The 567,833-nt window shown below is 54.1% G+C and overlaps 10 protein-coding genes and 2 non-coding genes across 30 annotated transcripts in view; 5 read left to right on the top strand and 7 right to left on the bottom strand.

Moving 5' to 3' along the window:
* SYT2 (synaptotagmin 2) overlaps positions 1-86,743 on the top strand; it is an 87,385-nt gene extending 642 nt beyond the window's left edge. Inside the window, exons 1-9 of one of the 2 annotated variants that reach the window (XM_057530586.1) lie at positions 48,695-48,865; positions 81,111-81,298; positions 82,156-82,322; positions 83,169-83,288; positions 83,506-83,673; positions 83,846-84,013; positions 84,925-85,042; positions 85,764-85,897; positions 86,537-86,743. In XM_057530586.1, coding sequence (XP_057386569.1) covers positions 81,127-81,298; positions 82,156-82,322; positions 83,169-83,288; positions 83,506-83,673; positions 83,846-84,013; positions 84,925-85,042; positions 85,764-85,897; positions 86,537-86,743 — 1,254 coding nt within the window. In that variant the 5' untranslated portion in view covers positions 48,695-48,865; positions 81,111-81,126. Of the gene's footprint in view, positions 1-48,694; positions 48,866-81,110; positions 81,299-82,155; positions 82,323-83,168; positions 83,289-83,505; positions 83,674-83,845; positions 84,014-84,924; positions 85,043-85,763; positions 85,898-86,536 lie in introns of those variants that run through there. The other variant, XM_007182684.2, reaches the window with a different exon arrangement.
* Positions 86,744-95,725: 8,982 nt separating this feature from the next.
* PPP1R12B (protein phosphatase 1 regulatory subunit 12B) lies at positions 95,726-296,577 on the bottom strand. Of its 16 annotated transcripts, none has more exons than XM_057540259.1 (25): positions 296,127-296,577; positions 295,673-295,720; positions 242,374-242,504; positions 237,400-237,518; positions 230,886-231,045; positions 229,578-229,722; positions 228,422-228,496; positions 226,627-226,706; positions 225,764-225,957; positions 221,122-221,234; positions 217,982-218,182; positions 216,917-216,999; positions 215,810-215,935; positions 209,914-210,096; positions 186,292-186,382; positions 177,364-177,567; positions 174,380-174,569; positions 174,181-174,293; positions 173,142-173,183; positions 114,777-114,793; positions 111,106-111,235; positions 110,109-110,213; positions 107,016-107,069; positions 106,325-106,375; positions 95,726-98,421 (listed from the first exon to the last, which is right to left on the bottom strand). In XM_057540259.1, exons 1-25 carry the CDS (start codon positions 296,415-296,417, stop codon positions 98,335-98,337), a joined length of 3,033 nt encoding a protein of 1,010 aa, XP_057396242.1. In that variant the 5' UTR covers positions 296,418-296,577; the 3' UTR covers positions 95,726-98,334. The 16 variants fall into 16 exon arrangements, with proteins under 16 accessions (XP_057396242.1, XP_057396252.1, XP_057396256.1 ...); XM_057540269.1 differs by having other exon boundaries at positions 107,016-107,066; XM_057540273.1 differs by lacking the exon at positions 95,726-98,421 and adding an exon at positions 102,088-102,350 and having other exon boundaries at positions 174,458-174,569.
* A 129-nt stretch (positions 296,578-296,706) lies between these two features.
* Positions 296,707-312,638, top strand: UBE2T (ubiquitin conjugating enzyme E2 T). 3 transcript variants are annotated; one of them, XM_057540331.1, is made up of 9 exons: positions 296,707-296,841; positions 299,209-299,302; positions 300,687-300,921; positions 309,313-309,483; positions 310,057-310,126; positions 311,148-311,253; positions 311,365-311,463; positions 311,598-311,675; positions 312,252-312,638. In XM_057540331.1, the coding sequence occupies exons 4-9, from the start codon at positions 309,375-309,377 to the stop codon at positions 312,375-312,377; spliced, it is 588 nt and encodes a 195-aa protein (XP_057396314.1). In that variant the 5' UTR covers positions 296,707-296,841; positions 299,209-299,302; positions 300,687-300,921; positions 309,313-309,374; the 3' UTR covers positions 312,378-312,638. The 3 variants fall into 3 exon arrangements, with proteins under 3 accessions (XP_057396314.1, XP_007182747.2, XP_057396318.1); XM_007182685.2 differs by lacking the exons at positions 296,707-296,841; positions 299,209-299,302; positions 300,687-300,921 and adding an exon at positions 301,318-301,409; XM_057540335.1 differs by lacking the exons at positions 296,707-296,841; positions 299,209-299,302; positions 300,687-300,921 and having other exon boundaries at positions 309,319-309,526.
* Positions 312,639-319,566: 6,928 nt separating this feature from the next.
* On the bottom strand, positions 319,567-416,574 carry LGR6 (leucine rich repeat containing G protein-coupled receptor 6). Its single transcript, XM_057540344.1, has 18 exons — positions 416,354-416,574; positions 391,560-391,631; positions 389,353-389,424; positions 385,852-385,923; positions 358,026-358,241; positions 353,263-353,334; positions 337,825-337,893; positions 335,745-335,816; positions 335,513-335,584; positions 334,593-334,661; positions 333,591-333,662; positions 332,672-332,737; positions 331,707-331,778; positions 331,406-331,477; positions 330,055-330,180; positions 329,163-329,323; positions 325,826-325,906; positions 319,567-323,009 (listed from the first exon to the last, which is right to left on the bottom strand). The coding sequence occupies exons 1-18, from the start codon at positions 416,551-416,553 to the stop codon at positions 321,754-321,756; spliced, it is 2,892 nt and encodes a 963-aa protein (XP_057396327.1). The 5' UTR covers positions 416,554-416,574; the 3' UTR covers positions 319,567-321,753.
* TRNAG-CCC (transfer RNA glycine (anticodon CCC)) lies at positions 338,459-338,531 on the top strand. The gene has a single exon. It is a non-coding gene; the product is annotated as a tRNA-Gly (tRNA).
* Positions 416,575-430,558: 13,984 nt separating the features above from the next.
* Positions 430,559-439,112, top strand: PTPN7 (protein tyrosine phosphatase non-receptor type 7). Its single transcript, XM_057543852.1, is given in 12 exon segments — positions 430,559-430,638; positions 431,477-431,714; positions 431,716-431,792; positions 432,201-432,384; positions 432,672-432,756; positions 433,898-433,974; positions 435,105-435,242; positions 435,530-435,640; positions 436,278-436,435; positions 437,779-437,892; positions 438,695-438,835; positions 438,996-439,112. Coding segments are annotated over 10 exon segments (1,086 nt in total). The 5' UTR covers positions 430,559-430,638; positions 431,477-431,666; the 3' UTR covers positions 438,789-438,835; positions 438,996-439,112.
* A 2,334-nt stretch (positions 439,113-441,446) lies between these two features.
* Positions 441,447-449,882, top strand: ARL8A (ADP ribosylation factor like GTPase 8A). The gene is made up of 7 exons (XM_057531866.1): positions 441,447-441,871; positions 446,093-446,173; positions 446,470-446,543; positions 447,649-447,742; positions 447,956-448,023; positions 448,269-448,339; positions 448,811-449,882. Exons 1-7 carry the CDS (start codon positions 441,749-441,751, stop codon positions 448,858-448,860), a joined length of 561 nt encoding a protein of 186 aa, XP_057387849.1. The 5' UTR covers positions 441,447-441,748; the 3' UTR covers positions 448,861-449,882.
* A 3,040-nt stretch (positions 449,883-452,922) lies between these two features.
* Positions 452,923-457,280, bottom strand: GPR37L1 (G protein-coupled receptor 37 like 1). Its single transcript, XM_007182687.2, has 2 exons — positions 456,562-457,280; positions 452,923-454,231 (listed from the first exon to the last, which is right to left on the bottom strand). The coding sequence occupies exons 1-2, from the start codon at positions 457,192-457,194 to the stop codon at positions 453,425-453,427; spliced, it is 1,440 nt and encodes a 479-aa protein (XP_007182749.2). The 5' UTR covers positions 457,195-457,280; the 3' UTR covers positions 452,923-453,424.
* A 62,604-nt stretch (positions 457,281-519,884) lies between these two features.
* On the bottom strand, positions 519,885-524,327 carry ELF3 (E74 like ETS transcription factor 3). Its single transcript, XM_007182688.2, has 9 exons — positions 524,221-524,327; positions 523,695-523,865; positions 523,192-523,413; positions 522,950-523,045; positions 522,736-522,855; positions 522,523-522,612; positions 522,252-522,368; positions 521,204-521,399; positions 519,885-520,645 (listed from the first exon to the last, which is right to left on the bottom strand). Exons 2-9 carry the CDS (start codon positions 523,855-523,857, stop codon positions 520,531-520,533), a joined length of 1,119 nt encoding a protein of 372 aa, XP_007182750.2. The 5' UTR covers positions 523,858-523,865; positions 524,221-524,327; the 3' UTR covers positions 519,885-520,530.
* Positions 524,328-526,884: 2,557 nt separating this feature from the next.
* RNPEP (arginyl aminopeptidase) lies at positions 526,885-546,236 on the bottom strand. Its single transcript, XM_057527850.1, has 11 exons — positions 545,521-546,236; positions 541,489-541,629; positions 541,029-541,177; positions 537,167-537,283; positions 536,418-536,653; positions 534,458-534,571; positions 533,634-533,746; positions 533,427-533,535; positions 532,388-532,612; positions 528,346-528,488; positions 526,885-527,415 (listed from the first exon to the last, which is right to left on the bottom strand). The coding sequence occupies exons 1-11, from the start codon at positions 546,142-546,144 to the stop codon at positions 527,257-527,259; spliced, it is 2,130 nt and encodes a 709-aa protein (XP_057383833.1). The 5' UTR covers positions 546,145-546,236; the 3' UTR covers positions 526,885-527,256.
* Positions 543,950-544,022, bottom strand: TRNAG-GCC (transfer RNA glycine (anticodon GCC)). The gene has a single exon. It is a non-coding gene; the product is annotated as a tRNA-Gly (tRNA).
* Positions 546,237-555,445: 9,209 nt separating the features above from the next.
* TIMM17A (translocase of inner mitochondrial membrane 17A) lies at positions 555,446-566,955 on the bottom strand. Its single transcript, XM_057532697.1, has 6 exons — positions 566,884-566,955; positions 563,453-563,552; positions 563,256-563,319; positions 558,916-559,044; positions 558,076-558,186; positions 555,446-555,928 (listed from the first exon to the last, which is right to left on the bottom strand). Exons 1-6 carry the CDS (start codon positions 566,907-566,909, stop codon positions 555,843-555,845), a joined length of 516 nt encoding a protein of 171 aa, XP_057388680.1. The 5' UTR covers positions 566,910-566,955; the 3' UTR covers positions 555,446-555,842.
* Between the last annotated feature and the right edge of the window lie 878 nt (positions 566,956-567,833).

Below are 567,833 nucleotides of genomic sequence, written 5' to 3'. Positions count from 1 at the left end.
CGGAGACCCTGGATGGGGAGAAGGTGAGGAGGCAAACTACGGGGATTGTCTGGAAGTGAGGGTCCGGAGGAACTGGGACAAGGGCCGCGAGGGAGGTGGAGGCGCCCCTCACCTCTTCCAAATCTCATGACTCAGCAGACCTAGGACGTCCCGTCCCGCGGCAGCCCTCCTCCCCCGCTGGGCACCCAGACCCACTCGCTTCCTGGGCTCCTTCATTTACTCTCCTGCTTGGGGTTCCCCCTTCCCCTGCCTCTATTCCCTCCCCGTCTCAGGACACCGGGTGGTTATTTTTTAACTGAAAAGATAGGTGATTTATCCTTTCTCCTTCCCCCTTTTCATTCCCACATTCCACAGGTGCCTCCAGGACACCCCCAGCCCATGGTGTGTGTGTGTGAGGGGGGCCACCAAAGCCCCATCTCTCCCCTCTGCAGCATCCTCCCCCCTCCGCTGTTAGGGTAGAGGATTAAGTACTGGCCGCTGCTTTCTCCTGTGGTGGCCGAAAGCGGCACAAGGACAGAGGAGGCGGTGGCCCAGGAGGGGGCACTGCAGTGGGGAGAGAGGGCTGCCCAGATTGGAGTGGGGTGGGCACAAGGACCAGGAAGTCCTTAGGATCCAGGGGTACCCAGAAAGACGGGAGGGTGGGCTAGGGTCTGACCTGGAGAGCTGGGGGGCCCCCTCCCCCCAACCCCCACCCCTGCTTCGGCCCTGGGGGAGACTCCCATGTATAATAGATGGCCCTCAACCCACCCATCCAGCTCCCCGTAACATGGGCACTTCATCAGAGGGTGTGACCGTAAGAACAGGGCAGGCTTAATCCTCCCAAGTCATCTCCCCCTGCTTAGGTCCGACAAATCCAGTCTCCAGGCTGCTAGAAACATCTCTGTTACCACCAGAGAAGCCAAAGGGCTGTGCCCAGTGCCCCTAAAACCCAGGCACAGGGGCCGGTGGGAGGGGCAGGGCAGCTCTGATGCAGTGGGACGTGCCTGGCGTCCTGGTGAGCAGCGGCCTGGCAGGCACTGCAAGCTGCAGCCTGTGTCTGAGCTCTGGGGGTGAGTCAGCGCCAGGGGTCCTGGCCAGGCACACTGCGGCCTGGCCCAGAGAGCCTGGCCCCAGCCCTTCTCCTCTCCACGCCCCCGGGGAATGACCAGTGCTACCTTGGTCCTCACCCCAGGCTCCTCTCTGCGGGTGAACTTCCCCTGCCCTGCTGGCTCTTGGACAGATGACCCTGGGGGGCCTGGCTTTTTCTGGGCACCTCTTGTGCTTGAGGCTCGCCCCCTCCCCTCCCTGCCTTGTCCAAGGGGGAGCTGACGCAGAGGTAAGCGTTCCACTTCTAGCCTCACGTGGACCTGGCCCTCTGTCCCCAGGAAGTAGAGCCCAGCCTACTGTACTGAGAGTCTGTTTTGCTCAGCAGTCCAAGACTTTTTTCCAGGCAACAGTTTTTAGGTGGGGGGGATTACGCAAATACAATTTTCATTTTTTCAGCTTTGGGACCTGCTACCCACTGATCAGGACCAGGGAAAGAAAAAGGTGTTAGTGTTTGTAAACGTTGCCATTGCCCTACAGAAGAGCTTGCAACTGGCTTCATCTCATAACTGGTGTTGGTTTTATCCCTGGGCAAAGCGCGCACCTAGTTGCAGACCTGGCAGGGGCAGGGAGACCCTTTCTGGAGCTGGGCCGGGCTCTCCTGACTTTGTACTGCAGCCGGAGGGCATCCTCCCTTTCACCCTCAGGCGGCTTCCAGGCAGATGCCACAGGGCTGTCCCTGGCACAGCAGAGACCTGCAGAAGCCTCTTCCCTGCCCTCCCCGAGCCAATCAATATTCCCCAGCCCCAGGCAAGTGTGACCTCTACTGGCCCCTCTGTCTCCCGCTGGGCGCTCAGCTGGGTCCCCTCAGGCAGAGGGCAGCAGGTGTGCGGGCTGGGAGTGGGTGTGGGGAGGGTGGGGCTGGAGGGGGAGGGGGCTGGGGCTCCTGGGCTGGGACAGTGGGGCTCGCCGCCCCCCCCCCCCCCCCCCCGGACAGAGCGTCCTCATGGGTGGTCCGAGGCTGTGGATAAGGAGGAACTGTTTCACCTGGCGCCGCGGTTGGGTAGTTGGACTTTCCTGGTGTAGGTTCTAGCTGAAGCTGGGCTTGCTTTTCTTGAGCCAGACAACACAGGGTCCAGGGTGATGGGGGTGCTCCTTCAGAACCGGAATGGCAGCCAGAGGGGATAGTAGCAGGTGTTTGCTCAGTACGGGGCGGGGTGGTTAACGTAGGAAGCAGCGAAGCATAGAGGCTGGGAGCCCTACAGGCCTGGGTTCAAATCTCCTGACCACTAATTACAGAGTGTGACTTTATTAATTCAACAAGTGCTTATTGGTGAGCCCTACTACGTGCCAGGCTCTGTTCTAGTCACTGTGGATACCACGGTGAGCACAGCAGACGAGATCCCTGCCGTTTTGGATTTTGCGTTCCTTGGGGCCGAGGCAAGTTCCTTAGCTGCTCTGAGCGTCAGGTTCTGCGTCACTCAGCCGTTAGTTTTTGAGAGTCTGCTATCTGCCAGGGGCTACGCTAGGCAGTGGAGATTCAGTGGGAACGAAACAGACCTGGTTCCTGCCTTCATGGCACTGACGGTCCAGTGAGTAACACAATTAAACAGATAATTACATAGGTAATTAATCACAACTGTGACAGGTGTTAGGTGAGCATACAGGATGCTTGGAGAGCATATAATGGGCTAACCTGACCAGGTCTGGTGAGCTTCGTCTATAAAACAGAGGTGATAACAGTCACTCCACAGGGTAGTAAGCACTTAATAACTGGTAACTGTTAACATAGCCCGCCGGACAGATAAAATTCTAAATTCTCTATGTGAACAATCAGTGCACAGACGGCGGGTTGATACCCGTCATCCACTCGGTTGGAGGAGCTGGGGTCCAGTCCTGCGTTGTCGGTGAGCAGGAAGCCCGCGCTGAGCTGCGTGGCTTCCTGGAGGAGTGTCACAGCGTGGATGTTTATCTGAGGCTGGGCGGTGACTGGAGCCGGGTCGCCTGGGCTCCCTCGGGCTCTACCACTCACCCCGACTGCGGGCAAGTTAACCAAACTCTGTTTCTCAGTCTCCCCATCAGTAGAATGGAGATGAAACTCACACATGTGACACAGGTTCTTGGTGAGGATTAAATGAATCAGTTACAGGAACGTGCTTGGAGCAGCGCACAGCGCCGGGAGCGCCGTGGAAGCGCTTTTATCATTATTGTGTTGCCTCCTAGCACACAGACGGCTCCTTCTGGGTTCCGTAGCTGGACTGGGCACTTCCCCCTTGGCTTTTCTTAAAAACTCAAGGGAAGGAGCAGCTATAGCTTCCTTGGGCGCTCTTCCAGCGTTTCATCCCTCTGACTTTCAGGCAGCTATTTATGCCTCCCCAGCCGTGTTTTACCAAAGCTTAATTTTGGGGAAGGATTTGTCCCAGAAGTCTTCATTTTCATCCCTGCAACTGAGAGTTCAGGGTAGTGGCCAGAGTGATGGGTAAATTTGGATCCTGGCCAGTCACTGTGAGTCTGGACTGCAGGGAGGCCCTGGCCACCGGCCCCTCCCCTAAAGACGTCTGAACTTCAGCCAGGGGTCCAAAGTTCCACACCAAGAAGGATCCCCAAATGCATGGGACGCAGAGGTGTCCTGAAAGCCCCCTCCCCGGGTACCCTCCGCCAGAGTTCCTCACCTATCTGGCCGTGGGACCTTCTGACCGAACACCAGGGTCTGGAGGTTGGATGCTAGGCCCCTTCCAGACCTGGCCGCTTAGGAAAGTGGGGTACGAGTTGCTGGGGCCATTATAACGGTCACTGACCCTGGAGGGTTTGGTGCTACTGGGCAGTCCCCAGATTGGGGGTCGGGCGAAAGAAGAAGAAGGGGAGCCCGACTGCTGTTGTGAAGTCAGGAGAGGCTCATCTCCGGCTGCTCGTCTGGGGCCTTGGAGCTCCGCGTTCGCTGTGGGCAGAGCCGCGGTGGCCGGCGTGGCCGGGGGGACACGGAGCTGGGGGTCGACCCGCTGCTTCGTCAAGCCCTCCTCTCCCTCGGTCCGTCCCCCGTGATGAAGCTTTTGCCTCTCTCGTCACTGCGGTCCTCGGAACAGCCACCCCTGTCCCATTTCACAGTGAGGCGGCAAAGGCCCAGAGAAGTTATGTGACCCGTTCAAAATCTCCCACCACCGAGGGGGGCGTCCTGGGGGCTCTCCTCCCCTCCCTGCGCCTTCCCACCAGCTCCGCCTGTGGAGCCCTCGACAGACACACTCGCGGGTCCTCAGGGATGAGGCCATTCATACTCTGAGCACAAGCAACAGACGTTTCCCAGATGAGGTGGCGACCCCTTGGCAAAATTGAGCCGGCCTCCTGCGCTGGTGCTGGGTTTTCATGGCACTCGCCAGGGCGCCTGGGCAGCCTCAGGAGCGCCGGCCCTGAGGGGTGGAGGGGGGGAGCCGTGGCGGGTGCCCCAGAGAGATGCAGGGGCCCCGGCCTCGGTAGCCTTGTCTGAGTGGGACGCTGGCTTGGCACCAGGAGCCTCCGCAAGGCCCGAATTCTCTAATTACAGGCTTCCTCTGCCTCCCAGCAGCAGCAGGACACAGGCCTGTGTACACGCGCGTGTGTACACACGTGTGTGCACGCATACGTGTGTGCGCATGCATGTTGGGGGCCGTGGGGACCGACTGGATAGAGAGGGGCTCCTTGGAAAGCAGAGGGAAATGGGATCGAGTTGGTGTCTGACTGCTCCTCCTTCACGTCCGGGCTTGAGAAGGCAGGATCCTCGTGGAACTCCCAGCCCTGCTCCCAGCCTGGCCGGCGAGGGCGGCTAGGGCCACCCACAGGCTCCTCCTTGGCTCCCGTCCTTCCACGCCCGGTGCAGATGGACTAAGACCTACTCCTAAAAGGTGCCTGCGCAGAAGGGAGCCGCCTGGGAGCGCCCCCGCGGGGCAGGGCGTGGCGCCTGGGGGCTGGGCCTCCAGGTGCTCCTGGCCCAGGACTGCCCCCCCCAGAGTCAGGTTTCCTCTGACTGTGGAGCCCTCTGTGCCCTCTGCCAAGAAGCTGGGAAGCCTGAGGCCCGTCGCTGGGCACCCCGGGACCGGGGTAGGACCGTGGCCGGGAGGGGAGGCTCCCTGAGGTCTTTGTGGGGACCAGGCGCCTCTGAGTGGGATGGGGCATCCTCAGGCCACGGAGAGCCCTAGCAGGGCTTCCCATAATTGGGCTGATGCCGTGGCCCTGGAATTTAGCACTTAGGGAATATTGCAATTAGAGCATAATTCACCCATGCCATGCATTTAGTATCGAGGGTAGTGGCTGTAACTGTGAGCCTGGTGCTAGGGAGATGGGAACAGAGAAATGAACGGAGGAGTGGGAGGGGCTCTGAGACGGAGGATGGGGGGGCGGGAGGCACTTAACCCTCCCCGCAGCCCAGCAGAGGCAGGGGTACGGAGGTCAAATCACGGAAGCTCACCCCAGTCCTCCTGCAAGCCCTTTAGCTCAGGCTGCCCAGCAGGGGCAGGGTGGGGACAACGGCAGCTGGTCGTTGGGGAGGCGAGGGGGAGATGGCTCTGCACCCGGCTTCCTGCTTGGCTGTGGAGAAAGCAGACTTGTCACCGACTGCAGCGGGTGCGTGCGTGCGTGTGCGTGAGCGAGAGGGGCTGCCTTGCACCTTCATCTCTCAGCCCCTGTCTTCCCATTCTTTCTCCTTGTAGCCCCTTCCTCACGCCCACTCCTAGGTTCGGTTTCCTCTGAAGCGCAGATGCTGTGCTGTCGGCACCAGGTGGGGTGGGCACGCGTGTGTGGCCCGGGGCCCGTGGGGCTGCCTGTCTGTCCCCTCCCGGAGCAGAGGTGACATCCCCAGGTCAGCTTTGGAGTGCAAGGACCCCCCCGAGGGCAGGAAGGTGTGCGTGGAGTGTCTCCTCCTGACCTCAACTCTGGTCTGAACTGATCACCCCGTGTCTCGGGCGTGTCCTTCTTTTGGAAAGTGACCGAGGGAGCAACTTTCCTGCCGTTTACAGAAACGAAGCCCTTTGTGACCTTTGTGACCTCCTGTGTGTGTTTGCACAAAAGCCAGCACACCGTCCTTCATCTCTGTCCTCCTGGGGCTGCCAGGCCCCCCTTTCACTGTCAGCTGTGGTCCCTTGTGCCCACTGACATGGGCCCAGCTCAGGCCCAGTGATGGGGTCGGAGGTCAGGGGCCAGGCCCTGGGCTTCCTGTACCCACCGGGAGGGTAAACAAGAACCTGGGGGCCGAGTGCTTGGGACCCCAGGAAGCAGGCCTGGGGGCTGACGCCCAGCCCCGCCGCCAGGAGCCAAGGAAGGTGGAGGTGTGGCCGGGTCGCTGTGAGCAGGAAGCACGGGGTTAAGTGACAGGAGGGGACAGGGCTGGCTCTCCCAGGGTGACTGTCCCACGGGGAGGAAAAGGCATCCCTTTAATGAGGCTGCCCCGGTTCCAGATCCATCCTGGCACTGCAGGGGGCAGAGGGGAGCACAGCCAAGAAATTGGATTAGCTTTTTTTTTTTTTTAAATAAATTTATTTATTTATTTATTTATTTATTTTTGGCTGTGTTGGGTCTTCGTTTCGTGCGAGGGCTTTCTCCAGTTGTGGCGAGTGGGGGCCACTCTTCATCGCGGTGCGCGGGCCTCTCGCTGTCGCGGCCTGTCCCGTTGCGGAGCACAGGCTCCAGATGCGCAGGCTCAGTAGTTGTGGCTCACGGGCCCAGTTGCTCCGCGGCATGTGGCATCTTCCCAGACCAGGGCTCGAACCCGTGTCCCCTGCATTGGCAGGCAGATTCTCAGCCACTGCGCCACCAGGGAAGCCCCTGGATTAGCTTTATGATGCTGGGAACTGTGCGCTCCTGGGGGCAGGGAGGGGACAGGGCCCAGCCCGCAGTCGGCAACTGCCCTGAGGTCTGAGGCTTCGTGGGGAGACCCGGGCCCACCCCCAGCCAAGCAGGGCTCCTGGTGGAGGAGCAGCAGGGGCGCCCAGGGGTCACGGACAGTGACAGAAGCCAGGTCCTCACCCCTGCAGAGGCTGGGAGGCGTCCCCAGGCTTCGCTCAGGGGTAAGTGGTGAGCGGGGGCGGAGGGGGGTATGGGAAGGCAGATCCAGCGCCGTGGTCTCCGAGGTGGGAAGGACAGGAAGTCTTGCCGTCTGTTCCGTGGCTTCCGCGGCTCTGGCTCTGAGAGGCTGGGGTCAGATCATCCCGGGAGGGTGAGCGGAGGGCGGGGAGGCCTGGAGGCTGCTGGAAGGCTGCCTCCGGGCAAGGGTGGGTGCCTGCACACGCGCACTGGGCCCTGTGGGGCCCCACGTCCTGCTCTTCAGGGCCACACCAGGTGAGTGACGGCGCTGGCACGTGGCTGCTTCCCGGCTCAGCCATCCTGGGCTACCCACCATAGTCCAGGAGTGGGGCGAGACCAAGGCAGGAAAGGATGGGTTCCGCCAGCCCCGGATGGGAAGGGTCACTGGAGCAGTTTGTCCTTTCCTGGGGAGGGCGGTTGGCGTCCAGACCCTGGACGTGTCCCGTGGGGTCTTCCAGCTGCAGCGGGAGTTCTTCGCTCTCCAGCTCTCCTCCCCTCTGGCTCATCCTCCTTGCACCCAGGAGCTGAAGGTGGGCCCTGGGCTGGCACTAGTGGGCAGAGAACTCAAGAGTGATTGGAGGTGCTCAGAGGATGGCAGGGGCCTCCCTAGGGCGGGTTGGGACCCCCAGGACTCTCAGTTCTGGGGCCCTGGGCTGTGGCCCTTGATGAACTAGACGGATCCGAAGCGGCCCCCCTTCCAGAGAGCATTTCCTTCTTGTCTGGGGTTTGCGGCACCTCCGGGCATGTTGTTCAGGGTAGGGAAGAGCCACGATTTCACACAAACACACAAGGCACACCCACTGTGCACACACGGCTGGCAGCCTGCCCGTGGGCACGGGTTCCTCTCTCTCACATTCTTTGGAAATTGAGGATGAAATTGACCCTGAGGCCGTATCTCCAGGCTGCAGCTCCTCCTGGAGGGGGTCGCTCAGGGGCCGCAGGGGCTTGGTGCGGGGTGGGTGAGATGGTGCGTGTGTGTCAGGACCTGGCGCGCTGCCCTGGTGACAGAGGTGTTTGGGGAAGGACGAGGGGGGAGAGGCACGTACAGAAGCATGTAGACTCATTCACTCCTTCCAGCAACCTGAAGGCTCGCCTGGAGCAAACCAGCCCCCAGTGTCAAGCATCCTTTCCGTGCTTGAGTTCTCCAGGGAAGGAAAGTCACGACGTCGCCTGTCCTCCGTCCTCGGTGTTGGAGCTGGTAGAGAAGCAGGGCCCCCGGCCTCACAGCCCCTCCCTGTGTGTCCCTGGCCAGGCCCCCACCCCCTCCAGCCTCCCACTCACTCACTCACTCGTTCATTCCACCCACGAGCAGGCACTCTGCTGGAACAGAGCTGACCGGTCCCTGCCCTCGGGGCCCTTACAGTCTGAGGAGGCAGGACAGTAAACAAAAGACGGTCACTTAGTTACGATTGTGATAATTGGTATGAAGTAAAAAGTGCCCAGTGTCCCAAGGGTTTATGCTGGGGGCACCCAGCAGTTGGGAGTGGTGGGGCTCAGCCTGACTCATGGGCTGCGGAGGGGCCTTCTCCTGGGCCGGGAGGTCCCTCCGGGACTGCCGGGGGTGTGGGTGCACCCGTGCAGCACTGCACCTGTGGGCGGGGCTGTGGGAGGAGCTCTGAGTTGGGGGCAGGGCCTGGGTTGTAGAGGGACGGGCAGTGTGGTCTCTGCCTTCAGTTTGCCAGGTGGCCTCCAGCTGGTCACTTTCCCTCTTTGTAGCTGTCCCTTCCTCTGTAAAATGAGGAGATTGGCTAGAAAATCCTGCCGCCCCTTCTCAGAGCCCCAGGAAAGCATTCAAGATTTTCAAAGGCCAAACTATAGTTCTTCCCCTGGAGGTTGGGACAGGAATTCAGGAACAGGGCTGAGAAGGCTCCTTGGCCCTCCCTCCAGAGAGCAGGGGGATGGAGAACAGGTCGAGAGCCAGGGGTGTCTCAGATGGTGAGTGGGCGTGCAGGTGTGTCCCCAGTGTGGCTGGGGTCAGGGATGGAGACGGGACAGGAGAAGTGGCTGGCACTGCCCTGAGGGGGAGACTAGAGCAGCGGTTGAGAACTGAAGCACGCAGGGCTTAGGGTAGATATTAGGCTGCACTTTCCTGCTTGTGGCACTGAGACATCTGGCAGGTGATCAAAGGGGTGAAGAGAGGGTGTCGGATAGATGTTCCAGAAAAGTAGAGAAAGAGCTTTTCAGAGAGAGTGTTTGTGCGGAGGTGCGGGTGGTGGATGACCTCCCAAGGTCTCCCCCTCAGACAAGTCCACGGATCTCTCCTCCTGGCTTAGCCACTGATGTCAGCACCGTCTGGAGGTCTGTGAGAGGGAGATGTCAGGTCCTCTGGGAAATGAGTTTTTGAGCATGAACTGTCCCTAGTTCCCATCTCTTGATGACACATGTGGCTAACTGTGCAGTTGTCACACTCAATCACTTCGAGCCCAATTACACCTTTGCTCTCTTGTCCTGCTGTAATAGAAATATGGCTTCTGAGAAGTGCATTAGTTGCTGGTGATGTGATTGCTGGGGTGGGGGGGGCTGGGCTTGGGGGTTAAGGGAGGCCAGGGTGTTTCACGTTTCAGACCCAGAAACAAGGGCGGGAGATGGGCTCCTCCAGGCCTTCTCCTCAGGGGACCCTGGGGCAGTGCTGTCCCTGGAAATGGGAGGATCAGATGCCCTTTCGAGGGACCTTTGTGTCCTTGGACTTTTTTGTTGTCGTCACCCGTGGCCACAGGTTCTCCGTGTGTATGTGGGTCGGGGGGGTCCGATGAAACCCTGTGCCCCACTTCCAACGAGGGAGATTCTCCACATCTTTAAAAATGATTCACGATGTCAGAAAGGCAATAGGATTAACCTAAAGTGTGAAGTATTTCAAGTGGATGCAAGAGGAGTTTCTGAACAGTAAATGTTGTTAGACATTGTGACAGAAGACTGAGCAGGTGGTGAGACCTCCTTCCCAGAGGAGAGTCTGGGCCAGGGTAGGTTTAGGAGAGGGTGGACTGACCACCACAACTGCCTCCCTCCTAGGGTCTGTGTGGGGAGAGCTGTGTGCCGGTGTCACCATGTTCAGTGGGTGCATCTCAGTGTGTGTGGGGGGAGAATAACGCTGGGCGAGAGGGGCTTAGCAGGGTGAAAGCCCCCTTCATCCGTGCCGTGACGCTGTCTCCAGGGTAAGGGGTGGTGTGTGTGTGTCTGTGTGTGTGTGTGTCTGTGTGTGGACCCAGCATCAGGAGACTTCAGGAGACTTCAGTTGTGAGAGTCAGACCTGCAGGGGAACTCGCAGGCGCTCCCACCACCTGTTCTGCCCATTTAAATCCAGGAGGCTGTGCGTGTCCTGCTGAAACGGCTCTTTTGTGTGCGGTCCATTCACACATGCGGAATGTTTGCCCGGCAACACGCCACCATCACTCAACCTCAGTAGTGAAGGGACAGTAGAGAACCAGGTCCCTGAGGAATACGGCGTCTCGGTTTTTCAGCGGGGACTCCAGGCTGGGGCTCAGGATAGACTCAGCCCCTTCTTTTCAACACATCCCTGCTGTTGTTTCAAATGTTCCCAGCGAATCTCAGGGTTTATGCTAGAAACACATAAACCTAATCTGAAGTTACTTTGCCACCAACAGAGGACAGATGGACAGTGCATTAATGTTTTGACACTCCGCCCACTAGACTCCAAGGACCCCCCCCAGAAGGGTCACGGTCATGGTTCTGGACTTTGGACCTGTGACCTTGAAAGATCCTGACACCTGACCTCCAGCTTCTTGGCAGGACCCTTCAGAATCCCCCCACACCCTCGAAAGGTTCTCCTGTTACATATCCTCCACATTTCTCTTGTGAATTCCTTCTTAGAAAGTTTCCCCTTGGGAACCCTGGGACTCACCAGATCAGTCCTGTTTTCTCACTAACTTCTCTGCAAGGACCGTATCTCAGCAGCTCCGCTCAGGTGCGCACGCCCAGTTCAGGACACGAGCAGAGGTGGGTGTTGGAGTGGTGGGCTTCCCCGTTCCCATGCTCCGGGACGTCTGCCTCTTTATCCCCCATCCTTGCAGAAGGATGGACCCGCCCCCCGCCCCCGCAATGCCAAGGCCCGCGCGGGGCGGCGGCGGTTCAGCACCACGGACAGAGCCCCGCGCGCCTCAGTTGATGGAGGGTCCCGGCTGCGTCCTAACCTTCGGCGGAGACAGAGGCGGGGGTGAGGGGACAACCGGTGTGGTGGATATTGTTCCCTCTCTTTGAGGCCGTGGCCGAGCCGCCTTTCCCGCCTGGGTCCCACTTTTTACGATAAAATGGGGGCACGGGCTCCAAGCACCGCTGCCGTGAGCCCGTGTCTGGGACGCCTTTAGCAGGAGGCCTTCAGGAGCAGTCTGACGCGCGGCCTGGGCTGGGACGGTTAGCTTGTGGGCGCTAGGGACACACGGCACACGACCTCAGGCCCTGGAATCCGGCTGCGGCCTCCCAGTGTCAGCGACTTCGTCCCTCTGGCCCTTATCCTGACGCCTCGCCGCCCACTCCTCTCATGCGGGCACCAGCCTGGGCTGGTGGGAGGGGCAGGCTTTTGCGGGGACCCAGCAGGAAGCGAGGCTGGGGTGGGCCTCCCTGGAGCGGGGGCTGCACCGGGATTCCAGACTGGTGGGTCGGAGCGGGTGTGAGGGCTGAGCTGGGGGCCGCCCGCAGGCGGGGGGCGTGGCCGGGTAGGAGGGGGCGGAAGGGGGCGTGGCCGGGTAGGAGGGGGCGGGGCCAGCTGCCGGGGCAGGGGGCAGGGGCTGGCGGCTCTCCAGAGCTCTGAGGGCCCTGCGGCTGGGCAGCGCTGCTTTGCGGCCTCACCATTCATCTGAACAGGCTCATTCCTCTGCTTCTGGAGCTCAGGGCGCCCTGCAGGTGGAGGAGGTCTCTTCCGCCTCTGTTCCTTCCCTTTCTATCCTTCCCCACCCACAGCTCCACCTGGACCACCATATACCTTCCAAAGCGGATAATCCACGCCCTCCCGTGTCCCTGTCTAGGGCACGTGGCCAGGACAGAAGGTGTAACTGTCATCCCTTGAGTCATGAGAGGCAGGCAGCCCAGGTGCCACCCTCCTCATGGGGTCCCTAGGACCCTCCAGGACTCACCTAACAAAAGGGAAAATACACGCAATAGTCAGGTTACCTGCTGTCTCCCCTTTGGTGCCTCTCCCTGCAAACTCCTCTCAGAGATGCCAGTGCCTACTTGGTGTCCCTGCCACCCAGGCCTCCCCTCCCCTGCCCCCCCCACCGGGCTGTATTTTGGGCAGTGCTTCCTCATGCCATTCATAACACCAGGTGGTCTGCTGCCTTCCTCACCCGTGGGCAGAACCAGATCCGGGAGTAGGGCAGGGCAGGGACAAGTGAGGCAGATCCTGGCAGAGAAGACAGCTGGATACACGCGTGGGTACAGTGTTCTTGTGGGCGGGAGACCTGGGGCTTAAACCTCTGGCACCAGGAATGCTCAATGCCAAGGTCCAGTCTGGAAAACCACTGCCAAACAGGGAGGTGGCTGTGGTACAGGGCCGGCCTGGGGGAGCAAGCTGGACGCCCCAGCCTCACTGCTGCGAGCTCCAGGCTCTGGTCCGAAGGAGAACTGATTCCCTGTCTCATCTCCTGCTGGGCCCAGTGAACAACACCTGATCCACAAAGACTGACCGTGACCCACTCTTAGGAAGACGGTCAGCAAGGACTTGGGCTGTGCTGGGTGTAAACTAGTGTCGTGTTTGGCACCTGACCCTTGGAAGATGCTGAGTAAATGTTTACTGGGCGAATGCTGATGGGAGGGCCTTGTCCGCGGGTGGGTTCAGTGGTCGTGCTGTTGGAGGGACCTGCAGCGCTGCTGGCTTGGTCCTGAGGGCCTTTCCTTTTTGACTTTTATTTTATTTATTTATTTTTTAAAGATCTTTTTTTTTGATGTGGACCATTTTTAAAGTATTTATTGAGTCTGTTACAATATCACTTCTGTTTTATGTTTCGGTTTTTGGCTGTGAGGCATGTGGGATCTCAGCCCCCCGACCAGGGATCGAACCCGCACCCCCTGCATTGGAAGGCAAAGTCCCAACCACTGGACCAGCAGGGAAGTCCCTCCTCTTTGACTTTTAGAGTCCAGGATCCTGTGACCTCTCCTTGCGGAAAGGGGACCTTCAGGATGGGGCCGGGGCTGGGCTGGCAGTGGGCGTCTTTCTGGGGACACGGAGCCTGGGACCTTTTGCCCAGGCACCTCTGCCACCAGACATGCCTGTCCACCTTGACAGAGAGCAGGTCTCTCTGTTTCTTGGTTCTTAGAAATCCTTGCTGTGAGGCTCCTGTGTGCCGGCCTTTGCTTGGCCTGTGACTTGCTGGCCATGTGTTCAGCGGGGTGATAGCCATCTGACTATTGTGTACGCGTTCCAGAGGTGGGCGCTCGTGAGACCCCGGATGGGCGGGGGGGGGGGGGTGGGAGATGGGAGAGGTGATCGACTGCCTTCGGGGGAGTGGAGGTAGGGTGGCGGTGGGACCCGCTCCAGCGGCTCCCGGGCTGTGTGCCTGGCTCTGGCCCTGACGTGGGCGAATAATTGATGGTGACTGATGGATCACTGCTCCTGTATGAAAGACTCAGCGAGGCTGGAGCAGGCTGGTGTAATCAGATGTTACCCGCTGCCCTCCTGGGAGGTGTGGGACTCCTGGCTTTCTCTGACTCTCAGAGCCCTGGGGTGGGGGGTTCTTCCCCGGGGGGGATGGGGTTTTGTGCAAGGGGGCCGGTGGGGCAGCCTTCTCAGGGTGAACTTTGCGGGGGAGGGGCAGGGCCCAGAGTCCTTAATTCTGGGGACAGGACTTGCCTGCTTTGTGGGGTGTCTCTGCTGCCCAGTGTTTGGAATGTCAGTGAACTGGCGGGCAGCGGGGCAGGGGGCAGGCAGCCCCCGGGGTGTCTGCGAGGCAGTGGGACACTGATGGTGGACAGAGGGTCCACCCACAATGCCTGCCCCTGGGGACTTAAAGCAGTCCTGGAGAATGGCCTTCTAGTACAGATGAGGAAGGACACTCAGAGGATTTAAGTGATTTGCCTAAGGTCATATGGCTGGTGGGTAGTAAATGATGTCATTGGGATCCCGGGATAGAATTACAGCCACAGCAGCTGAGAAGGCTGGCTGGTCCCTGTGGGGGATGGGAGGATGGGAATGTCTTGTGTGTGTGTGTGTGTGTGTGTGTGTGTGTGTGTGTCGGGCAGAGTCTGCTGTGCTCCGAGTGTGTGCTTAGGGGTCTGCACCAGCCTCCTCCCTCCATCCCCCCCCAACACCGCCCCCGTCCCGCCCCTCCTGATCAGCTCTGCAGGGTGCAGAGTACAGCAGAGCCCGTGTTTAGGGAGGAGCCTGGGCTAGGATTTGCTCGGGGCCTGGCTCCGTGGTGGGGATGGAGAGAGAGCCTTCCCCCCCCCACCCCGCAGAGCCTCCACGGCCCCTGGCTCTGTCGGTGTGGGGTCGGCCCCCTTGGAGCCGCTCCCATGAGCGTTTAACCCTCCACGGAGTTGCAGGCCACGACCAGGGCCTGCACACCCTGACTTCCCATTTGACCTTCCCTCTGCCACGCTGCCCCGGCTCTCCCATCACTGCCGGAGGTGGGTGAGGGGCCGCCTGCGGACACTGCTTCAGGCACAAAGACTAACTCGGCCCACACTCGCCAGTTCTGAAAGACCCCGAGAGATGGGCCGTTTCCTCTGACCATCTGTTTCCACGTCCTGCAAGCTCCTTCCGTGGTCGAGAAGTTTTTCCCCGGGCTCCAGCCCGCATCCCCCTGTTGCAGCCGCCTGGGTCTGCACTTCCCCCACCCCCCGCAAGGTCCCCTGTAACGCGGCGGGCAGGGCAGACCGTGAGTGATGCTTGCTCAGCAGAGAGGAACATGTGATTGGGGATTTGGGTGCAGAGCCCGATCCCTCGGTAGCTCTCTCTTCGCCAACCCGACGCACGTCTGCCCTTGCTACCTGGGCGCCGTCCAGGAGGCCAGTAGAAGGTCTCCCAGGACTGTGGCTTGAGCCTGTGTCCTCCATCAGGGTGGGCAGAGTGTTTTAGTGACAGGGTCCTCCTCGCTGGTGCCAGGGGTGGAGGAGGAGGGTGCAGGCAGTGCATCAGCCCACTTTACAGATGGGGCGACCGAGACTCAGCAGCGTGGCCGGAGTTCACACTGCAGGTGGGGGGGGTGGATGCACGTTGGTGTTCTGCCCTGAAGTCCAGCCCCGGGTCTGAGGGGTGACGGGGACCAGAGGCCGTGGCCACGAGCTTTTGCCCACGATGGCATCTCTGTTGTCCCAGCCTCTGCTGCGGCAGGAGGGGCGCTGGCTGACTAGCTGCCGTCTGGGCCACTGTCCCCCCTCCGAGAATGTGCCCTCAGGGCTGTGATGGCTGAAGAGACGGCCGTTCTTCTTCTTTCAGCTTCAGTTCAGTGTTTGGTGCAAAGGACTTGGCAAATAGGAAGGCACGGGAGAGGGAGGAAAGCATAGCTTTTATGTCTCAGGTTCCCAAAGGGGAAAACTAATGGCATGGAAGAGGATCTATTCTTTAAAATCAAGCCAGCGAGGCTGTTTCTCACAGATCAGCCCTTCCTGTCTGAGCAGGCGGGCCGGGGTGTCACCACCCTCAGGCTCTCTCTCCAGTGTCCGGGGGGGGGCCCCCTCACAGCCCCCCTTCTCTGCCCAGCAGTCACTCAGCGCCCAGTCCAGCTGAAGGCCCACAACCCGCCCAGCGGGGCCACGCTCTGGGCTCCTCTCTGCTCCAGGCAGGAGGGGGGAGATGGAGGAGGTGACGGGGCAGCATCTCACACCTGGCACGTGCGGGACTGCTGGGGCTGGGGACCTTCTCGAGGACACACAGCCGGTGGGCGGGTCCTTGCCAGCCTCACTCGTTCATGCGGCCGACGTTTTAGTGGGGACTCGGCAGGGGGCAGGCGCTGCCAGGTGCTGCGGGTGTGGAGGTGCTCAGACACGGTCCCTGCCCCACGCCAGCTCAGGGGCAGCACACCGCACAGGACGGTGTGTTGAGATGAACTCCTACGGCAAAGTGGTGAAAGGAGGGGGCTGTCAGTTCTGCCCAAGGAAGTCAGGAAGGCGTCCTGAAGGAGAGCCGGTGCCTTCCGGACAGATGGAGGGGGTCACGGAACAAAACTGCAGGGGCTGGGGGGGCAGCTGGGCCGCGTGCGGGGGCGGGGAGTGGCCGGGGGGTGTGCGGGCAGAGAGCCAGGGCCGGCAGTCAGGGGTGGAGGGCCTCCACCTGCCCCGCCCGGCAGAGTGTCGGGAATGGGTTTCAGGGTAACTTGTCCTCGGCCTCGTGGGGGACCTGGGAGTGGGGAGCCCCTGCCCCAGACCTCGGCCCCTCTTTCTTTGGCCGTTGGAGACCCAGGTGGCAGGGACTCTACCCTCGAGAAGGAGAGAAGTTGCCTGTTTTCCCTGAGACCCTGTCTGTCCGAGGTTAGGATGGGAGGCGGGGTGACAAGGAGAAGCCAGGCTGAGGCAGGAGGGCGACAAGCGAGGACCCGGGGAGCACGTGCTAACGGGGACTACGGCCACGTCCCCCGGGCTGGTCCTCTCTCCGGCCCCAGGGGCACCCGGCACTCGCCTCGGACCCCGTGAGACTGTTTCCCGATGACCTCATTCCCTCGCCTGACTTGCAGGAAACACACTTTCTGCCGCGAGCCTGTTTCCCTAGGTGATGGAGCTGGGAAACGTGCGTTTGTTTTTCCCCTGAGCTGTGACAGGCGATAGGAAATTTGCCCTGGAATGTGCTTCAGTCTGGACTGAAATAAAACACCCGGTTCATTTTGCAACAAAGCATTGAAAAGGAGAAACGCAGGCACCTCACCCAGACACCAGCTTCCAAGGGTACGTTTCCCCGAACTTTCCTCTCTCCCTCACATGGCAACCCTGCCTGCGGGTGAGATGGGGCAGTGGGGTGAAGTACATGGGAAAGACTGTGGATGTTTAAGAAAGGTTGATCCCAGAGGGCCCTCGGGGCAGAGACACCAGGGGACCTGGGCCTCGAATTTCCAGAATGATGGAGGCATTGGGTGTATGGAAGGAAGCATGGGGTGCTGAATGCCTGGACCTGGATAGGTGGACGCCGGTGATTCCCCACGTCGCTGGTGGATTAACTGCTAGTGGACTTCCTGTTGGCGTGAGCAGCGGTGGTGAGGAGGGGGGCCTGGGGTGGAGGGGATCACTAGTGAGATCAGTCTCTCTCAACATGTACCCCCAGCCCCACCTCTCATAATCTCTAGACACACTTTGCCCAGAGAGCGAGTGATGCCACCAGGTGAGCGGAAACGGCTCTATTCTCGTTTATTTCACTCTTTAGGAGATAAAAGTGCTGTTTGTCCCACAGTTACTTCCTGGACAGGCGGTTTGCTGGGAGAGGGTGGGATTCCAGGAGCCCGATTGCACCAAGGGCTCTGTCTCCCTGCTGTGCTGCCCGCCTCCTTCCAATCCAGGCTGGGCTCCTGGGCACCTCCCCGCTAGCCCCCAGCCCACTGCTGCGTTAACGTGGCAGGTCACCCACCCCCTCCAACCAAGTGCTTTTTCCTGGTGGGTGTCAGGGCTGGAGGGAGGGGTCCAGCTAAGATGCTGGGAGCCTGAGAGGGCGTTGGAGGCTCTGCCACACGTGTGAAGAAACGTGTGAAGTTCAGGAGAGGCCATACGTCCAGGGCGGGGGGGACGCCGGAGAGAAGGTGCCCCGGACAAGCTTCTGCACGCGCCCTCCTTTGAGAGACGTTTGACTGACGTACAACATCAGTCCAGGAGAGTGCACAGACTGTCAGCCCGGTTGGGTCACAAACGGAACACGCCTGTGTCACCGGCAGCCAGACCAGGGACAGAGCACCCCCGGTGCCCCAAGATGGGCAGGGATTCCGGGCATCTCCCCAGCCTCACTCTGGCACCGTCAACTAGTTCTGCCTGGTTTTGATCTGGAATAACACGGCCCCCAACGCCCTCACCTGTGACGGTCTTCTTTCACGCAGAGCTTCGCCTGCGACATTCACAGTCTCGCTGCCCGTCATTCGGTTTATTTCTTCGCGCGGCGGTCATGTTTCGTCGTGACCATGCCCCTCCACTTACCCGTCTGTCTACTGTTGATGACCTTTAGGTAGTTTCCAGTCTGGGGCTGTCATTAACCTGCTTTCTATGGTTTTTTAAAATTTTTATTTATTTATTTATTTTTGGCTGCGTTGGGTCTTCGTTGCTGCGCGCGGGCTTTCTCTAGTTGTGGCAAGCGGGGGCTACTCTTCATTGTGGTGCGCGGGCTTCTCATCGCGCTGGCTTCTCTTGTTGTGGAGCACGGGCTCTAGGGGTGCGGGCTTCAGTAGCTGTGGTTTGCGGGCTCTAGAGCGCAGGCTCAGTAGTTGTGGCGCACGGGCTTAGTTGCTCCGCGGCATGTGGGATCTTCCCGGACCAGGGCTTGAGCCCATGTCCCCTGCATTGGCAGGCAGATTCTTAACCACTGCGCCACCAGGGGAGTCCCTCAGTATCTTGTAACAACCTATAACCTGAATTTAGAAGGGAAAACTCAACAACACTGCTGAATGATAGCCCAGTTTCACAGGGCAGCTTCCTTGACTTTATAACCAGCAGTATTTTCATTCATCATTATTATGGTGACGCATTTTCTCATCTAATAGATGATGGCTCTCTCATTTCCTTCATAAATGTTGATGAATTTGTTTCAGTATCATCATCAGTACTTACTCTTGTAAAAGTCTGTTCGGCAATTCTAAAGGAAGCACATTCTGCTGGAACATACGATCCTCCACGCTCGGGAACCCCACACTCCGGAGGCCCTCCTTTCCACGTGCTGCCGTTCCCCTTCCGCGCAGGTCCTAAGCAGAGGCCCCGCCCCACGCTTGAACGTCGCCCTGCCCAGGCCCTGCCGGCCAAGGCCTTTTCTGGCTTCGTGGGTCCTGAGCCTAGGCCCTGCCCCACGCTCAAACCGCTTCCTGTGCTTTTGATAAACGCCTTTCAGTTGCTGCGTCTGGGCTGTGTGTGTGTCTTGTGTTTCATCGGAGGTTATGCATTTTCCCGAATACTCTTGCCAGTTTCTCCTCCTGCCCCACATTCTTGCGAACCCTTGGTGTTTTCTGTCTTTCTGTTTCAGCCGTTCGGGTGGGTGGGTGTGGTCTCTCCTTTGATTTCCCCGGTGACTGAGCGGTGGAGCCCCTTTCCACGCACTCGCTGGCCTTCCTTGCGGTGCCTCTTTAAGTCTTCTGCTCATTTCGCTACTGGGTCACCTGTCTTTTCCTTACTGATTCGTGGGCGGCATCCCTACGTACGTCTCCTGAAGGCCGGGGCTGTGATCCTTCACCTGTGCTTTTCTTCCTGAAGCGGAAGGGCTGGGAAGTCAGGAGGCCAGGATCTGCCTGGTTGGTTGAGTATTCCCTGGTTCCTGCCCTCGCCTGCTGGGTCAGGTTCCTGCCTGTCCCGCGTGTGGGCTGGTCCCTGCTCGCCGGCCTTCCCCCCCCCCGCCCCCTTTGAACCCTGGGGGACAGCTGAGGCCCCCCCAGCACCCCACCCCCCGCAGGCTTTCCCACTTCTGGGCCTTCGCTCACTAGGAGCCGTTTTGGGTTTTCACATCCCCACCCCACCTTCAAGGCTCAGACGAAAGCCCGCTTCTCCTTGAAGCCTTTTCTAACGCTGACACAGCTCCCTCGGCCCTTCCTGTCTGTTTGCGTCCTTTAGCAGTTAACCCTCTTCTGTCGTGACCCCTGCGGCTGTGTCTCTCACTGTTTGACCTTCTGTACTCGTGCCCGGTCTCCCGAGCTGGTGGTGCCTCTCTGGGCACCTGTCTGGGCCAGGAAGGGTGGGGCAGCCGGAGTCAGGTCACAGGGCAGCTTCTCCTGCTCCCTTTGCCTCCCTGTGTGTGCCCCCAGGGGGCCAGCACGCCCTCCCGGGCACCTGCTGTGCGGCAGCTCTGTGCGAGGGGCCGGGCTGGTGCAGCGGGAAGTGGTTCCTGCCCTGCACGGGGTCCCTCTCAGCGGGGAGCTGGGATGGGGGCCCGGAGAGCCAGGAGGTGGTGTTGGAGCCTGAGGGCCGCCCCAGCTGCTGCCCCCGCCGCGTCAGGGATGCTGTACCCAGAAGGCCCGTGGTTGGCTGGTCGGTGGGCCGCTGATGAGGGCCCCTTCTGAGATGTGGCCCTTCAGCCAGGCTCACAGCTGCCCTCCAGAGAGCTCGGCACCAAGGACCCCGCTTCCCACTCCACGGCAGGCAGTGCCAGGAGATGGGGCGTAGCTCAGCCCTCACGCCGCCCGCCGCTGGGCGGAAGCAGTCCCCCAAGCAGCCGCCTCAGGCCTGCCGCCCATACCCGAGGTGTCCCTGCCCCCGCTCTGGGGAGGGCCCATCCTGCTCTGGGGACCCTGCCCCGGCTTTGCCCTCGTGGCCAAGGTCCTGCGGTCTGGTCTGAAGCCCTGGAGGCTGATGGGCTCTCGGTGGGGCCTCCACTCGACGTCCCAAGTGGACCGTGCTCTGGGGTCCCCCTGTGGAGGGTCGGCGCGTCTCTGGCTCCCGTCCCAAGGCCCTTCCTCTAACTCCCCGGGGCCGCGGGGCCTGAGGGAGGGTCCATGGCCTGGGAGTCAGGCCGGTGGGCGGGTGGCCTTGGGGAGGCTCGGCCGGCTGGGGGCAGCAAGGGAAGTCGTGCCCCGATGCTCGGCCGTGGCCGGGGGCACGTGTGTGCGTGTGTGGCCAGGGACGTGTGTGTGGGACGCGGTCCCCAGGCACCGGCTGGGTGGCGGGGCCGTGGCCCTGGCCTTGGGGCACGGGAGCGCCGTGAAACGCCACCTTTGCGAGGGCTCTCCTCGCGCTCCTCAGAGCACCCTGCAGCCTGGGGCCCCCAGCGGGTGCACAGCCCTGGACGCCGCCCCTCCGTCCACCTGCCCCTGTGGCTCGTCCGTCCTCAGGATCGCTCGGTGGGCGGCACCAGGCGTGTCTGACGTGGGCAGGGCTGAGACTGGGGTGCGGGATTTGGGTGCCGCCCCGCGGCACGCCCCCCTCGGTTCCAGCAGTGACACCTCATCCCCACTGGCTCCGCAGGTTCACTGACCCCAGAGTCACGTCCCCGGCGCCGTCTCCAAGGGGCGGAGCCACGTGTTCTGCTCTCGTGTTTCAGCAACAGTCACACGATGGCCCATGTTGATCAGAATCCTCTGGAATTTCAGGTTTGATTTTAGGAAGCTCTGTATTTAGCCAAAGTGTATAGAGCCCCATATGTTCGTGCTGGATTCTGAGACACGGGAGAAAGGGCCACCGCCCTGCTCTCAGGGGCCCGTATCCTGGGCAACGGCATGAGACGAGGTTCAGGTCGTGCTGAGGACACTCTGACTGGAGCTGACCTTGAAGGAGCAGTAGAGGTCACCTGAGGAATGGGGGCGTCCTGGGCGGCGGGAGCCCCGCGGGAGAAAGCAGGGAGGCGTGAGCTGCACGCAGGCTTGCAGGAGGATGATGACGGGTGAGGTGGGACCAGGTGTGCGTGTAAGAAAGTTCTCTCTGGCAGAGGCGTGATTCCTGGTTAAAGGCGAGCGGCAGGGAGACGAGGGGTAGTGGGATCCAGGTGAGAAACGGTGAGGGCCTGGGCCTCTGGGGGTGTGCCTGCACTGGGGGCTGATTAGGAGAATAGTGCCCAGACCTGGTAGCGGGAGACAGAGGAGGAGAAGGCCGGAGATGATCCCCGAGCCCCGGACCAGGCGATGCCGAGAGCTGAGCCAGACACGGAGGGGGAAGGTGGGCGCGACTTGAGGGGTGGGGAAGAGCTTGGCTCTGGCCGTCGGACGCGGGAGGGGACATGGGAGGGCACACGGGAGGGGACACGGGGTCTTCACTGTTGGGGCGTCTCGGGAGCCGGGCAGGGAGGGAAGGAGAAGGGGTGGCGGTGTCAGCCCCAGGAGGACAGGCCGAGGGGGAGAGGGTGCAGGAGGCAGGAGACGGGTGCTGCCCCACAGCAAGGACGGGGTAACGGGGCAGCTGCGGTCAGATGAGAACTAGCACTTCGGAGGCCGCCAGGCCGCCGGCGCCAGGGGTTGGGTTAGCGTGCAGATGGGCGGTGCGTGCGTGGGCGCGTGTGTGAATTCATGGATGGGATGCGCTTGAGCGCCTGCACACGGAGGAGGTGGGGCACGGGGCAGGCAGGAGAGCGGGGAGCGGGCTGGGGGACGGGTGCGGGTGGCGGTCAGGAGCGCAGGGAGCGGGCTGGGGGACGGGTGCGGGTGGCGGTCAGGAGAGCGGGGAGCGGGCAGAGAGGATGCCGGAGATGGCGATGCCGTGAGGAGGCGGGTCCGGGGAGCCTCAGAATGGAAGGAAAGAGGGGAGAAGGGGTGCAGACACGTCGGGAGGAACAGTCTCTGCCTCCCAGTCACGGACCCTAAATCCGGATTCTCGCAGTCATAGAATCAGTCTTCACCGGCTGCCATATTAAAAGAAATTTAGAAAATTAAAATAGCAGGGAAATATAACAAACATCCATTTTCACAGAATTAATGTTTCATCAGTTTTTTTCCATATTTTAAAAACAACACAAATAATATACCTACGCTCTCTTCCTTCATAAGAATGTGCGGGTGGATAGAAAGCATCCTGGTAAGGCACAGTCCCCGCTGGAGCGTCCCCGCCAGTCCTGTCCCTGTGGCCGTCCACGGAGCGTGGCGGGCTGGCCTTGGTATCAGTTACAGCAGAGGGCCTGCTGATACTGGGGCGGTGCCGGGTAACAAGCCGCCCCGATTCTGTGGCTCAGGCGACAGCACTGACTGCTTTGCTGACACCTGAGCAGGGACGGGACGGCCCAGAGGGTCCACGTCGCACAGCTTCATCACGTGTGGCGAGTCGGCGCTGCCGTCAGCTGGTGGCGGGTGACCTCTGTCCCTCTCTGGGTGACGGTGGCAGGTGTCCCGGGAGACCAGGGTGGAGACGCACTTGTTATCTAACCATCGCCCCGTGTAGCGTCACTTCCGCGTCATCTCTCGGTCACAAACCCACCCGGTTTCGAGGGGAGGGCAGAGGCCTCTCTCGGTGTCGACGTCATGTTGGAAGAGGAGGTTGATGGGAGACGGTCTGCCGGCCGTGTGTCCACAGCCTTTACCCAAATAGCGTTCTGTAGTCCGTATTCTTCTTCCACTTGCTTCTCCTGCTTAGCATCTCGTCATGGGGTTCAGAACTGAGCTGACCCCTTTATGCCTGTCAAGTCGGGTTCGGGTCCAGGCAGCCAGGAAGAGCGATTAGCAGCAAATCCATGAATTTGGCTTCAGCTTAGCTTTTTATTATTAAGGCCAAATGCGAGCCTAGTGAAAAGCTTCTGTTTTGATGAGAGCTGTTATATCCAAAAAGCTGAGCCTGGTTGTCTGGTATGAAACGCAAGACTCATGCCACTTGTTTAAAGCAGTAGTCTCAGCAAGAAAAGGCCAAGAGAAACGTAATCAGTCAATATGAGTTGAGGGAGGGTCTGTGTGCCAGGACTTGGAAGGTGGGCAAGAAATATAAGGCAGGTTCTTGCCCTGGAGAAACCAATAACCCGTCGGGAGAGACACACAAACACCATGGGGGTGGCGAGAGCTTGTCAGCGGAGTGGCGCTCAGAGCAGGTGGGCCAGGTGGGCCAGGTGGGCTTCGGGAGGGATGTTCTGGGCCCCCCGGGCCACAGGGTTCTCATCCGGCCTCCCTCCAGTCCCCAGCACCTCGAAGTGCGTATTGGGTGCAGGGGGTGGGACTTGAGTGGACTCTGAATGGGGGGAGGGGGAGGGGAGGGCGGGGATGGGCCACGCTGGGTCACGGCTGGAGCAGGGCGGGTCGTCTGTCTGGCTGCAGGGGTGGGAGGGGCAGAGACCCCTGAGGGACTGGTCCTCGGGGTGAGTCGTGCCCGGTGGAAGCTGGTCCTGCCCGGACGACCAGGCAGGTTGTTCAGTGTCTGGTTTCCCGTCTGTGAAGGAGGCCGAGGCACTGCCCAGCCCGGCCCGTGGAGTGGGGGGACTGCAGAGTGTCTGGACAGGGCGAGAGTGACCCCTGCTGAAGTCAGGCCAGGTGACAGGCGGCCCGAACCACAGCCTGGTAGCCCTCACCTGGCCCTGTCGGTGCCCTTCGGCTGTGTCAGCCCGGCCGGCTGGACTGGGCGGAGGCCAGAGAGGAATCCTGGGGGTCAGAACGTGTTTCATCAGGACCACAGTCCTGCTCGGTGCTCAGACCCCGGTGCCCACGGCGAGTGCACACGGGAGGGCCAGGCAGTGCCCAGTGTCCTTCTGCGTCCGCCGTGCCCGCAGCCCGGGAGCCCCTGTGCAACCACGTCCCTGGCCCGGCATCCAGAGTCTCGCGCGATCTCATGTCCGGTCGTGTCCGTGTCCGGGAGCTCAGTGGGAGCTGGGCCTGCTGCAAGTCCCCACCGTCGGCTGGAGCGTCTGGTGGGTGCTCCGGAGGGTTTGTTGAACGAATGAATGAACTTAAACGCGTGGCAACACGACTCATTCTGATTCACATGCCCCACAAACACGGCGTTCACTGCCTCTTACTTTCCCCAGCGTGTCCTGTGTGGTCTCATGTGCAGAGTCCCGGGGGTTGGCGATAAATATGAAGCAGCTCTCTGTGCAGCTCGCGGATGTGGGAGACGGGACAGTCAGGAAAACCTCGGACGGGCTGAGTGCGCCGAGGAAAGCAAGACAGGCAGGGACGGGGCTCCAAGCTGAAGGCCGGGCCCCCAAATACCTGAGCTGACCCCCGACCTACACTGGGCCTCTGGGGGGGGTGAGGCCCTGGGGGTTGGGCCCTCGTGCTGGGGTCAGTGACTTCATGAGAAGAGACCCCTGGAGCTCCCCCGCCCCATCCTCACGTGAGGACCCTGGGCAGACGCTGTCTGTGAACCAGGATGCCGGTCCTCACCAGATGCAGAATCTGCCGGGGCCTTGACCTTGGACATCCAGCCTCCAGCCTGTGAGAAATCAGTGCTGTGGACTAGCCGCTGTCTGAGGTGTCTTGTTACAGCAGCCGGGGAGACTGAGACCCCGGGGTGGTCACAGGGCCTCGAGGGGCCCTGAGAGTGACAGGTGGTGCTGTGGGACCGGAGCAGCATGTGCAGGGCAGCGCGAGGGGGCCGAGGTCAGCTCGGAGGGCAGGGCTGGACCATCGTCCTTCCACACAGGTGTCCCCGTGCTCGGCAGGCCAGCTGACGCCGGGCCCATGCGTAATTAAATCCACCTGGGCGCCTGCACGCTGGCCCGTCCACTCGGGACAGCACAGCAGCGTCGTGGCCGTGTAAACGTGTCCCCACGTCACCGCACCCGGAGCCGCCGCCCGGCACCCGAGCCGCCCCATCCAGGCTTCTGGCGGCAAACGCACTCAGAACTCGAGGAGGCTTTGTTGAGCCTGAGTGTGCTAAATAAACCTCCCCGCCCCGAACAAACCTTGTACGGATGTAGAAAATGCATTACCGGCTGAGAAACTAGAGGTGGCTGGAGACGGTGGTGGGAACAGAGCAGTAAATCTTTGAGGGGCGGCCGGCATCTGGGCTCCCTGCTCACCCAAGAGCGGGGCAGGGGCCGGGCGTGTGGCGACACTGCTCCCTTGAGGTCACCCCAGGGTGGACGGCTGGAGCCGACGTGTCCCAGCATGAGGGTAGGTCTTCTCGACACAGTAACAGCCACGTCATTCGATGCTAGTCGAGTCCAAACTCACTCCAGACTGCTTTTGGAGTATGTGGACAAAATGATCTGTTTTTGGTTTGTTTGGGCCTCATTTAGACACAGATTGCTGATTCTTTCCTGGAAGGTAACTGAGGTTTCAGGCCCATGATTTTGTATGATTGTTTGGGCCATCATCACCTGCTTTTCCTTTTTCTTTAAATTTAATTTATTTATTTGTTTTTGTCTGCATTGGGTCTTCGTTGCTGTGCGTGGGCTTTCTCTAGTAGTGTCGAGCGGGGGCTACTCTTCGTTGCGGTGCGCGGGCTTCTCATCGCGGTGGCTTCTCTTGTTGCGGAGCATGGGCTCTAGGCGCTCAGGCTTCAGGAGTTGTGGCACGTGGGCTCAGTAGTTGTGGCTCGTGGGCTCTAGAGCGCAGGCTCAGTACTTGTGGCGCACGGGCTTAGTTGCTCCACGGCATGTGGGATCTTCCCGGACCAGGGCTCGAACCTGTGTCCCCTGCACTGGCAGGCAGATTCTCAACCACTGCGCCACCAGGGAAGTCCCCATCACCCGCTTTTTAACTTATGCATTCTAGCCCTGAAGCTGTCGGGCCACAGAGGCCTGTCCTGGAGACTGTCCTGCTGTCTGTTCTTTGTCAGTTTCTAAGCCAGACTGAGAAGCACCCTCCCCCTTTCCAGAGGTTTGTTACAATGATCAGGGACCCAGGGCCATCACCTGCCATCGGGGGACCCTTAACGTTTGTTTCTGGCCCCAGGTTTTCTTTGCTCCTTTTAACTCTGCCCACCCCACCCACAGGCCTGGGTGTCCAGGAGGGACAGGGTCTCGTCAGCTCTGTCCCAGCAGCCCCTGGACATCAGGAGGCACCTGCCTCTCTCCCACTCTGCGCCTGGTTGTTTGGTCTCTGTTTTTAGGACTTTCTTCTTTGTTTTCTGTGTTTTCTCTCTGATATGTCTAGATGCACATTTATTTTATTTTTTCTGCTTGGGATTTGCTGGGGTTCTTGAATCTGTGCACTGATATCTTTTCTCAGCCCCGAGTATCCTTTTCGGTCTTTCTGCCCCGTCATCTGTTTTTCCTCGCTCTAACTCCCGTTAAGTCTACGTCTCCTTCACAGTCTTTTACCCTTCCTTGGGCGTTTGCGAGTTTTCGCCGCTGTGCGCCACTCCTTCTTCTGAGCTGTCTCCCAGTTCATTAGTTTCCTCCTCAGCTGCGTCAAACCTGCAGTGAGATCTGTCCACCGGGTTTTATTGCATTTATCAGTTACGGGCTTTGTATTTAGGGTCGGCACCTGCAAATTCTGACCCCCTGGCACCCCTGTGGGTCTCCTGTCACCTGTTCTTCCTGACAGCTTGCACTCAAGGCTTCTGTTTCCTTCTGCGCTTGATCTTCAGTTTCTTGCTGAGCATCGAGTGTGACAAATCGTTTGCTCTCTCCCCCCAGAGAGGATTTTTGTTTGCTTCAGCAGGTGCTGGGGGCATTCCTCAAGCAGGCGCCTTAATTCAAGTTCAAGGCTTGGGTTTCCATCACCAGAGGGTGAGAAGTCAGAGCAGAGGTCCATCCGGTCCATTCTAAAATGCACACCCGTGATGAGGCCAGGGTTTAGAACGACAGGTAGTTTTTATCAAAGTCCCTGCCGGGTGGGCCCCACCCCCGGGAGGCTGCTTCGCTGTTTTTCCTGCCGGACGGTGGACGGACGCTCTCAGGACAAAAGTGCCTTTACCTCTGGACTCCCGCTGCCAGATTTCAGCCCAGTGTCTCCTCCTTATCTTGTTGGGTCTTGGATACTTTTAAGATAATTGTTATGTTACATCAAACTTTTCCTAGCTGCCTTCAAGGAGGGCTGATCCTAGCTGCCTAGTTTCCCTTTACTGAGAGGGGGTCCCTCCGTTTTGTCCTGCACACGCATAACTGCCTCGGCCTGAGGCACAACCGGGCTGGCATCTGGAGCTGGGGCTTTGTTGCAGACACTCCTCTTCAGCTCGGAGCTTCTGGTCCTTGTTCTTCCCCAAACCTCTTTCGGGTTTTTTTCAAGAGTCAGAGGAAGACCATGCTGCGCTCGCTCTGGCTGAGGGCTAGCTCGGCCGTGGGGAAGCCGCGGGGAAGCCGAGCGGAAGCTGTGGGGAAGCCGCGGGGAAGCCGAGCGGAAGCCGCGGGGAAGCCGTGCGGAAGCCGCGGGGAAGCCGCGGGGAAGCCGTGCGGAAGCCGTGGGGAAGCCGTGGGGAAGCCGAGCGGAAGCCGCGGGGAAGCCGTGCGGAAGCCGCGGGGAAGCCGCGGGGAAGCCGTGCGGAAGCCGTGGGGAAGCCGTGCGGAAGCCGCGGGGAAGCCGCGGGGAAGCCGCGGGGAAGCCGTGCGGAAGCCGTGCGGAAGCCGCGGGGAAGCCGTGCGGAAGCCGCGGGGAAGCCGCGGGGAAGCCGTGCGGAAGCCGTGCGGAAGCCGCGGGGAAGCCGCGGGGAAGCCGTGCGGAAGCCGCGGGGAAGCCGTGCGGAAGCCGTGGGGAAGCCGCGGGGAAGCCGTGCGGAAGCCGTGGGGAAGCCGCGGGGAAGCCGTGCGGAAGCCGTGGGGAAGCCGTGGGGAAGCCGAGCGGAAGCCGCGGGGAAGCCGTGCGGAAGCCGCGGGGAAGCCGCGGGGAAGCCGCGGGGAAGCCGTGCGGAAGCCGTGGGGAAGCCGTGCGGAAGCCGCGGGGAAGCCGCGGGGATGCGGGAGAGCGGCGCCCCTGCGCTGTGCTGCTCTGGCTGCTCCTCTAGCCCAGCCAGTGGCCCGCGGGTGTGACCGGTCACTGGTCCTGACTGGACTCGCCTCGGCCAGCGCTGCCCACGCGCGCACATGGTGGGGAGGCCTCGGTGCGGCGCGTGTGGACCCAGACGGGGAGGAAGGGCGTGTGAGAACCAGCCTTCCCACCGCCAGGTTGCACCGGTGGCTGCGTGACCTGTTCAGGGCCTGTGTTGAGCAAAGATGATGGAGCTGGACAAACCGTGATGAATTTCAATGCAGAGCCGCGACCCAGGGCCGCCGGCTGTGCCCCCCTTCACCCTGCTTCCTTGACAGCTGCGTCCAGACCAGAGACGCCAGGGGGTTAAGACACCAGCACGTCCCACCCACGCTATTCAAGCCAGCCGAGGCCGTTTGGCCGGTAGAAATGCTCCCGGCTCAAGAGTGCGGTAATTAGTCCTGGCGGGAACTTCACTGATCTTCATTTAGTGGCCGGTGTAGTTGCCCCCCACCCCTTCCTTCTACTCATAGATGGCTCGGGAAGAATGTCTTTCCTGAGATGGCAGCCGGGGGTTTGGGGAGTCTGCGGGTCTTCAGCTACGGGGTCTCAGGAGCCTAACCCCCGTGTCAGCCAGAAGCTCCCTGGTGTCAAAGGAAACTTGGCCAAAGAGCTTTTCTGTCCCCTGCAACCCGCCCGCCTGGGTCTGGGGGTAACGGCGCCCCTGGGCCCCCTCTGTCTGCCCACAGAGCCCCAAGGTGGGGTCGTGCAGGGGACCTGCCAAGCTGCAGGGGCTGCGTTCTAAGTCCAGGCTCACACGGAGCCCTGAAAGCCCTCGCTGTGACCCCGGCTCCTGGTGCCAGGCTGGTCCCTGGGCCTCCGTCCTCCTGGGCTGCTCGGCTGTGGGCCCCTCGCTCGTGATCGCGGCCCGCGGGCCAAGCCCTCACGCTGCGTTCCCTGGACCTCCTCCCACAGCTGTGGGGAAGTGTCACCAGGCCACAGCGGGGCCTGGCTCGCGCCCTGACCTGACAGGCAGGGGCTCCCGGCGACCGACTTGGGGGGATACGTCCCTGTCTTCCTGCTTAACCTCTGGGAGGTGGGCCAGCCTCTCAGACCAGCTCCCAGGGGAGCACACAGCCACGCCCGTGAGACACCCGGTCTTGGGGGGCTCCACGGGGGGCGGTGCTGTCCTTCGACCTTCCCCCAGGTCAGGGGCACCTCGGAACCCTGTGACCCTTACAGTGACTCCACCTGTGACGTCTGTGTCACCTCCACTCCCAGCCGATGGAGCACAGACCAGAGGTTCGGTACGACCCAGGTGCCGTTTCTGCCCTTGTGTGAGACGCACCTTGAGCTCTAGACACACCTCCGCAGGTACGATTACCTGTTTACCCCACGCACCACATCTGAGAGTTTTAGACCACATTAGGAAGAAGATCCAAAGCCCACACGAGGAGTTTCAGCCACAGTTCCTGTGCGTGTCTGAGTGTGCCACGCACGTACGAGTCAGGAGGCGTGCGCGTGGCGTTCGCTTACGCGTGTCTGTGGGTACGAGTGCGCTGTTGCTGGACCCTCAGGGCACTGTGTCCCGGGGGGCCCGAGACCCCGGCCTCTGTTCTGCTCCCGCCGAGCCGTCTACCCGTTCGTGGTGTCGGGGCCCTGACAGCGAGGGGAGGGCCCTGCTGTGCTCTCAGGTCATTACCTCGTGTCGTGGGGCTTCTTGGGAAACCAGAATGCACTAAAGTGTCAGTGCCTCTCTCTGGCCAGACCCGACATTCACACACACACACACACACACACACACACACACACACACACGCTGTGCTGGTCGCCTGCTACCCTGAGACCCACTCGCCACCTGCCCTCTTCTCGGCCTAGAAGGCAGGGAACTACATCTCCCAGGCTCCTTTGCCAGCTGGAACCTGGGCAGGTTCAGCTCAAAGGTAGGCGCTGGCGAGGCTGGAGGCTGAGACTGGAGGCTGAGGCTGGAAGGTGAGGCTGGAGGCTGAGGCTGCAGGGCGGGGGGAAGCCCCTCTCCCTTTGCTCAGGAGGCCGCTCCGGCAGCCTCCTGTGTGTCCTCTGTGGCTCTAGTCCCTAACAGGTGGTCCAGACTCTGGTCCTCATTTCCCCCTCCCCGCCCCCTGCCCCTGCAACCGTCCCTCTGCCAGCTGGAGGAGCTGTGGTTTCCTACTAGCACCTCCCTCTGGGGGAGAGTTTCCCTGCTTGGCTCCTGCCCTCACACTGTCCCTCCTCTTGGTATTAAGCGTGAGACATAAAGTAGACGCATGATTCCCAGGGAGGCCTGAGCCATGGGGCTGCTCCGCGGGCGTCAGTCTGCCCCAGTTTCCTGGATGGGAAATTCTCTGGGTGAAGAGAATTTTACCATTTCCCCTAGCAGATTGGATCTAGATTCTGCTGAAACAGCCAGTCAAGCTGTCAGATCACTGGGGAAATTTAAGTTAAATGAATTGTTTGGCATCGTAAGGACCAAGGGACCAGATAACCTTTTTTTCCTGTTGAGAGCTGCTGACGAAACTGACTTATTTTAGTGAGCTCTTTGAAGAAACAAATTGGTGTCCCATTTATCTGCTTCTTAAATTAGGAATTGTGACCACAAAAGTCTATTGAATAAGCACAACGAGTAATAAAAATATAAATGTTGGACTGATGACCAATTAATGTGGAAAAACAGAACAAGGGATGGTGTGATGGGCGTGGAGACAGATGGGAAGGGAGATAGAGCAAAGGGGGTGGGGGGAACGTGCTCGGAGGCCGTAATGAGCAGAAAGGAGAGAAATGCAGGAAGACGTGACGTGTGACGTGGTCCGGTCTCTGCTGTGACCAGTCAAGACGCCCCATCTGGACACCTTTGGGGACGTTTAACCCTCCGCCTGTGGGTGCAGACTCCACCTGAAGTCCTGTGATATGGGTCCCCAAACAGTCCCCCTGGCCCGAGGCAGAGCAGGCTCTCCTTACGCAGCGCACCCTGGGGAGTGCCGGTCTCCAGTTCCCTGAGGGCGGGACGGGCTCTGGGGTCCAGGAGAGCCTGGCTGGATTGTTGCTCCCACCCCCGCAGAAGGCGGGCTCTCCCTGGCCTGTGGGTTTCTGCCGCTGCCGGGTGCTAACCATTCATCCAGCGCCCGGCCTGAGAACATTTCTAAAACCCCATCACCACCCTACCGCCCTGTGAGCCAGCGCTGCTGCTGGGCAAGTTGCGTCCACTCCTAAACACTGATTAAATGCTTGTTCTGTGCCAGGCCTGGTGCCAGGCCCTGGGGGTAGGAAGAGGACTAGTGTCAGCCCTGCAGCTCAGGGGCTCCCAGCCTGGGTGGGGGATGCATGCAAGGACAGAGGTAAGTGAGGAGCCCGGAGCCGGGAACTGTGAGGGGGAGTGGGCACAGCAGGGGATGCACCCACCCACACAGGTGTCTCTGAACTGTGTCCGAAAAGTTACATCCCACCCAGGGAAGCAGAAGAAGGAGATGGCAGGTGCAAAGGCCCAGAGGTGAGAGGGAGCCTGCATCTAGGATTTACAAGACGTTGAGGAAGCCCCAGTGTAGAGGACACACAGCCGTGGCTGGGCCAGTGGTGCTGGGAAGGAGATGAGTGGGTCATGGCGGAAATCTAACCTGCAGCTAATGGAGCCTCGAGATCCAACCATCAGTTTATAAGAACTATGCGACAGGGACTTCCCCGGTGTCTCAGTGGTTAAGAATCCGCCTGCCAATGCAGGGGACACGGGTTGGAGCCCTGGTCCGGGAAGATCCCACATGCCATGGAGCAACTAAGCCCCTGTGCCAGAACTACTGAGCCTGTGCTCTAGAGCCCGTGAGCCACAACTACTGAGCCCGTGTGCCACAACTACTGAAGCCCGCATGCCTAGAGCCCGTGCTCCGCAACAAGAGAAGCCACCATGATGAGAAGCCCGTGCACCGCAACGAAGAGTAGCCCCCGCTCTCTGCAACTAGAGAAAGCCCATGTGCAACAACGAAGACCCAACGCAGCCAAAAAAATAAATAAAATTTAAAAAGAACTATATGACAAAGCTACAGTAATCAAAATGTTATGGCACAGGCCTAAAAACAGACACACAGATCAATGGAGCAGAATAGAGCCCAGATATAAGTCCACACGTATTTGGTCAATTAGTTTACGACAAAGGAGCCAAGAGTATACAAAGGGGGGAGGACAGTCTCTTCAATAAATGGTGTTGGGAAAACTGAACCCTTATCTTACACCATATACTGAAGTCAACTCAAAATAGACTTGAACATAAGACCTGAAACCTAGAAGAAAACATAGGACTTAGAAAAAAAGGGCAAAATTTGAGACAATTAGGGAAGTTTGAATGTGGATTGGGTGTTAATACTATTAAAGAATCTTACTGTGCTAGGTGTGATAATGGCCAGATAGTCATAAAAAGATATATACATACATTTTTAATTCTTTTATTTTATATTGGAGTATAGTTGATTAACACTGTTGTGTTAGTTTCAGGTGTGCAACAAAGTGATTCAGTTATACATATACATGTATCTATTTTTTTTCAAGTTCTTTTCCCATTTAGGTCATTACAGAATATTGAGCAGAGTTCCCTGTGCTATACAGTAGGTCCTTGTTGGTTATCTATTTTAAATATAACAGTGTGTACATGTCAATCCCAAATTCCCAGTCTATCCCTCCACCCTACCCTTCCCCCCAGTAACCATAAGTTCGTTGAGAGATATATTTTTTAAAAAGGCCTTTTAGTTATACTGAAGTATTTATGGGATAAATAACATGATATCTGGACTCACTTTAAAATACAACAGGAAAAAAAAAAAAAAAAAAGCAAAGCATGAGGGATCTAGGCAAACGAGATTGGAAAACGTTCATAAATGTTGGAGCCGGGGGCCAAGCACAGGAGGCCATTCTTTTTGCTTCTACATGAGTTTGATGGTGTCTGTAATAAAATGTCTTTGTGAGACGTTGACCCTGAGTTTTGAAGCAGAGCGGACAGAAGCCCGAGGTGCCGTGAATGGGCTCTGGGAGTCCTGAAGGAGGATCCCGTTTGGAGGCAATGCTGGGGCGCCTGATGGGGAGAATCGTTCTTCTTGCCAAGGGTGATACCCCTTGTCCTGGAGCGGAAGGACGCCTGAGTTCTGTCTCTCGGTGACCGCGAAGGGTACCCCCTATGCTGGGCTGGGGCCTTGGCCCCATCCCTTGCCCCACATCCCATATCCTCAGTCTCATGAAGGAAAACTTCAGGGCATAGGACCTGAGATGATGCTGAGAAGCGTGGAGCAGGAGCCTAGTTCTGTAGAAGGAAGGAAAGTGTCTACTGCACTGTCACCGCAGGCAGGCGCTCCCGTGTGTGGGAGGATTTAATTTTCATAATAACCCTGTGAAGTGTTTCCATTTCCACTGGGGCAAAACCCAAGACAGCCACAGACAAGCCGAGAGAGGTTAAGTAACTTGCGCAGGTGCGCACAGTGACTCGGGTGGAGGACAGGCTCTCCGGGGACTCGGAGCCTCCGCTGCTGCCCCTTCTCCTCCGGGAAAGAACGAGCCACTTGTCCCTCCGCCCCGTCACACAGACCTACTGACCGTGTGCACTTATGTTGACCGTCTGTGTACCTTCTGTTTACTCCTCCAACCTTATTAAATGGCTGTTACTGACCCTCTTTCACAGATGACGATCTGGGGCTCAGAGTGGTGACCTGACTTGCCCGAGTCTCCTCAGATGGTCAGTGGCTGAGCCAACGGTCGAAACAAGCGGTGTGTGATGCCCCAGCTGCATCTGTCATCTCTGTGCACAGTGTCTCCAGTGACCTGGCACCTGCCCAGAGAAGCTGGGGGCACCACTGGCCCATGCCACGCGGCAGCCCGGCCGTCCTGTCCCTGAGTGGGGGAAGGGCAGCCCTTGGCCCTGACGCGCCCTCGATGGGCTGCTCTGAACATCGCTGCTAACCTGAGGGTGTGAACCTTCTGGCCCCTTGCGTGCAAAGCTCTCCCCCGGGCACGCCCAGGTCCGCATAGGGGGTCAGGAAGTATTAGGGAGCAGCGAGGCCTCGGAGGCAGGAGGGAAACACCGGAACCTGAGGATCTGGGCCTGGTCCCAAATCTGCCGCCGGTCGTCTGCCACTCCCTGTGCTTGGGGTGCCCTTCCCATGCCATGTGCTGGTGTGACTCCTGTTCTCCCTAAAACTTCTCCCCGGAGCCCTGGCCCCTCTCTGTTCTCAGTGCACTTCCTGTGGCGGTTGTACTGACCACGTCTCGGTCATCCTCGTGTGTACGGTGCCCAGCACGGCCTCGGTACCTGATAGGCTCTCAAGGTGTTGGACAAATGAATGAATGAGGGGTGAATGGAGGAAATGGACTAGATCGTGACCGACCCAGAGCAAATCAGGCCCTGCTCGGAGCCTGTCGCCCTTCTGCAAGATGAGGGGGTTGGGTGCTTTCTGAGTTCCGCGGCGGGGGTGGGGGAGTGGCCTTCGCCTGCAGCCTGTTCTGGGAGCAGAGGCTGGATGCAGGGCGGCAGGAACAATCGAGGCCACGGCCGAGCTCCCCTGCCTGGCGGCTCCAGGGAGCGCTGTGTTTGGGGGAACTGGCCCGTCCTCACACGTAATTACAAGGCACAGAATTAGGTAAAGGGCCGGGGCTGGATCGGAGGAAAAGGTACTTTGTACCTGGCAGTGACGGTGCGTGTGCTGGGGAGGACCGTCCCCCTCTCCAGACAGCTTCTCCTCCAGGGAGCAGGGGCAGCCCAGGGGGCCCATTCTTGCCGCCCCCTGGGTGGGGTGGGGGGCAGTCAGCCTGAGCCTGCCCTTGGGTTTGGAGCTGAGGGTACCCAAGGGCATGTGGCTTCTAAGGACCATCACTTCCTTGGCCTTTTTCTGACAAGGGGGGGGGGCTTTGCACGTGTCAACCTTGGCCCCTAGTGTTGTGCCTTGTAGAGAGTAGGCTCGCAGAAGTGTTGAATGAATGAGTGAATGAGTGAGTGAATCAATGACCAAATGAATGAGTGAATGAGTGAGTGAATGAATGAATGAGAGAATGAATGAGTGAATGAGTGAGCAAATGAATGAGAGAGAATGAGTGAGTCCATGTGTCAGTGAATAAAGAATTACGTGGGCCACGAGGGTGAGGGGTTTTTTTGGCCCATGGCCTGACCCCCAGCCCTAGAAAAAGTCTGGAGCCGGGGGGGCGGCTCATGAGTCACTGACTCGAGGAACACGGGTGCAAAGGGATGGGCCGCAGCAGGAAGAGCAAAGCGCTGGAGACTCTCTGTGTGCAGAGAGGAGCCGGGCTGCTGTAGGCCGGGGACAGGGGCAGGGCTTGGACGTGGTGAGGATCTGGGCTCGCACCCGCACGCTCTCAGACCTGCGGGCTTGGGACCGTCTTGTCCTCTGCTTCTCACAATGTCGTAATCCCCCGGGTGCCCGAACTCAACCTCCTGAGTGGGAATCTCTGGGGCCGGGCCTGGGATCTGCACTTTGTGGAGCTTCCAGGAGAGTTTTAATGCACATGAAAACCTGGCAGGCGTTTGGCTGAGGCTGCTGAGGTGGGGAGCCCAGGGGTATTTGCAGTAAACAGGAGGCATGACCTGCTGAGGGCACAGGGGCACTAGGCCTTTTACCCCTCCGAGCAGCCTGTGACTGTGGCTGATTCCATCCCGTTACAGGTGAGGAAGCCGGGGCTCTGGGGTCGGTGAACTCGCCCTGGCAGCCACGGCCAGAAGGCAGAGGAGTTGGGAACCACAGTCTAGGCTCGTCAGCATTACTCTGCCTACGGGGTTCCCTCTGACTCCTGGTGGGTGTCCCCCTGACGGCTGACCTGACCCCCTTCCCGTCCCGAGCTCGGGACAGAGAGCTGTCTCTTGCGTCCACAGCCTGTGCCCTGGTGGAAACACCGTGCAGAGGGCAGTGTCTCCCAGGCAGAGGGCTGGCTTGTTTTCGTTTGAAGACCTACTGCACCTCGGGGCCTGGGAGGCTGGCGGCAGCAGGGACAGGCTCTGACCTCCTAGCCCGGAGCTCCGCGTCACCGGCTGTCACCTGGGCGGCAGATGGCAGACTGGCAGTGCCTCTCCCTGGGCTGTGCCCAGATTGGCTCCTCTGTGTCCTGGCCGCCCCCAAGCTAGAGCCATCTGTGCCTGAGAGACCTGCCGTCAGAGGAGAAGGGCAGACGGGACCTGGCAGCCCCTCCCGGTCATGGGGAGAGAGCTCAGGGCACCGAGAGCTTTACCTGCCCCCCGGGGGGGGGTTGCCACTCACCCAGCCAGGGGCTGCGGTCGGAACCACAGTTATTCCCCCTCCCCTTTCCTTCTGCTGCTCTCCGTCTCCCTGGGGCCGCTGGGGAGAAGGCAGGGTCTGCCCGTTCCACTGGGTTTGGGTTTGTTTCCGTAGCTGACTGAACCCATCACCTTTTTAATTGGGAAGGCAGAGCTGGATGGAAAAGTTCCCTTAAAATGAAACCCAAGAATAGGAGGAGAACAGAGAGGCAGAGTGTCTGCAGAAAGTGTGTCATGCAGTGGGCAAGGGGAGGGGTCCCTTCCCCCCGGAGAACCCTGCCGCAGATTTGGTATTTGATACAACAAAGGGGGATGTTGTAACCCCCCCCCCGAAAAAGAGCTCATTCAGAGAGAGAGCAGGAGGGCGGGTGGTGGGAGGAGGCTGAGCCCCCCTCGACCTGAGGCGTCTCTGCATCTGCGATGGCGCCTAAGCCAGAGGCCTGGGCCCGGTGCTAAGAGGTGCTCCAGTCCGTGATCCCCGAGCTTCCCCTGGCTGCACCCCAGGCCCCTCCTGCTCCTTCCACAGAGCCCGGGGCAGAGCTGCTTGCCCGAGCGGGGGGCAGGAGCGTCTGCCAGGTCCCGGAAGCAGAAGGGCTGACACGTCCCCAGGCAACCTGGCCACCCCTTTCTGGAAGCGCTTGGCTGCACTTTCCCTGGGAAATGAGGACTTTTAGGAAAAAAAAAAAACTAACAAAAAAGCGCAGCACTGCATTGCAGAGCCGACGTGACAGCGTGGGCTGCTTCTGCCTCAGGCTCACCCTCGTGTCCTCGTGCAGCTCCAGGGGCCTCCTCGCCCTGACGGCCGGGGCAGGACCCGAGGGACAGAGTCAGGGTGTGGAGAGTGGGGAACGGGGTGGCCGGGCGGGGGGCCGGCTCCTGGGGCTCTGGCCTCCGCCGCCTTCATCCCAACACCCGTGGGTCCCCATCCTCGAGGGCGCTTTTAGCTGAAATCACCATGCTCACCATTTCTCCTCTTTCTCCCCCCCAAAAGGGGCCAGGCAGCCTCGGTCATTCACCCACTGCCAGCCCCCCCGAACCCCCCAGAACTGTTGGGGCTAAAGGGCCCACGCCGCCATCTAGGCCCAGCTTATTGGGCCAACAGGGATCCGAGGCCCCCAGCGGGGACGTGCCCTGACCGGGTCAGTCGGCGATGGGGGCAGAGCTGGTCCCAAGCAGAGGCCGGGCTGGTGCAGGACGTTGGGGGCCCACTGGCTGGCCGTTCCAGGTGGCCAAGGGGTGGGGCAGCCGGGCTCTGATGCCACATACGGGGTCAGCGTGATTGGCGTCCCCCCAGCTTCCCTGGAGCCCTGTGCCCCCCACCCTCCAGAGGCAAAACCCACCCTCAGCTGCTGGCCCGGCCCGGCTTCCAGACCTTGTCAAGGCTGCCCTCTTCGGCTTCTGGGCCGGCCCCAGGGAAGGTGGGCCTGGGGGCACCTCCCAGCTGCCGCCCCGGGATCCTGTGTGGGGTGGAGAGGCGAGCGGGGACCCACCAGGGTTTCCGGGTCCCTGCGTTGACTGCCTGCTCCCTCCCTAACTCCTCCCCAGAGGCCCGTGGAACCCTGGCCCCCAGAGGGAGGGAGGCCGGGGAAGTGGGCTCCAGGCCTGCCTGCAGGGAAGAGACTCGTGGGTGCAGAAAGATGCCCTCCAGTCCTGGGCGCCTCTTGTGGTCCCCTAAGACCTGGGACACGCCTCCTGTGCAGTGGGTCTGGACTAGCTCCGCTCAAGCCTGGGCCTGATGAACCACTGACCGTAAAGAGATTGGCCCTGCCTCCATCTGACCTTGATTTTGGGCGAATTGGCTCATATTTAGGGTGGGTTGTACCTCTCTGTACATCCCGTTTTAAGAAGGACACAGACATACTGGGTCTTGTCCAGAAGAGTTTGCCCAGGATGTGAGAGGCAAAGGAAGACACTGGAACAGGAGTGAACATGACCAGACACAGGCATCCAGGGAGGCCCGGCAACTGTTCTCGGAGAGGGAGGATGCAGGTCTCCTGGACGGCTGGCCTCTGACCAGCAGAGGAAGCCACAGGGAGACAGATTTCAGTTACGATAAGGAATCCACTCTAACAGCGCTGAGCGATGTGAGAAGTGGGCCACGGGCTGCCAGGACTGTGTGAGCAGAGGCTGGCCCATCAGGGATGCGAGTCGGTTCCCGAGTGGACGTGGTACCTGGTTCCTGCCCTCCTCCCTCTGGGCACGGGCCGTTCTTCTGGGGAAGCAGCCCCGGAAGTGAGAAGGCGTCCAGCACTGATACCGGGCAGGGCTTTGCTTCTCTGAGCCCCAGCGTCCTGCTCCGGAAACAAGGGCAGGGATGTCTGCCTCCTGAGGGCCAAGAGGGACGTGGAAAGACAGCACGAAGCTGGCGGGAGCCCCCCCTCGCGCCTCAGCTGACAGCGATGTTCCCTCGTCACCGACGGCTCGTGGGCATGTGGTCAGCTGTTGGTTTAACAACAGATAAAGGAAACAGGGGACCTAAATGAGTCCGAGATGGAGAAGCTGAGCAGGACGGCCTTGTGAAACGGGGTGCGTGTCCCTCTAGAAGGGCCGCCGTCTGGGGGGTCCAGGCCCCTCAGCTTCAACCCCCTCCTCTAAGTGGGTGACTCACAGCAGGTCTTCAGCCCGGACCCCTCCTTTGAAGCCCACCTGCACCCACCTGCACATTCAGAGTCTCAACTTGGATGCCTCACAGGTGACCCAACACCCACCTCATGCTCTCACCCACCTGCCCACGCCTGGGCTGGCTCCAGGTTTCCCGTCCCGCCTGTCAGTGCGCCCCCGCCCCCCGCGCCTCTACATCCAACCCTTCACTCTCCTCTGTCATCCCGGCACCCAGTCCAGCCACGGCCGCCTCTTTCGCGGGTCATGCAGAAGCTGCTCGCTCTGCCTGGTTAATTTCTGGGCAGCTTTCAAGCCTCAGTGCAGGCGCTGCTTCCTCCAGGAAGCTTTGCCCTTGATCTCACTGAGAAGTCCCTCTAATAGTCCTATAGCACCATCCCACTCTCCGTCACAGTTCTGACCTCAGCGAAGATCTGCCGTGTGTGTCTGTGGTCGTACGATCAGTGTCAGGTCCCTAAGTGGACTGAACGCCCCATGAGGGCACCCAGAACCCAGCTTCCCAGGCTTCCGGATCAGAACCAGAAGAGGAGAAAATCCACAGGGGTGGCGCCGCGGAGGCCCGGTGAGGTCTGGCTCTCCTGGAGCAGCCCCGCCTCAGCACCAGTCCTGCTCCCCCATCTGGAGACTGAAGCGCGAGTTTGTTGGGGGTGCGCTTGGAGACGGCTCAGTCCCTGTCCCAGTCTCCGCACACGTCCCCATCTCTTTGTCACCCCACGTGAGGTTAAGGGTCAAGGCTGATGAAGCACCGCCAGGTGCCGGCAACTGTGCTGCCTCAGGGGTTTGCAGTCTGAGCCGGTGGGGTGGTGCAGGAGGGTGTGCAGTGCTGGACTCGTGTCCACAGGACCGTCAGGGGGCAGGGACGGCGCCTGGGCCGCGAGGGGACCCAGACAGTGAGAGTCAAGGCGGGGAGTGGGCACTGGGAGGCTGCGTGGCCGGAAGGTCCAGGAGAGTCCGCGCTGGGCGCAGGGCCGCAGGAGTTGGGCGATCAGATGGGCCAGTTTGAGAACGGTGTTTTGGGTGGGTGCAGCCGGAAAGGGTGACACCAGGGTTCTGGGGTAACAGCATGGGGGTGTGAGGCCGTCGTGCCGTCAGGAGGTGCGCACCTTCCGCAGACGCTGGCTGGGGGCTGACTGCAGCACCGGGTTGGGAGGAAGCCCCAGGCGCCGTGGAGCTGGGAGGTGGGGTGGTGCGCGTGCGTCAAAGGCCAGCTCGCGTGCGTCAAAGGCCAGCTCGGGCCGCAGGCACTGTGCTTCCTGTGCGTTTCCCTCGGGGAACCGGCCACGGATGTTCCTTCAGGAGAAGAACCTGGAGCTCAGGGTCTAGCTCATCCAGCCCCACCGGGAACATGAGGCAGGCCTGACTCTGCAGTCGTGGTCTTGCCATGGAGGGGTGGGTCTGGGGCGGGGGCTGGCGGTCCTTCTTCCCAGGTCCTCGGGTGACTCTGGTGGACGGAGAGGCGAGGACCCCTGCGCTGCAGCAAGCTCCCGCCGTCCCACCGTGGGGGAGACTCCTGTCCCCATGCGCTTCGTCCGCTGTGCTCACGGAGGCCGAAAGCACAGAAGACAGCCTGAGCGTCAACGTTGGTCTGGGACCATGTCCCGCGGAAGCCAGACGCCAGCAACTGAGGGAGACGTGGGAGGTGGAGCTGAGGGGCTGTGTGGTGGGTCCTGGGGGGGCAGCGGAGACGGGGGCTGGAGCCCTCGCGTGTGCATGGCCCCAGCGCTCCGTGCTCTGCCGTCACCACAACGCTGACGCACGCCTGCTTCTCCCCACAAGCCAGGCGGCGGGGCGGAGGCGAGGCACCCCTTCCCCAGCATCGGCTGCACCAGCTCAGCTGAGGCCCAGGGCCGGCAAGCAGCCGGCAGACCCGCAGGTAGGTCAGGGCCAGGGCGTCGGGCCAGCTGGGACTCTGCTGTTGCCTTTTCTCAGGAGCTACAGAGATCTCTTTCCGCTCCGAAGCTGCCACAGCCCAGCAGCCTCTCACCCAGGGCCCCACGTCTGGCGCGCCTGGAGGGGCAGCTCTGTGCCTTACAGGCTCTTAGCGGGCAGAGACCTCGCCTGCATCTGTGCACTCTCGAAGGGGAAGGACCGTCAGGTCAGTGTCTTCTCTGGTCGACCGTGATGTGCTGTCTGGTACCTGAGTGTCTGCTGGTCACTTCAGACACACTGCGGGGTGCAGTGGCTGCGGTCCACACTCGTGCCTTGGGAGGAACGCTGCTCTGTGCTCTTTCCTCAGGGTTGGAACCTCTCAGATGGGGTGTGGTGGGAAGGCAGGATGCAGGTATAATAACTGATTTATCTTTTCCTTAAAGTAGATAATGGGTGATGTGTCAGTACAGCATTCCTTTGGGGGGAAACCCACAAAAAAACCCAGAAAAAACAAACAAAAAAACAACCGCTCTCCCGGCTGAGGTCGGCGGGGATGGACACCGCTTCAGATTCTACAGTCAGCTTGCGTGGCTTAGTAAAGATGTGCCTCAACTTTCCAATTCTGTAAAATGGGTAGAACGATATGTGGCTAGAAACTCACACCCGAGACCTTTAGGAAAGAGAAAGGAGATGGTTTGGGGGCATTTCACAGCCGCTCAGACCTGAGGTAGAAGCTATTAGAGAGAGGAGCACTGAGGTGGCGAGAACTGACCAGCCTGAGTCCAAGTCTGGGACCAAAGCTGGTTGCTGTCACTTAGGTTACTAACATCTTCAGAGCAAGTGTTTCTCCATGTTCTATGAATTAGTGTCTTCCAGAGGTGCATCTCCCGTCCAAACCCCTTTCCTGAGCTCCAGGCTACATTTCCAAGAGCCTCCTGGACATTTCCTCCTGAATCTGGCCCTGCTCCCCACGTGGACTCCCAGCTCGTACCTCCCCAGACCCCCGCCCACGTGCTCCTGTTCGTAATGAGCGACCTCATTCCCCTTCCAGTCACCAGCCAGACCCAGGAGCCATCCGACCCCCGTGTCCCCTCACCCCATCCAGTCGCCCAGCGTGGGGTCTCCCCCTTAGCCTGGCGGGGTCGTCTCCCCTGACCCAACAGCCCTGCTGCCTGCGTGGGTCAAAGCCGGCCCCTTCAGCCCGGCCGGGCCACACGAGTTTTCCTGTCTCCCAGTGCACGTGAAGGTATGTTTACACCGCCCTGTGGCCTCTTCAGCGTGTGGCGGCAATACGTGTGAAAAACCAGTGTGCGTGCTGCGGTTCAAGAATGCTCTGTTGGTAGAAGTGCTGGCCGTCTCCTGAACCTTCTGCTGTTCCTTGTAGGGACGTCAAAGATCACTGCTCACAGATCACCATAAGCAGAACACTAACGAAAAAGGTTGAAATATTCTGAGAATTACCAGATGTGACACAGAGACACGAAGCGAGCAAAGGCTGTTGGAAAAAAGACGCCGATGGGCTCGCCTGTCTAGGGGCTGCACAGACCTTCTGTTAGTGAAAACGCAGAGTCTGCGAAGCGCGGTAAAGCGAGGGGGCCTGTGTGTGGACCCCCCCCCCCCGCCCCCCGGCGGCTCTGCCCGGTGCCTCCGCCTCCATGCTTCTCAGCACTCGGTGCCCGCGCCCTGGCTGAGCACCTCCCCTCCCCAGGGAGTTCGCATGGCTCCGCCCCCTTGAGGCACCCTCCGCCCGGTCCAGGCCTCCAGGTGCACAGCTGCCCCGAGCCCGTGTCCCTTGCTCCATCCTGATGGAGACCCTCACGGGCAGGGGTTGTGTCCCAGCTCCGTGGACCCGGCCAGCAGAGCTTACACGTGATGGACACACATCCAGTGGGTACGGGACGGAAGGATCCCTGCCAGTTTCTCCTGCCCCCAAGAGCAGCCTGACCCTCACCTGTGCTCTGCCCAGCAGGCGATCATCTGGGCCCCTCACACATGGCTCAGAGGAGGCTCACGCCGTACACACAGGCCCTCGGACTGCGGTTTACACACCCACAGTCACAGGAGTCGGTTATTTTGGCTTCCCGAACTCTCTGGGAAGATCCTCCGAGCTCAGACCCAATTCCTTTTCCTCTTTGGGGGTCTCTCCCAAACTCGATGGCTTGCATGTCTGGCCAGTCTGGAGAGACCTTGGAATCGCTCCCATGCCTGGGTGAAGCCTGTGTGGGAGTGGCCTTTTGTGCAGGGGGGGCTGGAACTGGATTTATGGCAGCCGGTGGTCCTGGGCAGGGGGACCTGAACCCCGGCTCTGGCACTTCCCAGCTATGTAAACTCGGGCAAATCCTTTGCATTTTTGAGCCTCAGTTTTCTCAGCTGTGAGCTGGAGACAAACACCCATTTCATAAGGTAGCTGTAAGGATTAGGTAGGACCCGAGTGTCCACACCCCGTCCAGCTTACAGTTAGGAATGAGGGGCCCAGTATTGATCAGCAAAGCAGGTGGCAGAGGGGGGCAGGGTGCAGCCTCTGAGCAGAACATCAGAGCTCATACCCTGCGTCTTCCACTCCCTCGCTCTGTGACCTTGGGCAGGTTGCTTTACCTCTGTCTGCCTCTGTAAAATGGGAATAAGAAGCATTAAGTAGGTAGTGCTTGGCACGAGGAGAGCACTCGGTGTGTCTCCTGTCCTCACCATCTCAGAACCTGTCCACCTGCTCCTCCAGGAAACCTCCCCACCCCCCGCCGGCCTCACCTGGCCAGCGTCCCAGGAGCCTCCGCAAGCTGCCCGGCGAGGTGCCTCTCTGCTGGGCGGCCACTTGCCCACTTGCAGCTGGGCTGTCTCGGTGCCCCCGAGACATTCTCACTCCTTCAGAGAGCGAATGAGAACACTCAGGGGTGAAATGCTCCTTTCGGGGGTAGGTCTCCCAGCAGGCGGCCGGGGCCCTGCCCTGCTTCCCAGGTCACCGGGTCAGAGGAGGTCAAGGGCCAGCCACTCTCCCCCTCCTGTAGGGTCCCTCCCTCGGACCCTCAAGCCCTGTTGTGGGGTCTGGCTCACCGTCAGCTGCATTCTTTCTCTCTGACCATTTCTTTATCCGAGACCCCCATTTAACGGGTGCCAGATACGCCACCCGTGCCTGGAGCCCAGCTGTAGACGCAGTTTGTTTCCCCAGGTGCCGCTCGTTAGCCCCACATCAACAAGTGGATGCAAATAAATTCCCGGACAAGGGGTGTCAGCAGACTCCTCAGGTTTGACGTGGCCCATCCTGCACCCCTTGTGCCACGACATACAAACCGCCTGGCACGTGGAAAGGCACTCGGTAAACAGGAGCTGCTTTTCTGTCTGCCCATCTGTAGAGATAATATAAAAAAGAGCTAACGCTTACTGGGCACCCGTCATGTCCCAGACACTAAGTTTTTTTATGTTTTTTTACTTATGCAATATTCACAGTGATTGTATGAGGCACAAACAATTTTTGTCCTCATTTTACAGAGGAGGCACAGAGAGGTTAAGTAACCTGCCCAAAGTCACACAGCTGCTAAGTGGCAGAGGCAGGGTTCACTCCCAGCGTCTGGCTGCGGAGCCTATGTTCTTAACCCCGACAGCGTCCACCGTGCGGCCGGGACGGCGGTGAGGGTCCCATCCTTCAAAGTCTGTGGTCTCAGACTGCTGCTTAGGTTGTCCAGTGAAGCCCAGGGGGAGGAAGGGAGGAGGGAAGGGAGGAGGGAGGGGGTGGGAGGGCCACCGTTAGCACGAGTGGTGGTTACGGCGGTGACTGCAGGATTTAGAAGCTCTTTGCAGAAACCCAATTGCTGCAATTCTGGAAGGAAGAGCTGAGAATCATTACTTTGTCTGGACAGGTCTGAAGTGGGGAGGGAACTCGGTCAAGAGCCTTTAGAGAGGCCTCTTCTCCTTTCCCTCCCTCCTCCCTCTCCCCCGGGCTGGGGGTTGGGGGACGTTTCTAGCCAGGCTGCCGTGGCTACTTCTCCAGGGGACCAGCTGTGGGGCGTCAGGCCGTAGGGCTGGGGAAGGGCCGTCCACCTCCCCGGCAGTGGCCTTCACGAAGGCCCAGATCAGACAGAAAGGAGGACATGGTACAGCAACAGGAAGCCAACCCAGGGAGACGGCCAAGGCCCCTGGGGCCCCCTCCTGACTGCCCCCACCCGATCCTGCAGGGTTGGCCTCAGCCCAGGTCGGGGGCAGCTCGGGGGTCCCTGCAGAGGAGGCGCCAAAGGACCCCTCCAGAGGCTGGGGACGCGGATTTCACTGGACCTGGCTTTCGGGGAGACGCTGACGCAGATTGTGACAGAGGCCACCCTGCCTCCCGGCTCGGCCACCGGGGCTCCACACCCGGGCTGTCCTGGCACCCGAGGCCAATGCGGGGACAAAGCAGAGGACCCGGCTGCCAGCACTGGAGAGGCCAGGCCTGGGCGGGGAGGGAAGGAGTGGCTGCAGCCGCTCTCCGCTCGTCCCGGAAGCCGGGGGCAGAAGTTAGGGTTCAGGAGCCGCTAAGTGAGAGGGGGCTGGGGGGCAAGGAGAGGAGATATATTTGGTCCCTGGGGAGAAGGCTGGCAGTAGAGGGACGTGTCCACCCTTTGTTCCTTCTTTACCAGCAGAAGCTGACGCCGTGCGCCAGCCACGGCAGCGCACTGGTCTCTGTACATACATCACCCCTTTAATCCCCACAGTAACTCTGATTTAGAATTAGAGTTAGAACCCCCGTGGTGCAGGTGAGAAACCGAGGCATAGAGTGGTTGCCCAAGATCACACAGCATCCAGGCGGCAGTGCCAGGATTAGAGGATGCTGAGCCTCAGAACCACTGAGATTTACTGAGGTCCTTCCCACCTGGAGCTCACGGGCCGGGGACGGGGAGAGAGGAACAAGAACAGGTGACAGGTGCTGCAGAGGAGAAGCATGGTACACGGGAGGAGGCGTCGGGGAATGAGGCTGGCAGGATGAAGGGGGTGGTGGGTGACAGTGTGGGTGGAGGGGACAGCGTGGGCAGAGGTTCTGTGTGTGGCAGGAAAGAGCACAGCCCTGTAAGGACCTGCAAGGGGATCAGTGCAGCTGGAGCACAGAAGGCAAGCGTGGCAGTGCCAGGTGAGGCTGGAGGCTGGGTAAGGGCCACGTCTAGTGATGTGCACCGGAAGCCGGCAGGGGAAGACAGGGTAGCAGGGGCAATGGCGGGGAGGAGGTAAGGAGCGTCCGGGAGGAAGGCACAGCTATAGCTGTGCACTAGCCTGTGTGGACTAGGGGAGGGCCAGCATCTGGGGTCACAGGACCTGACTCCACGCCTCACTCGGCACCAACACGAGACCTTGGGAAGCCTTTGGGGGCTTCCTGTGCCACAGTGGAGTGAAGACCTGCCCCATCCTTGCCTTGCTGCCTCTGGGATTGTTGAAAAGACTCAAGTGAGATCAAGGCTGTAAGTTGTTTTTACCCCCCCCCCCCCCGCCACCCCACGCCCCGGGAGAGGGGTCCTCTGGTGCTTGAGAGGCTCCAAGCTGCCACGGTGCTCCCACCTCCCCATCTAGTCCCCGGCCCTGCCTGTGCACATGTCACCTGACCCTTCAGAACCCCAGCCCCCAGCAGGGGAAGGGTGCACTGAAGGGAGCTCAAACCTCAAACACAGGTATCCTCCGGAGGAGCAGACAGCCCTGCCTAAATGCTTTGTTTTCCTGTCATTATACCGTTTCATCAGTTCTTGGACCACTTTACTGGAGGCAGCTTTGAGTGAGGCTCAGGGATCTTTTGATCCATTTTACCAGAAGGAGCCATGAGGGCCATTTCATCCATCCCCCTGCACCCAAGCAGCATGACTGTCCAATCATTAAGCCACAGGCTTTCTAATCAAGCAGGATGGCATCCCGGGACCCTGGGCGTCAGGAAATCCCAGCGTCTGACCTGAGTCCAGCCTGCGGAACTTTCAGCCCCTTCCTTCCTCCTCCTGGCAAAAGATGCTTTTGTGGGATTTCAAAGGAGAAGCATTTCTTTCTCCAGGGAGAAGCAGAAGAGGGACAGCCGGGTGACAGGTCCCCCCTCAGTGTGGGAGACCAGCAGCTGGGGTGCGGGGTGTGGAGGGGTGGGAGGAAACCCCTGGTGTCCTCCTGCTGAACAGCTGACCTTGAGCCCTTACCCTCGGGAGGAATGGTGAGGGGTCAGCAGAACTGACTAGAGCGTCTCGGGCATCAGGCCTGTCTCCCTCTTGCCGCCCACGTGCCCCCCAGCCAGGTATGCGGGTGACACACACTCCCTGCTGCGCTGGCGGCCTGGAAACCCTGAGTCCGCGTTTTCTGCAGACCAGGGTCCGTGCCTGGCTGGTTCTAAAGGGAGGCTCCAGCCCAGCGAGAGCAGCAGTGCCGCCGCCGCACTGCAGTGGCCCGGCTCCCAGCGATGTGGCTGGCGGGCTGGGGACGCAGGGAGGAGGGGAGACAAGGGGGGTTGCAGGTACCGGGGAATTCCCGGGGTTCCTTGCTCTGACTCCGCGGAGATGAGGGGCCCCGGAAACCTGAGTAAGGCCTCCCCCAACACACAGGATTTGGGGGTGTCACTTCCTGGGTCGAACCCCAAACTTGATCCAGGATTCTGAGTATGCAGACCGGGAGCAACCGGGGAGAAGCTGCTGAGAGTGGAGGGGAGGGGGGAAGGTGGGGATGGGGGCCGCCTGGCACCAGCGCTACGTTCTGCGCGGCTGAACTGGGGTCCTGAGACCTGGGTGGTGGGTGCTGAGGGCCCAGTATGGGGTTCAGGGGTGAGACCGAGGCACAGAGGCGATCCCGGGCTGGCGTCCTCCCTGCCCGTCCCACCTTGTGGGTGGGGAGTACCTGCCTCTGTGTTCAGGGGGCCCAGGCCTTGCCTTCTCGAGAGGCGGAAGCGGTGGGTTCCCATGAGGGAGCCGGTCCGGGATCCTGTGCCCCAGACGCTTCCTCCTCCCCCGCAGGGTCCCTCCGCCCGGCCCGCGTTCTCTCCTCCCCGAGACGCGGGGGGGAGAGCCCTGGGTACCAGTCGGGACTTCATGCTCGGACGGGTGCTGGGGTGCTGGGCCGGGGCTGTTGGGGCTCTTGGGCCCGACGCCCCCGCCTCCCCCGCCCCTTTTGTCTCCGCCGCTCCTCTTGGCCTCCCTTTTCTTTTCTTCCTCGACTCAGGAAAACCTTCATCCGTAGCCCCCGAAGCAAATCGGCTCCCTCCCACCCGTTAGCTGCTTCCCGATCGCGGGGAGGTCCCCCGCCCGCCGTCCTTCCCAGCCAATCCCCAAGCCCGAGAGGCTCGGAAAGCCCGTGGGTGGCGGGGTGCTGGGGGGAGTGTCGCGGGGGGGGGCGCGGCGGGCGGGGGGCGCCTCCGCAGAGACGGGCTCCCCGCGGGGCTCCGGGGGCGCGCGGCCGGCCCCGCCCACCGCAAACTTCTCCCCCTCCCCGCCCGCGCCCCCGCCTCCTGCCAGCCACCGCCCCGGCCCGAGAGGGGGCGGGATCGCGGGGCGGGAACTGCGCGACGGCCGGAGGGGGTCGCCCTCCGAGGCCCGGCCCGTGCCGCGTGCTGGCGGATGTGAGGAGCATCTCGATTGGCCGGCGGGCGCGGGGCAGGTGTTACTACTGCGGCGCGCGAGGGAGCGGGCGGGTGGAGCGGAGCTGCAGCGGCCGGGCGCCGGGAAGGCGGAGAGGGGCCTGGACTCCGGGAGCGCGGCGTCCCGCCCGCTGCCCTCGCCGAGAGCTCGGGCTCACGGCGCCGGAACGTCCCCGGGTAAGAGGAGCCGGGCGGGGCGGCCGGGGCCGGGGGCGCGGGCGGATGCGGGCGCCCACCTGGGACTCCCGGACCGTGGGCTCGGCGCTCGCGGCGGATGAACCGGGTGCGGAACGGGGCTCCGGGAGTCCGCTTGCGCCGGAATTACCCTGATGGTCCCTGGGGAGGTGTCCTGAATTATCCCGGGAACCCCTCTCCGAGAGCCGCGGGAAGGGCGCCGCGGGGGGCGGATGGAATGGGTGCGCGTTGGAGAGTGGGTGCGGGCGCGGGACCCCAGCCGCGCCCACCGCGGAGACGGTGAGGGAGCGGGGCGCGCCGGGGACCTGGCGGAGCGCGGAGATCGCTTCCTTTCCGCGTCCCCCGCCAGGCCGCGGCCGTCCGGGCCTGGGATGGGCGGCGGCGTCTTCCGCCCCTTCCTCTCCACGAAACTTTTTCATACACGAGCCAGCGCGCTGCCCGGTACATCGGGGGAAGCAAGGTCCCCAGGATCCTGGCAAGCGGCGGAGCTTGGAGAGACCAAGGAGGGGGTGGGGAAGGAGCAGCAGGGCAGTAGGAGAGCAGGCTGTACTCATTCTGCTGTGTGACCTTGGACGAGCTGCTGCACATCTCTGATCTCCGGGTGATGGGGTGCGTGGTGCCCCAGTGGGGAGTGGGGACGTGTGGGGGCAGGGCAGTGGGTGAACAAGCCCACGGGCGCACCTGCCGGGCCTGGGCGCGTACAAATGAGCCGTCTTCGTTCGCCCACCTGTCTGCGGCAGCTCAGCGCTCCCTTCCTGGGGAGGCGGGGCGGGGGGGGGGCGGCGGTGTGGAGCTGCGCTCCCAGCGTGCCTGGGGGGAGTCGGGAAGCTTCCATACCAACCCCGCCTATGACCTTGGACAGCTCACTTATCCCTCTGGGCCTCAGTATCTTCATCTGGAAAATGGGGGTTTGGAGTTCATGGTGTCTGAAGTCCCTCTCAGTCCTGGCCCGCCCGCAGGTGAGGTGAGCTGAGGGGTTGGGGTGCAGCCTCATCCGCGCACCCCTCCTGTGACCTAGCCTCTGGGGAAACTGTAGCTCCCTCCTGCAACAAGGCAGCAGGGCTGTGAGACTCAGAATCTTCCGCATCGCCCACCCTCTTTGTAGGGGCAAGGCCTTTCCTGGAGAAAAGTTCCCAGTGCTGGACAGGAGGCCTGTGGGCTCAGGGGGTGTCAGGGGCCTCCCAAGGTCACGCTTGTGTCCAGGATGAGGAGGAGGATCTGAAAGGTCTGCACCGCGATGGCCCATAGCACCCCGCTGTGCACCTCGCTGCCCTTGCTGGGAGCGTCTAACCTGACGCCTCCTTGGGGTGCCTCTGGCTCTGTTCCAGTGGAGATGGACGGTAGCTCCTCACTGAGCCTCAGGGTGCTGTGGAGAGGGTCCTGGTTTAAGATAGGAGGCCTGAGTCTAATTCTAGGCGCTGCTTCCTGTTCGTGTGACCTTGTGTGACCTTGGGCAAGCCCCTTTCTTGCTCTCCTCGCCTATACATGGAAGGGGTTGAACTAGATGACTCCCCGGGACCCTCCCAGCCCTGCAGTCCTGTGGCTGCAGTTCTGGGCTGGAGTCTGATCGTAAGAAGTGGGCTTGGTTGGGTGATGGGGCAGGTGGCCCTGGAATTCCCAGTGCACATCTGTCCGCAGAGTGGAGACAGCTCGAGAGAGTTACTCGGTATGAGTGGGCCACAGTCTGGTCCTGCGCGCCCCCGCCATGCATCCTCGGGAGGCCCGGGCTCACTGGTTAGTGGCTGTGTGACCTTGAGCAAGTTACTCTGTGTCTCTGAGCTTCAGTTAGTTGTCGCGACAAAATGGTAACAGCTGTGGTGTTTTAGGTTGTTGTGAGAAGTAAATGAGAAACACATGTACGATGCTTAGTCCAGTGCTGAGCCTTCCAAGTCCCGAGCGAGCAGCTGCTGCCGATGAGAAAGATAAAGACCTGCGGGAGCAGGGACAGAGGCCGGAGGAGGGGGGTGGGGGTGGACTTGCGGTGTGATCTCCCTGCAGCTTCCAGAGCATCTCTGCAGAATGGGGACAGCGGCGCTGCCTGCCTCTCCCTGTCTCTGTCTCTGTCTCTGTCTTGGATCATTCGAGTGATTCTGCAGCAGAAACTTCACGGGAAAGAAAGAAAATGCTTGACTTCCCTGTAATCTCACCTCTTTTCCGCTGGTTCCCCCCGCCCCACCTCCTGCCACACCTCCCATCCCTTCTGCGGTTACAAGATGGGCTTCACTCCATCCCCGCCCCAGCCTTCGAGGAAGGAGCCAACTGGAGCCCAGAGGGGGTGAGGCTGGCCCCCTGGAGTGAGCAGCCAGAGCACATCTGCACCCAGGGCTGCGGCGGGAGAATGGCAGAGGCACTGGCCCTGCCTGGGGGCACTCTCGGGACCCTGGGATGTCAACACGGGTGCGCTGGTGGGTGGGTAGTGGGGTTACCCTAGACTTGCCGTGTGACCTTAGGCAAGTCACACCCCTTGGGCCCCTGTTTTCTCAACTGCAAAGTAAAAGGTTGGTTTAGATGCTCAAAGGGCCTTCTGACCGTCTTGCCTGTGACCCTGTTGGCTCTGCCTTTGCTGAGGCTGGGGGCAGGGTGGGTGGGAGGTTTGCGGAGTCACGTGGGCATTGCCTCTCACCACCCCTCTGTTAAGGTCCTGGGACAGCCTGCGAGGAGATGATGACATCTCCTCAGCAAGAATGCTGATGCTTAAGAGTAAAGGCTTTGCAGACAGACAGGTTCAGACCCCTATCTTGGCTCTTTCCATATTAGCTGTGTGAACTGGGGCAAATTACTTGACATAACTGAGGCTCAGTTATGTCATCTGTGAAATGGGAACAATGTTACCTACTTCTTAGGGTTCTTCTGAAGATTACACGGGAATAATTTATGTAAAACTTCTGGGATGTGGGGAGTTCTTAGTGTGAATTGAGTGCTGCATGAGGAATGGGCTTTTTGAGGTTCTGTGTCATCACAGAGGGGACTCAGGCTAGAGGAAGAGTGGGGACGGAGCCCACCGTCCCGCAGGTGTTGCCACGCACAGCTGCTGAGAAGCCCTGCCTTCCTCATCCTGTTCTCGCTGTACTCTGCCTGGGGCTTCAGGAGCTGGTTCTCGTCACAGGGCCTTGGGGGCAGGGGCTGCAGGCGGAGGTGAGTCTGCAGAGAGGAACTGGGAGGCTGACAGAAGCCCCTGGTGACAAGGATACAAGGCAGAGGCCCGACAGCCTCCGTTCAAGGTTAGTTGTGAGGAAAGGGCTGGAAAATAAGGTCTTGGAGAAAAGGCATCATCGCCCACGGGCCGTGCGTGGTGAGTGGACCACAGCTCGGGACGCCGGAAGGGACCTTGGGCGTCATCTCATTCAGTCTCTGATTTTTTTAATTTAATTTTATTTATTTATTTTATTTATTTATGGCTGTGTTGGGTCTTCGTTTCTGTGCGAGGGCTTTCTCTAGTTGTGGCAAGTGGGGGCCACTCTTCATCGCGGTGCGCGGGCCTCTCACTGTCGCGGGCTCTCTTGTTGCTGAGCACAGGCTCCAGACGCGCAGGCTCAGTAGCTGTGGCTCACGGGCCTCGTTGCTCCGCGGCATGTGGGATCTTCCCAGACCAGGGCTCGAACCCGTGTCCCCTGCATTGGCAGGCAGATTCTCAACCGCTGCGCCACCAGGGAAGCCCTCAGTCTCTGATTTTGATGGTGGGGCAGCTGGGCTCAAAGAGGGGGCGCACCTTGCCCAGTGTCACACAGCATCCGAGCACCGGTGACGGGGCTGCACCTGCCCTGTGGGTGCTCAGGCCGGTGCCCTTCCCACTCTCCCCATGAGCCACGGAGCAGCTATTTTCCATCTCTTCTAAAATCAGAGCACGAGGTCAGGGGCCTCGACTGAAGCGGAAAGGATGTGAGATCATCAAATCCAACATTCCCAGGTTGCAGGTTAGAACACTGAGGCCCAAGAGAATGAAAGGGTCGGCCTGAGGTCGCCCAGAGCCAGAGACGCGTGCTCCGAGGCCCGAGCTCTGCCAGTGACACCAGCTGCTGCTCTGCTTCTCTTGGGCCTGACAGGCTGCGTGGCAGCAGGACGGCCAGACGTGGAAAAACAAAGCCCACGGGCTTGGGCAAGGGAGAGAGGACAGAAAGGCAGAAACATTACTTCCAAGACCCAGATTTCCTCTCTTGGCTTTCTCTCTTGGCCTGGCTCTGCCGGCCCTTCTGAGCTGTTCCGTGACAGCCTGCCCGCCCTGTAGAGAGGAGACAATAGCCAGCCCGCTGGCCTCAGTGCCATCGGTGACACGAGTGAAAGAAAGTCAATATTTGCCCAGTGGCAAAGGAAGGGCAATAAGTCCGATCTGGGACGGGAGTGAGGGGAGTGATTCTGAAGAGCGAGGTCGCAGCGCCTGGGGCCTGCGGCGTCAGCACTCGGCTTCTAAGGCAGCCTTTGGATCCACCGTGTTAAATCACCCTTTGTGTGTGTCTCGGAGAGCCTGCACCCCGCCCGCTGCGCTGACCCCCAATACATTTCCCTGATTGCTTGCAGCTGGCGCGCCCCCAGCTCCCTGGAGGAATGGACTCCTGCACAAAGGCCTCGGAGCGGACGGCCCCCTGAGCGGGGCTCGGGCTCGCTCCTTATCTGGCCCCTGAGCCCAGGGAAAGATGTGGAAAAAGTCCTTGTCAGGTCAAGGGAGGCTGTGCCTGATTTTTTTTGTCCTGCCTTTGTTTTGTTATCTTCTCGTTTTCCTTCTCTGCATCCTGCTTGCTTGTTCTGTGTCCTGAAGTTGGGGAAGGGCCTGCGGGGGAGAAAGGGCCAGAGCCCGGAGCCTTTCCTCCACTGAAATGCAGTTCCTGAACCCACGGCAGCTGCCGGCTGCTATAGTGGCTTTTGTGGTCGCCTGGGATCGCACCTTCACAGGTTCACGAAGGGAGCTTTGGGAAGCAGAACGCGACTGGGGCGAGGCCCTAGGGCTGCACTGGGCACAGGAGGGGCTGCCTGCCGTGGGAATCCGCCAGGTGGGAGACTGTGGGTGGATCCACCAAGCCCCCTTCGTCTCTTGGGAATGCTCTGGCTGTGCTGCCTGCCCCAGAGGGGCCCCGCGACGTTCCTGGTGGTCAGGGCTGCCACCCAAGACTAACCCCGGTCCCCTGGCCCCCAGACGATCACAGGGCTGGCGGTCCCTGGAGACCGGAGAGCCAGGGCAATCAATGTCCCACGTGGACCTGGGGCAGCGGCAGGGAGACTGAGGGAGGGCCCCCTGCCTCCCCCCCCCCCCCCCCAGCCAGCCCTGCGACCTGGTCTGATCAGCCGTCCAGCAGCAGCAGGGGCAGTGGGGCAGCCTTCAGCCGGAGGCAGCTTGCAGCCTGTCCGCCGGGACCCCTAGCGCACAGCCCTGGGCGAGAGCGCAGCCCAGAGTGGACTCCCTGCGTCTTCCGGGGCCCTGGCCCATCGGGGTGGGGTCTGGGGTGTGTGGACCTGGGACGTCACAGGTGCCCAGCTCCGCCACCCAGGCGCCAGGTGCCTCGTCCAGCCCCCATCTCCTGCAGGACCGTAACTAAGTTACTGCAACACTGGGCGCCTCAGTTTCCTCATCTTTAAAGTGGGAATAAAAGAGTGTGTATGCCATACGGTCGATACGAGGATCCAGTGTATTAATGTTTATGTGAAGCTCTGAGAACAGTAAGAGTATGAAGATTTCGCTGTTGTTATTATGGTGCTTCTTCAAACCGAAGGGACACTTTGTAGATAAAGAAGCAGCGTGGGAGCCTAGAGCGGGGGGTGAGGCAAGGCTGTGACGGTATTTGGTCAGAAGGACCTGGAATCCAGTGATTTTGCTGTGAAGTTACCGCGTGCGGCCCCAGGCAAGCTGCGTCTCCCCACCCCTGGACCTCAGTTGTCCCCTCTGAAAGGTGGAGAAGGGTGACCGCCTCCCTCGCGTCCCCCAGGATGCCCTGGATGACGGTCTGAGACGCTGGCCTCCTCCCGTCTCACCTCTGACCAAGGCGGGCTTCCCGGTGGAGGCTCTGGCCTGTTGCGCTTTCTACAAGCAGCACCAGCCCCAGTGCGGCGCTCTCCCCACAAGGACAGCGGGTTCTGGGTGGCTGAGCCCGCCCTCTCCCAGCGTCTGCTCCTCCTTGGTCGGCCTGCCCCGGGCGGGAGTGTTTCTGGACGTGGTCCCCGGTTGTACAAGCAGAGAGTCGGGGGCGGGGGAACGTCTCCTTCGAGCTGGGACACCTGGTTGGTGACCCTGGGACGGCAGGGGGGCCCTTCCTCCTCACCCGCGGCCAGGCTGTCTGCAGTGCGAGGAGGCGGGGTGGGCGGAGGGTGGCTTGAGGCACATTCAGCACCTTTCCCGCCAGGCGCGTCCAGGGCCCTGGTTGATGGCACCCTTGTCCCCTTGTCCCCTCCCTCGCCTGCCGCCTTCCTTCCTGCCTGCTGACAGTATTGGGCAGATGATTAGGCCAAGGGCCTCTGCTGAGGATGCGGAGTGGCACGCTGCAGGTACCCAGGCCACCAACTGAGTGATGCCCGCTGCCCCATAGCCCTCTGGCCGGTCACCGGGGTGAGTGGCAGGTATGGAGAGGAGAGGCTACTTTAAGTCTTCGGAGCTACTCAGGGCCTTGGAAATGTCGCCTCCTCATTATCATTTTGCCAAGAGCCCTGGAGATGAGTTGTTTTGCCAAGGTCACCTCCAGGGTCACCTCGAAAGCGAGCACAGCCCCCAGAGCCCACTGCGTTTCGTCCGCCCCACCCCCTGGCTTCCTGAAGAAGGTGTTGGGCTTTGGCTGGAGTGTAGGGTCCTGGTCAGGTGCCTGTCTCCTGTGACCTTGGCCATGACCTTAGATCCCATGGAACGTCCTCCCTCAGGAAGCTGGAGGTGTGATGAGAGAGCTGGAAGGACTTCCTGAGGAGCTCCGTGAGAGAGGAGGGGCGAAGGCTTTTCCCAAGGTGTTTAGGAGTCAGGCTGGATTCGGGCTCGGGAGAAGCTTCGGAAAAGAGCCCCAGACTTGGAGTTCAGTACCACAGAGTCCAGAGTCAGACCCTATAGCCTCCTGCCCAGACTGTGGGCCGATGCTCGAGCTCTCTGAACCCATCACCCTCCTCAAAACTGTGATCAAAGCCCCTTACCTTACAGGGGTTTGTAGATTTTTTACTTTTAAAGACGGCTTTACTGGGATATAATTTACGTACTGTACAGGTCACTCAGCTGCAGTGCACAGTTCAGTGGGTTTAGTGCAGTTAGAGTCGTGCATCCACCACCACCATCTAACTTCAGAACATTTTTCACCCAAAAGAAAAAGTATGAACATTAGTGGTCACTCCTGTTCTCCTTTTCCCCAACCTCTAGCCAGTGGATAATCTGTCTTCTGTCTCTGTCAATCTGTCTCCCTGGACGTTTCACATAAATAGAATCGTTCATTATGTGGTTTTTTGTGACTTGCTTCTTTCACTTACATATATTTTCAAGGTCCAACCACATTGTATCATGTATCAGTCCTTCATTCCTTTGAATTGCTGAATAATATTCCGTTGCAGGGATAGACCGCAGTGTATTTATCCATGCATCTGTTGATGGGCATTTTGGTTGGTTTTTGACTGTTGTGAATGCTGGTGCTGTGAACATTCGTGTAAAGGTTTTTTTTTTTTTAATTACTTAATTAATTAATTTATGGCTGTGTTGGGTCTTCGTTTCTGTGCGAGGGCTTTCTCTAGTTGCGGCGAGCGGGGGCCACTCTTCATCGCGGTGTGCGGGCCTCTCACTGTCGCGGCCTCTCTTGTTGTGGAGCACAGGCTCCAGACGCGCAGGCTCAGTAGTTGTGGCGCACGGGCTTAGTTGCTCCGCGGCATGTGGGATCTTCCCAGACCAGGGCTTGAACCCGTGTCCCCTGCATTGGCAGGCAGATTCTCAACCACTGCGCCACCAGGGAAGCCCCGTGTAAAGGTTTTTGACAGGACGAATGTTTTTATTTCTCTTGGGTACATACCTAGGAGTGGGATTGCTGGGTCAAATGGTACATAGTCTGCTCTCTGCATCTGTGGGTTCTCCTCCACACCTGAAGATTCAACCAGCTGTAGATTGAAAATATTTGAAAAAAATTCCAGACAGTTCCACAAAGCAAAATTTGAATTTGCCACATGCCAGCAACTATTTACATAGTATTTACATTGTATTAGGTATTACCAGTAATCTAGAGGGGAGCTAAAGCGTGCTGGAGGATGTGCTAGGTTATATGCAAACACAACGCCGGTTTATATAACGGACTTGAGCGTCCTCAGATTTTGGTGTCTGAGGGGTCCTGGAACCAGTTCCCATGGAGACTGAGAACAACAGTACTTTTTAAAAAAATATTTATTTATTTATATTTATTTATTTAGTTGCACCGGGTCTTAGTTGAGGCAGGCAGGCTCCTTAGTTGCGGCCTGCGGACTCTTAGTTGCGGCATGCGTGTGAGATCTAGTTCCCTGACCAGGGATCGAACCCGGGCCCCCTGCATTGGGAGCGCAGAGTCTTAACCACTGGGCCACCAGGAAAGTCCCAACGGTACTTATTTTTAAAGCTGCTGTTTACTTGACCCTGTTCTGAGTACTGTATGTGGACAGCCTCCTTCAATTATCCCAGTTCTCTGTGAAGCAGGTACTATTATTATTCGCATTTTACAGAATAAGGAACCTGGGGCTCAGAGGTTCCAAGGGTACTTGCTGGGGAGCCAGGCTTGAACCCGACACACTGGCCTGAGTGCAATGCTGTGGGAGCGTTCCCTGCCCACCACATGGCCCTCCTGGGGAGGTGACCAGACCCCTGCATCCTCTGTCCCCGTGTGCGGTTTTAGGGGCTCCTGTGTCCCCCCAGTATGGAAAGCCTCCCACATGGCTCTTAAGAGGCAGAGAGGACCTTCCACCTGGGGTTGGGGCGAGGGAGGCGTCCCAGCTCTGACTCCCCTCCTGACTTGGAAAGAGATTTCCCTTCTCTGGGCCTCATTTCCTGCTGTGCAGCAGGGGCTGGGGTACCCGATCCTGGGCTTCCTTCCAGGTCGTACCTCCCGTGGAGATTCTGCGCCGTCTTCCCAGCAATGCTTCTCCCACCTAGTGTGCCGACCAGCCAGGTGGGGGCTGAGTGCGGGGGGCGGGAGGCGGGGGCACCCACCACAGACCAGGGGCTGGGGACCTCCTGGATGTCAGCCCGGGAAGAGCCGCGTCACTGTGTGCCCCGCACCTGTGCCCCGGTCCTGCTCCCTGGAGCCTCTGTGGCCTCAGCGGTGAAGCACCCAGCCGGCTTCTGAGGCTCGGCCCTCCTTCCTGGGCTGGGCTCATCCGTGGGAAAGTGCTGTGCACACAGTAGGTGCCCAGTGTGCGTTAGGCGACTCCGAGCCTGCCAGCCCCATCTGGTGACACCGGGAGAGGCAGCCGTGGCCGCCGTGCGTCTTCCTTCCGCGTGTCCGCGTCCTGCAGCCTTTCCTGGCCCTCCTTCCACTCCGCATTCGCGCTTCTGGCGCCTGCTGGTCAGAGCTCCTCCTGGATCCAGGCGCTGTGTCCCGAGCCTTTAACCCGCAGAGGGATCAGCGGCGCCTCTGGGGAAGTGCCTTCTGCGAGCTGGCAGGTGGCAGTGGAGGATGTGAGCGATGGCTGTCTCCTCCAGAAGCCTGCGCGCCAGATGGAGAGGACGGGCTTCTGTGGCGGCCCAGACCCAGGGGGACCACCGGAGTGTCTCTGGGCAGGCGGCCGGCGTGTCCCTGGGTCTCGGCTCTTTGCCTGCCTGAGGCCGGGGCAGTCCCGCAGGCCTGGCCTGCCTCCCCCCAGCTCTTCCCACCGAGTGTGCTCAGTCTCCAGGGTGGCCTTTCCCACCTGTGGTTGCTGAGCTCCCCCCGCCCCCGTGCCTGTGCCTCCCACTGTTTTTAAGCTCCGTGGGCCCTTTGTTTTTTTTTTTTTTTTGGCCGCAGCCCAGCTTGCAGGATCTTAGTTCCCCGACCAGGGATCGAACCCGGGACACGACAGTGAGACCGCCGAGTCCTAACCACTGGACCGCCTGCCTGCCCCGAGGCGCTCCAACACTCACCTTTCCTCTCACGCACTCGGGGGGCTGGGCCGGGGCTCCCTTTTCTCCTGTCAGCACCCCCTCCACCGTCCCTCCATTGGCAGGAGCCGGGCTGGTCCCCATCTGGTCCAGACTCCGCCCTGTCCTGTGGCCCGCTCGCCGCGGGGTGGCAACACCAGACAGAGCCCAGGCCCCAGAGAAGCCCCCACCCTACCCCGACCCCTGTTCCAAACCCAGAAATAGCACAGTTCAAACCACCAAATCAGTAAATAGTGTCATCAGGGTTTATCGGGCATGTGAGGACCAACTGTGAACTGGGAGCTTTCAAATTCAAAGACTGACGGGAAGCTCGGGCGGGATGCCCCAGGATGGTGCATCTGGTGCCCGGGAGACTGTTCACCCTTCACCTTGGTTGCTCATTGCAGCAAGGTTTCCAGACACCAGGGGACTGGTCAAAAGTGACAGCAGGCACACCGCAGTAGAGACAGGCACACGAAGTTTTTGGTTTGCCTGTGCATCTAAAAGTTACGTTTACACCAGACTGCAGTCTTTTAAGTGTGCAGTAGCGTCATCTCTGTAAAAACAACATACGTGCCTTGATTACAAAACACTATATTGCTAAAAAAATGCCCAAACACCTGCACTAGTAACATCAAAGATCACTGCTCGCGAATCACTGCAGCAAATATAATAATAATGAAAGTTTGGAATATTGTGCGAATTCCCAAAATGTGACACAGAGACGCAGAGTGAGCAAGGCTGTCAGGAAAATGGTGCTGATGGACTTGCTCCACGTGGGGCTGCAACGACCTTCGATTTGCGAAACGCACGATATCTGCGAAGCACGGTAGGGTGAGGTGTGCCTTTGTCTCCTGCGGCCTTTAGGACGATGACTTGTTTCTTTTATGATTGTCAGAGGCATTTACAAGAAGTAACCTAGGTTAAGGTTTGCTTATGTTCATGAAATAAGCTAGATGTACTTTTGCTTACGTGGCTTAAATGGTTTTGTCTGCTCAGGGAATTTCTGAAGTCTAGTCTCTATTTTGTATTTAATTTTAACACCGCCAGGCTGTCCCTGCAAGAGTCGTGATGTTACAAAGAGAACCGTTGGGCTCCCCAAAAACTGGGTGGCAGCTTCCTCCTGAGGACAAGCTGCCTGGGGAACCGGCCACTTGGCAGTAGGGGTGGGGTGGAGGTGTCAGGGATTTAGAGATGTGCAGGGTTAGAAAGGGGGCCTTGAAATTCGTCTAGGCCAACGCTGTGTCGCTCCCTGGGTCATGCCAGTAGTGGTCTATCCTCAGCTTGAATACCCCCAATGACAGGGCACTCATTACCTCACAAAACCAACATCCCGTCAGGATTTCGGCAAGTGCTGAGGCAGAGATTCTCTCCTCACTCTGAGCCTGGATCTGTGCTCCCACACCGTGAAGTGGGGAGCTGCCGGGGAAGGTCAGGCCCCCAGCCCTTGGTGCCGCTGGAGTTGGAGGAGAAGCAGAGAAAGCCACAGGGCAGTGTCTGGGCTGGGAGACGCGTGGCAGGTCAGGCAGGAGGAAGCTGGCTTCTTCAGGGAGGATAATTGTGTCCTGGGATTTGCACGAGACGGTGAGTTGTCAGGGGTATTGGCGGGAACAGGCATCTCTGTGTGAAGAGTGAAGGGCATGTCTTTTTTTTTTTTAATTAATTAATTTTATTTTTGGCTGTGTTGGGTCTTCGTTGCTGTGCGCGGGCTTTCTCTAGTTGCGGCGAGTGGGGGCTACTCTTCATTGCGGTGCGTGGCTTCTTGTTGCGGTGGCCTGTTGTTGCGGAGCACGGGCTGTAGGCGCACGGGCTTCAGTAGTTGTGGCTCACGGGCTCAGTAGTTGTGGCTCGTGGGCTCTACAGCGTAGGCTCAGTAGTTGTGTCGCAAGGGCTTAGTTGCTCTGTGGCATGTGGGATCTTCCTGGACCAGGGCTTGAACCCGTGTCGCCTGCACTGGCAGGCAGATTCTTAACCACTGCGCCACCAGGGAAGCCTTGGGCATGTCTTTTCCCCAGGGCCCGCCAGGTGTCTGGGAGGAAGGAGGCCCTCGTGGAAATGGGGGGGACAGACTGCATCCTCCTCACTGACTCCCCGCCCCACCGAGGGCAGGCAGGGCTCCTGGCTCAGCCCCCGTGACGTTTGCCCCTTGAGGGTCCCGAGGGGGAGGGAATGAGGTAGCGGTGACTTCATCCCTGCTCAGCCTGCTTGCTCATCTCTGAAGTGGGCACCAAGCACTGACCTCACGGGGCTGAGCGTGGAGAGAAACGCAACATGGCCCTCGTGGGGCCTCCCCCTCCCCCCGCCCCGTCCTCCCACAGTGGGACCTGCTGGCTGGGGAAGGAGCCCTGGCGGGGGGCTGGGAGCTCGGGGTCCACGCCCTCAGGGAGGCCTCTGTCATGGGGAGAAGCCCGTCTGCTGCGCGCCCACCAGGGCCTGAGTCTGTGGATCTCTGGAGCTGCTGGGGGACTGCCCGCTCAGCAGGGAGCCTGCGGGGACCTGGGGGAGCGCATGAGAGGGAGGGTCAGGTGCAGGGTGGACTTCCAAACAGTCAGACGTCCAGGGGTCCTTCCCAAGGCTGGACGGGGCAGACGCCGCCGCCTAGGTAATCAGGGAGGTGGTGCTCACGCCCTAACCCCCCGACTCTCTGGAGGCTCTGAGCTGCCCTGCCCCTCCCCAGGATTGCTTGCTTATCTCCCTCCTGTTGGGCCATCCAGGACCCCAGGCCCGCCCGCCCAGACCGTGACCGCTGGGCCCCGGGGTGCGTGGGTCTGGCCTTGACGGGCCTGCCTCTGCTGTGGGTCTCCCTCCTCTCTCCGAAGCGGGGGCTTGGCGGGCAGGATGGTGGTTGCGGAGGGGAGAGGGCAGCGCCCAGTGGACCCCACCTTCTCAGTTACCCGCTGCCAGGCCCAGCAGCCGCGCTGCTCCGGGGGCTGCTCACACGAGGGGCTGTCACACGGGCAGGAGTGACCAGTCTGAGGAGCGGGCAGAGCTGGGAGGGAGGGGGGGGCCTCGGACTCCCACCCACCCCTCCCAGCTCCCCTGCTTCCTGGACAGAGCCGCCTGGGCCGCTGGGCCACATCTGCCCCCTCGCTCTGGGGACACAGGGTCAGATGATGCGCATGTGTGACGCAGGGGACTGAGGAGGGGCACGTGTGTGTCCTGGGTCCACTCTGCATCCGACACACATGCGGCTTCATCTCAGCGGCTGCCCTGGGGACGGACACTTGCCCTGTGCGGAGCCGAGGGATCAGCTCTGAGACAGAGTCCGTCTCCGGGGCTGCCCGGCTGGGATGGTCCGGTTCCAGCGTCCCCTCACTGCCCACCTCGTGCTGCTCACAGACGTGACGTCTTCAAGCCTGGGGCCCCCGGGAGGAGGGGTGCCGCTCTGCAGAGGGTGGAGGGAAGGGGGCAGGTCTCCTGGCACCTTCGGAGGCAGAGGCCCCTTCGCCCGAGGGACGGGCCAGAGGTGACGGTGACGCCAGCGGATGCAGGTGGCCTGCGGCCCTCCCAGCCCCCAGGCGCTGTGGTTGTGCCATGTGACCACCCGGGAGCCCGGCCCCTCGTCAGGGTGTAGCCTCCCGCCCCAGGGCGCCCCATGTTCCCACGTGCGGCCATATAACACGCATCACACGGGTGTTCACACATCACACACGTGTCACACACGTGCCTCTCCGGTTCCCTGCTGAGGCCCCTCCCAGGTGGCCTTGGGGCCTCCGTCCTCCTGTGTGACCTGCGGTCCCGCCGTGTGTGTATGCGTGTGTGGGGGGTAGGGGATGGCGCACAGGCTCCACCAGATGTGGGGGCCCCGCCTGCCAGCTCCGTGCGGGGCAGCGGTGAGGGGTCGGCGGTCTTCTCAGAGCCTGTCACCCCCGTCACCCCTGCCTGCTGCCCTTCCCTCTCCACGGCGCGCACACACACGGTACACACCGCACACACACACTGTACACACCACACACACACCACACACACACTGTACACACCACAGACACACCACACACACACTGTACACACCACACACACACGGTACACACCACACACACCACACACACACTGTACACACCACACACACACTGTACACACTACACACACACTGTACACACCACACACACACCACACACACACTGTACACACCACACACACTGTACACACCACACACACACCACACACACACTGTACACACCACACACACACGGTACACACCACACACACCACACACACACTGTACACACCACAGACACACCACACACACTGTACACACCACACACACCACACACACTGTACACACCACACACACTGTACACACCACAGACACACACTGTACACACCACACACACACTGTACACACCACAGACACACCACACACACACGGTACACACCACACACACCACACACACACTGTACACACCACAGACACACCACACACACACTGTACACACCACACACACCACACACACTGTACACACCACAGACACTGTACACACCACAGACACACACTGTACACACCACACACACACTGTACACACCACAGACATACCACACACACACTGTACACACCACACACACCACACACACTGTACACACCACAGACACACACTGTACACACCACAGACACACACTGTACACACCACACACACCACACACACTGTACACACCACACACACTGTACACACCACAGACACACACTGTACACACCACACACACACTGTACACACCACAGACACACCACACACACGGTACACACCACACACACCACACACACTGTACACACCACACACACACTGTACACACCACAGACACTGTACACACCACAGACACACACTGTACACACCACACACACACTGTACACACCACAGACATACCACACACACACTGTACACACCACACACACCACACACACTGTACACACCGCAGACACACACTGTACACACCACAGACACACTGTACACACCACAGACATACCACACACACACTGTACACACCACACACACCACACACACTGTACACACCGCAGACACACACTGTACACACCACACACACACTGTACACACCACAGACACTGTACACACCACAGACACACACTGTACACACCACAGACACACTGTACACACCACAGACATACCACACACACACTGTACACACCACACACACCACACACACTGTACACACCGCAGACACACACTGTACACACCACACACACACTGTACACACCACAGACATACCACACACACACTGTACACACCACACACACTGTACACACCACAGACACACACTGTACACACCACACACACCACACACACTGTACACACCACAGACACTGTACACACCACAGACACACACTGTACACACCACACACACACTGTACACACCACACACACTGTACACACCACAGACACACACTGTACACACCACACACACCACACACACTGTACACACCACAGACACTGTACACACCACAGACACACACTGTACACACCACACACACACTGTACACACCACAGACATACCACACACACACTGTACACACCACACACACCACACACACTGTACACACTGCAGACACACACTGTACACACCACAGACACACTGTACACACCACAGACATACCACACACACACTGTACACACCACACACACCACACACACTGTACACACCGCAGACACACACTGTACACACCACACACACACTGTACACACCACAGACACTGTACACACCACAGACACACACTGTACACACCACAGACACACTGTACACACCACACACACCACACACACTGTACACACCGCAGACACACACTGTACACACCACACACACACTGTACACACCACAGACATACCACACACACACTGTACACACCACACACACTGTACACACCACAGACACACACTGTACACACCACACACACCACACACACTGTACACACCACAGACACTGTACACACCACAGACACACACTGTACACACCACACACACACTGTACACACCACAGACATACCACACACACACTGTACACACCACACACACCACACACACTGTACACACCACAGACACACACTGTACACACCACAGACACACACTGTACACACCACACACACCACACACACTGTACACACCACACACACTGTACACACCACAGACACACACTGTACACACCACACACACACTGTACACACCACAGACACACCACACACACGGTACACACCACACACACCACACACACTGTACACACCACACACACTGTACACACCACAGACACACCACACACACACTGTACACACCACACACACCACACACACTGTACACACCGCAGACACACACTGTACACACCACACACACGGTACACACCACACACACACACTGTACACACCGCAGACACACCACACACACGGTACACACCACACACACCACACACACTGTACACACCACACACACACTGTACACACCACAGACACTGTACACACCACAGACACACACTGTACACACCACACACACACTGTACACACCACAGACATACCACACACACACTGTACACACCACACACACCACACACACTGTACACACCGCAGACACACACTGTACACACCACAGACACACTGTACACACCACAGACATACCACACACACACTGTACACACCACACACACCACACACACTGTACACACCGCAGACACACACTGTACACACCACACACACACTGTACACACCACAAACACTGTACACACCACAGACACACACTGTACACACCACAGACACACTGTACACACCACAGACATACCACACACACACTGTACACACCACACACACCACACACACTGTACACACCGCAGACACACACTGTACACACCACACACACACTGTACACACCACAGACATACCACACACACACTGTACACACCACACACACTGTACACACCACAGACACACACTGTACACACCACACACACCACACACACTGTACACACCACAGACACTGTACACACCACAGACACACACTGTACACACCACACACACACTGTACACACCACAGACATACCACACACACACTGTACACACCACACACACCACACACACTGTACACACCACAGACACACACTGTACACACCACAGACACACACTGTACACACCACACACACCACACACACTGTACACACCACACACACTGTACACACCACAGACACACACTGTACACACCACACACACACTGTACACACCACAGACACACCACACACACGGTACACACCACACACACCACACACACTGTACACACCACACACACACTGTACACCCCACAGACACACCACACACACACTGTACACACCACACACACCACACACACTGTACACACCGCAGACACACACTGTACACACCACACACACGGTACACACCACACACACACACTGTACACACCGCAGACACACCACACACTGTACACACCACACACACACACTGTACACACCACACACACACTGTACACACCACACACACACCACACACACACTGTACACACCACACACACACCACACACACACTGTACACACCACACACACACCGTACACACCATACACACACCGTACACACCACAGACACACCACACACACCACACGTACACCACACACACACTGTACACACCACACACACACACTGTACACACCACACACACACTGTACACACCACACACACTGTACACACCACAGACACACCACACACACACCGGACACACCACACACACAGTGTACACACCACACACACACTGTACACACCACACGCACACAGTGTACACACCACACACACACTGTACACACCACAGACACACCACACACACAGTGTACACACCACAGACACACACTGTACACACCACACACACCATACACACACTGTACACACCACAGACACACATTGTACACACCACACACACACCACACACACTGTACACACCACAGACACACCACACACACTGTACACACCACACACACCACAACACACTGTACACACCACACACACACTGTACACACTACAGACACACACTGTACACACCACACACACACCACACACACACAGCACACACTCTCATATGCTCACATTAAAAGGCATTTGCTTTCAGCCCAAGCCCCCGTCCCAGCTCCTTCGGGGGGGCCGTGTGTAGCAGCCCTTGTGTGTCAGAGCCCGTAACGTTTAGCCGGGAAGACAGTGTGTCCATTTTTAATGGTTTTTAGCTGAACGTGTCATTGTGCGTCTGGAGGAAGGATAATGGGCCGTGGGGCTGCGGTCCCGCGTGCAGGGCGGGTTTGTGCCGTCGGGTCATCACTGCTCAGCCGGGGCGCGGGGCTGCCCCTCCTGCCCGCATCCACAGCACGAGGTCGGGTGCCCCTGGGCCCCTGACACTTGGGGGGCCATGCCAGGCCCAGCCTTGCTCCCCCCTCCTTCCCACAACCTGCCTCCGGCAGCCTGTGGTCCCCGTGTCCACGGACCCCCCTCAGTCACCCTTCGTGGTCCCCCCTTCCCCACCTGCTTGCTGAGACCCTGAGGCCCATGAGGGCGCCTGTGGGTTTGGGAGACACTGCGGGTGCTGGGTGGGGTCGGGCTGTGGTCCTGACGGGGTGTCCCCGCCCCCTGCGCCCGAGGTAGTGGCTGTGGTGCACCTGGAGGGGCGTGCAGCCTTTCCCCGTGTGACGTTTCACACATGGGCTCTGGACCGCGTGGTGTGCAGGGTTCCCTGGGCTCTCGGGGTCTGGGTTCTGCTCGTCTGTGATTTGTGAATCCTGCACCCGGATTCCAGGTCCAGGGAGAACGGCCCATGGCAGATGTGTGGGGCCTCACGGGAGCTTTCTTCTCTGACCATCCTCACTTTCGGGCGTGCAGGCGGAAGCCTGGGATTCGCTCATCTCAGCCTGGACGCGGGGGAAGGCAATGGCGCGTGGCTGGAGCAGGAGAGATTGAAGTGAGACGCTGGGAGGGACTTCCCAAGGCTGGGGCCCTGGGGCCGGTGCAGAGCAGGCTCTGCTTCTGCACGCGGGCGGTGGCCTGGCTCCAGGTACAGGTGTCCACGGCCGACCCAGGCAGGCACACGAGGAACTCACAGAAATGGGCAATTTATTTTCAAAACGAGCTAGAAAATTAATTCATTCAAACTTTAGTCTCCACCTCTCCTAGGACCAAATGTTGGACTGAAGCATGGGTCCAGAAAAATGAAGACAAACTTATTCTTAAGTATCGATCTACTAAGCCGCTGGCTTCAGCGAGATGCATCTTGCTGGTTAACCTGTTTCCATCGCATTCCTTTGGCTTCTGCAAATACAGCGTCGACAAAGATGGAATCTCCTCAGCTCTCCGTTATCCGTATCGATGGAAGCCGGGCCTGAGTGTGTGGGGTGTGTGTGTGCACGTGGGTGTGTGTGTCGGGGTGTGGGCACCTGTGCCCTGGCAGGGGCGTGGGGGTAGAACTTTCTCGTCTCCCAAATGGGGTCAGGCTCCATTTAGGGGTCGTGCTCCTCTGGGAGCGCGCGGAGGGGCCCAGAAGCAGCAGGAGGTGCGGCTGCGTCTTTGGCGCAGGTGGGCGTCAGCGTGAGGGGCGGGGGAGGGGGAGATGGGCGCCTCCCGCCGTCTCCAGTCCCGTCGGCGAGGCTCCCTCTGACCCGGATCCAGGGCCTGGGCCCCTTGGGGGTCTGGCCGAGACGACCGTCCCTTTGCTTTCGCTCGGGGACACTCGGAAGAGCTTCCGTGTGGGGTCAGGGCGGGGAGCGGGGCTGCGGCCCCTCGTGGGACCAACTCCCGGGGGAGATGCAGGGTCCGAGGGCCTGGGATAGACGGTCAGAGAGCCGAGTGGCCACCCTGGGGAGATGGGCTGGACGGGCAGACAGACGGATGGGGCCCTGTTCCTGCCGCGGAGGTGGGGGGTCCGCAAGCTTAGGCCGCGGCGGACTGAGGCCCAACCTTCACGCCGACCTGTGGGGCAGATCACTCAGCTGTCTGAGCGGAAGAGCCTCGTCCCGGGAGGGGGTGATGCCGCAGCCCCTGCCCCCCAGCAGGGCAGGTGAGGACGGTCCAGGCGGGCACAGCCTCAGGGGCTTATTTTCCTTCCAACACCCGGCCTTGGGCCCGCACTTCCCCTGGCCTGACCCTCGGATCTAGGGGTCTCAGGGCCTCGTTTTACGGAGCGCGGCCCTAACCACCTGCCTCGAGGTGAGCGGCCCCATTTCCTCCCTCCCTCCCTCCCGCCGAGTGGCTGGGGGCGGGGGGGGGGGGGTGGCGCTGTGGCAGGTGACCTGACTCTTGACTCGTCACCAGCGCCACCCTGTCCCCTCTCCTGCGCATGCACTCTCTGCGGGCATCGCTGGCTAATGCGCCAGTTCACGCTTCACGCTTCACGCTTCCTGTGCGGGAGCCGCGGGAGACTGCTTCATCCATCACCCTCAACCCTGGAGCCCTGCCGAGGACTGCGGCCTGAGCCCCTGGCGAGGACCGCTTCCCCTCCCCCCCGCTGTGCTCCAGGGGCTGCGGGTCCAGCGCCGCCCCCGGCAGCGCGTGCTGTGTGCCCTTGGACAGGTTACTTCACCTCTCTGGGCCTCTTCCCCACAGGGGTCTTGAGAACTGCTGTCCAGTATCTTTGCTTCCTTAGCTTCTGGTGGAATAAGCGGGGGTGAAACCCCCCCCCCTTAGGCTTATCCGGAGGGAACTTGAAGCCTCGGTTTTTTGCTGGAGAGATGGCTGGTGATTTCCCGAACATTCCCCACTGGGTAGGTCTGACCCCATCTTGCCGCTTCTGACGCGGAACCCTCTGCCCCTCAGAGGCGCCGGAGGCGCAGTGTGCAAGGGCTGGGGCTGCTTCTCTCTTTACCGTTTGAGCTGGACTCTGGAGGCTGTGGAGGAGGCTTCCCGGTGCTGGGGGAGGGCGGGCAGCTCGTCCAGCCCCGCGCCGGGCCACCGCCCGCGCGGCCGGGAACAGGCCTAAGGCCCCGCCGGGCAGGACGCTCGGAGGGCCCAGACCGGCTGCTCCCAGGGGTGCACGCCCCCCCACCCCCGTCACGACAGGCTCCCCAGGCCCGTTGCCCCCGTGCTGGGGTGGCGCCCCTGGACCCGCCCGGGGGCCGTGGGGGCAGCCGAGCCCCGCCCGCCCTGTGACGCGAGGGTCTGTGCTGCTGGCTTCCCCCTGCCCGCCCCACACGCGTCTGCCGAGTGCCCGTCGCGCGCCAGACGGCGAGACACCTGCCAGGGCAGGGTCGCAGAGTTTCCCCCCAGGGCCAGAGAGGAAACGTCTCAGGCTCGCGCCGCACAACCTCGGTGGCAGCTACTCCGCTCTGCTGCAGCGGGAAGGCCGCCAGAGAGGCCACGGCCTGGGCCCGCGTGCCGTGCTCCGGAGACGGCCGTTCACAGCAAGCGGCGGCGCCGGGTCTGGTTCTCGCAGCCGAGCTGCCGGCCGCCGCAGGCTGTGTGCAGGGTGAGGCCGGGTCTCGCGCCGGAGCAAGGGGAGCCGTCTGCGCTGAGCGGAGAGAGGCAGTCACTCGGCCACGGTGGGCGGAGGCGCTCTGGGGGGCGATGGAGATGGGGGCGAGGGCGCCGGACACAGGCGACGGGCCTGAAGGCCGCCTTCAGGGGCAGCTGCGGTCCCCAGGGCGGCGTCTAAAGGTGGCAGGATGAGATTCACGTTCTAGAAGGTTGCTTTGGGGGCAGGGTGGGTGCGGGGCCGGGTGCGGGGAAGGTCGCGGGGTCACCGAGGCCTGGCAGAGAAGGGGCTTGAGGCAAACGGAGGAGTCGGAGTTGTGGCCGAAACCAGGGTGCGGGGCCGGTCGGGTGGCCGTCGCGGGCCGTCCGGTGCGACAGGCACGCAGGTGTCCACGGGGTCTGGTGACCTCTCCTCACAGAGAGCCGCGTGGTGGGGTGAGGGGCACAGCCCAGGGGGGAACCGGAGGTGAGCGTGAGAAGGAACGGGTCAGAGGGTCCCCTTCAAACGGGAGAAGGTCCTCGGCTGGGCAGGGGTCGCCGCCTGGCCTCGGCGGGCGGGTTTTGTGAAGCGTCTCCTCCGGGAGGACAGAGGAGGGTGCGGGCGACGAGGCCTGGAGATGGAGGCCGGCCCTCCCTGCGCGGCGGCCCTGGAGGCCGGGAGTCGAGGTCAGGGCCCAGCGTGTCCCGTCCCGCGAGGCCCTCCCCCCGCGGCAGCCGGGCCCTCGTGGAGGGGGGCGGGGCCGGCAGGCTCTCGGCGCGAACCCCGCCCACCCGCCCGTGGGGGCTCCACCCCCCTGACCGGATCCCCCCGAGGCCCCGCCCTCCGTCATAGCCTTAGATCCACACGTGAGTTTGGGGGTCTCGGGCACTCAGTCCGAGCCGGGCAATTTCAGGGCTGGTGTTTCGCCGGTGAGTCTCACAACAAGACAGAGAAACAGGGTGCAGGGACCTGGGAGGACGTGAGCCGATGGGCTAAGGGGCCCCTCCGAGGCCAAGGAGGTTTCGGGGGGCGTCCAGACCGAGGGGGAGTCAGGCGGGGGGTCGGCGTTTGCTGGGTGAGTTTGTGGCCCACGCAGAGAGCAGAGGTGAGGGAAGGGCAGTGAGGAGGAGCCGGGCCCAGGCCAGTGGGGCCTCTTTTCTGAGTGTGAACAGAGGCCCTGGGGGCTTCACGTGGATCAGCCCGGCTGCCGTGTGGGGATTAGACTGAGTGGAGGACTGTGGAACCTTCCAGAACGTGGCTGTTGTTCTTGGCTGAACTGGGGGACGTGGTGAGTGGAGGAGGGAGTTTGCAAATGCTCCGGCTGGGCAGCGAGGGCAGGAGGGGCTGAGGACCCCAAGGCTTTGGGCGGGGCCCCTGGTGCCGCCTGGGCAGGGGGCCCGGCCCTGCCCCCGCCCCGCCTCCGCCCGGCCGGCATCTGCCTTCTCAGGATGTGTGTTATTCCCCTGCTCTCTGGGCAGCTGTGTCCTCAGGCCCCAGGCCCTGGGATCCACGGATCTGCGGCCCATGCTCCCTCCCAGCAGCTGTCACTCCCCACCCCCGCCCCGAATGCCCGGGAACGTTGTCTTATCTTTCATAAGAACTTGGGGATGACAAGACATTCATTTTGGCTGTTTTTGACGCTTTTCCCCTTCCCTCTGGAGTCAGGCTCCTTTCCAGCCACTTCTACTCTCTTCAGTCTAAGCGAAATTTCCAAAATGTAAATGTGAACACGTTACCTGCATCCTTAGACTCCTTGTCGTGGCTGTAAGGTTGTGTGCCTGGTCCTGCGGGCTCACCCCCACCCGTGCTCCCTCCGTGTGGCCATGCTGGGCTTCCTCCAGGCTCTGGGCTCGCCATGCTGCTCCCACCCCTGGGCCTCTGCATGTGCTGCTGCTTCCTTTCCCCTTTGCCTGGAGGCCCCCCATTCCATCACCAGTTCGTCAGGAGAGCATTCCTGCTCTCCCAGATTAGGTCAGATACACCCCAGTACAGACTCGCACCAGCAAGGGTCTCTCCTTTGTGTATTTCTCACAGTTAGAATTTTACATTCATTTGTGTACAGTTATTTAACATCCAGCTTATAAGTCCCGCATGGGAAGTGGGATGTGAGTTCAATCAATGTTTTTTTTTTTTGGCTGCGTTGGGTCTTCGTTGCTGTGCACGGGCTTTCTCTAGTAGTGGTGAGCGGGGGCTCCTCTTCGTTGCAGTGCGCGGGCTTCGCATTGAGGTGGCTTCTCTTGTTGTGGAGCACGGGCTCTAGGTGACCAGGCTTCAGTAGTTGCGGCTCGTGGGCTCAGTAGCTCCGAGGCATGCATGTGGGATCTTCCCAGACCAGGGCTCGAACCCGTGTCCCCTGCATCGGCAGGCGGATTCTTAACCACTGCGCCACCAGGGAAGCACTCAATCAGTTATTTGTTGAATGAATGAATGAATACCTCCCCCATTGTTCTCTCTGCTCTGTCCCCGGTGTTCCTACCCTGTCTGGGTCCACATCATCTCTGGCCGGACTGTAAACTCACCCCTTGCGGGCCCCCTGCCCCAGCCTCACCCCCTCTGCTCCCCGTGGAGCTGTCGTTGCCCTTGAAACAGATCAGGCCACTCCTGCTGGGGGCGTAAGTCCATCCGAGTCCCTTTTCCTGGACTTCAAGGCCCCTGGGATGGACTCTCCAGCTGACGTCCTGGTCTGTGGGGCCCCCTGAGCCTGTGGCACACGGAGCACCGTCTGCCCTGGTCGATTCTTTTGTTTCGTGATTCATCTCACTCGTCCTGTGGGTTTGGGAAAAGGTCCACGTCCAGTAGGGGTCCCCCTGCTGTGCTGAGGCCACTCAGGCCCTTCGAAGGGGCTCCTGGATTCAGATCCAACCACAGTTATCGAACATCATCTCCGTGCCAGACACAATCAAATTTATTCTTTTAATTTTCACAACAGTTTTGAAAAGTAGGTATTATTTTCTGCCATTTTTATATGAGGAAATCGAGTTTCAGAACGAGATTTGTTTGGAGTCATCTGGCAAGCAGTAAGCGTCCCGGGATCACAGTCTGCCTCTCCCGGCGGCGCTGCCTCTTGCCCACCACGGAATCCAGAACCAACGACCATGCGGGCTGAGCCTGACGAAAAGCCTGCAGCTAACCTTGTACTTGGTGGAGAAAGACTGAACACTCTCTCTGAAGATCAGGAAAGAGAAGAACCCCCACTCTCACGACTTCTATTCAACACTGCACGGAGGTTCTTACCATGGCAGTTAAGGAAGAAAAAGAAAGAAAAGGCATCTGGATTGGAAAGAAAGGTGTGAAATTATCTCACTTTGCATGATCTTGTAGATGGAGAGTCCTAGGGAAGACACACCACACACACACACACGCGTCACACACACACACACATTCCACACACACACCACACAGTATCAGAACTAGTAAGCCAGTTCAGCATATGCCAGGACATGAGATCAATACACGAAAATCTACTGCATTCCTACCTGTTAGCAGTGAACAATCTGAAATGAAATTAAGAAAACAATTCTGTCTACAGCAGCATCAAAGAGAATCAAATATCTAGAAATAAATTTAACAAAAGTGTAAGACTTTATCCTGGGAACTGCAAAACAATGTTGCAAGAAATTAAAGAAGATCGTAAAGGGAAAGACATTGGAATATTACGTTGTTAAGATAGCAGATTGGCCCACAGATTCAGTGCAATCCCTATCAAAATCCCAGGTGGCTTTTACAGAAATAAACAAGCTGATCTTTTTTTTTTTTTTTTAAACAAGCTGAACATAAAATTCATATGGAAATGCAAGAGACCCAGAATAGGCAAAATAATCTTCATGAAAGAACAAATTTGGAAGACTCACGCTGCCTGATATAAAAACTTAACTACAAAGCTGCAGTGATTAAGACAGTGTGGTATTGGCATAAGGATAGACATAGATGAATGCAATAGAGAATCCAGAAATAACCCCTCACATTTATGGTTGGTTAATATTTTACAAGGGTACAAAGACGGTTCGGTGGGGAATAACAGTCTTTGCAACAAATGGAGATCCATACACAAAATACATTCACGAAAACGAACTCAAAGTGGATCGTAACTTGAATGTAGGAGCTAAAACTACTAGGCTCCTCTAAGAAAATATAGTAGATCTTTGTGCCTTTGGGTTATGTGATGATTTCTTAGATATGACACCAAAAGCACAGGCAACAAAAGAAACAGATAAATTGGACATCATCAAAATTGAAAACTTTTGTGCTTCAAAGGATACCATCAAGGGACTTTCCTGGTGGCGCAGTGGTTGGGAGTCCGCCTGCCAATGCAGGGGACACGGGTTCGAGCCCTGGCCTGGGAAGATCCCACATGCCGTGGAGCAACTAAGCCCACGAGCCACAACTACTCAGCCCGTGTGCCACAACTACTGAGCCCATGCGCCTAGATCCTGTGCTCGGCAATGAGAAGCCACCACAGTGAAAAGCCCGCACACCGCAATGAAGAGTAGCCCCTGCTCACCACAACTAGAGAAAGCCCATGCGCAGTGGCGAGGACCCAATGCATCCAAAAATATATTATAAAAAAAAAAAGGACACCATTAAAAAAGTGGAAAGATAACCGTAGAATGGGAGAAAATATTTGCAAAACATACATGACAAGGAACTGGTATCCAGAATATACAAAGAACTCATACAACTCAATAATAAAGAGACAAATACTCAATTAAAACATGGACAAAGGATTTGAACAGACATTTCTCCAAAGGAGACATACAAATGGCCAATAAACACATGAAGAGATGCTTGACATCATTAGTCATCAGAGAAATGCAAATCAAAGCCACAGTGAGATGCCACTTCACCCCTACTAGGACGGCTATAAACAAAAACACATGTAATAACAAGTACTGTCCAGGATGTGGAGAACTTGGAACGCTCATACGATGCTGGTGGGAATGTAAATCAGTGCAGCCGCTGTTTAAAAAAATTTTTTTTGAAGTATAGGTGATTTACAATGTTGTGTTAATTTCTGCTGTACAGCAAAGTGATTCAGTTATACACATACATACATTCTTTTTCATATTCTTTTCCATTATCGTTTGTCACAGGATATTGAATATAGTTCCCTGTGCTCTACAGTAGGACCTTGTTGTTTATCCATCCTATGGATAATAGCTTACATCTGCTAATCCCAAACTCCCAGTTCTTCCCTCCCCCTCCCTCCCTCCCACTTGGCAACCACAAGTCTGTTTTCTCCGTCTGTGAGTCTGTTTCTCTTTTGTAGATAGGTTCATTTGTGGCATATTTCAGATTCCACATATTAGTGATACCATATGGTATTTGTCTTTCTTTTTCTGACTTACTTTGCTTAATATGATAATCTCTAGGTCCAACCATGTTGCTGCAAATGGCATCATTTCATTCTTTTTTATGGCTGAGTAATATTCCATTGTGTGTATATGTGTGTGTGTGTATATATATATATGTATATATATATACACACACACACACCACATCTTCTTTATCCATTCCTCTGTCGATGGACATTCCATGTCTTAGCTGTTGTAAATAGTGCTACTAGGAACTTTGGGGTGCATGTATCTTTTTGAATTATAGTTTTGTCTGGATACATGCCCAGGAGTGGGATTGCTGGATCATATGGCAACTCTAATTTTAGTTTAAGGAACCTCCACACTGTTCTCCATAGTGGCTCAGTGCAGCCACTTTGGAACATAGTTTGGTAGTTCTTTAAAATGTCAAATGTAGTTACCGTATGACCCAGCAATTCCACTCGTAGGTATTTACCCAAGAGAAATGAGAACATGTCCAAAAACGTGCACAGAGACGTTCATTGCAACATTATTCTTATAGCCAAAAAGTGGAAATAACCCGTGTCCATAAATTGATGAATGGAGAAATAAAATGTGTTATCTAGGCAGTGGAATATTACTCAGCCATAGAGAGGAATGAAGTGCTGACACCTGTTACCACATGGATGACCCTTGAGGACACTACGCTCCGTGGGAGAAGCTGAACGCCAAGGCCACCTATCATATGATTTCATTTGTATGAAAAGTCAGAATAGGGGAATCTGTACAGATAGGTCAGTGGTTGCCCGGGGCTGGGAGGAGGGTGGGAATGGGGAGTGACTGATAATGAAGTGGGGCTTCTTTTTGGTGAAAATGGTCTAAAATTAGATCGTGGTGGTGGTTGCACAACCCTGTAAGTATACTAAAAACCACCAAACTGAACACGTTAAATGAGTGAATTGAATGGATGTGAATTGCATCTCCATTAAGCCTTCTTAGAGTCGGGCCGCGGAATCCTGGACAGTGAGGTGGGGGTGAGGGAGATGGGGCTGAACCCCCGAGGCCCAGCGGGCTCCACCTTCCCTTTCGAGATGAGTTTTAGGATCAAGGCTAGTTTACCCAGCACGTAACAAGAGCTTGCTAAACTGCTCGGCGAGTGTGAGCGGGGAGAATGCGTCTGCATCGCGGTGTGGTCAGGGCGGCTTGTGCCGGCCACGCTGGCTCCGGGGCGAGGACTCAGGTTCTTAGAGCCGGAGTGGAGCTTCAGGGCCCCTGAAACTTGCCCTCCAAAGAGCTCTGAGCGTAGGGAGAAGCACAGTGAGAAGAGCCTCGCTTCTGCCTTTGCTGTTTGCGTCCTGCTGTGTGTTTGGTGCTTCTAGGAGATGTGCTGTTTGTCCCATGACCTGGAGCACCGCAGGTGTGCGCGGCCGTCCGGACACCCCCTGGGCTCCCACCGTGCGCCGGGCAGAGGGGTGCTGACGTTGCCTGCGTCTGGCCTCACAGGGCCTGTGGAGGGGGCTCGTACCCCCATTTTGAGAAGCAGAAATAGCTCGGTGGGGAGGGTAGGGTTGGGGGAGCAGAGTTTAAAAACTCGTAAGAACATTACCTTAAATGAAGACCATCACAGTAATACTTTTACCAGCAGGAGCTTGCAAACCATCTAAGTATCAAATACAGTACTACCATGTAGCAGGGTATTATTTAGCTACTTGATAACAAAGGAAGTTTTTAATGATAAAGGAAAATGCTTGTGACAGAATTTTATGTGAAAAAAGGGCAGAATACCTGATTATATATAGTATGATCTCAACATGTAAAACACCCTCAGAAGAAAATACTGTTATAAGATTCTCCAAGGACGCTAACCTGTGTTATCTCTGGAAGGTAGGATTATGGGGAATGTCTCCCTTAGTCTCTTTCCATCCCCCGTAAACCTGGATGACTTTTGTTATTAATGGGCAGCCCTGGTTTGAGTAGGAGGTTGATGTGCTGCTGTGTAGAGGGGGCAGGACTGGCGAGGGACCCCGACACCCCGGGGAGGAAGGGGCTCCGGGGGTGGACTTGGGTGCCGTCTTCCTGGAGGAGAGATTGAAACCCACCCTGGGTGGGTGCGGAGGGAGCCTGAGGCACGGAGGTGAGGAGGGCGGGGGTGCCGGGTGCTGTCTCGCAGGCAGGAGGTGGCTCGGGGGTCCTCGCTGCAACCTTGCTCCTTCGCTGGGTGACGTGCTTGGGTGCGGCCAGATACAGGAAAGCCGCGTGCTTTTGCAGGCTCTTGGGTCAGGTGACTGGTTGGAACCTCAATTCCAGGGCTTGTGAGCTAAGTGGCGGGGGCCGCCTAGGCCCTGGGCCTCCGTTCCTGCGTCTGTGAAACGGGGCTGGTGCGTGACTATGGGGAGGAGCGATTGGTGGCCCTGTGGTCGCTGTGTCACCAGTGTCGCTACTGCCGGAAGTACCCTGGGACGTAAAGGGATTACGACTAATACAGTCTTTTAAAAATTTTATTCTGGGCTTCCCTGGTGGCGCAGCGGTTGAGAATCTGCCTGCCAATGCAGGGGACACGGGTTCGAGCCCTGGTCTGGGAGGATCCCACATGCCGCGGAGCAGCTGGGCCCGTGAGCCACAACTACTGAGCCTGCGCATCTGGAGCTTGTGCTCCACAACAAGAGAGGCCGCGACAGTGAGAGGCCCGCACACCGCGATGAAGAGTGGCCCCCGCTCGCCGCAACTAGAGAAAGCCCTCGCACAGAGACGAAGACCCAACACAGCCATAAATAATAAATAAATAAATAAATTTAAAAGAGAAACCTTTCATTAAAAAAAAAAAAACAGGGACTCATATATGTATATATATATATATTTTTGAATTTTATTTATTTTTAGCTGCGTTGGGTCTTCGTTGCTGCGTGCGGGCTTTCTCTAGTTGCAGCGAGCGGGGGCTACTCTTCATTGGCCGTGCGCGGGCTTCTCATTTCAGTGGCTTCTCTTTGTTGCGGAGCACGGGCTCTAGGTGCACGGGCTTCAGTAGTTGTCGCTCGCGGGCTTAGTTGCTCCGCGGCATGTGGAATCTTCCCAGACCAGGGCTCAAACTTGTGTCCCCTGCATTGGCAGGCAGATTCTTAACCACTGCGCCACCAGGGAAGTCCCGGCTAATACAGTCTTTTTTTTTAAATTAATTTTTATTGGAGTATAGTTGATTTACAATGTGTTAGTTTCTGCTGTACAGCAGAGTGAATCTGTTATAAATATACATATATCCACTCTTTTTAGATTCTTCTCCCATATAGGTCATTACAGAGTATTGAGCAGTCCCTGTGCTATACAGTAGGTTATTATTAGTTATCTATTTTATATATAGTAGTGTGTATATATCAATCACAATCTCCTAATTCATCCCACCCCCCTTCCCCCCGTTAACCATGTTTGTTTTCTACATTTGTGACTCTATTTCTGTTCTGTAAATAAGTTCATTTGTACCATTTTTTTAAGATTCCACATATAAGTGGTATCATATGATACTTGTCTTTCTCTGTCTGACTTCACTCAGTATGACAATCTCTAGGTCCATCCATGTTGCTGTGAATGGCATTATTTTGGGTTTTTTTATGGCTGAGTAATATTCCATTGTATATATGTACCACATCTTTATCCATTCATCTGTTGATGGACATTTAGGTTGCTTCCATGTCCTGACTATTGTAAAGAATGCTGCAGTGAACATTGGGGTGCATGTATCTTTTCAAATTATGATTTTCTCCAGGTATATGCCCAGTAGTGGGATTGCTGGGTCATATGGTAGTTCTATTTTTAGTTTTTTAAGGAACCTCCATACTGTTCTCCATAGTGGCTGTATCAATTGACATTCCCACCAATAGTGTAGGAGGGTTCCCTTCTCTCCATACCCTCTCCAGCATTATTGTTTGTAGATTTTTTGATGATGGCCATTCTGACCTGTGTGAGGTGATAGCTCATTGTAGTTTTGATTTGCATTTCTCTAATAATTAGTGATATTGAGCATCTTTTCATGTGTTTGTTGGCCATCTGTATGCCTTCTTTGGAGAAATGTCTATCTAGATCTTAACCCCATTTTTTGATTGGGTTGTTTTTTTGTTTTTTGTTTTTGATATTGAGCTGCATGAGCTGTTTGTATATTTTGGAGAGTAATCCCTTGTTGGTTGCTTCATTTGCTAATATTTTCTCCCATTCTGTGGATTGTCTTTTGGTTTTGTTTATAGTTTCCTTTGCTGTGCAAAAGCTTTAAAGTTTAATTAGATCCCATTTATTTTTATTTTTATTCCTCTAGGAGGTGGATCAAAAAAAAATATTGCTGCGATTTATTGCAAAGAGTGTTCTGCCTATGTTTTCCGCTAAGAGTTTTATAGTATCCAGTCTTACATTTAGGTCTTTAATCCATTTTGAGTTTATTTTTGTGTACGGTGTTAGAGAATGTTCTAATTTCATTCTTTTACGTGTAGCTGTCCAGTTTTCCCAGCACCACTTATTGAAGAGACTGTCTTTTCTCCTTGTATATTCTTGCCTCCTTTGTCATAGATTAATTTACCACAGGTGTGTGGGTTTATTTCTGGGCTCTCTATTCTGTTCCATTGATTTGTATTTCTGTTTTTGTGCCAGTACCATACTGTCTTGATTACTGTAGCTTTGTAATATAGTCTGAAGTCAGGGAGCCTGATTCCTCCAGCTCCGTTTTTCTATCTCAAGATTGCTTTGGCTATTCGGGGTCTTTTGTGTTTCCATACGAATTGTGAAATTTTTTGTTCTATTTCTGTGAACGGCGCTATTGATAATTTGACTGGGATTGCATTGACTCTGTAGATTGCTTTGGGTAGTATAGTCATTTTGACAATATTGATTCTTCCCATCCAAGAACATGGTATATCTCTCTGTGTCATCTTTGATTTCTTTCATCAGTGTCTTACAGTTTTCTGAGTACAGATCTTTTGCCTCCTTAGGTAGGTTTATTCCTAGGTATTTTATTCTTTTTGATGCTATGGTAAATGGGATTGTTTCGTTGATTTCTCTTTCTGATCTTTTATTGTTATTATATAGGAATGCAAGAGATTTCTGTGTATTAATTTTGTATGCTGCTACTTTACCAAATTCATTGAGCTCTAGTAGTTTTCTGGTTGCATCGTTGTTAGGATTTTCTATGTATAGTATCATGTCATCTGCAAACAGTGACAGTTTTACTACTTCTTTTCCAATTTGTATTCCTTTTCTTTTTCTTCTGTGATTGCCGTGGCTAGGACTTCCAAAACTATGTTGAATAATAGTGGCAAGAGTGGACATCCTTGTCTTGTTCCTGATCTTAAAGGAAATTCTTTAATTTTTTCACCATTGAGAATGATGTTTGCTGTGGGTTTGTTGTAATGGCCTTTATTCATAAACAACAGTCTTTAGCTTTTGGAAGAGCCTCTCCTGGCCCATGGGCAGAGCCGTCTGCACTCGGGCCTGTGGGATGCTCATCCTGCCCCCTTCACCCATAGCCGTCCCTCTGCCACCATGAGGAACATCTTCAAGAGGAACCAGGAGCCCATGGTGGCTCCCGCCACCACCACCATGCCCGCTGGGCCCGTGGACAACTCCACCGAGAGCGGAGGCGCCAGGGAGGGCAAGGGGTACGGGTTTGCCACGGTGAAGGACCGATTCTTCAATGAGATGGTCAAGTTCCCTCGTGAGTGTCCCTGTGTGTGGCCTGGGGGCGGGGGTTGGAGGGCACCATGGGGGTGTGACAGCCACGATCCTTCCTAATGTTTGTTTGGACTCGAGGCTGGATTATTTGGGGATCCCCTTCAGGAATGGGGGGCAGTGTGGTCTGGCACTAATGAAGGGAACAAGGGGGTTTATGTGCCCTAACCTCCCCGGGGGAAAAATGTTCTTATACTTAGAGATCTGTCAAGAGATGGAACCAAAAGAAGGTAAAAAATTATGAAACAGAAATCATTATCCAAGTTTCCCAGTCACACTTTAAAACTACTTTATTTTGCAAGGTAGAAAATAAAACCCCCTACTGCTTCCTGGATTTCTGGTAGAGGCTGTGGGGAGAACCAGAGGTCCGGATTCGGGGAGCAGCCCCACTGGTGGGAGGCGGTGCTTCAGCACCTCGGAGAGCAGCCCCGGCCGGCCCGCCCCTCCCCGTACCCCCCCAAACCCGCGGCCCCTCTGGAGCCCGGCCTCCTGGCACAGGCTCGGCCCTCTCAGGACTGCGCCTGAGGGCCGGGCCTTCCTCCCCCACCGGGGTCTGACGAGGACCATCCCATCCTTCGTGTGAGCCGCAGTTCCAAGGATCAAAGTTGTCAGATCTCAGCAGAGCCCAGATGGGGTCCCCGTGGTGTGTGCCTGGCTGCTGTCCCTGTCACAGGCTCTCCCCACTGGGGTGGCCACCAAAGTGTGCAACTTATGTGCACACCACTTGTGGGTTTACAACGCGGGGTGTGGAAAGGGGGCCGGGCCCCTACCCAGTCTTCTATCAATCACCGAGGGGTCGGGGCTGCAGGAGGGCACCGCTGACCCCAGTGTCCCCGTGGGCAGTCCCCCGCTGGGCGCTGGTCGCCATCGCGGTGCTCCTGGGCCTCCTGCTCCTCACCTGCTGCTTCTGCATCTGCAAGAAGTGCTGCTGTAAGAAGAAGAAGAACAAGAAGGAGAAGGGCAAGGGCGCCAAGAACGCCATGAACATGAAGGACATGAAGGGCGGCCAGGTAGGCGGGGGCCGGGAGGCCAGAGGCCCCTCGATGCTTTCCGGGTAGGAAGGGCTCACTCAGGTCAGCAGGGCCTGTCCCTGATTGACCCGAAAGGAGGCCGTTGGGACAAAATGCCTGGAAGAGGGACCCCCCGCCCACCAGGAAGCCACCATCGTGTGACCTGGTTTCCCGCCAGCAGGGCTGCTGGACCACGTCCCATCGTGGGGCCCCGTGGGTCCATCTCTAGTCCACGAAGATGTGGCTTTTCTCCCCGTCTTTCAGGGAGCAGGGCGTCAGCCTGGAAGAGGCCCTGACGTACCCGTGTCTCCTTTTAAGTTTGCAGAGGCCCCGGGCGCCTCACTTTCCCCATGTTTGTTCTGGGAGGAATTTCTTGCTCAAGGAATCAGTGTGGAGGGAGGAAGGAGGGCTGATCTCAGGAGATCAGCCAGGGGCCGTGGCCTTTGAGTCTGCGCGTGCACACGTGTGTGAGAGCGTGTGAGCACGCACGTGGACGTGCGTGTGCGTGTGAGCCTGTGGGGGCCCCGGCCCTGCCACGCAGCTGGTCTGAGCTGCCAGATTTTCTTACCACTTCCCCCCTTCTCCTCCCACCTGTGGACTCACCTGGCCTGGACGCCCGGACTGCACGCCTGGTACGTGCTGCCCACGTGGTGGTCTGCACTGGGGGGGGGGGCGGGGTCGCAGGGAGGCTCCGCCACTCAAGAAGCCGCGTGGCATCCGGGCCGGGCTGGGGGCTGAGGGGAAGCGGGGCCCGACGGAGCCCCCCCAGCTCTGGGTCGGGGTCTGCACGGGGGTGGCTCCCCGCCTTCTCTCCCTTGACCCTCCCTCCCCTCCTCAGCCCCCCAGGACGAGGACGACGCCGAGACGGGCCTGACGGAGGGAGAGGGCGAGGGGGAGGAGGAGAAGGAGCCGGAGAACCTGGGGAAGCTGCAGTTCTCCCTGGACTACGACTTCCAGGCCAACCAGGTGTGCGGGGCCGGGGGGGCCCCCCAGGGCTCCAGGGAAGGGCTGCGCTCAGGCCGCCCGCCGTCCACGGGCCGCCCTCCTCGGGCAGACCAGTCACCCCTCGGCGACCGTCTCCCCCGTCTTATTCCGATTCCCTGGGGAGGGAGGTGGAGACCGACTTCCTGTCTGGCACCCGCCCGCCCCCTCGGGGCTGACCCGGCGCCCACTCTCTCCACAGCTCACCGTGGGCATCCTGCAGGCCGCGGAACTGCCTGCCCTGGACATGGGCGGCACCTCGGACCCTTACGTCAAGGTCTTCCTCCTTCCAGACAAGAAGAAGAAATATGAGACCAAAGTCCATCGGAAGACGCTGAACCCCGCCTTCAACGAGACCTTCACCTTCAAGGTGACGGGCTGGGCCTGCTGCGGACCTTTCCCTGGTCCTGGGCTGTAGCTGAGGCCCAGAACCAGCTCGGCCCGGACCCGAGCCCGGGTGTCCGCAGACTCGGCAGGCGTCCTGCAGGGCCCCCAGAGGCCCCGAGCTGCCCTGACCCCTCCATCCTGCCTGTGCCCTGCAGGTGCCGTACCAGGAGCTGGGGGGCAAGACCCTGGTGATGGCCATCTATGACTTTGACCGCTTCTCCAAACACGACATCATCGGGGAGGTGAAGGTGCCCATGAACACCGTGGACCTGGGGCAGCCCATCGAGGAGTGGCGGGACCTGCAGGGCGGAGAGAAGGAGGAGGTGAGGGCGGGAGAGCTTGGAGGGTCCGCCCCACGCCCCCAGCTTTGTCTCTGCAGATGAGGATCAGCCACCCGGCGGGGCACCTCAGGTGGACAGGACACATTGCTCTTGTTTCTCCCGCGGCTCTGGGCCCACTTAGGGCCAGTGACCCACGTGGGGACCTCATTCACCCCCAGGGAAAGCCCCCATTGTTCTAGAGGATTCTCAGCAAGGGGGGCTTGTCTTCCTAGAAACTGCTACAGCACTCACTCACCAAATATTTATTGAGCACCTACTGTGTACCAAAGCCTCCATTTAGCCACCATCCCTTCCAAGCACCAGCCGAGTGTGTTGGCCGAGTCCCTGTATGTGAGGCGTGTCCTTCCTTACCTTGGGGCTCAGGTCGCACGGAGCAAGGGTCAGCACCCCGACTGGGGTGTGGGTGGGGTGGTCTGCCTGGGCCCCGAGGCCCACCTCTGAGAAGCTTCGACTGTGCCGTGGCGTTGGCTGAGCTCTCAGGCCCAGGAGCCCCAGTGCCAAATCGTTCCCCTCCCTTACTAGTCACAAGGTCCTTGCCCTGTGACACTAACACAAGGAAAGGGATGCCAAGGGCTTTAAGGCTACAGCTCACTCTGGGGGTGGGACGGCTGTGATCAGGAAGGGGGGCTCCCAGTGCCCTTGGAAATGGCCCTCGGGTACCACGTCTGCCCCTCGTCCCCCTCCGCTGTCTGCTCGGGCTCGGGAGGGGCCCCAACAAACCCCACGCCCGTCCAGAGCTGCCCCAGCACCACGCCGCCAGCAGCCTGTCCTCGGCTCTGCAGGGTCCACCCGCCGCGGCCAGGGCTGTGCTGACCCTGGCCTCAGGCCCCGAGGGGGTCAGCCGTGCTGGACACAGGCGCTGCTGTGCTGACCGCGTCCCCTTCCCCTGACAGCCGGAGAAGCTGGGTGACATCTGCACCTCGTTGCGCTACGTGCCCACGGCAGGGAAGCTCACCGTCTGCATCCTGGAGGCCAAGAACCTCAAGAAGATGGACGTGGGTGGTCTTTCAGGTGTGTGCGTGGCTTCTGGCCGCCATCGGGGGGCACCTGCGAGCCGGTCGCGGCCCAGAGCCTTCGACCTGGACAGCAGGCCTCAGACACGCGGGACACACAGGCTGTCTGAGCGGCTTTGGGTCCTCAGGGCAAGACGGGGCGGGAGCCCCGCTGAGAGCTGCCTTTCCGCTGCTCTCCCTGTGGGCCCTGGAGGGAAGGGGTCAGGGACGTCACCCCCATGTGAGGCAGGGACAGGGAAGGGCAGGTGGTGGGAGGGCTCGGCCCGATGCAGGCCCTCCGTCCGCGCCCGGGACCTTCTACAGGGGGAGATGGGGGCGGCTCTGCCTTGGAAGGGGCTCCGGGCGGGGCTGGGGGGTGACTGCCCCGCCTTCCTGAAGTGCTCAGGTTCCCGCCAGCCCAGCTCCGTCCCTGAGCCCCCGTGTGACCTCGGGCAGATGGGTGCCCTTCTCTGGGCCTCGTGGCTCATCGACAAGGTCGGGAGGATGGGAGGGGGTGGGTCGCTGACATGCCCCTGCCCAGGAAGGACGTCACCAAGTGGCCCCCTGGCTCCTCACCGAGCGCCGGCGCAGGCCCGTCCCAGCAGAGCTCCAGGCGGCCACAGCCACGGCGGGTCCCGGAGGTGAAGCCTCTGGCCGCCCCGGCCCGGAAGCTGGCTCTGCTGTCCCTGGGCTGGCGGGCCGGGCGCGTGCTCAGGGCCTGGCCGGCTGCCTCCCCACAGACCCCTATGTGAAGATCCACCTGATGCAGAACGGCAAGAGGCTCAAGAAGAAGAAGACGACCGTGAAGAAGAAGACCCTGAACCCGTACTTCAACGAGTCCTTCAGCTTCGAGATCCCCTTCGAGCAGATCCAGGTGCTGGGCTGGCAGGGGTGGACGCGGGGCGGGTGACTTACTTACCCACTGACCACCACAGACAGACAGACGGCCACCGCCCTGGGGCTTCCGTCCTGGGCGCTTCCCAGACCGCCCCTCCTCCGGGGAGGAGAGCAGGAACTGCGCGCAGATACTGCCTTTGGGCCTCGAGGTCGGGGGCAGGGCGGTGTGTGTGGCGAGGCGGCGGCCGTCCACCTGCCCCTGCTGCCCCTCCTCTCTCCCTGCCCCCCTCCCCGCCGACCCGGCTGCTCTCCTCTCCTCTCCGCCTGGGGAGGCCCTCAGCCTGCACCGCCCAGTTCCCGTCACTTCCTCCGTGAAGCCTGCCCTAACTGCCCCGCTGGGCGTCTCTCCCTCCGAGGTCCCGAGGCGCCTCGTGCTGGCCTCTCGGGCGACACCTTTGTCACCTGGCGGGGATAAGCCTGCCCTTCCGCTCCCAGGCGCTCAGCACGCCGCCGGGGGCCCCTGTTCAGTCTGTGGCGGAAGCGAAGGATGCGTCAAAGGCGCGGGCCCGCCTCCGCGTGGCGCTTTCGGTTGGGGCTGGGGAGGGAGGGGCTGGGAGGGGGCTGGGTCGCCGGCCCCCTTCTCCTGCCCACTCCCCCTCCTCCCCGCCTCCTGCAGAGAGTCCAGGTGGTGGTCACCGTGCTGGACTACGACAAGCTGGGCAAGAACGAGGCCATCGGCAAGATCTTCATGGGCAGCAACGCCACGGGCACGGAGCTGCGGCACTGGTCCGACATGCTGGCCAACCCCCGCCGGCCCATCGCCCAGTGGCACTCGCTCAAGCCCGAGGAGGAGGTGGATGCGCTGCTGGGCAAGAACAAGTAGGGGCCGCGGCCCGCGCAGCCGCGCTCGAGCCGCCGCTACCTCCGCTGGGCAGCCCTCGAGGCGTCCCTGCCCACCTGTGCGCGGCCCTGCCCTCGTTTCTCCGCCCTCGCCCTCTTTCTACAGACCCCTTCCCTCCGACGGCGGCTGAGGAGGGCCCCTCGGAGGTGAGAGAAGCCTGGCCCGTCGTCGCCCCGGGAGCTCCCTCGCTGCATGCCCGCCACCCTCCTCCTCCAAAGCTCCACCCAGGCCTCGCCCCGAGGGAGGCTCTCTTGGCGGCATTTTCTGTTTTCTGAGCGTTCCGGACCAACGGAATGGCAGCACCTCCCGATTCCCGACGGAAGGCAACCAGCGGCCAGCGATCCGTGCGCGTGTGTGCACCCCCTGTGCTCGTGGAGGGCCGTGGGCGGGTGCCGTGTGGGAGCAGAGGCCTTAGAACCCTGCTCGGACACTGCGTGCGAGTGGCTGGGAGGCGAGACGGGGAGACTGGCTTGTGCGGAGCCGGGACCAAACCCCGATGCCGGCGTGGGCCTCCTCCTGCTGCCGGGGGCTTCCCGGGACACCACAGACCTGAGCTACAGGCTAGATTGGCTGGACTCGAACGGGGACTGTCAGTCCCGCGACCTCACCTTGCTGACGGGTGAGGTCAAACCGCAAAGAAACAGAAGACCCGTTTCCCAGAAAGGCCAAAATGAAACTGCCGGACCTTCGCCCTTGCGGTGGGAGACCCAGAGGCCGGCCCCCTCTCTAGGACGGGAGACAACGGTCACTGGCATCTCTTCCCCTCCCGCCTGTGCGCCTCCCTTATCAAAGTGGAGCAGCGCTGTCTGAAGACACGGTATCTGTCCAGAGCCAGAGGGCTTGAAAAGGAAGGTTTACAGGTCCTTAGTTCCCCTGAGGTCCAGGTAAGGAGGGGAGGGTAGTGGACAGCTGGCCGAGCTTTCCCAGGGGCCCTGCGGGGAGGCCCCTCCTAGCATTCCTGAGGGACTTCCTGTGAATCCCGAGGAGCAGGGTGGCCATTCCGAACGGTGGCGGAGGACATGGGCCGGGTTCTGCCCCGCGGTCACTTGTGCTCATTCCCTGCTCACCTCGTGTCCCCAGCATTGATAAAAAGCCATATATACGTTAGTCCAGCTTGCACCGAGTCTCCTTCCAAACCTGCAGCCTGGGCGAGAGCATCCGGCCCCTGTGGCCAGAGGCCGGCCCCCTGCCCCCGGCCCCCCTCGGCCGCCCTCGTCTCTGCAGCCGCAGGCCCTGGCCGTCTCCTCAGCGCACAACACTCACGGCTTCCCAGACCCGGAGCTGCGCCTCTTTCCCAGCACACGTGGCGGCACTTCCCACCCCATCCGGCCACCCTGGCGTCTGCGGGCACCTGAGGCAGAGGGACGTCTCTTTTACCGTCAGAAGGGAGCAGGCGTTGTGTTCCTACCGGGCTGTGTTTCCCGGCTGGGCAGGTGCTGAGAAGCTGCCGCCTCCTCCGGGAGCAGCTGGGAAGTGGGGCCCAGCCTTGCTCGTGGCCCTTGGTCCTCGGGAAGTCACTCTTCACTTGATGCCGAGAACATGGGACTGACGAAGACTGGGGGCTGGTCCTAGGGCCCGGGCTGTAGGACAAGAGTGAGGCTTCAGGACCGGGGGGACCTCAGCGGGCCGTCCCGGCCTGGATGCCGCCCTGCAGAGCTATGGGATTTGGTGCTTCCTCAGGGCCCCCTCCCCCCCAGCCTCCCCCGGGCCCACAGAGCTGACTTCTCACCCTCCACCTTCACTCTCCCGCCCCTTCCTGACCACCTTCCACCACCTGGGGTTCTCGTCCACCCTCCTGAGCCCGGGACTCGCCTGTCTCCCGGCGGGAAGGAGAGAGGACCCCGCAGCACGTCTGCTGCTCTGGGGGTCCTGGGCCCGGAGACGCGGCTGGACTACGGCTCTGGGCCCACCCCGAGTGGGCAGCCTCAGGGGCTGGGAGATTGAGTGCGGGCACCAGTGCGCAGCCGAGGGGACCCGGGCGGGGAGCAGTGCTCTCCTGGGTTCTGGCCGGTCCCGGCTGGGCCCCCGCCTCGGAGGAGCCGTCTGAGCAGACGGCATCTACCAGGCCCACAAACCAGGTGGGGAAACACACGGGCGATCCTAAGTGTCCTGCACCTGAGGGTCTCACCCCGTCCACAGAGCACCTTCACTGCCACCAGGCCTGTTTCTGGGGTGTCGGGGCCCTGCCCTAAGTGGGACAGAAGTAAGGTCGGCTACGAGGGGTTCCGGAGGCCTCCAGGCTGTGTGTTTTCACCCCCAAAGTCTACTGCAGAGAGGAAAGTAGAAGCGATTTTTACAAAGGGACTGAAACCATGAAAAACGAAACCCAGTGCCACCCAGAAACTGGAGGTGAGGCCAGAAAGCTCTGTTTCCTCCTTTCTCCTTGAATAATCATTCCAGAGTGGAACCAACTCTGCCAGGGCTCTGGGCATGTTTTCGGACTTTGGCCGCGGAAGCTGAGGGCTGGGGGAAGCTGGGGGAAGCCCCAGATGATGAGTGACCAGTGCCAGGCCGGATGGGAAGTGACGTTCCGGGGCACTCGGCTGGGGGAAGGGACAGCAGGGATTCACGCAGCCTCAGGCCTGGTCTTTTTACTTCCCAGGAACCACGTGTAGCTTGTGCTTCTAGAGTCGGTTTGGGATGACCTTGCTGGCCCAGGGCTTCAGCGAGAGAGAGGGGGGCGGGGGGTCGCTGCAGCTCCCCCGCCAACCCTGCGGTGGGAGGTGGTGGGTGGGTGAGCGAACCGGGGGGGCCGCCCCTGGGGTTGGGGAGGGAGGGCATCCCGTCCCCCGCGTGTCTGGCTTCTGTTTCCCCCAGCCCCACAGAGAGGCTGTCCCCGGGTGTCCCTCCGCTCCATCCCCCTTCCCACCTCAGAGCCCTGGGTGGTGGCAGACGGGAGGGTCCCCAGGCCTGATCGTGGTGACCCTCAGCCCCCCAACATGGTTGCCAGATTTGGCAAATAAAAATGCAGGGCACCAAGTTAAATTTGAATTTCAGATAACCAATACTTTCAAAGTGTAAGTCAGTCCCTCCTAGGCGCTGTTTGGGACTCACCCGAAACTCAGGCTGCCCCGCCGTCCGTGCTGTGACCACTTCTGCCTCGCCCTCACCCCTAGTCTCAGGGGGCCAGGGACAGGTCACCAGGATTCTACCCGTTCTTTGAGCTGCAGTATTGGGAAGGGGGACACTGTGACTTGAAGACGCAAGAATATATTTTTAAGCGCCAACAAAACAAGAACCTTCTGAAGCCATCTGAGCCTCATGGAGAGGGTGGTCACCTGTGAACACGACCCCAGTCTCGTCCCGCCAAGATGCATGTCTCAACTCTGTGTAAATAACCGCATGGCAATGCTGAGTGCCCCCAGCCCCGTTTTACACAACTTGAGCTGCTCCTTCGACTGTGTGTGCAGAGTCCCTTCCCCGCCGGCCCCCGCCCTGCCATGCGCCAGGGGGAGTTGGCCTCCGGCCCTGATCTGACCAGGGGACCGTGGGCAGAGCTGACCATCGGCGCCCTGCGTCCAGCCCTGTGTCCTGTGTGGCGTGCCCCCTCCTCCCACTGTTCGAATTCATTGAAAAGCCATACAGGGGCCCCTGCGGGGCCATCCTCCCAGAGCTCCCGTGCCCCGCTGACGGGCTCCCCTCAGGACACTTGTGAAGGGCGCGCCCGTCGTCCCCTCTGCGCTCAGCCCCAGGTTGCGAGGACGGATGGTGTCCAGGGCTCCCAGTGGGGCCCCAGCAGATGTCCCCACTGGCCCGGCTCACTCACCTGGTGTCACGGTCCGACTCCACGTGGGTGGTGACGGGCAGTGGGGGCACCCCTGCAGGCGATGAGGGTTCTCAGGAGCTGTCGGTGGCTGGGTCTGTGGTCAGGTCCCCGATGCCGCCTGGGTGGATGGACAACCAGCCCTGCCCACGTGACACTGGGGGCTTGGGGGGCCGAGGGTGGCAGTGGGGAGGGACCCCGGGGGCTGGAGAGCATGGTGGGCCAAGCTCCCCCGCCCACATGCTCTCTCCTGTGGCCGGGCGGGTCTGGCTACAAGGGACCCTCACCAGTGCCCCAGCCCGGCCCCGGCCAGGTGTCCCGTGGGAGGGCGGAAGGGGGATGGGGGCCCCAGGTCCCGAGTCATCACGCTGAACCAGGAGGGACAGTAGCCGCAGGCCCCGGTGCAGAGGAACACCACGCACGGGAGCGACCCCTCCGGCCAGCCCCGATGGGAGGAGGGGGAGGTGCGGGGGTCTGACAGGAGTGCTGACGAGGCCGCAGGTGGGCCCTGTACGCTACAAGCCAGAACCCTTGTGCTGGGGGGCGTGGAGGCGGGGGTGCGCAGGGCCCCCCTCAGCCATCGGGACCCCAGGACCCCTTCCGAGAAGCCAGACGTTCTGCCCTGGCGCCTCCCCTCTGAGGGTGGGATCGGCTGCTTCTGAAATCCTGGGGTCTGAGGACTGCACGACCACGGCGGGCAGGCCCCAGGCCCCCTGGCACGCGCAGCCCCACCAGGACCCCTGCCTTAAGTCGTCCCAGGAAGGACCCGTGTGTAGCCCCCACCCCCGCTTGGCAGTCCCCCCCCACCCCACGTGGGCTCTGTTCTTGTCTCATCTCTTGTCAACATGCTCTTTTGTAACAAGCAGCGTCTCCTTATTAAAGGGATGAGCTGAAAGCACGCTGGGGGGGCCTCTGGTGGTTTCTGCTGGGCTGGGGGCAGGAGCCGCCCCCGGGGTCAGCGCGGGGTGAGGCTGGGGACACGGTTCTTCCCTCGGGGGCTGGAGAGGCCAGAAGGCCAGACCAGGTCCGGGTGGGCGGTGGGCACGTGGGCCCTCAGGGCAGCTGCTGGGGCAAGGCCTCCCCGGGGCCAGGGTGGACTAGACCCTCGGCGCCCCCCCACCCCCCGCCAGCAAAGCCGGGCTCGGGGCGCGGCCACGGTCTGGCCTTGGGGTGGGGTCGGAGGAGAGACGGTTCCTACAAGCCCTCGGTTAGCTCACCGCAGCCGATTCCTTCAGACGTCTGTGACTCCTGAGGCCAAGGACGGGGCTTCAGGATTTTCTGGAAAGAGACGGTAGGGCAGCACCGCCCCCAGACCTAGAAGGGTGACCCGTACTCACCGCGACCTGGGGGCCGTCTCCTTAGGGAGGCCCCCGCAGCCCCTCTGCAGCAGGTGGAGGGGGGCGTCCGGCTCAGGGCCAAGCTCCAGGGACAAGAAGGCAGAGCCCGTATGGCTGGCCTGGCAGGCTGGGATCGAGGCGGGGGCAAGGCCAGCCCAGCGCGAGGGCTGGGGAGGCTTCAGGAGGGAAGGGCCGGGCCTCACCGCCTCCAGGTGATGCCCAGTCTCCGCTGACTGCCCGGGCCCAGCGGGCACCCAGAGGAGCCCTCGCTACAGACCTGCTCCTTTGCCTCCGATTTGGGCCGCAGGACAGCAGCCGGGTGGCCACGGGGGAGAAGACGCCTCCCTCCCTCACCTCCCTGACCTCCAGCTCGGTGACAGGGCCTCCGCTGGGTGTGAACGGGGGCTGAGCAAACCAGACGGGGTGCACTAGGACGGACGGAGGGCCCGACCCTGGCCCCCCTGCCAGCGGCTGAGCACCGTAACCTCCAGGGACCCCCACCAGCTGCCTTTAGAGTTTGGAGCCATGGAGTGGTTCCGGCTCCCCTGAACCGAACGGTGGCCCTGCAGAGGGCAGAGGGCAGAGGGCAGAGGGCAGAGAGCAGAGGGCAGAGGGCAGAGGGCAGAGGGCAGAGGGCAGAGAGCAGAGGGCAGAGAGCAGAGGGCAGAGGGCAGAGGGCAGAGAGCAGAGGGCAGAGAGCAGAGGGCAGAGGGCAGAGGGCAGAGGGCAGAGACCCCGGGAACCCAAGGAAGCCACCTTCTCAGGGCCCCAGCCGCCCGGGGTGGGAGCACCAGTGCCCATTCCCGGACGCCGGGAGCCCCCGCCGGGCTCCTCCTGGGCCTTGTGGCCGTCCCTGGGACAGCGGCCCCCAGTGGCAAGGATGGTGACATGACACTACCACAGGCTGGCCCAGATGTAAGGTTCTATAAACCCCATTTCCTAAACTGTGGAGACAGTCGCAAAGTTAAAACACAATTTAATTTACTTATTTATAAATACTGTTGTGTTTACAGGCATCATGTAGATGTGAATATTATTATTCCCAAACTTTCAAACACAGAATACTTAATAATACTATATAACAACAACCAGTAAAACAAAATCATTCATCTCAGAGTTGAAAGGCCACTCAAAATTGCATAAAAATACATTCAGCTCACAAAGCGCATCTGGGTCCCTCCCTAAACCCCCATCCCCACCACGTGTATTTACAACGGAGCCAAGTTAAAACGGTCCATCTGGTGCTTTCTTGGAGGGCAAGTCAGGTGGGGGTAAGGTGATCAGAGACAAAACGCTACCCCTGGAAGGGGGGTGTGGAGACCCCAGGGAGGGTCTCACAGCTCTTTCCACTGACTGATCAAGACCGAGGCAGAGGGAACAGAGGGGGATGAGGGGGGACCACGGCGCTGCAGCCTGAGTCAGAGTCCCCCATGGCGGGACATGGGGACACAGTCTCACCCTCCCCCACCTGGGTGCCAGCCTGACGGCAGCCCCAGCCTTTCAGGGGTGCAAGGGGACCCCCACCCCTGCGGCCCACCTCCTGCTGTCTTGGCTTGAGCCCCTCGTCTTTCCCTCCGAGCCCCCTCCCCAGAAGAGCGCGGTGTGGAGGGAAGACGCAGGTCAGGCTCAGAGGCCAGCCTAGCACCCCACGTCCAGAACCTGCCCACACCCCAAGTCCTGCTTCTGTGAGACCATCGAGGCTTCACAAGGCCCCCGGGGCCCTGCCTTCCCTGAACCTGCTCCTGGCAAGGCAACAGCAGATGAGCCACCGTCCCAGACACACCGACAATGCCCGCTGCCCTCCTGAGGACTCACTCAGTCTCTAGCTGTGCAGACGAGGCCAGGCTGCGCATGGGCCCCGCCCAGGCTAGGGCCAAACCTCACCTCCGAGGGGCAAGTGGCACAGCCAGTCAGCTTTGCAACCGGAAGAGTCGGGGCTGATTCGTCGACAATCTCTCCTCTAAAGCACCATCAGCTCCAAGTGAGAAAAGCAAAAAATTAACGTGGAGGAAGATGAGAGTAGGTGGGAGGGCAAAAGGTGTGTTTATTTTGCAAGGACAGGAGCATCCTGAGGTCACCTTAAAGGGCCACCCAGGAAAAGTTTACTGGGAGCATTAGGGGAAAATCTGGAGAAGTAACAGAAAAGGTAACTTGGCAGATTCCCAGTCCAAAATGAGAAGCAGATTAATTGGAGAAGCTCAGAGAGAAGCCCTCTGGGGAATTCAGGGGGGAAGCAAAAGATATGAGTTAACAGAATAACACATTTGGATGAAACTGGGTGATGAGATTGCATTTTGAAATCATGTAGCAAACACGCGTGTGCACACAGACTAGACGCAAGAGTGATCCCCAAAGCTCGAAACCTCCTGAGGTAGGACCAGAGCAACCTTCAGCAGTGTCTGTCTCTAGACGTACTTCCCCAGGAGGGCCTCCCAGGACCCCTCCTCAACCCGATGCCCGACCACGACCCTCACGGGAGGGGCTGCATCGCCTGCTACGCAACCACCAGCCAGTCCAGATTCTCTATTTGGTTCTTCTCGGCCCCCGAGCCCACCTCACTCCCAAGCAGCCGTGACAATGACGGTTCCCAGGGCCGCAATGAAGCTGATCTACTGCCCAATCTAATCAGAGCACAAGCCATCAGTGGCCATCCTTGATAGAGTCTACATACCCATCCGTGAGGCTGAGCAAAGCTTCGGCTTGGCTGGAGGCTGAGGGACGCGGGCCCCAGACCCTGGCCCTGCCCCTCCTCCCCGGGGGGCTGCTTGGTCCTGCAGCCTTTGGTGTAAACTCCCTGCAGCCCTGCTCAGGGGAGGGACCTCGGCTCGCGACAGCCCAGGTCCAGATCTGATGGCCCCACAAAACTAAAGGCTGGGGTTTCCTCGAGGAAGGCCCTCTGGTGCTTAAGGCAGAGCTGAAACTGAGTGGCCGGCGGGGAGAAACAGCGTGTCTGCTGTCTGGACGCCAGGAGCCGGGCCCCTCCCGTGAGAACCACTCATCCAGAGGCCGTGTTTCCACCCCCGCGGGTTTGCATATTCTCACCAGGCCATCAGGAAGGACGGCCACTACCCTCCGTACTGAATTCACTTTCCCACCTTGACACACACTTAAACGATTTAAATGAGAAAAGAATTTTTGAAGTTAGAGCAAAAACTCTGACTGAGAAATGTTCTGGTCTCCCTAGGAATCAACAAATCACAGACTCTCAAGCCAAGAACGGGTCCTGAGGACCACCGGCCCAGCCCCCTTTCACAGACGGCTGCACGGCTGGTCAGGACAGGCGCTGGCCCCGGGCCCCGACGCCCGGTCCTTTCAGCGGCCTCGTTCTGCCGCCACAGCTGCCTTCCTACAAGGTCAGCAGACTCCCTCCGAGGTGCTGAAACCTGCCTTAAAATTCAGTAATGGGGACCACGCTCTGTACTTATAACTGGGCCCCGACAGGGCCAGGACCACCTATGACCACTGGCCGCCATGTCCAGAGTCAGGGGCGGTGCTGGAGGCCAGGACGCCAGCGCTCACCCAGTGGATGGAACCAGGGGCCCCCTCCCTACCGGCTCAACTGCTGAGTCCCCGAGGTTTTCCCTTTGGAGGCACACAGTGGCCTGGAATCTGGGAAGCCCCTCTGCGCCGCTCCTGCTGCCTCATGCCCACCCCGGAGCAGCGCCCACCCAGAGCAGCGCCCACCCTGCCCACCAGGAGCAGCGCCCACCCCGGAGCAGCGCCCACCGGGAGCAGCGCCCACCCTGCCCACCAGGAGCAGCGCCCACCCCGGAGCAGCGCCCACCCCGGAGCAGCGCCCACCCAGGAGCAGCGCCCACCGGGAGCAGCGCCCACCCTGACCACCAGGAGCAGCGCCCACCTGGAGCAGCGCCCACCGCCACCCGGGCCTCTGTGTCCATCTGGGTGGGAGAGGCCTGCTCCAGGGCCAGAAACCTGGAGATGGAAACGAGCTGCTCCTCTCCACGCTGGCAGTTCACACACACCTTGGTGGGGTCCACAGGCTTAGAAGTGGGATTCCAGCTGCCTTTCATCCCAAGTGGCGCTAACATGCACACGATTTGCTCAGGGCAGGGAAGCAGAGAAGCTAACGCCCTGCAAGTGGGTCGAGGAGACAGGCCAGGGCTCATCCTTCCTTCAGACCCTTCCAAGGCCAGGCCTGGGGCCTCAGGCACGAGGAGGCGAAGCAGTGAGGCTTCAGCCAGATACTCAGACTCTCAGAGGCTGGTTGTCACTCCCAGAGGTGCGGCCTGTCCAGAAAACCGCTGGCCAAGGACGACGAGGCCCTCCCCCCAGCGCTGACCACCCATCCAGGCACCACGGTGACAGGGCGGAACCCCAGAGGCAGCGAGGAGGCCCCTGGCCATCACCTCACAGACCAGCACAGCCTGGAAAGAGACCAGATTCAGAGTCTGCCTCACAGAGTTAGTTGCATAAGAGAGAGCGCCTGAGATCACGGGATGGTCCACACCACAGGCTCCAGCCACAGAGCCTGGCTTCCTGAGTGGAGAGGCCTGACACCGAAGGGCTGGAGGGAGGTGCGGGACACAGCCCGACCGGGTTCCGAGAGCCGCCCGCGCCCCCGAAAGGCACAGACGGAGCGGAGGGCTTGCTGCGGCCCCTCTGCCTGATGCAAGAGAGTCCAGGTGACGTCCTAATAATTCAGTTCCCTTTTCCTGAGAAAGAGGAGGCAGCTAACGCCAGCCCTGGCCCAGCACCCCGGGTATGCCGGAGAGTCAGGGTCAGGGTCAGGGCCAAGGCCTCGTGCCCGGTCCCCTCCCCCAGAACAAAGGAAACGCTACAGTGGAAGATATGAAACTTCACTCTGACTCAGCATCCCCCCCGCCCCCCACTCCAGCCCTGACGACACAAATCCCCACCCAGGCGTCCCTCCTCGCAGGAAATGGCTGGACATGGAAGAGTTTGCAAACTCTGAGAAAGGCGTTTTGTCCCAGGAGACATATCTCCTATCCTGAACTGGGACCTTGATCATGGCTCTGGGTTAAAGAGCGTGTGACATTTCTGAGGGCCATGGAAGGGGCTGGAAAGAAAGAGAAACCAGGCAGAGGTAGCGTATGTTGAGAACGGACCGCTACACACTGAATGTCTCCGGCAACCCCAAAGTGACCTGCACACTCAAACCAGCCGAGGGATAAAGCGCCTACAAAAAGCAAACACTTAAGTGTTAATACTGGGGCATCATCAAGAACTCATGACCTAATTCTGTGCTGGACCAAGGGAGCCACCTGTCCAGGTTTTCGTCCAGAGAAGGATAGCCAAGACGGGGCAGGTGGGAAAAGCAGGGCACGTGGGGACCGACTTCCAGGCCCAGGGGAGCATCAGCACCTTGGGGGTCCCCAACCGCAGGTACGGCAGGGCTGTCATGTTACAGGGGGACCCTCAGGAAGACCTCAACTCTCATCCAAGCTGCCCAGCTTTCGAGCGATCAAGGCACAGCCGCCAGAGGCTCCCTGGCCGCGGGGTGGGGTCCCTGGGACACAGCCTTGGCCACCGGGTCTCGCCACTCCGAGTCCAGACTCATTCCTCCTGCTGGCTTCTGAGCAAACCATCGTCTCTCCCCTGAACACGCCCCCGACGCCATCAAGCCCACCACGCTCACAGCACAAGGCATGAGGGGTGGGGGCTTCAGACGCCCCCCACGCCTCCTCACAGCGGCGCCACTTCTCTTCAGGAGAGGAGACGAGGTCAAAGGGAGGTGGGGCAGGCGGGGGTTCTAGTAGAGAAACGCTGCATGGGGAGGATGAGGGGGAGCTGAGCCCGGCTCGGCTTGGCCAGGGAGAGGCTGGCGGTACCGCTGCCCGGGCACACCGCTGGGGTCGGTGCTCTGTCCCAGCGCCTACCCCCCGGGGCACGTGCCGCGGGGTGGATGGAGGAAGGAAAGTAAAAGGGCAGAAAGAGAAAGGGCAAGCCAGGTCACCCGAGCCCTGGGGAGAGGGCCAGACACGGAGGGAACGGGCGTTCAGACCAGTCAGGGTGCCACTGGGTTGCTGGTAGAAAAAATTCCATCACCACCGGCGGGAGTTAGAGAAAAGTCAGTTCCTGAGAGGCAAGGACAAGCAGGCACCCCGACGTGGAGTCACTGTCAACTTGGATCTAGTGGCGGCAGCTCCAGAGGCCTCCCCTTGTGTGTCCCACGCCAGAGCGCGTGGCGGTGGCAGCAGGGCTGGGGCCTGGACCAAGTGCTACGTGGACCAGCGGCCCGGCAGCCAGGTCCACGGCTGGCCTGGTGACCCCGAGACCTCCACCAGGCGGCTCTGCCGGTTGAGGGATCGCAGTCGTGCTTCGATGAGAACTGTCTGAAACCCAGGGGCAGGGGCCGGAGGAGGGGACACTGAGGGTGCAGAGGCGGCCACTGGACGATGGCGAGAGAAAGGTCCTTCTGGCTCCTCTTGGCTGGCGGGCGCCGGCGGGGGAGAGGCGGGGCCCGGCGCCTTCCCGGGTAGCCAGCGCCTGGTCTACTTGGACAGCTTGCTGATGACCCTGATGAGGGCGCCGTTCTCGTCCTTCAGCCTCTGGTTGTCGGATTTCAGTTCTGTCAGGACCTGCGGGCGGAAGGGAAAGGCGAGTCAGTCCGGCCGGTGACAGCGACCAAACGCCCATCTTCCTGCTCACGGGCTGGTGACGGTACCGCTCAGGGCCACAGCCCCTCCGCGCACACGGCAGGAACAGCCCCTTCCCCGTGCGCCACCCTCTCCTTCTCCTGAACGAGTAACTGTTCCAGGGTTTCCTCCCCGGAACTCACCTCTGGTCCAGAGAAACCAGGGCAGCGCCATGTGTGCTGGGGACACAGGGAAGGGTCAGAAGAGGTGATGGGGTGAAGGGAAGGAAGGCGGGAACGCGTGGTGGGGGGCACAGCTCGACTTTCCCGTCACACCCCCAAGACAACTTAGGGTCTTGCTTCTGGTGCCGTGTGACGCAACCCACTGAGGTCCCCGTTGGCCGCAGCACATGTCCACAGTCAACCCCCAACCCCCAGGAGCCCGTGAGTGCCCAAAGGGGGCTGGGGCTCTGCTGTGGGAGGTGGGGGTGGAGACGTCTGTTCTCCCAGCCTGGCCTCCCCGGACCATCACACTGTGTCGCACAACTCGTGAAGCGAGGGAGCAGCGGCCCCGAGCCCAGGCTGGGCAAGTGCGGGGCGTCTGACAGCCCCGACGGGTCCCAATGAGGGCATGGCTGGTGTGTGAGCCTTGCCAGCGGCAGGAGAGTCAGGTCAGAGGGAAAGCACTTCTTCACCGTGAAGGCGACAAAAATCCACACCCACATCTGTCCGGGGCGAGTGTCCTCGGGTTGGTCATTCAAACATCCAGGCCCCCCGCGTTCCCAGGGCTAATTCCAGTTCTGGCTCTGCTGTTAGCACTCAGGGGTCAGTCAGATCCCCATGAAGAATGGAACTGCTCCCTCAGCCTCTTATGGAAGATGCAGGTTAAGTTGCAGAGGGAGACTTAACCTGGTGGGCACGGACCACAGACACGCGAGGCACTGGTATCGAGGGAACAGAGAACATTCGGAGCGTCAGGGCGGCCTCAGGGTCTGTGGTGCAGCCGTCCTCAGGTCCACAAACGAGGGCCCGAGGCCAGCAGCACCACTGCAGCACGGCGCTGCTCCTCGCGGGAGGCAGACACTGACTCCAGCGCTCACTTCCCTGCAGACGCGGTCGCGGGTCCAGAAGCCGGAACTCGTCATCCGTGAGCTGTGCCGCTTGAGGCACACCGCTCTCCTCTCTGGCTTTCCATTTTGTATCTAAAGAAGCCCATCCCTGCCCTCGTCCCTCACAAAGCAGGGGCTCCGTGGGGCCACAGCTGGGACCGCATGCAGTGTTAGAGGGCGTTAATCCAGGAAATACCAGAGCAGGCCTGTCCTCTGACCTCCGACCTGACACCGCCGGAGCCTGGCTGGCCTCCCTCTTCTGCCTCCACCCCTTGGCCTCAATTGCCCAGACACTCAAGCCAAGAGGCTCGCAGCAGCCCGCCGGCGTGGCCTCCCTCCGCTTCCCCTGCCATGTGCCCTCCCAGGGCACCCCGGGGGCCGGCAGCCTGGGCACCAGCGAGACTCTCAGGCCGTGTTCCCACGACGGGAGCCCCGGGTGGGAAGAAGCTCTACATGGGGACAGGCCGTGTGTCACCGCTGGCAGCTCGTCAGGTCGGATCTGAACCACTCCCCTTTAAAAACACGTACAAACGCGTCCTCAAGCCTTGGAGACTTCTCTCCACATTGAGACTCAATTCTTTGGGAAACACTCGGCCGAAGCACTTTCCCAGCTGTGCGAGCTCCTGCGGCCAGCTCCAGGGAGCGTCAGGAAGGACGAGAGGGGCGCCGAGGAATGGTGGGGAAGCCGGGCTCGGGAGGGAGAGGAGGAAGCGGAGGGGCTTCTTGGAGACACACGTGAGGCACAGGACGACTACGCAGGATGCCCGTGGAAGCGCCGCGCACGGGGAGCCTGCACGGCTTCCTCGTTTCTAAGTGCCCAGTCTGCCTCAGTTTGACGTGAAAGACAAATAAAACAAAGCGCCTCTTCTCCAGCGTCACCTCTTCCAACCCTGGGTGAGGAGCGTGCGGGCGGGGGGTCCCGACGCTGCAGCGGCCCCACAAGAACCCCAAACCGGGGGCAGGCCGGCCCTCCCGAGCGCCCGTCGGCGGGGACGGCAGGCTCCTTCTGGAAAGGGCTGGGTGGCGAAGGCCCGGGTCTGAAGCCGCGTGGTCTCTGAGCGACGCCCGCCTCTCAAGGGCCCGCAGACACGGCGATGCGCACACAACGGCCCGGCTCCAGGAAGACGGCGCTCGTGGAGGCTGGAACCTGACCCCACGGAATCCCCACGCGTCTTGTTGGTTTCCCCGTGACCCGGGCGGGCCTCTCTGCGCGGCCCTGCTGGGGAGTCGGCACTGAGGGGCCGCGGGCTGCCCCCTCCCCCGACGCCAGGGCCGCCAGGCGGTGGGTGCGCGGCTGGCCCGGAGCCCGACGTCCTTGGTCTGCCCGCCCCGTACCCTCCGAGTGACCTCGGGCAAGTTACTTCTTCTGTGACTCGGTTTTTTTCCGTAAGAAAAGGGACTGTTACGGGGAATAAATGAGAAAGAGCGAGTACAGTGCTCAGTACAGGCCTTCACAGGCGACAGCCATCTCCAGGGTCACCAGCCCCTCCTGACCCCATGCTCGCCCGCACCAGGAGGGAACCGAGAAGACTGGGCCATCTTCTGGGGGCCCCCCGTTCGCCCCAGGCCAAAGCTGGCTCATCTCCTGGCCTGGCACTTGGCCCTGATGCGCTTGCACGAGGAGGGCTGGCAGGCTGCTCGGGGCCGCGGGCCACCTCCTCTCAAGCTTCTGTGTCCCAGCGTCTCCAGCAGGGTATCAGCTCCGCCCGACAGTAATTCGGGTGCTTCAGATCTAGTGGGTACCAGTTGCCAGCTACTGACCCCGAAGACACAGCAAACAGGCAGAAAGAACAGGCCTGGGTCAGGACTCATTCGATTGTTGCTGGAAATTAAATCTCATTTCAGAGCGTGAAACCGCTCAGCAGTGAGGACCCCGCACGCTGCCACGGTGGGAAAGTGAGCCATCTGCGAGCCTGTCTTCAGACCCACAACCAGGGAGAGGCGCCAAGTTCAGAAGATGCGTTTCCTGGTTCTCAGGTGAAGACGAGCCCCCGCTCACCTGCCGCCTCCTCTGCAGGCCCCGCTGGCAGTGGGGCTGGGGGTTTGGCCGTGGGAGAGCACATCCCCAGGCCCAGATCTGTGACACGGAGGAGGGCAGCACCCGCCAAGAAGGGAGAAGGATGCAAAGACCCAGCAGGGGGTGGGCGGAGCGGGGCTGGGTCAGTGCCCCCCCCAGCGCTAGTTCTTGTCAGGCCCTGGGGCCGCGGTTCTCAGCCCAGCTGCACAACAGAACCAGCAGGGGAGCTCTGAACAGACACCCAGGCCTTTGCCTCTGAGGGGTGCCTGGCACAAATGTGCTCAAGCCCCCATGTGTCTGGAACGTGTGGCCCCTGCCCTTGGTCACCGTCACCCCAGGCGCAGCCCGACTGCTCCAGGGACCAGGTTGCACTTGGATCGCTGTTGACCGAGACCCTGACCTCCCCCCAGAAACGTGTGCGTGCCCACACACAGGTAGGCGTGGACCCGTCTGGCTGAGTGACCCGCGCTCGGTCTCAAGGGCAAGAGTCTCACCAAACCGACGGCAGCCCAGGCCAGGCCCCAGCCCTGGGTCGTCACGGCCCATGCCGCGTCTGCAGACCACCAACCTTCACAGGAACCTGCGTGCAGGCTCTGGTGGGCGAGCGCAGAGCCCGAGACCAACAACAAGAGGGAACGTGCCTGGAGTGGAGGAGGGGAGGAGGGGGCAGGACTAGAGCCCCTGGGGGTCCGAGCCCTCGATGGCCTCCGAGAGTCTGGCCACAACCCGGGTCAGGGCCCTGTTCTCAGCCTGCAGCTGCTCGTTCATCTGCTTCAAGGTCTGAATCTGTTTTAGCTGGTGGAGGTTCTGCAGAGTGAGACACGAGGGACAGACAGGCAGACAGAGACAAGACAGACCAGAGGAGAGAAAAGTGGGACAAAGAAATCACGTTGACGTTTCGTTTCTGTTTTTAGTTCGCATGCAAGAAAGGAAAGGAGAGAGGCCAGAGGAATGGTGGGTGGGTGGGTGGGTGGGGGGCGCGGGGCCGAGGTCTGGCTGTGCGGAGGCGGGGCCGGCCCAGGGCGCCCGGAGCTTCTCCCAAGTCCAGCTGCTGCCCTGCTCTCCCCTCCTCTCCTCCTCCCCCCACACTTGGCCCCCTACTCCCACTTGTTTTCTTTCTGCGTCTTTCTATTACCTCATTTATTTTTCATTTTAAAAAATGGAACGAGGCAAAGAAGAGAGGGCCTGTTGTTGAAGTGTTTTCTGTGGGAGGCACACCTACAGAAGGCCCTCTACCTTTCCTGGAAGCATCATCACCAGGCCTCCTCTGCTGCCCAGACGCCTGTTCCAGGATCAAGAACTACCCGCCTGCCCCCACCTGCTCCAGGAGGGTATGCACCAGGGAACCCATGGCAGACTATACTGTCTCTGCCCGGGTCACAAAGAGGCTGGGAGCTACTTAAAGCTGCCACAGACAGCCTCCGCTGTGGAATCACAGCTCTGCACAAAGGTGGAGGGCGTCGTGTCCAACGAAAATGGACCGGTGACCGATACCCTTGCCAGTCCAGCTGTTAGCATGTGTCCGTGTTGCACATGGAACAGAACAACCCGCCCAAAGCCATTCTTCCCGATCCCTGTGTCCCACGAAGGATCTAAAGCCGGCAATAAACGGAGTCCTATCCAGGCCTGCTTCCTGTCACTAGTCCCTCCTAAGAGTTCCCTGACCCTGGCCCTGAGGCCACCAGCTCTGGGAGAGAGAACGCGGTCTTGTCATGCGAACGGGGCTTCACAGACGGAGATGACAATCCTGTGGGCTGCGGTGACTACAGACAGGTCGCCGGGCACCAGAGGAAGTCTCTCCTGCCCACGTGGACAGAAGGACAGAAATGAAAGACGGGAGGAGGTATAGCTGTTTGGGAGTGAAAGCAGCAAGAAAATGCAAGGCAGCATGAAGATGAAAACAGTGAAAAGGAAAAACAAGCAGAGACAAACGGCTGCCTCTCTCTCCCCACAGAGGGAGAATCGCCACCTTGGGAAAAGGAGGTCAGCCACACAGTTCTGAGCAGCCTGGAGCGGCCGGGAGAGGACAGAGGGGGTCCCGGTGCAGCCTGCGGGACCCAATTTAAGAACCAACGGAGAGTCCCTGGCTCTCACCCTTCTTTGGGGTTGACGCTGGACCAAAGCTTTGAATGCAGTCATGGTCCTTACATGAAGTGGTCCTTGCCTCCTGGGGGATAACGATAAACTATGAGGACGATTCCTGTGAACCTGTGAGCACAGGCAGGTTGAGAGGGAAGAACGTGGCCATAAAGGCAGGAAGCTGCCGTAGGCGCGAGGCTGAGAACAAGGCGTGGTGGGGAGGCGGTGGGAGGGCACAGAGCAGGGTGGCCGGGGAGGCTGCCAGGGCAGGGAAAATGAAGAATCCAAGAGCAATCTCATGGCGGATTGGCTGCCAGGCTCCTCCCACGCGAGGGCCTGGGGGAAGGGGAGGAGGTGTGGGAGGAGGCCGCCACGGGACAGCGCCCCGGCCTGACGCAGGCATGCTGACCTGCACACCCAGAGAGGCTGGCACGTAACCCCGCGCCAGCCCAGCCCGCGAGCGCTTCTCCTGGGGGGAGTCCATAAACGCCTACCTTCCCAAGTAAAGACCAGAAAGGCGCGGCCTGCGTCGCCACCACGGAGCCCCACACCCCGCGGGCGAGCCCATCTCACGGTTCCCAGAGCCGGGGAACAGGCCTGAGTCCCTTTCTGTCCCTGAGCTCCCCCGGACTCCTCAGGTTCACTGGAGGTCACCCCCTGCTCCCTGCGGACCACGCCCGGAGGATCTGAGCATCTGTATAAACTGAACAGGGTCCACTCGCCCTCAGCTCAACTGGGCCCCGGGTGTGACCGGTTTCCTGTACTGCTGGCTGGCTACCGAGCACACACGCATGTCCCCACAGACTGCCGTCTGCGTGAAGAGCCTGAAAGCTGACCAAGCATCCCCTGAACCCCCTGCAGGCCAGCACACCAATTTGACGATGCTTGCGTCTGTACGTCTGAAGCCTCTGTCCCCAGAGAGGGTCCAGGCGCAAACACCCTAAGGTCAGCTGGCGGGCGGCTGGCATGTCCCCCCCAGTCCCTGGGTGGAGCGGGGCTGTCTGCTCACTTGGCCGGGCTGCGAGCTGAGCGAACGTGCTCAGGGCTGAGCCGGCAGGAGCTTCTCCCCCAGGGGTCTGCGACTGGCACTGCAGAGCAAGGGCAGCTGACTCATGAAGAAATCTTTTAACTGAAAGAAGATTGGCTTTCCATCAGTACACCTACTGGTCTGGGGCCTGGATGGTCATGGCCAGGCTCCGCCTGAATTTGAGGTGGGCCGGCACACGACCCAGGGCTGAGCGGGGCACGAGCTTCGTGTACCCGATCTCCATCAAGGAAAGAAAAGGACTCACGACCTCGTTCATGAAATCTCAGCCCGAGAGGCTGATGAGACAGAGAGAAAGACGCACCTGCCGCAGCCCATGGCCCCAAGGGTGCCTGACGCGTCTGTACTCAGAGCGGAAATCGGGGGTGGGGGGAAGCCAGCTGCTCCCCTTCGGCTTGCGATCCGGCCCTCGTGTGGGGCTGAATGGATGAGAAAGAAAGCGCCTCCCGGCTGGAGGGTACGAGGCGGCCTGGGCCCTCAAGGACCCTACAAGGCAACAGCTCGGGCCGTATCTACGCTCCTGATCGGCGTCTGGGCCATTTCTGAATGAGCATCCTGTTAGCTGCCAACAGATAGCACAACGCAAGGGCTTCAAAATTGGAGGAGCCCCCGCATGACCGTGAGCCGTGGACCTGCCACAGACCTGTTCAGCCTGCGGACGTGCTCTGAGCGGCAGGTGAGGCGGGTCTGGAGAAACCAGCAGCTAGTTTTGCTCCTGGCTGCTCTCGAGACGCAGGCGGCACGGCCTGGCACTGCGTGCGGGCGTCCCGGCGTGTCCGGAAGGGGCGCGTGGAGCGCGCACAGGGCTTGCCCCTCCCTCGTACAGCAGCCACGCGGACCAACAGGATTCCGGGCATTTGACCTCGTTGAGCCCTGAGCAACTTTTTTCAGTCAAGAACCAACCTTCTCAGGCCATGGGAGCAATAAACGTCTCTCCCGGAGGGCTCCTGGCCTGAGGGCTCTGCTCACACTCCCGGGAGCCAGAGGCACGTGTTTCACGGGCGAAGATCCGCCAAGAGAGGAAAGCAGCCAAGCGGCACCCGGCCACCGTGGCGCGGCCCCACGCGCTGCAGCCCCAAGGCCCAGGTCCCATGCACTCCCACAGCTCCTTCCCTCTCCCCCTCCCCGGGGCAGCGCGAGTGCAGCTCCCAGGACTCACTGCCCCGATGGTGACCGTCCACTGAGGGCTGATGGAGGGCGTGGTGGCCACAGGTCCCGGGGAGGGAGATGTGGCTGAATATTCCAGGGGCAAGGGCGAGGCAGGAGACCAAGAGGAGAATCAGCCTGCCCTCCACAGAGGAGCGGCTCCACCTGCGTGCCCTCCCGGCTCCCACTTCCCAGCTCTCCCCCGGGGCCAGGAGCTGGGAGCCCGGCGTCAGCCGTCCCTCCCTCGGGGCGAAGCTGCTGCTGAGGAAACCTTACGCGTTCCGCTCGGGTCTGCCTCCAGCCTGCTGGACGACATCCCCTTACACCGAAGGCCATGTCTGTCCCCAGAGAGGCTGTGAGGGGCCCCAGGGGCACCGGGTGAGCCGAGAGCCAGGGCAGGGGCCGCGCACAGGCTCACCTCGTCCCCTCCACGCCCGCATCCCTCACGAGCTGCCCGTGACCCGCCCCGCAGGCCTGGGTGCAGGCGCACGGCAGGCGCGCAGCTCCGTACCTTCATCTCCTCCTCCATCTCCGACATCTTCCGCTCCAAGGCTCGCCTCTCCTGTTCAACACAACGAAACTGCTGAACGTCGGACAGATGGGGAAAGGAGTCAAAACCCTGCCCCCCGCCCCGCCCCCGACTTATCCGGACCCCAGAGCCATGGGAATAAAACTTAAAACTCAGCTGCTTTCCAAATTAAACACCATCAGGGGAGATGGGAACCCATCATACGCCCAGGGTCGAGTCAAAGCTAGGGTTCATCAATAAATCTGAGTTTTCCCAACCCGAGAATGTCAGCCCCCAGAAAGATACTCTGAGTGTGGTCAGGAGGGGTCAGCAGCTGACCCAGAGCCGCCCCACCTCGGTCAGAGCCAGCAGACTGTCTGCTCTTAGGGTTGGAGTCCTAAGACCTCAACCTGGGGCAGAGGGTCCTGCTGAAGCTCCCCTTCTGTCCAAAGGGACGGGAAGGGCCCAGAGGCCTGGGCTACACGCCGTGGCAGGCGAGCCTGTGCGGTTCCGCTTTCCCAGGGCGACGCGGACGGCCCCCTGAGGACCCTCCCGCCCCGAGCTCTGAGGAGGCCGAAGCACCAGCGACCAGACTGCTATCCAGTCAGACAGAGAGAACGAGGTGCCCCCTGGGATGGGACGTGCAGGCTCCCGCCTCCTTCTGACGGTGTCCTCCCCCCCCACGCACACGCACCCGCTTCTCCATCTCCAGCACCGACGACCGGTCGGCCGTCTTGTCTTGTTTCTGCTGGTGCAAACGGAAGGAACACATTGTTACTGGAGCGTCTCAGGGTCAGAGAGCCCGTCTAGTCCAGCCCCACCGGACGCCCAGACATGTGGCCCAACCCACGGGTCCTGATGTCACAGAGACGAAGTCGCCGCCCTTCCGAGTTCACAGAATCCCCGCCGGGCGTGGAGGCGGTAGCAGTGCTCCCAGAAGTGTAACATGGTCACAAGTGCAAAGGCGTTACCACACACACCAGCCCCCCACATACACACACAACACACACACAAATACATATACACACCACACACACACATATACACACCACACATACACACATAATATATATACACACAACACATACACGCACAACACATACACACACACCACACACACCCCCTTCACACACAACATATACACACACACAGACACAATACATATACACCACACACACACAAAACATATATATACACAATACATACACACACAATACATATACACACCACACACACACACCACACATACACACATAATATACACACCACACACACATATACACACCACACACACACACCATACATACACACGTACACACCACACATACACACATAATATATATACACACAACACATACACACACAATACATATACACACCACACACACACCCTTCACACACAACATATACACACACAGACACAATACATATACACACCACACACACACATACACACACATACACAACACACACACAACACACACATCAACACACACACATAACACATACAAACACAAATACACCCACCACATATACATACTAATTATATACACACCACACACACACAATACATATTTATACACATATACATTCACCACATACACACACACCACACACACACTACATATATATACACCCACACCCACATCCATACACATCCCTCACAATACATATACACATACACCACATACACACAGACCACACAATACATACATACACATATATAACACACACACACACACACACACACACACACAGTTCAAGGCCAACCATCTTCTCCCACCTCACCGCCCCTCTTTCTGGAATCTCAGGCCCAGAGGAAATGAAAGTGCCTTTTCTCCTGTATAAGCCTGAGCGCCAGGCGCTCTTCTGAGCGACCCCTTCCCACTCTGCTCCGGTTTTGGGGACCGAGGCTGTGATTTTCAAGGAGGACGGGCTGCCAGAGCCTCTCAGGGGTCCATTCATGGGACCTGCCCTGCTTTGAACAGAACTTTTACTGTTTTATACACTGGGCTTCCAGATAAGATTAGAACTTTATTCTGGATCATTGTCTACTTTTAAGATAATTTTTGCAGAGGGGCTAAAAACATTTAGCCGCCACAGCTACAAAGTAGAAAACAGCTTTAGGGAACGACTCTTAAACAGGGCAGGGGAATGACCCCTGAGTCCCTTTTGGGCAGAATTTCTTACAATCAATAGACAGTTAATGACGACAGAGTGACTACTTTTATGCCTAGTACCAGGCATGGAAACATTTAATAAGTACAGAAATTACGCTGGTCTTACCGAGGAGGTTTCTTTTTCAAAAAATTAAGGACTAGCCAGAACTGGCAGTAAATTGGGATTTCTGGCTCCTGTCCTGGGCTCTCACCGTCTGCTCTGAAGGTCACAGCCGCGGCCTGTCTGCACCACAAGCCTCTCTTCCCTAAGCCCGAGCAGCATAGAAGCTGTGCCGATTTCACTACTTGGTTCACCTACACAAAGAGAACTTAACCAGTTCAGTTCGACAAAGAACTAATTTTGTTTTGCTCTGTTTTAACCCTAACCCCTCAGAGTTAGGGTGGACCTCTCATGGGAACACGCCGTGTGTGCACGTGGTACCTGTTTGCACACGGATGTGTGGGGTCGACAGGCCTCCCCTCCACTGTCCTGCCAACAGTCCAATATTGGTAAAGAGCAGAGGCTTGGTTTGTAGCACCACCGTTTCTTCTGAATTTCAGTAACTTGTATTTGGCAAAACTCAGTATATTCCAACACACCCAGCAGAGCAGTTGGCTAGAAAGTCAATGCTCTTCCCCAGCGACTAAAAGGCTGAGTTTATTTTCAACGCCCTCTGTGCAATCAGGGTCCCTGGCTCACGACTCCAAAGCCGAGACCCCAAAGCTCAAAGGATGCACTGTTGGGGCTTCTGCAGAGGAGGGAGCGGGGGTGGGCGGGGCCGTGGCTGCTTGCAGGATGCCCCCCGCCGAGACCAGCACAGCCAGCCCGTGCCGGTTCAGGACTAAGTTGGCCCCGGCCGCCGCAACCACGCGGGGCCCTTCCACGATGACAATGACGGGCAGCTCCCAGGACAGGCCCGCCCTGCGCTGGCCGAGCCCTTCAGGAAAGCGCGGCCCCTCGAGCGGCAGCACCCCTGCCTGCCCGGGGGTGTTGGGAGGGCACTGCCCCGAGCCCCACATGCTCACTGTCGTCGATCCCAGCGTTTTCGTCTCTGCTTTTGGATCCCACCCTGGGGCAGAATCGACAGCCAGCTCTGGTCTTCATCTGAGCTTCCCAGTAACAGTCCAAATTCTCATCCTCAGGCCTCCAGGCGGCTTCCTGCTGACCCAGCAATAACCCAAGACAGGGCTTGCGCCAGCCTTCAGTGAGGGTCTATCTCCCTGGTGATGAGTGCACCACCCGCTATGTGTCACTAATTAAACCAGGCCTGGCAGCGAGAGGAAGAGCTTTATCTGGCTCCTTGTTCTGTCACAGGTGCCGCAGGACAGAACCCAACGTCCCAACAACACCTTCATCTTGGGTTTGCTGTGACCAAACCACGACCGACAAGGCAGGAGGGACACACTGCCCAAGACCAAGCCCTGACGCTGGTCCACACTCTCCGCTAAGAAATGAGCAGATAACCCGTAAGAGTAATTACTAGCACTCGGGCGCCAGGAATGGTCCACTGGACCATCCATTTCCAATTTTAAGTTCAGTGTGGTTTGAACCCCACCCAAACGAAATCTCTGAGGAGGACTGGCCTGACTACCTCGCCCCCTCCCCCCTCCCCCCTCCCCCTCCTCACCTGGGCCATCTTCTCAAGCTTGGATTTCACGTCTGCCAGCTCGAGCTGGGCCTCCCGAAGTTTTGTCTTCAGTTTCTGGTTTTCGGTCAGGGCGCACTCGTAGAGCTGGGGGAGGGAGAAGAGGGAGTCAGGTCCCCACCCTGTGGGCGGAGCAGGAAGACAGAAGGGCCCAGGGACACAGGATATTCAGCCAAGGGCTCTGGCTCGCCTGCTGCTGGAACCGTGAGGTCCTAGGTGCTGAACACACAGAATGATGATCCACTGTCAACAGTGTCAACCCCCAGGAGGTAGGGGTGGGGGTGTTAACCCCCAGGAGGTAGGGGTGGGGTGTTAACCCCAGGAGGTAGGGGTGGGCGGGGAAGTCCGTCCACTACCTCCAGCAGGGAGGGCAGTCGCGTGGCTTAAAGACGCGGTTCCCACACAAAAGAGGCTTCCTTTTGGAGCCGCCCTCCTGTGTATCCGTTTTAGCCAAGTTCTGTTCAACCAAACAAACATTTTCTTAACAAAAAAAGTTTTTTCCTGGCATCTCAAGCACTTGAAAGGGAAGGTTTTTGAGCCGGCCCCTGGAGCTGGGTTCTCTCCCCCAAGAACCAAAGGAAACGAACCGTAAAATGACGGAAACCCCCCAAAACCAGACTGTTATTATTTACCATTGCCAAGAAGTATCGGTTGATGTTCACAGGACCTCATTAAAAGCACGTGTTTGTTAAAAATATCAGAGTCCATCAAGTGATTCTCTGGGCCCAGGCAACCAGCATTACTCTTATTTCCCTTTCCACAATTCTTAACCCGTACATTTTCCCTACACCTCTAAATATCTGATTGAGGTGCATTTTTACTGCACTGAAAGCAATACGTGAAGGGGTCTTCATTCAGCTGGTTGAGAGGGGTAAACGTGCTGGCCGTTAGCATCTGTCGCTGGAGCACCTTCCCTCCCGCCTCTCTCAGCAAGGAAGAGGCGGGAGGGTCGAGTGGGGGGGGACCCGGGAGCCCCCACCTTTCGGTAGTCCCTGCTGCTGTCCTCCCCCGCGCGGCTGCTCAGGGTGGCCAGGCGGGCCTCGCGGGCCTCCCGGCGGGCTCTGGCCGAGGCCCGCTCGCTGCTGGCGTCACTGCCTCCCAGTTCCAACCTGTGGGAGACACAGGAAAGGTACAAGTGGCTTCCGAGAAGGAAAAGGTGGCGGGAGGTGATGCTTAAGGGCAGTGGGCACCTCTCCTAAGATGCGCTTGAGGGCTCTGGCCAGAACAGGCCCCGGCCTCCCCGCCTGCCGAGGGCACTGCTCGGGGAAGGAGGCCAGCACCCACCCAGGACGGAGCTGACTCGGGAGGTCGGTGGTGTGGCTGTGTGCCGACGGCCATCGCAGAGCTTCTCAAATTAGCTTAGGGCCGAACAGCTTCCCTCAAGAGCGTGCTTTTAAACGCAGAAGTTTCTGGGATCCCAGTGGCTCTTAGAAAATGATTCCAATGAACTGCCAACGAGCCAGAAACACATGGGCCTGGAGCTGCAAGCAGCGGTGGGTGAGGATGGCAACCGGGGCTCAGCAGGCCGGCTGGACCCCCAGAGGTGTCGGGAGGCGCCACCCGGTGCCGGGACAGCTCGCGTTCCACCCTCTCCTCTGGACGCCACACCTGTGACAGGACTTCATGTCTCGTAGCGACTGCACTTTTGGGGCGGACGGTGGCTTCGTTCCAGTACTGACTGGTCCATGAGTGGGAGGGCCTTTCAGCTGACCTCCTGCTTAAGTGGACGGACGACTCTCACCCTGATCCTTCACACTCGTTCCTATTGTTCTGGGACTTTGCTCTTTCCAAGCTAAGAGGCGGCCCACGGAAGGGCCACGTGCAGACCAGTCCTCCAGGGCTCTACCCCTGAACCGGGGCGGTGTGAAGAGTCCCGGCTGTGGAGCTTCCGCCCGTGTTCCTGTCGTGCGGGGGCCACGCGGGGGTGGGGGTGGGGGTGGGTGGACTAGGTACCAGAAGAGGCAGAGCAGGGGTGGGGGCAAAGCTGCTGATGACACCGAGGGCTGCCTTTTCCTCACAGAGATGCTCAGTCCTACAACATTTTCTACTACATTCTTCTCCTTCTTATAGTTAAAAAATCTTTTGTAGGGCTTCCCTGGTGGCGCACTGGTTGAGAATCTGCCTGCCAGTGCAGGGGACACGGGTTCGAGCCCTGGTCTGGGAGGATCCCACATGCCGCGGAGCAACTGGGCCCGTGAGCCACAACTACTGAGCCTGCGCGTCTGGAGCCCGTGCTCCGCAACAAGAGAGGCCGCGATAGTGAGAGGCCCGCGCACCGCGATGAAGAGTGGCCCCCACTTGCTGCAACTAGAGAAAGCCTTCACACAGAAACGAAGACCCAACACAGGCAAAAATAAATAAATAAATAAATAAAATAAAAACAAAACAAACAATCTTTTGTAAATAGAAATCTCTTAATTGATTTTCCTGATTGCAAAAGCAATACATGCGTGTTGAACAGTTTAAGCATTGGAACTAAAGTGTCTAAAATAGAAAGTGAAAGTCACCCCACGGTCCTGCCCAAGGAACAATCTCTACCAACAGTTCAGTTCATATCCTTGCAGGATGTTAAACATGGATGTCAAAATAAATATTTCTGTAAATAAAATCAGAGAATACCTCTGTGGTCTGACTCCCCCTCCTCTCCCCTACACCTACACACTCACGACTGCAGGCATCTCACCATGTAAGGAAAAACACAACTGCCTCATTAAAAAAAAAAAAGGCTGCGTAGCCTTCCACGGTATGGCTGTATGAGAGTTTAATCCTCTATTGATAGACACATATTGTTTTAAATTTTTTAGCTACCATAAATAATGCTACAATGAGACTTGCCTGTAAATCTTAGTGTATTTGTTATTTTCTTAGGATAAAATCTTAGCAGTGGAACTGTATGGTCAAGAGATAAATAATATTTTAAATGCAGATATATATGTTACCATACTGCCCTCTAGAGAGGTTTAAAGCTTTTCAATCCAATAGGAGAAATGTCTTATTGTTGTTAATTTTAATGCTTTAAAATCATTATGGAGGTTCAATATCTTTGATTATTTATCTCAGTTTTTGAAGGGCCTATTCATAGCCTTTGTTAATCTTTGCCTCATTATATTGCAGGAGCATCCTACATATACTGGGGGCTTTTAAAACTATCTAACATAGGTTGCAAAAAATGTTTTTCCCCACTTTTTGTCTCTTTTCAGAGATTTTTAAATTTTATGTTATTAGAATGATTCTTTTCCCACTGAGTTGGAAAGTCATACATGACTTTTGGGGGCTGTCGACTGTTCTAGAATCTCACTGTTTTAATTGCTACAGTTTTATAGCTTATTTTGAAGTCTGCAGGGAAATTTATTTTCACAAATGGCCATTATAATGTAACAGAGTTTACAAGCAATTAACTATAGCAAAATGCCACTCTCCACCAGTTTTGCAAAACGAATTTTCTGCTGGGTTAGTTGGAAATTACATTTATCCTAAGCTGGTGCTTGGTGAGAGGGCAAGCAAAGGAAGAATCCACGCAAGTTTGTAAATTTTAAAATACATTAATAAGGTAGAACCAGCTCAATTATTAAACAAATTATGAAACTCATTTGCCCTATGGCATCCTGTAACTACATCTTCCCAATCTCTTCTTAATTTCGTCATCAGAGGAACAGTGGAAAATGAGAGATTCAAACTCTGGCTCCACATTCTCTATTATTTTAATTAATTAATTTAATTAATTTTTTTGGCTGCCTTGGGTCTTTGTTGCTGAACCCGAGCTTTTCTCTAGTTGCAGCGAGCAGGGGCTACTCTTCGCTGCAGTAGCTGTGGCTCACGGGCTCTAGAGTGCAGGCTCAGTAGTTGTGGCATGTGGGCTCTAGAGCACGGGCTCAGTAGCTGTGGCTCACGGGCTCTAGGCGTGCAGGCTCAGTAGTTGTGGCTCACGGGCTCTAGAAGGCAGGCTCAGTAGCTGTGGCTCACGGGCTCTAGGCGCGCAGGCTCAGTAGTTGTGGTGCACGGGCTTAGTTGCTCCGCAGCACGTGGGATCTTTCCAGACCAGGGCTTGAACCTGTGTCCCCTGCATTGGCAGGCGGATTCTTAACCACTGCGCCACCACGGAAGTCCCAGTCTCTATTATTTTATTTTATTCTTCAGGAAGACCAATTTTGTACCCTTAGGTACTAGGTGAAAAATTACAGAGGATCATTCCCCAAACTCTGATAGGCTCAACTTTTCAGCAGTTGCAAAACAGGTCTTTGGTTCACTGGATAAACTATTCCTGGGCCTCATGTGGGTACAGGGAACAGTGTCAGGTTCCCTGAACCAGCCGGTCAGGTTGGCCTCTCCTCTGCCCTGAGTGCCCTTCTGTACTTCCATCCTGGCCCTGAGACTGTCTGTCCAGTCATCTGTACGCTACTCGAAGGTGAGGACACTAATGTCTCCCTAGCCCTGGCTGGGGGGAGCGGGCACGGTGCTTGGGGAACCAACATGGAGGTGGGATGCAGCGTGACTGGACAGAGGGGCCTGTGCGGGGGCCGAAGGGAGACGCTTGTGACTGTGGGGCAGTGGAAACGAGACGGGAGGATGGAGAGAGGCTGTTAGACTAGGCAAAGCCGCGTGCAACCACACATGCGTCTACTCACGAGTGTGAGGCAGGCAAGGTCTTACCTAGAAAGTCGTTCATGCTGGAGAAAGAAGAGACAAACAAAAAAATCAGCATTAGCAAGGGATTGACATTTATTATTTCCGTTTACAAATGTTCTCTTCAAATCAGACGTCTCAGCTTCACGGCTGAAGACAGGGGTGCAGCCTCACAGTGTAAGAAAAGGCTCCTCGGCTAAGCGCCCACGCCTGTGCCCACAACTTGCGAGACCTGAGGCTTTGGGAGCACATCTCATTAAACTGGAGTCCAGCAACGTGTGAAGTGATCACCCGCCCTGCCACCTACCAAGCCGTCCTGTGTCCCAGGACTGCCTGGGCCTGTGTGACAGGCTGCCTCTCTGGGTCTCAGCGTCCATTCTACCCAACTCCCTCCACTCACACCCTCGGCCCTGCCCGTGTGAACACGGTATCCATGGCTGTGAAGGTCAGGACAGTCCCCACTTCCTCCCAGGTCCCTAATGAAGGGAGAGGAGAGCGGGGGCAGGGGGAAAGGCCCACTCCCGTCCCTAGGATTGTGGTAAAAAAACGAAAAGAGTAACAAAGTACTGAGATCTCAGAAGAAAGGAGTTTACAGATTTGACCTCTGAGCTCGGTTACCTATGGTTACCTACGGTTGCTGCAAACAACAATGATTATGCCTGTTTTACATTTATTTTTAATCACAGATGACCTTTACCCTCTATCTCCACTTTTTTATAAAAAGAACTGAGGCCAAAAAAAACCTCAATTGATTTAAATGTATTTTTTTTTCCTCCTTTGAGGTGTTAAAGAATAACAAAATCCTCAAGGGCAGACAAAAGAAGGAAGACGAGAAACCAGGCCCGATTACCTAAGCAGGAGCAGCGAACCCCTGCTCGTCTGGGCGTTGCCTGGGGACACTGCTCTGCGGAAGGTCACACCACGTGACGGCCCCACATACCGCACCCTGAAGCTGTCCAGGGGGGCAGAGCACCAGCACTGCTGGCTGGAGGGACCGACCAGGCAACCTCACTGCAAGGTGGCTTTTCCCCGTGGACTTCTGTCTTGAACCGGGGCTTCCATTCATCAATTCTCTCGTGGGCTTTTCCAAAACGTCCTCAGCCTAACCTCAGTCTGGGAGGTTCTCTCTCCACAGGCCTAGAGCTGGGCCTTCTTCCACAAATTGTAAAAAGTTCCCCAGGTGACCCATCATGCAGCCCAGGTTAAGCACCACTTAACCATGGGCTTTTTAAGGTGAAGACGTGTCCCATCTGAGGTGGAGGAATCGGTAAGAGACCGTGCGCTGTATCTGTAACGTTCTCCTACACTGGAATCGGTCACCCTAAAACGTGTGAGTCTGGGATTCAGGAATTCTCCTGTCGCACATTTATAATATCCCATACTATCAATCACTGCTTTTATCAACATTAACTAAGGGTTGTTTTTCTCTGACTTGAAGACTTTTTTCAAAAAAGAAACTAAACTTTAGCCACGTCTCAAGAATTACTTAATATATAAAAACGGTTCCAGTGTGCTCAGTGGCACTGAGGTTTCCCCGGTGGCCATGCCCACCTGCCAGCTCTGTGCTGAAAGCTGGCCTTGGTGGTGCCCGGGGGACGCGGGGGGCATTCACAGCCCAGGGGGACTGCCCAATGGGACACGCCCCAGACCCGTGAGTAACTGAGGCCGAACTCCGTCCCAGGCAACGCCAGGGGCCCTACCGAACTGAAGGCCCGCTGAGAGCAGGGCCCGTAGGGAAGGTCCCGAGGAGGGGCAGCAGAGAAGCTGTGCGCCAGAAGCTGTGTGAGAGCAGCGCGGGGCAGACGGGGAGGAGGGGCGACAGAGAACAGTGCCGAGTCCGGGGGCCGCTTCCCGACAGAAGTGGACGAGAAGAGGATGCCCGGGAAACGCGCACACACACACGTTCAAGGTCTCCCTGCGCCCCCCTCCCTGCGGCCTGGCCACCGGCTCACTCCCAGTGACGCCCTCAGGGCCTGCACTGCTCACCAAACACCCAGCCAACAGCTCAGGCTTCGGGAAGGGGCCTGCCGGCCTCAGCACCGGCTGGGCCTGGGCACTGGTCTCTGTTCTGACATCCAGACCCGTGACGACTCAACGCCCTGCCAGCTCCCCCTCACTTCGCAGCTGTAAACGCGCCACATTGGCTGCTGCTGGTTAGAGCGGCAAGTTAACTCAGGACCTGGGAGACCGGGGCAGGGCGGGCCTGGGGGACTGAGCTCACAGGCGCCGACCGTCCACTCTCTTGCGGCTTCTGGGCAGAACGGCCTTTCTCACGCTCCATCGCCCCCATGGGAGAGCCTCTGTGAGCCTCCCACGCCCTCCCCCAGGCACGGCGAACGACCCCTTTACAACCTCGCCAGCTTGCCCCACGCCTTGGTCGCCTTCTCCCACAGAATCCCAAGCACACCTGTGCCCAGCGCGCAGACGGGGGCCTGACCACGTGACCGACAGACGCGTCTGTTTACCGACTCGGTGGTGCCCAAACTGTGGGATCTCACTTGAGGGCGTTGTAACATCCTCCCTGTAAGAACGTGATTTGTGGGGTGAGATTTTACTACATCTCCAGCTTTCAGTCTGCTGTGCAGACGCTGGCAGTTGCCTCTCTAGTGAAGAAAGTTCCTCCTTTCATTAAGGCAGGGAAATTCGGCTTCTCCCAGGCCTCAGTCTGAGCCATTTTGTAGTATCAAAGCATACGACTCATCTCCACTGACCGACTCCTATCAGAGCGCCGGGTGACTAACCCTTCCCACTCGGGACGGCCTGGAAGTACTGCGGAGACGCTGACGCCCTGTCATCGCACCAGCCCAAGTTCTCAGACACAGGGCAGCGTCGCATGCGGTGACACTGAGTGGCCTCCACTGAGGAAGCGGATGCAAGATACAAACAGGCAAAAACTTAAAGACACAGAAAATAGGTTAGCACTGCCAGGCAGCAATCAGAAGAAGCCCACGGGGTCCCGGCAGTCCCAGGCACGCCCTCCCCGGAGGCCAGCCTGGAGGGCAATGTGTCCTACGGGGGCTGCCCAAGAGCAGCACTCCTATTTCTACCTGCCAGGGGTAACTGAAAGCAAACAGCACAGTCTGTTGTTTGTTGTACTTTTCAGGCATGTAAGATGCGTGTTATCAAGTTCTTTGGGATGAACTTTCATCAGGCATGGTGACGAGTAGACTGTCACCTGATCCGGGTGTCAGAGCAAACAGGGCTCCCTCCAAGCCCGCCCCCCATCCTTCTAGCACTCCCCCCCCCGCCCCCCCCCCCAACTCTTGGAGCCCTCTGGAACCCTCAGGCTTTTTATCATTGCCTTCAAGGACTCGCCTTAGCCACGTCCCGAGAAGGTGACCTAACTCCTCAGAGAAGAGTGAGAGTCTCAGAAAACAAGATTTGGGGCCACAGAGGTAGCACGGTTGCCATAAAGAAAACAAGATCATTTCAAACAAGGAAGACACCTGGGATTTCTGGAGGAGATGGTGTTCTCATCGTAACAGAAATTAGCCTCAGAAGACAGTTCTTAGAGGCCAGAGGGCAAGTGGGTTAAAAGTGTACGGGACCTGGGACTCAATCCCCAGCTTCTGATAAAATGGCTTTGGTATTTAGATCATACTTCCAGAAACTATTGTTTTGCCTGGTTTCTTGATATCCTAGATAATCTGGTGTTTGACGAACAAACACTGGTTAGATTTAGGGAGAGGAAGTTTGGGTTTCTTGGGTAAAAGGAGCAGAGAGGCTGCACTGGTGGAGACTTAACTTCCATATTCCCTCTTCCTCCTCCCGTCACTCAGACTGAGCACAGTTCACCGTCACCCGGACACTGTGTCTCAGTCTAAAGAGCTGACCCCGTCCCCACAGGGCAAGCACGGAGTAGGTCTGGAGAGCAGTGGCGGGGCAGTGCGGGCTTGCCTACGTGGTCTCGCCGGGGCGGGGGGCAGTAAAGGACAGTGTCAGAGGCTGCGGAAGGACATCGAAGACCCTCCAGAGCGGAGCCTGAGAGTCAGCCCCATCGGCAGCGACTGAGGAGAAGCCCCGGAACACAGGGCCCGGGGCCCCAGCCAATCTGCGCCCTTCGGAGGCCAGGAGCGGGGTTCCCCTCGCCTGTGTTCTGGGAACGGCCCCTCCCTCCCTGCAAGCTCCCCCCGTGGACGTGGAGCAGCGGCTCTCACTCCACTCTCGAGCCGGGTCTGACGGCTCATCTGCCCATGGTGACACCGTTATGTCAGGAGAGGCCCAAGCCTTCTACGCAGCCTACAGGTTAAGACCAACGTCCCGTGGCATGTGCTCTAGCCAGGACGTCTCAGGAGGAACTTCTGCTTGAAGACTGCTGCTCTGCTGCCACTGAAAACAAACGCCTGATGGCCGCTGAGGCCGGGCTCTCTGGTGTGTCTGAGCTAGAGGCAAACGGCTCAGAGAAGGAATTACTTTCACAGCTTTTATGGCCCAACTGGGGGCCGTAGACATTGTGAATGGGGCCTGCAGCAGCAGAGACTTTAGAAACCAAGGCGAACACAGAAAACAGAAAGTAAAAAGAAAGACGAGCCAGACGCACCATAATTTAAAAAATGCTCCAAAACCAAGAAGCAGGCTCCTTCCTTTCATACCTCCTGAATTCTCCCATAACAATCTCATTGGTTGGGGCCTGTTTCTAATAAAAGAACAGAGCGAAGAGCACCATGAATTCAGATGGAAATCCTGGGAAGGGACGGGAACAGGGCTGGTTTTGATTTGTGAAATGTGGAGAGTTCTCAGAACACCAGAGACTGGCTAGGAAACCCCCCACGAAAGCTTTTAACGTGAAGTTATCGGGAGTTCAGGAAGGCAGATAATTAAAACCAAACTCTTCTGACCAAGTTTAAAATAAAATCTTAGCTCTGGAAGCTGGGCCCAAGGGAAAGGAACGAACCGCGTCACGTGTCCACACCAAGACCAAAATGGGCCCGACCCCGCAGCGATGGGAAAGCCTGCTGGTAAACCTCCTACTTCACTTCCGCGTTCCCTGGAGAGGCCCGGGCAGGGGCCGTCGGCGCTGCCCCGGGGTGCCCGAGCTCTGAGGAGCGTGGGTGCGGCTGCAGCGAGGACCCGCCGCAGACCTGGCCGCCACCTGAGCTCGGGGGACAATCACGCTACGACGTTTTGAGTTTGAGAATCCTTCCCTATACTGGTCTCAGACAGACTCGGGCTTCCTAGCCTTCTGCCTGCAGGGAAGTGCACCCTCACAACCCAAGCGATCGGGGCTCTCGGGAAACTCGGAAGGGCAGGCCAGTACGCTCCAGCTCTGGAAAGGGTCTTTCTGAGTCCGTAGTGTTCCAGTAATGCACCTGCGGATCCTGAACAATTTGGAGGTGCACGCGGGGGCAGGAGTGGGGGTGGGGGGAATAAAGACTTTCACGATGTACGCAGAGATGTGACAGTAGGGGACGGCGATGCTGAGGCCTGCGTTAGGTGCTTTTCCCTGTACCTAAGAAATGAGTATTCCCTTAATGTCATCAGACTTCCAACTGTATTCATTTTCTCTTGCTGCTGCCCACCATCAGCTTGGCTGCGCCCTGCTCAGGCTCTCACGGGCAGAACCGGGTGTCTGCTGGCTGGGCTCTCACCTGGAGGCTCGGGGGAGAACCCCTGCCTGTGGCCGCCGGGGCTGCCCCTGCTCCTGGGGGCCCCCGTGTCCTTCCCCCTTCACGCGGTGACACGGGGGCTCCTTTCCACACTCCTCTGCCATCAGCCAAGAAAGCCCTCTGCGTTTAGGGCTGGTGACTGGATCAGGCCCACCTCTCATACGGTCGGTGATGCCCATGACACGGTCGAGGGAGAACCACCTCACCACATACACGGGCCCTGGAGCCCAGGCCAGGACATCTAAACGAGCCACTTTAGAAAGTCCCGCTTTAAAAAGACATGGTCTAGTTTACCTATAACATCCTCAGAGTAAGAAATATCCACAGTACACGGCCAGCCGGCTGCAGTTGGGTGATTACAGACACTCTGAATCAGAATAATGCTGAAAGCACGACTGCTGCTGGGGAAGTGTGCACCCACTGAGCAGCTGCGTGTGCCGGAGGATGCTTCCAGGCCAAATTCTAACAGTATTAAAGGTATTAGGTTACACCTAACTTCATCTTAGTTTACTCCTTGACTTGTCTTTACCAAGTACTTAATACATATGGGGGGAAAAAAAAACCCAGGAAAGTCAAGAAATACAGTACTTATGGTCCCGTTTACACTGTAAATATTTCTGAAAAACCTCACTGCCAGATTGTGACGACCCTACCAATTTAATACTGGACGTAGAAACAAGATGACTGAATGTTACTGCACGTATTCTGGTCCATCTCATTCTATTTCAAATGGTAGAAAGAGACCCATCTTTTGTTATATCTATAGATCACACTGCCCAAACATTACTGGAATTCTACAGCTCTTGTTTTCTATGCAGGCCTGTACCTTTTCCTTATGGATATTCCCAGCTTCTGAAGAATTTCTAGATTTTTTGGGGAACTCACAAAATGTACTTATTGTAGAAGGAAATAACTGAACGTACTAAAGTTTCCCGGAAATATCCAAGGCAAGCTCTTTGTGTTTAAAGGTCATCTGTAAACCCCTATGATCTGTAAACACACTCGCAGACTGCGGCGTCTTCTCCAGGCAGATTGCACACGGCAGGTGACGGTGACCAAGGACAACGAGCTGCTCTAGCACGTGTGGCTCTAGCCAGGGGTCACGTCACTCACATTTAACACACACTTTCACTTAGTCTCAGGTCTGCACTGGCGTGCACGGTGCACGAAGTTGCAGTAGCCCCTGACATCGTGCAGACGATTCCAAGTGCGGCCTGAGCATGGCCCCCAGGGCTGTGAGGCTCTGCAGGGTAGTGGGTCCCACCACCCCGTGAGGGCCATCATCATGCCTCCTCAGCATTAAGCTTTCCAGGCCCACAGCCTGGGAAGAGGTGGATTTTTACCTGGGAAACATCACTGTCCAGCAGCCTATTTGGGTAGCAGTTATTTTAATTTTATTCAGACTAGGTTGTGAATCAAAACCCTTGCCAAGGCTCTCCAGACCTCACCTCTTAAGAGGAAACAGATACTAGGGACCTAAGTAGCCTAAGGAAAAACTTTTTCTGCTAAATAAGTTCCACAAAGGGTTAGGGACGTCCTTTGTTCTTAGCTTTCTCTCTCTGTTCCCACAGAAACCAAAATATTAACTCACATATTTTAGAGCCGTCGACACACTAGCAAACTGCAACAAGCAGGGATCTGAAGAGCCTCGAGAACACCTGTGGCTATTAGCCCTCACTACAGAAACAGGATTTCACAGCGCACGGCCGACCCCCTCCAGGGGGCCGCACAGGCCAGGAGTAGAGACCAGACCAGGGTCGGGCAGTGCATCCTTTCCCTGTGAGTGAGGGGGCCTCAGACAGGGTCCTCTGGGCTCAGATCCCTTCTCTGGTGGGGGAAAGTTGAGCACACCCACAAAACAATGACAGTCATCACCTGAGTGCAGTCAGACACTAGGCTGCCTGGTACACACAGCAGATAAAAAGGGCTGCCAGAAAAGAAAGACCGATGCTGTCTGGAGGTTTCTGGTAAGGCTTCGTGGAAGGACGACTCTATGAAAAGCATCAGCCTGGAGTTAGAAACAGGGTGGTCGTGAAGAATGACGCTGTTCTGCATGACCTGTCCTGTGAGAAATCGGGCACTAGCTGGGACCTCGTCAGTAGCTCAAGTGCTACTGGCAGCTCTGAAAGGTACAGAACTGAAGCTTTCTTTGATTCTGCCACTAAATTTGACCTTTTATACCCCCTATGGACGTTGAGTCTTCAGATGCACAAGGTTCTTTGGATTTAGGGGGCTAAGCTGTACTCCCAGAGCAAAACTGGTGTTTTACAGTATAGGCCTTAGGGAGAGGAGACACATGTGCAGGGTGTTTGATTTTTGGCAGGTGAAAGATCCCTTAGATAAGAGAAACCTCAGAAATTCAGGCTCTTCTAATTCAGAACTTGTTATAATGTAACAGGTCCTGAACTGAAGCATACCTTTGTACCATCTGCTTAAAAATTATTTTATAAGTAAATGAATAGCGTAAAAAGATAAGATAAATGACCTTACCTAACGGATCTGTTTTTGAGCACTTATAAAAATGGCTTTAGAGGACTATTTACTAATACACTCGCTAAAAATGATTTTAGGTGACAACCTTCAAGGGTAGAGCAGATCTTTTCTCCTTAGCAACAGTTCTAATGTAGATACTTAGAAGTAACAAAACTATACCTACTTTTAAATGTTGCAAAATTCTGACTTTATCTAAATTGATTTGTCTCTTTCTAAATTATTCTGTGAACTTTTTCCTTCTTTACAATAGGTTCATTACCGCCATCTCTCTCTTCAAAACAGATTGAAGGGTCAGGGATATTAGCAGTAACTCAGGAGGTATCTCACGGAGACGCAGTGGTTCCCCGGACCGCTACACAGCGTAGCGCTGCCGGCTCCAGCGTCTGCTGGTGCGTGGGCTCAGACAACTACTGACCTCCCTCTGCCTCAGCGTCCTCACGGGTCACCCTCTGCCTCAGCGTCCTCACGGGTCAAGTCGGGGGAACGGTGCCCGGTGCGTATGGTTATCAGCAGGATGAAGTGAGAGTCGCGTGCCTGGTACAGCACCCGGCACAGGCGGCGCTCTATAAACACCAGTTTCCACTGCCCACTCCTCTCTGCCGGGGCCTGCTGGCTGCTCAAGCAAACGCTTCCACTCAAGTCAAGGGTTTTGATTGTTTGTAGATTTTGATTATCCAGGCTAATTCCCACTTACCCTTTCTAACCCACAGGCATTTAAGGTTATTATTTTACTGTCCGCATAGTTACACTCTCTCCCAGATAACCAACCACGGGAGGTCGATTTTGGAAGTCCACAGGAGCTGTGACGCTCTGACACCAAGACGCTGCTTTCACAAGGAAGCAGGCGGAGGTCAAAGTCTAGACACGCTTCCATGTCTTTACACCGGGAGGGCTCCTGCACTGTGACCCAAGGAGGAGGCTGGGCTCTGGGCTGGGAAGAGCACTGACCCCAGCTGTGGACAGCTGCCGCCCCCTGAGTGACACAGTCAGGACCAGAAACGCAAGGAGCAAAAGGCAGCGGGAAGCCAGCTCGAGCCGTTCCCCTCCACCTCCTGATTCTCATCGCCAGCTCCCCCACACATGACGAGGCTGAGGAAAAGGGAGAAGCAACGCTGCATAATCTGGGAGCTGCTCAAGTGGGAGACGCTCTCCCCGGGGGCCCCACTCTCCCCGGGGGCCCCGCTGGCTGTATTGAACACGAGAACCCCAACCTCTTGACCCAACTGACCCTCCATCTCCAGATTCTTTGGCGCTGAAGCTCATCCCTGGAACATCAAGTTGACCACAATACCTGCAGACAGACAGACAAGACTCAAGGCCTTCTGTCTTCCCTCATGTGCCCCCGTGGTGACTGGAGAGGAAAAGGCCACGCACGGGAAGAGCCTTCTAACCTCTTGCTGTTACTCCCCAAGGCTTTATTCCCAGCTCGTTCCTTACGTGACATCTACTCCTTGGTTTTAATCATAAATATCCGTATTTTCAGCCCATTATTTTCTTCTGAGCTTCGGACCAACTACTTTCTGGCGTCAGTACCGAAACTCCCGAAGTCCCTCTAACTCAGCACATCCCAGCGTGAGGCGCCTCCGCACTCGGCACCCTCCGCTTCCTGCCCTGCCCGCTGAGCCGTGTCCTGCTGGTTTCTACCGAGCGGCCCAAACCCGAGGCCTGAGAGTCGCCCTGGCCCCTGCCCGCTCACGGGCTCACCCCGCCCCAGTCCACTTCTAAACAGCTGGACGGTCCTCCGACCACCGGACGGCGCCTCCGTCCAGGCCCTCACTTCTCACCGGAGGACCGACCTTACCCCCAGGCCCGCCGACAGTCCAGCCTTCAGCTGCCGGAGCGATTTCTCTAACAAGCAAACAGCTCTGATCACGGCAACTTGACCCCAGCTTTTCAGTCCTTCACCCACAGGCCAGCTCTCCAAATCCTTGGAAAGACATGCCAAGCCCAACGCGAACCGGCCCCTGTGCGTCTCCAGCTGACCTTCCGATTACACTCCTCGTTCACCCTCCTAATTATACCTTCTGTCCCAGGCACACCGATCTGCAGCTCTCAGAGTAGTACTCTACTTCCTCTCGTCTTTTTTCCGCCTTGGTAATGCACTGCTTGCTTTTACTGTCCGTTCAACAGCCTAATGCATCTCCCGCTTGACTGGTCTCCTAAAACAAAGCACCTGGGCCCACATACCTTTATTAGAAGATTCACTTCCCTTTGTTATAATCCTGGAGTTCCCTTCTCATCTCCCCAGTTAGACTGCTGGCTCCCTGAGGGCAGGGACTGTGTCTTTCAACTCTCGATTCCAGATCTAGTACAGGCCTACTTACGGAGCAGACGCTCATGGGACGTTAATAGTGGAAGGATTCAGGACAGGGTAGGTGGCCTTGGTGTCCGTTTGCCATGGAACCAGTCTCTGGTGAACAAGCCTCTCCTCCATGGCTGACCCAGCCCAGCGTCCACCTAGGATTCATGGAACCATTGCCGGTGGGGAACTGCTTTCATTCCTACAGGTTCTACTACATTGCTTAGGAAGATTCCTTGTGAAAGAGTTACTGCTTACTGACTTTTCTTGAGTGGAATTTTAAAAACCCAACCCAACCCAATACACTAGTGGTTTTAGAGAGAAAAAAAAAATGGTTAACAGCTTGCACCCTTAGTTAGTATTATTCACCCAGACAAATGCTTCTCATCCCCTGACAGCGGATTATAAAGGAGTAAAAAATGGATTCCAGATTGGAAGCGCAAGAGCAGGATGAGAGGAACAAAGGATAAAGGAACAGCCTAAAAGCTGTTCGGTGCCGGCCACAGGAGAGCACAGAGGAGGCAAAGACGCGGACCCCACACCAGCGCCTGGAAGGGAAGAGCGCCTCGTGGGTTAGCTCTCGATAGCAGCGATCCTCTGTCCCCCGACTTTCTACCAAATGTACCCTCATTAGCTTGTATAGCTGGTTATAAAACAAAGCAAGCTGGTAAAATTTCCCCTTTATCTACACTAACAGCTGGGGTGAAAAATATTATGTAAAATCTGTGTATTTTCTCTTGAGATGTTAAGTCCTAAAGGAATAACAATCCAGGTTTCATGGGAAAAATGCTACTGATCTTGGTTTACAGATGCGGGCCAAATCCTGTTATCATAAATACCAACCAATTCAAAGAAAATCTGTCTATTTAAAAGATTCCCAGGGTTCAGCTGATGTCCCACTTACTTCAAAACTATTCAGTACAACAAATATCAACTAAGCACTACAAGTTGGACATTCTCAAGTAGTCTGTTATCTTTCGATATGCCCTGTATTGAAGAATATTTTGTTAAATTAGCAAATAATAATTTGAGAATACTGACCAGTGATTACCTGGCTCTTGCTTTCAAGATGATTTTAAAATGCTAAACCATCTAAATTGACTAGTTTTTAAGTTAACAGAATTTATAAACTTGAGACCCAATAATATTCACAGTGATTAAGGAGCACGAAAGAGCTAGAGGTGTCTAATATGTTTGTAGTTCAGAATTATTCTTTTTTTTATGTCGGAAAATTACATCAAAAGGAAGCTTTTATACAAACGTGTGAGCTTGGCACCTCGTGGAGTGGCTCACAGTGTGAGGAGAGGCTGAGCCTTCAAAGCCTCACCAGTAAATACCTGCATGGTACCCATCAGTCACGAGGGTGACTCTGCAAGCTGTTCCGCTCTCCCTGAGAGAGAAGTCAGAGACGAGCAGGTCTGTCACTCAGGGAGCACCCCCTCCCCCCGCCCCCCAATTTTTAGAGACAAAGAGACGTTGGACTAGTGTGAACCTATTGTGAAAGTCAAAAGAACTGTTTAAAAGAAGTATTTCACTCTCAGGGTCAGCAGAGACCAGGACAGCTTTAGTGGGTTATGAGGGCTGGGTGGTGGACGTCTTCCTTACAGAGGGAGGGGTGGATTTAAAAACGATGTTTAATAGTATAATCTTGTGTTCAGAGAATGACAAATGTTTATTATTTTTAAACTACAAACTAGAGAAAGTAAACAAAATCCTTGGCTGGTGAGGACACACTGTCTTTCTCATGTAAGTGATTATTTCATTAGGGAGGATATTAGTTGCACAATCTCTGGGCAAACATTAGGTTATCACATTATTTAAAAAGGGTCATAGTTTTACCAAGTACAGAAACACTGAATTACATAATATTAAAAGTATCAGATGCTGCTGGGAGTTTAAAGGCATGATAAGACAGTTTCGGTTTTCCAATTACTGAAAAATCATCCTACCACTTGTTTTCTCAAGTTAGACATAACCCGTATGAGCTGCAGTTTACAGGCTGCCCTTTCTGCTTCCTGAACATCTACGAGCAAGGTGTCCAACAGCCATTATTTTAAAATTCCCGTTGAGGACGCTTTCCTTACACGGAACCATTTACTGTTTGGCCCTTTTGACAGCACTATTTCTCTTGGTGTGTGCTTCGACCCTCTGAATTACAGAACCGGCTCCGGCAGCTACAGGTCCTCAGCCGTGCGTGACCTCCAACAGGACCGGCGCGAGCAGGGGTCCCCCAGGTTCCGTGAGGACGGAGAGAGCTGTTCCCAGCAGACGCACCCCAGCCCCTGTGCTGCGAGAGGCCCGGGCATTTCTGCCCCAAGGGGGCTCCCAGGCCCCTGGGGTGTTGCTCCCCGTCTGTAGACGCAGCCCCCCCGTCTCAGCTTCCTGCGTCCCCACCACGTCCAGAGCTGCCGCCCAAGCTCTTAGCTGTCCGCTCTGACCCTGGCGTGTCCTTAACCCTCAAATGTATTTGATGTGTGCTCCGGTGCTGCCGACGAGGAGGGTGGGACCGGATTCTGCTCTCGCTGGTGAGGACGCTGGGGAAGGAACCACTCCTCTGCGTCCCTCAGTGTCCTCACCTGTGACACGGGGACGGCAACACCCGCCTTGTAGGGGCCTGAGGATTACTCGAGGCGGTGACAGTCTCAGGCCTGGAATGTGTTTGGTATTTTGGATAGAATGCTTGTGTTTTTATTGGCATTAGATGCTCAGAAGTCTGCCCCAGCCTGTCCTGCAGTGACATCTGTATCACATGGTGCAGGTGTAACCCCGCATCTGTCCTGAAGCAGCATCAGGAGGCAGGTAAGACGCCACCACCACCCGACGCCCAGACCAGCTCTCAGGGAGCACGCGAGCCCGCCAGCACACGAGACGAGACGAGACGAGACTGGACTCCTAGGAGGTACATCTTGGTTTTCTAACCCATTCCAAGGGTCAGCAGCCCCTGCATGAGTCCGTGTGTCTGCCACTCTGCCCAACACTACAGTGGAGCGTGAGCGGTCTCTGCAGCACAGGCCCAGGCTGTCTGGACTCCGGGAGCTACAGACGGAGCTGAGGTGATGGGGGGAACCCGCGGCCACGGGCACTGAACCTGGGAAGCAGCCCGTCACGCAAGCCACCACCTTTCAGTTCCTATAACCCAAATCCTCCAGTTCTCTCCCACTGTGGCCTCTGTCTAAAAAGTCGGGGGTAGGGGGAACGGTGGCATGAGGACTGGGACAAGGAGAAAGCAGCAGCCCCTCTAGGGAGGACACGGGTTCACCCAGGAAGGGAAAAGGGGGCGTCCCTGCTCCAGGAGCCAGGGCTACAGGGCTGGGCGAGGCTGACAAGGGCTCCTCACACCACGAGGCACCCCCGGTGCCGCCGACAGGGAAGGGAACCAGGGCACGCTCCGTCCTGGGGGCCCAGCCTGGCAGCTGTGCGCACGGCGGGGGCGCGCTCCCCCGGAGAGAGCAGCCCAGGCCACGTGCAAAGAGGCTGCCACACCCGCGACGGCGATACGCACACAGGAGAGACCCCGTGGTCATTTACACTGGGAGACAGACACTGAACGTGGTATCAAGTCACTCAGAAGAGCCCAGGACTTCTTCAGGCTTCCTCTCCAAATAAGGAAGCTGTGACCAGCCTGCTCCCCAGCACAGACGCTCTCGCCCCCTAAGGAGGGGCTGCCGCCTCACCCCCCACCCAGCAGGGCCCCTGGCAGCACGGCTGGCTTCTGCCGGCCTCCCACAGGGGACACCTGAATCCACGTGCAACCCATGTCCACAGAAGCACGCACTAGAGAGACTGGACCTGCCTGGGGCGTTGCAAACACCCCCAGAGCTGGCTGTCTACAGCCGGGAGGTACTTCTTTGGCTTTTTAAGTGCAAAGTTTCCTGACGGTCACGGAGGAGTAGGATCCCAGTGTCCGGAACGCCTGCCCATCCTGTTCTCTCTTTATCACTCACAGACACACAGGATCGCAAGGACGCCCCTGCATGTACACGCCTGCACAAATGCACATGCAGAACCTGCACACGCAGAGCCTACACGTGCCTGAGGTCACTGAACGTGGTTCCGCAGCCACTGGGAGCTGCTTCTCCTGAAACACCGTATTGACCCATAAAACACAGGAAAGGGACAGACTAAACACAGCCGCGTAAATCAGAGAAAGCCCGTAAGGCATGGTAAGGAGGCCTCTACACTCTTCCTGTCAAGCGTTTCACAACTGACGCTGAAAAGCTGAAAGACAGCAGCCGTGTCACGCATTCAAGCCCGCTTTCACCGAAGATGCCATTAAGAGTCAGGGACAGGAACCTCCTGCAGAACAGCTCCCGGCGGGGCCGCCGTCCCCCTGGCTGGTTCCACACGCCCTGAATCCCCCCTGCCCTGACCGACCCCCAGGGCCCGGCCTCACAGCCCGCCCCCGACAGACCGCGGGCGGAAGGAGGGTCGCTTACTCGGAGCGTCTTGGCCGTCGGGGAGGGCGAGCCTGGGGGCGAGTGCGACTGAGCCGTCCTGCTCCGAGCGAGGTCCTTGCCTCGGCCGTGCAGGGAGGACATGGCCCCTCGGGGGCAGGGCCGGTCGGGCACCCCCGGATCTCGCCTTCGAGCTGAACTGAATCGAGGGTAGAAGCCACCCCGTCAATGAGTCCACAGTCACACGGGGGCCGAGGCGTGTCTCAGTCCGGCTCCAGCACCGGCGCTGGGCTGGGCCCCGCCGCTGACCCAGCCCGGCCCCAATCTTCCCGAGGGGCGCCGCTCACGGAGGCCTGTGCCCCACGGAACCTGGGCCCAGGCTCCGGGACAGCAGGTCAGCCCGCGGAGGGGACGACCTCAGATCCCCCGGAGGACGAGCCTGCGAACAGCTCCCGTCTCTTCATCCGGAGGGAAGACACGCAAATCCTCTGGACACCACGCTGCCTCCCCGGGGCCGGGCTCCAAGGCTGAACGGGGTCTGGAAGTGCCCCGTGACCGACCGCCGTGAGAAATGCAGCTTAAACGACTTAGAAACAAAAACCAAAGACCAACACGTAAATAAGGCACTAAGAGTTCAGGAGAAGGAAGCAGTCTCAGGAAGCCAGAGGAGGCCGCTTGCACATATAAACACGCAGCCCCACACACTCCCGCCCTCCGACTCTGACATTCCAAATCCTATTCGCTCAGCGAGGAATGCTGGACACGGGCCAAGGGCAAAGATGCACTTTCCACTCAGAATTCGGGTTGCCACTTGCAGGAGGAAAGGAAAGCCCGCCGGGCTCTGGGAATTCAGGGGGGCCCCCTGGGGGCTCAGGGACAAAGCCACCGCCCCTGGCACCCACCCCCTCGGCCGGCTTCTCAGACGCTTCTCCACGTGGGAGAGCGGGGACTTTTCCACATCTGGGTCCCTAAGTAACAAAGCCCAGCAGACACATCAGTCAAAGCACCTTCAGCCCTTTTATGTCCAAGTTTAACGACACGTCATTCCTGCCGCCCCACGAGGAAGCCGCAAGTTGAAACTCCGGCCACGGCAGAGGAAACTCTCCGTACACAAGAGACCTGGACGGCAGAGCCTCTGAGTACAGTGTTTAGCAGAGTTTTACAAAATGCCATAATCGGGAGGATTGAGATGGGGCGGGGGGCCAGGCGAGGGGAGAGAGAGGAGGGTCAGAAATAAGGAGAGAACAGAGACAGGGGAACTGACTGCACGACCACAGAGAACGTCAAGAGTTAAAAAGAAAGGAATTTATTTGCTTGGTGTCGAAGGATTTTGGATTTGGCCTTGAAACATCTCAAGTTTAATCTTTTGCACTCTGTGTCATCACTACCCTATCCAACACTTCTAGGCCAAATGCTTTCTAAGCAGATGGGTTTATCCCCAAAGTAACAACTCACTTCTCTCTGGGATCTTGGAAACTCTATCATGCCCTCCTTTCGCCACATGAAATTGATACTTTTTCCTTCATATCTTCCCAGCAAGCCACTCTTTTCCCTCCAACTGTCTTGATATCTTCTTTATTCTTATGACCAATTTGTGAAACTGAATCAAGGGAAATGGGGTTGGTCTGAAGAACACAGGTTGAAAAGTTTATAAAGGGGTCCTGATTCACTTGTAACCTAAAAAACTCCTTAGGAGGACTGAAGAATTCTACCACAAACCACAATTGTACTGTGTCTAAAAGGCCAGCTATCTTGGGGGTTCAGATCTATGAATCTTATGTTCTAAATCCTACTTATGGGGCATTCCCTGGTGGTCCAGTGGATAGGACTTGGTGCATTTGCTGCCGAGGGCCCGGGTTCGATCCCTGGCCGGGGAACTAAGACCCTGCTTGCTGCGTGGTGTGGCCGAATTAAAAAACATACGATAAAAACCCTACTTTGTAGCTACTCCCATCTGTAAGAGTGAGTTTTACTCTATTAGACCCCTTCACTTAGAAAAGAAATACTGATGTAACATTCCCACAGCAAGACTGGCTCCGGGAAGGCTGGGGTGAGAAGGACGAGAACCTTGTTCACGACCCAGACCCCTCAACCAGATGGCAGGAACGATTCTGATGAGCACAGTTTCCGGGCTGCCTCTGTGAGGCACGCGCAGTGATTCCATCCCCGTGGGCGATGGGGGAAGGAAGGTAACAGCCTGTTTAGTACTGCTCTGTTTCTCTTCACCTCTTACGTCTGCTTCTCGGCGGCACTGACGGCGGCGAAGCCTTTCAAGTTGTACAGAGTGCTTTAGCGTGCACGGTCTCACCTGGCGCTCTCACCTGTGCTGAAAAGCACTATCATCTTACAGGCGAGGGGACAAGCTCTCAGGGGCTGCGAGCCTGGGCAGAAGACACACAGCCAGTAAGAGGGCGCAAAACACAACGGCCCCTCGAAGGGTCTGAAAAGACCGGCCAGTTCAAATCCTTCAGGGAGGTGCTGCCTATTTGAGACACAGGAACACGTCAGAAACTGAGGAACAGAGAAAAATTCTCCAGAAAGTTTCACCTAAGCTCTTTCTTTTGTTCATTTGTTCTTTTATATATTTAGCTTTTTTCTCCAACAGGCACTTGTTGTTTCCTTTCTTACTGAAGAGACATTAACTCCCCTGAGAACATCAAAGTAGCCTTCACATCCCAGTGAAGGTAAACGTGGGTGGAAGTGTTCGTGGTCACAGTCTTGTGCCTTCTGGTTATATCACAATCTAGCTTTCAGGTAGTACCACGTTTCCAGTACCATTCCCACGTCAGGGAGCCAGAGGTGAAAACAATCCGCATTTCCCTCCACACTGGCCTGGCGCAGAGTGTAACATTCTGACCCGGGCACACATTACAGCCGAGCAGGCTGCTGAATCAGACAAGCAGCCTGGAGGAAGAGCACAGAATAACAAGGAATCGCTCTCTTCTTTTCTTCCCCAACTGAGGGTCCGGTATATTCTTTCTAAAGTTAAGGTCTAGAAACCAAGGAGCCTGGTAAACGAACTCTCCGGAGTGAGAGCTACGCAAACAGCCATCTGTTTGGAAAATAATCTATTTCCGACAGGCAGGAGAGAACGTTGGGTTCATGTTTTATTTCTTCCAGGTAAGGTAGAGAAAAAAGTTCCTAAACTTTAGGAGGTTCTTTGTTATAACTGAATGAAGAGTCCCGGGCAGACAGCTCAACAGAATCTCCAATAAACGTAAGAACCAGCAGACACAGGGGTTCTCCCAAAGTCTCCTCCAGTGGGGTCTTCTTAGTATAGAAATTAATGAGCCAGTTGAGTAATTTCTCACTTTTCCTCTTATATTTTAAATCAAGAAAGTTAAATGTTATGGTTTAAGAGTGATGATACTTGGTAAAAGGCCCCCCAGTGAGGACCCCCAAAGCATCAGCACACCAGCACACTGCCCTGTGGTTCGGGAAGGGTGTGGGCTTTGAGGTCAGGTAGCCTGCGCTGAAATCCAACCCCTACTTAACTGTCCGACGTGATCAAAATGCTTTATCCTCACTGAATCTTATTCGGCTCACTTCAAAAACGGTAAAATAATGCCTGTCTTGCAGAGTTATTCTATAATTTAGGCCTAATGTCTATGCAGTGCCGAGCATATGGATGTGCTCAATACAGGAGATTTATCACCAAAGTGCTGATCAACACGCACACGCACACGCACACGCATCTAGAAAACACACGCAAGGATCTAAATGAAAATCTGAAGCAAAGAGCTCAGATGACGGTTAGTAAACAGCGACTGAATGAAGACAGAATCTCCTTTCCAAATGCTTTAGGCAAGAACCTACCTTGTTCCCTCCTTCCCAGTCCTCTTTCTTGGAAGGCAATGCCCTAGTGTAAGGGAAGGTGCAGCCATGAGGCAGGAGCCCAGCCTAGTCGGGGGCCTGAAGACAGAGGGGGTTAGGGGTTAGGGTTGGGGGTTAGGTTAGGGGTTAGGGTTAGGTTTCGGGGTTAGGAAGCAATAGGCTCCTCACTGGTGGAGGAGCCTTTGCACAATCAGTGCCCAGACCACTGTTTCTAAATGCCACTCTCCGCTAGTGGCAAGGGGGTTGCCTGGAGAAATGGCTGTTGATTCCAGAGTTGGGGGAGGAAAGCAAATGAGCCTGGGTCTCTTGTGTCAGGAAGAAGAAAAGCACTCAGACGAGGATGGGGGCATGACAGAAGGACACATAGACCTGCTTAAAAAGCCAAACCTGGGACAGTCAGATCATCAAAATAAATAAGAGTAACAAGTAAAAACCCACTGAGGGAAACAGAAATTCATAAGCACACTCTAATACAAATAAAGGAATGACAAAACAGAGGAGGAGAGAAAGCTCTTTCTTACACTAGAATGCCTACCAATGAATGTAAAAGGAGTAATCAAATTAGATAAAAATCCCCATTTGGGAAATGTCACTGGAAAATCAGTTCAGGAAAGAAACATTAATGGATGCCAAAACTAGTGGGTAAAAGCAGGATGAGAAGCTGGATTTTGCGTAATCTCAAAGTATCACCTCATAAAATGCTAATCACTAAGGAAGAAAATGGGACTTTCCTGTGGCGACACCATCCTAACCAAGGGACTCAGGGTCAGTGCCCCCAGGAGTGGACAGACCGTCAGGGCAGCAAGAGAAGAGCCAAGTGTCACTTCTGAGACGTTGTGTAAAACATGCAGAAACAGGCCTGCTTCGGAGGCAAAGCAGCCCACACCCAGGGGTACACGCAGGCCTCTCGCCTTCTAAATGCCAAGGTCGTGAGAACCAAGGAGAGAGGAAGGTCAGACTGGATCCTTCTGCCACGAAGGGCCTTACTGGGACAACTGGTGATGTTTTAATGTGGTCTCTGGGTGAAGGGTTTACAGTTCTTTGTACTATTCTTGAAATACCGCTACAGATGTGAAACTGTTTCAAAGTAAAAAGTTAAAACGACCCACTTCTCTCATCATACTAGGGTATGAGCAGTGTGAATGAGGTAACTTGTTTTACCCCCAGAGGACTTCGGAGAGCGGGTCTCGTCACAGAGGGATTCGGCCACAGGCTCGGCAGAGAACCGGGCTTGTGAGAGGACGCAGGTGTCGTCTCACAAGCAGAGCAGCTCCGCGTGCGCTCCGGAGCGGCGGGGCACTCCCGGCACATGACTCCTTCCGTGCGGCCCGGCTCGCAGTCAAACAGCTTGAAAGACAAGACTGCAGCCAGTGCAAGTCCTTTCCCAGTGAGAAGGGCACAGCGGTCCCTACTCCCCGAGTTACCAAACTGGCGAAGGATGCGTGCTCTGAACCAGAGTCCTCCCAGTGTCACGCTGCTGGATCAGGAGAATGTGAAAACACTACGGAAGTCACCACTCTTTAAACAAAATTTGGGGTTTGGCAGACAAATACCATCACAAGTCAGGAGAGAAAGCTTTTTTATCATGGTGGCTACAATTCCCAGAATCGCCACTGTGTCAGACGGTCAGCACTTCACCACACAAACACTCAGGACATCCACGCGGACCCCGCACGTGCCCTGTGGCCGGGGGCACGAATGGAGACTCCTCGCGTGTCCCGGAAGGGCTTCAGCCAGAGGAACCAGCACAGCCCTTCCAGCGTCTTGAGAAAGGAACATCTGGGATTCCAACTCACTCTTTCCTAAAAGAAGAACGTGATTCCCCGCCTTCCCCAGTGAGCTGACAATTCCAGATCGACTGTGTTCATCACCAGAGGAAGAGCAGACAGCAGCTGCCTCTGTCTTCAGAATCTGTGAGCAGATGACATTTGGGGCATCGTACATGACAGGATTATTACACTCACAGAAAAACATCTTAGTTATGCTGCTTGCTGTATGTGCCACTCAACAGAGACCACTAGCCTGCAGAAGGGGTCCTGATGTTTACCCAGACTAGATCAAAGTGCTTAAATATATATATATTTAAAAACCTTCATCTAGTAAAGATTTTGAGTAAGACAAAGACGGAAGAGTATTTAAGGGAGGAGAGAAGTTGAAGGCACAGGTGAAACAACAGACAGGTTAGAAAGAATATTTACTCTTTGGTTCATGGCCAAACTAATTTTTTAATTCCTGAGGGTAGAATATACGAATATAAATGTGTGTGCACAGGAAGAGGGTGGGGATACCGGCAAAACTGTATATCAAATACGAACAACTGCTAAAAATAATCCTCATAATTAGATTGTAAAACCCAAACAGACTTCATTTTATCGTGCTACATATAACCTCTCAGAATTGGTTACTTTCAAAATTAAAGTTATCTGAAACTAGCTTCACAATCTCACATGGTCCCCATCTACATCTTTCAAGTTCTTTTGTTACAAAAAAGAACACAGGACTGCAGAATAAAGTTCCGGAGTGCTCTGGCCAAGGGGGTCAGAAAAGAGCCTCTCTGTTAGCACTTGAGAGCGTTGCAGCTGAGCCTAAGTATGAGACATTTAAGTCAATAAGCAAATGTTGTAAGACTTTAGCCAGAAGTGTAAGGCCTAGATTTTTCTGAAGGTCCCTAACCTGAAACCCAATCATCTAGAACTGCAATCTTTCAAGGTTTTTTTTTTTTTTTGGGGGGGGGGCACAAAGCCAACAAAATGCGTTATCATTGCCCATTTCTTCAGATACAGAAGGGCAGGAAAGTTCCTTCTGGAAGGTGAGCATGGCTTCCAACAAGGTCTTCAAGGCCCCAAGGGAGTTTGTCAAAAGTTTGGCAGACATTACCTAGTATTTCAAAAATTTTGCTGCTGCTGCTTCCTGCAAATCAATTTTTTGGGGGTAACTAGGTTATAAACTTCTGAGAAGACACAATACACAATATTTTAGTTCAGATTTAGGGAAGAAGGTAATGAGTCAAGTATTAACAATTAAGAACTATAAATAGTTCAAGATCCCTGTTCCTCCTTTTGGAACTAAGAGTTTGCAATAGAACAATCATTTTCAGGCCTATGTATGAATATGAGGGCCAAATAAAATATTTTTATTTTTAACCGTCGACTGACCCTTTGCTTCCTTCAACCCATCAGACACTACTGAGTGCTAACTCAACAAACTTACTAAACAAACAAGCTCTTTTCATTTAAAGGAGACCGTCGGCAGCACACGGCCCAGTCAGGAGAAGCTCCATGGGTTTATCCTGCTGTTTTCATTCCTGGGCACCTAGAGGGGCACGAGCACCGTGGGGGGAAGGGATGAGGGAGGAGCTCTGAAGGAAGCAGCAAGTTCTCTGCCACTTGTCCCCTTCTCTTCCCACTTCCCCATCTTAATCCTCAGCCTTAATTTGCGTGAGGTGAAGTTCTCCCCTCCTCCGGGGGTGGGGGGACAGTGGTGACAACTCACCTCCAGCGACTCTTGCACAGACGCTCCTGAGTGAGGAGGACGTATCAGGGGTCTCACCACAAAACTAACCTCCTACCCTCAACTGCTCCTTTGAAACGAATCCTTCCCGAGAGAAAAGTCAGTCTTCATTCCACACATAAGGACACGCAGAGCCAAGAAGCCATGCAGTTCCTTCCACTAGATGAAGGGCTTTGGACATGTGCCCTTTATGAAAAAGCAACAAAAGCTAAAAATCAGAGCGACAAAGTGCATCCGCTACAAGGACGCGAGAGCCCTGAGGCCGAGGCAGGAGCAGGGGAGGACCTGCGTGCTGCCTGGCAGGAGCCGACCTTCAGCAGGTGCTCCCCCTCTCGCTCTTGCACACTTGAACAGTCACGTCCCAGTGTCATCAACGTTTAAATCCCAGAAACCCACTTCAGGGTAAGGGATTATACAGGCCTCTTAAGAAAATCTTTCTGCAAGCCTGTCCTAGAACTGGTTTATGGGTTTAGTTTTGCAATTAAATTTAAATTTAGCAACAGCTAAAAAAGGCAAAACAGAAGTGGAAAGCTACCCCCTTTTCAGGTGAGTAACTCACAGCAGCTTTTCCCCGCTGCCACTCTTCTTCGGCCACACAGGACAGAACAGCAGGAGAGTCAGAAGGGGCGGTGCAGAACCTCAGCAGAGGCTCTCAAGGGTGGAGGTGGGAGTGGAGGCAAGACCCCCACAGGGTCCCCTGGAAGCACGTGGTGACACGGTGCCCAGGACGACGGGGCGTGCGGTCAGCAGCCAGTAGGGCAGGGTCGGGAATGCCGGCGTCAGACTGTGTTCCAGACAGGCCGGCACAATAAAGCAGCACTCTGCCAGAACGCTCACGGTGCCTTGACGAGAAAGAAACGCTTGAACTGATCAGAAACACTATCAGGGCAAATTAAAATCTTTAGCTGAAAAAGCAGCCAAGAGGGCTCTCTATAGGTTATATGGCTGCTTAAACACTGGATGAGTAGAGAAAGAGAGTCTGACTTATCCGAAACTTCTGTTAAAGCTGTAACTCTTCGGTAAAGTTAAGAGTTATTCCATAAAGTTGTTTATCTCAATAAGTTGTTCTAAAAAGTCAAGGAGAGGCTTCCCTGGTGGCGCAGTGGTTGAGAGTCTGCCTGCCAATGCAGGGGACACGGGTTCGAGCCCTGGTCTGGGAAGATCCCACATGCCGCGGAGCAACTGGGCCCGTGAGCCACAATTGCTGAGCCTGCGCGTCTGGAGCCTGTGCTCCGCAACAAGAGAGGCCGCGACGGTGAGAGGCCCGCGCACCGCGATGAAGAGTGGTCCCCGCTCGCCGCAACTAGAGAAAGCCCTCGCACAGAAACGAAGACCCAACACAGCCAAAAATAAATAAAAATAAATAAATAAATTTATAAAAAAAAAAGTCAAGGAGAAAGATGCTGAATAATACATTTTCATAGTACCATATAATATTTAATTACATTTTAGAGTAACGTTTAAAAGAAACCCGTTTAACGTGTGTTTAATTTGTGATATTTAGGTTGTGCTTATAATCAGTATGTCAGGCAAAACATACTACCATCGAGTGGCAGTGTACCTAAAATTTAGGCTCAAGTGTCTGGATGAAAACGAAACCTACAACTTAAAAAGTTATAAAATCAGAGAACCACAATGAGCTATGAGGAGCAGCAGCCTACACAAATAAACTTGAAAAACGAACGTCCAGAAATTCTATTTTAAGTTCAAGTTTTCTGTCATCAACTGGATTTATTTTTTAAATACTTTGGTCATTTTCTTTAAAGCCTGTAATTTTGGCTGAATGCTCCATCGGGGAGTAAGGAAAAACAATTATTTCTCATTATTAGTAATGGCAGAGTTTTAAGGGAAAAGGTCCTTCCTAAGAAAAACGATTTACGCATCCGGTTCGTGGAGAAACGTGAATGTTTCAACCGGTCCTCACAGTTGTGGGCTTATTGCTGGTCCAGAACTAAGCCTGCTCCGTTCATCTGGGTTTACTGAGAAGACTCCCTCCTTAGCGTTAAAAATGTATAGAAACTCAACACCTGTATTTCCTGTAACAGCGCAGATCCTGGAGCAGCATAAGGACCTTCCCGGCCCCAGCGAACCGCATGCAGGCTTCCTGCCTCAGATGCCGCTGATGCCTACGGTGTGAGTGCCTGTCCAAATGCTTTGTGAGTTGTTTGGGGCGTCTATATGTGCTTTACGTCCATGCTCTCAGTTAAAAGTGCTTTAAAACAGCTGAAGATGAAAGATGCCATTGCACCATTAGGGTTAGTTTCTAATCCTCTCATTTCTCTTATGCTCAAATTATTTTCTTCTGTGGCAAATGAATCCTCCAAATATCCCATTTTCCTTTTTCTCTTTCTCATTTCCACTGGACAACAGTTTGCTCCTTCACTAGGGTTCTGCAGGGAAGGTTTAAGCTTTGGTTCTGGCTAAAAAATACAGCCATGACTCAGAAAATGACATAAAAGTTTCTCCCTGTGCCTAAGACACTGGAAATACCCCCCAAAAGTGAATCATTAGAGAGAAAAAGTTGAAAGAAAAAGCCTTTCATAGAGCACTATTTTTGTCCAGATTACGTCTGCCAATGGCAGGTAAGGAACAATCTGCGTCCTACGTAGTAGGAAGTGCACTTCACTCCCTACCGTGATGTCACCTGGTAGCACAGTTGGTGCTCTGCCGTCGGGGAGAGCGGGGGGCGGGAACAACTCGCGGGGCCTGTCCTCTCTGTCCCCCCATGGCAAGGCCCATGCATCCCACCCAGACACGCCCCTCAGAGGCAGACAGCGCTGCAAGGTGTGGCGCTGCACGCGCGTCCCCCCAAGAAACACAGCCGTGCGTGCGGCCAGCGGGACAGCGTGCGGACCAAACTGACATGGCCGTGGGTGCCTGCAGTGCAGCGCAGGACGCAGGAGAGAACCACGCTCCGTGCTGACGGGGCACACGTGGCGTCCAGGGGCACAGAGCGGACGTCTGGGTGTCCCGGGCGCTGTCCTCGGCCCTCGGCATGACGCGTGTCATGTGACACGGGGGCTGCTCAAGCGGGATGCTGATAACTGTGGTCCTGGAGTCAATCTCTGTACGTGCTGGTAGCACATGTTTACACAAACTGAAACGCCCCACCCTCTCCACGCCCCAGACCACCGGTGACCCCGCTGTCTCACAAACGCACGCTCGGTCCTAACACAGACAGAGTGACAGTAAACACAACCCATCACTAAACCTGGGATCACAGTTCCGAGGGCAAAGCGAGCCTGCTCGACTCCTCAAGGGGTCACGAGGCCGACGTCCACAGGGGGACCCTTGGGCCACCAGGCGTGACTGGCCAGGCGCCTTCATTGTCCGGTGCTGCCTGGCCTCGGGACGCGCGGACTCTGGCTTGTGGTCCCGCCCCAGGCCTCAGCGGCCCTCGTTGTCCCTGAACAATTTGGAGGCAAGACGATTTCGTGTGGATTCTGGTTTCCTTTTTATTCTCTGAAACGGTTGATAAAGGACAAATCTCCTTTACGCGTGTTCCTTGAAGGTTTGGTAAAATCTCCCCTCGAATTAGTTCGGGCCTGGTGCCTTTGGCCCAAGGTTGGAGCGTGGTGGTTAAAGTATTATCCAATTTCCTTTAATGGTTATTGGGCTTTTCTGTTTTCCTATTTCTTCTTGAGTAATTTTGATATTTTATATTTTCCCAGAAAAGTATCTGCTTAAACTTAAGTTTTCATGCTTACTGTCATAATGCTGTTCAAAAGCATGTCTTGGACTTCCCTGGTGGCGCAGTGGTTGAGAATCTGCCTGCCAATGCAGGAGACACGGGTTCGGGCCCTGGTCTGGGAAGATCCCACGTGCCGCGGAGCAACTAGGCCCGTGGGCCACACCTACTGCGCCTGCGCATCCGGAGCCCGTGCTCCGCAACAAGAGAGGCCGCGACAGTGAGAGGCCTGCGCACCGCAATGAAGAGTGGCCCCCGCTCGCCACAACTAGAGAAAGCCCTCGCACAGGAACGAAGACCCAACACAGCCATAAATAAATAAATAAATTTAAAAAAAAGCATGTCTTATGATTAAACTGTTTTCTAATTCTGTCCCCCTTTCCTTTCCTGATACTGTTCATACCTACTGCCCACCCCACCCCCTGCCCCCCATCAGCTGGTCAAAGGTTTATTTTATAAGTTTTTTCAAAGAATCAGCTTTTGGTTTTACCAATCATCTCTACTGCTATTTTGGTTTTGGTTCATTCATTTCTGCTCTTTATTTTATTTCATCCTTTCTACTTTATTTGGGCGTACTCTGTTCTCTTCCCAGCATCTTGAGTTTGAAAGCTTGGCTCATTTGTTTTCATTCTTTCTTATTTTCAAATATTTTCAACCATATCTCTGCATTTCAGGGTATAGCTTTCTCTCTTTTAACTACTCCTACAAGATCTAATGTGAAGTAATCTCATTCTAAATATCTTCTAATTCTCATTATAATTATCTCCTTAACCCATGTAGTATTTAGAAGGGAGTTTTTGTTTCCAAAATACTCTTTTCTTGTCCCACTGTCTCTTCATTGCTGTTACAAAACCCTGTAACCCTGCTGTGATCTCGATTTTGCCCCCCACGCCTGTCTCTCCTGCTCTCTCGGGAGTGACCCTGAGCTGTCCCTCACTGTGAGGGACTGTCCACTGTCTCAGGCCCTCCAAGTCCTCCACTCCCTCCTCACCTAGTGTGAGTGCAAAGGTCCACTGTTACGCTACTGTTCCCCCGCTCTCCCTGCACTGCACGCAGCAAAACCACGACCTCATTTAAATTAGACTTTCTGCCTACGCTGCCACTATAACTATGTGCCACTGCAAGTGGCCGGGAGAAAAATACACAGCCACGCTCATCGGCCTCATTTTAAATTCACTCCCTTGAACCTGGGTGGGCCGCACGCTGCCAGGCGCACAGACACCCCCGGGCCACGCGCCTTCCTGGGCAGCAATCTCACCCACTTCGGCGTATTCTTCTCGGGCTGCTGGTCCACTTTCAATTTCACTCAGACAAGAACCCCCCCCAGGCCACGTTTACCCGCAGTCGCCGGGCCCTCCCCTGCTGCACCTGCCCAGGGGCTTGGCGTGCTGGTCTGGAGTCGACCTCGCAGCTCAGACCCCGCCCCTCGCGGACAGCACTCCACCAGGGCACTGTGCTTCCTTCCGCCCAGGTCACCATTCTGATCTGTCCTGGTTTGCTCTCTCCCCGCTCATTCCCATCAGCCAGCACGCAGCTACTTCCCCCATCTCCCCTGGAGCTGTGCCAAAGCACCCTTCTCTGGACCCTGTCTCCCCTGGAGCTGTCATTCCATGTCTCTGCCCCCTCTGCTGAAAAACTTGTTTTTAAAAAATGACTCTTCTCAATGTTTCTAACTTCTCTCCCCCCACTGCGTCTGAAAACCACTGCGATCGGCCTTTCTGTCCCACAATGCCACCAGAACTAGTCTTACCAAGGTCCCCGCTGACCTCCACGTTGACAGACTCACTGGTCAGTCCTTCGTCTTCATCAGCTCGACCCATCAGGAACACTTAATACCATGGTAACCGCTTCCTTCTCCGTACGTTCTTTTCATTGACACTGAAAAGGACACCGCCACTTCCTGGGTCTCCTCCTGCCCACTGGCTGGTACCCCCGGTTCCCCCTGAGTGGGGAGCAGGCCAGGCTCAGTCCTTGGCCCTCTCCTGTCTAAACTGCCTTTCCATCACCTCACAGTCTCATGGCTTTAAATATCATCCAAACGCTCCACAGACGCCACGTATCTGACTGCCCAATCTTCCAGCTAGACGTCTATAGAGACCTCAAACTCAACAGATCCCACCCTGAATTCCTGCTTTTCCTCCCCAAAATGCTTCAGCTGCAGACTTCCCCTGTCAGCTGACGGCAACGCTATCCTTCCAATTGCTCAGGCCAAAGACCTTGGGGTCAGCCAAGACTGCTCTTTCCCTGACATACCGTACATCCAGAATATTTTCTTTCCCACTGAGGTATAGTTCATGTACAATATAAGTTTCCAGTGTACAACATAGTGATTTACAATTTTTAAAGGTTACATTCCATTTATAGTTATAATAAAATATTGGCTATATTCCCTGTGCTGTACAATATATCCTTGTACCTTATTTATTTTATACATTGTAGTTTGTACCTCTTAATCCCCTACCCCAATATTCCCCTCCCCCTTCCCTCACCCCACTGGTAACCACTAGTTTGTTCTCTGTATCTATGAGACTGTTTCTTTTTTGTTATACCCACTAGCTTTATTTTTTAGACTCCACACATAAGTGATATCACATGGTGCTTTTGTCTGACTTACTTCACTTAGCATAATGCCTTCCAGTCCATCGAGGTTGTTGTAAAGAGCAAAATTTCCTTCTTCTCTGTGGCTGAGTAGTATTCCATTGCATATATGCACCACATCTTCTTTATCCCCTCATCTGTTGACAGACACTGACGTGGCTTCCATATGTTGGCAATTGTAAATAATGCTGTTATGAGAACTGGGGTGCATTATCTTTTCAAATTAGTGTTTTTGTTTTCTTTGGATGTATACCCAGGAGCAAAGTTGCTGGGTCATATGGTAGTTCTATTCTTAGTATTTTGAGGAACCTCCATACTGTTTTCCACATTGGCTGTACCAATTTACATTCCCATGAACAGTGTAGGGGGGTTCTCTTTTCTCCAGATCCTCACCAACGTTTGTTATTTGTGTTCTTTTCGATGACAGCCATTCTGACAGGTGTGAGGTGATATCTCATTGTGGTTTTAGTTTGCCTTTTCCTGATCATTAATGATGTTGAGCATCTTTTCATGTACCTGTTGGTCACTTGTATGTCTTCTTTGGAAAGATGTCTATTCAGGTCTTCTGCCCGTTTTTTAATTGGGTTGTTTGTTTTTATGATGTTGAGTTGTATGAGCTCTTTATGTATTTTGGATATTAACCCCTTATCAGCCATATCACTTGCCAAGTATTTTCTCCCATTCAGTAGGTTGTCTTTTGTTAAGAGTTTCGTTTGCTGTGCAAAAGCTTTTAAGTTTAATTAGGTCCCATTTGTTTATTTTGGCTTTTGTTTCCTTTGCCTTAGGAGATAGAAAGAAATATTACTATGGTTTATGTCAAACAGTGTTCCACCTATGTGTTCTCCTGAGAATTTTATGGTTCCCAGTCTTACATTCAGGTCTTTGATCCATTTTGAGTTTATTTTTGCATATGGTGTGAGAAAATGTTCTAACTTCATTGTTTTACATGTAGCCATGAAGTTTTCCCAGCACCACTTATTGAAGAGACTGTCTATTCTCTGTTGTATATTCTTGCCTCCTTTGTCATAGATTAACTGTCCATAAGTGTGTGGGTTTATTTCTGGGCTTTCTATTCTGTTCCATTGATCTCCATGTCTGTTTTTGTGCCAGTACCAGACTGTTTTGATTATTGTAGCTTTGTAGTAAACTCTGAAGTGAGGAAGCGTGATTACTCCAGCTCTGTTCTTCTTTCTCAAGATTATTTTGGCTATTTGGGGTCTTTTGTGTTTCCATACAACTTTAAAAATTACTTGCTCTAGTTCTGTGAAAAATGTCATTGGTATTTTGATAGGGATTATATCAAATCTCTAGATTGCCTTGGGTAGTATGGTCATTTTAACAATATTCTTCCAATTCATAAACACGGTATATTTTTCCACCTGTTTGTGTCATCTTCAGTTTCTTTCACAAGCATCTTATAGTTTTCAGAGTGCAGGTCTTTTGCCTCCTTAGATAGGTTTATTCTTTTTGATGTGATGGTAAATGGGATTGTTTCCTTAATTTCTCTTTCTGGTATTTTGTTGTTAGTGTAGAGTAATGCAATAGACTTCTGTGCATTAATTTTGTATCCTGCAACCTTACCAAATTCATCAATTAGTTCTGGTAGTTTTCTGGTTGTGTCTTTAGGATTTTCTACGTAGAGTAACACGTCATCTGCAAGGAGTGACAGTTTTACTTCCTTTCCAATTTGAATTCCTTTTATTTCTCGTTCTTCTCTGATTGCTATAGCGAGGACTTCCAATACTATGTTGAATAAAAGTGGCAAGAGTGGACATCCTTGACTTGTTCCTGATCTTAGAGGAAATGCTTTCAGCTTTTCACCACTGAGTATGATGTCAGCAGTGGGCTTGTCATGTATGGCCTTTATTATGTTGAGGTATGTTTCCTTTATCCCTACTTTCTGGAGAGTTTTTTTTTTTTTTTATCATAAATGGACGTTGAATTTTGTCAAAAGCTTTTTGGGCATCTACTGAGATGATCATATGGTTTTTATTCTTCAGTTTGTTAGTGTGGTGTATCACATTGATTCATTTGCAGATACTGAACCATCCTTGCATGCCTGGAATGAGTCCCACTTGATCATGGTGTATGATCCTTTTAGTGTATTGTTGGATTCAGTTTGCTAATATTTAATTGAGAGTTTTTGCAACTACGTTCATCAGCGATATTGGCCTGTAAATTTTTTTTTTCTGGTGATATCTTTGTCTGGTTTTGGTATCAGGGTGATGCTGGCCTCACAGACTGAGTTTGGAAGTGCTCCTTGCTCTGCAACTTTTTGGGATAGTTTCAGAAGGATAGTAAATGTGTGGTAGAATTCACCCGTGAAGCCATCTGGTCCTGGACTTTTGTTTGTTAGGAGTTTTTAAAATAACTGATTCAGAGGGGCGGAGTCAAGATGGTGGACTAGGAAGATGGGGAGTTCATGTCTCCACACAACTAGGGCACCAACCAGGCACTGGAGGGGAGCAGAGACATGTAAGTGGATGGGAGGAACCCCTGAGCAACCAGGTAGGATGTGGGGGGGGGGGGAGTGAGGGGGGAGGAGAAGTGGAGGGGGGACGGGACCAGCACCCCTGAAGGGCGGCTGGGGGAGGGCAGGGGCTCCCATGCCCAGAGGGGTAACAGGGGAGACAGTCCAGAGGGCGGAGGATCAGAAGGGAACACAGCCAGCATTTCCCCTGCCCACTTGGGCCCTGGGGAGCCTGCTGAAGCCCCATCCCTCCACGGGCACGGCAGTTCCTGGGCCTGATGCTCTGCCCACCGAGGCCCCCTCCAGCCACATGGGTCCTGAGGGAGTGGGAGGAAGGGGGAAGGAAAAGTAAAGGCCAGATGGACAGGACCGGCGCCCCTGAGGGGTGGCTCAGAGAGGGGAGGGGTTCCCACACCTGGTGGGGCCCACCCACAGTTAGGGGATCAATGGGGACAGGGGGAGACCCTTGGGAGAGTGGAGGAATGTAAGGGAGCGTGGCCAGCAGTTCCCCTGCCCACTTGGGCCCCGGGGAGCCTGCTGAAATCCCAGGCCTAATCCTCCGCCCTCGGGGCTCCCTCTGGCCATGCTGAGCCGAAGCCCTTCCCCAAACCCTTGCCCAGGGCCCTACCTCTACACACCACACTCCCAGACCCCCTCCAACCATGCTGGGCCTAAACTTCACCCACACACCCCCAACACAGGGCCCACCTCTGAACTCCCGACCTCCGCACACACTCCAAGGCAATCAGAGGCCCCCCTCAGGCTGTGCTGCCTTTCCCCACCATGCAGGTCCTAAGCCTAGGCCCCGCCCCACGCTTAAATGTTGCTCCCGCCTAAGGCCCGCCCCCACCCTAAACCCCGCCTCTGCCTAAGCTCTGCCCCCCCAAAGCCAAGGCCTTTTCCGGCCTTTTTTTTTTTTTTTTTTAATAGATTGTGGCTCTGTTTCACTTTGTTGTTGTTGATTCTTTTATATTTTTCTTTTTTCTAATAAAGTTTATCTTTCTAATTTTATTTTATTCTTTATACTTTGTTATTGTTCTGCTCCTTTTTTTCTTTTCTTTTTTCTGTTGTGGTTCTCTTTTACCTTGTTGTAATTGTTTCACTTATTATTTTTCCTAATATATTTTTTATTTTTCTAATTTTATTTTATTTCTTATTCTTTGTTATTGTACTGCTCCTTTTTTTTTCTCTCTCTTTTCTTTTGCCATGCTGCCTGGCTTGTGGGATCTTGGTTCCCAGGTCAGGACTTGGGCCCGAGCTCCTGTGGTGGGAGCGCTGAGTCCAAACCACTGGACTAACAGAGAAGCTCAGACCCCAGGGAATATTAATTGGAGTGAGGTCTCCTGGAGGTCCTCATCTCAGCACCAAGGCCCAGCTCTGCCCAACTGCCTGCAAACTCCAGTGTGGGTGGGACGTCTCAGGCCAAATAACCAGTAAGACAGGAATACAGCCCCATCCATCAAAAAAAAAATGAGATGACAAAAAAATATGTTACAGATGAAGGAGCAAGGTAAAAACCTACAAGACCAAATAAATGAATAGGAAACATGCAACCTACCTGAATAAGAATTCAGAGTAATGATAGTAAAGACAATCCAAAATCTCGGAAATAGAATGGAGACACGGATCAAGAAAATACAAGAAATGTTTAACAAGGACCCAGAAGAACTAAAGAACAAACAAACAGTGATGAACAACACAATAACTGAAATGAAAAATACACTAGAAGGAATCAACAGCACAATACCTGAGGCAGAAGAACGAATAATTGAGCTGGAAGACGGAATGGTGGAAGTAACTGCCGAGGAGCAGAATAAAGAAAAAAGAATGAAAAGAATTGAGGACAGTCTCAGAGACCTCTGGGACAACATTAAACACACCAACATTCGAATTATAGGGGTCCCAGAAGAAGAAGAGAAAGAGAAAGGGTCTGAGAAAATATTTGAAGAGATTATAGTCGAAAACTTCCCTAACATGGGAAAGGAAATAGCCACCCAAGTCCAGGAAGCACAGAAGAGTCCCATACAGGAAAAACCCTAGGAGAAACACACCAAGACACATACTGATCGAACTAACAAATATTAAATTCAAAGAAAAATATTAAAAGCAGCAAGGGAAAAGCAACAAATAACATACAAGGGAATCCCCATAAGGTTATCAGCTGATTTTTCAGCAGAAACTCTGCAGGCCAGAAGGGAGTGGCAGGATATATTTAAAGTGATGAAAGGGAAAACCCTACAACAACCAAGATTACTCTACCCAGCAAGGATCTCTTTCAGATTCGACGGAGAAATTAAAACTTTTACAGACAAGCAAAAGTTAAGAGAATTCAGCACCACCAAACCAGCTTTACAACAAATGCTAAAGGAACCTTTCTAGGCAAGAAACACAAGAGAAGAAAAAGACTCACAAAAACAAACCCAAATCAATTGAGAAAATGGTAATAAGAACATACATATTGACAATCACCTTGAAGGTAAATGGATTAAATGCTCCAACCAAAAGACACAGACTGGCTGAATGGATACAAAAACAAGACCCCTATATATGCTGTCTACAAGAGACCCACTTCAGACCTAGGGACACATAGACTGAAAGTGAGGGGATGGAAAAAGATATTCTATCAAAAGGAAATCACAAGAAAGCTGGAGTAGCAATACCCATATCAGATAAAATAGACTTTAAAATAAAAACTGTTACAAGAGATAAGGAAGGACACTACATAATGATCAAGGGATCAATCCAAGAAGAAAACATAACAATTGTAAGTATTTATGCACCCAACACAGGAGCACCTCAATACATAAGGCAAATGCTAACAGCCATAAAAGGGGAAATCGACAGTAACAATAATAGTGGGAGACTTCAACACCCCACTTACACCAATGGACAGATCATCCAGACAGAAAATAAATAAGGAAATACAAGCTTTAAATGACACAACAGACCAGACAGACTTAATTGATATTTATAGGACATTCCACCCGAAAGCAGAAGAATACACTTTCTTCTCAAGTGCACACAGAACATTCTCCAGGATAGATCACATCTTGGGTCACAAATCAAACCTTGGAAAATTTAAGAAAACTGAAATCATATCAAGCATCTTTTCTGACCACAACATTATGAGATTAGAAATCAATTACAGGAAAAAAACTGTAAAAAAACACAAACACATGGAGGCTAAGCAGTGTGCTGCTAAATAACCGAGAGATCACTGAAGAAATCAAAGAGGAAATTAAAAAATACCTAGAAACAAATGACAATGAAAACACGATGATCCAAAACCTATGGGACACAGCAAAAGCAGTTCTAAGACGGAAGTTTATAGCAATCCAAGCTCACCTCAAGAAACAAGAAAAATCTCAAATAAACAACCTAACCTTACACCTAAAGCAACTAGAAAAAGAAGAACAAAGAAAACCTGAAGTTAGTAGAAGGAAAGAAACCATAAAGATCAGAGCAGAAATAAATGAAATAGAAAAGAAAACAATAGCAAAGATCAATAAAATTAAAAGTTGGTTCTTTGAGAAGATAAACAAAATTGATAAGCCTTTAGCCAGACTCATCAAGAAAAAAAGGGAGAGGAGTCAAATCAATAAAATTAGAAATTAAAAAGGAAAAATCACAACTGATACTGCAGAAATACAAAGGACCATAAGAGACTTCTACAAGCAACTATATGCCAATAAAATGGACAACCTGGAAGAAATGGACAAATTCTTAGAAAAGTACAACCATCCAACACTGAACCAGGAAGAAATAGAAAATATGAACAGATCAATCACAAGGAATGAAATTGAAACTGTGATTAAAAATGTTCCAACAAACAAAAGTCCAGGACCAGATGGCTTCACAGGCGAATTCTATCAAACATTTAGAGAAGAACTAACACCTAACCTTCTCAAACTCTTCCAAACAACTACAGAGGAGGGAACACTCCAAACTTGTTCTATGAGGCCACCATCACCCTGATACCAAAACCACACAAAGATACTACAAAAAAAGAAAATTACAGACCAATATCACTGATGAACATAGACGCAAAAATCCTCAGCAAAATACTAGCAAACAGAATCCAACAGCACATTAAAAAGACCATACAATATGATCAAGTGGGATTTACCCCAGGGATGCAAGGATTCTTCAATATACGCAAATCAATCAATGTGATACACCATATTAACAAAATGAAGAATAAAAACCATATGATGATCTCAATAGATGCAGAAAAAGCTTTTGACAAAATTCAGCACCCACTTATGGTAAAAACTCACCAGAAAGTGGGCATAGAGGGAACCTACCTCAACATAATAAGGGCCATATATGACAAACCCACAGCAAACATCATTTCTCAATGGTGAAAAACTGAAAGCATTTCCTCTAAGATCAGGAAGAAGACAAGGATGTCCACTCTCACCACTATTATTCAACATAGTATTGGAAGTCCTAGCCACAGCAATCAGAGAAGAAAAAAGAAATAAAAGGAATACACATTGGAAAAGAAGAAGTAAAACCGTCACTGTTTGCAGATGACATGATAATATATATAGAAAATCCCAAAGATGCAACCAGAAAACTACTAGAACTAATCAATGAATTTGGTAAGGTTGCAGGATACAAAATAAATGCACAGAAATCTCTTGCATTCCTCTACACTAACAACAAAATACCAGAAAGGGAAATTAAGGAAACAATACCATTTACCATGGCAACAGAAAGAATAAAGTACTTAGGAATAAACTTACCTAAGGATGCAAAAGACCTGTACACAGAAAACTACAGAACACTGATGAAAGAAATCAAAGATGACACAAACAGATGGAGAGATATACCATGCTCCTGGATTGGAAGAATCAATAATGTGCAAATGACTATACTACCCAAAACAATCTACAGGTTCAATGCAATCCCTGTCAAATTACCAATGGCATTTTTCACAGAATTAGAACAAAAAATTTGACAATTTGTATGGAGACGCAATAGATCCCGAATAGCCAAAGCAATCTTGAGAAAGAAAAGCGGAGCTGGAGGAATCACATTCTCTGACTTCAGACTATACTACAAAGCTACAGTAATCAAGACAATATGGTACTGGCACAAAAACAGAAATATAGATCAATGGAACAGGATAGAAAGCCCAGAGGTAAACCCACACACCTATGGTCAACTAATCTATGACAAAGGGGGCAAGAATATACAAGGGAGAAAAGACAGCCTCTTCAGTAAATGGTGCTGGGAAAACTAGACAACTACATGTAAAAGAATGAAATTAGAACACTACCTGACACTATACACAAAAATAAACCCAAAATGGATTAAAGACCTAAATGTAAGACCGGACACTATAAAACTCATAGAGAAAAACATAAGAAAAACACTCTTTGACATAAATCACAGCAAGATCTTTTATGACCCACCTCCTAGAGTAATGAAAATTAAAAAAGAATAAGTAAATGGGACCTAACTAAACTTAAAAGCTTTTGCACAGCAAAGGAAACCATGAACAAGATGAAAAGGCAACCCACAGAATGGGAGAAAATATTTGCTAACGAAGCAACGGACAAAGGATTAATCAAAATATACAAAAAGCTCATGCAGCTCAATATCAAAAAAAAAAACAAACAACCCAATCAAACTATAGGCGGGAAACCTAAACAGACATTTCACCAAGGAAGACACACAGATGGCCAAGAGGCACATGAAAAGACGCTCAACATCACTAACTATTAGAGAAATGCAAATCAAAACTACAATGACGTATCACCTCACACTGGTCAGAATGGCCATCATCAAAAAATCTACAAACAATAAATGCTAGAGAGGGTGTGGAGAGAAGGGAACCCTCTTGGACTGTTGGTGGGAATGTAAACTGATACAGCCACTATGGAGAACAGTATGGAGGTCCCTTAAAAAACTAAAAATAGAACTACCATATGATCCAGCAATCCCAATACTGGGCATATACCCTGAGAAAACCATAATTCAAAAAGACACATGTACCCCAATGTTCATTGCAGCACTGTTCACAATAGCCAGGACATGGAAACAACCTAAATGTCCATCAACAGATGAATGGATAAAGAAGATGTGGTACATATATATAATGGAGTATTACTCAGCCATAAAAAGAAATGAATTTGGGTCATCTGTAGAGACGTGGATGGACCTAGAGTCTGTCATACAGAGTGAAGTAAGTCAGAAAGAGAAAAACAAATATCGTATATTAACACATATATGTGGAATGCAGGAAAATGGTACAGATGAACATATCTGCAGGGGAGGAATAGAAACACGGACGTAGAGAAAGGACGTGTGGACACAGAGGGGGAAGGGGAGGGTGGGATGAATTGGAAGATTAGTTTTGACATAAATACACTACCATGTGTAAGACAGATAGCTAGTGGGAACCTGCTGTATAGCACAGGGAGCTCAGCTTGGTGCTCTGTGATGACCTAGGTGGGTGGGATGGGTGGGGGGAGGTCCAAGAGGGAGGGGATATATGTATACATAGAGCTGATTCACTTCACTGTACAGCAGAAACTAACATAACATTGTAAAGCAATTATACTCCAATAAAAAAAAATAAAATAACTGATTCAATTTCATTACTGGTAATTGGTCTGTTCATATTTTCTACTTCTTCTTAATTCAGTCTTAGGAGTTTGAACATTTCTAGGAATTTGTCCATTTCTTCCAGGTTGTCTATTTTATTGGCATATAGTTGTTCGTAGCAGTCTCTTACGATCCTTTGTATTTCTGTGGTGTCAGCTGTAACTTCTCCTTTTTCATTTCTGATTTTTTTAAAAATATTTATTTATTTATTTATGGCTGTGTTGGGTCTTCGTTTCTGTGCGAGGGCTTTCTCTAGTTGTGGCAAGTGGGGACCACTCTTCATCGCAGTGCACGGGCCCCTCACCATCGCGGCCTCTCTTGTTGCGGAGCACAGGCTCCAGACGCGCAGGCTCAGCAATTGTGGCTCACGGGCCCAGCCGCTCCCCGGCATGTGGGATCTTCCCAGACCAGGGCTCGAACCCGTGTCCCCTGCATTGGCAGGCAGACTCTCAACCACTGCGCCACCAGGGAAGCCCCTTCACTTCTGATTTTATTGATTTAGGCCCTGTTTTTTTCTTCATGAGTCTGGCTAAAGGTTTATAAATTTTGTTTATCTTTTCAAAGAATCAGTTCTTAATTTCATTGGTCTTTTCTTTTTCTTTTTTTTGGTCTCGATTTCATTTTATTTCTGCTCTGATCTTTATGATTTCTTTCCTTCTACTAACTTTGGGCTTTGTTTGTTCTTTTTCTAGCTCCTTTAGGTTAGGGTTGCTTATTTGAGATATTTGTTTCCTGAGGCAGGCTTGCATTGCTATAAACTTTCCTCTTAGAACTGTTTTTACTGCATCTCACAAGTTTTGGATTGTCATGTTTTCCTCACGTCACAATCTTATCAACTCTCAGCTCCTATCCTGCTACCATGTGGTCCAAGCCCCCATCATTTCCTGCCTGAATTACTGTAATGGTCCTGCAGCTTCTGCTCTTGTCTCAAGTCTAATCTCAATACAGCAGCTAGAGGGATTATCTTAAAATGTAAGTCAGACCATGCCATTCCTCTCCTCAAATTCCTGCAATGGCTCCTCAGTTCATGCAGAGTAAATGAAAAAGGCCTACAACACCCTACATCCACATGATCTGATTCTCGTTCCTATTACTCTCCTCCCCAGCTTCTTCCATGGCCTTTGCTCTAGCTGATGCCTCTGCCTGGAATACTCTTCCTCCAGATATCTTTATGGCTAACTCACTCAGCTTCCTCAATTCTTTGTCCCAATTTCAGCCTGCCAATGAGATTTACTGAGACACGCTATGTGATAAGACAAGCTGTCCTCTGTCCAGCCAATCCTCTTGATCCAACTGTTATTTCCCCCAAACTGTGCCTAACGTATCGCACACCTCCCTGTGGTTACCGTCCACTGCTTGCCTGCTCTTCCGCTCCCGGGAGAAGACAAGCGTCACGAGTCCAGGCTCTTGTCTGTTTTGTTGACTAGTGCATTCCACATGCCTAGAACAATGTATGGCAAACACTGGGCACTCAAGAAATATTTGATGAATGAATGAGAGAATGCTGAATTTTAATTTAGTGTGGTCCTCATGATACACATGCCATGTGTGCTCTGTATTTATTGGATCAAGTTGGTTAATTATGGCGTTCAAATCCTTTATGTCCTTTAACTATTTTTGTCTGTTTGACATAGTTTCTGAGAGAGGTGTGTTAAAATCTGCAACTCTGATTGTGGATATACTATTTCTTTGTGTTATTCTGACAGCTTTCGTTTTATAAATCTTGAGACTATATTTTCAGTGTCTACAGTCCATTATTTTATAACTTCTTTGTGGATTGTTCCTTTTTCACAATCAAGAAATATCTTCCCATCATTTGATGCCTTTTGCTTAAAATTATCTTTGATGGCTATTAATGTTGCCAGATCAGCTTCCTCTTGGTGAGTATTTGCATATATTCCCCCCACCCGCCCCATACTTTTATCTTTTACCGCTAAGTACAACTTTGAAGACAGCATATAGTAGAATAATCCAACCTGAGTGCCTCTCTGGCTTTATAGGTAAATTCACGTTCATCATGACTACTTACACATTTTATTTTGTATTTCCTATTTACTATTTTCCCTTTTGCTTCTTTTCATCCCCTTTCCTATCTTCCATTGGATGGAGTGAATGAATCTTAAACTTACCTGTTTTCCTCTACTGATTTAGGAGCTGTACCTTCTAATTCTGTATGACTTTAGTGGTTATTCCTACACAGTAGTTTAACACTTATTTAAGTACATTTTTTTCTTTAAAAGTGTGTAAAGTTAATCAGTATCTTTTCTGCTGAAAACAAGAACCGCAGGACATTTTTCCACCTTTAACACCACATTATTTCTAGAATTCTAGATCCAGTGTTTTAAACATTAAAAAAAAAAAATAGCTTTATTACCATATTCAACGCTTTGTCTCTTGTATTTCACTTCTTTCTGCATTTATTTTTCTTTTTGCTGAAAAACATTCCTTAGTTCTTTCATCAGTTAGGGTTTGTGGGTTGAGAAGTCAGCCCCTGTGTATCTGAAAACGCCTTTATTTTACACTTGCTGTGTAAATAAATCACTACATAGAATTGTAGGTTCATAATTGTTTTCCCACAGCACTTTGAAGATACTATCCTGTTTTCTGGTATCTACCATTGCCAGTTTGACTACCATTCGTTTGTGAATTACTCTTATCATTAATGGCTTTTACTTTTGAAATAATAGCAGTTCAGTTCCCCTAACCTCACCAGTCTGTAAACATTAGCAAATATATCCAAAGTTCAAACTCAAAATCAACTGTAGTGGAGGAATACTGGTGCTATTTGGAAGCTGTGTGGATTGAAAGAAATAACGGATATACTGGTAAGTGATGTACGGAGGGAAGGTGACTTTAAAAAGTTAATAAGCTGGGGGCAGCAGCAGCCTCTGCTGTAAAGCTCGTGTATAAACTCTACCTCTATTTCCCATACTTGAGTCAACAACAGGCACAAGAAGAGGGCGCTCTCCCCGCCCGGGAGCCAGGGCACCCAGCCCCTGTGCCGGGGGGCGCCCCCAGCCCCGCAGGAGGACAGCGGGTCTGGGGGCTCAGGGCTCGCACTCTCTGACACCCAGTCCTTGCACAGCTCAGGTGAAGCCATGCCCCCTTGGGGGCCCAGGTTTTTAATCTATAAAATAAGGGAGCTGGGCTAGAACAGTTTGTAAAGTGCCTTCCAGAAATAGCTTTCTGAGACCTCCGCAGTTTGGTGGCGTATAAGTATGCTGAGTCAACAGGTTGGCAGGTGAAGGGAGAAGGCCAGGCACTCCTGGAATGAGCCTCACCAGACGCAGGGATCTGTCTGTCTGACCACCACTCTGCAAAGCACACCTGCTGGTGCCTGGTGCTGGGTGTAGACGCAATCTAAGCTTCAAACAGAACACAGCAAGCCAGCCCAGACAAAACAGAACCTCCCCCCCCCGCCCAAGCCCCAGACACGTCTGTCCCTGAGAGCTGAGAAGACAACAAAAATAAATCTCAAGCTGACCAGCTCCAAGTGCGAGAGGAACACAAGCAGGCAGCACGACGCGGCTGTACCCGGGAGGTGAGCACGCGGGCCCCGAGCACCGTGGAGTCAGCTCTGGGCGGGACGGCCCGCCCGCGAGCAGGCGAGCAGACGAGCAGCCGTGGAGAGAGGGAGCGAGGCGGGGGAGACGACGGGGGTAGGAGTGAAACTGGGTTCAGGCGCACAAAAGCTCAGGGGTACATTTCACAGCTTCTCAGAACTGCGACTGTACGTGAGCTGTTCAATTTCAGCACACGGCGCCAGAAACCACGCCGATCCTGACGTTACAGGGGTGGCCCTCAGCCCCCCAGTCCCAGGCAGTGCTCCGATAACACCCCAGAGGGCTTCGCAAACACACAGGCCCTGAGAGGCCCCTGGCTGTCTGCGCCCCGATCCCCCCGCGGTACTCCACGCAGCGGAAACAGGCGACAGTCGGAGAGCGGGATACAGCTCATGACAGAAGCCTACACTCCACCTTGCTTCACTTTCAAGCCTCTACTTTCTGAAAGTTTGTGCTGCCAAAGCATTTAGGAAAAAAATTACACAAGCAACAGGGGCTCATCAAAGAAGATTCAGAAAATAAAGATGAGCAGAGAAGAGTCGGTCATACTCTGTCCCACCACAGGAACACAGCCACCGCCAACACACGGTGGCCGTCCTCGGTCTCTGACCCTCACACGTGTGCTCATGTAACAGATATACCTGTGGGTCCAGCTCATTCGATGACACCTCATCACGAGCATTTATCCAGGGCGTGACACTGCCTTTGCAACTCATTTCCAAACGGCCGCCTCCTACTCCAGTCTGTTCCAAGGAAACACCCTAAAGGGCCGGCCGTCAGGGGATGGAAAGCAAGCTGTGATTCACAGCATCCACTGTGTGGGCGAATCATCATTTACTTAACTGCTGCCAGAATACTGGACATTTAGGTTGTTTTCATTTTTTCCACTATTATAAACCACTAAGTGGACTCATTTTGTTCAACAGCACCAAACAAATGCCTCCCATATAACAGGCACTTGAGTATTTACTGAATGGACAAATGTTTATAGAGCCACATATATATAATATACCCTGTGCTTAAAATCTCTGTACATAAAGCTTTTTTTTTTCCTTTTTCATATTCAGGACTATTTCCTAGAGATAGATTTCCAAAAATGAAAATTCTGGATCAACTCAGGGCCTCTGATAGCTTGGCAATTTGCTTTCCAAAAAGGAAGTATTAATTAGCATTCCCAACATGAACTACGAGGAGACCCATCTCACTCCCCTCCCACCTAAACTGGCCATTATCTTTTCAGCATCTTTCCCTGTTTTGCTCGGTGAAAGACAAAACCCTGCTTCATTATGCTCACTTACAGTCTTGAGTACTGGTGAGGTTACGTGCTCCTCCTTGTATCTGTTAGCTAGTCTACGCTGAAATGGTTTTCTAATAGTCATTACTACTCAAATCAAATCTACCCCTTTACGGTCAGCTGTAGGCTGCGGCAGAACAACATCGCTGTCAGGCAGCGGGCGCGTTCTTTAAGGGGCCACGGAACACACCGCAGGGGCAGGTCCTCAGAGCGATGCGCTGCTGCGGACCAGAGGCAGAGAAGCTGGGGGCAGACCCCAGCTCCTGACCCTCCCCAAGGCGCACCGTCAGGGGCTCTGCTTTACCGGTGGCACCTTGCTGGGGAGATGACGCAGCTGAGGACGGGGAGAAGCGGGGGCTGGGAGGAAGCTTTCTGCTTTGAGGAAACCCTCTAGATGAACCAGAACCTCTTAGGGCTGTTCTCCACAGCTGCGCTCTATAAAAGCTTCTCGGTGTGACGTAAGCAGAACTCTCTCAATCCTGGATTAGGCTTTCTCTCTGAAAGCGTCCTGTAAACGAGTAAGCTCAACACAAAAAAGGCAGAAGCACGTCAGAGAAGACAAGCTGAGAGCCTGACGATGCCAGACAGCCACCCCCCGCCGACGGATCAACAACCGACCCCCGCCTAACAGTTGGCGTCAACTGTGGAAAGAGCTCCTCTGAGGCAGAGACACTCTGCTTTTCATTCCCTCAGAACGTCCTTGCGGGAGCGGGAGCAGGCGGCCGGGGGAGAGCAGAAATGCAGAGTAAGGAGTGTTGGGGGGGGGGGCAGTCAGGGTGAAGCATAAAATCAGGCTGTCACCACAATCGGCCAAATGAGAGGAAGATTAGATCTATTTGAACTCTTCCAGCCTTTAGGAAGATTTTTTTTTTAATTGAAGTAGAATTGATTCACAATGTTGTGTTAGTTTCAGGTGTACAACAAAGTGATTCAGTTACACATATATTCTTTTTCATTCTTTTCCATTATGTTTTATCACAGGATATTGAATATACATCCCTGTGCTATAAAGTAGGACCTTGTTGCTTATCCGTGTTATATATAATAGTTTGCATCTGCTAACCCCAAACTCCCAATCCTTCCCTCACCAACCCCTCCCCATTGGCTGCCACAAATCTGTTCTCCATGTCCATGAGTCTGTTTCTGTTTCGTAGATAAGTTCATTTGTGTCATATTTTAGATTCCACAGATAAGCAATATCATACGGTATTTGTCTTTCTCTGTCTGATTTACTCCACTTAGTATGATCATCTCTAGGTCCATCCATGTTGCTACAAATGGCATCATTTCAAGCCTTTTCATGGCTGAGTAATATTCCATTGTACATATGCATCACATCTTCTCTATCCATTCCTCTGTTGTTGGACATTTAGGCTGTTTCCATGTCCCGGCTATTGTGAAGAGCGCTGCTATGAACACTGGGGTGCGTGTAGAAGATTCTTTTAATCAGCAAACTATTTCGGAGCTTTGCCCACAGAGCAAATGGTTACGAACCAGACACTATTAACCCCAGAAAACTCATCACACGCCCTGCACGCAGTCAGTCACAGAGTAGATGCCGCTGCTCCAGGGCCTGTCCGCCGCCCCCAAACTGCCCTCCCGAGCCAGCAATGCCTGCCAATCACCCAGCCCCGGGGCCTCCGCCCACACACCCTCTGTGGGCAGCAGAGTCCTGCGACGTGGCCGAGGCAGGCGTGGGGGCACTTGCTCCCCTCCCCTTCCTCTGGCAGCGGAGCTCCCACCTCCCGTGGGGAAGCTGTTCCGCGCAGCGGCCCGTCCCCGGACCCGCCCCTGCCACCAGCGCAGCCGCGGCGGCGCCACGGCCACAGCCACCACGCTCACCGCGCTGGCTGCGGTCACTCAGCACTTGCAGGCGGCAGCGCGTCTGAAGAGACGGCTTACGTGACGGCGCCCTCGCTTCCGCCAGCCCCGCGCTTCCCCATGCGCAGCCCACGCGTCCGGTCGCGTGTGGGACGCTTCCCTTCCAGCTCAGCGCGACCAAACGCAAAATGGTCACCTGCACCCAAAACACGCTCTTCCTCCTGAATTCCCGGCCTCACTCAGCACGCGACACACACAGTCACCAAATCAGAAACGTGAAAGACACCAACTGAGCTCTTCTATAAGTCTTCAGAGAAAACATGCCTACACACTAGATCCTGAGGGTGAAAGAATGAAGAAGAAACAGACCACGCCTTTAACGATTTTAATTTAATTCGCAAATACAAGCTCATAATGATGATCACCGTGTGTTAAAGGTAAATTCAAGATACTGAGAAGAATCTAGTCTGGTCGGAGGAGGGGTCAAAGGAAGGCTTCTTGGAGGAGGTGGAGCTTAACCTAAAACATGAACGTGCATTAAAAAGGGACGAGGAGGAGGAGAAAGAGGCAGTAAAGTGAGAAGAAGAGCATTCCAAGGAATGGGAATAAAGTAGCTCAAAGATGGGGGGAAGAGAGACGGGTGAAGGACCATTATACTAGTAGCTTTCATTTATTAAAAGCTTACCAAAGCCAGGCATTATCTAAAGTAAAAGACATTTGTACTGCTGTTCCTTACATTAAGCCTGCACGATAGGAACAGTAATCTCATTTTGCAGATTAAAGCACTGTCAGAGTTCCGAGAGGTTAAACGACTTTTCCAAGGCCATACAGCTAATAAGAGGTGGAACTGGCTCTGAATGTAGGTCTCTGGCTCCAAAGCCAGCACCGTCTCTACCGACCCTGCATCTTCCCAGCCACCCCACACTCCCGCTATGCTCCCGCTCCACAGCCAGGAAGACAGTGAGTCCTGCCGACTTCTCACGCTTCCTCGACTTCTCCCGTTCAGTCCACGTGAAGCACTAGAGACCTAGTTCGTTATCTTTCATCTGGATTCTAACAGGCTCTGATTGCTCTGTACATATAAAGTGTGCGTGTGACAAAAAGTCAGATCAGAGCTACTTCATTTTCCCATCATGGGACCCACCAACTTCTCTGTACATGTTCTTCCATTACAATCGGAGAAATACTCTGGGTCTTGTCCAGGGCCAGCCCTGGAATAATCGGGAACGTGGCCACAGGCCCTTCTGTGCTAACTGTGCCCTTTTCCTGAGCAGTCTCACCCAGTCCTCGGGCACTAAATCCCCGTCCTAAGGCAGTGACTCCAGATCCGTCGCGCGTCTTCCACAACCACCAGATTCCTAGGTTCAACGGCCTATTAGGTGTCTCGATAGGGGGCGTCTAACAGGACTGGCTCCTGCCCCTCAGGATGTGAGCACGCCTGCCGTCACACTCCCGCATCCCTAAGGCGCGCCACCCGACACGTGGCGGGTACCCAATCAGCGTGTGCCTTCTGCAGGGAGGGAGGGAGTGGAGGCTGGCTCTGAGCTGTGCCCCAGGGAGTCCTAGGCTTCATGACGGCCTCCCCGGGATGCTAGCAACCCCTAAACGTTCACGTACCTCGAGAACAGTGTCTGCGAAACCTGCCCGTTGGGATTCCCCTGGAGACTTGTATGATGCAGGCTCCCAGGCTTTCCACCCTCCACCAATTCGGAATCGTGTGGGGAGAGGCTCAAAAACCCATGTCCTAAACAAATGACCGCAGCGATTCTTCCTGACCAGTTTGAGGAAGACGACGGCAGAAGCTCTACCTGTTACCTTCACCCGTCATCACTGAGAACTGCGCAGCTGGCTGGGCGTCAGTATCCAAGCCTGCCCAGAGCTCTGAGTCAAGCACACCAGAAATGATCTCGAAGTTGCCCAAACGGTATTTCATTGTTTTATTACTGAGCACCAAAGGTCACCGGTGACCCAAGAGACTTCTCGGACAACAGGCACACGTTAGGTAGACACATATTCTCAAGAGAAGGTCTGGTTTTGCTTACTTGGCACAAAATTAATTGTGCTAACCCAGCATCAGTTCCCACATCTGATAGGAGTCTTTACTGTGACAGATTACGGTCAGCTTTCATCCCTTTTTTCCCTAAAATTGTTGAAGGATCAAAATTTTATTAGCTTCTTTCTAAAAATCCACTCGTTTTCAATATCATTTCAAGTAAAAGCAGGGTCAAAGCTTTTAAGATTTATGTCACCCCCCCCCCTGCAAATCCGCCCCCCGCCCGCAATTCTTCCTGCATATATTCTGCAGACTGAAAGTTAACAAGGCAAAAAGACAATAAATTCCAGAATCTACTCCTGAGGAATTCAAATGATAACCAGCCATTAGCGTGAGTGACAGCGACCAACAGCCTTCCGGCAGGCACCCTCCTAAGAGCCTGTGAGCCTGAGGGTGTGGTCAGAGCCTACAAAGAGCTGAACTTCTCACGAGGCAAGCGACTGCCTGTGTCCAGCCGTGCCGGTAGGTCCCTGGGAGGCAGGAAGGGACGGCTCAGATGAGAAAAGCCGATAAGGGACAGACCGGGAACCCACCATCTCAGACTTTCTCCTCAGAAGGTAAAGAACTGCAACAGAGCAGAGAAACTCCGTGTGGACGGCACAGAAGACACTCTCCCTCCCGGGCTCCTCCTGCAGGAAGCTTTGCCACGCTTCCTGCAGCGGGACCAAAATCCACCAGTGCCTTTCCGGCGAGGGCAGACAACACGGACGCCTCCCAACAGGTGACCCCCCTGCCCGCGAGCTGTCAGTGGTGCTCCAGAGGCAGCAAGATGCGGCATTACCAGAGGAGCGCTTGGGCGGGGGAGAGTGGGCCCTTGGGGCCACGCTGACGTCAGCAAACTCCTTCTGAGCCGGGAACCTAGAGCAGAGGCTGCCCAACTGGGGCCTGGCCCGGAGGCCGAGTCCAGCCCACCAGCCTGCTTGTGCATAAAGGTTTATCGGAACACAGCCACGCCCATTCATGACACACCGTCCATGGCTGCTTTCCCACTGGGACAGCAGAGCCGAGCAGCCGCGGCAGACCATGTGGCCGGCAAAGGAGAAAACGCTGACAGTCAGGCCCTTCACATAACAAGCCTGCTGAACCCCGACCTAGAGTGTTCGGTGCCGAGAGCAGGACTAGGCTGGCCGCCCCTCCGCGCCCACTGCTGGGGAACAGGCCCGAGCACCTGCCCGCCGCCTCCCCCCAGGGCGCAGAGTGCGGGCCCTCCACAGCAGCCGGGCACTCGGGGCAAGGGAGACCGCAGCACGCGGTGATGACAGCCCCGTGACCGCCACCTTGGTGAAGCACTTCTGGAAGTCCCTCAGCGCCAGGCAAAACCCCACCTTGACGCATGATCTGTTTCACTTGGTTAAACAATATCCAAACACGTTATTTTCCTCTTAAAATGCTTCTATAACCTGAAAAAAATTTCAGGAATATAACCGGAGTTATAAGCTCCAAGACCATACTAAGTATTTTAGTTTGAGCTATTAATTTGCTAAAGGGCTTTTTAAAAGTCCCTTCTTTCTTCTCAGTAGCCAATAACCTTGGCATAATTCACAGTGTAAGAGTTCAGGTTGTAAGAAGACAAAAACTGTTAAAGCACAGGAAAGCATGCGCTGCTAAGGCACACCTGTGGGAACATTTGTGTACCTTACAGGATTACGTTTGGATAGAATGTTATGGTTTTTCATGAAAGAAATTCATGTCCCTAAATGCCTGCTCTCCGATTCTTGAGCTTGCCTGACTGAAGATGGAGCTGGAGAAAATGAAGACTGGTAAACTGTGACCATTCACCCCACCACCCTACCCCTCCGGTCCTCCCACAACAACACTGGGAAAGGCAACATCTGTCAGTGCCTCAAGCTCAACATTCCTGCTGGGGCAGATCTATAAACACTTCATTTGCTGAGAAAGAGCTGCAAATCCCACACTAAGCTTTTTACCTCAATCATGGGGCTAGAATGCTGACATTAGCTAAGCCTAAACCGTGGTTAAAGCTCTCCAGCCACACCATCAACAGAAGAAATGAAGACTCCTGTAACTAAGGTAATCCCCAGACTGCACTGAAAGGGGAGCAATTATCCCTGGAGGCTCTCCACGATCAAAGCCAGCACAGACTGACTGCTTCCATAAAAGAGCCGAACCCAAGTGCTTTGAAGACAACCTCACACGAAATTGTCATCATGGTAATGATGGGGTCCCAGGAATGCTCAGGTTGAAAATGATCCTCCTCTCAAGAATGTCATTAGTTGATCCTGGGAAAAAAAACTCTTAGGAAAAATACCGGCAGGAAATTCACCGTAATGTCAAACAATAATCTCTTTTGAGTGAATGACTTAGACAACTTTTTCTTATTCTTTATAGGGGTATGAATCTCCTTTTATAACAAGTATCTTCTACCCGCCCTGCCCCGACCTTGACTATCCTGAAATGAAATTCTTAGACGTAAAACTCAGCTAAAATCACAAAAATGAATTATTAAACATGAAGAAGAAACAGAGGGAAAATCATTTATAATGAAACACGGATTTCAATGTGTAAATCTGGGCGCCAATAATACTAGCAGGTGTCACGGAGCAGCCGGAGGCGTGGACCCACCACGGGACTGTCCCGAAGGGGTGTGCTGCATGATGACGTCATCGCACAAGAGGCACTGCTGTCAGGGACGAGCAAAACCAAGGTGCGGTTTCTCCTCAGCCGACACAGTGGTTGAATATTTAGAACCTCCCTCTGCCAAAAAATGTGAGCTCATACATAAAATCCACTTGGCTTTTTTTTGGTTGTTGTTAAATGTAATACCATTTTTTTTTAATTTTTATTTATTCATTTATTTATTTATTCATTCATTTATGGCTGTGTTGGGTCTTCGTTTCTGTGCGAGGGCTTTCTCTAGTTGTGGCAAGTGGGGGCCACTCTTCATCACGGTGCGCGGGCCTCTCACTGTAGCGGCCTCTCTTGTTGCGGAGCACAGGCTCCAGACGCGCAGGCTCAGTAATTGTGGCTCACGGGCGTAGTTGCTCCGCAGCATGTGGGATCTTCCCAGACCAGGGCTCGAACCCGTGTCCCCTGCATTAGCAGGCAGATTCTCAACCACTGCGCCACCAGGGAAGCCCCCACTTGGCTTTTGAACTCAGATAACAGAAAGGCTTTTATCTCTGACTGTCCAGGGAGACGGTGAGAAGCCCAGCTGTGGGACAACTGTCTGTTTTACGGGACACACAAGGGTGTCTGGCTTCCCTGGCCCCTGCCCACGAAACGCATGCACAACATCACCCATCACGGTGACCCCTAAAAGTACAGCCTCCTCTAGAAATACTCTCTACACTTTTCGGTACTTCACATATTTTCTATAATGAAATGCATTGCCTTTGTAATCATAAAAGACAAGTTCCAGCAGAGTTTCAAGCTCACTGGTGTCCCTCCAACAAAGAGACATAAGGTCACAGGTCACTAACAAAAACTGATACCTTGAAGGCAGTCATGGAAGAAGGAAGACTGGAATAAAAGGAAAGGTCAAGAGGTTAACTGTCCTACCCTCAGCAGTTGATAAACCTTCCACATCTTTGTATAAGACATTTGAGCAAAGCTCAAACAGATACCCTGAAGGCCAATTTATTCTATCTTAAAAAAGATTTCTGACTGAAGCAGAATTCACTGATGAGATGGGACAGCGGGTCCAAAACTTACAGGGTCTGAAAGGAATACATGTGCAGTTTGATTACTGAGATTTGCTTGGCAATGGCATGACCCAAAATTAATAGAGTCCTTAAAAGGAAGGAAGATGCCAAAAGAAACTTTGTTCTTAAGATGGTTTATACAGCTTGGCTAGAGCAAGGCACAAGTATGACCCATATATAGCAAATCCCAGCAGCTGTAGTATTTTAAGAACGACAGTTGCAAAGCAAGAGCAAGTGTGCAGTGCAAGGAGAGGCCGTCCAGTGAGCGCGGAGTCACAGCTGGAGAAGCACCCTCACGCAGCCTGGACAGAAGGCGCTTCCCAGTCTCTGCACCCGCACCCCCGGCCCCCCGCCGTCACTGCTGGGACCCCGACGGCCTGCGTGGAGAGTCTGCCAACCCCTGGGGGCTGTTCATGACGGCCCTGCTCATTAGATCTACTCCTATGAGCACTATCATCAAATTTCTCGGGCTTCTCAAGCCCTCTCATTCTAGGGACAAGCTAACCACCCTTTTCTCCTCTTCTTCTTATCTGGCTGAAGATAAAGAAGCTGAGGGAGGAAAATCTATATTTTACTATCTTTTCACTCGATTAAAAGGAAGAGTGGCTTGCTTTAAAAAAAAAGATTATGGTGGTTTTACGGTACACTGTGAAAAATACTACTTTACTACAGAAATAAGCAACTCCACCCGAGAGCTTACCTACCGTGTCTTTAAACTTAGACTGTTGTTCTATCTCAACAGCACAGGCTTGTCTGGGACATACTTTACCATATTAGGCAATCAGGCCCCGGAGAGAAGGGAAAGCAAAACAGTCCTAGGCTTTTACCTAAAAGGAGAATGGCAAAGACACTGCCCAGCGGTGGAGAGCGGACAGAAAATCGCTGGACACCCTCCAGCAGATAAAGGGGCTTCACAAGATTAAGTAACAAGATTCAAAATCCTGCTTGACAGAGGGGAGAAGATCCAGCAAACAGCCAGAAGCAAAATTGTGAAAAATTAGAGCAAGTAGGAAAAAGGGCTATTATTTACTCGAAGAAAGAGAGTGGGGGGAAGTGGTAAAGATCTGTGGGAACACGAGCAGAAAAACAGAAGCGGGAGGGGCAGTTTAGGCAGAAGGATGAAAGCCTGCTTGAGGACACAGAAACGTGCAGGGACGTGGTCTCATCAGGTCTTCAAAGGGCTCCAAGCAAAAGAGGAAACACTGAGTTCTCGGTCCTTCCTTCTCTACTCATTTCTGTCCCTACCTCGGCAATTCCTTTTAAGATTTATTTCTCAAAACTCATCAGGTTCATTTTCAGAGCACAAGCACACGCTGGAGCCTGAGCTACTTCTCTGACTCTCCAAAGAATCCATTCTTCATGGATAAATTAATAACTTCACTTAAAAATCACAGGATTCTAAGGTCAATGAGAGTATTCCAAAAGCCTTTCTCTCATCCAGATTTAGGAACCTACAGATTTGGAAAATAATTTGAGTGGATCTTACTCATCTCTAAGTATCTAAATGCATTAACTCATTTTCATTTTACAACTCTAAGAGGTAGACACTATTATTATCCCCACTTGACAGATGAGGAAACTGAAGCATCTCGTCCAAAGCAGTTCAGCGGTCAAGGTGGGGTTGCCCCGGGAGCCCAGCTCCTGGGTCTGCACTCCTAGCCTGTTGTGACAGGACATCACCCAACATACACGACAGATACAGACTCAGGAGAACGCGGTGCAAAGCCCCGGACATGGCTGTGCTCCCTCTCTCTGGGCCTCCTCAGCTGTGATCTCTAAAGTGAGAAGTTTAGGGAGTTCCCTGGTGGTCCAGCGGTTAGGACTTGGTGCTCTCACTGCCGTGGCTTGGGTTCAATCCCTGGTCGGGGAACTGAGATCCTGCAAGGTACACGATGTGGGAAAGGAAGGAAGGAAGGAAGGAAGGGAGGGAGGGAAGGAAGGAGGGAAGAAGGAAGGAAGGGAGGGAAAGGAAGGGGAGGGAAGGGGAGGGAAAGGAAGGGGAGGGAAGGGGAGGGGAGAGGAGGGCAGGGCAGGGAAGAAGTTTAAAGTTGCTTTCGGTTCTAAAATCCCAAGTCTACGACTGTCATTCTAGCCATCACAGGGATAAATCAGAGTTTGATAAAGAAGAGCACCTAGAAATAAGTTTTTCAAAGAAAGCCTCTCCTTAAGTGAAATGGAGTGCTAGTTATTCAAAGATGTAATAAAACTGAGGAAAGTCAGGTAAGGCAAAGGGAACCAAAAGCTGAGTCAGCTTAAAAGATCATTTGCAGATACGGTTAATCAGTAGAATTCCTCTCATGTAACAAAAAGTCTTATGACATTCCCGGCCTTCAGAGGCCTCCAGACAAGGTCTGCAGAGAGGCAGTAATTTCTATTCCAGAAGCTGTCAGGGGAGCTCCAGGAACCGGCTCTCCTCCCCGACTACACGGCTCTTCCATAAACAGGCCGGGTGGCTTTCATGGGGAACACACCTGCACCGGCTGAGAAAAACTGGTGAAAAAATAAGCAGACTCCCTCCTGTTCTGTGCAAGTGCGCTTTGTTTGGCTGACTTGGTTTTGGAAAAGGGGGAACTGCAGCCCCCTTCTCAGAGCCCAGTGCTCGGGCTCGCCCGTTTGCTGGGCGTCTTCTGTGTCTACGCTCGCACTCCTGGTGAGCTGCGCCAGTGTCACGGCTCCCGACACAACCTGCACGTTTGCATCCTGTCTGTACCTCCAACTCCGCCCCTGACATTTCCCTGTGGACGGCGGTCAGACACATCAACTCCAGGGCTTCTAGAGCCAAACCCAAAGGCCTGCCCTTCCACAGTCCTCTCCATCTCAGTTCATGAAAACTCCACCCTCTCAGGCACTTGAGCCAAAATCTTTGGTGTCAACCTTGACCCCCCTCTGTTTTTCCCACCGTACACCCAATCCAACAGAAGTCTTGCTGATTCTAACTTTGAAATACGCCGTGCGTATGAAAACTTCTCAGCACCTTCACCACCCGCGATCACTTGGCCCAAACCCCTCGTCAGTCCCGCTGGGTTAGGGTGACATAGAGGGTCTTCTCCAAACAGCAGGTGGAGTGCCCCCAGGATGTGACTCCTGCCCCTCTGCTGTGCAGAGCTCTACACGAGCTCGCACGCCCTGGCACCGACCGCCCGGCTCTGCCGCGGGCTCTCATGCCCACGCCGTCTCCTCACAGGTCCTGCCTGTCCTCCTGCCTCACGGCCCCCCGAGCCCTGTTCCCTCCGCCTGCGCACGTCCACGGGGCTCCCCACTCACTCCCTTCACGCTGGGCTCCAGTGCTGCCTTCGCGGCAAGGCCAACGCCGACCCCTCCTTAGATGCTCAGCGCCCCCGCCCCGCATTCCCCACTCCTGAGTTCTGGAGCCTCTCCACACGGCTTTTCACCTTCCACACACTGTTCGCTTGGCACGTTCATTTTACTCACTGCCCGCCTGCTTCACCAGAATGGAGACTCTACAAGAGCAGGGCTTTTTGTTCTCTGCTGCACCCCTGCCCACAGGCACGTGGAAGTGCTTGTTCAGTGAATACACGAGAAGCTTATAAAAGAGAAGGCAGGACAAAATGGGAAATGCATTTAGTGGCTTTTGGTATTAGAGATATTTCTGGGGCCAAATGGCTCCCAAAGCAAGTTTTATTTTCTGTTAAAGCTTAGTTTAAAACCGAGCTTTGCTGGCAAATTTCACTTTGAGCCTCTCTTTGATTTAGTTTGAAAGTCTTATGTTTAATCGCTTCTATCTTCTGCACACTTGACCAAGGTCTCTCCCGACTAGTTGCTACCGGTTATCTACGGCCGGTATCTGAACACCTACTGGTCAGTGCTTCCTTAACAGTGTCTCCTATAACCAAGGCCTCTTGCAGGGTTAGCAACCAGACCACGGGCTCACTCTGGACTGGACGCTACACTGCTGACTTTGAAGGTGAAGTGTCGTGATTTTGTTCAGACTGATGCCACCGGATTTGCCTAAAAGCAATAGGGATTCTAGAGGGAGAAGCATTTTCCTGTTTGAAGGATGGACAGACATAAGTACCCACCTACTTGTGTACTCTCCCTACATAAGTACCCTCCCACCTGGCAGAAGGCTGATCCTCTACCACTGAACCTGAAACTCTCAGGAGGCTTTCGAGGTGTCCTTCAAGAAGACCTTCCTTTACTTAAGGAGGCGAGATGCCACTAGCAACTCAATTCAAACATGTAACCTGCTCAGTAAAAAACAAATGAAGAATGGGGTCAGGGGGCAGGGGGGGTACAATTTACTGGGTAAAAAATAAGCGACAAGGACACATTGCATAACATGGGGAATATAGCCAATATTCTATAATAACTATAAATGGAGTTTAACCTTTAAAAATTGTGAATCACTATATTGTACACCTGTAACTTACAAAATACTGTATGTTAACTATACTTTAATAAAAAAAAAAACTTGGAACTTTTAGACTCACCCCCCATCTTCTGGGGGGAAGGTAAAGGGGGTGGAGATTGAGTTAATAATGAATTATGCCCATGTTGAAGCCTCCATAAAAATCCTTAAACTATGAGGTCTGGAGAACTTCTGGGTTGGTGTAATATCCACATGCCGGGCGGGTGGTACAACCACCTCCATGGGGACAAAGCTTCTGACCTTGGGACACATTCACACCTCACCTGATGGACCTCTTCATCTGACTGCTCACCTGTATCCCTTAAAAAAAAGGATGGGGAATGGAGGGCGATGTGAGGTCGGCCCCACCACAGTCCCATAAAGGCTCCCTGACACGGGGCGTAGGGCGTTCACCTAGAGCTTTCACATCCCCAAGTACTTCCTAACTGCCCTGGGCCTCAGTTCTCTTAACTGTAAAATGAGGTTCCTAACCCAAGTTTTCTCTAAATTCCTTCCCAATTCTAAGATGCCCAAATCTGGGAGGCGGGTAACTTCACTGCATTGAACTGGACTGTTCAACAATTCCTTTAAAACAAAAGCAATCTGTCTCCTGTTCAGCTTCCTTAGACACCATTCTGCTTGTTCACCATCTTTTCTTTTGACGACTTGTGCCCTCTAGTGATAAATTCAATTATACATCAGAACTGGCCTGGGAAACAGTCTGCTTCAGAGGACAAGAATGCGTAGAGAAAACTCAGTGTTAAGCAAAATGAAGGCAGGCCAAAGACGCAGGTGAAAAAAGGATGCAAAGAGCCCAAGGGCCAGCAGCGTCTGCAGTGTGCCCGCGACTGCTCCGCAGCCTGCCCCTCTCGACCAGCGGAGGAGGGCAGCACTTCTGACTGCGGTAGCCTCCTTCCTCACGGTAAATCCAGACTCAGTTTCTTCTTCACTTAGCAAGATACAGGATATACTAGGACTTCTGGAGACGGTCCCCGTCTAACGCGGACAACCACGCACGTCTGCTCTAAGCACGTCGGCTAAGGGGGTGCTAAGACATGAAGCCCTGTGCCCATTGTCGGTTCTCCGGTGGGGATGGTTTTGATTAAAATCGCGCACTGTGCGGGGCCCTGACCAAGCCCCCAGCCTTCTCAGCGTCCCTTGTGTCACCACCACAGAAATGCATGACTGGCCTTCCTCCCTCCCAGACTGCACGACAAACACCAGGGCCATTCTTGGCCATCAACCTTACCTGTATACAAATGTCGGTTACATTTTTCTAGCTTAGGTCCACAAAAAGAAATAAATTTCCATGATGTCTACAGAGATTAAGGTTAAACAACAGAAAGGTTTTCTTAGCCATGCTCTTGTTACTGATATATGGGCGAGAGGCTGAAGAATCTTCGAGAAGAGGAGAGCATCTGTACACATTTGGAATCATTTTAGGTCCAACTCGGACTGGAGATAGAGTTTCCTTTCTACCCTTAAAGTAAAGTATTATCACCGAATGATTCCATGTACGTGAAGCTCAAGAACAGGCAACACTACTCTACGGTGGCGGCAATCAGAAGAGAGGCTGCCTCTCAGGACAGGGGAAGGGGAATGAGGGAACTTTTCAAGGTGACGGAAAAGCTCTACATCTTGACTTGAGTGGTGGTTACACCACTGATTACAACTGTCAAAACTCATCCAACAGTACACTTTAGGTCTGTGCAGTTCACTGATTGTAAATCTATCCCAATTTAAAATAACAGATGTCAGAGTCTTGGGAAGAGTTAACTTAAAAAACAGTAGATTCCTGGAGTGGGAGAGCGGTCGTGACACAGTCCTGACCATCTTGAGGTTAGATTTCCACAATTTACAGTGACGGGCCTGTTGTTCTGTGGGCCGTATGGATCCCGGCATCACGCCTGCCAGGGCTGGACAAGCGCTCGGGAGAGAACCAGTCAGAGCTGCGCTAACGCAGGCCGGGGTCAGGGTGCTGCCGCCCCGGGCACCGTGGCGGGCTGGAGACATGCCAGGCGTGCTGTGAGCGCTGGCCACCTGCACACACTCAGTTGCCAGTAGAGAGGGGACCGACCCTTCATCCCTCTCTGAAGACCCACACTGGCGTCTGCTGGACCCGCAGTGAACACTGGCGGATGCCTCAAGCAATGGGATGAGTGGACCGTTTTTCAATCTGACAAATGACTCTATGTCCAATCTCACCAATCAGAAAATCTTTTCTGTAATTTTAAGTCAGTGGTCGTTCAGTGAATTTCTCTGGGAAGCATGGCATCAGAGGCATCTTCGTGGCCCTTGCCTGGTGCACCAGGCAAGGACTTTTCACACCAAGTAGCTTAGAAACGTGCAGGTAAAGATTTTCACTGACAGAGACGCTGGCCAACACCAAGGTCTCCTGTGTAACTCCCTCCGTGGAGCTCACCGGCCTCTACGACCCTCTACGGGTGACGGGCCACTTCAGTGCTCTGTAGTCAGCACCCGGGATCTCTCGTTAGGGGTTTTCTAATATAGTTCCCCACAGAAGCTCTCCTGCATTCACTCTTCATCCCCTGAAGCCTCCCCAAGCCCCTGCGGAATGAAGTCGCTGTCGTGTGCACACACCCCCTGCCCCGGGGAGCCTCCACGCGGCATCTGCACCTGACGCCCACTCCCCACCATGAGGCAGCCCGGGCTGCAGCTGCACGCAGGCAGCTCTCACCACGCCACCATGGGCACTGCTTTCTGGAAGCCCCTGCTGACTGTTTAGGATCTCGACCAAACTACAGGCAGGTCAATGACATAATATAGCACTTCTACTTCCTCTGCTAAAAACGAATCAGTTGTTCATTTTCAGTATGAGTTATTAAACATATTCTGAGAACATACTGTCACATAACTGTAGGGTAGAAAAAAGGCCATCTTCTTACATAATTCCCAATAGAAATGTACATGGAGTCTCAATTCATTTAGTCAAAACCAAATCCCTTCCTTCTTGAAAAATGGTACTAGGGATTTCCCTGGTGGTCCAGTGGTTACAACTCAGGGCTTTCACTGCCGTGGCCTGGTTCAATCCCTGGTCAGGGAACTAAGATCCTGCAACCTGTGTAGTGCGGCCAAATAAACAAAGAAACAAAAACGAAACAAAACAAAACAAAAACCAAAGAAAAATGGTACTAATGGTACTAGAAAAGCATTAAATTTCTATCACATGTGAGTGACTTACAGGAACCTGGAGCTTCAGGAGAGCTGACCCGGGGTGCCCACAGCAGAGAAGAGCTGGGTGCCAGGCCTTAAGGGATCTGGGTACACAAGAGCCAAGGAGCTAAACCTTATTTCAAAGTCAAATGTAAGTGATTTCTGGACCGTTTACACTATTCACTCTTGTGTTCCTCTCTGTTAGCGTGGAGAGGATGTAGATGCATAAGAAACAGTATCACTCTTCACTTTTCTTCCCAAGATTTCAAAGTACTTTATACGATCCAATAGCACAATAGAGAAAAAGAGCCCGTAACTGTGTTAGAACCTGGCAGGAGGCACCGAAAAATGCAGGAAACTCGTTCAAGAACATGGGCATTGTTACACCATTTAAGAAAACTGGGGACTTCCCTGGCGGCGCAGTGGTTAAGAATCTGCCTGCCAACGCAGGGGACATGGGTTCGATCCCCGGTCCAGGAAGATCCCACATGCCACGGGGCAACTGAGCCCATGCACCACAACTACTGCGCCTGCGCTCTAGAGCCCGCGAGCCACAGCTACTGAGCCCGCATGCCACAAGTACTGAAGCCCGTGCACCTAGAGCCCGCGCTCCGCAACGAGAAGCCACCACAACGAGAAGCCTGCGCACCGCAATGAAGAGTAGCCCCCGCTCAAGGCAACTAGAGAAAGCCCGCGCACAGCAACGAAGACTCAACGCAGCCAAAAATAAAAGAAATAAAATAAATAAATTTTAAAAAAAAGAAAAGAAAACAGTACACCAGCGAGCACCCGTCCCATCTCGCAGAGGAGCATCTGCCTCCAAACTCTCCCTGGACCCAAGTCTGCACAGAGCCCGCTCTTCCTTCTGTTAACTGTGTGCACGCGAGCCGGGATGAGACCTACGGGGACGCTGAGCCCTACAGGGGCAGCCTCCCTGCTGGTTGCTTACCCACGCTGCTTTCACCTCTTCCGAGACATCAGTTTCATCTTCCTGGAAAGGGAGAAAGAAGAAAGACAAGAGGATCACGGTCACAGGCATCCCTGCAGGCAACAAGGTCAGCCCCATCAATTATGCCCCTGGGCAGTGAGGGCTGACGGCCAAGGGCACTGTCACTGCTGCTTTAGCACCACCTCAGGAGCACCACCTGCAGTCAAAGAGCCAAATGAACGTGGCGGGAAAAGGAGAATCTTTAAGACAGACGGACCTCACTTGGGCTCTGTCAGAAGCTGTCAGCCTGTTTGGTCCTATAATAATCAAACACTTCCGTCCAGTAGTTTCTAACAGGCGACCGTCATTGTCTCATTTCTTGTCTCACTGAATGGTCCATCTAATTCCAAATGAGTCACTAGAGACCAGGGACCTGATCTTGGCCACTTGACTGTTAAATGCCAGTGACAAGGCTGAGCGAGCAGGGAACAGACCAGAGGGGAAGGAAAGAACTGAGTGTGTGCTCATCATCAGGAGGCACAGGAGCCCCTGTCTTCATTTAAAACCCAAAGTCAAGCTGTTTTATAGCACTTGCTCCTTTTTTTCTCCAAAAGAGTAAACCTGAGTCAGATGAAATTCTGAAATTCTCGAGATTCTGGCAGCGCCCCCGAAATACTTGGTTAGCACCTGCACACACACGATGCTGAGGTGTTGCTGACTCATCACGGGACTCTCAGGGGCCGCTGGGCGGCTGCTAAGTCTGAGCGGCTTATGCACTTGTTGTATTTGTTGGCACGGCTGCTGTAAATTCACCGCTTATTTGCTGCCTGCCTGCCGTGTGCTCGGCACTGTCCCAGGCCCTGGGCGCCCCAGCCAGAACCTTCCAAGTGAGTGCCACACTAGCGGAGTCTTTCTTCTCCTGCTCTTTTTCTCAGGGATGCTTCCTGACAACCTGCACGATTCATGGCATGGCGTGGAACTCTTCCTTTTGAGCCCGACACACAGGACGGCGGGCCGCGCAGGGTAACGCGAGGTGTCTCAGTGCGGACAGCCCACTTACATCCTTCGTCCAGAAGTTGATGCCTGTGGCTCTTCGTCGCTCCCTGGGCCGCCTCCTCTCACGAACGCACAGCCTGTCAGAGGACTCATCACCCAAATCTGCTTCTGCGCCCTCTGGTCAGAGAGAAAACAAAGCACGTATCTTAAGAACCTGGGGCACGCGCACTGGAGGAGGGTGTGGTTTCTGAAGCTCGACCTACCGTTTTTGTCCATTTCCTTTGCCCCTGCAGGGCTGGCGGGGGGCTCTGAACTCTCTGAATCAGGGGCTGAAGACCTACCCGTCCGGAGCAGGTAGGAACTGGTGTAGAGGGAGGGTCTCGGGGCAGGAGGTGACACTGGTGTCGTGGGTTTGTCTGGCTGAGCCGGACACCTCAGGCGACGATACACAGGCTGGAACAATCCACATGATGAGATGTCAGAGGTCAAGTCTAACCAAAGGGTAAGGACAGCACATTTATTAAAAATGGGCTTTTCTATATCAAGAGGCTTATAAGTAGTTAATTAGCCAGACAGGAAAGAGTTCTAGACGCCTACTCTGAAGATGCTACAGGCTGATAGCAGTCCAGGAAAGTTCTTCCTAAACTGATCAAAGGGCACTAGGGGGCACCAACCTTGGTAATAAAAATTCCTTTGATTTTGCAACGCAAATAGGAAGGATGATGGCCTTTTTAAGACGGCGCACTGAAAGGTAAGGTTTACGTAGGAAAAGAAAAGGCTCAGGAATATGAAGAAACAACGTAGGAGTTATCTGAAAACAGACCAAATCTGAGCTTTCTACCAACTTGCCATAACTAGGCTTATTGACACTTCTGAAAAATTCCCACTTTCTGAGACTTCCCTGGCAGTCCAGAGGTTAAGACCACGTGCTTCTACTGCAGCGGGCACAGGTTTGATCCCTAGTTGGGGAACTAAGATCCCACATGCCACACCCTCACCCCCAAAATAAATTAAAAAAAAAAAAAATTCCCACTTTCCCTTTTGAACTTCTTTTTCCCTTGAGAGTTAGGACAGACAGAGCTTGACAATAAACCTTAATGTGGGGCTTCCCTGGTGGCGCAGTGGTTGAGAGTCTGCCTGCCAATGCAGGGGACACAGGTTCGAGCCCTGGTCTGGGAAGATCCCACATGCCGCAAAGCAACTGGGCCCGTGAGCCACAACTACTGAGCCTGCACGTCTGGAGCCTGTGCTCCGCAACAAGAGAGGCCGCGACAGTGAGAGGCCCGCGCACCGCGATGAAGAGTGGCCCCCGCTCGCCACAACTGGAGGAAGCCCTCGCACAGAGACGAGCACCCAGCACAGCCAAAAGTAAATAAATAAATAAATAAATAAATAAATAAATAAATAAAAATTAACAAAAAAAATCTTAATGTGGTTTGTTGAACATGCAGAGATAAAGAAATTCTTACTACATGCAGAGAGTGTATAAATTTTTGTTTATAAATTATAGAGACAGAAGCAATAAAATATAGTCAGCTTGGGAGTCTGATAGAACTTGGCTCAAATTCCAGCTTGAATGAGCTGTGTGACCTGAAGTAAGTGACTTGAGTTTTGATCTCTGCTTCCTCATGTATAAAACAGGGATAATAATATCTTCCTCAGAGAGAGCTGTGAGGATTAAATGAGAATGTATGTTATGTGCTTAGAACGGTCCCTAGTATGTAATAAGTACTCAAAAAATAGCCGATAAAATAAATGAAATAAACAACAGAACCTCAGTTAGTTTATGCAGCCTAGCCATTCAAAGTTAGAGCAAGAAGACTTCTTTCTCCTGTAATTATGGTGACCATAAAGTTTATCATCCCAACTGGGACATTTCTGAGAGTGAAAAGGAATGGTATTCATAATTACCCAGAGATAAAAGGTGTCACTGGAACAATCTTAGGTAAACCAGGAGTTACGATCACCTTAAATATAACCCTATAACTTTGACTACCAACTGCAATTGAGAAATGGAACGTAAGTCAAAACGTCTACCCAAAAGTGACAGCCTGTGGCTGAGAATAAGGGTGCTCTGTAAGTGCTTGGGTCTGCGGAAGTTTGTATAACAACATACTAGTGGTGAGGAGGGCAAGCTGTGGAGCCAACGCCTCGCTCCACCTCTGCTTTTGTTTTTTTTTTTTTCCCAGTAAAATCTTTTATTTTATAATACTGTACCATCAAATTAAAATTCAAAATAAGCGCATCCAATTACCTAAATGGTTATTACACATACGTATATATTCGGTTGGAAAGGGAGAGAGAAAAGAGGAATTTGGAGGCTTTTAAGTACATCATCATCATCGTAGTAGCTAAGATTTGTTGAACACTTAACGTGTCAAGCACTGTACATGTATTACCTCACAAGGAGTACCCTCTATTAGAAGCTCTGTTTTTACAAATTAGGAAACTATGTAAAACAAGGTTAAATAAATTACCCAAAGCCATACAGCTAGTTAGTAAGGATACTGCGGTTTGAACCCAAACAGTCTAACACCAGGACATACACAGACAGGCAGACACACACACAAATCAATATTATTATTATTTTGGTTGCGTGGCTTGTGGGATCTTAGTTCCCCGACGAGGTATCGAACCTGGGCAGCCAGCAGTGAAGGCGCCAATTCCTAACCACTGGACCGCCAGGGAAGTCCTTGACGTCTTCTTAGCCGTGCAAAATGCTGGGCAAGTTACTTAACCTCTCTGTCACTCCACTGACTCATATTTTAAGAAGGAACAATAATACTTACCTCAGAGGGTTGTTGTGAGGATTAAACAATTTAATACACATATTGAAATTGTTAAAATAGTGCCTGGCATAAACTAAGTAATAAATGCTTATATTTCTATTTGCATTTTTTTAATACCAAGATCTCTCTTTTCAGAATAGAAAGACACATTTAGTTAACCAAACGTATGGTGGTAATCATTTCACAACATGTACACACATCAAATCATGTTGCAACATTACATGTCCATTACATCTCAATAAAACTGGAAAAAAGCACATTAGTTAACTCCCAGAGGAAAAAATGGATCACTTAAGGACTAACATTCTCTGAATTCTTTCAATTACACAGGTCTGCCAACTAAAGATGGACATAAATAGCGTGTTCTATGAGGCGTCCCCTGCAGAGTAGGACAGTTCTGGAATTATCAGTGAGGAAGAGACTCCCCCAGCCACCTGCTTTCAGCACAGAGAGCTCACCTGATCCTCCAGACTCCGGTCCCAGGGCTGGCGGCTCTCCCCAGCTTCCTCTGCAGGGGCTGCTAGGGGCTCATGCTTCTGGGCGCTGCCCTCAAGCCCTCTGGGGCCCACGGGCTTCAGGCTGGGCTGTTCCTGAGCCTGACGCTCTGCCCTCGACCGGCTGAACGTCCTTTCTGCTTCCTGGAGATCCGTCAGGGTTACACCCTGGGAAAATACCACAAGGTCAGAGAGGTTTCACCCTAACCATGGAATAACTCCCCGTGAACGAGCAGGGAAACTCCGCAAAGATCTAATGGTACCAAATTCCAAATAAAGCTCCCGAAATGTGTGAGGCCGCTTCAAGCAATACACGCGGAAAACAAACACCTCAGTATGCAGGGGCCCCAGGCCTGAGCCCAGGTACACTTCAAACACGATACTTGAGCGTTTCCTGCTTGAGTTCCAGAAACAGGTCAGCACTGAGGCCTGCCCGCTGCTTCCACACTCATGGTTGTCACATCTCCACCTGGACGCTCCCGACCCCCCAAGAGCATGCAGTCACCAACAGAGACTGTCCAGCAGATACAAGGAAAACTTAAGTTTATGCACAGAAAGAAGAACCAGGCTCAAAATGGTGAAAATTCAGAGCCAGGCTAGAACCACCACCAAAACCAAAAACCAAACCCACACAAACAAACAAAAAACCACCCCTGAGGGAGCTGCCAAGATGCCAGAGCAGGAAGACCCTGAGCTCACCTCTTCCCAGGGAACACCAGAATAACTATGCACAGAACAACTATTGACCAGGGGCGACCAGAAGAGATCTTCTACAACTAAAGACGTAACGAAAGAACCACAACAAGACGGGGAGGAGGGGCGACCTGCAAATGGGAGAATACTTACAACTGTGGAGGTTCTCCCCAAGGAGCGAGGGGTCTGAGCCCCAGCCTGGGGGTCCTGCGCTGGGGAAGACAAGGCCCCAGAACGTCTGGCTTTGAAGGCCAGCAGTGCTTCCTTTCAGGAGTCCCAGAGGGCTGTGTGGGGATGGAGACCCCACTCTTACAGGGCACACACAAAATCTCACATGCTCCACAACCCAGGGCAGAAGCAGTAATTTCAAAGGAGCCTGGGTCAGACCCACCTGCTGATCTTGGAGAGTCTCCCGGAGAGGCAGGCCTGTGATGCTGGGGACACAGACGCTGGCAGCAGCCACTCTGGGGAGCTGGTTCAACCGCAAGGACACTGGTGCAGGCAGGCACTGTCGTGGAATCCTCCCTCTAGCTTATTACCCTCAGGACCCAGCCCCGCTCATAGCCAACAGAACACAGGCACCAGGAATGGGACGGCCTCAGGCCAAGCAACTAACTAGGCAGGGACACAGCCCCACCTACCAGCAGACAGGCTGCCTTATGACCCCCTGGACACAGCCCTGCCCACCAGAGGGCCCAGGACCCAGCCCCACACACCAGTGCACAGGCACTGGACCCGGGACCACCAGGGACCTACAGCCAGAGACACTGGGACCCAGCTCCTCCAAACAGCAGGCAGACACCAGCCCCAGAAACCCCTGGGCCCTGGCCCTGCCCACCAGTAAGCCTCCTCTAGCCTTCAGACCAGCCTCACACGCCAATGGGTGGACACCACACCAATGGGTGGACACCAGCCCCAGGACAATCACAGCTCCCACAGCCGTGGGAGGACTCAGTCCACCCACCAGCAGGTCAGCACCAGCCCAGAGGCCAGCTGGGCCCCAGCCCTGCCCACCAGCAGGCCAACACAAGCTTCAGAACACCCTGGACCCCACAGCTAGCTGTATCACGAGCCAGCCCCAACAATCAGCAGTCTGACACCAGCTCTGGACCCTGGGGCCCTGCAGCCAGACCCCCAGGACCCAGCTCTGCCCACCAGCAGGCCAGCACTAGCCCCGGGACCTAGCTTCACTCACCAGTGAAGTGGGCAGGCCACAGCCCCACTGACTCTACTCCCAGTGAGCCAGCACTAGCCCTGGCGCCCCCCTGGGTTCCACAGTCAGCCACCTCATGACCTGGCCACGCCAACCAGCAGCCAGCAGCCTCCACACAAGGCAGGGCCTGGCAACCAACCAGCCCACCCACATAGCCCACCACAACAGAATGACCCACGCAGCCCACAGAGGGGGCACCCCTAGAGCATACAGCTCTGGTGACCAGAGAGGAGTGCACTGCTGGGATGTATAGGACGCCTCCTACAGAAGGCCACTTCCCCAAGGTCAAGAAATGTAACCAACCTACCAGATACATGGAAACACAAACAGCAAGTTAGGCAAAATGAGGTGACAGAAGAGCATGTTCCAAATGAAAGAACAAGATAAAACCACAGAAGAACAACTAAGTGAAGTGGAGATAGGCAATCTACCTGAGAAAAAGTTCAAGGTTATGATCGTAAAGATGATCAAAGCACTTAAGAAAGAATGAACAGAGTGAGAAGTTGTTAAGTTTTTAACAAAGAGTTGGAAAATACAAAGAACAACCAAACAGAGATGAAGAATACAATAACTGAAATGAAAGATGCACTAGAAGGAATCAACAGTATACTAAATGATACAGAGGAACAGACCAGTGAGCTGGAAGACAGAATAGTGGAGATCACTGCCACCGAACAGAAAAAATATATATATATAAATAAATGAGGACACTTTAAGAGACCTCCAAGATGACATCAAATGCACTAACAGTCACATCATAGAGGTCCCAAAAGGAGAAGAGAGAGAGAGAAAGGGTCACAGAACACATTTGAAGACATAACAGTTGAAAACTTCCCTAACCTGGGAAGGGAAACAGACATCCAGGTCTAGGAAGCACAGAGTCACAAACCAAAGAGGATCAACCCAAAGAGGACCACAGCAAGACATATTGGAATTAAAATGGCAAAAGTTAAAGACAGAATATTAAAAGCAGCAAGGGAAAAGCAGCATGTTATATACAAGGGAACTCCCATAAAGCTATCGGCTGACTTTTCAGCAGAAACTCTGCAGGCCAGAAGGGAGTGGCACAATATAATTAGACTGATGAAAAGGAAAAGCCTACAAACAAGAATGCTCTACCCAGCAAGGCTCTCATTCAGAGCTGATGGAGAAAGCAGAAGTTTTACACACAAGCAAAAGCTAAAAGAGTTCAGCCCCAACAAACCAGCTTTATAAGAAACGTTAAAGGTATTTCTCTAAGCAAAAGAAAGGAAAAAGAAAATCAAAGAAAACAAAAAAAGATCACAACTAGAAACATGAAAATTATGAAAGGAAAAATCTCATTGGTAAAGGCAAATATACAGTAAAGGTAGTAAATCAACCAAGTACAAAGCTACTAGAAAGGTTAAAAGACAAAGTAGTAAAATCAACTATATCCATAATAAGCAGTTAAGGGATACACAAAATGAAAGGATATAAAATATGATGTCAAAAACAGCAATCATGGGGGGAGAGAAGGAAAAATGCAGGGTTATTAAAATGTTATTTGAAATTAAAGAGATCAGCGACTTGAAATAATCGTGTGTGTGTGTGTGTGTGTGTGTGTATACATATATATACATACACACACACACATATATTGCTATATGCAAACTTCATGGTAATTACAAACCAAAAAATCTGTAACAGATACATACACATAAAAGGGAAAGAAATCCAAACATAACACTAAAGAGAGCCATCAAATCACAAGGGAAGAGAACAAAAGAGGAAAAGAACAAAAAAAGGACTAAAAAAACAATCCCAAAACAGTAACAAAATGGCAATAAGTACATACATATCAATAACTACTTTATATGAAATGGATTAAATGCTGCAATTAAAAGATGGAGTGGCTGAAAGGATACAAAAACAAGACCCATATATTGGGGTTGGCCAAAAAGTTCGTTCGGTTTTTTGTATGATGTTACGAAAAACCCGAATGAACTTTTTGGCCAACCCAATATATGCTGCCTACAAGAGACACACTTCAGATCTAAAGACACACACAGACTGAAAGTGAGGGAATGGGAAAAAGTATTCCATACAAATGGAAATGAAAAGAAAGCTGGGTAGCAATACTTATAACAGAAAAATAGACTTTAAAATAGAGACTGTTGGGACTTCCCTGGTGGCACAGTGGTTAAGAATCCACCTGCCAGCGTGGGAGACATGTGTTCGATCCCTGGTCTGGGAAGATCCCACATGCCGTGGAGCAACTAATCCCATGTGCCACAACTACCGAGCCTGCGCTCTAGAGCCCGCGTGCCACAACTACTGAGCCCACGCGTTGCAACTACTGAAGCCCACGCGCCTAGAGCCTGTGCTCCACAATAAGAAAAGCCACCGCAATGAGAAGCCCACGCACTGCAACGAAGAGTAGCCCCCGCTCGCCGCAACTAGAGAAAGCCTGTGCACAGCAACGAAGACCCAACACAGCCATAAATACATAAATAAATAAATAAATAATAAAAATAAAATAAAGACTGTTACAAGAGACAAGGACAGTACATAATAATCAAGGGATGAATCCAAGAAGATATAACAATTGAAAATATATTTGCACCCAACATAGGAGCACCTAAATGAATAAAACAAATATTAATAGACATAAAGGGAGAAATCAACAGTAACACAAAAATAGTAGGGGACTTTAACACCCCACTTACATCAATGGACAGATCATCCACACAAAAAATCAGTAAGGAAACTCTGGCCTTAAATGACACATTAGACCAGATGGACTTAATAGATATATAGAGAGAATATTCCATCCAAAAGCAGCAGAATACACATTCTTTTCAAATGCATATTCTCCAGGATACATCTGTGCTATATCATGAAACAAGTCGCAGTACATTTAAGAAGGCTGCAATCATATCAAGCATCTTTTCCAACCACAAGGTTATGAGACTAGAAATCAACTACAAGAATAAAAACCACAGAAAACACAAATATGTGTGGCCTAAACAAAATGCTACTAAACAATCAATGGATCACTGCAAAATCAAAGAAGAATTCAAAATATACCTGGAGACAAATGAAATGAAAACACAGTGTTCCAAGATCTTCGGGATGCTGCAAAGCAATTCTAAGAGGGAAGTTTATAGCAATACAGCCCTCTCAGGAAACAAGAAAAATCTCAAATACACAACCTAACCTTAACCTAAAGGAATTAGAAAAAGAAGAATAAACAAAACCCAAAGTTAGCAGAATTTCTCCTAGGAGAACACATAGGCAGAACACTCTTTGACATAAGTCACAGCAATATTTTTTTGGATCTGTCTCCTACGGCAAGGAAACAAAAACAAAAATAAGCAAATGGGACCTAATGAAACTTAAAAGCTTTTGCACAGTAAATGAAACCATCAACAAAACGAAAAGACAGATGGGAAAGACTGAATGGGAGAAAATATTTGCAAATGATATGACCAATAAGGAGTTAATCTCCAAAATATATAAACAGCTCATACAACTCAATATCAAAAAAACAAACAAGCCAATTTAAAAATGGGCCGAAGACCTGAATAGACATTTTTCCAAAGAAGACATACAGATGGCCAACAGGTACATGAAAAGATGCTCAACATCACTCATCACCAGGGAAATGCAAATCAAAACCACAATGAGATGTCACCTCACACCTGTCAGAATGGCTGTCATCAGAAAGACCATAAATGACAAATGTTGGTGAGACTGCAGAGAAAAGGGAACCCTAGTACACTGCTGATGGGAGTGTACACTGGTGCAGCCACTGTGGAAAACAGTATAGAGGATCCTCAGTAAACTAAAAACAGAACTCCCATATGATCCAGCAATTCCACTCCTGGGCATATATCTGAAAAAACCAAAAACACTAATTCGAAAAGACACATGCACCCCAATATTCACAGCAGCATTATTTACAACTGCCAAGATATGGAAGCCATCTAGCTGTCTATCAACAGATGCATGGATACAGAAGACGTGAGACACACACACACATATGTACACATACTCCACATATGCATACATACATATATGGAGTATTAGCCATTGGCATGAAATTTTGCCATTTGCAACAACATGGATGGACCTGGAGTGTATCATGCTGAGTGAAAAAAGTCAGAGAACAAATACTGTATGATATCACTTCTATGTGGAATCTAAAAAATAAAATAAACTAGTGAATATAACAAAAAAGACACAGACTCACAGATATAGAGAAAAAACCAGTGGTTGCCAGAGGGAGAGGGAAGGGGGAGGGAAATACTGGGGCAGGGGATTAAGAGGTACAACTTATTATGCATAAAATAAGCTACAAGGATATATTTACAACACAGGGAGTACAGCCAATATTTTATAACTATAAAAGGCATATAATCTTAAAAATTTTATTCAGTATGATGTACACCTGAAGCTAACAATATTGTAAACCAACTATACCTCCATTTTAAAAAATTTTTAAAAAAACGCGCAAGCCCTGAACTAGCTTTTTTCTAACATACTTTTGTAACTGTAGGAATCACACAGAGGCATTCTACCAATTAAAATTTTCCCCAGGCTCATAGGAGCAGTAGTACAGAAAAAAAGGAAATAATGAGGAGACATCTGCAGGAGAAGGGGGAAAAGGGTTAGGAAGAGAGTGAGCTGATTCTAACTCAAGTAGTCATATGCTCATGTCCTCAGAAGAGGGAAGTTCCAAAGCCGGAAGTCACTATTAGCTAATTTGTTCACTCATTCTCTTAATAAAAAGTTTTAAGCACTGGAACTACAAAGACAAATCAAATGATTCCTGTACTCAAGAACCATAATCTAATGGAAAAGACATAAGAAAACAGATGAGTATAATGGAAAGTAAGTATTAAGACAGAAACATATGATCCAGCCTATTCGACTTATGGGTCTATACCCAAAAGAACTAAAAGCAGGGTCTGATGAGATATTTGCACACCCACGTTCACAGCAAGACTGTTCACAGCAGCCAAAAGGTGGAAGCAACCTAAGTGTCCATCAACGGATGATGGATGAACAAAATGTAGTCTAAACATACAACAAAATATTATTCAGCCTTACAAAGGAAGGAAATTCTGACATGTGCTACCACATGGATGAAGCTTGAAGACATTACACTGAGTGAAACAAGCCAGTCACAAAAAAGACAAAAACTGTGTGATTCCACTCACATGAGCTACCTAGAGTCAAGGTCATAGAGATAAAAAGTAGAACGGTGGTTGCCAGAAGCTGTGGGGAGAGAGGGAGCTGTTTAACGGGTAGCGAGGTTCAGTCTGGGGAGACGAAAGCTCTTCTGGAGATGGATGGCGCTGATGACTGCACAATAATGTGAACGCATTTAATGCCGATGAAGCGTATGCTTAAAAATGGCTAAAAGATTAAGTTGTATGTTATGTATAGTCTGCCACAATAAACCAAACCAAAACAAACAAATGCTTGTCTGGCCCTCGTGGGGGTCACATCCTCTGGGGAAACAAACCACCATCAAGCACAAGCAGTAACAGCTGTGGCAATGACTGCACAGGACGGCACCTGCCCGACCCTGGAGGGCACTTCGGGGGCTACGCGTAAGGTCCCTCTCTCGGTCCTCAGCTCTCCTGCTTGGCGTCTGTAGCATCTGAAGCTGCAGGGCGTCCCCTCTTCCCTGGAGCCTGCCTTTCGCTCCCTCGTGGACCATCTCCTGGTTGATCCCTCAGCCCTCTGGCTGCTCCTCAGCTCTGCTGCCCGGCTCATCCTCCTCTGCTTCCTTGACGCCCAGTCACAGCCTCCCTCAACTGTTGCTGCCACACGCCTGTCATCTCCAGCTCAGCCAAGGAACAGCTTCCCACGGGCCTCCAGGCTTCACAGACCACTCCCAGCAGTTCTCTGCACGGCGACTTTTGCAAAAATATAATGTAGATCATATCTTCCTTACTTCAAAGCTTCCCTGAGGGACTCTCCTTTTTTCTTTTTATAATATCATTATTGAAACATAATCCACATATCATAAAATCCACCCTTTTGAAGAGTACAATTCGCTGTTTTCTAGTATATTCACAGAACCGTGCAAAATCCCCATCTAATTTCAGGACATTTCATCACCACAGAAAGAAAGAAACCCCACACCCTTAGTGGTCACTTCCCATTCCTCCCTCTCTCCAGCCCCCAGCAAATACTAATCCACTTTCTATTTCTCTGGATTTGCCTATTCTGGACATTTTCATACAAATGGAATCATGCCAGGTTTCTTTCATGCAGCAAAACTTTTTCTTAAGCTTCATCCACATTGCAGCATTAGCATGCGTCAGGACTTCATTTCTTTTTATTCCCAAATCAATGGAAATTTGTGAGGGTTTTTTCCAGTTTTGTTAGCTGCTTCATTTATTTGGTCTGTGCAATGGCCCCACTTGGGCCCACTGCCCAACACTCGCTGGGGCACCACCAGCCCCCAAACGCTGACCTTGACGCTGCCGGGAGCCCAGGGCTCAGCCCTCCAGCGAACCTGCACACTCCACACGTAATTTCGGTCTATACAGCAAGTTAACGCTGGCCAGAGATGACACTGAATTTGGGTTTCTGGCTCCTGTGAATAACGCTGTTATGAGTATCTGTGTAGGGCTTTTCTATAGAAGCCTGCTTTATTTCTCTTGAGTACACACCCAGGAGCAGCATGGCTGGGTCCCATGGTAACTCTATGGTTAACACTCTGAGATTGTGCCAGACTGTCCTCCTGCAGGAATTAAGGTGTGGGCCTTAAGCACACGTGGAATGATTAGTCTTAGGGAGAGAAGGAGAGAAACCTGCCCTGCGCGTGAAGAACAGAAGCGAGAGGGGGTATATGTAGCTATGAATTCATTTGATTCTATGTAGTGTAAGATTTAACAGGAAAGCTTTCACTACAATGGCTGGAATAAGACACACGTTTTATCATTGTTTAATTGTACTTCCAGTGGAAAGGCAGACAAAACAGGACGAAACACGGAGGTCACACTCACTTGGGTAGACCTTCGAGTCTGCCGAGCTTGTCTGGAGCGCGCTTTCCGTAACGACTCTGCTTCCTCATCCCGTACAGGAGTCAGATACGACCTGCAGGGAAGAAGAGTCACACCAGAGGTAAGGCCCTGGGGGACAGCAGGTGCGTCTGCACACCGAGGGGATTTCTGTGAGCTAAGATGAAGTCAGGCCGACTCAACCCGACAGCCTATCGGTGAACATTACATAAGCCAAGACATTATCTGTAAACGTTATTAGTGTTCGTGCAGAATCACACCATCTATAACTGTAAAATGAGAATTTTCTTTCTTCTTTCCCATCCTTAGACTTTTTATTTCGTTTCTTGCCTTCACGCTCTGGCTAGCAGTGATGAGAGTCGTTTCCCTGCTTCGCTCCTGCCTTCAGAGACAGCTTCTGGCTAAGACACTGCAGATGCTGCTCCTCAAGTGAAAGCAACTCCTTCCCCGCCCATGGGAGTGAGCTAGGAGGGGCTTGTTGTTATTTGTTTCGTTTTTTAATCATTAGTGTGCGAACTTCATCATAGGCTTTTCTTCCCTGTATACTGAGATTATCATTTCCTTCTTTCTTCTGTTAATATGGAGAATTACATTGAACAATTTTTGAATGATAAAACCACCCTACATGCTTGGGATAAGCTCAACTTAATCATGATGTATCATCATTCATGTAGACTTACTTTTTATATAGATTCAGTATTATTTACTTTAGGATTCCTCCATCTGTGTTCATGCAGGAAACTGGCCTGTAATTTTCCCTTATAATAACCCAGCCAGTCTTGAAATTAAAGTTATGAAAGTTGGGAAGTGTTTTCTCCTTGTCTATTTTCTTTGAGAATCTGTGTTAAGACTGGGGTCATTTCCTCCTTAAATAATTGGAAGGGTTCACCAACAGACCCATCTGGGTTTAGAGTGTTCTTTATGGGAAGGTTTTAAATAAGGGTTTCAATTTCTTTAAAAGAATTAGGCCTATTCAGATTTTCTGTTTTGGTAATATTTGTTTTCAAGGAATCTTATCTATATTTTCATATTCAGTACCACAAAACGGTTCATAATATCCTAATAATACATTTTAATTGTTACTGTAATACACGCATATCTCAGAGATACTGCAAAGTCAGTTCCAGACCACCACAATAAAGTGAATCTTGCAATAAAGTCAGTCATGTGAAATTTTTGGTTGTCCAGTACATATAAAAATTACGTTTACGCTATACTGTAGTAAGTGTGCAATAGCATATCTTAAAAAAACAAGGTACATACTTTAATTAAAAAATATTGTTAAAAACGCTAGCCATCATTGGAGCCTTCAGCAAGCTGTAATCTTTTTGCTGGTGGAGGGTCTTGCCTTGATGTTGCTGGCGGCTCACTGGTCAGGATGGCGGTTGCTGAGGGCTGGGGTGGCCGTGGCGATGTCTTGGAAGAAGACAGCAGTGACGTTTGCCTCGTTGACTGACTCTTCCCTTCATGAACGATTTCTCTGTGGCCTGCGATGCTGGCTGATACCATTTTACCCACAGTAGAACTTCTTTCAAGACTGGAGTCAATCCCCTCAAATCCTGCCCCTGCTTTATCAACTAAGTTATGTAATATTCTAAATCCTTTGTTGTCATCTTAATAACCTTCACAGTATCTTCACCAGGAGTAGAGTCCATTGCAAAAAACCACTTTCTTTTTTTCTTTAAATTTTATTTTTTTAATTGGAGTATAGTTGATTTACGTGTTAGTTTCAAGTGTATAGCAAAGTGATTCAGTTATACATATACATATATCTATTCTTTTTCAGCTTCTTTTCCCTTATACGTTATTACCAAATATTGAGTTCCCTGTGCTACACAGTAGTCCTTATTGTTTATGTTTTATGTGTAGTACTATGTACATGTTGATCCCAAACTCCTAATTTACTCCTACCCTTCCCCTTCGGTAACCATAAGTTTGTTTTCTATGTCTGTGAGTCTATTTCTGTTTCGTATATAAGTTCATTTGTATCTTTTATTTATTTATTTTTAAGATTCCACATACAAGTGATATCATATGGTATTTGTCTTTGTCTAGCTTACTTCACCTAGTATGATAATCTCTAGGTCCATCCATGTTGCTGCGAATGGCATTATTTCATTCTTTTTTTTATGGCTGAGTGATACTCCATTGTCTATCTGTACCACATCCTCTTTATCCATTCATCTGTCGATGGACATTTAGGTTGCTTCTATGTCTTCGCTACTGTAACTAGCGCTGCTATGAATAAGAAACCATTTTCTTTGGTCACCCATAAGAAGCAACTCCTCATCCTTCAAGTTGTATCATGAGATTGCAGCAATTCAGTCACATCTTCAGGCCCCCATTTCTAATTCTATTTCTCTTGCTTTCTCCACCAAATCTGCAGTTACCTCCTCCACTGGAGTCTTGAACCCCTCGAAGTCATCCATGAGGGTTGGAATCTACTTCTTCCAAACTCCTGTTAAGGTGGATATTCTGATCTCTTCCCATGAATCACAAATGTTCTTAATGGCATCTAGAATGGTGATTCCTTTCCAGAGGGTTTTCAATTGACTTTGCCCAGATCCATCAGAGGAGTCACCATCTACGGCAGCTATAGCGTGATGAAATGTATTTCTTTTTTTCTTTTTTCATAAATTTATTTATTTATTTTTGGCTGCACTGGGTCTTCGTTGCTGCGCATGGGCTTTTCTCTAGTTGCAGTGAGCGGGGGCTACTCTTCATTGTGGAGCACAGGCTTCTCACTGCGGTGGCTTCTCTTTGTTGCAGAGCACGGGCTCTAGGCGCATGGGCTTCAGTAGTTGTGGCAAAAGGGCTCAGCAGTTTTGGCTCGCAGGCTCTAGAGCACAGGCTCAGTAGTTGTGGCACACAGGCTTAGTTGTTCCGCAGCATGTGGGATCTTCCCGGACCAGGGATCGAACCCGTGTCGCCTGCATTGGCAGGCGGATTCTTATCCACTGCACCACTAGCGAAGTCCCCGAAATGTATTTCTTAAACAATAAGGCTTGAAAGTTACTCCTTGATCCACAGGCTGCAGGACGGATGTTGTGTTTGCAGGCATGAAAACAACATGAGTCTCATTGTCCATCTCTATCAGAGCTCTTGGGTGACACCAGGTGCACTGTCAATGAGCAGTAATATTTTGAATCTTTTTTTTTTCCGAGCAGTAGGTCTCAACAGTGGGCTTAAAATATTCAGTAAACCATGTTGTAAACAGGTGTGCTGTCATCCAGGCTTTGTTGTTCCATTTACAGAGCACAGGCAGAGCAGATGTAGCATAATTCTTAAGGGCCCTAGGATTTTCGGAATGGTAAATGAGCATTGGCTTCAACTGAAAGTCACCAGCTGCATTAGCCCCTAACAGGAGAGTCAGCCTGTCCTTTGAAGCCAGGCACTGACGTCCCCTCTCTAACTATGAAAGTCCTGGATGGCATCTTCTTCCAATAGAAGGCTGTTTAACCTACACTGAAAATCTGTTGTTTAGTGCAGCCACTTTCATGAATTATCTTAGCTGGATCTTCTGGATAACTTGCTGCAGCTTCTACATCAGCACCTGTTGCTTCACCTTGCACTTTTATGTTATTGAGAATGCATCTTTCCTTAAACCTCATGAATCAACCTCTGCTAAGCTTCAAGTTTTTCTTCTGCAGCTTCCCCACCGCTTTCAGCCTTCATGGAACTGAAGAGAGTTAGGGCCTTGCTCTGGATGAGGCTTTGTTGTTTCTGGTTTGATCTTCTATCCAGACCACTCAGACTTTCTCCATATCAGCGATAAGGCTGTTTCGCTTTCTTATCATTTGTGTGTTCACTGAAGTAGCACTTTTAATTTCCTTCAAGAACTTTTCTTTTGCATTTCCAGCTTGGCTAACTGTTTGGTGCAAGAGGCCCAGCTTTAGGCCTATCTTGGCTTTCCACGTGCCTTCCTCACTAAGGGTAATAATTTCTAGTTTTTGATTTAAAGTGAGAGATGTGCAACTCTTCCTTTCACTTGAATACTTAGAGACCCTCGTAGGGTTACTAATTGGCCTAATTTCAGTATTGTTGTGTCTCAGGGAATAGGGAGGCCCAAGGAGAGGGAGAGGGACTGGGGAACCGCTGCTGGGTAGAGCAGTAAAAGTACAGCATTTGTTGATTAAGTTTGTGGTTTCATATGGGTGTGCTGTGTGGCACCCCAAACAATTACAATAGTAACATCAAATATCACTGATCACAGATATCATAACAAATACAATAATGAAAATGTCTGAAATATTGTGAGAATAACCAAATGTGACAGAGACATGAAGTGACCAGATGCTGTTGGAAAAATGGCGCTGAGAGACTTGTTCGACACAGGCTGCCACCAACCTTCAATTTGTGAACAACGCGGTATCTGGAAGCGATAATGTGAAGCACAATAAAATTAGGTCTACTTGTACCTATAGCAACAGTTCTCAAACTGTTTGGTCTGAGGACCCTTTTATATTTTAAAAAATTATTGAGGATCCCCAAACAGCTTTTGTTTATGTGGGGTATATCTATTAATATTTACCTTATTAGGCAGTAAAGTTGAGAAATTAAACATGTGTTTACTAATTCATCTGAAAATGATAGCCCTATTACATGTTAACATCAATAACTTATCTTTTATGAAAAATAACTAAATTTTCTAAAACAAAAAAATTTAGTAAGAGTGGCATTATTTTACATTTTTGTAAATTTCTTTAATGTTGGCTTAATAGAAGACAGCCCGATTCTCATATACATTTCTGCATTCGATATGCTGCAATATGTTGTTTTAGTTAAAATATATAAAAAATATCCAGTCCTGCACAGATATGTAGTTGGAAAAGCAAGGAGTATTAGAATAGCTTTTTCAGATAATTGTGGACAGTCTTCTTTGGTCCTATAGTCAAACACAAGTGGTACTTTCTTCAAGGTTAGTCGCCATGTGGAATCTGAAATGATGTTAACAGAATTTTCATATTCTGTTATGCCGAAATCCAGTGGTCTATCTTGCACTTTGGATGGAATGTCTTACCCAGGCGTGTCTTTGGTAAAATCTCCCAAATGGTGACACATTTCATTATGCAATAGTAATTTTAAAAATCACATTCTTCAACATATGGTTTAAGCTCCTTAACATCAGTCTTGGCAATGATTTTTTGGATTTGACACCAAAAACAAAAATGAACAAGTGGGACTTCATCAAACTTTTTGCTTATGCACAGCAAAGAAAATCAGCAACAAAACAATAAGGCAACCTACTGAATGGGAGAAAATATTTGCAAGTCATATATCTGATAAGGGGTTAATAGCCAAACTAGATAAAGAACTCATACAACTCAAAAGAAAACAAACAACCTGATTAAAAAATGGACAGAGGGGGCTTCCCTGGTGGCGCAGTGGTTGAGAGTCTGCCTGCCGGTGCGGAGGACATGGGTTCGAGCCCTGGTCTGGGAGGATCCCACATGCCGCGGAGCAGCTGGGCCCGTGAGCCACAGCTACTGAGCCTGCGCGTCTGGAGCCTGTGCTCCGCAACAAGAGAGGCCGCGATAGTGAGAGGTCCGCGCACCACGATGAACAGCGGCCCCCGCTTGCCGCAACTGGAGAAAGCCCTCGCGCAGAAACGAAGACCCAACACAGCCAAAAATAAATAAATAAAAAGCCAGGCTTTTTTTTTTTTTTTTTTAAAAAGAGGAAATCTTGCCATTTGCAACAACATGGATGGGTCTTGAGGGCATTATGCTAAGAGAAACAGAGAAAGACAAATACTGTACGATCTCATTTGTATGTGGAATCTAAAAAACTGAATTCATAGGTACAGAGAACAGACTGGTGGTTGCCAGAGGTGGGGGGGTGGGCGAAGTGGGTGGAGGTGGTCAAAAGGTACAAACTTCCAGTTATAAGATAAATAAGTCCTGGGAATGTATGCACAACAAGGTGACTACAGTTAACAACACTAATGTATTCGAAAGCTGCTAAGAAAGCAGATCTTAAAAGTGCTCATCGCAAGGAAAATACGTGTGGTGATAGATGTTAACTAAATTTATTGTGGTAATCATTTTGTAATATGCTTATCAAATCATTATGTTGTATACCAAAAAAGATTGTTTTATTTCAATTATATCAATAAAAAATAATAAAAGTTTAAAAAAACCCCCACATTCTCTAATATTATCTTTGGTCTCAGAACAGTCTTTCCACATTGGGAAGCAGTCAACAGTATCACCCACAGTGACAGGTACAAGTTTTCCAAAGTTCTAATTTCTGCTTTAAATGTTACAACTGGCAACCAGCACTCAGAATGACAGGTTCGCTTTGTTCATTTTCAGGAGAATGTCGGCCACACGCCAACCTCTGAATAACCAGTCTGAGCGGCCACTTTTCAGGAAGAAGTGGTGCCCAGGAGAAGCAGCCAGCCCTCACCTCTCCTTCTCCAACTACAGGTACACTTCTATTACAACTCGCTGGCCACCCTCCAATTATTTACTACACTTTTCCTGTATTTTCTATTCTCCTCTCTCTCTGGGTTTCATTCTGGGTGTTTTCCACTGTCCAATCTAATTAGTTCAAAAATTCTCTCTTCAGCTGCTTTACTACAACTGAATTTCTTAATTTGTTATTTTATTTTTTAGTTCTAGCATTTCCATCTTTCCAAAGAGAGGGCAGTTCTCTATTGAAATTCTCTATCTTGTCTTCTATTTTCTTGAACATATTAACCGTAATTTACTATGATTATTTTAAAGTCCACATCTGATAACAATCAATATCTGGGTCTGTTCCTAGTGTCTGTATTTTCTCTTAGTCTTTTGTAAATCAGTCTTATTATGCAGTATGTCTGGTAATTTTTGAATTAATGCCAGAATTTTTAATGAAACAATGTAGTAATAACTTGCAGCTCTGGAAGATGTTGTCATCCTCCAGAGAGGATATTCTTTTCTCTGGCTTAGTTAGGCTAAGAAACTGGTTCTCAAACTTTCATTGCATCAGAAATCACTTGGAAGGCTTGTGAAATACAAATCTCATGAGGCTCTCCCCTCAGAAGCCCTGATTTAGCAGGTGTGGAGGGGGTCTGGGAATCTGCATTTCTGATTAGTTCTCAGGTGACGCTGCTGATGTGGAGACCACACTGTGAAAACCATGGGGTAAGCAAACCCCCTTCACCCACTTTGAGACTGAGCCGCCTGGAAGCTGGGCTTCAGTCTTTACAGAGCTGGCCATGTCTGGCAAGCCCCTCCTGCTAGAAGGCAGCCCTTCGATGGTCCCAGGGGAAGTCTGGGGTGTCCACTGGGGCCCCTGTTTCTGAACTCTAATTTCTGTTCCCTAAGCACTGGGAGATGGCTGGAAACCTCACCCAGCTTCTCCGCCTTGTAGCCACTGCCTCACTGGTCAGCCAGAACCTTGGGGGACAAGCACAGCCGGGTGCTGGGCTCGCCTCCTATGCTTTCCTTCTCTCTGGGATCTGGGTCCCTCAAGTCCTCACTTCCTTACCATCTCTCCAATGCCTTCAAAGACTTTTTTTTCTTATGTTTACCCAGCTTTTCTGGTTATTCTCAGTAGGAGAGTTTGTCTATTACAAGATATGCCATAGCCTGAAACAGAAGTTCTCAACCAGGCTATATGTTAACAGATTTTTTTCCTCCACGTGGATTAGTAAACTGGAATTGCCATACATGTCTCAATCCACTGTGAGTTCGGTATGTGTGCCTCTTTCCTTAATAGATTCCTCTTCTCTGGGTGAAGTGGAAAAACCTGAGTCCCCAAACTTGCAAAGCTGTGGACCAGCCCTGGAGTCGGTGAGCACACCGAGGACGAACCCCTCAGGAAATGCTGCCCGGGTTACCAGCCAGCGTCCTCACACACCACCTCCACCTGCAAACACACACAGCACCCCACTGCACCACTTCTTTTTTTTTTTTTTTTTTTTTTTTTTTTTTTTTTTAATTAATTAATTTATTTATATTTATTTTTTGGCTGTGTTGGGTCTTCATTTCTGTGCGAGGGCTTTCTCCAGCTGCGGCGAGCGGGGGCCACTCTTCATCGCGGTGCGCGGGCCTCTCACCGTCGTGGCCTCTCCCGTTGCGGAGCACAGGCTCCAGACGCGCAGGCTCAGTAGCCGTGGCTCACGGGCCTAGTCGCTCCGCGGCATGTGGGATCCTCCCAGACCAGGGCTCGAACCCGTGTCCCCTGCATTGGCAGGCAGATTCTCAACCACTGCGCCACCAGGGAAGCCCTGCACCACTTCTTGACTGCTGTCTCTTCTCTGCGTCCTAGACAGACGCCACAGTGAAGGCGCAAGCTTCCGACTGGCCTATCGCACTGCCTGCTCCGGCGAGTTTTACGGAATGAGAGAGATGGAGCTGGTAAAAACAGGTCTGGGGGTGAAATCGAGGGCCTTTTGCCTCACTTGGAGTCTTAAATATTTGAAATCATACATGCTTTTTCCGGAAAAAATTAGAAAACAGATCAACGTGCAAATAAAAATAAACTGAATTCTACCACATGAAGATAAGCCCGTTTTTATTCTACTACATGTATGCCTAGATTTTTATCTATGTATGTCTATTCTATACCTATATATAGTATATTATAGTCCATTCTTAATGAATATTATGTATATTACTTTGTAACCTGTGTCAATATATGAAACTTTTACTAAGTTGTAAGAAAAAAAAATCTATAAAAACCAAACCCAGAAAACCCCAGTACTTGAGTTTTAAAGGTTTTTGAGGAGGGAAGGAACATTTTCATTCACTTTAGTTTACCCAGGTATGGATTCCAAATTCACAGAAGTGATGCACCTTAACATACGGTTTCCTGGGGGACACACTGCGTCTTCAGTAGAGCCTGAGCCCTGTACCTTCTAAACCCAGACAGGGGAGCAAACTGTAGTCCTGGAGCCAAACCTGGCTGCCACATCCTGTAAATCAAGTTTTACCAACGACAGCAGCAGAGTTTAATATTTGCAATGGAGACAAAATGGCCTGCAAAACCTAAAACGTATGTTATCTGGCCGTTTACAGACAAAATTTGGCAACACCCGTGCCAGACCACACCCACACCCAGCACACCATCTGGGCCTTGTGAACCTGTGCATCACGTGGCTCTTCACCGCCCTGAAAAGACGATGGTCTCGGCCCACAAGGTCCTGCGACGGAAGCACAGTGGCAGCTGTGGCTTCACAGCCATCCCTGCTCTGGCCTCCAGATAAAACTAGGCTAACATCCGCAATGCAGTGACAGAGGAAGGGATTCGATGCTGAAGTCTTCTAATTACCATGCCTGTCTACGCTGTTTCTGTCTACTCTGTTTCCTACTCCTGTTTCCTAGAGGGCAGGAAGCATTTTTCTTTGTATTTGCTATGACTCTAAGGTTACGTGATCAGTGGAATTCAAACACTTAGCAGAGAATTTAAGCATGACTACACAAAAATAATTTGTTCTCTGCCTCTCAAGTTCACAGTGCTCCTTTACATACTACACGACGGCTAATTTTATCTCAAGAAGCTGTGCAAAATGCCTAGAGCAAATCATCAATGAACATCAAGAAAACCATCATCATAATAATAAAAGACCTAGACTATCTTCTGACAAGTACAGTGTGGTGATAAAGTACCCTGATATGGGAATCAGACCGCCTGGGTTTGAACCCTGGCTCCTCAACTTCCTTGCTAGGTGATCTCGGATAAAACGTTTACGCACTCTAAACCCAAGTTTCTTACGCAGCAAAGGTAGCAGCAGCTGCAATAGGTATGAGCAGAAATCAGCAGGGCTGCTGTGAGGACCGGACGGCCTGGCTGTTGCTCTCGCATCACCACCACTCCTGCTGCACTGTTTCCATCCTCACGTTAATAGCTCCGCGTGGCGATTTGGGAAAGAAAGAAAGGTGCTAGAATATCCATCCCACCTGGTCTAATAAAGAGCTCCCCTTAATTATTTTTCCCAGAAATGGATAATTCATTGGGAAGCGGTCTTAATGCCCATGAAAATATTCTCCATGCAGGTTTGAAGGGCTAAGTAAAATAAAGCTACTTTAAGTAGAAGAACGAAAGGAAAATAACCAAGATTTCCAGGGAGAGTACAAAGCTGTTTTCCCCAGAATGATGAGAGAATAATCTCTCATCCAGAGCCCACTAACAGGAAACTGGTGTTTGGAATAGCTTTAGGGAGTCCTACATTTAAAATCTGTGAAGACGGAATGGTACTTAACGGTTAACTTCAAACGGGGCAGGAACCAAGTTGAGTGTATGTCTTTACAGCACTCGGGATGCTGCGGTCATTAATTACAGAATGCCTACTGGTCCTCTACCAGGGCCTGTCATTCCTCGGACTACATCCTGTGAATGAGGTTGCACAGGCACAGGTACATTTCAGAGAGGTGAGAAGGAACTTCCTAAAGATCAACCTGGAAGCACGCAGGGACAGCTACGGGGTAGGGGATGAGCCAGAGAAGAACAGAGCACGGACCTGTGGCTAAAGATGTTATGAGTTCGAGGAGCCACATGATCTAACTTCAAGACTTCAGGTAGAGAGGATAAAATCATTCCTGTTTTACGGAAGAGCTGACCGAGGCCCAAGGAAACACTGAAGCGCCCACCCAGGGTCACAGCGCTGGCAGGTGAGACCTAAAGGGAGCAGGACCAGCCGCCCGGCCCCAGCACCACACGAAAACGGGCTCTTCACCTAGCGCCACGGCACCCCAGCTGTGTGGATTCGTGCAGCAAGACATTCCTTTTTCCAAATCTAGCAACATCAGGACGGGGGTACTGTCTTATGTTAGGCTTCTCTTAGTGTCCCCTGATATTTTCCAGAAGTCTGTCATCAGCAACACTCCATCTGGGGAAAGGATGCTTTCGTATCTCCAGAGGTTGCCATTCACGTGCAGTGCGGCCATCCCGGACAAGCCGGAAGGGACAGGTGACAAGAGGGACCGAATTCTCCTGCAGAGGATGCAGCCCCCGGCGGCCAGGCGTTAGTGCAGGTTTTCCTCGCCGTTTCTAACTAGGAATGGTGTTCCCGGGTTCTAGTGTCAGCTTAGCCATTAACTAACAAGAAAGGCTCTTTCTTGCCTTTTAGGGTCAGAGGGAAGGGAGTGGTTTGGTTTATTTGTTTATACCCTTGTCCTAAAGAGGACCTGAGAACTAAAGGAAATGCATACCTGCAGCAATACTTCAAACAGATGAAGAAATATGCGGGAAAGGAAAAGAATGGCCAGATACGGCTAGAGTTCTGGGTGGCCGCCGGCAGTCAGGCGCCGCTGTACACGTGGTGTCAGGAAGCTCCGCAGGGAGATCCAGGCGGGAAACAGAGACCCGAGTGATGCAGGAGGCGGCAGAGCAGCTCAGGAGGGTCCTGGGAGGAGAAGAGGAGGAAGTCCAGGAAGCCCCAGATGCCTGCCGAGGCGGAAGGGCTGGAAGAGCACAGAGCAGGGGCGGCGGGGAAGGACGGAGGGGCAGGGAAGACTGGAACCAGAGGCCGTGGAAGACACAGGTTCCAGAAGGCAGTGGCCCACGACCAAGGGCACGGAGAGTCCGCGGTGGAGGCGCCGGAAGGGCGAGGGGGCAGGGCTCCGACTCGGCAGGCTGCAGAGGGAGCAGGAGGTGGGGGACAGAGTGCGGTCAGAGCCCTCCCTCGAGAGCGACAGGGAGAGTGGGGTGAGGCGGCGGCCCGGAAAGGAGGGGCTCTATGAGAAGGTGGGAGGACAGGCACGAGGGCAGGTGCGCCTCCGTCCCCGTCACCAGTGAGCTCTTGGTGCTCCTTCTGGGAAACACTGTGCGCCCCCAAGGGAAACTCCCTACACCCAGCACAGTATGCTGGACCAGCCTGCTGGCCGACAAGACGATGATGCCTCAGTTGGTTTCCAAAAGCCCGGATTCCCCATTTGGATTCCAGAGAGGACGGAAAGCTTTCAATTTACTTTGCTTTCAGAAGTGGTTTCTCCCAAGACAGATACTCACTTCCTTCAAAAAACAAAACATCAAGAGAGCCCAACCCCTGTGCCCACAGTGCCAGCTGACGGTATCGCACGGCCCAGGGGAGACCGGCTCCTTGGACACGGACCAGTGGGGTCAGAGCACGTGGGCTGTGAAGTCCCAAAGACCCGGTTTTGAATCCTGGCTTTGCCACTTACTGGCTCTGTGACTGTGGGCAGGGACCGTCATCTGAGCCTTAATTTTCTTATATGTATTAAAGAAAATAATATTATTCGTCTCACAAAGCTATGAGGATTAAATGCATCTAGGGAGTACTGGCGTACGGTAAGCATTCAGAACGCTAATTCTCTAACCCAGTCTACACCTTTCGCATGTCTGAGGCCACCTGAGATGCCGCCACGGCCTCCTGTCTCACAGGACCCGCCTCCTCCTCCGAGCGCGCAGTACGCCACCTACACAGTCTGCCCTCGAGGGTCCACCCCCCACGCGGCCTCGTGGTTTCCGAGGCGCGTACCCGGCGCCCTCAGTCTCGAGGGCACAAGGCAGGCAGGCCTCTCTCGTGTCGCACCTGCAGTCCTCGCACAGCACTGAAAGCGCGAGCGGCAGGACAGCCACCTCCTAACTCCACACGGCCCGATTCAGAAGCTAAAAGGCAACCTCGATGCACAAGCTGTGCACTCAGCTGGAGAGCAAACCAGGGCTCTTGCCTGGCAGCCCGGGGGGCTGCCACCTGTGCCTGCTGCTCTCACGCGAAGGAACCACCACCTGCCGGGACACACCTTCTCTGCCTACATTAAAGCACCTGAAGTGGAATGGGCTTGGTGTGCTTAACCCGCACACCGAGCCAAACACAGGACGGGGCCTTGGGGAGCCAGCCTTCTGCGAAGTGGATCAACAGGCGTGCCTCTGCTGCCCCCCTCTGGACACCAGGATCACTACACAGCGCCTTGTTCATCCCCACCCATTTACCCGACACCTTGCTGAGTAGTGGGCTCTGCGGTATGAAGAAAACCCAGCAGAAGGAGCACCTCCCGGAGCTCCCGATGCAGGGGTGTCAGTTGGACCAGCCCTAAGGACAGGGCCACAGAAGAACACCGGCAAGAGGACCCCGGCTTCAGCCTGGGGCTGGGGGAACGAGAAGCCGGCAGGGGGGTGAATCTCAGGGGCTCTTACGGTACGAACAGAACTCTGCTCAGCAGAGAAGGTGACAGAAGGCTGTCCCAGAAAGAAGGGTCAGCGCGGACATCAAACGCGTTCAGGGAACACAAAGTGGCACGATCGCCAAAGACACACAATACAGGAAGGAGAGGAGGAGCAGGGAGAGAACAGTCCAGTTCTGGCAGGCTGGGCAGACGGTCCAACGAGCAGTCTCCCCATGGTGCTGTGATGACGGCCAGCCGCAGGGGCGCCTAAATGCCTGACTCAGCCCCATTCTGAACTGTCTACAATCTGGTCCTCTGAGCAACCAAGATCATTGAGGAAACTTCTTACACGTATGGGAAAACATTTATTACCATTAAGATTCAACCTGATCGGGACTTCCCTGGTGGTGCAGTGGTTGAGAATCCGCCTGCCAATGCAGGGGACACGGGTTCGAGCCCTGGTCCGGGAAGATCCCACATGCTGCAGAGCAACTAAGCCCGTGCGCCACAACTCCTGAGCCTGAGCTCTAGAGCCCATAAGCCACAACTACTGAGCACCCGTTCCACAACTACTGAAGCCCTCGCCTATAGCCCGTGCTCCGCAACGAGAAGCCACCGCAATGAGAAGCCCGCGCACCATAACGAGGAGTAGCCCCCGCTCACCGCAACTAGAGAAAGCCCGTGCGCAGCAACGAAGACCCAATGCAGCCAAAAATAATGATAAATAAAATAAAAAATAAAGTATGAAAAAAATGAAATAGAAAAGATTCAATCTGACTGTACAGTTTGTAGTAAGCAAAGTGCTTTTACCCAGACCTCAATGAGTTAGTCTCTTCATTTTATAATTTCCTGTTCAAAGGCCAACTCAAGGAGCAATCTATGCCTTCACATACCTAAACCAGCTTCTCTGTAATTGCCCTAAATATCTGACATTTTTCCCGTCTTATTTACTTAAAATATATACTATGTAATACTTAAGCTATAAAGGATATAAACAATACAACCACCACCTGTGTACTACTATCCAACTGAAGTATAACATTACTGATACCAGTTTCCTCTTAAAAAGAGATGCATGTTTCTACTTCCTGAAATTCTTAACCGTCCTCTGCCACTCTAATCTCTTGGATGGGATCCTTAAGTCAGCACACATGTTTAAATCAATTAGGAATAGGAAGAAAAACCAGAATAGTTGCCAACTGGCTATTCCAAACACTGCATCTTATTCTTACCATCCCCCCACCCCAACCATAGCGCCCAAATGGTGTGCGCAACCAGCCAGCTTCCCAAAGAACCACCAGGAGAGACGCGGATGGAGAGCAGAAAGACGCTCTCGGCCGTCAGAGCTGCCAAGCAGACACTCACCTATGGCTCCTGCCCCTCCAGGCCCAGTGCTCACGGGGGCCCAGCTCGGCGCACCAGTCGGCCCGCAAGCCCAGGACACAAGGATCAACCTCCTGCGCCTCCCATTTCCATAAAACCGGGAACGGCAAGGACTCCACTGCCAGATCAAACCATCACAGGTGAGAGGTCAAGCACCTCAGACACACCTGCCACACACCTGCCACACACCTGTGCAGCAGCTTTCCCAGAAGCCCAATTTGTTGAAAAAGTGCCCACTCCTCCGGCTGTCCTTCCTTAGTAAACACTAGAGCTCGTTTTGTGAGGTTGTCACAAGCGACCATCTTCTTCCAACATGGGAAAATCACCTGGTATGGGGGGGGCTTGAGTGAGGGCACAAAATTTTGGTCCCTCCCACATGTCACCAACACTCACAGCTCTGAAAAAAGAACCACTTTATCAGAAGGAGATTAACTGTAAACACACGGCTGATAAGAGCTTTGTGCAGCAGGTGTCGGGTGACTGCTGGCTGTACTCTGAAGTGGCTGGGAGCTGGGGCAGAGCCGCCAGAGTCTCTGCAGCTTCAGGCAGCCGGCTTCCTGGCCGCCTCTGGAATGCGTGTGTCCTGTGGGGGGGGGGGCATTTTTAAGCCGCCACTCCTGAAATGTTAGGTGGTGTGCTGAGGAACTGTGTGACAAACGCCACTGTCTCTGGAAATGAAGACGGTTCATGTCTCAGCAGCTGTGTTTAGCAACAGAAATACAGAAAAAAGATAATAAGACTTCTAAATTCCAGGCCCTTCCATCTTACTGTAGTAAGTCTCAGCAGGCACTAGCCAGGTGTTCTTTCCCAGAACTGCTGAGTGGGGCGAAATGGTCTGAGTGTTATTTTTAAACAGCTTTACTGAGATATAATTCACATCCCCATTTAAGTGTACCATTCAGTGGCTTTCAGTATACTCATAGTTACGCAATTATCACCATAATCAATTTAAAAACATTTTGATCACCCCAAAAAGAAACCCCACATGCATTATAGTCACTTCCCACTTGGTGTTTTTAAATACAGACCAACAGCATCTTTCCCACTGGCTAACTAGTGCCATCAGATCTGGCCCGTCATCAACTGCAGGACACACCAGCACTTTACCACCGAGAAAGGGAAGCAGTGCCAATCAGGTGTCAATCACACATGCTCTTTTATCACCATTTAAAAATTACTTACTTTAATAGTTATTGAAAGGGCTCTTTCAGACTTATTTAGACATATTTAGTACCAGCAGTGCACATAACCCAGCAGAAGTAACGTGAGCACCGATGACCAAATGCACACACGTGTGGGGATGACAACTGGCAGTGATGACATGTCCTGATGGCAGAGCTTGTGAGACATGAAAAAAGCGGCCCCCAGAATCAACAACACCCAACGCTGCACGACATGGCATGTGCTCAGCGACAAAACAGCAGAAACTGACTTCCTAACTATGGCAAGAAAGGAGTCAAGCAAGCGTAATCTTTAACAGCTAATGAGCTAACATAATAACTAATCATACAAGCAACCCAGAAACCTCCAGCACGGCAATACTTAAGAGAATGTACCGACCGCTGCATACATTTCACTCTCTTCCTGTTCCTAGTTAGGAAGAGAGAGAACTACTTAAACCAGCAGAGAAAAGCCTGGTAAGCTCAGCACTGCTGCGGGCTCTTAGGGAAAGAAAATACTCATTTCAGAACAAGAACTGAGAGAGGCTGGAGGAGCTTGGGAACCTCTTCTCTAGAACACCTCCTTGAATTGACAACTGCCTGACTTCAGCTTGGAGACAGAGAGATGAGTCAAACAACTTTTAAAAACCATGACTCAGTGTTTAATTACTTGTTTTAAATTTCTGACATTCCAAAGACGATGCCAAATTAATCTGCTGACAGCTTCACTTAGTGGAATAACTACCCAGCTTATAAAGACCCCAAAGGATGCAAGAAGGTCAACACGTGTGGTATATATGACTCGGCCGTAAACAGACCAAACAAAGCAAGTCACATGTGAGCTATCTGGGAAAGACAAATAACTTTAGCTTCTTGTAGAGAAAAACTGTTTTGGCCATTTCTACAAGAAAAGAAAGGGCACCAATAAAAAAGAAGGTGTAAAATTCAGGGCTGGGGCGAGAGGATCAAAGGAGGGAGCCCGCAGACTCCAACATTAGCCCCGGGAGTTGTTGACACGGTTGACACTGTTGCTAAGGAAAACCTGGGGCTTTGGGAATGAAGGCAGCCGCCACGCCCTGCGACAGCTGCTGCCTGCCCTGACACCCTGCCGCCTTCTGCCAGTTGCGTGTCGTGTGCCCTCTCCACCCTGCCGTCCGCCAGCCCAGTCAACCCCTGCACAATCGGAGGACGCTGGTGGTTTCTACTGTCCTCAGGAGCAACCCCAAAATGGGATGCAGTGATCAGAGTGCCATGAAGGCAGAGACTGCCGCTGATGGAGATGGACTGGCCCCTGGCCAGGCCACTGATGGAGATGGACTGGCCCTTGGACCAAAACTTTTTTTTAATCCAAAAGAAGAAATGGTTAGTGAGTTCAATGGGGAGGAAAAAGAGGCTTGAGTTATGGTCTCCACTGTGCCTGACTCAAGGTGTGATATCAGGCAAATCACTCCATGCTCTTAGGGCCTCGGCATTTCCATCTACAAAACAGGGGCATAACTCCTCTTCCTTTCCATCAGGTAAAATGAACACACTGGTCATAGGGGAGCTTTTCAGAAAAAAAAAACAAAGAAAAAGAAAGAAAATTTAAAAAAGGAACTTTGTAAATCCAAGACTGTGCCCTTCTCAAAAGTAATAAACTTTCAGAGGTCCTGCCCTGAGCTTATGTAACAAAATCACAAATTATCTAGAATCCTGCATAAATTATCTTGACTCGCTTGACTACTGTGTCTACTCTTCAATGACTGTGGCCATCTTCACAGACTTACATCATAATAGAGACTGTTGTCCACAGAATTAATTTTTTTTCAAGCTCACCTGCCCCCCACCCCCATTACAATGGTAATTCTTCATCACTCTGGAACTTTGGAAAATACAGGAAAAAATAAAAATAAAATAAAAATTACCCATCATCCCTCAGAAAAATCTAGTGTTAACCTTTCCGTGTTGATCACGATTTGGTATCATAATGACCACTTGCATCCAGCCCTGTCTACTGATGAATCTGTAATCATATCTGTAGTTCACAGGCTGAGTGAAGGGCCACCCCCCCGGGGAGAGCGGCGCCCGCTCCCTGGCCAGCGCTGCACGCACCCACTTCCCCCCTCTTCGAACAAAACCGGCTCAGAAAGGGAAAGTCAGGTGTGCCGGTTCCGTGGGAAGACCCACACCCCAATGCACGAGCTCTAGTTACCCTGCAAACAGAGATTCTTTCTGAGATGACTTTTCCGCTGGGCAGGTCTTGCTATGGCCAGTTTGAAGACCCATTTGCCTGATGCTAATTGTTTCCAACGGGACCTGTCAACACAGGCTCCAGGCCTCCATTTCCCAGCAAGAGCCAAAATGCTTCCACAAGGAGCTGATTACAGAGAAAGCTGCAGCTTCAAGAGAAGAATTAGTACCCAGCATGCTCTTTCAGAAGGAACATTTAGTTGTTTTCAAAACATGTGCTTTTTTTCTTTCAGCGTGTGTTTGTCTGAAGGAGAAACTGAACGGCTTTAATTCTGTAAAGGCTTAAACGACGTTTTATTTGATCAAGCCATTCCCCGGCTGAAAGCACTCCAGTCCACAGCTCTGAGAGCGGAAGTTCAAGTTTCTCAGCACAGCACAGACAGAAACTACACCATGTGGTTCCTGCCCGCCTCTCTCTAGCGCCACAATTTCCAAAGTATTCCCAATGGAGTACCAGTCAGGTTTCTGTGAAAAAACAAAACTATTCGACGGACACAGAAATCTGGCAACTGCTGCAAATTCTAACCAGCCCCACGCCCTGGAGAGGAGCGATCCCCAGGTTTCGGAGCAACCGTTTACCTGTTTTTAAGCTGTCGTTTCACAAATTTGCTGGGCCACAGAACACTTTTTTTTGCATCTAAACCTACTTCACACAAGACACCTGCGGAAACGCTGCACTGGCCTTGCCCTCCTCCCAGTGCCAGGCACAGTGAACTTGTTCCCCGAATTTCTCATGTCCCTCTAAAATACCACCCTCCTGTTATGACCAGCCTCTCAGAACTTAAGCCCAGGCACCTCCTCTGCGGCCCCTTCCCTGCCCCTCTACTCCAGACCCTCTCTGTTCCCACATCAGACACTGTACTGCAGCTTCTGAGCTGCCTTCCACACAGACACGGGCTAGCTTTTCCCTGACCTTGGATCCTTAACGCCCCCCCGCCGGGCACACGGCAGCCTCTCACTAGACGGCTGTTAGACGCCTTACACACGCAGGTTCCCGTAGCAGCTCTCTACCGGATACAACAGTACATGTGCAACACCTTCTGTCTCAACAGCGACTCCTGATGCACTTACCTCACTGCTCCTCTAGATTGCTCGCTCTATCTTTAGTACAGCTGGTCACTTCTAATTATTGTTACTGTGAAATAAAGTTCATATTTTATGGCAAGACCAGAACAATTCAAACATAAACACATCCGCTCTGCCCTCTGGCCCCTGCTCTCCCCCTTACTGTGCAGCGCGTATCTGCATTTTACATCGACCAACCTCCATCGGCAGGAACACCTGCTCAGCCACGAAGAGCAGCGTTCTCCCAGCACCAACAAGCAGCGCCTTAAAGATAACCTTCCTTCTTGATGGGGCCACGATGACGCTCAGACGTGGCTTGTGTGACCGTCAATAAGACGTCATTTCGCGTACAGCCTTGTGTCTCAAAAACTTATGCTACCGTGCCGTGACCTCTAACGGGCGGAACAGTTCTTGGAGCTTGCTGAGATATTCTTCCAGGTTATAGTCCTCAAATCCGGCTCAAATAAAATTCCCCACTTCTTAGATCAACTGACTAATTTTTGTCAACATCACCGACTGAAGTCACGGTCTGAGGTTTCTGTCTGCCGCTCATGTGCATCCTGAGCATCTAGACCCCGCCCCGGGAGCTCTCCCTCACGGTGCCTCTCCCTGTCCAGTGTTCACAGTGTTCTGTGTGAGTTTGTCTCTGGTGGGGACTGTTGTACAGAAATCCCTTGGACTCCAGGTTGAAGATATGTTTATCTTCAAGGTAGTTTTGAATTTGTTTGTGCCATGAGGGCCCCAAAATTTTAAGAGTACAGACCTACTTCCTATGTTAAATTCTTGGCTTAGGCTTTCCAAACTATATGGGTAGTAAAAATATCCCATAAAAGATTTTTCTGACAACAAAGACTACTGTGTAACACAGAAAACTATATTCAATATCTTGTAATAACCTATAATGGAGAAGAATCTCAGAAAGAATATATAAACATATTCTTTAAAAAATATATACAGTCTTTTTTTTTTTTTAGGTAAGAAGTGGATTGATTGATTTTTGGGTTGCGTTCGGTCTTTGTTGCTGCACGCGGGCTTTCTCTAGTTGCGGCGAGCGGGGGCTACTCTTCGCTGTGGTGCGCGGGCTTCTCATTGCAGTGGCTTCTCTTGTTGCGGAGCACAGGCTCTAGGCACGTGGGCTTCACTAGCTGTGGCGTGCAGGTTCAGTAGCTGTGGCTCTCAGGCTCTAGAGCGCAGGCTCAGTAGTTGTGGTGCACCGGCTCAGCCGCTCCGCAGCATGTGGGATCTTCCTGGACCAGGGCTCAAACCCGTGTCCCCTGCATTGGCAGGCGGATTGTTAACCACCGTGCCACCAGGGAAGTCCCTATATATATTCTTAAGAAAAAAACCTGCCCGGACTCTTGACACATCTTTGGACCGTGGGCAAAGAACTGGGCAGCCCTTTGAAAATTCCAGCTCTACACAGGTTCTTGGTGATGGATCCAAGCCTAGTCAGGTCCACAGCCACGTGTCTTACATCCACACACGGCACTAAACTGGAGCCTCCAGACTCTAGGTCTCATACCACCCTGGGCCACTCAGACCATTCTGGCTTTTGGGGTCTCTTCATTTTTGTCACCTGAGAGTTCCCTTTCATTCTTCTGAACTGAGCCACCCTTTCGTCTGTTTATAATAGGAACAGGGCCCTTGTGGGCCTGCCTGCCATGCTGCTGGAAGCACCCCCTAAATAAACGTTGAGCACATTCACTCTTTTCCATCTCTTCCAACGACTACCTCAGTGCCAGCTACTGCTCTTCTTCACGATTGCTCCTCTGCAGTGGTCTCCTAACTGGTCATCTCACATCCATTCCTGTCCATTCTTCCCCTGTCCACTTCGTATGCAATACTGCAACCAGAGTTTAAAAGGCAGAATTTTTTAAAATGTAAGTCACATCAACTTTTTTTTGTCTAAAATCTTCTACTGACAGATGACCCAGAAATTCTACTCCTAGGTACACACCCAAGAGAAATGAAAACATATGTTCATACAAAAACTTGTACATGAATGTTTATAATAACATTCTTCAAATAGCTGAAAGGTGGAAACAATCCAAATGTCCCCAACCTATGAATGGCAAACAAAATGCAGTATATCCACGTAACGAAACAGTATCCGGCCATGAAAAGAATGAAGTACTGATGTGCGCTACAACACAGATGACTCTTGAAAACATGCCGCTAAGGGAAAGGAGCCAGTCACAGAAGACCACATTCTGATTCCGTTTAGATGAAATCTCCAGAGCAGGCAACTTGACAGAAACAGAAAGTAGATGAGGGGTTGCTTAGGCCTCTGGGGAATGGGCAGACGGGGTGGTGACAGCTAAAGGGTACGGGATTTCTTTTTAAGGTGATGAAAATGCTCTAAAATTGACTGTGGTGATGGCTGCGTTGAACTGGTGAATTACATGCTGTATGAAGCACATCTCTGCAAAGCGGTTCAAAAAACTCTTCCAGTGGCTCACCATGGTTCTCGGCACATAAACCCACAACCTCCTCGCTGGAGGTGAGACTGCATCACGGAGCCCTGCCTGCGCCGCGGGCCTCACCGCAGACGGCTCTGTCCCTCACTCTCTGCACTCCAGCTGCCACGTCTCCTTCCAGCTTCTCGGAAGGATCGAGCACCGTCCTCCACTCGGTGTCTCTGCGGTGGCTGTCTGCTCTGCCCGGAACACCCGCCCCTCCCCCTCCCCGGCTGTTATTTGCCCTGCAGTTCTCACTCGGGCATCACACCCTGAGAGTGACTTTCTCTGATCCCCCCAGAGAAGGCGAGTCTACGGTAGGCGGATCTTCTGTAAGGCACCAGGCACAGCACCTATCACAAGTGTAATTACCGTCGTTCCTCTTCCCTAGCGTATACACCTCGCAGGTGCTCAGACCACACTCGTCAGCTCACGGCTGTTCGGTCTGCGCTTGTCACGGTGCTTGGCAGCAGCAGGTGCTCAGAAAACTCTGGGAGGAATAAACGCTGCTACAGATCGAGTGACTGAGTCCAACAGCTCTTTATCGAATACTCTCCCAGCTATTTATCTTGTGCCAGCTATTTATTTATTTTATTATCTAGTAATTATTTATCTAACAAATATCTATACCTAGTTTGTGCCATCCCTAAAATGCACTCATCTTGATACACCACATTCATATTGCAATTCATTAATATCTTGACCTAATTCTTTTATTCTTACATTTGCTGCTCCTTGAGGAAATACATCCTAGTTCTATAAAACATGTGGCACACGGCTGGTACTCAATAAATATTTGTGGCTTGAATAGAACTTCTAAAACAAAAATCACAATCTGTAGCAGGTCATTAATCACACAGGTTATAAAATTCCCAGAAGACGGTAATTGTTTCTCCAGATTTCTCTAAATAATGGTTCATGCAACTAAATATTTAATAATGCAGTTTGATAAAGAACCTGGTTTACGCATCCTTCCAGGGACCATGATCTTAATGATGAATTTAACTCATTTCACTTGTCTCAGCTCAGAAGGAGTTTTTAAAGAGAGTTTTTTCCCCAGCTAATGAAAGACTGCTTTTGCATTTAGTTTCTAGATGAAACTAACAATATCTAAGTAACGTCTGAGCTATGAAATACATAGACATTAAATATTGAAGATTGATTTATTAAAACTTTCCTGGCTGGAAGCCTATTAAAAGATGACGACTGTTAGCTCTGCAATCTGTTAGCCCAGAAAATGGAATTTCTTCAAGTTTTACGTAAAGAAATGAAAAAAGAAAGGGAGGAAAGGAAGAAAAACACTATTTTTCAACTTAACATCTTCCTTCTATTTCTTCTCAAAATGCATGTCTTAGAGCTATCTTTATAATAAACGAACGTCTAAAAAGTTTAACTCGTTGTACCTTGTAGATGAAAAGACACTCTGACTTGTTACACATATAGACACACTCAGAAATATAACACCTCCTTCCTTTGGATATTCAAAATAAAATGAAGTCAAAGTGAAATCTAAATTTTGGTAAGATTTGACCTCTTTTTCTAGTCTTAAAAAAGGGATAATTATGGCTTCAGTCTTTATGTAGATCTGAAACTCCCAAATGGAATGCATTCTATTTTTACCACTTCTTCTAGTGGAAGAAAATGGCCTGTTCTCCTTGGTCACACCTTCCATGGTCTCTTAATCCTGACGCTCAGAAGGTTCTCTTAGCTTCTGCCTTAGATCTCTCTGAGGTCAGCTCACGGCTGCTCCCACCATCCCTCCAAGGAGCCTGCAGAACAGTTGGCCACCGTCCCTCTACAGTATCATCATGTGCCATCCACTTCCTTTTCTGGTATTCTTCTCAAATTAATCAAAACTGTACATCCTAGCTCTGTTTCTCTGAGCCTTTTATCATACCACTGCTCTTCTTTGCTGCCAGAAGTCATCGTGGACCACCCAGAGCAAAACCAAAGATGCTTCTCTCTGCTCAGGTGCTCCATCACAAAAGGGGGAAACAGTGCCTGACAGTGATCTCTCTCGTAAGACAAACAGAAAGAAGAAATGCCTAGATCCATAACAGAAGAAGTACCTATGTTAAATAGTCAGAAAGAATTAAGATCTCCACCAAAAATCTCCCAGAGGCAAAATAGAAAACCCAAGCTGTAACATGAAGACCCGTTTTCACAGAAGTGTGTGCGATTGGGGAAAACACTTCCCGCCCACCCCTCTACCTACTCCCTCAGAGCAGAGCCCCACAAGTGACATCAGTCGTGACCCACCTCCTCCTCTCCCTGGCTTCCACAGAGGAGTCTGTCCCAGGAGTGGAGAGCAGAGCGGCAGCTGTGACCCCATTGGCAGTGCCAGGTGGGGCACGATTCGTGATCACACAGAGCGGGGTGCCGCAAGACACACTGTCTACTGTTCTCTCCGCTGTGGAGTCAGCCTGGGATTTGTGAAGAGGCCTGAAATCAAAAGGACACAAGCAGAAAGAGAGCGGTCAGGCACGCACACGACAACGCAGTGGCAGAGACAGAGCTTCGAGGTGGGTTTACCCAGAGAATCTTCTTGCTCAGAATTTGTCTGTGGTTGGTCTGCTTTCTTAATTCTGAGCTCTTAAATCTTAGAACAGTGATTACGCTTTCCGTCTGATATCTTCTGCCCAAGCAGTTATGTTTTACGGAAAATATTTTTTACTTGAGATTAGAAAAAATTTTTTTTTTGATTAGCTGTGGCACAAGGCAAGATAGTGACACATGCGAGAGAGCTCTGAATGAGTCCTGAGCACCATCTGGTCTCCACACACACACAACAGACACTGAAGTCACTTACGATCACGTCACTGCCCTTCAGTCCCGGGCAGTGAGTGCCTGCGGTGGCCTCACAGCGGACGGCCGTCTTCCTGGATCACCCAGACACACTCGACAGACACTCAGCAACCTCACCTAGCTTAGCAACTGCTCTCTTTCCACGGAACCAAATGCCTGATTGTCCGTATTCGTAACTGCAGACAGGAGAGACTGAAACCAAAACTAACAGGATTCTACATGCAACCTTAACTACAGACTTTCCAACAGCAAGCTGTACAATTACATTCATTTACATGAAAACAAGACCTTTGTTTCTTAACAAAGAGTTGAGATCAACCATTGGCTTTCCACCCAAAAAGCTATCATTTGTGATGTCACAGCTTGTTGCTGGGGTAACAGAGATCCAAAATTGATACTCACAGAGATGGGGAAAGAAATGAAAATAATGAATGCTAAAAATCTGGTTTTTTCACCTACTTACAATTACCAGAATGCTTATAAGTAGCTATAAGCTCATTTTCAAATAATCACATTATTATAATAAGCTTGAAAGAACTAATCAGATCACAAAAACCTAAATATGGTACCTAGATGCCAGTATAAAATGAGGACAGTTTTGAAGTGGCATCTAAAAAATACAAGCCACTTCTCCAGAAGCAATTAATAGCTCAGAAAAAAGGTGAAATTTTACATTTATTTTTTAATTTAAAAAATGAAGGCAAATAATTCCTCAGACTTACAAGATGTATGAGCCTATAGGAAGCACTAATGAAATCAGCCAGGAACAAAGCTATAAAATAATTACACTTATCGAAACCTTACATGGAATTCTTTTTAGCTTAATAACATGCTTTGGTCTCTGCAATGTCTTATGCTGGAGAAATGCCAAGGATTTTATTTGTCAAATTACAGAATAGGATTCTTACTATTATTTTGAAATCTATAATTTTACAAGTAGGTTGTTAGGATCAGAACAGAAAAAGCTCCAGAGCAGGGATCAGAGGCTCTGGAACCACCTGGGGCTGAGTGTAACCTCTCTGATCTCTTCCCTGTAAAATGGGGATAATGCTGCCTTGAAGTGCAGGGATTTTGTGATGATTAAATCAAATACTGTCTGTGGAACACTCAGTATAGTGCCCACAATGAAAGATAAACTCAGTGGAAAGAAAATAGTGAAAAAGAAAAGAGCCCCAAAACGCACAAATCTAGGCTCCAATCCTGCCTTGGCTGTTCCTTCCTGGCCGAGTGACCTCGGACAGATCATTACATTTTTGGTCTCAGCTTCCTCATCCATAAAATGAGGATAAGTTCCATACACTGGAGGGCTCTTTAGGGCTATATGTAACGCAGCCAGCTGCCCCACCCATGTTCATGTTCCTTTCCCTCCTTACTAACAGGACCCTACTATTCAGGGCATCAATGTGCCTAGCTAAAAATCTACACTTTTCAAAGCCTCCCTGGCTGCTAGAGGTGGCCAGGGAGACACGAGCAGAAGATCAGTGCATTTGGGGAAATTCTCAGTTCAGAGGCATTCCCTCTTCGCATACTTCCCCCTTTCCTCCTCCTCCCTGCCTAGAATACAGCCATGATGGCTAGAACTCTAGCAGCTATTTTGGACCATTAGGCAACCCATGGAAATGGAAGCCACGATCTAAACACTGTGAAGCAGAAAGACAGAAGGAACACAGACCCTTTGGTGGCTCTGGAGCTACATGCCAGCCCTGCCTATTTCTGGACTGTCTTAACTGAGAGAAAAAAAATAAACCTTTAAAATAAACCTACTCAGTATTATTTGGATACACTGTTATGTGTGAGTAAAGCAAGTCCTGATGTAATTCTGTACGGTACGAGCCCCATGCCTGGCACACGCTGGGGTTCAACAAAGGGTGGCCATTACCATTCTTCCCCAGGCCTCGTTCTGAATTAATCAGTAGCCCCTCCGTGCTTCAGTGTCTCCATCTGTGGGGATAACGTTTACCATGCCTGTGCAAACGGATTGTTATGGGGCCTAGTAAATGTATAAATAATCATACAGTATTATTAGAAGCGGTCCATCATAAGCCACCCCACCTGGCCAAACAAACGAGCACCACTTTCGTCAGGAAAAGAAACCCAGCGACCAGTCGGGCACCAGTCGGACACCACCACCAGTCGTGTCCTTGCTGCAATACTGGCCTCGATGACATTTTTCATTTTCTTTGTGTCAGCTGTAGAAACAAGACCCAGTGGAGGAGCCCCTGTGCTGCACCCAAAGGAAAAGGTCTCTGACCACATTCACGCCACAGTTACAAGCACAGCTGAAGTTCTGCTCCAGGTTCACACGACACTCTGCCCGTGCCACCCGTTGGATGAGCTAGAAACCAAGAAGATATCAGCCGGCAACAGAGTGGAGACGAACACACATCTCCTGCTTCCCACAGCGGGTGCCGCAAAACACTCACTGCTGGAAACTCTCAGAAGGGGGCTGTAGGAGGCTTCTGGGACAAGAATTAGCGTTCCTTTCGATTTGGGTTGAATGCCATCTTCCAAATAGAGTAAACAGAAGAGATCCCTCCTGACACTTCCTGGGAAATCAGTATAAATGACATGTGGGCTGTTTGTAACACGCGATTTAGCACGCTAGCAGGGCCCTTATGCTGTAACCCAGCTGGGAGAGCTACTGGGAGGCAAGGCCTAAGCACGCCCTACGGTTGCCTGACGAGCAGCTGCGGCCTGGCCGACACAGGTCAGGGCAAAAGCGTCCTCACTGACTCGGGGACACGCTCCAGGAGTCCGGAGTCTCCTGGCTGGAGCCTGCAGACGTGACTCCAGCGGCCCCCAGCAGCCTTACCTGCGTGGTGCACAGATGCAGCAGTGTCTGCACTGAGTGGCGCGGGGCGCAGGCGGCCACCTGCCGCCCCAGAGCTGGAGGAACCAATGGTAATGAGTGAGGCGGCAGGAGGTGGGTTGCGATTGGCTGAGAGGTAGGGACTTGAGGGGCCACTACGTCCACCACAGGACGCACTGCAAAACAGCACACGGTCACTTCCTTCAGGACACGCTGCTCGCTGCCCGCCCAGCACCACCGCCCCACCCAGACTACGCGCTTAAAGGAAGGTGGATGGAGAGAGCGCACGACAGCTGGGAAGTGGAGGGGCCCAGCCCGGCTCGAGCCGGGCCCCGGCAGCAAGCAGGCCTCCGTCCATCACCCCACAGAGGGAAGGCGCGGGGAGGAGGAGAGATGAAGAGCAACAGGAGGGAGCGGAGTGCACGCGTGGAGTGGGGCTGGGAGAGGGGAAAGACGGGAGACAGAGGCATTGTACCAGAAAAAGGAACTCCAACACCCCCGACAAAGTCATGCAACCCCAGCTGCTTCCCTGAGACAGAAGCAACACTGCCAAAGCTAAAGTGAGCCGGAGAATCTGCAGAGGGTTTGGAGCAGAGACTCAGGATTAAAGAGTAGAGAAGAGGACAGAGGCCAAAACGCCTTGGGAGGATTTAAAGGTTTAGGTCTGGCAAGTAATACTGTACAGGCAACAGAGGACAGCTTTCCCCTGTCTCAGCTGAAGACAGGTAGGAACCATCTCAACTACGGCAAAAAATTATTTGGATTAGAATTTTTTTAAAAACTTCTTGACTATAATAGGAATGAAACACTTGAGGCAGGCGTGACCCAAAAAAGCCAGGAAGAGTTCTTCGACAAAAGATGCATTTTACTGGGCTGTTATAAAAGGAATTTCTGCCTAAAAAATAAGAAGGAAACTGAAAATGGAAAGTTTCTGAGGTTTGGCATAGTCCAAGAATGACAAATGCCTATTCACACTTTCTGTCTGAAACAGTGATTGTATATGATTCTTTCCTAGTGAAAGATCATAAAATAAGATTTGTAAAATAAAAAAGTGCTTTAGGATTACAGAAGAAAAGCTTTGGAAGTCCAAGGTAGAGAGCAAGCTGTGGATATTTTCTCAAACATGCTCACATAATTAAGCATGCTTCCCACCCTAAAGAGAAGTGTCCCCTCTCCTCTGTTCACCATGATTATGCCAAACGACGTCTATGAAACCAAATACTACCCACTCCATCCATCTGCTGATGACTTGGATCCAGAAAGCCACCAACCCTACCACAAAATAACGCCAGGCTTGAACATTAAAGATGAAGATGAAGATAGCACCTTCATCTTTCCTAAGTTCTAGAACATTCTTTGCTTGGTCTTGGATCCAGCTATAAGGAGTAATAAGTTATCTATCCAGACTAAGGTCTCACCCTCAGAGACAAACAGGCAACAGCCTCATGAAAGCCAAGAACACTGAGGCTGTAGGACGAAGCTTCAGTGACATCAACGAATTGGACTTGCTTGCTTTCCAAGCTGAGCCCTCTCTTACAGGATGCATCTGCAGAACTGAAGGGCATTAAAAGGTGACAGTGGCGGTTTGATTTAAGGCACAGTGCCCACATTCAGACATCCACTGGTTGACGAGATTATTCCTATCAAGCGAAAACAGGTTTTGATCCCAAACACACAGTCTGTGGCCAAAGCCTGTGTCTAGGGTAGCCAAGAATCACCTAAAAACCTACTGACGAAGGCTTGTGGCATGACAAGGCAGTTGGAGGGGTTTGGTTAAGAGAGTACAAGTGAAGAAAGAATTCAGAGGAAGCAATGAGAATCAGATTCCTCCACATCAGCAGCAAAGTGCAAGTGGAAAAATTAATTAAGTGTGTCTTATAGCTTAATGGCTCTGGCAAAGGTGCTTTGCTTGCTGGCTGGTACATGGCAAAGAAGATAACTGCAGAAAGGGGTATACAGATGAGAAAAGGGGAAGGAAACCCAGGTACCTTCTCTGCACCAAACTTGCGAGTTTCATATCTTGATGGATCTGAGGGCCATTAAAGTCATAAAAAAAAAAAAAATAACTCAAGTCCCTAAATTAACAGGCTTCAATATGAAATTTTTTTTAATGCAATTAACATCTGTCCCCATCCTGTCCCCGCTACACCCTACAGGTCCCTCCCTGCCTCCCCCCAAAGCGTGACTTGAGATGAGGAAGGAGAGCTGGCTACCGGGCAAGGGTGAGATTTAAATTCAGCCCTGCTCAGAGTCTACTCGAAGTCATATCGGGTTGAAGATTTTACAGGACTGAAAGGATGGAGTATATATTCAGATTTGTCTGTGGGGAGAACTTGGAATTAGCTTACTCTGATTCAGTTAGGGAAAGAAATTAACTTTGATTTAAAATTACTTAAGATGTTACTCCCAAGAAATGTAAAAGCAACTCATTCTTGATTCGTTTTCGTGGTGCTAACTGGGTGTAAACAGGCATGCAAGTTACTGCCCATCTGCCCGTGGCCAGAGTGAAGGAAAGCACCGCCCAGCCCTGGAGCCTGGTACCTCTTCCGGTAGGCTGTCACGTGGCTGGAAGGAGCGGCCGTCTGCAGAGACTCGCTCCCCTCCGCTGCGTCCCTCCTCAGCGGGCGGGCCGGGGGGCCGCTCCGCACCAGGTGAGCAGCCGACTCTCTGTGGGTGCAGGACGGACACAAACAAAACACTGGCCCTGCCCTCTGTCCAGGGCACGGCATAAACTGGGAGGGGGGCCGGGCAGGCGGAGCGCATGTGGCTGCTGAGATAGCAACGGGACCCTTTTCAAGAGATAGGTGTTCGTACACCTGTCTCCCCGCACAGACGGGGGACTGGTTAAGGCTTCCCGTCTGCTTCCTCTTAGCAACTTCAAAGCCAACCCATCTCAGTAGGTGCCAAGTCCTCATGGTGAGGATCTAGAGCCCTTTTGTCAGGAGAGGCCACTTTGTTCCTCAGTTAGAAAGCCTGGCAGGTCAGCCCGGTGTGGGTCGCTCAGAGCACGCAGAGGAGGGGCGGGGGAGGCAGAGAGAACGTGCGCCGCAAGTGAAGGCGCCTCCTCAGCTTCCTACACGGAGCGACGCCCAGGAGTGGCCCTGGCACCTCTTCCTAACCACAGCTGGCAACCAGGGTAGGTCCCCCAGGGCAGTCCTTCCCAAGCTTTCACGTGACTTTCAGCCACCGAGGGGATTTGTGCAAGTGCCCATCTACTTCAGCAGGTCTGGGTGGGACTGAGACTCCGCATTTCTAACGGGCTTCCAGTGGCCCCAGTGCTGCTGGGTGGAGGACCGAACCCTGAGAAGCAAGGCTCTAGCCCAGGCTCTGCTCTGAGATGCAGCAACACCTCAACATTCCCATATCCATTTTAACTGATGAGGAAGACTTTACTTACAAATTAGAAGTTGATCAATTCAATTAAATAACCACATTTTTAGTGTTCACCAGGGGACAGGCCCTATCCTGGGCACGAGGAGCGCCTGAGACTCCAGTGGACACAGACCCCACAGGCACAGAGCCAGCCATGGACCAAAGCGAGCCCACACGGGAGGGTCGACCTGGAGGGCGAAGCAGCGGCAAAGCGCGGGTTGGGGGCTAGGGGTCCTGAGGGGGAGGGCGGCCGCAGGGCCCCCGTGTGCGGAGTACCTGTTCTCCTTCTCCTCCAGGTCGCCGGCGCTGCTGAGCCTCCGCGGCCCCAGTGAACTGAGATAGCTTCTGTTTTCTCTCTCCTGTAAAATCAAAACAAGGAACGCACAGGGAAGGCACAGTACTGACACAGTGTAAAACATTTTGGGTAAAAAAGCAGAACTTAATATACCTATATAATCTTATTTCCAGATTCAATACCAATTCCAGTTTGAGTGGTATTAAAAAAGGTCAGCATTCAAAGGCTCATTCCCAGCTCTCCTCCATTAAAAACCAATATGTAGGGAAATAATTCTCATGGGAAAAGCCAGGACCATCAAACAGGAAAGAGCAGCACAAATTACACCAAGCAGCAGCCCTACAGAGACAGGGAGCTTTTGAAAAGCCACAGACAGCAACTGCACTCTGAAGTTCTTTTCCTCGAAATGCAGCCTCAGGTACAAATGGGCCCCAGAGCTAATCCAGCCAACACACCTCGGGCCCGAGTGTCTCCGGAAACCCAGAACCGAGTGAGGGGTCTGTGGTTAACCACAGAAGACCCAGCCCCAGAGAGGTGCACCAAGCGAGCCCTGTGAACTCTGGAACCAGAGTGAAGACACAGAAACGTGCTCCTTCTGGATGAACAGTAGATGAGAAGGTAGCCGGATCATACATCAATTAATGAAAAAATGAGACACTAAAAATTTTTTTTTCTAAGTGCTACTCTGCCTGAGCCTCATTAGGATTGAAAGCCCAACCAAGGAACTCTGCTTCTAAACATAAAAAGAATAAATTACTGTTATTGGTTCAGAGGAACCTTTTAGGCCGTATCCAAATCTTCATGCTTCTGACTCACTTTTTTGCCCTAGGTAAGGAGGGTAAGGAGGAATGAACAGAGGGTATATGCCAAAAGGAAAAGGGGGTTCTTTCTTTCTTGGCCAAGCAAATAATAGCAAGCAAATATCTACATGATTAATCAACATGCCTGTCTCCTTTTAAAGACTCTGTACTTCCAGAATCAAATTAGAGACTAAAGAATGTTTTCCTTTGTTCCCGAGGTTGAACTGTCACGGAAGGAAACTGCACCTTTTCTCTGTTGTCCAGCACAGCGGAGATGCGGGGGCTGGAGGCCGAGCGGTGGATGGACGCGCCCCGGTCCCGCAGGGCCTCCCTGGACCTGGCCGTCTCGCTAAGCACGTTCTGGCTGCCGGTCTTCCTGAGGCCCAGCCTCCACGAAGACGGAGACTCATCTCTGGGCTCTTCTGGCTTGTTGAAAAGGCCGGAGAACTACGAGGGACGAAGCAAAGGAAAGAAAGGTCCTGATGGTTCTTTCCACCCCCAGCTGAGCTCCGTGGGGCGATGTGGGGCGGCGGAGCAGGGAGAAGCACGCGGCAGGCCAGGCGCCGCGGCCCTGTCCCACCTGGCAGCCGCCAGGCCCTGGCAGGGCTCCCTTTCTCCTGGGCCAGAGACAGCCTAAGAGGCTCCCACCTGACAGAGCTGCTCTGAGGAATACAACAGCGGGCTGAGTGCTGATCCAGGCCTGGTGACACGCCCTCTCCTGTCCGCTGTGTGCCTGGGGACAGGACACCTCACCTCTCCAGGCCTCAACATGCCCACCTGTAACCCTGGCAAAGAGCTTACCCCTCTTATACCACGTGGACACTGGAAAACACAGGGCGGGCCAGGTGTCGCTGTGTTTCAAGGTCCTGTGGTGGGACTGTGGTAAGCTGGTGGAAGGTAACACGCACACAGATGCTAAAGGCCACTCCACTCAAATTCTGACTGCTTATTTCAAGACAATGGTTTATCTGATCGAGGGCAGCAGTTCTAAGCATTTCAGATTTCAGCGAGCAGCAAAATTAAAAAAGAAAAAAAAATTGTACAAGTCACAGAGTTGCCAGTTTTTAAATTTTGCCAGAACAGCTTTCAGAAATGGATTACCATTTCCGGTACCATCATTTCATTAAAAAAAAAGAGAGAGAAGTAATTTTAACATTAGAAAAGAAAGCTTCATGGAAAGCTTACATTGTCCTTAACCATCTCATCTTGCTATAAACCACAGAAAACATCACAGACTAGTGTCAGCCTGAAGACCAGGCTGGGGCACATCTGGTCTACAGACCATCAGCCGTAGGCCTTTCCTGGGCCGTGGGGGGCGCTGCTAGAAGCGTCGGTCTTTCTCCAGAACCAGGCCACCTCTACCGCCTGGCATAGTGAAAACGCAATAGAAATGTAAAACCATGCTTAGATTTTTCTCTTTTACCCGATCATCTGAACGGATGTATTTACATACTCCTTCCAGCTTCAGAGAATCAATCCTGTCGGCTCTTTGTAAGCCACCCTGGTTCTGAGGGGAAAAAATGTCTTTCCCAGCATTCTTTTAGCAAAGTGGAATAAGTATGGGTGTGCGTTTGTATCTTTTTTAATTTAGTACTTTTCCTCTTAAAAAAGCAGGCGATTTAGTCACGCGCAGAAGCAGGGGGAGTGTGCAGGACTAAGAGGCTGGACGCTCCCAGAAACCAACGCGCAGCTGAGCCTCTGCTTCCTCGTTTCCACAAGGACACCAGAATCCCACCTGCACGTTCACAAGGCTCTAAGAAGATCAGTAAGTTAACATGTGCAGAAGCACAGAGCTTTCCAAGAGCTGCACTCCAAAGAGCTCGGGCCAATTCTCCTCAACATCAAGCTCCCACGCTGTGGGGCGGCGTCATTGCCGGCGAGGAGCCCGCAGCTTCTGAGCGGCCTGGGGAGGCGGCAGGGGGCCCTCACGTATTTCAACAAGTGCTTTCCACCTCTGCTCTCTACTCATCATCGACTGTAAAGACTTAACTCAGGAAAGTAAAACGTAACACAAGAAGTAAAAAAAGAAGAGCAGTCATCAGAACAATCAAGGCTGGATGCTGGCTATCTTCCCAGCCCAATCTGAGCTTCACATACGCTCACCTCAACTTCAGATACGAAGAAAATAGGCAACTGACAACATTTCCTTGGTCCCAGGTTACTAGGGCCTGTGTCATCTAAACACACTGTAGCCAAATTTGTTTGGTGATGGCTTTATAGTTTTATTTTTTTTTATTAATTAATTTTTTTTTTTTTAAGTTTTGGCTGTATTGGGTCTTCGTTTCTGTGCGAGGGCTTTCTCTAGTTGTGCCAAGCGGGGGCCACTCTTCATCGCGGTGCATGGGCCTCTCACTATCGCGGCCTCTCTTGTTATGGAGCACAGGCTCCAGACACGCAGTCTCAGTAGTTGTGGCTCACGGGCCTAGTTGCTCTGCGGCATGTGGGATCTTCCCAGACCAGGGCTCGAACCCGTGTTCCCTGCATTGGCAGGCAGATTCTCAACCACTGCGCCACCAGGGAAGCCCTATAGTTTTTTTAAATATACTGTGGGCAAAGTCATGGACACAAACATTGTGTCCACTCCTCCAAATCCATATACTGAAGCCCTAACCCCCAGTGTGATTATACTTGGAGACCAGGTGGTTGTCTGAGAGCCGGGAAGAGAGCCCTCACCATGAACTGAACCTGCCAGCACCTTGATCTTGGACTTCCAGCCTCCAGACTGTGAGACATAAATTTCTATTTAAAGCCACCCTGTTTGTGGTATTTTGTTACGGCAGCTGAGCTGACTAAGGCAGGAATATAAAGATGTGGTATATATATACAATAGAGTATTACTCAGCCATAAAAAAGAGTGAAATCATGCCATTTGCAGCAACATGGATGGACCTAGAGATTATCATACTAAGTGAAGTTAAGTCAGACAGAGAAAGATAAATATCATATGATATCACTCATATGTGGAATCTAAAAAAAAGGATACAAATGAGCTTATTTACGAAACAGAAATAGACTCATAGACATAGAAAACAAACTTATGGTTACCAAAGGGGAAGTGGGGAGGGATAAATTAGGAGTTTGGGATTAACATATACACACTACTATATACAAAATAGATAAACAACATGGACCTACTGTGTAGCACAGGGAACTCTACTAAGTATTTTGTAATAACCTATAAAGGAAAAAAAATCTGAAAAGAAAAAGATATATATGTATGTATAATCGAATCACTTTGCTGTACACCTGAAACTAACACAACATCGTAAATCAACTATACTCAATTTAAAAAAAAAAAAAAAAAGCATGGATGTACCTTTAAGGCCTTTCTAACTGTACGTTACTGCAATAGTGGGAAATATCCAAATTAATTCCAAAATACTCACTCTCCTGGCTGAAGAGGTGGAGGAGGTGCTCTGCGCCGGTGCTGGTGTCGGCTCTGCGGCACTACTCTTGCTTTCAGAGTCGGAACGGTTGACGATGGCTCCCGGCTTTTTATCTGTTATTTAAGACAAGAGAAGCAACAAGTACAAGGATGAAAACCTTATCTGTGTGTATGTGTACTTTTCAGCTAACAGAAAGGGTTTACCCATTATCAAAACAGATCACTAGGGCCATGTAATGCTTGGATTCAAACTACTATGAAAACTCTGGCAACCACTGTCTCTTATAAGAAAACAGACTCAGGTGGAATTCCTGTCTTGACAGGCGCCAATTCTAATTCCCACATGTATAGCTGACAACCTTCTCCACACTATATGTCACATATAAAATTCATCAGTAAGTACAGAGTAAGAATCTACTGTTTGGGGGGTTGGGCAGGAAAAGCCAGAGAAGGTATAAGATAGACCTTGCTTTCTAGGCAGTTACAAAAAGAAGAGACATAAGATGCAAAATAATCATGGTAACAACACAAGGTCAAAGATGTCCGGCGCTGAACTGGTTGATTTAAATCAGCAAGCGCTCCGGGGGTTCAGAGAAGAGGCAGATCCCCTGAGGGAGGGAACGTAGGGAAGACGCTGTGGAGGAAGCTGGAGGGCACACAGCAGCAGGAGGAAGGGCGGGAGGGACGGTGAAGGGCCGGGAAATCACAACACCCACGTCCGCTGGTCAGGAAAGGCAGCCACCAAGTAACAAGGGCTCTTGGGGCCACAACAGGAAATAAGGCCAGAAGGAGGGTCGTGTAGGACACTGTGGTGACATAAGCGGGAGGGGGCGCTGACAGAAGCCCCGTCTGCCTGCGTCCAGCCCCAGGGTAACCCCCTCATGAACGACGGGACAGTTTTAAGCCACAACCTAGATGTGGGACACTGGGCAAGTTACTTAGCATATTTGAACTTCTATTTTCTCACTGATAAATCAGGGACTCAAATTCTTGTCTTGTGAGTTGCTGTACAGATTAGAGATAAAATGTTTTTAAATAGCATAACTCAATATTAAGTCCCTAGAAAACAGTTTATTATTATTAACGTCACTGTCTTTGTGGCTATTGTGAATCCTCAAGGCAGCCTTTGAATACAATCTGAACGTCTCTACCCCCAGGAAATGGACCTCACTGCCAAACCTCACTGACACTGTCACAGGCTGACTCCTGGTGAGTCCACACCCTGTGTGGTACCCCTCATACTGACTCCGGGCTTGGCCCTGTGACTTTCTGTGGCCCCTGGGACATTAGCAAACGGGACACAAGCAGAGGCCTGGAGAGTGCGTGTGTGCGGAGCTCGCCCTCTCTGATGAAGGCTGGAATTCAGCTGCCATGTGGAGCAGGGGCTGGCCTGCCTGATGGCAAGAGACACACGGCCCACTTGCCCCAAACGTCCCGGCAAGCCACCAGGAAGGGAGAAGGCCACCCCTCAGCCACGCACCAACTCATCACACTCGTGAGTGTGCCGGCAGAACCCTTCCCAAATCACCAACCTGTAACACTGGGTGCGTACAAAGAGTTGTGTTACCTGCCACTGAGTTTTGGGATGGCTTGTTATGCAGCAGTAGATAAGTAATACGTCAAATAAGTAAAAGAAAGGGAAAAACAGAAATCCAAATCAAACTGCTTATTTACCTCAAAATATACTTAACATTCCTTACAACTACGGTTGCATGTAACACACATGGAAACTGTCATTTTATGAGGCTGCACCTGTGGAGGTTTAGAAAGAGGAGAATGCACTCAACAAGGGCCTGCTCAGTGTGCGCACGGGTGCCAGGCGGCACCTGGAGGTTCAGGCACCACCCGCCCTCCACGCCCCCGCCGGGGTGTGCTGAGCACCTGCCCTGCACACGGCCCGGCGTCGGGCACCAGGAAGGACGCGGAGGTCAGCAGGACACACGGCGTGTCCCAGTGCTCCCGCAGCTCACCGGTGGGGGGAGAGCAGAGCAGACGAGAGGAGAACCGAGGTAACGCTAACGCTCAGTAGTCCAAGCAACACAAAGGCTCCGACCACAGCTACAGCAGTCAGAAGAGGTGAGAAAACCTTGTAGCCGTGACGACAGGGCTTCACAAAGGACGCTGCTTTGAGCCGGGCTCTGGTCAGGAGTAAAATGTCCACAGACAGAAGTGCGCAGGGAAGCTCCCTGCAGTCGCCAGCTTCTGAGACTGACCCGCTGGCGCCTCCGGTCTCCTCCTCACTCCTGCCCGGCCTTCCTGCCGCAGACACACACATCCTCTGGGAGCACCCCTCCTCCACCGGCTCCATCTCACCTCCCAGGCCCAGTATGTAGCTCTTCTGTGACAACCCCTCCCCTGGGGAAATCTCGCCCTTGCCCCCCGCGTTAGCTTTCTGCCCCTGCTACTCCGAGGAGTCCAGGTCAAAGGCGGGGGCTCGGGCACACCACCCACAGGTGTGAGACCTAAGTCACCTCACTTGCGGTGTCACTTCCCCGTTCTAAAAAGTGGAGGCAATAATACATCACCTCGGAGTGGGGGTGTAAGGATTAAAGAAAAATGTGTTACGTGCGTCGCAAATTAAAAAGCCGTATATAGGGACTACCCTGGTGGCACAGTGGATAAGACTCTGCACTCCCAATGCGGGGGTCCAGGTTCAATCCCCGGTCAGGGAACTAGATCCCGCATGCTGCAACTAAGAGTTCACATGCCACAACTAAGGAGCCCGTGTGCCTCAACTAAGGAGCCCGCCCACCACCACGAAGACATGGTGCAACCAAATAAATAAATAAATAAGCACTACATAAATGTGAAGTGTCACCATGTTCTGTGAGAACTGTCCCATGTGTAGATGTACTTTTGATGTATTCGTGGGAGGAGCTCTGTGTCCTTCTATTCCGCCTCCTTGATCTCCACCCTAAAGTGTCACGATGAACCCCCAAACTCAACGCAGTCTTTCGTACTAGTGAACACCACTGGCTGCGTTTACCTCTCTCACGTGACGTGGGCTTTACTCAGGTACACGCCTTCCTAGGCCCCTACGTCCCCGAGATACACTCAGCAAAACGTCCAGTGGGTGTGGCTGCCTGCCACGTGCCAGGTGCGTGCCGAGACCTGGAGTGACCCACGTGGAATCCCAGCCCACGGACGCTGCCACCGAGAGGAAGGAGCAGTGCTGGGGTCCACACGGGGTGAGCGCACAGGGAGGGGTCCCTCCTCTGCAGGCTCCCGTACAGGAGAAACCTAAAGAAGGACTCTTCAATCTGGCAGACCCTACAGCTTCTGCCAGAAATCATGCAATAAACATCTGATGGCCAGGAACAAATGCTACAGCATGAATGACTGTTCAGGGGTAGAGCACTCAGGCTCGTCTGGGAACTCAGCGATCCAGCTTGGATAGCACACATCCGCACTTACAGACGACACTGGAAAGGTCAGCTGGAGCTAGACTATGAGAGGTCTTGAAGGCCGGGCCACAGGGCTTGGGACTCACTCTGCAGGCAGAGTCAGGAAGGTGGTCATGGAAGGTTCCTGAACCGGAGTGCAGCATCATCAAGGGGTGCGGGGAACAAGAGCAATAGCAACGTGGAGCTGGGCTGCAGGGAACAAGAGACCTGAGGCCTGGGGACACATCGTGGGTAATTCCAGTAGCCCCGGCAGTGCCCTCCCGTTCCTCCAACGCCTTGGTAGCTAACACAGTGACCCGGCACAGAGCAAGTCTAGATGCTCATTCCAGACAATGCTGGAAGCCTAAGACGTGTAAGCACCCAGTAAACAATACAAATATTAAAAAGATGAACATGTATAGATTTTGACAGATACTACACTGGCATTTCCAGAGCAAGCTGTGCCTGCTTAAGAATAGCAATTCAAGACTCAGTGAACAAAAGGTCGTCTCCTACACTACAAACCTAGCTGGGGCCCATTTGTTCTATAGAAGCAAGGGTCTCTAACTTCCTCTGAGAGATGGAGACATGGACAAAGGCAGTGCTCTCTTGCAACTGAGAGAAACCATGCCAGTAAAGGCAGACCCACTTTACGGGAGCTGGGGCCCAGGAAACAGAAAGAGCTGATCATCTTCGTGATGGGCAGCTGGCTAGGGCAGAGTTCAGAGGGAAACACAGACTTTACTATTGATATAAACTGAATGTGGACTCTTCCCTCTAACTCGGTCCTCTCACTGAAAACACTGCATCTTCTCGTGGACACCAGTCTGGAGAAATAACATGCCGGTGATTGCAGGACATGGGCACGGTGAAATCTTAGTTTATCACGAGCTCCCAATTATCCATGAGAACTACTCTGTGGCAGGTGAACCTCTACTCAGCAAAACCCCCATGTCTCTTTTCTAAGTGTTTGCCTCATTGTGTATCAAAATAACAGGCTAATGTATAGCCTGGCACTCTGACCGTGCTCAGCACCCAACTCTCACCGCTGGGGTTCCTGTCTCACCACATAACAAACTTAAGAAGCTCCATATGATGTGTATCATCAATAAGAGTCATAAAGGTAAATATGATTTTGTTCCTTCTTCAATCCCCAAATCAGGAATTGAAGCAGCTTCACATAATGGGAAGGAAAAAGAAAAAGACTTGGAGGGTCTGTTTAGGGAATCGGTTCCACCTGAGGGCCCTGGCATCACCTGCCTTGTGACAAGCAGCGACCCGCCGTGCTCTGGGGACAGAGGGTCTCGGCATCACCCGCCTCCTTCTCGGTTTCTGACTCAGAAGCCTCATCTGCACCTTCATCCTCGTCTGAGCTGGAGCTACTGGATTCTTTGTTTTCATCCTCCGTTTCTTGGGGCTTTGGTGTCTCCTCCTCATAGAGCATCTTCTCTTTGCTAAATTAAAGATGACAATTTGAGCGTAATTCAGAAAGGACACACCATTTCCTACGCTCACTGGGGATCCGGTATGAGAAGGACAAGTCTATGAAGCTCTGTGTGGAAGCAGTAACAGAAATATATTCAAATCCTCCTTTACATCCGTATTCTTCTGAATCCTGGGTTTTCTGCTGACTAAGCGTTAGTATGTGATTTGAGAGTGTGATGGAAGAAGATCCAACCTGTTTAACACACAGGAACAAGGAGGGCTATGCATCTTCATGATGAGTGAGCAGGTAAATATTTTTTAAAAATCATTTAACAAATGTTTACTGAGTGTTTCTCACACGCCAGGACCATGCTAGGCAACAGTATGGTGTAAACAAAACAGACACGGCCACTGAGCTCAGACCTTCTAGTTAGGGAAGCAGTTGGGAATAAGAACCCTTAAGCTGGGAAAAAAGCAATGCACACAGTCTCCGTTAATTCACAAATTTAAAACACGTCCACCCACTCTCAGTGTCCCCCCACAAGTCAATGCCACTCACCTCCTTGCCCCTCAAACATTCCCACGTGTTTAAAGATCATTTGGCTACAAACACGGGGTCTCTTCACTGTATAAATTCTCAAGCTAAACGTGTCACACTCAGCAGGGCTCATCACATTTCTCAAACCCAAATATCTTACTTCTTGAAGAGTCTACCGTGCAACTTGCTGTTCAGGTCTGACTCAATGAGCTTATTCCGTGTCTCTTTTTCACTTCGAAGCTGGAAATTGAGAAAACAGAAAAAAGGGAAGACGTTGACTATTGGTAAAAAATCAGCAGCCATGAGAAAAACTAAAATGGCCCTGTTACTGGACAACACCAAAGGGGAGGAGAGAACTGGGGAGAAAGGAAACACATCAGCTGGGTGCTGTGTCTCCTTGGAAAATAATGACAGAGAAAGATCCTCATTCAACGAGAAGAGGAAATCCACAGCGCTAGCGCTTCAGTGAAGACTGCCCCATCAAATATCCAAACCCAATCGTCCCAAAAAGCCTAGGCGTAAAGGATAAAATGCCAGAAGTACCTCTGAAAGAACTCTTTATGATCCATATACTGAATTAAGCTGGCAACGGTTCTAAAGAAGAAGCAGGTGCCAAATGGGAAATAAGCCCTTGGAAAAAACTGTCCGGTACTTAGACACATGCTCTAGAAAAAATGTACTTAAATCCCTGGACCCCAAAGTTATGCAGGGGGCAAAGGCAGGCACCATTCCCAGTAGCATAGAAATGTTATTTAGTGAGGATATTACTCACGTTCAAAGACTGAACCACGCTGGGTAAAGGATACACGAGAACTCTCTACTATTTCCACAACGTCTTTGTAAGCTTAAAAATTATTTCAGAATAAAAAATTTGAGAAACAACAAACACCTAACCATGCAAATTATAATCTTATATTAGGAAGGCTGCTGCTGCTCAGAAATAGATTCCAGCTGCTCATCAGAGGAGACAACTGAACCGCAAGCTGCACCTGTGCTCTGGGTCTGCAGCTTTCCCAGCCAGCCCTGAAGAAATGAGCATCTCCACTTCCCACTCCAGACGGTGCTGAGCACAGGGGCGCGCAGGACAGCTGATCTGTCCCGTCACTGAACCACACGGGTCTTTCACTCAGAACTGCTCTCAGCTTCTCACATTCTCCTGACCTTGAGCTCATGTGCCCTGAGCCACAACCCATGCAAAGGAAAACACAAGGAAAGCTAGTGATTTTTTTCTGTCCTACTCTGCTTAAACAGGAGATTCTCAAGCCCCTAATGTGATTGACTTTATCCTCCTCACCTAATTACTCCTCCCTCTTTCAGGCAGAGTGTGACTCACTCCCTGTTCACCCGAGTATTGGCAGGGTTTTCCACCCTGCAGTCTGGACGTGGGTACCATGCTTACATGGTCCTCCTGTGCTGCACTAAGCAGAAGGGCACAGACAACGAAACCATCAAAGATCTAGAAGAGGGAGAAAAGGACTGAATTTTGGATATCTGATGAATGGAATAAATATGAATCACTGACCAAGCACTGTCCAATGCCAAATGTTTTAGTTTTTGTGGGTTTGTTTGCTTTTTAAGAAATATATTCCTCCCTGTAATCGATGTTCTGTCAACAAAGTTCAGTCCATAAGGAAAAGTTATGAGGTGTCCTCTACCCCTATTTGCAAAAACTTCTGACTTGAACCCACCACACTCATTTCCTAGAGCTCAAGGGTAACTAGAGTCGTCGTTATCATCATGCTTGCCTTTCAGCTGCTTGAAGGCTCTAAGGTAATGAGGAGATAACAAGCGAACTTCAGCAACAACAGTGTCTGGGATATTTTCTTCTAACAGACTGTGGATATTCCTGGAGGGAACCGCTGCCATTGCTGGAATGCAGGGACGCCCAACTCCACTCTCAGCGGACAAACTACAGCTGGTGTGGCCTGTGGTGAGGACTGTCCCCCCAGACTCACCACGCTCTGCTTCTTCTGCAGCATCTCCAGGTGCTCCACGAGGCCCTCGTCAGCCACATCAAATGGTGTCTGGCCCTGGCAGAGAAAAGGGGCACCATGACCAATCGGAAGCAGACGCAGCGATCACGGGACTCTATCAGAGAACTAGGGGATGTCCACTGTATGCCTCTGACTCCAGTGACAGCTGCTTCACTGACTAGTCTACTCGACACCGTGGTAATACCTTCATCTATCACAGAGGAAACGCAACAAGAAACAGCAAACCCTAAAATACAGGGCTTTATATTTTGTAAAGCTGGATGGAGGAAATCACCACATTATTTCTAACGTTTATTGCCTCTTGGCAAATGATCAGTTGAAATCTCTACGTGTACCTATTCTAAAATGCTCTTAATTGCTATGATAAATTCAACAAAGGGCTCTTAGAAGCCTCAGAAGGAGGTCCAGGGCATGGGTGCACTAAAGACTAAGTCACAGGAATCATCTCCCTTTAAGTGAGAGAAGGGTTACCTCAGGAAACAGCACAGTTAAGGACCCTAACCCATAATGTGAGAATGAACCCCGGGTCAGGAGAGATAGGAGGTAGATAAGAACATCTACTAAGTAAAAAGCCATGTCTCTGGATTCCTAGAAAATCAGTAGATGTAGGGATAGAAGCTGCAGGACTTCCATATTGCTTGAAGTGAGGCTGAATAAGACTACTTTCAGCCACACTGCAGGATCTCATCATTATAACGTTTTTTTAACAACTGGATGTGACTAGGGCTCAGCTATGAAGTCTTTGAATTAAAAGTAAAACCAAAATATTTCATAGTTCACCACAGATAGTGGCCTTGGGCTTCCCCACTGCTCATCTCTGCTAAGGGGAAAAATATCTTTTTTTTTTTTCCTGTTTGTTTGTTTTAGGGGCTTCAGCATAAACAGAATCAGCAGACCGGCTCAGTGGAGCTTTATTTCGCAAAGCCAACGTGTCTGCGTGGATAACGGGGCGGGAAGCAGAACTACAGCCACCAGGGATGCCCGAGCCTGGCCAGCAAGCCTGGTCACTTAGCAGGGACCACCAGGGATGCCCGAGCCTGGCCAGCAAGCCTGGTCACTTAGCAGGGACCTGAAGCCTTTTGTTCCCGAGCCCCGTGAGAGGGTGGCGCTCACTAACCAGTTTGCTCCTGACGTCCATGTCACAGAGGGCTTCTGCCAGGATGGAGCACGCCTCCTTCACCCCCCAGTGTGCGGCGGCATGGAGCGGGGTCCAGCCGTCGCGGTCCTGGACATTGAGCTCATAGCCAGCCTGAGTCAAAAGTCTGAGGAGAAACCCCAAACCAGCCATCGCGCGCTCGGTGGCAGAGCTCCGGGCCACACCAGCGGCCACCCAGCTGGCGCTTCAGGCCCTGCCCGGCGCCGCCCCCCGGCCTCTACGGCACAGCCGGCGCCAGCTGCTGCCTGAGAGCCGCCACGGGTAAGTTGCAACCACCCTGTCCCAGAGGCCGCGGCGCTGCCTGGTACACCCGCGTCCTACCACGCAGGCACCTGAGGCCGGCCAGCGCCGAGCTCAGCTCCGGCGGGGGGTGCTGTCAGCTTTGCAGCGCAGGCAGGGGCTGTCGGGCACCGGATTCTCTCACTCCCTCACCAGCTCTCTGGCTGGTCTTCCCCGGACACCACGCTCGCACCTCCGACTCCACGGGAGTACGTGCGGGGCCGCTCGCTAACGCTAAGGCTACAGCCCAGCTGTGTGCGTGGAGGACAGCGTGACTCTTGAGGCCCTGGCGGCACCGGGCGGACGCAGGCGGCCTACGTCGTGGGCCTCCAGACGCCGTCCAAGAAACGAGCACGTGAACACACTGCCAGGCAGAAAGGTGCACCGACACTCACCACGCAGACCAGGAAGCTCGTACTGGGTGGAACACGAGGCAGTGAGAGCATCTGGCGACAAGGACACATGCGGTGCCGCCAGCAGCCCAGGCACTGGGCAAGCCCGGGAGCAGAGCCACACAAAGCGGGGAAGGATGTAAAGGGAAAGGGGAACAGGCAGAGAAGAGTCCAGATTCCTCGTGTACGTGGGACCATCCTGCTCCAGCTGGATGCTGCACACTCGAGACCTACGTCATTAATGTAACGAGTCAAAGAGGACCAAAAGGACCTCGAGTCTGCTCTGTACCGCATGTCACCAGGAGAGGAGGTGCCAGGGATGCTAATGACGAACGGTGGAGCTGGAAGCGGTCACGCAAGGCCCCCTTCAGGCCAGTCCAGCTCAACTCTGCCTCACGTCAGACCCGTCAGGAGAAGCTAGAGGGCGGTGTGGCGGGAGGAGGGAGGTGAAGAGTACCAGCAAACACAGGAGAGACTGCGTGGCCCAGGAAGGAAGCAGCAAAGAAACGCAGCACAGCTGATGACCTAATCCATCCCACGTCCAACCAACTCCTCTTCTCCCGGTCAGTGCAGCCCGGACCACGTGCGTGGACGTTACCTGAGGACCTCAGAGTAGCCCTTGGCGGCAGCCACGTGGAGGGCAGTGGCCCCTGAGCGCGCCTGCCTCACATCCTGTATCTTCCCGCTGTTGAGCCACTGGCGGGCGTCCTGCAGCATCTGCTGTTCCTCTGCCTTCCTCGACTGCTCGAGATCGACCCCTGCAGAGACCAGATCCAGATGGCCAGCATCACCAAAGGTCCCTTAGATTCAAGACACATCCTAAATACAACCACTAATGGCAGTTTAGTCATCAAGTGGGGTAGTCTTCAGATTTATCTTCATTTAGAAGAGCCATGACATTTACCGACTTACCAGTTTTATCAGGGTAAAATCACCAGGTTAAATAGTACTTGATGGCAGATCCACTAAGGGACCACACTTAACAGTGTTTTCAATTTTAAGAACATTAAAAACCAAAGGGGATATAATTTTATATTATAGTATTTGTACAAAGTACACATTTCAAAGTCCTTTTACATGTTATACCATTTTAGTTTCCCCACAATCCTTTGAGGTAAATAGAATAGATACTGCTATCCCCACTTAACAGATGAGGAAATAAACATACAAAGGTCAGGTGCCTCACTCAAGGCCACAGGACCCATCAGAGCTGTCACCAGAACGCTGATATCCTAGGTCCCCGTCTGCTCCTCTTTTCCACTCACTACACCTTAGGATTGGTATCAAAAATCTTAGTTTCAGGGCTTCCCTGGTGGCGCAGTGGTTGAGAATCTGCCTGCCAATGCAGGGGACACGGGTTCGAGCCCTGGTCTGGGAAGATCCCACATGCCACGGAGCGACTGGGCCCGTGAGCCACAATTACTGAGCCTGCGCGTCTGGAGCCTGTGCTCCGCAAGGAGAGAGGCCACGATAGTGAGAGGCCTGCGCACCGCGATGAAGAGTGGCCCCCGCTTGCCACAACTGGAGAAAGCCCTCGTACAGAAATGAAGACCCAACACAGCCATAAATAAATAAAAATTTAAAAAAAAAAAAAAAAATCTTAGTTTCAGGTATAATATACTTTAAAAAATTAGCTACCTCTGAAGTTCATCTCCCCGTGTAGGGAAATACACTGACTGAAGCTATATGCCCTAGAGCCGAGGAGTAGGTGATGCACAGTGAAACTTCCAAGGGAATGTGGATTTTGTTTCCCTTTAAAACATTATGGACGAAATCCCAGGGTGCCTCCCTTTAGCCAACAACTCTCCAACCTCCGTGTCAGTGAAAAGGAGCTGGGGTGGGGTACTCCCTGTTGCGTAAGACAATGACCTGTTCCTAGGACAAACACACCCGCCCAAGGAGTCTCACACTCATTGGTAGGCTTTACCTGTGCGTGGTCTGCTCCCCTCCCTCTCAATTCTTGAATGAGACCCTGGGAACTACCTGAGGATTACCTGTCTGATTTGAGGAGATGGATGGGGGAAGAGGTAACTGACTTATTTTATTTCTTCTTTTTTTTTTTTACAGCTTTATTGAGATTTAATTGACATATAACTTTGTATAAGTTAAAGGTGTACAGCACCTATATATTGCATGATTACCACAGCAGTTATTAAATACCTCCATCACCTCACATAATTACCATTTCTTTTTTGTGGTGAGAACATTTAAGATCTCTTAGCAACTTTCCAGTATATAATACAGTATTGTTAACTATGGTCACCTGCTGTACATTAGATCCCCAGAACCTGTTCATCTTATAACTGGAAGTTTGTGCCCTTGACCAACATCTCCCCCACTCCCCAGCCCTTGCAAACCACCATTCTGCTCTCTGTTTCTACGAGTTCTGCATTTTTAGATTCCACATACCTGCAATATCATACAGTATCTGTCTTTCTCTGTCTGACTTATTTCACTTAGCATGATGCCCTCAAGGTCCACGCATGTTATCGTATATGGCAGGACTTCCTTCTTTCTCGTGGCTGAATACTATTCTATTAGCTACAGTATAAATAGATATATATACACATACCGCGTCTTCTTCATCCATTCATGCATACACTGACACTCAGGTTGTTTCCTATCTCGGCTACTGTGAATAATGCTGCATTGAACACGGGAGTGCAGATATCTCTTTGAAATTCTGATTTCATTTCCTTTGGATATACACTCAGAAGTGGAATTGCTGGATCATATGGCAGTTCTATTTTTAATTTTTTAAGGACCCTCCATACAGTTTTCCACAGTGGCTGCACCAATTTACATTCCCACCAGCGGTGTGGGAGGGCTCCCTTTTCTCCACACTCTCTCCAACACTTGTTATTTCTTGTCTTTTTGATAACAGCCATTCTAACAGGTGTGAGGCTCAATAGGGTTTTGAGTTGGACTTCTCTGATGATGAGTGATGTTGAGCATCTTTTCATGTGCCTGTTGTCCATTTGTATGTCTTCTTTGGAAAAATTTCTATTCAGCTCTTCTGCTTTTTTAATTGGATTGTTTGGTTTTTTTGCTGTTGAGTTGTATGAGTTCCCTATATATTTTGGATAGTGACCTCTTATCAGATATGTGACTTGCAAATATTTTCTCCCATTTCGTAGGTTGCCTTTTCATTGTGTTGATTGTTTGTTTTGCTGTGCAGAAGTTTTTTAGTTTAATGTAGAACCACTTATTTATTTTTGCTTTTGTTCCTTGTGCTTTTGGTGTAATATCCAAAAAAATCATTGTCAAGACCAACGTCGAGAAGGTTTTCTCATAGGAGTTTCATAGTTTCAGGACTTACTTGACTCCATTTTGAGTTAATTTTTGTGAGCATGAAAATAAGGGTCCAATGTCATTCTTCTGTGTGTGATTATCCAGTTTTCCCAACACCATTTATTGAAGAGACTATCTTTTTCCCATTGAGTCTTCCTGGCTCTCTTGTTCAAATATTAGTTGACCGTATATGTGAGGGTTTGTTTCTGGGCTCTGCAGTCTGTTCCACTGGTCTATGTGTCTACTTTTCTGCCAGTACCATACTGTTTTGATTACTATAGTTTGTAATCAGGAAATGTGATGCCTCCAGCTTTGCCTTCTTTCTTTGGCTATTCAGGGTCTTTTGTGGTACCAAGTTTTAGGATTGTTTTCTCTAGTTCTGTGAAAAATGCCATTGGAATTTTGACAGAAATTGCATTGAATCTATATATGGCTTTGGGTTGTATGAATGTTTTAACCATATTAATTCTTCCAATCCATGAACGTAGGATATCTTTCCATTTATTTGTGTCTTCTTCAGTTTCTTTCATCAGAGTCTTACAGTTTTCAGCGTATAGATCTTTCACCTCCTTAAATTTATTCCTAAGTATTTTATTGTTTTTGATGCTATTGTAAACGGGAATGTATTTTTTACTTCTTTTTCAGATAGGTTGTCATTATTGTATAGAAACGCAACTGATTTCTGTATACTGATTTTGTGTTCTACAACTTTACCAAATTTGTTGATTAATTCTAACTGTTTTGTTTGAGTCTTTAGGATTTTCTATACATGAGATCATATCATCTGTAAACAAAGACAATTTTACTTCTTCCTTTCTGATTTGGATGCCTTTTATTTCTTTTTCTTGCCTGGATACGACTTCCAGTACTATGCTGAATAGGAGTGGTGAGAGTGGGCACCCTTGTCTTATTCCTGATCTTAGAGGAAAAGCTTTCAACCTTTCACCACTGAGTATAATGTTAACTGTGGGCTTGTCGTATATGGTCTTTATTATGTTGAGGGACATTCCTCCTACAATCAGTTTGTTGAGAGTTTTTATCACGGAAGGATGTTGTATTTTGTCAAATGCTTTTCCTGCATCTGTTGAGATGATCACATAATTTTTGTCTTTCATTCTACTAACTGGTATATCACTTTTATTGATTCGCATATGTTGAGCCATCCTTGCATCCCAGGGATAAATCCCATTTGATCATGGTGTGTGATCCTTTTATTGTGCTGCTAAATTTAGGTTGCTAATATTGTGTTGAGAATCTTTGCATCTATATTTATCAGGAATATTGGCCTAGAGTTTTCTTTTCTTGTAGTGTACCTATCTGGCTTTGTTATCAGGGTAATGCTGGTCTTGTAAAAAGAGTTTGAAAGTGTTCCTTCCATTCCAATTTTTGGGGAAGAGTTTGAGAAGGACTGGTATTAATTCTTCTTTAAATGTTTGGTAGTGTTCACCAGGGAAACCATCTGGTCCTGGGTTTTTCTTGCTGTTTGATTACTGATTCAATCTCCTTATCTGTTATTGATCCATTCAGATTTTCTATTTCTTCCTGATTCAGTCTTGGTAAGTTGCATATTTCTGAGGATTTACCCGTTTCTTCTAGGTTATCCAATTTGTTTGCACACAATTGTTCACAGTAGTCTCTTATGATCCTGTGTATTTCTATGGTATCTGTTGTAATGTCTTCTTCATTTCTCATTTTATTTATTTGAGTCTTCTTTTTCTTAGTCTAGCTAAAGGTTTGTCAATTTGTTTATTTTTTCAAAAAACATAAAAGCTCTTAGTTTCATTCATACTTTCTATTGTTTTTCTGGTCTCTTATTTCAATTATTTCTGCTCTGATCTTTGTTATTTTCTTCCTTCTGTGAACTTTGGGCTTAGCTTGTCCTTCTTTTTCTAGTTCCTAGAGGTGTAAAGTTAGGTTATTTGAGATCTTTCCTTTTTCCTAAGGCATGCATTTATCGCTATAAACTTCCCTCTTAGAACTGCTTTTGCTACCTCCTACAAGTTTTGGTATGTTGTGTTTCATTTTCGTTTGTTTCAGGATATTTTTGGATTTTTCTTTTGATTTCTTCTTTGACCCACTGGTTGTTCAGTAGCATGTTGTTTAATCTCCACAGTCTGTGAATTTTCTAGTTTTCCTCCTGCTATTGATTTCTAGTTTCATACCACTGTGGTCAGAAAATATACTTGGTATGATTTCAGTCTTCTTAAATTTGCCAAGACGTGTATTGTGGCCTGTCATATGACCTATCCTGGAGAATGTTCTGTGTGCACTTGGCAAGGATGTTTGTTCTGCTGTTGGATGGAATGTTCTGTATGTCTACTCGGTCCATTTGGTCTAAAGGATAGTTTAAGTCCAGCGTTTCTTTGTTGATTTTCTGCCTGGATGATCTATCCATTGTTGAAAGCAGGATACTATCATTGTATTATTGTCTATTTCCCCCTTCAGCTCTGTCAGTATTTGCTTAATATATTTAGGTGTTCCGATGCTGGGTGCACATGTATTGTATTCACAATTATTATATCCTCTCGATGAACTGAAAGGGGTAACTGATCTGGAACAGACCAGAATTCCACACACAAAGAGTTAACAGTGCTGCAATGGTAAGCATACATATGAATACCTCTTCCAACAGAGTATACTCCTTAATGGAACAGTCAGAAATTAAAATCAAAACTACTATTAAAAATCCAGTTTATTTTTAAAAAGTCATTTGTAAATTGTAACACCAATCTGAGGAGATAAGGCTGAGTGGGACTTGACGGTAAATTAGGCATAAAGTTCTTCAATTCAATAGGACACAAAAACTATACACAGTATTCATACAAGTATTTTCTGCCCTAGAACATCATTATTTTAAGGCAGGGGTCAACATACTTTCTATTTAAGGCCAGATATCAAATGTTTTCAGCGTTGCAGGCCATTTGGTCTGTCACAGCTATTCAGCTCTGCTGTAGGAGTGCAAATGCAGCTTTGGATAACATGTGAGCAAACGGATATGGCCAGGACTGGCCCTGACTGTTCTAAAGCATCATGTCAGAAAAGGTCACTGGAGAGAAATCTTTTGGACTCAACTGCAGATTGTGGGTAAAGTGGTTTAACAGAAAGACTACACATCACTATAAACCACGTCCACACAGTTTTGTGGTGGTTCTAGCAAACGCCCTAAGACCTGTCCTCCCTCCTAACGAGTGGTATTTGCAACTTTTTTAACTAAAAGAACCCAAAGACCTCCAGGAGCAGAATCCTGACCTATTCTCTGAAGTGGATTCTTCTGAAAATATAAAATAAGTTCTTTCAGAGTTTATTCTTCTAAGTTAGCTTCCTTACCGTGACAAACTACCAGAATAATTTTCATGATTAGTATGGTTAAAGATCATTTCAGAGGTTGTAATAAATACCTCAACCAGCACCACTTTCAGCTCTCATCAAGAGAAAAGATGCAAAGTCATAAACAGAATTTGGCCAGTACTCGAAGGGACACTGTATCTCATCCTTTCTTTAGACTTCACAGTGTGAAGCAAAGCCCACACCGTGTACACAGAGTAAGACACGCTCATGCCCCTCCTCAGTCTAACCTGCGTCATCAAAGAACAGTCAGGTCGCCTAACTGCACAATGGGTACACAGCCCCAGAACGGCAAAAACAAGGAAGGACTGGCCCTCCTTTTGGCATCTGGCCTATGCTTGTGTGAGTATTAAGAGGGTATGTGATGTGGGTAATGATGACTAACACTGTGCGGGTAGACCCAACCTTCCTATCACACTACAGCGCACGGCCCTGCACAGCAGAGCCTCACCTGCCCCTCTAACCCCTTAGCTTACCTTGCTTCTTCACTTGCTGCAGAAGAAGATCCTTCATGGCAGGCTCTTCTGCGAGGTCAGAGGGGACTTCTCCTTCACTGTTCACAACACCCACGCTGGCTCCATGGTTAATGAAATACCTGTGTAGACAAGATACAGAATCAAGGTTCTCTCTCCAGTCTAACATCAGCTTACACTCCTATCCCTGGGATTCAGTGCAGAGCACGGCCTCTGTTCTGGAGTTTTTAATGTGGTCCCAGATAAGTATTCCACCGTTAATTTCTAACTCCACTAGCCTTCAGTAATTAGGATCAAAAGCTTCCCTATTTCTTGGTAAGAACAATGCCTACAAGCGGGATTTCCTTCACACTCATGTTCCTAACCCCACCCTCTCATTCCCAGTGGACAGCAAGAGACTTTCTAAATATCACATGGAAGACATGCAGCCCTAAAGCTCACCCACCATCCCTGGGGTCCAAACACAGGCTCCCAAAAGGACTTACTACACCTGTAATATTGAGAATGAGAGTTCCCAGAAGACATGTAAAGAAGTAATTCTCACAGAAACTTTCCCAATGCCACATTAAGAGTATATTAAGTAGTGTTGGGGCATGAAAACAGAAAAATAAAGGATGAATTAAAATTTTCATGAATCTGCCTAAATTACGCCTCCATAAAACTCTCCCTTCAACCAGCCATATACATGAAATCTACACTCTAAGAAGAAACTAAATTACTGAAGAAACAAATTGTTCTATTCTAAATGATTAGATTCTATATTGAAATATAATACTTGATCCTAAAGAAGAAAGGTCTGACAATTTTAATACCTTACATAGATCCTTTTTGATTTTCAAAGTACTTTCATGTAAAATTATATAATGAGTCTTAAACAATTTTATGAAGTAGGCAAGGTGGGTACTATTAGGGGGCAAATGGCAGAGGTTATGCTCCAGTCTTTTGAATTCAAGTCTAGTTCACCTTGGCACTAAATCAAGTTACTTTTGGGCCAGTGAGAATCCCAATTATGCTGGGAGCTCTATCAAATATAAGTATTTAAAGGAGAAAGAAAAGCTGTTTAAATTAAACTTCAACGAATCAACAATTCAGTAAGCATGTACTGGTCCCCTCCTGCGTTTAAAGGTACCACATTTTAGACACTGTAGAAGATCTTAAGAGGATAATCAATGCATGGCCACTGTATTCAAGGAGGCAGAGGAGAATCAACAAAGATTACATCAAGACCACGCTTTTGCTTTCTCATTGCCTAGTACCTAGTATAAATAGAGCTTCAATAAATGTTTTTAACTTACAGATTGATTCCACATATATGAACTCATCTCATTTTCGGCTTTCTCCATCTTTCCCTCACAGACTCAGACGGAAACAAACTCTTTCTCCTCCAAGGCTAACCTGCTCCATGTGTTTTCTTGATTGTACTGAGGCCCAGTCCTCTGTCCATCTGTTGCCCCTCGTTTCCCTAATCAAGAGCTCCTCTCTTTTGGTTTCTCCCCTTCAGGACAAAGAGGACATTCAACTACACCTCCCCAACCCTGAAAAATCAAAATGCAAATAATATACACGGTAAGCACTCGAGAAATGCTTTCTGGATGGAACTGTACCCTCTACTCCAATCAAACTCAACGCCTCACTGTCCCCAGACACACCCCACTGTCGCTCAGCCTCTCCCACAGCTTGAGTAGTTTCTCCCAACCAATGAAACACCCTCCCCTTCTCCTCTCCCTGCTAGAAACTTTTCATATCTTTCAAGGTCCATTGAAAATGCCTTTGCCTGTTCTCACCAACCACATCTTCCCTCTCCTTCCTTGAACTCTGTCCTCCCCGGCACTAAGTCTGCGCTTCTGTCATGACATACACGGATCTTGATGCAACCGCCCCACCAGGCTGAAAGCTACTTCAGGACAACAGCTGTGTCTTCCTCATGGTTATCACCGTCATGAGGTCTGACACGCTCTTTTTCCTCTTGGCAATCCACAAATATTACGTGAAATAAATAAAACATCTTAGCCACCCTGCTCTGACATCTATTCCATTCTTTACTGGATCAGGCACAATGTCACTTGGGCATACAGGCCCCTGCTTTTCCCTTTTCTGACAAGTTCTTAGACCCATGATCTAGAAGACTCATTTCTAGAAAGTAATCTGGTTCAGAAGAGATTCTTCTTAAGTAAGGCTACCTTCCTAAACCATTTTAAGGGTGAGGAGGAAACAGGAAAAACCTCTCTAGTTTCACACTTTTACCTGAACAAGAATCAATATCAACCTATGAGGTAAGATTTTTTAATTTATTATTATTATTTTTTAATCTTTGGCCGCACCATGCAGCATGTGGGATCTTAGTTCCCTGACCAGGGATCAAACCTGGGTCCCCTGCATCAGGAACACAGAGTCTTAACCACTGGACCGCCAGGGAAGTCCCTAAAAAGTAATATTTACTTTATTCCTGAGAATCTTTATAGTTAACCTGAGGCTTCAGAAATACCCATTAGCTCCGTAAATATGCCCTTTAGAAAATAAAGCCTCTGTAGGAATTCCCTGGTGGTCCAGTGGTTAGGACTCTGCCGAGGATACGGGTTCAATACCTGGTCGGGGAACTAAGATCCCACAAGCCACGTGCGGTATGGCCAAGAAAGACAGAAAGAAAATAAAGCCTCTGTGTTCTTCTTAACTCATCATTGACATAAGGTCTTTTTGCTACTATTCTAAGGGGGGAAGAAAGAAAATGAAACGTGTTCAAAAATTCAGAATAAATTAGCACCCCAATAAACTATAAAGCCAAACTAAATTCTGTACCCTTGGGTCAATAATTTGCTTCTAAGTTAAACACTTACTGGTAATAGAAATGGAAAACATCCCATTAACTAGCAATAAGCCTGAACTCAAAATCAGGAATAAAGAGCCCCTAAACCTCTTTTTAAAAAATATGTCATACTGAGTTCAAATATAAGACAAAAAAAGGCCATCATGGAACATGGAACAGAATGCTCTTAGATTCTTCCCTAGAAAGCCAGTTTGCCTTTTCTTTGTTTCCACTCCCTCGAAATTTAGTTTCTAATGATTCCGGGAATAAGAATATAGAGTTTAAGGTCTTTAAGATACAAAAAGAAAAATGACAAAATGATCAAATGCTAATCGTATCTGAAACACTGTTCAGAGGCCCTGAGGTGAGCCAACCAACATGAGTAGCATAAGCAACGGGGTTCTTTCGTTGTCCGGAAAACGCTGCTGCACAGATGAGTACGTACGGACGGTCAGGTGGATACCGTCTAAGGGTGACGCACAGCAGAAGGTAAGGAGGGCCGTTCCCACCACGCCACCACACAAGGGGGTCTGGTCCAGCTCACCTTTCCTGGCCAGACTTTCATGTCTGACTACTAATCACCTGTATGCGGAAACAGTAACTCTCACCAATTCATTTCACTCAAGGTAATATTTATTTGGGCAAGAGACACTTAAATTGTGAACTTATTTCCAAAGGAACTATGTTCATCCATAAAGATGAGATAAAGAAACCACTGTGAAAAAGCATTTACAATCATCCTCTGTGCTCAGCTTCGCAAAAGGAAGAAAAAAGAGCCTCCGTGGATTACGCCAACACGAGGGGCCCTAATTCCAAGCGTGAGCTCTGCCTGTTACCTTCCAATGGAGAAAAGTGAAATCCTTGAATGTAATGAGATTTGGTAGCTCAAAATCACAAACAAGCCACCTGAACAAATAACCAAACATCAGTGATGAGGGACTAACATGTCCTATAAATGTTTCTTAGATACAGTTTTCAAGTGAAAATGGAAACCTCTGAGGCAGCCACCTTCACTCCTGGGCATCGGAACGCCGGCGAGTGGGCTGGGCTGAGAATCAGAGCCCTCCCGTTAGGCCCTGGGAAGGGGCAGCCCGGCAAGAGGGGGCGGCTGATTCACGGAACCAGAACGGAGACAGGAGAAAACCGCACTGCTGACTCCTGCTGGCGGTGGGGCCAGTCCAGCCGCCCGCTTTTCAGAACAAGAAGCCCAGTCAACACCAGTGCTTCGGCCTGATCTTTCTCTGGCTCTGACCCTGCCGTTGTCTGACTTCCCCCACTGGGCACCCTCCCCCGGGACACCCGGGCAAAGCAGTTTCTGTGGGAGGCCATTCCCAGGCCTCTGCAGAGCGGTTTGCTGAACAGGAGAAATGTAACGGAGCTCTAATCCTACTGAAAGGGGCCTTAAGACAAGCAACCGGATCTTCAAAGGACCATAGCATATCATGATTTTATTTAGAGAACTTACCTTAGCAATCTACACTTACTCTCATCTAGAATACACTCAGTTGCCTCATTTTATAGATGTTTTAAGTGCCAACATCTCTTTCTATTTAAAAATAACCTCCCTGACCACTCCTTCATTCAACAGACATCTACTTAGCGCCCCTTCCAGCCCAGACACTATGTGGTTGGGATTCTTCTGCCCAGGGAGGGGCCCCGGCTGTGCTGGAGGCTGGTCTCAATGAGGGCCGGGCAGGGGGGCACGTGCCCCTTCCCACCCTTCCTTTGCTCGGATGCTTGGCTCTCACTCTTCTGCTATTACCTATGTGAATTCTGTGACCAGCAGCCAGGCATTCTACACCTTCATTTGTATTAAGCACTGCTTTTTTAAAAAAAAAAACAATAAAACAGGTTTATAAAGAAGTCCAGAAAAATTCTCCAGGCCTTCCCACATGTGTCCAGCTATAGTCGCTCAAAAAGTCAACCCAGACAGTGCAACAGACAGAAGCCACCTCTGCATATCCCAACAAATATGAATTACCTGAAAATAGAAGCAAACACAAAATTTCAACTAAAAGAACTGTAGGTTTGGCAGCTATGTAAAACATATTCAATTTCCTGCTTTTACAGTTTGTAGTAAAGAGAAGTGACTCCTACTTACGAAACTCAAATCCTTCAGAGTGGACGAGAACCAGAGGCTACCCCACAAGCACTGCACCCGTACAGGGACTCACTCTGCTATGTTGAGGTAACCACAGGACGCTGCTGCGTGGAGGGGCGTCCAGCCCTCGTTGTCCTGCTGGTTTACACTGGCTCCGTTCTCCACCAGAAACTTCACCATGTCCAAATTTTCATCAATACAAGCCTGGAAAGAAAAGGCCATCCATTTACTCAACAAGCACTTACTGAGTGCTACACCGTGCCAGACACTGCTCTGGGCACGGACAATGCAGCAGCGCTGATGAAATATTGATTTCCATTTCCTGCATCCTGATGCAAGTGTCCAGAGTGTGACTTCTCAGCTTTGTGATCTTATGCAAATCCCTGAATTCTTTCCATGCCTCAGTATCTCAGCTGTGAAACAGGTATAATGATATTTAATCTTATTTATAGTGCTGTTAGGGTCAAACGAGGAAAGCGACTTCTAAAGTACTATAAGTGGGTGAGCTCTTTCATCATTATAAAGAAAAGAGGGAATGTTAGGAACCACTAATTTGCCCAGGAATTTTAGAGGAAAATAGTCACATCGGATCAAATGCAACTTTCTCAGTGGGAAGTTGCAGTTTATCTTCTAGGGTTGCTAAACTATCCCCACTTTGGAGAGAAAGGGTGCAGTGATCCTTCAAACAGAAGAAATGTATTTTCTTTTCATGTATCTTCTGAATAGCTGCAGACAATATGGCGAAGTATGTTTGCAGTTGTGGTTGGTTAGGCACCCTTAGCTGCCCAACTCACAGCAACAATTAGGAGAAGGCAGAGAAGCTTTCTGAATAAAGGCTTCAGGCCTACCAGAAGCCTGAAAGGAACAGTCACAAACAGCAATGAGGCCTGCCAAGACCCAAAGGCCATCTGGACTATCTACAGAGTAAAAGGAGGCAAAAAGCCCACACCGATAAAAGTGATCATCATCAAGGCTTAGGCGGATCCAAAACAGCCGAGACAATTCAGGACCAGAAACAAATGAGATTCCTCTTTCTAAAACTTGTCTCTTAACCCCCTCCTTTTCAAACAAACAAAAAAAAAAAGGTTAAAGCTTTAGCTGAGAAACAACTATCTGGATCAAAATGATTTTTATAACAATATTAATACATGATTTGCCTTTTCTGCTGTGTTGACATTTGCACTAACAATGCAAAGCCATGGTGGGGTGAACTCCTGGAGCCTTTGCACAAGTCAAGGGAGGCACCAGAGGGTGCGGGTGCCGACTGTACTCTTCCTGGCCACACGATCTCAAGCAAAACAAAACCCAAAAAAGGCCAGTTTCACTCAAGAATGACCTTGATGGAGCAGTAAACATTATTAATTTTATTAAACTGTAAGTGTTCTTAATATTCTGTGTGACAAAACAGCAGGCACACATAAAGCCCTTCTCCACGTGACAAAGCACAGCGCCATCTCTCAGCAAAAAGCTCCTGTGCATCTGTTTGAGTTGCGAGATGACGAGCAGCTTTTCCACAGATGCTATTATTCCTCAAAAGAGCAACCGACAGGTAAATTACAATGATTAAGACTTGAAAACGAACAAGGTGAGCCTGTCACTTCAAAGAAAAAAACCTAATATTTGTTGCCAATGATAAAATTTGACCATCCAATTAAAATCAGAATTTTGGGAAACATACCCACTACCATGAGCTTAACAGCTTCCTAATACTCAGTTTTCTGATGCGGTCAATGGGATTATCAACAAATGTGGTTTTTTGATATTATAGACTGAAACGTATTAACATCTGGAAGATGTGCATAACTCAATGAACCCATGTTTTCCACATAATCAGATGCATGGTGTGAGAAAATCATGCATGGGTAAAAGATTCATTCAAAATACAAGTTAGACCACTGGATTTTAATATCTCAATGTAAGAAAAGTCCATTGACATGGTTTCAGATTCCACACTGCAACTAATATTTAAGAAACTACTATATACTTACTGGCGTTTTAGTACAGTGCCAAGAAGAATACCCATAATTGTCTGGACAGACTATTAAAATACTCCTCCCTTTTCCAAATAGACATCCATGTGAAGCCAGATGTTCTTTATATACTTTAATCAAAACAATGTATCACAAGACTGAATGCAGACACTAAGAGATTTGTAAAAATGTAAAACAATGCCACTCTTCTCATGCCACCATGTCAATGGACTTATCTTACTTTGCTTTTGTTTTTGAAAGTATATAGCTCTTTTCAATTAAAATATGTGATTTATATGAACATATAATGGGTCATTGCTATTTTAAATGAATTAATAATAATAATATTTTCAAGATTTTTCAGTAATATATAATAATACTTATGAATGAAAGCTCTTTGGGGTCCTGAATAAGTTTTTAGAGTGTACAGGATTCCTTAGATCAAACAGTTTGAGAATTGATGTCTTCAGTGAAATATACCAAGGGATATTTTATGGTGATAGTGAGCAACAGTTTAAACAGCAAACGATTACTGTGGGAAGAATTCAAGCCAGAATTCAGAGGGTAACTACTACACTTAAGAAGCACCTATCCTACCAAGAGGACTTCAGGAAACCCCTCCAGATAAACAGCGTGTCAATCCCACTTAGAAACAAAGGATGGATGAAAAGCGGTTGATTCAATCTAGAGGATATTTAATTAGGCAACCTTGGTTACAAAAAGACATCTTTATTCATTTCCCCCAAACCATTTGACACTCTTTTTACAATTAGTGAGATTAGCTAAACATCTCAACCTAGATTTGATTTGATGTCATGTAATATATTCCTCCAACCTGATCTTTTGAGGCCAGACGACTTTTATAGCCAGTATTCACGACAGTCTCTTTTTCAACAAGCAGCTCCAAAAATTACATTTCTTCTATGATGTTTTCTTGGGTTGATCAACTTCTACAAGCTTTCCCCATTTATACTTCTTTACCATGTAAAATATTTCATAACTATTCATAACATTATAAACTATTTCATAATTATGGTTATCACTAAATCTCTCATATACTGTATGTCTGCCAGTCTATAATCCCGCAGGGCAAGATTTAACCAACCCCTTGCAGAGTACCTCACTAAAAACTATTAATACTTTAACTGTGAGGATGGAAGGGAACACTTAAAAAAAATTATTTTTTTAATTAATTTATTTTTGGTTGTGTTGGGTCTTTGCTGCTGCGCGTGGGCTTCCTCTAGTCGTGTCCAGTGGTGGCTACTCTTTGTTGCGGTGCACGGGCTTCTCACTGCGCTGGCTTCTCTTGTTGCGGAGCACGGGCTCTAGGCACGTGGGCTCAGTAGTTGTGGCTCGTGGGCTCTAGAGCGCAGGCTCAGTAGTCGTGGCTCACGGGCTTAGTTGCTCCGCGGCATGTGGGATCTTACCGGACCAGGGCTCGAACCTGTGTCCCCTGCATTGGCAGGCGGGTTCTTAACCACTGCACCACCAGGGAAGTCCGAGGGCACTCTTCAAAAAGGTGCTAAAGTGCAAGAGAAGAAAGTGTTTGAGAGGTTAAGGACACTCTCTGCCCATGTAGTCACAAACTCCTGTGTCAGGAAGGTCAAACGTGCCATCTTGACCTGCGTTAAGCAGCTGGGCCAACTGCTCCTTGCTTGGCTGCAAAATGTACTGGGCTCTGAAAGAACAGCCTGAACGCTTAGCCAATGGCCACACCAACACTAGGCAGAATTCTGGAAGCCAGTGTTTGCAAGATGATTCTTCACCCTTTGCAGATGATGGCATCCAAATTCCAGAGGCTGAAATAACCCCAGCTAGTCCAGGTATCGAACAGGAGAAAACCTGTCTTTTCTTTTTCCTCCCCTCTTACTTATCTCCCTTCCTTTTCTTAATCTCCTTCACCCATCATAACTTTAGTTCTCTTCCTTTTCAGTTTCATAATTTCTGTCTATGAATCTTGAATCCTTGATACAGTATTTTATAAGAATGACACTGTGAGGATGTCCAAGACAATGACAACAAAAAGCTGGCCTAATCTGCAATGTAATCTGACAAAGCATCAATCTCCAAAGAATCATTTCAGAGAAAATAAAGCAGGACAACTGTGAGGTGATTCCCAACCCCCTCCACAGAGTGCAGGACAGTGTATCGCGAGAAGTGTCAGCTTTGGAGCCAGGCGGACCTGGGCTCGTGCCCCAGCCCTGCCAGTGCGCGGAGTCCTGAGCGAGAATACAACCTGAGCGCCAGCGGCTCACCTGGAGCACGGGAATGCCGCCCACCCCGCAGACCTTAGTGAGGGTGTAAGGAGTTGAGCCCTTGGCAGGGCGAGTGGCACTGCTGTTTTCAAGCCATGGTTTTAACAAGCAGCAACAACTTCCCCAGGAAAAAGCTGGAAAAAGCTGAAGTCGTACTTACTCCTCACCTACCACTGCCCTCCAGCTCCAGCGCCCTTTGGGAGGAAGGCAGCTTGGCTGCAAATGTCTTTGAACAAGCAAGGTTTGGGAGCCTGTTTGTTCATCTGACTTCAGGAAATTCCCTCCAGGGCCCAGGATCCTGCGGGTTCCTAAGGTCAGGAGCCATAGGACTCAAACAGTACGTCCACAGTTAACTAAAGAGGATCATCGTCGGGCAGACCAGTCAACAAATTTGTAGGACAGTCACTCTCATGACATATCTTGGAGTGACCGTTCTCTGTTCTTTGTTTTTGGTTGTTTTTTGTTTTCCCTCCAGAAGAAAGAATATGACTAAAGTCATGGGGGAGAGACAAACAGTCCCTGAAAACCTTCTCAACTAAATGATGACTAAATTTAGACGCCCTCTGCCCAGTCCGTCTGCAGCTGTGCTGCTGACTCACGGGGACTAAGCGGGCAGGATGGGCAGACTCGCCAGCTACGAAAGCCGCGTCCGGGGCCGTGGCCCCCAACAGCGCGCCTCCACACAGGGCTGCACAAGCCTTCCCCACGCGCGGCTCTTTCCTTCTCTTGAACAGGCAAAGAAGGCTAAACAGCGTTCTCATGTTACTTTTGACATCAGTGGGAAAATTCTTCTTTGCATTTAACCCTATTCTTTCTGCTGTGGCTTATGTCCATTTCTTTCTGTTTTCCTTCCCTAAAGACACGCAGAATATTACTAAAGTAACAACTTGTTCTAAGCTCCTTGAGAAAAGGAGATATTATTTAATTATTAGTCCAGAAAGCTATCAGAAAAATTGCCAGGTAATAATTTAAAGCTTCCTAAAATCAGCATGTCACATTTCCCTGGAAATGAGAAGCTATCTCCAAGGAAAAATCCTTGATTTTACCAGTAAAATGGGAAAGAGTACCACAATCCCTCTACTGTACCTAGTATTGCTTTCTCTACAGCAAAGGCTGATGGTTGACCAGTGCCAGAGTTAATCTGGCAGTGCAGAGGTGGCCTTACAAAACAAAGCCTCCTCCGTTCCCAAAATAGCCTGCAACTGTCACCGCCACCAAGCGCCACTGGTCCAAGCGCTGACCTTGCTGCCGTGTCTCAGGACACTGCTCAGACTACCTGCCCGGGCCCAGAATGGCATCTCCCCAACAAAGTCCCATCCACCCCAGCACAGGGGACATGCTGACGCTGGTCTTGGGGCAGCGGGACGCCTACTTGTTTGGATTTTTCAGCCCACGCTTGCCTTGATTTCAACAAATCATGCTGACAAAAGTGCTGGGAGATGATGATGCTTGTAATACATCTCCATTCCATACTTTTAACTATTTTGTCCGTTATACTCCCAAACCTGTATAATTCAATAATAATAATTTACATATAGTGTATATAACTCAAAATTTATATAATTCCCAGAATTATATAATTTCAACTTTATGTTGAAAACCCTAAATGCTTGGAGGTAACAGCAAAGAGCCTAATTTCGTTCACAAAAATATTTATCAGCCAAACACCCTGAATCACCTATATGAAATTCTCAAGTCATTGCTAGCAAAGCTAGAATGTAAATTCCACAAGGGCAGGAATCTTTGGCTATTTGTTCACTGATATATCCCAAATACCTAGAACAGCACTGGGCACCTAGGAGGCCACCAAAAGATGTCTGTTGAATAAAAAGAATGAATGCCCAAACGCACAGAAAGTCACATTTTCTATACATTCAGTTGATTCTCGGTTATCTGGATTCACCAAAGACCTCTCTCCAGACTACTCCCACAAAATCATACAGCATATCCCAGTACGGGCTGGGGCCAGACTGAGGACGCTGTATGTTGATGCCTCCCACTCATTTTGTTCTGTTCACAGATCTCCGTTCCTTTGATGCAGTGTGTTGAACAGTGGCCCCAAAAAGATACGTCCACGTCCTAATCCTTGGAACTGGAGAGTGTGACCTGACTTGGAAAAGGGGTCTTTGCAGGTGTGATGAGGTTAAGGTCTTGAGGTGAGACCCTAAATCCAATGACAAGTGTCCAACGAAGAGGTAGGCAGGCAGGCAGGCAGGCAGGCAGGGGGAGACCTGACAAAGGCAGAAGAGGAGGTGGCATTGTCACCACGGGGACAGAGACTGGCGTGATGCAGCCACAAGGAACGCCAACCGTCACCAGGAGCTGGGAGAGGCAAAGAACAGGTGTCTGCCCTGGAGCCTCCAGAGGCAGTGTGGTCCCATCAACACCTTGATTTCAGACTTCTGGCCTCCACAGCTGTGAGACAATAGATTTCTGTTGTTTTAAGCCACGAAGTTCCTGGTGATCTGTTACAGAAGCCGCAGGAAACTAATACGACTGGCGCGGAATAGGAAGTCAGAACCTAGAGAGCCTGCCACGTCCTCACCCCTTGGTACTAACAAAAGTCACAGCAGCGGGTCACCCTTCTTTGCCAGATGAAAACTGGTCAAAAAATTAATTATACCACTTCTTAAGATACAGCTGCATTTAACAGAAGGTTTTAGAAGGTTTTTCAATCAATTTTCAGCCCAAAGAGCAGTTGCCCTGGAAGAGCGGACCAAGTGCTTGCGTGAGGCACGCTGCTGCAGGTGCTCTGGCCGAGGACTGGAGCTGAAGCTCGGGGGGCAGCGGGTGAGCGGACTCACTCGTTCGTGGTGAGTCCGCTGGGGACCCAGCGTGTCTGAGCTCAAAGCCCCCTTGCGGAGCTGAAGCTCAGGGGGCAGCGGGTGAGCGGACTCACTCGTTCGTGGTGAGTCCGCCGTGGACCCAGCGTGTCTGAGCTCAAAGCCCCCTTGCTCCAGCAGGGCAGCTTCACCGGGTGACAAGAACTCAGACGAACAGATCCAAGGTGATAAAGAAGTCAGTACATTTGGAAATCTCAACCATCAGCAGATCAGCACGAGAAGGCTTTACCTTACTGTAGTTCATACCGCCTGACCCAGTGCTTGAGTCAAACCTTCCATTCCGACCGTGATACAGTGTAACCACTACTGAAGTGAGAACCATTAACAGCAGTCTGCTCCAACAGACAGGTGACCCAGCCACTGTCAGCTCTGTGTGAAAGACTCACAGCCCCACTGGCACGGACAGTTTGGCTCCCAGATGGTGAGAACTATATTTGATTATGTACTCAGTGGTCAGGCAGGCTCTGGACACAGATCTGAGGCCTTTCAGGAGAGAGAGCCAACATAGACAGCAGAAGGAAAGAATTTTCCATGGAGTGTCACACTAAGATTCTTGTTCTCGATAAACTGGCATATTATCCCCAGACTGTAACTGTTCATAATTTGGGACCAGAGAACACCTTCCTTCAGTTAAGAACAAGTATTATACTGTCTAAGGGTTGACAGTATTTAGATTTCAAAAATATGTTCATTCTGGGTTCTAATACGACATCCTCAAAGTGCCACAAGCCCTAACCCTTCAAATAATGTTTCCCTCAACCTTCCCCGTGCATTTAAATGAAGAAAAGCCCATTAAGTTGTCTTACAGGTATCACCTTGGCAACTTCTGTACTATAAAGGCTATATACAGCTGACCTAACTTTTGTCATCAAGGCAGGTTTTTGAAAAGTCAAGAAGAAGAAAGAAGATGAAGAGAGGGCCCAGAAAATGAAAGCTGCATCTTCTCAAACAGAAGTTATATAGTTCCAGTCTCCAAACCTCTACCTGTCACTCATTGATAATCTTAATATTGAGGAACCATAAATGAGGCCTAATAATTGTGGTAAATCCCAAGCATGAGTTTCTCTCAGATCAAAAGAGTGTACATGGCTAAATCAGCCTGACACGTGTATAGCAATAAGAAAGCCCTTGGAGAGATTATCTTCTTACAGATTGTGCACATAAGGGCTGAGGCATACCAAGTCATGAAATGATTCACCTTAACAGACTAGATCAAAAGAGGTTCCTTGGGAAAAGTAGACTATAACAAAGCTGTAGAAGGAAGGAAGGAATGTGGCAGCTGGAGCAGGCAGCATTATGACTTCGCATTCTACAGATGCAGAAACTAGCCCAGAAAAGTTAAATGAATTATTTAAGGTCACATACTCAGTTGTGGAACCACCTAAGTTTTCTACCTACCAATTTAGAGGCACCCAAAACAGCATTCATGAGCCACGCTCAAGATACCACTTGGCCCATGGAACTTTTTTTTTTTTCTGGCTGCACTGTGTGGCATGCGGGATCTTAGCTCCCCAACCAGGGATCGAAACCTGTGCCCCCTGCATTGGGTGTGGGGAGTCTTAACCACTGGACTGACAAGGAAGCCCCTTGTGTGTGTGTGTGTGTGTGTGTGTGTGTGTGTGTGTGTGTGCGTGCGTGCGTGTGTGTGTGACGGAACATTTTTAATACCTGACACTATCTTCCTAAAAATGACGTTGCTTTAGCATATACAGGGTAAACTGACATTAGTCTAGCTCTGCAATAATTTCATATGAGGAATGTGGCCAACTGGTTGATGTGAGTTGGTCACTCCTGACTACACTAAATGCAAAACACAAAGATCCCATTTAAAGTGCCTGGGTTACCACTGTTTATTAGCATGAGTCTAGATTAGAAACCTCCCTCATAGCTTGGCTACCTGTCCTAACCGCAGCCCAAGGTCCACCCTGCTGCCAGTTGGCATGTAAACTGCTGTCCCATGGAGAGGGATTTTTCTATTTAACTCCAGATCACTCTGTGCCCATAAACAAGTGTTTCACAAGCCGCAAGAGTATGGTCTGAAAGCAAGGGCACGGGCAATGTTCCACGCTGTCAAGTAAGCCTCAAAAAAGGAAGGCAGGCAATTCTGGGACCTGAGCTGGGTAAGGAGTAAAAGCCACAAAGAAATTACAGGAAGGTCAGACTCTCAAAGTATAAATCAGTACAGCAAATTTTATTCCTAAAAGAAGACATTAAACAAGAAGTTATTATTTTCCCAGCATTTTCATCCAGAGTTTTGCATAGGCAAAGCTACTAATATATTAGTCCGTATCACTTAACTGTCATGTCTTCCCATGGGCAGAGTCCTACACTGCAGAGGCAGCAGGGAACGCGATCACGCAACCCTACCGGGTACGGTGCGGTAGTCTGCAGTGCGGACTACGGAATTAAGACCGCCTGGTCAAACACTGGGACGACCAGTGAGTAGCTCTGTGTTCTTGAAACAAGTGATCTCTGTATGCTTCCGTTCCCTCATCTGCAAAATTATCGTACCAATCACAGTACCTACGTCATGGGTCACAGATGAGCTAAGGTACACAAAAGCACTTAGCGCCCAGTATATAGTTTGATGCTATGGAAGTGTTAGCTGCTACTCTGACTATTATCAGTATATTATTATTTTTGTTTAGTCTCTAAGAGCACAAGAAAGGGCAAAAATTATATACTTCATTTAAAATAAACACAAATACAGTATAAACTCTACGTAAGTTCCAATAGGTGCCAACAGACCACAGAAGTCGGGTTCTGTTAGTAAGAAAGAGAAGGAAGTAAACGAGAGGCGGGACTAGAGGAGAGGGAGACAGCGAGCCAGGACTGGAAGAACAGCTCACAAGGGGGCTCTGGGGCTGCAGCCCGGGCTTTACAAACACAGCAGAGTCACTGCTGTAGAGGCCCATCACGTCTACACAGGCACAGGCAGAAAATCTGAGAAGACAGATTTAAGTTGCAGACCTGACACTGACACATCACCAAAGAACAGGTTAAGACTTCATCTTAGTGATGTTTCCCTTGAGTGTGAAGCACTTCTCATTTATTCATGTAACAAACATTTACTGAGGCCTATACTAGGCCAGACATAGTCCTTAGGAAGAGAGGCAGGAATCAAAAATGAGTAAGACTTTACCATTTAGTGGTAGAAAAAGTCATTTAAATGATACATGCAAGAGGAATCATACTCTAATATAAAATAAGAGACATGTACAGTGTTAGAGCTCAGAGTAAGATGTCACTAACTTTGTCTGGGGGTGACAGGGAGCACCTCCCAAAATGGATATTATTCACCCGCGTCATAAAGGAGGCGTTGCCAGCTGAAAACGCAGGGATAAAGAGAATCAGAAGAAAGGGAACAGACACACAAAGGTCCAGAGGAGAGGAAAAAAAACAGTTTTTTGGAATGGTGAGAAGTTTGGCATGTTTGTACTCAGTCGGGGGTGGGGCATGGGGCATACATAAAATCTGAACAGGGTTTCCATCTGTCAGACTGAAGAGTTTGAACTTGACCCTGCAGGTGAATGGGACATGGAAGGAGGAGAGGCTGGTAGGGTAGATTGGCAGCAATGAAGGCCCCGTATCCCCCTATAATTATAGACTTTAACCTTATCCTGAAGGCAGCAGGGAGGGCCTGAGGTTTTGAAGCCCGGGGGTGAGACCGTCAAAACCGTCCGAGAGTGAGAACTGCAGTGGGAACATGAGGCCTGACCTGCCGGCAGGAGAAACTCCCGACGGAGACGCCTCTTGGGAACCACAACCGAGGCCAGAGAGGATGAGGTCCTGCGGGAACGTCCTGTCGGTGGAGACAGAGGAGGGACGGGTTTGAGGAGCGCTCCCGAGGCGGAAGGCACAGGGTGGCGGTCAGAGCGCCGACGGTGAAAAGGGGTGACATGGGCTTTTGGGAGCTGAGGACCCTGTGTGGACAGTGGCACCACTGAGCCACAACAGGGATTCTAAGCAAGTCTTACAAGTCTTTCTGGGCCTGGTTCCCAGGCTGCGCTGATTTCTCTCAAGGCCTCAGTGACTTCCACGTGCAGCGGGTACTGCCTGCTGCCCTCCCCCTCTGACACCACCCCCAAGTCAGCCCAGGAAAACCAAGGCCAAGCAGCCTGACCTCGCAGCTTCCCCGGCCCCGCAGCTAAGCCCCGGCTGGCTCAGTGTCAGGAGTGCCGCGGCCCGGCCCTGGCAAAGCATTACTGAACAGCAGCCCACAGAGCTGGGGAGCTGAGGTTACGGATCAGGTCTCAGCTGCAGCTGAAATCTCTCTAAAGTCACGTGTTAGTGACAACAGCGGTGGCTCTGCAACTCAAGAGATCACCTCCAATTTTTTCTCTGAAGTTTAAATCTCTGGGATAGGAAAGGAGTTGGTAAATTAAAAGCATTTTGTTGGGCCCATGTGGCATTATAAAAAAAGATTTTTCACATTAAAAATTCCAATTTGAGGCTTTTAAAAAACAAGAACACCTGGCCATGCTGGGGCCAGATTCCCACAAAGTGACGAGCATTTGGAGCCGAGCAGCAGTTGCCGCCTCCGGGCAGAGCGTAAGCTCCTGACACCCCACCATCCCCACTGGGTTCTACTCTGCCCGCTACATGCCCTAGCCACTTTCCCCAGATACTGTATCATGAAAACATTCAAACATACAGAGAAGTTCAAAGAACTTCAACTTCCCCCCGGCCTGTAGTCCACCACGAGCCCTGCGCTAGACTTGCTGTATCACACGCCCACCCCTCACCGACTCAGACCTTCGTAACAACTCCCCGAAACCCTTCACCTTGCATATCATTAACTAGCGCTCAATGCGTGCGCACAGCCTCATTTTCTTTTGAAGTAGGTTCTGCACACGGGGAAAGCACACACCTTATGTGCTTCACTCACTGGGGCTGGACAAACGTCTGCACTCCTGCTGCCCACCGCTGTGGGTGTCTGAGCTGCATCCCTGAGGCATCTGACCCCTGACACAGAGGAATGCTTTCCAACTTGCTCTGACCTCTGCACTGCCTGTGGCCAAGGAAACGCTGGCTATGAGCAGAATCATAGTTGACCTTTCTTAAGGCAGAACTTATTTCTGCTGGGCCTTAACAGACCAAATCTGGGTATAATCAATTTTTGTTGTTGTTGTTTTGTTTATTAGAAGTATTGCATTTTTTCAAATTGAAGTACAGTAGGGAGTTCCCTGGTGCTCTAGTGGCTAGGACTTAGTGCTTTCACTGTCGTGACCCAGGTTCAATCCCTGGTTGGGGAACTGAGATTCCACAAGCTGCACAACGGGGCCTAAATAAATAAATACATAAATAAATTGAAGTATAGCTGATTTACACTGTTGTGTTAGTTCCCTGGTTTACAACCAAGTGACTCAGTTATACATATATATATTTATATATATATAATTTTTCAAATTCTTTTCCATTATGGTTTATTACAGGATATTGAATATAGTTCCCTGTGGTATACAGTAGGACCTTGTTGTTTATCTATATTATATATATTAGTGTGTGTATGTTAATCCCAAACTCCTAATTTATCCCTCCCCCCTCCCCTTTGGTAACCATAAGTTTGTTTTCTATGTCTGTGAGTCTATTTCTGTTTTGTAAATAAGTTCATCTGTATCATTATTTTAGATTCCACATATAAGTGGTATCATACATTTGTCTTTGGCTTACTTAGTATGATCATCTTTAGGTCCATCCATGCTGCTGCAAATGGCATTATTTCATTCTTTTTTATGGCTGAGTAATATTCCCGTGTGTGTGCGTGTGTGTGTCTGTGTGTGTGTGTGTGTACACCACACCTTGTTGATGGACATTTAGGTTGTTTCCATGTCTTGGCTATTGTAAACACTGCTGCTATGAACATTGGCGTACATGTAACTTTTTGAATTAAGAGTTTTCTCCAGATATATGCCCAGGAGTGGGACTGCTGGATCATATGGCAACTCTATTTTTAGTATTTTAAGGATAATCAATTTTGCTGATAACATAAATTCACTATTGGGGCTCCAAGAGAAGGTAACAGCGGTTAAGACTTTAGAAACCTAAGTAACTTTTTTTTCCTGAAAGCATCAATCTAAATAATTTAAGAAACATGGCCTATAGTCCAACTCTCAGACTGCTATGTCCTGGAGGTAAGGCAGTGGAGTGAATAGTACAAATCAATAAATAACACAAACATCCCTTGAGGCCACACACGGAAGAGTTAGACTCCATCCTCTCTGACTAGCTTAGTGGTATTGCCAAGGTAACAAGGAGAGCTTCTGTTATTTACTGGTTAAGAGAAGGCATTACTAAGCCCAGGAAAAGATCAGGAATAGCAAAAAGAAACCTCATGTTCCAAAGGTAGAATAATGCACAAGTGAAAACCTGAAAAAAGGATTAAAATTTTACTTAAGTCGAAGACATAGCCCAGCTATGCAATGGCATCCCTTTATGGAAATAAAAATGAGAAATGTCCCTGTCTCCTTTGATGGCAAGTGCTTACTTATCTGTAATCAAACCCCAGACTCCTGAAGCACTTGGCGGGCAGTGCACCCAGGATTAGGCAGCCCTCGCCAAGGTCGGGTAGGTCAGCCGCTGCTGCAGACGTGTTGAAGGTGAAGGGCAGCGTGGGCTCTTTCAAAGGGTCTCCATCACCTCATTCGTGGACGGGCCGAGCCCAAGCGTGAGCACGGGCACATCCAGGACAGAGGTGGAGGGCACATTTCAGAACAGAAGTGGGGGCAGCACAAGGTACGACACAAGCAGAAGATCCAACACAAATGCCAGAGCCCAGCCCAATCTCTCCACAGCAAAGTCTCCTAGCTGTAAGAGAGCGAGCACCAAATTGGACCCTCCTCTGACCGCAGGGTTGATGGGAGGACATGAGAGATAACAAATACGAAAGTAGATGTTTAAAAAGGTTAGTACGTAAATCCAAGTACTGCTGTTAACACATGGTCTTTGTGTGATTTTACAAAACAAAATATACTGTGAGGCAGTCTGGTGCATTGATTTAGAGCAGGGGATGGCAAACTTTCTCTGTAAAGAGCCCGAGAGTAAGTATTTTAGGCTTTGCAGGCCACATAGTCTCCCACAAACACTCAACTCTGCCTGCAGTGTGAAAACAGCCATGGACAATACCAATGAGGGTAGCTGTGCTCCACAAAAATTTTATGGATACTGAAATTTAGATTCCATATAAATTTCACACCACAAAATATTGTTCTTCTTTTTCTTTTTTCAACCAATTAAAAATGCAAAATCCATTTTCAGCTTGTAGGATGTACAAATCCAGGAAGTGGGCTGGATCTGGCCTGTGGGCTCTAGTTTGCTGACACCCAATTTAGAGCATTTGCCAGAAAGCTTGAGTTCAAATGCCAGCTGTGAAATGTAATGGCTCTAAGGCCCTAGGTAAGTTCCTTCTCTCTGCCTGGGCTAGCTCATCTTTAAAAGATGAATAACACTAGTATTTTTCTCACAGTGTTGTTATGAGGACTACCTGACTTCATATGTGTACAGAGGTTGGAACGGGACTGGTCAATGTACCCGCTCACGCATATTGCTACCAGCTATTATATGCCGTTACCATGACAAGTCTCCAAACGTGCCACATTTCCACACAAATCTGCACACGCATTTCCTCTGCCTGGAATGTCTTCCCTGCTTAGAGCTTCTACGTGGTCTCAGTGACCTAGTCCACACATCACCTCCTCTATGAAGCCTGCCTTGCTGTACCTCCCATCCTAGCGGACTCAGTTACCACCACCCACGTCTCCAAGCGCCTTGCATCTTATTGTACTTATCGCTGACTGCCAACTTCCCCACCAGGCTAAACTCCTTCCAAGGAGACTGTGACTTACTAAGTGTATCCCCAGGCCTTAGAATAGCACTCTACACACAGAAAGCATTCAATACACATTTGCTTAGTACCAGTAACTATTTAGAATGTAACCTAACACATCAAGTGTAACTAGGATAGAAGTCTGCTGGTTATAGGACAAATGTGTGACTTGAACTAAATACGAAAACAACTTCTAATATCCTACTTTAATACAGTCAGTCATGTTAACCTTCACCCCCAGGCACGTCTGGTGAGCACACAGTGTGTCCTGGCACCGCTAGCCGGGAGCAGAAGTGTCAGCGTCCACGCGGTGACGATCACAATACCAGCTTTAGGTAATTCAGAAGTTCATCTCCCACCTCAGTCTACACAAAGCGATCTGTGTTTGGTACCAGGGGAGAGAGTGGGTTGAACAACGAACTCTGAAACGGTACCAGTGTAGCACTGCACATGGCAAAGAGCAAGAAGGAAACGGGGAACCCTTTTCTGATCCTACTCTTAAACTCGTAAGGAAATAGTGATCAAAAGGCGTCACCAAGGCCACTGAGAGAGGGATGCTTTCTGAGCTAGTGAGCATCCTAAGGGAAACCCAAACACCACCACGCCACGCCCAGCAGGCCTGGGGAATCTGCCCCTCTGCCCAGACCTCTGCCAGGCAAGCTATGTGCTGCACCAGACACAACAGCCCCTCTGACGGAAGCACCCTTGTCCCCGGGAACGCTGGGCTGCCCAGTGCGCCTGGCACACCGTCTCGTAAAGAAGTCAAAACGGTTTTGGAAACACAGGTTGGTGGGGGAGGGACTTCAGAGTAACTGAATGATGAACATTTCCTGAAAGGCAATTTAATGTCATCAGAATCAGTCAAATGTTGCAACAACTATGAAGAGAGTCCAGTGAAGACCCAGATCACCGTATACCAGGTGACACTAACATGATGTCACACGGAGTAGGAGCCTTTCATTTTCTAAGTTAACGTCACATTTCTAAAATCCCAGCTTGTTGCTGTGGAAATGACATTACAATTTGTCCTTGGTTTTAGCGTTTTTGCTTTTTCTGGTGTGTGTATGTGTGTGTCCGTGTTTGTATGTATGTGTGAATGTGGTGTGTGTGTCTGTATGTGCGTCTCTGTGTCTAGCTCTGTGTGTGTGTGTAATGTGTATGTAGGGGGGTGTCTCTGTGTGTGTATGCGTGTATATGTATGTGTAGGTGTGGGTGTGGGTGTGATGTACCGACTCAGAATTGTCAGTTTCTCCAGAGGTCTCTTTCCTTCTTTTAGGCCATGAGATCATATCCTATGAAAATCTGCTGAATTTAAGGAACAGAAAACAACATATAGAAGATATTTCTGTTAGGACTATGCTGAATTCTTGTCATTGTCACTGTTATTACTATTATTATCAATATCATTTTCTTCAGTGCCTGGAAACGGCTTCATGTATAGTGTCTGAACATTGCTCAATCTGGACACTCTGATGATTGCTAATTCTTAACAAGGTAATTCTAGACATATCATATCAACAACTTTTTTATTCCAATAATATATTACTGTAATAAAGTTGATCAATAGGATTGGGTTTTATTGTGTTTTAGAGCCAGATTAATTTCAGTGGAATAATAAGATATAAGTAAATTATAATATAATGCCATTCATTTTACCAAAATATTCAATATTTAAATATATTCCCATGGGTCTTCTCAACAGTCCTCTAAGGAAGGGAAAGGTTGGCAAATAATGTTAACAATGGTGACAGCAGCCAATATTTTTTGAGGACTATTTGAAGCTGGGCATGTGGACAAGAGATGGGAAGAGAATGGAGTGAAAAGAAGACCTAGCTCCAAGCTTTGAGACATTCTAGGGTGCACACCTTGAGTCTGGTGCCTTAGGCCACTCGGCCATCCTGACACGCTGGGTGAGACATTCTAGCCTTTAAAAACCATGTAGAGGGCTTCCCTGGTGACACAGTGGTTGGGAATCTGCCTGCTAATGCAGGGGACACGGATTCGAGCCCTGGTCTGGGAAGATCCCACATGCCGCGGAGCAACTAGGCCCGTGAGCCACAACTACTGAGCCTGCGCGTCTGGAGCCTGTGCTCCGCAACAAGAGAGGCCGCAATGGTGAGAGGCCCGCACACCGCGATGAAGAGTGGCCCCCACTTGCCGCAACTAGAGAAAGCCCTCGCACATAAACAAAGACCCAATACAGCCAAAAATAAATAAATTAATTAATTAATTAATTTTAAAACAAACCATGTAGAAAAGGACACGCAAGCAAGGAAGGTGCAACCAGAGAAGAAAAGAGAGAAACACTGATCATGGAAGCCACAGAATCAGAAGGTTTCAAGAAGGAAGGAGAGAGTGGCTGATGCTGCTGAGCATCGAGTGAGACAAAGAACAGAAACGTCAGCATCAGGCCCACCCACAGGCCCCAGGTGCCCTCAGCACGAAGTGCTTCGACGCAGCAACGAGGCAGACGTGAGACAGGAATGGAATGAAGAGTGAGTGGAAAGGAAAGCGCGGCTAACAGGGTGACAACTAGAGGCTGGGGAGAGGCTGGGGGGGTGTTATTGTACAATGGAAGAGGCCAGCACGGTTAATGTCATTTGGAAGGGTCCAAATAAAAGGAAAAGGTTGAAGAAAGACTGAATAGTGTTTGGTTGTGGAGAAAGGTTCTAAAACAAAGATGGAAGGATTAGATGGAAGAAACACCTTTGCTACTGCAATAGGAGGGAAGGAACAGAGAATGCTGTAGACAAAGGCAGAGTGGTTTGGAGGTGAAAAGGTAAAGAAATTCTCATCTAATTTCTCTGTTTTCTATCTTATCTGTGAAACAGTAGTAATAACCATAACAGTAATGGAAGTGGTGGCGGGAGTAATCATAATACTGGTGTTTATCATATTAAATATTAATCTATTTAATTAATATATTTAGTCAATATATTATAAAATGTACTAGTAATTAAATATTTAATATAATGATTTTATGTTTATATAATTATATTTTATATAATGAACAGAATAGTAATTATTCTAATTAATAAATAGTAATATCAAACAATATTAACCAGTTAACTTTTTAGTACTATGGGTTAAGCACTGTCCCATACGTTAATTCATTTAATCCTCCTAGAAAGCTTTTAAGAAGGATATTATTATTATTCTCATTTCTTAAAGGTTAAACAACTTGCCCAAGGTCACAGGCTAAAAACTAAGACGACAGCATTCAAACCCCATCAGTCTGCCCCTGAGCCTCCTCGCTGAACCAGCTCTCAGTCCAGCACCCCCACAGCCCCGTGTCAAAGCTCTTTAAAGAGCTCTATTTGGGGCAGTGCTGGAGACAAAAGCCAGGTGGGAGATTCTGTGCTGGGAGGCAGAGCAGTAGGAGGCGGAATCAGCTGTGGAAGAGAGAGGACGAAGTGCGGTGATGAGAAGGGCAGAAAAGCAGAGAGGTGTGAAATGATCTTTTCAGGGAAGGGGTGGTGAGCTGACCAGAGAAAACGTAACAGCATTTCCAGACAATGGTAAGGACCTGTTTGAACTTCATGACCATAAATGTAAAGTGGTAAAAATCTGTACTATTTTGTGATTTTTCCACGCTTTGGTGGAACCAAAGAGAAATCAGAGACTTGGGTTCATCCAGAGTTAGGACATTACCAGATAAATTCAAACATTTCAGAGATAAAGGAGTTTAGGATTCAGGGAAAGCATTACAGAGTACACACAGAATCTAAGCAAGATAAGAAGGCAAGCTGATGTGAGGAGAGATGGGGGAGGAACTGGGAGTCCCAATAAGAACTAGGTTATAATGGGAGTGACTGAGTCAGCAACTACCGTGATGGTCAAAAAGCCAGGCGCGGGCTTCCCTGGTGGCAGAGTGGTTGAGAATCTGCCTGCCAATGCAGGGGACACGGGTTCGAGCCCTGGTCTGGGAAGATCCCACATGCCGCAGAGCAGCTGGGCCCGTGAGCCACAATTACTGAGCCTGCGCGTCTGGAGCCTGTGCTTCGCAACGAGGGAGGCTGCGATAGTGAGAGGCCCGCGCACCGCGATGAAGAGTGGCCCCTGCTTGCCGCAACTAGAGAAAGCCTTCACACAGAAACGAAGACCCAACACAGCCATAAATAAATAAATAAATAAATAAATAAAAATTAAAAAAAAAAAAAACGCCAGGTACTTAGAGGAAGAGCAGTCTAGGTGAGAACCGTCTTGGGGGTGACTGGAAGTGGGTGACAGAGCAATGCGGAGGGATAAGTCACCCAAAACGAGGAAGTTAAGAAAATAAGAGGCCAGAGTGTCCGATGGTCTGCTAGTAACTCGATGGAAGTTATGAGTTGTCTTTGATGAATGAGGGGTAAGAAGATGGAACAGCTCAATGGCATGCAAATCAAAGGAGCAGAAAGTATTTTATTGTTACAAGAGGTACTGAAAGTAACGCTCAGGAAGTGATAATGGGGAGGAACATGGGTACCAATCCTCCTCCCTGACCCTGAGTTAGGTGAGATATGAGAATAAAATCACTTGATGGGGCTTAAGTGTATGTCAGCAGGGTTCCTAACTCCCAGCCCAAGGGTCTATCCACTACCAGCTTATACTACAGCCTTTTTCTTCCAACTCTTTTTTTTTAAAGTAATCCAGTAACATAAGAGTATATTTTTATTGTAAGAATAAGAAAAAATGAAAACTATCTACAGTTTGGTGTATATCTTTCTAAAATGTTGTCTAAACAGTTATATACTTCTATATGGACAGATTTTTCTCTTTTAGGATTTTTTAAAGCATAAATAGGGACATATTATATGTATTTCTGTGCACTTTTCTTTCACAATATTTTTATAGACCTTCCATGTTAATACAGGTCTATGCAGGTCTACCTCTTTTGTTCACAAATGCAAAAGATTGTCACGCTATGAATATATAATTTATTTAACCATTCCCCTATTTATATAAATTTAGTTTTGTTCTAATTTTTTCTCACTAAAACAACAAATCAAAGAACATTTCTGTACAAACATCTTTCAGCACATGTGCCAGTGTAAGGAAAGAAAACTTGGGGGCCAAATAATTTGCATATATTTTTATAAATTCTGCCAAACTGCCTTCTGAAGAGGCTTTAACATTCACAAGACAGTGTTTAAGAGTGCCCAGTGTCTCAACTCCATACCAGAACCCACATTTGACAGAACCAATTTTTAAATTTCTATTAAAGCTTTGAACAAAAATAATGTTTCAATTTGCATTTTTCTGATTAATAATGAAAGTGGGCAGTTTCTCGTTTTTTTTTTTTTTCAACAGCTTTACAGAGACACAATTCACATACCATACAACACACCCACTTAAAGTACATAATTCAATGGTATGCTTACTTTTCAGCATTTTGTTTTTTTAAGTATAGTCACAGATAAGTGAATCCATCACCACGGTCAACTGTAGAATATTTCTGTCACCTCAAAAAGAAAGTCCATAGCCTTTAGTTGTCACCCCTCTACCTCCGAGCTTCCTTCCCCTCAGCCCTAAGTAACCACTAATCTACTTTCTATCTCCATAGATTTTCCTATTCTGGGCTTTCATACGAATGGAATCATACAATATGTAGACTACTGAGCCTACGTGCCACAACTACTGAAGCCCGTGTGCCTAGAGCCCGGGCTCCGCAACAAGAGAAGCCACTGCAATGAGAAGCCCGCACACTGCAATGAAGAGTAGCCCCTGCTCCCCGCAGCTAGAGAAAGCCCACGCACAGCAACGAAGACCCAACGCAGCTAAAAATAAATTAATTAAAAAAAAAAATCAGTTGATCATAGATGGACGGGTTTCTTTCTGAACTCTCAATTCTATTCCACTGACCTATATGTCTATCTTTGTGCCCATATCACACTGTCTTGATTACCACTGCTTTGTAGTAAATTTTGAAATCAGGAAGTGTGAGTCCTCCTACTTTCTTTTCAAGATTGTTCTGACTATTCTGGGTCCCTGGCAATTCCGTATGGATATTATGTCATATATTTGTTAACCATACAAATAGTTGCCCATTTGCAGCCTTTCTTCGTTTTTCTTTTGGATAGTTAAATTCTTAAAAATTGCTTGTATGAACTCAAATTCAAAAAGATACATGCATAGCCATGTTCATAGCAGGACTATTCACAATAGCCAAGACATGGAAACAATCTAAATGTCCATCAACAGATGAATGGATAAAGAAGATGTGGTACATATATACAATGGAATATTACTCAGCCATGAAAAAGAACAAAATGATGCCATCTGTAGCAACATGGATGGACCTAGAGATTATCATACTAAGTGAAGTAAGTCAGAAAGAGAAAGACAAATACCATATGGTATCACTAATATGTGGAATCTGAAATATGACACAAATGAACCTATCTACGAAACAGAAACAGACTCACAGACACAGAGAACAGACTTGTGATTGCCAAGGGGGAGGGAGTTGGGGGAGGGATGGAATGGGAGATTGGGGTTAGCAAATGTAAGCTATTATATACAGAATGGATAAACAACAAGGTACTACTGCATACCACAGGGAACTAACTATATTAAATATACTATGATAAACCATAATGGAAAAGAAAAGAATATATACATATATGTATAACTGAATCACTTTGCTATACAGCAGAAATTAACACAACACTGTTAATCAACTATACATCAATTTAATTAAATAAACAAAAGTTAAAAAGTAAAAAAATTGCTTGTATGAAGAATTCATTTCTCTTGATATTAATCCTTTGATCATAAACCTTTTTCCTAATCTGTCATCTGTCTTTCAACTTTTTTTATGATGTCTTTTGTCATACGGAAGTTCTGAGTTTCATTTTGCTCAGGAAGCCCTTTCCCTCCCACCCCTTCTTTCCTAGTTATAAAAATATTCACCTGTATTTCCTTCTTAAAAACAATTTTATATATACGCGCGCCATGCGTGCACGTGCACACACACACACACACACACACACACAGTTCTTTGATTCTTTGGAATTTATTTTTGTGGATGGTGAGAATTAGGGGCTCTAATTTTTCCCCCCAAGTAAAGAACCAACTGTCCCAACACCATTGATAAATCAGTCCATTTTTTTCCTATTAATTTGAAATGCCACCCTTATCAAAATTAAATTCCCATTTGTACTTAAGTCTGTTTCTGGAATCTCTATTTCTTTCACTGATCTATAATATTTATCTATTCCTGTATCAGTACTATAGGATTTTAATTACTTTAATATAGGTACTATGTTTTGGCATCTGGTAGGGCAAGACCCACCTCATTGGGCTTTGGGGAATTTTCCTGGCTATTTCTGAAGACATTCTGATTGACTCTTTCAGATAAACTTCAGAATTATCTTGCCAAATTTTCATGGAAATTTCGATTACGACATGCCAAAGTCTTTATTTAATTAAGAATTAAGCAGAAAGAAACCCTTTATCTTTTTGAGACCAAGTTCCACCTTGCTTGCTCTGAACATTTTAAAAAGCTCACTGAGACAGCCTACACCAACAGCACTAGCCCGCCCTGCTTCCCAGAGCACCAGCTAATTTTACTTGTTAATATGCCACACTGACATGGTGGACAGTTCTTAAGGCTGAATGGCAATTCAAGGTCTTAAAGGAATTTAAAGTATCTGTTTTCAAAGGCTATGGTAAAGGCCAAGAGCAAAGTCATTTTTCCGGGTTAGCCGAGAGGACAGTGGAAAGACCAGAGCAAAAGCACCAAAAAGCTTCTGACAGAAAACTGACAACTGCGTGCTAACACAGACATCATCAGCTCCACTTTCTCAGTCCACAGACTGTTTGAACTGGCCTTGAATGTCTCCTAAAACATCCTTCTCCCTGGACTCCTATTGCGCTTCTTCATGCCTTTTCATTAAAAAAAAAAAAAAAAGGATGCCATGAAAAGTTGTGTAATTCTATTCTTCTAATTGCAGTTTGGAAAAGGTCTTAGGCAAAGATATGCCTAGAAATGTTCTCGTGAAAATGGCCCTCTTGAAGACCAGTATATTATAAAAAGCAAATGGCAGTAAGACAAATATATGGCCCTTAAAAAACAAACAAAAACAAAAAAAGTGTCAAGGTGTTTGATACAATAGCACTTAAGCCAATTCTTAATTATTCAGTGCCTTAAGTTTGCCAACAAAGAGAGTCAATGGAACATGCTAAATACACAGGAACCCATTAAAGTATTCAGATTTACAGGCACATTTCTGAAATCAGTCATGAATAATACTGTAAATAACAGGTCTTAAGACACTCATAGCTCTCATAGCCACAGAGTTCTCCCTATTGCAAAAATCCCCCTCCCCCTATTACTACAGTCCCTTCCTACCTTGCAAAAATCGTTTTGAATAGTCTCTCCTTACTAAAACAAACAAACAAAAAAAAAGCAGCTCTTGGAATAATCATTTAAACCATCATAATACTAACCAGAGGAAAAAGTGGCAATTATTATGACTGAAATAGAAAATACATTTAAAGGATCCAAGGGGGTTTTTCCCCAGATGTTCAGTCCGAATTAAAAAGCAAAAACACCTAGTACAACATGTAAAACTTCTTCCACTAAGAAGAAGCCACAGGGAACAAAGAGCTGCTACTGCATGAAATACCTGCTGAGGGAGCACGGCCGCGGGAGAAGATGTACAGGGTTGAGATGAGATGCAAACGGAGCCGCGCAAACATGAATTGTTGAGACCCAGTTGTCTGGCGCGAAGCTAGGAACGTTTTCTGCAACAGACGTGTCCAATCCCCTCTTGACTTCCATAAAGCTTATGTGAAGTTAGTCATGCACAAGCCCCAAGCATCAGGCAATATGCTCCCCGGGCTTTGATATTTTACAACTAGTCACTAAGAATTCTATGCAGCGCTGTTGACATTGTCTGAGAACACCAAGTAATCGATCTGGGAACCGTGTCAGTCTTGGCCTGGAAGTCAGCGATATAGAGAACCTGACAGTAGCTGGTGCAGATGAGAATGTGGAGCAACAGAGACTTTCAAAGGCAGTTGGGAGCAGTGTAAGTTGGTGCAGCCAATAACCTGGAACAGCGCTATCCAGCGAAGGTGCACAAACATTTGATCTTTCACATAAATCCCAGAAAAACCTGAACACATTTACACACAGAACCTTGTACAAGAAAGTTCACATAGCATTATGAGTTTTTAAACTGTGTTTTTACAACAACTTCATTGAGATGTAATTCACAGACCATAAAATCCACCTGTTTAAAGCTTACAATTCAGTGCTTTTTAGTATATTCACAGAGCTGTGCAACATCCCCATCTATTTCTCAACATTTCATCACCCCAAAAAGAAACCCCACATCCTCAGCAGTCACCTACCATTCCTCTCTCTCTCCAGCCACCGGCAAATACAAATCTACTTTCTGTCTCTGTGGATTTGCCTATTCTGGACAGTTCATACAAATGGAATCAATACATGGCCTTCTGCATCTGGTTTCCTGCTTCTTAACATAATGTTTTCATGATTCATCCACATGTACCACATATCAGGATTTAATTACTTTTTACGGCCAAATAATACTCCATTGTATAAATACACCATACTTTGTGTATCCATTCATCAGTGATGGATATTTGACTTGGTTCACTTTTTGGCTATTATGAATAATGCTGCTATGAACATTCATGTACAAGTTTTTATTTGGACATGTGTTTTCAATTACCTTGGATATATGCCTAGGAGCAGAACTGCTGGGTCATATTGTAACTCTATGTTTAACACTTTGAGGAACTACCAGACTTTTTTTCAAAGTGGCTGTACCATTTTACAATCCCACCAGCAAAGCATGAGGCTTCAGTTTCTTCCTAACCTCACCAATATTTGTTATTGGCCACCTTTTTTATTAAAACCATCCAAGTGGGTGTGAAGTAGTATCTCTGTGGGTTTTTTTTTTTTTTTTGATGTGGACCATTTTTAAAGTCTTTGTTGAATTTGTTACAAATTGCTTCTGTTTTATGTTTTGGTTTTTTTGGCCATGAGGCATGTGGGATCTTATGTCCCCGACCAGGGATCCAACCCACACCCCCTGCATTGGAAGGCGAAGTCTTAACCACTGGACCGCCACGGAAGTCCCTATCTCTGTGGTTCTGATTTGCATTTCAACATTATGTTTAATAGCAAAACAAAACAAAAAACACACAAACGTTATTTTGAAAACAACTTACATGTCCATCAACAAGAAAAGTAAATACATTTTAGCATAATCATATGCTGGGCTACCATGTGACTATCAATGTGAAGATGAATGAACTAGTGCTACGAGAATCAACACAGACAAATCTTACAAATGTAATATCAAAACTATAAAAGCACATAGCAAAAGGATGTGTAGAATATGATGCCATTTATATAACTTTAAAAATATGTAAAACAATATTATAAATTATTTGGGGATACATTTATACGAGGTAAAAATATAAAGACATATTTAACTATATTGTTTATAGTTTCTTTCTTAAGCTGGTTGGTGGCTACATGGGTATCTGTTATATTATTTTCTCTAATGTTTGAAAGAGTTTATTAAAAATAGTAAGTCAATGAGAGGAAAAGTCTGGCTATTACATCTGGCCCTCCTGCATGCTTTACACTGCTAGCAAATACACAACCGAAGTTAAAGCTCAGGAAACAACTGAACATAGATAATATCTCCTAAGACTTCTCAGTTTAATGAGAAAGAATCTTAAAAAGCAACAGGGTTTCCTCCTATCCAAACCCTAACAGAATCTGTTATCCCACATACTTTTTAAAATATGACCAATTTCATTTTGTTTTTTAAAATATGACGAATTTCATTTTGTTGTATGACTATCTCTACATAAGGAAATCAGTCTAAAAAAATTCAGGTTATCAATAAGATTTAAACTTTATTGATATCACTATTAAATAACATAAAATATTCTTGGATTTTAAGTACACATTTCACAATCAACCTTTTTAAAGTTCTCGAAGAAATTCATTTTCCCCAACATAATATGCTTTGTTTTTCGAGTCATTCCAAGTTGGAAATTGGATTGTTTAAAAAAAGTCACATCACCTAAATTAACAGAATAAGCTTAACACAGCTTGGAAATTTAAAAATATAATTCCTGCTGTATCTTAATTGTGTTGGTGTTTACACAAACCTACACGTGATAAAATTGCACGTAACTATACACATACACACACACACACACACACACACACACACTCAGTGTACATAAAACTGGTGAAATCTGAATAAGGTCTATGAATTGTACCATGTCCATTCCATGGTTTTGATAATGGAAAATAGTTATGTAAGATGTTACCAGTGGGAAAAAATTGGGTGAAGGATATACAGGACCTTTCTGTATAACTTCCTATGAATCTACAATTATTTCAAAATAAAAATTAAAAAAACAAATTCTTGGGATCTGACATTAGATACTGAGAAATAATCTGCCTACATCTCTCTGAGCTCTGCATGAGACTCCTTTATCCAGACATTTTTCAGTCCCACAGTTGTTGGTTTACAGATTCCTCAAGTCCTTTGTTTTTTTGTTTTGAGACTAGTATAATTCTTTTTTATTGGAGTATAATTGCTTTACAATGGTGTGTTAATTTCTGCTTTGTAACAAACTGAATCAGCGCTACAAATACATATTTTGCTGCTACCCTAATAATTCTGGCCTTTAAGCTACTCACTGTCCACGAGAGGGTGAGGAGAAAGAAGAAAGGTGAAATTCTAATAATTTTAATATGCTACTTATTCACAGATACCACAAAGGAAGGGTTGGAATGATTAGATTTCCCTTTCTTAGGCTATTCCCAGGAAGCATGGACAATGCAATACTGACTATCCTACTTGGAAGGAGTCTTGAAGCTGGTCCAAAAGCACAGAGAAGGATACGCTGCTAAGCTAGATGAAGTTTTTCCATTAGCTCAGGAAAAACACTAATGGAAATTCACAAGTCATCACTGAAAGCCCAGATAAGCAGCAACCTGGCCAGAAAGCACTGCCCCCTGAGTCTTGGCTGAGGTACGGGAGGCACACACACTCTCACACAACCAAAATAAAGATCATCAAAGCCGGGCTTCCCTGGTGGCGCAGTGGTTGAGAATCTGCCTGCTAATGCAGCGAACACGGGTTCGAGCTCTGGTCTGGGAGGATCCCACATGCCGCGGAGCAACTAGGCACGTGAGCCACAATTACTGAGCCTGCGTGTCTGGAGCCTGTGCTCCGCAACAAGAGAGGCCGCGATAGTGAGAGGCCCGCGCACAGCGATGAAGAGTGGCCCCCACTTGCCACAACTAGTGAAAGCCCTCGCACAGAAACGAAGACCCAACATAGCCATAAATTAAAAATAAATAAATAAATAAAAATTAAAAAAAAAAAAAAAACCCCAACACATTTAAAAAAAAAAAAAAGATCATCAAAGCCACCCCAGCACTCATTAACACACAATACTGGACTCAGATAACCTGAATTAGGTTTAACCAAAAGGTGCATTTTCCCCCTTTTCTGTAAGAATAAGATGGGTTATCAGTACTGACTTCTGCTCCAATAAAGTTCAGAGAAAAAACAATTACTGTTTTACACTGAATAAGTGCAAATATCTTCAGGGCCCCTTGGCATTTTAATAACCTGAAATGCATGCATGTATGTATATATGTAAATTGGTAAAATCTGAATAAGGGGAATGCTATTAAGAAACAATTTATGGGGAGTTCCCTGGCGGTCCAGCGGTTAGGACTTAGCGTGCTTTCACTGTCGTGGGCGTGGGTTCAGCCCCTGGTTAGGGAACTAATATGGTACAAGCCGCATGGCGCAGCCAAAAAAAATGCTGGATAGGTGTTCAAAAAAAGAAAGAAAGAAACAATCTATGTATACATCAATAAAAGATAGCATCTATGAATAAGATAAAGAACAGGGCTAGTCATTAGTAAAGCAACTAATTGCTTTACAAATTCTAATGCTATCAGTGCAATTCAATTACCCTAAGTGACCATGTGAGACCCTGATAAAAATGAAACAGTGACTTTCAAAGACTACATAATAGATACTTCAGACCTCAGGCCTTCAAGTGTTAGAACAGAGCAAATGTGACTCAAATATGAAGAATTCATATTCAAAAGGAATACACATAATCATTTCTTTGGAGAAGTAAGAGGTCTTAAAAGGGATGCACTCAAGTTCAGAGAAATAATCAGGACAGGAGAAATCTTGGAATAAGTCAGTAACCACGCAGGCTACAGCAGAACAGAGGGAATGCCTCTACTGACACCATGAAGAGAAGACCAGGAAGGACAGAACCAAGGGACAGGGAGGGTTTGAGAGCATAAAGCTTCAGAGCTCTGCTGTCAGGGGAAGAAGCGGGTGTAGCCACTCTATAGGCGGACAGAAACAAGTACAGTAATCCAAAATTCCATTATGTTCATAGAAATTATTTGAAACACATTTTCCTCCTTATTTACAGGTCACATCAAGACCGCCTGATACATCTCTCCACTGGGCCACAGCAGCCCTAGGCTGGAAACACTAGGTAAATAATGAAACCACTTCGCCCCCACCTGAGCCTTCCACCTGCCACAGTGTGACTCTGCAAACGACTCGGCAGACAGCCTGCAAAGCTCGAAGGCTCTGTGTCTCCAAATCTTGACTGTTTGGTAGTTGAGCAGAATTTACAATAATTAAATTTATGCATTTGGATGCTGACTTAGAGTCAAGTCCTAAGCTAATTTTTTTTTTTCCCATTGTTTAAAGCGAAGCATCTTGGGAATTCCCTGGCATTCCAGTAGTGAAGACGTGGCACTTGCACTGCGGTGGCCCAGGTTCAATCCCTGGTCAGGGAACTAAGATCCGGAAAGCCATGCAGCCAATAAATAAATTAATTAATTGATTAATTAAAAATGAAACATCTTGGGACTTCCCTGGTGGCGCAGTGGTTAAGAATCCGCCTGCCAATGCAGGGGACACAGGTTCGATCCCTGCTCTGGGAAGATCCCACATGCCGCGGAGCAACTAAGCCCGTGCACCACAACTACTGAGCCTGTGCTCTAGAGCCCGCGAGCCACAACTATTGAGCCCGAGAGCCACAACTACTGAAGTCCGTGCGCCTAGAGCCCGTGCTCTGCAACAAGAGAGGCCACCACGATGAGAGGCTTGCGCACCGCAACGAAGAGTAGCCCCCACTTGCCGCAACTAGAGAAAGCCCCGTGTGCAGCAACGAAGACCCAATGCAGCCAAAAATAAATAAATAAAAAATAAATAAATTTATTTTTAAAAAATGAAACATCTTATATTTTTATTTATTTATCTTTTTGGGGGGGGCTGTGTCAGGTCTTAGTTGTGGGGCACGAGGGATCTTTCGTTGTGGCATGCAGGCTTAGTTGCCCTGCGGCACGTGGGATCTTAGTTCCCCAACCAGGGATTGAACCTGCGTCCCCTGCGTTGAAAGATGGATTCTTAACTGTTGGACCACCAGGGAAGTCCCGAAACATCTTTTATTTTAGCAGTAACAAATAAGATCTGAGAAAGCCACAATCCAGGCAATAAGTTATCGTTGACATTCATGCCTAATTAAATTGTGTTAAGATGGGGCTAAACAGATGCAAAATAGGAATGTTCTGAAGGCACTACCAGAAACTATTAAAAGCAGGATAGGGTAGACATGGGCCTCCTCATCTTTGGCCAACAACAATAGTCATGAAAATGCAACATCCAGTCAAGGCTTCCAATCAAGATGTAGTCAGGCTTCCAAGCACACGACCCACAGGGGGTCTGGGAGGGAGGTGGCATTCCATCACCCTGCTCTTCGTGAGTGAGACCCCACAGGAAAGGAATGGGACAATTCCCTCTGGTGAATGTGTTCAGAGAAAGTAGGTAAGATGTTCTCACTCCAGCTAAACTTTTCTCACATGATTTAGTTGCTTCCCCAAGTATCCCATCAGAAAAACATTATGATTTCTAAGACTGCAGAGTCTCTCTGCCTTCAGGTCAGCTTAACAATCTATTCCAAATAGCTGAGAAGGTCCTACAACCTTTTTGAAAATTCAGTTTAGAAAACTGGGGTCTAACTTTATCTAACCTACAGCTAGCTGGACTTTACATCCTTAGGGAATAAGGAAAAATACAGACCTGAGGCCCTGTAGTGACCAAGGACTTGGGGGGATAGTGATGCTTACATACTAGTCTTATCTCCTCTGAGAGATGGAGATAACTGACCAGAACATAATAGAAAGAAGACTCAATTCTAAACCTCATCAGAGGGAATTCCCTGGCAATCCAGTGGTTAGGACTTGGTGCTTTCACTGCCGGGGCCGGTTTGATCCCTGGTCAGGGAACTAAGAGATCCTGCAAGCCGCACAGCACAGCAAAACAAAACAAAACAAAACAAAAATCACATCAGAAAATCAAGTTTTTTAGGATTTTGACTTTTCTGTTTTTCTATTTTAAATGCAAATGCACATCCAAGTTCTCTGCAGCACGTGATGTTCCTTGTTACCAAGAACCGTACCCGACAAGCAATAAAAGCTCAATAAACATGTATCTAAGTAAATGCCTAGATGAATGAACGACTGAACAACACCTCTCTCCTTCTTTAGCTTCCGCAATGTACTAACTGGCTCCCGGCTTCCCCTCTGACAGCTCTTCCTCTTCCTTTCCTCAATATGCAAATTCCCCAAGGGTAGCCCCGGGTCTTCTGTTCTCCCCGACACTGAGAGAGCCCATCTTCTTCCAGAACCTTCCCAGGCACTGATTCATTTTTTTCAAGCAGTGTGCTGGGCACTAAGGAGAAAGGATGGTTGAGACGCGCTCTGCGGGCAGGGGCTCGTGGCCTAGCACGAGACAAGGCAAGGATGAATCTGTGGGAGACACTGTCACATGCGGCTGCTAAACCAGCATCACGAGCAAGATGCTATGAGAGCAAGAAGGAAGGATAAATTCTGACAGGGCTGACGTCACAGAGGAAGTGACATCTGAGCGGAGCCCTGAAGGATTAAGAGGGTTTTACAGGTGTAGAAGGGCAGAGGGGGCAACTAGGCAGAGAGAAAAGCACGAGCAAAAGTTCAGGAGGAGTGGGTGGGCAACGGTGAGGGATAACCTTGCAGGTCTGTGAGCGTGGCTGGGGAGCAGAGGGAGAGAAACTGGTGAGACAGGTTGGAAACAGTTTAGATGCCACGTTGTTAGCCTTTTTACCTGCGTTCCAAGGGTTTCAAAACAAAGCTGCATCAGAATTGCCTGGGATGCATGGTAAAAATATAGATTACTGGGCTGTGCCCCAGAGCTACTGAATTGGAATTTCCAAAGGTAGGGCCCAGGCATCCGTATTTTAATGAATACTATGGTATATAGTTAGATTTAGCAACCACTGATAATGTTTTAAATAAAAGTTGCATTATTAGATTGGTATTTTAAAGATAACTCTGAAGGTACTACTAAAATGGACTGTAAATGTGCAAAATTAGAAAAGGGCAGACCTACAGCAGACTACAGTAATGATGCACTCATTTATTCCACAAGCACTCAGAAAACATGTGCCTACAGTTCACAGGAGAGAGGACAGCCCGAACAGGGTCCCGACAGTGTGAACGGAGACATTTAAAAGACAGAACTGGCAAGTCCTGATGATTCAGCAGATCACAGGGGAAGGCGGAGAGAGAGCAAATCCCAGTTTCCATCAGTGACTCCCAATGTGGATAAGCACAGAATAAACGGTCCCTGGGTCTTACCCCAGACCTACCGAGTGAAGGGCTTTGGAGGGTTGGGCTCAGGAGTTTCTGTCTTCAACACGTGCCCCTGATGATTCTCATGCGGTCAGCCAGGCAGCAACGTGGGACAGACAACTGGGAACCGATGTCTTAGATGATAATTTCCTCCCCCGAGGACAAGACAGGAGGAACAAGTTTGTGACTGGCATGAAAACAGTTTTGCCCTGGAAATACCAAGACTGAGATAAACCTGAGTAACACATCTAGATCATGATGTCTAGTGGACAGTTAGAAATATAAATCTGGAGTCCAGAAAAAAGATCAACTATACAGAGGTCAGGGTTGGACAGATCTGGACACCATTCGTGCATAAGCTACGGATGAGGCCCTGGGAGTGGGTAAGGTTACAAACGGAGAAATGATGGACGGAAAAGTGGGCTGAGAATGGACATCTGGGAAGAGAGTGGGCAGTGGAGGGTTAGAGTAAAGGAAGTGCAGGAGGCTGATTCAGGAGATTAGAGAAGGGCTGGGAAAGCAATGCTTCAGAAGCCAAAGGACAAGAGTTTTCATTGATAAAAGGAATCATGTGGACAAAATATTATAAAATGGTCCAAAAGGAAAGAAACTAAGAAGAATGATAAGGTGAGGCATTTAGGAAGTCTGTGGTAACCTTTAAGAAAGCAGTTTCAGGAGAATGCCAGGAATTAAACTAGAAGAGCAGTTATACACCACTTCTTAAAGAGAATTTGACGACAAAGGAAAAAAAGATGAATCAGTGGCTTGAAAAAGAGAGAAAGTTCTTTTGGAGGCCATTTTTATTTTAAGAATGGAGACAACTTGAGGTGTTTTAAAGAAAGGAAGGAGAAAGGAAGGGAGAGAAGCATGGGGCACATGAGAAGAAACGGTGGACCGAGTAACATTCCAGATGAGGCAGGGAGCGTGGTACCAGCCTCTAAAAGGAGGCTGGAAGGAGGAACGACAACAGAGAGGGTCTGGAGGGACAGACAGGAGCACTGAACATGTCTTTTTTGTTGTTGTTGCTGAGTAAATGATGATTAGGTCTCCATCCTTATTAGGAAAGAAAGTGAAGATGTGGCTGGAGCACAAAAATGAGATGCGGAGTCCCTGGGGATGATGAAAACACTGGCGGGTGGTAATGAAGGCCCAGAGGAGGGCATTTCACTTCATTTCACCAATACATATATAAGCACTCTTGGTGGCAGGCAGTGTTCTGAGCACTTCACATACATTAACTCAATTATTCCTCATAATAGCTCCATGAGTTTGAAAGGCTCATTATCCTCATTCTACTATGGTGAAATAGGCACAAAGGCTTTAAGGGACTTGCCTAAGCTCGAAAGTGGCAAGGACTGGGACTGAAATCCGTACGGTCTGGCCCCAGAGCCCTGCTCCTGACTACTCTGCTGCTTCTTCAATACAACATCCATATGTCTGTAATGTAGCCAAGAGGAAATGGGATAAACTTCATCTTGCGCTCTGAGAAGCTTAGGAAAGCAGGACTGGGAGGAGGCAGCATAAGTGCTGTGAACAGCACACACTAAAGGAAGTTGGGGTCACTTATGAAAGGATGGTTGTAATAACAGTGGACTTTCCACCAGTCCAGCGGATTCCGACTTCAAAATACACCTCAGCCCCTAAACTCTTCTCCGAATTCCAACTGTTCAATGCATCTTAGTGGTCTGGCATCTCACAATCCTACCTCAAGCTGTAAATGCCTGAAGCTAAGCTCTGCTTCTGCCCCACATCAGCTTCCTCGTGCCTTCCCCATGTCTGTCACAGCACAGTGTAGAGAAAAAGCTGCACCAAAGAGGACTTTCTCACCATTTTTCCCCAGCACCTAGTTCAGTATCTGGCACACAATGGATGCTTAATAAATATTTGTTGAATTTCAGTTTATTCTCCAAATCTTAAAATTGTCTCTGACTTTGGCTTCTCCTGCTTTCTACATCCAGTAATTCTCAACATCCTGTGTTTTGCCTACATGCCTACTCATACCTTACTGTTCTCTTAACCCCTTTTCACCATTGCTGTAGAAGCTATTCTAATAAGCTACTGTGCATCTTAATTTTTGCTTCTCCCTCCTCAATCCAATATAATCTTACCAAATTAATCATTTAAAATACTATCCTTCTCACATTACTCTTCTGCTCCAAAATATTCAGTCTCTTTATTCAAGAAGCAGTTACGGGATGCCCAACCTGCCAGAAACTGTGCCCTTTCCAACTGAAAGTAACCCGTTTCCTCAGAACGCCCACACTAATTGTCTATTCACTCCAGTTGCCCCGTCTTACACAGCTAGTCCTTATTCTCTCACGTAATCGCGTCTCATCTCACCCGCAGGCGCACAAGTTCTTGAGCGGGGAGGGTGTCTCCTTTGCTCTCCCCGCTGGACCTGCGGCATGCGCGGGGCACAGAGCGGCCCTGCTGCTCCCGGCCAGCAGCGCCCAGCGCTCAGGAAGAGAGCAGACACGTCGCCCTTGATGGCTTCTGGTTTGGTCCATCACCCTATTTTAGTGTTTGATGTTTATGTTATATTGAGAACACTTTAATGATTCTTTCCATATTACTTTACTACATACAACAACTTCCAGGGTAATTTTTATATCAAATAAAGACTAATTTTACTTAATTCACATATAACTTCTAAAAGGATGCAAGTCTTTTATCTTTATGTACAAGACTGAATTTACATTCCAATCCCCAAACTGTACTAAAAAAAAATCTGTTTTATTCTTATTACAACTCTCATATTTGTATCAATTCATTCAATTTAGAGTTTGCTTCAAGCTGATATAAAAGCTGTAGTACTTCTACTACAGCAAATCGTCTGAACTTTGCAAAAACTTTCTATATCAGAGACACTCCTACAGCTGTACTTCTCATGTTGACATACTGCTTGTAGGTCAAGGCTCTAAATTCTGCAAAATTTTTAGCATCTAAAATCCTGCTTTATGCTCTCCTCCTTGTTCTGCTGGTCTTTAAAAGTCATAAGAACATGATATCCAATTCCTAATTATCTCTAAGACCTAACCAAGCAAAGTTTAACAAAACAAAAAAAAATCTAAAATAATAATCAATTATTAAGAAAGAAAATCATATACTTTGCAGCAAAGAAAGTTATAAATAGGAACCCAAATTCCAATTCTGATTATTCTCATTAAATTAGTCTCTGGAACAACTCACTGCTCCTCCCTTGCCACCACCAGCCTCTTCTCATGAATTCATTCACTGAATAAATAGTTATTCCCAATGTCTAAAACTGAATAGATATTATGGTGGATGTAGCTAACATAATAGTGAATAACTCAGGCACAGTCCCTGGCTTCTCAGAGCTTACAGTCTGGTTAGGGGAAGACAGACAATTAAATGAGAAACTATAAGACCATATGTCAAGTGCCATGACAGGTAAGCTATAAGATACCAAGGGAAAGCATAGGAGAAGCACCTAACATGGGAAAACAGAGTATGGGTAAGCCATGGGGTGGCGGGGGCGATTAGAAGCGATGATGTTGAACCTGAGACCTGAAAGATGGGCAGGCAAAGAGGAGAGACAATAAGGTTGGGAAAGGGGAGACAAGAGAACACACCATAACTGAGGGAATGAAAGACAATCAATGTAGCTGAAGCACAGAATCCAAAGTTGGGAATGGTGAGAAGGAGACTAGAGAATAGGGCAATGACAACCACTTAAGGGTTTTAAGGGAAGTATGGAATGTTCAGCAACTCTTGGCTGAAGTATAGGAAATAGAGGAAACAAGAGGAGAAGCAGGGAAACCACTCAGCAGACTATTTCTACTACCCAGGTGAGAGATAAAGGCTTGGACTAAAGTAATGAAAAAGAGACCAAATGAAAGCAGACAGACTCGAGAGACATTTAGGAGATGAATCCGCAGGATCTGGTGGCTGGAAGCTCATGAGAGGACCGTGTCTGTTTTGTTCCCTGCACACCCTCAGGCCTAATAAGCACCTAACACACAGTAACTGTGAACAAACGAATCAAGAAAAATAAGGAGCCACAGATGTTACCCAGGTTTCGCGTAACAGCTGGGCAGAGGGAGGTACCATTTACCGAGAGAGGAAGCACAGGAACCCGAGAAGTATGCCGGGTTTGACGTACCTGTGAGCCATCCAAGGACAGACAGTGAGAATGCAGGTGGATGGCCCTTACAAAGCTCAGGAGAAAAACAGATCTTCCTGGAAATGTTAAATCACGGCAGCCTCAGCGGCTCAGCTAAACTACAGCTGATAACTGGCACTTTTCTGGGGGGAAGAGGCACTTTTTTTTTTTTTTTTTTGGCTGCATTGGGTCTTCATTGCTGCACGCGGGCTTTCTCTAGTTGCAGCGAGCGGGGGCTACTCTTCATTGCGGTGCGCGGGCTTCTCATTGCGGTGGCTTCTCTTGTTGCGGAGCACGGGCTCTAGACACACGGCTTTCAGTAGTTGTGGCTTGCGGGCTCTAGAGCGCAGGCTCAGTAGTTGTGACACACGGGCCTAGTCGCTCCGCGGCATGCGGGATCTTCCCGGACCAGGGCTCGAACCTGTGTCCGCTGCATTGGCAGGCGGATTCTTAACCACTGCGCCACCAGGGAAGCCCAGAGGCACTTTTAAAGCATACTATGTGTGACATGACTCCAATCACCTTTTAAACTTCCCAGGGTTATTAACTAATGGCTCTAACATCAAAGGTATCAAAAAATTAATATTCATTCCTGATCTTAGAACAGTTAGCAAATAATCTTTCATTTCTTGACCAAGGGGATGGTAACTCAGGCCTTTGCTTTATAAAAATCCATTGATTATATATTTTTGTTTTACATATACTTTTCTGTATGTATATTAAATTTTGTAATAAAAAAGGTTTTTAAAAACCTTAACAAACTAGAAATAAATTGCTTAAATTAATCAAAAGAAGCTATTAAAAACAAAGTAAACATCATATTTAATGGAGACATATGAGAGACATCCTAATTAAAGAAAGACAACAGATGGAAGATGCCTTCCATCACAATTATTATTCAACACTCTTTGAGGTTCTGGTCAAAAAATGCAGACCAGAAAAGGAAAGGTTTAAACTTTAGAGTTTTTGCAACAAATGGTGCTGAGGCACCTGGATATTCGCATGCAAACGAATGAAGTTGGATCTCTACCTCACACCATATGAAAAACTAACTCAGAATGGATCAAAGACCAAAATGTAGTAACTAAAACTCTAAAACTCTTAGAAGAAAACACAGATGTGAATATTTGTGACCTTGGATTAGTCAATCATTTCTTAGATATGATATTAAAAGCACAAGCAACAAAAGAAAAAAACAAATAAATTGGATATCATCAAAATTTTAAACTTTTGTGCTTCAAAGGTTTAAATATTGGGGGGAAAAAAAACACCATCATGGTTCATAGATGCTAACATCTAACTAGAAAAACCAGCACTTGATAAAACTAATAAATAAGAGTTCAGTAAGGAAATCAAATAAATACTATTTTTTGAGAAGATTATTTTTATTTATTTATTTACTTACTTACTTATTTATTCATTCATTCATTCATTTATTCATTTATGGCTGTGTTGGGTCTTCGTTTCTGTGCGAGGGCTTTCTCTAGCCGCGGCGAGCGGGGGCCACTCTTCATCGCGGTGCACGGGCCTCTCACCATCGCGGCCTCTCCTGCTGCGGAGCACAGGCTCCAGACGCGCAGGCTCGGCAGTTGTGGCTCACGGGCCCAGCCGCTCCGCGGCACACGGGATCCTCCCAGACCAGAGCTCGAACCCCTGTCCCCTGCATTGGCAGGCAGACTCCCAACTACTGCGCCACCAGGGAAGCCCAATACTATTTTTAAAAAACAGCTTAGGACTTCCCTGGTGGCGCAGTGGTTAAGAATCTGCCTGCCAATGCAGGGGACACGGGTTCGAGCCCTGGTCCTGGAAGATCCCACATGCCGCGGAGCGGCTAGACCCGTATGTCACAACTACTGAGCCTGCGCTCTAGAGCCCGCAAGCCACAACTACTGAGCCCACGTGCCACAACTACTGAAGCCCGCGTGCCTAGAGCCTGTGCTCTGCAACAAGACAAGACACCGCAATGAGAAGCCTGCGCACAGCACCTAAGAGTGGCCCCTGCTCGCCACAACTAGAGAAAGCCCACACACAGCAGTGAAGACCCAATGCGGCCAAAAATAAATTAATTAATTAATTTTTTAAAAAAACAGCTTAAACTGGTTAGATAATATGAGGAAAATGCCATTCAGAACAACAATAAAACAACACAATACTGTCTGGGCAAACGCGCCATCGTTATGTAAGATGTTAACAGTAGGGGCAGCTGGGTGACGGGTATACAAGCTCTCTCTGAACTAGCTTTGCAACTTTTTTGTATCTCTAAAATCACTCTAAAATAAAAGGTTTATTTAAAAAAAAAGACAAGAACATGACAAAACAAGTCACAGACTGGGAGAAAAATATTTATAATGTATATCAAAACAAGGACTTATATCCAGAAAATATAAAGAATGTCTACAAATCAATAAAAAGACAAAAAATGTTTTTAAGTGCAGAAGATTTGAACTAGACACTTCTCTCTCTCTCTCTCTCTCCAAATGACCAAAAAATTCTGAGAAGGTATTCAACATTATTAGTCACTAAATGCAAATTAAAACCACAATGAGATAACAATACACAAACACTAGAATGACTAATATTAAAATGAGTAAACAACAACAAAAAAAGACTGACATTATCAAAAATTAACAAGGATGCAGAGCAAACAGAACTCTCATTCATGGCTAGGATAGTGTAAAATGCTACAACCACACGGGAAAACTGCAAGCTGTTAACAAAGTTAGAATTTTACAACTCTAGGACCCAGCAATTTCATTCCTATGTATTTGCCCAAGAGAAATGAAAACATATATCTATGAAAAGACTTATAGAACAACATTCATAACAGCTTTATTCATAATGGCCACCAACAAAAGAGGAAAGAACCCAAATGTCAATCAACAGGAGGATAAGCAAATTGTGGAATAGTCACACAATGGAATACTACTCAGCCATACAAAGGAATGGATAAACCTCAAACACATGTTCAGTTGAAGAAACCAAACATAAAACAGTACACACGATATAATCCATTTTAAGAACAGTCAAGACTAATGCAGAATGATAGAAATCCTAACTATGATTCCCTGGGGAAAGGAGGTTCGAGAGGAACTTCCAAGGACGATGAAAATGTCCTGTTTCTTGATCTGGGTGATGGGCACATGGTTGTATACACTCTCAAAACCCATCAATTATAGACTTAATATCTATGCATTTTTACTACAAGTAAAATATACCTCAATTTTTAAAAATGAGAAAGTGAGGAAAGTTCATCTGTCATTTTTAGATAGGATGGCCAGGAAATGCTTCACTACAAAGGTGACATTTGAATAAAGACTCTGCGGAAGTCTAAAAAAAAAAAAAAAAGCCAGCCATGGGGATATCTGACGTAAGAGGATTCCAGGCAGAAGGAACAAGAGATGCAAGGCCTTTTAGGGAGAGCAGCAACTGGGGTTCCTGAGAAACAGGGAGGCCAGTGTGGCTGGAGTGGCAGCCGGTGTGACAGAACAAGGGGGAGACAAGTTCCGAGGGATAACAGGGGATGAGATCATACAGTGCCCGGTGGGTCACAGTAAGGCCTCATTAAAGATTGTGGTCTTTGTCTTAGGACTAACAGAACGTCACCCAAGTGCCTCCTAAGAATCAGGCACTGAGTTCAGATAGCTTAACACAAAGCTTAGGTAAGTAGCAAAACCAGGATTACAACCCAGGTATATCTGATTCCAAAGCTCATAATCTTAATCATTTTGCAATAGTAACTCAACATAGTAATAGCCAATATTTATTGAGTGCTTATTAATATATTTAAGCTAAAGGACTTTATATTGGATCTCCCCAGTCATATATTGTATTACAAATGGGTTACAAGTATGACACAAAGATCTTTTGAATGAAATTTTGTATTGCTATTAAAAAATGTTTTGCAACCAATCAAAATTTTTAAATGGTAAAATCATATTTAATTTGTATGGCTCCTTCCATAAACTTCCTAAATTTAGTAATGATAATTTTGCTACATAGTCCACTGCCAGAGAGCATGCTACAGTGAGTCCACAAAATAGCCCTTTCTCTTCCTATTGAATCATTTTAATCTATATTTTTATTTTAGTCTACATTGTTCAACATCAGGGAAGATTTATGTTTTGCATGCACATGTAAAATATTTTGTTTTTCTACTGAATTTGCTCTAATTTTCCACAACTTTTCTAACTAGAAGATACGTATGGTTGTCATGATTGTCATCATGATCATCAACATGACCATTATTGACACAGCTGATATTATTAGATGTCCTTAAATAAAACATAACTGATTTTATTAATTTCTTGATTGTTATTTCTTGATCTGTTTACTTATTAATAGATTTTAATGCTAACACAACATTGTAATCAACTATACCTCAATTTTTAAAAATAGATTTTAATGCTAACAATTAGCCAAAGTCTGGTTTTTAATAGATTCTCTTATCATGATATATTAAGAAACTTAATGAATTTTTATACCAAACTCCCAAATCTCCACTTTACCAAGGGTGCTATACAAATATTGTCATTTTCTGTGTATGCCACGACATGAATGAGGCCTGGAAGCAATGTTTTTGGCATTATCTCACATTGAGCAAAGGCAGAATTATGTAAGAATCAAAGCAGCGAAAGAATGCAAAAAGAAACATCCCCCTACAAAATAGTATGTACCTAAGAGGTCTTTTGAAAGTAAACAGAAGGTCTAGATGGAGAGGGGAATCAGGACTTCAGAAAAGCAGTGTATCCTAGGTAGAAAACCAGAAGCTTCTGAGTCAGACAGATCTAGGTTCCAACACCGGCATGACCTATGGTATCTAGGTTAGGGCAAATTGTCTTCTCTGATTCTACTTCCTCAATATTAAATGGAATAATACCATCTACTTGGTGGAACTGTTGAGGCAAAGATAATAAAAACAGCAAAATGCAGTTCAACAGTGTACACTCAGTAAAGAGCACTTATTATAGTTATGACACACCGTGAGTTCTACCAAGTTAAAATATTTGTAAAAATTAACGTGACCTGGGAAAGAATAAAAATAAAAAGTTAATGTGTTAAGGTGGTATTTGTACTAATGAATTGTTTTTTCTTTTATATAATTTCGTTTTAATGTTATGTTGCTTAGCAGTAAATATACAGATGAATAAATCAAATGGGAAACCAATACTTAAAAGAACTCTTAGATTCATTTTCTTGGAATGTGAATAATTATCCCATGATGTTTCTATTATACTGAAGTTTTTTTTTTTTAATACTGAAGTTTTTTAAAGAGAAATACAACCATATGGTATCATCCTTCTTCAAAAGTTCAAAAGGAGTTAGAGAATATTCTGCTTTTTCTTGAAGTTATCTTGCAAACAACCACATTTTCAGAGACAGAAAAGAATATCAAGCAGAAACTTGATTTGTCTTATAAATAAAACATTTCATTATATTTTATTTCTGTTCCATGCTTATGGTATTCTTTCAGCTTCCTTCTCTAGGCCTCAGATTGCTCATTTGTAAAAATGACAGAGGTGGATCAGATGTTGTCCTCTAAGGTTCTTTCTGCTATGGTGTTCTAAAACTTGATAATCCTATAACAAAACAATATATATGGCCAGTCCTGCAACTCTGCATTCAAGTGCCCCTCTAACAAGTCTTTTCCCCTAGTGGTAGCCCCCAGAGCTGAAGCTATTACTGACTCTTACCCCTGAGCCAGTGAGGCCAAAGGGAGCTGCAGAGCTAGGAAATCCACAGAAGAGACAGCAAAATGATTAATGATTTGGAAACTGATCTTAAATTAAAGGGATGGGTATTAGATCAGAATAAAGAAGACTGGATTAGAGAAGGCTGATTATCTAAAAATGTACAAAGGCAAATTGTAGATAATGATCAATACTCTTTCTCCACTTTTACTATGAACAGGGTAATAGGAAATGGATTCAATGCTAAACAGGAGCAATACGGACTAGACTATGTCTTTAAACCTGTGAGTTTCCCAATCCCTGAGGGCAGGGACTATGCCATCTTTGTATCCCAGCAGCTACTATAGGATCTGGCATCTAAGAAGTACTCAATAAATACCTGGCAAAAAAAAACCCCAAAAAAACTTAATAAAGGATCATTTAAATTTTTAAAGATCCAAACCACAGAAGTGCGTTATGGAGACAGAACAGGAAATTTCTCTTCTTTTGATATTAAAAAAAAAAAGAAAAAGAAGATACAGTAATAGCCTTCTTAACAATAATGTAGATACTGACTTATGCTTCAAAGTTATTTCCCATTCAAAACCCTTGAGCCTTGGTGATCCCGTCATGGACGGGCTTTAGCAAAGAAAGAGCTTAAGCAAGGCACACAGCGTCTCCTTGCACCTGACAACTGGTGCCAACCATGACCATGAGTCTGTGCCTGCCATAAATACCCACTGAGCACTGAGAGCACTTCCCAGCAGGAAGACTCTCCTGACGCCAGTCCAGTGCCCAGAGCCCAGCGCGGCAGTCGGGCGACGCGAACAGATGGGCCTTTTCACCTGGCCCCTGTGCTGCAGGAGCTCTCCAGCAGGGAAGAACGCTCTCAGCAGATGGAAAGCAGCTTGGTGACCCTTCAGAACCATTTCCATCGCCCCTAGTGATTTACAGTGAGGTGAGTCATTCTTCTGACCTCATTTTTCATGCTATTTACCATCAAAAGGGGACAATCTAAACATGCCTCAATACAAGCGGCATGAGCACAAAACTGTGAAGCTGCATCCAAAGGACCCAAACATAATGTGTTTGGCACTTTACAGCCACATCTCATAGCAAGGCCAGCCGACTTTTAAAATGAATGAATGAAAGAATAAAAATAACTAACTAAAAAAAGACACCTAGCAAAAATGCTGCAGAGAAGCAGAAAGAAAGTAAACCTGCTTCCCATGAAATGCCCCATATAAATAAAACATAGTTTGTAAAACAATACACCCTGCTGTGAAATTCCCATTCAACTAGAAGGGCAGACCTCTCCTTGCCGACCAACCCAGTCTCCATTGGAATGTTCCAAATGTCACTTCCATTTTCAAAGATGAGCACATCATCTGCCCACAGCTGACCGATACACCCAGCATGGACACTCCTCTCTTCCTGCCTCCCCCCTTATAAGGCAGGGCCCTGGGAAGAAAGTCTCTCTTCTCCCCGTACAGCCAATTTACTCTAATTTTTAGTTTTCTTTGGATCCCTTCCTTCGAAGTTTTCTTTTATGATGAAGCTCAAGGGCTGGTGGTGACCTTGGGGGACAAGAAACCACAGTACTGAACTAGAACTTTGAACAATATTTCAAAATAGGGGGAACTTCAGCTAAGAGTTAATGAAACAGATTTGAAAAGGTGATAAAGTTTACCCCACGGTCATCGTCACTGACAAATCTTTACACACGAAGGCACTGATCTAAATGTGCCGAGCCCCACGTCAAGCCGTGCAACAGTCAATACACTACACTGACCTGTATGAGCCACTTTATTCACAAGGTTCACAACTTACATGCTTTGAACCGATCTTTGGTATCCCAAGTAGAAGGTCAACACAGGGAGATGTGATGATGATTAGAAGAATGTATTGATTAATAGAATTCAGGTCTAGTCAAGACTGGCTTGAAACTTCAGAATTCTGTTTAGGCCACCAACGGCCACTAAACCACAAAGAGATAACAACTTGGTATTAGGTACCTCCTGATAGAAGTATATACCACCACCTATGATGTACTCTTGCCAAAAAATTCAAATCTGAATCAGATCAAATCTCTGGATCTGATCATCAGTTTATAGAAAATACAGGAGACAAAGGAACATGTTAACATTATAAGCAGTCAGCAGAATCAAGATTGTGGGAAACTCTACAGTACAAACAATTCAGTTTTTCAACAAATAAAATGCAGAGGAAAAAAACGAGGGGGAAACTATATATTAAGAGAGTCTTAAGGTACCTATGAACCAATGCAGACCTTATTTGAATAAACCAACAGTAAAAAAAAAAAAATTCATGAACCACCAGGGAAATTTAAACACTACTGAATACCTTATGATTTTAGGGAATGAGTGTTCAATTTTCAGGTGTGTTAATGAAATTGTAATTGTTTTTATTTAAATTCCTATCTCTTACAAATACATATTAAATATTTACAAATAAAATTATGTGATAATTAGGACTGGCTGTAAAATAATCCAGTATATTGGGGATGGGGAGCAAAGGATCTAAAAATGAAACAAGACTGGGCATGAGTTGACAACTTTTGAGAATTCATTATACTATTCTATTTTTTTATCTTGAAATATTCCATAATTTAAAAATTTAAAAACAAAAAGAAAGTGGGTCACTAGACCAAAAATTCATATGTAAAAGCCAGATATATCATGGATGTTCAGAGCGTGACACTGTAAAATATTTTCCGAAAATTGCATTAGAACATGATTCCAACAGATCGCCACAGTATTATGATGTTTAAGTATACTAAGAACAAAATCTTTTATAAATTCTTACATAAACTCATTCCGTAAGTACAATGTAGTACAACATTGCATCAGAAACTACATACAGATCAATTTTCAATATTGAAAACTAAGGCTACAGTTTTCCAATTAACTTGACTTATGAAACAAATACAAACTCTGCGTGCCTGATAAAACTTCAAGCCCCCCAAATTTACTCAAACTGGTTACAATCTAAAATCTAAGAAACATTTTTTAAATTATACTTCAAAAGCAGAAGAAGAAATAAATTCAAAGCCCAAAAAAAAAAAAGTCAACAATTTGAGCGACCTTCGATTAGTAACCCAAATGAGCTTTCAATTCCTTGCCTTACATAAAACTCTGGGTCAAGATCGTTTACCTGGATCTATTGAACCACTAAAGATTAATTAAAGATCTCAAACTTCCCTCTTCCACCATCTTTAGGAAAATAGGATGATTTTCATCCTTAAGTATAGATGAAAACAGTTGCAAATACCGATGAATGTAATACTCCACTCCAACCTCCAAAAGCCAGAATGCTAAAATAGAAAATCACTACATGGGGCTTCCCTGGTGGCGCAGTGGTTGAGAATCCACCTGCCAATTCAGGGGACACGGGTTCGAGCCCTGGTCTGGGAAGATCCCACATGCAGCCGAGCAACTATGCCCGTGCGCCACAGCTACTGAGCCCACGTGCCACAACTACTGAAGCCCGTGCCTACAGCCCATGCTCCGCAACAAGAGAAGTCACTGAAATGAGAAGCCCGCACACCCCAACGAAGAGTACCCCTCGCTCACCCCAACTAGAGAAAGCCCTTGCGCAGCAATGAAGACCCAATGCAGCCAAAAATGAAAGAAAGAGAGAGAGAGAAAGAAAGAAAGAGAAAGGAAGGAAGAAAGGAAATCACTACATTGCCAATTTCCTATTATAAATGATAATAGTAACCAGCTATTCTGGAGGGCATTCCCCCAATTCTAGTTAGATTCTAAGATGTATCAACTGCTATGTAACAAGAAGCACAGAGTCAGGCACATCTATTCATTCAGTAAATGAATGTGAAAGAATAAACAGCAGATGAAACAGTCTGCTGGCACTAACCTCCCTGTCACGGCTCCGCTAAGGCTGCCTTCCAGCGACAGTGCTAATGAGTGGGAAATGGGCCGAAGCAGAACTGGGAAATAAAATAACCTAAACTAGCTAGTCAGCCCTTCAGTAACAGGAATGCAACCTTCCTGCCAGGTTTAATATCCTAAAATATTCTTAACTCATAAGTAATGAAACCTCTTGAACTAACCAGAAACCAGCCTTTTAGGAGTCTTCTCATACATTTTGGGCCCTAATTTACAGTTGTAATCACACTGATGGTAGATCTTTTTTTTTTCCCCCTTCCAAAAGTCAACAGAAAGACTAACTTAAGTTATCCTTAATAGTAAAAATGTGATATAATCTCCATGAATAGTCCTCAAAACACCTTCCCACTGAAACTGCTCTTACAAAAATTATAAATGACCAAATCTAAGTGTTTTTCAGGCCTCTTCCTCCATTTCCTTTTACATTATTGACCATTCATTCCTGAAACTCCTCAGTATCACTTGCTTTCTTGGTGCTCCTCTGCATTAGTTTCCTCTTGCTGCTGCAACAAATGATAATAAACTCAGTGGCTTAAAAGTACACATATTTACCGTCTCACAGATCTGGAGGTCAGAAGTCTAAACTCAGTCTCACCGGCCAAAATCAAGTTTCTGGCGGGGCTAGCTCCTTCTGGAGGCTCTGAGGGAAGATTCTGTCCCTGTGCCCTTTTCAGCTGCGAGAGGCTGCCTGCCCGCCTTGGCTCTTGGCCCCTTCCTCCACCGCTCCAGTCTCACTTCTGCCATCACATCTCCTACTACTGACTGTTCTGCCTCCCTTTCACAAAGACCCTTAAGACTACATCGGGCTCACCTGGATAATCCAGGCAAATCTTCCCAGCGCAAGACCCTAAACTTAGTCACACCTGCAAAGCCCCTGTTACCAGGTAAGGTAACACCCACAGGTCCTGAGGATTAGGACTGGGGCAGCTCTGAGGGGCATCACTCAGCCTACCACCTACCCTACAGCTCCAACCGGAACTTCTGCCTCCTCTGCTGCCACTGAATTGTGCTTTTTGCTCCCCTCTTTCATATTTTATCCCATCCTCTTCACACTCATCGCTTCAACTCTCACCTTTATGCTAATATCCAAGTCTCTCATTTTAAATGTGAGAGAACCGGAGCCTAGATGGGAGGTGATGACTGGCCTTGAATCACACAGATGTCGACAGGATATTTCTATGTGGATGTCTTCAGAGCAGCTCAGTCCAATGCTGGACTGAATCCTATTCCTGTCTGAATAACACAAGTCTCTCAGACTCAGGCTAGAACTGTATTACACTTTTCTCTTCTCTCCTCTATTCTCTCAGCTGGTTCTTTCATCTCTGTCCCTCCATCCATTCTGAAATCCAGTTGCAGCTTCCTATTCCTAAAACCCTGCTTTGGTTGGGTTACCTCTCCTGCTCAGACCCACCGTTCTCTACCAAGGACTGCATGCCCCCATCCCCACCCCTCCCGACACGTCCATGCCTACACACCACACCCATTCCTACCTCTCACCCTGAACTGCCTTCCTCTGTCCCTCCACTTAGGAGTGAATCATATAACGTACCCCTCTAAAAGGAACTGTTTTTTTATTTATCTATCTCCAAACCAGACTGGGTTCCTTGACGGCAGAAACTGTGCCTATCGGCAGACATATACAGTAGTTCCCCCCCTTACCCCTGGTTTCACTTTCCTCAGTTACCTGTCATCGGAAAATAACAAATGGAAAATTCCAGAAATAAGCAATTCCTAAGTTTTAAATTGACCGCCGTTCAGAACAGCTGATGAACTCTCCCGTCCACCCGCTCCGCCCCAGTCTGCTCTGTCCAGAACACCCAGTCTACGTACACTGCCCACCCGTCAGTAAGGAAATAGCAGTACCATGGACCCTTGAACAGCAGGGGTTTGAACTGTGCAGGTCCACTTATAGGCAGATATTTTCAATAAACATGTACTACAGCACTAGACGATACCCAGGTGGTTGGATCCACAGACGTGGAGCCCTGGCAATGCAGGACCGGCTGTAAAGTCACACACAGACTTTCTCTTGCAGGGTCAGCACTACAACCCACCCGGGGTACATACATACAGGGTTCCACACTGCACACGGTTTCAGGTGTCCACTGGGGATCTGAGCTTAAATAAATTCCAGCTCTGCCATTCATTACCTGTGTGACCCTGGGCAGTGTCTCAGTTTCCCCATCTCTGTAAAATCCAGACAACGATAAAGTACATATCTCGTGAGTTCTCCTGAGTATTACTCACGAGTTAACATATCAGAAGAACATAGAACAGTCCCTGGCTCAGAGTAAATACCATCATAAACAGTGGGAGCTATGATCAGTACTTTTACCACCTACTGCTGCTGCCACTACGATTACTACTACTATTATAACTGTCATTGGAAATGAGTCACCACTACATGACTATTAATATGGCTTAAAAAAAAATAACACAGAGTACTGGTAAGGACGGGAAGCAACTAGAACTCAGACACTGCTGTTTGGAAGCAAAATGGTGGGGCCATTTTGGAAAACAGCTTGGCAGTGTCTTTTAAAGTTAAACATTCATTACCACGTGACTCAGTTGCCCCACTCCTAGGAATATAACCAAGAGAAATGAAAAATTATGTTCACACAAAAATGTGTATGTAAATGTTTATGGTGGCTTTATTCATTATTACCAAAAACTGTAAATAAGCTCAATGTCCTTCAACTGGTGAACGGATAAACAAACTGTGGTACATCCATACGTGGAACATCCCCCAGCAATAAAGACCAATGTGCTACAGACACACACGACAACATGGAGGGACCTCAACACACGACAGCAAACGAAAGCAGCCAGATTCAAAAGGCTCCATCCGTCTACATGGCGTCGTGGTTACAGGAACAGGGCACTGAGGAAGGGCTGCCCAGGGCTGGGGGTGGGAGGGGGAGCTGGCTACCAGGAGCACAAGGAAACCTTGCGGGTGACGAACATGCTCCATGTCATGACTGTGGTGGTCAAACAACTGTGTGCGCTTGTCACAACTCACAGAACTCTACATGTTTAAAAGGTGAATTTTACTGTATGTAAAGTATACTTTAATTTAAAAATATGTAAAAATAAAAATAAGCAAGGACTTAATTTTAATTTACCAATAAGACCTGTCCAGCCCTCTACCTTTAGCAGAACTGTGCATCATCTACACACGACTACAGCTTGGCTATTGGAAAATACAGAGAAGATTCCAAAGCCCAAATGACAGCATATAGCTACTCTACAGGACTTTAAGAATGGGGAACAAAAATTTGGCCAGGGAACAAATAAAAGTCACTTGCAGGGCTTCCCTGGTGGTGCAGTGGTTAGGAATCCGCCTGCCAATGCAGGGGACACGGGTTCAAGCCCTGGTCCAGGAAGATCCCACGTGCTGCGGAGCAACTAAGCCCGTGCGCCACAACTACTGAGCCTGTGCTCTAGAGCCCACGAGCCACAACTACTGAAGCCTGTGCACCTAGAGCCCGTGCTCCGCAACAAGAGAAGCCACTGCAATGAGAAGCCCGCGCACCGCAACGAAGAGCAGCCCCAGCTCGCCACAACTAGAGAAAGCCCACGCGCAGCAACGAAGACCCAGCACAGCCAAAAATAAATAAAATAAAATAAAATTAATTAAAAAAAAAAGTCACTTGCATCTGTACTCCCCCAACCCATCCCCCCCCAAAAATAACCACCATAAAAATAAGCCTAATTTCCAAATCTGGCTTTGAGTTCCATTATGGCATGGCAACTTGAGACAAATACTCATAAGGCAAGTGGCCAGGTGGCTAACATGTTCTGATGCCTCCTATTAACCAATGTGAAGAGGTAAACTACCAAAATGACTCAGGATGACTGTTCTAGATCCACAATAAGAAAGACGCCAACAGGATTTTCTTAATCCCAGATTACCTTGCTCCCCAACACTAAGCAAAATTCACCAATATACAGGATAAGTCCCTTCACACATGGAACTATAAGACGAATAAATAATGAACTTGGAATAAAAGAGAAAAGGTTAAGAATACAAGTTTTATTCTAGTTATAAAATAAACAAGTCATCGGAAACAGACTCACAGACTTAAAGAATGAACTTATGGTTACCAGGGAGGAAGAGTGGGGGGAAGGGATAGTTAGGGAGTTTGGGATTGACATGCACACACTGCTATACTTAAAATGGATAACCAACAGGGACTTACTGAATAGCACAGGGAACTCTGCTCAATATTATGTGACAAGCTAAATGGGAAAAGAATTTGAAAAGGGAGTGGATACATGTATATGTATAACTGAATCACTCTGCTGTACACCTGAAACTATCACAACATTGTTAATCAACTATGCTCCAATACAAAATAAAAAGTTAAATAAATAAATAAATCATGGGGATGTAATGTACAGCAAGGTGATTACAGTCAATAATATTGTAGTGCATATTTGAAAGTCGCCAAGAAAGTGTATCTTAAAAGTTCTCATCACAAGGGAAAAAAACTAACTTTGCATGGTGACTAGATTTATTACAGTGATCATTCCACAGTGCACACAAATATTGAAGCAAATGTTGTGCACCTGAAACTAATATAATGTTAAATGTCAATTACACCCCAATTAAAAAAAGAATACAAGTTTTATTTTATAAGTTGGCACACATACATACTATTTGAAATTGAACTGAACATGTAATCATCTTAGTGTTCTTCTGTCTCACTCTGAATATAAACTGCTCTGCCTTTCTTCCTTCCCTAATCTATCCCTACCTCCACCTCTCTTCCAGGGAAATAGATAACTTTCATTTCCCTGAGGATACAGGGTCAGATTGAGGCAGCTCTAGAATGACAGAGGCTACTAGGAGTTAAATTCCAGTCTGGGGTGACCCTGAAGGTCCAAACGTGGACTCTGAGACTGTTACAAAACCAACCTGAATTCTAAGTCAAGCACAGTATCATTCTAGTCTCCTAGGTATCCCTCCAAATGAAGACTGATCAGCCTGGCCTAGTGTTAAGATCCACGTGTACTGACATTGGTGTCCTCCCCACACCCGCGTAAACATAAGTGTCAATATAATACACTCTGAAGGAAAAGCAGGCATCCATTTTAACAAATCCCAGAAAACCTCCTTTCCAAAAGCAAGCACTTGCCCCTCAGTAACCTGATAATTTGGTAGATACAGTTCTAAGAGCCTGTATCTGGACCTACAGTACCCAAGATCATAATGCTAAGGATACAAGATAGGTGCTAATAATCGACCTTACAAAATAAATAAACAAATAAAAAGAAAATTTAAAAAGTACCAGCCCACACAGAATTATTAGCCCACACTTCATGCCCTGTAATATATACACATAAATGAAACGGGTATTCCTCTGTGAGCAAACATGTGCTTCCAAGGTTATATAATCAGATTAACGCCCTTTTCATTGACAGCTCTACATACACACCAAATCTTAATTTATTTGCCCAAGTTTGGTTAGACTGCATCAGTTTCCAAGGCTTTCATCAGAGTAGTTCTAATCTTTGAGATACTTCTTATCCCAGTCTATTTCAAGCATTATTAATAGGCCCCCTGGAGCTTATCTTTGACTCAAGCACCTCGTGGCAGAAGCAAAGGCTGCCAAGAAAGAAAGGTCTCTAAGTCAAAAGTAGCATCAAGGCACCACAACCTGAAGTGCAAAACATCTACTATAACCTTGTGGGAGAAGAAAACTCATCCCCCCAACATCTTCTGGGAGTTTCTTCCAATGTGCTCAGGTAATAGTCCACAGCTGGTCAAGAGGCTGCGGCCAGAACAAGAGAGACTGGAAGCAGTCATCCTGATAGTTCACATCACACTTGTACAGCAGGTGGGTATTTTAAGTAATTCAGGGAAGTGTACCACTCTCCGCTTCACGGGACAAGCAGTCATTCACTCGATGGCTGTTCAGCCTCTGGCAGCTCCAGCCTCACATTTCGAAAATAATCTTGTATGTTTCTTCAGAGTTCTTCAGACATGGGAGAAACATATTGTAACTCTGCAGAAACTGACTTGTAAAAGGATTCCTGAGCCAATAAACGCCCCTGTCTTGATTCAAACAAAAGGGACGGTCTCTCAACATATGGTTTGTTTGACCTCACATCTTCAAGCAGCCTAATCTTTAGCTGAATTTTCTAGTATTGAGTATACCTGGTCAACTCAACTCACCGCCAGCCCTGTAAATAGGGAGGAATGCCATAGTGCACTGGCAGGTGTTTCAAAAAATTCCACAGCTGTCATCTCCTTCCTCTCCTATTTCAGGAGATTACGGAACGTGAAAGAATATTAACTGAGAGAGGTTGCACTTCACAATCTAGGGTGGTAATTAAGAGAGAAAGAAAGACACCAAGGGGACCAGTCTCAGGAAAAGGGGTCAGAAAACTGCTTTCCTGGTGTGGGAAGGAGACCTACCAGGAGTAACCTCAAAGTAGGTGCTTTTCTCAGGGCATTGTTAAAATGTGTGTGGTAAGGGCCAGACTCAGCTAGCAAAGTCACCTTAAAAGAAACAGGGCTACTGAGTTATACTCAGAAAACTGTGCTTCAATAAAGAACACGTGGACTAGAAACAGGTTTCTACTCCTCTAGCCTCTAGGACCCCTTCAAGTGTTTTCTTTCAGAATCTACATCCCAAATACATCTGAAAAGTAAAAATTCATCCTCTCAAAGAGCTCAGAAATTTAAAATAATGCACGTGGCCCTCCTGAAACACAGAAGGACCCTATGGTCTATGCCCCCCATGTCCTCAGCCTGCCTTTTGTCTGTGGAATAACTTTAGTCAAAGAATAAGTTTAATCAGAGAAGTGACAAAATGCAGAAACAAAGGAAAACAGTCAAAGGAGACCAAATAATAATAGTTTAGTCCTTAAGCATGGTCAAGGACCTTCAGTCCCTCCTCAAGGGCTATAGATAATATTCTGAGCCATATCCTGTGAGCTGTTTACTTTGTAGATACTGAAACCCCGGCCAGCTGGAAGAGATTAACTACATGATGACCAGGCTGTAGCCATGACCTAAGCTGCCACAATTCTGAGAATCGGCCTCAAGAAATGGGAACAAACCGACCCTGGAACTGAAGCCTAACTGTACTTAAAACAATCAAGATGATGCTGATGAGACCACCAATGACCAATTTCAAGATGACCGTCAGAGCTGACTGTGCTGTTTCTGCATGTAGCCCCTCCCTCTGCCTGTAAAAGCTCTTGCCCACTGACTGTCGGTGGGGGGAGTCGGCCTTTAGGCAGGCGTCCACCCTCCGCCCCGCCCCCCTCCACTTGCTGGCATCCAAAGTAAAGCAAACTTTCCTTTCCACCAAACTTGCCTCTTTATTGGCTTCTGAGCGGCGAGCGGCCGGACCCCACTTTCGGTTACACTCTTTGTGTCCATCTTATTTATATTCAGCTCTTTATTAGGTGAGATATACAGCTCTGGAGCTTAAATCTGAAAAATCCATGCCTAAGGGCAACTTCTAGCCGCTCTAATCTCGCACAAGCAACAATTTTCTAAGCTTCAGATTCCTCAACTGTAAAACGGTTATTATAACACTACCTGCCACACCTACTTCAAAGGATCACTGCTGAGATTACATGCAGTAAGGCATATAAAATAATTTTTAAACAGCAAAGGACTACACAAATGTTGGTTGCTACCTTAGCTGGGGCACTGTTAAGAGCATGAAGAAATGCATATAACAGAGTGAAAAGAAGGTTCTTTTATCTGAAAAAAAAAAAAAAAAAAGGACTGCAAACATGGTGAGGACGACTTTTAAGGTACTGGCTAGTATGTTCAAGGAAGTGGCATGACGCGGACTTGAATTATTATTTAGAAGTGGATTCTCATGCCAACACATCCACTTCGCACAGACAGCAGAAGAAGGAAAACAAGAGATTAAGAGTGGGTGTCCAGCTCCCGGCTCACCGAAATAACCGATGGAGTTCCACGTGGAGAGGGAGGGTGGAGTTAGTCATGACAGCCACACAGGACATGGTTGCATAAGAGGGGGAAAGTGAAGGTGTTCGCACCAAGCACAGAACTAACTGTCAAGTTACCCACAGTCCACAGATTACAGCCCGATCCAGGGCGTGTCATTTCCACAGGGGGCTTTAGGGAAAAAGAAAGAAAGAAAGGCTATTCCACGAGCATCAAGCAAACCAGATGATTCCGCAGGTTGGTTCTCCGCCGGCGGGGGTAACGCTGGCGGGGAGAGCGTGAGGTCGGGGACTCGTGAGCTGGGCCCGCGGGACACGGAAGCTGCCTTCGAACCATCGCAAACCAGAGGACGCGGAACGGACCCAGACCCGCCAGCCCCGGCCCGACCCCGGACTCGCTCCCGGGAGCACGGAAAGCCGGCTTCCGAGAGGGCACCGGGCAGGCGGCGCGGGCGCGCACCGGGGGACACCGCGCCGACAGGGGGCGGCGGGATGCGGACACTGACGAGCGGCGGGGACCCCTGCCGCGGGGGGGGGGGGGGCGGGAGGCGGCTCAGCCACCGGCCCCGCGCGCTCACCTGGTGCAGGGCGGTCAGGCCGTCCACGTTGGCCGTGTCCACGTCGGCGCCCCGGGCCAGGAGCCGCCTCACCTCGTCGGTGTCCGCGCTAGAGCAGGCGGCCAGGAACACGGCACCGTCCTCGAAGCGGACCCGCGGGCCCCCGCGCTGAGCCTGCGGCGGCAGCCCCGCGCCCGGCCGGTCGGCGGGTTCCTGCTCTGTCAGCGAGCCCCGCCAGCGCCGCAGCTGCTCGGCCCGCCGTGCCCGCGCCGACTCGGCCCGCTTTCCGCCCAGGTGCTCCATCTCCGCCATCGCCGCCGCTGCTGCGGGCCGCCGCCGCAGCCGCCGCCAGGCGCCTCAGCCGGGAGCGGAGGGCGGAGACCCACGCGCAGCCATCTTTACTGCTCCGCTGCCCGCGTCGCCCGCACTCCCCCGTGGCCTCAGCACGCAGGCGCGGCGGCGCCCCGGAGGCATCACGGGACCTGTAGTAGAAGATCCGCGCACTCCCCATCCCCCGGGCGCACCGGCGCCCGACGGGAACTACAAGTCCCTGGATGCATCGGGAAAGAGGCGCGGCCCGGGTGGGGGGGGGTCCCTGCTTGGCCACGGACGCGCGGGGTCACCTCTGCCCCGAAGCGGGAGCTGTCCACCGCCCGAGTCACCTCCGCGGGTTTGTTGGGAGTCGTAGTTTATTCTTGTTCTGACTTCCAGCTAATCTTGGCTCCCTAATTATCACGTAAGTCTTTTGAAGTGGAAAAGGGGTCGGCAATTAGCCTTACTTTCTATTGCGGAAAAACTGGACGGAAAGTACCCGAAACTCTCAAAACAGTGTCCTGGTTGTAAATCCAGAGCTTTATTAAAGTTGTAATTTAGAACGCATTAACACATGGCCCTGAAGAGGTCCTGGGAATGATGCTCGCAGGTATAGTGGGAAGCGCATTCAAGTTCAGTTCTCCCAACATGTTACTTGACTTCTCCGAGCCTGATTTGTAAGATGAGAATAATAATACCTTAGGGAATTCCCTGGAGGTCCAGAGGTTAGGACTCGGCGCTTTCACGGCCGGGTGCGCCGGTTCAATCCCTGCTCGGGAACTAAGATCCCACAAGACCCGGCGCGGCCAAAAAATTTAAAAAAAAAAAAAAAAATCTCACAGGGTGGTCGTGTGGAGCGGATAAGATAATACATGCAAGGATATCTAGTACTATCTCTGTGCGTATACCAGTTCACAATAAATATTAATTTCCCTTCTGTCTCTCTCCTCCTCTTCTACCCTTTTCATGGATCTTAAGTTCTTGGGAGGCATATGTGGGACATATGTCCCGTCTTCCATGATTTTTTTCCCAAAGCTACAAAAAAATACTATGGTGCAAACACAATATTGTAAGTCAACTATAGTTCAATTAAAAAAAAAATACCATGCGCGTCCTAAATTCCTAAGGCAGCACGCAGGCCATTTTCATATTCACAGTGAACTTGGTTATTAAAACCTGTCAGGTTGATTTAGTAACTTTAACTCCCCAGGGCTTTAGCCCTGGACAAAACATAACTGTGTTTTCCATTATGAAAGAGAACATATACAATTATTAGGTTCTTTGAACTTTCCTGTATGGTTGAAGTTTTCCATTTAAAAAAATGTTGCAAAAATGATTAGGTCGTTGTAAAGGGAAACTTTACTATGTTCTATCACGTGCCTCAATTTCCGCTGAGACAAGCCAAGAATCAAATGAAAAGGGACATATAAATGTAAATTATTATGTCTAATAATACTACATCTATCCATATATGCTTTAATTAGGTATCCTTGAATTCTTTATAAATACTAATTAAGTCATACATCTTTGAGAACTGGGAAGAACAATGTGCATAAAAATAAAAGATGTAATACTGTATACTTTATATAGCCATAATTTCCTTGCATTTAGTCACCATAGAACTTCTCATGCCTCATCATCTATTGGAATTAAAAATTCTGTATGAGGTTTACTTTATAACTTGTCAGCATGGAACCTCTTCTTATTCCAACTCAGCCTCTTGCTAATAATTAAAATTGCTCACAAGCTCTCAAATAGAACCGTCCCTATAGAATAAAAGAAATATTGATATTAAACAAGATAGGAAATAATACTCAGCTAGGAACCTAACCCTCTTCAAGAAACCATTATTAGCTGAACTCTGCTAGTCTGGCAAGGAAACAGAAAAGTAAGAGAAGGGCAAGTTTTCAGCAAATCGCTGAAATCTCAGGAAACAGATCTCTGACAGCAATCCACGTGCACCATTTTAATATTACGATCCTGGTACACAATATCGGCTCAAAAAAAGTATGTATAATTGGACCATATATTTTACATACTGGTTTTCTAATAAGGATTTTTAAACTAGGGTAAAATTTTCATGGCTCGATAATGTTATATTTCTTCTGGCTGTATTCTTTTCGCATTCAGAATCAGGAAAGAAGAAACATCTGGTTCCAGTTGTAAAAATACGCTAAAATTGGCCAAGTCCAAGTTAAATCCATACTTTCCCAAGAGGTATGAACTTAAATTTCAATAGGAAGAATTCAGTCTCAATACTAGGAAGTTCCAGGTAGTACTTCCTTACTGTATCTATTTTACTTGCTTTTTTCCTGAGGTAGTAAGAAAATGATACCCTCTTTGGAGATTTTAAAGAAAAATATAAGTAGTTAAGTTCCTTACATAATTTAAGTGCAAACCTACCTGGAAGGAGATGACTCTTCCAGCTATGTGATTACGGAATGCAGTGATAATTATTATAATCTAATTAATTTAACTAGCTCAGCCAAAAAAAAGTTATGCCACCAAAAAAAAAAAAAAAAACAAATCAATCTGTGTATAATGATTTGAAAAGCTTTTCAAAATTAAAATCATCTAAGTTTTTTTCTGAAACGTCTTCCCCCAAGCAGGGCTCTCTGAGAGTAAACTTAAACAATAAACTTATACAATTGTTTACTACCATTAAACAAACATGAGAGTTTAGATTTCCTAAATATTCTAAAGAAAAAAATATTTTATATACAAGTGAATAAATCCTGACAAATAATCCTGTGTATAGGTAAAACATAATTTTTGTACTTTTTTCTTCCAGTTTTACTGAGATATAATTGACATACAGCACTGTATAAGTTTAAGGTGTGCGGCATGATGATCTGACTTACATACATCATGAAATGATGACCATGGTAAGCTTGGTGAATAGCCATCATCTCATATAGATAACAAAATAAAAGAAAAAGAAAAAGCTATATTTTGTGATGAGAACTCCTAGGATTTACTCTCTTAACTGTCATATATAACATACAGCAGTGTTAATTATATTTATCACATTGGACATTATATCCCTAGTACTTATTTATCTTATAACTGGAATTTGTACCTTTTGACCACCTCCATCCAATTCCCCTGCCTGCGGTAAACCACAAATCTGTTCTCTTTTTCTATAAGATTTTTTTGTTTGTTGAAGTATAATTAACCTATAAACTACGTCAGTTCCTGGTGCACAACATAGTGATTTGGTATTTTTACACATTACAAAACCATCACCACAATTTTTGAACTTTTAAATGTACTAAGTGCACCAGCTATGATGCACATACACTGCGGTATAAAGTGAGGAAACTTTTATTAAATAATAATTTCCGGGCTTCCCTGGTGGCGCAGTGGTTGAGAATCTGCCTGCTAATGCAGGGGACACGGGTTCGAGCCCTGGTCTGGGAAGATCCCACATGCCGCGGAGCAGCTGGGCCCGTGAGCCACAATTGCTGAGCCTGCGCGTCTGGAGCCTGTGCCCCGCGACGGGAGGGGCCGCGATAGAGAAAGGCCCGCGCACCGCGATGAAGAGCGGTCCCCGCACCGCGATGAAGAGTGGCCCCCGCTTGCCGCAACTGGAGAAAGCCCTCGCACGAACCGAAGACCCAACACAGCCAAAAATAAATAAATAAATAAATAAATAAATAAGAAAATCCTTTAAAAAAAATAAAAAAAAAAAAAAAAAAAAAAATTTCCCATACACTTAAAACATGAACTACAAATTAGAATACTCCATTTTTTAAAGCAATGACACCGGTACAGTTTATGAAAACCTTTCAGCGCAGCCTCTGTTCCCACCAGTTAAGATACCTCCCTCTGGTGGACAAACAGAGACTGTACATTTAGCCCACGGAGTTCTTTCTGTTTTTCTTTTTTCTTTTATCCAATTCTTTCGGTTTGGCTTCCAAAACTACAGGTCTTTGCTTGTTTTATCATACTATCTCTCCTTTCCACCAGACTCAACATAGTGCCTGGTTTTAATAAGAGACATTTTAAAGACTCGATTCTCAGAAAACCACCCAAGAAAGTAATCAATTTCAGCTCGGAAGACAGAACTGTAATTGTGACACAGTTACAGTTGGGGTGGAAAATAAGAGAAGACATTGAAGAGATTAAAATAGAAAATATCAGCACTAAAATAAGCAGCCAACTCCAGAATTAAGACAGAAAACACTTCCCCACAACGAGTAAATGCTAACAGTAGGTGCGAACCCGACAGCTAACTGGACAGTAACAGGATTCCTGTGTGATTCGCAGCTCCCCGCGTGGCTCACTCCCACAACCGACGTGAGGCCCCGGCAGCGCCGCGGACCGTCCTGGAGAGCGCAGGTCTGCGGGGCAGAGAGGACGCCCCACGCAGCGGTCACCGGGAGCCACGGCTACTGAACGCAGATCTGGGCCGAACGCACAAATCCCGCAGCGGTCGGACTGTACCGGTCCGCAGGTTTAGGAGGACCGGCCGCCCCTCCCGCGGCCGGAGCAGGAGGCGAGGGTGGGTACGGCCTCCGGCCGGCAGTGCGGTCCGAGCACGACGGACGCTCCCCGCGCGGGAAGCCAGGGCCGCCGGGCCGCGCGCCCCAAGTCGGAACCCGGCTCCGAATCCCCAGTCCCTCAGATTCCGTTGAATTCCTGGAGCGCCCTCCGCGGGTATGACTGTCCTGGAGCGGCAGCCCCTCCGCGTGAAAAACCCCGACCGTAGCCCCTTCTCCAGATCAGATTCTCCCGGTTCCTCCTACCGCGCCTCTCGCTCGGGCAGACGGAGCTAGAACCGAGCCAGTCCCCGCGCGCCGCGCCCCTGTTCAAAGCGCGTGGGCGGAGCCCGCTCGGAGCCCAGCCAATTGGAAGCCGCGCTCCTCCCGGGCAGCGCTCCCGACCAATCACACCCTCGCGGGCGGGAGGCGGGGCGACGCAACCGTCGAGCTCGTGCAGGCGCGGTGCAGGCTGGTCTGTGCCGCTGCACTGCGAGGGGCGTCAGCGCAGGTGAGGGAGCGGGTCCTCCGGCTCTTCTGCAGAGAGGCCGCCCGCGGGGGTCTACGGTGGGGCGGTGGGTGGGTTGGTGGCTTTCTGCCTGTCGGGCTATCGGCTGTGGAACGGAGGCTCTGGATGGATGTCTTGACAGCCGTGGCGGGCGCGCGCCCCCGGCCTGTCTCCCTGTCCCCCGGCCGCCCCAGCCATCTAGCTGCCAACACCACGCCCCAGCGGCCGCCCCCTCCCAGCCCCCGGGCCTCCCCCATCCCTTCCAGATATGCCCCTCCCCCCGGCCGTCCCGCTACCTCCTCTCTCTCCCCTACACATTCTCCCTGCCGGCCCCGCTCCCCCGCCTCCTCCCTGCCCCCTCAGACGTACCCCTGCCTCCCCCCGACACTCTATGACTTGTGCATATTTGTTTTATTGTCATTGATTCCCAGTGTCTGCTTACTGAGAAAAAGTGGTGAGGATCAGTATATAAAAATAGTGGTTAATTACCTAGTAAAGTAATTGGTCCCAGAGATGATGGTCTTAAAGGTGTGGCTAAGGAAATTTGGAATAACTTACATGAATGACTGTTGTAGTGTAATTGATTCTATTTAACGTATTAATTTGCCTGTAGTATTACCAATTCTATTTAAATATTTCTGAGTGTGTCAATTGTGGAGGAGCAACAGCCCTGGAGATTAGAAGGAGAACCAAAGGACCCTTTGTGTTTGCACCCCAGTTCAGGAGAGTACCTTGACCCAACCAATACACAAACTTAGTCACCTTTAAACATATGGTTAAGATAGCTGACTCAATTTAAGTTTATGATTATCATAAGTGCTATCGTCCTCCTAACTACAATCTATGACCACCAGGTAATCTTCTGATTATAATTAGTTTTCCAAGTAGGAATAACTTAGGGAGGGAATATGTGGAGTTAAAAATTTTACTGTAGTTTTACAAATTAATAAATTGACCTTTTAATTAATGTTTAAGTCTTTGTGAGTGAGCTTGGCATGAATTAGTACATCTAAGCCCTATCAAATCTAGGTTTACTGCCAAGTTGAAGTTTTAGACTACAAAACTGAGAACCAGATCCTGAAACGTGATCTTTTCCACATATAAGTGAGTGAGGTCATACAGTATTTGTCTTTGACTTATTTCACTTAGTATAATGCCTTCAAGGTCCATTCATCTTGCTGCAAATGGTAGGATTTCCTCTTTTTTATGGCTAAATAGTATTCAATTGTGTATACATCCCACAACTTCTTTAGCTGTTCATCCATTGATGGATGTTGTTTCTGAGTCTTGGCTATTGTTAATAACACTTTGAACATGAGGATGCAGATACCTTTTCAAGTTGGAGTTGTTTCCTTTGGATGTATTCCCAGAAGTGGAATTGGTGAATCACTTTACTTCTTTTCATTGCAGAATGATATTCCATTGTATGGACATTCCCCGTTTCGTTTATCCATTCTTCAGTTGACAGACATTTGGATTGTTTCCATTTTGGGGCTATTATGAATAATGCTGCTGTGACCATTCGTGTACAGATTTTTATGTAGATATGTTTTCAGTTCTCTTGATTATATACCTAGGAGTAGAATTACAGGGTTATAAGTTACTCCTTGTTAACTGTTTTGAGGAACTGGCAGATTGTTTTCCAAAGCAGCTGCATCGTTTTGCATTTCCACCAGCAACATATGAGGATTTGTGTCTCCACATCCCTCGCCAACACTTAGATGCTGTCTTTTTGGTTATAGTTATCTTAGTAGTTGTGAAGTTACAGCTTGTTGTGGTTTTGATTTGCATTTCCCTAGTGACTAATGATGTTGGGCATCTTTTCACGTGCTTATTGAATTATTTGTGTATCTTCTTTGGAGAAATACCTATTCAGATCCTTTGTCCATTTTTTAATCAGGTTGTCTTTTCATTATTGAGTTATTTATATGTTCTGGATACAAATAAGTTCCTTATCAAGTGTATGATTTGTAAATGTTTTCTCTCCTACTATGTATTGTTTTCTCACTTTCTTTTTTTTTTTTTTTGGCTGTGCTGGGTCTTCGTTGCTGCTCTCAGGCTTTCTCTAGTTACAGAGAGCAGGGGCTACTCTTTGTTGCCGTGCGTGGGCTTCTCATTGCGGTGGCTTCTCTTGTTGCGGTGCGCATGAGCTTCAGTAGTTGTGGCGCACGGGCTTAGTTGCTCCACAGCATGTGGGATCTTCCCAGACCAGGGATCGAACCCGTGTCCCCTGCATTCTTAACCACTGTGCCACCAGGGAGATCCCTCACTTTCTTTCTTCATGATGTTCTTGAAGCACAAAAGCTTTTAAGTTTGATGAAATTCAGTTTATTTTTTCTTTTGTCTCTTGTGCTCTTGGTGTCATATGTCAGAAGACTTTGCCCAATGCAAGGTCGCAAAGATTTACTCTTATGTTTAATTATTTTTCCATTTTATCTCCTTAATTTTTGCCAGATATAGAATTCTAAGTCAACAGTTTTCTCTTTCCATGTTTTAAAGATGTGGTCCCACTGGCCTCCGGCATGCATTGTCTCTGAGGAGACATTTGCTGCCTTTCTTCCTTTGTTCCTCTGTACATAATATGACTTCTTTTTCCTCTTGATGCTTTTTAAACTTTTTATCACTGGTTTTCTGCAGTTTAATAAGGATGTGTCTTGGTGTTTCTTATGCTTGTGGCCCCATGAGCATTTTGAATCTGAGTTTATAGTCTTCATCATATTTGAGAACTTCTTGGCTGTTATTTCTTCAAATATTTTTTCTCTCCTCTTCCCTCTCCCAACTCAAGTCTGTTTAATGTTATCACTAATATTCTGTTCTTTTTTAATTTTTTCTTTTTTTAGGACATACTTATACTAAAAACTTATTTATTTGAATTGAGATTTAACTGGGCATCCTGTATTTTATCTGACAACCCTGGTCTGGACTCCCTTGGGACATGGAATTTGCGAGCGCACCATTGGCTCTGTTCTTACGGGGTTTACGCTATTAGAGAAGCTGTCAGGATAGGGTTATGTTATTAGAATTCGGGTACTGGACGTTTAGCAGGGTGAGCTGATGTTACATCTTCAAGCTGTTTTTGTTGAAGCTCTTACAGTTGGTCTTAGAAAACTGGGATTTCCCTTGGTAGTTAAGAAATCTCAGTTGAAGGGAAATGAAGACTTTAGAAGCTGGAAACTGGGCACAACCTGGCAAACTCATTCAGGTAGATCCAGAAATTCTTTTTAAGGGGAAATAGGATGCTTTTTCCTATAATAACTTACTGTTCTCATTCTATAAATAATGTAATCATTCTAGAAAAAAGTTTTAAAAGAAAGTTATTTATTCATAGTCCCAGTGATCCAGAAATAACCATTAGTTAGTTTTTAAACAGAAAAATCAAGCCATTTCACTTGTTTTATTTTTTTTGTCTGTATTTTTAAAAAGTTGAACTAGATGATCTCTAAAGTCCCTTCAGTACTAAACATGTCTGGTGGATAAAACATACAATTCTTTAATGTGTTTATCTGACGTTTGTGCTGTCTGATCACTACCATGGAAGTCCTTGATTAAGGGTTTCACAGTATACACTTTTATCTGATGTTCTTGTATGTGGAATACTTAGAATGCTTATTGCCCTTATTCATCCAGAATGTTCTTACTACATATCATATCTTTCAACCATTCTCTTTTGTGAAAGTTTAGCAGTATAAAATAATATGTCATTTAAGACAGTAACTCATAGAAGGGTCTGGTAGACAACCCCCCCCCCCCCCCGCATATCCATATAAGTGAATTTTGGTCTTTTACATCTCCTTCACCTTGCTTAGGATGGGCAAAGATGTGAGGAGTGCTACCATTCCTACTGTTAGCCTCTGGGACACCCTCTTGACACTCCATCCTCGCTGAACATTTAACTTACGAGATCTTTAAGCTCCTTGGCAACTGACGGGCAGCCTTTGATTAAGTACTCGGAAGCCAGAGGTTTCCGTGTCCCCACAGGCACTTGATAAGGGTCTGATCGTTTCTTTATGGTTTTTTACACTGTTTGGTTTTGGATTGTATTTATCACTGTGTCTTAAAATTCATTAATCTTCTACACTGTCTAGTCTGCTGTTAATCCCATCCAGTATATTTTTAATCTCAGACATGGTGTTTTTCATTTCTAGACGTTTAATTTGCATCTTTTTTTTTATATATCTTCCATGTTTCTTCTTAACATGCTCATGCTCTTCTCTACGTCTTGAACATATGGAATATACTTATATAGTTATTTACCATCCTTGTCATTCTTGCTATTCTAACATGCCTAGCCTAGGTGTGGTTTTCTTTGTATTTATCCTGCTTGGGTAGCTCCTATCTTCCTGGGTTTGTAGCTTGTTATTTTTTTAATATTTGGAAATTTTTCACCCAGTATTTCTTATACTTTGAGTGTATAAAATAGTAATAACAATGCCTTGTTGGATTTAAAGAAAATGATAGAATCAAAGTAGAAAACAGTGTAAGTCAACAGTGAAGGTTGTGATCAGAGTTAAGTCATTCTAGTGTCTTTGTATTGTTTGGGAGGAGGCTAATGGTAACTTTAGACTTTGATGAGTTAAATATGCATGTTAAAATCTATGTGGTAATTTAAGAAAAAAATACAAATATGGTTTATAGCTTTCAAGCTAGTAGATGGGAAATGGAATGAGAAAATAAATCAACCCAAAAGAAGAGGAAAAGAAAATTAGAAAAAGGACAAATGGAAAATATAAAATAAGATATGGAAACATATAAACATGTCAGTAATTATGATTGTGGTAGGTTGTTTGCAAAGATGGCCATCATTCCTCCCAACTCATGCTGTGTGCCCCTTTTCAACGTGACTTTGCCGGTCCTCCCATCAGAGGTGGAAGAGAGATGAACCACCCCAGCTTAGACCTCCCAGTCCATTCAGCTGCCAGTAGAGCCCCCAGATGACTTCAGCCACATTAGTAATCCCAGCCAAGACCAAAAGAAGTATTGTTAAGCTGAGCCCAGCTCAAATTGCTGACCCACAGAATTATAGCAAACAAAACGGTGGTGGTTTTTGTTGACTAAGTTTCGAGTGGTTTTATGATAATCGATAACTAATATATTGGTAAATGTAAATATATTAAATATACCAATTAAAAGATAAAGATTTAAAGACTGGGTTTAAACAATCCAGACATATACAAGAGGCACATCTAAAGTGTAAAGGTGCAGAAAGGTTGAAAATAAAAAGATGGAAAACGATGTCTCAGCAAATACCAACCAGAAGAAAGCTGGAGTAGCTTTAACATGAGATACACTTTAAGAAAAAGGCATTACCGGGGAATAGAAGGGCTCTTTGCTAGTGATAAAAGCTATAATTTGCTAGGAATATGTAGCAGTTCTAAATTTGTGTGTATCTAACAGCTTAGCCTAAAATATATAAGACAAAAATTGATAAAACTACAAGGAGAAATTAAGAGATTTCACATCAGAATGATCTACTCTCAATAAACATCACTCTCATTACTGATAAATCACAGAGGAGGGAAAATCAGTAAGGATGGAGAAGATTTGAGCAACACGACCAGCACACCTGTCTAGTGGGCGTGTAGAAAATGCTGAGCCTGTAACTTTGGGGCAGTCTTACTTATAAGCACACCTGGGACATTTATGAACATTGACTGCATATTTTGCAATAAAGCAAGACTCAACACATTTCAAAGGATTTGAAAAGCTACACATTAGAAATCAATAGTAAATACAACTCTGAAGCTCCTGCATGTTTGATAATTGAGAAACCTGTTTCTAAATAAATTAAATCGTAATGGAAATTAGAAAATATTGAGAATAGAGGAATAAACATTCTACATATCAAAACTTTGTAATGCACTGGTACTTAGAAAGCAATGTATAGCATTATATGTCAAAATTGAAAAGATAACTCTATATAAATAAATGTAAAACAATGCAATAGATAAATTTGTAGAAAAATTTAACTTGCCAAAATTGACTCAAGAAGAAATAGAAAGCTTAAATAATGCTGTAATATTTAAAGAAATTGGATTTGTAGTTTAAAATCTTCTCACATTGAAAACGCCATTACCAGGTATCATTCTGTCAAACATCTTAGAAACAGATAATCTCCCAGATTCTTTTATAGGATGTCAAACTAACTCATTTCAGGAGGCCAGCTTAATTTTGATAACTGATGATGAAATTAGGAAGGAAAATTATAGGCCAGTCTTACCCATAAGCAATAGTGTTGAAAGTTTTTCCTCTAAGGTTAGGAATAGGATAAGAATACCAGCTATCAGCTCTTTTGTTCAGCATTGTACTGGAAGTTATAGCCAGAATAGAAGACAGGAAAAAGGTTAGAAGGGAAGAAATAAACTGATTATTCATGGATGATATATGTAGAATTACCAGCCGCAGCCCATCTCCCAAATAGATTCATCATTAGCATTATAAAGTTTTGGTTAAAAATCTACTATATTTACATATATCAATAAGAAATGGGGAGAAAATAGAGTTTTAAAAAAGATAAAAATATAAAGTACTTAGGAATGAATCTAACAAAAGGTAAACTCTTTATAGAGAAAATTATAAAACTATTGAAAAGCATCCAGAAAGACCTGAATATAGCATGTTCATGAATTGTAGGACTCACTACCATAAAGATGTCAGTTCTCCCAAAATTGATCTGTGGAGTCAGTGGAATTCCAGTCCAAATCACAGCAGCTTTCTATGTGTGTGTGTGTGTGTGTGTGTGTATGTATATATTTGTAGACTTTTTAAACTGTTCTAAAATTCATATGGGAGAGCAGAGGACTAAGAAATAAGCAAGGCATTCCTGAAGAAAAAGAACAAGGGGGAAGAACTCACCTTCCCATATACCAGGTCTTACTAATAATCTACAATTAAAGCAGTGGGGTATTGGCTGAAAGATAATACAGGTTGATCAGTGAAACAAATTCGATAATCCCAAAACAGGGCCATACATGTATGGAAATTTATGACAACATCAGCAGGGAAAAGATGGACTTTTCAATAAATGGGACTAGGACAATTGGTTTTTCATATGAGGGAAATAATTCAGACTTGGACCCCTACTCACACTATACACACAAATTGATTACTAGTGGATAGAAGACTTAAATGTGAAAGTATCTAAGTTTGGAGGTAAGGAAAATTTTCATACACAAAAGTGTAAATATTAATGTAATTGATTACATTAATATTATGTATTTGTCAAAAATGTCATGAATGAAGTGTAGAGACGGCAGTAGACTGGGAGGTGGTGTTTGTGACTCACCTGTGGAGCCAGAGGCGGCCAGAGGGGGGAGTGGGGCCAAGAAGGGGGGAGGGGCTTGTGTTAGATGAGAGAGATGTTGAACTTGTTTGAGTGTTGACGGGAAGAGGAAAGAAGATTGGAAATACTAAAGAAAGGTGAAATTGACCGAGTGGACTCTGAAGGGTTGAGAAGTACGTGGATTCCAAACTATGTGGAGAAAACCCCAGACCTTGAAGCATTAGTTTATAAACCTGTCGTTGGAGTGATGACTGTTCCCCGTCACTGCCCTTGCTCTCCCCCCACAGCTAGTACTTGACCGTCCGTTTCTCTGCTGGGCACCTGAGGACGCAGTGGTGAGCAAAACTACACCCAGGCTCTGCCTCAGTAGTTAATTATTTATCGGTGGAGACAGACATTAATTTAAAGCATGTAGAGTCTTTGTAGAAATTTTTGCATTGTTTTATACTTTATTTTTTTAGATGTGTTTGCTTGAATAGATAACTAGAAGGAAGTAGAAAAAACTCAGACTCCCGTCTCAGAATAGAGATTAATATGAGGACTTTATCCTTCAGTGAATTGAAACCGTGTGCTAAAAACTGGGGTCACTGTTACTGACCCTTTCGTGGGTGCCCCTTTTCTCCCCAGGGATCCCAGCCAGTGTTGAGTGCGGCGCCGGGAACCGTGTGTGGGTGCTTCTCCCTGGGGTCATGCAGAGAGCATCCCGTCTGAAGAGAGAGCTGAGCCTGCTGGCCGCGGAGCCGCCCCCGGGCATCACATGCTGGCAGGATGGGGACCGAATGGAAGATCTGCGAGCTCGTAGGTGTTGCACCAGGCGTGACGGGTCACGACCCTGTCAAAGGTTGTGCTGAAGTTTGAACACCTGTGTGTTCTTCTAAAGTAGGGGACAATTGCAAGGTCAAAGTGCCCCGCCATCTTTCTACCTAATTTGTTTACATTTATAAAAGGTTTCCATGACATTTCTTCTTTGGCCTTTGATTCCATCTTTTACTGATTTGTAAGCCAAGATCTGGGTATCAGCTCTGAAGCAGTGTTAGTACCAAAGCTCACCTTCTCAAATATCTGTGAGGCCAGATGGGAAACGTAAGTGTTCAGAACACTGCGTTCCAACCAAAGCAGAACTGCAGGTTGTATGTGATCTGCGGCCAGCGTTGTCCACCTTCTGTTTTGATCTCCTGTGTATTCTTTGTTTGACACCAACTTTGGGTACACTGGTACATTGCATGGGGACTTATTAAGCCCTGAGAGAGTTTCTGTCCCAGACCCAGCTTTTCCGTTAGGACCAGACTTCATTAGGTCCATGGGGTGTGGTAATTCAGATCATCTGATTACCTCTTGACGTTTTGTTCTTCTTCTTTTTTTTCTTTTAAGAGATATTAGGTGGAGCAAACACACCTTATGAAAAAGGTGTTTTCAAGCTGGAAGTTAACATTCCTGAGAGGTCAGTGGGAACTATATCCTAAATTTCCAGGGTAAAGCGCAGTTACTGGAAGACAGCAGTGTCGTAGAGTGTTGAATGCAGGAGTTGAAGGACCTGGATTTTAATCCTCGTCTTACCATGACTTAATGTGACCTTGGGCAAGTTATTTCATGTCTCTGGAGTTCGATTTCTTTTTCTTAACCCTGAGCTGGATCACATCTAGGCCTCACCCCCACCCCACCCCCTGCCCATCACTGTAGTAAAATATACATAAAATTGACCGTCTAAACCGTTTTTAAGCACATGGTTCAGTGGCATTAAATGCATTCACATTGTCATCCAGCCGTCCCCCTCATGCATCTCCAGAACTTCTTCGTCTTCCCAACCTGAAACCCCGCACCCATTAAACACTGGCTCCCGCGGCACCTGGCAGCCACCATTCTCTCTGCCTCTGTGTTAAGGCCCTTTTAATACAGGTCTCCTGTAAGGCTCTAATCAGGGGAGTGGTAGCTGTAGTGTAGTTTGTGATTTGTAGACAGCTGTTCACCAGGCCAGGCTTGTTACAAGTCCTGAGAGAAGCAGCTCAGTAATCACGGGGGGCGTCAGTTCTGAGACTGATAGGGATTTTCCAAATGCAGTGTATAAATCAAAATTGGATCCTGTTTTTCAACACCCATCTGTAAAAAAAAATGGGAAAATTGAGGAAATCTGAGTAGTAGGTGATATTGGAAAATAATTTTTATATTTTTTTCACAGGTATACTGATAGTTTTGCAGCTCTATAGGAGAGGGACCTTATTCTTAGGAGAGACATGCTGAAGTATTTAGAGGGTGAAGGGGCTTGATCCAGGTGGTGGGTATAAGAGGGTTTTCAGTACTATTATTTCAACTTTTCTACTGTTCATAAATTTTTGTAATAAAAATTTGGCAAGAGCAAAGGTTTGCCTCTCAAAGGCTGTCGTCCTCATTAGTCACCAGCAGCTGTATATAATGTAAGCAGCAGTATTTTAGTAAAACTTCCGTATTCTCCTGCGCTTTCAAAGGTACCCATTTGAACCTCCTCAGATCCGATTTCTGACTCCCATCTACCATCCCAACATCGACTCCGCTGGAAGGATTTGTTTAGATGTTCTCAAATTGCCGCCAAAAGTGAGTGGTGGGAGCAGAGGCGACCCTCTCGCCTTCCGTGGTCCTCGGCTCTAAAACCCGTGTTAGAGAAGCACGTTCTTAGGGCCGCTGTCTGTCTGTCTGTCTGCCTAGGGCGCCTGGAGACCGTCCCTCAACATCGCGACCCTGCTGACTTCTGTTCAGCAGCTCATGGCCGAGCCCAACCCTGATGACCCGCTCATGGCCGACATCGTAAGCGCCCCCGGCCCCCCCGCTCGCGGCCTGCTTTCCCCACGTCCTGCTCTCCGTTGGGGAGGGTCGCGTAGCGGCTGCAGCTTGGTTACCAAGTCCCTTCTCTCTCCATTGACTGTCTGCTTCCATCTTAGTCCTCAGAGTTTAAATACAACAAGCCAGTCTTCCTCAGGAATGCCAGGCAGTGGACAGAGAAGCACGCGAGACAGAAGGTAGGGTGTCTGTACAGCTGTGACTGCACTCGTGTTGTCGCTCTGTTAAGCGTGGATGTGTCTCTGTGTGTGTAAGTGTTTATTAGATGTGCCAAGTTCGCACTGGACACTGGGATGGCCGGCTGACCTCCTCCTACCGCAGCCTTCTGCGTCGTTACTCAGCAGATAGCTCAACCGGCTGCTGCGGCCCACCCACGCCACCACAGGGCAGCCGAGGTCTCTTGTTTAGGCCAGAAGGAGCTCTTTGCAGGAGTCGGGGAGGGCAGGAGGGGACATGGACGTGGAGGAAGGGAGAAGGAGAAACGTCCCCGTTTTACATAGGTAGTTTCCTCATTTAACAAAAGGCAAACTTGAGGAGCGGAGATGAGCACACGAGATTGTCGCTGAGCTGTCCCGCGCTTCAGGCTGAGTTACGCAGCAGTTAGGGTCACTTGTGAGAAGAATTAAAAGTTAAACAGTACAGAGGATGGGGGAAGCTGTTGTCGGAGAGAATGTCCTATCCAGGAGGCAGCAGAGAAGGACCTGGGAGAATAGTCGGTGTGAACCTTGTGCTCTACCCCGCCTGCTCCTTTTTAGGCTGATGAAGAAGAGACGCCTGATAGCCCCCCCGAGGCGGGTGACTCAGAAGGACACAGCGCAGCACAGAAAAGGAGAGCCAGGCACCTGGGGGGCGTAGAAAAGAAATTTTGCCCTGATGTTTAGGGTGGGGTTTGTCCAGGCCCGTCTTAGTTAATATGTTCTTTGCCAGCGTTCTTTGCCAGCATGGTCCAATTTGCTTACATTTCTGGAATGTTTTTCTTTGTATTTGATGGCATTATCATTTTTGTATCCTGTGAAACAGACCTTGTGTATTTATATGTTCTGCTCTACATTGATTCTCTGAGTGTAGTTTGTTTTATTTAGCTCATACATATGTATTCCAAAACTTGTAAACCTGGAAAATAAATAATCATTTAGTGTTGAGTATGTGTTTATCCTGAATGTGTGTCTGGGAGCAAACTGGCCAGAGAGCTATACAGTAAGAACGTGAAAATATTTGGAATTGTTGTCCTTTATTTTGCCAACTCACCAGCATCACTCAGGACACTGAATGATGGACGTGGGGGTCAAATAGCCTTAGAGACAATTTGGTGACTGTCACGCTTCCGGGATTCTAGGTTTTCAGAAGTCTTAAACACAGTGTGGGGATAAGGTAATTACCCTTCTGTTAATGTTTCTTGCAGCTTGCGCTTTCTGTGACTTACTTACATGGCTGTGGTATAACTTTCGTTTGTTCAACAAATAGTGACTGAACACCTGCTGTGTGCCAAGTGTTTTAGAATATAATGGTGAGAAAATCAGGCATGGGATTAACCAGATAATCGTGCAGATTTACATGGATTTTCACAATCCTTTCTGTCTCTAGCTTCATTTCACGGCAAGTACTAAGGTGCAAGCTCGAATCCCTGCTCGTGACTTTACAGTACACTTGGGCTTGTGCTTATCATTCTGTTTAGATGACGGAGAAAACAGATTTGGGCAGAAATCGACTGAAGTGGAACGAGGTGCCGAGTGAGAGCAGATGTTGGGGCCGCCTAGGCAGAGAAAGAGACTGTCACGTCCCGCCCGTATCCCAGGCTGGTAGTCCTGTGCCAGGCTGGGCACCGTGCACGCAGAGTGCATCCAGTGAGCAAGCAATTTCCCTTCATCCACTGCAGAACCGCCCTGCGCTCGGCAGTGGCCTGCCTTAGAGCACGAGTGGTAGCGACAGACAACAGCCTCAACCAAAAATGTAAATTTCCTCTGTGTCCCCCAGCCCCATTTCATAAATTTCCAACTTCTACATAATTCTTGAACCCATTTCTCAAAATCAGCTACTGTTCTCTTGTTAAAGCCCAGGAATTAATTTTGTTCCAGGCTTGTCTCCTATACTTGGGCGCATTTAAGTCAGATTTGGGGTTTCTAAATGCCATTAGTATATCAGCCAGGATGCTTTCAGCTATGAGATCCAGCTGGCTGGTGATAATACCCAGGAAGTTCTCTGCCCTGTTTACCGGGAGTTGGGGCCAGCGCGGGCGTCTGGGTTGGTGGTTGAGAGGCTGTCTCTCGCAGCTGCCATCCGTCCTCACCGTCCCCTCCCTCAGCTTCTTCCCCTCCTGGAGTGACCACCCGCAGCCCTCAGGGTCGTGTGTTTCTTGTTCACATCCAGCGGCGGTGGAAAAACCAGCCACTGTGGCAGGGAGACACCAAGTGCTGATGGTGCTGATGGGGGTGCAGGCCAGGTGTGAAGCGGGATGGCCTTAGGGGTCGTTGTGGGAAAGGACAAGCGCCCTCCACAGCTGGCCACCACCAGGTCTGTCACCTGCACTGCCGTCACGGCCGGTACCTTGTCCCCTGGCCTCCAGCCTGGACCCTCTGCGGCCCATGCTCCTCACAGCAGCAAGAACATCTTCAGATGATGAAAAAGCCAGATTGCACCTCCTCCTGAAACCCTCCAGTGCCTTCCCTGAGCCTCCCCTCCCCGCACACCCTCCGCTCTGTACACCGCGCTGAGCCGCACTGGCCCCCTCCAGTCTCAGCACGCCAGCCCCTCTGGCCTGTGCCGTCCCCCTGGCTCTACCTGGACCGTGATGGTCTCAGCCCATGTAGCTGCCCTGGGACGCCCTTGTCCGGCCCCTCTGGAGGAGCCGTGGCCATTACCTGGTGTACCTCATGGCCCTGTACCCGTCTGCCAGTGTGTCCACCCCAAGTGCTGGGACACAGTGGCCACAAGGGCCTTTGCACTAATTCAAGAAATACCAAAGCCAGGAGTTATTAGAAGCCATCCCTCCATCTCTGGGTTGACAAGTACAGGGGACTTGGGCAGAGAACAGGAGTGAGAGAAGAGGGAGGTGAGGAAGCCCAGCCCCGCCCCCAGCCCAGGGAAGGATGGAAAAGCACCAAAAGCGTGAACACGGGTCCAGGAGACCCTGGCCCGGCCCAGGCAGTGCTGCTCACCAACTGTGCGCCCCAGAGCCCTGCTCAACCTCTCCACGCTTTGGGTTTGTCCTGTAGAAGGGGGGGACAGTTGTGGGGGCTGACCGGGGTGCTGCACCCAGAGCGCCCAGCACGGGGCCGACCCCGCGAGCTTAGCAGGGGCTGGGGGCGGGGACAACGGTCCAGCCACATACGGCCCCAAAGCGCTGCTTGCCAGGACAAGCAAGCTGCGCCGTTCCCCCGAGTCGGAGAGGAGATGACGTCGTGACTGATCCCAGAGACCCTGCGGATTCCAAGTATCCTCTCCTGCTGCCCCTGCGGCTCCCCAAAATCTAAGTGAGAACAGATCTTAACCACCCACCTTGCGGGCTGAGGCTGGAGACTAGCTCTTTACCCTTCGGCTGCGGCGGGAATTCGGCACAGACAAATAAAGCTCCTTTCCCAGCCAAGTTATTTTTCCATCAGCAAGCAGCTCCCTGAGGTTGCCCTGTTTAGGTTGGGGCAGCCTGGGGGAGGGAAGGATGGGGGGCGGGGGGGCCGGGGGGGGTGGCCCCCCGGGCTGACTGGCCGCTGGGAGGCTTGGATCCCACACAGGGAGCCCGGGCAGCTGTGAGAGGCGGGGTGGTGAGCGCAGGTCTCTGTGCCCAGAAGCTACGCCTGCACTTTCTCCTTCTGCCCAGTCAGCATGGCTCCTGCCGGGGCCCCCGAGCGCCCATCCACCCCAGCTCTCAGCCTCCATCAGGTGACAGGTCCCCTCGGTTTCTCCCCCTCGTGGGCTTGCCTCTCCCCCGTCCCCACCTCCCACTGGGCCAGACCTCCATCCTCCCACCCATCGCTGCCTCCCTTTAAGCAGGACCTTGCAGCTCGGCTTTGGAGAAAGACCTGCTGAGCCGCTTTCCCCCAGACCCCCCATCAGAAGCCCCCAGCTTCCCCCTGCTGACAGCTCACCAGCCACCTTGGCCCGTGCCAGGGGATGCTCCTCTCTCGTGGCCCGGGGCCCCCGGCACCGTCACCCATGGACCCCTGCGAACCCACAGCCTTCCTGCCAGGCTGCGAGCCCAGGTTGCCAGCCTTCTCGGGAGCAGCTCCTCTGGGGACCCTTCCTCTTCCTTGTCAAGTGTGCCCAAGGCTGAGCCGGAAGACAGCTCAGAGCCCCAGTTTCTCCTCGGTTTTTGGATTAAGTAATAACATCTAACATCTCTCAAGTACTTACTAGGTGCCAGGAACTAAGCTAAGCTCTTTACATGAAAAATCTCCTTTAATCTTTTCAATAACCTTCAGAGCTTAGGTACCATTGTCATTTCCATGTTACTGATAATGAGACAGAGAAGTCAAGTAAAACCTCAGGACAGCGGGTTGTCAATGGAAGGTCTGGGAGCTGAACCCAGGCTGGACCAACTCCACGACCCCATGTACCAACTACACAGACACTGTTCTGGCTTTTGTGCATCTGCCCCTTGGCCCCGGGCAGCTGTGGGGTGGTCCCTCCTCCACCCAATGAGGAGGGGGCGTGGATGCTCCCGAAGGCATGTCCCTGTGCTGCCGCCTGACGGTCCTGTGATTCTGAAGCCACCTGTGAGCTCCCAGGGGAGAGCCTGCAGGGGTCAGGTTCAGGGAGGAAGCCAGGAGGCTGGTCTCCTGCCCCGCCATCCTCCCCCTCCTCCACCCCTCCCCCTCTGCCCTGCGGACCCCCTCCCAGCACCACTCTCCCCACCTGACAGCCCACCCCGCCCACCCTCCTTGCCCATCCAAACCCCATTCACGGCTGCCCTCTTCCCCCAGGGGTTGCTAAGAGGTGAGTGGGTTTACTCCGGGCTTTGGGCGGGGGAGTGTTGAGAGAGGGGTCTTCTCTAGCCGAGCGACAGATCTCACACTCGCACCCGAGCAAAGGAATCATCGCTTCACAAACCGAGGGGTCCAGTCATGCTTTCCCCAGGTCGCTGGGAGCCCCGGAGATGGGAGCCCGTCCTTGGACCCATCGCGGTGGCAGAGAGAGAATAAGCCGAGAAGCCGGGGTCACGGCCACCACTGGACCCAGAGCCGAGTCCCCCGGCAAGCCGCATGCATTAGGGGGCGCTGGGGGCAGTTGCTGAAGTGGAATCGATGTTCCCAGAAGGAGGAAAGCGGCCACTGGGCCAGAGCAACAGGCACCCCAGGCACAGGCCCACCCCAAGGAGAAAGAAGCCACAGGGCGGAACTTCAGCCACCGTGGTCCCTCGGAGGGCTGCTCCCCAGACAGAGGGGCGGGCACGCGGCGGCCCTTGGGTCTCACCGCTGAGGCCTCTGCAGCTCTGCCTCCTTCTGACGAGGCTGTGACGACAGACCCGAGGCTGAGTGTCAGGGTGGCCCTTTTCGGGGACGGGATGGCTTAGCGCCCATCCCCCTGCCAGACGGCCCCTTGAGAGTAGGGTCTGCTTACATGTACTCGTTTCTTTTGATTTATTTATTCTTTTATATATGAGATACTTTACTGGGCACCTTTTTTAAAAAAAATCTTTTGGCCGTGCCCAGCGGCATGTGGGATCTTAGTTCCCCGACCAGGGGTCGAACCCGGCCCCCTGCAGCAGAAGCTCACTGTCCTAACCACTGGACCGCCAGGGATGTCCCAGCACTTTTTATAAATTATTTTAAAATTCTTTTAACAGTGTTTGAGTTTGAGATTATTATTCCCATTTTATACATGGGGAAGATGATTAACCTGACAAAATTCAGTAAACTAGTAGGTGGCTTAGCTGGGATTAAACTCTAGAAGGACCCCCACAGACACACCTGTCCACACACTGCCCTTCAGGGGACCAGGGTAGGGGCCTGGCCTGAGTGGTCAACCCATCAGTTGACCTTTGACCTATGATTTGGCCTGGTGGAGAGAAGGATACCCGGCTAGTCGGATTCTCACTCAACCTCTCAGGACGTTGCCTCGGAAACCCCAAGAGAAAACAAGGCCACCAGCCCAGGAGCTGAAGCGAGGGATGCACAGCGGGGCCTCGAGGGAGAGCAGGGCTCACAGGGAGGCCCCTGGAAGCAGAATTTATGAATAAACACAGACCATTCGTCAAAAGGAGCTACGAGGTAAAGAGAAGATGTCGTGACTTGTAAGTGGCCTTTGACCCCACAGTTCCACTTCTGGGAAGGAACCTCACGGGTGTATGACAAGTGCAGTGAAGGACACACGGCCAGTGGCTGCAGTGTCGTGTGTAAGAGCAAACGATCAAGCAACTCAAATGCCCACGAAGGGGGATGAATAAAGTGTATGCTCCATCCACATAACAGGAGATCAGCTAGGATTCTCTGAAACTGAGAGCGTTTCTCCACTGATACGGGCTGTATTAGTAGGCGAACAAGCAGAAGCAGAAGCGTGGTACGGCGCGTAAGAACATACATGCTTGCTGTTTGTGCAGGAAAAAACTCTGCAAGGATGTAGAAGAAAACAGTAGTGGTGGTAACCAGTGAGGGTCAGGGACGGTGGCAGGGTGCGGGCATGGGGGGGACAGTTGAAAAGATACGTGCTCTTCGAACCACGTGAGTGTATTATTGATACTTATCCAAAACTAAGGAACGGAAGGGGCGCAGAGGAGGTTGCAGACGGGGCAGGGCCGTCGGGGGAGCTCACACTCCCCCATCTCAGCGCGGCCTCACCCCAGCCCAGCCCTCGGGCTTCAGACCCATGAGCCCAGCCCCGCGGCTCTTCCTGGCCTTCTTCGATTTGCTGAGATTCTGCCTCCCTTCCTGCTCTACACGATTTCCTTTTAAGAAACACCCTCCCAACCCGAACAGTGTATGGAGGGCAGCTGGGTGGCCTCCCCTGCGGATGGGCCGGAAGGATGGGGGTCGGAGCTCCATCCTGAAGGAGAGGGGCTGGGTCCCCGGCGTGCACCGCTGTTCTCCCAGGAGGGAGTCGGGCGCCGGCCGGGGCGGCTCATCCAGGGGTCGCAGCTTTTCCTGGAACCCAATCCGTTTCCCCCACCCTGAGAAGGGGCCCACCGGATGGTCTTGGGGACACCATCCCTGTCTGAAGAGAGGGTGGGGGAGAAGATTCCCAGGGCAGAAAGTAGGCCGAGACGGTCAGCCAAGGACAGGAAAGCAAGCGGAGTATTTGGGGTTCGCAGTGTCAGGAAGGGTCAAGGGTGCTCAGAGTCTGAATGAAGATAGAAACCCCATGGCTCGGGCGTTCTCTCTAACCCAGTGCCAGGCGCACAAAGGCGCTTAAATCTGGGTGGGCGGGGTGACCCCGATCGCCCCTCGGCTGTGCCCGGACGCCCCAGAGCCCAGGGGACAGGGCGCCCTCATCTCTCAGAGCAGCCCCCGCCCCGTGCCCACAGACCCACCAGAGAGAAGAGGAGAGGGGCCGGGGGACCCGGGGGCTTCACTGGTGTTTCTTTATCAGAAGGATCCGATCGATATTCACAGCTCGGCGAGCCCGGGGCCCACCTGGGCGGGGTGCACCAGCACAGAGGCCAGAATGGGTCAGGGGTTCCATGGCCGCGCGCCGTCCTCACCTACTCGGGCCTGCGGGGAACCGTCGTCAGTCCTCCCCACTCCCCATCCCTGGACGGGGAAAGCTGGGAAGGAGGTTCGAAGCTTGAGGTGGAGGGGGCACGGCAAAGGGAAGGCCCAGCCTGAGGCTCTGTAACCGCGGCCTCGCACCCAGCCCTGAGCAGGGGTTTCCTCATGTGTGGACAGAGCTGCTCAGGATCCTCTGCTGCAGGAGGTCCGGGGAGACGGGTGGGCACTGTGAGTGTTCCACGGCAGGACTGTCAGAGGCCAGGGCGGCGGGAACCAGCATCTCCACCACCACGGCCCCTGGGACGGACTCTTCCCCATGGGCACCATCTTGGAATATGTCATCAATCCAAAACAAAGGCATCTACATGCATTGAATTATTTGGCTTTTGATGCTGAGTTTAATCGATGATATACCTATCTTCATAATCTTCTACTGATCACAACGGACAGAACCAAGGATTGACACACCGACTTGCAGGAAAGCCAGGCGAACACGAAGAAACTTTACTTCACCTCTCGTGTTGGGTGAATGTACAACATCTACGAGGCTTTTGAATAATAAGAACAGTTCCTGGCAAACACCTCTCCTGCAACCAAAAGGTGGAGCCCTGGCCAATGCCCAGCTGGTTGGGAATAGAACACAGACAGCGGTGGGGCTGCCCTCGAGTTTGCAGCCCTGAAGCCCCAGCCCCTCCTCGTGGGAGAGGCCAATGCAGGTACGGGTCCCACGACTCCTGGGCTCCAACGCAGGGCCGTCCTCCCCCCGGCCCACCCAGCAACAGCTCCGACTCTGGGGGGACAGTGGTCACACAGGGAGGGGGCCTGGGCGACCTCCCAGAAGTCGAGGCTCCCAAAACCACACCCCCTTTGCTGTCCGTCCCTGGGGCGTCTCAGAGAACTCCTTTCTCACATAAGAGTCACTGCTTCTCAGCACCGAAGTAGAGCGACCTGCTTCCACGAGAGGCTCCTGATCAACCCCGGGAGGTGGAGAGACCGGGGTTCTCACATCACCGGCTGACAAATGAATCCACCACCACTGGCGAGCGCCTGCCGGGGCTGGCCCCGCGCCTGGGCCCTGGGGCTCTTCTGTGGTACCAGGGCAGCACGTCTGGCTTCAGAGCCTGGGAGAGGCCAGGCGACTCAGCTCGACTTAGAATGAGACTGAAAATGTGCCGGTTCCCCCGTGGTCCCCACCTCATCCCTCCACCCCACCTGGTGGCTTTGGCGACTCCTGTGAGAATTTCCACTTCGGGGGGAGGGCAGGGAGACAAAGAGACACTGGGCCGCCGGCCATGAAACTATCAATAGAAGGACCTACCCAGGCCATCCTAGGAGCGAGGCCCTAGGGGGCTGGCTCAGGACCACGACAGCACTCGGGGAGCGCTGGGTCCTGCTGGGTCCCGGATTCCGACTCCCATCCCGACGTGGCAGATGTCGGGGTGCCCTGGACAGGTCTCACCCTCTTCCGAGCCCCGGCTCTCACGCCTCATCCTGTATTTGGGGGCAGGGAGGGTGTGCCCTGGTAAAAAGTAAGGGAGGGAGACCACGACGGGAAAGGCAGAAGGTCCCAGCCAATCTGGGGTGCCCAGGAGTCCCAGGCCTGGGTGACGCTTCCTGCAACCCAACACGCAACACAAATATCCCCCCAGCCACTGGTCAGGGGCTCCCTGTGCCCCCTAGAGGGCAGGGCCTGGGGCACAGAGGAAGGGCCAGGCTTGGGGCAGAAGGTGGCAGACGGAGAACCACAGGAACCACAGGAAGGCAGCCGGGAGCCAGGAACCCTCCGTCGCATGAGGGCGGAAGCTTCTCTGGAGGCTGGGAGCCCTTCCACCTGCCCCGTGCCGGGGTCTGAGGCTGGAACACAGGGAAGCAGCCCACTCCCCACTCTTTTCAGGGCAGGACAAGAGGGACAAGAAGGTCACATCTGGTTGACAGGGTCCAGCTCCCAGGACCGGGCTTTCAGGACTGGTGGCCTCTTGTGATGTCACCAGGTGGTGCAGAAGGGGCCCCTGGGAGAGACGAGGGCTGGTCTGTGAGACGCTAGTAGATATTCCACGAAAACCCAACCGGCAAACCAAACCCCACTGTTCAATAGTTTGGGGAACTGGCTTAAAGCAAGTTCAACAGATCTCACTGCTGTGGGATTCTCCTGCCTCTTTACCACACTGACGTGCACCCTGAATCTCTAAGAAAGGGGCACAATGTCCTATTTTCAGGAACTTATTTTCACAGGACTCTTTTGAGCGGCATGTTCAGGACCAGTGGGGCACAGAGCACGTGTGCATCCAGTCCCGGAGCAAGGGGAGATGCCCTGGCGGCCCCTTCTTGGCCTCTGTGAGGTCCCCTGCCCATCGCACCTGATCCTGGGCCTCTCGGGCCCCCACCCCCGTCACTGTCCTCTGCTCCCCTCATTTCCCTTAAGCGGACAAACGTCCAGACCTCTGGTCCTCAGCCTCAGACGCGACAGGGAAGAGGCCAGAGCAGGGCCGAGGGGAAACCAGGCCAAGGACACACAGCAGTGGCCTGGGAGAGCAGGGACATCTGCCGGGGTTTATTTTACAAGCAGCGTCCTTCACGGAGGAGGCGGGAGGAGAGGGGCGTAGGGGAATGAAGAGGACATTTACAGGTGTGAGGCCGAGGCAGAGCCAGACGCCTGGAAGCCCCCGGCCCCCGCCCGGACTCCCCCCACTGGCACGGCCCCCTCAGCCCCCCGCGGCTGTCCGCCGTCCACGGCGGGTGGCCGGTTCCCAAAGCGGGTTCCCTCTGGCTCCGCAAAGTGGCTGCCCTCCGGCCGGGAGTCCCCGGGCTGCTGGCAGGGGGCGAGGGTCACGGAGGTGAAGCCGTAGGTCTCCGGCCCGGGGGGCCCGCCCGCCTCGGAGGCCTCCAGGATGAGCTCCACGTCCGAGAAGGCCACCAGGGCCTGGGTGGAGTCGCAGGAGCTCGGCTCCAGCTGGCCGGCGGCCGCCAGGGCGAGGGGCCCCGGGACCCCCGGGCAGGGCCGGAGCCGCCGCAGGTCCTCCCGGAAGTGGGGGCTGAAGAGCAGGTAGAGCAGGGGGTTGAGGCAGGCGGGCAGGGGCAGCACCAGGAGCAGCACGGACTCGACGGCCTCGGGAGTGACGGGGAAGAGGCCCAGCGCGGACGCCAGGCTCAGGAAGGCCACGGGGCAGTAGAGGAGCCCGTCGGCGAAGGTGAGACAGGCCACGTGGCGCACGGCAGCGCAATCCCACACGGCCTCCAGCTCGGCCCTGGGCAGGTCGCAGGAGAGCCTGACGTAGGCTGCGGCCACCGCCAGGAAGCAGATGGCGTTCAGCATCACCAGCGCCGCGGCGAAGCCCAGGGCGGCCGGCCGGCTGTCGGGAGGGGCGTACGGCAGGCAGAGCGGGGAGGCCCCGTACTCACCCACGGAGGCCAGTGGCAGGGCGGCCGCCAGCCCCGCCAGCACCAGGCAGCCCAGGGCCCCCGCGCGCAAGCTGCCCGGGGCCGGCGCCTTCCCTCGGGCCCGCACGCAGGCCACAGCCACGCTGCAGTGCACGGCGGCCAAGGTCAGCAGCAGCACCGAGGCCTCGGAGCCCAGCACGGCCAGGAAGCCCGTGGCCCGGCAGCCCGGGCCCGACTCCCAGCGGGCGCCGTACTCCGCGAACTGGCCGAAGGTCAGCGCGTCCACCGAGGCGAGGAGGCCACAGGAGAGGCCGGTCAGGGTGTTGGCCCCTGCGATGGCCCCCACCACGAACTTGACCGGGGGCAGGGGGCCGGGCCCGGCTGCGGACAGGCTCAGCAGCACTAGCCCGTTGCAGAGCACGGAGAGCAGCACAACGGCCCACACGGCCAGGCGGACGCCCCAGCTCTCGAAGAGGTGCTCGCAGGGCTTGAAGGGGCCTGTGGGAGAGAGGACCGGACTCTAGCCTGGGGCCCCGGGGCTGACACAGCCTCATCCACCTGCAGGGCAGCCCTGCCGGCCACCGGGAGTCTCAGGACTCCTGGCGGGTCTGGGGGAGGAGCAGAGGGGACACAGAAGGAGGGCTTCTTCCACGAGCTGCAGGGGGTGGACACCAGCCCAGGACACAGAGGCACAGACGTGTGAGAAACGCACACACGGTGCAGACTAAGGCAGCACGGACCAGCCTTGGGGAAACATCAGGCAGAGCAGCCCTCCGCACGGAGCAGCGTCCAGAAGCAAGGAAGGGGCAGGCTGGCCTGGAGGAGCGGCCAGGGCAGCAGCCCTAGGGACAGGCTGGGGCCAACCCGCAGAGCGGCACCCAGGGCCCCGCCACGAGGAGCCTGGCCAGGTGGGCTCTCCCTGGTTCCTCGGCCACATTTAATGCTCACGACCGGGTCAGTGTTGGGGGCAAAGCCTACTGAGAACATCAGAGGACAGGTGGCCCCTGGGGTTTTCCCGTCTGGTTCTGCACTGGATGCGGGAGAGCCTGGTGTTGTCCCTCTCTCTGCCCAGGCCCTGTCCTCAAACCACCTCGTAACTTTGGACACCTTTGTTTCTTCATCCATCTTGATCTTGGACTCCTGTTCTTCAATGTGCTGCTAGGTGGCTTGGGGATTTGAGAAGATTTGTGACAGCTATTTTTTAAACATTTTTTTTTCTGATTACCAAATAACAGATGTCAATTGTAGAAAAACTGGAAAACGTAACATGGAAAGATTAAAACTGCTTGTGGTCCCGCTCCTCAGAGAAACGCATCATTTTGCTATGTTTTCTATCAGTTTTAAGAAATACATATATACATATAGATTTTTTTAACTACATTGGGACTTTACTGTATATAGTTTCTCATTCTCTCTCTTTTTTAAAATTTATTTATTTGGCTGCGTTGGGTCTTCGTTGTGGTGTGCGAGCTTCTCATTGCGGTGGCTTCTCTTGTTGCGGAGCACGGGCTCTAGGTGCACGGGCTTCGGTAGTTGTGGCACGTGGGCTCTAGAGCGCAGGCTCAGTAGTTGTGGCGCACAGGCTTAGTTGCTCCGCGGCATGTGGGATCTTCCTGGACGAGGGACTGAACCTTTGTCGCCTGCATTGGCAGGTGGATTCTTAACCACTGCACCACCAGGGACGTCCCATAGTTTCTTATTCTCTTTTTTAAGTTAAAGTTTTATCATGCACACTTTCCCATATTGTTATATTACTGAAAAACATGTTCTAGATGTCTGTGCAGTGAATATGGGCGCACCAGAATTTATCTGGCAATTTGTATGTGCTATTGTAAAAGTGAGCGCAAGTTGGGTTTTGTCTTTTGGAGCTTCCCCTTGTTCGTCATCGCTGCTGATCACCGGTTTTCAGAGGCCGCGTGAACACGCACCTGCCCCTCCAGGTGCGCTGGTGCGCTTGCCGCTGCGGGCACTAGAGGGCGCGCTACAGCCGCGAAGCGCGGGGCGCGTGTGCTGTGGGGCCTGGGCGGGGCTGGAGAGCTGGCGAGAGGGACGCTGTCCACTGCCTTCCACTCGTCCGACGGTTCCCGGCCCGGCTCCCATGGCCGCTGCTGCCTCCGGGGCGGCCTGGGGCTTCACGCTAAACACAGAGGCTGGGCTGGACCAAAGGGGAATTCTCTTTGTTTCTTGACAGCAAGATGGATTTAGGGGAGACTGAAGGAGGCTTCCTCAGCCGTTAAGGAGTGGACAGCGCTGGAAGGAGCCCCCTGGGACACCCGGTGTTTTACGCCCTGGAGAGCTTTACCTACGAGAGACGGCACCCCTCCTGGGATGGAGTGGGGAGGGATGGAGAAGGGGGCCTTGCAGGGTGCTGCCCCTGCTCGAACTCTGCGGGTCTCAGACGAGCCAGCCCCGCACCCCCGCCCTGAGCAGTGGGGTCTCTTCACGGAGAGAAATTTCCTCCTGGCTGCATAACCTCTGGTGATTCGTAAATGTCGCTTTGACTCCCCTCCCCTCCCCCTCTCCCGCTCCCCGCAAGCAGCCACCGAAGGGGGACGACAGCCCCTTCCCCAGGAATGACCAGAAGAGGCTGAACTCACAAAAGAGTTGGGGGCTCCTGAAACGGAGCAGGACCCTATGGTCCTCCCCACCCCCATGTCCTCCGCCTGCCTCTTGTCGGTTTTAACCAAAGAATAAGTTTAATCAGAGAAGTGAGAAAATGCAGAAGCAAAGGAAATAGTCAAACAGGACTAAGTAATAATAGTCATTGAGCAAAGTCAAGGAGCTTCAGTTCCTCCTCAAGGGCTGTAGATAATATTCTGAGCCATGTCCTTTGAGCTGTTTTATAGATACTGAAACCCGCCCCCGCCAGCTGGAAGAAGTTAACTACATGATGAACAGATTGTAGCCATGACATAAGCTGTCACAATTCTGAGAACTGGCCTGAAGAAATGGAAACAAACCGACCCTGGAACTGAAGACTAACTGTACTTAAAACAATCAAGATGACGCTGATGAGACCACCAGTGACCAATTTGAAGATGACCGTCAGAGCTGACTGTGCTCTCTCTGCATGTAGCCCCTCCCTCTGCCTGTAAAAGCTCTTGCCCACTGACTGTCGGTGGGGGGAGTCGGCCTTTAGGCAGGCGTCCACCCTCCCCCTCCCAGGTTGCCAGCCTCCAAAGTAAAGCAAACTTTCCTTTCCACCGACCTTGTCTCTCGAGTATTGGCTTTCAAAAGGCGAGCAGCTGGACCCCACTTTCCGTAACGCTCCTTCCCCAGTCCCTGCCCTCCCCCACCCGAGGCACCCCTCTCACCTGGAACAGGGCTGCACTGGACAGTGGGGTGTGGCCTGGGGTCCTCCATCTCCAGCTGGAGCTCGTCCGGGTCCACATCATCTGAGGGGAGACCAGAAACTGGCTCAGACCCTGGTCTTGGTGTGGGTCAAGCCCCACCTTTCTCCAAAACCCCACCCCTCTGAGATGTTGTCCCGACTCGCCTGCTGGGCACGGGGCCTCCCAGCGGCCCTGCACAAACGTTTCTACCCTCGGGGGCAAACCTGTGGTCAGCTCCCTACTATCCGCCTGTGGCCCTTTACACCTAAGACCTGCTCTTCCTATAACTCAGACACCGAGTGCCCCCATGTCCTCCCAGGCAGCTGCGCAGAGTCAGGGGAGGCTGCCCTGCTGGTGGGGGCCCTCCACACGGGCCAGCCCACCACTCTGACTCCGTGTCCAGCCGGGAGCCCTGCACACTGCAACGGACAGAGCAGCGAGCGGGACGCGCTCGGAGGAGGTGGACCGGGGACGGTGACGACGGCCGAGCCGCTGGGGGTGCTGGACTCGGGAAAGGCAGGGTGAGGGGAGGAACGCCATCCTCAAAGGGCTGCCGGCCCGCAGGCATCATTACACCCCGACGTGCTGATGGTCCCGGACGGCAGAACAACATCCACACACGGGTCACAGAAGGAGGCAAATCATGATCCAGAGGGAGAAGTTCTGGTTCTTCCTACACAAACAAGCTCCCACCATCAGAGTGTCCAACAACGAGGTTGCGTGTGCTGAGCGCAGTACCCTGTGCTGGGCGTTGGGCACAGGTGGGGGGCACGTGGGGCGGACGAGACGCGGCCCTGCTCTCGAGGAGCCGTGGGCACGTACGCTGCACCCACGAGGCGGTCACCTGGCGCCAGGGCTGGTCTCCCCCAGCTCTCATCCTCCAGGCCCCGCGCCTGCTGAGTCCTCATCCCCACCAGCTCACTGACCCTCCGCACAGCTGCAGGAGGCAGGCAGCCCCGGGCATCATCGGACAGGTGAGGGAACGGCTCCTTGAAGCGAAGACCTTGCCTTGGGTCTCACAGCCGGTGAGCGACAGAGCAGAACTCAGACCGAGCCTGGCTGGGCTGCAGAGCCAAGGTGGGGGGACGGGGAGACGGTCGGGGGAGCTCTACAGATGCACGCGGTGTGCGTAACTGGAGAGACAGGAGCAGAAAGTCTCCAGTGTGAGAAGGGCACTTCTCTGCTGCGTTAGCAGATAGACTAGATCATCTTTAACCATCCTTCCAATTCTAAGTCTAGGCTCTGCCATTCTGTTAGTCTGAGAAAATAGGATTAGAAAGGCAAATCCCTTGTTAAAGAAACTCCAAAACGTGTTTGAATCAAATGGCATTATTTTCCTTATTCGCTCTTGTGCTGTTTCTTAAACCAGGGCCTGCAATCTCCAGGCGGATGGACGTCTCAGGGGCCATAAATTCTTTAAGAATATTGAAATGATAAATGATAACTAAACCAGTGTATAGTTTATAAAGACAAAACTCTCTCTCGCAGCGATAATTCATCATTGGGAGATCCCCCTCGAGGCTTGTGGGATCTTAGTTCCCCGACCACGGATTGAACCCGGGCCCCTGGCACTGAGAGCATCGAGTCCTAACCACTGGACCGCCAGGGAGTTCCTGGAAAGTTTCTGGAGTTGGGTTGGGGTAGGCGGGGGAAACTGCCTCTCCTGGAAGGTTAGGGAGTTGGGCCATTGGGCTCTTCACCGTGTACAGGCCAGGCCCAGGCAGGCGACCGTCTGTCACACTTGTCCCCGCCTTCAGCTCACGTCTGCTTCCTGTGTGGAGCCTTCCTCCCACTTAAAGGGTAAACAGTTCAGTTGGGAGCTTTCCCTGGAGGCAGGGAGGCCCTGTGGAGCTGCCCATGGCCCGGGCGCTGTTGGGTGGGCAGGGGGCCGGGCTGTGCCCACAGCCTAGCATTCCATCCCTCGCCACCTTTCCTGCCCCGCAGAACGGAGCTCAGCAGTGCTTGGAAATCAAAATGCCCGGATGAGATGCAAGAGCTGGGGCCCGTGGACTCCGTCTGAGGCTGTAAGGTCACGGCCAAAGTGCTAAGGACCGCTCTTCACCGAGGGGGAAGCGGGATACGGCTGTAGCTGCGGCCCTGGCCCCCTCCTAGGCTCAGCAGCTCCTCAGGAAGTGGGGCCCTGCCCTGGTGCCGTTGTGGCAATGGCCGCCCACCATCCCGATGCCCTGTGGTTCTCCCAGACTCCGGCCTGGTGGAGTTTCACTTTCAGGAAGGAAGGCTTCCACTCCTCCTTCCATCCCTGCGGAGTGGACGGCAGACACCCAGACCGCCCCGGGGAAGCTGCTGCCCCTGCCGGGCCTCACTCTCTCCCGGGAGGGCTCCAGTCCCCTTCGCCCGCCCACGGCGCCTCCTGGGCTCCCAGCTACACTCCTGCGTGTCCAGCCGGAGGCCCCTCCCTGAGCAGCGACTGTGGACGGAGGGCACACGCTTCTGTCTGTGGGATCTTCAACGCTCCCGACGGCCTGAGGGGCGCGAACGCCGCTCCTGGTTTACGGATAAGAAACGGAGGCTCCGCAAGGCCTTGTCCGCGGTGACCCAACCCGTGAGTGGTCTGGTGGAGTTAGAAGCTGGGTCCATCTACACTGGCGTGAATGTTCTTACGCGTTTAGATCGGATCTTTCTGTTTAGCTTCTGCACTGACACATTGTGAAGAGGGACTTAGAGGCTGAAGGGAAACCCCAGAGTCGGGGCCCTTTCCCCTCCCTCCCAATTCTGCTCGTGCTCTGCAACAGGGGGCAGGCCACGGAGACCTTCTCTCTGCCCTTCATCAGAGACCCCAGCCCGCAGGTGTTCCCCTCTGGCCTCCCCGAGACGCCCCCGGGCACCAGGGCCTCTGAAGTCCCTGGTGAGACAGTGGGGCAGACGGCGGTGGCAGCAGTAACCCCCAGCTGCTCCTTTCAGCTCTGAGACACAGCGTGAGAGGACTCTTTTCCAGAAGCAGGTTTAACTTAATTGACTTCGCCTGACCCCGCCTGGCTCGGGCTGGTTGGAGAACGCTGTCCGCTCTGAGAACGCCCGCCGCGGGGCTCGCGTGGCGGGGCGGGGGGGCGCCGTGGAGGCGCTGCGGCCCACGAGGCCCACCAGGACAGGGCTGTCACGTGAGCCACGGCCTGGGGAGTGCCCTGGGGGCCACGGAGGGCTCGGCAGGCGGGAGGCGTGCCTGCCGTCAAGCCCAGCGCCGCCCTCGTCTCCCGGGCCTGGGGGACAGGCGTGAACAGGGGCTGCCCCTGCCGGCTCCCCTCGGGGTCCTGCGCCTCCTCCCTCACGTCCCCCCCCACGGCCCGCCGGGGTCACTCACAGCGGCTCTCGGCTGGGCTGGCAAGGAGGCCCAGGGGCGTTTTGGGAGCGTCCCGGTCGTCAGGGTGAGGGCCGTGGGGCGCGCGTCGGCCCAAGGCCTGGAAGAAGCGGGCGCAGACGCCGTAGGAGCAGCACTGATAGGCGTAGGGCACCTCCAGGGTCCTGGGGGGCGGGGGAGACGGCAGCTGAGCCACGGCCGGGGGCCCGGCAGCCCGCACCCGCCCCCCGCCCCCGAGCGCCCCGCTGGCAGCCCCCCAGGCTTCTCCCTGAGGGCTCTGAGCGCTGTCCAGCCTCCTCCTCCCTCATCTAGAGGCCCGAGCCAGGCTCCGACGGGCAGCAGCCGGGCCACGCAGCCTGGGAGCTCTGCCCCTCCGGGCGGCCTTCCTCTTCCCCTCGCAAGGACACCGGGTTCTCCTGGCGCCCTTCAGCTTCGCCCTCCGTGAGGCCTGCGCCCCGTGCCTCTGGGCACGTCAGAGCTGGGTCGGTGCCCTGCGGGTGAGGCCGGACCCCCATTGCTTTGCAGCAGACAGAGCGTGGGCCACACGGGCCGAAGGAGGCCTGGGGTCCTCGGCACCAGCCAGGGCTGAGCGGCTGTTTTCTACTCATCGGCACCCTGGGCTCGGCCCTGAGTCCAGGCACGGAAGCTGCCCAAGCAGGCAGGGGGCCTTCCCACCATCTCACTTCTGTCCTCGCCGGGGTCCCCCAGGGCTGGGATTGGAAGAGGGAAACGCTACACGGGGATGGGGGGGAAGGGACCCTCCCCACTCAGGCTTGGCCAGACTCTGGGCCTCCAGGCTTTTCTCGGGGTGAGGCCCTGGGCTTTCTCCTGTCCCTCCCGGCCCGGCCACTGCCCTGAGGCAGACCTCTGTAGGTGTGGGGACGGGAAGCCTCACCTCAGTTTGGGGAAGCTGTCCTTGGGGAAGGCCTGGGACAGAGCCCAGTTCCCTTTGAGCTTCAGATGCACCAGGCCCCCAAGCCCGGCCAGGGGCAGTGTGGTCAGCTGGTTGTCCGTCAGGTCCCTAGGACAGCGGATGGTCAGGGTCACTGGCAGTCGGGGGGCGGCTGGAGGCAGACTGTGCTGAAGGCGTGGCCAGTGTGCCCGGGATGGGAGCCAGAGGAGAGGAGGGAAGGAAGGCTCGGCAGGAAGGAGCACGGATGCCGGGTAGAGGCGGCAGGGCTGCCAGGGCTCTGTCGTCCCCCACTCGTGGGACCGCGGGGGCCGACTACACGGGGCTGTCGGAGGTGACGCCACGCCGTCCCAGCTCCTGGGTAACACAGCCGCTCAGCCACAGCTGCCGGGCCCCGTCTGAGTCCCACCGGAGGCCCTGTCCGCCCCACCAGGGCAGCCGCCCGCTGTGCCGGCCCCCGGCCCCCTGCTCTTCTGAGGACGCGGAGGCCAGAGCTGGGACTGAACAGCGCGGCCGTCTGGCCACACGCAGGGCTTCGGTCACCCGTTCTGTTTCAGGGCCAGCTTAGCAGCCAGAGGTGAAGGTGTGCATGGCCCCCCTGGAGAAATATCAGAAGAAGCCAGGCCTCCAAACCAGACAGCGCGGCCACAGGCCGGCGGCGTGGAAACGGCCCGGGCTGGACGTCAGGGAACTGGGCCCCGTCGCCAGCTCCCTGTGAAGCCGAGGCGTGTCGCAGGCCTGCCCGAGCCTCAGTGGCCTCATCTTTCAAAGGGGTAAAAATACCCATCCGACCGATGTGACGGGAGCAGAGTGAACGGGCGGGAAGCAGAGGTGAGAGTGTGGCCTGGAGCCCAGAGAGCAGGGCTGTGAGCGCCGGGGTCCCGGCCCCTTGAGTGAGCACCCACCCTCCGCAGGCCAGGGAGCACCTAAGAGGGGAGGGGCAGGGCTGCGCGGTCTCCGGTAGACGCGCCTTCGGGACGCCGTGGAGAACGTGCTCCACTGTGCGCGGCGGCCCCCCAGGCCCCTCCCGGCGCTGACGCCGGGCCTGCAGCGGCCCCACACGCTCCCTGTCCACATCCCGTGACTTAGGGACCTGGCTGCCCGGGGTCTGAGGCTGCGCGCGGCGCTGCAGAGCTCGCAGGGGTGGCTCCTGCTCGTCAGGCCCCACGTCTGTCCAGGGGGCTGGGAATGCCGCCTAGGCTAGAGCCACGTCCCCAGCATGTGTGGCCGACACCCACGCGTGTCCCACCCCAGGCCGGGCCCTCCTGCCCCCGCTGGGCCGCCCACAGGCCCACGGTGCTCCAGCACCCAGGAGGAGAGGGCAGTGGACACTCACAGCTTGACCAGGGAGCGCAGGGTCACGAAGGCCTCGGGGTGGATGGACCGGATGGCGTTCCAGCTCAGGTCCCTACGGGCAGAAGACGTGACAGGAGGGGACAGTGACACATGGAGGGCCTGTCGTTCTTACCCTGGGTCACCGACACCTGTGCCATGGTGTGGGCACGCAGGGAGGCTGCCCCCCCAGGTGCTGGGTGTCCTCACGGGGCACAGGCGTGTAGGGAGGGCCCTCCCCGGGTGCTGGGGGTCCCCACGGGGTGCAGGCATGTAGGGAGGGTCCCCCCACCCTGGGTACTCACAGGGCCTGCAGGGAGGTCAGCTGGCGGAAGGTGTCAGCTCTGATTTCCCAGATGCGGTTGTGCTGGAGGCCACTAGGGCAGCGAGAGAGGCTGGATGAGCCCAGAGGCCCAGACACTGCCCCCACCCCGACCCCACCCACGGGGAGGAAGAAAGGACCCAGCCTGCAGAATCACCAGAATTAAAGGGAGCATGGGGGATGTGGTTGCCTTGGGTAAGTGGGTCAGGAGACAAAGCTACAAAGCTGTCCCTGTGGCCCCAAAGGGAGTGAGCTTCCAGGGTTCCCACCAGGCCTGGCTCCCAGCCCAGCTGGCCTCACTCCTCGGGCCCCCAGACCCTAGTCCAGCAGCAGAATGCTGCCCAGCCCCTGGCGGCCCCAGACGGGCCCAAGCTGGGAGGCAGAGCTCAGCGGACTGGCTTCTGAGTGGGAGATGGACCCTGGGCCTCGGCAAATGTGCAGACCCTCCTTCCTTCAGTGTCAAGGCACCAGGACAGGCCCTCACGGCCCCAACCCTGCCTGGTCCCAGGGCACAGACATGGAGAGCCGGAGGCCCTGTCACTTGGGGAAACAGGAGCTGGGTAAAGGGAGGTCGGAGAATCTGTGAAGTGTTTCGGTCCCTGTGGAACCTGCAGCCCAGGTTTCCCTCCCAGACACGAGTGTGCACGTGTGTGTGTGCCTACGGAAACCGAGAGCCTGGGGCACTTCCAGTCCCCCACGGCCATCCCATGTCCAGCCCACCCGCCCCTCCGCTGGCCCTAATCACTGTCACATTTCCTGCTGCCTTGACACCCAAGGAGCCGCCTCGAGACTGCTTTTGGGCACCATCTCCTGGGCTGTCACTACGAGTCATGGCCTGTCCCGGCCTCTGCCGAGCTCCCAGCCCTGACCTCAGGGTCAGCAAGCCCAGGGAGGGGAAAGTCAGAGTGCTTGCTGACCCTGCCCTCAGGCCCAATGCCCCAGACTCACATTTCCTCCAGCTTCTGACACCCGTGCAGGCTGGGCAGCCCCTCGATCTGGTTGTGAGACAGCTCCCTGGGGAGAGGGGGGCGGGCCGGTGAGGGGAGCTGGGCCTCAGGGACACGGCTGTGGACCTCGTCACCCCAGGCACTTCCCTCCAGCCCCCCGCTGGGCCCCTCCTCTCTGCAGGGCCCAGGTGGGGCTGCCTCATCCATATGAAGGCCCAGGGGACCCTGGGAGGGCCCCGGGGGTCAGGGAGCAGGAGGTGAGAGGGGCACGACAGGGCTACACTGGGACGAGCCAGCTGGCCGAGGCTACCCAGGCGGTACCACTGTCACAGTACGGAGCCGACGCCCCTAGGGATCCCCCAGCCCAACCCCTCATCCGACTGAGGCACACAGAGGGGACAGGACCTGCCCACGGACACACAGCCTGTCGGTGGCAGGCTGGACACCCGTCCAGGGCTGGCCGTGCACATCTTGAGCCAGGGGCTGTGGTCCACGGTGAGCACCTCAGACCCGAGTGAGACTCAGGGGACAGGAAACTCCCTGCTCCCCATGGGACACTTAAGCTCCTCCGTGGTCCCTGTGTAGACTCGGGTAACCTATTAGAGCCACTTTGGGGGGGACCTACGGCGTGCCAAGCGCTTCCAACCCTCCTAAATGCACCCACGTTTTGCAGATGAGAAACCCGAGCTCAGAGACACAAAGGGGGAGGCGGGGTTCACCGGCGGGAAGTGGCAGAGCTCGGCCTCAGCCCCGGGTCTGACTTCGAAGACCGAAGACCGAGGCTTTTCCCCAAACGGGCGAGGGCAGCCCAGTCCCCCTCAGGCAGGTCCCAGCCCAGGCTGCCTCTCTCCAGGAAGAGAGTGGCCAGGCGACGGAGGCCAGAGGGGCCTTGCCAGGCGGGGGGCGCGGGAGGCACTCACAGGACACGGAGCCTGGGCAGCTGCTGGCACAGCCCCGGGGGGAGCCGCCGGAGGCCCGCGCGGGTCAGGGTCCTGCGGGGAGAGCGGAGCGGGGCTGGCACCGACCCGGGCCTGCCGCCCCCAGCCCCCTGCCCCCGCCTCCCCTCTGGCCTGACGACGAGGGAGCACAGAGCTGACAAAAGAGAAGTGGGGGGCACGGGGCGGGGGGCTGCGGGGAGAGAGAGGAGGAGGTGGGTTGGGGTGGACAGAGGGGCACGGCCGGGCACCGCCTGGCAGGCAGTCCTGCAGCCAGACCCTCCCGCCCTCCCCTTCGTGTCCCCCCCCCCCGTTTCCTGGTGTCACCAGCAACACAGGGGCCGGACCCTTTTCTGCTCCTCGTAGGGGAGGGGGGGCCATGCGCAGGCCGTGGATGGAAACTCCAGCCCCAGTGGGGCCCTGGGAACCAAGCCCAGAGCCCGTGCCCCGTGCCTGGGGCAGGGAGGATGCCGGGGCACCCGGGGCAGGGCAGTGGGCCGCGAGCAGGCTGCAGAGTGGCCAGGCTTGGGACAGGGCGCTCCGGGGAGGACGTGAGGCCAAGGTCATCCTCGGGGAACCACTACTTCCCTCGTGGAGAACTTTCCAGCTCTGGGTGTTCACGTGACTCTTCTGCTCACTCTCTTACAGTGAATCGAGGGCCTGCTACGCTCTGACCCCTCCCCCCAGGACACAGTGGAAACCAGGAGGCGCTAGGAGGTGGGTGTCACAGCCCTCCGGCCGCTCCCGGGTCCTCCGTGCACCTCGGCTGTGGTTAGGATCTCTGAGAAACCCCAGGCTGGGAAAGCGGGGAAGAGCAGCCCCTCCCCTGAACCACCTGCCAGCCCAGTGGGAGCGGCCATGGGCCCCGGGGCCGAGCCGGGCAGCCTCTGGGCCCGGCTAGAAGCCACAGCAGAAGGCCAGACAACGGGGACCAGAGCCTGGGGCTCTGGGGGGTGACGGGGGATTGGGGGGCCAGCGTCCACTCACAGGATCTCCAGACTGGTGGTGCCTTTGAGATCTGGGAACCCCTGGGTGTCCGTGGCCCCATCCAGAGATCTGAAGATAGAGCACCAGGTGCTGAGGGGGTCAGCCCTTAGGGACCCCCCACAGGGACCCCATCTTCTGGGGACACCATCCTTCCCCGGCCTCCCTCCACTGACCCCAGCTGCTCAGGCCCTGGTGGAGGCTGGACGCCTAGCAGGGTCCAAGCTGCCATTTCCTAGGTCAGCTCCACCCAGCCTGGCCGGACAGAGCCGGTCACCTGGCCCCCAGCCACCTGGCCACCCAGGCCCAGTGTGCACAAAATACAGGCAGGGACTGTGGGACTCGCTGCGTTTGAAAGGCAACAGCTTGAGTGCTTCCGGAAAGGTGTTTGTCTGCTGGGGTTGCTCGTTGGAGCCGGGAAGCGGGTCTCCCCTAAGTGTCACCTGCTGGGGTTTCCCCCAGTGGCCACCCCGCCTCGGGGGACCACGTGGGCCTGCACGCGACAGGAGCCCAGCGGGATGGGTGCCGCCGGACCGAGGAGGACCCTAGGCTCGGGCCTGAGCGGGGGGCCTGGGGTCCAGCGATGAAACATACGGGTGGTACCAGCCTCAGGGGCGAGAGTGGGGCGCGCAGGAAGGTGGAGCTTGCACCCCAAGACTCAGGGGCGCGCCTGTGCTGCTGCGTGTGGAGCGTCACCTGCAGGAGGTTTTCTGGAGACGCTGCACTTGGGACGGGAATTGAAAGGGCTGGAGAGATGAGGATGCCTTTGGGTGTCCAAGAGTCACAGGGTGGGGCTCCGGGGGCCCCGGAGAACCAGAACCTTGTCAGGTGGTTGCTCCTTCAGCTACGTGAGCAGGACCCTGACTCGGCAGGACTGGCGGGCGGGGGGTGGTACCAGAGGGCAGGGGGAGGCACCGACTCACAGGGTGTGCAGCCTGGGCAGGTACCGGAACGCCGACCTCCCCACGAACTGGATCGGGTTGTCATAGAAGTGTCTGCGGGAGAGACACCGAAGCCCTTCATTCGCCCTCCCGGCTGGACAGAGGCAGGTGTCTGCTCTCCCCTCTCCGTGGAGACCAGCACGCAGGGAGGCCCTCTCCAGTTCCGCCTGCCAGCCCCGTCCTCCCCCAACATGCGTCAGAAGCAAGGACTCACATCGTCTGCAGCAGAGGGTTCCCCAGGAAGGCCTTCTCGGGGATGGCCTTGATGTTGTTGTTATGGAAACCCCTGGGGGATGACACGGGCGTCAGGAGGATGCGGAGAGCGTGTGGACGGGGACAGGGGACCCCAGGACGCTCTCCGACACCCAGGCAGGAAGGCCGTGGGCCCAAAGGGACATCAGCCTGGGGACCCCGGTTCCACATCTGCCTGTGACTTTCCCTCTTTCCTCAACGACCCGTGGAAAGGAGAGAGGGTGAGCCTGGGTGGGGGGGGGGGGACTGTGAGGGCCACTCAGGGGAACAGGCTGGGCCCAGGCCCCAAGGAGGGCAGAACCCTGGAGGTCCCCAGGAGGGAGCTGAGGGTGCATGGGAGGAAGAAGCGGAAAAACAGGGGCCCCCGGAGGAGAAGTGGTCCCCAGATGGAGCCAGGCTTGGCCTCAAGGCCCTGAACTGAGGAGCCGAGCCCCGGGGGTGGGGACGGCGCAGGGGGGACGCCCGTGACCATGGAGGAGAAATGGGGGGCGAGGCCCCCACCGGGCGTCCAGGCTCTGGAAGCCGGGAACAGTGCATCTGGTTATCGGGGAGAACAGTTCAAAGTAAGTGTTGGACTGAAAGGCACAATCCACGCTGAGCAGCCCCCTCTATCGTCCTTTTTTCACCAGAGACCTCTGGTTTCTCTGTGTCTTCCTGGCCTCTGGGACCCCTCCTCCCTCCCCTCATCACTTCCACGCTCATTCACGAAATTCACCTCCAGCCAACGCCCACCCAGCCTGCTTTGTTCGTTCAATGTTCCTGGGTGAATTCGCTCGTCACACGTGTCTGATCACCCCCTTCGCGGCCGGTGCTGAGCCCAGCTCCGAGGGATTCAGAAGTTTACGAGGCAGAGCCCGTCCTCAAGCTGCTTCTCCCAATAGACGTGGACAGACACACCCCACACGTGTGCCTTCCTGCTCCTGCTGCCCCAGGGCTCTGCTCTCTCCCCCAGCTTACATTTCCTGCCCCCAGGCCTTTGCACACCCTGCTCCCTCCACGCCCTACAGACCGAGCGAATCTTCTCCCTGCCTTTCCCCTTTCCCCGCTCCAGGGGAAAGGCAGGCCTTGGTGATTCATTGGCAGTGGAGGGCTTGCAGCCGTTTCTCACGGACCCTCCCCTGCAGCTGCTCCAGCTCCTCTCCTGCTCCCCGGCGTTCACACTGTCAGCCGTCTGGACCAGGTGAGGGGGTGGCGTGGGGTTGGTGCTAAAGGTCCCGGGTGGCAGTGAGAACAGATTCAGTGCTGCCTGGAGGTTTGGGCTCTGGTCATAAACTTCCGCTGCCTTAACTGGTCCCACTCAGCACCACGAAGATCCCGTCCTGCTACACGGTGGCCCCTCCTCCGCGAAGGCTGTCTTCCCACTGGCTCAGCGTCCCTCTGCCTTCTCACTGCCCTATCGGCTCTTCATCTCCACTGTTCTTCCTCCCCCATTGTCGCCTAAACCCCATCCATCCTTTAAGGCTGGTCTCAGACATGTTAGCCCACGGTGCTCCTTCTGTGCTCTCTGGACACCCAGACCGTTTTAGCTAAGATTATGTGATTTAGGGTCGGAGTTATATGCCAACCCTGAGCTGCTCTGTCCTGCCCCTGTACTCTGCAACCTTGACAGGCCTGCGGCCCTAGGGGACGGCTGGTGTCTGTCTCACCCCTGGTTTGCATTTAGCAGGAGCAAATGCATTTTAGAATAAAACGAGCAGTGGCCGTCGTGGGGTGGGCCAGAGACAGTTCCTCGCTGCCCCACTGGGACAGGGGACTGAGGAGGGACCCCAAGGCACAGGCCAGCCCCCCGCTCTTGTCCCCTTACATCTCTGGACACACCCAGCCAAGACAGGGGGGTGCCAGGCAAGCCTAACAGGCGGGGCTGGGCCTTGCTCTCCCCAGGCTGGAAGGGCCCAGCTCTGCGGATGACTCAGCCCCAGAGATGCTTGGAGCCCAGCAGCGAGGCCTGTGACTGCTGACCTGGGAGGTCGGGACCTCAGGAGATGAGGGTGTGGGGGGCCCTTGGGCACAGAGGACACCCCAAACCCCACAGAGGAGCTTACAGTTCCTGCAGGCGGCCCAGCGTCCGGATGGCCACGGGGAACTCGTGCAGCTGGTTGTAATTCAGGTCTCTGGAAAGAAGGCAAGAGAGTCGCTGGAGGGCAGTCCCCAGGGCGTGTCAGAGGCTCCGGGAAACGGACGCTGGCTCTGGGTTGGCTGGAGAGAGGGTCTGCCAGCCTGCCGGGCCCAGGGCCAATGTCCGGAACACACTTTGGGCTGTTCCTCTCCCATTGCTGCCCCCAGACCTCGGCGGGGGCCTTCCCGGCCACAGACCTGTTTTGAGGGGACACTTAGGGGTGGATAATGGAACCAACTCTCTCCGAACAGCCCCCCGGGCTGAGGAGAGTATCTCAAGCCTTTGGAGACACCAGTGGCTGGGGAGGGGGCCTGGGGAGAAGGGGGCAATTTTTAACAACTTGTCACCGGCACGAGGGATTCTGGAAGCTTCCTCAGGTGACCATCTTGGCTATCTGTGGCCTCTGCTCTCATCTTTTGCAAAAATGGACAGGATGTCTTACCTTCTGGTGGTGGCGTGACAGCTAATCTTTATTTTCTCTCACCCTTTTCTGCATTTCCCCCTTTTTTTTAAACAGTGAACATATATCATGTGTATAATCAGAAAACATTGGAGGGACTTCCCTGGTGGTCCAGTGGTTAAGACTCTGCACTCCCAATGCAGAGGGCCCGGGTTCAATTCCTGGTCAGGGAACTAGATCCCACATGCATGCCGCAACTTAGGAGCCCGCCTGCTGCAACTAAGACCCAGCACAACCAAAGAAAGAAAGAGAGAGAGAGGGAGAAAGAAAACATTGGAATTGATGTTGAAAAGTGATAGCAACCCAGGTTGTCGAGGGTATGGGGAAACAGCGTTCCAACAAACCCTCAGTGGGAATTTAAATGTGCACAACCTTTTAGGCAAAATTTGACAGAATCTTTTCAAATGAGAAGGTTCACACTGAGTCACTCCACTTCCAGGAATTCAACCCACAGAAAAGTCTGCAGCCGGGGGTGCAGATATTTGTAAAAGGAGGCTCGTCACAGCAGTGCCAGGCATTGTGCCCTTCACGGCGACGCGGCTAAGGGCAGGAGGAGACACGCAAGCGACCGAGAGCAAAGCTGATCGTCCTCGGAGGAGACTGAGAACCCAGCTCCCACATGGCGGGGAGGCCCCGCCACAAGAGGGGTGCGCATTTTGAGGAGTGGAGACCGGGAATGGGGGGTAGGTAAGGGCGACAGGGACTTTTAGAGGATGTTCCCCACCCCCCGCCCCACCAAGAGACTTCAGGACGGATGTGGGCTTTCAGAGCTGTAAAGCTGGCTTCTGTCTCACTCAGTAGCCAGCGCCTCGGCCCTACGTAGGATGTGCCTGACCTGCGGGTGCCGCCCTGGCACCTCTACGAGCCGGTGGCTGTGAGCCAGCCTGGGACCTGGGCCCCTTTGCTGCAGTGCTGGCACCTGGACACACCTCTCCTCGAGCCACAAAATACAAAGAAACTGTGTGGGACTAAAAATAACCGTGTGCGTGCACAGTTGGGGCAAATTCTGGACAGAAGATGCGAAGAGACCAGAAAACCCAACGGCCACCTCTGAAGAGCCGGGAGCAAAAGCAGCGAGCTGCACATGCCCCCTGCGCACACCACCACCTAAGGGGTGGGCAAAACACTTAAGCTACCCCTCTGGCCTGACCTCTGGACACACCCCTACCCTCGCCCCACAAAAGGAAGAAGCTCGCCCCCCTTTCAGAGAGCGGGCCAGCACGGGAACCTGCTGTTTGTCCTCGCTCCCCACTGCTGCAGCAGGGGCCCCAGTCAAGCCTGGCCTGAGATTCTTGTCTGGCCTCTGATCAATTTCTATTGATAAAGCAGGCCAAGAACCCTGGTCGGTAACAGCTGGAGCACAGGGTCCCTGCTCTGGCAGGGGAGGGACGGCTCAGGGGCAGTGTCCTCTGGAGCCCCCAGGATGACCCCAGCCCACCTTTCCAGCCTGTGAAAGCCACCCTTGCCCTGACAGCGTTCACGAGGCCATCCAGTGCCGGGACAGGGCCACAGGGAGACCCTTTAATTAGTGACTTGCAGGTTTTGTGGTAAATACAGGTCAACACAGAGAAAATGACCGATTCCTCTGCATGGCAGGGTCATGACACCTAACAGTCCACAGGCAGAGCCAGGCGCCTGGCCCAGGGGCCAGAGGGGCAGTGACAGTAGAGCTAGGTAATTGGCCCCTGACACACACACACAGACACAACTCCCGGGTTCCGCTCAGACTCCCCTGGTGACCTCGGGTAACCCCTGCTCTGCTCTGCTCTGCCCGGTCCTTTAGGCAACCAGACACCTTCCCCTCCCGTGTGCACACCTGGACTCGCTCAGAGAGGCCCCCCGGGCCGCATGAGGGGAAGGTGAGCCGAGGGCAGGGGGTTTGCAACGCACCTTCCTGAGACCAGAGGTGCTGCAGGAGTTCGCAGATTCCTGGGGTTCTACAAGCAGCAGCAGAAGGTGCCTGGAAGATCGGGCCGAGAGGGTTGGGGATGGAGGCAGAGGCGGGGTAGGTGAACTTTTTTTCTGACCTTTGATTGTGCAAACGATTCACCCTCCCGTCTCAACGTCTCCAAATCCAGAGCCCCCTTCAGCCTGGCTCAGCCCATCAAGGAACCCTCCTCTGCTGCCCCAGGAGAACTAGATTTCCCACAAGTAACACGGGAGCATCTTCGCTCGGACGTCTTACTACTGCAGCATCATCTTCAATGCAAAGGCCCGCCAGGTCTGGCCCCAGAGCTTCTGCTCACAATTTCATCTGCCTGGGACGCTCCAGGCGTCGGCACGGCTACTCCCTCCCTTCCCTCAGGCCTCTGCCCAAATAACCCCTCTTCAGGAGGCCCCCTCTGACCCGCTGGGCGCTGTTCCCTTACCCTGTGTGGTCGATTGGAGGTGGCCCCGAGTCTCATCATCTTGCAGCATAAGTGAATCAAATCATCACACCGCGCACCTTAAACTTACACAACGTCGTATGGTCGATTACAGCTCAATCAAGCTGCCCGGAAAAGTGGCCCGAGTCCCCTGCAGCCTCGCCCTCCCGGCTCCCGGAGACTCGGCAGTGCCCAGCGGCACAGGGTGCAAGTGACATGGGGCCGCCCCGTCCTGAGTCACAGGAGCCCTCACAGCCTCTGCGTCCTCTGGGAGGGCCCTCACCACGTGTGAGAGCCCGGCTGGCCTCCCGCAGGACGAGGGCCGCGTGGAGAGGGCGGGTGGCCGGCACCAAGACCCCACGCACCCTGGCTGAGCCCCAGCGGAAGGCAGCTTTGTGACGGGCCCGCGGGACAGATCAGCAGAAGAGCGGCCAGCACACAGGTTCACGAGAAATCACAAATGTTGTTTTAAACCGCTAAGCTTTAAGGTGATTGTTATGCGGCAATAACAACGAGATACCCTGCTTTCTTTTTCCTCATGGAACATGTTGACGTCTGACAGATATCTGTTTATTTTCTTCCCACCAAACTGGAATGAAAGTTCCTTGAAAATAGAAACTTTGCTGTTTTCTAATTGAAACCCCACAAGGGTCCTGGCACAGAGCAGCCGCTCAACAAACACTGTTGTCTGAGTAAGTGAGTCAGTGAAAGGTCTAGACAAGTTGATTAATGAGAAACATTAATGGGCTCTTACAGGAGTCTGGAGTACTTGCGGGGACAGCCTTAAGATGCCGAGGTTGATGTCAAGAGGCACCAGACAGTCCTGAGCGGTACCCTCAGGGTTGCCCGGGGCCAGAGAGCCTGGGACAGGTCCCCTGCGACCTCGCCGTCGTTGAGCCCTCACATACTTCATTGGACTCATGTCCAGCAGCCAGATTGAGTGGTTCCAGCCCTCCTCGGCAGTTTCTGGTCAGGAATTTTACCAGGAACGGCCTGACACACAGTGGGGAAAGACATGTGGTACAAGGCATGTGAACTAAAAGGCTATTTTTGTAGAAAAATGTGGGAGAATAAAAATGGTGCAAATGTCAAAAAGAATTCTGCAAACCACATGCCAAAGAGGTAGCCTGATTTTTTCCAACTGGATGTCTACACAGATTCAAGGGTAACTGCCACGCCCTGCTTCATCCGGGCCGCATAGATGTCACCTCTATGTCACCTCTGGTCTAACGGCCCAGGAACGTCCCCGCAACCCTCTCTGCCCCCGAGGAATTTAGTTCAGGGCGACGGGGGTTTGTTGCTGGCCCCAAACACACAGAGAATCCGGCTGGGTGGAGCGGGAGGTGCAGAGACGGATGGGAGACACCCCGTCTGGGCGGCGGGATGCGCGGCTGTGCAGGATGTGGCGGGTCCCACGAACCCGACACCAGGGCCTGCGGAGATGGAGATGCACGCGGCTGAGAGACAGGGCTCCACGGGAATGCGGCCCCTGGACCAGGTGCAGGCAGCAGGAGCATGGTCAGGGCAGAGAGCATGGTCTGCAGGAGGCGAGGGGTGGGCTTCGGGGCAGAACAAGCAACGCAGTTCGGTTGAGCAAAGGGCACTGTTTCCAGGTGCGGCCGGGGCGGCGGCCGGCGCGCTCTCCGGCCTGGGCCCCTGCTCCAGGTCGCCCCTGGGACAACCTCTCCGGCACCGAGCATCCACCCAAACGACCTCTTGTCCCGCCGCTGCCTCGCCAGGAGCTGCCCCCGTTACACCCTTGCTACAGTCGAGCGAAGTGAGCACAGAAATCAAAAAAGGTTCCTGACCACACTCAGCCGTCAACTGGCCAAGGCGGAGAGCACTGTGTCCCCCCAAACCCACCCTCTTCTCTCTCCGCAGCCACGCTGCCCGTGCCACAGCCCCTAGCCCCATCAGCCACGTAAATGTATGACACGTGAGTAAAATTAAAAGTTCAGCTACACCGGCCACACTTCAGCCGCTTGGTCACGACGTGTGGCTGGTGGCCGAGGTGTCAGAAGCACAGACGGAAGCTTCCATCATCACGGAAGTGCGGTCCTCTGTAAGAGGGGGCGCAGCCAGGTGCGGGCATCTTCCCGGCTCCCTGCAGCCAGCGTGGCCACGGGACTGGTCCTCCCCTCCGAAGGCGGACAGCAGTGATGCCTGCCGCCTTGAGAGCAGGGTCTACCAAGCAGCCAGACTGCCCCCTCCACGACCTCGTCACCCTTGTGCCAGCTGGACACCCAGCACAATGAGGCCCTGCGGATGGCAGGACCCCAAGAAGCCGGATCCCTGCGTCACCACACGGAGGAGGGCCACCTGCCGAGGAAAAGCACCTCCTGGGGCTACTACACGATCCAGAAATAAACTCCGATTACGTTTGAGCTATGGTTCATGCTTTGGTGTATTGGCGACAGCAATTTAGATCTCATTCCACTGACCTGGCGTCACACCCGGCCTTGAACCTGAGTCTGAAGCCCCCACTCAGCTACTACACACCTGCCAGAAAGACGCTTCTAAAATGCAAAGCTGATGCTGTCATCCTTCTGAACGCTCAGAAAAGGCTTCTCACGACTCACAGACCAGCGTCCGGGTGCGTTCCTGGGCTCCGACGCCTTGAGCAGCGTTCGGGTGCCTTCCTACGCTCCGACGCCTTGAGCAGCGTTCGGGTGCCTTCCTGGGCTCCGATGCCTTGGGCAGCGTTCAGGTGCCTTCCTGCGCTCCGACGCCTTGGGCAGCGTTCGGGTGCCTTCCTGCGCTCCGACGCCTTGAGCAGCGTCCGGGTGCCTTCCTGGGCTCCGACGCCTTGAGCAGCGTCCGGGTGCCTTCCTGGGCTCCGACGCCTTGGGCAGCGTTCGGGTGCCTTCCTGGGCTCCGACGCCTTAGGCAGCGTTCGGGTGCGTTCCTGCGCTCCGACGCCTTGAGCAGCGTCCGGGTGCCTTCCTGGGCTCCGACGCCTTGGGCAGCGTTCGGGTGCCTTCCTGGGCTCCGACGCCTTGAGCAGCGTCCGGGTGCGTTCCTGCGCTCCGACGCCTTGGGCAGCGTTCGGGTGCCTTCCTGCGCTCCGACGCCTTGAGCGATCTTTCAGCTCCACCTGCCGTCTCACCCGCGTGGAGCCTCGCCCCCTCCTGTGTTGAGCTGTGGCTCTTCTGCCCTCAGCCCGATGCCCTCTCCCCACATCCTCAGCTGTCAAAGCCCTAGACGTCCTTTGAATCCAACCCAGTCCCTGCAGTCAGAACGACTTACTCACTCTTCAGAACTTTCCTGCTGTTTTCTCCAGAAACACGGTCAGGGTGAAACGGGCAATAACGCTGGTGGTGGCGACACTAACGATGATGATAATAATAGTAATTCCTGTGTAACAGTCACGGTTCTAGGTGACTTACTATCGTAATTCATCTCATTCCCACGCCAGCCCTTTGAGGCAGGTACTGTTATCACCTCCATTCTGCAGGAGATCAACTGAGGCACAGAGGGAGACCATCCCTGGACCACGGTTCTAGGAAAGGAATCGCCAGGATTGTAGCCCCAGCTGTTGGCGTCCAGAACGGGGTGGTCCGGGTACATACTGTCTCCCACGTGAGACGGGAAGCCTGTTGGCACCAGGAAGCAAATGGATTCCCTTGTGGATTTCCCCAAGCCCAGGCACTGGCCACGTGCATCAGTGTCCGCTGTCAGGGTGATGGTCTGAGCCCCCTGCGGCTGGCCACGTGGGGCTGCGTCTCGGCCCTCGGGTCAGGCTCTGACCTGCAGGCTCCTGGGGACGGCAGGGAAGGCCTCCCCTGGCACGAGTCTTGATTCTTCCGTCGCAGGTGATTTACGATGCCCTAAACTTCAGCTGGAAAACTCATCCGTGGCTGCAGAGTCTATTATATTTAATAACCCAGAATCAGCTGGAAGCCCAGGAAGAGGGAATTGCTCTGTCTGCAGCTGGGGAGGGCTGAGGTTAAAGAGGACCCGTTCCCAGCTGCAGCCGGAACTCGCTCTGGAAGCGCAGCTGTCTGTGGCTAATCCTCCCCGTCGTCTGCTCAGCCGTCCCAGCCACATCCAGCCAGGACCGATGGCGTCGTCGGCAAACGTAGCTAGGAAGGCGACCCCAGCCCTGTGATGCTCCAGGACCCGCAGCCCCGGTTTCTCCTTCCATCGGGCTGTGAGGAAACAGCCACTCCTGGGAACCCCGGGAGCCTCGCTGTGTATTCGGAGCACAGAGCTGGCAGGAGTTTACTGTCATCTTGTCCAGCCCCGTCTTTCTATTGATCAGGAAGCTGAGGCTCGGAGAGAAGTGGTAGATCTCTGCCCGTCAGAGCCAGGCCCTGAAGCCAGTCCTGCTGGCTCCCGGGCCAACATGGGCTCTGTGCTACGCAGAGCGTGTCCCGCTGGGCTCCAGGTAGCAGGGCCAAGGGCCAGGTTTTGGGGAGACTGGGAGAGAGGGGGAGTGGAGGCGGGGTCAGGTTTCCCCGGACGCTCACCGGCAGGTCAAGGCAGGTGACTCCGAGCTGGAGGCTGGGGTCTTCTGTGAGTTTTCTGCTTTGGAGTGAGCGGAAGAGGTCTTGTCATCTGGGACCAGCAGCGCCACCCTGGACCAGTCACTGAACTTTGCTGTTTGCTTCCTCACCCGTAACTCAGGGACGCCCACCGCACAAGGCACTCTGTTCACCTGGTCCAGAGCCCGCACGGGAGGTGCTCACACAATGCGATTCTCTCCCTCTTCCTTTTCCTGGACACGAGGCTCCAGAACAGACAGCGCACACACAAGTTGGTCTCTACTTTCCACAGCCATCAGGAAAGATTAATATCATTAACTGGGTTTCCACCTACATTTTTATTCTCAAGGCTAATGTTTGTGTTTATCACCAGATCACAGGTAAAAGCATGTGGAGGAATGTGGGGGCCCAGCTCCCACACGAAACACAAAACCCAGACACTCGGAGCCACTTTTACCTACCAAGGCTGGTAGGGAAGGCGGCCAAGCGCGGTGAGCACACTGCAAGTCCTAACTGCTGAGCCCGGGCCCCAAGTGTGACTCCACACACGCCGGGCAGATGTCCTGGTGAGCCAGGGGCCAACAGAACTTCATGACTAATAGCACTGCTGTACTGTCTAAACAGCCTGCCGACCAGGCTACCCATTAACTAATGCAGCAATTAGTAAAATTGTCCTCAGTTTCTTTGGAGAGACGGGCATTCCCTCCTTCCCCTTCCCTCCACCCACACCCTCTTCTTTGCCAGAAAGAAACCCCAGAATGTCCCTGATGCAGTAGCGTGGCTGATTTTAATGCAGCTGTTGGTTCTGACACTGAGACTACATGCTGCCTGCCCTCAGGAGGCGCCGGGGATCAGAGAACCCCGGACTGGGAGGGAAGTGAGAGGGAAAGTCCAACCCGCCCGGGGTCATCCCTGGGATCCCGGTGGCCAAGGCTCCGCCTCTGCCTCGATCCCCTTGCCCGGCCGCCACTGTCAGGCTGCCCTGAGGATGAAGTTGCTGTCCTCATCCTGGGCTAGAACATCCTCTTTGCTTCCCCCTTGGCCCCCACCCCATCCGCCTGACGACCACCTGTGTGTAACGTAAGTCACGCTCCACCTCCAGTCCTCCCGAGTTCTTGGGGTCGAGGTTTGTAGACATTTCACATTCTCACCACCCTCCCCAGAAAAGCCTGTCACTCTAAGATACGATACTCAGAGCAGGACCGGGTCCTGTAGAAGTGGGTGGGTCCCCATGGGCAGCACCACCTCACCTGGACAACCTGGACGCTGGGCCCATCCATGCAGGACACCGGAAGGCTCTGAGGCGCTCCTGGTCACAGCAGAATGCAGCTGGCCTAAAGGCGGGGCCCCGAGGCCCAGACCACAGGGCTTGCGGGAAGAGGACCTCGTGTCAGGCAGGGATGAGGGACCACCCCCGTGGGCATTTCTCCAAGTTAGAGAGCTTGGGGCACCTGGGCTACCTCCTGGGCTGTGGATATTTAAGTCTGGTTCGGCGAGAGGTCTGGGTACGGGTGACCAGAGCTGGGAAGAACCTTGTGGATGAGATGGTCCATCGCTCCCACAGCTCAGAGGGAGAAGCTGAAGCTCAGAGAGATGGATTTTCCAGGGGCCACAAGCCCATTCATCTGTTCAACAAATACCTGCCCAGCGCCCTCCCTGTGCCCGGAGCCGTGCCAGGCGCTGCAGGTACAAGAATGGACAGAGCAGGGGACAGACCACGGATGACGTCAATCAACGAATAACGAAGACTATCAGATTGCGGAGAAAACTAAACAGGAAAAGGAGAATGCCGGGAAGAAGTTGCAAAATGGTGGTGGAGGAGGACCTCACTAGAGAGGTGACATCTGAGCAAAGTCTTGCAGGAGGCAGATCATTGTGGAAGGAACATTCCAGACACAGAAGGCAGCCAGGGCAGGGGTTGGGAGGCGGGACATACCGGCGTTTGCAAGGGCGCACTGTGGTGGAGCCGAGCCAGGCAAGGGTGAGGCCAGTGGGAGCAGGGGCCTGTCACCCGAGGCCAGAGTCGGACGGGGAGACACTGAGAGTTTGGACAGAAGAGCAACTGGATCGGATTTGTGTTTCAAGTCCCTGTGGCTGTCGCGTGGGACACAGACTGCAGAGTGACAAGGATGAGACCATGGCAACAACCAGGGGACAGACTCGGGCGGCCTGGGGACGGGGGCGGGCGTCAAGCGCTCAGACCGTCACTGTGAGCTGAAGACGGAGCTCGGATGCGGGACGTGACAGGAGAGCAGCTGCATCACGCAAGGTCCAGCAAAGCTGCCTCCGCAGAGCTGGGGAGACTTCCGGTGGGTGGGGGGGGTTCCGTGGGGGGCTCTGCTGGCATGTCGGTCAGCATCCAAGTGAGCATGTCAGGAAGGCCTGCGGACGTTAAGTCTGGAGTCCAGGAGCGATGACCTCTGTGTTGGCGGCATCGGCAGATCCACAGAACGGGAGAGGGTGGGGCCCGCGGAGGACGCAGAGGGAGAGGAGCCAAGCCTTGGGGTCGCCGGGGTCAGGAGTTAGGGTGCTGGGGGCAGACACGCTGGAATTAGTGGTAAGTTAAGAGGCGCTCAGGACTCCCGGCCTAGAGCCCCGTAGTCTCTGTGATAAGGGCTACGTCTTTCTTGCTCATAAATGTTCCCCCGGAGCCCAAAGTGGGGGCCTGGAATATACTGGACACCCAGTAATATTCGCAGAACCAGTGAACTAAAGAAACAGAAGAAGGAGGGTGGTGATCCTCGATTCCTGCCGGTGCCGCCTGCCTACGGGCCCTGGGGGCAGACCTCAACTTCCTAGTTTCCTCTCCACGGCGTCCACCCGGGAACCTGCTGCCCAGAGGTTCCGGGCCCTCCACCCGCATTGCACACCAGCTGGCCCGGGGGCTGGGGAAGCAGGACGCTCAGAGCCAGCGGGGAGCAGTGATAAGCGCGGTGACCTTGCCTGCCCAGCGCGAGGCGGCGGGAGGGTCTGCCCTGGCGGGGACGACTATAACAGCCGTCCTGGCTAGGACGCAGAGCAGACCCAGCCGGAGCTCAGTTTTCTGCCTGTTAGAAGTCATTAGTGGTTCTGCAGGAAAAGCCAGAAAAAAAAGTTTTATATGGAATAATAAATTCTTCTGTAAGCCACAAACCCCCACTAATTTGCAGTTAATAAACCCACAAATGTAAGATGATTAAAAACTGGCGAGGAAAGAGTTCCTCAACTCCTACAAGGTTGGCCTCAAGCGGCCGCGGGCCTGACAGGCTGACGTCGGGCCAGAGGCAGGAAACCCTGGGCGCCGGCCAGCGGGCAGCTGGAGCGGATTGACCTGCAGCCCCAAACAGACACGTCCAAGTCCTGACCCCGGGAATCTATGAACGTGACCTCGTTTGGAAAAAGGGTCTTTGCAGATATAATTAAGTTGAGGATCTTCTCAAGATGGTTGGTTTACTGGGGTGGGCCGCGGAGCCAGTGGCAAGGTCCTTATAAGAAAAGGATGCTCGGAGAGGCCGTGTGAAGCAGAGGCGGAGACCGGAGGGAGCACTGACCAGCCCAGGGACACCAGGGACCTCGGCAGCCGCCAGACGGTAAGAGGGGCACCGGGCAGGTTCCACCACAGACGCTCAGAAGGAACCAACCGCTCCCACACCTCGACTCTGGCCTCCCGGCCTCCAGAGTTACGGGAGAGTACATTTCTGTTTTTTGGTTTTTTTTTAAAAGCCACAAAGTCTGTGCTAATTTGTGATGGCAGCCGCAGGAAACTAATGCAGGGGCTGTGCCCTGGCTGACCGGGAATCCCCGTCCACCCTACAGAGGAGGTGCTCACAGCTCGGGCCACCGTGAGAGGACACCCGCGGACAACACTCTCCCTGCTGCCTTCTGACACAGCGCTGTGGGAAAGAAGGGAGTGAGGGAGAGAGGGAGGAAGGAAAAGAACATTAATTAATTAAGGGGGAGGAAAGGCACATTGCTGTTTATCATTAAATGGGACGACAGGCTGGAGAAGCCAACATAAATTAAGCACACACAGGGTTCCAGGGCTGTGAATTTCACTACACGAATTGTAAAATATCTCCCCCATTTTCCACGTGTGGACACTGAGGCTCCTGAGAGCTCAGGTGACTTGCACGTGTCACACGCCTGTGGCAGAGCCAGGGTCTGAATCCAGGTCCACCAACTCAAGCCCAGTCCCTGGAAGGACCTCTGTGGAAAGCCGCCTGGTTGTCCATCCCTGGCCTAAAGCTGACCGTCGGGCCCAGGACTGGGAGGTGGCGGGATGCTTTCAGGACCCAGTCAAAGCCGGTTTAGAGCAGAATCTGTTGGCCTGGGTGGTTTCAGTGAGGCGGAGACAGAGGGACACATTGCAGCCTTGGTTGCTGGTGAAGTAAAAATGTTCCGCAGAAGCAGATCCCTGGGGCGTCTGCACCAGAGGAGGTTTTACACGGAATGTGCAGTTTTGGATCATAAGGCAGAATCTTCTAATCTCCGTCCTGCCCTGCAGTCCTCCCAGACCTCTGCTGGATGCTGGTCCTGATCTAGAGAGGGAGCTATAGCCCGGAGGTTTCTGTTCCTGCCGGGGCCCCAGGCTCCCCTCTGAAGGGGGGAGGTCCAGCCAGCCCGGGGGTTCAGTCAGTCTGATGCGTTTAATGAGGTTATAAGGCGGCCCAGAAGCCATCACCCAGGCCCGAGGGAGGTAAGGCGCTGTTGTCCCCAGACCCCTCCTAGCCCAGCCCCTCTGTTCTAGCTGAGTCGCAAACACCAAATCCCCAGATCTGGGGGGCTGGTGCGGGGTGGTGCTCAGGTTGTAATTATGTTTGTTGGGCCTTTTCTTTTCTTTTTGCACAATTTTATTCGTAACTGCAGCTGGGTCTTCCAGGACCATCCGTGACAGTTCTGAATAGCAGCCTGTGGTCGCCAAGCGTGATTTCCAAACACTGACCTCAGGGCCCAGCACGCCTGGTTTGGATCCCTGAGACCTCCCCGGAGAAACTTCCCAGGGTCGCTCTGGGTCACGCTTTCTCTTATTTCTCAGCGCAGGTACTGGGAAGTTCCGTAACTGGTCTGAGTTCACAGGAGCTGGCACTAAATGGAGCGACGTATCAGGAGGCCAGAGGCGGGTTCCACCATCACTTACAAACTGTAGAAACTTGGGCATCTCACCCCAAATCTCTGGATTTGGTCTGATCTGGAAAGTGGAGGCAACAGCACTTGGCAGGCAGGGCGCTGGCCCACCTCTGATTCTGAATTTCCCGCAGGGCCCGGGCATCCACATTGCGGGAGCAGAAAGGAGGTGTGGGTACAGGATAGGGTCTGTCCTGTCTGCCTCCAGCTGGGCTTTCCTGCAGGGTCTGGACTGGTGAGGGCCGCGTGGGGGGAACGGCAGCCGCGTTCCCACAAGCCCCTCCCAGCGTGATCAGACTTCCTGAGCGCGCAGGAGGCCTGCACCCACCCACCGCCGGGAGCCTGCGTGCTTTGTTCTGCTCAGCGGGAGGGCGGGACGGCAGCCCCAGCCCCGGCCCCGCCCCTGCCCTGATCACCTGGGTGTGCAGGCTGTTCGGGAGTAAAAGAGCGACTCAGGGTGCATGTTTACCTCAGTTACTCCTCGTGCAGATGAGGCGGTGAAGCCTCCTGCTCTGGCTGACCCAGCTGGCACGTGTAGAACCGGGGGTGGGACCCAGGCAGCCTAGCCTTCAGAGCAGAGGTCACAACAGAAGCCGCGTGGCCATGGGTGTCCCCATGCTATGCTGGGGCCCCGCGTGACTGTGTGTGTGTGTGTGTGTGTGTGTGTGTGTGTGCGCGCGCGCGCCTGCACCTGGCCCCCCCTTCCCAGGTGGAAGGGTCAGGCCACGGACGGAGCCAAACCACAGCTCAGGCAGGAGGGTTTGATGAGAAGGGTCTAAGTGCAGAGATGCCGCCCCAGGGAGACTTGCCCTTCCAGAGAGACACGCACACAAAAGCTCCAGGGTAACCGCGGGGCTGTAGAGCAGGCCAATTATGCAACAATTCAAGGTTTGACTACCTCTCCTTCCCCCTTTCATTCTCCCAGCCACTCCCCCCTCTAATCTGGCTGCCCCCCCTCCGGCCCCCCCCAGCGAGCTCTGGGCGATGGAGGATAAGAATGCACTCTCCCCCTTTTTACTGGGAGATCAAAAGTTGGAGGAAGAACTCAGCCCTCAGGGGTGGGGCGGGAGGGCGCTGAGATCAAGGCCCCGGAGGAGGAGGGGGTGGGGCGCGGCCGGTCCCCATGGGGTGCTACCTCCGTCAGAGCTCTGCACAGGGCTCCCCTTTAATCCAGCGCCACCGAGGGTGGGGAACTGCAGATTGGGTCCCATGGCTGGGAGACTGGGTGTTACTGCCCCCGGGTGGCTGAGGCCGGGCTGCAGGCTTTGCCCCCGCGGTGCAGGTCTCTCAGCCTTGGCCTTCCCGTCTGTAAAGTGGACGCAGGCCCTGGGCTTTGTGCACTGAGCCAAGCACTGCCGCGGATGAAAGGAATGGGCGCCAGCGGCACCGGCTCTGAAGCTCAGCCAGTGCCAGCCGAGCCCAACGCCCTGCGCTGCCACCCAGGGCTTGCAGAGAAAGAATCAAGCAGCGCGCCCCAACCGTGAAAAAACAGCGCTCTCGGCTTTTTAGAGGTGCCAACCCACACCCAGCATGTGCCCCCTCCCCAGCTGACTTCCCGGCAGAGCTAACAGCCCCACCCGGACCCGCGGCAGCCGCATTGGCCTCCCTGCTGCTCTCTGGGCGCCAGGCAGCTCCAAACCTGCCCCGGCACTCGGTATCCCCCAGGAAGGGCGCTGCGGCCCAGGCCTCGAGGGGGTGCTGGCCACCCCTACATCCGGGGCCCCAGGCACCCAGCACACGGCAGGCTTGCACAGGTCACATGTGGCACAGAGACTGGGCACTGGCTGGGGGCTTCGGTGTGTTTTCTCAGTTAACTCCCCAGGTCTGCTCTCTCCCCACGGAGGGTAACTCCGGGGGGCCCCGCCAGCTCCCCAGACGTCCATTTCCCAGCATGTGACCGAGCGGCCTAGACTGTCCCGTTTAACTGTCCGGCCGCCCGTGACAGCTGGCAGGGGGGTTGGGGGGGCACGCAGCCCAAGCCACGCGCAGTGGCAAGGAGATGCCCAGCTTTCCTGACCCCAGGCTGGGGCACCCCGGCCCGCCGGGCAACAGGTTGAAGGTGGAGAGGCTGGAAGAGCTGCGCCCCATCCAGAGAGCCCAGGACAGCCCCGAGCTCTGGTCCCCGCCTCCTGTCCGCTTCCCTCTGTGGCCACAAAGGCAGACAGCCCAGGCCCCCGGCGCAGAGGCCCCAGCCCAGGCCTCCTCCTCAGGTCACAGCTTGTCTCCCACATTTTCTCCTCTGCTGCTTCAGATGCTTGAAAACCCCTCCCCTCAGGAATGACACTTCGTGTGTTGGGGGGCGGCGAGAGGACCAGCACCGTGAGCAGGGGGCTCACCCTTGCTGGCCTGGGCTCCTGCTCCGCCCCGTGCCCTCCCAGGCCTGCAGCCGGCGGCTAAGGTGCAGCCCCGCCCCCTCCCGTGGGCCGGCTGTGGGCTTCAGGGGGGTGCATCCAGCCCGCTCTGAGGGGGCCACGGGACCGCAGAGGAGGTGCTGAGGGCTTGGGTGCCTTCTGACCGCAGCTGAATTCCAGGACGATGATGGGTAAATAATGTGGCTTTTCCAGAGTCCACAGCTTGGGCGCTGAACTGGTGCCTCCTGCCAGGCTTTCCGCGAGTTAGAGCAGCCGGAGACCCTCCCTCCCAGCAGCCGCTCTCCCATGGTGGCGGGGGGGCTGGGGGGGTCACTGCTGCCAAGCCAGCCCCGCCCCAACCCAAGCCTTCCACTTCCAGGCTCAATATCCTCATTCTCCTCGCAGGTCCGTTTCTGTCTAAAATCTCATTGTTTTGGTCTCTCTGCGGGCAGTGCCACCCTGAACTCCCGGGGGCACAGCCCACACCCTGGAGGAGGAAGGAACCCACTGGGAGCAACACTCCAGAGAAAGGCCACGTCCCAGCAGCCCAGTCCTGCCGCTTCCCCTCTGCCACCCCACGCCAGGACTCCCAGCACTCACAGAGTCTCCAGGTTGTGCAGCCCCTCGAAGCTGTGGGTCCCCAGGTGCTGGATGTGGTTGTTATGGAGATGCCTGTGCGGGAGGAGAGCCGGGTCAGGACAGGTGCGCGCAGTATCGGGCTGGGGCGGGGAGGCAGACGCGCTTGCGGAGGAGGCATGGACAGTGACCCCAGCGGGTCAGCCTGTGTCTCCAGGGACAAGCTGACGGGCCAAGATGGACTTCGGAAGCCACAGTCTCCAAGGCTGGAGTGGCCAGGGGCTACGCCGTTCAGACTTCCTATCGCAGGAAAAAACCAGAGGCATTCCCCAGGCCGAGGCGAAGCAGGCTCCCACCAGGCTCCCACCAGGCTCGAGGGGAGAGGCCCGACATCGGGGCCCCAGCTGGGGCTTCTCCTACAGGACCCAGCCGCCTGGGTCAGTGGCCAGACGCACTTGTGGGAGCCGGCAGCAAACCACTGCAGACAGCGTGTCATTACAGGTGAGCTTTCTGTTACAGCCGGCGTGAGCTGTGGGCCAGCCTGGAGATGGAGACGGGTGAGGCCAGAGGCGCCAAGGAAGGCTTCTTGGAGGCAGTGGCCCCGCGCGCAGGACCACAAGGTCAGGGACGCGGGCACGCCAGGGTAGGGCGCGCCAGGTGGAGGCGATGTGAGGACAGAGGTGGCCAGGGGAGGGGGTGAGGGCTTGGCCGGAGCACACGTGGGGAGAGAGGCCCGAGGTCAGTCTGGGGGACTTCCAAGGTCAAGAGCGAGTTGAAAGTAAGTGACAGAATGTTCTTCTCCCAATTCCTAGTGAGATGAGCAAAAATAGCAGAGACAGGCCCCCTGCCCCACCCCAAATACTACGAGTAGCAGCAGAGCAAGGGCAGAGACATAACGTAAATAAACAGCAAAGACTATGGCCAAGGAAACGTTCTGGGCTCCTCATCAGAATCTGAACTGGTGAGAAAACAAGATCCTGAGAATTCTCCCTGCAGTCCCCAAATCTGAAGAGAAGAGGCTGTGGATGTCCTTTTCCCTCCCCATTGCTGGCTTCCCAGGGAAGAGAGGAAGGGAAAGTAAAATGAAGGCTCCGGGCTCCTCCTCATGCATTGAGGAAACTACTTGAAGCCCAAGGGAATTCCTGTGTGAAGGGAGCGAACTCCTGCATTTACCACAATCTGACCCTGCCGAGGGACCAGCCCTACCTGCACCAGCGCACTTGGGTACCCACAGGCAGGTGGACCCTCATTTACCCACCGCTCTGGCCCACAAACTACAGCCTTGGGGGAGAGCTGAGGGGGCCAAGGTGATGCAGCTGTCCCAGCAGAAGCCAGAAAGAGAAATCACATGGCAATTGTGCAAACATACAACAGGAAGAGCAGAAGAGAGATGCCCAGGCCAGGTGAAGTCCCAAGCCTAGAAGAAAACGTAACAGATGAACGAGCAGCAAGACATTTATCACAGCTGCCTTCTGCTGCAAAACAACCTAGTAAAACATTTCAAAGACCGCATTTTTAAGTGAAGGAAAAAATGACATTGTAGACTAAGGAAATGAATTGAGGACCAAAAATACATCAGTAAAAAAACCAGTCAGTGGGGCTTCCCTGGTGGCTCAGTGGTTAAGAATCCACCTGCCAATTCAGGGGCCATGGGTGGGCTCAACGACCGGATCCCAACTGGTTCCCAGATCCCTGGTCCAGGAAGATCCCACATGCCGTGGAGCAATGAAGCCCATGCGCCACAACTACTGAGCCTGCGCCCTAGAGCCCACGAGCCAAAACTACTGAGCCCGTGCGCCACAACTACTGAGCCCACATGCCACAACTACTGAAGCCCACGTGCCTAGAGCCTGTGCTCTGCAACAAGAGAAGCCACCGCAATGAGAAGCCCGCACACCGCAATGAAGAGTAGCCCCCGCTCGCCTCAACTAGAAAAAGCCTGCGCCCAGCAACAAAGACCCAATGCAGCCAAAAATAAATAAATAAAATAATAATAATAATAAAAAGCTAGTCAATAAGTTTGAGACAAGGAACAGTATAGACACTGCTGGCAGTGGAATGGGTGTCAGAGAAAAAGCCTGAGCTAAACTGGTGAGCTGGGCTGCATGAGAGCGAAAGGCTAAAACAGCTAGAAACTAATCGATGTGAGTCAACACTGGGCTATTGATGTCTCTGAGGGCCAGGATCCAAAAATGAGACAAAAGACTTATTCAAAATGTAACACAAAAGAAAACTCTCTACAATAAAGAATGAAATCCGCAGGTCAAAAGCATACATTGTTTCAGGAAAATTGGATGCAGAAAATTCCACACTGTGTCATATTCTAGTGAAGCTATTAAAGTTCAAGGATTAAAAGACATCTTCAGGAAGGAAAAGGAAATCACGTACACGGGGAAGAAATCAGACTGGGCTCCAAGACGTTCAGATGGAAAGGCAACAGGCAGACCCCATCCTACGTGGTGGGTAGGGCCGGGGGTCTTGAGAGAAGGGGGTCCTTCCCCACCTGCTCCATGCCCAGGAGGCAGACAGACCCACCGCAGGGGCTTGGATTTGATAGAGAGAACACAGCCCTGGCTTCTGGGAATGAGCCCCTCCCCTCCATGCTTCCTCCGCTGTCACCAAACTCCACTTTCCCGCACCTCCCGCGGAAGCTCATCTCCGTCCCCACCCCGTCCCCCAGCCGCGCCAGCGCCTCTGGTCCACAGCATCTTGCAGCCCAGGCGTCCAGACGACGACTCGGTCACCCCAGGCATCCCGAGCCCCTTCTGCAGGCCAGCCTGTTGGGGCTGATGGTCCAGAGGAAGAGATGAGACCCCACACAGGGCAGCACCCTGTCCAGTTCAGCGCCCCTTGCTCCCCTCAGGGCCGCGCAGAGCAGCCTGACCAAGGCCCAGGGTTCGGGTTGAAACGAAGCCCCTCTCCACCGGCTGGCTGCCTCACGCCTCTGGCCAGACCCCCGTCCGCCCACCTTCTTCCTCTGCCTCTGCGCTTTCCTGCAGCTCAGCCCTCGGTCCTGGACGGCTTTCTCCAGCCCACTCTGCCCTGCAAGGTCACCGGCCACGGCAGCCTCTCTCCCCCCTCCCAGGGCCGGAGGAGTTGAAGGGCAGGGGCGATGCTTCTGGGCCTTCTCCTCTCTCAGCATCGTGGGCCCCTGGGCCCCTCCCCTCCTGTGCCCGGTGGCCCCCCGGCCCCTCCTGGATCCGCAGTAGCCGAACTCCCCCACTCGTGCCCCCGACCTTGGCCTCCCACCCTGTGAAAACCTCAAGTCGGATGGATTCTTCCTTCACAACGTCCCTCAGGGCCATGCCTCTGTCTCCTCCCTAAGCTGGACTTTGCCTCCTAGATCCAGTCTCCCCTGTTCCCGCCCATCCTTCAAACCAGACTCCCAACCCCCTTCTCGCCTCCAGCCTCCCCTGCCCCGTGAAGGCCACAGCCAGACTCCTGCTCTGACTCTGAGTCCCCAGACTCACCTGCCCGGCCTTCTCTCTGGCCAGACTGGCGTGCTCGCCTCAGCCAACACCCCGACGCCCCCGTGTCTTTGCTGACACCTGCTTGGAGCCCCTGCTCCTCACCTGTCTACTCTAAGCCCACTTTCCGGCCCAGGACGGCCCCCAGCCCAGCAGGATCTCCACCCCCCCCCCCACCCCGTTCCCTCCTCCAGCTGCTTCGGCCGCCCTGAGCCCCTGAGACGAGCCTGACTCAGCGTCCAGTCCCCTCGGCCTGAGTTAAGCGACAGCGCTGCCGTCCTTCCCACCAGCATCCTGCTACTGGGACTGGCCCGCCAGCCTCTGAGGCAGCGGCCGGCTCTCCACCCCTGGACTCCGCAGGGCCGCCACGGGGCTCCGTACACCCTCCGCTGCTCACTTGTCGGGGCCCACAGTGAGGCCCGCATTTTCCCAGTAGTCTTGTCTCTCAGAGACCTGACGCCGTTTATCCCCAGGGAACATCACGATGTCACAGGGCATCACCGAAGCTGGAATCAGCCGCCCCAGTCTGCTTAGCCGCTGTCAGTACCCGCCACTGGCGCCCAGGAGGAGGACGGTGTGGCCGTGCTGACAGAGGATGTGGTTCGGGAGGATGTTGGTCCCGCTTCTCCAGTCTCCCAGGACAGAGAATCAGACAAACTCATGCCTGCTTCTTCATCTCTCAAACGGAACCAAGCCTCATCCACTCCCTGGTTTGGAAAATCATACCAGATTTCCAAGAGCAGGGGAGGCCTTACGTCCCCACAGCAATTAGGATGTAACCCAAAGCAATTACACGTGACCTCCAAGCCCTTGGCAATTACCCCGTGAACTCTGCACTCCAAAGTTCCAGGGCGGGGAGGCGGGGGGTGGTGAGGACAGAGTTAACCCTGGGCTCCAGTTCCTGCCAGGGATGCTATCTCCCAGGGAATTACCGGACGGGGCTCTGCTGTCTAATTACAGCGCTGGCTTCTCTCTCCTTCTCCAGGCCTGGGGATGAGGTGAGTTTATCCCACCCCTGTGCCAAAGCACAAGACTGTATCCACCCATTGCCCGATTGTCAAATATGGTGGAAATCATTCAGGAGATTCTTGGCATGCATTCCCATTAGTGCAGTATAGTTGCAATATTTGCATATAATAGCAGAGGGAATCGCAGCTTAATTCCTCTCTTCCAGCCCCTCAGAGCACTTCTTATGTCGCCTGGCCTCACAACAGCCCCACGGGGTCAACAGGAGATGGTCATCCTCACGTTACAAGGTTCGGAAACCTCAGGGACACAGCCAGGAGGAAGCCGTCCGGGTGGGGGAGGGGCAGCACTCACAGCACCACGAGGCTGGACAGGTTCCGGAAGGCGTGGTCGGGAATGTGGCCTATGCGGTTCAGGGCCAGGGTCACGGCCTGCAGGGCGCGGAGGTTGCCGAGGGCCCTGACGGGGATCTCGGAGAGCGCGTTGTCGTCCAGCCACAGGTGGCGGAGGGAGGACAGCCCCTCGAAGCTCCTGTCCGGGACCAGGGAGATGAGGTTGGCATCGAGGCGCCTGGTGGAGAGAGGGGAGGGTCAGTGCTGTACCAGGGCGGCCTCCGCGGGGCCTGGGAGTAAGGGGCCCCGGGGCTCGCCTCGGCTCCAAGCCGCTGCTTTGGGCCCTTTACGCCCTGCATTCCCGTCGGTGACCCGAGGCTGCACCCACAGCCCGGCTGCGGACAACACTGCCCCCCGCCACGGTCAAGCCCCCCATCTGCGCCGCGGCTCCCCTGCTCTGCGGACGCTGTCCCCCCAGCCCCGTCCACTCTGAGGCCGGATAACAGAGACGTCCCACCACGGACACGGGGGACAGCCCCCCCCGGACGCGGCCAAAGGAAACGCCTCCTCAAAACCACCGGCCGCTCCCAACCGCTCGGCCCTGGAGACCCTGCTCCCCGGCTCAAGGGCCCAGGGGTGGGACGGGGCTCCCTGCTTGGCTGGTGGCCTACGCGAGGCTCCTGGATGTCAGAACAGGCAGACGGGTGGTGGGCGGTCCGGTCTGTCCACAGCCAGAGGGCCCACGGTGGCAGAGGACTTCTGGTGTGAGGTCTAGGCACTCCCAGGAGGCAGCCCGTGCCAGCTTTTCACAGCTGTGCCCAAGCCACGATGTCCTTGACCAACGTGCCTCCTGGTCCAGGGCTCGGGCTGAAACCCCATCACCCCATGCAGCTGGTCCCACAGGGACGAGACAAGCTGGCCTGTGGCCGTGGATCTGCCCCTGGACTTTGCTGTCTCGAGGGGCTTTGCACTGAGGCCTGGTCCTGCGCACGGGCAGATGTGGCACCTATGTCATGGAAACGCCGGCCCTCAACCACACAGGCCCGAAGGCCCCGTCACGCTGACCCTAAGGAAGACTGGGCGGTGGCGGAGGTGCCTCTCTTCCATCCCAGCGGCGCGAGCCCACGTGTCGACAGCCGGCAGTGCTCCTGTCTGTTGCCTGAGCCATTTCACCCGTGTCCCTCCCACCCCCGGGAGAAACCCCTAGGCTCACCAGCAGGGGAGCTGTGAGTGAACAGGCAGACACTGGAGCCTTGGATGGGAGAGCAAGCCGACCAGGACAGGCCCCGAAAGCTGCAACTAGGAAAGACCTCCACCCACGTCAGACCTGACCTGACGGCCACAGGCCCTTCCGTGAGTGCCTGTCACTCGGTCACTGTCGTCAGACCCTCGATGGTCTGACTGTGCTGGTGACCTGGGGCATCATGAATGAGGGCCTCAGGCAGGGGGACACAGGGCCAGTGTGGATGCGAAGCGGGCACGGATTTCATACTCCCTTAGGCGGTCAAATCCATAAGCCCCCCCCCGGTGGGACACGGGGGGTCCGGTGGGGCTGTAGCCTGGCTCTCGGCCGCTGCCTTTCCAGGGCGCCTGGGTCCCCGAGGCAGGGGTGCTCCCCCTCCAGTGACAACCATGACCCCGCAGTGTCACTGCTCCCACTTACGAGCCCTTGTCCTAGGCCAGGTCGGTACCAGGCGTGTGATCGGCGTCCTGGCAGCAATGCCACGAGGGGCTCTGAGCACGCGTTTCACAGAGAGACCAAGGTCGCTAGAGAGCTGGGGTTCCGCCCAGGTGTCTGAGCCCAAATCCACGTGCCTCACCCCCCGTGACACGGGTCCTGGGGGCGTGAGGAGGGTGAGGACCTGAGCGCCCGGGGAAGCGTCCCGCTGAAGGACAGAGGACAGAGGCGGGTAGCCGGACGCGAGCCAGGGCTGGGGCCGGGCAGGGGGACAGCCTTCACTCGGTGAGCTCGGCATCTGAGAGCTGCCTCTGTGCGCGTACGTGTGAGCACACACGTGTGTCCTCACACATGCCTGTACCCGCTTTCACAGGTCACCATGGCCCCGATTAGTCCTCCTGCTGCGTTGGGTGCAGCCCGGGGCAGGAGGGCTGAGAAGGGCCACCTCTCCCTGGTCGGCCCTCCCATTCGCAGGGAAGGGCTGGGCTGGACCACAGAGAACACCCTGCCTCCGTCCACAGCTCACAGGCTTCAGGAGCGGTAGGCGAGGGGGTGGGGGGGTGCTGGGAGCGGAGGAAGTGTCTGCACCTCCCACCCTGCCCCGATGCTTGGGGACAGGGGCGTGCCCAAGGGGGAATCCAGCAAACTGGCAAGTGGAGGAGCTGGGACAGTCGTGGGCGAGGTCGGTCAGGCCTGCGCCTGCGTCTGAGCAGGCCTGGCAGAGGGTGGCCTCAGTGTGGGCCATGGACCCAGGGCAGCAGGGCTGGATTTCCCACACAGTAATCCATGTTGCCCACTTAAATTTGAATTTCGGATAAATAACAAATCGGTTTTTGTATAAGTAGGTCCCATGCAATATCTGGGACAATGCCCAGTTAAATTTGAATTTCCGATAAACAGGAATAACTTTTTAGAATAAGTAGGTCCCGTGCAGTATCTGCACTTTATGTGGCAGCTCTCACCCTGGGGGGTCCTGTGAGCATGGATTTGGCCAGCAGGCAGATCGAGTCACAAATCCCTCATTTAACCTGTTGGGTCGGCCTCCTCAGCTGTATACGTTGACGACCCGCCCATCGGAGACTACTTGGAGGCGAAGTGCACACAAGACGCACAGCTCAGAGGCTGCCCCCAGCTGCCTGTCTAACAAGGAGGCCGTGCAGAGGGGCGGGGGAGCCCAGGGAGGAGCTCGGCACCTGGCGACCGCAGGACCTCCTGTGGTTTCGGCTGTGAGGACAAACCCCCCTTTGAGGTGGGTCCCCAAGGCGCCCAGAGAGGAGTGGGGAGGGGGCAGAGAGGCAACGGGGCAGCACCGGCTTCCACTCCCCCTGCCCCTCTCCTGTGTCGGACGGCCCCCTGCCCCCAGGAACCTCCAGCCCCTGGGGACCCTCCTGCTGCCCCGGCCCAGCCCCTGGCAGGCTGGGTGTCCTCCAAGCAGCTCCCACCCCTCAGTCTGGGTTCCGGCTCCCAGGTCCCGTGCTCCAGGGTGGCCGGGGGGCCCCTGCTCTGGGGAGGGGAGCCAAGGAGCTAGTCCAGCTCTCCGGCGGGGAGGAAGAGGGCAGTTATGCCACGGAGCCCTGGAGTGAAGCCAACAGCCCGAGCTCCCCATCCTTCTCCCACGGGGGCTGGGCTCCGCTCCCTGGGAGGCTGCTGGCTATACCAGGCAGGCCAGCGGGCACCTCACAGGCCGGTCCGAGCCTGCCTGGGCTCTGGGGAAGCCGCTGAGCCTCGCCAGAGCCAAACCACTCCCCGCGCTCCCCAGGAGGCCAGGAGGGAGGGCTGGGCCCCTTCTCTCCAAGCCCCACAGGCGGTGGCCTGGTCCCACAGACAGAAGGGGAGGGAGGAGAGACCCCAGCTGGGAGCAGGAGAGATGGAGGTGGGAGCTTGCTCACCAACAGTGACAGAGACCCGGAAGAGCAGGGGTGTAGACGCAGATCCTGTTCCCTGGGAGCTTGAAGGAGCCGCCCGCCCCACTCAGCTCACCAGAAGGGCCAGGAGCCCAGAGAAGGAGAGAGAAATGCCCAAAGCGGCAGGGCTGGACTCAAGCTTAGGGCTTCTTTCCACCAGCCTGGGTCCCTATAAGGACTGCACGTCTCTGAGCTGCAGGAGGCACATTCCTATCTGGAGACCAAGGACGCTTACAGCCCGCAGAGCACTAGATCGACCGAACAGACCCTCTCTGGAATTTCTTTCTCTAATCCTTCCTACATCCTACCAGATCTTAGTCAAACTCAAGACAGAGGGGCAGATTCGGGGCTCCGAGTGGACCATCAGCCGATCCACTTGTTGCCACCAGGTATCCATTCAAAAGGGATCAGGCGTGGTACCTGCTCCCTGAGCGCAGTCCCCAGGGAGGGTCCCCTGGTCTATTCTGCTCCAGGGGCTGCAGGGTCGCTCCAACTCTGAGCCGCGCCACGTGGAGGACCAGCGGCTGTAGGACAGAGCCCTTAGGAGCGGAGAGGGACTGAGACCCCTGAGGCCCAGCGGGCCCAGCAGAGAGGATGAAAAAGAAAGGTGAAAGAAGGTGAAAATAGAAAGAAAGCAGCCACTTTGGACCCGGTGACCCTGTGCACGAGGCAGCCATTGACACCAGGGGGGCCGTCGGGAAGGGGAGGGCTCGGGCAGACGGGCACCTGCTGAGCCGCAAGGACGTGCCTGGGCCTCCCGCAGGCCGTGGGCCCCCGTCTCCCACGTCAACACCGCCGCCAGTGCCGGCCTCCAGCCTCCAGCCTCAGCGGGAGGGCATGGGGCTCCCGGGCGGCAGGCTTGGCGGAAGGGCTCGTCCACCTGGGCACCAAGCAGACACGACCAGCTGTCGCCCAGGTATCTCTACACACGGACACTCTCCCCGCTCCCTGGGAGACCGCAGCCTGCACGCTGCCCCACCCCCAGAAGGCCTCTGTGCTCTCCCAGGGCTCTCCCAAAGCCACTACCGTAGCCCCCCAACCACCAGGCTCCCCAGATGCCCCTCATCACAGGAGTCTCAGTTCAGCCGGTAAGTATCAGTCCCTTACTCCTCGATGCCATCGGAGTGGATGAACTTCAATCCCGATGGACTGAGACATTCCATCCAGTGGAGTGGACGGAACCCGCTAAGCGCTCATCAGCGCCGACTGCTAAGCCAGCCCTGGGCTCGTCTCTGGGCTCCAATGTGAGCTGCACACAACTCTTGTCTGGAGAAGCTCTTAGACTATTTACTTTATTATTTAATGAAGCAACACAAAAGCCTTAGCCAGCGTTTCCTGAGAGCTAGTCGTCACCAGGCGCGCTAGTATTTCACGTACACTTGCATATTGAATCTCCACCCCAGCCCTGTGGAGCTGGAAGCTCGTACTTCTCGCCTTGCCTGCAGGAAAGCGGGCTCGGAGGTGAAACCGTGCGTCTGACTCCGAAGTCTGTGCCTCCAAACCCACGGCCGGTACTTCGTCAAGTGAGCCTGTGGAAAACACTCTGCAGCTGGGACCCGCCCTCTGCCTGTGGGAAATCCAGTAAGGCCTCCCAGAGGAGGTGACATTTGAGCTGGTTCCCAGGGGAGGAGTTTTCTGACGGGCGAGGGGGCGGGCGCCTCTGGTCCCCTCCGAGACAGCACGTCGGATGCCGTTGCCCCCGGGGCCCCTGCGGCTCTAGACCACCCGAAGGGAGGCTGGTGAGGCTGAGGAACGGAGCCTCTACGTTTATTTCATTTTAAGTGACACACGTGCCTAGTGTTCTGTAGAGGCTTCAGGCAGCCAACCCCACCCCCGTGGCCCACAAGCCTTTCAGGACGATTAAAATTTTACCACTTGGACACTATTCTTTTTTTAAAGAATGGAAGTTGCCGATAGTGTTTTTAGAAATCTGGCAGACATTATTAGGTAGCCTTTTAATTTTAATGGAGATTATAGCTTTCTGAGAGAAACTTGTGGGACTGGGACACAGACGTGGAATGCAGGGAGCTTTGGGCAGGATGGGAAGGACGCCAAGTATAGGTGGGAGGAAGGCCAAGGCCAGCTCTGGACCTTCGACCATTACCACGCTTTTCTCTGATCAGACGGGAAGACCCCTGGGGCCATGGGCTGTGTCCTCTCCCTGCAACTTGCCAAGTGGGCATTCAATCTGTGTGGCTTTTGTTTGTTTTGATGGAGTTCTGAGTGCTTCCAGCACTGTTCATAGGACTGCCTACCGAGAAGAGACCAGTCACAGGGTGAGAGCTGAAAGGGACCCCCGCAACCAAGGAGGAAATGGGTCAAGGATGGTCAAGGTCACAGAGTAAACAGAGGGCAGAGCCAAAGAAGGCGGTTGGCATGGAGCCAGTTTCCCTTCCCTCCTGCCCTGGTCCACTGGGGAGCGTACGGCACTCACCCTTCTCTGCCCCCCAGACAGGGCCCGGTTTAGCCTCCCAGAGACCCCAAGGCGGACGGCCGCTCCTGCCCCGCGTCTTGGCCAAAGTCTCGTGAAGAGCTGGGGTCCCACTGCCTGGCCTCCCAGGGTGTGCACGACGCTGAGTCCAGAAATGAAAACTCTTGGGGGTTGGAACCCCGAGCACCCCAGCGGGAGGAAGCGGCCTACGGTGACGGACAGCGTCAGGGGGCAGAGCAGACGCTGACGTCTAGGCCCCCAGAAGCTTAAAGTCAAGCTTTGCTGCAGGGGCGGGGGTGGGGGTACAGGAGACGGAGCCTTAATTAATCTCTGTGTCCCCCCTGCAGCGGAGGGGAGGGTTAGGGCAACACCGCTCACCGCCTCTCCCCACACAGGAAAGTCTGCGTCTGTCGGAGGACGGTGGTTTCTTTAGCTCTGATTTATGTCACCTAATGAGATCCTTCCCCTCTCGCTGTCAGCCTCTCAGCAGATCAAAGGGAGGATATTAAGACAAAGCCAATTCCAACCAGTCCTCTGAGCTCTGCTGATGCCTGAGCCACCCTTCCCCTCCACCCGCCAGGAGAGTGACGGATGGGCGAGAACCCCAGGAGCGGAGAGAGCTTCCTTTGTGCACATCAAAGGTGACACCTGAGCCTTCCTCCAGGCTATTCCGCGTGTTTAATCGCCAGCAATATATAAAAATAATTACCTGCCCTCCATGGGGGAGGCAGGGAGGAGCCCCCGTGTGCAGCCTTTCCCAGCTTCCCCTGAAGACACAGACCTACAGATCTGGGCAGAAGGCCAGCTCTGTGGGTGACCGTCCCGGAATCCGGGGTGGGGACTACACAAGGCACCCATCCACGCCCCCGCCTCCCGCCGCTGGATTCCAGACATCAGGCTGGCTTCGGTGGGCCTTCCTGGGCCGTCTGAGAGGCGTTAGCCTGTCCTGTGGCTGCCTGGGGCCAGGGCGCCTGCCCTCGGCAAGGAGCGCTATGGCTGGTGGGGGAAGAGGCAGACGACCCCTCCAGGGAGGGGCAGAGATGAGCGAGGTTCAGGGAACACGAGCAACACCCCAGTGTCTTAAGGCCATCCCACCAGACTCTGTAGTAACAGGAGCCATGGAAAAGGGTGCCGTGGGGGATGGGAAGAAGACGCCGGTTCTGCGTCCCTAACCCAGGGTCCGGTCGTCCCTCCTCCCGAGGGCCCCTGGCTCCCCGTGGACCAGTGTGGGAGCCAGGAGGCCACGGCTGCGTGGGGTCAGTCCTTTCCCCCCAGCCCCTACCTCCCGTCCCTCCACCGACCCCTCTGTCTGTCTGCCCATCTGTCTGTCTGTCCATCCATCCATCCACTCACACAGACTAGAGAACCACCCCCGTGTTCTGGGCTTGTCTTCCTCCTGCACAGAGTCACCTACGGCTTCTGGCCAACTCCGAACTCCTTAGCTTGGGCTTCAAGAGCCCGTCCCCAGAATGACTCTCTCATCAGCCTCGTTTCTCAGAAGGGCCCCCCATTCTCCACTTCACATGGGAAATATGCCTCTCTCCCCACTTCCTGTCCCGAGTTCATGGTGTATTCATCTCTGCACCTCTGTAAAGGTCGGTGCCCTTCCTTGCCCTAGGCTCTCCCTCCTCCCCCTAGGGGGCCCCCGATGCCCGTCACCTGCTCGGGCCTCACGGATTGACCCGTGAGCACCCCGCACCTCCGCCCGCGCTGAAGCCCTCGACACGGGAGACTAGCCATAGGCCTCTCCCCTGGCCCAGGAGACAGGTCAGATACTCCAGTAGTTCCCAGTTAAAGCAGAGGAAAATGCGACCACCTTCCCACTACAACACCTATGGAGACAGAAAAAGATGAAACCTTAGACCTTGACCAGAAACAACACTTAACCAGAACCTGACATCCCTGCCGGCCCTGAGGTCAGTGGAACTGAGGAAAACAGCCAGGAATGAGTGGTCTTCCTCTGTTTTGCTCTGTGAAACAGAGGAGCCCCCAGCCTTAGACGGAAGGCGGAAGGCACGTCCCCCCTTCCCCGTTTCTTCGGAATCGCGTTCCAGAAAACTGCACAGCCGCCTCCCGACTGTGTGAGCGACGCGTTTCCAGGCAGCCAGGGCTCCAGCCCACCCCCGCACCCCAATCCCCACTTCCGTGTCCACTCAGAGACCCCGATTCCCAAAAACCACACGGCAGGAGGGAGGGGCGGGGGGCGGGGGCGCCTGCACCCTGGGAGGCCAGGGCCATCGCGCAGGAGGACAGCCCGAGTCAGGCATCTGGAGGCAAAGCGGTTCTGGCCGTGGCTCCACTGTGGCATTGCTTGAGGAGCCGTTAAACCTCTGGTGCTTGGGCCGGACCCAGAGCCCCTGAGTCGTCGGGTCAGGGTGGAGCCTAAGCACAGCACCATTTAACGTTCCCTCTGGTGCGTCTAATGTTCAGCCGGGAGCAAACCTTCACACCCTGCAGTCCTTGGCCCAGGGAATCGGAGAACCACCGCTGGGTGAAGTGGAAGCTTCCACGCGGGACACCAGAGCTACGAGCCCCTGCTTAGGTGCTGAAAATCGGCCTGGGGATCACACACACCGACCTGCTTCCCATCCGTGTATCTGAGAAGCTGACTGAAACAGCCCCGGATGATGGAGAGCCAGACCGTGGGGAATCCACGTTGCCTCCTGCTGACAAACACCACGTCTGGATGAGATGCTGTCTCCTTAAAGATCAGGGGAAGCAGGACTCAAAGGGACATTCGTAAACCCACTGTCACAGCACGATGACAGCAGCCAAGAGGTGGAAGCAGCAATCCAACCGTCCATCACCAGATGATGGGTAAACAAAATGTGTACGTACACACAGTGGACTATTATTCAGCCCTTAGAAGGAAGGAAATTCTGACACCTGCTACCACGTGGACGAACCCTGAGGACATGATGCTGAGTGAAATAAGCCAGACACAAAAGGACAAATACTGTGTGATTCCACTTACATGAGGTCCCTAGAGTAATAAATTCACAGAGACAGAAAGAGGAAGGGTGGGGGCCAGGGGCTGGGTGGGGGGCTGGGGAGTGAGTGCTTAACAGGTGCAGAGTTTCAGTTTTGCAGGATGGAGGGAGGTCTGGGGCTAGATGGTGGGCACGGTGACACGGTGATGTGATGCACTTAATGCCACTCTACTGCACACTTGACTATGATTAAGATGGAATATTTTATGTTATATAGATTTAACCACGATTTTTTTGGTTTTTGTTTTAAATTTTTATTGGCGTATAGTTGGTTTACAATGTTGTGTTAGTTTCAGGTGTACAGCAAAGTGCATCAGTTATAGGTATACATACATCCACTCCTTTTTAGATTCTTTTCCCATATAGGTCATTACAGAGTATTGAGTAGAGTTCCCTGTGCTGTACAGCAGGTCCTTATTAGTTACCTATTTTATATATAGTAGTGTGTATATGTCAATCCCAGTCTCCCAGTTTATCCCCCCCATTACCCCCTGGTAACCATAAGTTTGTTTTCTACATCTGTGACTCTATTTCTGTTTTGTAAATAAGTTCATTTGTACCACAGTATTGATAGTTTGTGTGTAACCACATTTTTTTAAATAAAATTTTTTGATTAAAGCAACAATGTTTTTAAATTCTGTAGAACATGAACATGATAATAGCATCCTGAAACCCAGGAAAAGATCAAATCTCTATAAATAATTTATTACTAGAATGAGAATAAAAACACCCTCAATAAGGTACAGGAAACGATGACGTCGGTGGAACAGGAGCAGACACGCATAGGAGAGAAAAGGCGGAGACAGAGGAACAACAGCACAAAACGGGGAAAAGAAAGGTAAACTTCAAAGACAAACTGAAATGCGAGTGGGGCTGGGTGGGCAGGGAAGTTGCAGGAAGGGAAAGTTGAAAGAGCAAAACTGGGACATGCGTCCCAGGTGAGAGCGAGCGGAACCAGCACCGCAGAGAGTCAATCGGCTGTGAGAACAGGATGGGACGCTGCCCCTGACGTCACAACACAGGTCAGAACAAGGAGACCAAAGTCATGAAAGCAGAGATCAGACGGGCGGGAGAGAGAATTCAATCTGAGCTTGAGCACTGCAGGTATTCAGAAGATTAACCCACAACGCACGAAGCAGAAGCACAACACAGCTATAATTTTTAAAAATTCTTTGAAGCTGAAAAAAATGTATTTTATAAATGTTTATTGTGTTCCAGGCAAACTGAAGGAGAAGTGATTCATACCCAGACACATGCTGGCTAAACTTTAAATTGTAAAGATAAAGGGAAAAACTTCCACAAGCATTCATAAGGAAGACACATGCTCTTCTCTAAGGAAAAAATGATGAGGGCAACCTCCGAATTTTCTGGCAAACCACATGCCACGGGAAAACTTGAGCTACATCGACAGGATTCTGAGAAAAAGACATAATGATCCATGAATCTTATATCCAGTTATTTTGACATTTATATGTGAAGTCCACAAAAATATATTCTCAAATATGTAAGGGATCAGAAAATGTACTGAATGGGATTTTTTGGGCCAGAGCTAGGTGTAGCCTCATAAAATAAAACTAAAGGCCATGTTATAAAACAAATAGATGAGCAAAATATAACAGAAAGATGGACTGGAACTTTCCTTATCAAACATTAAAATACCAAAAAAGAAAAAAACAAAACAAAACCCCAAATATTAAAATACCTAATTAAACAACTATCTGAGCTTATAAATAAGTACAGCAAGATTGCAGGATTCAAGATCAATACACAAAAATCAGCTGTACTTCTACACACTTGCAATGACCAATCCAAAGGTGAAATTGAGAAAACAATTCATCTTTAGCAAGTGGTGTTGGGAAAGCTGGACAGCCACATGTAAATCAGTGAAGTTAGAACTCTCCCTCACACCATACACAAAAATAAACTCAAAATGGCTTAAAGACTTAAATATAAGACATGACACCATAACACTCCTAGAAGAGAACACAGGCAAAACATTCTCTGACGTACACCAGACCAATGTTTTCTTAGGCCAATCTCCCAAGATAATTGAAATAAAAGCAAAAATAAACAAACGGGACCTAATCAAACGCACAAGCTTTTGCACAGTGAAGGAAACCAAAAACAAAACAAAAGGGCAATTTACAGACTGGGAGAAAACATTTGCAAACGATGCAGTCGACAAGGGCTTAAATTCCAAAATATACAAAGAGCTCATACAACTCCATAACAAAAAAACAAACAACCCAATCAAAAACTGGGCAGACATTTCTCCAAAGAAGACATACATACAGATGGCCAACAGGACGTGAAAAGATGCTCAACATCGCTAATTATTAGAGCAGCGGCTCCCAACATTTTTGGCACCAGGGACCAGTTTCATGGAAGACAATTTTTCCACGGATGGGGGATGGTCCAGGTGGTAATATGAGCGATGGGGAGTGATGGGGAGCGGCAGATGAAGTTTCATTCACTCGCCCACCGCTCACCTCCTGCTGCGCGGTCCAGTTCCTAACAGGCCGCAGACCGGTACTGGTCCGTGGCCCTGGGGGTCGGGGACCCCTGTATTAGAGAAATGCAAATCAAAACTACAATGACGTATCCCCTCACACTGGTCAGAATGGCCATCATTAAAATGTCTACAAACAATAAATGCTGGAGAGGGTGTGGAGAAAAGGGAGCTCTCCTACACTGTTGGTGGGAATGTAAACTGGTGCAGCCACTGTGGAGAACAGTATGGAGGTTCCTCAAAAAACTAAAAATAGAACTACCATATGATCCAGCAATCCCACTACTGGGCATATACCTGGACAAAACCCTAATTCGAAAAGCTACATGCACCCCTATGTTCACAGCAGCACTATTCACAATAGCCAGGACATGAAAGCAACCTAGATGTCCATCAACAGATGAATGGATAAAGAACATGTGGTATATATACACAATGGAATACTACTCAGCCATAAAAAAGAATGAAACAATGCCATTTGCAGCAACATGGATGGACCTAGAGATTATCATACTAAGTGAAGTAAGTCACAGACAAATATCATATGATATCACTTATATGTGGAATCTAAAATATGATACAAATGAACTTATTTACAAAACAGAAACAGACTCACAGACAGAGAAAACTAACTTATGGTTTCCAAAGGGGAAAGGGGAGGGAATAAATTAGGTGTTTGGGATTAACATATACACACTACTATATATAAAATAGATAAACAATAAGGACCTACTGTATAGCACAGGAAACTATATTCAATACCTTGTAATAACCTATTATGAAAAAGAATATATATATATGCATATATATGTATAACAATCATTTGCTGTACACAAGAAACTATTACATTGTAAATCAACTATATTTCAATAAAAAAAAGAAAACAATTCAATTTATAATAACATCAACGCAAATAGGAATAAATTTAACAAAAAGTACAAAGTCTATACTTTGAAAACCATAAAACATTGTTGAAAGAAATTAAAGAATATCTAAATAAATGGAAAGACATATTCATGGGCTGTTAAAATAGCAACACTCCCCAAACTGATCTATAGATTCAACACAACCGTTATCAAAACTCCCAGTGCCCCCCCTTTTTTTTTTTGCAGAAATTGCCAAGCAAATCCTAAAAATCCATATGGAAATGCAAGGGAGACAGAATAGTCAAAACAATCATGAAACAGAAAAACAAAGTTGGATGACTCACACTTCCTGATTTCAAAACTTACTACAAAACTGCAGTCATCAACATTGGACGGTGTAGGGACTTCCCTGGTGGCGCAGTGGTTAAGACTCCGAGCTCCAGGGGCCTGGGTTCAATCCCTGGTCAGGGAACTAGACCTCACATGCATGCCAGAACCAAGGAGCACGACTGCCGCAACTAAGACCCGGTGCAACCAAATAAATAAATAAATTAATTAAAAAAAAAAAAAGACTGGATGGTCTATAAGGATAGATGTATAGGTCAACTGAATAGAACTGAGAATCCAGAAATACATTCATACATTTATGGAAAATTGATTACAAACAAGGATGCTAAGACAATTCAATGGGTGAAAGAACATTCTTTTCAAAAAACAGCCTTTGGGGTGATGAAATGGTTTGTTGAACTCTCCATCTGCATACAAAAGAATTAAATTGGACCTCTATCTCACACCTTATACAAAAATGGACTCAAAACAGATCAAAGACCCAAAACTATAAAACTCTTAGAGGAAAACGTAGCTATAAATCTTCCTGACCTTGGATTAGGCAATAGTTTCTTAAACAAACAACAAAAGAATGAAGAAAAAAAAAAAAGAAAGAAAACACAGATAAATTGGACTTCATCAAAATTAAAAACTTTTGGGCTTCCCTGGTGGCGCAGTGGTTGAGAATCTGCCTGCCAATGCAGGGGACACGGGTTCGAGCCCTGGTCTGGGAAGATCCCACATGCCGCGGAGCAACAAGGCCCGTGAGCCACAATTGCTGAGCCTGCGCGTCTGGAGCCCGTGCTCCGCAACAAGAGAGGCCGCGATAGTGAGAAGCCCGTGCACCGCGATGAAGAGTGGCCCCCACTTGCCGCAACTAGAGAAAGCCCTCGCACAGAAACGAAGACCCAACACAACCATAAAATAAATAAATAAATTTAAAAAAAAAAATTAAAAACTTTTGTTCTTTAAAGGACAATATCAAGAAAATGAAAAGACAAGACTCAGAATGGGAGAAAATATTTGCAAATCATACATCCAGTAAGGGACTTGTAACTGGAATATTTAAAGAACTGTTACAAATCAACAATAGAAAAAGACAATCCGGGCTTCCCTGGTGGCGCGGTGGTTAAGAATCCGCCTGCCAATGCAGGGGACATGGGTTCGAGCCCTGGTGCGGGAAGATCCCACATGCTGCAGAGCAATTGGGCCCGTGAGCCACAACTACTGAGCCTGCGCGTCTGGAGCCTGTGCTCCACAACAAGAGAGGCCACGACAGTGAGAGGCCCGCGCACCGCGATGAAGAGTGGCCCCCGCTCGCCGCAACTAGAGAAAGCCCTCGCACAGAAACGAAGACCCAACACAGCCAAAAATAAATAAAAATAAAAATTAAAAAAAAGAAAAAGACAATCCAGTTTTAAGATAGGCGAAGGATCAGAACAGAGATTTCTCCAAACAAGATGAACAAATGGCCAATAAGCACATGAGAAGATGCTCAACACCATTAGTCACTAGGATGTGTAAATCAAAACCACCACGAGACACCACTTCACACCCACGAGGAGACTATAATTACAAAGACAGTACCAAGTGTGGACACGGACATAGAGACATTGCTGGTGAGAAGGTGAGATGCTGCAGCCACCTTGGAAGATAGTTTGGCAGGTCTTCAAACAGTTGTCCATAGAGTTACCATGTGACCCAGCAATTTCACTCCTGGTTATACACCCGAGAAAACTGAAAACACATCCACACAAATGTTCACAGCAGCATTATTCACAATAACCAAAAAGTGAAAACAACCTAACATCTACCAACTGGTAACAGGTAAACAGATCGTGGTCTATCCACACAATGGAATATTATTCAGCCATCAAAAGGAATGAAGTACTGATAGATCCACGAATACACACATGGGTGAATCTTGACAACGTGCTAAGTGAAAGAAGCCAGACACAAAAAGCTACGTTTTGTACGATTCCATTTATAGGAAATGTCCAGAATAGGCAAATGCAGAGAGAGAGAAAGTAGATTAGAGGTCTCACGGGCTGGGGTGTGGGGGGCGGAGATGGGGAGTGGCAGCTCACGGGGATGGGTTTTCTTCTGGGGAGATGAGAATGTGCTGGAACTAGAGAGTGCTAATGGCTGCACAAGTTTGTAAACATGCCAAGAACACTCAACTGTCTACTTTTAAAGGGTGAATCTTATGCTGTGAATTATACCTCAAATTTTAAAAGTACTTAAAGCTAAAACAATTACCCCAGTGCTATGTTAGTACAGTCTCGAAGGAACAATAAACCAGGCCCCAACACAATTTGTAAAGATTTAACACATCACGAAGGAAGCGTGTGTTTGTGAGGGCATGCGGTTTCAGAGAGAAATGCAGACAGGTTAACAAGCATCGCGTCTGGGTGGCAGAATTGTGGGTGATTTCTATTTTCTTTTTATTTTCCGTATTTCCTAAATTCTCTACAATGAGTCAGAACAAAAACAAACATGTTTTTTAAAAACGAGCTGTGTCAGTGTATAATTAAGTCCCAGGCTCTGTTGCGCTCGGCTGGGGATGGCGCCTGTGTGGGGTGGGGCTCGGGGAGGGGAGGACTGGGGGGTGAGCAGGAGAAGCCTCATTCCCTGGGGCCCCCTCTCTGGGGCCATTGCTGTGGTCCAGGCTCTGCCCCGCACGGCCTCCTCACTGGCCTCATGGAAGGGCCGGCCCTCGCTGCAGAGCGGCCTCCTCCAGGCTGCCAGCCAGGCCTGCACCAAGGCTGCCTTCTCCAGCTCCCGCGTCGCCCCCAGCCCCCCAGTTCACAGCCACTTCTCTGCTCAGCCTGCTCCCCTCCCAGCAGGGCCGTCCTTTCTCTCCGCTGCTCACCTTTCATTCTACCTTCGAAGCCCAGCTCGGGCGCTTCTCCTTGTGGGGCTCTGCTGCTCCTCCAGCCAGGAGGGACCCTGGCATCATGAAGCTCCTGCTCATCTCAGAAGCCGGCTGCCAGGCCCCCAAGAGCAGCAGCTCTGTGACTCGGTGTATCCTAACGGCCACAGTTAGACTCAGATGCCGGGGGTTCTCTAAAGCCCTAAAAGCATTGGGCATTTATCTCGAGGCATTTTATGTTCGATGACAGTGTGTCCTTCGGGCCCTTGCTCTTGGTTCCAGGCAGACTCACGGTTACGCTGCCAGCCCAGCGATGCCCCCTTTGACTTTGGACCAAACCAAAGACCGTGTTGTCTGGAAACTATGACAAGATTGATGCGGAAAAGCTCCCGGTTCCCATTTTATGAAGACCTTAGTTTGGACCAACTGGAGATTATCGTGGCCGCAGAGGATGAATTTGGGTTTGCAAGGCCTGATACGGATGTGGAAAAGTTAACACATCCACAAGAAGTTGCAGATCACACTGCAGATAAGAAAGATGTACACGAACAAAGTACCAGACCTTTTCTCCACTGAGAGAGGACGGATGGTCCTGGGAGCGTCTGGACATGAGAGCACATTGGTATTTAAATTCCCCAGGTGTTTTGCCCTTTAAAAGTAAATCTATGGAAAAGGAGAGAAAAAGAGAGAAGAAACTAGCCATCAAACTCCTCACCTATGCAGAAGAGTGGAAGGACCTGCACTTCAGATGAGCTCAGATTCGAACCCCAGCTTGGACGCTCGTGCCTGCACGGACCTGCTGTGACCATGTCCTAACCTCCACCTGACGGTCACTCGCTGAAGCTGGTGTCTGACCGGCCCGGTGCGCGTGCTGACTGCCATGGAGGGAAAGCGGTGAGGGCCTCACACTCCCTCCGCACAGGGGCGACCGGCCCCTCAGGAGGACCCCACCTGGTTCTGCAGCAAAGCCTGACGGGGGTGAAGGCCCACCGCTCCAGCCCCCACGGTCTCAGGGTCCCTCACGTGGAGTCTGCCGGCCCCATGGGTCAGTCTAATAATAAGCCTCATCACAGCAACGCCCTGCGCGTGTACTTGGGACCCTCCCGGCAGGACACAGAGCATCTCAGGAAGCTTCAGGGCAGTCACTTTATCATCCCCAGTTCGCAGCTTACAGAACCACAGCTCAGGATGTGCAGACAACTTTCACCTAGGAAGAGGTGGAACTGGCTTCCAAAGACAAGCAGCAATGATTTCAGAGAAAGACCCCGGAATCACACACACCCCTCGCAGCTGAAAGGAGACAGAGCCTCTGGGAGCCCCCAGCCCAGCCCAGCCTGAGCCCACACGCCGCCCACCCAGGGTTGGCAGATATGTGAGGCCTGGCCGAGGGGAACGTGAGTGGCCACTGGCCATGCCCCCCGAGCCTCACTTCCCTTCTCCCTCTGACTCCCAGACTCCAAGTGGCTGGGGCAGTCAGATCCAGGACACAGGTCAGGTCTCACCAGGGAGAGATGGGCCAAGAAGGGTCCTGTCTGCCTGGGTCGGCATGGACCAACCTTTCTCAGAACTCTCCAGACTTGCCAGAAGGTCACCACTTAGCATCCCATCCCCACCACGCGCCGCCCTGCCCCCCACTCTGAAACAGATCTGTAGATAATACCTAAAGGGTATTTACTATGTCTGTACCCACACCCTGCCCTCCCCACCGATCTGAATTCTGATTACATTCTCCTCCAGCCCCGGCAGCCAGTAGCAGCTGGCAGGCACCAGGTCAGCACCAGCAAAGACAAGAGAGCTCTGCCTGGATCCTTCCTGCTCTGCTCTGCTCGGGCCAGGGGGGCCAGGTCCTCCCCTCCTGCCGTCCTGGTTGTGAGAACTGAGGATGCCTGGTTCTGGTACTCAGTGTACTCAGCAGGCTCAGAGTCAGATGGAATCAGTCTAGGAGGACTTCCTGGAGGAGGTGTGTTGCATTGATTCAAGCAGTAGAGAGGCAAATCCTGGCAGAAAGGAAGAGGAAAAGCATCCTAGCCTGAGGAACAGCTCCAGCCAAGGCTTGGAGGTAGGAGAGGACAGGTTTGGGGAGCTAGGGACACGACAGGGTAAGTGACCTGGCTGGAGTGGGTAGAGGGCAGGTATAGGCACACCGACGTGAAGGCAGGTGTAACTCATAGGAAGACTTGTCCTGCTGGCCCTGAGGTCTGTGGTTTCTGATCAGAGGAGCAATACTATGAAAGTGGTACCATCCAATGACCTGGGGGAGCCTTGGGCCCGCCCTCACCTGGCCCCTCCGACCCATTCCGCCCCAGCAAGCAGCAGGACTAGGCATCGGGGAGACAGCTGGCTTCCAGCACCGCCACCCCCGGCCCCCAGACATGCTCTCCCCCTCCGTTTCCCCCCACTCCAGATGTTTGGAGGGAGGGTTTTTCTGCAGGCCCAGGTTAGTAGATGTGCAGCTGAGGGGCCGGTTAACAGGGCCAGAGGAGCACGCTGGGCCTGGGGCTGGGGCTGGGGCTGGGGCCGAGGCAGCTGCAGCGGCCTAGAAGGCCTGGGGGCTCCCTGAGGAGGCCTGCAGCCCCAGCTGAGGAGCAGGAAGGAAGGGGACTGGGAGTGGGGGGTCCAGCCTCCTGGCTCCCGGCTGAGATGCATCGCATCCAGACACTGACTCTTCATTCCCACCCCTGCCCCACCCCGAGCTCCGGAAATTATGACCTTCCTGGCCCAGCCGCTTCACAGAGTAAGGCCCCCATTGCCCACAGGGGCAGGGACCATCCCTAAGTGGCAGGTAATCCTAAGTAATGTCATTCTTGGCTTTGGAAGGCATTGCATGGCTTTTTAAAAAAACAAACAAGTTTATTTCCCACCTGTTTTATTTGGGCAGATCCATGCACTAACGTGCAGATCCTGACAGCACACGGCCAGGGTCTGCGGCAGCGTCCACGCCAGGCCGCGACCGTGCTCTGCTGGCTCCAGCCCTCGGCTGCTGTCATGCCCTGACTCCCGTCCAAGCTTGGCCTGCCCTCCGCCTCCCCCGACAGGGACAGTGGAGGGCAGGAAGGACCCCAGGACGCCCTCCTTCCTCGAATTCCTGGGTGTTCTAAGGAAGCTTCCAGAGGAAGCAGGGAGCAGCAAGTGTTGGCAGAAAGACGGTCCACTTAAGAAGCAGACACACCCGAGTCTAAATTCCAGCTCCCGTTCTTACCCCTGTTCATCCCTGGCCGGGCTGCCTCACCTCTCTGCCCCCTTCTGCATCCGTTTGTTCATACGTTTATAAGCAAAGATGCCTGAGCGCCTGCATGGGCCAGGCACGGTACCAGCGGCGGGGAATCCTGAGTGACAGGAAGGACAGTGTCCGCCCTCATGAAACTCAGAGGGGACGGAGAAGGGAAGTAAGAGGATGACAGCAGGCGAGCGGGACGCTCTGGCAGTGCGGGGTGGCGGGGCCCTGCGGGAGTGATCGTCGGGGCAGAAAAGGCTTCCTGCGGGCAGCAGGGCCCCCCTGAGGCCTGGGCAGGGGAGCAGGACGCACGTGCTCAGCGGGTCTGCCGGCGGTGGCAGGGTGGCGCAGGTGGCACGTCCTGCAGCTCAGCAAGGAGCTTTGTCCTCAGGGTGTCGGGAGCCACGGGGATTTTAAGCGGGGTGTGTGTGCGCGTGACACGATCAGGTTTGTGTTTTAAGGTCCGTCGGACTCAGAGTGGGGAAGATCGGGATGAGTCCAGGACGAAGCGGGGGACCGGCTGGGAGGCTGCTGCACCCCGGGCAGGGGCGATGGCGGGCAGTGATGGGGGGGACAGGGTGGCCGCCAAGTCGTGGATCAGGAAAGTAAGTGACGACACAGAGGCTGGGGCTGGAACGCCCTCAGGAGGGGCATCGGGGGTGTTCAGCTCGAGGCCGGCTTGGCCACCCACGCGAGGCTCCACCGGCAGCCCCCGCAGCAGCCCAGGCTGCAGGCGTGGACTCGAGAGGGCCGAGGAAAGAGCCCCCAGGAGTCTGACATCGATAGGGTGGCACGGGCTGGGGGCCTGCAGAGAAGACTGAGGAGAGGCCAGTCAGGTAGAGGGAGCTGAGACCCCGTGAGACAAGGGCTGGGAAGAGCCTGCTGGGCTTAGGGAAGGTCTGGACCTTGGTGAGAACCACTGTGAGGGACCGGGAGCCGCAGAGGCCAGCCGGAGGTGACAAACGGAACAGCGTGTGCGCTGTGAAGGGGGAGTGGTGGCTGGAGGGGCCGTGGAGCAGAGCCTCCGAGACGGCACCAGAGCCCAGAGCCCTGCAGCCCACGGAGGCACTGGGGTGGTGCTGTCACCTGGAGATGCTCAGAGCAAGCCCCTTCCCGCTTCCCCTCCCTCTGCTCCCGCCCTCTCTCCGCCTCTCTTCCCGGTCTTGGCCCCAACTGCGGTGCCTCGGCTCCGAGGAGAGGGATGGGCCAAGGTCACTTCCAGCCCCAGACAAGTGCTGCGTTCCCTGCGCGGGGCATCCTTGGGGGGGTACCCTGAAGAAGTCTCCGGAGGGCGGGCATGGGAGGAGCCAGGGGCCAGACCTGCCCCTTCTCTCGGGGAGACAGGGCTCTGTGACGGGCTGTCCTCTCCAGGGCTGCCAGGGCCCCTCAAGACTCACTCAGCTGGAGACAGCGCGGCCCTCCCGCCCCTCCCCACCACCCAGACCCCTCCCGAGGGTCCACAGAGTCCTCCAGACCAGGTCCCGCTGGAACGGGACGGTTTTATCTCGGGGCAGGCGGAAGGAGGAGTTGGCTGCAAGTCCAAACACAGGTGTTGCGGCCAGTGAGGGGGGGCCGCCACTTTGGCCAGAGTCCCGGGGGGGCCACATTCCAGAACCACTGATCTTAGAGCCATCTGGCCAGAGAGGTCACAGCGGCTCGTAAAATGATGGTTCCCTTTCAGAAAGGAGCGAAAAAGCATCTGCAGGCCTGCCCCCATCTCGCTGGTGACGCCGCGGGAGTCCCCTCCCCTGCCTGGACCCGGTGACCCGCCGCCTCCGCCTGGTACTCTGAGGCCCTGCGCCTGGGCGGGCAGCCTCCACCCTGCGGCCTCTGCGGCGGCCCGAGCAGGAGCCCGGGCACCTGTGGCCTTTTCCGGCTGGTGTGCAGACTCCCACACTCCGGCGAGCGGCTGGCCACCACCTGGGCGCCAAAGGCCAGAAACAGGTGGACGATTACTCACAGACTCTCAAAACAGATCGCCCCTTCCCAGCCCCTGACCAGTCTTCTCTCCCTGGACGGATGGACAGATGGACGGCCGCACGGTCGGGGAGTGGGGGAGGGGTGCAGCCAGTGGAAGGCTGGCGGCCGGCACACAGATGCTGTCCCCACCTCTTCCTGGCTGGGATCTGGCCACCCCTCACCTCCCTCTGGGCTCTAAGGCTGCAGTGGGATAGAATTCTGAAACGAGGCTGTGAGCTCCCAGCAGACGAACTGTTTACCAGTTCTGTGATCAACACCCTGAACCTTCATTCCTCATCTGTAAAATGGGGATCATGGGACGTCCCCCAGAGATCTGTCACCAGGAGTGAATGAGGTGACGTCTGCTGAGCATTAGCCTAGATCCTGGTACCACAGCGGGCGTTCAACAAGCCTGAACCACAAGTGTGATGCTCATTACATACACTGGGGTTCACCTGGTCTTCATCACGTCCACCAGCTCTGCTTCGCTTTTCTACACCGACTTTCCGTCACATTCACCTGCCCTCACTCTTCTGTCTCAGAAGCTTAAGTCCATGGTGTATGCGTGGGGAGGGGTAGGGATGGGGGTCTAGGCATGCGATATTCCCACATCAAAGCTCGAGCTGCTGAAAGGCAGGGCCCTCGTTTTACTATTGAGCTCAGGCATTTCAGGCACTCGGCAAGGCTTGAATAAGCAAGTGAATAGATGGATGGAAGGATGGATGGAAGGATGGATGGATGGGTGGACGGATGCATGGATGTATGGATGGACGGATGGACGGATGGATGGATGGAAGGATGGATGGATGGGTGGACGGATGTATGGATGGACGGATGGATGGACGGATGGATGGATGGACGGATGGTGGGTGGACAGATGCATGGATGGTTGGTTGGATGGATGGATAGATGGATGATGGATGGATGGGTGGATGGAGGGAGGGAGGAAGGGAAGATGGATAAATGGATGGATGGATGAACACCAGGGGTTGGATCTCCTCTTCCCTCCAGATGTACCCAGAACCCAGGCCAGATCTCCACACTGGCGTCAGCTGCTCAGGAAGAGGCACTAATGCAGGAGGGAGGAACCTTGCCTCTGTCATCTCCCCATGGGGGAGGGGGGTCACCCCACTTCTTGGCTCTGCCCGGGGCCCATGTGCACCTAATCTCAGTCTGAGTGGCCAGCTCCCACCCCCACCCTGGGTGCCCCTGCCTCTCCCAGGTCTCTCAGGCCTAGGCCTGTAGGAGCTCCACGGGGCTGAGGAGACCCACAAGGGCCGAGGAACCACGCTGCTCCTTGGTGGCCCAGCTTGGGCCAACTCTCTCCCAGACCAGCATTTATGGCTGAAAGAACCCTCACAGGATCCCAGGGCCCAGCCCACGCGGACACTCTCCTAGTTCTCCGGGAGCCAAATTACCCGTGTTGAGACCTTCATCACACGCAGGGGGCTGCCCGCATGCCCGCCCACCCACCCACCTCGAAGCAGCCTCTGCCCCAGACGCATGTAGTAATCAACTCCCGGAACCTTGGGGAGATCCAAATACAGTAGCATATAATCATGGGGCCCGAAATAGCCGTGCCAGGGAGGCCATGTGCCACCTCGTGGTCCCTGGGGACCCCTCGGTGGGCCCCACAGCATGGCCGGGCTTTGGGCTTTCTCTGGCCGGCAGGCAAGTTGGGCGGCACTGACCATACCCACTGGATCACCCGAGAGCTCGGGGCAGCTCGGGAGCTCGTCCATGGTAGACCGGGCATCGCCATGGTCAGAGCTGCCCAGACCTCCAGGCCCACGTCCCACCTCCCGCTGGTGCCGGGCCGTGCGGGGCAGACGCCGCCCCCCTGCCCGGCTGACTCATGGACCGCCACCCTGGCCGAGCCTCTGGTCTCCTTCTGAGTCAACGCCCAGCTATCACCCTGCCACTCTCCGCGGGACCCTCACCGGCCCTCTGTCCCCGTCACACCCCTGGCTGGGCTGGGTGGTGCCTCCCAAGACGGTGCACTGTCATCCTAACTCCCAGAGCTTGTGGATGAAGAACCGTATTTGGAAGAGTCTTTGCAGGTGTAACTAAGTTAAGGGTCTCAAGGTGAGATCACCTGGATTATTGGGGTGGCCCTAAACCCAGTGACAAGTGTCCTGTGAGAGACACAAGCGGAGAGGAGGGGCCTCGTGAGGACGGGTGATGTGGCCACGAGGAACGCTGGCAGCCGACAGCCACGGGAGGCGGCTCTGAGGAGGACCCGCCCTGCTGACACCTTCATCTTGGCCTGCGGCCTCCGGACTGTGCAAGCGTCCGAGTCTGCTATTTGAAGCCGCCCAGGGGGCTTGGGGGGTCCCTTTCGTCCATAACTGGCTCTTACTCTTCCACGGGCGTCAGAATCCACTGGGGTGGGGGGCCCGTGGAAACGCGATTGCGGGCCGCACCTGCAGAGGTTCTGATTCAGCAGGTGCGGGCGGGGCCTGGGAGGCCACGTCTGACAGGTTCCCAGGAGGTGCTGGCGCCGGTGCCCAGGGACCCCGTCCGGAGAACCACTGCGCGACACGGTCCCTCCAGGCGGTGTGAGCCGTCCTCTGCCTGGGCCCCTGCCCCGAAGACACGGTCCTTGTCCCCGTGATGCCCTCCTCCTTCCCCCGGCGCTCAGAGGCCTGAGGAGATGCTTCCCCGAGGGGCCGCCTCCCACGCGCAGCCGGCTCCGCCTCTGCCCCAGTGGGAAGCCGCAGCCAGGCTCCCCCAGGCCTGTGGGTCAGTGGGCTGCAGTGCGCATGCTGCTCCTCGCGCGGCTGGCTCGGCGCTGTTCCTGGCGACAGGCCGCTGAAGCTCTCCACGAGTCGATGCTTATCAGGCACAGGCGGCCTCGCGGCCTCCCCTGGGGCGTGTCTGGGGTCTGAGCAGCAGCAGGGGTCTCTAGGGATCCACGGCGATGCCAGAGTGTCAGCAGCCTGGGCTCCCCTGGCAACCAACACCGTCCACGTGTCACGGACCGAATGTTTGCGTCCCCTGAAATTCGTGTGTTGAAGACCTGACCCTCTTCCATACGATGGCATGAGGAGGCGAGGCATTTGGGAGGGATTAGAGCCCTCACGAGCCAGGAGAAGGCTTCTGCCCGTCTCTGCTCCCCCAACGCGAGGGCACCGTCTGCAGCCCGGAAGAGGCCCTCACTCCCCAGAGCTCCACCACGGGCCCCGGTCTCAGCCTGCCAGCCTCCAGCTGTGAGAAATAAACTCCTGTTGTTCATTTAACTAAACTCCTGAGCCACCCATCTATGGCACTTTGCTACGTCAGCCCAACCCGACCTCACCCAACCCCAGAATCCCAGGGTGCAGACAGACGCAGGCCAAATCAGCGTCCGTGGGCATCCTCCAGCGGGGCACACGCTCCAAGGCCAGCCCTGGGAGGAGATGCACTGGAGACACCATGGTCCCAGAGCCCCCGATGGCCCACTGCCCAGGGCTCATCATCTGCCCACTCAGTGCCCTCAGCATGGCCCTGGGGGGTGGCTGAGTGTCACGGCGTGCGCGTGGACCCTGGGCTAGGCTGCCTGAGCTTTGACCCCGGCTCTGCTACGTACTGTGTCCCTTCCACCGAGTCCCTGCACCAGCTGTGCCTCAGTTTGCTCATCTGTGACATGGGGTGACGAGGTTAGCGGTCTAACCATCCCACAGAGCCGCGAGGTGAAGTGAGGTGTGAGTACCAGCGGCTCACACACGGAAGGGGCCGTAAGTGCTGGTCATCATTGGTCTGGGGGACAGCTGTCCCTCAGAGGAGGGTCAGAGATATGGAACAAGGGGGGTCTGCTCAGAAGCCCCCCAGGGAGACCTGCGATCCCTGTCCTCCAAGAGCCTGTGCGCTGGGTGGCATGGCTGGGCCACTTTCCTCCTCGCCCCACAGGCAGGTCCCCAGGAGACGGGCATGTTTGCAGACGGACCACCCACTGTGCCAGCCCCCAGAGACCAAGCATGCGGCCGTCACAGGTGACTCGGGCACGGGCGCCCTCCCCGCCCCCTCCCCCTCCCTCCCCCAGCACAGGCCCCGGTGTGTTTCAGATGGCAGCTGCGCTGGTTCTGACGGGGGTCTCGGGCTAGAGTCTGCACCGCCCTGGACTTGCTTCCCCGGCCCGGCAGAGAGCGGTGGTGTCATGGGGCTGCCCTTGTGGTGACGTGCTCCCCCCGGCGTGTCCAGGACGGGGCTGTTTTCTGTTTTCTCCCCTAATTTAGTCCTGCCACGGGGCCTTCCTGATTCCTCTCGGGCCCCACCCGGCCCAGGCCTGAGGTCGTTCTGGGCTGTTCTCTGCTCTTCCATGGACTCCCCTGCCACCCCCGGCCCTGCCTCACCCCCACCCAGTTTCTCTTTTCCCCCAGGCTCCTCTGGCTGCCGTGGTTTCTCTTGGCCGTGGCTCAAGCCTGGAGTGACGCGTCTGGCACGGCCACCCTCGCCCTCCCACACCGGTCGGGGAGGAAGCAAGTGTATGCAGGGGATGGGGGGGTGATGGGGGGCCAAAGAGCCTGGGCGCCGTGTCGGGCTGCGTGCCTGGGCCCATCCCCTGCCCGCTCCCCCCACCCAAACCCGCTTCCTGTCCCGTGGACCACGGGACGGAACCTCCATGGACATTCCAGGAACGTCCGTGGGAGTTTGCCCAGGGGAGGCGAGGAACAGCCTTCCCGGGGACCTGAGCCCCAGGGGCCTGGCTGCTGTGGACCTGCCGCCCCAAGTGCCAGCTCTGACCGCGGGAGGCCCTGACCCGGTCGGAGCTTCTGTTCCCTCATCTGATGGCAGAGACGGCCACTGTCACAGGGGCGCGTGAGGATGGAATCGGATCACGTGGGTGTGGCGCTGGCACGCGGGGCGCTCGACGGAGGCCATTCCCCCCTCTCCGCTCAGCCCGGCAGACTGGGCCTGCTGCTCCTGAGCCCTCCTGGGCGGGGGGGCCTGAGTCAGGTGGACAGCGTCTCACTCTGATGGAACACCCACCAAACAGAACCTTCAGGTAGGGTGACGCCCCCCTTCTCCCCAGCACACGCACACGCACGCGCGCACACACACAGAGGCACGTGCACACTCCGATGTCCTGCAGGCAGAGTGACCCGCGCTCCATCTTATACCAGATGCCTGGTCACCCCTCCGGCAGGTACCGCAAACCCAACATGTCCAAAGGAGCCTCGGCGTCCCCCTTGCCCTGTGCCCTCCCCGGCTCATCCCCTGGGGTTCATGACTCACCACTCATTCAACACGTTCTCACTAAGTCCCCACCGCGGGCCAGGCTCTCAGTGACCGGCCTCTCTGTCCACCCAGGTGTCCAGGCCAGAGAGCTGGCAGTCAGTGCGACTCTTCCTCTCCCTGGGCGCCCGCGTCCAGCCAACACCACCGTCCCCAGGAGTGACAGTGGTGGTAGTAGCCCCTCTGTGTCCTATCGAGGGACACAGACCCTTTTACTGAAACAGGAGAAGCACACAGGCCAGGAAGCTGCAGGCCTTACAGGGAGTAAACGAAGGAGCTGAGATTTGAACCCAGGCAGTCTGAGCCCAGAGCCCTGACAACCAGGCTTCTTGATACTCCCAGAGCCAGTCTGCTGCTCCTTTAGCCACTGCCCCCACCTCTCCTCCGGCCCCGTCACGTTCCCTTGGTGTAGGAGCCCGGCACCGGCTCCCCGTCTCCAGGCTGTCCTCCTTGACTGCCGCCAGGGTGATTTGCAATGATGCAAACTCCGGCTGGAGGTCCTGTGATGGCTCCCCAGGGCCTTAAGCATAAAGCCTGAATCCTGGGCCGCAGGGCCTCCGTGTCTCAGAAAGTGCAGGAAGTGCCTGTGCGGCCCAAGTGTGTAAAAGACAAGACCCTCAGGGTCCCCAAGCAGGCAGAAGACGCAAGTCACAGCGGAAACATTAACCTCAAAGTAAGTGTGAAGACGTCCAGTGGAAGTCTCTTCCCCCACGGAAACCTCTTTGATGCTCTGGATGAAATGTCCCGCTCTCCCCCGACCCCCCATTCCTGGCTGCCCCTACTCAGTGGGCACCCCAGCAATAGTCTGCCCTGTGGGGGGCTGGGGCGCGGCACGGCCCCTCCTAGCTTTTGACCCTTGACCGTGGCCTCGAGGGGCACACCCGGGCCGCCTGCCCTGTTCAGCTGTGGCCTGAATGGAGGGAGAGGAGGTGACAGGGCCAGAGGCCCAGCACATGCAGGGATGGAGGGGGAAATGGGGGGAGGGGGAGGATGGGGGAGTGGGGCCAACGGGCAGCTGGGGAGAGTGGGGTGTCTGGGCAGAGAGGGAGGAGACTAGCCTGGGGGTTGTGACCCAGCCCCCTCGGCCGGCCCTCTGTGCACGGTGGGTCCTGGGGAGGGGAGGATGGGGCAGGGACCACTGCAGGACCCACAGGCCAGGACACCAAGGCCTTTGTCTTGACACCGCACGTTCAGCCTGCCTCAGTTTCCCCCAGTCCTGTCCCCCAGCTTTGATTCCTCCCAACTACCTATGTCCTCTCCCATCAGACGTAGATGTACCTGAAAATTCAGTTGGTTCAGGCGGCATGCATTAGGCCCCTACTGCATTCCAGGCCCCACGGTGTGCACCCAGCTCCTGCCCAGAGGACCACGGCCGCTGGTCCCTCACCCATCCCCCCTGCTTCTGCTTCTGCCCTGGAACCACGACGCCCCTAGTGGACAGGACAGGAACTGCAGCATTCCATGGAGGGCTGGACGGGTCACCGGGGGCCAGTGAGTCTGGGACGCCGGGAGACGTGTGTCTGAGTTTGAACGCTCCCCCGCCACCAAAGCCCCGGGGTCAGAGCAGGCGAGCTGGGGGAGACAGTCCCTTCCTGACGCTTCTCTAGGGCGGCAGCCTCCAATGCCCACCCAGGCTCCGCGGCAGAAGGCCAGACATCCCAGGACGGCGGCCCCGGGGGCCCCACACAGGGAGGTCCCATCCCCACAGTCCTCCACAGGGTCTGGGTGCCTTCCTGCCCCGAGATACACACGCGCACGTACACATGACATATGACGATGACAGCCCCCTGAAGAAACAAAAGCCAGGAGCGCACTGTTGGGACGGTGGGTGCAGGGAGGAAGGGGCGCCCAGGCCCGCCCCCAGCCCCCCCCCCCACGACTCACAGAGACTGCAGGCTCCGCAGTTCCCACAGCGCCTCGGCGGGGATCCCTCCCAGCAGGTTGTTCTGCAGCATCCTGTGAGGGGAAGAGGCGGCTTGAAGGACTCCCGCCCGCCTGCCACGCCGGAGCCCAGCCTCAGAGCCCAGAGTCCTGTCCCACCCCTCCCTGGCTGGAGGTCCAGGGCGCTGTGCACGGGGCTGGGAGAGTGCCTCAGAGGAACTCTGGGGAAAAGGCCGGGCTGGAGAGGACCCTTGGAAGCAGAGGAGACACGGCCGGGGAGCGGAACGCGGGATCCTCTGGCCGTCTGCTCTGGAAGGACGTGGGCAAACGCACGATCTCCTCCCCAGGCCTGTTTCTCCGTCTGCAGCCGAGAGGCCGGGGCTTCTTCGGGGAGGGGGAGGATGTGCAGGGCCCAGGCAAGTCTGCCTTTGTGGTGTGCGTGTCTACAGAGACAACCTGAGGCACCCAGATCGGAGTGTCAGCACCATCTGGTGACGCCATCACTCATGACCCCACAAAAGCAGGGACATGCCAGCTGGGGGCACGATCCGCTAGGGAGGCTGCCCTCCTGGACCCTCGGGGCAGTGAGTCAGAGAGCGAGAAGGGGAGAAACTGGGGTCTGGGGCCTTCAGGTGGCACTGCTGACCCCAGCCAACCCCGGCCACCAGAGCTGTGCTCAGAAAATCGAGGAGGCCACTCCAGGGCCTCGGGGAGTCCCTGAAGCCTCAGGGCCCTGGACAAGGGTCCTGCTTGCCCGGCCGTAAGGGAGGACCTGGGTGGCCGCTGCCACCGGAACGTCCTTCCCTGCTGGCCTCTGGAGAGGAGGAGGAGGGGGCATGTGGGGCGGGCCCCCCGGGGGGTGAGGGAAGAGCTGGGGGCAGGAAAGAAGGAAGCCGCCCCACCCTGACCCGCACACCCATTGGGCCCTCCTGGGCCAGGTACAGCCCCAGGAACAGCACCTATTGCAGGATGGGCTGCTCTGGAACTGGGAGGGACCTCCAGGGAGACCTACTGTGTGCCAGGCTTGCCGTCCACCCTCCCTCTAGGCATTACCCCACGCAGGAGCTCTGGCCACATCTGCCCCTCACCTGCCCCGACGGGCACAGGGCAGGTGCCCTCAGAGGTCCAGGCATCTCCCCACACACCTGGGGCAGAAAGAACTGTGGCTTCCCTGAGGACAGCTCTGGTGGGGGGCAGGTGGGGGCAGTGTGTCTGGGCTCTCAGCCTTCAGGACTCTGCAGGACAGGGATCCCCACCTACGGTCTCGGGAAAAGGCACGGGCAGGGGCTGACCCTCTTGACCCAAGCCTGGCCAGACCTTTGGAGAACCAGCGCAGGAAGGCGGGGACCCTAGCAGTAAGACTTCCAGGTCAGGTGTGGGGCTGGGCGGGAGGGACAGGGGAGGGGTTCTGCCACAGCTGCTCAGAGAGGATCAGAGAGGGACCCCTCTTTTTTGGTCCTTCACCTCTGGAAGGGCAAAGGGGAGGCAGAGTGTCCTGCAGGGACAGCCAGGCGTCACCCACCAGAAGGAAGATGAAGTTCAGACAAGGGCCCCTGGAGCAGCTAAAGTGACCGCCTCCCAGCACATAAAGAGGTTATCGTGCTGATGGCGGGCTTTACTGCTCTGTTTTTCTCGCAGGTCTGAAAACAAGTAAGGGAAGGCACTGCGGAAGGAGAAACCGTGGCGGACGCCAGGAAGTACTTCTTGCCCAGATGCAGGTGGAATCCCTGCTGTGAAGACGCTGAGTAGGCGGGCACCTTCCCCGAGACCACCCACCCATCCCTGAAGCAGAGAAGTGGACACGAAGGCTTTGGGGAACTGGGGTGTCCTCGGGGGGCCGCTGGGGGGCAGTGGCGGTGGGAATGGACACCCTGGCTGCCCTCCTCTCCAGCCGCAGCCTCTCCTGCCGCCCGACCTGCTGGGCCGCACCGTGTCCAGAGGGCAGGGCTGCGGCTTCCGGGAGGCTTTGATCAATTGCCTGACGCAGGCGAAGAAGAAAGAGGCTCGACCCTAAGCTGGGGGCTTAGGAACAGGACGCGAGTCTCACATCTTCTAAAGGCCCAGCAGACAGATCCCCCGCTCACCAATCCGGCTGCAGGTCTGGGCCTGCCGCTGGGCACGGACGGGCCACCACGCAGACCGCCTGGGCCACGTCTGGCTCCGGGGGCCTCCCCATCCCCGGGGAAGCGATGCTGGTGGAAGCGGGACAGACAAACCGAGAGAAGAGGCAGGAAGGACTGAGGGCCGGCAGGATGGGAGAGCAGGGTCTGCAGCAGAGCGGAAGGAAGGAGGGACAGGGGACAGAGGCAGAGCGCCCACGGGCAGAGAGGGAGTAGGGCAGCACGAGAGGCCAGAGCCCTGGAGCCAGAGGCCAGCAGTACCAGAGTCAGATAACGTAGAGAAAGGAGAACGCTTGGAGGTGGTCTGGGGGCTGCTGACACGCTGGAAGCCTGAAGCTCACAGGCCAAGTGGGCAGGGCCACCGCCAGCCTATTAACAACTTGGAGCAAATTAGAAAGATATTCCTTTCTAGATGGAAGTAGCCCCAAGGCTGGCACAGGGCTAGATTTCAGCCCCTTCTCACCCCTCAGGCGATGGTCTTGTGCAGTGAACAACCTGCTCAATTGTACAAAGAAGACCTGCAGGTCAAGTTGGGGCTGAGGAGGCAGGAGAGTGTGGGAGCGACTCACCACTTTAGGGAAATTTCAGATGGTCCAGGATCAGCACCCGGGCTCCTCCTCTTCTTCCCAAGCCAGTCCCTGTGGTGACGAGCCCTCCCGAGGAACCTCTCTGATCCACCCTCAGACCCCCTGCATCCCCTTCTCCCACCTCCTTTCACCCACACTCATCACAAGAGCAGGAGTGGGGCCCGGGGAGGACAGTCGCAGTTGGGACAAGGTGAGCTGTGGACTGCGGTTGGGGAGAGGGTGCCGTAGCGTCCCCTTTTGTCCAATAGGCTGTGGGCTCAATGCAAGAGAATAACACAAGGTCCTTTTCAATTCTCACTTTCCTTTTGCTTCAGGGGCAGAGACGCCTAGGAACTGGAGGAGGGGAAATGTTTGCAGACAGAATGGGACGCAATGCTGTAGCCAGAGACCAAGCCTGGGGCTCGAGAGGAAGGGGGTCCAGAGGAAACCAGCGGAGATTCCTCCTCTCCAGAAACTGTCCTACCCTCCCAGCCTGAGAGGTCCGGGGGGCACGTGGGTCTGAATCTGACCTTGACCCTCAAAGACCTGTGCTAACGGGCACTATTCATGTTACGGAAAGGAGAGGAGGTCACTTCCCTACATTGTGGCCTAAGCATCAGGTGCTGTTATACGTTTGTTTACAAATCACAAAGTTTGTTACAGACAGGGCGAAAGCAAAGACATGGAAATAATTAAAATGAAAAGTGAAGATAAGGAAATGAGCAAGCCAGTGGCAAACCAAGACACAGGTTACAAAACTTCCATTTGCCCAGAGTTCTCCAGGCTGCACCTCCATGTAAAGTGGGACTTAGACTTACAGGATTTTCAGGCTGTAGAGACCAGAGAACGCCTGTCCCGGGATGTGCGAGAGGCGGTTTCCAGAGAGACGCCTGCAAGTCAGAGAGGGGGGCCGGTGGGTGATGCTGGCAGGGAGCCGGGCAGGGCGGTGGCCCTGGGTCAGCATCCTGGGCCGTGGGAGGGAGGCTGGTGGTGTAACTGCACTGCTAACTGCACAATGACCCTGCAGGGGGCCCACTAGGACCCCCAGCCTTCAGAGGAGGAAACCGAGGCTCGGGTCACAGAGGGTGCCTGGTGTCTCCCTGGACCCGATTACCACTAGGCCCACGTCCACCGCGTCCATCCACAGCGCTGACCTGCTTACCCACCATCCCCCTGCGTTGCCTCCCGTCACCAGTGGAGTTAGATCAGACGGGCGTGTCTGGGTCTCCCTGTGCCCTAAACTACACAGAAAACCCCACTAGTCCAGAGGGCAGGAAACGGGGTGTCGGAATTAGTCTAACCCTGTGGTCTAATCAAGCGTTTCCACGTTTGTCATGGGTGACCATCAACTCCAAAAGGAGCAAACAGGACGGAATACGCCGATGCACGTCCTCAGTGCTAAGCCTGGTGGAGCAGAGCCTGCTGAGGACGGAGCAGGGTCTCTTAGGCATCCCTGGACGCATCGGTTCTCACTGAGAGGCCTGCCGACTGCCGATGTGGAAATCGTGCTGACACAGCTCAGAAGCCATTTTTAAAAAATATCTCTCTACTAGGGGACTTGCCTGGCGGTCAGGTGATTATCTACTGCAGGGGGCGCAGGTTCGATCCCTGGTCAGGGAACTAAGATCCCTCATGCAGCATGGTACGGCCAACACACACACACACACACACACACACACACACACACACACACACACACACACACACACACACACACACACACACACACACACACACACACACACACACAGTCTTTTTATTTGACATTTGTTGTTTTAAAAAAACACATGGAAAGGCATCGTGACCTTTGGGTTCCCTAGGTGGGCATCTTGCCTCTAAAATAGGCCCGACCCCCTCCCGGGGAGTGGAGGATGGAGGCCCAGCAGCCCCCAGGGCTCAGGCTGTGCCCGTGTCAGCCTTCAAACTCCTCCTTGGAAGGCGTCCCCACCCACCCTGCCCACTCGCTGACGTGGCGAGCCCGGGTGCCCACGCCAGGCGCCCTCTCGTCTGCTCCGGGCAGACTGAGTGCACCCTTGGGGGGCCGTGTCTAGGGCCAGGGTGAGGAGGGCTGTGCAGGAGGAGTGGGTCAGGGCCAGGGGCCCCCAGTCTGAGAGTTTAAGCAAAGCCGGTAGAGCCCCAGGATCGGTGGTGATGCCGAAACAAGAACCAGCAGGCTGGGGGTCGGGGGAGGAGGGGGGCAGGGTTGGGAGCGGGTGACCTGGCTGCCTGCAGGGGACGGTGGACACTCTGGCCAAGGACATGACTCTCTCACGTGAGGCACTAGAGCACGAGGCCAGCCTGCAGGGTTCCAGGCCATGGGGAGGGATCAACCAGGGAGGACTTCCTGAGGGAAGTGGGCCTTGTGTTGGCCCTGACAGAGTGGAGAGAGAGATGGTGGGCCTGCTGGGCTGGAGGGGAAATCTGCTCAGATGCAGGAGGGCTCCAGGGACGGGCAGGGGGACGGGCCTCCCTGGAGCAAAGCTGGCCGGGTGGGCTTGGGCCAGGTGAAGGAGGGTCCTCGAAGCGGCTCCTTTGGATTGTGGGGAGCCAGAGAAGGCCGTGGAGCTGGTAAGAGGCACCCTGAGATGGGCAGAGTGTGTCAGAGAGAAGGTAGGTGGTCTGTCCTTAGGGGCTGGGGTGGCCCCAGGGGAGGGGACGTCAGGGCAGCAGCAGCAGCAGGGATAGGTACGGGGGACCTTCAGAGGAAGAGCCACCAGGACCTGGGGAGCGGCCGGCGGCCGGACACAGGGGGCAAGGGCAGGTCAAGGATGACCCCAGGGAGAGGAGCAGCGCTGACAGAAAGCCGGTCGGCTTCAGGGCGGGAGAGGCTGGATGTCCGAGTTCCTCTGTCCCCACTGCCCGCCTCGGGCCCACACCTGGGCAGGTGGGGCTGACCCCACTCAGAAGAGCTCCCCACGGCCGTTTCCACTGGCTCCACCCATCCCCCTGGGGACCCCCAGTTCCCTGTGTCAGAGGTCACAGTGCCCGCCTCCAGCCCCCGCACCCCACCCCCCCATCTACTCACAGCTCCTCCAGGAAGCGCAGGTTGAGGAAGAGGCCAGGCCGGAGCTCCGTGAGGTTGTTCATGCTCAGGTCTCTGCGGGAGAGAAGGGCGCGGGCAGGCTGTGAGCTGCGTCCTCCCCGGGCCGTGCTCCCCCTGCGCCTCCCTCCTCCCCCCTCCCTCCACGGGACGGGCTGTGATGAGGGCCACAGAGGAAGCCGACCCCGTCGGGGATAGGCCAGAGAAAAATTCAGAGGATGTCAGAGCAGGACAGGGCCAATCAACACGCAGGATCCCTCATGGACGTTTTACCCGAGACCACCGCCACCCCGTGGGCTCCTGGAATCAGCCCCAGACTCACCAGGGGGTTGCCTTTTACTCAGTCCCTGAGCCCGTGGGATTCCACAGCCCTCTGAGGCCTGCAGTCTCTCTCCTGTTGTCTCTCCCCCAACCCCAGCAGGCTCCTTCTACTTTTCTCCAACCAGAGGGCCTGGCCCCTGGTACATCCCTGAGGAGTCCCACCTTAGACCAGTCTCGCCTTCCCATATTATCTGAGAGACCCTGAGGGTGGTTTCTGTGTCACTGCCCTCCAAGATACCCTGCACACAAAGGAATCACAATACTGTGGTTGTGTAACAGCTGGCGTTTACTGGACGCCCACTTTGTGTCAGGCACAGGCTAACCTTTATCCAAATACAGTAAGTCCCCTACATACGAACCTTCAAAGATGCGAACGTGCGCTCGCATGTCCAGTCACATAAGTTAGTTCACGCATCTGGCGTACATTGTCACGTGCGTGCATCCTCTACAAGTGGTTGTGTTTTTGTGTACTTTGCAGTACTGTATAGAGTACAGTAGTACAATACCTTTATTTCAAGCCCAGGATGTCTGAAAGCAAGCGTAAAAGCAGCGGTGGTGTAGCTGGTACTGCTAAGAAGCGCCAAGCGATAATGATGGAAACAAAAGTGAAAATAATTGAGAGAGTGGAGCGAGGCAAAAAGATGTTAGACATCACTCATTCTTATAACATGAATCGTTCAATCATTGGCACGAATCTAAAGAACAAGGACAAGATCATGGAACATGTGAAGTCTGCTGTGCCGACGATGTTGACAAAATATCCAAGGAGCATGGAAAAGTGATGGAGGAGATGGAGAAACTTCTCAGTGTGCGGACGCAGGATCAACATCAGTGCTGAGTCCTGCTCAGCTTAACGCTGATTCAAGAGGAAGCTAAAAGCCTTTATGAAGACTTGAAGAAGAAACACGGCAAAGAGTCAGAGGACACATCTTTTAATGCCAGCCATGGCTGGTTTCATCGGTTCAAGGCTAGAGCCGGCCTTCACAATGTAAAAGTAAGTGGAGAGGCAGCAAGTGCAGATAGGGTAGCTGTCCAGGAACTTCCAGAAACACTTTGAGAAATTATTGATGATGGTGTGTATCTACCCAACCAGGTTTTTACTGTGGATGAGACACAACTGTACTGGAAGAGGATGCCAGACCGAAGTTACATCAGTAAGGAGGAAAAGTTGACGCCTGGCTATAAAGCAGCAAAGGATAAGCTAACTGTTGTTTGGTGGCAATGCTTCTGGTGATACGAAGCTGAAGCCTCTCTTAGTTTATAATTCAGAGAACCCAAGAATCCTTAAAAACATAGCCAAGGGCTCTCTTCCTGTTGTGTGGAAGCGTAACCCCAAATCCTGGATTACACAGGCCACTTTCCAGGACTGGTTTTTCCTCCACTTTATCCCAGAGGTAGAGAAATATTGCTTGGAGAAGGACATCCCATGCAACATTCTTTTGCTGCTCGACAATGCTCCGGGCCACCCCCCATTCATGGATGACTTTCATCCCAACGTCAAAGTAGTGCATCTGCCACCGAATACTACATTGCTTATCCAAACTATGGACCAGGGAGTTATAGCGACTTCCAAGAAAATTATTTACATCACACTTTTTGTCAGGCAGTAAAGGTGAATGACAAATCAGGAACAACCTAGGGACAACTTTAGAAGGACTATAACATCTACAAGACCATAAAAAACATTGACTTTGCATGGTGTGAGGGTATGGCGGTCACCATGAACGGGGTTTGGAAGAACCTTTGCCCACAGTTCGTTCATGATTTGTGTGGATTTGAGAAGGTGGATGAGGAGTCTGAAGAGGTCTGTAGCAACGTAGTGACCCTCAGCAAGAAGCTGGAGCTAGATCTGCAAGAGGACGACTTCACTGAACTCCTGGCTGTGCAACACGAGGAGCTTACTGATGAAGACGTGATGGAATTGGAGGCCCAGAGAAAGGACGAAGAGAGACAAGAGGAAGAAGAAGTAACTGAAGAACTGAAGAGATTCACGACGCAGGAAATGGCAGGGGGATTTCTTTATTTGAGGAGGCAGTGTTAGTTTATGAGGCACAGGACCGACCCAAACGTAGAATGATACACGAAGGCTGCAGCAAGCTACTCAGAATGCAATCCAGTGCTACCTTGTCATCTATGACGAGAAAAAACAGCTACGACCCAGACATCACTGGATCGTTTTTTCAAGAGGGTGGATAGAATTAAATCCAGCAAGGAACCAGAACCTGTGCCATCAACCTCAGGCGTGAGTGAAATTGCAGCTTGCCCTCTGTCTCCTATTGCTGACGATCCTTCAGCCCTACCATCTCCCACCTCCTCTCCCTCCTCCAATCAGTAACTGTTCCTGCCTGTTCACTCGATGCCAGCCCCTGTATACCAGCTGTTGTAACTGTAATATTGTCCTTTTCAAGGTACTGTACGGTAAAATTAAAAATGTTTTCTTTATTTTTTGTGTTTGTTTTTTATGCATTGTTTGTGTGTAAAGTATTATAAACCTATTACAATACAGTACTCTATAGCCGACTGTGTAAGTTGGGTACCTAGGCTAATTTTGTTGGACTTACAAATAGGATTTACAGACGCGCTCTCGGAACTGACCTCGTTCGTGTGGAGGGAGACTTACTCTAATTCCATTTAATTCTCACAACAACCCCAAGGTGGATTCCAATGTTACCTCCACTTTACACTCAAGGAAGCAAAGAGGAAAATGCTGAACATTTCTAATTTGAATAAGATTAAATCTATTTTCAACGGAAAAAAAAAAGAAAGCAAAGAGGAAAAGAGGGCTGAGGTCAACTCTCTCCTTGGTTTACCTGCCAGACCTCAGGCTGTTAATCACTATGACCCTTGGTTTCCTCATCCGTAAAAATGGTTGAACACCACCAAACTCCTAGGGTCCTCGTCAGGATTCAACGAGCCAGGGCTTACAGACTGCCTAGCAGCGCACACACATCAGTCCTGCCCCTCGGTGACCTGTGGGAAAGCGTCCCAGCCCAGCAGGCCTGCGGTAGGCAGCAGGGGTGACCTCAGCCTGCCGCCCTGCCCTGCCCCAGCGTTTTCCCCCTAGTCTGCGCCCGGGCAGCAGTTGATGCTCGGGCTGCACATGTGCGTCTCATACACTTGGGGTCCCTCCTGTCTCAGACTCCGAGCAGCTGCTGCTCGCCTCAGCCAGCTCCCCCCGCCTGAGGGCACAGGGTGGACCCAGACCAGCCCACCGTGTGGCTGGGCACCACCCGCTGCCCTTCCTGCAGCTCCCTCCGCCCCAGGGGCGCACTTTCACTGCAAACCCCAGGGTCTCCATTTTCCACAAGGAACGCGTGTGACGTGTGTGCTGGAAGTAGGGTGCGAGTCAGGGGCTCGGGGCCCAGCTCCGACCTACGAAAAGGCTGTTTAGGCCCCAGTGTTTTATCTCCGGTGAAGCCTGGCCTCTGGATGCTACGTGCTCTGAGGAAGGAAGAATCGGGGGCAGGTAGAGCCAAGGCACCGGCAGGCCCCCGTCCTGCTCCACATGGGGACCGAGGGGCCGTCCCGGGCCTGCCCGTCCAGAAGGGCGAGCTGTGCCTGCTTGGCTGGCGGCCGCAGAGCCACAGGGCGCGCTGGACGGTGGCGGGAGGGGACGGTGAGGCCACGGGAGCCCAGGCCGCAGACCATCCTGCCCGGCCCCAGGCCCGGCGCACAATCAGCCCGGCAGGAAGGCTTGAGGAGCCACAAAAGCAGGTACCTCTGAACACGTACGCCGAGCATCTCTGGACGTGTCTCCACAGGCGCTCGCGGGCATGTGACTCAGGCCCCATCACTCAGCCGTCTCCCCGGGGGCCGCACCTCAGAGGCTCTGATGCGGCTCTATGCCCCCCCGGCCCCCACCCCGACGAGCAGCCTCACTGTTCTCCTCGGGGAGGAGGGGCCTGCACTCTGCCCGCCCCGCGTCCTGCCCGGGACAGCGCCCAGCCCAGCTGCAGGGCTCCGTGAGGGGCAGGAGGGGGGTCCGCCGGCCCTGCAGGAAAGGGCTGGGGCTGGCACCAAGGAAAGGGGGGCGGAGGAAGACGTGGAGCCGCGGAGGGAGACGCAGCGGGGGCTCCAGGCCCAGCCGCCGGCCTTGGGGACCAGGGGGCTGGCACGCGGGCCTCGGGAGGAACCTGCCCTCGGGAGCTCTGACCCGGGAGTCCGGTGAAGGTGGCGGTCCTGGGGGAGGTCACCCCGGGCGCCCAGCCGTCCTCGCCTGGACCAGGGCAGGGAGAGGGGCGCGGGCCGTGCGAACGTGTGAGCACTGCGAGTGTCAGGACTCGTGAGCCCCTGCAGCGCCTGTCTTGTGAGGCACCGGGCATGCGTGTCGCGGGAGGGCACGTTTGTGCTGTATTCACGAAAGTCACAAGCATTCTCCAAGTATCCTCATGTTATCAAGACACAATCTCTCTGGGAGAAACTCACCCGGCTCGACCTCTCGGGTGGAACTCTTTTCGGCTGTGACCTTGGGCGAGCGGGGCTCCGCCCCTGGCCGGGAGGGCGCAGGCTGCTCGGGGGGGGCTGCTTGGGGCCCAGCCTGTGGGTGAGCTGGACACCGAGGCCCCGCCTCAAACTCTGCCCCACCGCTGTCGCCCCGTGAGCACAGCCAACGCGCGTAGACGCACGCACGTTTAGACGCACGCACGCACGTTTAGACGCACGCACGCACGTTTAGACGCACGCACGCATGCGTACACGCACACAACTGCTCTCCGGGACGGGCTTTGTGGGTGCCTGAGCTACACAGTTACACAGAGAGGCCCACTCGGGAGGGCACGCTTGGTTTAAGTCTGAACACTTCTGGACGCGAGGCACCATGTTTCGTGGCGGGCACTGCCCGCTGCATCTCTCAACTCAACTGCAGGGGCGAGAGGCTGGGTTGCAGCCCCACCCCGAGGCCTCTTCCCAGCAGCCCTTGGGGCACCCAGAGGGGCTCTGTGTGCTGGGCTGGACACAGCCATGGGCAGGGGGACAGAGAGGATCGATGAGCGAGGCTGGCAGCCCGAGCACAGGAAGCGTTTTCAGAGCTCGACCCTGTGTAGCAAGTGGACCACCAAGGAAGCCGGGAGAGGCGGCGTCGCCGTGGAGACCAGGAAGATGCTGGGGAACTGAGGGGCAGAGAGCAGCAAGACCCAAACTTGGACGGAGTGGGGGGTAGTAGGAGACCCGCCCCCAGGGCCATCTGGCTGACACCCAAGGGCCCTGGGGGATTTGTTCTGTTTGCATTTTTCCTATAAGCGGGAGAAACAGCAGACGGCAAAGCCCCTGGGTCCTGCTGGGTGGGCCTGGGAGGACTGTCCCCACCGGTTGGAAGAGAGACCAGGAAGCAGGGCCCATCTCTGCAGCCAAGTAAAGAGCGGCCAGAGTGACCGGGAGATCAGGCGTGGCTGTGCCCCAAGGCCACCTCTGTGAGGCCCTCCCAGCACCCCCCGGCAGAGCTGAGCAGCGTCCTGCGTCCTACGCGGTTTTGTTCAAGCTCCTGCAGGGGCATTAGCTGGGCTCCTGCTCTGTGCTTGGTGCTGCCCTGCCCCCATCACCACCCAGCGCAGCACTGATGAGCCCGTGGGCCTGGCCCTGCCACGTGACACCTCCCAGCCTCTGTCTTTCCATCTGTGAAATAGGGATCACGATGTACTTGCCTCACAGGAGTTGGAGTGAGAATTACATGAGTCATTAAACTGTACGAGTTAGTAAAATAAACTCAGGGCTCGCTCAGCATGACTTCTTATTAATGTGCTCACCAACTGAATTATGATGATCAGGACACAACGCCCCATGTGGCCAGGAGCTCCCTCAAGGCAAGGACTTACTCTCAGTGCCCTCTGCAGCCTCCAGGCCTGGGGGTACCTGACACACAGGGGCTGCACTACACACCGAGTGAGTGACCACAGCCTTGCCCGGCCTCTGCGCCTGTGGCTGGCAGCCCTGGCACTCAGAGGACACTGGCTGATCTCCTGTGTCACTAAGAGGCAGGTGACAGGAGAGAGGGCTCGGATCTGGGGTCAGGGGCCTGGTCCAGTCAGACCCACTTCACCCTCCCTTCCAGCCCCTCAGATGGCTGGTTTCCTTTCTGACGGGCGGCTGTGGGCTCCGAGTGCCAGGCTGGGGGGACACGGACGGCGCGGGGCCAGCTCCAGGCCCAAGTTCGCAGTGTTGCTGGGGAGGGTTGTTTATCACAGAGCGACGAACCCTGCGTTTGTACCCTGCTCCCTGGTCACCAACCGCTCCCACCGCCGCTCTCCCTGTTGGGTTCTAAACTGTCCGTCTGGACTCAGAAGGGGGAGGGCAGAGAGAGATGGCCTTGGGGGCAGAAAGGGGGGTACGTGGGATGCAGGCGGGTCTGGAACGGAAGGCGCCGAAGACGGGGGGGCTCGCCGTGCACACGGGGCCGGCCGAGGGCCTTGGGGCTCCTGCATCCCTGCCCGCTCCGCAGCGCTGGGAGCACCTGCCAGCTACTATGACTGCCCAGAACCCCTGCACTTCCAGACTCCCCTGAATGGCGTCTGTGCTCCTTCAGTCGAGAGGGGAGACAGACACCGAGGGGGACCCAGCCCCCGAGGCCCCGTGCCAGCTGATGGAACGGGGGCTAGAATTGCGTCTCCTGAGGACGGCGCGTCTTCCTTCGTCCCCTGACTCCTCATCAGGGGGACGGGTACTGGCTGTCTTCTTGGAGGCTCCTAACTAGTCGACACAGAGTTCTCTCAGATTTCTGCAACTTTCACAAATTTCCCAACAAAGGAGTGGCTCCAACCAGGGCAAGAGCATCCACCATCACACACACAACAGCACCACCTCAGGCTCACAGGCCTTGCACAAACCCCTGTGTGAGAACAACACTGTATTTTTAAATTGAAGGGCTACTGCTTGATTCTGCCCTGTCTTGGCTCCCCTGTTTGTAAGGACATCTCCAGCCTGGCTGGGGGGGCAGGAGGGCTTGAGAAGGAGGCGGGCGGCATGGGGGATGGGAAGGCAGACGCCGACGGGGAGGGCTGGCACCTGACTCGGGAGTCACTGGGGGTCCCCATGGTTTCTAAGCCAAGACCAGGCTTGTGCAGGTCAGAGGGAACCAGGGAGAGACGGGGAACCCAGAGCGCCGTCAGGTGACCCGGTCAATTCAGGCGGGCGGGGGGCACAAAGCAAGGGAAGGCGACATTCCTAAACGTCATGTGAGAGGGGAAAGGTAGGGTTTTTTAGCGCTGGGCTGTAAGACCACAGGAGACAGGGAATGTGGCTCACGGTAGTGTGATACTTCATCTATGGATTTGTCTCCTCAAGCTGACAGCAGTGAAAGGAGACCAAGGCCAGGAGAGATGCCTCCCACTTAAAGATGCTGCATTCGGGAAATCGAGGTTTGGCACCAACTTCAGGCCAAACCCTTGTTTCCACCTTCTGCTTCTTGGAAAAGGGAAAGTGCCAGCTGGAACACCAGGTTGAGGGTGTGGGTGCCCGGGTGGGGTGAGGGAGGGCAGCCTCGGAGGTGGAGAGGGTCCCAAGCCTGCCCTGACCCTCAACCCTGCAGGGGAACCCCTTTGTTGGGCAGCCGGCCGCCTCAGGCTAAGGGGACTTTGCTGTTCTGCCAGGCAAAGTGGCCAAGCTGGGGTGGTCCCAGAGCCCCTGCCCTGATCAGAGGTATTCCCCCTGCCCCGGTGGTTGGTCCTAACCCTCCGAGCCACGCTGTGTAGGCCAGCCCTCCACCAAGCCCCGAGCAGGCGAAGGCACCGCAGAGCAAAGATGGGACAGGCTGCCTGTGTGTCTGCTTCCCCTGCGTGGGTCCCTGCTGCCTGCCCAGCCAAGCCCCCCACGCGGAGAGGCCGGAGGGTGGTGCTGCGCCCAGTCAGGGCTGCTGTGTGCAGCCCACGAGCACAACGGGCCAGAGGCTCCGGTAGCCACACAGCTGGCTCTGCCCCTTCCCTCTGGAGATGGTCCAGACCTTCACCGCCCGTACTGACGGTTCACATTTCAAGTCACTGAAAGTAAATCAGAGTAAAAATTCGGTTCCTCGGCTGCGCTGGCCACGTGTGGCTACGACGTGCGTGTCCTTGGGTGTGTCCTTGGTGTCCTATCAGCAGCACCCGGACGGCCCTGCAGTTGGCCTGGACCGTTTCCCTCCCGGCTCTGCCGCCTGCCAGCTGTGTGACACGGGGCAAGTGACTTCGCCTCTCTCTGCCGCGGCTCCTCCCTGGTAAAAGCACTTTGCCAGCGTCTGGCACTCGGTGACCAACCCGCCTCCAAGGCTGCCGCTCACCATGGCCCAGCTCGCGTGCCTCCACCCTCCAGCCTCTCACGCCACCGCCCAGCCGTGTGTCATTCAACCAGCATTTATTAAGCGCCTACTGAACACCAGGCACTGCGCCCGGGTGCTGAGCTGCCGGGTCCAACAATGCGGGGTTCCTGCCCTCTGAGCCCAGTCAGGTGGGACAGTGACAAAAGTGGGCGGTGACAAGGGCTGGGCCCGGGGCTGGATGTTACACGCCTGGGACTGACCTCTGACCTCTGCGGGCTCCACAGAGACTGTTATCGCCCGGCGGGGCTGGTCCCCACAGGGCGGCCCTGGCTGGGATTGACCTGGAGCCGAGGGTCCAAAACAACTGCTCCGGGAATCGATCCCGCCAAGCTCAGTGCCCTCCACTCACCAGCGTCCTTCCAGCCCTGCTCTGACCTCTGCTCCTCCGTCTCGGGGTGTGGAGGTGCGAGGGCAGGAGTTCTGTCCTCCCTGTGGGCCTGGAGCCCCTCAGAGAGGAGGGCGGGGACATCCCATGGGATCAGAGCTCCCCAAGGGTGCCCAGGAGCAGGGAGCAGGGGCCGGAGGACCGCGGCAGCCCCGGGGTGGGAGGGAGTGCGCTTTGTGTGCGGAGCTGCCCGCAGCCGGCCCTGGCCCTGTTTGTTTAGCTGAAGCTCTGTCCTGCGGCATTTATTTCACCAGATAAAGAGGCGGGTGTGCCTGGGGGGGAAACGGGAGGACGCCCTCTATTCAGAGTCGCCCCCCACCCCGCCCAGCTGGAAGCCTTCCTCTCACCTCAGGACCCCTTGCCCCCTTCTCATCCCGGCAGCTGCCCTCGCCCAGCCTTGCCCATCACGGCCAGATGGCGCTCTCAACTCTCAGCTTGAATCCAGCAGGAAAGAGCGGACGCTGGACGTTCAGAGCGTCCAAGAGCCACCTTTGCTGGGACGGACCCGTCGTACAGACGCGGCTCAGGAAAGCAAGGCCCCGCCGGGGCCACCGTCCCGGGTCCGGCCCCTCCCCCTCCGTTTGGGTGCCTTCTGTCGGCTCTGGCACGCCCTTGGCCTCATTTAGTCTAATCCTTTTATCAGGCCGCGAGTGAAGCCTTCTTTATTCCCTTTTAAGTGAAGAAAGGGAGACTTGGAAATATCAAGTTACTGCCCGTCTAGTCACAGTAAGTGGCAGAGCCAACCCTGCGGGGTTGGTTCTGTTGAGCCCAGCTGGGTCCCAGCCCGCCCAGGGCTGAAAGGCGTGGCACTGGGGTGGCAGCTCGGGAACAAAGGAGGGGATTAGGGGGAGAGAGGAGGGCCTCTGTGTCCCGCTCCCCCAGCTGCCAGGACCGGTGGAACTTTCCGGAGTCCGGCCCCCTCCTCCAAGTTCACCTGGTCGGGCGCACCCTTCTCTCTCCACCCAGGGAGGTCCCGCCTGCCTGCAGAGCCTCACCTGTCCCTCCCATCAGCCCCTGAAGCCCCGATGCCTGGTCCCGGGGCGTTTCCTGCCATGTTCTGCACTGCTGGTCACCTGTCCACCACCGTCGTCCTCCCCTCTGGCAGGCACTCCGACAACCTGCCCTCTTCCCCAGCCCCACCTGTCTGGTTCATGGACTTGTAGGAAGGCTAAACCACGGTCTCCACTAGCATCCCCGCCCAGGGAGCAGTCCTGCCTGAGGTCCAGCCTTGCTCCCTCGTGCTGCGGTTGCACTGAGCTTTTCCCCCGGGTGAAGTAGTTCGTGGGCTCTGGGGCCAGACTGCCGGGTCTGACCTTGGCCCGACCACTTGCCAGCTGCTTGATGTCAGCAAGTTGCTTTTCCTCTCTGTGCCTTAGTTTCTGCACCTACAGATGTTATTCAATAGCCCCTCCTCAGGGAATTGCTGTGCAGGGGGTCAGCCCTGCCCACCAGGCACACAACATCCCGCCCTCGCCGGCATTCACCCCAGGGCCTTCATCTGGAGAAGCAGCTCTGCGAGGTTCCATCAGAGAGGGGGCAGGGAGGGCATTCTGGGTCAGCCCTGCCCTTAGGAGACACCAGCTGCTGCTTCTCTCTGCAGCCTCCAAAGTGTGCCACCTACCTCAGCCCTGATCGTCTCATCTTTGGTCTTCTGATCTCTGGCCAGGGTCCCCAGCCAAAGGCATTCCTGTCTCCTGGCCTCCAAGGAGAGGCAAAGGGCTGGGTGCCTCCCGGTCCCCTGGGCTCCCTCCTCCCTGTGCTGTGGGTGTAGCCAGGACTCCCACAGAGGCCCTGGGACCAGGATACAGCCCGGTCCCTTTGGGGGGTGTCTGAGGGGACAAGGGTCACAGGGATGGGCCGCCACTGGGCATGGTGCCCTGGGCCGGACACTGCTGGAAAGGTGCCTTCAGCTTGGTTCCTGCTCCTAGCACCCATGTGCAGAGCCGAGCCGAGCACGGGAGGTGTGTGTCCCCGTGTGCACACAGGGAAGGAGGAGGAAACACCCTGCCCTGAGGAGGCCAGTCTGAGGACACCTTCAGACCACAGGCACAGCTGGACAGAGCCAAGGACGTTAGTGTCGGAGGAGTCCCACGCCTGAGGACCAGGACACAGTCAGGGAGGGCTTCCCAGAGCAAGGCCAAGAGGGACAGGGTAGCCCTGAGAAAGTGGCTTGACTGAGAGTTTTGCAAAGGGTGGGCCTGGGCTGGGCTGCTTAGCAGCGAGAGACGCTGCAGTGGGCCGGAGAGCGGCCCTCAAAGAGATGTACCCAAGTCCTGACCCCGGGGACCTGTGCGCCTCACCTGACTGGGAAAGGCTCTTTGCAGTGAAATTCAGTGAAAGGTCTTAAAATGGAGGCGCTTCTGGGTGGGCCCTGAATCCAACGACAAGTGCCGCTAGAAGAGACACAGAGACACACGCAGAGCAGGCAGTGACGAGGTGACAGGTGGTGGTTGGAGCAATGCTGCCACGAGCCCGGGAGCCGGCAGCCCCAGGAGCTAGAGGGGGCTGCGGTGGATGAGGCCCCGCTGACACCTGGATTCCGCAAGAGAGTCATTCCTGCCGTTTTAAACCACCCGGTTTGCGGTGCTCTGTTATAGGAGCCACTGGAAGTGATGCAGGGAGCACGGACCACAGGCCCCTCCCACACCTCCCCCCGCCCCGCCCCGGGAAACCCATTCGCACCCCTGAGCTGCCTCTAGGATCCACTGTGACGCCAAGATTCCACTCCTGGGCGTCCGTGCTCACCAGACACCCATCCAGAGCTGCTCGCGGCAGCCCCACCTGTAAGGCCCCAAACTGGAGGGCCTGTCCGCACGGCCCGTGTCCTCCCGCAGTGAGGACCGGGCAGCCGTGGGAGTAGCATAGATGGATCTTCAAACACGGTGAGGGGGAGGGACCGACACAGCAGTGCTCCGTCCACGTAAAGTCTAAACACAGGCGAAAGGTGCTGGGGCTGCTGAAGCCACGGCTGGGGTTGCCTGGGGGGTTGGGTGGCGGGGGGAGACCGGGAGGGGCGGTCGACGCTGTTTCTTGGCCTGGGTGCTGGTTGCGCAAGTGTACTCAGCTTGTGGAAATTTACCAGGACACACTTGCCACATGTACTCTCTTCATAAATGAAAATAAGTTTAAAAAATTAGGGGCGGGTGGGGGGGGGGCTCTTTCTGAAAGTCCTCCGTGAGCCTGGTGTCGGCTAAGGGCTCCCTCTGGATTCCCTGGTTCTACGTCCCGGCCTTTGCCTCGTGGGGCTGAAATTGCATGTGTGTTTCCGTGTGTCTTTTCACCTCACTCATCTGCGCATCCCCTGGCATGCAGTAGGTGCTCAATAAACACCTGCTGAGATTTGCTGCACAGCCAAGGGCACGGTGTTCTCAGGCTCGCCCCAGAGGTCCCTGGCCATCGGTCCCAGCGCCCTGGATCATCCCAGGATCCAGTAGGACACACCCTCCCCACCGCTGCCCCCTCCCCTGTGCCTGTCCCCACCCAGCACGTGCAGGGCGGTACCCCCTGACCCACCAGCCTGACATCTATCCCAACACAGACTCGGACCTTCGGAGCCAGACACACAGTGCAGACTCGAGGACCAGCAGCCTCGGGTCCCCAGAGCGCTCTCTCCATCCAAGCCTGCATACCTTTCTTTGTCTTAGCTTGTTGGAAACTGGATGGAAACTTTCAAAAGAGGTTTTCTTTTTAAAGAAATAGTAAAGAGAATGACTGGGAAAGGCAAAAGCTTCTAAGTGGCAGGGTTTATGGGGCAGATGTCTCACTCTCATGAAACCCAAGCCGGCCGACGGGCAGCTTAAGTCTCGGCTCTGTCCTCACCGCAGCCGTCTGGGTGGATGCCACACCTCGGGCCTGCCGTAGAGCCAGGCCAGCACGGCCCCCAGCTGTGAGGGCTGCCCTCCCACCCAGCCTGTCTCTCAGGGGAGCACGTCTGCTCGGCCGCCACACCTCCCGCCGCTACCATTCACTTGTTCATTCACTGCTTCACTCATCCCAGCAATGTTCTTGAGCACCACGTGCAAGGGTGATACCAGCCCTACTTTCCTGGGGCTGCCAGCCTGGTTGGGAAACAGACGAGTGAACAGGAGATAGACCCAGGGGGACTGAGTCCTAGCGCAGAGCCGGGAAATTTCCCGGAGAAAGAGAAGTCTCAGTGGGCCCCTCGTATCCTAAATCAAGCTCATGCTTCCGGGGCTGCAGGCTTCTTGCCTGAAGCCTTTTCTTAACCACATCCTTGCAGTAAATCACAGTGATAGTCACGGGGCGCCACCTAAGTACAAATTAGGTAAAAGCAAAATCCCGGGCGGGGCGGGGCAGGGGTGCAGGGAGTGGCTGGCCAGCTGACGGTCTGACTTATTCCAAGGAGAAGCTGGAGGTCGGTGCTGGGCACACTTTAAAATGCAGGTGTGGTCCCAGCAGGTCTGGGGTGGGGTCTGAGCCTTTGCACTCCAGATGCGTCCCCAGAGGGGGAATGCTGCTGGTCTGGGGACCACGCGATGAGTAAAAGGCTCTAGGATATCCAAGGCGCTAGATGGGATAAATCTCCTTTACTCAACCCCTCAGAACCACTTTTTCAATCACTTTTTTGCTAAGTATTGAGCAGACTGACCCGTGAAGACATCCAGCTGTGGCCTGGCCTGGACAAGGATGGCCGGCGGAGGGGCCGGCAGAGGCTGGGATCCTGCGCCTGCTCCACCCTCCAACCCCGCCCCCTCCCACGCAGTGGGGTCGCCAGGCGTGGTGGTTGGCTGCAGGCAGGAGGGCTGCCTGCAATGCCACGAGATTCCCACAAGGGGCAGGCCAGGCCTTCAGCCTCCTCAGCAGCAGGACCACCCAGCACCCCCGTCTCCGGGATCCCTGGGACCACCCAGCACCCCCGTCTCCGGGATCCCTGGGACCACCCAGCACCCCTGTCTCCGGGATCCCTGGGACCAGCCAGCACCCCCGTCTCCGGGATCCCTGGGACCATCTCCAAGGTTGCCTCTCTAGGCCAGCTGCACCACCCCCCAACCCGGTGCCTCCAGGGCCAACAAAGCAGGAGTAGCTGCCCCTCTCTCCCCTCTGAGCAGAACAGGAAGGAAACTGGAGGTATCATAGCAGGAGGGCAGAGGGACAGCAAATTCCTGGGGTGTCGACTCTACAGCAAGCAGAGGGGTGGGGGGGGACTGATCTGTCACGGGGGGCACAGCCAGGCAGGGGCAGGAGCTGCCGTAGGGCTTCAGGAGGGCCCCCAGGCCCAGCTTCCAAACCCACCCCTGGCATTCCGCTCTGCCCACTGCGCCCCACAGGCTCCAGGGTGTCCTCAGCATGGGGCAGGCCAGGGTCTGGGGGGCCCAGTACTGCCCGGCCCCACTCCCCACGCTCAGCAGAGACCTGGGTCCACAGCACGGTGCCTTTGCGCCCCCCATCCCCGCGCCAGTGTGGGTGGTGAGGCTGATGCTTTCTGGCGGGTGGGAACAGGGCAGGCGCAGGGGGCGGGCACCCTGGGCTTCTGCATTCAGAGCAGGGGAGACGGCGTGAGGCGAGGGCTGGTTTGGCGTCGACTGGCGGCGGGGCGGGCTCGGGGGGGGTTCCTCTTTCTGCTGGCTGCCGGTGGTTAACACGGGGCCTTATTCTGGCTGGGCGCACAGCCCCGGAGGTGCTGGGGGTGGCCCTGCCTCGACCCAGCCCCGGGATCGCAGGTCTCACTGGGGGACGCTGCACCTCTCGGGGACCGGGGCCCCTCCCTCACCTCGGCCTCACTCGCACCCCTCCTCCCACTCCGTCCCCTCTGCTTCTACAATCTCCTGGGACGCAGAACTACCCACCCAGCAGGAAACAGGCCCAGAGACCAGAGGACTTGTCCTCAAGCTCTCAGCAAGCTGGGGGCAAAGACAGAACTGGAGGCTGGGGCGTCCTGATTCCAATCCCACTGAACAGAGAGGCGCCCAAAGCTGCAGCTGAAACCGGAGGAGGGCCCCATCGACACCCCCATTCTTCGAGTGTACCGCCGCAGGAGGGGGGACCCGGGAGGGGAGGGGGCCGTGCTGGCAGGGCTCTGCAGGGTGGCGGCAGGGTGGGTGGACTGACACAGCCACTTGCTGAGTCCTTGTCTCCCCCTCGTTTGTGGTGGGGAATTGTCAGTGTAATACCAGTGCCCAGCACGGCCGGGCGCTACTGAGTATACACTTAATAAACTGGGGGATAAATAAGACCACGTCAAGTGGTTACCGTGTGTCAGGCACCTTTCCAAGCGCTTCCGTATATTAACTCGTTAACCGTCACCCCGACCCCAACCTGTTCGCACGGAGGCCTTGCCCACTGGAGCCCGACACCTGGCCGGTTCACAGAAGCGGGGGTGTGGGGGGCTCCCCCAAGCACAGCAGCCCGTGGTCCCCACCCGGCAGACGCCACTCGCAGGCCAAGGAGCCCCCCGCAGTGATGCCCACTCAGGTGCGTCTGGACAGGGGCTGCCTCCACGCGTGGCGTCCCTCAGAAGGGGCGCCCGCCCCATCCTCCAGCCTGTCCTGCCCGAGGTCATGGTTCATCGGGACCCTGGGAACAGGAGCAGAGGATCGGCAGTCAGGATCCAGGGCACAGCGCGGAGGAGGGGACTCACTTAATTTACCAACACCTGGGATGGGAGGCAGGTGGAGACCCTCATTCTACCAACAAGGGCAGGACCAGCGCAAAATAAGAATGAGGCCCTTGTTCAAAAACTATTAAGACCTCTGAGGTGTCGACAGCAGAGCACTAGCCCAGGATGGCTCCTAAGGCGGAAGGAGCACACCAGCAGCCAGCCTGGCTGCGGGGCGGCCCAGGTCACCAGCTCACCAGCGCTGGGTGGTCACCGTGCCGGGAGACCAGGTCCTGAGTCTGCCCCAAAGTGCCTGAGGGCGGGACCCGCCTGTCCCCACTCCCTCCGGCTTTTGTCCTTGACAATTGTCCTCCCAGCCTCCTAATCAGCACCCACCACAAAGGCAGGGGATTCGTTTACGGCCCTTGCTGCCTCGGTGGTCACAGACCCAGATGTGACCACAGACACATGATCCACCTCCCGGTCCCCAACACCCACCCGGGCGCCCCAGACCTGAGCCAGGGGAGGGGAGGATGAGGGCAGTTCCTGTAAGTGCCGCTCATGCCCCGCCCAGGGCGCCCCCTGCAGGTGGAGGCCCAAGCCGGGTGGGCGCGCGTGTCTCTGTGTGTATGTGTGTGTCTGTGTGTGTCTCTCTATGTGTCTGTGTGTGAGTGTGTGTGTGAGTCCGTGTCTGTGTGTGTGTGTGTGTGTGTGTGTGAAGGGGGGTGTGATGTCCTGAGGAGAAGCGCACCAGGAGTGAAGTCCTGCCTGTCTGAAGGGGGAGGCCTGGCCCCGCCCTGCAACCCCCCCATATGAGAGACATCAGGAGCCTAAATCAATGAGGCAGGTGGACAGACGGACAAACAGATGGGCACCTCCTGAGCAGACGTGGGCGACGATGCAGCCTGGTAGTTCTCAGGAAGGGAACACACCCCCAGTGTCAGCTCTCCGTCCCCCAAGCAGGGCCTGCTTGACACACGCTTCCTTGGGGGAGGTGGGGGAGATGACCGCCTGCCTTGCAGTGACTCCCCCAGGGCCTGCACGGGGCGCGGGCAGGCATGGGCTTTGCCCCTCCGTGCCCGCCCCCCGCCGCTCCTGCTCTGGACCGGCCTGCCGCAGCGTCACCCCCCCCCCACAGGCTGCATGACGCGTGCCCTGGTCTCATCTCCCCCGAGTCCCCCTGCCTCATCTGAGCGGGGAGCAGTCCGGCCCCACGAGGCTGGATGCAGAGAAAGCCTTCGGCTCGGAGTCCGGGCAGACGGGGATGCTCAGCCCCCGTCCGCGAATGAACGAGTGAGTGAAGGTTCGCTTCCACCACGGCCGGGGGTGGGGGCGGGCAAGGGCTTTACCTCTGACCACTGGCCAATGGGCTGGGGCTGGGGGCTGCAGCACAAGTGAGAGACGTCTGCAGAATGCGCACAGGTGCTCACGGCACCTGGGGCTTAGCCACCGGGACGTCCCTGCCCACTCAGCGTACTGCCCTGCGTGCGAGGAGCGTGAGGCAGATCTGGATTCAGACAGGTCACCTGGGAAGGCATCCGTCCCTCCTACAGGAAGTGTCAGAGGCCCTTGGTGGCGGCTGCCTTTGATGCTTCCCAGAGTCAAGGGTAACTCAGGTCGGGGGGCAGGCGGTGATTCAAACTTGCAAATCGCTCAGGGCATTGGAGTAAACCTTGACGTTCCTGGAGCCCATAGGCCCCTAAGAAAGCAATGCACTGGGCTGGGGTGTAGACGGGGATGGTGGACCCCCTTTGCACCTCTGCTCCCCGTCCCTCGAGGAGGCCAAGTCCAAATCCCTGACACCCTGCCCGCCGCGCCATCTGGACACCCCCAGGGCCGCCCACCTCCTCCAGCACCCCAAAGGCCAAGGGGGAGGGGAGAGGCCGGGGGCTCCTTCCAGATCTGACTCTCTGGTCTTGCTCCCAGCAAAGCCCCGGCCGCAGAGTTGCGGGAGGACCAGGGCACTGCAGGTCCGCCTCGGCTTCTCACCCCAGTGCCCCCGGGAGGCCGGTGGGCGACGGCACTGAGCTGGGCAACTCCCCCATCCACGGGAGCTAAGGAGATGGAGGCCAAGGACAGGCAGGGGCAGCGGGCCCGGCAGCGGGCAGCACCGGGGCCAAGACCTGACCCTTCCTGCTGGCCAGGTGTACACCAGGCTTTCCCACCACAGCAGGGCCTCCGGCTCTGCATGTGCCAGGGGCCCCCAGCCTGGCCGGATGCTGCCTGGAGAGGCTGGAGGATCTACCCCAGCTGCCGAACGCCTTGAATTGTGGTCGGTTGTTTTTTCTTTTTTTAATGTGCCCTGAGGAGAAACAGGCAGAAAGCCCTGCTCTGGAAGGTCCTGCCTCGGGAGGGACAGACGAGGCCGTGGACAGAAGCCCAGCTGCCCTTGCTTCTCCCGGGCTCGTCCCTCCTCCCCCCAGAGGGCCTGCCTTGCCCGCGACCGACGCGTGTGAATCTCCCGTCCACCAGGGCTCAGGCTAGGCCTCTCCCCTCCACCCCCAGGGCCTTCCCCGACCAGCCCGTCCTCTCACTCTTCCGAGGCCCGGACCCCGCAGTTGGTCCCCCAGACACACCCCCGTGTCCACCAGCTCCGGAGGCCACAGCGGGCAGGAGGGATAGGGGCCGCCGCTGACTCTTCCCGAGAAAGGAAAGAAACAGACTCTAAGGGGCTGCTGCAGAACCCCTGGTCTGCCCCACGAGGCAGCGTGCACGTGGTTAGGAGGCGGCAGCGGCTGAAATCCCAGCGTCAGCAAGCGCTGGCTGGCGGCCTTCATGGGCTCCTGAGCAAGGGGCTCGGTCTCCTCACCTGTCCCCTCACATGGGGATGAAGCTGGTGCCTCCCTCAGGGGTTTACACGCTTAAACGGAGGCAGTAAATGCGGACTGTTACCCTGACAGGTTAAGGCAGCGCCACCAGCGTGATGGCAGCTGCCCAGGTACGTCTGCAGGGCTCCAAGAATGGGCCCTCCCAAGATCTAGTGTTTTCCCGAAGAAACTTCTGGACTTCCTGGGAAAGTGCAACCAGGAAGGCATTTCCACCACCCGCTGGAGTAGAGAGGGGAGACAGAAAGCCCAGCGCGAGCTGCTTCCCTGGCCCCAGCCCCAGACTCTACACTTCACAGGTACTCAGAGGGGACCCCGATCCCCAGGCCGTGGAGAGCTTGGGGTACAAGCCCCCCTTGCTGGCTCTGGGGAGGAAGCAGGTAGCGGCAGGAAATGGGACCCAAAGGAAACCTCGGCTCCTGAGGCTCTGGTCTCAGGGCAGCCAGGGGCAGCCCCCGCCTGCCGCTGCCAGCCCGCCCGGGGCCCACGCTGGCAGGGCTCTGGGGGGCGCAGTGCCAACCCCGAGCTCTCCTCCCCACCGTGTCCTTCTGCTGCTTCCAAAATAACTCTCTGCTCTCTGCCCAAGTTTGGCCTCTTGGGTGGTTTTCTTCTCCTGAGACCTGTTCTCCCATGTCTGAGGCGGGAAGAGAGGCCTGAATTACTAGAAATTGGGGACCACCCCCTTTTACCAAGGGGCTAGTCAGCACAGAGGGGCCCCTACAGTTCTGAGAGCCCCCAAGTCAGCGAGTCCGTCTCAGTTTGGCTCAAAGAACTTGTCTTTTCCAACGTGGGGGCCGAGGGTTGGAAATTTCTCCCGCACTCCCGTCCCTTGTACCTTCCCAAGGGGCCCAGAGCCCTGCTCCTAAGGTCACACAGCCTTTAGGGTCCTTGGAGCCCCTCAGGGCGTGTCCCAGGGCAGAAAGGGAGCCAGATGCCTCGGCCCGTCCACACCTAGCTTTCCTTGTGCTGCACCGGAGAACCTGCTCATTCCACGGAGCTCGGTTTCTGGGGAGAAGCTGGACTCTCCAGACAGTAGTCACCTGGAAGTCCAGACTTTTCCTCTTGGAAGAGTCCCCACAGGTGCCAGGCTGGCCCATCTCCTCCAGGGAACCCTGCAAGAATGGTCACTTCCTCCATCCCCCCCTCCCCCCCCACCCACCTGTCCCCATCAGGAGCCCAAGAGCAGAATGGGCTCCAGGGAAGGTCATTTCCCTGAAGGTCAGTGGGAGGGGGCTTGATTAGTAAGGAAGGAGGGAGAGAGGGAGGGAGGGAGGGAGGGAGGAAAGGAAGAAAGAAGGAAGGGGGCTTCCCTGGTAGCGCAGTGGTTGAGAATCCGCCTGCCAATGCAGGGGACACGGGTTTGAGCCCTGGTCCGGGAAAATCCCACATGCTGCGGAGCAACTAAGCCCCGGGCACCAGCCTGCGCTCTAGAGCCTGTGCCCCACAACAGGGGAAGCCACTGCGGTGAGAGGCCTGCGCACCACAATGCAGCTAGAGAAAGCCCGTGCGCACGAAGACCCAACGCAGCCAAAAATAAATAAATAATTAATAAAATAAGTAAATTTTTTAAAAAAGGAGGGAGGGAGGGAAGGCGGAGGGTTAGGAGGGGAGGGGAGGGAAGAGGAGGGGAGGGGAGAGGAGGAGGGGAGGGGAGGGGAGGGGAGGGGAGAGAAGGGGAGGGGAGGAAGGGAGGGGAGGGGAGGGGAGGGGAGGGAGGGGAGGGGGAGGAAAGAAGGGGGGAAGGGGGGAAGGGGGAAGGGGGAAGGGGGAGGGAGGGGGGAGGAAAGGCAGCCCTATGGGGCTCGAGAACTTAGACTCTGTCTCCCTAAGTCTGCGCCCGTCACAAGCAGCTCTGTTACCCCTCCTGGGCCTCAGTAGGTCCTTTGCAGTTGAGGGTTGAGAAAAACAGCACCCTTGGTCAACGTTTTAAAGCAGACCCAAGGCTTTGCCCCTTTGTCCCGTGGCTCCTCCCACCACCCTTCCCAGTGAATGCTGTCGGCGTTTCCATTCTCAACATGAAGAAAGGGAAACTTTGGAGCGGGTGAGTGGCGGCCAGAGGACGCGCAGTCCATAAACCGAAGTGCTGAGACTGGAGCCCAGGGCTCCGGCAGGGCCTCCCCGTTGAGCACCCGGCACCGCGCCCGCCCTGCCCGCTGCCTGGTGGGCACGGTCCGCGCGGAAGCCGTCGGGTCGAGCCCTCGGAAGGGGAGAGGCGGGGCTGGCAGGGCTGCCGGGCGACTTTGCTCTGAGCCGGGCTTTCTTCTCCTCTGCCCACCACCCACCCGCTGAGCCCGCACCGCTGCTGCCAGAGCCCAGAGGTTTCCTTTATCTTTTGCCCGGGGCTGCTTCCTGCCTTTCCTTTGAACTGGGGTGTTGGCTCCCTGACACGCTCGCCCTCCTCCAGCGCCCCCCCCACCGGGCCTGCCCCGTGATGGGCCGACCCCGCCCCCCGCCCCCCCCCCCCCCCGGCTCTGCTTCATGGGAAGGCTGGCACCCAGTCCCTAGGGGACCCTCCTCCCGGATCGGCTCCCCGCTCTCCCCGGGGGAGGTCCTGAACCAGGACAGGAGGCTCAGAGCCGATCTCCCCTGCGTCTCCGGCCCTGTTTCTCAACAAAACCTGTGCGCATTGTGGTCTGGAAATGTTCTGGCACGGGCTGAGGGGTAGAACTCAAACCCCGAGTTTGTGGGGTGGGGAGAAGCTCAGGCTCTTAGAATCTATTAGAAAAGGACACTGAGGCCCGGCCCGGAAAGGGCGGCCTCTGAGGTCCAGAATGAGAAGAGGCCCATACATCTCCCAGACGCAGCCCGCAAGGCCGCTGTCCTCCCTGGAACCACGTGTTTCTCTGCTTCTTCAGCCGACAGGCCCTGCAGGGACCAGCTGCTGCGCTGGGGAGCGGGCTGGGCTATCCCACCCGTTGCTGCCTCACCCCCCCCCCCACCGTCCGCACCTGGCCAGGAGAAAACTAAAGCCTCTCCAGGCCCCAGAGGGCTCCTCCAGGCTCCCTGCAGCCACTCTCTCCTCTCTCATCCCCCAACACACAGACGCGCCCATCCCGCACTTCCCACAGTGCTAGTCCCACACTTCCTCCTCCAGGAAGACCTCCTTGACTAACACTTCTTGGCCCCAGTCACCCTAATAACAACACCGCTAACACTGGGCTCTTCCCAAGGGCCGGACACTGTGCCAAACCCTTTACGAACGTTGCCCCAGTGAATGCAGACAACAACCCAGTGAGGCAGGCGTGAGCTCCGTTTACAGATGCAGAAAGTGGCCCAGGTCACCAGCTCGTGATGCCTGCAGTCCTGCTCTGCTGTGACCAGCACCTGTGCTGGAGCCCCCGCTCTCCCCAGCACCCTGCCTCGTCTCATCACCCCCAGGCCGCGATGAGCAGGGTGCCAACTACCCAGAATCTACACACACACCGCACGTGACCTTTCATCTACACACACACCGCACGTGACCTTTCATCTACACACACACCGCACGTGACCTTTCATCTACACACACACCGCACGTGACCTTTCATCAAGCTCAGCGGTCGTCACAGCAGCCTCACAGGGAGTGAGGTCCCAAGGAGGCAGTAAGCTGCCTGACAGGGGTCGCGGAGTGGGGGTCCCCCTTCGCCCCGGCGGCAGAAGGTGATGGAAATGGGTACTGAGGGGTCAGTGCAAGCAAACAAGGGTGATGGAAACGGGTGCTGAGGTGTCAGTGCAAGCGAACGAGCCTCAGGCCTTCTACAAGCAGCTCGGCCCCCCACTCACTTCCTGTCTCTGCTCAACTTTGGGGGCAAAGGAGGGACTCAGAATACTACCCAGATTCTCCAAGTCAGGGACAGCCCTGGGTATTGCCAACAACACATGTATATCTCTGTCCCCTCGCTGTGTGGACGTGGGACGGGATAGAGCAAGGGCCGCCCCACCTTCCGGGTGCCCCAGAGCCGGGGGTCCGTGTCTCCCAGGTGAGTTCCAGGGAGGACATCCAAACCCCCATGAGTCCCCACGAGCCTCACTGAGACCATGGGTTGGAGAGACGCCAAGGGCCTGTGGGTGTTTGTTTGGCGTCGGTCCCTTCAACCCAATCAGCTGGGCATCCGACCCTGAGGGAGTGTCGTCTTTGCAGGGGAGGGTAGAGCAGAGACGCAGTGGGACCAAGAGGGCGGGGCAGCAGCGGGCAGCTCTGTGCACTGGCTGGGTGTCTCCTGGGGCCCGGAGCTCCTTGGTGCCCCTACGGCTCCGTCTCTGGCACCTTATGAAGGTCTGCAAGGGCACCCTCTCACCGCCGCCCCCTGTACATCCACGGGTTCTCATCTGACCTTTCACCTTCTCCTGCATGTCAGGAAGACGCGTCCACTCCCTCCCACCCCATCCCCAGTGTTCACAGCTGGCGGGACCCCGAGCCCCACCCGGAGCAGCCAAGCACTGACTGAGGCCCGCACCCCGCGGTCGCCTCCCCTCCTCCCGCCACAGCCTGTTCCCTTGGGTGCTGCGCTCACCCCGGGCGCCATTTTCCTCCCGTGTGAGGGTTCAGGCACTGCTCGTCATGGGTCAGGCACTGTGCCGGGGAGTTTACACGACACGTCGCCTCACTTAATCTGCCCACCACCCACTTGTCCCCACATACAGACGAAGACCCCGAGGCTCAGAGGACATGGGTGACTCCGTCGGGGGCAGAGCTAGGAAGGGGCCAGGGCTTGGGGGGCGCAGACGAGAGGCCCTGCGGGCCCCAGCATCCGATGAAGGTGTGGGCCGTACCCGGCCAGAGCTGGGCCACTTGGGGCTGGACTGGCATACCCTCACTTTGCTGAGGAGGGAAGGGGGCGGCCCTCACGCCCACCCTTCCTCGGCTCGTTTGTGCCTGGGCCGCCCTCCAGAGAGGAAGAGAAAGGAGGCCCACCGCCCTGCAGAGACACCCCACTCACCACCCAGACAAGACCCTGCGCGGCCAAGGGGGACCCTGCGTCTTCCCCTCCCTCCAACATTCCAAGGCTTGCTGCTCAGGTCCCCAGGCTGCGTGGGACCCTCCCTCCTGCCCTGGGATGCACAGGCTGAGTCCTGGGAGCGAGGGACTTTCTCAGGCCCCAGGGAGACTCAGGGTCGGCTCAGAAAACCCCAAATGCAGACGTGACAGCGCCAGGGGAACTGTGGCGAGACGGTGGGGACAACCCTCCAGCAGCGTGGATTCTGACGGTGACACTGTCCTCTTTGCCCCACGTCCTCCTGAGACAGGATGGCTCTGGGGAAGGAGGTGGGACCAGTCAGCCCCTCGGCCTGGAAAAGGGAACTTTCTCCTGCTTCCCCAGAGAAAGGCTCTACAGAAGTCATTTCCAAACTCTTTTTAGCCACAGAACCCTGTCTTCAAATGAAACAAGGTCCTACCCACCTCACTCACACACATGTAAAACAGCTAAAGGGGCGCTGCCCTGGTCCCATTTAGTTCAGCAAATACTTGCCTGACTCTAAAAACTAGCTCCCGCTTCCTCAGAGCCCCCAGGCCCTGGAGCCCAAAGCCGCAAAGCTCCGGGACCCCACCTCCGGGACAAATGGCCCAGACTCTCCTCCTCCGAGAAGAGGCCATGGAGGCCCAGGTGGGGCTGAGCCAGGAAGGTTTCCTCCCCAGAGCAGGGGGGAGGCAGGTGGTCTGGAATGTGCACTCACTCCCTCCTCCTGCCCGGGTGGCCAGGCCAGAGCCCCCAGCCCCCAAGCCCTGCGGGGCAGCTGCCCCCAGTAGGGTCCCCTTCACACATCATCTCACCCCAACTCAGACTCTAAAAACGGCTCTCTGGTTTTCAGCTTGGCACTGCCCACAAATTAGTGTCTCCAACACAGCCTCTTGGGACGTGACTTCAGGGAGGCCCCTGGGGAGCCAGAGGCCTCGGTGGAGGGAGACAGAGCCAGCAGGTCCGTCTTGGAGGAGACGAGAGTGGGTTAGTCCCCTCTCCTGGCTTCTGGGACCCCCACCAAGGCCACCCAGCTCGAGTGACTGCTCTGCTCTCCTTGCCACGGCCGGGGACAGACAATCTTTCCCCCCACGGGGCCCCTCCCCTATCCTCCACTGAGTCCCGGCCACCGTGCTGGGCGCTGCTCTGCAGGAGAAGAAACCAGCAAGAGGAGAAGGGGCAGCTGTCTGGGCCCCCCTGCTCAGGGCCCGGAGACCCACCTCTCACCTAGCCTGGGCTCCCACCATGAAGCCCCGAGACAGGGGCCGACTGGGAACCAGTCAGGGAAGCCCGGCCTCACCACTGGCCTGGCCTTCAGCCTGGGACTGTTCTCCCCGCCACGGCCCCGCAGTCCAGGACCGGGCAGAAGACGCCTGGGCCTCGGGGCTCCAGCTGCGCAGGTGCCCCAGACTGAGGCCGGCCCGGCCTCCGCGCGGCCAGGCGGGCTCAGGGAGAAGCGCGCGGTACTCACAGGTAAGCCGTCAGGGGGTCCAGGTCCCCCGGCACCGCCGAGAGCCCGCGCTCAGAGCAGTCGGCCGACAGCATGATGCCGTCCTCGTGGCAGCGGCAGGGGGCCGGGCAGGCGGGCCGCGGGCCAGGCTGGGGGGCGCACGGGGAGGCGCAGAGCGCGGCGCAGAGCCAGAGGGCGCGGAGGCCGGGTGCGCTGGGCATCGCGGCGGCCGGGAGGGCGGCGGGCACTGGCGGCGCACAGTCAGAGAGGAGCAGGCATCGCTGCGCGGTCTTCGCTCCTGGGTTTCACGGGTTGGGCTTGGCAAGGGAGGGCGACACGGCGGAGGAGGAGCCAAGGGAACTTTCTCGCCTCTCGCTCCCCTTCCCTCCTTCCCTCCGAGCTGGCAGGAATTTCATCCAGGAAAGAAAAAAGCAAACAACCCGGAGAGCGGAGAGCGGGACCTGCAGGCGTTTGGGCTGCGGGCTCAGGACCTTGTGCCTGAGGGGACAGCCTCGGGGCCACAGGGGATCGGAGGAGCGCCCCGGAAGCACCTTGCTTGTTCGAGGTCACCCACTTGGGGGGGAGCAGCCCCAGAAGTGCAGCTCGGGGTCACCCTCCGCACCCTGGCTCCTGGGGAGGGGAGTGAGGGGTTGTCTCGCCAGGTGAGCCGTGAAGGGCCGGAGCCGCGGGGCGGGTGGAGGTCGGGCGGCTACAAGGAGGAGCCTTCCAGCCGAGCCCCAGGCCCGCCACCAGAGAAGGTGTGACGTTCACCCACAAAGCGTCTTGCACGCGGCCCCAGTCAGGTGTGAGCCCGGGAGCCCCGGACCCTGCTCCCGGGATGGAGCCCGGCGCCCGGCTGGGGGACGCGCCCACCTGGCGGTCCTGGCCGGCCTGAGTCGGCAGGTCGGCGCCACCTGGAGGCCAGTCCGGCAGCTGCAGCTCCACCAGCCTGAGGCTTGAAGGGCCAGGCGGGAGGCTTGAGGGGGAGAGACAGGGGCTGAAGCTGGGCTCATCCCGGCACCGGGCCAAGCCCGGGGTGGAGTGAGATCCAGCCGCGTCTCCTGACCTTGCTGTCCCCCCACGGTCCATCCTGAGTGTACAGCAGCAGCCTGGAGGCCTCAGGGCAGCCAGGGGCCCTTCATCCAGGACCACCACCCCCCAGGGCCACTCATCACCTCCCTCCCATTCTCTGCTACCGCTCTCACCTCCCGGGCCCCCGGGGCTGCACGGCTGGGCCAGGAAGGCGGGAAACCGACCCTTGGCCTCCAGGGGGTGGGGCTCGGCCCTGACGTAGATGAGCCCCCAGGGAGGCCTGGGTGGTCCTCGTGCACGGAGGGTCAGAGAGACCACAGGGGCGCTGCCTGCCCCCCAGCTCGGCCGTGTTCCCGGCCTCACTCCCCACTCGCTGCGGCCCCCTTGCAGTCTGGTGCAGGGGCCCTGCTGCCCCCTCAGCAGGGGCGGGGCCCGGGGGCCCAGAGCGAGTCTCCAGCCCGCCTACTGGAGGGTCGTTATGGGCCAACCCCGACTCATGATAAACGTGTGTGACCCAGCCCGGGGAGGCCCAGGTGAGCGGGAAGCCTGCCTCTCCTCGTCCGCCACAGGCCTCCCACCCCTCGTCTTTCATGAGGAGCTCGGGGTGGCCAGGAGAGCCCTGCCCTCTCCCCGATTCGGGGTCTGACTCCTTTCGGGGCCTCCTGCTCTGGTTTGTCCAGGCTTTCCGTGTCCCCCAGGCCCTCTACCGGGAGCAGCTGGGGCCCCGCCGCTGGTACCAGCCGTCCAGGGCCTCGTGGCTGATGAGGGGACAGATGGGCCATGGGTGACGGTGTCGCCACGGTGAGCGCTCCTGCCCTCCTTTCTGCTTCTCCTCCTGGTTTTCCCTCCCCAGACTCCCGCACTGTGGGGGAGCGAAGGAGGCCGAGAAAACCCGGCCGCTCTGGCCACGCAGCAGCGAGCCCCCCACGCCTGCCGCCGGCGGCGGACAACGGGAAGGCCGGGTCGCGGGGGGCAGGGCCAGGCTGGTCCTGCTGCACACAGGGCAGCGGCTGTGCCCCCTCGCCCCGAGTAACCGGCTCTGAATCCAGGGCTCCCCCGGACACTAGAGGCTAGATCTGAGGAACGGGGAAGCTGGAGGGCGGGGCTGGGGGCCGCCCTGCGAAAGCCACCCGCCAGGCCCCCCCAGCCCCGCTCCTGTTTCCCACCAGGCCCTGGCATGGACGGACAGAGCGCACTCGGCCTCTGGCTTGACCACATCCTCCATTCCCCGACTCGGCCCCCTCACAGCACGGGGCCCGGCGGGCGTGCAGGCTGCCCTCCAGGGGAGCCAGGCCCGAGTGGGCCTGCGGGGCGGCCGCCGGCACCAGCGCAAGCCAGCCCGTCCACAAGCGCGCTGTTGAGACAGTTGTAGAGGTGGATGACCTGCTCCTGGGGCAGAAGGGGAGGACGCAGTGAGGGCGGCTGGACGGTCCCGGGAAGGCTCCCTGTCCTCCTCTGAGAGCAGCGGCCCGGCGCCACCTGGCGGCTGCCGAGTGCAGCGGGGCACAGCCCTCCCACCGCACCCCACTCCCGCCCCTTCCCTCCCACGGCTAAGCCCCCCCCCGCCCCCGTGGCCTCTCACCAGCGTTGGGGTCATGAGCCCACAGGCCTGTGACTGCTGCAAGGCCACGGTGACGACGTCCACGAAGCCTGCTGCAGCAGCTGGTCCATGGCCAGGAAGGTGCCCAGCCGGGCCACACCCTTGCTGCAAAGGACCTCGAGTTGGAGGGGCCCCAGGGGGGTGGGGGCAGGGCCGGGTGCCCAGGCAGGCACATGGGGAAACCCAGTCTGGGTCTGGGGACCGGGGAGGGGCGCCGGGCACGGCCACAGCCAGCCGGGGTCCCAGCGGGCAGGGGCGTCGGGGGACAGATTCCCGAAAGATGATGTCAGGGCAGAGTGAGGAGGGGGCTGTGTCCTGACCCTCAGCCCAAGCCGCGGGGCAGTGAGGTCTCTGCCTGCTCCTCCCGGGCCCTGTCCAGCGGCACCTGCAGCGGCTGAGCAGCGTGCCCAGCTTCTCCACGCCCCGGGAGCAGCACTGGCTCACGGCAGCCAGGAAGGGCAGCAGGGTCATGGTAGGGAGCTCCTGCCGCAGCTCCCCGCACGGAAACTGCAGCCTCTGCACCGGCCTCTCCTTCCTGCTCCCCCTCTGGGCAAAGACGTTGGCACCGGTGCCTGGAGGGGCCGGGACTGCTCCGCGGAGCCCACCCCCACCCCACGGCCCTAGCTTACACGTGTGACGCTGAGGAGGGTGCAGGGCCAGCCTGTAGCGCTGCTCTCAGCCACCCACTGCACGGTCTCCGCGTCCGTGGCGACGGGCTGTGACTCCGAGGGCCAGAACTCCCGTGGCCAAACCGGGTCAGGGCTGCTCGGCCGGCCAGCCCATCCCCACCGAGGCCCTGGTCACACCACACCCCCATCCCAACCCCCAGGCATCCCACCCTCTGCCCCTGTTCCCTCACCTTCTCCCGGGAGTCTGGCAGGCACAGGGAGACCAGCACGCAAGCCCCGTGCTCCCACACCAGCTCCCAGATTTCTGCGGGCCCCGGTCAGCATGACGTGATCGCGGCCAGAGGGCCCGCCCTGCAGAGCACAGGGTGTCCCCTGCCCGTCTCAGCTCTAGGACCCCCAGCCCCCCAGCCCCAGACCAGGAAGCACCAACGGCCCAAGGGCATGGTCTCACGGGGAAGAGCCAGGCTTCGGGCATGTCTGCAGCAGGGCTGTCCTCCGCCGGAGGGGACCGCTCGTGACAACAGCCGTCTGCGGGACGAGGGTGAGGGTGAGGCCGCCAGAGGTCCCAGCCTGGCCGACACCCGATGCCCGGTTCACCCGCAAGCCCACTGGCACTCACGGGAGGCCGTGCTGTCCTGCCCACGGCCAGGAGAGGGCATCGCAGAGCCCACCTGGTCCTTGAGGGCCTGGAGCGGGAGCTGGGGAGGGTGACTGGCAGAGGGGCACCATGAGACAGGCCGCAGAAGTGGTGGCACGAGGGGACCCCGCGTCGTCGTGCCGCCCGGCCCGCAGCCACCTCGTGCTCCCCCAGGAGGCCAGCATTGCCATCGGCCGCCCGCTCAGAGCATGCCCGGGCGAAGCTCCTCACGCGGATGGGCTGCGGCCTGGGCGGGGCGCGGGCCATGTCGGGGGTGCCGGAGGCTGCCCAGCTCCCGCTCCCGGTCTCCTCGGCCCTGCATGGACGGAGTTGGCAGCCTGTTGGTGGGAGGGACGGGGACCCTGCCCCCCACCGGACAAGGTTCCCAGAGCTGCATGTACTCAGAGGTGCCGGGGCCCCTTCCAGGATCCTGCTCAGGAGGCAGCCGTGCAAGAAGATGTACTGGCTCTGGGGGGTGGGGGACGGGAGGCGGTCGGCTGAGGGACCGTGGCCCAGCAGGGAGACTTCCAGGCCCTGACCAGCCAGATGGCCCGGGGCAGGCAAGGGGCTTTGGGGAGCCTTCCCGTGGGGCCCCCTGTGTCAGAGCTGGCAGGGGCCTGCCCACCTCCCACCCCCCGCACAAAGGGAAACAGAAGCCCCGATAGGAGGGTGAGTGTCCGAGCCCCTCCCCCGGGTCCTTCCCTGGGCCCTGGGGACCCTGTGGCCCGGCTGTCTGCCCCACCCCCTCTCAGGGTCCGCAGCCCACCCACCTTGCCCTCACGGGGTCTGGATCGTGAGGGGCTGGTGCAGGCGCAGTGAGCACACCGTGTGGAACACGTCCACTGTATCCTCCTCCTCCGGCTGCTGCAGCAGCCTTGACAGGGCCACAAAGGTGCCCGAGTGGCCCACGCCTGCACTGCGGGTCAGAGGCCCCAGGGCTGTGAAGGGGGGCCCTTCCCCACCCCACCCCCCGCCACCTGCCGCCTGCCTCGCCTGCATGCACCAGGATGGGCCCTGCGCCTGGGGCGGCCCGCGCCTGCTCCCGAACCGGGTCCACAAAGGCCAGCAGGGAGCTGGGGGTCTCGGGGACGCCGTGGTCTGGCCGTGTGGTGGACTGCAGCTGCTTCACTGGCCGCTGCGGTTGCTGGGCAGCCTGGAGGTTGGGGGGCAGAGGAGCCGCTGCTCCGTCCCCTCTTAACCCACTGTCCTCTGCTCAGCCCTCACTCTGTCACCAGATCTTGAGGGCGGGGTGGTGCCCCCCACACTGGGATGCTCCCCTTGGCTCCTCCAGCCTCCTGGGGAGTCTGCCTGCAGGGGGCCCAAGGGGGAGGGGGCACTGCTGCCCCAGGAGGTCACAGCCTGGGAAGGCAGATGGGGCCCAGGGGTCTGGGGTGAGCAGGGGCCCTGAGCCGAGCTCAGGGCAGGGCAGAAACCGTCCCTTCGCAGCCAACTTCGGATGACCCTTAGCCTTCCCTGTGCTTCCCTACCCTTCTCTAACCTCCAACCTCCTGGGCAAGGGGGAGGCCAGGGGCCCAGGAGGCGAGCCGACCTTCCAAGGAGTCACCCCCCCTCGCTCGCGGGCACACACGTACTGCAGCTGGAAGTCCCGCGTGGTCCACTCGCCCTCGGGCTCCTCGGCCAGGAGGTGGACGGTGATGTGACTGTGGGTGACAGGGGTGGAGTCAGCTGGCCAGTAGTGCTCACAAAGCACCTAGGGCCAGAGGGTCAGAGCGGGGTTGGGGGGCAGGTGTGGGCCCCCCCCATCACTGCCACCCCTGCTGTATCAGCACCTCCCACCCATCCGTCTGTCTCCACCACCCCGCTTGTCCGGAAGCCTCTCTCCCCCTGCCAGGCCCCAGCACCTCCACCCCCAGACCTCTGTGTGACCCCTGGGGCTTCCAGGCAGCTGCCGGGCTCCTGTGCAAACTCTGTGGCCTTACTTAGGACCACCTGGCCTGGCCTCACCGCTCCAGCTGGAGGGGCTCAAAGGTGCTGTCCCAGGGCCCCGCACGGAGCAGGGCACAGGCGTGTTTAAAGCAAGGACGCAGACTGGGCCTGGAGCAGGAGAGGGTGGACTCGGTGAGAAATAGCAGAGGCGATGGAGGTGAATCCAGCTGGGAGCCTGGGTACCCGGTCTCCTTCCCTGCCCCATCCTGGGCGGCCTCCCAGACCCACAGCTGGTCCTGTGGGGAGAGCCTGCCACCTGGTGGCCACCCCGGGGGCTGTGGCATGCTCACCCGCCCGTTCTCCATGCCCACTGTCAGCATGACGACGACCCGGACCTGCTGCTCCCGCACCAGCCGCCAGAAGTCCTCCAGGGTCTTCTTTAGAGGCCCCTGGGTGGTGATGAACTCCTGCGGGCGGGTGTAGCCCTGGGGATGGGCAGGATCACGTTAACTGGGGCCCAGCACACAGCCATGCATCCCACGGGTGATCTCCAGGAGTGAGGACTTCGTGTGCAGGCCGATACGTGTGCACACACGTGAACACACGTGCACCAAGGACTTGGAGACAGCCCCACCTCGATGGGACGATGACAAGGCACTGATGGCCCTGAAGTAGCCTCCCCAGGCCACCCCTTCACCACCCGACCCACACCACCTGCGTTTCTCCCAGGGCTCCACTGCCCACCCAGCTCCCCCAGGCCAGTACTCAGTCCCTCCTCCAACAGCCTCATCTGCCTCTCCTGCCTCTACCCGATGATCCCGCCCCACTCTGTCCACATGTCCCGCCCGGCTCTTCTCTGGGTCTGTCCAGCGGCAATGTCTGCCTCTCTTTCATCACTTATCAGGATTCTGCTCATCCTTCAAGAGACCAAATGCCCCCTCCTCCAGGAAGCCTTTCTTGATTCCTAGGTGGACTAAACGTTCCTTCTTCACGTGCTCTGAGCACCACACGTGTGCCCTTATTACAGCACTTGTCATGCCGCGTGGCAGGTGTCTCACACACACACACACACACACAAAACTCCTGCTCCCTTGAAGGTGGGAATCCGCGTAGCCCAGCCCTGCCTCCTGCGGTCCCAGCACAGTGACCAACACACAAAACACAGAAGCTGGCAGTCTTCGTGGACGGCTAGGGCAGGACAGCGTGTCCTGCAAACCGGGCCCCTCCCTAGTGGACGCCGCAGCCAGCCCGCAGGCGGCTCTACCGGGATGACGCTGGCGTTGACGTAATTGGAGTGAGGCTCTCCGTCCAGTGGGGTCAGCCTGACCCGGGAGTGGTCATCTGCCGACGGTAAAAGCCGTGCATTCACGGCGGGCACATGCAACCCCTCCTCCGGGCCGAGCTCCGGCCCCGCACCCCCCTGCCCGCCGTGCTCGCAGGGCAGCACGTGAGGGTAGCGGTTCTCGGCGGTGTCGGCAGGGTGCTCGGCCTCCAGCCTAGGCTGTTCCTCGCCCACCTCCTTCAGCTCCTGCGGATACGGGGGCCGAAGCAGACCCATGTCACCCCCACACCAGGGGTGGGTAGTGCACAGCTGGGCTCCCCCAGAGCCTGCGGGCGGCAGAGGCCTCACCTCGAACGCCTGAAGGAAAGCCTGGTGGGCACGGGCGCTCTTGGCCTCGTAGCCCTGTCGGAAGCTGTGGGCAGGGATGGGCTGGTGGGTCCACCTGGGGGAAGAGGGACGAGTAGGCGGCAGCCCTGGTGTGCAGAGTCCTGCCCTGGGTGCCGGTAGGGGGTGGGCCGCACAGCCGGGTCACCCAGGAGCTAGAAACCAGCCCTGGGCTCCAGGGGCCAGAGAGAGGGGGCAGGGCAAACAGGACCACACTCGGAGGAGGTGGGCATGAGTCTCTGAGGCCCCGTCCCCGGGTCCTGAGGATGGCTCTGGGCACAGCTGCTCACAGCGCCGCTCAGGGTGCAGTCAACAGAAGGAGGAACAGGAGCAATAGAGGGTAGATTACAGTCCAACATCGGAGAGAAAGAAGGAAAAGGAAGCGACTTGGCCTGAAACCGTCCTGGTGGTCAGTCGGTGACCGAGAGGACGGGAGTCTGGAGGCAGAGGCTGAGGGCCCGGGAGGAGCCGGGGGCCCCTGGGAGCAGGGTGACAAGGGTGTGACAGCGGCTGAGGGAGGACTCGGCTGGCGGGGCGAGGGACGCAGTCCCGGGGAGACCCCGTCATCACCGAGCCTGTGGAGGGCGGGCCGCCTGCCCCGCTCCACGGGGGCCGCAGGCTCATCGCAGGCTGTAAGCTGCCAGCTCCCGGGAGCACAGGTTCTTCTCCCACCTGCAGAGGATGACGGGGCCTGGGAGGCAGCCTGGGGCTCCCCCAACACGCCGGCCCGGCCCTCCCCGCCGCTCACCTCTGCCCCTGCATTCGCCTCCAGCACGGCAGGCCCAGCAAGGCGCCAAGCGCAAGGACACCGCCCGCTGCGACGCCCACCGCTGCTGGGAGGAGAACGGCCGCCCGGGACATGCTGGCCCGGGGCTCTGTGGACGGTGAGGGAAGGGTGAGCTGGGCAGCCCCAACCTGCCGCCCCGTGAGACATACCAGCCTCTCTGGACCCGAGACCCCCTGGGTGGAGGGCGCAGTGACAGCCCTCACCCCGCAGAAGGAAGTCCCAGATGCCGAACCGAGGCCAGAGAAGGCTGCCAAGGGGACCACCCTGGACGGGCACCAAGAACAGCCTGCGAGCCCTCCCCGCCCCCAGCTCCTGAGCAGGGCCCACCCAACACCCTTGAGGACAAGAGGGCAGAGGCCTGGCCCCACGCCTTCTGGAGCTGCTCTGTCCAGTACGGTCGCCACGCACCCCTGGGCTACTGTGCACTTGAACCAGAGCCGCTCCAATTTCAGATTTGCTGCAAGCATAAGCTACACACAGGATTTCAAAGCTTTACTGATTTTAAAAAAAGGATGTAAAATATCTCATTAATCATTTTAAAAAATCGATCATATGTTGATATGATATTTTTAATATCTTGTTTTAAATAAAATGTGGCTGAGATTAATTGCACCTGTTTATTTTTCTCTTTTTAACATAGCTACTAGGAACCACAAATGTGGTTCTCACTTGCGGCTTGCCTTATGTTTCTACTGGCCAGCGCTGCTCCAGAATCCGGCGGCCAGCCGGGAGCAGCATGGCGGAGGGAAGCATTGCAGGAGGGTAGACCGATCACAGCAGCGGCAAACCGTTTCCTCAACGCCTGTCTTGCCCACTACCCCCAGCCCACCCAGGCCAGGGCTACCACCAGGAGCACCTCCTTCGCTGGCTCTGGGGATCCCAGCTCTGTTAGGCAGGACAGGTCCCCCGCTGGTAGCTGAGCCTCAGAAGGGAGGTCCCAGCACCAATCCCCACCCCAGGACCCAGCTGGAGTCCTAGCTGGGTGCCCGCCTACCTGAGAAGGCTGAGAAGGAGAGGAGGGTCTCAGGGCTGTACCTGGTAAAGGCCGCAACACTGAACCTGGCACAGAGGAGCAGGACCTCTGAGCAGGAGCAGGAGAGAGACGGCCTTGCGGGTGGGCAGAGACAGCTGGGTCCCCGACGCCCCACCCTCTGGGAGAGGAGAAGGTGTCTGACCCTCCACGCGCGGAGGTGGACCGGGCCTCTGTGCTCCTGTGCGGAGGGGTCCTGGTGACGTGGTGGGGGTGTGTGTGGCTGGGTGCTGGGTGGATGGACCAGCTATGAGTGTGCGTCCCCTCGTGTGTGTCGCTTGTGGACATACACAGGCGCGCGTCCGTCCTAAAGGCCTTGAGTCCCAGTGATGGTAGGTCTAGAAGAGCCCTCTGGTTTCACGCCCTTGTCCCCCAGATAAGGAAGAAATATCCAGGGAGGGAAGAGCCCAGGCCCCAGCGTGAGGAGGGGAGCTGGGCTTGAACCTGGGACCTCCGACTCCTGCTCCCGACCCCCTAGGATGCGTGCTTGCCTCACCCCCTCCCCTGCCCCCCGCCCCCTCTACCTAGACCCCCTGCCCCTCCCCCTCCCGCCCCCACCTGGCCGCAGGCGCTGCGAAGGCCCCGGGCAGCCTCCCCAAGGTCAGGCCCCTCCAGCCTGGAGCCAACGACTCACCTGGAACCGCGCCCCCCCCAGCAGCCACTCCAAGGCAGCTGACGCAGGGAAAGGAGGGAAGGGAGACGGAGGAAAGGAAGCGGCTCTGGGCCCCGGAGCAGGCTCGAAGGCGGGGAGGCGGACGCCCAGCCAACAGGCAGGTACAGAAAGTCTGAACAGCTAACTGGCTTCCTGAGGACCCTTCTCTCAGGCCGTCTGGCAGGGAGCGCGGGCCTGCACGGGGACCAGTCCTGGGCAGAGCCGGGGGCTGCCTGCCCGTCCCCGCTCTGCCCAGCCCCAAACCTCAGAGCCGCCCACCGGCCTCTGGATGGGGGCCTGGAGACTCAGCACTGCAGACCCGTCAGATTTTCCAGGCCGCGCGCGCGTGCGTGTGTGTGTGTGCGCACGCAAGTGCCCACGTGCTCTTTCAAAAGGGCTGGGGGTGGGGAACAACTAGGGAAACTGATCTGGGGCCAGTCTGGCCAAGAGGAGGGGGAAACACTGCACCTTTGGCCCTCCCCCTCACCTGGGCACCTCACTTTGGTGGACCCGCAGAGGCTGGAGAAGCGGGGTGGAAACACCCTAATTCGGAATCTAAGTAGAAGAGGTACAGCAGGGCACGGTCTTAGGTAAGGGGTGAGGTCTCAGACTGTTCCCAAGACTTCCCAGAAAAGGGGGTCCCGTTGGGGACAGCACAGACCCCTCAGCTAGTCCTATGGACGGGGCCTGGCTGAGGCACCTGGCCGTAGGGGCACACCTGTCAGCCCCCAGCCAGACTGGGGCAGCCTTGGGCTGGGGGGCAGGGGCGGTCTGAAGAGGGTGCTGGAAGGTCCCGACGATCGAAGCAGTCTCCCCAACCCAAGGCTCTCCATTCAGCAAAAAAGTACCACAAGGGCTGCGTCTCCTCCCAGCAGCCACTCCCACAGACAAACCCACATCCTCCACCTAGAGAGCCCCGGGGGGCCTCCCGAGCCCTCGAGCACCTTACTGATTCCTTCTGGAGAGAGCCAGCCAGAGGCAGAGGCGGGCAGGGGGCAGGTCCAGGCCTCCCGGCTCCCGAGTGCGAACCAGCCCATCTCCCCCGCTGCTGCCCGGCAGCCCTCCCTCTTCCGGCCCCCCTTCCGCTCCCACTGCTGAAGCCTGGCCTTGGGCATCTCCCACGCCCGGGAAGGTAGTCCCCAGGAGGAGAAGGGCAGGGTGGCTCTCGTGGCCCGTCTCCCACTCTTCCTCCCACACCCCGGGAAAGGTCCCCAGGGAGGGGGCAGGCCTGGGTCCCTCTGACCAGGTTGTTGCGTGGGGCGAGGGGGTGTGCGTGCCGGCAGCCTGGCCGTGCGTGTGGCCTGACAGTGCACACAGGCAACACTTGTGAGCCATGAGGGTGCACACACCTGCCCGAGTGCACGTGCTCGTGTGGCAACCAGGGGCGTCAAGGCGGCAGGCGCCGGGTGGGGCCGGAGCAGGAGCGCCTCTGGAGAGGAGGGCCGTGTTGGGGAACACACGTCCATTTCGCTGGCTCTGGGCTTGGGAGGGAGAGGCCTCCCCTCTGTCCTGAAGTCCTCCTACAGGGGCCTGAGTTCCGGCAACCCGGCAAAGAACGGGGCTCTTCCCGGGAGGCCCAGGGCGGCTGGGCCGGCCTACTCGCGGGTCCTTCAGCCGGGGGCTGAAAAGTATGGGAAAGTCCCCACACCAGCCGGCACCCAGAGGTGTCAGGAAACTGGGTCGGGTGGGGGCTGGGTGTCTGGGGGGCGCCCAGAGCTGCACCGCACCTCCCACCAGCCCTCCCAGCCGGGCTGTCTGCGGTGTCCTCCTCCGCGCAGATTCCAGCTCTCTGTGTCCCTGTCTCCCCTACACAGCCAGGGACACGCGGAATGGAAGTCGCCTGGGCTGGCCCAGGATCTGAGGGCTGTGCGTGGGGTGCCCGGGATCAGGGCTTCTCCGGAGAGGAGCGGAGAGGAAGGCGGGGAGGGGAGCAGGACGCGGCCGGCGTGCAGAGCCCCCGCAGCTGGCCCAGTCCCTGAGACCCCTGCCTTGGGGCTTTTATCGGGTGGCAGCCTTTGACCCCAGGGCGAGCAGGTGGGAATTCCCGGTACACCTGCCCCTCTGGGGGGCTCCGGACCCTGGGGCTCACAGCTCTGGAACTGGGGAGCGGCTGCAGGGGGACAGTGCGCCCCAGGCAGCCCTCCCCGTGAAGGCCAGGTGGGGAAAGGGAGCAGTGAGGAGGGGGACAGTTCCGGCGCCCTTGGCCCTCCCAGAGCCGCTTCTCCAGTTGACAGCTCTGAGCGCCCCAGTTCCACCTTCTGACCGATGTGGGAGGGGCGATCCTCGGCCCCTGGGGAGGGCGAACCTGAGAAGGAGCCCGAACCCCAGGGAGGAGCAGTAACTTCCCGGTCTCAGCAAGGGCTCAGCGGGGTCTTCCTGGCTTCCTGCACCCCAGACCCAGCTCTGGATGCAAGTCAGCAGTTGGAGTGACGGGCCCGAGAGCTGTGGGGGGCAGGCTCACACCAGGAGAGGGGGAGGCTCAGGGACAGGAGTCACTCCTGGGGCATACAGGCCTTCTCCTGCTCCCAGCAGCCTGAATGGGGCAGAGTCCACCCCAGACAGGGCACAGCGGGGCCCCCAGGCCCCGAGGCCAGGCTGTGGGGCTGTTGCAGGGCTCTGTCCCCTCTGAGGCCTGTGGCGGTGCCGCCCCCCGCCCCGCAGCTGTGTTTGCACCTCCAAAGATGTCCAGGCATTTCTGAGCGGAAAGGGGCGAGGGGTGGGCAGGAGGCAAGGTGAATATCTGCCTACCGCAAACACACCTAAAGGGAGCTGAGAGACTCTCGGGGTCTTGCCTAACGCCCAACCACTACCCACCCCCCCACCCCCCTTCCCCATTTCCTGGCCCCCAGCTTCCTTGCTCTCCACCCAGGAGCTCAACCTCTGGCTTCTCAAACCTGGGAGGCAGGCATGCTCCCAGCCAGAGGGCTCAGACCCTAAGAGCCTGGGGGTGCAGGCAGAGCAGTTTGGGGAGGGCTTCACCCGCTTCCTCCTCCCCACCCCTGCGGTACCCTAGCTTCCTGTTCTCGATAACAATCAACAGCTTGCCCCAGAGGGGGTGGCCCTCTTTCCAATCCCCTCCTGCCCCCCTTTTGATCCCTAGGCCCCCCCCCATCCACTAGTGGAAACACTGGCGGGGTTGAGGGCCAGCTGAGGCAGAGGTCACACCCCACAGGTCCACCCAGGCTCCTGCCCCCTCCTCCCTGTCTGGGCACCAGAGCCAAGTGCTTCCTCAGCTCTGGACCTCCTGAGCCCCAGAGGGCCATCTTGTTCTCCACCTGGAGGCCAGCCCCTCCCCACCTCCCCCTCCTGCGTGCCCACCCCCGGGCCTGTTGTACGTCAGTGCTTTTTTGCTGTCACCCTTTGATGGCTGAATCAGAGAAGTGGGTGGAAGGGGAAGGATGGGATTGTGGGCGCCGGGAGCGGAAGGTGTCGGGAACATTTCAAGGTGAAAGGAGCCGAGCAGGGAGCCAACAGGAGGCCCGCTGGTGAGGCAGAGGTGGGCCAGTGGGGTCTTGGACTTGGGCACCCCCCTCCCCAGGCCCAGGCTTCAGGCACCCCAGGGGCAAAGAAGACACAGGGGTCCCCTGGTGTGAGAGCCAGAGGCTGTCCACTCTCCGTGGGTCTCTGAGTAGACATCAGGGTTCTGGGAGGAGGCCTGGGGGGGCTGCGCCTGGGAGACGGGGAAAGCCCCGAGACCCTCCTACAAGCTGTCTTTACTACCGACTCCCAGGGCAGCTGGCCCGGCTCAGGCCAGAGGCGGCTGGGCGCCGGGGTGTGGCTCAGGGCCTGGGATGACCCTTCTGGCCTGGCCCGAGCCTGTCCCCTTGGGGAGCAAGAACTCCTGCCTTCCCTTGCCCCACCCAGTCTGTGCCCACTTCTGTTTGTGCCTGGCATGATTCCCGCGGCTTGAAGGGGCAAGGGCTTCCAGGGCGAGGCTCCGAGGCAGAAGCAAAGAAGTGGAAATCAGTCTCCGGCCGAGGTCGGTGGGAGCAGGAGTACCCGGGCCTCTGCAGGGCAGCCTGGAGCTAGGGTCGGCTCAGCCCTGCCCCACGAGCTGGCAGAGGCTGGACGCACCCAGGACCTGGAGGAGATGCCCTGGAGGAGGGGGCTGGGTGGTCAAGAACGGCCCGGCGCCCCGGCCATTCCCGGCGAGCAGGGCCAGGCCCGTGGCAAAGGTGCTGGGACACGGCCAGCGGCCCCCAGAGGGGCAGAGGCGGGAGGCCGCCGACCCCTGGTGGTGGCAACAGGCAGCTGGGGCGTGCGTGGGTGGCAGCGAGGAGGGGCGGAGGGAGGAAGCTGGCTTCCTGAAGCCTTCTCAGCCCTCAAAGACAGACCAACAGACAGACAGACAGCTGGCAAGAGGCGCTGGGGGACACAGCTGCTTCAGTAAGTACCTGAGGGGGGCGGGGAGGAGCCCCGCGGGCCAGGGCTGTGCGAACCTGGGGAGACAAGGGAGGGCGTCTCGGAGGGGGATGAGCAGGAGGGTGCCCGGGGCCACGGTGCCCGGCTGGGGCGTGGGTCTTGACCCCCTGATGTCCCCGAGGGGCGGGCAGGGCCCCGAAGGGAGAGGAGAGGCGGACGAGGCCCTCCTGCTGCGAGAGCCTCTCTGCCCACTCGGCGCCCGGCCCGCTTGGCCCCTGCGGGCACGGTGACCCCACGGCCCCTCCCCGACTCGGAAGCTGGGACCTTGGTCTGGAAGATGGGGACTGTGCCCCAGAGGAGGGCCCCCCACCACCTCTGCGCCCCCTCTTGTGCCCCCAGCTGTTGCCTCCCCATATGCGCTGTCGCTCAAGGGCTTGGTGAGGCCATTTCCTGTGACGGTTACCGAGGCGGGCTGGGGGGGGATGGGCAGAGGAGGAAGGAAACACCCCCAGCCTCCCTCCTTGGACAGAGACCCCAGAAGCCAGGATGACCCTGGGGCTGGAAGTGCCAGCAGCCGAGCGAGGGTCCCGCTGGGCCAGCAGCCCGCACGCCCGGGGCCCGGGCTGGCTCCAAGGCTGCAGGAGGCCTCCACCTTCTCGTCCAGAGGAGGCCCCCGTACACCCAGAGTGGGTGTGTGTGAGCCCTTCTTCCATCCAGAACCGCTATATTCCCCCCTCGCCCTCCCTGACCTGGCCTCCAGCGTAGGGCTGGGGCAGCACCCCGCCCCGCCCCCTCCCCCCAGATTCCTTCCTATCCTCACCCACCATCTCTACCTTTCATCTTGCCCTTACTCTAAACACAGGCTGCCGCCTCCCGGGTGCCCCTGCAGAGATCCCGGCCTTCCCAGGGTGACAACACCGCCACTTCCTGGGGAACGGAAGACACCCCAGTGAAAGCAGAGGTGCCAGAGGGCAGAAAGCCGGCCTGGGCCAGGCAGCCCAGAGGTCAAAGCTCATGGCCGAGTGAGCCTCCCCTGGGCCCAGCCCCCCAGCATGGTCCAGGCCTGCGGGGGGCGCTCCAGAGCACAGCCGCCAGCCACCCGTCCCCCTGAGGGCAGCCATGACCCAGCTTCCACCTGACCAGGCGCCAGCCAAGAAGCACGTGCGCCTGCAGGAGAGGTGAGACCTTTTCCGGGAGGGGCTTCCCTCCTGCGGGACCCTCACCACCTCTCCAGGAAAAGGAAACCAGATGTGCTCATTTGCATGTCATTTGCATGCCCTTTACCTGTCTGGGGCACAAGCTCTGCGTCAGCCTCGCACCTGCGCCCCAAGCCCCAGGTCGGGTTGAGCACCCCTGGAGGGGGCCGGGGCCTCCAGGCCTGGATACGGGTCGGAGCTTTCGGGGCCGGGCTGGGAACAGGAAGTGGGGGCAGCAGCTCTGGCTGACAAGGGGCGGGGGTGCACAGGGCCCGGGCCTCTGGGGCAAGGGGAGACAAGGAGCCGCCCCCCAGAGGTGCCCGTAACAATCATAACTGTCAGAGGCTGACCGCGCGTGGGCTCACAGGGCACTGGCCGTCTGTGCTGCAGGCGCGGCTCCAATGTGGCTCTGATGCTGGACGTGCGGTCCCTGGGGGCCGTGGAGCCCATCTGCTCGGTGCGCACGCCCCAGGAGGTCACCCTGCACTTTCTGCGCACAGCCGGGCACCCCCTCACGCGCCGGGCCCTGCAGCACCAGCCACCCAGCCCCAAGCAGCTGGAAGAGGAATTCTTGGTAAGAACGTGGGGTCCCCTCCGCATCACTGCCCTTCCAAATCAGGAGAGCCAGCTGGTACCACTCTACCCTGGCCTGCGGGCCTGTCCCCTTTGGGCCCTTGGGAGAGAGAGCCCCGGGGTCTCCAGGAAGGAACCCGCCCAGGCTCCCTCCTCTGCCCTCCACCACATCTGGACCCGCGTCCTGATGCCAGGAGGGAACAGCTGGGTCCCAGCTCTACTAGGAAAGGTGGAGGGAGAGGAGGCTGGAAGGGGGTTGGCTGTTCACTTGCTTCCTCCCCCCGCCAGAAGATCCCCTCAAACTTTGTCAGCCCTGAAGACCTGGATATTCCTGGCCATGCCTCCAAGGACCGATACAAGACCATCTTGCCAAGTAAGGACTGCAGCAGGGGCCTGGGGCTGGAGGCGTTCAGAAGGCAAAACACAGCCTCGGCCAGGAGAGAGCTGCCGTCCGCAGAGGCTCTTCTTCCGGCAGAGGAATGCCCACACCCGGGCCTGGCTGGGGAAGGGGAGCCGTAGCCACAACCAGCATGAGGATAGGACGGCACTGCCCAGTGTGACCCCAGGAAGTCGGGCTATGGTGTTTTTATCCCCATTTTACAAATGAGGAAACCAAGTCACAGAGAAGTTGTGTAACCTGCTGGAGGTCACACAGCCAGTTGCACCAAACCTCCTTCCTCCTCTTCTTCCCACGTGGGAAAGGGCCCACACAGGTCTGCGGGGGGAGAGGCCCCGTCAGGATGACTCCCCGAGAGGGGGCTGGAGGATCTCAGATGGAGGCAGCGAGGAGGCTGCAGATGGGGGTCCCGGGGTCAGCACCTCCTGTATTTCAGAGGCAGGCACAGGCCCTCTGAGCACGAGGCCCGGGGACACTCTCCCCCTCCCGCTCCGCTCAGAGCAGCCTTATCTGGCCAGGCCACCTCCAGGAACCCCCAGTCTGAAGGCCACAGCCCTCTGCCTGCCTGGGCCAGTCCAGGGGCTGTTAGCGCTCACGGAAGGGGGGACTGCCCTGCTCCTGGCCCCGAGGCACCCTCCGTCCAGACCAGCTGGCCCTGGGGAGCCTGCTTCTTCATCCGGCTTGGACTGGAGCTGGAGAAAGGCCCCCTTAGACGGCCAGGCTGACTCGCCTTGGGGGTGGAATGAAGCCTCAGTTCCAGTCCGGCCTCTCAGGAGACAATATCTCTTTTTCCATTTGTATCGCTATGACCCTGTTCTGCGCCTCACTGATCTCCAGACTAGAATGTCGTTCAGTAACGGCCCTCTCCTCGCTTGTCCATCCTGCCCAGCACCAGCCAGGGAACCGTCCCAGTTACTTCTTTGACCATGGCCCACTGCTGGTCAGGAACATTCCGTGGCTCCCTTCTGCGTGCATATGAAATAACGCCATAGGTATCGGCCACCTGCTATTCGCAGGTGCCGTGACAAGCACAGGACTCTCCTCTCTCTGCCCCTGCGTGAGTTTGCTTCGCTGGTCACCTTTTGACCTGTGGCCTCTGCTGATTTTTACTTCCTAGACCCCCAGAGCCGCGTCTGTCTGGGCCGGGCGCAGAGCCAGGAGGACGGAGATTACATCAACGCCAACTACATCCGGGTGAGTCGCCGGCGGGGAAGGGGGGCTGTGTCCAGAGAACCCCCAGGACACCGCCCAGCACGGCTGGTGGTTCGGGCACCTGGTGTCCCGGCTCCGACCCACGGCTGCCACGGCCCTTCCGAGCCAAGCCGGCGCAAACAGGCCAGGACGCCAGGCGGGAGCACAGAGCGGACGTCAGACGCCGGAAGGAAGACCCCGGTCTCCTTGGCGCACCCCGTCCTGCGGCCCCTGCCAGCCTCACAGCGCCGAGGGCGGCTCGGGCCAGGCCCAGCCTGTGGCTCCCAGGTCTGCACGGAAGGTGCAGCGCCAACTGGGGGCGCTCGGCCGGCTCCCTCCCCTCTGGCCTTCGCTGCTCCAGGCAGCCCCTCCTTCGTGGAGACGGCTTCAGTCAAGGAACCGGGAGGCGGGGAGGCCGGGTGGGCTCCATCCCCAGCGTCAGCCCGCAGGGGTGGGAGGCGGCAGGTGCAGACTGCGCCCTCTAGCGGCTCAGAGTGGGTGGGACCGCGGCCGGGCGCCCCGGTGAATAACCCGCAGCCGGAGCCGCCTGCGGGGGGAAACGCGGCCCGGTGAAGGGGCGGGGGGGGGGTCTGGATTTCACCGTCCCTTGAGGAGCAAGAAGCTGAGGATCCTGAAGGGGAGAGGAAAGGCTGGCAGGAGTGTGCTACGCCTCGCTGCTAAATATACAAAGTAGCATGTAAAAGGGAAACATCCGCTCAACAAATACTGAACTGTTTTCTTCGCCTCTTGCGCTAGTATTCAATAGAAAGCAGCGGGGGAGGAAGGGAACGTTCTCAGAGGCCCTGAAAGATGCTAGACTCAACCCAACACACTTCGTAGAGTCTGGTCTGCACCACGTGCTGCTGGATGGCCATTACACCCCGTTTACAGACCAGAAGCTGGGAAACTCGCTCTCGGCTGCACAGGCAGTGAGCAGAACAGGGGTTGGAACCGGATGTTCTCACTCAGAGCCCGTGTCGTGTCCACCATGTGGCGTCTGGTGTGTGTGTCTGTGACGTGTGTGTCCGGGCTGCACGGTCCCTGGCTGCAGCCTGAGCCCGGCACCTGCAGGTCTGGCCGCCCCAGGGCCCCTGCCTCACCGGCCACCCTTCCCCGGCCTCCTCCACCTGCAGGGATACGGTGGGAAGGACAAGGCCTACATCGCCACCCAGGGTCCTATGCCCAACACCGTGTCAGACTTCTGGGAGATGGTGTGGCAGGAGGAGACGTCCCTCATCGTCATGCTGACTCAGCTCCGAGAGGGCAAGGAGGTAGGAGGCTGAGGCGCGGTCCCTGGCGAACCCAGACGGACAGGCTGCACCCACCTCCGCAGCCCCCACCCCTGCTGGGGCAGCTCGGGGCAGGGACCTCCCCTGGGAGCTGAGGACACCTGTCAGTTCCTGAGACACGTGGCAGGGAGGCCATCCCCAGCCAGAAGCAGGAGTGGGGGGCACTTTATCTGCAGGTGTCAAGTTCAGGACAGCCCAGCCCTCGCAGCGGGGGTCCCCGCTCCCATCTCTGCTGCCCTGGCCCCTGACTCCCAGCTCCCTCCCCCCAGAAGTGTGTCCACTACTGGCCCACGGAGGAGGAGACCTACGGGCCCTTCCGCATCCATGTCCAGGACATGAGAGAGAGCCCGGAATACACCGTGAGGCAGCTCACCATCCAGGTACCGCCCTCTGGTCCACAAGGAAGTCGGGCCACCCTCACTCTGTGGAACTTCCCTGGGAGTCACAGGTCTACTCAGGGAAACCTGCTTGAACCCACATGTAAAGAGCTGCTTGGGACCAGAAGAAGAGGGATGTGGGTGCTGACCTCAGGGAGCCTCTAGTCCAGTAGGGCAGCGCCAACGATCCTTGTGGGAACCGCCAGGAAGGCCCAGCGGTCTGTGCCAAACACCCGGAGGAGGGGGCGGGGCCCTGGAGTCACTGCTGGAGGAACCGCGGGCCGTTTGACAAGATGCTTAATAACTTGTAAAAGTGCCTAAAAACGCTTCTGTTACTGTGTAGCGTCTTCTGCTCCCCAAAGCGTTTCTCTATCCTCCGAGCATCATGGCCCCATTTTCAAGGTGAAGAAAGTGAGGTCAAGGGAGTCACCCAAAGCCACGTGCTGGCTGGAGGCAGAGCCAGGACTTGAACTTGGGTCTTTCCGCGCTCCCCAGAGAGCGTCCGAGGAGGGGGCGGTGGCGCACAGTGAGCTGGACGAGGCTGGCGTCTTCTGCTCGGGTCACTGCAGCCCCAGCCCCAGAGAAGAGGACGGGCAGTGCCCTCATCCTGCCCCTGTTCTCACGCTTTGTCCCCGCCCAGCACCAGGAAGAGCGCCGGTCAGTGAAGCACATCCTCTTCTCGGCCTGGCCTGACCACCAGACCCCAGAATCGGCTGGGCCCCTGCTGCGGCTGGTGGCCGAGGTGGAGGACAGCCCAGAGACAGCTGCCAGCGCTGGGCCCGTCGTGGTCCACTGCAGGTATGTGCCCCTCCCCCGGAAGCCCTTCCTCCCCACCGGGCCCCTCCTGGGAAGGAGTCTAAGCAGAGCAGGGCCGGGCAGGCCCAGGTCTTACTTGGACAGGCATCTCTAGGTCATCCAGCAAGTGCTCTGTCCTTCCCTCTGGCTGCACAACCTGGACGTGTGGGCTGGACACCCAGGCACAGTCCAGAGACGCAGCTCCCAGTCTGCTGAGGCAGGAGACGAACATGATCCCCGCTGTCAGGAAACGCATTTATTCACTCATGAATGTTTACTGAAAACCTGGTATTGCCAGGCACAGTGTTAGATGCTTAAGGAGACAGCTGTGAACAAGACAGTTTGGTTTCTGCCAAGTTTTATGGTCTGGTGGGAAAGACAGCCAATGAAACGAACAGGACGCAGCATGATGAGAACATAAAGGGGACTGGGGGGCGGGGGGCACAGAACGAAGTCGCCCAACCCAGACTTTGGCCAGAGAACGTCTTCCAGGAGAAATGACCTCTAAGCCAAGCTAAGACCTGAAAGGTGAATTAGCCAAGCGAAGATGGTGGGGGAGGGGGGGGAAGCATGCCAGGCAGATGGAGCAGCACGTGCAAAGGCCCAGAGGTGCAGTTTAGAGACTGACATGACGCTGGGAGCAGAGTCAGCGAGTAGGGGCCGGATGTCACACGGGAAGGGGGCAGGGATGAAAAAGCCTGGAAGATAAGTGACGAGGGGCCTCACGGGACTGGCTCGGAAAACTGGATTTGCCAGTTACAAAGAATACTTAGGCCACAGGATAAGAAGTGGATTGGGGTGGAGTCAGGGGTGATGCAAGGGACAGACTTAAAATAAGGAAAGCATTTGGGATGCACATTCCAGCTAGAACACAGCGGCCAAAAGCACAGGCAGAGGGGCCTGGAAGCCCCTCCCGCAGGTGCACCCAGACACAGTGCTGGGAGGTCAGGGGCTCACAGGGGAAGACTTCCTGAGGAAGGGAGGAAGTCAAGGGCACGACAGAGCACAGGGGACAGGACTGTGGGCAGGACCGAGTCGGGCAAGGGCGCCGAGCACCAGCAGCTGTGAGGACGCGTCATGGTTAGGGGAGGGCGTTCCGCGGGGTCATCCAGCCCAGCGTGGGCCCTGGCAGCGGGAAGCGGCTGTCCCCCACTGAGCAGGAGAGAGCTCCTCAAAACGTCCACAGGACCCGAGGGCGACCTGGACCGGCTTTAGGGTGAGGCCAGTGAGGGATGCAGACGCCTCCGTGGCCTCCCCCCACCCCGTGGAGGCACCCCTACTTCCCTTCTGTCCCCCCACCGGCCCGCTGTGACCTCCCCGCCCCCTCCCTGGACCCCTGGACCCAGCGCAGGGATCGGCCGGACCGGCTGCTTCATCGCCACCCGCATCGGCTGCCAACAGCTGAAGGCCCTCGGGGAAGTGGACATTCTGGGCATCGTGTGCCAGTTGCGGCTGGACAGGTGGGTCTGCGGCCTGAGCGAGGCATTTCACCACCAGGCACTTCCTGTGGGAAAGGAAGGGGCCCCTTTCGCTTGAAGAGCTGTTCTGCAGCTCACACCCGGGCGAGAATCTCTATCTAGAATCTAGAATTTTAGCTCTCTGGCGGGGGGCGGGGGGGTGGCAGACGTGGGGCGCCTAGAGTTAAATAGGCCACCCTATGGATTTACCCGCGCTTTCAATCTCTTCTGTTTTTTTGTCTCTATTTTTCCAAATTCCCTCCTCAGGGGAAAGGTGGGGGGAAAGAGTACGGTTGGTTCTAGAAACTAGGCGGCCATAGGCGATGCACAGAAGCTCACTGGATTTGGAGACAGAGGACCAGGGTGCATCTCACTGAGCTGTCACCGTGTTTCCCTGGGTCCCCATTTCTTTATCTAGAGAGAAACAATGGCCCTTTCCCCAGAGAGCTGCCATAAGGAACGCGTTAACGGATGTGAAAGTACTGGGGGAACACGAGTGCCTACTATACACATATATAGAATTATTACTTATAAGATTACCGGGAAGAGGAAATCTTGGGGCTCAGGAATGTTCCTGGCCCAGCCTGAGGACTCAGGGGCTGGTTCTGCCCCAGGAGCTGAGGGGTCAGAGAAGACCCCTGACCGTGTGGGCCCCTCCTATCCCCCACCCCAGGCTGGGGAGGGCGCAGCGGGAGGAGTCCGCTGCAGAGAGGATGCACCTGGAAGGAGGAGCCGACAGGCCTTTGGGCAGGTCAGGCTCTCCCCTCCGGACCGCTGTTCACGACCTGCGCGCCTCTCCCCGCAGGGGGGGCATGATCCAGACCGCGGAGCAGTACCAGTTCCTGCACCACACCTTGGCCTTGTACGCCGCCCAGCTGCCAGAGGAGCCCAACCCCTGACCCTGGCACCCTCCCCCGCCCAGGGCCGCTTCCCTGGGCCTGGGAAGGTGGGTTTGGGAAAGTGGGCCTTGTGACCTGGGGAGCCCCCTGGGTGGGCATGGGAACAGGGTGCCCCTCGGGGTGTGTCTGGGGTCACAGGAAGCTGGACGGTGAGGACAGGGCTAGACACTGGCTCTTCAGCACTGCCCACTCCCCTGCTCCCTGCAGAGGCCCCCAGTGGACACCAGGGGCAACCCCCCATGTCCCTCCAAGCTTACAGCTGGCAGCTGACCTTTACAACAGAGCTGGGAAGGAGGCCCGGGCATCCTGGTCCCTGAAACGCCGTGTGAGCCTCAGTCTCTTCCTCGGACATGGACATCAGGTGCTTTACTGCCACCGGGGGAGAACAACTAGAGGAGCACCTAGAAGCCACTCCGGCTGTACCCCCTTCCTGGGGCTGGCGAGAGAGTGACCGCAAGATCACCCCCCACCCTGGCCCAGCCCGAGAACAGGCCGATGACCGAGCTGGGAAAAGCCTGGTACCACCTTGGCCAAGTCCTCAGCATCCTAGCAGGGACTCTGCCTCTTCACCCACATCTGTGAGGCGGGACACCCCCCAAAGAGAGCAAGGGCCAGACTACCCCTGTGCCCACACGAGTGTCCGGGGAGCAGGCTATGGAGGTGACCTGGTGGGACAGCTGAAACCTCTAGAAGAGGGAAAGTGTGCGGACCCCTTGGAGGCCCAGACAGCTGCCCCTGCCTCCGTAACTGCCGGCCACCCGCCCCAGCTACTCTCCAGGGAGGCCCAGCATCCTCTGCCTGCCTTCGGACCCCAGAAGGGACTCCGAGTACCCAGGGAGGACACAAGAGACGAGCAAGGAGCTGAGAGCACTGCCTGACTTTAGATAAGCAGCCCTGCCATGGCCTCCTCCCCGCAGAGCACGCCTGGACGGCTGGCTGTTGCCATGAGCGACCCGGGTTAAAGCACCTACATGGACCCAGGGGCTCAGGCTGAACCCAGACCCCCCATAGTCTACCCCGGAGAGCTAACTCCCCTCCGCACCTCACATCCACACGATGTCCAGGGCCCCCCAGATCTATCTCAGGGCTGACCACCACACCCCAGTGAGGCGTACAAATCCTTCGTCCTTGAATCCGAGATGGGCTGCCCTTGGGGAGGAAGGCAGGCACCATCTTTCCAGGTGCTTGGCCCCTGGCGGCTGCCTTTGCCGGGGCCAGTTCTCCGAGGAACCCCCCAAGGAGCTGGGTCCCGGAGAACAGCTGGCCTTTCCCTCAGACAGCGCTTCTGGAAAACATGCAGCGTCGGAACCGAGGGTGACTTCCTTAATGCTTCTGCTGGTCCTCCTTCCTCACCGCCTGGGAATGGGCTCACCCCCTCCTGAAGCTTTCCTGCCCTCTGAGAGGCACTCCCGGTGCCCGTGGCGCTGGGTGCAGGGCCATCAGGCGCCTGGTCCTCCCTGAGCTCAGACCCCACAGGAGGAAAGCCACCGCACGGGTGGCAGGCTCCCCTCCCTGGGCGCTGTTGCCCCAACCCTGTCCCAGAGCTTGAGGACAGGCTCTGAAGAGTGAGCAGGTGGGAAAATAAAGACTTCTCAGATGATTGAGTCATTCCTTCTTTCCCTCTTCCTCTCAGGCCTCTGGAGCCTCTTTGCATCAGTAGAGAGAGTAAGAATGCACAGACCAGGAACAGGCTGCATCTCTACCCCAGGACGTGCACTCTTACAGCCCTTCCAGGGATACGTGAAACAAAGTGACACTGGAGTCAGTCTGGGAAACGGGCAAAGGTGTTCCTTAGGCACTAGAGAGGGACTCACAAAGGGCAAGGACTAGAAAGACCATGTAAGTTAATAACTTAATAACCCAGGATATTGCGCAGGGCCAGGACTTTGTGATACCTCCACTTTGGCAACTGATCGTTCGGGGTCATCTCGGCTGGGCTTGGCAGATATGGTTGACATTGAAACATTATGCACCTTTGACTAAAACCACAGACGCCACGTGAGTGCCTGTGGAGGCCAAATAGGAAGGCACGCCCAAAGCGGGGTGTGGGATCGGGGGGTCCAGCAGCCCCGAGGTTGGGTCCTCCCAGGACCAGCATCTCTGCAAGCCCCACACCTCCTACCGCCAGCTCTCCTGAAGAAAACTTTGGTTTTTTACCAAAACAGGCCAACATTTTTCATCTGCCACAAACCTCCCTCACGGGAACCCCCCCGCAGGACTCTCTCTGTTTAGTATCATGGTGGTCCCAGAAAAAGTCACTTTGGGCCAGAGGCTTCCTAAGCAAGTGGTCCTGGTACCTCGTGGTTAACAAGGCCTCACAGGTGGATGTTCCCTTCCACTGGGGCTCCGGTACCCAGAGATGCTCAGAGGCAAGGACTCAGGGAACAAAAGATCTTAGAGACATCGTCCCCGCGTCCTGGGAAGCCACGGACCACCCTCCTCCACCCTGGAAATGTTCCCGCTCAACGGGGCCCTCGCCCACCTCGGGCCCACCGCCCTGTAAGAAGGAAGCGGGTGCCAGTCGGGGCACGGCAACCCGGGAAGGCGAAAAACAATCGGAGCTCTTTCCCCAAGTGCCCCTAGCGCACAGCAGCCCGGCCCGCCCCGAAGCCCGCGGGCGCCCCGCCCAGCGCACCCGCAGCCCGGCCCGCCCGGCCCGGCCAGGAGGAGCGCGCTCGCTCGGGGGCGAGCAGGGCCGGCGGCCGCGCGGGCGGAGGAAGAGGACGAGGAGGAGGACGACTGCGAGGAGGACGGCGACCGGGAGGAGAAGGACGCGCGGAGGCCACACCCATCGGCGCGCCGATCCGGCAGCGAGTCGTCGGCGGCCGCGCGCTCCAGCCGAGCCTCCGCCCGCACCGAGTCCGGAGCCGGGCCGCACCGGGGAGGGGCCGCTCCGGCCGCAGCGCGAGGGCACGAGGGGCGGCGGGAGGCCGGCACCGGGCGCGGCCGGCGCAGCGACCATGATCGCTTTGTTCAACAAGCTGCTGGACTGGTTCAAGGCCCTGTTCTGGAAGGAGGAGATGGAGCTCACGCTGGTCGGGCTGCAGTACTCGGGCAAGACCACCTTCGTCAACGTGATCGCGGTACGGGGCGCCGGCCGGCCGGGCCTCAGGTCCCCGCCGCGCCCAGCCGAGCGGGTCACCGCCTGGCGTGGCCGGCACGGCTGGCGCCGGCGGGGAGGCGCGGGCCCGGGCGCGCTGGGCCTAGCACGGCCCTGGGGACCTGGCGGCGCGCGCCCGGGCCGGGATGGCACGGCCGGGCGCAGGGGCGGGGGACGAGGGGACGCGGCCCGGGCCCCAGGACCGGCGGCGCCGAGGGTGTCACGAGGCCAGAGGGACCGCCGCCCGCGGAGACGGGCCTCCTCCGGCACCCGCACCCTGGCGCATGACGGGGCGAAAGTGCAGGGCCTGCCCGTGCGGCGCGCGGAGGGTCGCAGGACGGATGCCCGCGAGGCTGGGGGAGGGGGCCCGGGCCGGCCCGGCCCCACCCCGGGGGGTTAACCCCTCCTGGCCGGAAGAGGAAGCCCCGGTGCTATTGATGGGGGATGGGGGGGGAGGGATCCCTTGGGGGAGTGGAATCAGCAGAGGCCCTGGGCTCCAGCCCAGACTCCTTCTCCACGGGGAACCTCTCCCCGACCGTGGCGTCCAGCTGGGGGTCCGGGGAGGAGGCACTGCATCCGGCATCCTAAAGGGAGCTCGGAGTCCCGGCCTGGCCCGGAAGTTGCAGGGCAGGAGGGGGTGCTTCGGACCCAGAGGATGAGTTGGAGGTGGAGGGGCAGGTCCACTCTGGGGACACAGGGAGAGTGGCTCTGAGGGCTTTGGGTCATCAAGACCGAGGTGGGCAAGTGTAAGCCTTTCAGCGCCAGGGCAGTGGTGGGGAGGAGTTAAAATCTGCCTCAAAGAAAGGGGAAGATGAGCTCTCTGGGTGTTTGAGCTGAGCTGCAGTAGTGGCTGTGGCCTGCATTTCCGAGAGGGCTGGGCTGGGCATGTGGGGCTGAGGAAGGCTTGGGCAGAGCTGAGGTGTCCGGGGACCCGGCCCTCGTCCGCAGACGGGGGTTTCTGAGAGCTGTGGGGCGGCCGTACATGACAGGGGTCAGCAGAGAAGTGTGACCTGCCAGCCTGGGTACCTCCCCTGCCTGCATCCTGCCCACCCTCGAAGAGAAGGGTGGCGGGAGACTGGGGGGCAGGTACCCCATGATGGCATGTTTGGGCACTGGCTTCCTTTCCCAAACATGTTTGCGATGACCTCTGCCCAGGGGATCCTGGCCGCTCACCCAGCAGGACAGGCTCTTCGGGCCCAGGCTGGGTTTGTTGGCACGATGGTTCCTGGGCTCCTGTCTGCCCAGGCTCTGGCCCTTGGTCGCAGGCCCCTGGTTAGACCTGGCGTTGACTTGGGCTCCAAAAGCAGGAGCGCAACGCCTGGCCTCGGGTCCTGCGGGCCTGTGGCTTAGCTCCGAGGTGCCGAGATCTGGGAGCTGTCTCCAGGGTGAGGCCGAGGGGGGACCAGTCGGTGCTGCTGCTGCTCTCGTGGCTCAGCCTGGACATCACCTCTGGCCCCCAGGGAATCTCTCCCCCTGGAGCGTTTACAAAGCTGTGTTCCTAGGCGGGAATCCACAGGAACCCAGGCGGTTCCGTGTCCTGGTCGTGTCCAGAGAATGGGATGCTCTGGCAGGTCAGAAACGGAATCCAAGAGTCACAGGTTTCACTGCCAGGGTCAGGAGTTTCTGAGGGGTGCAGCGAGGGCTCCCCTCCCCTAGCTGGGCCTTCATCTTTATGACATAAATTTGCCACCTCAACTCACACATCCTAAAAGTGCAGCCTGGATTTCCCTAGAAAGAGGCTTCTCCAGAACACCCATCCCTTGTGGGCTGCGGTGGGAGTGCCCGAGTCTGGGTGAGTCCAGAGTTCTCAGCTCCTCCAGGGCCACAGCATTTCCGCCCACCAGTGTATGGTCACAGTGGAGTGTCTTTCAGAAAGAAATGAAGAGTCAGGACCCCGCGCTCTGTCCCATGCCCACCACTGACCTTCTGAATCCCCTTTGCCTCTTCTTTTGGCCTTTCTTTGTCTCAGCTTTTACCCATTTGGTTTTTTCCTACTCATTCTATGAGTCCGACTGTAAATAGAAATTGAGCTTATGTGTAAGCTGCTCAGCGGGCTAATGTGAGCTGGGAAACATCACAAAGAGACTCTCCAGTGCACCTGAGAACCCAAAACTCACTTTTTGAGTTCTGAAAAAGTTGTGCTGACAGAAAGTAGGAGATGTTTTGCCCGAGGGAAACAAGAGGACCATTTTCAAATACTTCCAAGTGTAAAAGACTGTCCAATGGAAGAACTAGTTTTGGGGTAGACTTGGGAAGATGGATTTTTGACTCATTATAAAGCACTTTGGAGTGTTGGAGCTGACCCAGGAGGGATGAGCCAGAGGGCATTCAAGTCTGAGCCAGGGGTTCCACCGGATGACTTTAGGGTTCCTGCTGACCTTGAATGAGGAGCTTATGAGATCTGAGGCCTTAGCCGGGAAATGAAGTTGTGACTGGTTCCAGCTTAGCTTTGATTCACAGCTGAACTGGAAATACTGGGGCCGGGGAGCCTGGCTCCCTGAGGATCCTCCTGGAACCCGCCTTTGTCCAGGATCACGTTCTGCCAGGCTAGGCTTTTCATTTCTATGGGAGCCTGTGAATGTTCTGGGTTGCCAAAGAGCAATGATGGTTCCTCATGTATGGAAACCATTTCCAAGCACTTTGTGAGCCCTATTTGCCAATTGTTAGGAAACCAAAACCCTTTTCTGCCATTTCACAGAAGGAAGCCCTGAGGCCCAGAGAGGTCCAAGTGTCTTGTCCAAGCTCCTCCACGATGAGTGACAAACAAGAGCTGGGCTTCCTTCCTCAGGCTCCACATTCTTCATCTGCCCGGTTGGGGATGGAGTGGGCTGGGGTCCAGTGGGTGCCCCATTCCACCTGCACCCTGCTGGGATTTGTGGAGTTAAACCATACATGGTTCTCCCTACTTAGCCAAAAGCAAAACCTCCTCAGGGCACTACCTTTTCCTCATGTTTCCTCACTTTTAGAGGCTCTTGGACCCTTTTGATATCCGATAAAAATCAGCGACCCTTTCCCCAGAGGCGTGTACATACAAAGAAAAATGTGCACATACAGATTGTGTGCACTTTCAGGGGGTCTCCGAAGCCCCTCTTTGGCCTCCAGGTTAGGAGCCCTCAACCATCTTATCTTGAGCATCAGTCTTGAGCATTCAGTGCTCACATCCGAGGGACTTGGTGAACGAGCTCAGGTGATTCCTGAAGATAAAAGGGAATCAATCCGTCTCATTTGGGGGGGGGGGTCTTCATTCAGACTCACAGGCTCTGAATGAGAAAACATCGTGTCCTACACTTTGGCCAATGGTCAGAGCCCCTGACCACTTTGTGTGGCCTTAGGCAAATTACTCCTCCCACCTGGTAGAAGACAATGAAATGACATCGTAACAGAACAAGGCTGTCCCCTCAGGTTCAAGGTTAAGTAAGCCCCATCTCCTTCAGCCTGCGTCTGGGGGAGAAGCAGAGGTGTCCTACATGTGAACGTGGAGATGACCTTGGGCGGAGTTTGGTCTGGCCTTAATAGAGGCCTGTGGCTAGTTTAGAACAATCTAGAGATCTTAGAGACAATTTAGAGGGGAGACGTGAGAATTGTTAGAATTTGAAAGTGGGTTATGGGAAACGGGATTACGGTTAACTGCTACTTACTGGGTGAACATTCACCAATGTCAGTGTAGACGTGGCTCCTCTCCCGAGAGCTCTCAGTCTAGTCGGGGTGCACGGTGAGGAGTACCCATCCTACAAATGGGTACAGTACAAAGAAACCCAGAAGTTGCTTGCTGCGCATTGCATTTGGGGCGTGGCTGACTTACCGACCCTCAGTTTGATGTGAACATTTACCGTGTGAAAGTGTAAACCTAGATTGTTTAACGTGACCTGCTCCACCGGAGGCTAGATACAGAAAGGGGGCTCTGGTCCAACAGAGAGGTGGGTTAGACCTCAGGAAGGACTTTCTCCATCCTGGTCGAGCGACTTCGAGGGGCCTCTTTGTCACAGGGGAGCTTGGGTGTGAGGTGGACACCGGGCTTGGTCATGGCCCGTCTTGCTTGAAAGCAGGGGGCGCGCGGGAGCTGCCCGGGACCCCGGGGCGCCTGAGAGGCTCCGGCCTGGCCTCTGCTTCATTCCCGCAGCCTTTTGGTCCGTGGCGGCCGCGGACAGCGCATCTGGGTCCTGGCGATTTTTGCCCCTTTTCCAATTCTGACTCTTCCTTCCAGTCGGGACAGTTCAATGAGGACATGATCCCCACCGTGGGCTTCAACATGCGCAAGATCACCAAAGGGAACGTGACCATCAAGGTGCGCAGCCGAGCTGGCCCCTGGGCGCAAGCCCACGGCCGCAGAGGATGTGTGTGTGCGTGTGCACATGTGCGCGTGTGTGCATGTGTCTGTATGTGTCGGGCCCCCGGAGGAGAAGCTAGAGGAAAGCAGAGGCTTGGGTCCAACCGGATAGTTGGGGAAAGAGCTCAGGTAGGCTTAGGAGTCAGGGACATAGGGAGAGAAGGAATTCCGGTGGGGCAGGCGGGGGGCACGCGGGAGCCGGGATGGATTGGGGGCCTGCCTGCTGCTGACACCCGCTCACCTCTCTTGCTCAGCTCTGGGACATCGGGGGACAGCCCCGCTTCCGCAGCATGTGGGAGCGCTACTGCCGAGGAGTGAGCGCCATCGTGTAAGTGCGCAGCAGGGCCGTGGTCGTTGGCAGGTGACTCACACCTGTGTGCAGCTGCCTTTGACAGACGCTCTGGGCGCCCACCGGCCAGTCTGAGAACCAGAGGACTGACCACTTCATGCTGAAGCATTTCTGTGTGTCCCTCCTCATCTCCCTGCCTACCCCCAACCCAGACTCACCCCATCCTGAATTTTGTGTGATTTAGTGGTTCATTCCCTTGCTTTTTCTTTTCCTTTCATTGTTGGCCGTGCCACACAGCTTGTGGGATCTTAGTTCCCCAACCAGGGATTGACCCCAGGCCCTTGGCAGTGAGCGCCAAGTGCTAACCACTGGACCACCAGGGAATTCTCTCCCTTGCTTTTTAAAAATAATTTTATCCTACGTATGTATGTGCCCAAACAAAAGATCATTTAGCTTTCGTTGTTTTTAATCTGATTTTTAAATTTAAATTTTTATGTATTTTTATTTTTTTATGCAGTTTTTAAAGGTGACACTCCATTTACAGTTATATCAAAATATTGGCTCTATTCCCCGTGTTGTAAAGTACATTTTTGTAGCCTATCTTACACCCAGTAACCAGATATTTTTTTATTATTCTTATTATTTAAAAAATTTTTTGGCCGCACAGCATGCAGGATCTTAGTTCCCAGACCAGTGATGCAACCCTTGCCCCCTGCAGTGGAAGCTCCGAGTCCTAACCACTGGACCGCCAGGGAAGTCCCCAACCTGATTTTTTAAAAAGCACTTTGATGCAGGAAAGTCTTCTGGGGCTTCCTTTGCTGTTTTCACCCCCTTGTCTAGCCAGCCCTGCCCTGAGAACATAAGCGGGTCACTCTGGGAAGGACTTAGGTCTAATCCTATGGGGCCCAGCGCTGCCACGGGAGCAGCAGCTTCTCCAGGGGTCTGGGGGATGGGACAAGGGCAGGCCCAGCGGCCCCTGCAGGTTCTCACTCCCATCCGTTCAGAAGACATTCTCAGAGCACCTGTCTGAGCCGTCCCATGTGGCCTGGAGACCCCGGGGGGCGACCCAGAGCTGCTGCAACTCCTTCCCCCCCACAACCCCGCAGCCTGTGGTGTCAGCTTGTCCCCACCTGCCGCCCCCCAGGTACATGGTGGATGCCGCTGACCAAGAGAAGATTGAGGCCTCCAAGAATGAACTCCACAACCTACTGGACAAGCCCCAGCTGCAGGGCATCCCGGTCAGCCCCGAGTGGAGTGGGAGGGTTGGGGGCTCGCCGGGAAGGCCCCGGGACCGCTGGGGGCAGGTGGGGGTAAACACTGCTGGCGACAGGGGTTGGAGAGCGGGGGGAGGGAGGGGTGCGGAGGCAACGGGGCTGCGGAAGCCAGCCCCCCTCCCGGGGCAGCCTGGCCGTTGCTGCCCTGGACCGAGCCCTGCCCTCCCTTCTCGGCAGGTCCTAGTCCTGGGCAACAAGCGAGACCTCCCGGGAGCCTTGGATGAGAAGGAGCTGATCGAGAAAATGTGAGTTGGCGACTCTTCCCTGTCCTTCCTCCCTGCTCCCCAGACTCCCAGGCGCCAGAGCGGAGGGCTTGTTGTTGCTCTCGGTGCCCACCGCTTGGTGGCGCTAGAGCGCGCCTGCCCGAGCCCCGCCCTTCGCCCCCATCCCCCTCCCCGTCCCTCCATCCCCGACCGCCCCCGCGCCCGGTCCCCGGACCCCAGCTGCTTGCTCAGTGGCAGCCTCAGCAGACAGCTCTGGTCTCCTGCAGGAATCTGTCTGCCATCCAGGACCGAGAGATCTGCTGCTACTCCATCTCGTGCAAAGAAAAGGACAACATCGGTGGGTCTTGGGGCGTCGCTGCGCTCGCGGGGAGGGGGCAGGAGGGGAAGGCAGCCGGTGGCTCTCTCCTTGGAGCCCAGAGCGCCGTGGCTCTCCTGGGCAGGACAGGCAGCGGGAAGCCCCGATCCTGATCATCACCCCAGCTCTGCCGTCAACTGGTGTGTGATCTTGGGCAAATCCCCTCCCCTTGGGGCTCACTCCCCGCCTGTGACATCGCAGGGTCGGACCCTTCTGGTCTGAGGGACTCGTCCTGTGGCTCCGGCTCTTTCACCGCAGCCAGATGCCCTTGCACCCATCAGGGGCTGTCCGGAGCTTGACGGCTGGAAGCTGGGCTTGTGATGCTCTTAGGGTTGACCCTAGCTGCAGCGCGCCCCCTTCCACCACCCCCCCCCCCCCCCCGCCGCCAGGTGTATGCTCTGCCCTCAGGAGAACCAGCCCTGAAGCCCTGTAACCTCCTCTCTTGCCCCGCAGACATCACCCTACAGTGGCTTATCCAGCACTCAAAGTCACGGAGAAGCTGAGACTCCGGCCCCGCCCCCTCGGACCAGGGACCGCCCTCCGGATCTGAAGCCGAGCTCCCGCCCCCTCCCCCTGCCGCCCCCCCAAGCCCACCCCTCCTTACTTGGTGTGGGGAGGGGCCCTCTGGGGGTCCCAGAGTCCTATTCTGCTGAGGTTTGAACTCCCGATTTTATTGTAAAATAAATTGCTCCCCTCCGGTCCCCTAACCTCCCCCCTCCCCTCTCCCTTTGTCTCTCCGCCGCCCTGCTTCCCTCCCCTCTGCAGCCCCGCCCCACAGCCCCGCCTCCTCTCCTGTCCCGCTCCCTGCTTCCCTTTCCCACACTCTTCTGTTATTGTCCTGTGTGTACAGTATATATATGTATATATATTTTAATTTTTTTATTTAAGCAAAGACTAAAATCAACCATTTGATGCTGCAGGGGCCAGTCAGGATCTGGGAGGGGGCGGTCTGGAGAGAAGGAGAATAGCGGGGTTAGCTGGGGCCGGTTCAGGTCAGGAAAGGTAAGGCTGGCACAGGGGCAGGTACCAGCCCAGGCACGGGTGGCCGTCCCCACGTCCCGTTTGTCTCCACTTCCCAGTCTGGCCTGTCTCCGCAGTGTTTGAATGTCACAGGCTGAAGGGAGCTTCCAGAGACGCCCTTCTCTGCCCCCAGCCTCAGCATGGCCACCAGGCTCAACCAGGGGCCGGAGACCGGGGGCGAAGGGGCAGGAGGCCAGCGCCCTAGCAGCCCCTCCCGCCTGTTCCTGGCTCCCAGCTCCTGCCCCTCCCCGGGCCCTCACCTCCACGGGCCACCTCATTTTCTGTTCTCATTTTGCAGAGTTGCACAAGGAGAGAACTCAGCATGGGGGGTTGGTTCTTTGGGTTTTGTTTTCTGTTTGTTTAATTTAATGATTTGTAAAGTGATGTCCCTCTTCCTTTTTTACACTTTTCAGCTCATATTTAACCTCTGTTTGGAAAATGATTCTTGTAACTGTACATTTTTTTGCCTCCTAACAACAAGAATAAATGACAATTTTGTGTTGGGGGGGTGCGCGGTGCGGGTTTTTTTTCTGTCCACGGCCCGGCAGGCTGGGGACTCTGGTCCCCGACCCTGGGCGCACCCAGCCAAAGGGAGGCACGCGCTCCCCCGGGCGCACAATGGCCCTTTACAGAGCAGCCCCCGCGAGCGTGCCGGCTCCTGCCCTGCCGCCTCCTCCTCTAGTCGGACTTTCCTGTGTCCCCAGCTCTGAGCCAGCAGCTGCCAGGGGAATGGAGGGGGTCTGTGTCGGGAACTGCCCGGCTGCACCCGGTGTGTGCGGGACGGAGCCTGCTTCCTGGGAGTCTGTCCAGGCCCCCACCTGCAGCCAGAGTTGGCGGAGCCGGTGAATTGTCCTGGGCGGTGTGGGGGCAGTGCCGGGCCTGCAGAGCCCACGGCTTACCACCCTTGGCTGCTCCTCTGTTGGTGTCCCGGCTGCTGGTTTCCCGGGAGAAGCCATGCCCTCCCTTCCCCGCCCACCCCCGGCCCCTCCCAGCCCACTCCACCCCTAGAGCTGGTCCCCTCTGCCCGCAGCCGTGGCCTCGGAGCCTTGCACCCTGCTTCCCAAGTCCGGGGCCATCTTGACCCACTTTTACAGTAAGCCCCGCCCCCTGGGCTCCCCTCAGCCCGGAGATGGAGCGGCCCTGCGGAAGGGTCCACCCCTTCTCGCCGCACCTCTGCAGGGAGGAGGCCACTTCCACGGTCCTGGGAGCAGGGCCTGCCCTGGTGGCTCTGAGCTCGCCGGCCCTTCCTCGGTGCGTCCTCTTGGAGCCTCCTTGTGGTCTCAGAACCGCAGGGAGGAATGGCCTGCCTGGAGAGGGCTTCCCCACTGCCGGGGAGTTTGAGGAGAGAAAGCAGATGGAATTTGGCGAAGGGAGCTAGATGACTTTAGGTTCCTTCCAACCCCTGAAGAATAGGACACGTGCCCCCTGGTCGAGGAGGTCGAAGCTGGGGCCGGGCTGTCCCCTGGGCTCTCCTGGCTGCTGAGGTGGCTGGAGATGCCATGGCCTGGGAGGCTGGGACAGGACCAACAGGCACTGGTCTGGCGAGCAGGATGGGGAGCTTCAGGGATGACCTGCCTTTCTCGCCTCCTGCCTCCTGCGTCCTCTGACGAGATAAGACAGGATGGGCTGGTCACCAGCAAGCAGGCATCCTTCTGCCCCAGTGCCTGCACCCAGCACACACAGCAGGTGCTTCGTAGGACAGACTGTGTGTATATGTACACCATCATGGGGGGGCCCTTCGCACTGCCTGGCCAAGCCTGCTCTGCGGTTCTGGAGGACTGAACCCCCAAAGGGAGGGAGGGGAGGAAGGCGCCAGGCATCAGGCATCGTGCCGGGAGCTTCATGTATCTTGTCTCATTCAATGACTCCAGGCCTCTGTGAGGGGGCGTTATTCCTGTTTAACGGATGGGGTCCAGTAACTGCGTCCAGTCCGGCCCAAGGGAGGCAATTCTCAGTGCAAGGTGCACGTGCTGACGGGGTCAGGGGGGCTCAGTGGGTTGGCCCGCCTCCCACCTGGCTGACATCGGGGCTCAGGGTTGGTCCCCTAAAGACCCAGCTCAAGTCCACCGCCCACCACTGCCAGCCTGCCCCCACACCCCAAGCCCAGGACCCCTAAGCAACAAATGCTGCATTGTTCCCCCAGCTGGCCTAGCCGGAGAGACAGTGGCTCTTTCCCAAGGCCCGCTGGCCTGCTGACTAATCCTGCAAGCCACTCACGTTAGCGGGGCCCAGGGCAGCGGTGGTGGCAGGGCTTCAGAGCTGTAGAGAGGGGCAGGGGCCCCTTTGTGGCAGAGCCCCCAAACAGGATGCGGCGGTGCCCCCTCCCCACCCCCAGCCTCCCATCCTTGGCCTGCGTGTCCTGCCTTCACCCTGGCCCCCCTCCTCCATCCCATAGGAGGCTGCTGGTGCATCTGGGACTGGGGCTGGGGTGGGGGTAGAGAGGAAGTCAGGGGGAGGGATGAGGAGGGAAGGGCCCTGGTCACCTCAGCACTGCAAGCCTGCCCTTGGTCTCCTCTCCAGCCTTCTCCCCCCACCGTCTTAAGTTGCTGCAGACAGAGCTGGGGGCTTTGGTCACTGTGGCAGCGGTCGGCCGAGAAACGGGTGGGTGTCTCTCCAGCACAAAGAGTGTGCGCCCAGCAGCGCCATCGCCTAGCAACGGCCTCCCTCTCTCTTGGCATCACCCGTCCTGGGGGTGGGTGCCAGGGAGAGAGAACAAGGCCATTAAGATCCGCAGGAATGGGGGAAGGAAGCTTGGGTCCGGGGCTGAAGCCAGTGGGTATGGGTGGGGTGGCCAGAGGAGAACGGAGCCCAGGGCACCAGGCAATGCCTGTGCCTCCCTGGCCCTGCCCTGGGGACCCTCCCCGGCCCTGCTCAGGTGATCCAGGCAGAGCTGGCAGCAGGAACTCCGCGGGACCCTGAGCTGCGCTTCAGATGGGAAGGGTGGGCTTGCGGGACGGAGAGTGGTCTGTGGCCTAGGCCAAGGTGTCCCTTTGGTTGACCTCGTGCCAACTTCGCTGGGCCCAGACGGGGCTAAGGGGCCTCTGGAAGGGCCCCCTGGGCGGGGGGAGACCAGAGAGAGGAAAGAAGGCTCTGTGGGGCTGTCGATGGAGCTCTGGCTGCTGGGAAGGGGGCGGGGTAGGGGCGGGCGGGGGCAGGCAGCTGGGCCGTCTGTAGGCTAAACAGTCTGTTCTAAGAAGCCAAACAACAGCAGCTCTCAGAGTCAGAGAGGCTGGAAGCCCCCCAGGCTGCTGGTTGCCCTCGAATGGGGGCTTTGTTGGGAGGGAGGAAGAGAGGCGGGGGCTCCAGGGGAGATAAGCTTGCAGCCTTCTACTTCCCAGGGACGGCTGGGCTCAGGCCAGCCTGAGGACACAGTGCCCCAGCTCCCAAGCCCTTCCGTCCACTCTGCCCTCAAAGCCACAGGGCCCCAGGCTGGACAGGACACCAGCCACAGGCCAGGAAGGGCCAAAGGTAGCCAGGAGGGCAAAGCCCAGGTGCATCTGGGCACTGCCAGGATGTGGCACAAGAAAGGCCCGTGGGCACAGGGGTAGTTCTACCTAGTTTATTGTTTTCCAAGAAGGGTCTTCTACGGGGGAGCACGTGACCGGGATTGGGGGGGTGGACAGGGCAACCAGGGTACGTCAGAGAAGGAGGAGGACAGAGAGAGAAATGCTCCTGGAGAAGAGACGGCACCTGGAGGAGGCTTCCAGGGCTGGGCCCATCCTGTGCAGAGAAGAGCCCGGTTGCTGGCCCCCAAGGCCCCCGTCCAGGATGGGCGATGCCGAGAGGGGCAAAGTATAGTGTAGTCGGGCTCCAGATGGAGAGGGGAGAGTGAGGCTGGGACCAGGTGAGGTTCTGGCTCCCAGCCGGCGGGATGGAGAGTTTCTGGGCAGCTCTGAGGACCTGGAGGATCACCGCCCCCCAGAAAGAGGACGGGCGGGCCGGCCCCCAAGAAGGGGCTCGGCCAGGGGGCTGCGACATACCCAGACCCCAGCCAGGGGAACCAAGTCCATCTCTGGACAGAGCTCCCCCTGCCACGGCCGGCCAGCCTCAGCAGGGCGTGCCCAGGGCCAGGAGCGGTGGCGCCTCCCGGGGCTTGTGGAAGTAGACAGAGGCGGACAGCCCCGTCTGGAGCTTGGCATCGGGGCCGTCGGTGGCCGCCGCCCCGCCGCAGCCCTCGCAGCAACAGCAGCAGCAGCAGTCCAGGAAGGCACGGCCCAGCGGCCGGCACACGCACAGGAGGAGCACGGGCGTGACGGCCGCCTTGAGGAAGGTGGAGAACTGGCCGACCAGGCCCAGGAGGTCCAGGGTCTGGCGGGTGAGCGTGGCCGAGAGGTAGGCGGCCACGACGTTGCACACGTTCTCGGGGAGGGTGCAGAGGGCGTAGACGGCGGTCAGGCCCACCACGGTGCTGCTGAGCTGGCCCTCGCGCTGCTCCTGCTGGCCCTGCCGGCACTCCGGCTTTCTGCCGGGCGGGCCCCACACCCGCCACGTCACCAGCTGGCAGGTGACCGTGAAGAGGACAGGCAGGCAGAAGTAGCAGCCGAAGGACCACCACATTCGGGCGTTCTGGTAGGTCAAGACCAGCGAGTAGAGGGACTCAGGCAGGCGGGCCGAGGGCTTCATGACGCACGCATCCACAGGGCCCGCAGCGGGGCCAGGCTCCTGCACCAGCTGCCAGAGCAGGAGCTCGGGCACAGCCAGCGTCATGGAGCCCACCCAGATGACCGCCAGCTTGGCCAGGATGGACGGGCACGGCTCGATGGGCCTGGCCTTGGGCAGGGTGCTGGTGGCCACGTGGAAGCGGTCAATGCCCAGGGCGCAGAGGCTGAAGGTGGTGACGCCTAGAGCGGAGACCTGCAGGGGGGCGTGGGGGGTGGGGAGAGGCGGGGGTCAGCCCCAGGCAACCGAGGGGCTGGCTCAGACTGGAAGTGCACGGCAGGTGTGGGAAGGACAGTGGCGGCACCGCCATTCAGGGGCATTTCAGATCTCACGGCCAGCGTCTGACGGGACAAACCGGGCTCAGGCGGGACCAGGGCCTTGGTGGACGGCAGAGCTGAGGTTCTCCTGCAGGCCACCCGACTCCCGCCGCCCGCTGCCTTGCCTCTGGGCCCAGGGATGAGCGACCTGGGCCCTACAGCCCCTTGTGCTCCTGAGACTTTGGGAAATCATCTCTGAGGACAAACATGGACAGAGACGTAGGGCTCCTGGGCCTGCCGGGTCCTTGGATGGCCTCACCCACCACGTCCATGGGGGGAGTGGCCTTGGGGGGTGCAGGGCACACACTCTCCCGCCCTCCTCGCCCTGCCTGGAGAGGCCCAGGGCCAGCCCGAGTCGGGAAGCAGCCCCTCCAGGCTGGCCTGTGCCCACCTCCCCGCAGGCGGCTCACAGAGCACACAGGAAAACCACCCTGTGAGCAGAGAGGAAGCCAGAGCAGCAGGGAAGAAAGTGCCAGAGAGAAGTGACGGGGCCGGGGGGTACTCCCAGCTGAGATGATGTCTGGGCACACTCAGGGCTGTGCTCAGTTCCCCCTCCGTCCAAGCACTCCCCTCTCCAGCTGGCTCCCACCCCCTCTCCAGGCAGGCCCCAGGCCAGGGCTCCGGCAAAACAACATGCCCCCTCCTTTCCTACACCTCAAAAATGGCCCCAAGCTGTATTCAGCCGCCTCCTGCGCCCTCCTGGGGCCTCCTGGGGCCTCCCTACAAAAGGGTGCTGGGCGGTGCATTTGTCCCTCCACTCTCACCCGTCACCCCAGCCTCCAGGGGGTGCTCAGGGGTCCCCTCTGTCCTCCAGGCCGTGGAGGCGGTTAGGCGGCAGCCTGAGTATCAGGTGTGTTGGGACCCACAGTCGGGCAGGGGGCAGGGCCGGGCTCTCCTCGGCCACCAGCTCCATGCAGACCAGCGCTCACAGGGGTCTCAGACCTTTCTCAGTAACATCCACCGCGTACTGAATTATTTCAGTTCGAAGCCCTTTGTAGACGTCACACATGTCAGCCTTCAGGGACTCACTCAGCTATGGTGATGGCGGTCAGCCCCGACTCACAGAGGGGGAAGCAAGAGGTTTGGGCAGGTTAAGTGGCTAACCACGGCCACTCAGCAGAGCCTGGGCTCTGACCCAGGCTGCCCCGTTCCAAGGCCCTGGGTCTGACCTCCCACAGCTCTCCTGGGCTCTGAGCGCCAGGTCACTAAGATGCAAGGGCTGTCCCCGGCCGGAGGGCCTCTTTCAGGTCTGAGCAACTTTGGGCCACTGTTAGGTGGTCTCCCTGGGTTGGGAAGGACAGGAAAGGGCTGTGCCACCCGCTGAGCCTCAGAGAGTCCGTCCGGATATGAAACCATCGCCAGATCACGGGACGGGGGCAGAGCTGGGACTAGGACGGTGTCCAGACGCTGATCCTGATTCCTTCCCCACCCAGGCCGGCTGCCCGCTCACTCAGCATCTCCCATTCTCTCGGGAGGAGAGCAGCCTTTGGGGGGAGGGAGGCCACAGTCACCCCAGCGCTCATTATTCCTCCTCCCACAACGTAAGCAACATGCAAAAGGCTGCAGCCTGATTTCCTGTTCCTAGGCAGACATGTTGGCCTTGCTGTGTCCCACGTAAATGCACACATATTGGTGTATTTTTGCACTGTTTTGATTAAGCTGTATCCGTGTGATCTACACATCTATCAACACCCACGTGCTCAGCCCAGCATGGAAGTTTCCAGGGGTGGGGCCAGTGGTCACCTTGGAGCCGCAGCTGGAGGGCCAACTGGTCTACCCTCTGGTCAGGAGACAGTGAAATGGGAGAGGAGCTGTGACCTGCCCAGGGGCACCCCAACATGCCAGGGACAGAAGCTGACACTAGAGCCCCAGCTTTAGCTCCAGCCCCAGAACCAGGTGTCTCCTTCCAGAGGATGGAGGAGGCGGCTGATGGTGATGGCGGCGACGAGGGTCGCAGTGAGGGAGGGTCTTTCCTTCCTTCCGTGTTTGCACTCCCGGGAGTGGATACAGACTTGACCCCAGGGCCCTGACACCCGCCTGCTCGCTCGGGTACCTGAGAGCTCCCAGGAGCCAATCCTGCGTTTGTCTTGGGGGAGAAGCAGCGAGACAGAGCCCCAGGCCTGCGGGGCCTCGCGCACCCTCGCAGCCCACATCCGGCAGCGCCCCCCCCCACCCAACCCCGTGGGCTCTAGCGGGACACACACTCACCTCCACGAAGGGCACAGCCCGGCAAGACACGTCACCCAGCAGCCTCTGCTTGGTGATCTCATGGAAGATGATGACAGGGAGGCAGAAGAAGAGGACCAGAAAGTCCCAGAGGGCCAGGCTGGCGAGGATGGAGTTCCAGGCGCTCTTCAGGTAGTAGCTGTGCCAGACAATGCACATGACCGCCAGGTTGCCCACAATGCCCACGGCAAACAGCACCAGGGCCAGGAGCAGCACGGTGTAGGCCCCGTAGGAGCTCTCCGTCACCGGGTACAGGGGGTTCTGGATCTGCAGCCGCCGGCCCGGCGTCCCCGTCGTGTTGCCCCGAGGCTCCTGCCTGCTGCCCCCAGGGACCACAGCCCAGTCCGGGTGGGCGCTGGCGGCCACCTGGGGCTCGGTGGGCTGCGGCCCGGTGGGGCGGATGGGCCGGGGGTACTCAGCCCACTCCTCGGGCGCGTACTGCTGCACCCCCTTGGCCTCCTCCTCCTCCTCAGTGCCACGCCTGGACCGGCTCGGCTGCTCCTGGGTCGCGGCCTGTCGACCGCCCCGGCGCAGGGGGACGCCCCAGGGGGCCCTGCCGGGACCCGCCGCTAACGCCACGGCGAGAGAGATGGCCAGAGGCCACGGCCACCGCATGGCCGGATGAGCGGCAGTAGTTGCCCACGAGCGGAGGCGAGGCCGGACCGAGTGCAGGGCTGACTCGACGGGCAGCTGGCCGGTGGGCCCGCCCCCATCGGGCGTCTGGCATTGCCAGCCGGCTCCAGCACCCCCCTCCATCCCCACCCCTCAGCCACCAGGCAGGGCAGGGCTGGGCCCTCTGCTGGACACAGGGCGCTCTGTGCCATCCGCAGGACACGCCTCCCCGGGCCCCCGGACAGCGGCGCTCAGACCTGTGGGGCCCCCAGAGGCCGGGCGCCCCCGGCCTCAGACGCTGGGGTCCTGGGGGCGCGGGGCGGGGGCGCGGTGGGGTGGAGGCAGGGCACCGGCCCCTCCTCAGCTGACCGGATAATCACCGTCGCTGTCGTTTACTGAACCTGATGAGATCGCGCACTCAGCCGGCTTCTGGATGAACCCTCACCACGGCCCTGCGGGGCGAGCGCCGTCATTCCCGTGTCTCGGGTTAGAGAGGTGGCCAGTCACCCAGAGCTAAACCTGGCCCAGCTGGCCCGGGGCCTGGGCCTGACTCCAGACCTTCTGACCATCGCCGTTCTCAGTGGGCACGGGTCCACCTGCTTCCTGCGAACCACACAAAGTTCCCCTGGAAGGAGCAGCCGCCCAAAACTTAAAGCACCGCATTCTGATCCGGACACAAGGTGGATGGACATTTGCAGTAACAGGTCTTTCCTGAGCACCTGCTGGGTTCTAGACACTCAGTACAAAAATGTAAAAGACCTCTGCCATCAAGGAGCCTTCAGTGCAGGGCAGGGGGGAATAAATATGTAAATAAATAATTATAGCTCAGGGATGGATGCTATGAAAGGCAAGGGACCAGCCACCGAGGGAGCCCGAAGGAGGCTGGAGGCATCTGGAGGGCCTCCCAGAGGGGGCGACTTTTAAATGGACCTTGAAGAGCGGCTTCAAACTCCCCAGACAGACAACAGGGAAGGAAGCGTGCTCAGGCAGAAGAAGCAACACTTGCAAATCCACGGGGGTGTGACAGCAGGGTGCAGCGCGAGGACAGCAAGGAGGGCAGCAAGGGAGCAGGGAGGGGCGTGTGGGCGAACAGCCTGGGAGGCGAGAAGAGGAAGGACAGGGAAGGGCCTTGTACGCCAGGCCCGGGGTGTACGCCTTACCTTGGAGGAGCTGGGGGGCTGCGGCTTGCTGAGCAGAGGACGTGGCTTGAGCATGTCCCTGGGGAGGATCCCTGACGGCGGCTGGGGTCACGCAGCCTGGGGCAGGGGCACCTGTCGAGACGCAGCTGTCTAGAAGATGGTGAGAAGCGGAGCCCAGGAAAGCCGAAGGCTGTGCGTGGGAGGGACAGGTCAAAGCTGAGCCCAGGCCTGCGGTGGACAGCGAGACACTCACCTGGGCGGGAAAGGTGAGGAGTCTGGTGGGAGGTTGGGCGAAAACCTCTGCTTGTGCAGGTGAGTGGTCTGGGTAGAGATGCAGGAAAGGGTCACCTGCGGCCTAAGAGAAAGGCTGCAGCAGGATGCAGAGATACGGGGGTAGAGGTGGGGCTGCGGCTGCCCAGGGGTGTGCAGACACTTAGCGGGGAGGGCGCAGGGTGAGGCCCCAGGAGCTCCCACGCTCATGAGAAGACGGAGAGAAAGTCAGGAGAGGAAGTGGCTGGGTTCCCGCTCCCTCGAGGCCAGAGAGGGAAGGCGGGCCATCTGGGTGGCCAGAGTCAAAGGTCACTCACACAGTCAGTCAGCAGACACCAGCCAGGGCTCCCGGAGTGGGACCAACCCAGAACTGACTTTCCTAGAAGACCTTCTGACCAGAAAGCTCTGTCCTACCCGGAGGCCCAACGTGCTGTGTGAAAACAGGGGTCCAGGGAAAGGGGGAGGAGGAGGAAGAGGAAGAAAAAAACCTCACGCACCCTCAGACAAGACAAGGGAAGCATCTTGGGCTTTTGGAAGATCTTACCTTTCTGCCTTCTTCTCGTTTATTCTTTGTGTTGGGACAGGGACATGTGGGCTGCAGGGCTGGGCTCGTCTGGGCTTCAGAGTGTCACAGCGAAGATGAGAGGTCCATCGAGAAGTCAGATCAGACAAGGACCAAACTGGCCCCTTCGTTGTCGCCCCCCCAGCCTCCGCGGCAGAGGGAGGCCAGGCCTCCTACCTCCACCTCCCCGGCCTCAGGAAAGGGCCGAGGAAGGACTGCAGGAGATGCACGGGGTGCCCCGCCCTCGGCCTGAGCATCCTGGGGTCCACCCTCGGAATGTGCTTCCCGAATCCTGGAGGGTTGCCCCCTAACCTACCCCACAGCAAGTCAGCGCCTTCCCACCTGCGGCTCCCGGCACTTAGCTGCTGTCCTTGGAACCCATCACCTGCCTCGTGGTGGTTTGGGCAAACAGAGCCATCACCATCCATGTAGTGAGCCCTCACCAGTGCCAGGCCATGGTAACCGCTTGCTAGAATCATCATACTTCACCTTTACATTCTTACCCCAGCTCAGAGAGGTAAAGTAACTTTCCCAAGGACACACAGCTGGGATCCAAATTGCAGGTTTGTCCAACTGCAAAGCTGAAATTCTTAGCCACTCCTTTGCGTAGCCTGACAGAAGTTCCAAAGGGATCCTGAAGAGGCTCTACACCAACTCTCGTATTTTTCAGATGTGGAAACTGCAACCAGAGAAGTCGAGCGCCAGGGCCAGGCACACACCAACACAGCGCAGACCCCAGCCCGTCAGCCCTCTGCTCTGAATATTCCCTACTGACTGCACCTCGGTGCAGGAGCTCCATAAACCCTGGCCGCTGCAAGGGCACCCCGTCTGCCAGTCCTGGACTCCCTTGGCTCTTTGGGACATGAGGATGTCAGAGGCCACTAGGTGGAACCAGATGTTCAGAGATGGAAGTTCAGGGCTGCCTGCGCTCCAAGCCCTGCCCACAGACCCTGCGGCTGTCCTACACCGGGTGGGTTCCCCGGGCCGACGCCGGGGGCTGTTGAGATGCACCTGCCATTCCACCCCACCCTCCTGGGGTGCCCAACTCGGCCCCTCACGGGTCGGCCTCCCCAGCCGAGACACCTGTCCTGGACTCAGAGGCAGGCCATGCAGAAGGCGAAGATTTCCCAGCCCTTAGGACCGTCTCTCCTCCATCCCCGGAATTCCCCATCCTCCTCCCTGGGAATTCCCCAGCGAGCTGGCCGCCGGGAAGGTCCTGGGGCGGGAGGCGGTGGGAGCGGAGCTGGGGCTGTCCCCTGGCGTGCAGCGTGGAGCGGGGTGAGGGCCTTGGGGCTGCCGGGGAGGTGCCGCCCGAGAAGACAGTTCAGAGTTGACGTTTTCTTGAGCAAGTTCCACTAGCCGGCATTGGCCAGCGAACAGAACCACACAGTCCAGATGTGACTTCTTCTATGGTTCTGCCACTTACGAGCTGTGTGACTTTGGTCGAGTACTGAACCTCTCTGGGCCTCGGCTGTAACGAGGGGACAGTAACAGACTAAACGGGCTCGTCTATGTCCATCGCTAGAACGGCGTCTGGTACACAGGAAGCACTAGATGAGGATGCGCTGTTGCCATGGTAACTCACTCACTACCACAGCCTCATGAGGCAGGTGCTGTTATTATCTGCACTTTACAGATTTGGAAACTGAAGGACAGAGAGGGAGGAGGCAGCCGAAGAGGTGGGGGGGGCAAATTTGAGACAAGCCCTCCCCCACCCCACCCCTTCCCTGCCAGCTGGCACCAGACCTGGGTGGGGTGTCCTCGGGACCCCACTGTGCCAGCCCTCTGGGCTCCGGGCTCCTGGGCCCCAGGGGCACTGGGGGACAGGTGAAGGGCCATGGTTAGGTGCGCTTCTAAAGGTCAGAGGGGGGCTTCCCTGGTGGGGCAGTGGTTAAGAATCTGTCTGCCAATGCAGGGGACACGGGTTCGTGCCCTGGTCCGGGAAGATCCCACATGCCGCGGAGCAGCTAAGCCCGTGCGCCACAACTACTGAGTCCGTGTGCCACAACTACTGAAGCCCACATGCCTAGAGCCCAAGCTCCGTAACAAGAGAATCCACCTCAGTGAGAAGCCCGTGCACCACAGCGAAGAGTAGCCCCCGCTCACCGCAACTAAAGAAAGCCAGTGCGCAGCAACAAAGACCCAACGCAGCCATAAATAAATACATAAATAAATTTCTAAAAAAAAAAAAACAATGACCATTTAAAATAAAATAAAATAAAGGTCAGAGGGTCAGGACCCGCTCCCAACTCTGGGACGAGCCAGCCATCATTCCTTGTCCAAATGCCCGCTGAGCACCTACCGTGTGCCAGGCATTGTCACAGACACTCGGGAAACAGTGAACAGCATGGGCATGACCTCTGCCCCCCGAGAGTCACATTCAAGGAAGGAGGCAGCCACTGAAAAAACTAACCCTCAAATAGCATAACTATAAACTGTGAGGAAGGACACGGGAAAAGGAGAGGGTGTCAGGCCATCCTGGAATCTCTCTGCCCTTCAGTTTTCTCTTGGGTAAAAGGTCGGGAGTATCACCGGCACCTGAGGCCTCCCAAGGATGCTGTCGCAGTAGAATGCGGGCACTGTGAAGGCGAGGTTTCCACTGTCATGAGCGTCAGTGCTTCTCAAAGTGTGGTCCCTGGATCGCCAGCCCTGGGGAGCTGATTGACACGCTGGCTCAAGCAGACACTCGGGCAGGACCGGCACCCCACGCTTCAGCAAACCCTCCGGAGGATTTCGATGCAGTGCGTCAGGAACGCCCGCTGCATGGAACAGACAGGGTGGAATGGAGGCTGAGCTTGTAGGAGGGAGCAGACACAGGGAATGCTGACCCTGGGGAGCTCCTGGACCTCAGACCCACCCAACTCCGGCGAGCAGGGCCTGTCTCCCCGTCTGCTTCCTCAGCGCCTGGCAGCCAGGAGCTGCTTGGAACGTGTGTGTAAGGAAAAAAGAACACACCGTCAGCAGAGGCACAGAACTACCCACCAAGTCCTCCCTGCTCGGGGATCCCAACCTCCCCTCAGTGAAGGAGCTGGGGCGAGGAAACCCCTGGCCTCCTCGACAGAAGGAAGACTTACAGCGGCCCAGATGGTCAGTGGGAAGACTTCCCACCACCCCAAGACGCTCCTTCCCTGGGACTCGCTATTCCTCTCCCCAGCATGGTGCTGGCTCCTCGAGACTGTCAGGTGCCAATCAGGTCTCACCACCTCCCCGCTGTCTCCCACAGCCCAGCCAAGGCAAGGCTGGGATGCTCAAACACAGGGAAGGGCTCAGGATGCCACGGTGAGATAAGCACAGCCTGTTATGAGGAACCAATAATCTGGCCTGCAACACGTCATCCCGCCCTCCAGACCCCAGGGCACCTCCGCTGAGCTCCGGCCAGCACTCAGCACCCCGAGCTCACCATAGACGATGCTCTCTTCCCGTGGTGAAGTCAGGTCCTCTTACCTAAAGACGGCCCTCCAGGTTAGCGTCTCCCGGTAAGGACCCTCCCGTAACAGCATAACTTTGGGACCCAATTGGCTGGCCCCGTCAGAGCAAAATCCCAAATTTTTATAAGATACTTATACACTGTAGGAGGCGAGTGAGTCGTGCTGGCCTTTATTTAACAGATGTTTACTGATGCCTATTATGTGCCAGACTCAAAAGCACCTGTTACTAACGCACAACCAGCCATCTTTGAAGAGGTCACTCCATCCCAGGCAGCCCCGTCCAGTTTTAGACGGCTCGAACGTGGAAGTTGCTCCTTTATTAGAAATGTGACTCCAGGAAAATCCACTTGTCCCCTGGAGAAGACAGAACACACCCAGGATCCAGGTGGAAGAAGCGGTCAGCAGACATAAATTCAAATCCATAAGGAGTAAAACAGGTAGAGGTGTGTGAGGGTGACCAGAACGGGAATGCTGGGGCCAACCAGCCGGTCTTGGGGAATCAAAGAAGGCTTCCTAGAGACGAGCCTTACAAGGGGTTTCTCCTGGAGCAGAGTCCGGGTGGAGGAGGGGATGCTCCTTTGGCAGAAAGGAGGTGGAGCCAAAGTTCCAGCAGGAAGGTGGCTGGTGGGGAGGAAAGGTTGATTCCAGAAAGATCCCGCCAGCTGGTGGAGCAGAGGGTCACCCAGCGGGAGGAGGGAGCCTGGCCCCCAGCATCGCAAGACCAGGAACTGAGGGGCAGGGCGAGGGTGGGGTGAGGCTGGAGGAGCCTGGGAAACCCATGCAGGGCAACCCCCCGCCCTGTTCCTCCCCGTCTGCCCCTCCCCAAGTGATCCCGGGCAGGAGGGCACCTGAGTCCCTGCACATTCTGTAGCTTTCCCTACAGAAGTCTCTACAGGGTTCCCATCCTCGGGCAGCTAGAGGGCTCTCTGGAGTCTGGAACCTGGTTCCAGAGCCCTGGGGTGGGCGGGGAGGGTCGGAATGAAATCTTCGGGGAGAGCCAAGGCCCGGCTGTGACTGTGACAGGGGGGCCTGCAGGAAGCCACTGCAGCTTCTGCTTGGGGGGTGAGTGTCTGGGAGACAGGTGAGCTCCAGACAGCGCAGGCCCCTCGCCCCTCGCCCCCAGGTGCTGGCACTGGCGCCCCCCTCCCACTCACACAGCCTCAGGCGGCGGGGCTGAGACAAGCCGATTACTCACTGCCAGGTGCCCTGGCCGTGTCCTTTCGGCCTTCTTGCCCTGATGTCCTGCCACAAGCTGCCAGCCAGGCTCAGCACAAAGGGACACGGAGCCGAGCCGAGGAGGAGGGCTCGGCCCTACCCGGGTGGCACCTGCCCGGCTGGCATCAGGGCACAGGCTGGGGTGCTGAGGGAGGATGGTTCGACTTCTGCTCCGGGGACCTTCTGAGCCCAAGAGTTGCTCTGACTTCCTCCCTCTCTGGGGTCGGTGGGTGGTCCGGACACAGCATGAGATGGATGCACGCAGGGTTCAGGCTGTGTAGCCCGGGGCAAGTCACTTTACCTTCTGGCCCTCAGCCTTCCTGGCTGTAAACCCTACCTCAAAGTGTTGTACTGAACATCAAACTGCAGGGCTAAGTGGCGTTCCCGACACACAGTGGGCTCCTCATAAATGTCCACCTCCTCCTTCACACCCACCTCATCTCCTGGTCCCACGAAGAGCCATCCTCAAGTGGCCCCGGACCGTTACGTGCATGCAGTCCCCCTGGAGCCCCCGTGTTGGGAGGGCCCTGGGCCTGCCGTCCCGCCTGCCTGGAAACGGGCTGTGACTCAGAGCGCTGAGGGCCCTGGGGCCACGCGGCCAGGAGCCCAGCACCTGAGGGCCCCTCCTAGGGTGAAAAGTCACTGCATGCCCTACTCAGTCATTGCCCAGATTGGGGTGAAGAGGGGGGCAGTGCTTCAAAGGAGGGGAGAAAGACGGGGTGGATTTCCTCCCTGTATGCAAGGGAGGCTAAGGACAAACTCGGAGCCCTCATCGCGGCCGGGTCTTTCCCACCCGGAATCGCAGCCCAGGCTCTGTTCCCAGGAACAAGCAGGGCCAAGCCAGCTGCCCCAGACCTAGGGTGAGACTTAACCTGTGGACGAAGAGAATGGTTTCTGGCCCAGGCAAGACCCGCCACCTCTGGACGTCCCTGGTTGCGGGGGTCGAATCTGGCCCCCTCCTGATTCCCCCTGGACTCGCTTTTTTTTTTCCTCTACTGTCCAGACCAGCACAAAGTCTGCGGGTCTGCAGACTGGACTGGATTGCGTCCTCAATCTTAGGAGCTGGGAGGAGGTCCTCTGCTGAAGCCGCCGACATGAGTACAGACTCAGGGAGGCAGGTGCCCGCTGACCCGGCCCCGGCCCCACCCCCGTCCCAGCGCAGCCCCTGACATCCTGACGCTAAGTGTCACTTCCTACACAGCACCGCAGGGCTGCGCTGGCTTCAGCCAAGGCCGTGCTCAGGGCTCAGGACTCACAACAAAAGCACCCCAAAACCCGGGGGCTTGAAAATGTGAGTGCGGGTTTCCTCAACCCTCCAGGGTTACCCCGAAACCGACCTAGATTGTGCCCGTCTCCCTGTGTGGACATCCCTCCGCATGCAGCCACGTTCATATGAACCAGCAGCAGCCCTTGGGCTCAGCCTGGTCCTCTGACGACGGAACCGAAAGGAGATCCCATTCTCCTGGCCCTCGGCGTGTCCCAGGATGCGCTGCCTTTCTCCAGGTCTCCCTCTGGGGGTGTCTGACCGCCACTGCCCAGGACGCCCTCCAGGGTGGGCCCACAAGGCCAAAGTCTGGCCGGGCTCCTGGAACTTGGGCAAGACGCCCTGGCCAACAGCACGGGCCCCCTGCCTCCCCTGGGGGGAGGACCCTCACTGGCCCCCGGCCCTCACCTGTGAAACGTGGCTTTGCTAGGGGAACTCTCAGTCCCTTCCAACCCCAGAATTCCCAGAGGAACTTCCGTGGACCACACCGAGTTGATTTTTTGCCTGTTTGCTTTTGTTGGTTGTTTTTTGTTTTTTCAGAGGATGAGGGAAAATTCTGGACCCCTGTTGGCCTAACGGTCCATAGAAAGCTGGCACTGGACACCGCAACCTGCTGGACCTTTTCCCTTTGCCCATCTCCACCAGGGGGTGGAGGGAAATGGAGATGGCGGCAGCCCTGGCAGAGGCAGGAGGGGGCACCCGTCTCACTTGTGCAGGTGCGCGTGTATGCGTCTGCGGGCCTCTGTGCTCAGTATGGGGCAGTGTGTGTCGCCCTCCATGGCAGACTCACAGAGCTCGCCACATGCAGCTGTAAAAAGAGGTTTATACTTCTCTCCGGAACGGCTGGGGCAGGGGTGTGGTCCACCAGATGGCTGGCATGTTACAGGTGTGTCTGGCTGGAAGAGGCATCTGGCCCAGCCTCCTGATTGGCTGTCAGTGAGTCACGGCGGCTGGGTTCCTGGAGCAGGCTCGCTGGCTGTCATGGAGCCGGGGGTCATGCCCTGCCTTATCTTTACCGCCTTCTCTGCCGGCGCAGACGGACAATATTCCCCGCGTCGGCAGTGGCGCTCGCAGGCTGCTGACTCCGGGTCAGTGGGACATGCCCTCTGGGTAGTCTTCCTGGCGGGGCGTGGGTTCACCTCGACCTCGCCGCGCCTTGACACTGCAGCCCACCCGGGTCCAACGGCCCCGCGTGGGAGCGATTCGAGGGGTCAGCTTGCCAGCTGACTGAAACCTGGCAAAGCCACAAAGGGGTTTCCTCAGTTCCCAAAGACCCACCTGAACTGACCAGCAGCATAAAAATGTTTGTGGGTAAACATTCTAGAAACCAGCTCCGGGCTCTGGGAAGGGCCTCCAGGGAGATGGGCAGGGAGGTGTTGTCATGGTAACTTGGCAATCTTCTGAGGCTCTGGCAGAGAGGAGGAGAGAGGCAGGTGCAAGGGTCCCGCACCCTGGCTTTTCAGACACAAGGGACCCCTGGGCTTGCGGCCCAGGGGACACGTCCTGCCTCCCAGTCCTACGTCACGTGCACCCACAGAGCTTTTCACCTCCCAGGCCCTTCCAGGAGGGCAGGCCTGACGGCTGTCCCCAGTCCCACATGGACAAAGCAAGGCCTCGACAGGGACGTGCACTGCCCAAGGTCACCAGGTGGAGGCCGGCGGCCAGCAGGAGCAGACACAGGGACTCCGCCTCACCACACCTGACAAAGCCCTCTGTCTGCCTGATCGCTCAACAGCTGCAGCCGCCAGGCCTCCGTTAGGGTCCTGGGGCCACTCGTCTTGGGGACGGGGAGGGGCTGGAACAACCACCTTGACCCAGGCCTGCAACTTCTGAGAAGCTCCAAGGTTTCAGCAAACCACCGAGAGCCTCGCCATCACTCCTCCTCGCCTCCGTCTGCCTACCTGAGCAGAACACAATTTCTGTGTCTGGCGGGGGTGGGCACTGAGCTGGGGAGGCCCTGGCCAGCTCCCAGACTGTCCGCTGGTACCCTAGGCCCGGCTCCTGCCCGCCAGGCGGGCACAGCGTCTGGGCAGAAGGCCAGGGGGAATTTTCCACCTGCCCGGCTCTGCCGCCCGCGCTGTGGTCTGGGGCGGAGGTTGTCTCGAGCCGCCCACACAGGAACGGCCAGCTCTCGCCTGTTCCACGACAGCTGACAGTGTCTGTCCCCCTTCGGAGACGCAGGAGCTATTGGCTCTGGGTCGTGAAGGCCCCCAGCTCACCCAGTGAGCCCCCGCCTTGAACGGACGGGGAGAATGAGGCACAAGAGAGCAATGACGTGACCGAGGTCATAGGGAGAGGTGGCGGCCGAGCCAGGCCCCAGACTCACAGCCCTTGACCACAGCTTCCAGGCTTCCCGGAGCGCCTCTCCCGACCCTCCTGCACCCCAGCTGCACTTGGGCTGCTGGCCCCCTGCTCCCACCACACACACCCTGCCCTCCCTTCTTGGCGCGGCTGGGTGGGTCTGCCCTGCCCAGCTCAACATTGAGAAGCAGCTCTGGGGTGTGTGTGTGTGTGTGTGCGCGCGTCCCTGCGCATGTGACAACTGAAACCACGATGGCCACAGAGGCCGGAAGATGGGGAGAGATTACAAGCAGATAGCCGGGGACTCCACACCGGGCGGGAGCGGTAGGGGGTGGAGGGTGAGACCTGCCGGGGGGACTTGGCGGGCCGGCACCCTCCGCTTGCCCCTCCCATCCCTCCCCTTGCTGGGGAGCCAGACCCCCGTGCCGGCCTCAGGCCACCTGCAGGGATGGGGTCAGATGGCGCCCGTGTCCCCGGGCTCGGAGCCCGACGTCTCTCCCGCCCGCGGTGAGGTGACCCAGGTCCACCTGCTCCTGCGAGTAAACAGCAAAGGAAAGGCCCGGGGCTGGGGCGGCCAAAGCTGAAACTGGGTGCCGGGAGCGCATGAGTCACGTTCTCGCTCTGCGGCCGCCAGGGAGGGGAGCGGGAGGGAGGGTGGGGGACCAGGACACTGGCGGGTCCAGGCCCACACTCCCTCCTTTGGGACTCCTGAAAGGTCCTCAGAAATCTCTCCTACAACCTCTTTGTTTCATCGAGTTAGGCGGCTGCACCCTAGAGATGGCCCAGAGAGGGCAAGTGACTTGTCTATAGACACACAGCATAGTAGTGGTCCCAGGACTTCTGAGCTGTGCGTTCAGATCCCAGAGCCAGAAACAGAACTCCAGCAGGCCTGCCCTGCCCTGCCCGGGTCAGACCCGCTGCCCGCTGGGGAAAGAGACTTGCAATTGCAGTCATCACAGAGATGCGGTCAAGCCCCAGGACTGCTCTGGGCACTGGGCTGATGTCAGCCGGGTGTCCCCCGTCCCAAGAAGCCCCGCCCAGTGGTGTGACGTCACGGGCTGGGCTGGACCAGCTCTGCTGGGAGGAACTTTCCACCCAGGGGGAGAGCGGGGCGGAGGGATCTGGGTCTGAGTTTGCGTCGGCCCAAGACCTAGCTCCGCCCCCCGAAACTTTGTAGGCACCTCTCTGCTGCCCACCTCCTGCTCCCCTCACCTCCCGGTGCTGCTCCCACGGGCGACTGAGTCAGCTCCCGGGCCAAGTCATGAGTAGCATAAAGTCGGGCCTTCCCTGGCTGTGCTGGTATTGTGGTTAGGAGCAGTGGAATCCAGAGAATTCAGAGTTTCGGGTCATTCTAGCAGATCTCAGCCTGTCACCTCAGCCGAGCCCTGGGCAGGTGTCTGGCCTCACAGAGCCTCCTGTGTAAACAGGTCCCCCGCAGGGCTGCTGGGAAGATTAAGTGGAATGACTTGTGTGTAACTCCGGCCCAGGGCCTGGCATGTGGCAACAAGGGCTCAATTTTTGGACGGTGGAATGTCCCAGAAGGGGACTCTAGCATTAATAAGCCAAAGCTCAGAACAGTGTAGGGTCCCTGCCTTCCGCTTACTCAGCCACCGACTCTGACAGCCGGGCGCCCTCTGGAAGAGGGCACTCGGGGTGGCAGTAGGAGGACGGAGCTTTCTGTTACCCCGAAACCAAGGCACTTCCTCTCCGCGCCTCTTCACAGGCTGCTGTTCTTACCGGAGCCATTGCTGCTCAGCCCAACCTCTCCTTCCTGTGGAGCCCGAGGCTCACCCAGACGGCCGGCCCGTCCCCGTCCCCGGGGGAATGAGGGCCTCCTGCGGGCTCCCGGGCGCTCTCTCTGCTCCTTCCTTCTTGCTGTTTGTCGCGGGGCTTATCCCCTTTCTGATCCCAGCGTCCGCCGCCTCCACCTCCCATCACCTCCCACATTTGACTGCAGGCTTCCCTGAGCCAGGGACCTTTTGCATCTGAGCTCCCTGCAGAGGGAAGAGGAAACTTTTGCGAATTCACGAGGAGCGGGCTCTCTGGGATCTGGGCCTGGGAGAGGCCCTGGCTGACCGCACAGCCCAGGAGCCCAGAACAGCCGCGCTGTGTGCTGCTGTCCCGTCTTGGTCCTTCGTAGTGCCCCTGTCACCCGCCAGAGTGTCTGCGTTTGAAGAATAAATGTTATAGTCTCCCCACGCCTGGGAGGCCTGGACAGGAGGCCCTGTCTCGCCAGCCAAGGATTTCGTGTTACCCTTCCCAGCTGTGCTGTGGGGTGTTGATGGAGAGCTCCATTCCAGCGGGGGCCACGGGGGATGGGGGGTGGGCAGTGAGAGACAGACCTGTCGGGGAGAAAGACCACGGCCGGCTGTGAGGGCGGCAGAGCCTCCCCGCAAGGAAGGTTCCTCTCTGGGACCCTGAGGGCCGAGAACAAAAGGCAGTAAAGGTACAAAGATGAGTTCAGTAGAAATTCAATAGGAACGTGGAGGAAATTTCCATCAATCAAACTCCCAGGGTCTCTAAATCTCAGAGTCCCTGGGGGGCCCAGAGTGAGTGAGAGAGTGAACCCCCAGCCCCAGGTGCCCAGGGTCAAGGGGCAGAGACCTGAAGACCCTCCTCCCAAACACGAGCAAACCTCAAACCTGCAGGGTGTCCCAGGGCTGCCCACACCCCCGGGGCTGTGTGCACCCCCCCGGGGCAGGGGCTGTGTTACTCCACAGTCCTCACTGGGATGGGGAGGCCTTTCCTGTTCCAGGGGCTTTCGTAAGGCGGGAGAGAGGGGGAGGGGGACTGAGGAGGAGTTGTCATGACAACCATCCACCCTGGACCTCGAGGCGGACCCAGCCGGCACCTCGCTCTGTATCAGGACCGTCATTCAGCCTCACAGGGTGGGCTAAGCCCCCAGGAAACAGAACTGAAAAGACAGTGGCCCTGAGGGAGCCAAGCAGGCAGACTGGCGCGGCAGTGACGACCTCGGTCTGGGACGAGGGCAGCTGGGGGGCCGCGGGAGCCCGGGAAGCGCCCAAATCCAGACACAGCAGCAGCGGGGGGCAGCAGACCCGCGACCTCAGGCCTGAGGAGGAGAAAGGTTTAGGGAGGGAGAGACATGCCGTTGGGGCACAGAGGCTGGACCGTCCTCCCAGCAGAGCCGGTCCAGCCCTGTGACGTCACACCCTGGGCAGGTCTTCCGGGATCAGGTACCCTGGCTGACGTCAGGGAGACAGAGCACCAGGGAAACTGAGGAGATGCTCTAACTCGTTGTGGGGTGGTTACGGGATTGCACTCGTGAGCCACACTTAAAATGTTACTGTGCAGAACAGGCATCTCCTGTGATTGCTTTAAAGGGGATGGGGAAGGGAGAGGGGTGAGGAAGGTTCCTGCTGAGGTGGGTTGGGGAGATAAGGGCTGGTGGGGTCCAGAGGCAGCTGCAGTGGAGCAAGCTTTGTTTGGCAGGCCCCAGCCCTGCGGACAGGACAGACAGCTCTCAGTTCGGTGTTCAGACCATCCATCTCCTGCGTGATGCACATCACCCCAGTGTTTCAGAAGGAACACCATACAGGCCCCTGAGGACCCTTTCTCATCTTTACCACTGATGTTCAGTCCCAGAAGCTAGGTCCCAGAAGCTAATTCCCAGGTTCTTCATCTGGAAATATGGATCGTAACCCCGTCCCTGCCAGCTATCACAGGATTCTTGTGAGGATGAAGTCAGAAAACACATATAAAAGCATTTCACTGCAGGGGCCATAAGTAGGTAAGTGAGGGATGGTCCTGGAGCTTTGTCCATGTCCCACTGGCTCCCTCCATCCTGCGTGTGGCTGGTCCTGTTATGAACCCCTTGAAGACAGAGACCTAACGTGTGCTTCTGTTTTACGGTCACTGGGGCAGTTCTCATTCCACAGCAGGTAGGATAAGCCTTGCTGAGAGGTCTTTAAAATAAAGGATTTAAACCTCGAGGACTCTTTTTGGCAGCATTTTCTGCCTCTCTGGGCTGTTTGGCGTGCTGCTACTGCTGCCGACGGTGAGAGTGTAGGGGGAGGAAAAATACTTCCTCTACCCTCTTAGGTTCTGTGACTGACATCTGCAAATTAAACTAGGAAACGACAGATTAACAGGAGAAAAGGCATACAGATTTTATTTGATGTCAATATTTTAATTTTTATATGCATGAAGGTCTTCATAGAAAAGAAGTGAAGGGACTTCCCTGGAGGTCCAGTGGTTAAGACTCCACAATTCCACTGCAGGGGAGAGAGTTTGATCCCTGGTTGGGGAACTAAGATCCCACATGCCGCGCAGTGCAGCCAAACAAACAAACAAACAAAACAAGTACAAGCTGGGTGCAGGTCAGGGTGATCTCAGCATCCCCGGCTCAGCCATGGTGCAGGCCTGGTACATGGAGTAGTTGCCAACCACCCAAGGCAGCCCCACAGCACAGAGCCCGGCCCCCGAAGCTGGGTGCTGACAAATATGAGGATGATCCAGAACTAGAAAAGATCCGAAAAGATAGAAACTACTCTTGGGTGGACATAATAACCATATACAAAGATAAACTACCAAATTATGAAGAAGAGATTAAGATGTTCTGTGAGGTGCATTGGCACTTGGATGTTGAGATTCGCTACATCTTGGATGGCAGTGGATACTTTGATGTGAGAGATGAGGGGACAAGTAGATCCAGATTTTCCTGGAAAAGGAGACATGGTCACTGTTCCTGCAGGGATTTTTCGGCTCCACCCTGGATGAGAACTACGTGAAGGTTATGTGGCTGTTTGTGGGAGAACCGGTGTGGGTGGCGCAGAGCCAGCTAGCTGACCAGTTTGAGGCCCGGGGGCAGTACATGGGGTGTTGGCACAGACAGCAGAGCCAGTGCCCTGGGGCCTCACACACCCCGGTCCCCCTTGTGAAGGTCCCGAACGTGGTAGCCGCAGGAAATATGTCATTTTCTCCTTGCTTTTATGTTGTAGGCTTGAGGCTAGGTGAGCTTTCCTTCGCAAGATTATTTGATCAGAATACGTTTTAATGAAAGGAGCTATAAAACTGGTTTGTATTTACATGGAAGTCCCTGTGCAAATCTGCACAACTCCACTTGTTTTCTCTGATTTGGTATCAGTGGTCAGTGGCCCTGTGTCAGCTCATGCCTTCAGCTCTAACTGAGTGAGTTTTGTTTCCCCAGACACAACCGCTTCGCTGCCCCATCTGGACCTGATTCTTGTTTTTTTGTTTTTGTTTTTATTTGTTGTTGCTTTCTTGTTGGGTTTTTTTGTTTGTTTGTTTATTTTTTGTTCTTGTTGTTGGGTTTTTTTTTCGCTGCACCGCTCAGCTTGTGGGATCTCAGTTCCGCAACCAGGGATCAAGACCCCTGCAGTGGAAGCACAGTCCTAACCACTGGACCACCAGGGAAGTCCCTGGACCCGATTCTTGGACTTTAAGCAGATACCAGGCGAGGCCAGGCCTGCCTTGTGCGCACGTGTGACAGTGGACGACAGGACTGGCCAGAGAGAAGACACTTTTCTACCAAAACTCGGGGGAGGCTGGCTGGGGGGCGCTGTGGTGGACAAGCTGTCATATTAGGGAGACGCTCACAGTTGCTCATGCCTCTTTCTTGTTCAAAATAAAGTAGCTGCCTTAGTTTAAAAAAGAAGTGAAGATGCAAAGAAGTGGTTAGCTTGGGGGCTTGTACACCATTTTAACACATTGTGGGGAAGAGAGAAGACAGAAGAAAGAGGTAAATGGCGGGAAGGTAAATCTCGGGGATCTAACGGAAGATGAGTGTCGTCTAGTTTGTGCAGACGCATCTCGACACCATCTCCATCTCCAGCGACTAAAATTGTTCTTCCTTTCCTGGGACCAAGGGGGGCACCTTCACAGGGGAACTTACGCCCTGATTTCAGGCAGGGGACAGGCAGAGAGCTTTCCTGTGTCTGCTTTTTTTCGATTGCCTTCAGCTCAAAGTAATCTTTATGCCAAAGTGGCACATTTTGGGGTGGCGTGTTCTGATCCCCCTCGATGTCTAACATTCATAGACAACTCTAGGTCTCATTCATAACTTTCTACGTGCCAGGCACTGTTCTAAATGTTCTCTATGCATTAATGCATTTAGTCCTCAGAACCCTTCTGTGGTAGGTACCATTATAATCTCCCCATTTTACATATTGTGGCAGTAGGGATCAGAGAGATTACGAACTTACCCAAAATTCTACTGCAAACTTTTTCTCTTTTTTCTCCCCCCTTATTTTTTTGGCCGCATCGGGTCTTAGTTGCAGCACATGGGATCTTCGTTGCGGCACACAGGATCTTCATTGCAGAGCTCGGGCTTCTCTCTAGTTGTGGTGTGCGGGTTTCCTCTTCTCTAGTTGTGGCGCGCAGGCTCCAGGATGTGTGGGCTCTGTAGTTTGTGGCAGGTGGGCTCCCTCATTGAGGCACGCGAGCTCAGTAGTTGTGGCTCACGGGTTTAGTTTCTCCTCATCATGTGGGAATCTTAGTTCCCTGACCAGGGATGGAACCCTTGTCTTCTGCATTGGAAGGCAGATTCTTTACCACTGGACCACCAGGGAAGTCCCTACTTATTTATTTATTTATTCACTTGTTTGTCTATTTCGCTGCGCCGGGTCTTAGTTGCGGCATGCGGGATCTTAGATGCAGCATTGAACCCGGGCCCCCTGCACTGGGAGTGCAGAGCCTTAACCACTGGACCACCAGCGAAGTCCCTCTATTGCAAACTTCTAAAGAGCAAAGCCCAGATTCAAACACAGGCAGCCCAGCCTAAGGGCCTGCTCTCCTAAGTACTGGTCTGAATGTCAGCTGTTATCCAACGTTTTGGTCTCAGGACCCTTTATAACCCCTAAAAATTATGGAAAACTCCAAAGAGCTTTTGTTTATGTGGTTACAGCTATCGCTATTTATCCAATTAGAAATTAGAACTGGGGCTTCCCTGGTGGCGCAGTGGTTGAGAATCCGCCTGCCAATGCAGGGGACACGGGTTCGAGCCCTGGTCTGGGAGGATCCCACATGCCACGGAGCAACTAGGCCCGTGAGCCACAATTACTGAGCCTGCGCATCTGGAGCCTGTGCTCCGCAACAAGAGAGGCCACGATAGAGAGAGGCCCGCGCACCGCGATGAAGAGTGGCCCCCGCTTGCCACAACTAGAGAAAGCCCTCGCACAGAAACGAAGACCCAACACAGCCATAAATAAATAAATAAATATTTAAAAAAAAAAAAAAAAAGAAATTAGAACTAAGGAATTTTTTAAAATATCCATTTTTAAATGACAGTAATAAACCCACTCTATGTTACAGAAATAACATGTTTTTAAAAGACCTAAATTTTCCCAAACAAACAAAAAAATTAGTGAGAATAATGGCATTGTTTTACATTTTTTCCAAATCTCTTTAGTCTCTGGCTTTATAGATTACAGCTGGAGTCAGCATTCGATCTGTTGTGATAGGCTGTTTGAAGGGTGTCTGAATGAAACCCAGCTTCACATGGACACGGGCTTCACAAGCAAGGGGTATCTTAACAGCCTTTTCACGTCACTGTGGATGCTTCTGACACGACACCAAAACTCAACAAACGGAGTCTCTTAGAGGTTTGCCGCAACGAGGAATCGGAAAGCATGTCAATGAACTTTTTGTGCCCTGGAACATTAAAATCCATCGTTCTGCCTCTCACTTTGTGGAAGACTTTCGGGGTGGATGGACGTGTTCACTATTTTGATTGTGCTGTTAGTTTTGGGGGTGTATACAAATGTCAAAACTTATCAAATCGTACAATTTACATATGTGCAGAGTATTGTATGTCAATGATTCCTCAATAAAATTGTTTAAAAAAAAAAAACCTGGCACAAAGGTAAGCGCCTGCTGCGCGTTTATATGGTGCTTCCTAGGTAGACTCGGGCCACGTTCATTAATTTAGTTGTTTCACGGGCACTGAATGTCCTCTGGCTCTACTAGGTGTTGGCCTGAAGCAGCAGACAAGGCACAGTCCTCACACTGGGGAGCTTGCAGTCTGGTTGGGGAGACCAGCGATGACAAAACAGCAAGGCACGGAGCTCTGTGGAACAACTGGGAGGGGCAGCTAATCCAGGGGGTGTGGTCAGGGAGTGCTTCCTGGAAGAGGTGCCATCTAAGGTGACACCTTCATAGGGTAGGATAGGAATTAATCAGGCAAAGACGGAAAGATGAGCTTTCCCAGCAGAGGGCATATGATCACAAAAGCCCAGAGACAGGAGCGGGGATCAACAAGCTCACAGGAGTTAGATGGCAGGGGGCGTGGGGAGGAGGAGGCCAGAGAGGTCAGCACTCAGGATCCAGGCTCGGTCCCGAGGGCAGTGGGGAGCCGCAGAGGGCCTGAGGGAAGAGTGCTGAGGTCAGGGGCGCAAGGGGCTGCAGAATGGAAGGTAGGTTGGAGGGACTGGGGAGTGGGCACGTGGCTGGAGTCTGCAAACCAGGTAGCGGGCAATCGCGGTGTGCTGGGCAGAAGAGCTGAGTGGAAGAAGTCGCATTGGATACAGAAAGAGGTTACAACGGGCAAAGCTGCTTAAAATCGGTTTTAATGATAAAAATAACGCATGTTCTTGAAAGCAAAGCAATACTAAAGCATCTGAAGTAAAGACTGAAGGCCAATCCCTCTCCTGACATGGAGAAAGCTCCTCACAGATCTACGCTGGCTGGTGGATGGAGACGGGGCCCCCCAGGCAGCAGCCCTCGGCTGACACAGCTTCTCCATGGGGCCTGATATGCGATATGCTCTGGACAGTTCTTCCCTGGAAGCTGAGCTGAGACTCTGTTTTGGGCCCTCCCAACAGTTCTGGGAGCCATCTTTATCCGTCAAAGATCCCCTTTTGCTTAAAATAGAATGGATGCTACTGTCTGCAGTTAAGAACACTTAAGACTTAAGCAAAAGGCTAGCTGAGGGGCTTCCCTGGTGGCACAGTGGTTGAGAATCTGCCTGCCAATGCAGGGGACACGGGTTCGAGCCCTGGTCTGGGAAGATCCCACATGCCGCCGAGCGACTAAGCCCGTGAGCCACAATTGCTGAGCCTGTGCGTCTGGAGCCTGTGCTCCGCAACGGGAGAGGCCACGATAGTGAGAGGCCTGCGCACCGCGATGAAGAGTGGCCCCCACTTGTCACAACTAGAGAAAACCCTCACACAGAAACGAAGACCCAACACAGCCATAAATAAATAAATAAATAAATAAATAAATAAAAACTTAAAAAAAAAAAAAGTATGCTTATTTAAAAAAAAAAAAAAAAGAACACTTAAGACTTAAGCAAAAGGCTAGCTGAGGGGCTTCCCTGGTGGCACAGTGGTTGAGAATCTGCCTGCCAATGCAGGGGACACGGGTTCGAGCCCTGGTCCGGGAAGATCCCACATGCCGCGGAGCAACTGGGCCCGTGCGCCACAACTACTGAGCCTGTGCGTCTGGAGCCTGTGCTCCGCAACAAGAGAAGCCGCGATAGTGAGAGGCCCGCGCACCGCGATGAAGAGTGGCCCCCGCTTGCCGCAACTAGAGAAAGCCCTCGCACAGAAACAAAGACCCAACACAGCCAAAAATAAATAAATTAATCAATTAAAATAAAAAAATAAGTAAATAAAATAAAAAAAATAAAAAAAGAGAAAGCTTAAAAAAAAAAAAAAAAAGGCTAGCTGAGGACAAGGGGCTCGGAGGGGCTGGAGTGACAGGCCGAGGGTCTGCGTCGGATTTGGAAGGACAGGAGCAGAAAGTTGCAGATAGATGCAGAGTCTGGAGGTTTCAGAACAATGTGGGGGAGGGGTAGTCACGTGATATTTGAATACAAGATTTAAGCAGCAGGGCAGTTCCTAGTGATGACAAAATACAGGATGTGGTTATGGAGCTGGGCAGCTGACGTACAGTGGAGCGGAGACTTTTGGAGCCGAGGGCGAGGAACAAGGAGGTTACTGGGTGGATGGGGTTTCTCCATGGTCTATGAAATCACCCAAATAATGGCAGGATGAGAGATCCCAGAGCAGGCCCCCAAATCCATAAAGAATGAGGCCAAGAAACCAGCAGGTGGTGGAGACAGTGACAAAGAGGGGAGAGGTGGCAGAGCTGAGGGGAGGGGCCTCTGGGAGACCTGTGGGCGGTGGGGTGGGGTGGGGGGGACTTACTGAGTTGGGGGTGGGGCATGGTGCCTGGAGGTCAGGACGGTCGGTCAGCGGGGCCCTCAGGGCGGCCACAGGTCCTGGGAGGAGCCCCAGGGAGGGGCGGGTTGAGCAAGTAGAGTGTTCAGGGGTCAAGAGTTTCAGCTGTTGAAATGGAAAGACCTAGAAGGAGGGAAGCGGTGGTCTGGAGGGGAAGCTCAAAACAGCCAGGGAATGGGGACACGGGGAGAGAACACAGGCCGGGGCAGCTGAAGCTGGGGCTGGCCACCCGCAGGACCAGTGTGGCCGGTGTGAGGCCTCCCGGGAAGGATGGACGGGCCTTGGGGGAAGGAACAGCCCCAGCCAGGACCCGTGGGCTTTAAAGGAATTCTAGGCCAAGTGAGAAAGTCATGTAACTTCTCTGGGACTCAATTTCCTCAATTGAAAAGTGGGTACAAGAATACCTAATTTGGGACATCCCTGGTGGTCCAGTGGTTAAGAATCCACCTTCCAATGCAGGGGACGCGGGGTTCGATCCCTGGTCCGGGAACTAAGATCCCACATGCCACGGGGCAACTAAGCCCGCGTGCTCTGGAGCCTGTGCGCCACAACTAGAGAGAAGCCCTCATGCCTCGAAGAGCCCACATGCCTCATCTAAGACCTGACGCAGCCAAATAAATAAATAAATAAATAACTATTAAAAAAAAAAAAGAATACCTAATTTGCCAGGTCGTTGCAAACTTTAGAAATAAAGTTAAAATATGGCATGTAATTGAGCCTCTGGCCCAGGTAGGTTTTCAGTACACAGTAGCTGCTCTTATTTTTCTTATTATAATTAAGTCCCTTTGGGAAGACTGAGGCTCAGATGAGAGAGGGTGTGGTGCGGGGGTGGAATCCTGGGCCCTGAGAAAGCTCAGGGCCCAGCCCTCCCGTGCTCCCCTCCCCTCCCTCGCCCTCCCTCACCCTCAACTGGCCTCAGCGAGAAGGGTGGCCCTCAGGGTCTCGTAGGACCCAGGCTTCCTCTTTGTCTGAAACTAGGGTTTCCCATCCCCAGACAGAAAGTCCCCCGCTGGTCGGCCAAGCCTCACATCCTGCTGCCCAGAGCCTGGGCCCCCCAGGGCCCCCCACCCGCTCCTCCCATCAGCGTCTCTGACCCCTAGCCCCCTGCCCATCCCACCGCATCTCTCAGCTTGTGAGAGGCCAAGGCTTGGCCAGAGGACCACCCATGGGCAGCAGAGGCCGGACACAAAGTCCTGGGCCAGCCGTCGCCATGGCCACCAGCTGGAGGGCCTGAGGACGCTGTGGGGCGCTGACCCGGAGGAGAATGGATCCATCTGGCCCCCATCCCACCCGCCCGCAGCGCCCTGCTCCTCTGTCCCCTTGCCCTGTCTTCCCACTGACCTCTCCCCGAAGTCGCACCCCCAGCTCTGCGCGTGGCTCTGCCCGTCCCTGTCCCTTGCTGGCTCTCTTGGGTCCGCATCCCACTGTCCCCATCTCTTTCCAAAAAGGACGACCGAGATGAAGGAGAGTTTTGATTTGGAACATCGTTCGCGTCCTACACGCGCACGCCCATCCCCCACTCCACTTCCATCCTTTCCCTCCGTCTCGACTCCTGCCCGTCCCTGTGGACAGGCTGCCCTTTCCTCACTCTTCTCCCTCTCCCTCCCGGGTCGCCAAGACAGGAGTGATCCCAGCTCCCTTCCTGGTTCTGCGGGGCCGAGGTCTTGGGGACCAGGAGGACGCGGCCAACGGCGCAGTAGAGCTGGCCTTTGAAGACCCACAGTCTGACTTTGCGTCCCATCCCAGCCGCTCGTCCGAGCTGCTGAAGCCCCCCAGGCCCCGGGTTCTCCATCTGTGAAACGGTCTGTGGTGCTGGATTGTGAGCAAGCACCTAGACCCCAGCTCTGCCACGAGCACCCCAGAGGGTGACAGCTGATGTCTCCGAAGCTCGCCTCTTCTCCCCCTGCCTTGTCCGTCGGGGTCCTCAGCCTGGGACCAAGAAGAGGTCACTCGTGCGGTCCCGCTGCCCCCAGCCCGGGCCTCAACCAGCTGGGCCCGGGACCAGCCCCTCCCCGCCGCCGCCTGCCGGCTTGCTCTGCCAGGGCGGCCGCCTGCAGGACTGTGCTGGGAACGTCTCCAGCCCCCGACAGGCCCAGTGTCAGTTTCAGGCCCTTCTGGGGTGGGAGGAGGCCCAGGGAGAGGCTGCCAAAGTCAACATGCCCGTGTCCCTGGGCAGGGACTGGTTTGGCACCTGCGGGCCTGGTTCCAGCCCACACGCCCCGGCCTCGGCCTCTCCTGGGTCACCTAGAGTTCCTGTCTGCCGCCTTCGGGTAGCCGGGCCACCGCTGGGCAGGACCACTTCCCACCCCGAACCCTGGAGAGCTGAGGCCCTAAACCTACCCCTAAGACAGAGACCACCTGCCCCACACCTGTGATCAGGTCACACCGGCACGGGCTCTGCTCTCTCGCCGTCTGGCCAGCGCGATGCTGCCAGGCCAGGTCAAAGCCCTGCTCGTTCACTAGCTCCTTCACTCGCGGAGCTTCCCAGAAGACCCAGCGACTCACCAACATGTGCTCCCTCAAAGCCTTTGAGTCCTTTGCTTCAGAAAAGCTTGTCTGGCTGTTTCCACCAGTCCTTACCCAGTTCTACTCCAGGCCCCTGGCCCTGAAAGGCCTGTCTTAAACCTTAAAGCAAACTTCCACGCTGGCCGCCACCCCCCACCCCGCTGAGGTGGTCGTCTCGCCGTCTGTCCAGGTGAGCAGTGAACTCTGTGTCACCAGCAGGCCGTGCTGGGGATGTCCGGGGAGTGGGCACTGGGCACTGGCTACTTATCTTCCCCCCGAAATGAGCCACATTCTGGTCCCTGCAGTCCCAATAGGATCCCAAGCCCGGCCCCCCGCCCTACAGCTGCCCCTGACGGGGAGGCCGGGGTAGGGCCAGGACCCAGCCAGGTCTGGTCACACACGGACAGAGGGATGGCAGGGAGAGAATGGGCTGGATTTAACCAACAAACATGGGGGTGCAGGCACAGCGGGGCTGGGCAGAGCCGGACAGGGGAGGCCAAGTTCAGCAACAGCCTGGTTTTGTTTTGCACAATCTGCAGGTGGTCCACGCCCAGGCCCCAGGGAGGCCTCGAGAGCAGGTGGTGAAGTCCGCTGAAGAATTACACCCCCAGCAGCCCCCTTCTCTTCCTTGTTTCCAGGATCCTCCAAGCGCTCCTAACCCGGCACTCTGCACCGCAGTCCCTCACTCCCTAGCCTGGTACCTGCACGCTCAGGTGTGGGAACCTGGCCACAGGGAGCCCGCCCTCCCCCCGATGGAGGGGGCAGCTCAGCACCCCAAGGCCAGCACCCACAGGGACAGAGACTGGGCCCCTGAGCCCCCTCCCACCCCACATGGGCCTGGGCGTGCCCCCGGGGCGGGCAGTGGGCGCACAGACGCCCTTTGCCCGCCAGGGGCAGGCCGGATGGGAGCCCCGCCCAGCGCTGCCCTGCCCAGCTCCCCTCCCCACCCAGGGCGCCTCCTTCCTCTCCCCCAGCGGGTCCCAGGGCTGTACAAAGAGTCCTTTGTCTGGGCTGCAAACAATTGTTCTCCCCTCTGTGGAAACATGGGCTGTGTCTCATAATCAAGCTTTCAGAGGCTGGATCAAAGGGCACTGCAGCACGGTGGGGGCGGGGACCGGGGTGCTGTCCTCACCCCGACAGCCTGTCACGAGCCCTTAATCCTTACCTGCCCCCGCCGAGGACACCCTTTCCTCCCTGGGCCGGGCCTGCATGACCCTTGGAGTGGCAGGGAGCCGGGGGAGCCGGTGGGAGGCCGGGTGGGGGGCCGGGTGGGGGGCCGGGTGGGGGGCCGGGTGGGTCCCCTCCTGGCATCCGGGCGCTCAGGTTACAGCCCCTGCCAGCGCCTTGGGTGTGAACGTGCAGAGAGGCACTAGCTGGTGAGAAAGGTGGAGGCTGGCTTGGCCCAGGGCTGCCCCTGCGCCCAGATCCTCGGTCGAGGGGGGCGGCGCTCGGCCCACAGGGGCCTCTTCCCCTCACTTGCTTTGGTACCAGCTGACTCCGTGCCCAGAAGCACAGCTGAGTCTCCTCCACCCCCCGCTCTGCAGCCCTCTGCCTGGCAGCCTACAACCCCCCCCCGCCCCCGCTCCTGTCTCTGCTCCTCCCCACGTTCCCCTGCACCCCGCACATGGGAGCCGCCCAGCCGGCACCCGGGGGCACGTCCAGGCCGAGGCCAAGGCTGAGGACGCACAACACCCAGGCCACACATGCCGCCTCTACCTCCATCCACGAAGCCCACGTGACTTTTTTAAGGACCCAACAAAAACAAGTCCTGGGTCACATGGGGATTAAAGCCAGTCCTTCCTTCAAGGTTGGAGCCTCCCTGGGCCAGGAAAATCGCATGATCGGAGGGGAAGAAGCCTGACGGACAGATGGAGGGGCCCGTGACCCTGCTCCTCCTGTCACATGCGAAGTTTTGTGCGTCTGTTCATCACTCTGGGGAGATCCACAGATGTCTCTGGTATTTCAGAATAATATGACAATCACTGATCCAGCCCCGAGCACAGGAGGGGAGACTGAGGCTCAGAGAGGAGAGGTCGCTCCGCAAGTTCACGGCGCAGCTGAGGCTGGACGTTAGGTCTCCAGCTCGTGGGCCACAGACCTGGGTCCCTGCTCTGTCTCTGTGACTTGTCTCCCTGCCAGCAGCTGCCACCTGCGCTCAGGACCTTTTGCAAGGTCGAGGTGAATTTGAATGTCTGGGAGACCCAGTCCCTCCCCTGAGGAAGCTTACAATCCAGCAGAGATGGAATAGATAAGAGTGACAGACTGGGACAGGAGTAAACACGTGGGTTCAGAGCAACGCCCTGAGGTTACATCAAAACCTCCAGAGACATGAGGGCTGGCGCTGGGGAGCGGGTGGAGGGGCCTCTGAGAGTCCCCGGTCTGCACACGGTGGTCGTGCTGGGGAGCCTGGGTGGGAGGGTGCGGAGGGCTGCGGGCAGGGCCCCCAGGCTCTGAGGACAGGCCCAGGCCTGGGCCGAGGGGGAGTGCAGGGAGGGCGGGAGCAGGCCCTGTGAAGGAGAGGATCTCAAAATTCCTCGGAAGGAGATAGGGCCCAGGCGAGGGCAGCCTCTGGTTAGGGGCTGGGACGCAGTGCTTGGGTAAAGAGCTCCCACTTCCCGGAGAGCCAGAGCCCTGGGCACCTTCTGGACCCTTCCTTTTCCCCAAGTCCCCACATCCAATCAGCTTAGGAAGTCAAGCCTTCCCAGCCCCCTGCGAGTTAGCCGCCCTCATAAACCCTGGTCAGTGTCGAGCACCCCCAAAGCCCAGGGAAGCGGGTTTGGCTGTCACCCCTCGAGCCCCTCCCCTCCCCAGACCCCACGGCTGGAGGCCCTTCCGGTGGCACCTGGTCTCCGGCTGATGTCACCTCCTCCAGGGTCTTTCCTGACCGCACCTGGTCACCTCTTCCAAGTGTCCACTCTTATTCCCGCAGCCTCGGGGACCTCCCTGCAGGTTGGCTGGTTTTTGGCCTCATCCTCCCCTGTTAGAACATAAGCCCCACGGGGGCGAAGGGCCAAGCCTGCCCCGTTCACCTACCTCTACCCAGAGCGGCACCTGGGCACAGCAGGGGCTCAGGAAAGGCAGGTTGAATAAGCTGCATTTTAGACCTGTGAAAACAGAGGCCCAGAGAGGCCAAGTCTCGCTCGAGGTTAACAGATGTGAGAGCAGAGCCTCCCATGCCTGCCCCTCCCGCCCCATCTCTGCACAGCAGCCAAAGTGAGTTTTCACAGCGTAAGTCAGATTCCCTCTGATTCGACTTCCCACGGCTTCCCAGTCTGCGTATAATCACCACAGACTCCTCGCCTGGGCCCACCCGGCTGCGTTCAGAGGCCTCTGCCTGCCACCACTGTCTACTCCTCTTGCCCCCCGCCCCGCTTGTTTGTCCCCCAGATGATCGCACTCGCTCCTACCCCAGGGCCTTTGCACTCGCTCTCTCCTCTCCAGAAAAGTTTGCCCTTCACAACTCCTTCTCCTCCAGGGCTCTGCAGAAAGGCCATCCCGACCACCATATCTACAGCCACCTGGTCATCTCCCCGTGTTACCCTCCACTGCATCCTCCTACCATTTCCCCCACTGCACCCACCACTCCCTGTAATCACTGGGTTATACTTTGTCCCCGACACCCAGAGCATAAGCCCTGTGAGAGCAGAGACTTGCCTGGCGGCTTCCCCACGGTATCTCCGGCCCAGAACTCTGCCAGCACAAAACGGGCACCCATGAAATACGTGCTAAGTGAATGAATGTGTGAGTGAGTGCATTTGGGAAGGAGGCCCAATGGGCAGCAAAGAAACGAGGTCGGAAAGGCGATGCCAGCCACCAGAGCTGCCCTGCGGGGCAAGAGCAGAGCCCTGTAGGCCGGGATGCCAACACCAGGAATGATGGGCCCAGTGACACCGAGCTCCAGCCGTGCTGGACTCCAGGGTGGAGTGCTGGCCGTGGAAACTGGCAAGAGGGAAACAGGCAAGACTGGTGAGCCTAACCCAGTGCATCTCACTGCTCTTATCAACTTTCTCTAAAGCCGTTATCTCTCTGGACTTCAAACAGCTGCCTCTTATCTTGGCCCAGCCCAGGCAGTTATCGGGTTCTAGAACAACAGATTTTCAGGCTGCTGTGTGTCTACCCTTTCTCCCAGGCCCCCAGGGACCCTCCCCTCCCCAGACCACACTCCCAGGCCCCCAGGGCCCCTCCTCGCAGTCTGGGGAGAGACAGCAGACAGGTGGGACCTCCCCGAAGCAGGATCTCTCAGGCAGGATCAGGGCTAAGAAATTCAGCCCAGGGGCCCAGCTGGTCTCTCTGGCCTGTTAAGGGCCAGGGACTGGCCTCCTCTTGCAACAGAGCCTGGGCTCAGGTCTTACCCTGGGCCCCTGGGCCCCCCAAACAGGCCTCCTCTGAGAGCATCCCCGTCTGCCTCGACCTTCGGTGCAGAAAGAGAAGTTTGCCAGGGAGAAGGAGCGCACGGTGCCCTGGGAAACCACCTTCCTCTGGCCCAGGACCGAGTCACCTTCAGGACTTGGCGGCCACATGGGCACGGGGTAGGGGTCCCTGTGCAGCGCAGGTCAGGCCCTTGGGATTCTGCCTCCTCCTCCTCCTCCCCGCCCCCGCCTGCCCCAGTGAACCCAGGCTCCCTAGAAGCTCAAGCAGAGTCCAGGAGGCCAAGGCTGACATCTGCCTCACCTCTGTTCACACCAGGTGGGGCCTTGGCCCAGGCCCAGTTTCACAGCCGGAGGCGACTCTCCCCACACCTCGGGGCAGGGGCAGGAGGCGGGAACAGCCCCACACAGCCTGAGGGACGGGTGCCACCTGCCGTCCCTTGCCCCCTTCCTCCGACAGCTTAGGGATGCATGTGAGTGTGGGCGTGGGGATCCGGGAAAGCAGGCCGGACCCGCGCTTCCCTGCACCATCACACAGGGAAGCAGGGGGCTGCCAGTGAGAACAGGAAGCACACAGGGCAGTAGGGCTCGGATGCCATGTGCACGCCTGTGCAGAGCAGTTAGTCTGTAAATAAAGGCCAGAGTGATCGGAGCAGAGACAGGGAAAGGGCACGAGAGGCCGGGGAGGCAGGTGAATTTCAGATCCCACAGGGCCCCCTGAGCTGGGGTACAGAGCTCAGACTCCACCCCGGGGACCAAGGAAAGCTGTCGGAGGCTGGAGTGGGATCCCCAGCACCAGATCTGCAGGTTTGAAAGACCCTCTGGCTGCAGCGAGAGGGGAGGGAGGGATACAGACCTGCAAAAACATTTTGGGAGTGAAGGGAGAGACGGGTGCCTCCGGAGAAGCACAAATTCCCGTGTATTTCTCACTATGAAGATGCTGGAAGCCAAACTCCTACCAAGTGGAGGGCCCACAGGGTTTTTAAACTGTTTTTGAAAAGGGGGTCTTCATAGTCCAAAAGGCTGGGGCAGCCTCCAGCTACAGGGTAAAGTGCAAACCTTGGAGACACTGCGGGTTGGGTTCCAGACCACCTCGATAAAGCAAATATCGCAATAGAGCGAGGCACACGCAGTTTTTGGTTTCCCAGGGCCTATAAAAGTTATGTTTACTCTATCCTGTGCTCTATTAAGTGTGCATTACGTCTACAAAAACAATGTACACACTTAAATTAAAGAATACTTTCTTGTTAAAAAACAACACTAACCATCATCTGACAATGTAGGGCTGCCACAAACCTTCAATTTGTAAAAAACATAGTGTCTGTGAAGCATCGTGAGGGAAAGCACAGAGAACAAGGGGTGTTGGTCCCCACCTGCCTCCCCATCCTCAACCCCCATCCCCGGCCCCGGGGGGACCCGGTGCCCCGACACCTCGGTCAGTACTCTGTCCCGCTGCCTGGGATGTCCCCTCCCCGCTCCCGGGTCTCACTCCACCCCCGGCGCAGGGCCTGGCGCACGGCAAACGCTCGGTCAGGTGTTTGCTTTACACATGGAGGAGTCCCCCGTGCCCTCTTGCACACCCTGCCCCAGCTGGGCTCACACATCCCCACACCCAGCACCCGGCTTGCTCTGCGATGCCCTGTTTACTCAGGAGGGAGGGCTGCCGGTGGGCCTTTCTCACTGCCCCGCACACAGTAGGTACTCAGTTAATGCTGGTGAGGGGTCGAGTGACACTCTGAAGCCCTCGCTGTCCCTTTGAGCGACCAGAGCGCGATGACGTCCTCTCTGACGTCCCTCCACCCCGGGCTTCCGCGCCGGGGATCGCTCCAGGGCCCAAGCCCCGGCCGCACGGTCACCGACGGCCCAGCTGCCCCTGCAGCCAGCCTCCGTCTGTCTCCACCCAGAGAAGTGAGGGCAAGAACGGCACAAGTTCCACCAGGGAAATGGGGGTACACGGTCAGGACTCTCACGGCAAGAGTTTGGCAAATGCCGAGTAAATGGGAGCTGTGCTGTGCTGGCCTCACCCAGTGTTCTCACCCCCGGACCCTAAGTCCGCCGTCCAGCACCTCAAAGGCCTTGCTCTTACAGGGATAAGGCACCCCAGGGGTCAAAGAACTAGAAGATCCAAAGTGAAGATAGCATTTTTGTTTAATTTATAAAACTGAGGGATGAGGAAAGCAAAAGGGAGGGGAGGGAAGGCTGGCTGGGGTGGTGACGGGGTGGGGGGGGGCACCGGTGTGCACTGGTGTGGCCGGGCCACCCATCAGGGCCACCGCTGGCCCGGGGCAGCCCGGCTCAGGGCGGCTCCTCCGGCCCCGCTGGACGGTGCCCCCCAACACACACCTGGGGCCTCCTTCCTAGTTCCCCAGCGAGCCTGCCATGAATGTTCTGGAGCTGCTCTGCAGTTGGGGATGGGGCCCATCGGAGGAAAAGGACAGACGGTCCTCAGGAAGTGGGACTGACCATCTAGCAAAGTATGGGGTTGCGTAGGTCCCGGAGTTCCCTACGTGCTGGTTGGGACAGCCACAGCTGAGGCACGGAATTCAGGGACTGAATGAGGGCTTGTTAAGGTAATTTATTATCCAAATGGCGATGCACCTGAGGTTGAAAGGGGGCGGTCACACCGGGACAACAGGGTAGACACTGGGAGGGGATCCACCAGTGTCCTCAGAGTGCTGGAAGGTTCCAAGTGCTTTACCTTGTTTGGTCCTCAAAACAGAGAGAATTACCTCCTTTGCAAGTGGATCTCCACCACTTTATAGGTGAATAAATCAAGACAGGGAGTGATAATGAGGGGCCAGTAGTGCGTGCGGCATGGCATCTGTGTCACACACCCCCTCGGCCTGGGTCACAGCTGTCACCTCCCTTCCTTTTCAAGCCTTCCCACAATGATTCCCCAGAGCCAGCGCCTTAGCCCTCCTGATTTACCACCGGGGGAAGTGTGGCTTATGCCAGCTTGTGCCAAGGGCTCCCAGGGACCCGCGCTGGGGTCCTGCTTGCTGGCTGGGCAGAGAGGCATCCAGCCCCGAACTCCATCTCATCCCCTGCTTCTTGGACCACTCCCGACCGAGTTCCCTGGAAGCAGCCGCTGACACCGAGCTGGAGTATAGGGAATTGATCAGGGATTGACCCTTCTGGACAGAAGGGAGGGGACGCAGGACCGGGCCCGTGGAAGCCGGGCGCCAGTGGACAGCCCTGGAGGAGAACCGTCCGTCAGGTTGGTCCACTTTGGGCCAAGATGCCAGGTGTTTGCACCTCCACCTCTCTCGGTCCCCGGATCCAGATCCGGGCTCCCTGGGAAGGGTGTGACCCGGGCCCTCTGCCACCAGGGCAGACCACAGGGCTGACACCCTGGAGCAGCCTGGTGACCTCACTCCCCATGTCCGGGCGGCTGGTTCTTCTGAAAGGGGCTGGGCAGTTTAACAGTCCTTCATTCAGCAAACATTGCCCGAGAAGCGCCGTTGCAGGCGCTGCAGGTACACGGAGCAGAGATAAAGCCTGTCTCTCACAGAGAGTCATGCAAGTGACAGCAGATTGTCAGCTCGGGGCCATGCAGCCGCGGGTCTGCTTTACGGTGTGAAGACAAGGATTGAGGCCCCGCATAGTGTGGTCTTGACAATTACCTTCCTAAACCGCCTTACTGAGCTAGGACTCCCACTTCCTGAGGACAACCATGCAGTCACCCATTTAACGCATACAATTCAATGGTTTTTAATATATTCATAGAATTACGTGACCATCCCCACGATCAAGTTTAGAACATTTTCATCACCCCAGAAAGAAAGCCCATGCAGATTAGCCATCACTCCCCATTTTCCCAGCCACGCACCCCAGGCCTGGGCAGCCACCAATCAGTCTACCTCCTGTCTCTGTGCATTTGCCTGTTCTGGACTTTTCCTATCCATGGAATCACACAACACGTGGTCTTCTATGACTGACTTCTTTCATTTAGCTTAATGCTTTCAAAGTTCGTCCACGGGACTTCCCTGGTGATCCAGTGGTTAAGACTTCGCCTTCCAATGCAGGGGGTGCGGGTTTGATCTCTGGTAGGGGAACTAAGATCCCACATGCATCAAGGCCAAAAAACCAAACATAAAACAGAAGCAAGGGCTTCCCTGGTGGCGCAGTGGTTGAGAGTCTGCCTGCCAATGCAGGGGACACGGGTTCGAGCCCTGGTCTGGGAAGATCCCACATGCCGCGGAGCAACTAAGCCCGTGAGCCACAATTACTGAGCCTGCGCGTCTGGAGCCTGTGCTCCGCAATAAGAGAGGCCGCGACAGTGAGAGGCCCGCGCACCGCGATGAAGAGTGGCCCCCGCTTGCCGCAACTGGAGAAAGCCCTCGCACAGAAACGAAGACCCAACACAGCCATAAATAAATAAATAAATAAATAAATAAATAAAATAAAATTAAAAAAAAAAAACAAAACAGAAGCAATACTGTAACAAATTCAATAAAGACTTTAAAAATGGTCCACATCAAAGAAATCTTAAAAAAAAAAAAAAAATAGAAAAGTTTCATCCATGTTGTAGTGTGGGCTAGTATCCATTTTTATGCCTGAATAATATTCCATTGTATGGATAGATCACATTTTGTTTATCCATTTATCGACTGCAGGATTTTTCCCTATTATAAATAATGCAGCTAGGAACATTCATGCACAAGTTTTTGTGTGAACGTATGTTTTCAATTCTCTTGCCTGAGAGTGGAATTGCTGGGTCATGTAATCACGTGATCTTTAGCATTTTGAGGAACTGCTAGACTCTATTCCAAAGTGGCTGCACCCTTTTACAATCCCCCTCAGCACTGCATGAGGGTTCCAATGTCTCCATGTCCTGGCCAATGCTTGTTGTTGTCGTCTGTCTTTTTTTTTTTGTATTGTTATATCTTTTTTTTTTTTTCTTCACTGTGCCATGTGGCTTGTGAACCCAGGCCCTCAGCAGTGAAAACGCTGAGTCCTAACCACTGGACCGCCAGGGAATTCCCTGTCTTTTTGATTATAGCCGTCCTGGTGGGTGTAAAGTTGTGGTTTTGATTTGCATCTCCCTACCTGCTAATGATGTCGGCATCTTTCATGTGCTAATCAACAGCCTTAATAATTTTAGCTCGGAATTAAAATGATCCAGTGTAGGGGTTTTCACGCTTGCTTGAGCCTTAGAACTCTTAGATGAGAGTTTACAGTAGGAAAGTCTAATACACAAAACAAAGAGACCCAGAGCTGGGGTTGGGGCGGGTGACAGGGCGAGAAGGGACCCGGGCTCGAGCCGCCCTGCCCAGTGTCTCCCCAGAGCCTCCCCCTGATGGAAATGGCCCTGAAACAACTAGAACTTTGTCAAGCATAGTTTGAAAACCACTGACTAGGGCAACATCACAAGATAACTGAGAAGACAGGGCAGTAAATAATAGGGGGTGACAGCTCATCCAATGAACAGGACTGAGCGACTGTATTTTCTAAGCGAAACAGAGCGACAGGATCTGAAAGCAGAACATCAGAAAATCCTGTCTTCATTCAACAAATATTAATCGAGTGCCTTTCCTGTGCCTGATTTTCTAGGTTCTGGGGATTACAGCCCCGGCCTCGTGGGATCTACATTTCCTCGGGTGGAGGCAGACAACAGACAAACAAAACAACAAGAACATCGGACGGTCACCAGGGTGCGGCGGCGGCTGGGATCCCTGCCGGGGACTGTTGGCTACTTCACAGGAGGAGGTCGGGGACCCCTGAGAAGGGGCCATTTAAATCGAGAGGGAAGGACCAGCAGGCAGAGGAAACAGTCGATGCGAAGCCCCCGCTGGACCCGGCGTGACCTGCACAGGAGCCCCAGGAAGACTGGAATCGGTGGCCTCTTTGGGCCAGGCTAAAGGATTCAGATTTCAAGTGTGATCGGAAGTTGTGGGGATATTAAACTGAAAGGGATATCGCTGGCTTCCCTTCCTTTTTTTTGGAGTAAACTTTCACCTAGGAGTGGCATTTAGAATAATTTTAACTTTCTAGAAAGACTGAGAGATAATACCGAGCTCCCATGTACCCCGCGTGCAGTGTCGCCCCTTGTTATTAACATCTTACGTTTGGTATATTTCTCACAGTGAATGAGCCAATCCTGCTACAGGATTACTGACTCAAGTCCATACTGTAGGCAGACGCCCTTAGTTTTTACCTGATGTCCGTTTTCTGTTCCAAGATCCTGTTCAGGGACCACGTGAAGTTCAGTTGTCACGTCTTCTCAGGCTCCCCTTGGCTATAACAGTGTCTCAGGCTTTCCTTGTTTTTGATGACCTTGACAGTTTGAGGACTGCTGGGTAGATATTTTGGAAAATGCTCCCCGGTTGGGATTCGTCTGACGTTTCTCACACTATTACAAACGGGGTTGGAAGGCAGGGCTGGGGGTCAAGAGCCATCCAATGGGACAAGCATTGATTTATTTCAGAATAGATGTGTGGATACTTGCTGTATTCATTGGGTTATACTCTAATCCTACTTTATTTATTTTGTTGTTCAGGTCGTCCCAGCCTTGGCCATTGGGAGTTCTTTCAGCTGGTTCCTGTGTGCTAAGACAGCAGCGGGAAAGGCCAGAAGCAGCCCAACTTACAAGAACGGAACGTGGTAAATGCATCTTCCAGCCCCATCAAGCCTCCAGCCAACATCTAGACTGAAACCTTATGAGAGACCTCAACCCTGAGCCCACCTAGCCAAGCCCCACCAGGATTCCACGACCCCTAGAAACCGTGAGACAATAAAGTTTATTGTTCTTTTATTTATTTATTTAATTTTTATTTATTTTTGGCTGCATTGGGTCTTCGCTGCTGCGCGCAGGCTTTCTCTACTTGTGGCAAGTACTCTTCGTTGCAGTGCACGGCCTTCTCGTTGCAGAGCACGGGCTCTAGGCGCACGGACTTCAGTAGTTGTAGCTCACGGGCTCAATAGTTGTGGCTTGCGGGCTCTAGAGCACAGGCTCAGTAGTTGCGGCGCACGGGCTTAGTTGCTCCACGGCATGTGGGATCTTTGCAGATCAGGGCTCGAACCTGTGTCCCCTGCATTGGCAGGCGGATTTTTAACCACTGTGCCACCAGGGAAGCCCCTATTGCTCTTTTAAATTTCTAAGTTTTGGAGTAGTTTGTTATGTAGCAATAGAAGATTTTCTTGGAAATTATACACATGAAAGCAGAAATAATAAACTCAATAGACAGAAAATAAAGTTGAGAGAATCTTCCAGAAAGTAGAGCTAAAAGGCAATGAGATAGAAAATACAAGAGAAAAAATAAGAAAATTAGGGAATTAGTCCTGGAGAGTTAAACTTCTAAAAAACAGGGGTTCTTGGAAGAGAGAAGAGAAGAAATAGGGGTAAGAAAATCATCACTGAAACAGTCCAAGAAACAGTCCAAGAAAACTTCCCAAAACTGACCTGAAATATCCTTCAGTTTCCAAGTTCAAAGGGCACAGCAAGTGCCCAGGACAGTGTTTGAAAATAGAAATACACAAAGGCACGGCATAGCTAACTTGCAGAAGGCCAGGTATAAGGAGACCCTGCCAGCTTGTCTGTCGTACAGAGAAAGGGGTCACATTCAAATGACCAGGAACCAAAACGGGTTCAGACCGTCACTGGTGGGGCAGGTCTCTGAGAAAGAAAATGTGGAGGGTAAGTTTTCTTGAGATTATTAAAAACTGAAAATGTATATCCCACTCTCACACTTGGTGAATTGTTGGGCTAGGTATAGAATTCCATGCAGGAAATTCTTTCCTTCAAAAGAGACTTTTATATTTACGAAACAGAAACAGCCTCACAGACATAGAAAACAAACTTATAGTTACCAAAGGGGGGGGGCACAAAGGAGGAGTATGGAATTAACAGGTACAAACCACTATACGTAGAATAGATAAGCCACAAGGACCTACTGTGTAGCACAGGGAACTATATTCAGTATCTTATAATAACCTATAATGGAAAAGAATATGAAAAGAATACATATATACATAACTGAATCACTATGGTGTACACCTGAGACTAACACAATGTTGTAAATCAACTGTGCGTCAATAACTAAATACAAGCACTGTGGCTACTCTGAAGGATGTTCGCGGGGGGCGGGGGGGACAGGACTCCAGTCGAAGGGCTGAGTTAGTAGTGCAGGTGGGGGATGAGCGTGGCCAAGGCTGGGGTGTGAGGGGTGAAGACAGAGAGAACTGGGTACATTTGGAATAGTTCTGAAGCCTGATAAAACTTTCTAGTGGGTTAATATGAGGTGTGCAGGGTACAGAAGAATCAAGGATAATTCCTTGAATTTGGGCCGCAGCGAGTGGGTGGACTTGCTGACTCCTGAGACGGGGGGATGCCTGTCCACCCCCTCTTCTGTCCCTGAGGGCGGAAGGCTGAGACCAGGGGAGCAGCGCCCCCAGGGCTGGGCCTAGCCAGAGGGTTTGGTGGGGACAGGGCGTCACGGGAGGGTAGAGGTGACCGGAGCAGATAAGGATAAGGGGAAAGGGTGGGCTCGGCCGCAGCAGGCCTGGTCCCGGTGTAGCTGGCAGGGAGATGGCCGCTCCCGAGACTCTGTCGCTCCTGACGAAGCCCCTGCAGCTCACCCTGCGCTCCCTTCTCAGGAAATGGCCCATCCTCTGGACGCAGGTCCCTACTAAGGCAACATCTGCCTTCTAGCGACCTCCTCGTTGGACCCTGACGTGTCCCCTGCTCAACCGCGGTGCAGAGAACCCGCTTCCAGGCTGCCTCGCCCCACTTCAAGCATCAGAAGTTTTCCCTGATGATGCAAGGCAAGGACAACTCCACAGGCCACGGGTGAGAAGGGCCAGTTCTGCAGCGGGTCCCAAAAACTGGGGTTCACAGCACTCTGGCCACCTCAGAGGCCTTCAGCTAATCCACCACAGGAAAGCCTTGTAGACTTTTCTTCTCTGTTCTTGGGCCCCTTTCGCCAGCAGGACCTAACAGTTCCTCTTGGAACTCCCCGAAGCTCTACTCATTCATTCATTTTCTTTTTTTTTTCTTTTTTTTTTTGGCCACGCCTCATGGCTTGCGGGATCTAGACCCCAACCCAGGATTGAACCCAAGCCAAGGCAGTGAAAGCTCGGAATCCTAACCACTAGGCAACTAGGGAACTCCCTGCTTGTTCATTTTAATGTTAATGTTTATTGAGCAACTGCTATGCTCCAGACTCTGAGATTTAATGGTGAACAAGAGACACAAAACACCTCTGATGGCACTTATCTCACACTGTGTCATATTATAGTCAATTGTGCTTTTATTTATTCATTCAACAAACTTTTACTGAGCGCTTACTGAGTGCCAGGTCCTGTACTAATTGCTGAGTACACAATCTCTGACTGCTTTTGGAGAGGGAGACAGGACATCAACCCACAATGCTGAGTCAGTGTGGTAAGGGCTCTGATAAATGCATGGATGAGTGGATGGGTGGGTGGATGGATGGATGGATGGGTGGGTGGGTGGGTGGTGGATGGCTGGTGGACAGGTGGGTGGGTGGGTGGATGGATGGATGGATGGTGGATGGCTGGTGGATGGATGGATGGGCGGGTGTATGGGTAGGTGGGTGGGTGGGTGGATGGATGGATGGGTGGTGAATGTGAGGGTGGGTGGATAGATGGATGGGTGGGTAGGTGTATGGGTAGGTGGTTAGGTGGGTGGATGGATGGATGGGTGGGTGGATGGCTGGTGGATAAATGGGTGGGTGGATGGATGGGTGGGTGGGTGTATGGGTAGGTGGGTGGGTGGGTGGATGGATGGATGGGTGGTGGATGGGTGGGTGGGTGGATGGATGGATGGGTGGGTGGGTGTATGGATAGGTGGGTGGGTGGGTGGATGGATGGCTGGGTGGGTGGATCCATAGGAAGAGTAGAGAAGGAGAGAGAGAGCAGTTGAGAGGGAGCTAGGGACAGGCTATGAAGGAATCAATTGCCCGCGGCTTAATTTCACTGGACTCTCAGCTCCCTAGGACAGAACCCGTGCCTGATCCAGCTTTGTCTTATGCATAGGCAAGTGCTGCCCAGGAATTTATTGAGTGACTATAGACTTGTCCCTGGTTGTGTCCAGATGCCACAGGGTCTGTGTTCAGCCTGCCCTCCGCTCCCCCAGCTGAGGCAGACCAGACACTGGGGTCTGACTTCCTTGTGTCGGAGCCTGCAACCTTCAGAATGGAGGGCTCCTCCCAAAGCCCCCAGCCCCGACCATCAGCCCCTCTGCACATTAACCCCTTGTGGGTGTAGCAGACCCTATCTCTCCAGATGAAGGGCTGCAGGGAAGGAAACCAGAAAAGGCAGTTTTACCAGCTCCCCACCCACCTTCATTGCCCCAGTATATGTTTCCAGGGAGAATCACAGGGTCCCCAGGCCACCCACACTCATCTTGTTCATCTGTCCTCCTGTCTCCCGGGATAACCCTGACCGGATCGGAGCGGGGCCACCTGGTCAGCGCAGTGTGACCGGCCCCACCCTCTGCGGTTGCAGTGGCCCTGGGTGCTGCGCCAGGTGACAGCCCCGCTGAGCCCCACTGGGTGCGTGACTGGAGTCTGTCTGCAGAGCAGCACCCAGCTGAGCGCCAGCAGAGCGGCTGTCCTGCCCCCCCCACCTCCACCCCCCACCCCCGCCCCAGCCCCAGGCCACACAGCCACAGCGCCCACACACAGCCACTCAGGTTACACCAGTGCCCACGGTAACCGGGCGGCCAAGGACCGGGAGGGAGAGCCACGCCCCACCCCCCAGGTAGCCCAGGTCACCAGGAGAGTCAGGCTGCAGCCCTGGTTGTCATGGATACAGAAGCCTGGGCAGCCTCACTTTCCCTTTCCCAGGACTCACCGTCTGAGGCCTGATCCAGCCACTCAGGGCTTGTCCACACTTGTCGGGCGCACCTGAGTCTGGCCTCAGTGCCAGCCCCAGCCCTTCTGATCTGGACCCCCCTGGGCTGGGAAAGCGTTGCAGGTAACAGCACAGCAGCAGTGACCACGGTCGCTGGGCCGCCCCCCCCTCCTTCCCCCCCCACCCCCATGTTACCTCTGAGCCAACAGCTGACAGTTTCCTGTGCCTCACATCACATCAGCAAATCTTGTTCAGCTCTGCCACCAAAACAGTCCTGATCTGCTCCTTTGTCACGTCTCCACGGCTCTACCCTGGTCCACAGCACCGTCCCCTCCACCCTGGACCATTGCCACGGTCCCATCTGTGTCCCCTAAACCCTCACTCCCACCTGTGCTCTCCACGTGGCCACCAGAGTGAGCTTTGCAAGCATACATGGGAAGGGTTACCCCGCAGTTTAAAGAGATGGCTTCCCGTCTGCCTTAGGGCACCCCAGCTCCTCACTCTGCCTGCAGGACCCCGTGCCACCAGGCACCCAGCAGCTTTAGCGCACAGCTTCTCTGCTTCTCAAAACCCCCCTCGTGCTCCGGCCTTGAGGCCCACCTCCCCCTCCTGGGGCTCACGGCTCCCCAGACAGGTCTTGGCTCAAATCTCGCCCCTTCAGAGACGCCTTTACCCAACACGTCCCAGTCTGCCCTGCCATCCTGTCTGCAGGGCACGGAAATTATCCAGTGTCTCTCTTTGCCTGTTTATTACACAACTCTTCCTGCCTCGACTACAAGGCACCACGTGTTCACGTGTGCCTTTCCAACACGTCACACAACACACGCTCAGTAGAAACACTTTCGAGACACGAGTGGTGCTGACGATTTAGGTACCTTCCCCACGTTTATGCCAAAGTCAAGGCCTGCTGGGTTTTGTAAAATATTTGTAACAATAACAGATGGTTGCAATATTACTCAATATTTCAATAAATAATAAAATAGGAATATAATAAAATAGAATAGGAAATAATAAAAAGGAATGACGTACATGCAACGAGTTGGATGAACCTTGAAAACATTATGCTAAATGAAAGAAGCCAGTCACAAAGGCCACATTGAAGGAAATGTCCAGAATAGGCAAATTCATACAAACAGAGGGCAGGGCAGCAGTCACCAGGGAAGGGGGGTGGGCAGTGGGGAGGGACTGCTGGTGACACCAGATTTCTTTTTGGATAAAATGTCCTGAAACTAGATGGTGGTGATGGTTGCATGACTGTGTGAAAATACTAAAACACACTACCTTGGGAATTCCCTGGTGGCGCAGTGGTTAAGAATCCGCCTGCCATTGCAGGGGACACGGGTTTGAGCCCTGGTCCTGGAAGATCCCACGTGCTGCGGAGCAACTAAGCCTGTGCGCCACAGCAACTGAGCCTGCGCTCTAGAGCCCGAGAGCCACAACTACTGAGCCCGCGTGCCACAACTACTGAAGCCCGCGCACCTAGAGCCCGTGCTCGGCAACAAGAGAAGCCACCGCAGTGAGAAGCCTGCGCACCACCATGAAGAGTAGCCCCTGCTCGCCGCAACTAGAGAAAGCCCGCGCGCAGCAACAAAGACCAAATGCAGCCAAAAAACAAAGAAACAAACAAAAAACACTGCCTTGTCTAGTTTAAAAGGGTGAATCTTATGGTCTGTGAATTAAATCTCAATAAAACTGTTATTTTTACAAAGTAGTATATGGTTACTGTATGTTTCAACCTGTGCCGAGAGAGGAAAAAGAAGTGAAAAATCATCTTAAATCTCACCCCTGGAGGTAACGGCCGTTAACCCACTGGTGAGGTCGGTCCAGACATTACTCGGCGCCCACATGGGGGTGGACGGTCCCTCACAGCCTTTTCTGAGACTGTGACTCTGTCCCTCAGGACCCCGGCTCGCGTCGGGAAAGTCTGACCGCAAACTTCCTCTTCTGGGGGGTCGGCTCAGGACAGGATTGTGATGAGGGGAGGGGACACTCTGTGGTTTGTGCAGGAGCTCTCTCGCCCTCGCACCACAGGGCGATTCTGACACAGCAAAGAACCAGTGGAGACCCTACAGAAACGGCACCAAGTTACAGACGCTTTGCTGGAACCTGCTTGCCTCTGTCTTTTCCTCCCAACCCTGCACCCCAGACACCTCACCATGTTACCACGGGGGGCTCCACCCAGCTCGGGTACCACCTGCATGACCGTCCAATGTGTGGACGCCGCGTGATTCACCCGACAGTCCCCCTGAGAGGCCACCTCCTCCAGGAAGACTTGGGGGTCCCCCGCACCAACCCACCAAGCTCCAGGGGGAGAACCCCGTGACCTGGGACCTCCTGATGGTGGGGCCTGTGCACCGGTGCCTTTGCTTCCTCGCCAGACTGCAGGGCCCCAGCGGAGAGCACACGCCAGCAGGTAAATCCTTACTAAATGAGCAAAGGAGGGATGAATTAGTAAATACACCGAGGAGTGAAATTAAAGAGTTAATCGGAGCCTGGGACAGCTCTCAAGGGGTCTCCGAGGTTGTGAAAAACCATCTTCCCTCAACCCTTGGGTAATTTTCAAATTTATAAAGCATTTTCCTGCACATACCTTTTTCTTGTTTTTTTAAACATCTCTTGAATGTCAGCAGACAAGAAGGCATTATCTGCCCCATTTCTGCGTTGACGGAGCTGAGTTTCAGAGAAGTCGCAGGTCTGACCTGCCGTCCCCAGGTCTCCAAGGGTGAGCCCCCGCCTCCCCCCACCACTGGGCTCACTCCAGAGCTGAAGAGTGAAGGTGGGTCTTCCCGGCCAGGGGGCTGCAGGCAGTAAAGTCCAGCAGGTGTGTCCTAACGCCAGCCTGATTATCTGAGCTCCACCCATCAAGCCCCAGAAACTGAAGAGTGCGTAATTTAAAATCCGGGTGTTCCAGTGTTTTCCCATCGCCACCCCCGCTGCCCGGGGGACTCCAAGTCCCCCTCCCAAGGTGTAGGGCTGAGCTGAGAGCCTCCCCCTCCCCCATCAAGAGGTCATTCCTGAGGACGCAGCTCCGAGGAAGGTCACCCAGGGTCACCCTCTTCGTGCAGCCTGGGATGTGGTGCAGAGACCAGCGCTGACCCGTGTCTAGAAATGTTTACGGCAGTTTGACAAATAACTTTCTATCTGTTGATAGAACAAGAGCAGCAACAGAAAGGGCTTGTAATTTGTAGGTCTTTTTTCTTCCTCTTCATTTTTCCAGTCATTCATTTTTATTACGTTTATGCAAGCGCATGAGATTTGAAAATCAAATCAAAACATAACAAAGCAAAACCAAACTGGTCCCTCGGCACGACTAGTTGGAGAGGCTGGGGGTGACAATTCAGCCTGAGGGGACTCGCTGACCACGAGACCTCCAGCTCCCTCAGCCATGGAAACAGGACAGTAGGACTTGCTCACGGGATGGTGGCAGAGCTACATGAGATCTCGGGGGGAGCAGCTCCCCGGTCCCCACCCCTGCCACGCGTCCCTTCTGCCGTTCTAGGACCATCCACTCTGACCACCATCTACTCTGACCAACAGAGAACCCAGGGGCGACAGAGAAGGAACCACAGCGGCTGGGCACCTGGGGGTGGGCAGAAGCAGGGGGCAGAGGGGGCCTGGAGAGCCCCGGTGGAGGGGCGTACGGAGGGGCCCGCCCCCCAGGGAGCCCGTTCAGGAAGACCGTGCATCCCAGTAAGGCCCTGAGCTGCCGGGGCAAGGCGGGGGGCGGCAGCCCGAGGTCCCACGTCCAGCAGCTGGTCCTTTGCAGGGAGCTTCCCGGGGGCCCTGTGGGAAGCCTGCCGTGTGCTCGGCGGCTGCCAGGCCACTGAGGCACCGAGGCGGAGGGGCGGGGACGCAGGGGCGGGAGGGGGAGCCGTCGAGGCTGAGGAGCAGTCGCTGCCGCTGTGGCCCGAGCACAGGCGGGACGGGGGCCGCAGTCGGGGGCCGCAGGGCAGCGCCAAGGCTGCTTTCCCGGGCCTGGGCACTTGCTCCACTGGCCTTTGGCCCTGGGGGCCCCCGGGAAGTGGCCGTGGGCCGTGGGCCGTGGGGGAGACGGACGGGGAACAGAGAGCGGAAACGAGGTCTCTGGGAGACGATGGGAACAGCGGACCAGAGACCCGGGCACAGGAGCCTGACCCTCCCCGGCGGCGGGAACCCCTTCGCCGGGGCCGCTGAGGAGACCCCAGAGCCTCGTCCCACGCCCCCCATGAAGGAAGCCCGAGAGGGGCGCTCCAGGGCCCTGCTGAGGAAGCCCCGCCCCCGACACGCGAAGGCTCCTGGCAAAGGCGGGGCGAGCTTGAAATCAGGGTGCTGCGCCCCGGGACGCCGGGGTGGGCAGGGGCCGCGGGCACAGCGCGCCCCGAGCACAGCGCGAGCGGCTGGGCCGCCCAGGGGTCCCCAGTGGCGGGCGCGGCGGGACCCCTGACCTGAACCCCGCGGTCCTGCAGCCTCTGTGCGCTGACCGCCCGTTCTGAGAAGCTGAGCAGATTCGGACAGGAAGGGAAGGGGATCCTGCTGGACATCCCGACTCTTGTGGGGAGGAGTGCTGAGGGGAAGGGGGTTGCTGGCGGCCAGCCCCCAGGGGACGGATGCCGTGGGCCGTGACGTCCCCAGCGGACACCGCCGGGATCCCACCGGCCGCAGTCAGTCCATGCTTGGCGACTGTCTGGTCATCGTGGTCCAGGGAGACAGAGGAGACTGGGCGGAAGGGCATCTTCCGTGAACGGGGCAGTCGGTCCCTTGGAGGAGGAAACTTCTCTTCCGACTGAGTCACAGCTCCCGAGGCCCTGACCCTCCCCCACCTGCAGCCAGAGATAGACCCGGGCTGGGCGCCCCGAGTCTCCTTCCTGGGAGGACGGTCTCCCCCCGGTTCTCCACCAGACGGGCCTCCCCACCCCCCCCGCGCTCCCCGCTTGCTGCTTCTCCAGGTGGGACCTGTTGCTCGCCTCGCCCAGGGCACCCGGCTCTGCAGGGCCTGGTATGGGGAGCCAGTGGCTCTCACGTGGTTTCTACGTCCCACCCGACTCTGTCTCTCCCGGACCTCGGTTCCTCCAGGAAACGCCCACTAAGGATGAAGAGCCTCTGGGGATTTGGACATGACTCCCTGGCCCAGGCAGACCCCCTCGTCCTCTTGGCCTCCGCTGAGAATCCCTGGCCCAGGGCGGCGGGAGCTGCACCATGGTGGCCTGAAAAAGAGCCGAGCATGCTCCCCAAGGGCCTGAATCGCCGCCAGTCCTGCCGCCCTCGCCCCACCCCCAAGGTCTCTGCCCAACCTGTCCTACAGGTGTGCCTGGCTCCGGGCCAGCAGGCCAGGGCCCAGCCACTTACGGGAAGGAAGGACGTAAACAGGGGACAAGGGGCAGGTGGAGGACAAAGGCGACCTGGGTCTTTGTCCCTCACTTGGCCCTAGGGCTCCCCACATCGCATCCCGGGGGGCTGGCACCCGGGGACCTGGGGACCCTCCCCCCACCGAGGGGTACCATACCGAGCCTCGGGCTGTCCCCGTGGCCCCCATGGATCCCCCTTCCCCTCCCCTGGGGCTGCCCCCAGCCCACCTGTCCCCTCACGACCAGGGTCCCGGCCTCGGGCAAGGCCGTCCAGCTCAGCCTGTGGCCAGGACACAGCTGGAGAGGCAGCTGCTGAGTCACTGGCCAGAGCTGGCCGTGGGGCTGCTCAGGCGAGAGGAGGGGCTGTAGGTTTCCTTTCCCCACTTCCAGGAGCCGGGAGGGGGTAGAGGGCGGGAGACCGAGGGCGTCTGAAAAGGGCCTCAGCAACGTCAGCCAGGACCCAGGTAGGAGGAGAAAGTGGTACCACCTTTACCGCCTGGCGGGGCTACTGCAGGTAACATGCTTGTGAGTGCTTGGGCCACAGGAAATCAAACATTGCTGCAGTCGGCGAAGATGCAGGGACCCTTCTAGGTCCTGCCTGCCCCCCTCCTCCATCCCAGCCGGGGTCCCAGGACAGACCCTGGACCAGAGGAATGCGTCCACACGCTGTGCATCTCACACGGTGGGGGGGGGGTGCGGGGGGCGTGGAGCGGTGCCAGGGCGGCCTCTGCCAGGGCGGCATCTAGTAAAGACAAGGCAGGGAGGGAGCCGCCTGGGGGCACCTCGAGGGGAGTCTGGGGGCAGAGCGAACAGGACACGCAAGGCCTCGAGCCAGGAGACAGCTAGGAGACCAGCAAGCGAGTCCGAGTCCGCACCCGGGGCCTCATGGGGCTCCGAGCGTTCTCTGGCGAGAGGAGCCTTGGGGGGTCTCAGCAGAGGAGAGTCAAGAGCTGGCGTGGGAGTTCCCTGGGCCGCTCAGGCTGCTGGTTAGGGATATGTGTGTATACTTACATGTGATGACATATTCTTATCTATAGTATATTCTATATTAATACATAATTATTACGTTATTAGTTTTAAATTTTTTCAAATTGTGGTACAATATACATAGAATAAAATTCACCATTTTCACCATTTTTAGTGCACCGTCCAGTGGCATGAAGTGCCACAGTCATCTCCAGGACGGTTCCTCCTCCTGAGCTGAAGCTCTGCCCTCATTAAACACCAGCTCCCACCCCCCGCCCAGCCCCTGCGTCCCCATTCTACCTTCTGTCTCTGTTAATTGGACCTCACGTGAAAGGAGTTTAGAGCGTTTGTCCTTCTGTGTCTGCTCACTTCCCTGAGCTAGTTTCTTATTCTTCTGCCCCGAGGGGATAACGATACTGCCAGGACCACCTCGGGGTCATCCTGTGACGACCGGAGCAGGTGACGGATGTGCAGACGCTCTGTAAACAGTGAACCCAACCCAAGGGTCAGGCCGGCTGTTGCCATCCTCCCGCAGCAGGTCTGCCCAGCGGGAGGTGGGGTCGTGTGCTCACTTGTATCGGAGGGAGTCCTGAGCTTCCTTCCAGACACTGAAGGGATGGCAGGGGGGGGGGTCACCACGTGCTGGGTGACTGCTGTCCCTGGGCCAGCTGGTTGGAATAATCCCTCGGGTCCCCGCTGCCCTTGGCTGGGGTGGGGGCCTGGTGTGCAGACCCTGGGAGACCCCCGAGCCACCTGCTGCTGCTCACTGCACACCCGCCATGGTGTGATGCAACAGGGCTGCCTCTGCTCACCCCGAGGCTGCTGGCCACCCCAGGGCCAACCCGGGTAGATCCCTGTGAGCAACTGCACGCAGCAGCCTTTACCCTTCACTGCCGCCAGACACAATGTCACAATGGGGCATTCCCGAGGAATTTGGGGAGCACAGAGGAGAACTTAACCCAGTCTGGGCAGTGGAGGAGGCAGTCAGGGAAGGCTCCCTGGAGGAGGTGACCAAATACTGTTTCACCCTCTGCTCAGTAATAACAGCAGGGAGGACAGGAATAAAGACGTAGACGTAGAGCAGACGTAGAGAATGGACTTGAGGACATGGGGAGGGGGAAGGGTAAGCTGGGACGAAGTGAGAGAGTGGCATGGATATATATACACTACCAAATGTAAAATAGCTAGCTAGTGGGAAGCAGCCGCATAGCACAGGGAGATCAGCTCGGTGCTTTGTGACCACCTAGAGGGGTGGGATAGGTAGGGTGGGAGGGAGATGCAAGAGGGAGGGGCTATGGGGATATATGTATATGTATAGCTGACTCACTTTGTTATACAGCAGCAACTAACACACCATTGTAAAGCAATTATACTCCAATAAAGATTTTAAAAAATAATAATAATAACAGCAGGGGACTTCCCTGGTTGGTGCAGTGGTTAAGAAACCTCCTGCCAATGCAGGGGACACAGGTTCGAGCCCTGGTCTGGGAAGATCCCACATGCCACGGAGCAACTAAGCCCATGCACCACAACTACTGAAGCCTGTGTGCCTAGAGCCCGTGCTCTGCAACAAGAGAAGCCACCGCAATGAGAAGCCTGTGCACCACAAAGAAGAGTAGCCCCCGCTCGCCGCAACTAGAGAAAGCCTACATGCAGCAAAGAAGACACAACGCAGCCAAAAATAAATTAATTAATTAATTAAAATAATAATAATAATAATAACAGCAGAAGAGGCTTAAGTGGAGCCGCTGTGTGCTGTGCTGTATGCCTTACATGCCCGACATCAATGAATCCTCTCACTAGTCCCATGAGGTAGGAACCCTTAGCATCTCCACTTTACAGCGAAGGAAACTAAGGCTCAGAGAGGTTCAGCCACTCACTCGAGGTTACACAGCTCATACACGGCAGCGTCAGGATGGGAGGCGAGGTTTCCAACGTCTGCCCCCTTGAACCCCAGGCTGCCTCTTGAAGGGCAGGCTACCCTGAGGTGTGCGCAAGCATGCTGCCGGGATGACTCACAGCTGTTCACAAGAGGGACCAAGGTGGTACATGGACAAACATTTCTAAGCGTTTCTAAACATTATCCCCTAGGAAAATGGTACGTAGTGCAGCAAACCTTTGATGACACAGAGATGTAAGGTTTGCTTTTGAATTAAATTTAAGCAAAAAGGGAGTCTTTTTGTAAGGTCTCAATCCACATCTAATTAAATTCTTCCAAGTGTCACATAAAAATATTATGTTTATCAGCTGGGTTTTTTTTTTCAATTGTGGTTAAAATATATCAATACATAAAATGAAATCAACCATTTTTAAGAGTACGGTTCAGTGGCATCAAGTCCATTCACACTGTCGTACAACCATCACCACCAACTTCTCCAGAACATTTTCATCTTCCCAGACTGAAACCCTGTCCCCATCAAACACTGACTCCTTTCCCCCTCCCCTCCCCTGGTCCCCACCCTTCTACTTTCTGTCTCTATGAGCTTGACTCCTCTAGGGACCTCACATGAGTGGAATCATTCAGTATTTGTCATTTTGTGTCTGGCGTATTACACTTATCTCAAGGGGAGCCTCTTTACAGGGGAAAACGTTAGAAGAAATCACAGTTGAGGAGGTTTGCTGATGTGGCAATGGCTCGGGGGTGACTAAAGGTAGGAAATTGTCAGATGGAGACAGCAGAGGACTAGCTCACCCCGCCTGCTAAGGACAAGCCCAGAACTGGACCTGCTTTGCCGGGAAATGCAGGAAACATGCTGGAACAGGAGGAAGAGGATGCAGGGAAGGAGGAGGAGGGGGCCACGCAGGGAATCAACCAGAAGGTACCTGGCTGCCCAGGGAGACCTTGTGCTCCCAGCGTCTGGTGTGGGGCTGGCCGTCCACTCTGTGAAGGCCTGGTGGGCAGCTGCCTGAGGGCTCATCTACGTGCTACCCCCCACCAAGGGCCCACTTTCTCCCCCCTGTCTCAAGGGGTGGCACCCAAGCCTGGGCTCCAAAGGGCTTGGACTCAGACACGGCTAAGAAACAAGCAGAAACCAGTGGCTGATGCCCCATATCGCCAGGATCTGAGTCAGTGAAGGAGATAAACCCAGGGCAGGATTTGAGCAGACAGAAGACTGAGGCTGGGACATCCCTAGGGGCTGAGCTTCTGGGGTTGGAACATTGCAGGTATTTCCAGAAGGAGAGGGAGCACCCCCCCCGGCGGTGGGAGGTGCAGGCAGAGTCCAGACCCAAGGCCAGAGTAGGCCAGCTCCTGGCACCACAACCCAACGGACCAGAAACGTCGACATGGGAGATTTCATATATATTCTATGTAAAGATATATAGCATAAGTATATATGCAATATATATAATGACTGTATATATGTAATGTATATATAATGCATGTGTATACGCATATAGTTTGTTAAATTTATATGTATATATGTTTTTAATAAATTTTTTATTTATTTTTGGCTGTGTTGGGTCTTTGTTGCTGCACGCGGGCTTTCTCTAGTTGCGGCGAGCGGGGGCTACTCTTCGTTGCGGTGCGCGGGCTTCTCCTTGCAGTGGCTTCTCTTGTTGCAGAGCACGTGCTCTAGGTGCACGGGCTTCCGTAGTTGTGGCTCTCAGGCTCTCTAGAGCGCAGGCTCAGTAGTTGTGGCACACGGGCTTAGTTGCTCCGTGGCATGTGGGAACTTCCCAGACCAGGGCTCGAACCCGTGTCCCCTGCATTGGCAGGCGGATTCTTAACCACTGCGCCACCAGGGAAGCCCTGTATATATGTTTTTTAAGTCCAGAATCTTGTGATATTTCTAGAGAAAAATATTAGCTTTCTAACGTATAATTTGCATTTGCATTGCTAGAGGATCCTTTACCAGTTTATACGGTCAGTACATCTATTTCTGAAGACAGAATATTTACACAAGAGCCACAAGTGTCTTTGTCTTAAAAAGTGGTTCCTTTTTAAAATTCACAACAATCACAAGGAATCTTCTTTTGAAAAAGGACACAATTCTAATGTGAATGAACTCACCATGGAAAAAAAAAAAAAAGAGCTCCAGCCGAATTCTTTTCTGTGCAACATTGCCCGGGGTGGGGGAACACCATCTCTTAATGAGAAGAATTCTATTTCTTTCCCCGGCTGAGAACTTTCTGCTTCAAGTTGCTAACACCGTTTCAATATTTTACTTCAGTTCCTGGGTCTGCTCTGGGGTGCGAAGTCCTTTCTGTGTCATGTAAAACCTAAAGGGGACAGAGAGAGGGCTGCGATCTTCAGTGGTAAAAAGTATTTTTAAAATATTTATCCTCCATCTTGGTTCAGATGCAAACATATACTTTTTGAACAAGGTCAGATGAATAAACATCCACCTAAGTTCGTGCGAAACGTAGAACGTGCTTTGCCATCAGGAAGCTGCCTCCGCAGGTGTGCAGTCATACACACACAGACAGATTTGTACAAAACTCATGAGCAGAGCTGCAGAGAATGAAGCAGGGGCCACCCCAAACCCCGGCCCTGGCCCGGGGGTCCCCTCTGTCCCCCACTGTGTGGCCTCCCAGCCGTGGGCCCTGGCCACGGGCCCTGGCTTGGGCTGGTGAGCGATCTGGCTGCTCTGCTCTCCGGGCAAGGTCATCAGCTCCCTGGGAGGGCGAGGCCCTGCGGGTAAACCAGCCGGGCCTGCACCGCAGGGCTGACGTCATCCACCCTGCAGGGTCTGCTGCCTGCCAGGCCAGTGGGCTCAAGCGAAGGGCACATTCCTGGCTGAAGTCCCCTCCCTCGCCGGCTGGTGGAAAGCCCCGGCCAGCCCTGGGGCTCTGGTACAGCAGGAAGGGCGGAGGCCTGGAAGGGCCCTCAGCCTGTTCGGAGGGGCACTGGCGGGGACGGGCTGCGTGGCGGGAGAAGTGACCGCTGATGGAGAGAACACAGGAAATGCCGTGCAGAAAGCCTTAAACTGGGAGTCTGCCAACCTCAGTCCTGGCTCTGCCGTGCACACCCCTGGCCCTGTGAGGTGGCCCCAGCCCCCTTCCCCAAGTGAGGACAGACCATCAGTTCCTTGGTCCCTTCTCTCTGGCTCTAAGCCCCTACCACGCGCCAGCTGCTCTCCGTGGAGGACCCTATTTAATCTGCAGAACAAGCCCAGACGGTGGGCAGGGGTGTGAGCCACACCTGAGAGACGGGAAAAGGGGGGCAGGGAGCCAGGAGTACCCAGCCCGGGACCCCCACCCAGGCGGCTGGCTCCAGCACAGGACCAAGATGCCATCGCGCCTGGTGCCCACCATCCCTCCCTGTGTCCCCCCCGCCCCGCCCAACCCCCAGCATCCCATACCTTCCCTCCCTCTGCCCTTTTGCACCCGTTCCTTGCAAACCCCAGGCCCTGTCGGTTCTCGGGCAGGAAGGCCTGTAATGCACTGCTTCACACACGCATCTCATCCAGCCCAAGAGCACAAAGAAGAGAACCCATCAGGAGCAGAGAGGCCAACCTTTCACCCACTGGTTAGAGCTAAAGGTCTTCAGCCATGCCAGAGGTCACCAGTCAGGGGGTCAAAGGTGATAACTAATGGCCATTAATTTCTTTAAGAAGTATGAGGTGGGACATTCATTTGTTCGATAAATTATGGATTGCACGTCTGCTGTGCGACGGGCATTGGGCGCAAAATGGGCAAAGTGCCGCTCCCTCACGGAGCTTACGCGTTCGTTCGTGGGGAGACAGACAGTTAACAACAAAATACCTAACTGCTCATACGGCGTGTCTGATGGGGTCAGGACAAAGGAGAAAAATCAAACTGGAAGAGAGGACGAGGAGTGCTGGCAGGGCTGGGTGGAGAATGGGCTGCGATTTTCATTCAGGAGTTGGGAGGCCATCACAGAGGACGTGACGTTTAAACGGAGACTCGGAGGAGGTGCGGGGTGACTGCCTGGGCGCAGGGAGGGCTCGGGGGGAAAGAAGCGTCTGCTCACCGCCCGAGGCAGCGAGGAGGTGTCGGGGGGGCAGAGCAGAGCAGTCAGAGGGGTGATCCCAGAGGTGGGGGGCCCCAGCTTTCCCTCCGAGGAGAAGGACCTGCAGGGGGCTTTGGGGCTGCCGGGATCAAAGGGCAGAGGAGCAATTACCCGGGATAAGAGAGCAGGTCCGGAGGGCGGAGGTGGGTGAAGTGGTTGGATTCGGGGTGTATTTTGGTCCTAAGGCCCACAGGCCTTTCTTCCGGATAGGACAGAAGGTGAGAGAAAGGGGGGCAGTCAAGGCTGTCTCTTTGGCTTGCTCAACCTTCCAGAAGGAAGACGTTTGCACTTATTACAGGAGGGGTATCTGAGGGAGGCGAGCAGTCGGGTTGGAGCATTTGGAGTCGTGGGGCAGGTGGACCCGCGGGGCTGGATGCTGGGGTCCATCAACGCTTCAGTGGCATTTATTGCTGAGCCGAGTGACATCACGATGAGAGGGCGTGAGGACAGAGAGAGGCCACTCCCCAGCTCTGGGCGCTCAGCCCTGTGACCAGAGGAAGGAGTCGAGGAGGGGTGGCCCTGAGGGGTGGCCCGGGGGCCAGCGAGGAGCAGCTCAAGGAGGAGGGCTGTCACGAAGGCAGGGCTGTCACGTCTCCCACCAGATCAGAGACGGAGCGAGGCCTGAGACCAGCCACCGCTCAGCGTGCCGGAGTGGCCGCTGGCACTGCAGCAGCGTTGTCACCGGAGGGGGCCAGCGCCTGGTGGGCCTAGGAGACCACAGGTACCCTAGGGGAGGGGGGAAATGGGCGGTCCTGGAAGGGGATGGGGGCGAGAGACCCCCTGTGGGTTCTTTTAAGATGGAAGAAATTAAAAGAGGAAATCTATATGCCCGTGGGACTAAGCAAGTAAAAGGGGAAATTTCAAGGGCGGGAGAGGAAACTGCAGGACCGCTGTCCTTGAACAGGCACGTGGTGGGGGAGGGGAGTCATGCACAGGTGGGGGGTGGGGGGTGGGGGGGTGGGGGGGAGGGATGCTCATCTGGGCCAGGAGGGGTGAAGGCGGCGGGTACGGGGTGGATGTCGGTGAGTGAAGGATGCCGTCGTCCGAGGTTCTGAGAGGTCTCTTCTGATTCTTCCATTTTCTCAGGGAAACAGGGAGCAGGGTCCTTGGCTGAGCGCGGAGGGGAGGGGACGGGACGAGGGGAGGGGCGAAACGATCCTCTAAGAGCGCCGGGGACAGGCAACGTCAACTAGGGAAAGGCAGCCCTGAGGCCACAGGAATTTAAACCAGTGGCTCAATTTCAGTTCACTGGCATTTTAGGCTGGTAGGTCTTTGCTGTGGGGCAGTCCTGTATTTTATAGGAGCCTCTGCCCCCAGTGAAACCGCTGCTCACCCCATTTTCAAACCACAAGCACTTTGCGGATGAAACGTTACCTAAGCGCCCCTCACGTTTGAAGTGTGCACCCCTTCCGCCCCGGGGACACCCTCCTCTCCTGGTCCTGCTTTCTTCCTACCTCTTGGATCCTACTGTCTCCCCCTCCATCTGTCCTTGGACCCCCTCCCCTCTATTTTCTACACATTTTCCCTGAGCGATATCCAAACCTCAGCTTTAACTACCGTGCGTGTGTGCCTGATGACCCTGAAACCTGTATTTTGGGCCTGTATCTCCCTCCTGAACATCCCAAGCCCTCAAATCCAACAAGGCGAGCAGTCAGATCGGCAGCCCTTTCTCCGGAAGCACGGTACCCCCCTCCCTGCGCCTTCAGTCAGAACCTTTGGGCGGTCCAGACTCTGGCCCCGGGTCCCGGCGCTGAGTTCCGCGAGGTGGACCCCCGTGGCTGCCCGGCCCTGTGCCCGCCACCCCATTTCCACTGCCATCGCTTTGCCCGGGTCCTCACCCCTCTCGCTGGGAACCACCGCAGCTTTCTGGATGCTTCCCTTGTCTTCAGTCTTACCCCATCGATCTCCCGCTACTCCGCCATCAGCAGGATGTTTCCAGAAGGCAATTACGACCCTGTCACCCTGTTGCAGGCACCTTAACCATTACCCTCAGGATCTACACACCTCACAGCCTCATTTCTTGCCACTCCCGCCTGGAAGCCTGGGCTCCAGTCCTACCCAATTTCTCACCTGTCTCTGTATAAACGGGACCAATTCATGCACCTTCACCTTTGCACATGATGTTCTTTCTACCTGGATGCCCTCATCTCTGTGCCCAGCTAGTTCCCACTCACCTTCCCCGAGCCCACCCACTCCTGGTTCCAGGAGCTGTGCTCTGCTCTGTGGCTTCAGTGTCACTTTGTAAGTACTTTCATCACACGAGTCATCCAGTGTGTCTAAACACCCGCTCACTCGTGAGCTCACGAGGGGAGAGTCCTTGTCTTGGCTTCCTTTGTATCATCAATACCTGGCACGGAGATTCTTAAATGAATCACTATTTTTAATATGGCGTAGTATTCTAGATTATAAATAGATGAGTCATACTTCAGTTAACCTGTCCCAAGTATTGGATGTACTGTTTGTTTCACATTTTTTGGAATTACTAATGTTTATTTTTCAAAATGGAGAAAACATTTGTCCTCTTTTTTATTTTAAAAGCAGTACAGACTTTTTGTAAAAGAAAATTCAGACAATATAGAAAGGCATAAAAACAAAGTAAAAATCATGCATAAGCCCACCATCCAAAGATGGCCTTTGTCATCAAGCTGATGTATACCATTGCAAACTGTTTTCTAAGCATTCATTTACCTCTACATTTAAAAACTAAAATTGAGACATATTGTACATGCTGTTTTATAAGCAGCTTAACAGTGTCTCATGAACATTCCGTGTCATTAGATATTTATATATCATTTTTTAATGATTGCTTAGTGTCTTACTGTATGCATATGGCAATTCATTTAATAAATCCCCTCTCTTTGGATGTTCTGGTTGTTATCAAGATACCATGAATCTCCTTGTAGACATGTTTTTGTACCCTTATCTAATTATTTGCTTAAAATATAATCCTGACATAGAGAATAGACTTGTGGTTGCTAAGGGAGAGGGATGGAGTGGGAGGTTGGGGTCATCAGATACAAACTATTATATATAGGATGGATAAACAACAAGGTCCTACTGTGTAGTACAGAGAACTATATTCAATATCCTATGATAAACCATAATGGAAAAGAATATTTTAAAAAGGTTGTATATATATGTATAACTGAATCACTTTGCTGTACAGCAGAAATTAACGCAACATTGTAAATCAACTCTACTTCAATAAAGAAAATTAAAGCTGAAAAAAAATATATAGTCCTTGAAGTTGAATTGTCGGGTTGGATGCTTGCACATTTTTAATGCTTTGGCCCAGCTGTTCTCCAGGATGGTTGTTATACTTCTAAGAGCAACGTAAGGCAGCACCAATCCCCCCTACCAAGACCCATATTGGGTATTACCATGTGTTTCCTCTTTGTCAACCCTGGATGGGGGGAAATGTTTATGTTTCTATTCTCTTTGGAGAATATCGAACACCTTTGAGGCCAGCAACTCTCAGATAATCACATGGTAGGTGTTTAATAAGTATTTTATGAATGATGGATGGGTGAGTGAAGACAAGTGCACGAAGGGTACATAGCATCTGGGATACTGGACTTGGGTCAGAGATGCTGGATTTAAATCCTGGTTCTGGGAACTCCCTGGTTGTCCAGTGGTTAGGACTTGGCGCTTTCACTGCCTAGGGCCCAGTTTCCATCCCTGGTTGGGGAATTAAGATCTCACAAGCCAAGGGGCCAAAAAACAATACAAAAAAAAAGCACACAAAACCCCCCCACAAATCCTGGTTCCATGGTTTGTGCAATCACAGACAAGTCACTAAACTTGATTAAACCTCAGTTTACTCAGTTGTGAATTGGAGATCGTAATTCCTACTTCATATGATTACTGTGAAGTTAATGAGATATTGTGCTTTAAAACAATGCAAAAAGCATTTTGAAAGTAATACTTATATATGGTAAAATGTTCAAATAGTACAGCAAGTTATACTGTAAAAAGTCTCCTCACCCACCTTAACTCCCTCTCCTATTCCAGAAATAACACGGGTTTATCTTGTGGCCTCCCAGAGACACACAGGATAACTAATTAAATACATTGTTATGTAGCTGCTTTCTCCACTTAATCTCTTTTGGAGACTGGTCCACACACATTTACATGTAGCTACCTCATTATTTTGAATTCATTGTAGTTTATTTAACCACTTCTTCGTGAGCAGACATTTAGACATCATGCTTAAGAGCATAAGATCTGGAATCACACTGCTCGAGTCTGAGTACAATTTCAAACTTACCAGCTGTGAAACCTTGAGTAACTGGCCTTAGTTCTCTGTGCCTCGGTTTTCTCATCAATAAAATGGGGGTGATATAGACCTACCTCAAAAGGCACTGTGAAGATTTAGAGTTTGCATAGGTAAAATACTAACAACATCCAGCATAGAGTAACCGCTCAATAAAGTGACTTACATTTTTGTTTCCAGTATTTTATTATTTTCCAAAAAGTCCACAATGATTATCCTTGTACCACCCCGCCAAAAACCAATATGCACATTATACAATAGAGGGTGACCTTGATATGGATACAGAATGAATGGAGGGTGTGTTTCCACTCAGGACGCAGAAAGCTGAAAAGGCACCATCGCTCAGGCCCTAATTACAAAAAAAAGTCAGGTAAACTACAGAATCAGAAAGCTGAGTTCTGACTTCCCTGGTGGCGCAGTGGTTAAGAATCTGCCTGCCAGTGCAGAGGACATGGGTTCGAGCCCTGGTCTGAGAAGATCTCACATGCCACGGAGCAACTAAGCCCGTGAACCACAACTACTGAGCCTGCGCTCTAGAACCCACGAGCCACAACTACTGACGCCTGCGCTCCTAGAGCCCGTGCTCTGCAACAGGAGAAGCCACTGCAATGAGAAGCCCGCGCACCGCAACGAAGAGTAGCCCCCGCTTGCCACAACTAGAGAAAGCCCACGCAAAGCAACGAAGACCCAACACAGCCCTAAATAAATAAATAAATAATTTTTTAAAAAAAAGAAAGAAAGCTGAGGTCACAGGGCAACTAGGTAACCTAGAGCCCAAGGAAAGACGGGCCCCTCCAAGGAGAGATGGGATGAGAACGACTCACCTGAGGCAGAGCGAGGGGGAGACAGCCCAGAGGATGAGAATTTTGCTAACGTATTTAACACATTGCTAAGGACGGAGGGAGGGCAAGTGACAGAACAGTGCTTGGTGTCGCTCAGGGGCTCTCCTCCACAGGCCTCCACAGGGATCAGGAGAAAGACAGGGCGGGTGGGAGAGTAGAGAGAGCCCCCCTGAGGGGGGGGAAGGCAGGAGCCCCAACCAGACCCGCCCCTAGAAGAAGCAGGAAAAGGAGGAGGAGGAGGAGAGAGGGATGGGCACAGAATGGGACCTAGAACCTTCAGGTGCTGGGGAGGAGGGGCAGAAAACAGCTGGGGGTCTGCAGGGTCTGGGCAATTTGCCCCCAGGGACATTTGGCAAAGTTTAGAGACATTTTTGGTCCCCAGAGCTGGGAGGACGGAGTGCACTGAGGGCTTTTGGTGGGTGGAGGCCAGAGATGCTGCTGAACTTCTACAAGGCCCAGGACAGCCCCACAACAAAGAGTCAGACAGCCCCAAATGCCAACAGTGTCCAGGTAAGGAAGCCTGCGTGACAGGCCTGCAAGGTCTTCTCCACACAAGACCTGCCATAGACGGGAGGGTCATTGCAAAGTTCCTACCCTGGAGGCCCAGGCACATGGGGCCTGCCCAGGAGGAGCCTGGACCAGGACAAGGGGACCTCCTGACCCCCAGCACCGTGCCACCAGGACAGCAGGCACCAAGCAACAGCCATCTACGCAGAGGATAGCGTGGACAGAGCGCCTTCCATGACACAGGTGCAGAGGGACACAGGTGCTGAAGGCCCAGGGTGCAGCAGGGACACAGAGAAAGCCCAGCACCAAGGGAAGGGCAGCCAACCATCACCATCACGAAGCTCAGACTGACCTGAACTCCTGCCCAGCTCAACTCAACGTTCCTGGGCACACACACACACACACACACGTACACACACATACACACACATAGAAGAGGCACACCCATTCCCAGCCACATGTGCTGTTTATCTCAACCTCTACTGTTCTACACAGATGTCCAGCACTTAATAAAAAATTATGAGACACACACAAAAAAAAAAAAAAGGAAAAAAATCTCGTCAAAAAACAAAGTTACCAGTAGAACCAGATTCATGTATAACTCAGATGTTAAAGGTTCTAGAGGAAAATGTGGACAGCGCACAGGAACAGATGTAGAATTTCAGCAGACACGAAAGCTGTAGAAGCCACACAGGGATGCTAGAGGTACAAAAGGACACTGAGAGGAGAATGGCTTCCACGGGATCATCAGAAGACTCATGGCTTCCATGGGATCATCGCAGAGGAAAGAAAGAAGAAACAAAAACACCGGAATTTGTTGTGAATCTCTGGACAAAGTCCTAACCTCTCAGAGCCAAAGGCGTCTCATCAAATTGAAAGGACTGATTCTTACCTCAGTGACTGAAAGGAAGAAAGATGTGGAGGCAGTAGGTGTAAATAACAGCCTTTGGAAACTTCTTCTCACCCATTGATACCTAAAGTTGGTATTTTGTGTGTGTGTGTGTGTGTTTTTTCAAAATGGGAAATAGTTTAGTTCTTTTATAGTAATATACACAGAATCTGTTTTTTAAAGAAAATATAGTTATTCTCCATGATTCTGCCCAGAGATAACCACTAACATTTTTACAAAAGTGTATCATTCGACACACGGTGAATGCAAATCCACTTTCTTCCCACTTAATGGTACATCATGGACAGCTGCACATGTCGGTAAATAGAGGTGCCCAACCTCACTTTATGGGCTGCCTGGGAGGTGAGTAAATATCTCTACTGCAGCGAGTTTCGCCAGCCCCCTTTGGGTGACACTGTGGTTGCTACCATTTGTCTCCGATTACACCACCGCCACAGAGGGAGCTCTGGTACACGTATCTTTGTGCACCTACCCAATTATTTTCTTTGGAAAAGTGCTCAGATGTGAAATTGCTAGGGAAGAGTCATGCATGCTTTTCAAGGTTTTTAGACAGCTTGTCAAATTGTTCTTCGGAAAGTGTCTCCTAATTCCCACCTAGACCAACGGTTTATGCAGGCTTGAGTTTCTTCACATCCTCACCAGCCTAGACACCAGGGGCGTTCTTTTTACTCTTTGCCAATTTGATATATGAGAGGTGGTGTCTCTCCTAATCTTAAGCTGCTTGCATGTCAGACGATACTACGGAAGAGTGTACATGCTCTGTCTGCATCCTCCAAACCCCAGCATTTGCACTGACTTTTCCTCACGGCTAGAAATCAGCCAGGGCACCAAGCCTGCAATATAAGGACTATAAATCCCAGCATGCCCTGCAAACCCATGGGGTAGATAAGGATAGACCAAGGGATGTTGGGACTTTCCCCTCCTGCTGTGGCCTGGGTCAATGAAGCTGGCAGGTGTGGAGGTGGGCAGGTGAAGCTGAGTCATTCGGGACACTGGGTGTGGTTTCCTGGACCAGCTCCAGAGTTGACACGAAGGTTCCAGTAACGGGTGGCTGAGCTGGGCTAATTGCTGCTGGTGCTGCCCCAGCCCAGCCCTGCACGTAGCAGGAGGGAGGAGGGAGGAGGAGGGAGAAGAAGGAGGAGAGGGAGGGGGAGTAGATGGGGGAGGGGGAAGAGAGGGGGAGGAGAAGGGAGGAGGAGGCGAGGGGAGGAGGGAGAGGAGGGAGGGGAGGAGAAGGAGGGGGAGGGGGAGTAGATGGGGAGGGGGAGTCAGGACAAGAATGAGGAGGCTACTGGGAGGGTCTGAAAAACTGGCACCTTGCTCTCCATCCTCCCACAGGGGCACTGGGAAGCATCCTGAAACCTACTCTGATGGAGCCCACACCCCAGGCGCTTCTCAAACTGTGCATCTGGTGGTGGGGTTTCAGGCGGAGTCCGGAGTCCGTGGTGGGGCTGAGGAAAGAGGCGCAAGAAGCCAGGCTCCAGATCCTGGTCGCAGGCCCTTATGGGCTGTTTCTTCACCCTGCACAGCCTCGGTTTCCCCCCCCCCACCCGGGAGAGGGGGGTCCATCCTGCCTCGCAGGCCTGCTGGGAGGCTGATGGGGGTTTGTTCTTTGAGATCTCGTGGGCTCTGCAGTCCTGGGTGGCCCTTCCCTCCTGGGTCCCCCTGCACGCAGGCCGGTGGCAAGGCAGATGCTCAGTGAGAGGAGGGATGAGTGACCCCTCACCCAGTAGGTGCTGCTTAGGGGGCAGCTGTCGATACTGAGCTCACGTTCTCACCGCACGCTGTGTGCCTTTGAGCAAGTCGCCTGCCTCCTCTGAGCCGCAGTTTCCCCATCTATGAAATGGGGCTTGTTCACCTGGGTCTAGTGCCCTGTTCCACAGTCATTGGGATTTGGTTACGATGCAGGACTCACCGACTCACCTAGGGACCCTGTTTTTCCTGAAAAGAGGTCAGTTTCGGGAAGAGTCTGTGAAGAGGTGTTGCACAGATGAATCCCTCCAGAGGGAGAGGGGCCGGGCCGGGACAAGGCTGCGGGGCAAGGGCGGCTCTTGGGCACCCTGGGTTAATCAGCTATGCCCAGCGCAGAGGGCACCCATATTCCAGAGTGTCCTTGATATGTTGTGCACCAACTGGGCTAAAAGAGGTCTTGAGGTGAGAAAATTCGATACTTCCAAGTACGTATCAGGGGGCTCTGGTCCCCAGGCCCTCATGGTGGAAGCGGCTGGCAGGAATCCACATCCAGGTATGACCCCCTCATCACCTGTTTACTGATTGACAGCCTCAATGAGCCATCGTTTTGCAGGTCGAGGGGCTGCAGGATGAGCTCCTAGTCCGGGAGCAGTAGGTGGGGGGCAGACACAGAGACGTCCACCCAGGCTGAGGACTTCCTGCTTCCGGGCCACAGGGCCCTGCGTGGCAGTGATGATGGTGGCTGTGGGGACCCACGGTTCTGCCTCCGCAGACTGTGGTCCAGTGGGGAGCTGGCTCAGCACAGCCAGATCTTCTGGTGAAAGAGAAGCCACCATCCCGTCATTGTGTGAAAATTGTTCTAATTTTAAATTTATTTATTTATTTTTATTTATTTATTTTTGGCTGCGTTGCGTCTTCATTGCTGCGCAGGCTTTCTCTAGTTGCGGCGAGCAGGGGCCACTCTCCTTTGGGGTGCATGGGCTTCTCATTGCGGTGGCTTCTCTTGTTGCAGACCACGGGCTCTAGGCGCGGGCTTCAGTAGTTGTGGCACATGGGCTTCAGTAGTTGTGGCACGCGGGCTCAGTAGTTGTGGCTCGTGGGCTCTAGAGCACAGGTTTAGTAGTTGTGGCACACGGGCCTCAGTAGTTGTGGTACACGGGCTCAGTAGTTGAGGCTCACGGGCTCTAGAGCGCAGGCTCAGGAGTTGTGGTGCACAGGCTTAGTTGCTCCGTGGCATGTGGGATCTTCCCGGACCAGGGATTGAACCTGTGTCCCCTGCATTGGCAGGTGGATTCCCAACCACTGCACCACCAGGGAAGCCCAATTGGTCTGATTTTAAAGAGTTGGCCACGTATTCCTGGTTTTCTGCTGCTGCAGATGCACCTGTAGCAGGAGGTGTCGTGGGCGGCTCAGCGGCTCTGACCGGCAGGGGTGCTGCCCTCAGGGGTCCCTCAGGGCCCCACGGGAGGGGCCGTGCGTGGGTGAATGCCCAGCTCTGCTGTTGCCACTTGGGAGTGGTTGATAATTGTTAACAAGTGGGCTGAGTTTTCATTTTGCACTGGGCCCGACTTGGGGGCAGGCCTGAGCCCACCTGGCGGGGAGAAGGGGAGCAGAACCGCTTCAGAGAGGGGGGAGGAGGTGAGCTGATAACTCAGGGGCTGGGGGTTTCGTCCACTGCAGGGGGCGCGCTGAGGCCGTGTGTGTGGCTGTGTGCGAGTGTGAGGCTGGGGGGCCTGAGTGCGTGTGTGCCCAGGGGGAGGGGGCGGCCGGGCGGGGAGAGGCAGGGAGAGGCACAGGGCAGCCAAGCAAATATTTATCGAGCGCCTTCTCTGTGCCAGGCGCTGCGGAGGCACTGAGATGAGTAAGCCCGGCCTTGCCCGGAGGCCCCACAGCTCCTGAGGGTGAAAGGGTGTAAACAGGGAGAAAGGAATCGAAGACAGGGAAAGCTCGGCTCCCCCGCGTGCGGGAGGGGAGCTGAAGGGGCGAAGCCGCCCCTCCCCCGCAGGCACGCCCCGAGGGGCTCCCTCCCCTGCCCAGCAGCCCCCCGACCCCACGGGGGCAGGTAAGAGGTGGGCCACGCCCCTGAGTCCAGCCGGCGGGGAGGTGGGGACGGGCACGGCCGCCGGGCCCTGCAGTGTCCTGGGGCGGGGGGAGGGGCGGCAGTGTGGGGACAGACACCGAGGACCACGCCCCCTAGGAGGGAGCGAGGCCCCGCCCCCTGTCGCCCCCCAGCGCCGGCAGGAGTCCAGGCTCCGCCGACCTTGGACCAGCCTCCCGCCCCAGCCGGGACACGGGACGCCCAGTCCCCTCCGAGGGCTGTGGTGCGGAAGGAATGAGATAAAGGATGAGGAAAGCACCTCATAAACTGAAAACGGCAGGACAAAGGTCAGCGCGCCGTGCGGGCACTGCGGCCTCGGGCCCTTTGGCACGGGATGAAGGGCTGGGCCGCGGACGGCTCTCCTCCCCAGCAGACCCTCCAGGCCACGTCTCACCGCCGGTGCCTCCCTGGGGGCTGAAGAAGCTGATGGAGGCGGAGGGTCCTGGGGGGCTTGGGGTCCCGGAGGCGTGCTCTGGTCCCGGGGCTCCTGCCCACTCTCAGAAGGGACTCAGGCAACGTGGGTGACCCTCTGGGGGCGTGAGGACCCCAGATAATGCGGGCGGAGAGGTGAGCACAGCGCCCGCACTTGGTCATTTTCAAGAAATAAGGCGATTATTAGGCCGGGACCCCCAGTAGCATCCGCGGGGAAGTGGGGACTGCTGGAGACTAAACCCCAGCGCTCACCCAGTACCCACCTTCACAAGGAGACTTCTTCCCCAAGGGCTCCAGAGGACTCTAGCTTCTTTCATGACTCCATCCCCTCCTGAGCGACCTCCCCACCCTCCTAGCCGCCAGGCCCTGTCCTCCTGAGTGAGCCCCATGCACACACGTGTGCACACGCACACACCAGCACACACCTGTTTTTCTCAGATCCCTTTCTTACCCGCATCCCTTTGGTGAATAATCTGATATTTCTAAGACAGCTGAACAGCCTTTCAAACGCACAAAATGGCTTTTTAAAGTGCTCCCCGGGGGCTTCCCTGGTGGCGCAGTGGTTGAGAGTCAGCCTGCTAATGCAGGGGACACGGGTTCGAGCCCTGGTCTGGGAAGATCCCACATGCCGCGGAGCGGCTGGGCCCGTGAGCCACAACTGCTGAGCCTGCGCGTCTGGAGCCTGTGCCCCGCAGCGGGAGGGGCCGCGATAGTGAAAGGCCCGCGCACCGCGATGAAGAGCGGTCCCCGCACCGCGATGAAGAGTGGCCCCCACTTGCCGTAGCCGGAGAAAGCCCTCGCACGAACCGAAGACCCAACACAGCCAAAAATAAATAAATAAATAAATAAAGTAGCTATAAAGTGCTCCCCGGAACTCGAGGCCTCAGACTTAAGGAACGCCACTCTGGGAGACGTTCTCCACGAGGACCCCCCCACCTACAGCCCCACCTGAACCCAGATGTGTCATTCTGTGCAGACAGAGCAGCACCTTCTGGAGTCTGCTGAGGACACCGTCAGAGGAGCCCCAACCCTGGAGAAGCCTCTGGGGAGACGGCAGGGACCATGGCTGAGTCCCTGGGGCTGCCAAGCCTCCCTCTGCGTCTGTGACCCGGGCTGTCAGCCTCCCTCCTGGGGAGGGGGCCACGCGGCGGCAGCGGTGTCCGCAGTGCCACGTAGACCAGGCCAACCATTCCTCCTCCCCCGAGTCCTTCTCAAGCACTCGTCTTGCTTTGTTTGTTTTTCCCTCCGCAAGATCATAACTCCGATTTCACGTCCGACAACGAAAGCTTGGATTCATCTTACAGATATTCAGCTTGCAGCCAGCCTGGCTGGAATGCACATCTACTCCACAAGGCCAGACACGCAATTCCAGACTCCTTAGTGGACGCCAGGGCACAGCGGCCTGACAGCGGGGCAGCGGGCTGCCGAGGCCTGGCTCGGCCCAGGTCGCCCCGCAGGTGCCTCGTGGCGGCAGGACAGCCCAAGCTCCAGGGAAGGATCACCCGTCCCCTCACTCTCCCCCAACCTCAGCCTCCATCTTCACCTCCAGCCGGCAGACCCCTGCCCTGGTCCCCTTTCCCAACCCCATTGCCCACATCCGGGCCAGAGCTCCAGACTTTAGTATACAGGTAGCTAAGAGAAAGTTTAGAAAAAGTCCAGAAGGCACTTTATTGGAGGTCTCTGCCCCCATTCACAGGAGGAGGGAGCCAGGAGCCCCTTCCCAAGGGTCCCAGCATCGCCCTGCTCCTCACTGGTCCAGCAGAGGGCCTAGAACAGTCAGTGTGGCCACCAGCACCCGGTGAGGGAGGGGCAGGAGGGGACTGTCTTAGAAAAAATAGATCTCTATGTACATATCTATATTTATAGCACATAAATTACGGAGTGCTCTGACCCCCGCCTGCGGAGTCCAAGCACTGAGCGGGGAGGGGGAAGCCAGTCCAGAAAGAGGGGGCCCTTCTCAGGGCCCAGGGCCCCCAGCCTCCTCAGCCCGCTCTGGCCTCTGTAGGAGGGAGGTGTCCGCCACTGGGGTCTGATCGGGTCTGACGCGGCCCAGACAGAAGGAGCCGCGAGCGCAGCTACAGCCAGCACACAAGTCACCCCAAACACCAGGCTTGTAATTCCAAGAGGAGGACAGAGAGCAGAGGCCGCCTGTCCCAGATGCCAGGACAACGGCCGACAGGACCCAGAGCCTCAGCTTCTCTCCACGGCGCAGGGCACATGCCCCGACGTCCTGGGGGTCCTCTCCGGGGGCTGCAGCCTCAAGTCCGAGCTTTGGTCGCAGGGCTGGTCCGACCCTCAGTTCCTATGCCCGACCACCTCCTCCTCCTTCCAGCCGCTGGAGTTTTTGCCGAACTTGTAGACAAGCCGCCGGCCGTCCACCCGCTCCAGGATCTCCCGTTTGTAGTAGTACCTGAGGGGAGAAGGGTGGTCAGAGGTGCCCAGGCAGGGGCCCACCTGCCAGGAAGCCTCAGGTGACCTGCCCCGCTGGGCTGCAGCCCGGCCGGCCTGGGCCCGAACCACTTCCTGCACAGAGGAGCCTCTGCCCCTTCACCCTGCTCTGTCCCGAGCACCTGGCCATGCCCTGGCTTCTGTGTGGCTTACAGCTCTGTCCTGGGCCCATCATGAAGCCACGTGATTTTAGGGCTGAGGAAACCTTAGCGATGGTCTGGGAGGAAACCAAGGTCCAGAGACAGGCAACTTAATGCCTTCTATGGTGTGGGCCTTGGCTACTGCCCTTTTTACCACCAAGTGCCTTTCTTAGGACGAGCCTTGCAGACATACAAAGAAATGCTGTCAGATCAAGTTCAGTGTGTGCTGCAGGCCAGCCAGCCACCTCCCAGGCTCCCACTCAGTCCACGAGGTGGCCAGACCCCGTGGTTCCTTGCTGCACGGGACTCACACCCGTCGGAAGGGGGAGGGCTCTGACGGTGCCAACGGCCGCCCCGGCCGGGCAGCGAGGCCCGCTCACCTCATGGCTCTGCTCAGCTTCTCGTAGGTCATGCTGCTGTTCTTCTTCTTCTGGCCCCAGAGCTGGGCCACGGCCTCCGAGCGCAGGAACTTGAAGACGCCCTCTTGCCGGTTCTCCCACTTCATGAGGCCCTCGTTGAGCTCCGGGTGGATGAGGATGTCGCGGATGAACTCCCACAGGTGGGTGCCTCTGGGGGCTACAAGGCCAGGCTCCATCGGTCAGTGGCCCAGGGTACCCCTGACCCCCATGACCGCTGCCCATCCCGGTGCACAGCCTACTGACGGCTGCCTCCCTCCTGGCCTCCCCCACTGGACAGCCGGGGAAGCTCCAGGAAGACCACGTCTCACACGGCACAGAGGTTTAACTCGCTCAGACACTGATCAAATGTCTGGCTGGGATAGAAGAGCGGTTGAGACACCGTACTGCACTGAGGAGCTCACAGTTTCGAGGGGTCACGGTAAAAAAGCAAATACAGCAAAAGGTGGTGAGAGCTCAGCAGGTGCAGGACCACAGAGCTGGCCCCGGCCTGGGGGACAAGGGGACAGCTTCCTGGGAAGAATGACCCCAAGAAGCAAACAGGCCCACTGCGTGTGGGAGGGGTTGCGTGTGCGGATGAGAAAGAGCTGTGGGGGCCCTCCCGGTGGCTCTGGTGGCAGGAGCCCACTCAAGGGCCAAGGCCAGGGGGCAGGGACTTGGTGCGTGGAAAGGCCACCCCTGCATGGCCCTCGGTGGACGGGGCGTCCAGTGGCCGAGCCACTGTCCCTGCCTCAGCCTGCCCAGCACCCGCCAGCAAGTGTGCCCCTCAGGCAGGATGAGGGGTGGGCAGGAAGCCTGGACCCCAGCCCCACCCTTCCTGCAGCCGCCACGGCTCCATCGCCACCGCACCATGCAGGACCAGCCAGGCCCTGCCACCGGGCAGTGACCACGTGCACCCTGGCCCCGTGCACAGGAGCATGTGGCGGGCCCAGCTCAGGAGAGAGGACCCACCTGCCCTACCACGGCCTCCAGCCGTGTAGGGCCCCCCCAGCCGTGCAGTGCCCCCTCTCACCGTGCTTGCTCTTCTTGCCCTCAAGACACTCCCGGGAGTCTTTACTCAGCTTTCGGGGCCGGCCCCGTTTCCGCTTCCCATGCTTAAGATCCCCCTTCTTGTAGTCGGGAAAGCCGTCTGTGGGGAGAGGTGGAAGGTCAGGAGAGGGAGGCATGGGGGCTGCTGGGGGACAGCCCCCCTCCAGGAAAACCCTGAGGGGGTGGGGCAGGGGGCAGCCCCTGAGCACTGCCAGTGGAACACCCACGGGGACCAGGAGGCTCCTTCCACGCACCCCCAGAGAAGAGCTTGCTGTCCGGGGCGTCCAGGTCCACGTCGCTTCCACCGGAGTCTGAGGCCTGGGGGCTCTGAGAAGCGCCAGTCCCTGGAGGGGCGAGTCAGAGTGAGCCCCTTCCGGTCCTCCCAGAAAGCCCGGGGTCTAGTGCGGGGCGCCAGCGCTCAGGGCATCTGGGGAGGGGAGGCTGTGGGCAGATGCCCGAGGGCTCACCTGTGGTGGAGACGTCAGAGCTGCCCGGGGAGGGGGCCCCCGTGCCGAAGCTGCCCGGGTAGAAGGGGCTGGCCTGTCTGCAGTCCTCAAGCATCTCCTGGGCGAAGGGGCTTCCCTGGTCTGGGGGGAGGTGAGAGTTCAGAGGGGGCCCTGACTCTCCCAGCTGGGGGGGTGGGGCAGAGAGGGGACGGGACAGGCTGGGAGGGGCTCTCACCGAAGGGGCCCTGGTCCCCCAGGGGCTCCTGAAGCACCATGCTGTCCTTCTCCAGAAGCTCCATGATCCAGCTGAGCTCGTCGGGGAAGCTGGAGGCTGATGAGAAGGGGCTCAGAGCCCAGGGGTCTCCCCTCCCCTCCCTGGGGCTCTCTCCCTGGTGCTGCCCTCAGGCCAGTCCCCAGACCAGCCTCCCTAACTGAGGCGGGGGCGGGGCAGGAGGCGGGCTCCCCTCCAGGACTCACTGAGGTCCCACAGCTGGGAGTAGAGCTGGTCCCCCAGGGGCCCGAAGGCCAGGCGCAGCTCCTCGGGGGCGCAGCGGCAGAGCGCCGCCCCGTCCATGTCGCAGCGCGAGAGGTCGATGGTGCTGGCGTCGTACTTGTGCTTCTCCACTTGGTAGCTGATCCAGTCCAGGACCTGGGCCTTGGACCAGAGCTGGGGCTGCTCCCCCAACCAGCTGGCCTTCTCTGCAAGGGGCCAGCACGGCGACGGGTCAGCCCCCTTCTGGGGCCCGTTGGGGATTCCGGGGGTCCCGCCTGGACTCTCAGAGCACCCAGCCAGGAGCGGGGCGGGTGGTGGTGCTCACAGCACCCTGGCCAGCACCCCCGCCAGGCACAGCTCCCAAATCCTAACACCCCAGCTTCTTACAGCTCACCCCAGCCCTCCCCCTGCCCGATCCCCCGCTTGTCCCAGGCTCTTAGACAGATGTCTCCCCCTCCCCAAACGCCCAGCCCCTCCTGAGACCCACCTGTGCCCTCCAGGGGCATCTGCGGGCTGCTGAGCGCCAGCACCAGGTCATCGGCCCCGAAGGTGGTGGCAGGGGGAACAGAGGCCAGATTGGGGTCCTCCGAGCTGTACATCGTACTGAAGTAGTTGCTAAAAACGTTGCTAATCTCACAGGTTGCAGCCATGAGGCTACCTGGGAAGGGAGGGCAAGGCTGGTGAGAGCCAGGGGCGCAAGGGCACGAAGGTCAACATCTCTTAGGACACCCTCTCCTCAAGAAGGGCTCCAGGGTCTTAAAACCCCGGGGGACGGAGGGTGTGCTGGTGGGGGGCACAAGGCCTCCCACCGGGCTCCCTCCTCTGCCCTCCTGGGCCCACGAGTGGGACCAGCAGTCATGGCCACTCTGTCCTTCGCAGGGACAGGCTCTCGGGCCCTCAGGACACCGCCCAGCCCTGCACTCCTGCTTGGGCAGGCTCAGAACCAAGCTCCACCGGCCCCTCCCCAATCCCCTCAGGGCCAGGCGGGGGAGTGCGACAGGCAGGGGTCCTACCTTGGCGGCTGAGGGTGTGGCAGGCGGGTTCAGGGGCAGCAGGAGGAGGAAATCCAGGGGGAAATCTTCGCCAGGTAGCGCTGACGCGCAGGCCGCGCTCCCACCGCGCTAAGTAGAAGCTCCGAGCTCCGCCCGCGCCCGGGCCTTTATAGGCACCCGCGGTAACCTGAGCTGGTGGCTCATTGGTCGAGGGGATTTCCTGGCCTTTAGACTGGGCTCCTGGCCCCAGGTGATTTGCATATTTTGTGCCACTTGGCCAGGATCCAGGCCGGCGGTGCTGGGAAATCAGGCCCGGCTGGTTTAATGATTGTCAGGGTCTGTCATCCCGCACCCTCTGGGGTTGGGCACAGGGCAGTGGCCTGGGCGGGTGGCAGGTGGACGCTGGGTGGGCATCTGCACTTTCGGCCAGCCTCTGGCTCAGGAAATTCCTCTGGGGGGCCAGGCCAGGGATGGGCTGAAGCGGGAAGGGGTGGGGAATCTGGGTCAGAACTGGGTCAGGAAGGCTCCTGGCTCCCAAACGTCTGCAGGTCTGAGGACAAGGGGGCCTAGCAGGGAGGGAAGATACGGAGGTTTGGGGATCTTTCACACGACGCCCGGGATTCAGGCTGGAAGGCTCTCCAGACACCAGGCAATGTTCACGGCCTGCCAGCCTTGCCCAGGGCCCCAGCGTCCCCAGCATCCCCAGCCACAGGGCCACCGCCGGCATCGACTTTGTTGGCAACGTTTTGGCATCCTTTGCCTGCCGGACGCCATCCAAGCATCAGAGTCGCTGCAGCCCCCTCTGGAGGACCTGGCTCTGCTCCGAAGAACTTACCCAGCCCCTGGCGGAGCCCACCGCGCGGGGCTGCCGAGGGAGGGGCCGGACCCACGTGGACGTGTTTACCCCTCTATCTGGCCTCCATCTAATCGCCACGCACAGGGCTCAGTGGCACCTACCTGCTGCCCTCTAGCGTCAGAGGCCCGGCTACCTGGGCCGGCTCAGCGCTCATCAGGGGCCAGGCCGTGTTAGCAGGGCTCTATCTAACCCTTACGAGAATCGTCAGGATGTGTGGTGATCCCCATTTTACAGAGGAGCAGGCAGCAGCTCGAGGGTTGAAGACTTGCCCGGGCCACGCGGAGCTAGTTAAGTGGGGCTGAGGTTTAAATCCCCCAACTAGCGCTCCTTCCAGAGGCCCTCGCCCTCCCTGTGGGCAAGGCAACCCCTCCTACCCGGGGCCCCTCCACGAACTCAGCCCTAACCACGAGGGCCATGTCCCGCAGACCACGGAGACCTGCGTGGGGACAGCACAGGCTGGCGAGGGGGAACAGGCCGGTCCTGGGGCCTCTTCCGTTTCCCATCCATGAAGACGAGGCCCTTTGGACTTATTGATCCCTCAGATCTTTACGCATCAAAGATGCAGCATCTGAGCGTCTCTTTTCCCTCCTCCTTGGTTACCGCCAAGGTCCTGGGAGGCCCGGCCTCAAGTGAAAGGCCACGCCCCAGCCCCCCTTCCTTTAACCCTCTGTAGGACTAAGAGGTTTGTCTCAGGAATCTGCTTCTCGTCCGGTCTCTGACACTGCTGGGTGCCCCACAGAGCAGAGGGCATTAAGGTCCAGGGTCCCTCCCACGGGCCACGGGTCCGGAGCCGAGCTCTGGGGCAGCAGCTCCCCAGCCCTTCAGGGGCCTCCCCCACAGCCCGAGGCACGCCCTCTACCCTGTCCCTCGCCCTGGAATGTGGGAGAACCGGCTCCAGCTCCAGACGGCTCACGGCTCACGTGCTCCCCGCCAGCCCTCCGAGAGCACCTGGCTGGGAGAGGGCTCTGGAGGGGGCAGGAGGGGCGCTGTCGCAGGCCCACCTGGCGGGACAGCGGGGGACACAGCTCAGGACGCCTGGCTGTGAAGCTGCACTCAGGCTCCTGCTGCGGAAGGGGTCCCGCGGGGCTCCTCGGTGCCCCAGGGTCTGCACAGAACCAGGAAGGACACCGCTGGGCGCAGAGCTGAGCGGCTGGACACCGGGGAGGCGTCTGGCCGGCCCCCAGTACTGCCCGCCTGTAACAGCAGCCAGGAGCAGGCACCGGGGAGGTCTGCCGGAAGGGCCGCCCACCAGGCGCCCCGCGTCCTCGCTCCCACGCTGCAGGGCGTGGTGGGAGGTCTGTGCGGACCGCCTCGCAGCCAGCCGCCAGGGAGACCCTGGATCTAGGACGACAACTTAAAGATCCTGAAATACTTCTGTGCGACCCTCCCCTCGCCCCACACCCCACCCCAAGTCGCTAACCGCCTAGATCCCCACGTGGAAATCACAGCTTAGTGCCGGGTTCTGCCCAGACTCTACTACAGACCACGCGGAGCCGGAGCCGGTTACCCAGGACCGGGGAGGGCGAGAGGCTGCAGGAAGAGCACTCCAGCGCGCACTTATTAGCAGCAACGGTGAAGAGGAGGGGCGTGCGGGACGCTGCACGGAGGGAGGGACGCGGCTCACGTGCAGGGTCTTCCCGAAGAGGTGGCCTCCGTGCCCTCTGCTTTTCACATGCTCCTGTGGGAACCCCACCTCCTCCAGCCCAGGCTCCTTAAGAACAGGGAGCCGGCGTCCCGCTCCGGGTCTCCCCCTGACCTGCTCAGGACAGAGAGCGGGGCCAGGGAGAAGGGATTTCACAGTCACCAAAATACTTTTCACTTAAAAATATTTATTAAAATAATGATTAAACCCGAAAAAGGAATCACCAGAAATCAGCCCTTTGCACAGTACTTCAAGAATCAGCAAAAAAAAAAAAAAAAGAAAGAAAGAAAAGAGAGAGAGAAAAGAGAGAGAGAAAAGAAAATCCTTCCCGCTTTTTCCAAGACCCAGGCGGGCAGGGCAAAGCCTGCCGCCCACCCAGCCCAGAGAGCATGGAGGTTGCTGGTCGCACGACGGGTCCAGAGCCGTCCAGTCAGAGCAGAAGCCCAGAGTCCCAAACACCAAGCCCAGAGAACAGGTTACCCCACGGGGACGTGAACTTGGGAAGCTGATGAGAACTGGAATTGGCGGTCTGCAGACGCAGAGGCCACGGCGGGAGCCTCTACCTGCCCAGGGACGCCACGATCTGCTGGACGTAGTGGACCACGTTGCTGTGGAGCTGGGAGGCCGTGGCCGTGAAGGTCTCCTTGGCGAGGGTCTGGGCGGCCTCACTGCCCCCCATCATGGTGTGGTACAGTGGGAGGGTGTACTTCTGCTTCCCCTGCAAGAGACACGCGTGCTCAAGGCCTATCAGCCTGCTCAGTGGTCTGCAGCCCCCAGCCCCTGCCCAGCCTCATGATCAGGGGCCAAAAGGGATACGGGTATCATTGCTGGAATGGGGGGCTTCCCAGACACGAGGGCTTGTGTTCCAGAATCTTCTTGGCGGCCAAAGATCCACACAGCTAGGTCTCGGTATTCACCCTCCTGGAGATGTCTACACTCAACAGAACCGAGTAGGGGGTTGGCACATGGGAGACTCAAAACTTTCAGAGCTCTAAGTGGTCAGGCACCGAGGCAACAGCTCACGGCAAAGGCTGCAGAACCTAAACCTAAACCAGGGCCCCAGAAGGACCGCCTGCAGCCAAGCAGAAGGAAACCCGCGCCTTCACGTCAGTGCGAGACAGCCACACCTGACACCCAGAGGCTGGGAAGCCTTCAGGGGCTCGAGAACCTGCCAGCAGGTACCTGCCAACAGGTGAGGGAGTCTGCACATGGCTTGTCCACAGCCCGGCTCTGGAATCCTGTGGAATGGTTCATCCTGAGAGCCGTGGGCCCCTCCCTGGCAGGGCAGCGCTCCCGGGTGACCTGGGTCCAGCAGGTCTCTGAACCCTCCCAGGTCACCGGCTTCCCCCGGGAGCAGGAGCCTATAATCTCACCTTCACTCACCTTTCCTGGCCTTCGGCCTCCCTCCGAGACCAGCCCCGCTGACACATGACCTTCCCTGCCTCGGGTCAGTGCTGACTGCCTCTTTCCCCGCAGGCCTCCCTGGCTGATCTGCAGGAGCTCCTGGCCTGGGGCTCCTCCCCCAGGGCGGCACCACAGCCTGCTCCCAGGACCCCACCAGGCCCTTCACCCCTGCTCCCGAGAGGGCAGTCCGAGAGGCCCTGCCTGCCGTGTGCGCGAGGGGGACAGGCAGGTGGCGGTCACCCACCTGGCTGTGCAGGAAATCCCTCACTTTCCAGAAATCCTCCTGGTGGTCATTCTTGAGGACAATCTGGCCCCATCGCAGCCGTAGCTCCGCGTTCTGGGCATTTGAGATCTTCGGGTACGTCTCTCCAAGTTTTTTCACATTCCCTGGAGAAAAGAAACAGGTCATTAGCGACTTCGCCAGCAGACCATGAGCTGAGGCGGCCATGTGTGTGCCCGAGGCCCTCCGAGGGCGCCAGGAGGAACTCCACGGAGGCTGCCGACCACCCGTTCTTCCTGCTCCTTCAGGCCCGAGGTGGTCACGCCTCGTCTTGACTTTGCTGTAATTCCCACGGCTCTTCCTCCAACCTTCCCTTAAGATAGACTTCCCGTGGTCACCCCACCTTCCTTCCCGGACTACAGCCTGCGCACTGCCTCAGATATCCCACCGTCAACCTGCTAAACGTCACCTTGCTCTGTTTTTCTGAGTTCACACCCCTTGGTGAATACTACTTCTGGCTAAGCAGCAACAAAGTATGTGTGCTGAAGAGCTGCGGCCCAGCAGGTCCAGACCCCAGCCCCACGTCTACTGGCTGTGGGACCAGTTTGTGCCTCGGGTTCGTTCCCCAGTCCCTGGGGTCACAGAGCAGCGATGAGGATTAGATGGCGTCATAGCCGGGTGAGCTTAGAAGAATGACCTGCATAAGCTGAGGACTCCACAAGCACCAGGTTTTATGATTTCCCACCACCCGGCACTCGTGCGGGCACCTGCATCCCTCTGCCAACGCGCTCCTTGCCCTGGGCTTCTGTCCACCCGCCACCCTCCCTCCCATGCCCCGCAGCCACCTGAGACAAGCATCACACGTCTCCCTCAAACCTTGAGCATCACGAGTCTCCCTCCAACCTTGAGCATCGCGAGTCTCCCTCCAAACTTGAGCATCGCAAGTCTCCCTCCAACCTTGAGCATCACACGTCTCCCTGCAACCTTGAGCATCGCGAGTCTCCCTGCAACCTTGAGCATCGCGAGTCTCCCTCCAACCTTGAGCATCACACGTCTCCCTCCAACCTTGAGCATCACGAGTCTCCCTGCAACCTTGAGCATCACACGTCTCCCTGCAACCTTGAGCATCGCGAGTCTCCCTCCAACCTTGAGCATCGCGAGTCTCCCTCCAACCTTGCGCATCGCGAGTCTCCCTCCAACCTTGAGCATCGCGAGTCTCCCTGCAACCTTGAGCATCGCGAGTCTCCCTGCAACCTTGCGCATCGCGAGTCTCCCTGCAACCTTGAGCATCGCGAGTCTCCCTGCAACCTTGAGCATCGCGAGTCTCCCTGCAACCTTGAGCATCGCGAGTCTCCCTCCAACCTTGAGCATCGCGAGTCTCCCTGCAACCTTGAGCATCGCGAGTCTCCCTCCAACCTTGAGCATCGCGAGTCTCCCTCCAACCTTGAGCATCGCGAGTCTCCCTCCAACCTTGCGCATCGCGAGTCTCCCTCCAACCTTGAGCATAGCGAGTCTCCCTGCAACCTTGAGCATCGCGAGTCTCCCTCCAACCTTGAGCATCGCGAGTCTCCCTGCAACCTTGAGCATCGCGAGTCTCCCTGCAACCTTGAGCATCGCGAGTCTCCCTCCAACCTTGAGCATCGCGAGTCTCCCTCCAACCTTGAGCATCGCGAGTCTCCCTCCAACCTTGAGCATCGCCGAGTCTCCCTCCAACCTTGAGCATCACACGTCTCCCTGCAACCTTGAGCATCGTGAGTCTCCCTGCAACCTTGAGCATCGCGAGTCTCCCTGCAACCTTGAGCATCGCGAGTCTCCCTCCAACCTTGAGCATCGCGAGTCTCCCTGCAACCTTGAGCATCTCGAGTCTCCCTGCAACCTTGAGCATCGTGAGTCTCCCTGCAACCTTGAGCATCGCGAGTCTCCCTCCAACCTTGAGCATCACACGTCTCCCTCCAACCTTGAGCATCACGAGTCTCCCTCCAACCTTGAGCATCGCGAGTCTCCCTCCAAACTTGAGCATCGCAAGTCTCCCTCCAACCTTGAGCATCACACGTCTCCCTGCAACCTTGAGCATCGCGAGTCTCCCTGCAACCTTGAGCATCGCGAGTCTCCCTCCAACCTTGAGCATCACACGTCTCCCTCCAACCTTGAGCATCACGAGTCTCCCTGCAACCTTGAGCATCACACGTCTCCCTGCAACCTTGAGCATCGCGAGTCTCCCTCCAACCTTGAGCATCGCGAGTCTCCCTCCAACCTTGCACATCGCGAGTCTCCCTCCAACCTTGAGCATCGCGAGTCTCCCTCCAACCTTGAGCATCGCGAGTCTCCCTCCAACCTTGAGCATCGCGAGTCTCCCTCCAACCTTGAGCATAGCGAGTCTCCCTGCAACCTTGAGCATCGCGAGTCTCCCTGCAACCTTGAGCATCGCGAGTCTCCCTGCAACCTTGAGCATCGCGAGTCTCCCTGCAACCTTGAGCATCGCGAGTCTCCCTCCAACCTTGAGCATCGCGAGTCTCCCTCCAACCTTGAGCATCGCGAGTCTCCCTCCAACCTTGAGCATCGCCGAGTCTCCCTCCAACCTTGAACATCACACGTCTCCCTGCAACCTTGAACATCGTGAGTCTCCCTGCAACCTTGAGCATCGCGAGTCTCCCTGCAACCTTGAGCATCGCGAGTCTCCCTCCAACCTTGAGCATCGCGAGTCTCCCTGCAACCTTGAGCATCTCGAGTCTCCCTGCAACCTTGAGCATCGTGAGTCTCCCTGCAACCTTGAGCATCGCGAGTCTCCCTCCAACCTTGAGCATCACACGTCTCCCTCCAACCTTGAGCATCACGAGTCTCCCTCCAACCTTGAGCATCGCGAGTCTCCCTCCAAACTTGAGCATCGCAAGTCTCCCTCCAACCTTGAGCATCACACGTCTCCCTGCAACCTTGAGCATCGCGAGTCTCCCTGCAACCTTGAGCATCGCGAGTCTCCCTCCAACCTTGAGCATCACACGTCTCCCTCCAACCTTGAGCATCACGAGTCTCCCTGCAACCTTGAGCATCACACGTCTCCCTGCAACCTTGAGCATCGCGAGTCTCCCTCCAACCTTGAGCATCGCGAGTCTCCCTCCAACCTTGCGCATCGCGAGTCTCCCTCCAACCTTGAGCATCGCGAGTCTCCCTCCAACCTTGAGCATCGCGAGTCTCCCTGCAACCTTGAGCATCGCGAGTCTCCCTGCAACCTTGCGCATCGCGAGTCTCCCTGCAACCTTGAGCATCGCGAGTCTCCCTGCAACCTTGAGCATCGCGAGTCTCCCTGCAACCTTGAGCATCGCGAGTCTCCCTGCAACCTTGAGCATCGCGAGTCTCCCTGCAACCTTGAGCATCGCGAGTCTCCCTGCAACCTTGAGCATCGCGAGTCTCCCTCCAACCTTGAGCATCGCGAGTCTCCCTCCAACCTTGAGCATCGCGAGTCTCCCTCCAACCTTGAGCATCGCGAGTCTCCCTGCAACCTTGAGCATCGCGAGTCTCCCTCCAACCTTGAGCATCGCGAGTCTCCCTGCAACCTTGAGCATCGCGAGTCTCCCTGCAACCTTGAGCATCGCGAGTCTCCCTGCAACCTTGAGCATCGCGAGTCTCCCTGCAACCTTGAGCATCGCGAGTCTCCCTCCAACCTTGAGCATCGCCGAGTCTCCCTCCAACCTTGAGCATCACACGTCTCCCTGCAACCTTGAGCATCGTGAGTCTCCCTGCAACCTTGAGGATCGCGAGTCTCCCTGCAACCTTGAGCATCGTGAGTCTCCCTCCAACCTTGAGCATCGCGAGTCTCCCTGCAACCTTGAGCATCACACGTCTCCCTCCAACCTTGAGCATCGCGAGTCTCCCTCCAACCTTGAGCATCGCGAGTCTCCCTGCAACCTTGAGCATCACACGTCTCCCTCCAACCTTGAGCATCGCAAGTCTCCCTCCAACCTTGAGCATCACACGTCTCCCTCCAACCTTGAGCATCACACGTCTCCCTCCAACCTTGAGCATCGCGAGTCTCCCTCCAACCTTGAAGGAACAACCCACTTTTTCTCACCGGGAGGGAGAGGAGATTTCTGGAGGATCTTATCCAGGAAATAAACCAGCTGGTAGGTCCTCCAGGCAGAGATGGACACGGCCTCAATGGCCCTCACGTCCAGCTCCTCGGCCGCCCACAGCTGGGCCAGCTCCTCAGCCGGCCTCATGAGGGAGTCCCCGGGGGAGAGGTCAGGGAGGTAGGGGGGCCAGCCCGGGGTGTTCAGCCAGCGATCAAATTCAAATCCTGTTCGGCAGAAGTGGAGAAGATACCGTCAGACTTCCCCAGCAGCATCACGGCCAACCTGCCCAGGCCGCTCCTGAGACCTCGAGGCTCCGTCCGTCCCAAGCTCTTCCCCCAACACTGGCACCGCTGCCCGGCACGATCACCTGCTCCACAGGGTCCCAGCCAGCGTGAGGCCTAGACACTGTCTCATGGACCTGGCCGCCCCTTTCCACGTGAGCGTGTCCTGTGCTGCAGATCAGCCGTCAGAGCCACATGCACGGACGCGGCCCAGCTCCCACGACCAGAACGGCCGTGCTGATGCTCCCGGGCTCCGGAGCCAGCTGCCTGGGGTCCTGCCCGGCCCCGCCCCTCACTAGCTGGGGGTCCTGCCTGGCCCCGCCCCTCACTAGCTGGCTGGGGAGCTGGCTGCACGGCGCCCAGCATGGAGCAGGAAGTGGGGACACATCTATCGAGCTGCCTGGCCCGCGACGGGCCGTGCTCGCCCTCTCTTAGGAAGCAGGCCTCTCACGCGCTCCGCAGGCGAGGCCGCTGCCCCATTCCTGCCCTGGGAGCCCCACGGGACGGGGGCAGCCTGGGCAGAGCTAAGGGTCTGACTATGTCCAGGGACGGGGAAACCAGAGGACAGAGAGGAGCAGAAGAGCAAAGTGGGGAACGGAGGCCAGGCGGGGAGCGAGCTCCTTCTGTGGGACAGGGCCTGGGCCCCTGGGTCTGCCCCAAAGCCGCCCCCAGGGGGCGCACCTCAGCCCCCCCAGGCGCGAGCCAGACCCCACCCTCCACGACCACCTAGAAGCGGTAGGCCGGCTCCTCTGCTCACCCGGGATGGAATCCACCCTCTTTCTCTTCAGCTCAGGGAAATAGTCCAGGAAGAATTCCAGAAAGTCATCAGCTAGGACACTTTGGAACTTAAACTCATCCACATAGGCCTGTGAGGAGGGAGGGAGGGAGGAAGGCACGGTCGGTCACCCACAGCCCCTGGCAGCAGGGCCCCCGCTTGTCTCCCCTCACCTCAGAGCTGATGTACCTTGAGGAAATCGTCAAACTGGTCCTGGTCACCCACCAGGTGGGCCAGGTAGGAGACAAAGCAGAAGCCTTTCTCGTAGGGGGTCTCGTTGTAAGTATCGTCTGGGTCGACACCTGCAGAGAAAGCTCTGGATTCAAAGGGCAGCCATGGAAGAGACCGGAACTCAGCTTCCCAGGAACAGCAAGGCCATGAATGTTCCGGGTCCATCCTGGCCTCTCTCGAGGGGCTTGAAGACGGACCCAATGGGAGGACAAAGAGAGCAGGCTCAGGGGGACCGCAGCTGCCCCCTGCCCGGGGCTCCGTGCTCGGGGGGTCCTTCCACCCAACGCCTTCCCAGCCCCATGCGTCACCCACACGCGCTGCGCCTGCCCAGACCGGGGCGGGCTGGGTTCTGTGCATGTTCTGGAGTAAACAGAACTGACTGCCCATCTACAGGAAGTTCATGGTCAGAGTCAGAGGCATCGAGGAACACGAGCTTCAACTGCACAGAAAGGTTTAAGTTAGTCACACGTGGAACTAAAGAAAAATCTTAGGAAACAAAAATCCATGACCTCAGAGCAGTCACGAGCTTTCTGGTGCTGGGCCACGCCCTCGGTGAGGTGAGGGTGACCTCGCTCTACAAACCCCGCGGGGCTGACCTGACCATGGACAAGGGGCAGCAAAGGGACAAGTAAGTGACAGGGACCCAGACACACAGAGCATCTCGGAGCCGCTCAGGAGCGGCCGGGGCAGCCAGAAGCGCCCTGGGGGCTCCTCCCTCCCGAGGGGGAACCCAGGTGCGTCCAGCCCGATGGGGGCTGCGCGGTGGTCAGAGGAGCCCCGACCTGGCTCGATCTTCACGCGCAGCTTGTTCAGCGGGTGGTCCTCGCCCGTGATGTCCATGTGCTGCCGAAGCAGAGCCCGCCCGGTGGCGGCTTCCAAGCAGGTGTAGGCGGGTCCTGCGCGACAGGAAAGCGGCTGGCACCCCCCGCGCTGCCCACCAGGCCCCGAAAAGAGGACGGAGGCCCAAAGCCCGGGGTGGCACTCCCCAGGGATGGCGGGCAGAGGGGGCTATGGCCAGCTGACTCCTCAGCCTCCCCCGCTCACACCTCCCCTCTGACAGTGAGTGACCTTTCCCGTTCAGCGTGTTGTTATCTGTGGAGATGGTAATTTGATCTCCCACGAAAACAGAATCTCTTCATCTGACTGTTCTGTCAGACAAGAGAAACTGTCACCCAAGATTTTTCTAGCATCTGAGTCTCCTTCTGGCTCTAAAGACGACTGACGGAGGGAATTCCCTGGCGGTTCAGTGGTTAGGACTCCGCGCTTTCACTGCGGAGGGCCCGGGTTCAATCCCTGGTCGGGGAACTAAGATCCCACATGCCGTGGGAAAAAAAGAACTACTACTGAGGGGACAGTGTTGGGGAGGGCCCGGGCGTGCACCAGCCACCGGCGCTCGCCGCTCGCAAGATGCTCTGATCGGGGCCAGCGACCCCCCGCCCCGCCAGCCTCAGTGTCCTCAGGTGCACGGCGCACACGAACAGCTGTGTGCGGGAGTCCTAGCGGCCAGTACACTATTGCTTTACAGACTCTGGATCAAAGTGTAAACTTGGGAAGGAGACAATATATGCTAAAAAAAAAAAAAAAAAAAGCCTTTAAAATGTTCAGGTCCTGCAATTATGTTTCTAGAAATTTATCTTTACTGAAATCATCTGAGATGCACATGAACCTATGTAAAGATGTTTGTCAGAATATTATTTTGTTTGAAAACTGAAAACAACCTAACAACTGGAGGTTGATTGAATAAATTATGAAGCCTCCATACTCTGGAGCTGTAGAAGAAAACTCAATAACTTGGGAAAATGTTTAACTTTATTAAAAAAAAAAAGGCAGTTCTAAAACCATGTACAGTCTGATGATCCACACACACAAACACACACAGAAAAATGTTTGAAAGGATAACCATCGATTATCTCTGAACAGTGAGATTACAGATAAGTATTTTTGTGTGTGCTTTTCCATAGGTGCCAAAATAGATTTTGATCAGAGAAATAATAAAAATAACAAAAGCACCTGATACACCATGGGTTTTCAATAAGGAGATTGTGTTGATAATGTATTTTATTTTATTTTTTGGCTGTGCTACGTGGCTTACGGGATCTTAGTTCCCTGACCAGGGATCGAACCCATGGCCTCGGCAGTGAAAGTGCAGAGTCCTAACCACTGGACCGCCAGGGCATTCCCGAGAACGTATTTGAAAAGCACAGCTGGGCTCAATTTGAGGGTCTGCCCTCACCTGCGAAGTGGCTGAGGGACATTTCCTATCCTCTCTGAGTCACAGTGAACGCACATGTAAAATGGGAATAACAGTATCTCCGTGCAGACGCTGGGAAGGTGGTACGTGATAGATCTGGCACAAAACAGGTGTTCAGTACAAGGTGATGATGACAGTGATCTGACGACTCGCTCATAAAGCGAACTGGTACCTGGGGGGCCAGCCCGGGCCGCCCTCCCCCGGGTGACGCCGGCTTAGGGAGGACAGTGCACAGGGCAGCTTCAGCCCCAGCGGGAGGCACGTCCACCGCTAGTTCATCCCGCCGCGTGGCATTTTCGAGACTCCCTCTGCCCCCAGCCCCTGCTGATGTGTGACATGCAGTGAGGTGGGCACAGTTACTTACACGTAACTTTGTCTCGAGTTGCCCTCCCTGGCTGTCACGGGCTCCCTGCACTACGCCCTCCTCCCTTCACTCCCAGAAGGAGCCTCGCGGGCCCAGGACCGGAGGCAGGTCCTCGGGGGCGGCTCACCAAACAGGACGGTGGAAATCCTCCTCTGGGCGTACATGGTGAAGCCTTCGTTCAGCCAGAACTCCCCCCAGCTGGCGTTGGTGACCAGGTTCCCAAACCAGCTGTGGGCGATCTCGTGGATGATGACATCGGCCAAGGAGCGGTCCCCCGCCAGCAGGCAGGGGGTGACGAAGGTCAGGCAGGGGTTCTCCATCCCTCCAAATGGGAAGGACGGGGGCATGAAGAGCACGTCGTACCTGCCAGAGGCAGGCTGTCGTGAGGGGCCCAGCTGCATCCCGGCCACTGACGGGGGTGGCGGTACGGGCTAGCGAGCCGGTCCTCAGTCCTGCCCCCGCCCCTGGCCCACCGGGCCTCCCTCTCCCAGGCCCCTCACAGTGGGCATGCGGTGGGCTCCATCACACCCAGCTCCCCAGAGGCCCACGTGGGTCACACAGACCTAACGGAGCCTCTTATCCAGGGGACCTCAAGTCTGAAGATGACAAAGAGAAAATGGGTACGGAGCTGCTTCCAGCAACGGGAGAGGCAAGTCAGCCACATCCCCGACAGCGCGTCCCCATCTCCACCCCGGCAACGTGGGCACGGGCACGCCTCTGTCACTGCCATGCCCGCCCTCCCAGGCCCCTCCTCGGCCACAGCGGAGGAGGCCTGGCGTATCCCCTCCCCCCTGCAACCCCCCCGGATCGGGGCGGGAAGGGGGAGGACCGGCTCACTGTAAAAACAGAGACATGAGAGTCCACACGATACCACACCTTCCCCAAATGTAGGGGCCGAAAAGCTTCTCTCCCGTTGCCAAGAACTCTTCTATGACCCCGTCATACTCGTCCTTGGCAGCTGCGATGAGGCAGGGCTCGGCCCACACCCAGCTCCTGGAGACAAGGGCGCAGAGGAGGCAGCACTTGCTCAGAGGCCACGGCGGGACCGTCCTGAAAGCACCTGCACCAACTGGGCTGAGGGCTGGGGGCGCTCCTGCAGGCGACGGGCTCTCCCCCCGCCGAGCCTCAGTCCCCATCTGCAAGGCGCGCGGTAAGGAGACGAGACGGGTGTGAAGGCCCTTCATACGGTGGCTCAGGTAGGAAATGCTGGTGTACCCCCGGAGAGATTAGAAAGGATTCTCACAATCGAATCTTTGGAATTGAAAGAAACTTTAGAGATAAACCAATTCACGTTAACGGAAAAGTGGTAACTGTCTTCACTCTTCGGACAGGCAGGCTGATCTACTTGCTTTTAAATGGTCTAGCAAAAAACCCCCACAAATCCACACAAAAGCAAACCTAGTACGGCAACATGGATGGGCAGACAGGTGTTCAATGCATCATTCCTTCAACTTCCTGCAGGAATCTTCAATTATGAAATTTTCACAGTAAAAAGATGAGGAAACAGAGGTGAGGGGGGAAAATATCAAGAAGATCCAGTCTGAAGGAAAGCCAAGGCTGAGAGGGGATGGGAGGAACCGAGACCGTCCTCGGGATTCAAGGGTGAGCGGACCCCGAGTTCAGGGGCCCTGCAGCCGAAGCCTGTGTCAAGGCCCCTCGATGCTCCACGGAGCGCCCCCTACACGGACATCCTCAGTCGAGGGACAGACGGCCAAGTGGGTGGGTGCGAGGCCAGGACGAAGAGAGCTTCCTTTCGGCAGAACTTCGGGGGCTGTTCTAGCAGGAGGGGGAGCGGGGCGATCCGCGTCGGGGGTCCCAGCAGCAAAAGCAGGAGCCTCGTAGCGGGAAGGGATCTGCACATGCAGGCGAGGAACCGCCGGGGTCTGGGGTGACCAGAGTCCAAGGTCTGACGGGGGTAGGTTGGGGGTGGGAGAGGCCCCAAGCTCGGAGCACAAAGGGCTTCAGATGTCGCGTGACACAGCTGCCCCTGCAGAGCGCAGGGGGCGACACCATCAGACTGTGTCTAGGGAGCTGCGGACACAGGAAACATGCTCAATACGAGAGGGCGTGAGCTTTCCCAGGCACAGCCGGGGGCGAGGACTGAACCGGGGGCACCTGCGCCCAGGGCAGCCAGACCCACAAGGAGCCCAGGGAGGACCGGCCAGGAGGGCCCGGGACCGGGAAGCGGAGGCCAAGGGCATGTCCTCGAGTCCCTGCACCTTCCACGCTGAGCAACGGCCTCTTACCCCAGAAGCTTCAGCGAGTTTAGGGGACTGGACTCCAGGGGTGGAGAGGAAAGAGCCAGTTGGCCAGCTGGGGGTGGAGGCCGCAGGTGTGAAGACGGGACTAAACGATGAGGCAAAGCCCAGAGGATGGGGGTGGGGGTGAGTCAACGGGTCAGATGAAGAGATTGGCTTTAACAAAGAAAGGACCTATCGTCGGGGTCCAGACGGACGAATGGGGGGTGAGAGCAGACGGAGGGACCTTGTTCGTGCAGGACACAATCGTACCCGACAGACCAAACATCTCCACAAAGCAGAGCCGAGACCCCGTGCTTGGAGGGAGGGGCCGGCGTCTGAAAGGAAAACTGGAGAGGCAGTTTAAGGGGCGCGAGATGCAAAGGTGAGTAAAGGACGGCTGAGCGCACGGAAACCTCTCAAACGCCTGCATCACCTTTTCTCTCGTTCCAGCTTCTCACCAAGAAACCAGAAATGTGAACGGGTACCACGCACAGCTTCATTATTTTCTCCGTCTCTCAAAATAGAGAGCCGCTGAGTGGAGAAAGGTGCTGAGTGGAGAAAGGGGATGGCAGGAGCCCGGGCTGGATGGATGCGGGCAGCAGGACAAGCCGGAGGGCCTGGGGTGTGGGCGAGAGATGACCGGTCACCCCCGGGCGGGAGAGAAGTCCCGGGAGAGGCTGCTGGCCCGGGAGCAAGCGCGGCCCTTCAGGGCGAGGCGCAGGCACAGCGGGGCGTGGTAGGAGTGAGGCCCCCAGAGGGCGAAGGTCAGCAGGAGGGGCAGAGAATGAAGGAGGCCACGCTGTTGGAAGTTTCTGATCCCGCCCCATTCACAGCGATGCCCGTGTCCAGGCCTGGGATGCAGCACAGAGTCCAAGTCCCCAGGCACTACTCCGAGCTGCTCCATCACCAGCCAGGGCACCACAACTAACAAAGACCTTCAGCCCCGTCCTTAGCGACAACGGGCTAGGCCGCAGACGCCCATGACATTTCCGAGAGCACACAGATTTCTGTCAAAGAAACCAGGATGCTCTCAGTCAAGCTGGAATCTCATCACCAGGATTCTAGGGGCAAAAAGCACAGGATCTGCAACAGAAACCCTTGCATTTGAATTCCAGTTCTACCAACCAGGTGACTGCACAAGGCTCTTAACCAAAGCCACAGTTTCTCAACTGCAAACTGGAGACAGCAATACGTCCCTCAGTGTTGCCTGTAAGGGTTAGAAGGGACCATACATAAAGGGGCCCCTGGGGGTGTCCACCAGTCTCTCCTGCCCAGGGTTTTCCCCCTGCGGTAACGGGGACTAGACAGAAGACCCTCCCACTCGACAGACTCCCGCAAGACCCTCCGACATGACCCAGGAGGCAAGGACTGTCCACCTGACAGGGGACAGGAGTAAGTCAACAGCTCCAGTAAAACGGGTTCTGTCACCTGGATTAACGTATTGTGTCGTCACTTCAGTACAGAGGGTTCAAAAAACCTCCGTGATCCAGTGTATTTAGAATAGACTGTTCTCTCATTTCCCCTTAGTAGCTTCTACTCTTACTAACAGAACCTCAGCAAGAGTAAACACCCTAAAAGATGTTCCTCCCCTTGTCTATTTTCCATGCTCGCAGGTCACCTACCGTCCTGTCCAACAGGAAGGGACCCCTCGTCTCTCAGGGCTGGTGCTGTCCTGAGCGCGTGGCGGAAGCAGATGCCAACGGGGCCCCACCCATCTCTCCCTCTGATCTCATGGCCCTGGTGCCACTGCTGAGCCCAGTTGCGAAGCCCGAGGCCTGTAGCCAATCCAGCACCTCCAGGGGCTGAGGGCCCGGCAGAGAGAAGGACAGCACCGGGGCCAGGCTTCACATCCAAACCGACCCTCTCACTCCAGGACTATGCTACGCTGGTGGGTAAGATGACAGGCAGGAAAAACCTGTGCTCCTGGTCAAATGTGTTTTTCAGGAAACCTTACAAAATCCTTATTTATCTCCACTAAACCCATCTCACTTCACGGAGGCCCCTCTGCCACCACAGGTCCAGGCCTGTGTGTCCGGAGCAAACAGACAAGCAGCTTCCCTGGGCCTCTCCAGAGGGAGACAGAGAGATCAAGGCCATATATTTCCAGGAATTAAGTGCCAGAGAAAATGGGGAGATTTGCTACAAAGATAAAAAAGCAAATATAGTAGCAAGAAGGTAATTTAGACCTTAAAGATGCTAATAAAGATCATCTTCTAAAACTGCTGCTGGAGCTCCCATCTCCCTCTGAAGATGGCCCAGGACCGCAGCCACTGCAGGACTGATGGTCTCAGCGCAGACATGGGAGGAAGACGGGAAGGAGGGGGAGGAAAGGGCACATTGTCTGGCCATTCAGGCCGCGCCCTGTGCCGCAGAAAGGTCCCAGGCTCGGGAGGCTCCGACGTGACCCCAAGAGCCACCCCAGCAGGTCCGCTCGCTGGTCAGAGGCCTCTGTGCTCAGAGGCTGGTTCAGTCTTGCTTGCGGGGTCTTGGTCTCCTACCTGGGTCCAACTTCAGCCGAAACCAGATCTCCGATGGCCAAAGCTATCAGATAGGACGGGATGGGCTGACACATCCGGAAGAAGAACTTATTTGGACCTCTCTTCTCCCAGGTGTCAGCACTCATCACAGCTGTGAAGCCATCTGGGACCTGACAAGAGAGAAGGCTTAGGAGATTTCACCTGGACAGAGTCTGCTCTTGATCAGCTAGAAGGGCGGCATGACCAGCAACCTGCATGGTGATGACAGTGGCCTGGGGTCCACCTTGGGAAGCACAGAGGCTTCAAAAAACTAAACTTGTGCTAAACTGATGGGATTTAGCACAGACAAAATTTCTGCAGGTGGAGGAGATTTTCAGAGGTACCCCCCAATGGATGTAATAATCTACCACCTGAAACATGACCTGATAGAAATGAACTTTTCAATCCCAAGGGCAGGTACATTTGCCCTCAGCCTGCTCACCTCAATAAGAGCGGAGTATGTGCATTTCACCGCAGGAGTGTCAAAGCAGGGGAAGAAGGCCCGGTTCAGGACAGCCTGACCCTGCGTGTAGACGAAGGGCTTCCTCTTTCCTGCTGTCTGCTCCGGAGCCAACCAGCAAACCTAAGAGGAGGCAAGAACCTTTCGGAACTGACATCCTGCACAAGCCCAGCGCGGCCAGGGCGGAGCTGGCTGGAGGGGAGGCTTGAGGTAATCCTTACGATCCAGCTCAGACTGAGACGCTCTCTCCCCCTGTGTATTTAACCCCCCTGGAGTCCAGGCCAAGGTCTGACGTCCACTTCCAAGGGTGGACCCCACGAAAGGGCCACTCCTCAGTGTGTCCCATGGGCCGTCTCAAGAATTCCTGAGGTGGCCTCCGACCCCCTGGTCCTGCCTCCCTCCTCTGTCCCCCCCGCTGTAGTAACTTCTCACCAAAAAACAAATACTGAAGAAGCTGTTCTTGAACTTGTGATAAAAGACACAGAAAAGCAGAAGCTAATAGCAAGGAGTCTGATTAATGTGTGTTCTCCATTCCTCCAATCTACGCTTTCAGAATAAACGTGTTTTACATTATAGGCATTGGCTATGATTCTTAACTTGTCTTCTGACAACCCTTAATCAAGAGCACATTTGAACGATTTTTACAAACCCAAATCCTGCCCACAGCGAAGAGGAGTTCACCTGTAACACAGATGCCACTGTGGGGGGTAGGGAGGGTGCGTCAGCACCGAACACCACGGAGAGGCTAGAACAGGGTCAGGTGACTCCAGGAGGGTGTCACAGGGGAAGCAAAACTCCCTGGCTGGACCTTCAAAAGTGGGCAGGATTTAGACAGCAGGAAGGAAGGGAGGAGAGTCCCTCCAGGAGGTGGGCAGCAGCGTGAGGACAGCGCGGGGGAGTGCGGCTTCCGGCGGAGGTGGGCGCCCACCCGGCAGCTGGGATGAAGGGCTTTGAGCACAGAGGCACTTGAGACCAATTTTTTTCCCCCTGGGAACGAGACTTAAGAACGAGAACATTCCCTGAGGGGTCTCTTGTTCTTTTTTAAAATTAATTATTAATTAATCTGGCTGCGTGGGGTCTTAGTTGCGGCATGCAGGCTTCCCTCTAGTTGTGGCGCGTGGGCTTAGTTGCTCTGCGGCGTGTGGGATCTCAGTTCCCCAACCAGGGTTGGAACCCACACCCCCTGTACTGGAAGGCAGATTCTTTTTTTTTTTTTTGGAAGGCAGATTCTTAACCACCGGACCACCAGGGAAGTCCTGAGACCAATTTTTAAGAGGCACAAGGGAGACACAATGGGATGCTGGGGTTTTCTTTGCTTGAGAGAGAGAGAGAGAGAGAGAGAGAGAGAGAGAGAGAGAGGGAGAGAGAGAGGTGTGTGTGTGTGTGTGTGTGTGTGTGTGTGTGATGAGTCTCGTTCCAGAGTCCAGTACAGACGGAAGCAGGGGAGAGAGAGGAACGTCCTGGTGCAGAAACCCAACAAGCTCTGCCTCAGCCTGGTGACCGGAGGTCAGCACAGCAGCCATAAATCCTGTCAATACTGTTGCCCTCAATACGACGTTACAAAAACGACACCTTATCTCTGTGAACTTCTGCTCAGTTGTGCTGGGAAACCGAAACTGTTCTAAAAAATAGTCTATGAAAAACAAACAAACCCCCATGACCCCAGTCTAATCATGAGAAAAACGACAAATTCCAATAGAGGGTATCACACTCCTCCAAACTATCAAGGTCACCACAACAGGAACGTCTGAGAAACTGTCACAGCCAAAAGGAGCCAAAGGAGACCTGACAGCGGAACACACAGTGGATTTCTGGATGGGACCCTGGAGCAGAAAAAGACACATTAAAAACTAAGGTTGTGGACTTCCCTGGCGGTCCAGTTGTTATAACTCCGCGCATCCACTGCAGGGGGCAAGGGTTCCATCCCTGGTTGGGGAACTAGGCTCCCACATGGCATGCCGTGCGGCCAAAAAAATAAAATGAAATAAATTTTTTAAAAAAACAACTAAGAAAAAAAAAAAAAAAAAAAAACAACTAAGGTTGCTGTACACCTGAAATTTACACAACATTGTAAATCAACTATACTCCAATATAAAATAAAAATTAAAAAAACGCTAATAATACCTTGTACATGAAAGTTGCTCAATAAATATCAGTTATTATTTAAAAAAAAAAACTAAGGAAATCTGGAAAAACTATGGACTCCAGTTTATAATAAGGTATCTATACTGTCTCATTAACTGTAACAAATGTATCCAACTTGTAAAACACTAGTAAAGGGTAAACAGTGTGTGTGTGGAAGCAGTTTATGGAGACTGTACTATCTGCTCAGTTTTCCTGGTAATCTAGACATCTATCTATCTATCTATCTATCTATCTAGGCTGTGCTGGGTCTTAGTTGCGGCACGCAGGATCTTCATTGTGGCATGCACGTGGGATCTAGTTCCCTGACCAGGGATCGAACCCGGGCCGCCTGCATTGGCAGCACGGAGTCTTAGCCACTGGACCATCAGGGAAGTCCTCTACACAGCTTTTTTAAAAATAAATCCTATTAATGAAAACAACTGTAATGAGTTGGCAGTAAGAGGTACCAGGCACAGTATTAGGACTTATATAAAGACAACTCATGTAACTATTGTCAGGCTTAGCTCAATAAACACTGACTATCATCCCCTCAACCACAATTCCTTCTCATCATCTTTGCTTGAGCTTTCTTTGGTTCTTGGCTTTGTTTTATTGACATGAAGAGAAGAAAATGAAGGAGGCTGGCAGGACACACACTATAGAGTCCAAGTCAGGGAGATGCTGCGACCCACGGTGTCCAAGGTGAGAGCCCTCCCTGGGACGGTGGCAATGAGAGGAAGGAACAGGCACAGTGCCACCAGTGGAGACCTTCACAGGGCAAAGGACAGTTCTTCGTCAAGCGTGTATCTCTGCCGCCACGTCTTAAATGAAAGCTATTTAGTTCCGATATTTAATTTGGGGGGCCACTTTTGTTAGGCACATCTAGGAGGGCCTAATTTTTCCAGTTATCCTATTTAATTTCTGCCCCAAACCAGGAACCAAAATATACTAGAGCAACCAAACACATTTCCAGATGGCATGTTATCCCTAGAGGTCCCTGGGTTTCTCCTCTGCCTTAGAGGTCAGTCTACATTGCTTTGGACTTTAATTTTTTAAACAAGTTCTATCATAAGAACTTCACCATTTACTTCCCGAATGGTGAAAGATGGAAACAGAACTGCCCTTGGAGCGAGTTCCAACAGCAAAAGGGGACGTGCAACCAAATAAGCAAGCTTCCGTGGTAGGCAGGCAGCCAGCTGAGACTTGTAGCACACCCCATCCAAGAAAGGACTGGCAGCCATGCCCGGACATTCACAGATGTGGACACATGACCTTCCCCTTTCTGATCGCCAACATTTGCCGACCCCCGCCCCCCAGTTAAGATTTGAGTCAACCAACAGTGAGAAAGCCAAGTTATTACAAAGCCTGGTACACCCTAATTCTGGTTCTCACTTTTACTCAGATTTTTTTGTTCATCAAATCCAGGACTTCGCAGGAGGAAACACTACTAACTGCCCAGTTTCGAGCTGTTTCAGCCCGAGGCATTAGGTGGGCACCTGGGACAAAGGACTGAGTCAGCAGCGGGTAACCAGCCAGCACTGTCAGGCCACCCTGGAGGAGAGCGGATCAGCTCGTCACCAGGGCCCGGCCTAGGCCGAGCGCAGCGACAACCCTAAGTTCTGTTCGTGAACCGTCTGCTGTCCAGCCTGGAGGAGGTGACCTCCTCGGGCAGACGTGGACTAGAGACAGCAGTGCCGGGGGAGGGAAGGGTGGGGGGAGCATCTGGATGAGGATGGGGCGGAGAGATGGGATGGGGGGAAGGGGGGCATGGGGGATCATCTAGACGAGGAGAGGGCGGAGGTATGGGAGGGGAGGTGGGAGGGGATGAGGGGGGCGCATCTGCACGAGGAGGGGCGGGAGGAGGGGCTGGCGCGGGGCTGGGACACTCACTCCGGGTCCCTCGCCGACGCGGTACGTGAGCTGCACCCGCAGGCGCTCGCCGGCGATGCAGGGCTGCGGGAAGCGCACGCACAGGGCCTGGCCGTAGTGCGAGAAGGGCCGCGTACACACCGGCACCGGCACCGGCTCCGGCTCCGGCTCCGGCTCCGGCTGCCCCGCGTCCGGCCGCTCCCGCCGCAGAGCCGCCGCCGTCACCTCCACGCACGGGTGCGAGTCCAGCCGCAGCTCCGCAGCGCCGCCGGGCTCCAGGCAGCGCAAGTCCAGCACCGCCGAGCCGCTCAGCCCGCGGCTGCCCGGGCCCGGCCCCGGAGGCCCGAACTCGGCCCGCAGATCCAAGTGCAGGTGCAGCAGCTCGAAGGCGCGGAAGTTGGAGGCCGACGCCACGTCCTCGGCCTGCGCCGCGTGCAACACCCGCCCGCCGGCCCCACGCCCGCTGCCCGCCATGGCCCCACGCTGCCGCTGCACCGGGCCGCCGCAGTTCCTTCCCCACCGCGCAGGCCCCCCCCCACCGCAGGCCTGGCCCCGCCCCGCCGCTTGTCGTGGTCCCCAGCGCTTCGGCCGCGCACCCGAGTGGGCCCCGACAGGCAGCGCTGGGCTCGCCCCTGCACTCAGCATGGCCACGCCCCAAAGCTCAGACTACGCCCCGCCGTTCGCCATGGCCCCCGTGCACCGGTGCAGGCCCCGCTCCACAGACCACGCCCGGAACCGGCATGACCACGCCACAAAGCTCAGACCACGCCCCGCCGATTGCCAAGGCCCCGGTACAGCCGCACCCGGACCCTGCCTCCGGCCCCGCCCCACCGTGCAGACCCCGCCCCGGAACGCGGCCGGGCCACGCCTCTCTTCCTGACTTTTCCCCCACTCCCAGCTCTGCACCGGCGTCTCAGGACTTCCGACAGGCGTGCGGGGGGGGCGGGGGGGGGAACAATTTGATCCATCTTGGCCCGAATTCATCCCACTGGGATGTTCCCCAGGCCCTTCTCTACTGAGGTTTCCCGTGTCCTACTCCTCCAGGCAGGCCGCACTGAGCCCGATTGCAAGGGTCCGGGTTGGAGGTCGCAAGCTCGGCGCTCGCCCAATTATTAGGGCCGTGTCATCCTGGGCAAACCTCCCCCAAGAAAGGGGACTCTTTCCAAGTCTCCTTGTGCACCTGTAAAACAGGAGGAATTATACTCTCTCTCGAGCTACCTGTGAGAGCTCAATCGGAAACGGCACGGGATTCCACACCGATGGGGGTCCTCCCGGGACTCCGGGCGCGCGAGTCCTTTGTCCTTCCGCCAAGGGATGGGCACAAGCACAGCACCGTTAAGGCTGGGCGTCTGCTGTGCCGCTTGTCCCCCGCTCCTGAATGGGACAGCTCTTTGGGCCAGGTGCGCACACGTGCTGCTGCTGCTGCTTCTCTCCTGTACCAGCGGCTGCAGTCGTCCTTCTGTGACTAGGAGCCACTCGACGGTGAGAGTTTTACAGATCAGCAAGGAAATGAAATTGTAAGAGACAATGTAGGGCGTTTTTCATAAAAGGAAATAGTCTCCTAGTATGTTCTTCCTAGTTTTACACTGTGAAAATACATTTTATTTCATGAAATGCTTATAGTAGATATTTTTTAATTCCATATGAGGTCAATGTTAGTTTTCTTTTTTTTTTTTTTTAACTTACTGGCTAGTGAAATCCAAAAACTTTGGAAAACCACTTTTCTGTGGCATTGAGCACAGTACTTGGTACTTATTAGTCACTCAATATATCTACCCTCAAATTATTCATTCCCTTATGCAATGCGGTTTTGTTGAGCATCTGCATACACCAGCCACCGGGCTGGGTGCTGAGGATACAATTGAAGCAAGCCTGGCACCGCCCCTGTCCTGGTGGTGCTCACGGGCCAGCTCACAATTTAACCTAGAGACAAGGAAAAAGGTCACGACAACTCCATGTGCTGTGCTGCGACCTGGGAAAAACAGGATGCTACGGGAAGCAAGGAGAGACACCAGGCCTGATCTTTCCAGGTAAGTGTTGCAGGAGGAGGAGGGCCTTTTATCCTTTTTTTTTTTTTTTATAAATTTATTTATTTATTTATTTTTGGCTGTGTGGGGTCTTCACTGCTGCGCGCGGGCTTTCTCTAGTTGCGGCGAGCAGGGGCTACTCTTCACTGTGGTACGCGGGCTCCTCATTGCGGTGTCTTCTCTTGTTGCGGAGCACGGGCTCTAGGCACACAGGATTCAGTAGTCGTGGCTCGTGGGCTCTACAGCACAGGCTCAGTAGTTGTGGCATGCGGGCTCTAGAGCACAGGCTCAGTAGTTGTGGCCCACGGGCTTAGTTGCTCCGCAGCATGTGGGATCTTCCCGGACCAGGGCTCAAACCCGTGTCCCCTGCACTGGCAGGCGGATTCTTTTTTTTGATTTATTTATTTTGGCTGTGTTGGGTCTTCGTTGCTCCACGGGGGCTTTCTCTAGTTGCGGCGAGCGGGGGCTACTCTTCGTTGCAGTGCGCGGCTCCTGATTGCGGTGGCTTCTCTTGTTGTGGAGCACGGGCTCTAGGTGCGCGGGCTTCACTAGTTGCGGCACGAGGGCTCAGTAGTTGTGGCTCATGGGCTCTAGAGCGCAGGCTCAGTAGTTGTGGCACACAGGCTTAGTTGCTCTGTGGCATGTGGTATCTTCCTGGACCAGGGCTCGAACCCATGTCCCCTGCATTGGCAGGCGGATTCTTAACCACTGCACCCCCAGGGAAGTCCCGAGGCCCTTTTACCCTTGGCTGCAGAGTCAAGCATCTGTGGAACTATGCTGCTTCTCCTTTCAGCGTTCATGTCTCCCTGGGGATAAGAGCATTCTCATCCCATCCATTCTCTTTCCTTCCTTCCGTTTCTCCTTCCCTCACTTTTGAATGCTTAGAATGCAACGTACATTGGACATTTTGAATAATGGCTGAAAATCTTCTAGAATTGATGAAAGTGTGATTCTAAGGATTTAAAAGTTACAACAAATTGCAAGCAAAAATATAAAAATAAATCTACACCTAGACATGTTTTAGTTAAACTGAGGAAGACCAAGACATAAAGGTCTTAAGAATACCCAAAGAGGGGCTTCCCTGGTGGTGCAGTGGTTGAGAGTCCGCCTGCCAATGCAGGGGACACGAGTTCGAGCCCTGGTCTGGGAAGATCCCACATGCCACGGAGCAACTGGGCCCGTGAGCCACAACTACTGAGCCTGCGCGCCTGGAGCCTGTGCTCCTCAACAAGAGAGGCCGCGATAGTGAGAGGCCCGCGCACCACGATGAAGAGTGGCCCCCGCTTGCCGCAACTAGAGAAAGCCCTCGCACAGAAACGAAGACCCAACACAGCCAAAAATAAATAAATTAATTAATTAAAAAAAAAAAAAAAGAATACCCAAAGAAAAAAGACAGGTTTCTTATAAAAAAAACGACAAATGGAAATTGGACCAAGGGCAGACCTCTCATTAGCAACAAGCCAGAAGGCATTATCTTCAAAACACTGAGGAAAAAAACCTGTCAACTTAAAACTGTATACCCAACTAAACTATCATCCAAGAATGAAGGCAAATAAATTTTTTGATGACAAAAATTCAGTGTTCACCATCAACAGACTCCTACTAAAGAACTAAAGAACTTCTAAAGGAATTACTTCAAGAAGGAAAATGAGATGAAAAAAGGAATGGTGAGCAAAAAAAGTGGGAAAATTTAAACACTGTATAAAGCAGCAATAATAAATATATATTAATAATGTTTGCATGAGGGAATCAGAATAAAATGAAAATATTAGACTAAATGTATATAAGAAGAGGGGGTGATTGAAGTTGAAGCATTCTAAACTCCTTGGGATTATCAGGAGGAGAGGGAGAGGGATAAATGTGAGATTTTTTTCTTAGGTATGCGTTTTAAGATTTTCAAGAAAATCACTTAAGGAATATAAAATGAATATAACTCACAAGCCAACAAATGGGAAAATATGTAGTATGATTTTTAAAAATCAAGGAAAAAAAGGAAATGAGCTGGAGAGGATGGTACTTACCCTAGGCTGGAGGAAGCAGAGCTCATAAATACCCAGACGTAAACTACTCGCCAGTGTTCTGGCTCACATACTGGGCATGTACCTAACAGTATAGCCTCAAACTATACAAAGCAGAAGTTAACAGAATTACAAGGGAAATGGGCAAATCCGCCAACAGAGAGGTTTACGTACCTCCCCCAGCAATTAACAGATCAAACAGACAAAAGTCATACAGACATAAAAGATCTGTACAAAAATGTCACAATCTTGACCTAATCAACACACACCAAACTTTGCACCTAACAATTAGAGAAAACACACAAAACTAACCATAGATAGGCCATGAAAAACTCGCAACAAATAAAAGAATCGATGGCACACAGAACAACATTCCTTTAATCACAATGCAATTGAGTGAAAACCAACGCTGGGAGCCAATTCTCCACGGATCACATGCGCTTCTGCACATCTTGCAGAAATGAGCCGCTGAGTGCCCTTTGTTCTGGACCATCTGGTCGAGGATGCTTGTATAGAGAGCCACTCTGAAAGACAGATGGTGACTTCCTCTGGAGCAAAGGGTATGCTCATCATAATGGTTCTCAACCAGGACCGGTTTTGCCCACTAGGAGATATCTGACAACATCGAGAGACACATTTGGTGGTTACAACTGGGAGAGGAGGTGCTGCTGGCATCCAGTGGGCAGAGGCCAGGGATCCGACATCCTACATTGCACAGGACAGGTCCCCACAACTAATTATCCAGCCCTAAACGTCCACAGTGGTAAGGCTGGTAAACTGGCTTACACCCTTCCAAGACAGAGACAGGGTCTCGCTTTGGAGCAAAGGGAAGTCACGCTCACTATCTAGTATAATAAAGGTAATGTCTCCCTCAGAGGCAAAAGCAGGAATGCTACTGCCCACTATAAAAGCTCAGGGCATAAGGAGCTTTTATATAAAAGCTCCTCTCCTATAATGCCACCCACTACCTCCCTAGGCATCCATCTGGATCCACCCATATAATCCTACCCTATGAGAAATGTTAGAGGACACTCTTGAGACAGAAGGACTATGATACCAGAGAAGAACTTGGGTCCACACAAAAGAAGGAGTGCTAGAAATGGAATCAGTTTAGATAAAATAAATCTTTTTATTTTTAGCTGCTCTAAAACAGAGGCCAGGGCTTCCCTGGTGGCGCAGTGGTTGAGAATCCGCCTGCCAATGCAGGGGACACGGGTTCGAGCCCTGGTCTGGGAAGATCCCACATGCCGCAGAGCAGCTGGGCCCGTGAGCCACAATTACTGAGCTTGCGCGTCTGGAGCCTGTGCTCCGAGAAACAAGAGAGGCCACGACAGTGAGAGGCCCGCGCACCGCGATGAAGAGTGGTCCCCGCTTGCCACAACTCGAGAAAGCCCTCACACAGAAACGAAGACACAACACAGCCATAAATAAATAAAATAAATAAATTAAAAAATAATAATAATAAAATAAAACAGAGGCCAGCAATTTTTTTTCTCTGAAGGGCAAACATGTCAGGAGTTGTGTGCCCTGAGGTCTCTGACGCGGCCGCTTAACTCTGCTGTGTCGTGTGAGAGCAGTCGCTCATAAAACGTGAAGACGTGGTATGGCTGTGCACCAATAGAACTGTATTTATGGACACCGAAATCTTCATTTCATGTCATTTCCATGTGCCATGAAACATTTTTCTTTTGATTTTTTTTCAACCCTTAGAAAAATTTTAAATCCATTCTTCACTCACAGGCCTTACAAAAAGAGGCAGCAGGGTAAATTTGGCCCTTGAGCCTTAGGTGGCTGACTTTTTCTCTAAAAGATAAGGTACTGTACAAAGCAAAACCAGCAGCAAAGTACTGTGTGTTCTAAAACTAACGCACGGGCTTCCCTGGTGGCGCAGTGGTTGAGAATCTGCCTGCTAATGCAGGGGACACGGGTTCGAGCCCTGGTCTGGGAAGATCCCACATGCCACGGAGCAGCTGGGCCCGTGAGCCACAATTGCTGAGCCTGCGCGTCTGGAGCCTGTGCCCCGCGACGGGAGGGGCCGCGATAGAGAAAGGCCCGCGCACAGCGATGAAGAGCGGTCCCCGCACCGCGATGAAGAGTGGCCCCCGCTTGCCGCAACTGGAGAAAGCCCTCGCACGAACCGAAGACCCAACACAGTCAAAAATAAATAAATAAATTAATTAATTAATTAAAAAAAAAAAAAAAAGAATACTTTAAAAAAAAAAAAACCTTTAAAAAAAAAAAAAAAAAAAAAACTAACGCACCACATGGTGGAGCTGTGACCACGCCGTCACAATCTGCAGACATTTCATATAAGAAAACAGATGGGCTTTCAACAGATGCAGCTGTAACCCACGTGTTCCAACCCTGACTCAGAAATTCACTATTTCAGGCCAATTTCACACAAAGTGTCAGATACTAAGGAAAAAAGGGAGAAGCAGATGGGATCTTTCTGATGAGCATTTCAACCTTGAAACTGAGGAAACCACTCCATTATTCCAGAAAAAGACCTAGGGAAAAATTCCTTCCTGTCTGCTTGTTTCTGCATTTATCTTGGTAATTAAAACAATTTTCATGATTTTACCTTTTATTCTGGGTTCTTGTATACCAAAATTAGTTTTAGAATATGCATTAAACATTTCAAATAGGTATTTTAAGATATTTATTAGAATCTAAACTACCTGGTTTCTATTATTTGCTAAACTTAAAAAAAAATCAATGTATAACTGATTCATTTTACTGCACACCTGAAACTAACACAACATTGTAAATCAACTATACTCCAATAAAATTTTTTTTTAAATCACATCTTATAAAGCTTATCAATGGATTTCATAAATTTCAATTTTATTAGGAAACGGGTGATAGGTGAACAGGTACACAATGGTAAAGTATTGTAAAGTTAATCATAGAAGCTAGGTGATGGGTATATGTTCACTGTGAACCTCAACTTTACAGGTTTGATATTTTCATTGAAAAAATGTTGGGGAAAAAGGTGGGGGAGAGAAAACAAAACAAACTGCTCACCATCTCCTCCTGCTGTGCAGAGTGCGACAACAGGACACGGAGAGGGGACGGGAGGCTGCAGGGGCGCTCGAGCTGGTCCTCAGACCACCAGGAACGAGCCCGCTGGATAAAGGGGGGCAGGCAGAGGACACAGCACACGAGGACGCTCTTGGGCGGTTATGAAACACCTGTGCCTGGAAACGCAGACGGCACGAGGCTTCCAGTAGAAAACCAGAGGAATGAAGTGTGCTTCCCCCTTCACCTCTCCTCACCGGCCCCCTATCTCCACACTAGACACACCACGGAGACCGAGCCACTCCGCTCAGGCCAGGCCCCAGCAGGCAGGTGGGCAGCCAGGCTTTGCCCAGAGCAGCAGCTCTCCTAAGTGCGGGACAGAGGAAGGGGGCGTCCACCAAGGAGGAGAGGGGCAAGCAGCAGGGAAACAACTGGAAAGGTTTTCGGGGTTTCTACCTGCCGTCCCACATACTGTGGAATTAAATATCAAGTTCTTCAAAAAGAACTGGTTTTCCGTCTTTTTCAAGCTTCTTCTCTTCCCCCCCACCCCTCCTTCCAGAAAATTCATCTGTAACCAAGGATTGCTTCAGATATGCTGAGTTAACCAATAAAATGGCAAAAACACGCCAGCATCACATACACACACCCGTCAGACTCCGAATTCACAAGAAAGGAACTTACTTTCCAAACCAATACGCCATTTAAGAGTTTAGGAGACCTTAAGAAATGTAAAGCATTTTATCTGCGATTCAACATGCCCTCAGCTTTGAACTGTTCTTCTGATAACATCTCCTTACATTTACTCCTGGAAGTCAAAAGAGCTACAGACTGAAAGACAAATCCCAAATACTCACAAATGGCCAATAAGCGCGGTACGTTAGTCACCAGGAGAACGCAAATCAGAACCACAATGAGATACATCACACATACTAGACTGGCTATAATGTATTTATTTAAAATAAATTTATTTATTTATTTTATTTATTTTTGGCTGTGTTGGGTCTTCGTTTCTGTGAGAGGGCTTCCTCTAGTTGTGGCAAGCGGGGGCCACTCTTCATCGCGGTGCGCGGGCCTCTCAGTATCACAGCCTCTCTTGTTGCGGAGCACAGGCTCCAGACGCGCAGGCTCAGTAATTGTGGCTCACGGGCCCAGTTGCTCCGCGGCATGTGGGATCTTCCCAGACCAGGGCTCGAACCCGTGTCCCCTGCATTGGCAGGCAGATTCTCAACCACTGCGCCACCAGGGAAGCCCCTATAATGTATTTATTTAAAGGAAAATAAAAGTGTTGGCAAGATGTGGAAAAATGGGAACCTTCATGCACTGCTGGTGGAAATGTCAAATGGTGCACCGCTGTGGAAAAGTTTGGTGCTTCTTCCAAAAGTTAAACATAGAACTACCACATGCCCCAGCAACGCCACTCCTAGGTCTACACCCAAAGGAACGGAAAGCAGGGACTCAGATTATTTGTATGCCCATGTTATTCACAAGAGTCACACGGTGTAAACAGCCCAAGTGTCCATCAATGGATGAATGGAGAAATAAAATGTGATCTCTGCATACCATGCAATATTACTCAGCCATCGAAAGGCACGAAGTGTTGGTTTATGCTACACCACAGATGGACCTTAAAACATGATGCTCGGGCTTCCCTGGTGGCGCAGTGGTTGAGAATCTGCCTGCTAATGCAGGGGACACGGGTTCGAGCCCTGGTCTGGGAGGATCCCACATGCCACGGAGCAGCTGGGCCCGTGAGCCACAATTGCTGAGCCTGCGCGTCTGGAGCCTGTGCCCCGCGACGGGAGGGGCCGCGATAGAGAAAGGCCCGCGCACCGCGATGAAGAGCGGTCCCCGCACCGCGATGAAGAGTGGCCCCCGCTTGCCGCAACTGGAGAAAGCCCTCGCGCGAACCGAAGACCCAACACAGCCAAAAATAAATAAATAAATAAATAAATAAATAAGAAAATCCTTAAAAAAAAAAAAAACATGATGCTCCATGAAATAAGAGCGACACAGAAGGACGAATATCGTACGGTTCCACTTATACGAGGTACCCAGAATAGGCAAACTCAGAGACAGCAAGTAGACCTGTGGTTACCAGGAGCTGGGGGAAGGCGGGATGGGGAGTTTCTGTTGGTGATGATGAGGAAGTTTTGGGATACACAATGGTGACTGTTACACTACTTAAATTCCACTGAACTGTACACTTAACAAATGGTTAAAATGATATGATTTCCTGTATATTTTACCACACAAAGATCGAACCAGCATTAGTAAATTAAATGCTTACTACGTACGTGCCACTGGGCCAAAATATGCGTGTGCTCACCACACCCACACGGATTTGCTCTCCGTTTCACACAGAGGCAGGCAAATGGGGAGTAACAGCCTGCCTCCTGTAAGGCCGCATGGCATCTCCACCACAGCCAGTAAAATGGCCTATTCTGAAATGCTAATCCATTTTCCAGGCCCGGCCAGACCCCAAAACACACCCTCGACGAAGATCACCTTCAGGGGACTTGCAACACGTTAAAAACAGCATGTTATTTTACTTTCCAGCATACCATAAACGCCAAACTTTTCCAGGGCTATTATGCCCTCCAGGAACCCTCTCATACAGAACTGGGTATACCAGAAGGAAGCTTTTCTGATGATTAAGAATCAAGACACAGTAGCTTCAGAGGTGAAGAGAGTTTTGTATCCGACACCCTCAAAATCAAGACGTGGCATATTTTTTTACTTGCAAGGAGAAGGCTAAGCACTTTCCCGCAGCCTTCCAGCCCAGAAGTGTTTGCTGTGGACCAATCCTTGGTGACTGCACCACGTGCAACTTTCAATGGACTCTGCATTATTTGAATTCAAGGATGAAAAGTAGAACTCTGCAACTTATCTTAATAGAAAGAGCAATCTCCTGGCGTTTTTTATTGTTTAACAGAACAAAACCAGGCAGAGAGGTCCCCGAGGAAATGATGGTCATGCTTCATTGCTGTTTGCCACTGGTCCTTCATCTTCCAAGCACTTACTGTTTTTCCTTCTAAAGATTTCAGACATTTATTTTGATCACAAACGCAATCCAAGTGTGAATAAATAAATGTATTATCTTTTAAGACCCTCCCCCGCCCCCCACGTTCCTTTAAATAGAAAAATGTGCTAAATGTCTCTTCACAGCCTATTTGGCCATAGTTGTCCCACCTACAGTTTTAAAAACAGACTGAATTTGACCTTCTGAAATCCTTCCTTGAACCGCAGCTCATTCTGTTACAGAAGTCCTGGGAGAGAGGTCCTACTGGTATTGTTGATAGTCCCCGAAAGGTGAGGATGGTAACTGGGCCGAAGGCAACTGGGAGGGGTCTTCAGCAAACGGAGGACCTGCAATTAAGAGGGAATTTAAACACCACCTGAATATTATGTAATTTAAAGGGACAAGTCTCTGTAGAGAGCAAATCAATCAACTCAGAAAAAAAAGTGCTGCATCAGAGCTGTGATCTGAATTTCTCTGTAGAGCTGCCCGATTCCCACGAGAGCGCCTTAACATATGGCAGCCTGGCGTCCCTTCTGCTCCAGAATGAGCAGCTCTCGAAGGCTATGCCAGCAAAGTCAGATGGAATAATTACAGCAAGAAACCACATGCCAGTTTTAAAGCAACTGCTGAACAAGCTGCCATATCAGGACTGGACGAATCTCCCACACCTCCTGATGTATTTTTCAGTAGCTATTTAAAATTATTTTCACAAAGTTTAAGTACCTTAGTCATGTTTCAAGAGAACTCAGTAATACAATTTATATACAACTAAGTAAGGAATGGGTCCTGAAATGGGAAGACACCCCCATCCCCTAGCTTGCACAGAACTAAGTGTTGTAGTATTTGCTTTCAAAGGATGAGACGGCCTGTGACCTAAGAAAAAATGTGGCTCTTTAAAAAAAAGACTTTAATGGGAATAATCACTCCTCTTTTCTTCAGGGAAACTGAGGCAGACTAAAAAATATCTGGAAGGAAAAGAGAAAGAGGACAGTGGTAAAGAGGGCTTTCTTTCCAACACTTTACTCCAGTGGGTTTTTTTTTTTATATTCTAAAAATATCTGTTCATTACAGAAAGCTGGAGAAGACACTGGGTGAAAAAGATAAACCAAAAATAACCATTGTTACCATTTCGATACAGTTTTATCTCGTCTTTCTGTTTTAAGAACTCTTTCATGTAAGTTAACTGGAAAAATATGATTAACTTTTCAAAGATTTTTGCCCCCGCATAGCCTTTCGGAAACACTCCTCCTGTCTAAAATAAAAAGCACTTCTTTTAGAGAACTCCTTCCGAGGAAAGAAGCCTAAACCCAAGCAAACAAGGCTAAATCCTACAAGACAGTGTGACTGAGTTCTTGTTCTATCAATTTCTGAATTTCTGCAAACATGGAACTTTTCTCATATCTTATGTGAAGTCTTTCACACTAAAGTGCTAAACTAAAAAGCAAAATAAGAAAGTGGCCATCACAACAGAGTATTCAGTGAGAAATAATGATTGAAAACAGAAGCGAGGACCGAGGGCCCAGGAGTCACCCGGGTCATCCACTGGCCACACACGAGAAGCAGGCCTCAGAACCGTGCCCAAAAGACACCGAATCTCTCGCCTGGTGCCTCAGGGAAATCAAATCGAATCGGGAGCTGTGACCTGTCCCTAACTCTATGCCGAATCCTTTCCAAGCTCCAAAAATAACTTTCAACAAGTCTCACCATTCTGCATATTTCCTTCCCCAAATGCCAGGTCAGCTCTTCCCCGCTATGATCCTCAGTGTCTTTCTGCTTCCTTCCAATGTCAAGGAATATTCCCATTTAGACAACTCAAGTTTTCTAAGTTACAAGAATCTGCACACGTTAACGGCTGAGCAGACACTCCCTGACCACGTGGTGATGGCCTGTGGACCACTAACCGCACACCACTTCACCTTCCCCTGCACCAGGCAAGAGCAACAGGAGCAACACGTTACATCACCAACTTCTCAGAAAAACTCTCCTTCCAGCCCTAAGTGACCTCCAACCACGAGTCACCTTCTCCCGCTACTTCACCTTCTTCAAGGAAGCAGCACAACCAGATGATCTCACTTATCTGTGAGCGTGTCAGCCTGACGCTCCCACGGCCCCCGGCAGCTAGAGCGGTGCCCCCCACACAGGCAGTAATAAGTTGGCGACTGACGGCCATCATTGTTCCACGTCTGCAGGGACCTTTCTTCCCGCACCGCTGAAATGATCGGCAATTTCTTAGAATGAGCAAGTGAGCACTGCTAAACCCTAAGAACTATAAGGAAAGATCGACAGCATCATCTAGGCGAAGCATTCTGTTACTGAGATTAAACACAGCTAACTGCACCCACACCTGTGCAGAGCCACGGCCTATTACCAGAATCCTCACGAAGCACGGCGTATTCATGTGTGATGCAAAGATCTCAAACTACCACATTTTAGCAGACATCGGGAAACCATTTCAAACGTCTGAGCTGTGGTGTTAGGCAGAAAGACGACTCACCGTTGGGAAACTGGGCAGAGGCAAATCTTGTCAACAAGATACCAGCTCCTTCAATGAGAGCTAGCAGAATGCCACCCATCGCGGCTGACCCAACCATGGCCACTGGTCCGTCTGAGCACATTGAGAACAGAGAGGTTACTTCAACAGAAATCCAGGTTAATGTAAGATACCATAAAGCAAAGACCTGTCCATAGGGCTCCATGCTACCCCCCGTTCCCAAACCCCCTTTCTCGCTGACCAAGACTGGGGTCAGCAAACTATGGCCCGCAGGTCAAATCCAGCCCACGGCCTGCTTGTGTAAATGAAGTTGTATTGGGACAGCATGTGCGTTCATTCACGTATTGTCTAGGCTGCGCTCATGACAGCAGAGCTGAGTACATGTGACGGAAGCCCTCACAACCCACGAAGCCCACACATTTACTACCTGGCCCTTCACAGAAGAGGGTGCTGACTCCTGGGCCCACCCACTACGCCCAAAGGAATTCTAGGTTGCTCTCTGTCCCAAAGACCCAGAAGATGGGTCTAAGCTCTTCACTCATAACAATGCTGTGTGACAGGTACGATGGTTAACTCCAGAGGCTGAGGAGAGAAACTGCCCAGTCACACAGCTAGAAAGTGGCAGAACCAGAACTTGAACTGCTCTTAACCACGGTGATCACTGGTTAGAGCCCCAGGCTCTCTTGTTCTCAACATTCCAAGTTAAGAGATCCTTTTACCTTTCCCCCCAAATCACCACATACACTCACACTATACCGAGTTACACAATGCTCAGTTTATCTACTACAGATGTCCCTAAATTCAGGCAGAGGTTGGCTTCAATGCGTGTCTCTGACTGCTTACTTCTTGCTGCCAGGATGGCTCCTGTTAAGGCACCACTCGTGATGGAGTTCCAGGGATCTTCTTTCCCTCTGACTTGAACCATACTGCAGTCAATCATGGAAAACAGACCTCCCCAAACTGCAAAGCTACCTATTTTATTTAAAAACAAAACAAATAAATTTCATTTTTTAAATTTTAGACTTTAAATGTAATAGTCAAAAACAAGCTTAAATAACAACAATCACTATACTCTTAAAACTCTCACAAACACATGCAAACAAGTTTGAATAAGCACCGAACAGGAGTCAGAATACTTATCTTTTTAATAAAGCTTGGTTTGTATTACATCAGCAGGGAAATCAGCAATGGCCCAAAGCCTAAAAGAAATAAGCCAGGCCTAAAAGAGTTGGGCTAAACCCATTCAAACCCCCTTTCAGGAGACTGTGTATCTGTTTAAAAAGTGTCCTCCTTCCTTCTTTTCTTTTACTAAAGCTTCATCTTACCTCTATTTTTCTTTTCTTCAGTCAGTGCCACTGAGCACCTGCTCTACGAAAATCACCAATGTGAACACAAAAGAAACCGGGCTATTTTGGGATGTACTACAGGCGTAAGCCAATACACATAAAGGGCAAAAGGGTGATACAAACAGTTCGAATTATGGAACCTCGAGGGAATGGGAATTACCTTCCCTCTTTCATTTCTATCCTTTACTCCTCAAGCATGAAACTAAAAGCAACCCTAAATCAGATTACTTTGCACTTTAAACTCTTCCTAAACACAGTGACTATTCTGTAAAATAAAAAACAAACACCCACACATACACATGTATAAGTACACACAAAACATAAAAAGGCAACACCAAGATTTTAATTGTCAGCATCTCTGGGTGACAGATGATAACAGACAATTTCACTGCTTTGTGCTTTTATTTTCCAAATCTTCTAAAATGAATACACATGACTTACACTCTATGAAGAGTTCTTATATTAAGATTAAAGAAAGAAGAAAAACTGCACTGAGGAGCCCTTGTCAGGTTATCCTTCACCCTCTGAAACCTCACAGCAGCAGGGGTGTGTTAATAAGGACAATAAACTGGGTTCTGCCAACTGTCTGAACCAGATCATCACCAGCACCCTTCTCCAGAGCTCACCCTGTGAGTTAAATCCAGCAGATATAACCAGTTAAAGCATGCACAAGGGACTTCCCTGGTGGTCCAGTGGTTAAGACTCCATGCTCCCAATGCAGGGGGCCCAGGTTTGATCCCTGGTCAGGGAACTACATCCCACACACATGCCGCAACTAAAGATCCCACATAACGGCAACAAAGATCCCACATGCTACAACTAAAAAGATCCCGCATGCCACAACTAAAGATCCCGCATGCCACAACTAAAGATCCCACATGTTGCAACTAAAAGAACCCACATGCCGCAACTAAAGATCCAGCATGTGGCAACAAAGATCCCACGTGCCTCAACTAAAAAAAAGATCCCGCATGCCGCAGCTAAGAAAAAGATCCCGCATGCTGCAACTAAAAAGATCCTGGGGACTTTCCAGGTGGCACAGTGGTTAAGAATCTGCCTGCCAATGCAGGGGACACAGGTTCATGCCCTGGTCCGGGAAGATCCCACATGCCGTGGAGCAACTAAGCCCGTGCACCACAGCTACTGAGCCTGTGCTCTAGAGCCCACGTGCCTGGAGTCCATGCTCTGCAACAAGAGAAGCCACCGCAATGAGAAGCCCGCGCACTGCAACGAAGAGTAGCCCCCACTCGCCGCAACTAGAGAAAGCCCTTGTGCATCAACGAAGACCCAACTCAGCCACAAATAAATAAATAAATAAATTTTTAAAAAATAAATTAATTTAAAAAATAAAATAAAAAGATCCTGCATGCCATAACGAAGATCCCACGTGCCGCAACTAAGACCCGGACGAGACAAATAAATATTTTTTAAAAATAATAATAAACTATGCCTGAGCCTCCTCCTTTTCGGTCCAACACTAATACCACATACTACATACAAATGAAATAGTCCGTCCTTCTAACTCAGTGGCTCTGTGCCTGGGAGAGAGATATGTCCAGGTGTATTAGAATTCTCTCACCAAATTCCTCAAACAAGGCTCTCCCACTCCCTCACAAGGGTCTGAACGCTCCCCACGCCAAGAATGACCGCCAGAGTAGCTACGGTGGCTGATGAGAGCGGAGACCGAGTCCACACGAAAGGGCGGCCCGTGCGGGCGGCCACAGCCAGAGCAGGGTTAGGAGGCGTCCACGGGCAGGACACTCCCGTGCATGGAGATCGGTGTGCCCACGTGGAACGGTGGCCTGTTATGGGGTGCCCTAGCCCAAGTCAGGCAAGGAGGAAAGTATTCACATGAGAAGAGAAAAGAGAATGAACCTGTGGGGCTGGACTGGAGTTAGAGGTATCAGCGTGAACCCATGATTCCTAATACATATAGATATACAGAAACATAGATATAAACTTGTGTATGTATGTGTACATGGTTAGTGTGTGTTCATATACATACAGTACATTCCTAAGAAGGCCTGGGAACAGCAATGCCCCACGGCAATGATACACTTAGTGCCCAGATTCTGGCTTCTAAGTACCATTCTCAACTAGAAGGAAGCAGGACTCCTTGGGGACGGCTGACTCTACACTCAGGCAGGGAAAGTACAAGATGAGCCTGGAACATCTTGTTCCAAACTGCAAGGAAGAGCTGGAAGCATAATGGGGACATATCAAAAGCATGTCTTATTTCCGCTATGAAAATACAAGACCTTTCAGGACACAACTATGACTTTCCCACACTGCCTTTTCCCAGGAGCTTAACTGGAAGAGCTCAGTAAACGCTCACTGAATTAACTGGAAGTGCCATCCCAGTACTTTTAAAATTCAAGACTCCATAAAGATTCCTCAGTAGTTTCCTTAAAAAGGCTGACCCCAATTCACTCACACCACAACCTACTCTTCCTCTGTTTCACCCTGATTGTTTTTTAACCAAACCTTTATTCTTAGACTAGTTTCAGAGTCACAGCAAAGCTGTGAGGATGGCACAGCCCCCACGTACCCCACACCCAGTCTCCCCAGCATCTAACATCAGCACCGTGCATTTGTCACAGCAACCCAGTATTGACACATCATTAACTGACGTCCATACTTAATTCAGATATCCTTAGTTTTTATGTCCTTCTTCTGTTTCAGGACATCTCATAACATCTGGTAGTCATACCTCCTTAGGCTCTTCTTGGCCGTGACAGTTACCTGATTGTTTTTTTTATTCACTGAAAATGCATGTGATAGAAGCAGCCTCTCAAGAAACCTGTTAAAACCTGTATGACTTCTGCATTTATCATAGGTTCAGGGTTTGGTGTGTACTTTTTTTTTTTTTTTTTTTTTTTACTACTTATCACTCTTAAACAACATGGTAACCATTAAAACAAAGGAAAATTAGTCACTGTTTACTTTCCAGGGTGTACAATCATTACAGAGAGAAAAACAGGAAACAGATACACCATCACTTCAACCCTCGGAGCCTCAATTTCCTCATCTGGAAAATGGAGATAATAGTACTCACCTCCTGTGTTGCTGTGAGGACTAAATAAAATAATCCTGTAAAACACCTGGAGTGCCTGGCACGTGGCAGGCACTCAATAAACAACAGACATTGGCTACTATCTTCTAAAGAAAACAAATGCTATAAAAAGAGAAGATTATTTCTTCTGATGCACAAAATCACTAAGGAACGACCGAAAGTGCTAAGCCCATTTCATGTGTTATATGTGGTCTCTTCAGCCTGACTGTATGTTTGCAAGCAAATATAAGCTCCCAGCTTTCTTACTCTCTCCTCTCCCAGCTTCTGAGTTGCCAAGCTTAAAGAGTGTGATGAACATAATCGTTCTCCACCTTCGCACTGACCTCGGCACCATGTCCCAAAGCTAAGCCTGGAGGGAGCCCCACCCGTTCCATCAATCCCTAGCACACACCCTAACGCTTCTGCTCACATCCTCCTCAGTTTCATGCTAACCCAGAAGTTATCACTCCTGACCCTCACAAACCGAAGCTGCAGACACACTGTCTGGATAAGAGGGGAAAATCAAATGAAACCAAGCAAAAACAAAACCCCACTGAGCTTCTGAAGGACAGATTTTCAAATGGATGCAACAATTCAAGTTAACTTTCCAAATAAATCATAAATCAAGCATTCGCATAGATACTAACTTGTGACAAGCTGTTATTTAGACCAAACTAAAATCACTAACTGGTATAATCTAAAAAAGAAGAAAACAAACCAGAGTTTCATCTTCAAAAGAATAGGAAAAAAATCATCTGAAGTACAAATGGCAACATTCTGCTTACCTCCCAACTGTGGGGCCCTGGTTCTAACGGCTGTCAGACTCCCTCGCAGTCTGTGGTTTACTCCCTATAAGGAAACAAAAGGAAGCAACCAAAAATACATTAGGAGTCTAACACACTTCCAACCCACTGATGGGGCCCAAGTGACATTAGCAAATGGGTCTCAAGTAATGATGACATGAGACCATTCACCCACTTACCACCGGAGAATTGCGAAAACCTTTGATTGCTTGAAAGATCCCACCACCTATGGTTCCCATCGTAAAGGCCCCACCACAGTCGTCCACAATGCGCCAGGGGCTAAGAACAGAAAAGAGAGAGAAAAAAAAAGATGAGCGTATTTCTCATTTATAAACCATAAAACCCTCTTTGTTAATAAGGGATATAAAACAGATTCCAGGGCAGGGCTCACTGCAACCAGTAACATCTGGCCCATAAAATACAGACAAAGATTAAGGATTCTAAACAGATCCACATCTATTCAGCCCAAGTCTTCTAAGCTACAGGGAATGGAACTGGCTTCAACTCCCTACTGTTCACAGCACTTTATTCATTCACTCAACTACTAGTGCATCTATTCCAAGGCACCGTGAAAAGCAAATAAACAAGCATTAGGAAATTACACTATAATCAACGGTGACCCAGTCGCCTGGGGATCAAGGAAAGCTCTCCAGCTGTAGCAAAATTTAAAGCTGAGACCCAAAGAATAAAGTTTCAACAGGCGCAGAAGAAGACACATTATTTAAATTTTAAAACTTCTTTTTGGGTTTACTGAGTCCAAGTTAGCATTTGGAACTTAAGTTTGTATCAGATCCACTTAACACACTGGTAACCTCTAACATCTGATAATTGGAGGTTAAATGTGTACACCCGGCTTCCAAATGCAGCACCCTAACTCATGCAGCACAATGACATGAGTAATCTGATCAGTAGAACAGAACCACTATTCTAGGAATCTGGCTTATTAAAAAGTCTGTGAATGGGAATTCCCTGGCAGTCCAGTGGTTAGGACGTGGCACTTTCACCTGTGGTGGCCTGGGTTCGATCCTTGGTTGGGGAACTAAGATCCCGCAAGCCTCGCGGCATGGCCAAAGAAAAAAAAACAAAAACAAGTCTGTGAATAGTTCAATTCATAAATGTCTTTTCCAGTGTCAAGGGTAAAATGCTGTACCGACCCTATGGGCAATCCAACTGCTCAAGTAAACGTGTGAGTTCAAGCGCACCGCTGCTGCTGAAGAATCTGAATACTAAGTAATTTCTCACTTTGCCAGATCGATACCAAACACCTTGTCCTTTCCAAGTCTAACACAAATCAGGAGCTTGTACAGAATGACGATCTCATGCAGCAGATGTTCCAACTGTCAGCCTGATGCTTCGGGGCCTTGCTACCCAAGGCTTGCTTCCTGCAGGCCTAAATGCAAAATCAGCAACACCTGGGAACTCATTAGAAATGCAGGCTCTGGGGAGGTCCCACTCAGGACCTACTAAATCAAGAGTCTACAGCTTAACACAATCCACGGGTGACTTGATTTCACTTTAAAAGTTTGAGAAGCAGTGCTCTGAGAGACTAAAAAGGATTAGGAAAATTTCTTCAAAATGGTAGAAACATTAATAGAAGTAAAGAGATAGGGAATTCCCTGGTGGTCCAGTGGTTAAGACTCGGTGCTTTCACTGCTGGGGCCCAGGTTTGATCCATGGTTGGGGAACTAAGATGCCACAAGCTGCGTGCTGCGGCCAAAAAAAAAAAAAGTAAAAAGGAAAGACAAAGGAGAGTCACTAACTCTAAACGATCGAACCTAAATGATCCTACAATCAGTTAGAATGAAAACGAGTATTTAAAAAATCAGTAAAGAACAGCAGGATTCAGATCAGAGAGCAGCCACAGTATTCCAAGAGAGGCCGTCCAAAACAAAGGCAAGATGGAAATAGTTTCTGAACTAAGTCTGGCTAAATCAAGGTTCCTGCAGGGAAGTGATGGATACAGAAAAAGAAGGTTGAAGCCAGACTCTAAATGTAAATGCCAGACAAATACAGGGCAACAGGGAACCAATAACTAACCACAAGATTAAAGTTATCATTTATTAAGTATCAACTATGCTTTAGGTGCCTTATAGTGCAAATAACCTGATTTTCAAGAAAGCTAGCTTACTTTCTTATAGACTCCCTAATCTTTCAACTTTGCAGAAGAGTATTCCTGTCTCCTCTCCATTTTACAGATGAACAGAGGACCAAGGTCATATAGGTAATAACTGGTAGAACCAATTTAAATACAAAATCTAGTACGCTAAAGGCCCCAAATTCTTTCCACTATATCCTATAGACTAGGGCTTCTGAAAAGAAAACACATGATTAAAAAGTATTTAGGACGATTAAGTACCTATGATGTATTAAAAAGGACTGAAAAAAAGGAAAGCAATTAGGAAACTACTGTAGAAGGCATTAAGGCTGCCAGGTAAGATGCTGACAATAGGAAATGAAAGGTGGAAGGTTTGAAAGAATTCAGGTTGCCTATGGCGTTGGGGCGGGTGCAGAGGGAGGAGACAGATGCTTATAGTTGGAGCTCGGATGACTTCATAAAACAGGGTAGTCCAGAAGATCAAAGCAGTTTTGAGTATAAAACCAACCAGACAACTGACTGTACTGCTTCAGGACATATGTACTGAGAAAGCAAAGGGGCCACCTAATGAAGTAGTAGATGAAAATTTATGATTCCCATAACATCTTTAACCCAAGAAAGTCAAGTATTTTCCCCTCTTGCCAACCTGCTTCACGATATCATAGCCAAGAGCAGGTGACAACAGCAGCATACAGCATGCTGAGTCCCGCACACCTGAGCACAACCCAGGAAGGGGGACCACTACCTTTGGAGAAGGTAAATTTAAACAGTTGGGAGGCGCTGAAACATGCACTCTGTGTCTTATTACAGGGAGGAAAAAAAGCACAAAGCAGGCAACATGGCTAATGCTGGCAAGGTCAGAATGTAAAGCCCTGGGCCTTTTCACACAGCTGGAGAACACCTTCGTTCTTGCTCTTACAAAAAACACAGGTGATTAACCCAAAAAACAAGATTTGATTTTTCACTCACGACCTCCGAAGCCTTAAACTGTGTGCGTGCCTGACTCCTCTATGCTTTCATTCCTGAGACCGACCGAGCGCGGGGCAGAGACCACCTCCCCTCGCTAAATGCCGAATGAACAGAGCCCCGTCGCCGGCTTTTCGAGAACACACGCTACTCTCCCCGTTTCCCCGACCGCGCCGCCCCTCCCCCACGGGGAAACCCCAGCCCGGACCACGGCCGCCGCGCCCACGCGGACCCTCCCCGGGCACCGCCTCCTCCCCACGCAGGCCGAGCCGCCCGAGCGCAAGGAGGAGCCCAAAGTCGCCGGCGGGCAGAGGGGCTGCTCCCGACCCGCGGGCCGGGCAGGGGCCGGGGCCACACAGCCGAGACGGGGCGCCCTCGAGTTGCCGCAAGGTCACCTGGCGCGGCCCCCGCGGCCCCCGCTGACTAGCCGGCTGCTCACGCCCGGGTGCCCACGGCCCCCGGCGCTGCCGAGCCCGCGGCTGAGAGCGGCCTCGCTCCGGGGGCCGGGCAGGGGCAGAGGGGCAGGCGGCGGGCGGCGGGCGGACTCACCAAGGCTCGCGCGCGTACTCCTCCATCTTGACTCCGCCGCTCCGCGATGCCGGGCGAGCGGGGCGGGGCCTGGCCCGGCGGCGGAAGTGATCCCAGGCGGAGGGCGTTAGACTGTGCGGGGATTGGCTCGCCGCCTCCTCCCGCAGCCAATGGGAGCCGGGGATAGGGCTGCGGGGCAGAAGGCGGGGCTCCGGGCGGAAGGCAAGGCTCCGGGCGGGGGCGGGGCGCCCGGGGCCCCCAGGTGCGGAGAGGTACCCATCACTGAAGCTGCGGGGCCAGGCGGAAGACAAACCTGGTGTTGCTCCGCTAGGGTTCCCAGAACTTCCGAACACGTTTCTTTGTTCTAGTACCTGGCTGTCAAGTGTGGATTAAATGCTGCCTACTTCGTCAGAGTTGGTGAAGCCCCACCGACTACCCGGAGCTCCTTTAGGGCAGGCGGTGCCCGAGTCCTTTAGAGTCTCGGGGCCGGACTGTAGTGGATGTTGCATAAATGTTTGTGAACATCTGGGGCGCCGTGTCCCGTGGGGGCCCTCGACGTGGGGGACAGCGACAACGAAGCCTCTTTCAGACCTCACTCCAAATGATCACCGGGAGACGTGAGGGGTGTTTAGCTCAGAGAAGAGGTAGCAAAAGGCTGGGGACCCCGGGCCCTTTCAGCGTGCAGGCAGCAAAACCTGTCATGTGACAGCTGCTACGGGAGCTCTTCCCCATCCTGCACTTTTGAGGTTGACTTTAAAACTTGTATATATTTATTTCCTGGGAAAGTTAGTGTAATAAATAATAGGAAACTGCAAGGAAGAGTGACGTTCCCTCCAAAATCTTGGAAATAAGGTGAGCAAATAAACTGAGCCTCCGTAGAACCAAATGAAGACTGTCAGCAAAATGTGTCTCATACTGAAAAGAACAGTTCAAAGCAGTCCTGCGATTTGGATGCCTAAGTCCAAGAGGGC

The sequence above is a fragment of the Balaenoptera acutorostrata genome, chromosome 1 (assembly GCF_949987535.1).
Source record: "Balaenoptera acutorostrata chromosome 1, mBalAcu1.1, whole genome shotgun sequence".
In the NCBI taxonomy this organism is placed as follows: domain Eukaryota; kingdom Metazoa; phylum Chordata; class Mammalia; order Artiodactyla; family Balaenopteridae; genus Balaenoptera; species Balaenoptera acutorostrata.
This window is presented reverse-complemented; position numbering and strand designations above follow the sequence as displayed.

Coding starts and splice junctions, on each gene's coding strand:
- PPP1R12B (XM_057540247.1), bottom strand. CDS start 296,417: ATGGCGGAGATGGAGCACCTGGGCGGAAAGCGGGCCGAGTCGGCGCGG. Junction 242,505..295,672: donor CGGGCTGTAATCTGTGGACT/GTGGGTAACTTG, acceptor TTTTCTTTCCAG/GCTTGTATTGATGAAAATTT. Junction 217,000..217,981: donor TGCTGGACAACAGAGAAAAG/GTGCAGTTTCCT, acceptor TTGATTTTACAG/GAGAGAGAAAACAGAAGCTA.
- UBE2T (XM_057540331.1), top strand. CDS start 309,375: ATGCAGAGAGCATCCCGTCTGAAGAGAGAGCTGAGCCTGCTGGCCGCG. Junction 309,484..310,056: donor AATGGAAGATCTGCGAGCTC/GTAGGTGTTGCA, acceptor TTTTCTTTTAAG/AGATATTAGGTGGAGCAAAC. Junction 310,127..311,147: donor GAAGTTAACATTCCTGAGAG/GTCAGTGGGAAC, acceptor GCGCTTTCAAAG/GTACCCATTTGAACCTCCTC.
- LGR6 (XM_057540344.1), bottom strand. CDS start 416,553: ATGCCCAGCGCACCCGGCCTCCGCGCCCTCTGGCTCTGCGCCGCGCTC. Junction 389,425..391,559: donor CTGCGCTTCCTGGAGGAGCT/GTGAGTAGATGG, acceptor TCTGACTTGCAG/GCGTCTCTCTGGAAACCGCC. Junction 331,478..331,706: donor CTGACCTCCCTGCAGGCCCT/GTGAGTACCCAG, acceptor TTCTGCCCGTAG/GGACCTGAGCTGGAACGCCA.
- ARL8A (XM_057531866.1), top strand. CDS start 441,749: ATGATCGCTTTGTTCAACAAGCTGCTGGACTGGTTCAAGGCCCTGTTC. Junction 446,174..446,469: donor AAGGGAACGTGACCATCAAG/GTGCGCAGCCGA, acceptor TCTCTTGCTCAG/CTCTGGGACATCGGGGGACA. Junction 446,544..447,648: donor CGAGGAGTGAGCGCCATCGT/GTAAGTGCGCAG, acceptor GCCGCCCCCCAG/GTACATGGTGGATGCCGCTG.
- GPR37L1 (XM_007182687.2), bottom strand. CDS start 457,194: ATGCGGTGGCCGTGGCCTCTGGCCATCTCTCTCGCCGTGGCGTTAGCG. Junction 454,232..456,561: donor GGGCTGTGCCCTTCGTGGAG/GTGAGTGTGTGT, acceptor GCCCCCCTGCAG/GTCTCCGCTCTAGGCGTCAC.
- ELF3 (XM_007182688.2), bottom strand. CDS start 523,857: ATGGCTGCAACCTGTGAGATTAGCAACGTTTTTAGCAACTACTTCAGT. Junction 522,369..522,522: donor CAGCAAGCTCTTCTCTGGGG/GTGCGTGGAAGG, acceptor CTCTCCCCACAG/ACGGCTTTCCCGACTACAAG. Junction 520,646..521,203: donor AAGCTGAGCAGAGCCATGAG/GTGAGCGGGCCT, acceptor TTCTCCCCTCAG/GTACTACTACAAACGGGAGA.
- RNPEP (XM_057527850.1), bottom strand. CDS start 546,144: ATGCTGAGTGCAGGGGCGAGCCCAGCGCTGCCTGTCGGGGCCCACTCG. Junction 534,572..536,417: donor GATTTCCACCGTCCTGTTTG/GTGAGCCGCCCC, acceptor CCTGTCGCGCAG/GACCCGCCTACACCTGCTTG. Junction 532,613..533,426: donor GAGGGTGGATTCCATCCCGG/GTGAGCAGAGGA, acceptor TCTGCCGAACAG/GATTTGAATTTGATCGCTGG.
- TIMM17A (XM_057532697.1), bottom strand. CDS start 566,909: ATGGAGGAGTACGCGCGCGAGCCTTG. Junction 563,553..566,883: donor GAGTACGCGCGCGAGCCTTG/GTGAGTCCGCCC, acceptor TTCTGTTCTTAG/CCCCTGGCGCATTGTGGACG. Junction 558,187..558,915: donor AGCCATCCTGGCAGCAAGAA/GTAAGCAGTCAG, acceptor CAATGTGCTCAG/ACGGACCAGTGGCCATGGTT.